The sequence below is a fragment of the Triturus cristatus genome, chromosome 4_1 (assembly GCF_964204655.1).
Source record: "Triturus cristatus chromosome 4_1, aTriCri1.1, whole genome shotgun sequence".
NCBI lineage: Eukaryota > Metazoa > Chordata > Amphibia > Caudata > Salamandridae > Triturus > Triturus cristatus.
The window spans coordinates 981,182,475-981,722,350 of NC_140585.1; the positions used below are offsets into that span (position 1 = coordinate 981,182,475).

Genomic DNA, 539,876 nt, shown 5'->3' on the forward strand with positions numbered 1-539,876 from the left:
GCAGGATTCAATGTACTACAACGTCTGATTTCTATGTGTGGCTGAAACAATGTCAGTTCGTAACCAGTGAGTCTTGCTATAGTCAAGTGTTGTGTTTGTGTGCGGTTCAAGAGAACCTCTACTGCATGTGGTACTTGTACTGTCAATTGATGTCCTAACACTATGGCATCGCTTTGTCTGATTGCTAAAGCTGTCGCTGCCACTGATTTCAGGCACGCAGGCAGAGCCTGAGCTACGGGATCTAATGTACTAGAAAAATAAGCACATGGTTTGCGTGATCCTGCTTGTTCCTGTGTGAGTACTGACAAAGCAGTACCTTCGCGTTCTGTAACAAAGAGTGTAAAATGTTTATTGTAACATGGTGTTGCTAAAACAGGTGCTTGACATAAAACTTTCTTTAGGCTTTCAAAAGCTTGTGCATGTTCCTGAGTCCAAGGGAGAACAGTCGATGTGGCCGCCTCCTGTGTTGTCAACTGAATGAGTGGTTTTGCTAGAAATGCATACTGAGGGATCCACTGCCTACAATATGAAGTGAGGCCTATAAAAGCCCGCACCTCCTTTTGTGTCTTGGGTATTGGCATGTTAGCAATTAACTGGATGCGATCGGGTGTAAGCTGCCTTCCCTCCTTGGACAGCGAGTGACCAAGGTAAACAACTCGTTGGACACAGAATTGCAGCTTAGAAGGGGACACCTTGTGCCCCTTTTCGGCCAAGAATTGTAAAACCGTCAGTGAGGCTTTTTCACATTCAGGTTCGCTTCTAGCGGTGATCAGCAGATCATCGACATATTGAAGCAGGGCAGTGTTGACTGGCATGTGTATACTGTCAAGTTCTCTTTTCAGTGCTTGACTATAGATGCTGGGGCTTTCTGTGAATCCTTGAGGTGCACGTGTGAATTTAAAGCTTCGTCCATTTAAACTAAATCCGAACAAGTATTGGCTTTCCGGATCTATTGGGACGCTGAAGAAGGCATTCTTGAGATCAATTACAGTAAAGAATGTTGCTTCGGAATCAATGGCTGTCAGTAATGAGGAAATGTCTGGGACTACGGGGTATTGTGGTACAATACATTTATTTAATTCGCGCAGATCAATAACCAATCGATATACTGGCGGGGCTTTGGGATCAGTTCGTTTAAGAATCGGAATTATCGGTGAATTACATACATTGGAGTCGGTTTCCACAACCACTCCTTGGGTAATGAGCTCGTCAATGATTTGCAGTAAAGCCACTACAGCATCTGGGGGTAACTTGTATTGTCGCATTCGTGGTAGTACCACTCCTGCCTTTAGTGTGACTCGATATGGTGTAATGTTCATGCAACCAACATCTGTAGGGCCTTGTGCCCATAAATGTGTGGGTAAAGTCTGCAGTCGGTGATCCATGTCTCGGGACACATAGTGCCCTTTGAAATCACGTAGAAACAATCTTACTCCTTCCGGAGAACAACATATTATAGCTCCTAGAGCTTTCAAAGTTTTTATACCTAACAGGTTTTCTGGACATGATTTAGTAAGCAATAAATCTGTAGTTCGTGTCAAGGGACCAATCGTAAGGGGAAGAGGCTGTGATACTTCGTTAACGATAGGTTTTCCTGAAAAGCCAAGGGAAATATTCTGTGAGCCTGAGAGAGGTGCCCCTGGAACTTCACTACGTTTTATAGTTGTTCGGCTTGCCCCTGTATCAAGTAAAAATTTTCTATCTTGGCCTAATAGTTCACTGTGTACATAAGGTCCTTCTTGATCTACAGGGACCTCAATAAGGGGTAAGCCAACTTCCCTCTCTAGGCTGTTTCATGAGTATCGTTGATAATCAGGATAGTCATATTGTGCGGTCTGGTACATCTGTCGTGTCGTTGTTTGTGTGGCAGCAATAGGCTGCGGTGGCGGAGCTGTCATAGATTGTTGCGGAGCTGGCATGGACTGTGCATGCTGCGGGGCTCCTTGTTGGTTCTGATCCTGTCTAAGTGGCCGTGGTCTTTCTTTTGTATTACCTGTGGCGATATTATGTTTTAAAACTGGACAATCGTGTACATAATGGCCTAGCTGTTTACAATAATTGCATGTCCCTTTTACAGGACCTGCTGAAACACTGGACTGTGTCATACCCTTTTTATGACCGTCAGCTGGAACTGTCTGGGAAACTAGCATTTTCATTTTCGTGTCTTTCATGCGTCTTTGTTCATGTTCTTGTTCCTCTCTAATTCTATTGTGATGGTACTGTAACATTTGTAACATCTGTGACGGAGTGTTACCTTGCCAGGTACTCTCGAATTTCAATACTCTATTCTTAACTTGGGGCAAGGAATTTTCAACCAGTTTTGTCACAAACAGATGTGGATACGATTCGCTACTTGCTTTTATTCCACTATTTATACCAAAACATTTTTCGAATCGGGCATAGAAATCACTAGTGTCCTCATCGTGCTTTTGTTTACAGGCTGAGATTGCACCCCAGTCTTCCTTTTTCGTAGTTAATAAACGTGGCAGTACCTGTACTAGTAAACCTGGTAATGTTTTGGTCTTTTCCCCAAGCCCTGAACCTGGACCTCGAGCTTTTTCTTCGTTTTCTAATGCTGTCCAATCTATCTTTTGGTCTCCCACCTCCCAATCCTTTTCCTTGAGTTTTTCGTAAATGCCCGCAGGCATTAATACCTTCAATATTGTCATAATGTCGGGATAGGTATATTCTCCCATGAGCAACATGTCTTTAATTTCACGGTGGAAACCCGCTGGGTCTTTGTCATGACTGGGTACCACTTTCTTCATTTCTAATAGTTCTATTTTAGATATGGGTGTGTACACAAACACACGTTTAAACTGATTGTCCTCACCTTTTATCGGGTGGACTTCGCGTAAGGGATTCTGTCTATCCATATAATACGTCGTTCTTTCCTTGATGGGCAGTGAGACATGTTCGGGGCATACAAACAGAATGTACTGCTTTCTGGATTCTAATATTTCTCTAATTAGCTCAGTACCTGAACCTCTCCATTTATTCGTGAGTAATTCAGTCAACATATTAGGTAAGGGACCAGGATCGGAGTGTTGGCTTTTATATAATATAAGGAGTTGTTGAATCATATAGATACCAGCTAAACGCTGTTCATCTGGGGCGAGGTTCAAAAACGTGTGCGCTAATGTATCATCACTATATTTTCCGGGACTATCAACCCAATGAACGGCTGACCTGGCTAATTCTTGTTCGTCCATAGAATCGAGTATATGATAACCCCTTCGTTCTCGGAGTAATTTGTCAGCGGCTTGGAACGAATGTTCGGGGGACCTTATATTTATTATAGGAGTTTGGAAATTTCTGCTATTATCTGGACGTATCGGACGTATCGGATCAGTAAAGCATCTAGTATTATTGCAAGATCTTCCTCTACCTACATAGGCCATGGTTTCTAACTGTCCTGTGGGCAGTTCTAATTCTTCCTCCTCCTCGGTTTGTTCAGGCTCGTCTACTGCTAATCTTTCTTCGTGTATTCGTTCTATTTCTTTGCGGATCTTGCGGCACATAGCTACTATACATGATAGTTTATCATGTCTCCCCTCTGATATATTCCTACTCCATGTGGTAAGAATTTGCATTTCTTCCGGATTTACCCCTGGTCGGTCTTGATTTCTGATCACACAGTTTATGAGGAAACGTAACAGTTCCCCCTGTATTTCCACTTTCTGGTACTCCATGGCTCTGTTAATACTCTCAGAATCTCGCCCTGACTGGACAAAGTGATATATATTTTCTAAATGTGTAGTCATTCCTGGTAGCCTCCCTAAATATATTGCAGCTCGTCGGATACGTAATGATGCCAGCAGCATTTCGTCCCCTTTTCCGGGCACCGGGTCATATCTACAATCTATTAGAAGTTCCTTAAGCGTGTCGGGAGTTACTAGTTTGGGCGTACGTTGGTGGGCTAATTCTTGAAAGGAAAGTTTATTTACTCTGGGTGGCGTAGAAAAAATGTTTGCTGTACCTCCCGTAGCACCACCTGGGGTGCTGGATGTGAAAGGATTCGTTGAACGTGATATAGCAACCATAGATGTGGGTACAGCTGTAGAAACAGATGCGCTTGCCGGAACTTGTGTCGGAGTTTGCTGTTGCGGAGGTACAGACGGAGGAGGGTCTTGGCGTTGAACCCCCTCGGCAGGCGGTCTATGTGGCGCAGCATTAGCATACTCGGGAGCTGCGTCGTCTAAATAAGAGGAAAGAAAAACATCTTCTGCGGTTCTGGGATGCCCTTTGGGATGTGCTTTTATCGGAAACTATGGGGGTGGCAAGTCTTTTGGTATCTCCGGAGTAGCCTTAGGTAACCCTTCGGCCAGAAGAGGATACATACCATTCATAAGGGCATTTCTTTGTCTGTCTATTTGTTCTGCTTTTACTCGAGTACCTTCTTCAATTAATAGACTTTCTCGGACTTTATTTGAATTCTCCTTACTTTTCTCTTCCTGTCTGAGCGCTTTTTCTGTACGTCTATATGATTCTTTACGCCATAATTCAATGGCATCTTTCTGTGACTGTCTAGCTTTCTTTTTCCATAATTCTTCCTCTACTTTCATGATGCAATCTGCATCCCAGGTCCCAGCTGCGGGCCACCTCTGACTTTCTGGTAATTCCTTGGTGTAGTCTACCCATAAATCAAGAAATAATATGGCGTCTAGGCCATGTTTATGATACATGAAGTACCCTGGAGTGTCCCTAGGAGGAATGGGAACAGCTTCTTCGAGTACCCCTTTTCTAGTTTTGATCTGTCTTAATTTCGAAAAGAGCGGCATTTTGAGAACTGATCTGATACCTAATTTTGAACACGTTTAATACCACAAAACACAATAATGAACAGTCATTCACACCACAATATGCAGAACGTATTTAAAACATTTTAACATTTAACATTTAATGAACAACAATGATGGCCATTTAGGGAACTAGTCACTAAGCATAATACTCGGCACTAACTAGGTAATCCTGAATTATATACTAGACATACTTGATATACTGCTAAACAGTACAGATACACTGCTGAAACAGTGCAGACCGGATTTGTGTACCCAAACCCGTCTTGACCGGCACAACCTATGTGCACGTCAGAACGCCTCCCCGACAATGGTACTCACCGGGTAGCTCGGAACGGAAGGCCTCGGAACTGAACTGAACTGGACTTGAACCGGACTGGACTCGACTCGAAACTTGGAAACTTCGGAAACTGGTGGGCCTCTGTATACCTCGGATCTTGCTCTCTCAGCTAGGCTCTGGTCGGGATACTTCGCACTTCTCACCGCCTCGTCTGGGTGTTGATCGCAGCCTCAGTTACCCCCGCTCGGCAGGAGGGAGATACAGGAAATCCTGTGGGTACGCGTTGTTGTCCGTCCAGCTGTGACAGGAGACCGGGCCTGCAACGCACCTCCGGCGCGTGAGATGAGAAAGTGTCCCTGTTCGGGCGCCATATATGTGGTAAATAATTTAATTACCGGAACTTAATTTGATGCGGAAAGTTAATAATAATAGCTCAGTAAAATAAGAGGCAGAATCCGTGGTATTAGAGGTTCGGAACGGGCTTTATTCCAAAATCAATTCGAATTGATGGACTCCATATTCCATCACCACGAAGGTTCAGGAAGTGAAGGACCAACTTTATTGACAAGTAATCATTTTTATACAATAGGCATTACAGTGAAACAGATGCAGGAGGCGTAACAGTTGATAACAAAGATAAAACATACATGCGTAACTAAAGTGGGTGTAACTGGGCGTAACTTAAAGAACGTCATCAGGTATGATGTCACAATTAGGGTGGTTCCATGAAAGAATTTCGCAATGTCAGCAGAAATACTTGGCAGAGATGCGCGCGCAGCAGCATGACGTGTGATTGACGTGCGACTAGGGGGTGAAGGGGACTTGACATTTAGCTCTACATGTGGAGACAGAAGTCTGGGGGGTCAAGTCAACCTAATCCCAAATCATATCTAACATCCTATGTTTAAAGAACTGTGTTATCCAAGAAGAGAGGTCTCTTAGGATAGAATCTTATTCTATACTGACTATACTGACTGTTAGTGCGTGTACAAGCGTCTAAGTGTCTACACTAGATGCGAGGGCAGAAATCTTCCATAGTAACAGGGCTATGAATTACTTGCATAAAGACCGAGAAGCCGGGCCTTTTGCTCGGTAGCTGGAAGAATGTTTACTTAAACTACTAGACAGGAATGCATTGGATTGGGAGCGGAGCAGATAATCTCGAAGGTGAAATACAGTTTTTGGCAGGCAACAGGCTGGAGTCAGGCACCGTTAGCCGCGCAGGGAATAGGACAAAGTTCATGGATACAGATGCGAGCTCAGACTGGAGCTTTCAGAGGCAGAAGGCAAGAAAAGGCTTGATGGCAGAATCAGGGCCTACTCGCCTGGACTGTAAAATGGGATAAATGAACCATATAAAGCCGGTGGCCTTTCATACTTAGGAATAGAATATCCGGCCCATTCATGGCGGATCTGAAAGAGGACATGTTGACGGTGGACGCACATGTGTTTGCGTCTTCATAACTGGAACTGGAGGGAACATACATGTACTTGTGATTTATACATGAAACCGTTGGGGTCCAAGATAGGGGACATAACTGACCATAAAAATCCATATTTCCACAATCCTAGGACCGGTTTCGGGGTTTCACCCCTCTTCAGCCAGGATAGCTTGACTCCAGTGGCGTAGTGAGCACGGAACCCACATCTGGGCATACCCTTCCCACATAGGGCGAACAGCAAAACACACAAGATGATGGACGGAATGTTGCACATTGGCAAAACATTCACCCCCAGTCACAGATCTGGGTTTAATCCATCGTTATTTTGCTCACCACGCCACCCCATGAGGCACAAGGTCAGACTGATTTGCATATGGCCATGTCAAGACTGGGGTGGTGGAGTGAGCTAAAGAATGATGATGGATCAAACCCAGATCAGTTGACTGGGGGTGAGTGCTTGCAATGTTCAACACTCCGTCCATCATCCCCTTTGGTTTTGCCTCATATAATTGTGCCATAGCGTACTAAACATAATAGGGCCAAGACCATGTTTTACATACATATCAAAGTTCGGAGTGCCTTCCGGAGGCGCTGGCTGACTTTCTTCCAATTGAGCATCTGCAGAGCAGCAACGACAACAAGAAACCACAAATCTGCTAATTCCAGGCATTTTCGAAAGTGAACCAAATTCGTTATGTTGCCTGGCAACGTGTTCACAAACAACTCATACCAAAATCGTTCCTCAAACCGCACCAAATACAAACCAAAATAATACCATATTCACAAAGAACCAAAACAAGCTCACCGGGTGCACGTAGGTCAAACAAATTTATTCTCCACTACCAACTCTTCGGACCAAACGGTCAGATCCAAGGGTTTCGCCATTCAGGACCCCAGTCGGGATGACCGCTGGGTGAGGCACCATCTTACGGGTCAGAAGAGGCAGCTGTGAGTTCAGGAACTCTCTCGTGCAGGGATCCCTGGTCCGTCCGACCAAACCGACGGCGGCCTCGACCTCCCCATCTGTCCTCAGGAGGGGATGGGCCACTCGCCCAATGGGGTCCCTGTTTGTACGCCAACTGAAGGAAGTGACATGATTAGGGCCACCGAGGTCACTCGCGACCACCTCTCAGCCTTCGATAACAAAGAAGAGTCGGTCAGTCAGTAGAGAATACAAACCAAGTATTTATTAAGGTACCCTCGAGCGGAGCCCAATCCGCCCAGTCTCCAAGAATTGCTGCACAGGGCTTGACATCAGAAAACATGGTGATACATTTTGTACAATTCAGAACCAAAGAAGGCATGCCGAGAATGGAAATTTCCAGATGGAGGCAGCTACACAAAGGAGGTACAGAAGGATAAGTTTCGATCCTGAGATCGAGCACACAATATCTCTATGCCAAGGTCGTTCTGCCTGTGGCCATCAGTGGACTAGTGGGAGCAGGCCTCTATCTAGTGGGAAAGGTATGCGCTAATAAGAACAGTGTATTCATTAGTACAGCAAGGCCCAACCTTGGAGAAAACGAAAATTACCAAAGCTGCTTCTCACAGAGGGAGAGAGATTAGTTTCGCTCATGGATCAAAATGGCGGCCAAACATAAAATGGTGCTGCAAATGCTAACGTATGCAGAACAATATATAAACAACACAGCTAAGACATTTTTATTCTAACAATTTATTCATTGTAATAAGCTTACCAAGTCTTAGTGTATGGGAGTTTTAGCATTGCAACAGTGAAAATCAACTTTAGGAGTTTTTTACTGTGAGGGCATGTAAAACTTAAAAACACATGTCCTACTCTTCCAATGCCAAGCACCCTTTCCTCTGAGCCTATAGAGGCTACCTTAGGGGTGATTTATAAGTATTAAAAAGTAGGGTAAGGCATAGCAAAAGGTTAATTTTGCTGGGTCAAGCTGGCAGTTTAAAACTGTATTAAAAGCTGTAGTGGCATGTCTGAGACACATTTTACAGTGTTACTGCAGTGGGTGGCACAATGAGTGTTGCAGCCCACTTGTAGCATTTACTTTACAGGCCCTGGGTTCTTGTAGAACCACATGTAGTACAATATCCTAGGGGCTTATAAGTAAAACAAATCATGGGTAGCCCAGATTTACAAATTTTAATGGCAAGAGCACATTTATTTTACCAGTATAGGTCTTGCCAGGGCACCCAGAGGAGGTTTCTGAGCGTGTGACCTATGAGCCTTCAGCAAAAAACAGAGCAGAGAAATGGGTCCTGCTGAAGATATCTGCCAGCAGTTGTTCCACTAATTCTTTCCTACTGCTGGTAGATGTCGTTTTGGGGATTCCTACAATACTGTGATTAGATTTAGCTTCTAGTATTCATTTTTGTTTTGATCCACTTCAAGTATTTTCTCCAGTTTATGGATTCTTGCATTCTTGGTGGAAAGGGTGTCTCCTGTGTCCGAAATATGGCATTCTGCCTTATTACTTCTTTTGAATCGCTTATCCAGTGTTTTCCTAACTTAGATGGGCAGTCAATGGAGCTTGGTGTGTATTGCTGTGAGGCTTATCTGCATTATTTGTTACATTTTTTGATGCTGGCTTCATTGTCCAGATCTGTGGAGTTTTACTCTGCTCAGTTTGAAGTAGCCAGGTCATGTATTGTCTTTGTTGTTTGTTTCTTTAGTTCAAATGGCATTTTGGATTGACAGTGATAATTTTACTCAATGTTGGTCCTGCAGTCTTGTAGCTGAGTGTGTGTACAAACTCGACTAATTGTCAAGCGTATCATGAACAGAAGACTTGAGTCTTGACAGCCTTCAGTCTTAGGGTGTGATGCACGTCGCTCACTGGTCGAGGGCCATTTTTAGCTTTCGCCTGCACAGCGCTTGCGCCGTGCTTGTGAAATCTATTTTAGTCAATATGAATCTTAAAAGGGTGTGGTAAATGAAGATGCAGGATAGCCAGTAGTATAGGTGAAACAGGATAAAGTTTATTCTCAAGTTACAGGTAGAAGATAGTAGTAAAGAAGCAGGAAGACCCCACCGGGAGCAGCATCCTTGCTGCTCAGGACACACATTCCAACTAAAATTCACTCAAACCATGAACACATCAGCATTCTATTACCTCACAGTGACACTGGCTGAGCAGCAGGGCACATTTAACTAAGGAGAGAATGCATGGCAAGGACTTGAAGGTACCACACACCTCCCTTCTGTATTGAAAAATAGAAAATATGAATTCATGTAAGAAGGTAATGCATAACACCCAACAGATGAGCACAAAACATAGGAGTTAAAAATGTAATGCAGAAGATGGTAATACTCAACATCATAAAAAGAAGACATATGGTGTAAGTGAGAATTTAATCATACAATACATAAATCAAACGGACCGGGAGAAACACCCACACTCTCCCCCTTCAGCAGACAATAAAATATAGACTCTAGAAATGCAACCAGTGGCAGATTGTAGGGAACAGTGCCGGAGGGGCAGAGGGGAGGTGGTGGTGGTGGTGGTGGTGGGGTGAGGGGGGTTAGAAAATAAATAAGAAAGAAAAAAGAAAGAAAGAAAACTTACCTGCTGGTTGCCAGTCACCAGCCCCACCTCTCCTCCGTTGCAGGAAGCACCCACACTCTCACAGCCAATCACAACGCTGACTTACAGCAGCATTGTGATTGGTCTGAGTGCTGTGGTTTGACACTCAGAGAGGACTAGGAGGCTGCCCATGTTCTCCACCCAGACTGCTCAATACAGCCAATGGAGAATATGCAAAAGTGTGCATGATTGTTTGGCCGGGCCAAGACGGCCGTCAAACCGTCATGCGTACTTTAGAGTATGCTCACTACTCCTTCCCCTGGCCTCTGCTCTGGCCATCCCAGCTCCACCCCTACCCATACTTAAGCAGAAACAGAAAAATTAAATGATAATAACTTTCCGTTATTATCATTTTATTTTTCCTCTGCACTGCTTTTAAAGCAGTGGGGCAATGCTCCTCTGCCTTAGCGGAGCTGGAAGCAATGGGCCCAACTGCATCCTCCTGAGGTGTGAGCCGAGAGAGACGCGGTATTGTAACTCTTAAATTGCTTGTTTGCACATTTGTTTTAATTCATTGAAACTTTGGTTCCGCATTATTGAAGGGTAAAACTCGTGTTTTAACTGCACTACTGTTTTTAGAAAGCGCATGAGTGTTGGTCAGTGTCTGCGCCTTTGCACATGCACGCTGACACTTCTGGCTGCCAATCGAGAGAGGCGAGCAGAGGACCAATCATGCAGCACCAGGGGCAATACATAAGAAACAGGCTGGCGCGAGCGCGTCCAACTGCCTCCTCCTGCGGTGTGAGCCGGGAGAGACACGGTATTGTAACTCTTAAATTGCTTGTTTGCACATTTGTTTTAATTCATTGAACTTGGGTCCGCATTATTGAAGGGTAAAACTCGTTTTTTAACTGCACTACTGTTTTTAGAAAAGCGCATGAGTGTTGGTCAGTGTCTGCGCCTTTGCACATGTGCGCTGACACTTCTGGCTGCCAATCGAGAGAGGCGAGCAGAGGACCAATCACGCAGCACCAGGGGCAATACATAAGAAACAGGCTGGTGCGAGCGCGCCCAACTGCATCCTCCTGAGATGTGAGCCGGGAGAGACGCGGTATTGTAACTCTTAAATTGCTTGTTTGCACATTTGTTTTAATTCATTGAAACTTTGGTTCCGCATTATTGAAGGGTAAAACTCGTTTTTAACTGCACTACTGTTTTTAGAAAAGCGCATGAGTGTTGGTCAGTGTCTGCGCCTTTGCACATGCGCGCTGACACTTCTGGCTGCCAATCGAGAGAGGCAAGCAGAGGACCAATCACGCAGCACCAGGGGCAATACATAAGAAACAGGCTAGCGCGCAGCGGACGTGCGCAGCAGGCACGCCACCGGCGCGCCTAAGGCAAGCCTAAGGCAAGCCCGTCTGCGCCCGTCCGCGCTCGGATCGCGCTCAGCGCCAGCCATGCTGCTTGCAGCCCCCCCCAGGTGAGAAGGGTGTGGACTAAAGAACAGCTGCTTGCATTTTCAAAGTCAGACTGCTCAAAGCCTACATGTTTTGAACCTGATAAGATGTTAGTAGGAGGAAGAAGGCACATTGAGTTCCAGTGTGGGTCCTGTAAGTTTGATTTAAAAAGGCCTTCCCGGAAGAAAATTATAGGCCCTGGTATACTTGAGGAATTGCCTCACTCTGATCCTCCCTACAGCCCCAGTTGCGGACAACAGATTAAGGCCGGTCTGATCAATTGCAGATCCCTCCCTAAACATGCTGCAGAAATATGGCTGCTATTAAAAACTTATGATTGGGATCTGCTGTTTGTGACAGAAACATGGCTGAGAGAGAGCTCAAATCCTGATATTTGCCTAGCCATTCCTATGGGCTATAGAATAATTAAGGTCAATAGGGTGGATAATAGGCTTGGGGGAGGCCTTGCCATAATTTTGAGGGAAGACTGGGAAATCTCTTATAAGAAAATCGAGGGCATGGGGCCCATAGAGGCCATGTCCTTTCATATTAAATTTTCCAATAACTCTTCGATGGCAGGGCTTTTGGTATATAGACCCCCAAACACCGCGGCCACCTATTGGCCGATATTGTTTGACTGCATTGCAAACCTTTCTGTACGATATTCTAATTTCACCGTTCTTGGTGATTTTAATGTCCACATGGACACTGTGAGTTGCTCTTTAGCCACCCAATTAGGAGATACCTTAAAAAGCTTAAACCTGACGCAAAAAGTATTATCTCCAACTCATGCAGCCGGCCATATTTTGGACCTCCTTTTTACTAATGACCCGGTCATTAAGGTGGAAGAGCCTCTACCTGTAACCTGGTCGGACCATATGTTGGTCACGTTTAGGATGAGTCGGAAGCTCTGTGACAGCCACAGCAGGTTTATCACAGAGAATAGAAGGAATTGGAGGAAGGTTACGCTTGAATCTATGAGGGATGAATTATATAATACTTCCCCCGTATTGTCTGGGAATCCTATTCTAGATGCTCCTCTTTTTAATTCATGAATTATTGCAGCCCTTGACAAGTTAGCACCGATTAGATCATGTAAAGTGTCTAAGAGGAAACCATCAGCACCATGGTTTAATATGGAGCTCCGTAGAGAAAAAAGTCGATGCAAGAGACTCGAGCGAGTCTGGAGAAAGGACTACGAATCCTCAGCTAACGGGGTATATAAGGCAGCACTGAGAAAATTCCATATTTTGAAACGTAGGATTATGAGAGACTATATGGCAAAACAAATTATGGAGGCTGACAACTCTCCCAGAGAGATTTTTAGGATAGTAGAGGGTTTTATGAAACCCCAGATCCTAAAAAGCACGATCCTACCATCTCTGGCACTCTGTGAGGAACTCGCTGCATTCTTCCACAATAAAATTTTGACCATTTATTCGGCCTTTCCGGCGGCAGAAATGCAGGATGTGGCAACTGTCGACACATCAGACAAATGGTCAACCTTTCGCCGGTGTGAGAAGGAAGCATCTTTGAAGGAATTAATGAAAGTCAAGTCAGGTTCCCCTCTTGACCCCTGTCCGGCCAGAGTTTTTAAACTTCTAGCGCTCATACTCAATAACACCTTGAATTCTCTCTGGAACACCTCTTTGGAGACTGGAATTTTTCCATCTGACTGGAAAAACCTTTGTCCGGCCTATCCTCAAGAATGAGGATGCCGACCCAGAAGAGCTAAAAAATTTCAGACCTATATCTCTACTGCCGGCTCCAGCAAAAATCCTAGAAAAGGAAGTCCAGAGGCAACTCTCAGACTTCCTTGAATCTAATAACCATCTACATGATTCCCAGTCGTGTTTTAGGACCGTATATAGCACAGAGACAGCTCTCCTAGAAGTTGCAGAGTCAATTCGTGAAACCCTTGACCTAGGAAACTGTGCAATGTTGGTGCTGCTGGACTTATCCGCAGCATTTGACACGGTCTCCCATAAGATCCTCCTGAATAGGTTACATCATGTAGGAGTGACGGGGACCGTGTTGCGATGGTTTCAGTCATTTCTGGAAGGCCGATCGCAACAGGTTTTTCTACATCCTCATGTTTCCAGCTCTAAGTCTATGTCACAGGGGGTGCCACAGGGCTCGGCATTGAGCCCTTCACTTTTTAATGTCTATCTTGCACCTCTGGCGGCTATTGTGGAAAAATGGGGTGTGCGTGTTGTCTCGTATGCAGATGACACGCAACTTGTCTTCTCTTTGAAAGAACAAAGCAAGACAGCCTTCACTAATTTTAGGCAATGCCTTTTAAATATCTCTTCTTGGATGACAGATAGCTGCCTAAAACTAAATACTGATAAAACTGAGGTTTTATTTTTTAATCAACCTATTCCGCCACGTACCGAGCTATGGTGGCCAGTAGAGTTAAATCCTCCACCGGTACCTGTAACCTCGGCGAGGAATTTGGGTTTCAGGTTCGATTCCCAACTTACAGGCAAGGCACAAATTAAGCATGTCTCCTCCCAGTGTTTTTGGAGACTGAAGGCATTACGTAGATTTCTCCACTTCCTACCAATGAATTGTAGGAAGTCAGTGGTCTATGCTCTAATCACTTCCCAACTTGACTACGCTAATAGCCTGTACATTGGCCTCCCTGACTATCTGATGAGGAGACTTCAGCGTATCCAAAATTCAGCAGCTAGGCTTATTAGAAATGTGCCCTTACGATATCACATCACTCCCCATTTGCGTAGCCTGCATTGGCTCCCTGTAAGGAAAAGAGTTCAGTTCAAAGCTCTGGTGTTGGCTCATAAAGCAATAAGAGGGGTAGGTCCTCTTTATCTGAAGCGGAGGCTCCAGAAATACCATCACGCAAGAACGCTTAGATCAAACAGTCGCAATCTTTTGGTCACCCCGCGCTTTAAGAAGGCAAGGACGGGTGGGCGGGCCTTTTCCGTCAAAACAGCGATGTTATGGAATAGATTGCCGAATGATCTCCGGCAGCTGGATGCGGAACTGCCTTTTAGGAAGGCCCTGAAAACTTGGTTGTTTGGGCTACCTTAGAGACAGCTATGTTCTCTAGCCTCTTTTTCTTCCCCCCTCCAATTGATGGATGCTAGCGCCGGGACACTTCCGCTGGCAGTAGCTGTGCGCTTTAGAAATGTTAATAATAATAAAAATAGTAACAAAGGTAACACCTCACACTCAATTCACCTACTCTACAGCATAGCACACAGGTGTCATACATGTGCCCAATCAACCAACTGCACAATAAGATCCAAGAAAGTGAAAAACATATGACCCTGCGGTTGCAACACGTATGCCCTAAAGCCAAAGGTTTTGAGGCAAAGACAAATGCCCCATCACCAGTACTAGTAATAAGTTGTTATGCAATATTGTTTGGGTAGCAACTCACCAGTCCATCCCAATTGTAGTCAGTCACTGTTAACGTGTGACATGCTTGTCAATTAAAACATGACATAGTTTAGGTATACAATTGGCCTTGATAAACTTTCTCTGCTAAGTCCATTTTCTAACTTTGACATACATACTACATGTGTTCTAAATTTGAGCAATTAAAATCAAATACATGATTTTGAAATCTGAAACTGTTAATTTATACACAATAACACATAGGCATGGTAAACATAGCAGACCAGGAGGTGGAAATAAACGTGCCCCAATAACATGTTGTTTACAGCAACTGTGCCACTAACACATTATGACACATTTGTTACTGTAGCACACAGGTTATATTCAAATGTACTGTCGCTGTGCAGCGAAACTGAAGTAAGAAAAAATTCTGTTCACAGGTTGCACAGAACAAAGTCTCTCGAGGTGATTATGCATACTGTCCACACTTAACCCTTTTCAACCTGGCTTTGTTTAAATGCCTTTTGTTAAAAAGAGCAGACATGAAAAAAACATAGCATAAACCAAGGCCCGGATCAACAAAGATTTTGCTTGGGGGTTGCTCACTTTTTTGACGCAGCCCAAATGCAATTTACAAAGACACAGACATTTCTCTTTGCACTGCTGTGCAAGAAAAAAGCAAGTCAACATAGAAACAAGCATTTGCAATGCAACCGGTCTTGCCTTTGGGAACTTAAAAGTATTTATCCATGCAGCACATTATCCTGGGTGTTATATCAACTGTTCTCATTTAGCCTTCCACAATGCCCTGTACGTGAAAGACCATTTGGAACCCTAAGCAATGCACTGAAGCAAGCAAGTGCTTCAATGTCTTATGAGTGTAGTATATAAATACAATATTAAAATACCATGTTTGAAGCCGCAGAGGCTATTGATAATGTGTGCATTAGGGGATAGACATATAGCAAGGTGAAGATATGGTTTACTGCCCAAGTTGTGAACTCTGGAATTACACAACTGGGTTTAAATGTTGCCTTCCCCATCTGAACAAAAATTAACAAATCTCGAGAGTAAATTACTTTGTTTTCCGTCAGATGCCTTTCATGATACAACCAGGAGTGCTATTAAACAGGGCGAACTCCGGAACAGTGAATAATAATGCATCTATATTTCTTTGATCATGAGAAAGGCGTCCATAGTCATTGAAATCAGTATGTTTTGACATGTTTGGTGTCAGTACGCTTTAAAAAAACAAACCTGGTACCAATGTAGCTCATTTTATTATGAAATGTTATTCACACTCTTATCTCACTGCATTATGTCATGTCTGGGAAATCCATTGCAAAGCAGAAAAGTGGCATTGACCTGCATACTACCAGGCGCTCCTGGGCATATGTTATGTTGATCTTATAGCGGTGTGATGCCTCGCAGGGTTAAACAGCGTGCATGCGGCCTGTGTAGAAGATGACAGAATGTCACATTATGCCACATCAATCTTTGGCTTTGTGTTGAGACGGGAAGAATGGGTCGGGCAGTGCTATTAAAAATACATCAGACACTTGTGACATGTACTGTCCATTAGGAAAGGGCAGGCCAGCTGACAAATGCTGTGAGTTCGCCTATAGAAGCATTGTGGCAGAGTTCTGCTCAGGTACTGGTGAAATGCTAAGACAAGTAGCAACATGGCGTGTGATTGCAAAGTGTATAAAATAGTAAATTAGCGAGGTAGCAAAGTTTTACCTAGAACTAAAGGGGGGCTTTGAAAAAAAAACATTGCTCTTTCGCTGAGGCCAGTGTTGCCCCTCTCAATGCATGCACTAGGTTTAGAAGAATTGTATGTACCTTTAATAATGGCGAATACAGTGTGAACAGATCACAGCGACAGAAACACTGCCTATAAACAACAACTCACGCACCAACATGAGGCACATTTTCCTAATTCTTTTACATGTAAACCAAAAGAAAAGAATCTTTGGGATTTGAATGCTCAAAACAAAAAACTCCAAAACAGAAGGTAGCAGAATGCCACGTTAAACAAGTAAGCGTTGTACCTCTTACTTGACTACAGAAATGCCGCCCATTCACTTTCGAAAGCTCCGAAGAGACTGCTCACAGGGGGGCCCTGAGCTTGTTAGTGGCAGAAGGGGACTTTAGCGTCCCCTTGCAACTTCCAGGTGAGTCCGACAGTGCGTGTGGGGGGTGCCTTTGTCCCTCCGCCTTCCTGTAGATGGCTCCAGGGGTCTCTGACTGCTGCAGGGCTTCCCAAGCTACAACAGTTACTTCCACACTGGAGTATATTATTTTCCCTACCTTCTAAACAAAAGCCCGAGTTTAACACAAAAACAGGTATGTACATGCTTTTTGTGCAGACTAGTCAAGTGGCGTGAAACTTGTCTACATGAGGGCATCAGGAAGTTATCGACCCAATTATAAACATGAGATACAGCTTTCTGGTATGTTTTAGAGGGTACTTGCTGATTGCAAGGGAGTGTTGCTTGGAAAAGGGGGTTATGTATGACTGTGCTGCAGCAAATAGCTGTGCTGTGGAGTAATAGGTTCCTCCTCGTTAGTTAACACTGTACGATATAGGATATAGTAGTCCTGCGATGGCAGAAATGCTGAACACATGACTAGAACACCTCCTTATATTAAATGAACCTGCATATAAAAGCAGACCAACGCGGCATGTGTGCTCAATGCATATCTGCAAAGCGGTAATGCGTTAAAAATAATGGTAGTGCTGCAAGTGCCCCATCAGGACCTATAATAGTAGCAACACGTTTAAAGTGAAAGGTATGTGCCCATATAAACCTTGTATACATGAATACTAAGAGTGCTCCAAGTGCCCCGTAAGGACTTATGTAGCAACACATTTGAAATGTAAATGTGCAATGTATGCCCATATAGTACTGGTATTAGAAGAAAAGCAAACACGCTTACCAGTCTTGTGTGTCCCGACAAAGGCAAATATGCCGGATGCAAAGTTTATACCGTGCGCCATATCCACAGCTGTTTGAGGAAGGCGGCGTTGTGCCATGATGTGTCCTGATGCCTATCACGTGATCATAGTCATGTAACTACGTCCGAGAAGTATCGCCCGTGGCCGCCATTTTTTTTTTTTTGTTTAATAATTTTTTATTGTGTTTACAGAAAAAGAAAAACTTTGTCAAGCAAATGAACACATTGTGAATAAAATATAACACTTAATATATAAGAGAAAAAAAACATGAGCAAATAATTTGAGAGGAAATAGAAGAAAAAGAGAGAAAAGAGAGGAGAGACAGCGACAGAGAAGAGAAAGAGGAAAAAGATATTCATGAATAAAGGATATATGAAAATAGAAGAATAGCAAAAAGGTAGAAACTAAAGCACAGGTGCATATGTAGAAAGATAAGAAGCAAAGGGTAACCAAAGAAGGTCAGATTTAATTTTCTGAGAAAGAGTAAGAGAAGAGACATTAGCAATTCTGTGCTCATCACATATATAGTTCCACCAGGTTAATGATGATAATTTAGAATTATCTTTCCAGCAGGACAAAATCACTTTAAATGCTAGAGCAATAAAAAGATCAAACAACAATGAAATTGGAGAAAAATCAAAAGCAGGTGAGCATGAACCTAGAAAAATATTTTGCAGTGATAATGGAATATTACATTGAAGTATTTTCATACATTTAGACCAAATAGATTGCCAACACTTCAATACATTAGAACAACCATACAGTTGATGAATTAAAGTCCCAATATACTCAGAACAGGACCAACAAAGGGATGAGGAAGTAGGGGAAAACTTGGATATACTAACAGGAGTAACAACAGCTCTACTATAAATAAAGTATAGGGACTGAGTAATACGAGCGGCATTAGAAGTTTTAAATTACTTGGACCATAATTTATCCCAAGAAGAGATAGGAAGCGACAAAGATAAATCTGTTTCCACACTAATTCTGTATGGGATTTAGGTTGTTCAGTAGCAGGCGATAACAACAGCTTATAAATATGAGCAGCCTTAGGCCTATGTTCCTGAGAGATATTATATAACGGTGTGGGTGGAATAAGTGAGGGAGAAACTGAAAGGAAATTATTAGAGGTTAAATAGGATTGTAAAGCTGTTGATATGAAAAGGTATTCATGAAAAAATGAGTCAGGTAAATGATATTGCAATTGTAACTCAGGGAAGGGAATAACAGAGTTATACCGAATTAATTGATGAGTGAACATAATTCCCTTCTCCTTCCAATGTTTGTAATAAAATGATTTACGTTTATATTTGATAAATTTATTATACCAGACAGAAGAGAACAAAAACATTGAAAAGGATCTAGACCATTGGACACAATATTATATAACTGTTGGGAATATTTTAAAATAGGATTATCTGATATGAAAATACAATTAGACATATAAATTATGTTTCGAAAAGAAAAATCTTTTTGTAGGGAACGCTCAAAAACAATCCAACGGGGGATAGGGATATCAGCAAAATTATAAGTTAGGGCAAAAAATTGTCGAACTAAAAATGAAGAATGATAAGATTTAAAATCAGGAAAACGCACACCGCCTTCTGTTTTCGGACGTTTGAGTTTCATAAGAGCAATGTGGGGTGCTTGTTACTCCATAAAAACTTTGTACAAATAGAATTAATTTGTGAAAACTATGAGATAGGGATCCGAAAGGGTAACATAGATAGTGTATAAAGGACATGTGGCACAATCATCATTTTAATATTATCCAATCTACCCCACCAAGATAAATGAAGGGGGGACCAAGATTGAAGGAGTGAATGTATTTTGGTAATTAGTACATTGAAAGTAGAACTAATTGCGGTAGATAAAGTAGAGGAGAACCAAATACCAAGGTATTTAATTTTTGTGGGACACCAAGTAAAGTTAGTGTCATTAAACATGCATTGATAATAGAGAGAATTCAAGGGTAAGACTTCTGTTTTAGAAAAGTTCAACTTATATCCAGAAATACTGGAGTACAACTGAATCTCATCCAAAAAGGGAGGGAGGGAGGTATTAGGAGTATACATATATACCAAAATATCATCAGTGTATAGTTTTGTTTCTATGGAATGTTGTGTAAAGCCAGAAATAAGTGGATTAACACGAATAGGCTCAAGGAAGGGTTCAATACATAAAACAAATAACAAAGGTGAAAGAGGGCAACCCTGGTGTGTACTCCTATATAGAGAAAAAAACTAAAAAAAACAGTTATTCACAAAAATACTAGCACGAGCAAAAGAATATAACAATTTAACATAAGAAATAAAAGTAGGACCAAAACCAAACCATTGAAGTGTATTAAACATAAATTGCCAGTTTATACGATCAAAAGCCTTTTCGGCATCTCAGGATAATGCTGCAAGTGGAGACCTATATTTCCTTCCAAAGGAGATAACATTAGCAAACATACCAGCATTGTCCTAAGCCAATCTGCCCTTAACAAAAGGCGCTTTTGATTTTTTTAAGGATCTAATGGCATCAGTTATCTCTCGAACAGTAATCTCTTTTTCTAGTAATACAAATTCATCAGGCAAGGAAGGGGGTTTAGGGAGTCCAGAAAAAAAGATGTGTAAATTTGGACTAGAGGGATTCGTATCATCAAAATATAAAGATTGGTAATAATCATCAAATGCAGTAGCAATATCCTCATCAGAGGACGCTAAAATGTTAGTAGATTCATTTAAAATAGTACCAATGCTTTTACGTTCAGATTTCATTTTTAAATAATTGGCCAGCATCTTATCAGCTTTATCTTGACCACCATGGCCACCATATTATAATATAAAAAAAAAACTGGCATGGACGGAACGAAAAGGGCATTTATTATAAAATCAAAAAAACACGAGATACAGAACCATAAATAATATTAACAGTCATGGAAACTGCATCCATGCACAAATAAACCAATGACAAAAAAAGAAAAAGAAAAGAAAGTACGTCTTTGTGAAGGGCAGGGTGCCAGCCGATGCCCCATCCGTAATCAATGGTGAAGGAAGTAGCAATTACCCGTTGTGGAATAAAGAGCAGTGGTAAAAGTGTAGATGAACCTGACACAAATAGTGTATAAGTACCAGCCACCCCAAAACACTAAGCAACAACACCGCTGTCATTTTGAGGGCGGAGTCAGCAGAGCACGAGACCAAAAAAGATCACCCAGCCAATCCCAGCACAAACAAGCATTTCTTAATGCAATAGGACTCGTAATTATGTAAGACCTATTGCATTGGAAACGGGGACGGGGTCCAGGAAGGCATGAACAGGAGTGGGGGGTAAAGGGGGGGGGGCAAAAAGTCACGGACTGCGGGAGGGGGTGGGGGATGGAACACAGGGTCAAAATTAGTTTTGGAGTAAAGGGGCCAATAGCCAGGGAAGGATATAAATGACAACATGGCCATCAGGAGGAGGGACTAACAAGCCGAAAAAGAATCAAAATGCAGCATTTATGATTGAAGCCAATCAAAAATATGGCCGGAAAGTTGTCGGAGCTTTCCCCCCACTAAAGTGTATACTGCATGCCTCGCAAAGCGTGCAGCGCATGCGCTGTAAAGCTAGGCGAGCCCTAAAAAGCAAGGCAACATAGAGCAACAACTTTACTTTCTACCCAGCTTTGCTGAATTGTTTGTAAATATACTCCCAGGGATGCAGAAGCACATATAATATTCCACGTATTGCCGTTGCTGGGGAGTCATCTTGATTCACTTACCCCTCCCTATACTCAACAAAGTCAATAAATAGCATATTACAGGCTGCACATCCGCATTTCTAAAGATTTATAGAATATATTCTATTTTCAAATCGTACCTTACTCTTTACTTGACGCTTGCAGCGCTCTGACCTATTTCAGGGAATTGTGTGATTAATCTAGGCCCACTGAGGATGCGCATGCACAACATTTCCTTAACTCTTTAAATTATGGCTTTTTATAATATAGTTTTTCCCTATCATGGAGGCTAGGCTCAGAATTGTGTTAAAGAGCAAGGAGGGCCTTGCGAACCAGTGAACCAGTGGCCTCCCCTAAAACTGCCATATCTCCTAAATAATAATAGCCTTCGGTTGAAAGGGGGGCCTTAAGCGCCACTTCCAGGGTGCACTCCAAAGCTTTTCCCTTGTGTCCTTGCACTAATCTTCTTCTAACATGCAAACAATGTATGTGATCTAATGCAACACTAAGGTTGTTCCATGGGGGAGTAGGGTTTATTAACTTGTATAGAAAGTGCTTTTATTCTTTTATGCTGGATAGCAACAATAGCAGAACAAATGGCCTTAACACCAATCACTTAAGCATCTCTTATTCACACAATGAAAGCTGCAGTTTAAAAAAAATCTATTTACCAAGTACCACCCACACGTTTTTAAGTTTCACCTGCACAGCACTTGTGCTGTGCTTGTGATTAGGTTTTGCCTACACAGTACTTTCTGTTTTGTCACCCAGACCCCCACCATGCTCTCTGTATGTCACGTAGCCCCAGCACTCCTCAGGTACTTTGTTATGTTACCCAGCGCCCCACGCTCCTCCCGTTCTCTGTTATGTTTCACACCCTCCTCCCTCATGTCGCTTGTTACACTTGTTAGCACTGTCTGGTCATAGGTCGCAGCTCTTTGGTACCAGTTCAACACCCAAATATAGCAATAAGCAACAGAAAGGTGACCAGTCAACCTTTGCAAAGGGCATTCCACTGCATGGAAACACACATCACTTTGTTTTCAGTAACTTTTTACCTGTGTGGCCTAGAAACGTTTTTTTCCCGTTAAAATCTGCAGATAATGCATTGGATAATGGATTTTGTGTCAAATGCCGCAAATCCAAAATTGTGTAAAAAAAACGCCTTTACTGCACATATTGCTTTTCTCAATAAACAAATCATAACACTTTAATGAAGTTTCAGCAACTTATATTGCACAACTGCTCACCAAGCTAAAATTTACAACCAAAAAAAAGTATTAATCACATAGGTGAAAACTAATGCATTTACCAATGCTTGTTAGTAATGATGTCAGTTGTTAACACTTGGTGGTTATAGTACAATGACATCCCGTGTTCCAACCATTCAGCAGCCATACTATGAATTTACGTAGGTATATTGTATTATTGCCCTTTACAATTGTGGTACTAAGTTCTACTGGGAGTGAGCCTGCTGGATGGATATCTGATGACTCTTCCAGGTTCTCCCTCGCTGCTCCTTCATCTCTGCCACGTCAGACTGCTTGCTATATGGTATGCTTTTCATTTTCCCTATTATGTTGCAGACTTCTTTTGAAAGGGCCACTTCACTCCATGCCATACTCGTTTCACTAGAAGTTGAGGCAATGCATTTGGCCTTGTGCTATAATTGTGATGTAAAGAACTAAGCTGCATAACCAGTCAGTGTTTCTTGTCTTTCTTTGACCTCCTGCATTTAGTTCAGTCTTTGCTAGAACCCGCCAGGTGCTCACTATGGTGACAGCCCACCAGACAAGGCTCCAGGAGGGCCCCCGACCCGGAGATGAGAGAGTCTCCACCTTCTTCAGACGGTCTCATCACAGATGTGTGCATGCTGTTCTATAATCCACTCCCCACTCTGTGGTCAGTCTCTGAAACAGCAAGTGGGAAACAGCTTCCCCCTACACCAGACCCCCAGTCTGTCTGCATCCATTCCACCTCCCGGATTTAGTGCACGCCGATCAGATCTCAGCCTCTCAATCAACAAGTCGTTCTGGAATACAAATCCTGGGCGCAGGAGCATCAGTTCATTGCCAGCTGTGCACATTTGCACTCTCATCCAAGATACCCAGGTATGGCTCCATAGGGATATTGAGCTTCTCTGTGGTTATACTTCACACCTTTACTGAATTTGATCGATACAGACATCTGTATTTAGGGAACGCAGAGGACTATGATGGACTGTTGACTTCGGCCAGGGGAGCCTCACATTTATGTGGCCACCTTGGATCATATCTCTCTGGAGTCCCCCAGTTATTCCTATTTAAGTGTTATGGGATGAAGCAAATAGAGTTTTGACCACTCTACTAGCCTCTTCCATATTTACACCTCAAATGGAGATATCTGAATGCGGTGTTCTCCTCACTTCTGGTGGAGAACTCTGCACACAATGGATAGGGCAGGCGTAAGCGGAGAACACCTATATATTTTGCTTTAGTCCCTATCACAGAAAGTCTTTTGGCTGAATGCAAAAATGGAGACAACGGGCTGCAAACCCAGATGCAAATATGTATCACTCATAGAAAGGTTTCGATGAATAATCAGTTTGACTACTTTTTTGCTTTTGCTGCAAAGCTGTTGCACAATCAGCAAATTTATTGGAATTGGATTTTTGCTGTTTTTTTTTTTCAGATTTATAGTGTTTTTTGTGATATGTGCGCAGGGACTAAATTACATAAATTGGATTCCAATAACAAAAGCCATGTGTGATCGTTTTTTTCTCTCATTATAATTAGCAATGATAGAAAGGGTTTCCTCTGGCAAACCTCCTTTGGACGCCTTCATACCCCAATCAGAAAGTCACCTTCACACATTTGGGGGCATATTCTCAAGGACTTATCGCCGAGTTATCGGCACTTTAGCGCAGTAAAAGTGGCAAAAGAATTATCGCCCCATCCTCAAGCTGGTGCAAACATCTGATATCGCCAGTTTTCCAGCGATAGCTTCCGCAAAAAACATTGCCACGGATGAGAGCGACAACTAACGTTAATGATATACAGATTAGGCGTTCCCGTGCAAAAACACACGAAAACACCACTTCACGATATTCTCAACGACCAGCTAGACCTGCGATGCAATCCAAAAACAGGCGATAAGGTGCGTCAGCAGCAGGGATTCAACACCTGCCTTTTACTGGTGTAAAGCAGGACGACTACCTGCAGTATGAAAGCGTAGGCAGAGTGGGCTGGTCCGGCGTACACCGGTCCAGTGTAGGAGTGTGAATAACAAGGCTGGGGCTCTGGGCGTGGTTCACTTCCGGGATGGCCAACCCTGCCATCCAGGGCGGCGCCCCTCACCCAGCCATCAGACCGCTGCCGTGACTGCCGGCCTCCTCAGCTGATCGCTGGCATCCACAACACAGGCCCCCAGCGGCACAGCACAGCGGAGTTATGTCTGTGCTGACTTCTGCTTTCGACCTACACTGCGGTCAGAAGGGCTCACAATTCAGATCGAGTCGCGATTGCAGATGACGCAGTCCAGTAGGCAACAGACATTGCTACCAGTGTAGCCCGCCTGGACCATGCATCATCGCAGGCTGCGCACATGCTGAGCGCCACAGGTGCCACTAACTCTGTGCACCACAAGTCAACGCCACGTGGCCTTATTGAGACAGAATTCAGTAGACAAAAGACATTGTGCCCAGTGCGGCCCGCGTGGATGACGCATCATCGCTGACTGCGCAGCCCCTGAGCACTTCAGGTGTCACTAACTCTGTGCAGCACAAGTCAGCGCCACGTGGCTGTGGGCCCCTGCTGACCTCTTCCTCCGGCCTACACTGCGGTCAGCAGGTCTCACACATATCAAATCCATTCCTGACCTTCACGGACGATGCATCATCGCAGGCTGCGCACCCGCTGAGCGCCATAGGATCCCCTAACTCTGTGCACCACAACTCATGGATCCTTTATGATTGAGTTACGTGCTGTGGATTGCGGACGCAACAATGTCACCTCAGGCAGTGTGGAAGACCTGGGACGATGATGATGAAGATGAGGCAGGTGTAACACACCCCACTGCAGCAGGAATATCCCGAAGGGACACAATCATTGAAAATGTCTTCACATGTGCTCGCTCAGCTCTGGTGCCCCTACCTCAGTGCACCACAAGTCATGGCCCATTCTGATTGAATATTGGGTGACCTCTGTACTTGCTCCGGCTACCTCCACGATGCTTCACAGTTGTTTGTGTTATGTTGGTGTTTTCTGTTTCCGTTTTAATAGTGATCACTGTTCAAGTTGTCGCCAGCACCAGCCACTCCCTGAGGGCTGGCTCACGCTCACTCCACACCCATCCAGCACAGGCGTCACTGGATATGTGATCTTGGTAATAAAAAGGGTCCGGGCGTCCGTGCCTGTAGCCTGTTCCACTATCTATCCAAGTGTGTTCGTGTGGTCATTATGTATGAATGATGGCCCCGGGCCCTACCACATTACATTGTGCTGTGGACAGCGGATGCAGCCATGTCACCTCAGGCAGTGGGTAAGAGCTTGGAGATGTAGCTAAGTCGTCCCCGCCTGTAATCAACAATGTTGCAATGTAGCATGGACCGGAGGGCGGGCTCGCACGAACAGAGTAATGAAGGAGCGCAAGACTGCTCTGGATTCAGGATCATCCATGCCAAGTGTTGTGTGTATCTGTATTGCCGCAGCATGAGCCAATTGCCTAGCCACATTAGCAGCGCCAGTTCAACCAGGCATGTACTCTACATCTGTGTCCGCCCTATCCTTACCATAGGCCTACACTCACGTGGCCCACCACCTTCAACGGCCAACATCACAGTGTCGATGTCAGGCTTGTGGACATGCACAGACAGGCATGACAATACTGTGCCATAGGAGTGCAATTGATGCAATCGCGCAGAGCACATAAGTAAATGGGTTCAGGGGTAGGGAGGAGCAGCTGTTAGGCAACGTAACACACAGTGATGACGCTCATATGCCACATGCAAGACATGCCAAAAATGAATCCCAAAGTCGCACTCATCCCACCCCACCCCCTACAAACCACTTCACATTTTATGAATCCTAGCAGATTACAAACTTACACTAGAGATGAAAGCTCTTTTGTCTGAACTATCAGGCGAATGCACATCTGCACCTCCGACCTCGGAATTGCATGTGCCCGGTAACCCCTGACAGATACTATAGCAGCTGATGCCGACTCCCACACTACGCACAGCCCAACGAGAGACCAAAGTATACACACTCCACACACAGGAGTCCTTGCTCAAAGTTATCTTGCATGGAATGGCCTTCACACTTACTCCCACAACATCCCAGGCGTACAACCGGTGCACATTAAAACAGCTCATTGATCCGAGATGTGGCATTTCATCCACAGAACTGACGCAGGTCAGAATAGTGCCGCTTCAACAAGAGCCACTAATGCAATGGCCAAACATCACGGACACATGCACAACCCCTGTCACGTGGAACTGTACCGTGCACGAATGCAGCATTTACTGGGGGCAGTGCTGCGGATCAGTTACCGGCTAAGCTTCCGCCTTGCCAACGTCACCTGCGTTCAGCCTGTGTTGCATTGTCGATCGTGCATATTTGAGTGATCTATGGATGTCTGCCTATCCAACAGGACAGTAGCTGAACTGGATTTTGCGCCCCCTGTTGGCCCACGACCAGGAGTATCACTGTGATACCCGTTTTTGGGATGCCTTGATACTTGGCATACATGCTGGCAGCTGGACCTGGGAGATTGCACAAAATCGTCCTGTGCAGTGACCACATTGAAACGCTCCTTTATTGGGCTGTAGTGCTATTTGGTGTAAGGGGGTGGACGTAGCACATCTGTCCAGACCTGCTAATGGATCGCCTCACCATCCTGTTTGATGAAGTCGACAACGACCTCATGTTGGAAATGTTAGCCTACGAAGCTGCAAACGCTTTCATGGATGAGTAACTACATACCTGCAGCCACAACAGATTGGAACACATTGCACATGTCCCAACACCTTGGTGCATCTTGGAGATCTGGTCACATATCCCACAACAGTGGACATGGCGGCATTCGCCTGGACTCCAAATACATGAGCGGACAACAACGCGGCTTAACACACACCTGTGAAAGGTGGGGCACTGCCCCGGAGTGGACAGCGGCGCTTGGCAATGTTCCTCAATCTGACATACTGCTGCATTGGTCTGCATGTTGTGGCACTTATATTGCCCGTACTGACACGCATATGCTTATAAAGTCTACGCACCTTAACTTGAATTCAACTGTGATGAGTGTTGATTTGAATGCCAATGTGTGTCTCAATGCCTCTCTGGGTCATGACCATGCATGTGCATTGTTAGCATTACCCAGGGAGTACCTTTTTGTTGAATCACTGTCCCTACATTCAGCCATACTTTCATTCTTGATTGATCATGGCAATGACACATTAGTGTGAATTGGAATGTTTTACTTACATTCAGTGGAGTGTTGAAGCTGGACCAGTACAGGGCCATGCAAACCCCACTTTACATTGTTGGCCCGTGGAGGGCCAGCCAGAGTCCTTTCGGGATTGACAAGTTCATAGGGAGTGGAAGACTACAGTCCGCAGTGTGATTGCTGTGTCATTGGTAACCAAACCAAATATGGCAGTCCATGTCGAGGTCCAAGGTGAGTGTCGCTCAGTTTATAGGGGGACAGTGGGAGGTGTTATTCCAGGCCATGATGCAGAGGACAGAACCAAGCTCATCCTGGCCATATGGCGGAGATGAATGCTACCACTTCATTCTAGCCACAAAGCCAGATTCATCATCATCTTCGTCCTCTGATGTGTCAGGTGCCTCACATGCGGGTGGTGGTGTTTGTCTGCATCACTGTGTGGCAGTGACACATCAGGGGACGGAGGTGGAAAATCTGTGCACTGTGTGGTACTGACATTTCAGGGGGAGGAAATGTGGATGTAGTAGTAGCACCAGCATCCATCCACGCCAGGTTCTGGTGGCAATGCCATGACGAGGATCTGCAGGGCATGGAAGATCCAAGCTACATCTCGCTGGTGTACAGCCGTGGCAAACATTCTTTCTGCCTGCATCCGCTCCAAGCTCTCCATCATTCTCCTTATGTGTCCCAACTCATGGATGACATCACTGCGGCCACTCTGACTAGACAGTTGTTCTTGGCTCAGAGTTATGACTCCAGCGATGTCAGCCATGGATTGTTGTAGAGCAAGGAGCAGACAGTGGGTGTCCGTTCGGGACTGTGAGTGGTCCCTGATGGAACTTAGACACCCACGTATGGCACCTAGTTTGCCTGGTATGAGGTTGAACCCCACCCGCAGCTGGTCAGACATCTCCTGGCACCCTAACACACGGCGTTGGAAGGCCATGTGTTGGTCGTGGGGGTCCTGGGAGACAGCCGTGGTGGTGGGTGCTTCCTGCTGTGTGGTCTGTGCAGGGGGTGGGGTCTCATGGATACAGCTGGGCTGCCCTGCTCCTGGAGGTGAGGTGCCGGAGCTGTCCCTGAGCTGTTTTAGTGCGTCGGTGTAGATGGTGGGGAGGTCCTCTTCATCATCAGTGCTGAGTTGTTGGGTCTGCTCTGCAGGAGGTTGTTGATTCTCCCTCTGCAATGTGAAGGGGAAATGCAGATTGACATTGTGTTCACATGTATGTTCACACATTGCACAATTTTACTGTCAGACTGCATGGCAATGTATATTGTGACTGTTTATGAGGAGACCCCTATTTGAAGCGGGACACTTGGCATTTCTACACCATCAGGGATGTGAGGTTGTACTTGTACATTGTCATCTCACAGTTTCCTGCTATGCCAAATGCGAATTGCCATTTTCTACACACAAGCGGCAGCAGTTGTGTCCTCTGTTCTGTTGTGAAAGTGTTGCAGTTTCTACCTCCTCGTTATCAATGTTGGGGTGCTCTGCATCTTATGTATGTGTGCTACATTGTGGGTGAGTTGCCCCTTCGGCTCTGATTTGGCTGGCCCTTATCCCTTTCAGGTGGTGTACCTTTCACTTCTGTGCTTATACAGTGCTGAGATGTTGCAGACTTGTGTAAATTGGGCTCTTAGTTGGAGTTGTGACTCTTGGGCATGGTTTGTCCGCAGATGTGCTATACTTACTTGTGCATGTGTGCCATTGTGCCCATCTCCCCCTGTCCCCTCAGTCCCTGGTCGTTACTCACCCTGTTACTGTTGGCTCAGGTCATGTTGTGCAGGGTCCGGTCCCCCAACTCCGGCCACCGTCTCCCCAATGATGGTCCCAGGCTGGTCCTCCGTGGGGCTTGTGGGGTTCTGGTTGTCCACTGTACTTGTTCCGGCTACCTCCATGGTGCTTCACAGTTGTTTGGGTCTTGTTTGTGTTTTTGGTTGCCACTTTTTTAAGTGATTTTGGCCACCTGACTTGTGGGACTTGCAGGCTGGCGCTGGATTTTTTATCGCAGTTGGGCTCATCACACGTTTTTTCACGTAGGGGTTTAGATTTTTATCGCCGTCCAGGGACTTTTATCGTGGATATTTGATGCGTTGTCGGGACACTATCTCATGTTACAGCCGTGTTGAGAATACGACGGTGACACAGAGTTATTTTCCCGCGATATGAAAGACTGCGTTAACCGATTTTGGCGATGATTATCATACGTTCTTGATGATATCCCCCTGAAAGTTCACCTTGGAGACAGGCTGATTGGGTGGGGATGATTAAGCACCATTCATATTGTGCTAGTAGAGAAGCTTGCCCCTTCATGAGTGTGGATGGAGGCAGTATGCCCAAACTGTGCATTTTGTCCTTGAGAATGGTATGTTTGTAATCAATCAATCAATTAATCGGTAAATTTGTGAAGCGCGCTACTTACTCAAGGCGCTGGGGGGGGGTGTGCTGGTGCTACTGGCCGAAAAGCCAGGTCTTGAGTTGTCTCCTGAAGGTCAGTAGGTCTTCGGTTTATCGTAAGTAGAGGGGGAGGGTGTTCCAGGTCTTGGCGGCGCCGTGGGAGAAGGATCTGCCTCCGGAAGTGGTTCTACGGATGCACGGGACCGTGGCCAGGGCGTGGTCAGTGGAGCGGAGTGTCCTGTTGGGTACATAGAAGGAGAGTCGGCTGTAGGCTGGGCCGGTTTTGTGGAGTGGCTTGTGTGCGTGGATCAGGAGCTTGAAGGAGATCCTTCTGTCGACGGGGAGCCAGAGCAGGTTCCTCAGGTGGGGGGTGATGTGGTCGTGGCACGGGGCGTCGAGGATCAGGCATGCAGAGGCGTTCTGTATTCTTTGTAGTCTGTTGATGAGCTTGGACGAGGCTCCGGCGTAGAGGGCGTTACCGTAGTCGAGTCTGCTGCTGACTAGGGCCTGGGTGACTGTTTCCTCGTGTTTGTCGGGATCCATCTGTAGATCTTGCGGAGCATGCGGAGGGTGTTGAAGCAGGTGGAGGAGACTATGTTGACTTGTTTGGTCATGGTGAGTTTCGAGTCGAGGATGACTCTCAGGTTGCGTGCGTGGTCGGTAGGGGCCGGGGGGGTCCCCAGTGATGCGGGCCCCCAGGAGTCGTCCCATGCTGAGGGGTTGGACCCGAGGATAAGGATCTCCGTCTTGTCTGAGTTCAGCTTAAGTCGGCTTTCCTTCATCCAGTCGGCAACGGCCTTCATTCCTTGGTGGAGGTTGGATTTGGCGGTGAGAGGGTCCTTGGTGAGGGAGAGGATCAGCTGCGTGTCGTCGGCGTAGGAGATTATGTTGAGGTCGTGCTGTCAGGCGGTGCGTGCTAGTGGTGCCATGTAGACGTTGAATAGCGTTGATCTGAGGGAGGATCCCTGTGGGACGCCGCAGATGATCTTGGAGGCCTCGGATCGGAACGAGGGGAGGCGGACTCTCTGAGTTCTGCCAGAGAGGGAGGAGCACCCTGTAGTCCCTGATGCTTGTTTTCTTTTGTAATGGTGTGAAGGCAATCCCTTATTTATTCTTTATTATTTGATCCACAGACCACTAAAATGCAGAGCACTAAACTCCAAATTAGGGACGTGCCGGTGTCCTGCTGTCAAACTTGTGATGACACATTGTTTTGCAAAGGAGAAAGCTCCTGATCTTGGTAAATATCATGCCAGCCTGGCAACAACAGGATGCATTTGTACAGAACATCTTGCTGAAAGCCTCCTATATAGGCAGGCCACTGAAATTACTTGAATATGGGGCTGGGGCATTTTCTGGGTAATTATGCATTTGCTACACTTGCCGTATAGTTCATCATCCCGCTGTCAAATTTGCAGATTTTAATAAAAGAAAGATTTCTAGGTCAAACAGATCAAAAGTTACTAAAACACTGTCAAACCTGTTGCCACACAATCGAAGAAGACCCTTGGCAAAGGTTAACTGGTCACATTTCAGTTGTTAATTGTCCCATTTAGATGTTCATTTGATACTAATGAAGTATAACTTTTGCCCAGATCTTGTTAATATGTGTACAAAGAACAGAACAATGAAGCAATACTGTCACCAATTGTTCTGAATACCAGCACATAATTTGCCTTTTAATGCCGCATCATTTATCCAACCTTGCCATGTGATTTTGTCCCCCTCTCTTGCATAAGTTCTGTAACAATAAATACTCATTAAAAAGCAAACGTGAATACATGATTAGTATGGTAAATGAGGCGTGTTTAAATCCACATTGTGAAATCTGTACTTTTTAGAAACATATTTCATGAAATTCGAGCTGTTGCTGGACTTGGGCTGTGGACAGTACCTTTTTTGTTGTTCTATAATTTTTTAACCTGGTCTGATGGCATTACAGGATTTTAAATGAGCAGTAGTATATGTTACACATTATGTAGGGATGGAGCAATTATGTCATTTACCCAGAACCACAGGATGTTGAGCTGGGGACAGGATTGGAACCCGGCTTCCTAATTCCAAAGTTAGTTTCTCTAGTCACAAGGCCAGATCTCCTACCCGTGCCAGTGATGTGGAAGTTTAAGAGCAAGATCCTCTCCAAGGAACCTCACTTCAGATCTTTCACATTGTAAAGTCCCAGGCTCATGGCATGCCTTGCTTTGAGATCAGCAACGTAGCTGTGCTTTCCATAGCGGCACAGACCAGTTTCTATTTATGTGAAGCCACAGGAAGACAACTCACGGCATAAAAGTTTCATTTGCAGTAGGCCATCATTTCTAGATCGCACTGAAATGCATTTGCACTATGCAATCCAAAGGTGCAGAGGCCATGTTGTGTGTTTTTAGGACTAACATGAAAAAACAACTGTGAAAATTAAATGTGTTCGATTAATAGCGTTTACATGAATTAATGAATTTAAAAAATTGAAAAGTAAGAAGACCGCGTTGCCATCATTCTCTGCAATATGTAGACATTAATGAGAAACATAAAAGCTTATTGAACTTCACTGAGTGAAGCCATGTGCATACAGAGCTTCATGCTTCACTGATGATTTGCACCACATTAAAAATCTACATTAAGCATAATTCTAGTAGTCATTCCAATGCAATGCCAGTCATCCTCCTGGGCCAGGGCCAGCACTCTCCCCAGCAGCTCCTCCTGATCGGCGGCCCGCGGCTCTGTGCTTCCTTCTGGCTGGGTTCGAGCCGGCATCCGTGACTACGCCACAGGTCCTCCGGCGTCTGTGGTTTTCCCAATATTTCCTGATTGTTTTGCCTTGTTTTGCTTTGCCTGTTGTGTTGCCTATTTTATTCTATTTTATTTTATTTCTCCAGTGTTACTGTATTCGTGCCGCTTATACCCGTGCCTCCTGACTGCCGCCACCCACTCTCTCCTTTTTCCCGCCGCTGCTGCCCTGCGGCCCCGCCCCCTGACTGAGCCCGCTCCTGCCTCCCTTCCGCCCCCTCCCCTACATATTTCGACTGCTGTGCGGTCGCGCCGCGGACGCACGCCGGAGTCGCGCCAAAGGCGCGCCTAAGGCAAGCTCGTCTGCGCCCGTCCGTGCCCGGACCGTGCCCAGCGGCAGACTCCCTGGGCCCCCGAGCTCCAAGGCGCCAGGAGCTGCTACGACACCAACGCCCTCCGCGCACTCAATGCCAGCCGATCCTCCACCTGCTGCCAGGCCACCCCGAAGCTCACCCACGGACCCTTCGCCTGCTGAAACTGCAGCTACACCTGCCAGCACCCCTGGCATGTTCCACACCCCCACCAATGCGGACCAAAACCACCTCAGATGCATACTGCTCAACACCCGCTCCGTCCACAGGCACGCCGTCAAACTCTGGGACCTACTCGACACAGCCTCCCCGGACATCGCCTTCCTGACGGAGACCTGGATAAACTCCTCATCAGCACCCGACGTTGCCGTAGCCATCCCGGATGGCTACAAGATCTCCCGCAGGGACCGCACCAACAGACCGGGAGGACCGCAGCTGGAACAAGGTCACCGAAGACCAGCTAATCACCACCCCCGCCCGAAACCCACCGACCGACCACACCGACACAGCCGCCCGCAACCTCAAGAAATAGATTGATGACTGCACCAAAACTCTTGCCTCGACCAAAAAACCAACAAACAGATGCACCGACAGAAGAGCCATCTGGTTCACCACCGACCTTCAGACATCCAAGCAGACCTGCCGGAGGCTAGAGAAGAAATGGCGCCACGAGCAAACTCCGGACAACCATGCAGCACTCAAGAACGCCAGCCGCAGACACCACCAACTCATTCGAACGGCCAAAAGGACCTCCTTCAAGGAACGCATCGACAACAACGCACACAATAGCAAAGAGCTCTTCAACATCGTAAAGGAACTCGCCAACCCCAGCTCCAACTCCAACGACATCCCGCCATCACAAGACCTCTGCGACTCTCTAGCTACCTTCTTCCACCGCAAGATCACAGACATCCACAACAGCATCAACACCCAGACCCCTCCGACAGCTGCCGACACCGCAGACTCACCGCCCCCCAGTCACACCGGTCGCTTGATTTCCTGGAACCACGTCAACGATGAGGACACCATCAAGACCATGAACACCATCCACTCTGGCTCACCATCAGACCCCTGCCCCCTCCACATCTTCAACAAAGCAAGCTCTATCATTGCACCCCAACTCCGTAAGATCTTCAACAGCTCATTCGAGACCGCCACCTTCCCGGAAAGCTGGAAACACACAGAGATCAACGTGCTGCTCAAGAAACCCACGGCCGACCCAAAAGACCTTAAGAACTTCTGGCCCATCTCCCTGCTCCCGTTCCCGGCAGAAGTCACTGAGAAGATCATCAACAGACAACTGATCCACTTCCTCGAAGAGAACAACACCCTGGACTCGTCCCAATCCGGATTCCGCAGCAACCACAGCACCGAAACCGCCCTTATCGCCACCATCGACGACATCAGGGCCCTGCTGGACAACGGCGAAACCGTGGCCCTCATCCTACTGGACCTCTCGGTCGCCTTCGACACCGTCTGCCACCGCACCCTGCGCACACGTCTCTACAACGCGGGGATCCACAACAAAGCCCTGGACTGGATCACCTCCTTCCTCACCGACAGAACCAAGAGAGTCCGCCTCCCTCCATTCTGATCCGAAGCCACCAAGATCACCTGCGGCGTACCCCAAGGATCATCCCTCAGCCTGACCCTCTTCAACGTCTACGTGACACCGCTCGCCAACATCGTCCGTTCGCACAGCCTCAACATAATCTCCTATGCCAACGACACCCAGCTGATCCTCTCCCTCACAAAAGACCCCGCCACCGCCAAAAACAACTTCCACACAGGGATGAAGGCCATCGCCGAGTGGATGAAGAGAAGTCGCCTGAAACTGAACTTGGACAAGACGGAGGTCCTCATCCTCGGCACCACCCCTTCCGCCTGGGATGACTCCTGGTGACCAGCCTCGCTTGGAACTGCACCGACACCCACCGACCACGCACGCAACCTTGGATTCATCCTGGACTCTTCTCTGTCAATGACCCAACAAGTCAACACGGTTTCCTCCTCCTGCTTCAACACCATCCGTATGCTTCGCAAGATCTACAGATGGCTCCCCACCGAATCCAGAAGCACGGTCACCCAGGCCCTCGTCACCAGCAGAATGGACTACAGCAACACACTCTACTCTGGAACCATGGCCAAACTCCAGAAGAGACTCCAATGCATACAAAACGCCTCCGCATGCCTCATCCGCGACATACCCCGCCATAGCCACATAACCGCCCACCTGAGAAACCTGCACTGGCTCCCCGTCAACAAAAGGATCACCTTCAAGCTCCTCACCCATGCTCAGAAAAGCACTCCATGACACTGGACCAGCATACCTCAACAAGCGACTCACCTTCTACACCCCCAACCGCCAGCTCCTATCTGCTGCCCTCGCCCTCGCCACCGTCCCACGCATCCACCGAACTACCACCGGTGGCAGATCCTTCTCCCACCTTGCCGCCAAGACAAGGAACACCTTCCCCATCCACCTACGACAGACCCAGAACCTACTGACCTTCAGAAGACTCCTCACGACCTGGCTGTTCGATCAGTAGCTGCCCCCCCCCCCAGCGCCTTGAGACCCTCACGGGTGAGTAGCGCGCTCTACAAATGTTTGATCGATTGATTGATCCAGTGCGAAGGAACTGAAAGTTAAATAAAGAAAATAATCTATATTTTAGAGGAAAAAAGCAGAACATGTTTCCACCCATTACAGTGTGTCAAGCCTCGCTTTCAGTAAGCCACCATTTTGAAGACCACTATTCAAATCCATTGTAGTCAAGCATTCCAAAGTGGCACCAGCTGTTTTGCATGTTTCTAGTTAGAAAGTAGAAGTAAAAAAAGAAACCTGTGAAATAGACCCATATATTCCAAAGCAAAACAAACAGAACATGCTATCATCCTGTGATTCACACACATTCATAAGAAAAAAGTGCAGATTCTCCTTGATTTTGCTAACGAAGAGTTCCGTTTTTATTAAAGACAAAGGAGGCAAATATTGTTCAATCTCTCTTTATGCTTTACTTTGTACATCTCTTAAAAGAACACTACAACTCCCATAATCCTGCTCCACTGGGCAGGAAGTTATTATCACAAAAACAGTACATCCTACCTATAAATAGTAGTCCATAACCATTTCCTCTTTTTTTGATGAGTCAGGGTCTATAGTCCGTGATCACAAAAAAGTCATAGAAAACCAAAAAGCAGTCAAAGTACGTCTTTCCTTGGGTCATCCTCCTCCCAGGATGAATATTCAACTTGCGACGCATGCCTTTCTCCAGCCAGAATAAGGTTAGATGCTTCAACTTGTTGCTTGACTATTCGAGATTGGCACTAGACTTAATCAAACAGATATATTGCTATTAGCCATAGAGAGGGGTAATAAATATCAGCAGTGGGATAATATTCATGTCCTTTGTCTTTAATAAAACCAGGACTCTCCAATATAATCTAGAAGAATCTGCAATTGTATTACAAGACGGGAGGCTATATTATGCAGCACTGCTAAAGCTTCAATCTAAATAGTTTTGCAATAAAATGTTTTTAATATAGATACTCTTAACCAATCTGCAGTTCTCAAAATACTTTGCCCTGGTCCAAAAAGCTTTAGGAGCCATTGCCTCCTTGCAGAGCAAGCCCCAAACAATCCATGTCTCTCCCTTCCATGACAATTATACTTTTAACTCACCGACTAATGGTAGTAGAAGGCATAAGCTAAACTCGCTTGTGCAGAGCTAATAAACATTACAGATCAGATGTCCTTAAACTCTAAGGGGCATATTCACAAGTAGCTATCGCCGAATTAACTGCACTTTATCGCAGCCAAAGTCGTGATAAATTTACCTCCCCATTCACAAGCTGGTGCTAACAGCCCACAGCACCAGATTACTCGCGATAGCAGCCGCAAAAAACATCGCCACAGAGGATCACCGCAACTATCGCTAATGAGATGCAGAGTGGGTGTTCCCGTGCCAAAAGCCGCGACCACACCACACCTCAACATTCTCAACCACCAGACAAATCGGCAATAAAAACACAAAACAGGTGGTAAGGCGCGTTAGCACCAGAAAATCTACACCTGCTCTGACCTGGTGTTAAGTCGGAAGGCAGCCAGCACCACAAATGGGAGACCAGCCCAGGGCCACATCGAAAGGGCAACCGATGCCATGGAGCCACCCATCATGCGGCCCGGACACACAAGAGGGCCACAACACCCACCGACACCATCCCCCGGACTACCCCTCCCTGACACCCCCCAACAAAGACATGCCACATCAGCTACACAAAAACATGTACAAAATATTCTGCATGATGTCGCACAATCACAACAGTCGAAATGCATGTGTCATCACAAACATGAGCATCACACATACACTTTCGAAGAAACAAATACAACTTTATTAACAAGAACACCGAAATTAAATGAAGACACATGGGGGCTCCCCGCGGGACAGTCCGTAGGTCACAGCCTGCAAGACAAAAAACATGATGAGTAGTTGTGTCCTGCACACATCAAAGGACAGAGAGAAAGCGAAGAGAGGGAGAGAGAGAGAGAGAAGGGAGAGAGAGAGGGAGAGAGAGAGAGAGAGAAGAAGGGAGAGAGAGAGAGAGAAGAAGAGAGAGAGAGAGAGAGAGAGCAGAAGGGAGAGAGAGAGAGAGACAAGAAGGGAGAGAGAGAGAAGAAGGGAGAGAGAGAGAGAGAGAGAAGAAGGGAGAGAGGGAGAGAGAGAGGGAGAGAGAGAGGGAGAGAGAGAGGGAGAGAGAGAGAGAGAGAGAGAGACGCCCCTGCGCACCCAGGCAACACTGCTCACCTGCAACCACGTGCCGGTATGTAGAGCAGTACACCAGGACACACATCTGAGTCAGAGCCGTGCACACCCAGGCAGAGGCATCACAAAGGCACCCGCCGCCCACGGAGCATGCCCGCCCATGCACACCCAGGCCTCACTGCTCACCTTCCACCACTGGCTTGTAGACTGGATGTCCCACCACGTGCCTCTGCAAGCCACAAGCCTGGGGACCGCGGACATGGAAACCTCCACACCATGCAGCCACGCTCCGCAGGCCAACAGGTCTCACGTTTGGTGCTGGTTCATGAATACTCCATGGCAGAGGACATACCAGTGCACCCGGCCACATCGCAGGCTGCACACCCGCTCAGTTTTGATTTGTTCACCATTACGTACATTTATTGTGTGTCTTTTGCACACCCGATCAGCCCAATGGGTGCCACAAAGTCTGTGACCCGGAAGTGAGGCCACGAGGCGGTAGGCCCGCGCTGCCCGCTGGCTCTGGCCTACACTGCGGTCCAGCAGGGCACACGAAACCTGAGTTGCCCAGACCGCCGGGACGGGGCATCATCTCAGAGTGCCCACCCGCTCAGCAGCTTAAGGTGCCACTGACTCAGTGCACCCAAAGTCACCATCCCGTGGCGGGGTGCCTGTGCCTGCTGCAATGCGCTGGGTGCGACTAACCCTGTGCGACCCCAGTCAGCGCCACGTGGTGGTCGGCCTCTGCCGTATGCAGGCCTGGGTTGCCAATAACCCTGTGCAACCCCAGTCAGCGCCACATGGTGGTCGGCCCGTGCCGTACGCAGGCCTGGGTTCCCACTAACCCTGTGTGCAAACAAACTCTTGGGCCCTTCAAGATTGGGAACAGTGGTATACCTCATCAAGTCGCCACAGTCAGAGGAGAATGTGACATCATCGGCCCCTTATGTTGGCGGAGTCACATGGCCTGTGACGCCTGTGCCGGATGGGTGTGGTGTGCGTGCAAACCTGTCCTCAGGGAGTGGCTGTGACATGCTGACAACTAGACCAGTGACCAGCACACCACCAGAGAGTACGCCTGCGACGGGTAGCAATGATGGCCCCCCCTCTGAGCATAAGCAGAGTGGTCTGGCCTGCCATACGCCGGACCAGCGCAGGGCTTGCCACAATGACACGTGGGCTCTGGGCGTGGTTCAGTCCATGTCCGGACATGGAAGTGAGTGATGCGTGTGTCCCTGTTGTAATGTCTACAGGACCCAGTACACAAAATGCAATGTAGCAACCTCTGACTGGCATCCCACAGGATGAGCATCATTCACACAAGGGTAATCACTGCCCCTACATTCATCCACACATGCATACATGACTGATGAAAGACATGACACAGCAGTGCGTCAATGGATGTCTATTGCACATGCAGTGCAGTTATGCAGCTGGAGCGGTTCAGGGCAATGCCCAGCACACTACACAATATGGGCCTGTGGAGGGCCAGCCAGAGTCCATCCGGGGATGACAAATCCTGCGGAAGAGAATGGTACAGTCCGCAGCCTGGTCGCCGTGTCATTGGTCACCAATCCGGAAGTGGCAGTCCATGTCGCTGTCCAAGGTGAGTGCATCGGAGTGTGTCAGTGTAAGGTCATGAGGCCATGTGCTGGACCAAGCAGAAACAGGCCAGGTGGCGGCAATGAATGCTAGTGCCTGGTCCTTCTGACCACAGTCCCATCCGCGTCCTTGTCCCCGGGTGTGTGCCCTGCCCCAAATGTGGGTGTTGCAGGACCGGCTGCCGCACTGGGTGGCACTGACACACCAGGGGACGGGGATGTGTATGGTGTGGGGGCAGTAGCATTCATCTGCGCCACGTCTTGTGGCGGCAATGCCATTTTGGAGGTCAGTAGGGCATGATAGATACCAGCTACATTTCAATGATGTGCAGCAGTGGCTGCCATCCTTTCCGCCTCCATCCACACCATATCCTCCATGAGCCTCCGTATGTGTGGAAGCTGATGGCTGGCATCACTGGAGCCACCCTGAGCGGACAGGTGTTCTTCTCTTCGCATCATGACTCCAGCGATGTCAGTCAGGGCTCGTTGGAGACCATGGGGTGGACAAAGACACCCAAGGATGGCGTCCAGTTTGGCAGCCATGATGCCGAAGCGCACCCGCACCTGTTCAGCCGTCTCCATCTGCCACTCCAGCACACGGCGTTGGAAGGTTATGTGTTGTTCCTGGAGGTCTTGGGAGGGGGCCGGGGCTGTGGGTGCGTCCTGCTGGGTGGTTTGGGTGGTGGGTGGAGTATCATCGATGTAGCTGGCCTGCCCTGAGCCTGGAGGTGAGTGGCGGATGAGGTCAATGATGTCTTGGATGGTTTGGGTGTCGATGCTGGCGATGTCCTCCTCGTCATCCGTGAAGAGTGGCTGGGACTGCTCTGCAGGAGGTGTTGATGGTGCCCTTGCGATGTGAAGGGGAGATGGTGTATTACAATGTGTCCACATGTGTGTAGACGCATGGTACAGGTTGACATTCTGACAGCATGGCATTGTAAATTGTGACAGTCTGTGAATCTGGGCGATGACCCAGTGTCATTGTGGGTGTGCACTGTGCCCTGCTTGATTGTGCATGTGTGCCATTGTGCTCATCTCCACCCACCCTCCCAGTACCTGGTGGTCACTTACCCTGTTGCGGTTGTGTTGTGTCCTGTCGAGCAGTGTCCAGTCCCCAGACTTCGGCCACAGTCTCCACACTGATGACTGTCGACACCAGCTCGTCCATGTCATCCAGCTCCAGCTGTGGCGCTGGGCCCCCACCTCCAGTCTGCATTGCTGCCTTCTGGTTGGCGGAGAGTTTCTCCTTGGTCTTCCGCTTGATGTCATTCCATCGTCTCTTGACCTCGTCCATTGTCCGCTTGTGCTCTCCGATGGCATTCACCTTGTCGACGATGTCCCGCCATATTGCAGTTTTGGTGCCCAGTGACACGTTGGAGGTGACGAATAGTTGTTGATGGTGCTCCATCACCTCCGTGACTATGATCCTGTTCACCTGCTGACTGAACTTCGTCTTCCTCGTCTTCTTGTCCTTGCCCTTCCCTGTCCCAGAGGTCCCAGGATGGTCGTCTGGGGTGCTTGTGGGGTTGTGCTCTTCCTCTGCGCCTGCTCCAGCTGCCTCCATGGTGTTTGGGTGTAGGTCAGTTTGTGTGTGGGTGTTTTTTCTGCTTTCATGGAGATTTTTCCCACCCGCCAGGTGTGTGTTGCAGGCCTGGCGCTGCTTATCGATGATTTCCTCATCGCGCTTTGGCCCATCGCAGGTTTTTTGGTGTTGTGGTTTGTGTTTTTACCTCCATCGAGCTGGTTTTATCTCAGACATTGTCCACGGTTTCGACAGACTATCGCATGCTACCACCTTGTTGTGAATCCCACATTGTCACGGGTTTTTTTTCCCGCGATGGACTGCGATATTGAAAGTTGCGTTACGCTACTCTTGCGGTAGTTATCACACGTTCTTATGAATATACCCCGGAGTTGCGTGTCCGTACTGCTTGAGACATCTGACCACACACAACTTGTCATGTTATGTTATTATATGTTAACTTCATTGTCCCAAATATGTGTTCGATTGATGTGTTGTTCTATAGAAGAGTGACTAGTGCCCCATGTGTTCCAATGTATTAGCCCATCTTTAGAAGTAGATATTACATGATAGGAAATGTCTATCTTTTTATCTGTGGAGTTCTCCGCTCCGACTATGGAGTCTCCGATGCCATAAACGTACTAATAACCCATAGTTTGTGATGACAATTTTTTTTTTAACTTTCACAAAACTGTATGTTTTTCTTTGTGAATCAGGCTCCAAGTCATTATCTCCCTGTGGCCTTGAACCGCAACCAAATCCAATTTCCTCATACTAGTGGCGAAATGAAACTTGAGGGGGCCACCCTGCAAAATACACAAGTAGGGGCCACGCCACACTCCGGATTTAGAGCGCTCAAGCCAGGGGCCCAACTTATAATAGCATTTCCCATAGAATTTCCTTTACCTGTGGCCACAATTCGATATGATGAAGAGAACGCTATATGAATATAATTCGAAACTGAATTGTCCAAAAATTCAAAAAGGGTTTACTTAAAAACCTCATCCTACTCATTACTTACACTGTGGCCAACCATTTTAATCAGCAAACAGGGAACTGAACTCTCACAATTCTTTTTGTGAACAAGTTATATCAAATTTATTAAAACAAGCACACGGAAAATAGGTTTTGGCTTTAAAGGACATTCACATAAATAAAGGCAGCTGCTAACATAAACACTTACCCAGGCAAGCCCCTGTCCTCCAACAAATAATACAATGTACCACAGAAGCCTTGCCCCTTACAATGTAATTAGTCACAATCGAACTGTGAAAACTGCCAAATTCAACGGTAAATAAGTAAACCATCCACAGTGTGCTGAAACAAAGAAACAGTTTTACATACAAGTGGAGCCCCCTGTGAAATTGACTCAAAACAAAGTAATAGTTTCTCACAGAGCTTTGAAAGCGGGCATCTGGGCGACAATTCACCTAAAGATACGAAAACTTCAGTTTAAACACCCCAAACATTTTTATTAATCCAAAGTAAATCACAAATGCTTGCAAGCAACCTTTGTAATGCACTTATCTCTAGCAGCAAGAATAGAGCAAATGGTGTATGGACAACTGCTATTTACAGGTGGGAATGTCCTTAGTTTGTGTTGATAACTTCCTGACTAGGGGAGCAATATTGAGGGAGTTGTAGTGTTCTTTTGAATGCTGTACAACATGAAACAAGAGAGAGTGCATAATAGAGCCTCCTGTCTTGTGATTAAATGGGTTCTCATCAGTTCTCGCACTGAAGCAAGCACCGTTTGTAAGTGGGTTGGACATGTTCAAGGGAAGAGTCCCATCACCAAAAGCGGGGCCGGACTGGTCGTAGCAGGCACTGGGCGTTTTCCCAGGGTGCTGGAAGGGTGGGGGCCGGTTTTGGACCAGCGGGGGCCGTTTTTGCAGCAGTGCTGCAATATCAGCCTCATATAAGAAAAGCAGCAACAGTGATTACCATCTCCTGGGGCCGGTCCGACTTCATGGCCATGACCAAAAGGGAAGAAAACCAATGGCAGAAGTGGGCTGACCCCTTGCTCAATACTAGATGCTCACCTCCAAGCTTGTTCTTTCTATGGCTAGAAATGAAGGGGCAGATTTACAGAAGGTGCGGCAGCGTGGCACCGCTAACCCTCTGGCTGCGTCACGCTGCTGCACTTTCAGAGCACAGGAATGCGACATATTTACAATGATATGTCGCATTCCTGTGCTCTCCCCTGCACTGACGCACAAACAGCTGCCTTGGGCCTGTGCAGGCACCCTTGGACCATGGTGCAAGGATGCCTGCATCATAGGGAGAATGTTTTTGTGCAGGAAGGGGCACCTTTCAGCACAAAGACAATCACTATAGGGATTTCCTCTTTCAATGTGTGCTGTAGAATGCAGCACGCATTAAAAGAGGAAAAAAACAAGGAGAAATGAAAACATTTCTCCTCGCTACATACTAACGCATTTCCAGGCTTACAAATCCTCGTAAATCTGGACATGTGTCTGGAACACCCACAGCAACACCCATGGAACGCCCATATCACACAAAGTGCTGTGTGTAAAGGGGCCGTATTTACAAGGACAAGAAAAGTGGCTTTTCCTGTCCTTGTAAATATGGGGCAGTGTAATGCGCTGGCAGTGCATCACAAAAAGTGATGTACTGGCAGCGCAAGGGGCTTGTAAATCTACCCTGAAAAATGCACTTTAATCCACATCTGCAGTGTGCTCAAACAGAGAAGCAAACCGTTATTTAGGGCATAGTGCTGTTAAACATACTGTTGAAAGCAATTCTCTGTTCATGTATTATGGTTTATAACACTCCCAAGGTAGCAAAACTGCAAAAAGAGCACTCCGAAATGAAATCACTTCTCCCACAAAGTCTGCAGTATAATTACAACTACCACTACCTCTGTAGGATACATTTCCCAAAAGCCACCTGTCTACACTACAGCATGCTTGAATATCTCTGCAGTATTCATACAGTGCACTGCTTTACAAAAGTACCTAAGTGTGCAGAAGTTCCAAAACGGAGTGAGAAAAGTGTCAATGTGTTGTAAAGCTTAACAGGGTAATAGTGATAAAGATATTATTCAATTGTATTGAGGATAAAATGTCGTTGAATGTAAATAAATTCCCCTGCCAGCCTGATTATTAATGCCCCATACATTAACACGCTTACTGGTCAGAGCCTGCAAGGTTAGGTTCAAATACTTCGATGACCCTTCTGAGTGCGTGGAATCAGGGCTGCAGCTGTAAAGATGACAATCCGCTCCCTAGATTGAGAAATGCCCCCCTAATAACCAGATCTTAAGTGAGGCCTTTATTATTATTTATTTATTTATTTATTTATTTATTTATTTATTATCATTACTATTAATGAAGCCTGCTCCGAGTTTCTGCAGGTTGTTGCTCTGCTCATTGGCCAGTGATATATTGGGAAGCACTGCTCTGAAGTACGCTGTGTGCATGACAGAGAACACAGACGATCTAATCAGATGTGAGCACAAGTGGGGATGGATGGAAGGTAGATGGGGGGAAGGCACTTTTTGGGCAGTATGATGAGACCCTCCAGGAATGAGCATAAAAGGAGCAGCCAACTGCAATTCACACATATTACTGAGGAAAAAGTGTTTGCCACCACTCTTCGTGCTGAAGCAGGCTACTTTTTAAGTGGAGAAAAATGTGAATGACACAATGTGAGAAAATGGGGTGTATCATATGGTGTAGTTGTGCGACCTCACAATGTAAGACACTTACTTACCAACCACTCAGGACCAGTAGGTTTAAATATGTACCAAAATAATTGAAGAAGAAATTCACGAAACACTCAAGAAATCTAAGACAAATTCATAAAAATAGACTGTATTTTTATGTATTTTTAGACACCACAACGAAAAAGATCTTCACTAGCTGTTGTGACCCTGTGTTGCCAACAGGAGGTCAGACGACTGACCCTTGGAGTCTTTTCTTCTGCCTGGCACCCTTGAACAAGTTTTCAACGGGCAGGGCATAGTAGGCACAGTTCTTTCCTTCACTTGCCCAAGGTGCAGCAGGTGCACTCCAACTTCGATGCATCCTCTCCTTTGCCAGATTCTTGGCCAGCAGGGCAGTCCTTCTTCGGTTCTTTTGCTCCAGTCAGGTGAGACCTGAGTTCTGGGTGCCAGAGATGCCCTTTTAAAGTTCAGAAAATGCCCTCAGGATAGGACGTGGTAAGTAGCCAATGGGAGTAGGTTTCCTCTCTCCTAATAATCGCTTCCTGCAAAGTGTGGCACCTGGCTATCCCGGGATGCACCATTCTGCCTACTACTAACATGGCAGAACCCTTCTCTTGGCAGCCAGAGCTCTCTAGCCGCACCCAGGTGTGCGTCCCCCAAGGGGGCTAACCCCCCTGGAAAACAGGTTTGTCAACTGCCTTCCCCTTCCCTGTCCCTAGTGCCAACCTGTCTAACTCAACAATAGACCAAACCCTTTCCCAAATGTTTCCCATTTGCCCTTCAAAGGCAGCTTCTCTTTTGAAGCTCGCCTTTTGATATATCAACCTGTAACTCTCTATTGCCAATGGGGCTACTAGCCTTTCCACAGTAAAAACAACACCGTAGGGTTTTTACTGTTATAACATGTAAAAGTACATGTTCCACTTTTTAACATACAGCTCCCTGCCTTAGGGCTTATCAGGCCTCCCTTAGGGATGACATATATACATTAAAAAGGGAGGACTGAGCTTTGCCATTATTTTAAAAGGCAAATTTGAGTTAGCAGTTTTAAACTGCCCTTCCAGTCTTCAGTGGCAGACTGGGAACCATGTTTTACCTTGTTGTACTTGTCGTGAACCAACTATGGCCGCAGTCTAAAAAAGACACCTTTACCTACCGGGCCCTAGGTACCCTTAGTATCATCTACTAGGGTCTTACAAGTAAGTTGAACTATGCCAATTGGGGACAATCTGTATTTATCCATATTTCTTTTTTAGCCAACCTATCTGTATATATCCATATTTATTTTTTATTTTGCAGATAAATTAAGCTATAAAATTGTACATTTCCATATTTAATTAACTGATAGACTCGTACACATACTTTGATGTCTGTTTTGTTTTAGCAATTTAATCTGCCAAATATAACATAACAATACACCCACTGGTAAATATTGGCATTATACCCCAACTGTTTGTTAATGTATGCCTTTATTTAAGGACATTTGATTCTGTTTTTTAGTTCCCCATGTTATCTATCTGCACAGCTGTTGCCCTACAATTCATGTAAGACAGCATGGAGAGTCACTTACCCCTTCGATGCGCATGACGGAGCGGGTCTGTCATACGCATCGGTTGCGCTGTGCATATGACGGAACCGCTCCGTCATGGCCCCGCCCGCGCAATAGAACCTTCAGCACAGCGCGGTAATCCACGCCGTGCTGAATGGGTTAAAAGAAGCTCAATTTTCTGTATTTATCCACTTTTAAAAATAAATGCAAACAGAAAATACATTGTTTTTTGTCTGTATCTGTAAAAATCTGTAAAACTGAAAAACTGGGAGCTGTAATTACATATATATATATATATATATATATATATATATATATATATATATATATATATATATATATATATATATAACCTACTGGCGGTCGCCAGTAGGTAGATATAGTTAGAACCTATCCGCAACATTCTATTTGGAATAACGTTGGCGCCGATTGACGAATCTTCGCGAAATTTTCCAAACTTTTGGCCAGCTCCAGTCCGCTCCCATCCTAAAAATTTCACGGTGATTCGTCAAGCGGGGGCCGAGAAAAAGGGGGGTCCCAAAACACGTTTTCCCCATGCATTTTCCCATAGGACCTTTTGACGCAGCTACAGCCCGAACTGCTGAACGGAATTACACCAAATTTGGCAAAGAGGTAGTCCTCAGTTCAGACTCGTGCCTTTTGCTTAAATGGTGTAAATCCATTCAGTAGTTCCTGAGAAAATTAAAGGTAAAAGTACATATATATCTATGGCCTCGGAGGATCCGCGCACCCTCCCTGCACCCAGCGCGCACCCTGCCGTGCACGAGCTGTATTCTAATTGGCTGTAAACACTCCAGATCAGGAAGTGTTGGCAGCCCGGGGGGGGGGGCCAAATCCCAGGGCCAGAATTTAAAAAAGTGTGTGGGGGTCCACACTGGGACCGCCATCCCCTGGGGCTCAAAGATAGTATATGCGAGGGGGCTCACGGCCCCCTCGCAGCCCCGGGGACCGCCACCCCTGGGGCTTCTTGAGAATGGGTGGGCGGGCTCGCAGCCCCCCCAGCCCCGGGAACCACCACCCCCCGGGGCTTGAAATTATTTGGGATGGGGGCTCTCAGGCCCCGCCAGCCCCGGGGACCACCACCCCCCGGGGTAACTTGTCAGTGTGGGAGGGGGGGCCACCCGGCCCCCTCCTGGAGCCTTGAATAGGCCCTGGGGACCGCCACCCCCCAGGGCCGCCTCCTGCAGTGTCCTGGGGTGCCCACCCCCGGGACACTGTAGTTTGCAATAACAGGGCGGGAGCCTCGCAGCTTCCCGCCCTGTCATTGCAAACTGCTTTGCTTCATTGAAGCGAGAGCAGGGAAACCTGCTCTCACTTCAATGAAGCAAAGCTGATTGCTTTTCCACATGGGGAGCAGCATGTTAGCTGCTCCCTATGTGGAAAAGCAATGACGGCTCCCGCAGGATGCGGGGCATGCCCTGGGGGATGGGGTCCCCGGGGCCATAAGTGGCCTGGGAGGGGGGCCACGCGGCCCCCCTCCCCAATTAAAAAAAGAAAAAAAAACAATGGCCGGCCCCGGGGGATGGGGTCCCCTTAAAGTGGCCAGAGGAGGGGGGCTACGCAGCCCCCCTCCATAAAAATGTTTAATTTTTTTTAAAAAGGGCCATGCACTGGGGGATGGGGTCCCCGGGGCAAATTATGGCCTCGGGAGGGGGGCCAGCAGCCCCCTTCCCGATTTTTTTTTTTATATAAACAAAAATTGGGGGCAGGCCCTGGGGGATGGGGTCCCCAGGGCCAAAAAAATGGAAAAAGTCTACACAGCCCCCCTTCTAAAAAAAAAGAAAAAAAAAAAGACCGGGATCGGGCCGGAGGCCATGCCCCCTCCTTACACCGCTCTGCAAACGCGCCTCCTGGCGCGTTTGCAGAGGGGGAACTAATTCCCCTTGAATACTGGGGGTCCCTGGGGGCCAACTAGCCCATCAGGAACCTCCAGTATGCGCCAGGGGGCTGCGTTGCAGAGAGGTGTTATGAGGCCACGCCCCTTTTTACACGTCTCTGCAACGCAGCTCCGTGGCGCTTACTGGAGGTACCTGGTGGCCTAGTTGGCAGCCAAGGGACCTCAGGATTCAAGGGGACTTAATTCCCCAACTTAAAACGCACCACGGGGTGCGTTTGCACAGTGGTGAAGGTAGGGGGCGGGGCCTGAGGTGATACTGTGCAAACACGCCCTGTGGTGCGTTTTAAGTTGGGGAATTCATCCCTCTTCAATCCAGAGGTCCTGAGAGCTGACCAGACTTATGCGATTTTGGATAGAGGCCAGCGGCAGCTCCTGCGTTAAGGCTTAGGAGTGTCTCCCCACTGCTCTCTCAGCAGTGAAAACATGGAAAGTAAAATGATAGTAAAACAGCTTATTATCATTTAATTTTCTTGCTGTGCCGAGTCCAGAGTGGGGCAGGGCCATCCTAATGGCCAGCATCAAGGAGGGGGAGTGGTGGGCACTGCTGCAAGTATGCATGTGGGTTTGTCGGGCCTTCTTAGGACAGCCAAACCGATATGCACACTTAGATCTTTTCATCTGAGCTGTGCTGCGCAGCCTGGTGGAGAACAGACACAGGTCTTGGGGCCTGACTAAGCATTAAAACAGACCACTAAGACCAATGCCCATCTTTCTCTCACGCAGGTGGTAACCAGCATGAGAGCATTGTCTGGATTGGCGGAGGGAGTCAGGGAGTCTGATCAAGGAGTGGCGGGACTCGAGAGGAGCAGAAAACCAGAAAAGCACTAAAGCGGCAGCTACAAAGTAAGTGCTATTTTTATTTTTGGCTTCATTTTCTCCCCTGCGCTGCCCCCCCCCCACTTTTATTTCACATCATCCACCATTGATAGAGGCCTCTGAAAGGACTACAGTCACAAGTAACAGGAAGTGCAGAAGATAGGGTTGAATTCTGGTTGAAATTCTGCAGACATTTAGCCTGGAGAAGTTTATTATCACTGGTTAATGCACTGTATAAAAGTGGCACCTGGTCACCAGCTCCTCAGAATATCCCTAAACCTGGAGAAAACATCTGAAGAAAGAAGGATCCTTACATACCTCTTTGGGAAGACACCTAAAGGACTCCTGATCTCCACTTGCATTTCTCCAAGCATTAACCCACTGTACTGTTGACTGTCTCAAAGACACGAAATACAGGAAAAATGGTGGAAGGACCAGCTGCCAAATTGGGAGTCGTATGCACTGGATCCTTTTGGATGGCTGGCTAGAAAGACCTGGACTGTAGAAGCCAACCTTTAAAGCCTGAGTGGTGTGGGAGAGATTAGGATTGCCTTTTCCTTGATCAAAACATACACCATAAAGAGACTATGTGCCTTATTTAGAGTTTAGACCGAATTTACCCCCTCCATTCCTGGAGGAAACTCCAAATATGTAGTAGAATTCACCAGCTAAATTTCCTCTACCAAAGTAATGGTATTGTGGAGGAAAGTCAGCCTTTGGATTTTATTCCATATTTAGAGCTTCTCCTTATTTTAAATAAGGCCCAACATTTAAATGTAGGATTGAAGACTTGGGGTGAAGTGACAAATTGTTTCCATCAGCTAGGAAATGTAGCTTTATCCAGTGTGTAGACAGACTATCGAGTTTAAAATATCGAGTTGCACAAATATTGAGTCAGAAATATCATGGTTCAGAAATATGGTTCAGAAATATCGACAGCAAGAATATCGTGGTCAAGAATATCAACTTAAGGTAAGTAATATTGATTTTAAAATATCGAAGTGTTTAATATCGTTTGAAAAAATATAGTTGTTAAAAATATTGATATTTGTATTAGTGATATGTATTTTAGTATATGTTTTAAATGTATGTGATGTATGTTTTTTTAATATAAGAATTGTTCGTATTTTTAATATATTTGTTACATTTTTAGTAGTTATTAATTTTTTTTAATTTGAATTTTGCGTTTTTAGTTCTGTAGCGGGTTGTGGATTTATAAGGGAATAGAGGGGGAAGTAATTCAATAATTTTAAATTAATTGATTAATTTTCATTTATTCATATTTGTTTAATTGAGATGTTATAGTGTTAAAAGTGTAAAGAAATGTATTATTCATTAATTAATAATTTTTCGTTAATTTGCAATAATTATTTAATTTGTAATTAATTATGGTAATCATGTAATTCTTTTAGGTGTGCTTTTTTGTGTTAATAGGTGTAAAGGGTGGGAAGTAATTTATTTGTAATTGATGAATTATTAACTGGCTGTTAATTAATATTAATTAATTGGTAATTAATTATGATAATTGTGTAATTAATTTTAGGTGTGTGTTTTGGAGTTTATAGGTGTAGGGGGTGAAAAGTAATTTATTTTTAATTGATGAAGTAATGGTTGGTTGTTAATTAATTAGAATTAATTAATTGGTAATTAATCACAGTAATTGTGTAATTAATATTAGGTGTATGTTTTGGGGTTTATAGGGGTAAAGGGTGTTAAGTAGTTTATTTATAAATAATTATTTGGTAATTGATATTAATGAAATTAATTGCAAATTTATTATGGCAATTTTATCATTCATTTTAGACTTGTCTTGTGGTGTTTATAGGGGTAATGGAGCCCAGTGTGCAACATAAACCATGTCAGTGGAGATTGTTGGGCTTGAGGTGAAGGGTAGCACCTAGAGTCAGCTGAAAAGTTGTAGTATTACTTCCTTGGCACTAATGCCTACGCATTGTCGCACTGCATTGTAGAAGTAAGTGGAAGGTTAACATTTTCTTGGAGGGGACCGCCCCTAACACCGAACATCCCTTATGTTAGTCCGGTTTGATATCTTTGCTCGCTTGCCAAGTCAAACTTACCCCCACCCTTTACGCTCCACCACTCTGAAAAGTCGCCAGCTGCCACTGATTATGAGATGTTTTGAGACATCCATCACTGATGCCCCTTTTGAGATTTAGGGGCATTGAAGTGCGTTTACATCCGCAGCCATCATGGGTTGGCCTTTTCCATGTTTATTCAATTGCAGGAAGCTACAATTAATAGATTAAATAGAGAGATGTGTACAAAGTCAACAATTGTGCAATAAGATTTATTTCATGGTATATTTCAAAATAAGTGTCATGGTGTGCTCATATATATTTCTAATAAAATAAGACATATCTATAGTTTTTTTTAGATTTGGCGCATTACTACTTCAGGATGCTTTATCACATGGATTTTCAGAGAAAGGAGGAATAACATGATCGTGAACTTGCATATCGTCATGAACACTGTATGTCTTTCCTTTTTCTGCAAATTGTATTTTATCATGGTGAAAGGCTGCGTTATCACTTCCGTAGTCCTCCTTCTCATCTGAATTTGGCGACAGATCTAAATCTTCAGTTTTGTTTTTCTAGAGAGGAAATAACATAGCCGTCAATCAGTGACTGATAAATAAAAAACTCTTGAAGAATATTACAAGCATGCTTTCTAAACACATGAAAGTAGCATGATAAATCAATATATTTATGTGTTTCACACAATTACAATTCTGTCTTCATGAAGCTATACCAGCGCAGGTGGTATTTAGGTATGTTTTGTAAATGCGTACCTATATGAAAGTTTGCCCTACATTTAGCCATGCTCACTGGGAAGTAGGTGGCAAGACCACTGCTAACAGTTAGAGTAGGGAGCACAGATCCAGCAAGGGTAGGGTTGTATGTAACCTTTTGGGTGAAGGAGAGACTTCAGAGAGGTAGAATTAGGAGAGACATGCATGCATGTCAAGATTTTGAAAACATGAGAGATTTTAAAATGAAGGGATAATAGGCCCTCTGGCTTCAGCTGATGAGATACTATCCCCAAGGTTTAGTTAGTATGCAGGGGAATGCCAGAAGCGAAAGGCGTGAAGAGGCTGGAAAGAGAAATAAGCAAGTAGGGAAAAGGGGGAAAGCAGCTAAGATAATGCAGCACATTATCATTGTTGGGGGACAAAATATACACAAACTGGGACTAACCAAAATTAAGGGGTAATAGTAACAGAACACAGGTTATCATGGCGATGACACATAGGTGCCGATCACGATCCGGTAAAAACCGGGTACGAACCGTCGGACGGAGCATAATCTCCGTCCGACGCGTACCCGGTCGTCAATTCATACAAACAAGGAATTACGATTCGCACGGGTACACCATCACAGTACGATTCGTAAAAAAGCCCGACCGAACAAAAAAACCCTACCAATGCCATCCGGGAAAGCGCCGACCTGACGTCGGGACGCTCGCAGCCAGCCATTCACGACCCAGGAATTACGATTCGCACCGACGTCATCCCGCACAGTGAATATTTTCCGGCACCCAAAAACTGCCGGGAAATCAGGACGACGCGAACAAGGACCACCAGTACGCGACGGACAGACAGGACGACGCGAACAAGGAGGACCAGTACGCGACGGACACACAGGACGACGCGACCAAGGAGGACCCGTACGCGACAGGACGACGCAATCAAGGAGGACCCGTACGCGACAGGACGACGCGATCAAGGAGTACCAGTACGCGACGGACAGACATGGACCCGAACCTACGAGTCATCCCTGCCCTCATAGCAGTCCACCTCCTCTACAGGTTACGACGCAGACGCCGCAGAAGGTCAGAATAACTAAGGGAGGGGGGAAAGTGGGGTGGGGTGGGGGTGGCAGGACCAGGGCAGGCCACAAAACAACCACATAAGTCACACACCACACATGGCCTGGACATACCTGACTCCCATGCCCTGGTCACCACGAGGGGGTGGGGGCGTGTCCTGATAAGCCAGCGACCGCCACAATGGAAGTCCGTCACCACGCGAACCGGCAACACAACCAGACAGGTACGTCCCGTACCCACGCCTGAAAAGCGTGGGTACGAGTCGTACCACGCCCACACACGTCACCCCAACAATGGCGGGACGGATCGCACCCACGTGGCAAAGGCCTGGGTACGGGCCGCACAAGCATCACATAGCGTGGGGACGTATATTTACGGACCCTACCCCCACCCCGTATGCAAGGAGCGTACCCCCCACCCCAACAGTGAAAGTACGACCCGTACCCCCACCCGCGTATGCATGGAGCGTACCCCCACCCCAACAGTGTAAGTACGACCCGTACCCTCACCCGCGTATGCAAGGAGCGTACCCCCCACCCCAACAGTGTAAGTACGACCCGTACCCCCACCCGCGTATGCATGGAGCGTACCCCGCACCCCAACAGTGTAAGTACGACCCATACCCCCACCCGCGTATGCATGGAGCGTACCCCCCATGCCAACAGTGTAAGTACGACCCGTACCCCCACCCGCGTATGCATGGAGCGTACCCCCCATGCCAACAGTGTAAGTACGACTCGAACCCTCACCCGCGGACGTACGGACCGTACCCCCACCCCCACCAGTGTAAGTACGACTCCTACCCCCACCCGCGTATGCATGGAGCGTACCCCCACCCCAACAGTGTAAGTACGACCCGTACCCTCACCCGCGTATGCAAGGAGCGTACCCCCCACCCCAACAGTGTAAGTACGACCCGTACCCCCACCCGCGTATGCATGGAGCGTACCCCCCACCCCAACAGTGTAAGTACGACCCGTACCCCCACCCGCGTATGCATGGAGCGTACCCCCCATGCCAACAGTGTAAGTACGACCCGTACCCCCACCCGCGTATGCATGGAGCGTACCCCCCATGCCAACAGTGTAAGTACGACTCGAACCCTCACCCGCGGACGTACGGACCGTACCCCCACCCCCACCAGTGTAAGTACGACTCCTACCCCCACCCGCGTATGCATGGAGCGTACCCCCACCCCAACAGTGTAAGTACGACCCGTACCCTCACCCGCGTATGCAAGGAGCGTACCCCCCACCCCAACAGTGTAAGTACGACCCGTACCCCCACCCGCGTATGCATGGAGCGTACCCCCCACCCCAACAGTGTAAGTACGACCCGTACCCCCACCCGCGTATGCATGGAGCGTACCCCCCATGCCAACAGTGTAAGTACGACCCGTACCCCCACCCGCGTATGCATGGAGCGTACCCCCATGCCAACAGTGTAAGTACGACTCGAACCCTCACCCGCGGACGTACGGACCGTACCCCCACCCCCACCAGTGTAAGTACGACTCCTACCCCCACCCGCGGACTCACGGACCGTACCCCCACCCCAACAGTGTAAGTACGACCCGTACCCTCACCCGCGTATGCAAGGAGCGTACCCCCCACCCCAACAGTGTAAGTACGACCCGTACCCCCACCCGCGTATGCATGGAGCGTACCCCCCACCCCAACAGTGTAAGTACGACCCGTACCCCCACCCGCGTATGCATGGAGCGTACCCCCCATGCCAACAGTGTAAGTACGACCCGTACCCCCACCCGCGTATGCATGGAGCGTACCCCCCATGCCAACAGTGTAAGTACGACTCGAACCCTCACCCGCGGACGTACGGACCGTACCCCCACCCCCACCAGTGAAAGTACGACTCCTACCCCCACCCGCGGACTCACGGACCGTACCCCCACCCCAACAGTGTAAGTACGACCCGTACCCTCACCCGCGTATGCAAGGAGCGTACCCCCCACCCCAACAGTGTAAGTACGACCCGTACCCTCACCCGCGTATGCAAGGAGCGTACCCCACACCCCAACAGTGTAAGTACGACCCGTACCCTCACCCGCGTATGCATGGAGCGTACCCCCACCACACCAGTGTAAGTAGACTCGTACCCTCACCTCGAATGCATTGAGCGTACCCCCACCGTGTATGTTCCAAGCGTACATATCCTGAAATCGGAGGTGTGTGTGCAGAGTCCACCCAGCAGTGCCCTGAGACAGGAGGGGTGGGTGTGGAGTCCTCCCAGCAGTGCCCTGAGACAGGAGGGGTGGGTGTGGAGTCCTCCCAGCAGTGCCCTGAGCCAGGAGGGGTGTGTGCAGAGTCCACCCAGCAGTGCCCTGAGACAGGAGGGGTGGGTGTGGAGTCCTCCCAGCAGTGCCCAGAGACAGGAGGGGTGGGTGTGGAGTCCTCCCAGCAGTGCCCTGAGACAGGAGGGGTGTGTGCCTATCACTCCCAGCAGTGCCCTGAGACAGGAGGGGTGGGTGCCTATCACTCCCAGCAGTGCCCTGAGACAGGAGGGGTGTGTGCAGAGTCCTCCCAGCAGTGCCCAGAGACAGGAGGGGTGGGTGCCTATCACTCCCAGCAGTGCCCTGAGCCAGGAGGGGTGGGTGTGGAGTCCTCCCAGCAGTGCCCTGAGACAGGAGGGGTGGGTGCCTATCACTCCCAGCAGTGCCCTGAGACAGGAGGGGTGTAACACATGTGTGTGAGGCCAGAATTATCCACATGCATACTGCCTACAAGGGAACATGTCCCCATGAACTCATGTCAACAGACTCCACACACAAGTACAGTGATCACCAAGGATGCCACGATTGTTGCAGGTGGAGACATGGCCCTGCATGCATGGCCAAAGTAGAAGGGCTCCGTCACACACACAGCTCATGTAGACACAGCTCTGCGCTAAACATTGGGAACACCCTGCAGGGAAGAAAGCTGGGTACACAGAGGAAGGAATACACCCTGGGACAAGTTCACCATGCAGTAACTGCTTACATGAACAAAGAAAGTTAGCCAACACCTTGTGATGGCACACAGATCCCAGGGTCCCACCAATGAGCAGCACACTACTACATATCCCACACACCCAAACCCTTAAACACCACCCAAAACCATGTAGCAGCCCCACCAACACCAATACCAGCATAGCAGTAGTGTGATAATGAAAACAAAATTATGCTTTATTCAGCATGAGCACAATGTCCGTGGATCGCAGGCAGTTCAATATTCACAAAGCCCATAGGGCAGTCAATGATTCTCAGCTGGATGGGGGACACAGTGGGATGCGTGTCCCCTACCTTGCCTGCACAGTCAAATGGCATCGTCTTCCACACTGGTGAGGGCATCAGGGGGGGGGGGAAGCAACAGGCACCGCAGGGACATCAGGGCAAAGGGGCGGCGTTGTGGGTGCAGGGATGGAGGACTCCACCACAGGGGGTGGGTCAGTGCCAAAGGCGGAGGCCAGGATGGCACTACACACCTTTGCAAGGTCCTCCAGGGAGTCCCCTGCACCCGAAGGGACCTCAGGCCCCAAGGAGGGGGGGGGGGTCAGAGGGATGGGTCGCAGCGCCACCGGTGGAGGGTGGAGACAGGGGGGGAGACTCAACCACCCTGACCGAGGACTTCCTTGACCGCTTGCGTGGTGGTGTAACTGTGGGGCTCAGGGACAGAGCGGCCATGAAGGAGTCCTTGGGGGAGATGTGGCCAGGAGAGCTGAGGGGAGGGGATTTGGAGAGAGTGGACTGGGTGGAATGCGGACTCCCACTATGGCTGCGTGTCACACGTTTGCCCCCCGACCCAGTGGGTGTGCCTACCTCACACTGTGTGTGCGTGTCAGGAGGAGTGCGGTGGACCTTCCCTGCTGGTGTGGTGCCCGTGTCTGTTGATGTGGGTGCATGCCGACGTCTGGGTGTACGTGGGACAGGCATGGGAGTGGGAAGTGTGGATGGGGCAGGGGTAGGTGGGGGGAGGTCGCGCTGCAGGAGACCCACTGCTGCAGTCAGTGTGGAGTCTATGGACCTCAGCAAGTTGCGTTGGTCAGCCTGCGATGAATGAATGCCCTCCAAGAATGCCTCGATGTTGGTGAGGGTTTTGCCGTGGGCATGGAGGACATTAAGGATCGCAGCCTGACCAACCTGCAGTTGCCGCTGGATGTCCACAGACTCTGCATTGGCGGCAGCAGTGGAGACAGGGGCAGGGGGTGCGGTGCCTGGCAGGAAGGAGACATGCTGTGACCGGGCACGCTGGGAAGGGACACGAGCAAGTGGGAGGCGGCTGATGGGAACTGAGGGGGCGGTGCGAGGTGTTGTTCCGCTGTCAGCTGCTGGTGCAGCCACCGCCCACTCGGAGACATCCTCCTCGGACCTGTCAGCTTCGTATTCTGACGTGCCAGTCGACAGGTCCTCGGCCGCACTATCCTCCACCTCTGTCCCACTCGATGTGCCAGCCCCGATGTCACGGCTGGCACTGGTGCTCGGTCCCTCCGCCTTGCCTGTGTCCATGTCTCCCTCTGTGTCCCCCGACGATGCTGTGGGCAGGGTGGAAAAACAGAAATTAATCAGACAGCTGTACACATCAGTCACATGAGTCCAATCTACATAGGTAACATTGCATAGCCTGAAAAGGAAGATCCCTGACATCTACTAAACAAGGTACCGATGTAGGGCATGAAACACACAGTTGGTTGAGCCACCATGCCACTGCAACACCATGGAGAGCATGAGACAATAGCTCAAGACAGGAAACGTAGTCTGACATAGCACCCAGGCCCTGGGGACAATCCAGCACTGCATCTGCACCACACAGCGTCGGTGAAAATACCGATGACCAGGGACCATATCCACGAACTTGAGACACATGCTGCATAGGTAATGCTGGAAACATGCCCAACATGACTCGGTCACTGCACCTTGCGTGTGTGTCCAGACAAACATCACACACTGCCCAGACCCAGCAAGTAGAAATCAGGATTTTACATATAGGCATTGCCCGCCCCAACCAACCCCTACACGAGGCAAATTGTTGAGACACAGGTGGCACCAACATCTCATAGTCTGGGTGATAAACACAGGGGCAGGCAAAATGCAAGATTGGACGCCAAACAGCCAAGGTGCACCTGTACAAATAATGAGGTACCAGTGCCCATCCTCAGATGAGTATAACAAGACACACAGGCACTGCCAACTGTGAGTATGAAGAAGGACAATCAGGTCAGGCTGCACAGTGGACACCTGTACAAAATAGCACGTCTATATACATGGTGCCAGGGGACAATGGCACAGAGCACAACCTACGCTGTAGACACTGAGAGTGTCCACGTTTATGATGACACACACCACTGAGGAAAAGGTGCTCCAGGGGACAGTAGTGGCCACGCAACCACATGCTACTGAATGGTAATGACTGCAACACACGCCACCATCCCTGCACTATGCGTATCGCACACTCATGCACATCATGTCACAGGCCACTACATAGGACATGCGCGCAGTAAGGCATGACACATGAGAGACCAACTCCCATTTCTGGAGTCAGCATCAGTGCCAACTGACATGGAACCCACATGCAGTGCACTTGACAGGGCACAGCCAAGGTCCAAAAAGCTGTTACACACCACCCCCACACATGATGCTACAGGCATTGTTCTCGTGGACAAAGCACCAGCCTACATTACCTTGTGAAGGAGTGACCACACACAGACCAGGGAACACATTGCAAGGAGGGGAAGGGTGGCAGGGGCGCAGCGCTATACTGGGGCAAACAGGATCTGCACAGCACCTTTAAACCCTGCCAGTGAATTAATGCTACCGTGCCCTTACAAATGCCGGTGACACACAACAAACGCACATGTACCTACCCCCTTCCGGCTGCTGCATCGCCTGTAAGCGCCTCTCCAGGTCTGGAAAGACCACCGGCAGCACACGCCTGTGGAGGTGGCTCAGACGGCGGCGGCCGCGGTTCTTGTGGCTCTCAGGTGAGTCCCCCAGCAGGAGCCGTGCAATCCTCCGCATCCAGCAGCGGATATCCTGCCAGCGTTTCCTCACCTGGGGCAGGCTCCGCCTCCAACCATCCACACCCCTCACGGCACTGACGGCGGTCAGCCAGATCTGCTCCTTGGCAGTGGCGCCTACCTGTGAGGAAGAACAAGTGACACCACATCAATACACCAGCCACATGTCACAGAGAGACATATGAGAACAAATTAGCTGTTTACAACAAGGCATGTCATGCAGCCAACGCATTGCACCTTTGTCATAGGGACATCATCCCCTGGTGAGGGAAAAAGCTGTACGTGCCATAGTGGGTACACAGGTGGAATGATGGCAATGTCACAATCAGTGATCAAGGCTCACACTGTGCATCACACCCACCCCTCCTGTCTCAGGGCACTGCTGGGAGTGATAGGCACCCACCCCTCCTGTCTCAGGGCACTGCTGGGAGGACTCCACACCCACCCCTCCTGTCTCAGGGCACTGCTGGGAGGACTCCACACCCACCCCTCCTGTCTCAGGGCACTGCTGGGAGTGATAGGCACCCACCCCTCCTGTCTCAGGGCACTGCTGGGAGTGATAGGCACCCACCCCTCCTGTCTCAGGGCACTGCTGGGAGGACTCCACACCCACCCCTCCTGTCTCAGGGCACTGCTGGGAGGACTCCACACCCACCCCTCCTGTCTCAGGGCACTGCTGGGAGGACTCCACACCCACCCCTCCTGTCTCAGGGCACTGCTGGGAGGACTCCACACCCACCCCTCCTGTCTCAGGGCACTGCTGGGAGACATCAGGCTTCCCCCCCCTGGGACCCCCCCTACAGTACATGGCATGTGTGTCACACCAGGACACAATGCCAGAAGTCACAGTCACAACATAGGGACAGTCTGTGCCAGTGGCCTATGCACTCACCTGATACCCTGGTCGCCCATACAGCATGGAGTACTGTGGGAGGATCACATCCAGCAGAGCCATGTTCTCCTCCAGGGTGAATGGCTGTGTCCTCTCCACATCCCTTGACATGGTTCCAGGGAATCAGTAGCAGCAGCTGGGTCGACGAATGCAAAGATGTGCAGGCAAGTACTCCCTCATGGGACCTGGCTGCCTTATATCTGCCTTTCTGCCCTGTCTCATGCACAGGAGTACAGAGTGATTGGTCACTCACATTTGCATCCTATGTTTCCACCAATCCCTTCAAACCTAGAAGTCTGTGGGTTCTCTATCGGTTTCATTCTCCTGCATGATGTCAGACCCACAAACACATTGCAACAATGTAGAAGAATTCCAACTGACTTCTGCTGTGCACCTTCCAGAACAATTTCGGATTTTGAACTTGGTCTCCATGACAACCAGCATGCATGTAGACCTCAATACTTGTCCCCTATGTAATTTGGAGCATCACACACAGGTACGGTGCGTTTCGGGGCCCTAGGGCACCCCAAATGCGTTGCAACGGCCCGTACACGCATGCCTACGTTCACTATCAGTATGGGTGTCCTCGCGTATGCGTATTCGTAGTGGTACGGCCCGTACACACGCATCTACGCTCACTATCACTATGGGTCTGCACGCGTATGCGTACTCGTAGTGGTACGGACCGTACACACGCATCTACGCTCACTATCACTATGGGTCTGCACGCGTATGCGTACTCGTAGTGGTACGGCCCGTACACACGCATGTCCGCTCACTATCACTACGAGTACGCATACGCGTGCAGACCCATAGTGATAGTGAGCGTAGATGCGTGTGTACGGTCCGTACCACTACGAGTACGCATACGCGTGCAGACCCATAGTGATAGTGAACGTAGATGCGTGTGTACGGTCCGTACCACTACGAGTACGCATACGCGTGCAGACCCATAGTGATAGTGAGCGTAGATGCGTGTGTATGGTCCGTACCACTACGAGTACGCATACGCGTGCAGACCCATAGTGATAGTGAGCGTAGATGCGTGTGTACGGTCCGTACCACTACGAGTACGCATACGCGTGCAGACCCATAGTGATAGTGAACGTAGATGCGTGTGTACGGTCCGTACCACTACGAGTACGCATACGCGTGCAGACCCATAGTGATAGTGAACGTAGATGCGTGTGTACGGTCCGTACCACTACGAGTACGCATACGCGTGCAGACCCATAGTGACAGTGAGCGTAGATGCGTGTGTACGGCCCTTACCACTACGAGTACGCATACGCAAGGACACACATTGTGACAGGGCCGTACACACGCATCTACGCTCACTATCACTATGGGTCTGCACGCGTATGCGTACTCGTAGTGGTACGGACCGTACAAATGCCTGTACGCTCGCCATCACGATGGGTACACATACGGCAGCACTCCCACAGTGATTTGGGAACGTACACAGGCCCTCTTAGCAGCAGTACGGCGGTTTTTACACATCACAGTGGTGATAGGCGACACACAGGTAGGAATAGGGCGGACATACTTGTCCATGGATGGACATACTTGTCCATGGATGGACATACTTGTCCAGGAATGGACATCAAGGCATCGTCTGTGCATTACTACATGTGTGGGGCACAGGTGTGACAGGCTGTGATGTGGAACATGACTCCTGAGTGGAGAAGGCACCAGTTGTATGATGAGATGTGTATAGGTGTACTGTGTGACGGTGCAATGTGTGCCAGCCATGCCCTTGACTCCTTTGACATGTGTGCATGTCGGACTGCACACTTGGGGTAAGCGTCACTGGCATGGCACGGACACCAACACACGGAAGTGTCCCATGATGCCCGGTACAGGGGTTATGACACCTGACTTGTCACTACCCACAGTGCACAATGTGACTATGTCATTTATGTGTGGGGGATTTACATCAGGTTGATGTTGTAGCACCCTCATAAGCTGCAGCCGTAGCAGCAACCAACATGTGTCTGTGTGTAGATTGTCATTGCACACTGTTCCGCACACCATGCCACATGTGGTATCGGATGTGAGGTGCACATGTATGCATGGGACACGGAGTAGCGTGACAAGGCCATGTCTGCATCCTCACAAGGAATGTGTGGTGAGTCATGACATGTGCACCTTCATGGCAAGGTGTGTGGGCTGTCCTAGTGTAATGTCATGTGACCTGTGGCTCCAGTGTTCCGCGACCAGTCTCTGCAATCGGCATCCTACTTCTGCTGATGTGTGGGTGTATGTCACTCCTGTCTTGCGTCTGGCTGTTCACTTGCACTGGGACACAGCTATTCCCATGGCGTGGCATGGGGAGGTTCTCAATCTCCGTGTGTAGCTGGGTCTTGGAAGGAGTGCCACCTTGCATCCATACATGTGCTGGCCATGTAGCACATACCTGACTCCCTATGTAGCATGTGTGTATTGCCAGATTAACATGTGCTCAGTAGACATGAGTTGTTGTCGTGGTGCACTCACTCTTCCTTGTCACTTCCAAATTACTGCAGAGCGCCGCCTCTTGCCCGAATAATTCCAGACTTGGCTGCCATGCAGGAGAATGACAGCATCCGGCTCTACCGCTTCACCCAACCGTTGATTCTGGAGTTGACGGCGAGACTGGCACCACACCTGCAACCGCTGCACAGGTATCCTACGGCACTGACACCCCAGCTGAAGGTAATGGCTGCCCTACATTTTCTTGCCACGGGTACCTTTCAAAATACCATAGCTCATGTTGGTGGCATGTCCCAGAGCATGTTCAGCGGTGTGCTGCATGATTTCTTGGAGGCCATGTTGATTCACCTGGATGACTTCATCAAGTTCCCAACCCCTGAACAGATGACTGAGGTCAAGCGTGGATTCTATGCCCTGGGAGGGATGCCCCATGTCATAGGGTCCATAGATGGGACACATGTAGCTTTGGTACCACCACACGCACGGGAGGTGGCGTACCGCAATCGGAAGCACTACCACTCCATCAATGCCCTTGTGGTGTGTCTCTCCAACATGGTGATTTCACATGTCTGTGCTCGTTTTCCAGGATCAGCACACGATGCCTACATCATGAGGCGTAGCGGGATGCCTGATATGATGATGCAGCTGCGCAACGAACGGGCATGTGTTGTAGGTGGGTACAGTCTGTCTGTCTTCTATTCTGTATCGCCTACCAGCACGACCACTTCACCACTTCTAACGATGACCATGTGCTTCCCATGTCGGGGACGCTGGCTATCCCAACATGCCATGGCTGATCACACCTCTCCGCAACCCCATCACGCCGGCACAGCTCCGCTACAACACCGCCCATGGCCAGACAAGGCGAGTGATAGAGAGGACGTTTGGCATGCTGAAGAGCCGATTCCGGTGCCTCCACAAGACCGGCGGTGCACTCCCTTATGCCCCGGCAAAGGTCTGCAAGATATTCATGGTCTGCTGCATGCTGCACAACATGGCAGTTGAAAGAGCTGTGCCACTCATCCTGAATCAACATGACGAGGACCATCCACCCGTGGAGGACGAAGGGCTTGGCAATGGGGCTAGTGATGTGGAGGATGTGGAGCCGCAAGAGGACATCCGGACTCGGCTCATACGCGACTTCTTTGCTTAGTGGTGAGTACCAGTGTCTGAGTGTGCACGCATTGGTCCCCGTGTGGCATGCGTTGTGATGTGTGTCTCCACCTGCATGTATGGCACGTGACTCAGAGGTGTGTGTGGGTGTGTCACTGGAGTGATGGTGCCAGTGATGGTAGTATTTCCCCAGTCATTATAATGACCTAGCATGTTGTCATCCATACATGTGTCGAGTAAATGCACATGCAAGTGGCTGTGCATTTTTGTGGCTGACTTCTTGTGTGTCTCTCTTCCCCAGGTACCTGCACATGCCGTCTGCTGGTTGCATTGTTGTGGCACTGCTATTCATCATGGACATGACATCGTGGGCTGACTCAGCGTTACAGGCACGGACACGTTTGGAAGTCTCCATGGGGTAAGGCATGCATCTGGGGTGTATTGGGTGTGGCAGTTGTTCACGATGTATGCACACTGCCCCTGTCGATGTGTTGTTCCTCTGCAGCCATGTCGCATCCCCATGGGACACAACATGCAGCTGTGTACACCTGAATAGATGGTCTGCCTGGTTGACAGGCATCAGTGATGGGATAGGGGATTGTGATGATGGCATCAATGTGTGTGACACTGCCCTTGGCCACATACGGTTAGCATTGGCTGGACATGGTGTGGGACTTCGACATCAGCGGATCTATGGTGTATGGCAGGCTCTCCGTGTGCAGCTGTGGGTATTTAGCTGTTACCCGACGCTTGTGTGCCACTTCCATGGCAAACACGCATGTGTGCTGCAGAAGGGGGGTGCCAGTGTTGGACCCACATGTTACTCCACATGATGTGTTCATGTGTACTTCGAGTGGCCTCTGCAATCCCGAATACATGTCTAATAAAGGTGTCCCTATGCCTCCAAGGTGCCTCTTCTCAGTCAATGCTGGTGTGTTGCCACGGTGCATCCTGCATGTCTGGCATGGTATTCCCTGATTGTTGCTATGTGTCAATGTGTCGAGTTGCAAGATGCAAGCTGTGTGTGTGGGCTGAGACTGTGTATTGGGCATGATGTCAATGACTGTGTTGGTATTGTGACATGTGCCATCCCCATGCATCCAACGTTGGCCAGGCGCCCATTCTCGGCATCCACCGGACTCCGGCTTGCAGGACATGGTTCTGCCACCTGTGTACACATGCCTGGGTGCCCCCCAGGACACTGGACTGGATCCCTGACCACTGCGCATGACAGTTGCTGTACTCAATGTGTGTGTCAGCACGGTTGTTCGGCAACCCCCTTAGCTGGTTGGGCCCATCACGGGTGTGTATGGTGCTCCATGTCTGTCTTGCCTAATACACTGTGACCCATGTGTCCTGTGCCAGACTCAGGCCCCAGGGTGTGGATGGTTGAAGACAAAAGATGACTCAGGCATGTTTTGACTTTACAAGACACATGTTAGTTAATAATGCTACCAGCAGGCATCTACTCATCATAGTGTGATTTATTAGTGGGGGGGGGGCAAAGTAAGGGTCTTTCCGGGATGTTTGAATCCAAAGTTCAGTAGGGGAGTTGGGGTCCTTGCCATTGGAAATCCTCAGAGTCCATGCCACAGTCTTTGTCAACATTGGTCAGCCAGTGACCAGCAGGGCCATGTGGCAGAGAATGTCTCTTGATGCTATGATGCTGTTGCTCCAGTGGGCCAGGTGCCAGGCCAGGTGTCCTGGGAGATGGTGATGTAGCAGCCACCCTCACGGTCCTTTCCGTGGACGACCCGGCCTCCTGCGGGGAACCTCACCAGCAGGCCGTGACGACGTCTGGGATGCTCCGTCGGATGTTTCCTCCTCCTCCTCCTGATCCCTCCCTGTGGGTGGTGATGTTCTCCGCCTTCTGGCACAGGGAGGGTCGGCCATGGTGTCGGCCATCCGACGGAGTGTAGCGTGAATCCCCTGGAATGCCGTCACTTGCTCAGCCTGTCTGTCCTCCATCCTCCGTTGGTGTACCAGTAGACAGGCAATTAGCTCCGCATGTTGCTGGGCCTGCTGGGCCTTGATCCCCTCGAGGACGGACACAACCTGGGCCATGCCCGTGGTGTCCTGCCGGTATGAGTCCAGGATGTTACGGACATGGGAAAATACCGGATCCCCAGCCAACTGGTCAGGCTCGCGCCTCCGCCGTCCTCCACTCCCACCACCCCTGCCCACTTGCACCTGGCCTGCACTTGTGGGCACATGGGGTCTCCGGAACCCCTGAGGGGTGGCATTGGCGTTGTCGCCTGCCTCCTCCTGGGTGCCCGGGACACCGTGTCCCTCCTGGCGAGCCTGGCTGCATTGTGGTGTTGGGGCAGGGATCCTGGGTGTCTCCTGGGATGTGGCAGGAGTGGGGGTGGTGGTTGGCACAGTTGTACCTGACGCAGGTGCTGCAGGTGGTTGGACACCAGAGGGGCCAGGTTGGTCGGGGTCGTCCGCAGAGTGGTGAGAGTGGTCGCTGCCGGTGGGATCGGGCTCCTGCAGATCCAGGTCCTGTGAGTGTTCCCCCCCAGTGTTGGGGGGTGCACCACGACGTTGACCTGTGTGTGAGAGAGACAATGTTAATTTTTGTCCATGCAACATCCATGTTTCATCATTTTCACAGTTGGCACATTTCCTCTTGGAATTAGGATTGGTCTTGCATTCCACTCACAGTGCACTTGTGCATGGGTGTGTCCCTTGGGCACCACTTTGGCCCCTTTAACTATGTGTGGCACAGTCTTACTTGCTGCGTCAAGTGTGACTGCAGTCAGCAGTGGAGTGGGCAGGTCTGGCGAGCCATGCACTGTACATGTGCATATGGAGTGGATCCACACACTTATATGATCCAGGTAGCTGTCCTTGTGCTCGTGAACAGGTTGTGACATGGCCATGTGTTTTGCCATGGTGAAGAGGGGGGCTTCTGGCACTGGCCACCCTTGTCTACATGCACGCAGTCTACCTGCTGACGAGCAGACATTCACACACGCAACACGGCTGATTGGCTCTCCCTGTGTCTCGCTCCCTCTGTGTCCCCCTCTCCCTCCCTCTCTGTCCCCCTCTCCCTCCATCTCTGTCCCCCTCTCCCTCCCTCTCTGTCCCCCTCTCCCTCCCTCTCAGTCCCCCTCTCCCTCCCTCCGTGTGTCAGCCTCCTCCCTCTGTCCATCTCCCTCCCTCTCTGTCCCCCTCTCCCTCCATCTCTGTCCCCCTCTCCCTCCATCTCTGTCCCCCTCTCCCTCCATCTCTGTCCCCCTCTCCCTCCCTCTCTGTCCCCCTCTCCCTCCATCTCTGTCCCCCTCTCCCTCCATCTCTGTCCCCCTCTCCCTCCCTCTCTGTCCCCCTCTCCCTCCATCTCTGTCCCCCTCTCCCTCCCTCTCTGTCCCCCTCTCCCTCCCTCTCAGTCCCCCTCTCCCTCCCTCCGTGTGTCAGCCTCCTCCCTCTGTCCGTCTCCCTCCCTCTCTGTCCCCCTCTCCCTCCATCTCTGTCCCCCTCTCCCTCCATCTCTGTCCCCCTCTCCCTCCCTCTCTGTCCCCCTCTCCCTCCATCTCTGTCCCCCTCTCCCTCCATCTCTGTCCCCCTCTCCCTCCCTCTCTGTCCCCCTCTCCCTCCCTCTCAGTCCCCCTCTCCCTCCTTCCGTGTGTCAGCCTCCTCCCTCTGTCCGTCTCCCTCCCTCTCTGTCCCCCTCTCCCTCCATCTCTGTCCCCCTCTCCCTCCATCTCTGTCCCCCTCTCCCTCCCTCCGTGTGTCAGCCTCCTCCCTCTGTCCGTCTCCCTCCATCTCTGTCCCCCTCTCCCTCCCTCTCTGTCCCCCTCTCCCTCCCTCTCAGTCCCCCTCTCCCTCCCTCCGTGTGTCAGCCTCCTCCCTCTGTCCGTCTCCCTCCCTCTCTGTCCCCCTCTCCCTCCCTCCGTGTGTCACCCTCTGTCACCTCTGCCCAGCTTCCTGGGCACACACTGTTAGCAGATCTTTGAGTGGCCCTTGGATTGTTGATGTGAGTTTGTTTCTGATCTCCAGGCACCCATTGGGTGTAGTGTCTGTGCGCTGCTGCTGTGGTGGTGTGTGCTGCCACTCGTTCACAATGTTGGCTGTTCATTAGCTGCTGTCATGTGCAAAACAGTGCCTTCACCCCCATGTGTTGATGCAAGGCGTCCGCCATTTGCTGGCAAGTCATTCCTGTGTTGGGACACACTGTTTGTCTGGCTGTGACCTAGGCCATATGGGTAGAGTGAATTGTTGTCTGCTTCTGAGTTGCACTATGTGCTTTTTTGGGCCCAGCCTGCCGCCATCCGGGTTACCGTGTCATGTGTTGTTGTCTTCTGTGGCCTGTGACTTGCCATTGTCCAGCTGGGTGCATGGGGCATGGTGGCAGCAGTGGCATGTGCGTGCTCATGGAGTGTGGTTGAGTCATGCGATGGCTTGTGGTGCTTGCGTGCCTGTTGGTGATTTTGGTTGTGGATGCCGTTCCCCCCTTGTGAGGTGCGTTGTTTGTGTACTCACCCGGGTCTCGGAGTCCCTCTAATCCTTCGACTGCCTCCACCGGCAGTATGGCCATCACCCTCTCCTCCCAGGGATGGTAGTGTACGGGTCTGCGGGAGGGCCCTCCTCCGGTGGCGTTGGCCTGGTCGTGTTCATCCTGCCTCTTGGCTCGGACCCTCCTCCGCAGATCGTACCACCTGTTCTGGCATTCCTGCTTGGTCCGTCTGGTGTCCGCAACAGCATTCACAGCATCGACGATGGTCTGCCACATGGCAGTTTTTGCTGCCAGGCTGGTGCTTCTGACCAATGTTCCAAAGATCTGTGGCTCGACTCTGAGGATTTGATCAACAAGGACCTCAAATTCTCGGTTACTGAACTTTGGATTCTTGGTGGTGGGCATGGTGAGGGGTGTGGGTGGGGATGGTGGGGGGGGGTGTGGATGTTGGGGGTGTGTGGATGGTTGTGTGTGTGTGTGTGTGAATGTGATGAGGGGGTGTTTGTGAGGGTGGTTGTGTGAAGGTGTGCAAGTGTAAGATGTGGTGTAGCTTGTAGTGTGGTTCTGTGGTGTCTGGCAGCAGTGAGTCTGTTGCAAAGGCTCATGGTTTGTGTGTGTGGGCCCTTTTTATTGGTCCATTGGTGGGTGTGGCTGTGTTTGAATCTTGGGTGGGTTGGTTATAAGGAGTGGTGGTGTATTTGGCCTCTGTTTGTTTTTGGCAGTTGCAGGTCAGTGAATGTGTTGTTTTAGTGGTTGTTGGACATGTTTAGTGGCTTTGTGCCATTCGAATGGTGTATTCTTGTGTTGTTTTGTTTTGTCCTGGTTGTGTACGTGCGTTTTGAGCGTGTGTACGGTGTGTACATGGGCCATTTGGTTGTACGGTGCTGTCCTTGTGTGTGGGTTGGTACGACTCGTACATGCGGTGGTGATGTTGGGGCCTGGGGTGCGCTCCGTACTTAGGAGGTTGTGTTGGGGGTAGGACCGGAACGTACTGGGGTGGGGGTAGGACTGGAACGTACTGGGGTGTACATAGACGGTGGTACGACACGTACTGGGGTGGGGGTAGGACTGGAACGTACTGGGGTGTACATTGACGGTGGTACGACACGTACTGGGGTGGGGGTAGGACTGGAACGTACTGGGGTGTACATTGACGATGGTACGACACGTACTGGGGTGGGGGTAGGACTGGAACGTACTGGGGTGTACATAGACGGTGGTACGACACGTACTGGGGTGGGGGTAGGACTGGAACGTACTGGGGTGTAGGTACACGGGGGTATAACATGTACTGGGGTGGGGGTAGGACTGGAACGTACTGGGGTGTACATAGACGGTGGTACGACACGTACTGGGGTGGGGGTAGGACTGGAACGTACTGGGGTGTACATTGACGGTGGTACGACACGTACTGGGGTGGGGGTAGGACTGGAACGTACTGGGGTGTACATTGACGGTGGTACGACACGTACTGGGGTGGGGGTAGGACTGGAACGTACTGGGGTGAACATTGACGATGGTACGACACGTACTGGGGTGGGGGTAGGACTGGAACATACTGGGGTGTACATAGACGGTGGTACGACACGTACTGGGGTGGGGGTAGGACTGGAACGTACTGGGGTGTAGGTACACGGGGGTATGACACGTACTGGGGTGGGGGTAGGACCGGAACGTACTGTGGTGTACATAGACGGTGGTACGACACGTACTGGGGTGGGGGTAGGACTGGAACGTACTGGGGTGTACATTGACGGTGGTACGACACGTACTGGGGTGGGGGTAGGACTGGAACGTACTGGGGTGTACATTGACGATGGTACGACACGTACTGGGGTGGGGGTGGGGCTCGAACGTACTGGGGTGTACATAGACGGTGGTACGACACGTACTGGGGTGGGGGTGGGGCTCGAACGTACTGGGGTGTACATAGACGGTGGTACGACACGTACTGGGGTGGGGGTAGGACTGGAACGTACTGGGGTGTAGGTACACGGGGGTATGACATGTACTGGGGTGGGGGTAGGACCGGAACGTACTGGGGTGTAGGTACACGGGGGGTATGACACGTACTGGGGTGGGGGTGGAGCTCGAACGTACTGGGGTGTACATAGACGGTGGTACGACACGTACTGGGGTGGGGGTAGGACCGGAACGTACTGGGGTGTAGGTACACGGGGGTATGACACGTACTGGGGTGGGGGTAGGACCGGAACGTACTGTGGTGTACATAGACGGTGGTACGACACGTACTGGGGTGGGGGTAGGACTGGAACGTACTGGGGTGTACATTGACGGTGGTACGACACGTACTGGGGTGGGGGTAGGACTGGAACGTACTGGGGTGTACATTGACGATGGTACGACACGTACGGGGGTGGGGCTCGAACGTACTGGGGTGTACATAGACGGTGGTACGACACGTACTGGGGTGGGGGTGGGGCTCGAACGTACTGGGGTGTACATAGACGGTGGTACGACACGTACTGGGGTGGGGGTAGGACTGGAACGTACTGGGGTGTAGGTACACGGGGGTATGACACGTACTGGGGTGGGGGTAGGACCGGAACGTACTGGGGTGTAGGTACACGGGGGTATGACACGTACTGGGGTGGGGGTGGGGCTCGAACGTACTGGGGTGTACATAGACGGTGGTACGACACTTACTGGGGTGGGGGTAGGACCGGAACGTACTGGGGTGTAGGTACATGGGGGGTATGACACGTACTGGGGTGGGGGTGGGGCTCGAACGTACTGGGGTGTACATAGACGGTGGTACGACACGTACTGGGGTGGGGGTACGACTGGAACGTACTGGGGTGTAGGTACACGGGGGTATGACACGTACTGGGGTGGGGGTGGGGCTCGAACGTACTGGGGTGTACATAGACGGTGGTACGACACGTACTGGGGTGGGGGTACGACTGGAACGTACTGGGGTGTAGGTACACGGGGGTATGACACGTACTGGGGTGGGGCTCGAACGTACTGGGGTGTACATAGACGGTGGTACGACACATACTGGGGTGGGGGTACGACTGGAACGTACTGGGGTGTAGGTACACGGGGGGTATGACACGTACTGGGGTGGGGGTGGGGCTCGAACGTACTGGGGTGTACATAGACGGTGGTACGACACGTACTGGGGTGGGGGTACGACTGGAACGTACTGGGGTGTAGGTACACAGGGGGTATGACATGTACTGGGGTGGGGGTGGGGCTCGAACGTACTGGGGTGTACATAGACGGTGGTACGACACGTACTGGGGTGGGGGTAGGACTGGAATGTACTGGGGTGTACATAGACGGTGGTACGACACGTACTGGGGTGGGGGTAGGACTGGAACGTACTGGGGTGTACATTGACGGTGGTACGACATGTACTGGGGTGGGGGTACGACTGGAACGTACTGGGGTGTACATAGACGGTGGTACGACACGTACTGGGGTGGGGGTACACGGGGGTACGACACGTACTGGGGTGGGGGTACGACTGGAACGTACTGGGGTGTACATAGACGGTGGGACGACACGTACTGGGGTGTGGGTACACGGGGGTATGACACGTACAGGTGTGGGGGTAGGACTCGGACGTACTGGGGTGTACCTAGACGGGTGGGGGTGTACATACACGGGGGGTACGTGTCGGACGTACGGGGGCTGGGGGGAGTGTTGGGCGCGTATGCGGGCACATGTCTCCATGGTTGCTGTAGGAGTTCGGTGCGGACGGTGTTTTTTCCATACGGTTGTGAGTTCGGACGCACGGGATGGATCGTGATTCCTCGGTCGGACTTGACTTTTCACGTTTGTACGGTAAATCGTCCGAGGACGTATCGGACACATTTTCCGACCCGAGGACGTGTGGGGAAATATTCCCAATGCGGTTCGTATGGACTTTTTACCATGCGAATCGTGATTGCCAGTTCGTACTGCACTTGTACAATTCGTAGGGTAAAAAGACCGGATACGAGTCGCACGGGGGAATTTTTTACCGGATCGTGATCGGCACCTATAGTCTTGGCGCCAATGTGGCATGCTGAGTTCTTTTGCAGACATACTGTTTTGTGTGGAAACTCTTCCCACAGACTCACATCCTCAGTGTTCTTTGGAGAATCAGCAGCCTTACACAGCCTGTCCCTACTCCAAGCTTGGACATTCTCCAGGTTTACAACATTCTTCTTTACCTTTACATTTAAATGGGTTCCAATGCAAATTTGGAAGATCTGTATTGATGTGACACCTCTTTTAACAAAAGCTCACTTGTCCATTCCCCATTGCATCTGTTTTACACATTTCATTTACTTTGTAGTTATCTTGATTCTTCTCTTCACTCTTTCAGATGTGTTTCCTATCTAATGCTGTCCACTTATATCCAGTTAACCAGTTTGGGGAGATCTTGGCACCTCTTTCCCTACCTTGCATGGAGTGTTGAGCATAGTGCCATATACCCATAACAGTTAATTGAGTGCTTTCTTTCCAGAAACACCATTCACCCTCGTCAACTGTAAGTACTCTTTAAGCATTCAGTTTGCAGCTGCCCATTTGACTGTGAGGAAAACAGGAAAGTCCTAAGCTGTTTTATAGATAATTCATTCACCTTTCATATATTATAAAGTTAGTTACACCTTGTTTTCAGTGATACATATGTCAGGAATTCCTTCATCCGTGAACATATACTTCAAGAAACGTGCTAACAGATTTGTGGTGGTCTTAATTACTACTCAAGTAACTGCCCTTCATGTGCGGTAATATGTCAAACAAGCATTGGCATAGTCAATAGGTCTCGCTTTTGGGACCTTATAAGTGTTTAGCCAGAGCTATTGGCTTTGCCGATGTTTTTAAGCTATGTTGCAGAGAAGTGTGGGTGCTGTGGAGCATGCTAAAAAGTTATAACAAAAAAGTGTTATAAGCATTTTTGTTACCTTATATATAACTAATAATAAGACATTATTGTCTAGGCGAGACCTAAAGCATTTGCAATGCAATCGGTCTCGTATTTGTGAAAGTTAGAGCGATTGGCGTGGTAAAATATATTGTTTTTTTACTACAAGAGTCTAGAGAACTCAGAATGAGGATTTACCACTGGGAAGAGAGAGACAGCCGCAACACTGCCTAGATGACTTAGAATGAGGAATTACCACTGGGACGACAGAAGCAGCTGCAGCACTGTCTAGAGAACTTAGAATGAGAAATTACCGATGACACCATAGAAACAGGTAGCAGCAGTGTCTATAGGACTTAGAATGAGGAATTACCCACTGAACCAGTGAGGCAGCTAACAGCACTGTCTAGAGGACTTAGAATGGAGAATTGCTGACAGGATCAAAGAAGCAAGTGCAGCACTGCCTATAGCTCTGAAAATGTGGGAACTACAGATGGGACTAAAGAAGCAGCTGCAGCACGGTCTAGAGGACTTAGAATGAGGAATTACTGACGGAACCAGAGAAGCACCTAGCAGCACTTCCTAGAGAACTAAGAATAAGGAATTACCACTGTGATGAGAGACACAGCACTGCCAAGAGGATTTAGAATGAGGGAGTTACTGATGGAACCAGAGAAGCAGCTCTGTCTAGAGGACTAGAATGAGGAATTGCTAACAGGACCAGAGAAGCAGGTAGCAGCACTGCCTAGAGTACTTAGAATGCGGAATTACCACAGGGAACAGAGACATAACTGCAGCACTGAGTAGAGCACTTAAAATGTGGGAATTACCGACAGGACAGAGAAGCAGCTGCAGCACTTTCTAGAGGACTAAGAATGTGAGAAATTCTGCAAATGTTTTGCCACCTAAGGCAAGAAAAAGACATTTGGATCATGTCTATAATACAGTTAAGATGCAAGAAAATGTATTCACTGACAAAAAGGTGTGTATGGTATTTTGGAGCACTAGGAAAGTCATTGCTCCTTTCAAAGCTTACGCAGACTAATTCAACTTGTACCGGATAAAACACTTAAAAGCATAAACTGGCATAAACCAAAAGGGTTTTACAGAATGATGTAATGCAAGGCTTTTACATTTCACTATATGAAACAACTCACCTTCTGAAAGTTCAAAAGTAAATAATGCCCAGGATTCAATAGTTACTCAGATATGAAAATGGGATTTCGAAGTGGTTGAAACCACATGTAAGTCAATGTCAAGGGCGAGAAACAAGTGTTCTAAAACACCGCGTCTACCTTTTCCCCAAATACATGACAATGTGTTCCAGTGAGACCCAGCAGTTAACAACCAGAGGTGGGACATGACAATCATTGCTCACTGATTGAGTCATCTATCAAGGCCAACCTCCATGCCTGGGTGCAGTGATTTCAGTCAGTCACTATCCGTAGACAATTATATTATTCTCCTCATTGGGGTGCAGTGACTCAGGCAGGGTTCTCCGAGATGCCGCTCACTCACTCCTACACGGAGGAATCCATTTCATGGACCCAAATGTCTTATGGATTTAATAAATAAGGAATTGCAGGAGTGCCGTCATACTCTCTTACATGCCATCACACCCATCCCATCTGGACAGGGTCAATCCTACTTTGGACTTTGTGAACTTCCGAGCAGTCAAGTCCAGCTCGGTACTAAGCCACCAGCTTAGTTGACCCAAAAAGAAAATTAAATTAAAGATCCTACTTGGTGATGGGAAAGCAAGCGTAAAAGCCCAAGAGGCGCAATCTGCTGCCTTGATAAATAGTGCAGGGCATTAGCCTCCTTTTCGAGTTTGCTTCCATTGAACGCATCTTTCACATACAGGCTAGTGCCACGTTACTTCAATAACAAACTTGCTACCATTGTTGGGATTTAAACCTCACTCAGTTTTAAGCACAGATTGATTCACAAAAGACATATCTAGATACTAAAGAACGAATGTCTATTTTAATTGCTGCTCAGCTTCTGCTTCTTGCCCGGCATTTTGGTGTTTCCCACCAGAGCCACCCCACTCTCAGACATGTTCATCTTCCTAGACTGCTGACAACCAATGGAGGCCCTGCGGTGTCTGTCACAAAAGCAGTCTATTGACAGAGAAATAAGACAAGAAAAACGAAAGATTGCCAGGTTGCAAAAAATATAGTGTCCATACAGAACCTGGTTCAGACCAGGGGCTGCTCTTCACTGGGGGGCTTCAGGGGAGCACTGAAGGGGGCTGGTTTATAGGCCAGACATATAGACTGTGGAAACCGCCATCTTAGGAGAGAAGAGCTGCTGCTGCCTTTCGCTGGCCCCACTGCCTCCGCTTGTCCGTCAGCAACATAGGCAACACGGACAACAGGGGCGGGGGGAGCAAAGGCAACACACCGGATAACTGTGCCCTCACGCACGGAGTTTAGAGCAGCAAAATAAATATAGTAAAGGGATACAAGTGTGGTGAAAAACAGTAGTATAATGTAAAAGGGATTGCGTGGAGGAAACAACCTATGCAGGAGCTCACGTGCAAGCAATTGACATCCAACATGCGCACATTAATGAGTACGTGTCAGAGAAGCATCAAGAAATGTCACTGGACCACTCAACTTAAAAAACAGTGCACCGAACAAACGATTAAATAAATAAAAAAGAAAGGGCACACATAAGAGGGCAGTCTCCAGGAAAGTAAAAACACACCCAAAGGCGGGACAAAGACCAGCGTTTCACCAATAAAATGAAAGCATTTTAGAACGGCAAATGAAACATCAAATGGAAAGCGGCAGGTGGAGTCTAACCCCAAAGAGGGATTACAGCATTCCTTGCAGAGCACTGCATGCACGCTGCCTCCAGGCTCGACCTAATAAGGACACAATTCTAAACTATTTTTACACAGCTTACAGGCCCTTTCTTGATCAAGTACCAGCTTACTATAGGCTTTATCTGACACACTGACTGGTAGCAATAGGGGTTTTACGCACCACTTTGACTTTATCACTGGCAGCAAAACTTATTATGCATGATCAAAAAAAGAATCATCCCTGGCAATCAAAAGTGTGACTTCTGTTAGATTCCTCCTTGGGTGTTTCTCATGGGCCAGATCAGCAGTTTAGTCTTTCAATGGTTCATGGCACAGTGCTTAATAAATTAGTGCCAGGGCTTTCACCAGAAGGTCACTTCACCTTGCACCGCACATTGCTCCTGATATACTGTCAATAACAGAAACAGCACAACTACTAACAATCACACTCCTAGAAATGCGACCATTCGGACTATTTCTGGCCCCCAAAAGATATAAGAATGGCTTGGGCAGCAGGCAATAATAATTTTTATTGTATATTGAAGTAATAAATAACTGTTGTTGTGGTCATCTCTAAATTAGCCAGACAGAGCTACCTTGTAGCAGACTGTCATAAGCACTAGTATTGACAATTAAGTGTTGGAACCACTGGCTCAAATTAAGCACTGTGATGGGGTACTAACGTCTGTGGTTGGAGAGCCTGTATTACTTAGTCTCAGTTCATTTCTCACATACAAACACAGTTGAAGGCTCAGTGGTTCATCTGTTGTTTTTTTCAGGCCAACCAATTAGGACCCATTCTTTTAACACTCTTGAATTGCTGCCTCCTTCCTCAATAGCTTTCCGCTCATTCTCACCAATGACTCCAACAACAACCTCTTTATTAGCTATTCCTAGCTATCACTGATAGCAAAAGGTGTACATAAATGGCAGTCCACTTCAAGATTCGTAATTCCAGGCTGATATTGTATTCTAACCAGAGTAACCATCTTTGGGGTGGTTCATTACGTCCCTTTTGTATTGAAAGTAAACACTAACTGTGATTCATACGCACCAAAATCTTTAAAATGGCATATGTCCCAGTAGCAAACTTAGGATTTGCTTTCCCCTACAGAATAATTCTATTTTGCCACATTCAAAGCTCTGGAGGCAAAGGTGATTGTGTTTTGCCTGTCCCTCACCACTCGTGTTAGGGTTGCCCCCAGCACTTTGTTACGAGTGCTCATGGTCGATATGCTTAGTGTTGTCAGACCTCTTTAATGTAATGCAAATTTCTGGTTTACCTTTATAAAAGCTTCTTGGCAATTGACAAGATAAAGTGAACATCCATTTTTAGAAGAAACATCATAGTTTTCACAAGGCGAGCAAATCCTCCTACACATTTTAAGAAGTACTCAGCTAAGCTTTTCTCAGGGTTGGGTCTTATGCCATCATTGGATAGTGTATGGCTTCAGTGCGTCACTCACCACACTCCAGTTGACATAGTTATCACTCATTCAACACAGACCTGGTCTCCCATCCTGAGAACATTGCACATTTGAGGCCGTCCTCAATTGTCTGCATGATGCAATGGAAAACAGGGCCAAATGTACAAACACATTTTCCAATTGACACAAAATGGGTAAAACCCTTTTATACATATGGCCCTCAGTTTTCTGTTATCCCAATAGAACAATTTTAACAGTTGTTCAGTCCTTTCAAATCTGTATTATGCCAACTCCTAACTTTCTGGTATGCCGGGTCTGGTCTTGGAAAGCAGCCCACAATGATGTGGACTAGTAAGAGCCGCTTTGTGTGTGGGCGAGCTGAGCTCAAGCCCAAAGTGTCTAGGTTCACAGCAGTGTGCACAGAGCTGACCTAGTGTACTACTTTATTAAGTTTATCTGATTTAGGCAGCTTGTGCCTGTTGATTCTTTTCTGGCACTCCATTGTCTTGTTCCTGTCTCCCTCTGTTTCCTCTTTTCCCCACCCTCCTTCCTTGTTCCTGTCATCTCACCCCTTCGGAGAACGACCTTCACACTGCGTTATGTTTACATCGCGGGCATTACAACGCAAGTCGTTACAATGACTTGCGCTTGATGGCGCTCTAAGCTAAGGAATAGTATGATTTACTATTCCAACACCTTCCCTACTGTAACATATGCTGGAGTTGGAAAAGTAAATCATACTATTCCTAAGTCCAGCGCTCTCCAGCGCAAGTCGTTGTAACGACTTGCGTTGTAACGAACGTGAAGTAAAACACTTCATTGTGAATGTATGCGTTGTAACGTCATACATTCCACCCCTTCACCTGGCCACTGACCTTCAATTTGGCCCTGATGTATGACACTCGAGAATGGTATAGATGATTCAGGTGAGGGGAAGGAGCGGTAAATGTGTGCTTACAGGCAGCCAGTGCTATGAGATACCCAACAAGGACCCCACATGTGAACACAAAAAGGCACCCCACGGAGATGACCTGGAGCAGCAAGCTGGAGAGGATGGCCAGGAGGACCAAAAGGGTCTGCCAAATTTGGTTTTGCCATGGGCACTATCTGAGAAAAGGCCGACCCTGACTAGTTTCTAGCTCAAGAAGATCACATCACATCGCTCCAATACTGCTCTCTCTGTAATGGAATGGCTTGGAATGGACACCAGAAAGGTATCATGTCTGGACTATATAATTCACAGGGCTTTATACAGCAGTACTGCATTCTACATGACCCACAAATTACCCATCGCAGGAGCCACCCATTAACTCCAAAGTGCAGAATCTTTCTCCCTGGAAATCCCCTCTGGGAAAAAACCAATAATTATGAAGCACGCTTTTTGGGGGGTTCTCTCAAGCTATAGAATTGCGACTATATGTCTATCAAGACATCATATGACATTTTCAAAAAAGATCTTCTTTTTCAATGCCACATCAAGATATGTCCAGGTGACTATCATCCTTCAATCAATGGTCAATGATTAGAAGGCCTTGAGCTAATAGGAGACCTCTTTTAGATGTCACGCACATGATTTTAGTCCATAATATCTCTCACTATTACATCTTTAACCTACATTTAGGGTTATTATGAGTTGGTTAGCCCTCTAGTTTAATTATAACTACAAGACTATTAGTTACCCTGAGGGAAAGCATATTTGTGATCTAAAATTTAACTTCATTATACACTCTATTGTATACTTTTATCAAGCTGAATTTGTTTGTCTCTTGGTTTTGTGTAAAGTACTCTGTTACCATGGTAGGTCTTTGTTAAAACTGGGGGTCTCTAATTGGCTGAGGTAGGTACCTTAGTTCAAATAGGGACTTTGCTTCTTGTCAGGGAAAGGAGGGACACACTCTTATAGCCCCTGCTCACCCTCCGGTAGCTTGGCATGAGCAGCCAGGCTTATCTCCAAGGCAATGTGTAAAGTATTTGCAACCACACTCCCAGTAACACAGTGATAACACCACAAATAGACACCACACAGATTTAGGAAGATAGCGGTATCTTTATCAAGAAGAAATACGATGAGACCAAACAATAAAAATATCCAGCATATGCGTATTCGTAATATTTCACTGGGCCGGTTAGAAGGCCAACAATCACTTGTAGGTTCTTGCGGAATTAATGAGCAGTTCACAATGATCTAATGCAGTCCTAATGCATGCTATGCACTTCGTAATGCAGTTCGTAATGTAGAAATAAGACAGTCCTTAATGCAAGTACTAATACGGATCATCAAACAAGTAATAATGCAGTCCATAATGCAAGTACTAATGTGGATCGTAAAAGCAAGTAATAATGCAGTTCGTAGTGCACGTACTAATGCGGATCCTAAAAACAATTAATAAGGCAGTATGTAGCGCAAGTACTAATGCGTATCGTAACATGAAGTAATAATGCAGTCCGTAGTGCAAGTACTAATCCGGATCGTAAAAACAATTTGCCACCGATGGCGGTGCTCGTGAAGGTCTCTATGCCACTCCAGGCTGACTCGCGGTCAGCGGTTCCCAAAATATGCCCTCAATCCTGTTACGAAGGAAACAAATTGCAGCTCCCCAATCCGATCCCGCTACTGCCACTCCTCAGCGATTACGGGCCGCAATACTGACTGGAGCGGAGGCTCGCGCTGCAAAGATGGGAAAGGCCAAGAGCGGTCTCTTGTAGCACGCACTCCGCCCCAGGCGGCGACACACGCATGCTCGCTGAGCGTTACCTGAGGGGAGTGCAGTCTCTCTGTCCTCTCCTCGTGGCTTGGGCGTCACGCTGTGCGGCTTCGGGTTGCCGGCGGCTGCTCCTCGCATTGAGAGTCAGGCTACCAGGCGACGGCCTCGCAGCTGATCTGCTCCTGGCGTGACTCCATTGATCTTGTGCAAAGGACCTCGGACCCACGATGGTGAAGGTTCACAGGTCTCTCCTTGGCAAAGGCAGGCTCGGGCCGGTGGCGGTGATTTCTCACAGCTCCTCCTTGGGGCGACGGTCCGGGCCGATGGGGATAGCAATCGCAGCACTTCTGGTCACGCTGTCGATCGAAGCAGAGCGCAAGACCGCTCCGGGGCACACGGTCACAAGGCAATTCTCACACGGTCTCAGGCTGCAAAAATCACACGCACACAGCATCGCTGAGACACACCTGGAAACTTGCACGCGGTCATGGGGCAATTCTCACGACGGTCTCCGGCTGCCAAAAAGCACACGCACACAGTATCGCTGAGACATACCTGGAAACTTTTATGTTCCTGAGTTTCCACAACAGGGAGCCAGCTTCTCTCAGGCCCTTGGAGACAAGTTACTTCAGGACACAGCACACAGCAAAGTCCTTTCAAGCAGGGGGACACAGCACACAGCAAAGTCCCTTGTCCTCTCCTTAGTCAAATCAGAAAACTGCAGGCCAGCCCCAGAACACACAGCAAGGGCAGTCCTTCTCTTCAGTCTCTTCAGCTGTTCCTCCTTGGCAGAGGTTCCTCTTGATTACAAAGTAGTTTCAATCCTTTTTCAGGCTTGAGTTCAGTCTTCAGTTCAGGGGTTTCAGCTATCACATTTATACCCCTAAATGCCTTTGAAGTCTTTGTGTTCAGGGGGCTCTGAGCCTGGTCCAAACCAGACCTGGTTGTCTTCCTGCCAGTGCACACTCTCTTCCTTTGATAGTGAGGGTCTGGGCCCCAGACACTCTGCAGGAGGTGGAGCCATCCTTTAGTGGCAGCAACACAGCCCTCTTCACATCCAGGGGGCTACTCCTCCCACCACATCAAGTGCAGGCCAGCCTGTTGCTGTCTCATCTACTCCTCCCTGGTGTCAGGACACTCCACAGACCCTGTCACATCCAAACCCAGACAGTCAATACACAACCAGGCAGAGGCACACAGGATGGTTTAAGACAAGAAACCATCCACTTCTAAAAGCCTGGTTTCTAAACACACAATTTAAAAACCATCTTCACAAAAAGATGTGTTATTAAATTCTGAGTTCAGGCACACTAAACTCCAACCCGCCATCTTATGCCTATGGGAAGATGTGCTGGAAACATGGGACACACCATTCCCCATTCTGTCCAGTGGGCAAGATGGCCTTGCAACAGTGAAAAAAGAATTTGTCAGTACATGTCCTACCTTTCACATACACTGCACCCTGCCCAGGGGGGTACCTTGGGCCTACTATAGGGGTGTCTGATGTGCATAAAAAAGGAAGGGCAAGGCCTGGCAAGTGGGTGCACTTGTCAGGACAACAAGGCAGTTAACAAACTGTGCGCAGGCACTGCAGTGGCAGGCATGAGATCTCTTTTTAGGGCTACTTGTGTGGGTGGCACAATTAATGCTGCAGGCCCACTAGCAGCATTTGCATTACCAGCCCTGGCACACATAGTGCACTTTACTAGGGACTTTACTAGTAAGACAAACATACCAATTATGGACAACCAATTACCATATCACTTTATACAGGGAGCACTTGCACTTTGACACTGATCAGCAGTGGCAAAGAGCCCAAAGCATCTAAGTCGGCAACATCATGTCAGAAAAAGGTCTAGGAAGAAGGCAAAAAGTTTAAGCAACTTTAGCCAAATAGGGCCAAGTCCAACAGTCTTGTTCACGCTAAATATAACTACAAATAAATCAGGAAATAAAGCTATGGAATTCGTCAAATGTGTACCTGTGGAGCTATTTGATACAAGTGCCCTGTGCAGTTTCAGAGTATGCTTCAGAAGTGTGCTTAGGTGAGTGCTCTTATGAGAAGGGCATGTGGATGGAAAGACTATAGAAGCTAGAACTGCTCATGAGTACAGAGAGTAAATATCTTATAGTACTGGAGCCTGTCCTCAAAGATATAGATTAGAGTCTGATGATATTCAACAATGTAAGACCTTTATGAAGAGAACTTTAGGGTTGTTTGGAGATGTTAGACTGTCGGTCACATTCATGACTAAGTAACATGTGAAATCATGTATACGCTAATTTAGAAGATCGGTTCCTGTGTAAAACAAGGTTGTGGTAGAACTGTCATTACTGATACAGAAGGCATTCTGGTTAAAGTACCACCACCACATATCCAGTGGCATTGTCTTGTAAGGAAAGACGTTCTGTGGGTTCTTGCAATGAAATGATCACTCCACAGAAGTTTCATTAGATGCTGGAAAATGGATTAGAAGACAGTCTTCCTCTGATGCTGTTGTCTTGCTCTAGTGGGTTTACTTCATCCCAATGTGATAACAGAACCACTTACAGACCAAAAATGGGTTTTTATGGAAGCAAAAGGACTAATGAAAATACCTTGTAAGCCTATTTATATACATAAGTACAATGAAATTAGAAGGGAGATAGTCCTAGTTATGTAGAAATTGTTAAAAAGGTATATTTGAAGTTCTCTTTAAATAAAGTTATGAAGTGCTTACACATAAGGTATTGTGGAAGTATTCTTCATGACAACCTCTCATTTCATAAGTAGGGGCATTATCAGTAATTTGAAAAACAAACTATATGAGCAGTTGTGCAATTCTACATATAGTTCCAGGTGGGTCCCAGCAGCAAGCTCAGGCCACTTAAACATGCAGTGGGTAGCGAGTTGGGGGCCCTCGACTGTTTACCACAACCTCTGAAGGGTAAAAACAGGTTAAAAGGCTAACTTAGGAAGAAGTGTGGCTTAACCTTCCCTCGAGGTAACTGTGCAGCTCGCAAAGGCAGGTGACATTGAAAGTGCATGGATCTGAGTGCAATACATTGATATCTCAGTACTATTAGTAGCCTGTGCATAGCATGGTCTTGCCCTGGGGTGTTTAAAGAGTAAGATTTTCAGGACTCTACACTAGTTACATTCATTCTTTGTAAATTTATTGTCTGAGGTTATTGCTAAAATGTACTCTGGATCGGTCCCAAGTCGACCGATATTGAACACCACAAGACAACCCCATGTTGGATATTAAACACATCGACCAACTACTTGGAAACAGAAACAGGGGGTCAAGGGCATCTGATGAAAAATAAGTGATTGCAGAAGAGACAAAAAGAGGTATCAAAGAAGGCCTGGTGTGGATCATTTAAGAAATGGCGTTTTGATCCTGACCTCAGGCAATGCCTGGTGGAAGAGAACAAATCTGGAAAACCTGAAAGCTGAGCAACCAGGGCAGGCCTTAATTTATTTTTAAAAAGTAAGTGCCAGGGCCCTCGTTAGGAGGCCACTGCAGATGGCACCAGCCATTTCCCCTGCCAGTGATGCCAATGACAGTACCAACACAATTACTAACCATCACACTCCCACAAGTATAACAATTCAGACTATTCCAGATTCTCAAAGCTATAAGAATGGCTTGGGCTGCAGGTAGCACTCATTTTTGATGTATATTGAATTAATAAACAACTGTTGTTGTGCTCATTTCTTAATTTCAACACAAAAAGATGATGGGCGGAATGTTCAAAACTGTCTAACATTCACCCCCAGTCACAGATCTGGGTTTAATCCATCATTATTTTGTTTGTCACCCCATTCCAGTTTGGACCCAGCCATATGCAAATCAGCCTTAACACTCTTCCCCATCGGAACAGTTCAGCTGGAACTTCCAGGCCAGGTCCTCCCTGGACAGAAAAAACAATGTTGGGATCCGGTTTCGGGGCATCAGCCCTCATCAGCCAGGCTAGCTTGAAACCAGTGGCGTAGCGAGCACGGGACCCATGTCTAGGCATTCCCTTCTCACTTAGGGTGAAAATGCAACACAGTAACATAATGGATGGAATGTTGAACATTGTCTAACATTCACCCCCAGTCACAGGTCTGGGTTTAATCCATCGTTATTTTACTTGCTACGCCATTTCAGTTTGGACCCAGCAGTATCCAAATCAGCCTTGCCTCTGTTCCCTATGGGAGCAGTTCAGCCTGAACTGCCAGGCCTGGACAGGAAAGCAAGGATCCTGGGACCGGTTTCATGGCATCACCCCTCATTAGCCAGGCTAGCTTGAAACAGGTCGATACCAAAGGGGATGATGGAGGGAGCGCTTGAGCAAATCAAACACTCACCCCCAGTCATGAGGCACAGGGTCAGACTGATTTGCATATGGTCATGTCTGAATTGGGGTGGTGGAGTGAGCTAAAGAATGATGATGGGTTAAACCCAGATCAGTTGACTGGGGGTGAGTGTTTGATTTGCTCAAACCCTCCGTCAATCATCCCCTTTGGTATCGCCTTGCTTGAAACAGGTGGCGTAGCGAGCACGGGACCCACGTCTGGGCATACCCTTCCCACTTAGGGTGAAAATGCAACACAAAAAGATGATAGACGGAATGTTGAACATTGTCTAACATTTATTCCCAGTCACAGATCTGGGTTTAATCCATCATCATTCTTTAGCTCACTCCGCCACTCCAGTTCAGAACTGTGCCTCATGGGAACAGTCCTGCCCGAACTGCCAAGCCATGTCTTCCCTGGACCGGAAACAAGCATCCTGGAACCGGTTTCGGGTTCATAACCTTCATCAGCCAGGCTATCTTGAATCCAGTGGCAAAGTGAGCAAGGGACCCACGTCTGGGCATACCCTGCCAACTTAGGGCGAACAAAGCGATACCAAAGGGGATGATGGGCGGAGCGCTTGAGCAAATTAAACACTCACCCCCAGTCAACTGATCTGGGTTTAATCCATCATCATTCTTTAGCTCACTCCAAGATAGCCTGGCTGATGAGGGTTATGAACCCGAAACCAATCCCAGGAAGCATGTTTCCGGTCCAGGGAAGACATGGCTTGGCAGTTCGGGCTGGACTGTTCCCATGAGGCACAGGGTCAGACTGATTTGCATATGGCCATGTCTGAATTGGGGTGGTGGAGTGAGCTAAAGAATGATGATGGATTAAACCCAGATCAGTTGACTGGGGGTGAGTGTTTGATTTGCTCAAACGCTCCGTCAATCATCCCCTTTGGTATCGCCTAGCTTGAAACAGGTGGCGTAGCGAGCACGGGACCCACGTCTGGGCATACCCTTCCCACTTAGGGTGAAAATGCAACACAAAAAGATGATAGACGGAATGTTGAACATTGTCTAACATTCATTCCCAGTCACAGATCTGGATTTAATCCATTGTAATTTCATTAGCCACGCCATTCCAGTTTGGACTCAGCCATATGAAAATCACTCTTGACCTGTTATTTTCTTAATTAAACAGACAGTACTACCATGTGGTAGACTGTCATAAGTGCAGGGCTAACAATTAAGTGCAGATGCCGAACACCAGCATCCACTGGCTCAAATTAAGCTCTGCACAAGGGGCGCATATACCTAACACCCTGAAGCACAGTTTTGTTTAAAACCAAAGGCATGTATCCAAAGAGGAAGGGGCGCAAAAGTGCATAACAATATGACTGCTGAAAATAATTTTGACTGCTGACTCAATAAAAGGTATCCTAGTTAAAAGAACTTAGGAAGAGACTAGGGAATGGACTACACAGAACAGGCATTTGTCATAACCAGGTGTTCATCATAGCAGAAAAATACATAATGGGTTAAGAAAAAATAAGAAAGATTTTAACACGAAATACATTGTCTTCGAGAAATTAGTTGCATCAATTTAACTAAATAAATGTATTATTTCAATTTTAAATGTTTTAGAGAAGCCCACCATTCACAGACAGAAAACCCCAAGGTCAATAAAAATCCAGTGGCGGCTCCTCCGCTTTGTTGGAGGAGCTTCACCCCACTGCACAAAAAAAAAAAATTACAGTAACATACCGTTAATGTAATTTATTTTTTCTTATTGAGTCAGTGGCCTGGTTGCAGTGTGGAGCGGGGCGAGGGGGGCTGCGCAGTTCCGGGGGAGGAGTGGTTTGCACTCCCGAAAGTGAGCTTAAACTGTTTGGGCAGCCCTCTGGGACCGACCAAACAGTTCATGCGCACTTTGCATGTTCCTGCCAGGCAGCATTACATAGCCTGGACAGGTACATGCACTGGCTCCCTGTTCGAGGCTGAGCGCTGATCCACAGCTATTTTCCCTCCCTCCTGGGCTTACACAGCTGTATACTCATGATATTGATATTGGGGACAGCCTGCCTGTCAAACATTAAATATACAGACTGATACAGACATGATTGAGGACTCCTGTAGTCCCTGGTCCAGCCCAGTGTTGCTGGTAATCAGAGCAGCCACACCGGGTGCCACCCCACAGTTCTGCGTGGTCTACAGGGGCCTCAACTCAGTCACCAAGACTGATGCTTACCCAGTGGCGTAACAAAACTTGAGGGGGATCCCTGCAAAGTACATGAAGGTGGCCCTCCCCAGACCCAGTCAGGCCAGGTGTCAATCAACCGTGCACAGTGAGCACTGCATGACTGCATTCACAAGTGTATCCGGCCCCAGAACCAGTCAGTGTACTGAGTATAGTTGCCATGGTTTCATTTTACTTATGTATGATATTTCAATGTTTTCCGTGCACTAAGTGTGACATTTCAATGCACGTGTGACACTTTGAGTGACACTAATAGTACGAAGAATAACAGTTATACTCATATAGTGAGAAAAGTAACACAAATCCCTCCTTTTTGGAATGTAGCAGCCTAGAACCTTCTTGAAACAGCTTTCAGCTGACTGGAATTGTAGTGTGTATGTGATATACACTTGATTTTTGTACAACTTCTCTCTTGCAATAAAATCAATAGAATCTGGTTATGAACACAAATAGCTGCAACATGCATTAAGTGCTTATGCAAAGTCAGTTACCTAACTTTTTTCTAATATAATCCTGGTCCTCTGCCATTTCTTCCTACTGTGTACCTCTGGGACAATGATTTCTGACCTAGTTGGATGATAAGTCACCATCAGACCAGAAGCCATCATCGACAGCCTGCTGATGTGAACAATTTCCCAGACACTTCCTGGGTATGGGGTGTGGTAGGGTGATGGTGGGGTGGGGAGGTTTGGAGAGCAAGAGAGATAGAGAGATCGAGAAAGGGTGTGTATGTGTGTGTGAGGGGGTCAAGGGTGAGAATATCTGCATTCAAAACGTTACTGGCAATTTATAACATTCAACAACATCCTCGGACGCAGTCAGAGTCCAGTTTTTTTTCTGATGCATGCCAGTGCTCTTTCTGAATACTGACCAGTGATGTTATCTTGATCATTCTCCTGCTTTCTGATTATGTCCTCTGCCTCTGCCTCTTCCCCCTACTCTTACTCCTCCTCCTCCTCTTTGTTTTGCTCCTTGTGCTCCTCCTGGTCCAGTGCAGTTTCTGGGTCCTGGCCATCCTTATCTTTATCCTGATGCTCCTCATATTACTGAATCATCTTCTTGACTCTGCTCCTGTAGCCCTGGTCCTGCTCCTCATCTTCATGTTCTTCCTTCTGGTCTTCTTCCTCCTCCTTTTGAACCTTTTTCTGGTCATTCCCTCCCTCCTTTTTGCTCTATTCCTCTGCCTCCTGGCATTCATCCTCCTGGTTTTTGCCTCCTCTGGTTGGGTCCTGAAGCGATCCTCTTAGTACAGGTCTTCCTAGTACTGATCATCCAGGTTATGGGTATTCTGCTCTTTTTGGCCCTAGTTCTTTTACTCCTGAACCACCTCCAGGTCATGGTGCTGTTCCTGGGCCTCAGACCTTCCGATCACCTAGCTCTCCTGGCCCTCCTGGTCTGGTCTTTCTGGCCTCCTTGATTCCTCTGAGTTTGTTGGCCCTGGTCTTCCTGTCCATTGTTCATTTGATCTTGGCTCTCCTCCAGGTCTTGCTCCTGTCCTTGGTTCCCTTGCCCCCAGCCATGTTCCTGCCCCTTTACTTCCCAGACCTAGTCCTGTTCCTGCTCCTACTAGCCCTTCTTATTCTAAACCTCCTCTCATTGGCCATCCAGTGATGGTACTGGTTCCTTTAGTCTTATTCCTTCTGGTACTTCTTGTCCTGTTTTCTTGGCACTGGTCCTCCTGGTCCTTCATATCCTGGTTCCCTTACCTTGCCTTCCTGATCCTGATCCTCTTGGTCTTTTTGGTTCACGGCAACATTATTGCTCCAGTCCTCCTGACTTCTTGTTTTTGTCCTCTTGGCCATGCCCATGCTTATCTCCCTGATCCTAGTCGTATGGTTGTACTCCCATCTGGGATTTCTGGAGCTGCTGGTGATCCAGGTCCTCCTGCTGGTCCTCCACTCCTCCTGGTTAGTCAGTTACTTCTTACAAAGCTGTCACGCAGGCCTTTTTACTTTTTAGGTTTCACCTACACAGCGCTGTGTTTGTGAAATCTCTTGGATTCAATATATCGTAAAAGGGGCTCTAATCAGTACCTGTTGCTGAAGTACTCTATTAATTCGCTTTTGTGCTGAACTTAATTTTTGGCTTTACTTTCCCTGTTTGCATTAAACAGTATCGTGAATTTTGTTTACTTTTCCCGGCAGCACTGCTGTCTCCATTTCTTTGATTTTTTGGCTTATAACTTTCAAGACTTTCTCATTTTTGAGTGAAACTGTGTCGCACATTAGGGTTGTCTCCATTTCTTTCATTCTCCGATATGTTTCATACTTATTTCAGCTTTTACCTTTCACAGCTTGCTTATTTGCCTTGAAATTGTGCCGCACATCACTTTCCTCTCCATTTCTTTTATTTTACGATACGTTTAGTACTTATTTGGGGGCATATCATCAAGCGGCAGCAATTAGTGTGTAAAATTTTAACGCCAACTATCGCCGAAATCTATCGCCCGGTTAGCGCACTATTACCAACGCGCATCGCCGAGGCGATAGAAATCCAAGCAAAAGCGGCGGAAAGAGTCAAAATCGCTAGAATTCCAGCGATAGAAAACTGCGTTAGGGGAAACCTTGTAGGTAGGGAGACGTGAACTCAGCATAACAATCCACCTCCCATTATAGATATGACTTAGTAAGAAAATTAGCAGGCATTACAAACCGGCGAAATACCCAGTTAGCACTGATTTTAGTATCGCTATGCGTGTTAGCGATACACTTGTAAATAGAGAGAAGCTGGGTTAGCGATAATATCCCATGTTGTTTCACGGGACACGCCTCCCTTGCATCTCATTAGCGATGCAAGGCGATGTGATGTTGAAGCCAGCGCTAATGCCATTAAACACGAGTTAGCGTGCTCTTGTAAATGAAGCGATATTCATTGTCGCATTTTGTCCGAAAACAGACGCAAGCACGGCGATAAAAATATCGCTAGCCCTTGATAATATGCCCCTTGGACTTTTAACATTCACAGTACGCACACATTTGCTGAAGTACTTCGGCTCTTTGGCTTGCTCATTTTCGAGTGAAACCATGTCGCACATTACTGCTGACTCCATCTGCCGACTTGAGAACTAGGGAAACTGGTTCATGTTTTGGCGCCAGTATTCGATCCTGTAAATTTAGGCAATTCACTTAGTCTCCCCACACCTACCCAAAAAAAAAGTGTCTTTGTGTATCAGAACTAGGGCTCATGTAAAAGTTCTCAAATGAGTCGTTGTTATTACTAGCACTTTTAAACGGAAGGAGTGTGGTACAAACAGCGATACAGTAAACACTTTAATTTTAATATTCTCACACAGAAATACCAATAAAATTAAATATGCTGTTTTATGCAACAGAGCCCAACCGTGTCGCACATCAATGCTTAAATTTCTCTAGCTACCCTTGTTATTTATCTTACATTTTTATTACTTAGTTCAGAATTTAGTTAACTTTCCCAGACTGCACACATTTAGAGAATGCTTTTATACTTCTACAGCAATTATTTACATATTAGCTTTTCAGGTGAGCACACGTTTATTTAGGCCTTTCAATCACTTACTCTGCAAACACGCATTAGTTCACTAGTTGGAATCGTAGTCTTCAAAATTAATCTTTGCGTGCCTTTTGCAAATTTCTGTGCTCATACATACCTGTTTTAAAGGTGAACCTACGGGCATCAGTTAACATTTTTTAACAAGAGAAATGCAAAGGTTTTTACAAATGGAGGAGCCGGATCACACATAATCTAAAAAGTTAACGCCTAGATTACATAAGGGAGGCATGGTTGCATATCCAAAGGGTTTTAAAACTAGGAATCCAGATTAAAGTCTGAGGCCAGGCTCAACATCCTGTTTTTTGGTCAAATTACTTAATCTCACCAAGCCAACAATTAAAAATGTGTGTTTGTGTAACTGGGGCTCATGTGAAAGTGCTCCTATTCCTTTTGGGTGGAGTTCACCCTACATAAAAAATGTAAATACTATAAATCCAAAAACATGTGGCATGTGGCCTTTACTGGTGCACCTTTTTGGAAACTATGCTTCTAATGTATATGCTTTTATACGGTTTGGGGGTTCTGATTCCTTAAAATAGAGTTGTTTATGGCATGCTGGCAAGCTGCATAAATTTGTTAGGAAACCACACGCTTGATTTATTTGCTTTTTGTAAACATACATTTGAAGCGTGCATTATAATGTTATTATTTATAAGCAGCAAGATCAAACATACATTAAAGGATAGCGCTTGTATTTACTAAAGGTTGCACACGTGCCTATGGGCAATGTTGCACTCGAGTTTTTTTTAGAGGGCGCAATGGACTTGAAGGTATCGGAGTGCTTTATTTGAGCACCAATTACATTACACGATGACACATTACATTTTATGGTAGACATGGGGAGATTAAGTACTTTGCCCAGAATCACAGGATGTTGAGTCGAGGCTCGAACCCGGTTCCCCAGTACCTAAATTGGCAGTTCTGGTCGTTACGCCATGACCAAGCTATTACACTCTTACTCCGAGGCTTGTTTTCTTCAGCTGTGTGATGGAGGGTGCTTTAAGCACATCATGCAGAGGTGGAGCAAGGATGCATGTGCCTGCTGGGGGAGGTGTCTATCTCTAAACTTGCGCTGACCTCCAGTACTTTACACTTGTGAGCACTGTCTGGGCATAGGTGGCAGCTCATTAGTACTAGTTCAACACCCAAATATAGCAATAAGCAACAGAAAGGTGACCATCACCCTTTGCAAAGGGCATTCCACTGCGTGTCACTGAGTTTTCCGTAACTCTTGAACTGTTTGGGTTAGAAACTGTTTTCTTGTTTTTTAATCTGCAGATTATGCTTCTGATGATGGATTCTGTGGCGAATGCGGCAAATCCATAATTTTGTGTAAAATCCCATTACTGCACATATTGCCTTTCTCATGACATGTTCATGAAGTTTCAGGAACTTATATTGAACAACTGCTCACCAAGTTAAAATTTACAACCCAAAAAATGTATTAATAATCATATAGGCGAAACCTAATGCATTTACCAATACTTGTTTTTAGACGCTTCAATACTTAGCTAAAGGTGTGGGAGCATGGAGAACAGAAAAAAGAGTTCACTTAGTACCTTTCTCAGCACTTCTCTTCCTTCTTGAGCGGTGCTGAGCACCTGCAGGTCTCATATACCTAAAACACTGGTGTTAAAGCATCTGCTGCAGTGCTCTATGTTTATCCAACAGGTTTCATGATATATTAGTAGTAAGTTAATGCATGTGTTGGTAGAGCGAGGTGTTAATCTCAGGTTACAGGTTTCAAGCATCAAAACATAGCACAGATGTTTAATTTGTCTGCTTCAGAGTCTGTAATGTGTAGGTCACAGATCTGTGTTTTGTGTAGTATAGGTCAATGGTTTAATTATGTTCTGGCATGAATTATTTTATTATATCTATTTTTTGTTTCACGGCAAAAAAGGGCCTTAATTTATTGCATAGGAAAGCAAAACACCCAGGTCTTTCACTGCAGCTGGGTAAAGTTATGTACAGTCACTTTTTTGCCTCTTGCGACATCTAGGTTGTATAGTCTGTCTGACAGGGGTTGTTTCCGCTGATTGCACAGTCTTATAAATAAAACACACAGTTGTTGCCACCTGCACTGCTATGCTGCATTAAATCAGGTAACCAGACAATGTCAAAATTCAATGTTTCCAATAATCTTTATTAAATAGCAGGGTGTGCTGGTAATGGACACCTGGTCTCATTCAGAATATGCTTCTGAGGAAATCAATATCAATACAAAATTATCCCTACAAGGAATCATTTAAAACATTATTTTGATGATTCAGAACTGTGCAAATACTGAGACTAAGGGGCTCATTATGATGGCGTAACGATCGGCGGTGGCGACCGTTACGCTATCGTAACGAGAAATGACCCTGCCATGTTATGATGGCGGTGGGTATCACGGCGGACGCAAAGTTGGTCCGCCGCTTTTCCTGGTCGGCAATTGTTCCGATTGCGGCCGGGCGGTGCTGGGCCAGTAATATGGTGGCGGTGCCTAGCAGGCACCGCCAGCCACATTAGTATGTGGGTTGGATACAGGCCCTTCCATGTCGGCGATGCCGCCATGGAAGGGCTGGCGGAGATTGGCTTTGGGCGCCTGTTGCGGACCCCTGGTGGGGGTGGGGGGATGCACTTGGGGGGTACGCATGGTACCCCCCTGCAGTTCCCTGCACCAAGTGGAAGGCACCGCGTGGTGCCTGCCACATGGTGCAGGGAAATGCTGTGCATGCCGTTTTACCATTGCGGACGGAGCTGCAGCCAACAGCACCGTCTGTAATAGTAAAAGGCCAGGATGCGCCCGCCAGTATGGCGGGCGCATCCTAATTGGGCCGGTGGGACTGCCGCACGTCTGGCGGTCGGTCTCATCACCGTTATGGTGGCGAGCGGACTGATGTCCGCCCGCCATCATAATGAGCCCCTTAGTGTGAGAGAAACAAATAGTGAGATTTAATTGATGTGCTAATAAATACCAACCAACTAGAAGGGCCGATTCTAGGATTTTTGGGATGCTGGGCAGAAAGAAAACATGCAAGACCCCTCTAATCTGCATATGAAGGCACATAACAGGAAATGAGATCAGTTGGACATTATTCATCTGGCATGGATGAAAAAACATCGCAAGAAGAAATTTACAAATCTGGATATCAGTAACAATAAACAACAAAAACACAAATAGCCTCATAAAGTAAGTACATATATTTTAAATCACTATTAAGCTGAAATACATTATATTAGTTAAATTGGGTGGAAAAGCTAGGCCGAAATATCTGCAAAATTGTTTTCTTTACTCAAATTTTAACTGCTTGTTTTCCAGATTGGTGCATGATTAAAAGATACATTGTCCTAGGCCAGCGGTTCTTGTGGGCCAGACACTTGATCTGTGATGCCTACATAGGGGGTCCCCGATTTCTTAGAAAATCATAATAATATATTAATAAAGTTTATATAAAGTAAAATGTAAAACTGCAGATTTTCTAACATTTTGTAAATCTGAACAAATTTAAAGTTGGAGGCTAAAAATGTTGGGGCCGATTCACAGAACTAATCTGAGATAAAATCCTAAACTTATTACTTTTGGTATTCACAGAAGGCACTTAGTGGTAGTAAAGTTAGGACTCCTAACTTTACCACTACTAAACTGAGACAAATTCCTAACTTTACGACTTTCGGTATTCACAAAAGGCATTTAGTGGGAGTAAAGTTAGGAGTCCTAACTTTACTACTACTAAACGCCTTCTGTGAATACCAAAAGCAGTAAATTTAGGATTTTATCTCAGATTAGTTCTGTGAATCGGCCCCTAAATTGGCATCCTCCGATTTATTTGTGGGAGCAGTGCAAGTGCATCAGACAGAAAGCAGTATGGATGATGGATGATATGAATCAAATTAAGAAAAGCCCTAACCTTCCCATTTAATTTAACATTTTGATGTTTGTATATTTGTTTGTGAATTAAATAAAAGATTGCATCATTTTAGGTTTTTAATGAATTGTTTTGCCTTTAAATTCTCAAAATTGCTTAGGCAGGGGCCCCACGCTTCCAGTAATGACTCGATGTGGGGCCCCGGATTCCTATAATGAATCGGTGGGGTTCCGCGGATACAAGTAATTATTAAGGGAGTTCCACAGAAGTACAAAGGTTAAGAACCACTGTTCTAGACACTACTTGAAAAAGAGGGTTTCGGGTACATGGTGCAAGATAATATATGAAGCACAGAAGATTAACGAGCCAAAAATATATGAACGCAAACAAAACAGTTGAAAATAGCGTGACTTATATAAAAAGTTTCACTTAAGTCACTCTAAAAATAGGCATTGGGATCTAGCCAGATAATACTTTCTGATAAATTTACATTTTAACTTGCAAGTATTGTAAAGCACAGCCTAGGGCTAGAAAAATGGTAGCAGAATGATGTGCTAACGTAGCATTGTTATTGGACATTTCCACTAACACTGATTAGCTTTTTGGAATTTTTCTGTCTTTACTTAAACTTTTAAATGTGAAACTACAGCGCCTAGGAGTTTATGGAGTTAAAATGGTAAATGGGGATGCCCTGAGTCATGACTGCCAGGCCCCCATCAGTCCCTCTCAACAGTCTTTAAAAGTTTTAATACTAAGGGCCTGATTCATAAAGGTAACTTACACTTTTGAGTAATTTGCATATTTGAGTAAGTATACTCCTTTTTGCTTATTGACACAATCCAAGTGTGTTACTAATACAAAGGGGCAAATTTACAAGCCCCTTACGCCAGATTTGCGCTGCCGTTGCATCACTTTTGTGACGCAGCGGCGGCGCAAAGCCAGCGCCATGCTGCGGGCTATTTACAACGTGACGCATCTAGGGAGATGCGTCACGTTGTAAAGCCCTGCGCCACATGTGGGCGTTCCTGCATGGGGGGGGGGCGTTCCGGAGCAGGAACGCCTCCGAAAAGTGGCTGAGTGAAATCTACAAGATTTCACTCAGTCACTTTTACGACCTTGCTGCGCCAAAACCCTGCGCCTGCTTGAAGCAGGCATAAGGATTGATGCAGCATGTTAGGGATAGGGGCATCCCGAGCCTTGCTGGAGCTGCGTCGCGCTTGTGACGCAACTCCAGCAATGCGCCGCCTTTCCGCGGGGGGGGATGCGACACACATCTGCCCATCCGTGCCCCACGGTGCTCCGCAGAAGTAGTAAATTTGCACCAAAACTTTTAAGAAATTGTGTTAAAAGATATATAAAAATAGTACATATTTATTATATAATCATCAAATATTGCTATACCCTTTTTTGAATGTAAAATTAATTTAACAAAAATTTGTATTAAAATATAACTAAATTTTAATTAAAACTTTTAAAGACTTTTACATCACTTTTAATAATTATTAATGCATAATAAAATTATTTAGGTTGAAAGTTGTATTCTTCATTTAAACTTCAGAAAGATAATTGTAACTTAGTTTAATATATTTCCATTAATTAAAGATTGATTTCAAAATAAATTTAATAGTGTTGTAGCATTTTTTACTTGTTTCTAATTATCAAATAAATGTGTAAAATACTTTTTTATTAATTTTGAACATAAACTCATTTTTAATATGTATTTCCAAGATAAATACATTTGAATTTAAGTTTAATAAAACGTATAAAGCACATGATTGCTTTCAACGAGGCATCCCAGCGCTAGGATCCTGCCTTGAAGACGTGTTCATCAAGTAAAAAAGTTAGAATAACCATGTTTTAATATGTTTTCTAAAGATTGCTCAAGTAGGGATCATTCGAAGATAAGAAGGCATGCTGTTCCAGAACTTAGGACTAGGTATCTGAAAGACCAACCTCACTGTCTGGCTTTATTGATTCAAGGTACCATAGCCAGCAGGGAGTTAGATGAGTGACGGGTTCTCGTAGGGATGCATAGCACGATGAAATTGTGGAGGTATTTCGGGCTTGTTAGAAAAGGTCAGGTAGGCAAAGCACATGACCTTAAATTGGATCTATTTGCTGATTGGTAGCCAGACCGGCTTGGTAGCCTCTAAGGCGTGCTGAAATGGAGAGGAGTCTGGTGATATTGAAGATGAGTTGGGATGCTGAATTTTGAATAGTCTGTACGCATCTCAGAAATTTCTGGGAGAGGCCTAGATAAACTGCATTGCTGTAGTTTAAGGGAGAGGTGACCATAATGTGGACCATTGTTTTCTGAGCAGAGGCAGGAAGGAAACAGAGCATCTCAGTTTGCCAAAACACAAGCTGTACACAAGATGTAAGTCAAGCCTTAACTTGGTGGTCCATTGTGAGAATTTGGTCTTACCAGACACATAGATTTTTCACTTTTGACTTGGGAGAGGGAAAAGGACAGAGAAAGCTGGGTCACCAGGCAGTGGATCATATGTTATGTTGGCTCCCCACCACCATCACCTCAATCTTTCCACCATTGAGTGTAGGACAGTTAAGGCAAATACACTCTGCAACAAAAGCGAGTCACAGTTTCAATTGAGAAGTACAAGACATGACATGGAGAGTGAGTGGGTAAGCTGCGTAATATTAGCATAGGAGAGTAAAGTGAAACCAAATGATTCAATAATATCGGGTAGGGGGCTTATGTAGGTAGTAAAGATAAATTGGGGTTCCGGGACAAACCCTAAGTGTTGCTATTGGTTTCGCCAATTCAGTACACCTAGATTTTTTTGCTTTTGGATCACCCTTATTTGGACTTTCTACTGTTGGTGAGCCTCACTGCATATGTCTCACTCATGGTAATCACATGGCAAATGCACTGCACGTGTTTATCTCCAGTGTCTGGTTTTTAAGGTAAGGCCGCTGTGATGAAGCAAGGGTGAGGGGCACTTGGATGGTTACACATGTACACACACTTTCACAATATTAGGAGGGCAGCCTAATTTCCTTGTTCAGATTGAACTTTCCAATTCGAATTGCATGTATCTGTAATCATTCTTTTGTTTGCAATTACTTTCCATATCTTGTTTTTCTCGTTAAAGCATTTACCAAGGATCGACTTTTGTGGGCAGCCAGAACTCCAGGAGTGAGCATAAGAGAACGATAATATTGTGATATTTAACCAATGCCGTCCAGAAACACCACGCCTGGCTATCTTTTCGAACATGTACACACGCATGTGCACGCATTTGCACACATGTGCGGGCTGCACGTGGGAGGCTTCTGTCTTGCGCAGCCCAGTAACAGTGCCCAGGTAGCCTGGTGCAGTAGGGACTCTGCAGGATTAGATATTGACCTGGGATAGGCCCTATGTTAATGTACACTAATAGGGAATGTCAGTGTGATTTACTGTGTTTTTCTGTAGTGATACTTTATTATACACATAAGGAGAAAGCTGCCTTAGAGTGCAGTTTTGCTTCTTTTTGGCCTACAGAGACTAGTGAAATATCAAATTAGGGTACAATATGTGCGGGAAAATCAATCCTGCAATTTCTAAAAGGATATTTGTACAAATTATGGGTCAGCCAGAATTTTCATATTTCTCTGGCTCAGCTCAGGATCAGAACTCCCCTCACAAAAGGAGCAATTAACATTGCTTCACTCAGCTCCTGAGGAGGAAAGGGGTTGGGCAGAATTATCTGCATCAATCCATCAGCTGTCATACTGTCCAAGAGATGGGCCTGCCCAAACCCACTGAAGAATGGAGGGAGCCCAGATCATAATACAAGAGGGGGGTTCCCCTTTGGAAATATAGGGAGGAAGACCCTAGCAGTGATGTCAGGCAGAGGTGAAGCCCTCAGAGAGATGTGACTAGTGACTCTTGTTTGATGCCATTTTGAACTGTCTCCACATGCTGTTTTGGAGGGTTGGGACAGATAGAGGGGGTTACATGGCACCCTAGGATTGGCTGGCTTCTGGACCCAACCTCTCCCCTTTAAAAATGATTGCAAGTAAGGGAGACTCTAGTGCTGCTGGACCCTGGGACCAACTGGAAGGAGTAACCCCTGGTGCCCAGATATGACTAAGGACTCTGCCCAGTTGACACCAGCACTAGTGGGTTTCCCCATGGGCTAGTGAGACTGGTTCCCTTGCAACCCCTGAGGACCACTTGGAGGAATGCCCTGGACTTCTGTGCCCAGAAACCAAAACCAGAATGAAGGTTGGCACAGGGAGCTAGGAGTATCAGTTCCCTGAGGACTGCACCACTTTGGAGGTGAGGAGGTCTGCTGCAACTTCCCCCAATAGGTAGAGCTCTCCACAGGAGTAAAATGAACCCAAAATTATCAACATCACCCATAAGTGCCCCAGTTATGGAATTTGTAAGTTTCGCAAACTTTGACCTTTTCTTTTCACTTCGATGAAGCATGTGGGGCTCCGCTGCCATTTTACCCGACTACCCTCAAAGTGGGCCAGAGCCTAGGGGGCTGGCGCAAGAAGGCTGTACTTAATTTTTACAGGGAGAAAATGTGCATGGGGCCCCTCCCCAGACTCTCCTTTTGGACTGGGGACTCCAGGCAGTATTTGTAATAGAAGGGGGCAGGACCCCTCCCCATCCTCCGTGTAGCAGGAAGCAGAGGAAGCACCATAAGGTCCCCACAAGCAGCAGAGATTCAAGAAGCCGCTGGATCCTGCGGCTGCACATGGAGGTGTAGGCCGCGTGGGAAGCCAATGTGGCATCGAGGGGTGGACTCAACTGACACCAATAAATGGAGGCTTTTAGGGTACCCAGGTGGGACAGGGCTCCACCCAAAAAATAGAAAAATCCCAAAGAAAATCGAGGCCGCTTAAAACTGCTGGGCTCTTTCAAAAGCAATGGGAGAGCCGATATTCTGCTTCCGGAGGAGCACTCCTTGTGGGGCTCTTCAATTTTGCACATTTTCTCTGCATGTGGTGGCCCCAGGATGACAGATGCACCACCAACGAAAGAATAGAAGTGTGGGGGCTGCAGAAGCACAGCACCTCTCCCTTATGAGTTTAAAAAGTAATGACCCTATCTATGTTTGCGTGGTCCTTGAAACCAGAACCTCTCTGAAATGTTCCTAATGTTGTCAAAGCATTCCCCTCGCTGTAGTTTCTGCTCTACAGCTGGGAGAGCTGCACCCTATAGGCACTGTATTTATGGTTGCAGTTATTGTGGCCTGAAACTGTATAGAGGAGAAAGATGTACAAAAGTGCCCTCTAGGGGTTAAATCTATGGTTGCATGTTAATGTGGTCAAAACTTGATGCCCACTAGGAACTGTTTTTATGATTCACTTTTATGGTTTAAAAGTTTATAATAAGCACACAGACACATGTTTTGTTTATTTAAAATGGCTTTAATATTACAATAATGTTGACAGTGATTATTGATCATTGTGAATATGCTTTCTTAACCTTAATAAGTGCAATAACACATGGATTTGTATTATTGATGATTGCATTTCAGTACAAAATTAAGTTTTTAACATGTGGTTTGTGAATCTTGAACCTTTGACCAAGCCTATAGACTTATTTGATATGTTTGTATGACCCCCTTTAGGGAGTCAAAGGTGATTATGTGATGTCATCTATGGTATTTTCCATCTGATAATGTACACATTTGTAAATTACTGCATAGTATTTAGAAGTGTATGTGTAATAACTGTACTTTCTGTTTTCTAAAGAAAAATAACTGGCTGGACAATCATTTATTAAGTGTTATTGTTGCATGCCAGTGAAGGGGGCTTACTAGTCCACAACACCTCCCCTTAGTAGGCCTTGGACTGCTCTGCTTCGCTACCCTGAGCAAGTCAAGCACTACAATGGGGTGGTTTGTTCCCACTGAGGGGAATTGTGGAGCTATTACTTGTGCAGGCCACACAACTAATAACCAGATTTCCTACCATGAGGGATCCCCTGAGACAGCGGTAGTATCTTCGATCAAAAGAGTTTTAGAGCTACTTAAAAGGAGCGATTTTTGAAAAAAGAAGTGACCTTTACAGATTCTCTAATACATTGTTTGAATATATATATTTTTTAATGTTGCCTTTACTTAACCATCTGGTGATCTCTGTCCCAACTGCGGAGTCTACCAATGGTATTTGATTGAATACAATTTTTCAATGCCGACAGCCTAGCTTTCTCATGTTGTCTCTTGCTGCAGCTCTTCTTGAGGTACTTTCCTCTTAAAACACTCCCTGATAATCCTTCAGTGTCTGAAAATATCAGCAAGTCGGAAATCGAAAATAAGGTCAACCAACTGCAGGAACAGGCCCAAAAGCACGTAAAATCTATATTTTGTTTACAGTGCTTTTAGCCTTTTGTCTAATGATTTTGACCTTGTATTTGAATTACAACCTTACCAAAACTTTCAGACATAGAAAAAGGATGAGCATATGTACTGGGCTGCTGCTAAGTAAAAATACTCATGAGGAAGCCACAGTAAGAGACAGTGTAAAAAAGCCATGGCTGGCTATAGTTGAAAAATATATACAAAATTGAACTCTTCAGCACAACAACCGCAAGACTACTACATAGTAACAACACAGGGATAGCCCGCAAAGCAATAATACGAGGACAGGAAAATACATATACTAATGTAACACCAACACAAAACAACACTGTAACAAAAGCACAAAATGCAACACATTCTCGGAACTCCAGCTCAGCAACCCAAGGCAACATTTACACAGAGTAACAAAACAGTTCTTCACAACACAATAATTCAGCAAGTAACAGTAACAACACAACACACCAACTCAATAACAGAGTGCACCAGCAGCATAACTACACACAACAGTAGACAACATCACAGTAACAGCACAGCAGGAACACAACTCGTAATAATACATGGCAACCACAGTCCTCATTACACAAACACAAAGTCAGTGTGCTATAGCAATAACACACAAAAATTAACAAGAGAACAATTCAAGACTAGAGAAAAAGTAACACAACACACTAGCATAAGTACACCAAACACAATGCAACAACAACACAACAGACAACAACACAAGAGCAACTATCACATTAACAACAACACAGAACAGAACTACAAAAAAGTGCAATATGGCATCACAAATCCACAACAACACACCACAAGAAAAAAACACACAAAACTTTAACAACAGAACAACAATAGTGTAACACACACCTCAACACAATCATAACACACTTCAATACAACCACATTTACAGCGCACCATAACACAACACACCAACACAACATATAACGCATTGCTGAATTAGCTCAACTACTCCACGACACACAACAAAACGACAATAGATAAACTAGCAACACCACCATAACTAATCAAAATAATACAACACAACAAACAATATATAACACAACAACTACACTAAGGCACAGTAATAACAATGTTAATGCCATAACACACAACAGCACAGCATGATGCCAAAATAGCAATATACAACACACCATGAACAAAACACATCAAACGAAGCACAATAATATTACAAAACAGCACAACATGAACAGACAATGTGGCAGACAACCCAAGAACTCAACAGTACACAATACAGCAACAATACAATGCAACAGCATCACAACTACACACAACATAACAGACAGTGTTGTAGAATAGTACAGCAATAACACAACATAAAATACAGTGCAACCACAACACTATAACTAACTCACAATACAGAAGAACACAACACAAGAACAACATAACCATTCACAACCAAACTGATACCATTCCAAAACACACAACAGAACCAACACAGCAACACAACACAGTAAACAGCATAATGAACTGAACATTGTAATGTCACCAATCAACGCAGCAAGAACCAACATAAGACAACACAATGCCATACCAGCATAGCAATAACACAGTGCAACACACATTAACAACCAACCAAAAATAACACACATTGCATCACAACCCACAGTTCACTAACTCAACAGCACAGCACATGCATCAACATCAACACAATAAGAGCATAGTAAAGAGGAGTGCAGAAAGAGCAACCCATAATTACACAAGAACAGATAGCAAAACAACGCAATACAAAGCAACACAAAATAAAAAATAAAACCCAGCACACCAACATGTCAAATCCGAACTACACAAGAACAATTCAACATCAAACAACACAGTCAAAATAGTAGCACAATACAATAACTATGCAACAACACAAAAAGAAAAATACTGAATATACATAATTACAATACAACCCAACAAAACAACACTTTAGCAAAACAAAATTGCACCAACAAGTCAATTACAACATAAAATGGTGTTGTCTGTTGCTTCTATATTAGGTTGCATTGTTGTGATGTGTTGTTTTTAAAAAAAACGCTTTTGTTTTATGTTGTATTGTTTTTGCTGTGTTGTGTTGATAATGTTGTTTTTGTTGGTCTACTTCTGAGTTGTTTTTCGCCTCAGCTCGATTTCTTGCATGTTTTAAGGTATAATAATTCAAAGGCTCTCTGTTAATAATAAGTGCCATGAGTTTGTAACCTGTTGGGGTATTTAGGGACGATGTGCATTGGCAACGTGTGTAACTGTCTTGGTTTGTGCTTGGGGTGTATTTTTGATGGGATGCACAAAATTTACATGAACGTGAAGTTAAAGGACACTGGTAAGATGGGAATGAGATATCCATAATTGCATAATGCAGCATTGGCATAATGGTAGTAGTTCTCTGTGAACTGTGATCGCACATGACACGATTGTACCCACTTCTGGTATAATGCTGCACCCGGAGTTATGGTGGCAATTCATGGCTTAATGGTGATATTCCTTTGCAGAATACAGTTATTCATGGAATGTTAATAATCATCAGGAACACAATGCTAGCCATCGGCATGGTATAGTGAATGTAATTATTGACATACCATTGATGACCATGGCATGATGGTACCCATTCCGGCATCAAGCCTTCACTGGCATAATGGTGTACATTCCTTATATATCGTAGGCTTTGTTGACCTGGTGGTCCCATCCCTAGCCTAATGCTTGCAGTGGTATGGTAATAGTCATTGAACCTTTCTTAACATTCCTGTTGAGGCCTCGGCCGATCAGATTGATTTAACCTGTCTGCATCCATCCATGCACTCATTCATTCAGCCATTCATATATACAGGCACTCACGTATTCAACCATTCATCTTTGCACTCTTTCACACATTGATTATCCATGCTTTCATTCACACATTTATCCATTCATCCACCTACTCATCCATCCAAGTGTTTACACATTCTCACATTCACTCACATAGCCTTGATTATCACAGAGAAAGCAGGCCAGATGTGTTTGTTTTGCTGATGCATGTTTCATATAAAGGATGATGTGATGTGAAAAGCAGAGGATGTAAATTTAAAATCTGGAAATCTGGGGAGTCAATGACTAGATGGAATTGGAATTATCAATTAAAATGTATTGAAACTGTGAGGAAAGCTATACTTTTTTTACAGTTTAGATTTTGGATATTAGATTATACGTTCTGTGTACTATAGGAGAGTCACAGTGACAATCAATTTCTCCTTAAGCCAATGTGCTTCTAGTATGCATAAAAGGATCACTCCTTGCCCATCGAAATGCAGGATAGAAATTAAACTCCTTTCTGGGTGCGCATGAGAGTGCATTGCTTTGCCAGAAAGGGAACAGCAGTGTCCCAATGAAGCTAGCTTACCGAATGTGACTGTGGGAAGGTGAGATTTCATCCATTGAGAAAGCAATACATATGTTAATCCAACACGTAATGCATGGAAACAGGTGCAATTACTGTGTGTCATTGTTGTGGCAGAAATACAAATTGAGAAAACATTTTTGTTTTAATTTAACATATTACGAACATGTTATTTGGCAACAAGCAAAATATGAGTTGCATGAAAGTCAATTCACCAAAAGGCCAGGGGTAGCGGAAGTGACATCACATGCCACTTGACCTTTATGTTCTCTCACACATACATATGCATACACACAGAATTCCACATATTCACACTCTCTCTCTCACATACACACACTCTTGCCTGCACACAACATATGAAAGCATTTTTTTACTTACCCCCAGTGGTGGCTCCTCTGCTAAGGCAGAGGAGCATCGCCCCACTGCTTTTAACAGTGAAATAAAGGGAAATAAAATGATAATAACTCCATGCTATTATAATTTTATTTGTTCCTGCTGCACTTTACATGTTCTCCACCCAGGCTGCTTTACAGCCTGGGTGGAGAACATGCCCAGGCTCCTATTGCCCGGCTGAGCACCGAACCACAGCGCTCAGACCACTCACAATGCTGCATTGTATTGTTGTGATTGGTCAGGGGAGCCTGGGTGCTTCCTGTTCTATTCCCGACACAGAGGAAAGACGGAGGAGAGATGCGACCCCTTCCTTCCCTCGCCTCCCACCTAAAATCTCCCGCCCCACTACCCCCGATCCATGCCGGCCGACACTGTTTACCTAATCTGCCAAGGAGGGTCAAAGGTTCAGCTAATTGTAGTCCATTTTTTTAATTATACAAATAGTGAATAATACATACATTGTTATTCACCATTAGTGTAATAACAAAATGACGAAAAACAAGGAGATTGGAACCCCAACCAATATTCATGAAGAGACAAGCTACCCCTGTGTCCCTGGCACTGCTTTTGCAACATCTGAGGTCAGGGGTCGCAAATGCAGTGCCAGGAGTTGCAAGGGACAAGCCATGGGTCGCAGCTGCGACCCCTGGTCACCCTAAATGATGTACATGATGAGTTGTCCGAAGTAAAACAACACTGGCAAAGCCAAAAGATTTCGCCTATGCGAGATTTACTGGCTTTGTCAATGTATTTAGCAATGTTTTCCAGCAGCTCAGCTGCTGTGCAGCATGGATAAAAGTTTAAAAAGTGCTGTAACTCGGTCAACGCGAGCTGCTTTATGGCACTTTTTTTTTTTATTTTCAACCATGCTGCATAGCAGCCACACAGTTGTACAACATGGCAAAAAAACATTGACAATGCCAAATAGCTCTACTATTTCGATTTTTAATGCTTTTCATGACATGTGTGTAGCTGCGTGACTGCTGTGCAGCATGGTTATAAGTACAACAAAAAAGCACTATGACATGGCCAGCACTGGCTGTGTCTTAGCACTTTATTTTTTTACACTTTCAGCCATGCTGCACAGCAGTAGACAAAGACCATAGATCTCATATATGCAATATCTATTGGCTTTGTCAATGCTTGCTAGAAGTATGTTGGAAGCAGGAGGCTTCTGCTTCCATATTTGTTGGCTTGGTGGCTGTGCTTTCTGACCTGAATTAGAAATAACTGCTGCTGTGAAGTGCTTGCCCTATTTGCCTCAGTGAGCTAAGTGCATTCACTTGAATGGCTACATGATGCAGCTTGAGCTAAGATTACAAAGTGAAAAGTATTTGGATGACCACTGGGGAGTCCCACCTTCCTCCTCACCTCACCCCAAAGCTTGGTCTCCGTTGGCAGTACAACTTACCTCTCTCACTCTGAACTTTGCACTGAGGGCGTGTAACGGACGCACCCCCTCTGACACTCCTTCGGTGTGTACTTTCAACAAAAAGGGCCATGAGTCAAGGTTGGACTACATTTTTATAGATATTTCCCTGTGGCCCAAAGTTCAAGATTTTAGAGTGATCCCGAGGACAGACAGTGACCACAATTCCCTCTTGTTGGAGACCCAGCCCCTGCTATAGGGCTGCTAACTACCGATTCTGGAGTCGACCAGGGAGACATACTACTCACTACAAGCAGGCGCCGGGCGAAATGGGGGAAGCTAGTTGATAAAGAAGAAGCTATAAATAACCTCTATGGCATAGCACTCCCCAGGTTCCAGGAGGTGGATGCTCTCATCAATCAACCAAGACCCTCTGACTACAATGAGAGACTATTTGGCATTCACCAGGCCTTAGTGAGGGACCTTGCAGATGTCTTCAATCCGGCCCTGCCCACTAGAAGGAAAAAGACTCGCGCTCCGACTTGGTACACCTCCACCTGCAGGAAAACTAAGTCTGAGCTTCTTTCCGCAATTAAAGAGGGTAGCGATAAGGTGAAGATTGCAGCCCTTAGGAGGGGGTACAAGTTAGCACTGGCCAACGCAAGGGCAGAGTGGGATTGGAACCACTGGCATGAACTGACTGAAGCCCTCAAATCCAAAGACTCTAGGAAATTTTGGGCTCTGGTAAACAATGGAACAGGGGATCTGCTATCCGCAGTAGAACCCAATATTGCCCCCTCTATTTGGGAGGCCCACTTTGGGACACTATATCAAGAAACCACTCTCTGGCCGGAAGGGATGGTGGCGGAGTCCCCCTGCCTTCCAGATGTGGCCTTGGAATTTTCCTTGGGGGAGGTGAAGCTAGCACTGGAGCGCTTAGCGCTGGGGAAGGCACCGGGGTTGGATAAGCTACCCGGTGATTTGTTCAGATACCACCCTGACATCTGGGCCCCGTACTTTCTTGTTCTTTTTAATGCTATTTTGGGAGGTATGGCGGTCCCGTCCTCTTGGCTAGGGGCTGAAATAGTTCCGATTTACAAGAAAGGGTCCCCTTTGAGTCCGGCAAACTACAGGCCTATTAGCCTGATAGATGTTCCCCAAAAGCTTTTTGCGCGCCTTATTTTGAACCATCTATTAGACTGGGTGGAGGAAAATGACATCATGAGTCCCCTGCAGGCTGGCTTCAGGAAAAACACGTCGACCATGGACCAGATCTTCCGCCTCGTTCTCCTCTACTGGAAGACGGTGAGGATCGAGGGGGGGAGATTGTACATGGTCTTCGTGGATCTGAGGTCAGCCTTTGACCTAGTCCCGCGCAGGAAACTTTGGGAGGTGCTGGAAAAGTTAGGAATTCCCCCCCAGCTACTTAACATCTTAGCCAGGCTGCATGAGAACAACTATGCTCAAGTCAGGTGTGGGAAAGATGGCAAACTTTCATCCTGGTTTCCTGTCCGTCGAGGTGTGAGGCAGGGTTGTGTCTTGGCACCGACCCTGTTTTGCTTATTCATTAATAACGTCATCTCACACCTGGAAAACGTCAAGGACAACGACGCCCCCTGTTTGGCAGGTAGGAAGGTACCGGCAATCATGTTTGCCGACGACACCCTCCTCCTTTCAAAATCCCCCATGGGGATCCAGAGGATCCTGGATGGATTTGGTCTTTTCTGTCATCAGCATGGGTTGGAGGTGAACACAGAAAAGACCAAGTTCATGATCTTCAACCCACCAACCAAAACTAGGCCCAATCCCACCCTGGGGACCGCCAGCCTTGAGAGGGTGTCCACCTTCATATATCTGGGGGTAACACTGCAGGAAAATTTAGCATGGGACCGACAGATAGTACGATCTAAGGCCAAATTATCCCAACTGTCGGGTGCAATCCTGAAAGTGGCTAATACTTCTTCCTTCAAGCCCATAAGCCCGGCCCTTGAAACTTACAAGACCCAGGCCAAGGCTGCGGCCATGTATGGCAGTGAGCTATGGGGATACAAAGCGGTGAAGGGCTTATCAACAGTGGAAAATAGTTTTTTAAGGCGCCTTCTAGCCCTTCCAAGTGCCACGCCACTTCAGCCTCTGAGAATGGACATGGGTCTCCCCCCTATTGCAGAGGAGCTTGTGTCAAAGCCAGTGAAGTTCTGGCACAGGCTCTGGTCTACGGACGAACTTCATCATTATAGGGAGGATCTCACCCATGTCATGAGTTTAAACTGCAGTGGTAAAATCCCCTGGCTCACCTTTGTAGAAAATGAACTGTCTGCCATCAATCTCCGTGTCCTGTGGGAGGACCCCGCGCGAGGCTGCCAAACAATCTCGCGCAAAGCCCTGGCACAAATCTACAAAGCCAGGTCCCTTGCTCACTTGATGGTCGCTCAAAATAGCGGCACCCTAACCTTGCGATTTTTAGAATCCAAAAATTCTTATGTTTTTGAACCTTTTATGGATTTTATTTTTCCCATCCTGGCGAGGAAACTGTATGTTCAATGGAGGCTTAGCACACTACCTATTAATTCATACACCTGCAAGTGGACAAATGGGGGCGATAAAACATGTCCCTGCTGTAACAACCATGTGGAAGATGACCCCCACATCTTGTTTGTGTGCCCTGCATACCAAAGGCCCAGAAAATACTGGATAGCACCGCTCTGTAAGAACCTGGGGTTCAGAGAGTATGCACAGGCATACAGGATTTTGAAAACTAGCACCCTGGGCCACATTGTGTTCGCTGTTTCCAAATTTCTTATGGCCATATGGTTGATCAGAAAGAAAAAATCCTCTGAAGCCCCTTGAACTTTCTAATGTAATTTTAAATCACTCCTCGCTGGGAGAGCGGACTCTATTTAAATGTGTTTTAAAATAATGTTTTAATGTTTGTAATGTTTGCATTGCATCTTTTATGGTCTATATGGCCGAAATAAAGAATTGGAAGAAGAAGAAGAAAAGTATTTTGAGCAGCCTGATTCATTTTACATTTAGCCTGCAGCTGCAGATTTGCACTCCAAACACCTGTGCTGCACTTTCTCCATAGGGCCGTTTCCAAACCAATGTCTTACATTTGCTTCCTCGTATAGCAGTTGGCCAGAGCTTTTGCCGAACGTTCATTTTGTCTACCGGCACCAAGAAATGAGACATTTATGAACAGAAAAAGCAAGGCATTCTACAGCTTAGGCATTTCATGTTTTGGCAGAAACGGCCGAAGTGTTAGGAAATGACATCTCGGGCAATGATTTGCTGAATCTCAAATCGATTTGTTGTGTCTCCTTCGAAGATGGACAACATTCACATGTGGAGAAGGAGTGGGTTGGAGAGGGAAGAATGGGGCACTACAGTCAGAGGTGATGACTTTGGAACTGGAGAACGTTTCAGCGTCTGCTCAACACCCTCTGATTCGGGGCAAATCACTTAATACCCCATGTCTAAAAAAGCAAGTGGCGGCAAAGCATGTCTTTTTTAGAATACACTAATTCTGCTCTCTTGAAGGAATGCACTAGCCATAAGAGAAGCGACTGGTATAAAAACAAGAATAACAAATTCAAAATGTTTCCCAGGCAGGTAAAACACAGCTGAACAAATTGAGAACAGATGCTGTGGCTATGGCCATCATGGCTGTATTTGCTACATAAAAGCCCCTTAACATCCCTCCAAACACCCCACACAGTTTACTTCTTAGATGTCATGAGCCTGACCATGTGTTAGCCCAGTGTTGATTATATCACATTTGATGAAGGATGTTTGCACAACAGGACATAAACAGATAGATATAACGAGCAGTTTTCCAACATTATTATTCCCGAGTTAAGTGTGTGTACTCTCTTCGGCAACCTCCGCAGAAAACTCCTCTTTTCAAGGATTATTTGCTGCTGCTTCAAAGCAGGAACGCGGAGGCATCCAATGATTGTTGTGAAACTTTCAGGTTTGTCTTTTTTAGGGTGTCGTTTAATGAGACCGCACCATTGGATTACGACAGTAGATTTTTAGACTGACCTATCTTTTTCATTGTAAACATGTATGTCAGCAGCTCATGTCGAATCTGTCATCAATAGCATGATAAATTGCATCAGAGTGCAGAACGATGCGTTATTGGACTGTATTTTACTACTGCATAGCTGCTGTTTTTTTGTTTTTATTCTACTTACAATCCACTCAGTTGCGAAAGTAAAAGCATGCAAGTTGCGATTTGGGCACCTGGGGGCATGGGGCACTGCCCGTGAATGAATACTACTGCTGGGAAATGACGGCAGGGAAAAGGGGCGAGTGAAAACAGGGGAGAAGAAGAGGGACACAGCAGAGGCAGGCAGAGCTCAAGGGATAAATATATTTTAAATTATTTACTAGAAGAAAAGAAAGTGAGAGTGAAAGTGTATCCGGGCACGCACATTGTGATCTGTAATTATTGTGATGCAAAGGGCGGAGTGAGATCCCAACAAAGAGACATTAATATGGCACGTGCTTCATGTCCCGACATACCACACAAATGTATCTGTAGCAAACGTCACTGACATGACCATCTGCAGAAGTTGTTTTCAGAAGGGATTCGTGCTTCCAGCTAACAGTAAAACCCAAGTACTCATTTGTCAACAGTAATTGCTTTTATGCTTTTAACGGCCTGCCAAGAATTGTAAAATTTTTAAAGTGAAAACAGACCACATATAGAAGACAGGGATAAGCATAGATAGACGATAGGAAGCATAGAGGAGTAAAAAAAAACATACCTCAGTCTTTGAATACACATTAAATGTGATGAGTTAAGACCAAGAGTTACAACCCTGTTTACAGCAGAGCTAGGTAAACCACAAGCATTTGTCTCTAGTGCTCCAGATTAAAGAAAAAAGTTGTCTGCTAACATAATAAAATGACAGCTGGGGAAAGATTTCAGTACTTAGTTCCTGCTCTCGGGGAGGGCTAAACACAGGAACAGGCATGACAAATGTATGCCATGGAAAAAGGGGGAGAAAGGATAGGAGAGAGACGATAGTGCCAGCAAATGGAAAGCCAATGGGAGGGTTGAAGCCCACAAAGTATATGCAACATGTCTCAAGAGAGACAGTGCAAGCACTGTCTAGTCAAAACCTAAAACAAAACTGTTTATGGTAGTTAAAAACATGAAAATTACAGTACAGCATATCTATGTTACCTTAGGCTCCAACCAGTAATTTGTGTGGCTTAAAAGTCAAAAGCCAGATTTCGTGCCATCCTCACCGTTCACATTGAAAACAGTGGGACGTGCCTGCCAACATTCACTAAAACGTGTTTGCGGTTTAACTAGAAATTTATCAGGACCCACAATTGGAGAGTCAGGCATCAAACGTTTCTTCTTCACCATTACTGTATGTTAAATAATAAACCAGGTAGTGAGATGGAGCATATGACATTTTAGCATGGTTTGCAATACCAATAACCAGTTCTCTAACCTCCCAATGTTACTGAATGCCGCCAGAGAATACGACTTGGCCAAGCAGACATTCTCAGAGTCCTCTGATGGCAAACTCATCCAGTGCCACGCTCCTCTGATACCATTTTTACACCCAAGGTCCAAGTCTGTCTAGAGTGAAACCGCAGTTCGGTAATGGCAAAGTGGTGTGTCTGTGGTACCGGCCTTTGTTTCTGCAATTGTGCTACAACATCCTAAAATTGTTTACACAACTGATGATAGGTAGGCCCATGGAAGTATGCTTTCTACACCTTAAACCTCAAACACTGCATGGTTGGAGATGGCACTATTTGCATCACTTTCATATTTTGAATTGACCTGGCACAGATGGCTCAGAGGGCCTAACATACTGCAATTTTAGATTTTTACACATTGTAAAGCTGTGCTGTTTTTTCCATTGCTTTTGCAGTATTCATTGTTTATTAGTGGCTGCAAAAACAATGTTGACATTTCATGTTAATAGACAATGAATGGACTGTGCTCTCATTTATGCCTACAACACTTTTTTGTATGAATATTTTGATATACTTACTTTTTCTCGCCTGCAGAATGCAAAGATGTCAAAAGAGAAGTCTTCTGAACAATGAAGGTATTTCCGATCTATATTTTGCCTTGCCCCTCCTACAAAACTCAGAGCAAAAAAAAAGAAATCAGAATGCATTCGCAGCACTTGTTTATTCTTCTACTCGCGTTTGGGTGTATCTCATAGAGGTAGACAGGCAGAGGCAAGGCTGAGACAGTCTTATATCGTTAATAATACTTGTATTTCCTCTAAAGTTCTTCCATGCTATGCATACATTCCATACATACTACAAGTTCCAATTAAAATGTATGCCTCAGTGTTCTTATTGAATTCATAATAGATTTTGGCACATGCTTTAGTAAATGCTAGATATCTGTCCCAATGTTGTTTTGCAATTCAAGCTCTGCCGTATACCTGTTAACTGTACCATGCTGTTCATCCTTCATTACAATGCATACTTCTGCCAAGCATTCAGTTGTAAGTGCTCCATCTTATCATCTTGATTTCGAGCAGTAAAAATAGCAATAAAAATACACCTTCTGTGGGTTTCCACAGACACATAGAAAAAACAAGCGTCTGCAAAGTCAATAGGTTTAATGTTTATATTGGGCATGCGCATGCTATACAAACGTCAAATCTATTGGTTTTGTCAGTGCTTGTTGCTACTAGAGCAGGTAAAAGCATCTGAAAAATGGGTGCTACAGAGAACAGATTGCATTCTTTCGTATGGAACCCATTTTTCAGATCTGTTTGGCAGTGCTCGACCCCAGTGCTAGCAGGCCGCTGCCTGACTGATTATAAACATGGGAGCCAGCTTTGAATGATAAACTCATACTAGAATGTGCAGAGTACAGTTTCAAGATGGCCACAATGTTTATAACCCGTCACTGAGTGTAGTAGCTACAGTGTGAAGCAAGCACTGACAAAAAGATCTGGAAAATGTATGCTACACAGTGTACAAATTTGGTATACATGCGGGTAGACAGCGTCCATCCACTATTTGACAGGGCAGACCCCGTCCACCCTGTAATGACACATTCAGCAGCGCCTGCACATTGTCTGCTGTTCGTAATTTAAAGAAGCGTAAAATTTGCGATTACATAAATTGTGATTGCATTTAAGGAATTGCAAATTGCGATGCCTCAAATGCAATGCATGATGCCATTGAAAATAGTGTTTTTGCCATTAGGGGACGCAAATTACCGTCAAATGAAACTTGACTGTAATTTGCAAAAACTTTGAAAAATGCACCAAAGTGTATTTTTCAAAGTTCCTGGTTGCACACACACACATGCCCTTGGGGCATGTGTGTGCGCAGCATGTGTTCACATTACAATTTCAGGGGTGCAACATGGTGTCCTTTCTGCACCCTTGCACCCTTGAAATTGCATGCGCAATTTGGGAGTACCTGTTAGGCAATTTGGAGTAATGTAGGCCCATAGGAATGAATGGGAAGCAATTCCTTAATTGCGACTCGCATGTTTGTAGGAATCGCAATTGTATTTGCGATTCCTACAAGCATAGGCGTTTGCGATTCTTTAATTGGGATTCCTTAAAAATCGCAACTAAAGAATCGATGTTGACTTCTTTGATGCATGTGCACCTAAATCCCTTAGAGCAAGTATGCAATTCAGCATGCTTGGCATGAATTGCGCACGCATCATACACATCTAACTTTATAAATAAAGACAGTGACCTGCACGTCAGTGAGCGTACTCATGATTGAAACAGTCTCCTGCAATAGGAACGCTGATTCATAAAACAGAGAATGTGGGATGGACTGATTTCAGGGAAAACAAGATTAGAGAGCAGTGAGGCATTGTGAAATGCGAATGGGATATGAATTCAATGTCAGGGATAGTTCAAATATAGAATGGGGTGTGGCTTGGATAAGTATGGAGTTATAAAGGGCTCCACTGCTGCTTGGGCTTCTCTCGCATTGCTGAGCATCCGCGGACCTCAGGGGGCTCTGGCAATTAAGGTGGCAGCCACAGGAGCAACAAAGTGCCACAGAGAAACAAACATTAAAGCTTTTATGGTGGGTGGAAATCAGTGGCAGACCCTCAAGTCTGACAGGCACTGTTTTGTGGACACAGGTCAGCCCTTGGACCATGCTGGGCAAAATCAACTGAAGCAGACGGCTGGGAGGCTGGTGAGCACCGGAATGCTGCCAAAGACCACCTGAATGCCGCTTGAGACCATACCCTGGGTTTGTCCAATGCATTGGAGACTGTGGCAAACACTTGCCGCTGACAGATGTCATTTTGAAATTGCTGGTGGACATTCGCCTGGCCTGAAAGTCGGTGGAGGTCAGCCTCTAGGGGCCACAGGCTTAGTAGACAAAGAATGAGATGGTGGATGGCAGGGGTAGACTGAAAGAGCAGACTGAAACCCAGCTCACCTAAGCAAGGCAAATGAAGAATACAGACGGATCGAGGGACTATACAGAGACAAGGAATGAGCCTAGTTGAGGTATGATAACCTTCACACAGGGGAGGGGGAGAGGCTGTGTGGGTGCTGATTCACTCAGGTGTAGGGTGGTAGAAATGGAGGCAATATTTAACCCAGTAGGGGAAGTAAAAGCACGCTTGGGAAATACCCATTCAGGTTTTTATCTCTTAACATCAAAGACCTAAATTACCTAGGCAAAAGGAAACAAGCATAGAGCTACATTCGAAAGTACATCCCTATCCAGGAGACTTATCTCCTGTAGCGAGACCAATACTGAATATGTTATAAACTGTACCCCAATCAGTTCTGGTCCTTTGCAGATTCAAAGAAAACTGGGGTGGCATCCTCTGTAAAAGTCATATAGGGGTGAAGAGACCTATGGTCAAGAGAAACCAGGGGAGAGAGGGGGCAGGTGTAGTAGAGTCCGAATCCTGTTGCACCATAGATCCCACGTTCTCTATTTTTTAACTCCCATTATGGTCCATGAACCATTATATTAAGTGAACCGCTCAGGAATGCGAGGGGCAAAATAGTAGTGGGGTAGTTTGACTTGGCCAGGGACTAGACCAAACCTGTTGGTCATACATAGGCATGCGAGTCAAGTCTGGGAAGCTAATTCGGGAACTTTGAGACTTGGGGCTGGTCGACACAAGGAGGTACCTCCATCCAGATGAAAGAGGCTACTTTGTCTATCACCAAGTCCACACCACCTTCTCAACCAGTGGTTATATTTCAAGGTTGCTCTGCCTGACCCGATCCATTCCCAGAGTCAGAAAGACTTACTTGGGGTGGGCCATGCATTTTCTGTTAGAGTAGCAAGTTTCTCTTAAATTCAATCTATACATTGAGACATACACTTACCTGTTACTAGGCTAACAGCGAGACCCACAACAACAACTACTAGTACTCCAATTGTGCCGAGGTGAAGATATGACATGGAATACCAATAATCAGCAATGGCCGGTCTGAAAATAAAGAAATGAAAATATAATAGTTTGGTTGTCTTTCAAAATATAAATCTTTTGAGCTCCATCCTTATTACTTTAAAATACAAAAGGCTATTTATGAGAGCCGTTAACAATTAACTCTTTCAAAATCATGCCAACAATCTTGACCCATTCAGTTTATTTTATGGACATATTGTACTTTTTTTGTGAGACAAAAATAAGAGCACAGCAAAATACAGACTTATAAGTGTAAGCTTAATCAGCAGAGGAGGGTAAGGACATCATTTACATAAGGGATTCAGACGACAGTGTTTGAGTACAATATTTACTGTAAGGTCGTTAACTGGTGATCACATAGCTGCCGAGTGTGCAGACAGATTATGTATGACACTTCAAAGTTTCCATGTGGTCATTTGTGTCATTGAAATGGGAATTATGGATTCAAAATGTCCAGGGTGCTGTGTATGTGGACGACTCTCATCTAAGGAGTGGTGCCCCTACACAGAGGTCGAAGCGGGTAAGAACTAAATGATTCGCTTTTCCATAATGTTTGATTTAATACAAATGTGTTCCTATACTTTGTTAAGTAAGGAGAACATTCTGAATGACAGAAGACCCCTGCGGACGCAGCTAATAGATTCCCTGCAAAGCTCAGCCTGTGCTGAGTGGGGAATTCAGACACACTCTGAGGAGGAGTGGGGCTGCAGTGAGTTCTTATCCTGGGGCCTGTGCCCCTGAGGACTATCATAGAGTGTAAATGTGTGGTCCTTAGTGTAAGAAATTGGGTTGTTATTTGAGAGAGCTGGGAGTTCTATTCAAGTAAAAAACATGATCCTGGTCAGGGTGAGCCACAAAAGTCACAAAATAAACATGTGCTTAATCCTCTGGTAGTTTGGCTCAAAAGCAATCACGGTTAACTTAGAGGCAAAGAGTAAAGTATTTATGCAGCACCAAAAAAAGCATTTAGCTGAAAACACAACACAAGAAAAATACCAACCTAATTTAGAACAATAGATCACATTATAATAAATAAAATGACACACAAAAAAAAAATTCCAATCAGAGAACCAGAGTTATGAATCTTTAAAGTTTTAAATGAAAATAGCACCAAAAAGCACAAAGGGCCACTAACAGTTATCTGTTCATGCCGGAGCAGGTTAAAGTTACAAGTTCAGGCCAATCACAATGGAACGGGGCCAGATACAGAGACCAGCTTCGTCCCCGGGTCGGTTTACTGTATCAAAGTCCATGTCCACACAAGGAGCCTCAGCTGGGGCTTCGCCTTGGTGGCTGTCACTAGCTGCCACAAAAAGCAGGTCACCGTCAGAACTTTGCATTGGTGGGAGAAGTGGCAATTGTTGCTGTTGCAACAAGCCTGCTTGTGGTAGCGAAGAATCCCAAACATCTTAATTTTCACCTGTAGCTCAGTTTTGTAGCAGGAAAAGTAGACTCTGATCTGATGCCAACCATTAGTCCAGAACTGGGGGGAACCTTTGAGGACCAAGGCTCACTCTAGCAGAGGCCAGCAGCAGGGCTCATGCAGGTCCAGTTGGTGCTTGTCAGCTGGGCAGTTGCAGGGAAGGTCTCTGGAAGCTTGGTGTGTACCTCTAGCTCAAACAGTAGGTCAAGCAACTGACACTTGAAGTCACTTCTGGGGATCCCGGGTTCAAGGCAAGCAGATAAAGTCTTTTTTTATTCAGACAGCAGAGCAGGGCAGTCTTCCACAAGTGCAGGAGTGTTCTGATGAGAGATTCTGAGGGTGCCAATCTTATGCCCAGGGCCAGCCTGTTAGTGGGACTTGTCCCTTTGTTGAGCCTCCCCCGTTCCCTGGTTTCGGCTCCAATCTGAGAGGATGACAAAGGCAGGCAGGCCGAGGCGTGAGCTGGATCTGTTAGTGGCAGGACAAGCAGCCTTAGAAGTCAACAAGGAGGTGGGCACAGCCCCCAGACTACTCTCTGAAACTCAGGAACGGTTGAGTAAGGCCTTCAGGCCATCCTGCTCAGGGGAGGAACACCCAGCCCCGCAACAAGGTCCTTTTGTCCCCATGCAAGCTGAAAGGCATATTTGATTTAGGCATAAACATTACAACTCAAATGAGTGGAAAAAGTATTGCTTTATATTTTCAAAAAACTCAAGTTATCAGTTATTAAGGGTAATAATGTAAACCAGTGTTAGTCTATGGGAGAGATAGCCTTGCTACAGTGAAACACGACTTTAGGAGTTTTTCTTAGTCATGCCATCTAAAATAAACGACACGTTATACATTTAAAAATCATGCACCAAACCCTGTTAGCGCCTCTTTTAGAGGTGACTTTTAAGTGTTAAAAATGAAGGTTTAGGCCTGGCAAAAGGTTTATTTTGCCAGGTTGACATGGCAATTTAAAACTGCAAATGCTGCTGTGGCAAGCCTAAGACATGCTTTACAGTGCAACTTGACTGGATGACACAATGTGTACCACAACCCACTAGCAGCTTTTAATTTATGGGCCCCTGGGTACATGTAGTATCATGTACTAGGGACTTATGGTGAATTAAATGTGCCACTTAGGTTTATACCAATTTGACCATGTTTAAAGGAGGGAGCACAAGCACTTTACCTCTTGTTAGCAGGGGTAAAGTGTGCAGAGTACTAATGCAGACAAAAACGGTTTCAGTAAAGACACAATAGTGAAGGTGAAAGGTCTGGAGGAATACCACAGCAAAGATGTCAGGTTTAACAGCATCCTGATATGCTCTTCTGCACTTGAAAAAACACCTATGTGTCTCCCCCTACTGTGAATCAAATTTGAGTGCTTTGAGTGCCTTCAAGAATATTCTTACTTCATTATTAAAAACTGTATAAAGTGCCAGAAGTCTTCATATCATGTGTGACACCTCAATACACCGCAACACAGGTCTGGATTTATTTGCTGACAGCATGCATTCTGGGACTTCAATTTTTTTTATGTTATAGCTATTATGCAGTTCTTAAGCTCTTTCAAGTCATGCTGTGCACACTGACTCACCTACATTGTCATCGCCATCCCTGCCTCCACCTTGTGTCCTAGCAATCCGGTCACAACAATGAGCAACAATGAGCAATGATAATGATCATGACTTCATAGAGGACATCATAGATTGCATCACAAATTACATCATGACATTGGTGTAATTTTATATGACAACAACCATAGTGCTCGATTGTCCTAATCCAGATTAGAAAAATAAAAGAAAAATAAATAGAAAAAGCTGTCACAGCTTAACTGTTAGGTAATAATTAGCCATGGCACTTAAAAGGAGTTATCAGAGCGTCAATTCACTGTCAGTTACTTGATGTTTGCACGCAGACTATACAGATGATAGGCTGCTGCATTTCTTTTCACAAGTAAAAGAAATCCTTATGAAAGGCAAACACAATTGTAGAGCTGAGTACTATTGTTAACGTTTTCATGGCTTCTGCAAAGCGAATTTATAATATAGGCTGCTCCAGTTACAGTGACCAAGTATTAGATATTGTTAAACACAATGTCACAGTTTCTTGAATCTATGGCTACAAATTTGTGAGGGCCACATTTCCTGGAGCAAATCGTGTGGTTATATTTTCAAAGCCTGCAGAATTAGTACTTGAGCAGGAGGATGGCCGGACCCAGGGCCGGACTGACCCCCACAAAGGAACCCCGGCAAATTTTGTCCGACCAGCCCCCATATGGTGTGTAGCGAGCAGGCGCAGTGAGCGAGCCTGACCACTACAAGAGGGATTTCGGTGGGTTCTCCCTCCAAGAACATTTGGGAAAAGTGGTAAAAATTGTGCATTCTACAGCACATGTTTTCATTATAAATTCAACTGCATTCGCTTTTAAAGCATAGTAAATTATGACCTTTCAGTGCACCAGCATACCCAGCCACTTAAACAATTATAAGTAGGCATTTTTTTCACATCTGTGGATTATAGGTCCAATTAGAAAGTCTGCATATAAAATGTCAAAGTGCAGTTAAGACTTACTTTCAAGGAGCCCTGCTTTCATTGTGCAAACAAAATACACTTCAGAGATGTCAAAAGCAATTTCTGTATCGCTATGACAACGTTTGTTAATCAAGTCATCCTCTAATCACACTACAATTTGTATTGGTGAGATTCACAATACATATATGTCTCAATTATCTAATTGTTAGGTGAATAACACAGGAAAGTCTCATAAGACAATTTGGTCCTTCACACTGGCAATGTATTACCCTCAGAGCCTCTGAGGTGTGCTCTGGAAGAGGAGGGCACCTTGCAACAATTTACGGGCAGGGTGCTTCTCGCTGAGGGAGGGCTTGGGCCGGCTTTAGTGCTGATGGTTGACAATGTAAAAATCTTTGTTGGGGTCCTTCAGTGATTCCCTCACTATCACCTCCAACAATGCACCTCATCCTTCCAAAGCCATAAAAAAAAATGTCTGCTCTTTCCTGGAAAGTTTCGTGGTGATCCATTAAGCAGGGGCCTTAAAAAAGGGAAGGGCCAAAAATGTGTTTCTCCCATTCATTTTTCCATAGGAACATTAGACACCGCTACAGCCCAAACCACTGAAAGGTTTTACACCAAATTCGGCAGAAAGCTAGATCTTGGTCTAGAAAGAGTGTTTTTGTGATTTGGTGTAAATCCATTCAATATTATTTGAGTAATTAATGCTAAAAATGTTTATATATTTTCCACATTGAAGCCGACGGATCTCATGCTGAGCTCTGATTGGCTGCCACCACTTTGATACAATGTGTTAGCAGGCATCTTAGAACTCGGGACTAAGTCCTGAGTTCTAAGAACAAAGTTAAAAGTAAAAAAAAAAACTTAAGGGGGCAGGGTGGTATACAATGAACCCCTAGGCGTGGTACTCTGGGGTCCCAGAGAGACAGGACCTGAGGCCCCAAAAATGTTTGTAAAAATCTTGCCACAAACACATGGGGTGGGTCAGCGCCCGGGAGTGGTGCTTTTCTATTTAGGGGGAAGGGGCACATAGACCCCCTCCCCAATTCTCTAAGAGGTCCTGTGAAACTCATTCCCCAGGACGGTCTCAGAGACAGTGTCCTGGGGAGCCCACACTGCGCACAGGCAGGGAAAGTGTAATGTTCTCTGACTTGGCGGGGGCACAAAACTGCTCCCATGAAGGGGTTTCAATGCCAGCTCCCACATAACCTGCAATGGGTGCAAACAGGGGGGCCAGAGGGCTTGGGGGCCTCCCCCTGACGCCACCAATGAGGGACATGCTGTGGTGTGCCTTGGGTGGGTACCGGGGAAAGCCACTTAAAAAATTAATAAACAAGCCGGCTCCTACAGGAGCAGGGAACTGACAGGGAAGCATGGGCTCTGGGGCACCACCGTGGCACCCAAAATAATAATGGTCTGGGGTGAACTAGGCCCCCTGTACATAAAAAAATGCCAGCCCCTGCATGGCCCTGAGAAATGGAGCTGCATTCAGGGAGCTAGTTAGTGGCGGTTTCTCCACGAGGGTGGGGAGCATCACACCCGCCCGCTGCAAACCATGCAGGAAAAAATAAAATTATACCGAAAAGGGTTCATTGCCATTTTATTTTCCAGATTTGCGCACTACAGAAGCCAGCCTATACCGAACCCAGAGACAAGCGGGGCGTGTCCTATGCTTCTGATTGGAAGCAGAGGACAAGAACAGTGACTGTCTGGATGCTCCAAGGTTCACAAGTCACTTTGGCCGGCTGTGTTGTGCCGGCCAAAGTGACATGCGCACTTTACGCTCTCCACTAAGCACAGGTCTACAGGGCCTCAAGGAACATCCAGCTAGCCTGCTCCATCCAATCCAGGTGCTTCTCTCATGTTGGTTAACAGCAGGAGAGCAGTGTCTGGATTGGTATGGGGAGCTCGAATGCCGTAACAACTGAAGTAGTACATGCAGCCATGGGTAAGTACCATTTATTTTATTTTATTAAAAGCTTATTCTAGTTGTTTTTTTCAACTTTTGGAGGGAGGGGTTGTTTTGTTTTGGGCTTTTGGAGGGAGGGGGTATTTTACTTTGGGGTTTTGAAGGGAGGGGATGTTTTTTGAGGGGGGGGGAAGTGGTGGGGCACTTCACTCGCCCCACCCCTTTAAAAGGGTACCAATCGCCCCTGGAGCTGGTGGTATAAAGGTGGGCTTGGGAGTTCCTCCATGGCCCCCTCTATAAAAAAACTAAAAAGACACTGGATTTCACAGATGGGACCGGGACACCCGGAAAAATATAGAATTCATTTTGTATTCATTGTTCACTGCTCCTACAAGGAGTGCCTAAGAACACCCTGCAAAGGCTATTTACATTTGTTTTTGTTAATGTTGTGAGGGGCTGCAGAGAGTGCAGCAATATTTTTTTTTTAAACAGTAAGGGAACGATTACGATGTAGGTGGGACCGACATCGGCGTGCTGTTGGTGTCGGTCCGACCGACATCTACAAGCACGGTCAGACTGCCACATTATGATGCAGTCAGTCGGACCGCATTGCCCCAGGGACTGACTAACAGCTTATGATGGGTCCAAGGAGCCTGTCAGGCGGCTGGTCGGATCGCATTCCCCACAATGGAGGCAGTGCCTGCTCAGGCACCTGTGTGGAGAGTACGACCCACGTTTCCGCCAACCATTTTAAGCCGGTTCTTCCGACGTGAAGAGGTTGATGGGAAGACTTTTTTGGGACCCCTAGCAAGGCCCTTGTTCCCTGTCACCCTCTGCTATGGGTCCTGGGAGGCATCTGTGGTGCCCCTCCTAAACATCCCTGCATCGTGTGGCAGGCACATCAAGGTGCCTGCCACTGGGTGCATGGATGTTTACAAACATGCCTTTTAGCATTGGGGCTTGTGCTGCGGCCTTTTTCCGGGCTTCAGCACAAGCCTCAATGCTAAGAGGCAGGTTTCCGACCACCTCCACGGAGGTCAGATCATAATTAGGCGGGTTACACCGCTGGCTACCTGTTGGCCGGTCCCGTTCCCGCAACAATGGCCGTCAGACACTTGTCCGACTGCCATCATAATCAGCACCAAGTGTCCTGGGTCATTGAAACCATGACCCTAGAGAACTTACCATATTTTTAAAAGCATTACCCAGTCTGGAGCTTTTCTTCTACTACTGGGAATGCAATGCCATCTAGAAGCTGATTGTATGGCAGCATTTTATGTGGCCTGAATATGTATAAAAAGGGTACAAGGCCCTCTGGTGGTTGTTTTTATGATTGTATTTTTTGGGATGAAAAATACTAAAAGGAATACTCAGAGATTTGTTTTCTTTCAAAATAAATGTCTTTGACCCTTTATTTTCACATTTTCACCCACAAAATATAATAATAAAAAATATATTAAAAGAGTCACTGACATGGATTTTAATAGAATGTTATACAATATTTTTAAGTAATCAATATTAATAAACATTGCATTGTGCTTATTATTGAAATTTACATTTGATTAAAATTATTAGTGATTTTTGGAAAAGATGATAGATCTGAAATATATATAGGGGGTTGAGTGCCTAAGAGGAGGGGGATAGCAGACAAACCCCTGCTTCACACGGCCATATCATCAGTGATGCCATCAGTGATGTCACTGACCATGTCATGAGTGATGTAATATGTGAGGTCCTGAGCGCTGCATTGGGAGTGTTAGCTCAGGTAACTATAACTGCTAAATTTCAATGGTTTTGTACGAGTGAAAGCTGAGTCTAAATATAACGTCACTTTAACCTTTGCTTTATATGATATACATATACATATAGCTACAACATATCTGTATACATATGTATATATATAGAGAATTAAACAATAATATTATGGGGTGAGAACCCGAACCCCCCCCCAGTTTTTCTTTTTATTAACCACACATTTATTGTTTTTCTTGATTGGGGGGAAACCTCCCATCTTTTATAATTATACTGACCACCCTATACCACTACCCAAGCCTAAACCCTAAAAATACCCTTACCACCTATACCCTTACCCACTCCCAAACTTTAAAAATACACTCACCACTACCGAATCCCCCTACCTACCCCTACACCCTAAAAATATCATTACCACACTATACACTTACCCACCCCTAAACCCTTGAATATAGCTACAATTACACACACACACCCCTACGTGATAAACATGCATGGTAAAGGCATGCTTGGTTAAGGCAGCAGTGTAAAGGCTGTTTTCTGCCAGGTGCAGGCTTCAGCAACTCACATAGTGACTCAGTGAGGCTCTGGAATCTCTGCCATCTCAAACATCCTGGTTGTCACTTAGCATCAATTTTGCTCTGGGGCAGTTGAACATGAAAAGTGCAACACATTTTGTGCATGTGAAAATTATTTTTGTGAAGTAGTGCATGCATAAAATATGATATATTTTTTAAATCTTTTGCCACTTAGGCCCAATAAATGCTGTTTTAAGAATAGCGTACCAAAATTCAACGTCAAGGTGTCACAAGAAAGGACATGAGCAGTGCATTAAGGACACTAAGGCTTCAAAGCTAACCGTGACTGTGAAATTTCATTTTTTTTTAGGTTTTTGACATTAACCATGATGGCTTCTTATATCTATAATATAGTTGTATCTAGCATGGACTGTTATTTTGATGACAGAGCGCATGACAATTAGCAGCCAAAACATATTTTAGAAAAAGAATCAATATAGTTAGTTTCAGTTCCGTTTCAAAAGACTTTATCGGTTTGTGGCAAACCATAAAAGCAGACATATAAAATACAAAACAGTTAAAACAAGAATATAGAAACAATTTCTTTTAAAGAAACACTATCAGTCATGCAATTAATTTAAATAGGATGCCATACAGTTAGTGAATAAATTGACTTAGTGGAAACACAAGATAAAATTAGACAATGCAATACATTTTTTTTTTTTTTAAATAATATCTTGTACACATTTTAATAGATTGTTATACAATGAATGGATAAAATAACCTGATATGAGTACAGTAGAGTGAGCAGACAGACTAGACCTTGAGCGGTTGCAACATTACTAAGCCCACGCAGGAAAAGTTGCCATCTGGAACAGAGCCAGCAATGTCAATGGAAATGAACAAACATGACTTTACTTGAGTGTGTGCATTTGAAAAAATAAAGAGTGAATATGCAGGCTGAGGCATCTCTTTTAAACAAGATGCTGGTAAGGCCTAACAGTTAGCATAAGTCAGGAAAAGGCACTTTAAGATGTCTTAGCAAAATAGTTTCAAAGGCAATAGCATCAGATAGGCGCAAATAAGTAAATTTGTGTGAACACCCATATTTTGCACATTGTTAATAATGTACAATTTTATAAATGCACAAAATTCCCACAATAGCGATCAGTGGGATTCTTGAAGCTAGACAAGCAGCCTGCCCATCAATGACATTTTCTAAATGTACACTCAGCAAGATCTGTAAATTCTCATCTCCTGAACGATATTTTCCATTATACAAAGTATACTGCGCAAACTGCAGATAGCAATACTGGCTAGTAGATGCACTCAATAACTGTATTGCGAAATAGAGGAGTTCCCAAGGAGGTCCACAATGGTAACTGTATTATTTGATTTTAACTTTTTTGTATAATTAGTTTCTTCAGACCCTCTATGACATTAGCATATAGAAACTGAATCAATAGTCATATAGTGGGATGGAGCTTAAATGGTAAGGAAATATGATGTTTAAAAATTCTGATTTGTCGAAATTGTAACTCTTTTGTTAGCACCATGATGAATTTGCAGTTTTAGTTTTGTTCTATGAGAACATTTCCCATATAAACCCTAAGTTTTGGGGGTGAGCCAGAGATCTTTCCGATGCTACTGGGGATACTGTACGATTTCCTTCTGATTTTGCTGCTCATTTGGGAATGTTTTTGATCTTGCTTAATATTCTGTATTGTCCTATTGCTGAAAGCCTTCAGGGAAATGACTCTTTGCATCTGCACTTTATAACTCCTGTATTGCACCTTTTGAATTTTGTGACACATTTCTCAGTGCCTAATTTGGGCCGGTGGTTTCCGGTGCTCGGCACCAGCACTTAATTGGCAGCACCTGCACTTATGACAGTCTGCCACATGGTGGTCTCGTTGCCTGATTAAGAGTGAGCATAACAACAATTGTTTAATAATTCAATACATGTTACAAATTACTAATACCTGCCACTCTTGCTAATCTTATAGCTTTGGGACCTGGAATAGTCTGAACTGTCACACTGTAGAAGTGTGATGGTTAGTAGCTGGTTTGGTACTGTCATTGGCAGTGCTAACAGGGGGAAAAACAACAATTGATGGACGGAATGCAGAACAATGTCATACGTTCACCCCAGTACAGAGATCTGGGCCTAAATCCATCACTGTTTTGCTCACCATGCCATTCCAGTTTGGACCCAGCCATATGCAAATCAGTCTTGACCCTGCACCCAATGGAAACAGTCCAGCCCGAACTGCCAGGCCAGGTCCTCCCTGGACTGCAAACAAGCATCCTAGGACTGGTTTCGGGCTTTCAGCCCTTATCAGCCAGGATAGCTTGACTCCAGTGGCATGGGGAGCACGGGAACCACATCTGGGCATACCCGTCCCACTCGGGTGACAAATGCATAAACAACAATTGATGGACGGAATGCAGAACAATGTCATACATTCACCCCAGTACAGAGATCTGGCCTAAATTGATCGTTTTTTTTGCTCACCATGCCATTCCAGTTTGGACCCAGCCATATGCAAATCAGTATTGACCCTGCACCCAATGGGAACAGTCCAGCTCGAACTGCCAGGCCAGGTCCTCCCTGGACTGGAAACGAGCATCCTAGGACCGGTTTCGGGCTTTCAGCCCTCATCAGCCAGGATAGCTTGACTCCAGTGGCATGGAGAGCACGGGACCCACGTCTGGGCATACCCGTCCCACTCGGGGTGACAAATGCAAAAACACCAATTGATGGACGGAATGCAGAACAATGTCATACATTCACCCCAGTACAGAGATCTGGCCTAAATCCATCGTTTTTTTTGCTCACCATGCCATTCCAGTTTGGACCCAGCCATATGCACATCAATCTTGATCCTGCACCCAATGGAAACAGTCCAACCCGAACTGCCAGACCAGGTCCTCCCTGGACTGAAAACTAGCATCCTAGGACCGGTTTCGGGCTTTCAGCCCTCATTAGCCAGGATAGCTTGACTCCAGTGGCATGGAGAGCACGGGACCCACGTCTGGGCATACCCGTCCCACTCGGGGTGACAAATGCAAAAACAACAATTGATGGACGGAATGCAGAACAATGTCATACATTCACCCCAGTACGGAGATCTGGCCCTAAATCCATTATTTTTTTGCTCACCATGCCATTCCAGTTTGGACCCAGCCATATGCAAATCAGTCTTGACCCTGCACCCAATGGGAACAGTCCAGCTCGAACTGCCAGGCCAGGTCCTCCCTGGACTGGAAACAAGCACCCTAGGACCGGTTTCGGACTTTCAGCCCTCATCAGCCAGGATAGCTTGACTCCAGTGGCATGGAGAGCACGGGACCCACGTCTGGGCATACCCGTCCCACTCGGGGTGACAAATGCAAAAACACCAATTGATGGACGGAATGCAGAACAATGTCATACATTCACCCCAGTACAGAGATCTGGCCTAAATCCATCGTTTTTTTTGCTCACCATGCCATTCCAGTTTGGACCCAGCCATATGCACATCAATCTTGATCCTGCAACCAATGGAAACAGTCCAACCCGAACTGCCAGACCAGGTCCTCCCTGGACTGAAAACTAGCATCCTAGGACCGGTTTCGGGCTTTCAGCCCTCATTAGCCAGGATAGCTTGACTCCAGTGGCATGGGGAGCACGGGAACCACATCTGGGCATACCCGTCCCACTCGGGTGACAAATGCATAAACAACAATTGATGGACGGAATGCAGAACAATGTCATACATTCACCCCAGTACAGAGATCTGGCCTAAATCGATCGTTTTTTTTGCTCACCATGCCATTCCAGTTTGGACCCAGCCATATGCAAATCAGTATTGACCCTGCACCCAATGGGAACAGTCCAGCTCGAACTGCCAGGCCAGGTCCTCCCTGGACTGGAAACGAGCATCCTAGGACCGGTTTCGGGCTTTCAGCCCTCATCAGCCAGGATAGCTTGACTCCAGTGGCATGGAGAGCACGGGACCCACGTCTGGGCATACCCGTCCCACTCGGGGTGACAAATGCAACAAACACCAATTGATGGACGGAATGCAGAACAATGTCATACATTCACCCCAGTACAGAGATCTGGCCTAAATCCATCGTTTTTTTTGCTCACCATGCCATTCCAGTTTGGACCCAGCCATATGCACATCAATCTTGATCCTGCACCCAATGGAAACAGTCCAACCCGAACTGCCAGACCAGGTCCTCCCTGGACTGAAAACTAGCATCCTAGGACCGGTTTCGGGCTTTCAGCCCTCATTAGCCAGGATAGCTTGACTCCAGTGGCATGGAGAGCACGGGACCCACGTCTGGGCATACCCTTCCCACTCGGGGTGACAAATGCAAAAACAACAATTGATGGACGGAATGCAGAACAATGTCATACATTCACCCCAGTACGGAGATCTGGCCCTAAATCCATTATTTTTTTGCTCACCATGCCATTCCAGTTTGGACCCAGCCATATGCAAATCAGTCTTGACCCTGCACCCAATGGGAACAGTCCAGCTCGAACTGCCAGGCCAGGTCCTCCCTGGACTGGAAACAAGCACCCTAGGACCGGTTTCGGGCTTTCAGCCCTCAGCAGCTAAGATAGCTTTACTCCAGTGGCATGGAGAGCAAGGGAATGTGTCTGAACTGGGGTGGTAAAGTGAGCAAAAGAATGATGATGGATTCAACCCAGATCTGTGACTGGGAGTGAGTGTTTGAAAAGTTTCAGCATTCCATCCATCATCTCCTTGTGTTTGCTTTGTTCACCCTAAATTGGCAGGGTATGCCCAGACGTTGGTCCCTTGCTCACATTGCCACTGGATTCAAGTTAGCCTGGCTGATGAGGGCTGTTAGGGCCCAGGATGCTTGTTTCCGGTCAAGGGAAGACATGGCTTGGCAATTCAGGCTGGACTGTTCCCATGAGGCACAGGGTCAAGACTGATCTGCAATTAGCTGTGTCTGAACTGGGGTGGCAAAGTGAGCTTAAGAATGACGATGTATTCAACCCAGATCTGTGACTGGGGGTGAGTGTTTGAAAAGTTTCAGCACTCCGTCCATCATCTCCTTGTGTTTGTAATGCTAACAGGGGCAATGGGTGCTGTAGGCTGCAGTGACGTCCTGATGAGGGTCCTGGAACATAATTTTTGATAAATTAAGCGCTGGCATTTCTTAAATAGGAGATTAGGAGTTGAAGGTAATTTTAATTTTATTTTCAGATCCCAGCCAGTATAATGCAGAAGTACTCCCTCCTTTTGGAGGTTCAACCCACCCGGACATAGCAGTTGTTTGGGTTGGTGACCCGATGCTGAAGCATGCAACTAGAATACCCTATTGTAATATATGTATGTATGCAGATCTTATATCCTATATAGAAAAAATCGAGGTTGGGAACTGCAGAGCTCTGTTTGTACTAGTTAGTGTTCAAAAGCTGGTGGGGTAGAGGGGAGGTGCTGCCCTCTTTGAAGTTTGGACACAACAACAGGAGCTGCAAGTTGGGGTGTTGCATGACGAGATGGGTTTTAACTCCTGCCTGAAAGTTTTTCCAGACCCTGAATGCATGGCTCGAGAAGTTTGAGCCCTGATTCTCAAAAGCTGTGACTGATGCAAAGGGCGCCCCCTCACCCTTGAGATTCCCAGAGACATTCACCCATGCTTTCCAAAGGTTTATGCAAGCTCTGTAATGGTTTGCACTTGCCAAGGGCAGGTAGCAACTATTGACAAAGAGTAAGCTGTAAATATGTGCCAGTCTACACTCTGCTTGTGCTGCCCGGGCTAGGGAGATGGGGAGGAGTGGATAGATTGTAGACCCATGAAATGTTATTCCACTGAGGTCAGAAGCTCAGTGAGCCACTCGTTGTGGCATTGTCATCTGTCGCAATGTGGCGGTTTTGAATGCTGAGATGGGTGGTCTTCCCATGAATGCCTTCCTCTCAGCATTTAGGACAAGCCTGGAGCCAATTCCCACCTTTTTCATTTCAACGAGAAGGGCAGTTTGTGACTTTTTGTGAACTAGAGTCTTGTGTTGCGAGAGCTCTTACCATAAAAGTGGAGGTGGTCTGAAATGCAAAAACAATTTGTGTGACCAGCTTCATTTGCACGTCTCCCTTGGCCTTTTCCTTATTGCACTTTTGATTTTATGCCTGAAGATAATATGGCGTTGTGATTGGCGTGTTGCTCTTTTTACTTTATATCAATCATAGCCAATGTAAACAGTTCCTGGGATTTCTTGGCTTCTCCTATGAATGGATTTATTTATTGCTCTCTTCTCCTGCATGCCTAACTGAGTTTCTGTCTGTGAGAGTTTCTGTTATGTCTATTACTGTGGTGTAAAATTGCATTTTAAAACATACCAGGCACCTCTTCGTTAATCTCTGTGGGAAGTCCCCATTACATTTCATCAAGAAGTAAACATGAGTTTTACATTTCCTCCCATCATCAAAGGAATCTGTTGTTTGAAAACCTCCCAATTCCGCATGGAGCTTGGACTTTCTAGCATGCTCATTAGTGTGGCCTGTGAACACCCGTTCAATGCCATGGCGAGAACCTGTTTCTTAATCCCACAATTGCTTAACTGGGCTACGTTTTAAAAATTATATAATTGTTTGAAAAAATAATGCAACGTCCTGATTTACTTTAATAAGAATCAATATGCTCAATTACATGAGATAATTTGTCCTGTAAAAAGGAGTAAACATCAGACCCTATTCACAAAACAAACATTTGCAATGCAAATAGGTCTCGCATTTGTGAGTTAGAGCTATTGACGTTGTAAAGGGCAATTTCTTTTTTACCTACACCTTATTTTTTTGGAGTGAATGTATGTAGTGTCCAAAATCCCTTGGAAAGGTCCTGCACTTCGTAATAAATATATTGAAAAAGACGCAGTGTGGATTGTGTCAACAATTGCTTGGCACGCACCTCATGGGTGAAGTGTCGCCACACATGCACACCGTGGTGCTTTAATAATGCTGCTTACAAACAAATAATAGTGCTTACAAACTAAACAACGCGATCGGGATCGGAGCATGTGAATCTGAATCCCGGCTTCTCTTTCATTTTCTGGACTATTTGACTCACTATCCTGCGTCTTGGTTATCGCCAAAACACTGGGATGCTATGAAGTTTGCCAACGGGGCGGGGCAGGGGGGCTTCAGGGGTACATTAAAATGTATTCATTGCCTAGTTGTCAAAGGTCGCCCTGTGCTATTAGTTAAAAGAGTGCAGATTTTATTAAGATATTAAGAGTACTTTACTCGCATCTATGAGGAAATCGACATTAACTAAACAAAATGCCAGAAAGCGTGTCAGTTTTCACAGTGTTTTAGACAGTACTGGTTGCTTAGTTTCATTGCATTAATTTTTGTATTTACTCTTTTACACAGCATCCAAAGTAGGTTACCTAACCCCAACGCCTCGAGTTGTTAAATGACCCATAAAAGGGAGTCTTTTACAGTTGAGCAAATGTGTCCAAATGTAGTTTTGGTAGTGCCATGGAATGATCAGCCAATTAGGTACTCGATGAGCAGTTATTTAACTACACGTTCAAAATGTACGGTATTGTGGCTGTTGTTTGTTTGTACCCAACCACTTCTTTGAATGTGTTTATTAACACAGAGGTTCATCTACCAGACAGTGCTCACAGAGGGGGCGACTAAAGCACAGAACAAAATGTATTCATTTATCCTGAATGTGAAGGCACCTGGAAGGCTTAGGTGCCCGCCCGGAGAGGCTAGGGATCCTAGCGCTTCTACAGACTCTGCCGTGCTCCTCTGCACCAGCACACAGCTCAGAATCTGCCGCTTCTGCTAAGAATAGGTGAGGGGGATGAGGTTGGGGCATGCGGGAGTTGCCGGCAGATTTCCAGGTTATTGAAAGTGATGATCCTGACGTGAGGCAAATGGAGACTGACTTTGTCTGTTTGTCTGCACCAGTCTATTTTTCTACCATCTACCGGGCTCACTGCCATGTAGCCATTCATCTCTCTTTGTTAGAGGTGTGCAAGCCAATATATTAATTAGCAGGTAGAGCCAGCCGGAGAAGAGCCAAGCGTATACGAGCCAGTGGGCGAGACGTGAAAATGATCGGCATGTTAATCATACAGTAAACATGATGTAAATGTGAGATAATGTCTCTTCAGAATAAAAAAAAGTGCATTTGTTTAGCACATCACCTCAGTACACAAGATTATAGCACTGAATTGAGAGGAAGTTATTAAAAGTGTTTGTTTTAAGCATGAGTTAAAACATTCCTGCCCAACAACAATGCCATTTGTGAACTAAGAGGCGTCAGTTGCCATGCATACCCCGAATGTTACCTATTTAGAGTAACATTAAAATCTAGTTCATTAAACAAGAGAAGTTTTTGTACAGCACGCATCTTGAATGCACATATTTCAAGGTGGCAATAATAAAGATGAAAACGGAAGTGCCGATCGAGAGTGGGGGGAGGGACAGGGGAGGTCGAAAAGTCACAGATTGAGGGAGGGGGCGATGGGGTGGGGAGACAGGGAAGAAAATAGTGTTAGGAGTAAAGGGGCCAATAGCCATGGAAGGATACAAATGAAGAATGAGGAGGGATTACCAAGCCTCAAACCAATCGAAAGGCAGCATTTAAGACAAAAGCCAATGGGCAGAGAGTGGGAGGAGCTTCCACGAAGCTTCCACACCACAGTATATACTGCATGCTTTGCAAAGCGATTTCAGCGCATGCGCGCTGCAGCGCTAGACGAGGCCTAAAAGAAAATAGTGCTAGGAGTAAAGGGGCCAATAGCCGTGGAAGGATACAAATGATGAATGAGGAGGGACTAACAAGCCTCAAACCAATCGGAAGGCATAATTTAAGACAAAAGCCAATGGGCAGAGAGTGGGTGGAGCTTCCACGAAGCTTCCACACTACAGTATATACTGCATGCCTCGCAAAGCGATAGCAACGCATTCGCGCTGCAACGCTAGACGAGACCTAAAAAAGGAGTAATATACCATGGACCACATCTACTAAGAATTTATTTGGTAAAAGGGGTCGTATTTTGTACATTAGTTTCCACCAAATGCATTAGTTTTTTGCGATCCGACCTATGTATTAATAGATTGGTAAAAAAAATACTGAAGTTGAAAGTCAACCTCCCTCATGAATCTTTGAGGTAGGTTGAAAATTGCATCCCACTACGATTCTCTGCCATCACAGGGATGGTGGCCTGCAGGGATCAGCAGACTCCTTTGTCTGTGTTTGCTTTTAAACAAAGCAATCATTGTTAGATCGAACCTGAGCAGCACATGCGCTGATCTGCGAGGCATGCTGTATTAGAGTATGGACTTCAAGCCCTGCCCACTCTTCGCCCATATTTTTCATTGGCTTGTGTCAGTGTACTTCGTAAATGCTGGCTTCTGATTCGTTAATAGGCTTGTGAACCCCTCCTTAGTATCGCCTTGTCTTTGTTTGCAACCTCCCATGAGGACACTCACTTTTACATGTGTTGTTGCTCGGTAGGCTATAATTACAGCCTCTGTGCACTATTTCGTTTAATGTTTTTCTCCTGCCTTCAGCAGACAGAAAGCTGTCACGCAATGCTTTCTTTTTTATTTACATAGCACGACATGCCATGCTGATAGTGGCGGCCACGCCTCTGCTTTACTTGCTGTGCCAAACGCGGCCGCATGTTTTTTTTTCTATTTAATTCTTTTTTTTATTGCCCCATGCCGCACTTACACTTTAATGTCGGCTGAGTCTCTTTCCTTTGACGAGCTGTGTCTAAAGAAAGAGGAGTGGCCCCCATTAAAGTGAAAGCACGGTATGGGCCGCTTTTACAAAAAAAAGCATTTGTTTGTCAACTAGCCAAACAAATGCTTTTTTTGTGAAAGACCCCCATACCGCGCATTCACTTTAATTGTGGCCACGCCCCTTTCTTTAGACATGTCTCTTCTAAAGAAAGGGGCATGGCTGACATTAAAGTTAAAGTGCTGCATGGGCCTTTCTACAAACTAGCATTTGTAATCCAATAGGTGTCACATTTATGAAACTCTCGCAAATGTGAGACCTATTGCATTGCAAATGATTGTTTTTAAATGCAGCTAGTTTTGATTAAAGGTAAACAGGATGCATTAAAAAAGTATGCCCCCTCATTCCAGCCAGATGCTTTGTACTTGGGTTTTCAGGGGCAGATTTACAAGAAAGTGACGCATCTGTAGAGATGTGTCACTTTCCATGCGCCACCCTGAGAAACTCTTGCGCCACCATTTAGAATACAGTGCACCATGGCGAAAGGATTGACAGATGCGTCAAAAATTCTGGCGCATCTGTTGGGGCAAAAGTTACACATTGCTGGAGTCGTGTCGCAAGCACGACGCAACTCCAGCAATGCATTTTGAGGCCTATTCCCACTACACTGCGTCACTCCTTACACCTGCTTGAAGCAAGCGCAAGGTTTTGACGCAGTGGCGTCCTAGAAGTGAAGCAGTGAAATCTTGTAGATTATGAGGCTTTTCTGCGTGGGAATGCACACCCTGCATATATTATACCTGACGCAGGTATAATGTGACGGAGGACTTTACAAAGTGACGCATCTCCCTAGATGCGTCACGTTGTATATTGGCCGTGTATCTTACGCCGCCGCCCTGTCACAAAAGTGATGCAGCAGCGGAGCAAAAGTGCCGCAAGGGGGTTGTAAATCTGCACCTCATCTTTTCTTTGTTCCATTCCCACACTGTTGTTTTATCTACATGGTTTTCAACAAGTACAGCCTGATGCAAATCTTGCGGGAAAATATTGAACATTGCAATTTTGGGCACCTCAGAATTTGGTGAAGCATGCCGCACTGGCACATTCTCTCCCACTCGGAGTTTCAAAATTGGGACTCACTACTAACCACCCCCTGAAGTATCAAAATACCCTACTTATTCACTTTCTACAGAACTTACTCCTGGAAATGTAAGTTAGATAAGCTGACAAGTGGGAAATACACTTCGAATGTTTGCGGCTCACCATTTAATTGAGACTAGGTGGGGCTCAACATATTTGCAATGCATGACATTTTCCTAATCTCCAACACAAAATCACACACCCTTGAGAACCCCCACTAGTCTGACTTAAGTTAAAAACTACCAGTGCAAAATCTACATGTGTTGGTAAACTACTAACTTTTATATAGCATGCATTTATGCCTCATTATAATTTTGTGAATCTAGCGTAAGCTACGCAGGCATGACTTTTTCAGGCATATACACGACCTAGGCTTGGAGAAGTAAGCTCTTTAACAGAAGTAGATCTACATTCCTACACTCTATGCATATAACAAAAATACGTGAAATAAGGGAAAAAATGATCTCGACTACACTGTCCATTGCACTGATGTATTTTCATGCAGATCCAACCATGGCTTTCCCTAACGCGTAGTCTAAATTTGTCTAAATCTGAGCTTAGAAATGAAACTTCTCAGTGTGAAAGGAACTCCCCTAAGCAGATTTCTCTTCGGAGAGTGTTTTTGAACTTGAGCCAATTAGTAAAATAATTTGTGTATTAAATAACTGTGATATTGCTCAGATAACTTTAATAACAAAATATTCATGTGTAAGAGGGGCAATTTTCAGGAAGCCACACTCTCAATCAATCAGGGTTTTTAAAGAGCGGCTACTCACCCATGAGTGTCTCAATGGCACACTGTGTCATGCAATTGTGAAGATCAATAATGTTCAATGTCTTCCATTTCGAAGACTACAAATTACTTTGATGAAGAGCTCTCATTCGTAAATATTTCCCTAATTTGGAAAAAGTAGTTATTTGAGGATAATATTTTTGTAATATGTGTGTTTCCTTACCTCTCCTGCAGCATTCAGTGCTTACTTGATGCTATTGATGGTTGATATTTACCCTTGGTGTCTCAGGACATTAGATCAAACACTATTCTAATTAGTCCCGCCTTCGAATGCTAATAGATTTTGGGGGAACCCCTCCTTGTTTGCGAATGAGTTACCACTACCTTTCAGTAGTTGGTAAAGTATTAATGTTTTGAAACCAGATTTCAGACACAAAACATTAATACATGCCAAAAGGAATGGCCATTTGGAGGATATGGCCTTTTTACGCCCTTTCCAAATACTGATTCATAATAGCTTACTACACAAATTTAACGATTTGGAAAACCTTTTAACAGTAGCTTTTCATAACAAAAGAGCAGGAAGCAAATGGCAGAAAGGTTATTGATGTGGAACTCAGTGAGGAGGATAACCTCATAACAGCAGGACGTGGAGTATTTCACTTATTTGCGGATTGCAAACTGATGTCAGGGCCAGATGTACATCCATTGGATTCGATAAAGTGGTCACAATTTGTGTATCCAGCTTTAGTCAATCCATCGGTATTTTGCGAACCAACTCATGTACTAATAAGTGGTTTTACAAAATGCCGAATCGCAGTGGGTCATAATTGGACAGACCTCATGAATATACATGAGGTAGGTGGTAAATCGTGACCTACTGCAATTCGCTGTCATCACAGGGATGGTGGCCTGCTTGTTTTTAAATTGTTTTTTTCTAACTGCACTCCATTTTCCTTAAAAAAGAAATTGATATGTTTGGAAAAAAGAGAAAAGTTTTAAAAATATTTTTTTTAAGAGTAGAAAGTGGTCTTACTGACTACTGCCTAATCCTAAAATATGCTTTTGGGAGCATTTACAAAGGGAAAAAGGTCTCCGGCAGATCCCCTCCCATTTGCAAATGGGTTACGACCTCTTATGAAGTTCTGGTAAAATATGAATGTTTTGCACCCACATTTTGGTCGTAAAACATTAATGCATACCATAAGAAATCGCTATTTGGAAGGAACACCCTAAACACACTAAAATAGCAATTCCTCATGATTTCCTAAACCCCTTTAGTGATTTGGTAACATGTTGGCGAATCGCTAAATGGGTTTAGTACATTTGAAAACCACCTTTTCTTGTTTGCAAACTGCCTCTGCTGCAGATGGAGGATCCAATTGTTTTGCACCTCTCACTCCTTGTTCGACAGAGGGGCACCAAACTGAATTCGTCTGGGGGTGCTCTTTGTGAGCAAGGACTCCTTATTTGGCCCAGAGGGCCGTTATGTCGTGTCAAATAGGTTCTTAAATAGATTGCAGTTAGTACTTGGCTGCATATATTCACCAAATGCAACCACAGTTTTAGAATCCCTCTCTGAGAGGCTTTCTGATTGGCCCGCTATACTATAAATTATTATTATTTTTTTTTTTGCAGAGTTTTATATAGCGCGAACTTGACCCGAATCCAATCAGGTATCAGAGCGCTTACATAGCTCCAGTTGCGTTACATGAGGACACACATTCTTTGTTAAGCACGGGAAGATTACGTGATTTGCCCAGAATCACAGGAAGTTTAGCGTCATTACTGAGACTCGAACACAGTTCCCCTAGGTCGGAGGTCGAGCGCCCTAACCGTTTGGCCAACTCCTCTCCCGAATGCCACGGGAGACGTTAACTCCATATTAGATACCAAACAGAATAGATCACACCCCCGCTACCAGGCACACCAGCTATCAATTTTGCCAGAGCCCTATTCGACTGGCTGCATCTTTGATCTCTAGTCAACGTGAGGTGAGTTAGGAATACCCAGTCTAAAGCATATTCTTTCTGCCCCTCCACGCTCCACCCCCATAGATGACATGCTTGACTAAATCGAATAGTGAGCTCTGCAGATCTACTCACCTCTGTTCAGTACATGTCTTACCTAGGCAGAACCCTGTGAAACCACAACCTATTGCAGCTTAGCATACACTGGGTGAAAATACTCACCCCAATTCTGTCTTGGAAGCTGTAGCCCTTTCTGCTAGATGATTTCAAGTCCACCGGCTCTACACAGGGAAGAAATATACAGGGCCTGCGAAAGTCCTCCCTGGCGATATATTGGGATGCAATCCTTCAAGACTTAATAGAACCATACAAAGAGGATGACCAACCACCCTGAAAACCTGGATCAGTTTATTTACAAGTCCCCCTGATATATTTAGGGTTGCAGGATTGAGCTACTTTATTTTTAAGCCCAGCTCTCCATGCTATTATACCCTCATTGTTTAATATACAGCAATGTCCTCCAACCTACTGTTGCCTTGTAGTTTTGCAAACTAGAACTTATTTTCTTCGTATACAGGTATCACTAAAGATTTTATCTGACATCTTACGCTTTTGAGCCAATAGCCTCAATGACAAATAATATTGCGGTGCACAAAATATTTTGTTTTTCAATAATAAGTATCATGCACTGTACAATACTGCTTGCCCTGACATATTGTCTTGATTGTATGCACTTTTCTGTGCTCAATTTGACTTTCATAAAAAATGCTTTCATGTTATCTGAAATTTTAACAAAAATGTATTTTAAAACAATAGCGTCCAGGGACTTCAGGCAGGGCAAAGATGCCTTAATAAAAGTCAACTTTCCAAAATGCTTATTACAATTTCCACTTCACTAGTGAATTGGACTTGCAAAAAGTATTTCAACAAGTCCCAAAAATGTAATTTGCAGCTATCTGCTAGGTGGAGATACCATTTATGAAACGTAATATGATTATTCCAGTGCTTTCCTATGGAACAAGCAACCCTGCTTCTGTGAAAATATATTTCAAGTGCTAGTCACTATAAGGACATGTTTAACATTAACCTTAACATGGCCTACTTTTAAATAACATGTACCCTGCCTTAATGGGAAGAAGCTTTACTTAGGGATGGCTTATAAATATTTAAAAGGAGGGTTTTATGCCAAAGGAGGATTTACAGTTTAACCCTACACAGCCAGACAAATAGAAGGGCATAAACATTTTTACCATTGTTTACTAGGGCTAAATTGCACTGAGTTCTATAGCCAGGCAAAAATAGGGTTAAGCTTCTGCTTACACAGGCAAACACAAATGCAGAGAGACGTTGAAGAGAGGGAAAATTTCCAACTCTAGCCAATACCTGTGATTCTAAAATTACTTGCCGTTCACAGGCACTTTTCACAAATAGTTACAAACCAGCTTTCTTATTAATAAGTATGGAGTGGGAATCTATTTACATAAATTTGTGGATCCTAGAATTAGCTTTGAAATGTGTTTCCCTGGTGATCCTTGTCCCTTAAATGTCACAGGGATCAGAATAGTGGTACAGGTAGTGTGAGTTTCACATTAGGGATTACATTAATTTGTCAGTGGAATCATTGGTTGTGCACTGTAGATTTGGGGTTTGCATCACAAAGCTATTTACGCTTGCCTTGCAAATGCAAAGTCTTCTGTGCGTTAGGCCTGTTTGCTTTTTTTTTCAAAATCCCTTAACAGCACCCAGTAGGGGTTAACAAAGGGTTTCGGGTTTATGAAGTGTTGGTTCTGGTGGGGAGTAGCATCACAGTGTTGCTTGGTCACACATGGTAGTGGTGTGAGCATGGAGGCTTTGACAGCAATTCCCAGGTCTGGGGTATTTACTATCACCCTCTCTCCTGCTAGCTTTTACATGTCTTGTTTGTGTTGCTTCTCAAGGGACAGTAAGACATGCATTCTAGCCCACTCATTCAACTCACTGAAGCCAGCAGGATTCATACAGCTCCATTAGTACATGTGGTCTTGCACGTGGGAAAGGAAGGAAATAAGTCTACAAGTACCAAAGGAAAGTGCAGTAGACTCCAGATATGATACTCTTAGAGTGCCACAGAGTTTTTTCCTCTTAGCAACACTCATCTTTATTTGTAACCATACAGTCACAAATTCCCATAATTCTGGCTACCAAATACTGATAACCACACATCCCAATTATGCTTGCAGATAGCAAAAACAATAGAGAATAAAGACTGTGATACCAGGATCATGCATGGATATTTTTATCCTAGGCCCTCAACCTGTGTTCTGACCTGATACATGATAGTCGCACTGATAGTTTTTTTACATTAAATTATTACACCTATTTAAGGTAAGCCTTCCATACCTGCATGCATACCTTGATCCTGCTTGACGCCTGACGATTTGCTTTCACAGCCATTGGTATTAAGAGATTTAGGGCCAGGGCTTCTTGTCTTAAGCCCCGCGATTTGGTAAATTGCACGGTTTGCAAGCGGAGGCAGTCACCTGCCTCATGTCTCTCTGGGTGGGAGCATGGTTTTTTCTGGGCCAGAGATCAGCCTCACAGGGTTGAATCCACCATCTTAGGCGGCTGGCTATGTCCCTGGAAGTGAAATATGTATTTGTCTCCCCCCCTTCTGCCAGCCAGTGGGAATTTACTCGCAGGACAGTGACAAAAGGCCTTGGGCTTGAGGAAGTGTTGTTGCTCCCTTGATGGGATGGCCTGTGTGCTGGACCAATGGCTTTGAATACCTTCAAAGAGGCCTACCCTGACACAAGCAGATGTAGTTACCAACCAGGCCTGTACCCTTCTTTTGCCCCTTCAGGCAGGCTGGCCTGCATCACAGTAGGCCTCTTGATCATATTACAGTTTCAGATCCTGCTGGAATGTCAAGACCTGCAGATCTGCTGGGATTTTTCATATTACATTGTAAGTGCATTTCATGGGAGGGAAACAGAATGGAAAAACAATGTGTGTGCATTCACTGGCTGGGTGCTGAAAGCTCAGCTTTGTCGTACCAGCTCAGCTTTGTCTCTGAGTAATTTTTGGTGTACAGGGACTGCCTGAAACTGGATTCTAGAGTTAGATGTGAAGGATACTAGGATTACCATAATACACTCCCTTCACACACACACAGAAGTTTAGCGTGGTTTGGTGTGGCCAAAGACTTCAGCCATCCTTAATATGCCCAAAGTATGCACTTGAAAGGGAGAGAACAGGATACTAAGACACTTCTTGTGTATCCCCTATGTGGTTGCTGAACGACCCTGCTTTTTCAAGGGAGGGAAACAGAATGGAAAAACTTCAGCCATCCTTAATATGCCCAAAGTATGCACTTGAAAGGGAGAGAACAGGATACTAAGACAATTCTTGTGTATCCCCTATGTGGTTGCTGAACGACCCTGCTTTTGGCCTAACAAACTTCTGTTTCTGGGTTTGTTGTAGTGTTAGCTTCAAACTGGATTTTGGTGTTAGATTTTGGAGGACACTAGAATTACAATAGTACACACTCCACTCACACCCACAGCCCCAGAGCCCAAGTTATAGAGTGGCTGTAGACCTTTGCTCTCTTGGTTTTACGCTGACACATTGCATTTTGGGCCTGTTTGCAGTGAAGCAAACAGGAACTACAGCTCATGGCTTGGGAACCATTACTCCATTGCTCAGAGATGGACTAGGAGTGTATTATAGTGACTTCCACCCACAAGCTGGTAAACACTGCAAAGCTGGACCCTCACCTAGCCTTCCTCGGAACACTGCTGGACTTGCGAAATTGTAACAGCCAGACTGAACCTGCTGCACTTGGCCTCTGACCTGTGAGAAGCACCTTAGGAGGTTGGATCCCCCTCCACTTGAAATCTAAGGGAAAAAAATATCTCCAAAGATCATGAGGCTGATTCCCTGGCTGGCTCCTGGAACACAATAAAGCTGAAAAGGACATTCCTGTGAAAAATTCCAGCTGACCAGTGGCAACTGGACCTGGGCTGGACTTTGCTGTAGCTGGACTTGGTTGTTGCCCTCTGCCTGACACCAGAGAGTATTTAAGTGCACCCCCTGTGCTCCTGGGGGCCTCAGAAGTGTGCTACCATGGTTGTTTTAGACAAAAAAAGAAGTTTGGGAACTTTTTCAAAACTTGATCTCCAGAGTTTCCAAAGGACAAACCGCATGTGAAAAGCACCCTGCTAGAAGTTCCACTGCACTGATTTGGATTTTTGGATTCTCCTGCAGAGAGATGAGGTTTTCCTCAGAAAAACACCAAAGTCCCTTTTCAAATTGGGACTTGAAGATATGCTTGAACTTCCCTACTTCAAGGCCCTCACGAGGCCAATCTACTTTTTGAACCTGACCAAGGCCCTAGTGGGGTCAGCCTAAAACTGCACCTTGATTCCTGCCAACTGCAGCCATTGACCACCAGTGGCGCTTTGTGATTCTTGGTGCAATTTTCTCCTAACTCTTCAGAAAATTGATCTCCAGTTTATTTTATTGCATTTTTGGTGTCAAATTGCTCCTTAAATTTTCCTGGATTTTACATATATGAGTGAGATTTTTATTGTATTGTGTTTTTGACTTTTTAACTGTTTTGATACTTCTAAATGAGTTACACATTCTCATCTAAATTAAACCTGTCTGCTCTGAGCCCTATGAAACCACTGACTGGACGTAACAAGTTAGTGACTTTACTATTTGTGGTGGAATACCTCAATTAGTAATCCACTTCCTTCCAATATAGCACTATGAAGCCCTGGACAAAAAAAGTTCATTAGACTTTGCAAGTAGTGTGGCTCACTGGTTAGAGGCGGCAGACCCGAAGGCAGAGGACGGCCCGGGACCAGGGTTCAATTCCCGACGCGGCAGGGTCTTGGACCAGGGTCAGCGGACTTGATAATTCTCGCCTCAGTGCCTACACTAATCAGGGATCGCACTCGGCAACTCTGGGCATTAGCTTGCCTCATCTTCACAATGGCCCCCCCAGACCGCCAGGGATGCCTGGTTTCACCTTGGAGATTCCCGTCAGGGACCATCTCTCAGGGAAAGCCAGGACGGGTTCCCCAGCGGTTGAAGCGCGGAGATACTCCTCCGGGAGTCGATTCTAGCGCTATATAAGCCCACAATACAATACAATACAAAAGGCATGTTCTATCCTTTCCAGTAGTACTTTTGTCGTTTTAGGGGTTCATACTAAATGGAACAAAGTTAACTGTGGCCAGGGTCACCGGAAATATGCCATTTTGAGGCTGCTCCATTCTTTGCATAGTTATGGATTTTCCACATAATCCATCATCTGATGCATAATTTGCAGATTTTAACAAAAAAACATTTTTCTAGCTCAAATGGAAGAAAAGTTACAAAAAATATTGCAGTGGAGTGCAAATCGCAAACATTTGGCTGCTTCCTTTCAGTTGCATAATACTGCATTTGAGTTACAACTAGTCCGAATTAGGTGAACTCTTTGTCCAGACAGTGTTAATGTGAGTAAATGACAAAATGATGAACTGATACTATCACAAAATGTGCTGCATCACGCTGCACAATTAGCATTTTCTTGCCACATAATTTAGTAAGGCATGCCACATAATTTGGTCCTCCCTTGCTCAGTAGCGGCTCCTGGAGGGAGTGCTGCGGTGTGGTAGTGTGGGGTGGGGGTGGGGGAGGGGCAGGGTGGGGTTTAGTAAACTCCGGCATATGGCCGAACCGAGGTAAATACTTAAATAAAACGAATTATATTGCGCACGCTGCTACGCCAAATGGCGATGCAGCGTGTGCAATGTAATTCATTTTATTTATTTATTTATGTACTTACCTCGGTTCGTCCGTATGCCGGAGTTTACAACCCCCCACCCTAGCCCTCCCCCGCCCCGCCCCGCCCCACCGCCCCACAGCACTCCCTCCAGGAGCCGCTACTACCCTTGCTGCATAATTCTAGTGGCCCTGATTCTGGTGAGGTAAAGCAATTAGAACTCTGGCTGCTGTACAGGTACATTATGGAGAAGGCCATTGGCTTAGACCCCTTAGTACTATATCGTTCAGGTTTTTAAACCTAGCTTGCATTGTCTCCTGCACCTATGAGGTAGTACTACTCACTGCAATGTTCAATGAGTAGCGTTTATTTTAATTAGAAATATGCTGTTCACATTGTGTTATTAATACATAACATGGTTTGAACATGTTAAACAATAAACTGATATAGCCCAGTAGAATTTTCACCAGCAGGAGAGCTAGATTATAATACTAACTAGAAACTTTGCTTAGTCCACCTCAGAAGCAAACCCTCAAAATCGTATATATGCTCATCTCCACTGATAGCAAACTACAAGTGCAAGGCTAGCTATCATTGATTAATTGTTCTGGCTTCCCTCCATGACTCATCAAAAATACAAAATGCTAGAGTTTCTACAAGATTTTCAGAAGATTAAAAAAAGCCCAGTATGAACTCTTTCTGCTCTGTAAAGAAAAGATCATTGTACCATAACCACACTTTAACTATGACATCTAAATAGTGTTCCACTCCATATCAAATGAGGCAACGTTCTGTTCAATGACATCACTGACAACCAATAAATCAAAAACAAAGGGGGGAGTGAAGAGGGATGAGGGTAGAATCATCCTCCTCGTGTTACTATTCTTCAACAAAAAGATCCTACCGCTACATTACATTATGTCCTTCATTATCTGAAAAATTACAATAATTATGGTGTAGAAGAAGTGTATTACAGACCCCTCAAGTTGTTTAAAGAAGGGGGAAACACTTTGAGTGTTTAAAATACCCCTCACACACTGAAAATTAATTCAGTGTCATGCTTCATCATTGTGGTCTTCCCGTCCCTGTACGGGGCGAGGCGTGCTACGACCTACGTAGATGTAGGAGCACTTAAATTCGTGAGAAAAGTTGTGTCGTGCATAAGGTGGTAGGGTCGAGAAAGAAAGTGGTGAAAAATGTAAAAGTTCCCTGGCTAGTGGAAAAAATATAATTTATTGCCTTCCCTAGCTGGAAACATAAGAAATGGGGAGGTATAGAGGGTGTACTGTAATGAGTAGCCTTCCACGGGGTCAACATGTTTCAATAGCCATCACCCTGGCTTTCTTCTTCAGGACCAAGAGCGATCCTTACTCCAATTCTATAATTCACAATGTACATGTGCCTAATATTCTTTAGTGCACGCACTTCATGCCCTAATGTGGCATGCAAAAAATACCCTGTTGGTATTTTATTAATGATCTGTAAAGGAAAATGAGGAAAGAACAGAACAAGAAATGGAATCAATGATGAATTTTTGCAGCTGTGGGAGTACACACAAAAACCCCCATTGGCAGAGGTATAAAGACGTACAGACATATCCTCTTCCATTTCTTTACTCACGTTTTCATTTCTCACGATCATTTTGTAACGGCCGAAAGATCGAAATACACATAGTAATTTACACACACAAGTAAAAATAAAAACGAACACAATGGCAGAAAACACGGGACTTACCTTCACAGAGGAAGAAATAGACAACATTATAGCTTCACTAAATAATTTTGAAGGTTTAAATACACCAGAACCCACACCTGAGAATAATGACTGGGATGATATAGCACAATTGAGACGGACCCAAATAAAAACTGCTCTCCATGGTCTTCTAATGACGGAATGTCTAAAGGCAAACGCAGCACCACAAGGGTTGATAGTCAAAAACGAGCCGTTTATCTTCCAGCATGGCAAAACATTTAAAAAGGATTGGTCTCTAATATCCTGGCACTGCACTGGGGACTGGCTGGTGGTAATATTAAAGACAGCTGGCAGACTAGCACAGGAACTGAAGATTAAAATTTAGGAAATAGAGGTACGTTTGAAGAGCTACGAATCACCTAGTGCACTCAAAAAACATCTTGATGAATTGAATAAAACTCTGAATGACTTTGAAGTGACATTAAAACAAAGCAAATATAACAAGCTAAAAAAGGACACCAGCTACTTCAGCCATAAAAGGGTACATCCCTACACTAGAGAGGATTACAAACCCCAGACAAACTATCAAGAGATGACGACAGATGACGATTCATCAGAGACAGGATCTAACAGCTCAGACTCCAACAGAGAGAAGAGTCCAAGATATTGAGGAGGAAGGAGCAACAACAGGCGCCCAGCATATCATAGACAGAGAGGTTGGGGCCACAATCAGGGCCCACCTGTATATCCAGTACATCCTTTCGGACCTCCTGCATACCAACATCCGCAAGGAGCATACAACCAATGGAACTACCCTCCGCAGGATTTCCCCTACTATGAACAGACCCATTTTTTAGGGTCACGCCAAGGAAGGAACATAGGAAGAAACTGGAGAGGAAACAATGTACACTGGACACCCCGAGACGAGGAGCAGACCTAGCTATCAATGAGGAGCATGACGGGGGCCTCAATGAGCAGGAAATTAATCACGTGGTGAATCTGCCAAATTTCGCCTTAAGAACTGCACAGATCAAGGTTCTAGAAAAAGGGCTAGGTTTTGCATGAACTGCAAATTTGGATAAATTCCTTTTGTGCAAGGAAATGAAGGAGTTTATGAGGAGACTGAAGTTACAAGTCTTCTTCAAAGACAAAGAACAAACAGACAAACAAGATGGAGATACAGGTCTGAAACCTAAATCAACCTTCATTCCACCAGAGTCAAATTTACCTGTGGAACTTATTACTTTTGAGAAAGCCGTTATGAAAGAACTGGAAGAAATAGACCCTACTACTAACTAAGTCTTTCACAACATCACGAAAGAAGAGAGCAATGTTATCAAGGAACTGGCCAAGAACACCAACCTGATAATAAAACCAGCTGATTAGGGAGGGGCGATCGTGATACAGTCGGTCAATCAGTATGATCAGGAATGCAGACGCCTCCTCCGAGACGAAGGAAATTATGAAATCCTGAACCAAGACCTAACTGAACAGATATGGGTACAGATAGCAAACATGGTGGAGGAAGCACGGTCGCATGGATGGATATCCAGGAAAGAAGGAGATTTCCTGACCACAGGTTCTCCAAAGACACCATATTTTTACACAATACCTAAAATACACAAAAATCTGGAAACTCCATCAGGCCCCTCGATAGTATCAGGTATAGGTTTCATAGAACCCGTCTCAAAATTTGCGGATGCATACCTACGACCTTTGGTGCAAAAAACATCCACATATCTAAAAGACACAAAGGATGTTCTAACACTACTAGAGGAAACGCTCTTTGACCCAGAGAAACAGCTGTGATGTGGAAAGTTTTTACACCAGTCTTCCCGACAACAAGACTTTGCCCATCATTGAGGATGTACTCTTTTACACAGACTGGAAATACCAAACACCACGAAACGTGATCATGGAATGCTGTAATCTGGCACTAAAAAATTATTTCTTTGAATACAACAAGACCTTATACCTCCAAAAACACAGGACCAGCATGGGGAGCACGTTTGCTCCTAGTATAGCTGGCCTGTGTGTCCATCAGTTGGAGAAACAAAAAATCCTACATGTCAACAACCCCTTTCACAACCATATAAATATATGGAAACGGTATATTGACGATATACTAATCATCTGGGATGGAGATGAAACCACAGTAAAACGTTTCATTACTTGGCTTAATTGTCAAGACGATTTTTTGAAATTTACCAGCACCACAACAAACAAAGAACTAGTCTTCCTAGATATGAATATATATCCTAAAGGAGAAAAACTTGTGACCACAACCCATTTTAAATCCACTTCTAAAAACTGCTTGTTATTATACCAAAGCTTCCACCCGAGACATCTCCGTGACAACCTCCCATATGGACAATTTTTACGCCTAAGGAGGAATTGCACGGAGATTGACGATTTTAAACAACAATCGGGAGATTTAAAAAAGAAACTTGAAAAACGCCAATAGCAAAGAAAGGTGATTGAAAAAGCTACAAAAGAGCTCGGAACAACTGCCGAGAAAGTCTCCTTGAGCCACTGCCATACAAAGAAGAAGAAAAACGTCCAATCTGCATTACAACATTCAATACTAATTCCAATCAAATCACAAAGGAATAAACACTGGCGAATCTTGAACAGTGGAGGAATGAATCTCCCAAAACCTATCTTCTCGCAGAGAAGAGGAAGAAGCATCAGAGATATGGTGGTGCACACCAGACCAAGAGAGAGAGAACCTACTATACAAACAACAGTATTACCACAAGTCTCAGGCCATAACCCATGTGGAATGTGTAATATGTGTAGATTGACCAAAAAAAGCAAAGAAATGATCTTCCACAATGGCATTAGATGGGACCAAAGACATTTCACAACATGCAACACCAAAAATGTGGTGTATCTGATTACATGTCCATGCCTGCTGGAGTACGTAGGCATGACCACACGCCCCGTTAAAATCAAAATATGAGAACACAAGAGTAACATCAAATGTAAAAAGAACACTACAAAAATGGCTATATGTTTCTTTGAAAAGGGACACAAGTGGGAAGAAATCTCCTGGACAGTGATAGAACAGGTCCAAAATGAGAGGTACCTATTTGACAAAGAACAGCGATGGGTGTTTTGCTTAAGGACTCATGATATAGGTATGAATGATGAAATTCCCTGGAACCAACTGTAAACATGCAGTATGAACACCTCATGACCACTACTGTGAAAAGGCAATTTTGTGACCTCTTGATGCGTTCATTCGGATGTCCTAGGGGCCAATGCTATCCCTTCACCCATTAGAGCTATCTTTATTTAAGACAAATGATTCCACCATTAGATCTAATACTCTCCATTAAAGATGAGAAACACGGACCGGGTGGTTGAGCTAGGCATCTCTATACCGAGGAATTAATAAGTACCCTCTGGATGAGCCCTATTCATCTTTCACATGAAGGCCAGTTTGTTTAAAAAACATTGTGATGAAGAATTTTTCATGTAAAGCAGGCAGTAAAAATAAAGAGCATACCTAAAAAAAATCGTCATGATCCGTATGAGACCAGTCTCCTTTTCACAACACAATCTTGTTTACATCATAGTAATTTCATAATTTCACAATCCTTCAATAGAAGTTACCTATTCGATTGTTCCCAGGAGCGCGATGGAAAATAGCCTGAAAATACTGCGAGATTTTTTGGCAGGAAGTGCTGTTTTTCGTACACACTCGAACGACACACGCAAGGCAGCCATTTCGTGTAATTCACGTTCTAGTGTTCACCCGCTTTACATTTTTTAGCACGCTTTCTCAATCAGCTGGCAAGTTAAGTACGGGCTCCGAACGCTCACAAACCGTTCTACAGAGCTACGAAAAGGTAATACCTGGTAGAGTGTGCAGCCTTCAGAATGTAAGTAAGACGATGGCAAGTCTTTAAGACAGCTGCCCTCTGATGCATAATAGGAAAGCTTATCTGTTGAAAAACGGAAAACATTTAATCTCCACTATTCTTCCTGCAGTGTCTGACTACAGGCGCCCTTCCCTTCCGTGACAGATCTTGAGGCAAATACTACATTGAGTTTATGTATGTATAATCACTATGACAATAAGTATGGATGAATTATAATATATCAATCGATCAATGCCCTGTATTACATCACAGGCTTTTGTAGGAGTACATGTGTCTGTGGATGAGAGTAATGTTTGTTACATTTGATTGTTTGTTTCAAACATTTTGTTTAAAGGCCAATCGTGAGAAGTGTTTTTAAACCTTGTGAGCATTTTTAATTCAACATTGGGCAGCCCAGCACCCACTCTAGAGTTTGATTGTGGTGCTTAGTGATAACCACGAGAAATATATCACAGTGGTATTCACCACTAATCTGTCCTTCCTACATGATGGTGATGTGCAATTCATGCGCAGTACAAAAAATTCATCATTGATTCTGTTTCTTGTTTTATTATTTCCCATTTTCCTTTACAGATCATTGATAAAATACCAACAGGGTATTTTTTGCATGCCACATTAGGGCATGAAGTGCATGCACTAAAGAATATTAGGCACATGTACATTGTGAATTATAGAATTGGAGTAGGGATCGCTCTTGGTCCTGAAGAAGAAAGCCAGGGGGATGGCAGTACACCATCTATACCTCCCCATTTTTAATGTTTCCAGCTAGGAAAGGCAATAAATTATATTTTTTCAACTAGCCAGGGAACTTTTAAATTTTGCACCACTTTCTTTCTCGACCCTACCACCTTATGCACGACACATAACTTTTCTCACAAATTTAAGTGCTCCTGCGTCTACGTAGGTCGTAGCACCCCCCGCCCCGTAGAGGGACGGAAGACCCCAATGATGAAGCATGATACTGAATTAATTTTCAGTGAGTGAGGGGTATTTTAAAAAAACTCGAAGTGTTTCCCCTTCTTTAAACAACTGGAGGGGTCTGTAATACTCTTCTTCTAAATTATGATTGTAATCTTTCAGATAATGAAGGACATAATGTAATGTAGCGATAGGATCTTTTTGTTGAAGAATAATCACTGACAACCAACCTGACCCTCTAAACAGCATCCTGCATGCTCCTTGCTGCCTAACCAACATTTATTTGTAAGTATGACAGAATTCCACTTACCCATTGAGAACTCAGTTGGCTCTCTTTGCTAAGCATACCTCATTGAAGTAATTGAAGTCATAGAGCATGGTCAATAAGATAATCAATGCAAGCAACCCTGTCACCCAACATTAAGATGCAAGCAACCCTGCCAACCAATATAAGACTTCATGGGGTTGTACAACACCTGCAGCAGCATAGACATTCTTTAGATCATAAAGTTCGGGAATGTGAAAACAAGACGTCAGTCGTTATCCTGATATGCAGATCAGGATTTTCATCCCAATCCAGGTGTGGCCTGCCTCCTCCCTTCTCCAATTCCAGAAAAAGCTGAAGCCTTGTTGCTTCGGACAAGACCTTGATGCACATTGACCTCACAATTCACAGACTCCACCTTTAGTGTGCCTTAACCTCACCTTTGCCTCTTAATTATTGTAGCCTGCTACTCCTCCATGATAATGTTGCAAAATTCACTGCCTCCAAACCTCTACTGCCCCTTTTCTCCAGTATCTTGCTCTGTTGTACCTAATACTATGTTGTGCACTATGTTTATCTTGAGTGCTCCTTTGATTTGCAGTTAAAAAATTACATATGTGCATTCATAAGAATGGAAGTAACTCTCCTAAGGTTTAAGAAAATATTAAAAACTATTGTGTTAGACCTGTCAGCCTTAGCGTGGTCTTCCCCCAAACATTTTGCCTTCCACCACCATTCCTCGTTTTTGCTGTCATTATAACTCTGTGCACTTTACCACTGCTAAGTGCATGTGTTCACTCATCAAAACATGGTAATATAGGATTATCCCCAACTGGCATATTTCATTTACGTATAAGTCCCTAGTAAAGTGGTATTACATGTACCTAGGGTCTGTGAATTAGATGCTAATAGTGGGACTGCAGCACTGATTGTGCCACCCACTTAAATAGCCCCTCAGACATGTCCCAGGCCTGTCATCGCAGAGCCTGTGTGTGCAGTTTTAATCAACCATTTCGACCTGGCAAAGTAAACCTTTTGCCAGGCCCAAAAACTTCCTTTTTAACACATATAAATCACACCTAGGGTTAGCCCTGGACAGCCCAGATGGCAGGTTGCAATGTATTTAAAAATCAGGACATGTACCTTTAAGTTTTACATGTCCTCATTTTATCAGTGCAATTTCTAAAAAGAAAAAGATAATCAGTTCATGTTAGGTGTCTATGAAATTGTAATGAGATACCTTTATTAATAGTAAAGTAGGCGTTTTCATTACAATTATAATATTGCCTCTTTAAGAAAGTTGCCATTTCCTTCCCTTTCTTGCCTGTAGCCTGTCTTGGGTCACATGACTGCGTATAACTGACAGTTAGACTTTGTAAATTCCTCCCAGACAGTCACGTAAGAGAGGGATTAGGTGTGTATGAGGGGGCAATCTACTGGCAGGATAAGGGGCACCACTTACACATGAATAGCCTGTTCTCTGCCTTCACACAAAGGGCCTGGTGACCCTGCATTTTCACTTCAGCCAGCTTTGAGCTAGGGCAGGGGGTGCAAGAAATTCCATGCACTTCAAAGCCACTGTCTAAAAGCTTCTCTCACCTTCCAGAACCAGGGCAGCACGATATAAAAAAAATACCTCACTCTGCTGGACTGCTGCTCTGAAGGAGCTACTACACTGCTGTGCTAATCTTCTGCCTACTGCCCTCTTGACTGGGGAGGAAGAACTAGACCTGCTACCCATCTTGAACCCAGGACCCCAGAGTGGCTCAAAGGGCTAGTTTGATGGTGTCCTGATCTGAGCTTCAGGAACATAAAAGGCTCCTCAAGTGCCCCTCAGGTCCTGGACCCTTGGTGTGGCTAGGCATGCTCTTAAATCAAGCTTTTGGCACTTTGGGACTGCGATCGAGCTTGTTCGCACCTGAACCCCGCAACTTGAACTGAAATTCAGCTCGAGCGACCACCAGCCCATCTCTTTGCACAGCCATCATTGATCTCTGCAGAGGACCGACATCGCGAGCCTCCAGACCACCTATCCACGATGCCTAGCCAGCTCTTCATGCCACACTGACTACTGCTATTGACCCTCTCCTTGATCCCTGCAGCTCTCTTCCACATGGATGGGGCTCTTGGCACAAAACTTGAGAAGTTAAACCTTTATCAGGACTGATCTGGGACTGTATCCGACCTTCGCTCCATCGTGATTGGCTTGATCTTTTAACTTTGACCCAGTGCAGTGCAACCAGAAAGCTGTGGTTGGTGCTTTATACTTTTGGATGCTCTATTACAGTTTATTCTTTAAAAATTCATGACACCATTTCTACTGATTTGATTTCTGTCATTTTGGTCTTGCTTTATTTATTAAATTAGTCTCTATTTTTCTAGCCTGGTGTGAGATTTTGTTGTGTGGTGTTTTTACTGTTTTACTGTTTGATGTGTTGCACAAATACTTTAAACATTGCCTCCAAGTTAAAACTGACTGATCTGTGCCAAGCCACCAGGAAGGTGTGCACAGGTTAATTTGGGGATTTGCTTGTGCCTTGCCCTGATTGGTATTGTGGTTGCTGCTTGACCAGGGCTCACCCCCAGTCAACCAGTAACCCGATTTCTAACATATTGTTTTTAGAGAAGTTTCAAGTAAACACTAGCATTGCCAATTCTTCACTTCCAACATCACCGTTCTAAGCAACAAGTGGTATGGCGTTTTCTTACTCCTGATAAGTGATGGTATACAAAATCCTGATAAAATAATATCTATATGTAAGCTAAATTACCTACCTTTCAGTGTCTTCCATGGGCATCAAAGGCGTGACTGTTGGCACTGCTGTAGTTGAAGTCCAGTTGCTAGTTGAGGTCCAGTTGTTATTTATGTCATAACTGCTAAAGTTGCAGCCAGCAGTACTGAGATTCAATGGTAAACGCCGCTCGGGCGGAGGAATGTAAAGCTGCCCTCCAATTCCAACCCACAGTGAAATACAAAATCCTGTTATAAGTCCCACAATTGCACCCTAAGAAAAAAAAAAGTTATACATTAATTTGGCTGATATTTGAATCACATTCAACTTCTATATGTATGAACTATGAACTATAGGTTGATAAAACAAAAATATTGGATGGGATCAGGTGTGGCAAGAGTGTCTAGTACAAAAAACAATGAATTGAAGAATTGGGCTGGAGGCAATATTGTGGGCATATGAACTCATGTCAAACAGACTCACTCTTTTGTGCCCAACTGACCCAAGATGTAGGATACAGAATGTGGACGTGTTCTCCGCTTGCCACCCTCAGTATAGAGTGATGATCATCCTCATTATATTATTAGAGATAATTCTGCCACACTAGATATATAATCAATGGGCAGTAGCGACAGGTGCACCATGATCTGGGCAGAAGTCCACAGTAGATTCATGTATATTAGGGAGGGGAAATATCCTTGTAGTTTGCTTGTAATCTAAACTATGATTCCCAAATACCAATTGCTACTAATCTAGTATGTCCACTCCTAGCAGACAGCTTAGCTACTATCTCTTATCCAGTCAATGCTACTCTGACTGAACACCCATCAAGGTCTTGACTTCTGGGTGTGAGAAATTAGCTATTGACTACTGGGTGTGAGGAGCATGTCTAATATATCATTACAATGTCTTGTGCACCTGGCACTCCATATTCCTACACACTGATTTCACTTCTCTCTTCTTTGCTGGTACTTCTTTCTTTACTTCCTTGTGGTGCTCTACTTTTCATATAAGGCCAACATATGCCAGGGGTATCTGCGATGGAAGCAGTTGCCTGTGCTCAGCTTACCCAGCTCAAGCTTTATTCTTATGCCTGTAAGTTGTATGCTGTGTATATATCTGTCTTTTGCGGATCATAATTGTTTTTGGGATTGTCACATAAAATAAAATGCCTATTGGGAAATCAGGATACTATTCTTCACCAAACATGACTCCTGCCTGCCCATGATGTACATTTCCTACATAATAAAATATACATAATTTTCATGCTAAATTCTTGTACTACCAAATGTCAGCTATTATACTCATGCAGGAATTAAATTCAAGCAGCAAAACTGATTTCTGCAAAATGTCTGTAGCCTCAATGTAAACTGTTCAGGACCTTACTGAGTGTGGATTGATTCATACACTACATATAAATGCCATAATCAGACTATGCATAAATGTAATCCTTGGCTTACAGATATTTCTTCCATTGGGAATGGCCCAAGTAGCTGATAAGAGAAATTTATCCAGAAGTATTCGGAAAAAGTAGCTAAATTCTGTGGCGTCAATGTCCATATTGCTAGCATAGTGAAGGTGTACTATTATCAAGAATGAAAGTGATATACTATGTAGATCAAAGATCTGTTGAGATTTAACCCATGCAGTGAAAAAGTATGATGCAGCTTTCAATGTAAACACGAGTTAAAGTCGGACCTCTATTCATTTGATTTACTAGATAAAGTGCAGTTTCAGAGTGCTAGTTATCCTGAGGGAATCTTCAGAGGCAACCAGCTTTCAGACGATTCAATAAGTCTTTTACCCCAAATACTGTGTCAGATAGCTACAGGTCTATAAGCTCAACACTATCACAACTGAGAGCCTTCTTTCTCTAGCACATTTCCTTTTCTGATGGATACTTCTAACCACAACTTCCTCACCTTTAGAACATTTTCCAGGTGTCAGACTGGATCTAGAAGTTTTTTATAGGAGTGCTCCTGCATGCCGCTAGGTGATGCCATGCTTCTCTGTGTCTGCTTTGTTCCACCTCAGAAGAAGCATGGTGGAGCCACATATAAGTGCCACCCCTGTGCACAGACGTGAGTTTCTTTCTTTCCACACTTTCAAACATGGATCCGGCTCACCGTTACCTCTTTCATCTATTGTTTATCTGTATTGACAATTACTCAAATCAAAATCCAGAGTGCCAGGGAATGATGTCCTCACCCAAGACTGCACGATTTAAAAGGTGCGGTGGCTGTTGAACACAGAGTTTGATGATGAACCTGCACAAAGTGTGCCTTTTGTGTTTGGACCCAGAGCATGAATTCAAGCCATGCAATGAGTGTGTCCTTTTGTACCTGAAGGAGATCTTGGACCGTTAAGCAAAGCTGCATGTTGCCGAACATGAAAAGAAGTCATGCATCTCATGTAAGTCCCACTGACACTCCAGGTTGAGGGTATGGACCCACCCCCACTTTCGGGCTAATCCTGTGACAGGTCTTCTTCACAATGGAAGTCATCTGGTAAGAAAAAAAGTCAAAATCAAAGAGGAAACATAAGAAGAAGAAGCTGGACTCGGCCTCATTCAATCACTCTCTATTTAAAGAGAAGTCACAAGGGTGTCATGGTGTCAATCAATCTTGCACCTGATCATGGAGCCAGTCCCGAGTTCTCTGAGTCATCGGTGACACTGCAGCAGGTCAAGGACTTTAAGGAGGTCATTATAAGTATTTTGGGGCGTTTATTTGCTTTTTCTTGTGTGCCTTCAGGCCCCAAGGATCCACAGCAGCTGACAGTTAGGTTACCACTGTGCAGCCATCTTCAGTGCCATCTGAGGCACTGGAAACTCTTGGGTTCTGCAACTATTCTAATGGTGAATTCTATTCCGATGCCGATGCCTGAGGAAAATCCGGTGCCGCATCCGATGTTAGACCCCAAGCCGAATTTGTCTCAACCCCTATAGAGGCGATGCTCAGACTCCATTCCAACACAACTGGTTACAGCCTCCTTTAGATAATACACTGCCACTGCTGAGGTGCCATCTCAGAGGCTCCATCAGCTTTTTGCTTCTGATTCTGACTAGTATTTGCCACCACCCAGAGATGACAATGGTAATGAAGAGGATGATTTACCCCCACATTATGATAATGGTATATATATATGATTTTACAGGAGACCAGTCGGCTTGATACTTCCCTGATATGGGGCTGCTTCCCACCACTGGGCTGCTAACAAAGAAGTGTTGTTCCTTTTTGGTGGTAATTAAATGTGCTTCTGAGGTTCTGGATATAAAACTGTCTTCTGTTGAAGTTTAGACAAATACCTTACAGTAGTCCTGTAACCTAGGCCTGCTTCTTCTGAGCCCTTATGCATGGAAACAATCCTCAGGTCTTTTAGGTAATGTGCAGGCATCCATTATGATACGCCTTTTGTTGGATGCCGTCTATTAAGTGAAACTCTGCCTTAGAACGCTTTAAGGAAAATTAGGAAACTCTGCTTATTTGGGCCTACCGGCCCCAGCCAGGCAGTTCCCCCAATAATGTTAGCCTCTTTAGAGGCTATGCCAGAAGGTTGGCATGTATGTAGATCCATGCCCTCCATTGTATTCACACCAGCCCTTTCATGATCAGGGACGGCGATCAGTCAGACAATGAGCAGGTCACCAGAGGCACAGATCTTCCCATTTTCTTCCCCTGAGGCATCATCACCCAAGCTACTTTAGTTCACCCTAGCGGAGCACAACTACCCTGTGAGAAGCAGCATCCAAAGTTTGTCCTGGGTGCCAATCCATCACATCCGACGGATGGGTCCACAGGATTTTCAGCAAGGCTATGCCCTTCTGTTAATTTCCGACTCACCACAATTTCCTCCTACATTAGAGTGACTTTCAGAGGAGGACCTATCCAACTTAGTACAGGAGGTGTGAGCACTACTGTCCAATTGAGCCATTGAGAGGGCTAAGGATGCAGAACTATTGATGGAATGCTACTCCCTCTATTTCCTCATACTGAAATACAATGAAGGCCTTTGTCCAAATTTAGATCTTAGCCTTTTGAATGCCATCTTGCAGAACGAAAAATTCAAAATGCTCACACTGACCCAGGTTCTGTCTCCTCTGCATCCAGGAATCTGGATGGTAGCCTTGGACCTGCTGGCATGAATTTTCATTTGCCCGTCCAAAAGACGCAACCTGCAGTTCAAGGTTGGTCAAGAACATTTCCGGCTATCCATTCTCTCCTTAGGCTTAATCGGTGTCCCTTCGGAGATTGGGTTGCCAACTTTCACTATCTTTGATGAACATCAGTTGAAAGTTTGTGCAAAGGCTGCCACCACTGCACTTGATTTGCTCAAGCGCTCCGTCCATCATCCCATTTGGTATCACTTTGTTCACCCTAAGTTGGCAGGGTATGCCCAGACGTGGGTCCCTTGCTCACTTTGACACTGGATTCAAAATAGCCTGGCTGATGAGGGTTATGAACCTGAAACCAGTCCCAGGATGCTTGTTTCCGGTCCAGGGAAGACATGGCTTGGCAGTTCGGGCTGGACTGTTCCCATGAGGCACAGGGTCAGACTGATTTGCATATGGCCATGTCTGAACTGGGGTGGTGGAGTGAGCTATAGAATGATGATGGATTAAACCCAGATCAGTTGACTGGGGGTGAGTGTTTGAATTGCTCAAGCGCTCCGTCCATCATGCCATTTGGTATCGCTTTGTTCGCCCTAAGTTGGCAAGGTATGCCCAGACGTGGGTCCCTTGCTCACTTTGCCACTGGATTCAAGATAGCCTGGCTGATGAGGGTTATGAACCCGAAACCGGTCCCAGGATGCTTGTTTCCGGTCCAGGGAAGAAATGTCTTGGTAGTTCGGGCTGGACTGTTCCCATGAGGCACAGGGTCAGACAGATTTGCATATGGCCATGTCTGAACTGGGGTGGTGGAGTGAGCTAAAGAATGATGATGGATTAAACCCAGATCAGTTGACTGGGGGTGAGTGTTTGATTTGCTCAAGCGCTCCGTCCATAATCCCATTTGGTATCGCTTTGTTCGCCCTAGGTTGGCAGGGTATGCCCAGACATGGGTCCCTCGCTCACTTTGCCACTGGATCCAAGATAACCTGGCTGATGAGGGTTATGAACCCGAAACGGGTCCCAGGATGCTTGTTTCCGGTCCAGGTAAGACATGGCTTGGCTGTTCGGGCTGGACTGTTCCCATGAGGCACAGGGTCAGACAGATTTGCATATGGCCATGTCTGAACTGGGGTGGTGGAGTGAGCTAAAGAATGATGATGGATTAAACCCAGATCAGTTGACTGGGGGTGAGTCTTTGATTTGCTCAAGAGCTCCGTCCATCATCCCATTTGGTACCACTGTACTGGCATGCAGAGTGCCTGTTCTTGATGTCTGTCAGACAGAGACATGGGCATTAGTCTTAACGTTCACAAGGTCTTGACAGCCAGATCTGATGGGAAGGCATTTCACTCATTCAGTCCTGTAGGACGTTTTGTTCTGAGCCCACTCTACAGATCCTCCACTTTGGAAGGTGCTGCCTTGGTACCTATACCTATTCTAAAGGTCAGGAATCTGCAGTTAGAAGTATCCATCAGAAAACCAAGCTACTTACCCAGCTCTTTCTGGTGGATGAGCGATCTCACTGTCCTCCCAACTACCCATTCTGTGCAGCGGTCTCTTCTTTCCATCTAACAAGGTCCCAAATTAGCAGCCTACACATTGGCACCTCCAATTGTTTTGTGCTCACATGTGTTTTTCATATTCATGGAAACCACTTTGTTATAGTTAAATTATGGTTTTTCACTGACATCACAAATCTAACAAACAGTATACAAGTGTGCAAAAAATACAAATATCTGTAAATGTTTCAGAAGGAGGGACTTTAAGATTAAAATCCAAAGCTTAAAATCCTCTGAAATTCTTCAGTTGTGGTGAGCTACACAAGTAGAATTTCGTCAATGTTTGCTTTTGACCTCACGCTCGATGTCACAGATGAATGCTGTCATTGATTTCATAATCACCGGTGGCATCCAATTTCAACAACAATACCTGCTATGCAGTAAACAAATCTCTCACATCATGCAATGGTCCCCAGAGTGCAATTGTCAGACTTTGCCATCCAAAAGAAAAAATATTTTTTTAAACAATTCTATACAGAATACAGCACTACATGTACAAACACAGATACATCTGCAGGTTTTGGGCAATCATTCAGCAAAACACCTCGGTGTGAATTTAAATAGTCTAAATACATTTTGAGACCCTTGTAGCACCCACGTTTACCAATCTGTGCTAAATGTTCCGCAGCCAACATTTTTGTTTTGGGTAGTAGAGCACAGATTTATCAAACACGCCAAAGTTATTAGCTCATTATCCAATGGATTCTTGCGTTGAACCATTAGTATCTATATTTCACAGATGATAGTGTAACGATAGATTACAGTCCATTAAACAAAAGTCCAGTTCCAAATTGAGTAATTCATTATGTTGCTATCCAAGACATGAGACTGTACGCCAACGTGGCTGGATGTTTGAGGACACGCAATGTGTCAACTGCAGGGGCTTAATAGCTATAGCTAACTGATGCATTAGGATAAGTTAAGAATTTGTGGACCTTATGAATGTAAAGGACTTGTATCGATTCGACAAAGGGTGGAATCAAAAAACAAGATGTCCAGCTGGTAAATATAGAATTCTAAGTGCCCTGAGGAAGTTCACATGTGGTAAACGAAACGAGTTGGCTGTCTTATTTTATATCACCGAAGAAAGTAAAGACGATTTGGAATACACACAATTTGTTTGAATGGACTGACTACAATTTGTCTGTGCACTACCATCTGTAAAATTTGGATTCAATTTGACCTCATGAAAGGCATGTGCCTTGGTCTTGTGCACGTAGGAGGACTATATTGTTTAATAATTGCGGGCAAGGCAAAGATGTGGTGTTTTGAGTGGCTCGCTGCCCTAATCTGTTGATTGGTTGAACCATTAGTATGCTGTTGGCACTGAGGCTGCACTTTGGTGGCTGTTTAATATGGCAGAAAAATGAAAAGAAGAAAATATTTCTGCCACAGAGGGTTTAGAGGCATCGAGATAGGAGTAGATCAGACATACTAGACCTGGAGCTTAAATATTGCTAACAAATTAAATTTCCATTTAGTATAAAACACTTTCTTTGAATTTTGTCATTTTTCAAATAGATAATCATACTTACTGGTGGATTTGCCCAGGGAAATAATATGCCTAAGCAAAAGAGTCCAAGTAGAGGGCCACCAACCATCCCAAAAATTGATAAAGCTGCCTGAAGGAAAATAAAGTACACATTACATTTTAGAAAAACCTACATCTTAATAAAATATTTCTTAAGAATCTGCATGTTTCATAGGAAGGATGTTGCAAGTGTAAATGCTCACCCTAACCTATATTGTAATATATCATCCTGAATAGGAATGAGTTCTAAAACACAAATCAATGCAAAGACGTTTTATTAAGTGATGGCAAAACAGAATTTCATCTAACTGCAACAAAGTATTCCAACAAATAGCATGCCATTCAGAAAATAAAAAAATATTTCCACAGTAAAGAGCATCTATTCACCTAAGGAATTCACTAACGGTGCATTGATGAAAAAAAGCTGTAAGTCCATAAGTGGTGGTCCATGCTCCTATGATTTTCAATAGGGTAGGAATTTTTATTGGATTCCCAAAAATCTCTGTACATTTTCACCTAAAACCACAAACCTTGAAGATATTTGTATGTACAATTAATACTAATCAGAAAAACATTTTCCGAAGTAGCGAAACCCACTCCTTACAAATGCACTCCAAGAAATGTGGGTGTGTTTGGTTGTTTTTCACACTCAACTTGCTCACTTATTGCAGCCTCTTTGGAACTGAAGTCCGCAAATTTGGCGGGCAAGGCATTTGGGAATGTTGAGGAATATCCAGAAAGGATTTGCATGTGGGAGTTTTCGCAGCAGCCAGTGACCAGTCCTTCCGATTCACTTGGGAACCACAGTAGTCTTCCCTCTAACTCTTAACCCTAAATCTATAAATGTGGAAGATCCACCCCATTTGTAGATTTTCTTAGGTCATAGGTTCCATCTGCAGGCATAAATTTCCACAAATATTGACTCTCTGAAAGAGGGCCAGCCATTGAACCCTTAACATTGCTTTGGCTGTACATCTATGTTGAAATCTTTTATGAATTGATCCCTTGGTATTAACAGAGTGACATAGTTTCAGGCTCTCTCTCTATCACAGTGCTTTTGTCTAAATTACTGGCTAATATTACTTTTGAATCCTTCTGAACATCCTTGTATAGGACATCCGAAAAATGCAAAGTTTCTGAAAATGTTATCTCACACTGCAGAAAACATAGACATTTTTAAAAAAAACATAGAAAGGCATGATAGGTGTGCAACCACCATGTTGGGATACTGAATATCGAATCCAAAGTATTGTGGGACCTTAATGTCATGGACAAAATATTGAGGGCCAAACTATCAAAAGGTAAGTATGTACAGATTTTGCACCATTTGATGAATCTTCCCAGAACCTTCCAAAAATATCCACCTCAGCACCTTCCTCAAACGTTTCAGGCTGGTCCCTCAAGCAAGAGCCCAGAAAAACACTTTTTCCCCTCTGCAATTTCCATAAGAAAAATTAGACGATGATTCAGAAAAAAGTGTCTAACAGACTTACACCAAATTTAGCAGAAAGCTAGATATCTGTTTAGAAAGTGTGCTTTTTGTGTTTTCGTGCAATTCTGTTCTGGTATTGTAGAGAAATTCAGGTTCAACATTTATAGATATCTGTTGCAGCGAGACACCAGATGAAGAAATGGCGAAAAATTAATTATGAATGGTCAGTCCCACAGGTCAGAGCAATCTGATGGCAGTTACAAAATGAAGAAAAATGTTGCGCCTGCTCTTATAGGACTTGGGTACTTTGTCCCTGAGGCCTGGAAAGTATTTCTAAAAATATATAGAAGGGGCAGGGTAGTGATACACAGACCCATTTGCCCTTGTGAGGGTAAAGTCCAAGAGGGAACTCCCTGGGGCCCAAAAAAAATTAAAACATGTTTTGAATCATTGTGGTCACATTGGACTTTTGCGGCACCCCGCCCATCCCCCATCTGATCCTGCGGAACCACAACAAATAAAAAAATTAAAAATGTGGGATGAGGTCTGTAGCCACTCGTGTCAGTGCTGCCCACCAGTGGTGGTTGGGTGCCAGGCACAGCCAAAGTGCATGACCAGAAGGGGTTAGCCGCAAATGTTTCTCAGTGACATATAACTTTATATTTTTAAAAAACCATAGAAATTCACAGAAAAAGCTAAAGCTTAAAGTGGAGTTATAGGTGAGGATGATAGTAAGATGTTAACTTACATTAAAAAAACAAGAATAGTAAATCTATATATCCTCTCTATACACTTACCTTTCGATGTTTTGGATATCAATATTTTGTTCACAATATTAAGGGATCATGATCTTCCTGTTTTCGATATTCAGCAGAAGCACCAGCCATGAGAAGGCACCTCTGCCAGCACCAGTGGTGGAATTGAAAACAGGATTACTCCAGGAAGCCATAAATTGGGGGTCAATGTGTTGCAGTGGAAAGGGGTTGGAGGCTAGAGGTGCGGAGTCTTGAAAAGGAGAGTCCGATTGTCAAATTATATATATTTTTTTAATTTGCTATAAAAAAATGGGCAACAAGGGCAAATATTTCAGTAAATCTGTGACTTAATCGGTCACTAAGAGGATGCATTTTGAAATCTCTCACAAGTTCAAGACACCTGATAAAGAGACATTTACGAGCCCAGCAATTTTTAGGAGTTTAGAATAATGGTATGATAACTCTTGTGTTTAATGCAGTTGGGAGTGTTCTGTGTTTTATTCGGTTTTGACTCATAAAGTAGCATAGAAGGTTAATGTGCCTGCTGTAAATCATATTGTGTAAAATGCAGATTTGTATTTTATATGGATATGTAAGTGGGTTATTACTTTTGACAGGCATCCTTTTTTTATTTTCATTTCATAAGATTCAATCCTTCTATTGTAGTGCAGTGAGCTATGGACCAACATCAAAAAGCTGCATGCAAACTGCAAGTGATTGGTCAGATTCTTATTGTTTTTTCTCAATATTTTTTCCGCATTTGCAAAGAGATTTCCTTTGAGTAGTAATAAAGTATTCTTAGTAGAGACAACCCCAATCACTGTGTTCCATTTTAAATCCTGACTTTGTATTTCTCCCAACCATGCATGGCTATGTGACTCCAACACCTCATAACCCTCATTGTCTTATGTAACATTTCCTGTACATTGAGGTACATACTTGTATGATTTATTGTGTTTCTGTGTGTGATGTAAAGAGCTCTGACACCCTACACTAGGATGGCTTGTGCTGCAAAAGCACTAACCAAAAAATAAATTAGCTAGTGCCATTTAAATAGTTATCTATGTAATTACTCATATACACAGATACATCTGGCATTCTCACAGTACATGCACATCTCTTACATGGGGAGCTACAAAGTGAAAAATCTGCGTACAAAGCAATAATTTAATGTTTCTAAAGTACTTGTGATGTGATAAGCTGTGTTGCTTTATTTTCTTCCATTGCATTGGCGCCTACGTGTTAGGCTCCAGCTGGCTCCCAGCAAGTATACTACAAGAGAAGGGCTAATGGCCATTTAAATCAGGCCTATGTTTTACAGCCAACAGTAAATGAAAATATGGAAGGTCCCTTGCAACCTGCAGGTTGTGGCTCCAAACATAAAGAAGACAACATGACAACATGTGGGCAATAAAACCCATTGCAAGTCTCGCAAAAGAAAACCTGCTAAGAAAAACATTTATCAAGTTCAATGATTTTGCATCTGGCATTGTTATATTTCATATCGGTACCCTACTATACGTCCAGGGAACATCATACACTTTCCCTACATCAGCGCTCGTTATTTCATATGAACGAGCCTTACAAGGACATAACTCCAAATAAGGACAGAATGCCTTGTATGGACATAACGCCTTATAAGGACTGTAGCCTTTTAGGGACTAAACCTTTCACCTAGTTCCATGCAGAGGGTGGGTTCTTCCCAATCGATATTGCTAAGACGTGATCCTTAGCGCATATGTATAATTGATGAGTACACTCTCCAGGAGGTACACTTCACCTCTCCCATCGACGCACAAGGTTTAATCCCCAACGTCATCCTCATACTGAACAATGGGTAACACACGTACCTAGACTGTATGAATACAGCACCTCTTGCTATCAGAAGGCAGGAGGAACCCGAGACTTCGAGGCCGACACACTGACCAGAGACGCTGTAGCTCCGGCATGCCATCGCTCCAGCTGACAGTGGTCTGACGATCCCTTGCGGGGTGTACAGCTCAAGTCCAGGACGAAGTCCCACACTTTCACTATTCAGGTAATAGGGTTCGACTAAAAGCGTAGTGGGATTCTTGGCACTTAGGCTCTTAGGCTTAGGCTCTATAGCACCTACTCACATACTAGTTACACTTAGGTACAACTAGTCAGGCATCTTAGGAGTACGCACTTTATTTTATAAATGCATTCTATATTCATGTATTTATTCATAACTATTACACAATGGTAGAACAATATTATTTCTTTGTATTCACTGTACTGCTGGTTCTATTTCTCTGCTACTGTATTACAGTTAAAGTAGCGCATATATTTTACATGAGAAGAACAATGGTACAATAAACTCTTATTGTGAAAACGCCCCACTGTTTCTTCTGTGTATCTCTCTGAGAGCAAAACAAGCATGCACAAGTGACTGGGTGAAAAGTAATACATTGTTTCCACAAGTTTGAGGTTATTTTGTTCTGAGGTTGCCAAAACTAATCTCTCTGCTAGTAGGAGAGTCTAGTGGCACTGCGAGCTAGCAAATTCAAACCACAGACTAACATATGCGGCAGGGGTGTACGGAGTTAGTCTGCCACCAGACCCACAGTATATGTTATCCGTAAACGTCGTAGGTCCTGCATGACAGGGTACTTTTGGGACTATACTACATGGCGCTCAACGTGGTCTAATAAAGGCGCCCTTACTCAACAGTAAAATCTGAGTAGCTCAGCCGTGCTTGGTCTTATTCTCAGAGACCCTACTTACAAAACCCAGAGACATCTGGAGTAAGTGGGAAAAAACTCCACCACAGCTGAGTAGGCAAGATACCCTATGTATTGGCTGTTGGTTAATCAAGCTTGAAAGGAAAATGTTCCAAAATTGTGCATAAAACCTTTGCATTAAACTTTCACATAATTTCCTTGGACAATAATTCTGTGTCTTAAACATGATGGAGGACGAGGAGAGAAACGTAAACCCACTAGAGCAACCACTTCCAGACTCAGAGGAAGAGACAAATGCAATACATATTGCACCCAAAGTAAGACAAACTCTGACAGTTAAACTACTCAAACATGGGTTATCACCCATAGGAGGTGTAGTAATATTCGTGATAGAGGTACACAAAGATTTCAAAACAGAGGTATTCTACTCATGGGTTATATTCACAGCAGCAAATGCTGTAACAAAAACGTTTCATTATTACTTACATAATGACATTCCAGCGATCTATACTCCGTTTGAGGAGACTGAGATTCCGCTTACTTTCCAGGAACATATTTTCTGGTTTAATGGTGCCCTACCCCACATAAGAACAAGAGCAAGGCTTGGTCCTTTAGGGATTCCAGGAGCAACATGGCCGATATCAGCGACCTATGTACCACATCCAGACATTGACACAATGCCACAGGATGAACTGCTTGTTCAACACAAAGAGTTGATAAAACTCTACAGAAACATGATGAACTTTGTCTTGAGGACACACGCGGTCCAATCCACAGTAATTACAGCTACAGCAGCTCCTCCACAGAGCTCAGGGACTAAAATTACCCCACAAACATTACACGCGGTAATGGGCAAAGTGCCCACAAAACGTGAACAAATTCCTTTCTGGGTAGCTCAGAAAAGAACCCAGTTAGAAACAGTATTTCCAAATACAACACCATTTGAAAAACACAGAATGCTAACAATCTGTTTACCCATGGGGATAACACCACAGTTAGAGGACTGCACCTTTTGGGGTACAGTCTTTGCTGCCATATATACCAGGACACATGGTATTTCTTCACAAGCAGTAGTGCCAAATGTATTAAGACAAATACAAAACGACTATGGAGCAGAACCTGCCCTAAACTTAGGGGTGAAGTTATTAAATAACTACGACCAGGTATCAGCCATTATACTAGCTAACATTAAAGGGGAAGCAGCATCAGTGGCAATCCACCAACGCCTGAGGGAGTTCACTCCATTAGAACAGGAGAACGAACTACGCTAAATAATAGAAACTGCATATGCAGAATTAGGCAGAGATAGCTTGGGGGGAAAAGCTTTAAAACCTCAACTACAGGGCAGTCCTGAAAAGGACACTTTTAAACAAACACCAAATTCTTCAAAGAAGAAGTGGGATAGTAAAAAATAAAATTGTAAAGACAAGAGATCTCAATCCAGAGGTAGGTCTCCCCAAATGGAGCCCTCTGAAAAGTGGTACAACCTCAGGAATAGGGATAATATTAAGAAACCTGACAGGTATCAGGATACTGATACACGTTCCTCTCATTCCTTTCAGGGTTCGAAGAAAGGCTCCGAAAGAGAAGGACGGTCAGAACACAGAGAAGAGCGCACACAGTCCAGAGACAAGCAGCACGCTCAAGACTTTACTTATGAAAAAGAAGAGAAACAAATTCCAAAACCTGAATTTAAGAAAAAGAAAGTTGCTGGTCTGAAAATCAGACATGCCCAGAATTCTGAGGACACAACTTCTGAACGGGGAATAGCTCGCCTGAACCTGAAAAAACTTCTGGTGACAGCGGAGTTGAATGATTACATCACGGTGGAAACACCAGACACCAGGGTGAGCGTCCCACATAAGTTATATGAAGTAACACTCCGACTGGAGGGGGACAAGCCCAGGAAAGTAAAAAGTATTTTTTGGAAGAACTTATCATCTGGTTATGACATCCTATTAGGAGAACAAGATTGGCCGGCTGCATTCGTTATGGAGTGCCCCAGGGGAGAAAGTGTAATCTTTCCTGCATTTTCCAACTACGTTCCCGTTCACTTAAAACCTGCTTATGCACAGGAGTGGGCAGTAGCCCAAGCTCCAGGACTGTACAAAAATCACACAGGGTGGGATGAGAACTCCACCTACCTTGTGAACCCGTTAAAAGTTTCACCAACTGCTCAGGGGCTATACCCGATGAAGCAATAAGCTAAAAAACAGGTCAGCGAGATCGTAGATCAACTTGAGTACCAGGGGGTCATTGAAAAATGTACCTCACCAATGAACATTCCTTTGTTTCCCGTCTCTAAACATGACAACACATATCATCTAGTTTTAGATTACAGACATTTAAACTCATGCACAAAGACATTTGCTGTCCAAAATGCACACAGTGCCACATTAATGAAGAACATTGTGCGCAAAAAATACAAAACCACACTTGATATCTCAAATGCCAAAATATAGCACCTGAAAGCAGGTATCTGACCGCCTTCAGTGCGTTGGGGTCCCGGCAACAATTCTGTCATTTAGCACAAGGGTATAAAAATAGCCCAGGAGTATTTTCAGCAAGAGTAACAGAGTTACTTCGAAATTTCGATGAAGAAGCGTTGTCCTGTGTGGATGATATTTATCTGACTGACGACGACTTACTGAGGCACTTGACAAGGGTTAGCACCATTATTATGGTATTTGCCTCAGAGGGCTATAAGTTCAACTTTAAAAAATCTAAAATAGCCCACCTCAATATCCTATTTTTGGGGTATGAGCTGTCAAGTGAAGGCAAAAGTCTGGCAGCTAACTTTTTAGAGAAGTGTGCGCTGCTCCAACCTCCAAAATCATAAAAAAATGTACAATCAATACTGGGATTCCTAAATTTCGGCAGGACATATATTTTAGATTACGCACAAAGGGTAAAACCCTTCTATGAATTAATAAAACCTGACTTTTCAGCCAGAGTCTGGACACAAGAACACACCAATATTCTTCGCTTACTCCAGGAAGACATGATGGCTTCCAAACACTTCCAAACACGCACAAACGTACACCACTTAGTGATCAGAATCATAGCAGGTCAATGCGGGTACACATATATAACCTTTAATGAGGGGGGAGACTGTATCAATTGCATACAAATCGAACTTGTACACAAATGCAGAAATGCGTTTCACTTCAACAGGAAAAATAATGACAGCCATTCAGACTGCTGTGGCTAGAGAAAGAGCACTGGCTCAGGGGAAATGCATTATTGTCGTAACTCCAGTACCAGCTTTAGAAGCTGTCACAAAGGCCAGTGTCCCAAATGCGACAGCGTTACATCCAAGATGCAGCAGACGTTGAATACAGATTTGATCCCAGTTTAAAACTCAGGCATTCCTGCAATATGAACAAGAATACCCTCTACCACATGAAATCTTGCCTCTTGATCAATATGAATATATTATCTATACTGACGGATCTGCAGCAATATTTTTCAGCATGTGCAATCGTTAAAGGTCGCATGCATGATGGCAAATTCCATCCCAGCTGCACAAAGACGCAATCTCTAGGAGACTGCACGGCTCACTTGGCAGAATTAAAAGCACTAATAATTACCCATCAGTTGAGGCACATTATAGGTATTAGTCCAACATAAATTTCATACATCAAAAAAGTCAAAGGGGTTTAAAGTCCACAAACAGATCAAAGAATTTCATTAATTCTCATTTGTTTATTTTTCTTTTCTTGTATTGTCCAAATTTCATTACAACACATAACAGCCGACACGTGTTTCGTCCATCCGGACTTTTTCAAGGCTGTAACAAATGGATACAAATATACAATATTACAAATCACATAGAAATATTTAATATACAAAATTTAATGTTTAAAAACACAGTATTGGTTTAAAAAGTCCTCTTCCACAAAGACAAATTTACATACATTTGTATTGTATCAATTCCTTTTATCTTGACACTCAATACACATGAGGGGCTAGTGTCAATAGATAAATAAGAAAAAACCATATATATGCAGCCGGTGAAGAAAGTTTTAGCATTAGAGTATAGAGAGCCACCACCAGAAGAACCATCCCGATCCTATTGGAGTATAAGACATATTGCAGAATAGAAGCAAATTAGTATGTGCTCATAAAGTCATAGCGAGGAACTAACCTCATTGAAAAACAGAGTCTCTCCCCATGTATATTGAATCAAAAATAGGACCACTCCTTATTCTCATAGGTCAGTCCTAGCGCTTAACAGGTCAGTGTTCCATGTGTTTCTTTTCTTTCTTGTGACTCGAACACTCCCCACGCTCGTAATCAATTTACCACGGCCAGGATAACGCCGTAGCGCTAAGGTACTGATACACCTGTATACCAAAGAACACATGTTCCGTTTAAAGAAGTCTCGCAATCCATTTATTATATATAAGGCCATAAATGTGGCCCATACGCTACTAATTAAAAAGATGATAATAGTTGTAGAGGTGCCAATAATAATATAACCCTACAAATACATATGTACACTTTTTATAGTCTGCTCACTGGGCTATAAATACTGGGTATATCTGCACAGTGTGAATTAATTCTTCTATATACAATTTTTATTGTTTTGGTTTGGGGAGTAACCTTTTCAACTGCTCTCCGTGGTGTCTTTTAAACGATATAGGATGGAATTGGAATGAGTGAAATATTAATTCACTGCCATTGCCTTATTACGATAAATATACTGAGACTGCTCCAAAATGGCGCGATCTAGAATTTCATGAAAAGTTTGTTCTCAGTCCGCTTTCTTTGTTCATTCTGTCTACGTAGACACGCCGGGCACTTTCCTAGATAAAGGTAAAAGGACTAAAGTCAAATTAGTGGTCGGTTTTCTTACGGAAGTCGAGACGCGGTTACGGGTGCCGTCGACAGGTATGTTGTAATGTTTGAATTTAGGAAGCAGAGTCTCTAACCTTTAATACAGTGAGTTTGTTATATTTCTGCGGACAGCTAGGACGGGAGGTTCCAATTCTTTAGTAATCAGACCAACACGTAGTTTGGTTATCCTACAAGATAACAAGATTTTAATGCAACGTCGATTGTGCCAAAAATGACAGATAAAAAGTAATTATGTTCTATTAATGAGGGCGATCAAGATATTTCTGGATGGGTGACGATAATACTTACTCGGTTCTCTCCAGTTAATCGCTGCTAGTTTGGGCTAATTTTTTTGCGTGCCTATCGTCACTATTATCCATGACAAGGACTGGGTCAAATTATGAGCTATACCTTATAACTAATTCCATGGTGTGTCCCACCAGACCAATTTAATGATAACCAATGTATGGTAAAGATTTTGTTTACGTGTTGTCCACAATACCTTAGACCTATAGGTCACTATACATGTTTTTCAATTTATTGTAGGTTTATCACGACCTGCCTGACAAACTTTTGTTTTGAAGTTAACCCTAATTGGGGGATACGTCTAACAAGACTAATGATGGGACGACTATAAGAATACAAGTGTTTACCACCATTACTGGTTGGGACAGGGTTTCTCTATGAGACATAGAAAAGGGACCCACGCGATTTGGTAAGAATGTTTGGCTACACCTGCACTAAGGAATTAGGATGTTTCGTTTTTAACTTAATACCAGTCATTGTTAGTTGTCCACTGTATAGAGCGGTTTGATTAACAGCTTGATACCTACAAGAAAGTGGGTTTCCCGCTCCCAAAATTGTCTTATTATTGGCACCTCTACAACTATTATCATCTTTTTAATTAGTAGCGTATGGGCCACATTTATGGCCTTATATATAATAAATGGATTGCGAGACTTCTTTAAACGGAACATGTGTTCTTTGGTATACAGGTGTATCAGTACCTTAGCGCTACGGCGTTATCCTGGCCGTGGTAAATTGATTACGAGCGTTGGGAGTGTTCGAGTCACAAGAAAGAAAAGAAACACATGGAACACTGACCTGTTAAGCGCTAGGACTGACCTATGAGAATAAGGAGTGGTCCTATTTTTGATTCAATATACATGGGGAGAGACTCTGTTTTTCAATGAGGTTAGTTCCTCGCTATGACTTTATGAGCACATACTAATTTGCTTCTATTCTGCAATATGTCTTATACTCCAATAGGATCGGGATGGTTCTTCTGGTGGTGGCTCTCTATACTCTAATGCTAAAACTTTCTTCACCGGCTGCATATATATGGTTTTTTCTTATTTATCTATTGACACTAGCCCCTCATGTGTATTGAGTGTCAAGATAAAAGGAATTGATACAATACAAATGTATGTAAATTTGTCTTTGTGGAAGAGGACTTTTTAAACCAATACTGTGTTTTTAAACATTAAATTTTGTATATTAAATATTTCTATGTGATTTGTAATATTGTATATTTGTATCCATTTGTTACAGCCTTGAAAAAGTCCGGATGGACGAAACACGTGTCGGCTGTTATGTGTTGTAATGAAATTTGGACAATACAAGAAAAGAAAAATAAACAAATGAGAATTAATGAAATTCTTTGATCTGTTTGTGGACTTTAAAACTCTCTTTGACTTTTTTGATGTATGAAATTTATGTTGGACTAATACCTATAATGTGCCTCAACTGATGGGTAATTAGTGTGGTGACCTTAGTGGAATATCCTTTGGGCTTTTCTACGGGTCTATTTTTTCCTTCTACAAGCAGAGGGGGAGGTTAGGTTTGAGAGCACTATAGGCTAAACAGGAGAAAAAAACGTACAGATAACTGTTGTGAAGTTAAAACTGAAAACAATTAATGTGGATGTGCATGTAAACTCTGGCAGACTGCTGCTTAGGTTCATGTGTGTTAAGATTAAAAGCACTAATACTTGCACTAAAAAAATACGGATCACGAATTCCCCACACTTATCGTGTGTGATTCTTTTTACTGTGTACAGTCATAGAATGAGTACTTACAACATTGGGAACAGAATGGGTTTAAAGATGCAAAAGATGGCACAATTAAGCATAAACCGCTATGGGAACAGGTAGCGGAATTGAAAACCGAACTACCAAGGACTTGCGTGATCCATACACTGAGTCATCAATGTGATGGCGTTCACGTTGAAGGGAATTCATTGGCTGATGAAGCCGCAAAGGGGGCTGTTCGCTCAGCTTCCGTGTCTGCGCTGACTCGTTCACAAACGAGAAAAGACAGAGAAATAATGGTAGCTGTCATTGCATCACACAAAGGCAGCACAGTAGTACCTAAAAAAATTCCACTCAAATACTCCTGCAAATTAGATGCACAAAACTGTCCATATGCTCAAATTCCTGGAGTGGGGGACTGAGTAGTACCAAATATGGATCGTAGGCAAGGGTTAATACTAGCTGCACCCAAGTGTTTGGGCTCTGTGCACACAGGAGTTACGGTGTTATCTAAGCAAACTAAAGACTATGTCTTGTAATGCAACATCTTCCAGCAGATGAAAGGCTCCACCATTTCACGCCCAGAACAGACGCCAGTAGTGAAGTCAGACAACCACTCCTACTTATACAGACCGTCAAAAGAAGACTTAAGTCGCAGTACTAAAACACATCATCTGCTTAGAATCTACCAAAACAATTCTGGAACCATACAAGACTACTACAGTTGTGCATTGTCACAGTCCGTTTAGTCTCAAGTTATGCGTACATGTGAATGCTTGCTTCGAAGGGCGAAACCAGAAATTTTTATTTTTTAAAATAAAAACTGTTTCTTCTTCCAGAATCGGCTGATTCACTATTTTTTCTTTCGATCTTCATCTTGCAAAACAATGAAGCTACACATATTCTAATTTGTAATTCTATATGCTGATTAGCATTGTAAGCGCCTCTGGTATGCGTAAACAGATGTAGTCTTTTTGACAAACCTCCAAATGTCACATCGCTTGTTTTGTGTTTTATTTTATTTGATATACAAAAAAGGCATAATAATAATAATCAAACGTATGTTACATACATTTAAAATCTCATTCAAACCGTAGCAAAAGCAGCTATGGCATTTTCAACAACCCTCCAATACATGCTGCAACCCCCTCAAACTCCTAGCCCTCCCCCCCCTATCTTCTGCAAATAGCTAAGGGTGGGAAAGATCTTAGTTGAGGAGAATAGAAGATTGAATTTGTAACAAGGAAGTCATACCTTGGGAATCAGTTAGGGCCAAGCCTCCCCTAGACGAGATGAGGAATGCTTTGGATTATTTACAAAGTATTTTAAATATGTTTTTTCCTCATCAGATATGGGAAGCAAGAGAAACTGTGATGGATATGTTCAATCCCCAAAATCTCACAAAAAAGATTGGGCAGTCGGTAAGATGACTTAGAGGGTGTTACACATATGCTTACAAACGGATGGGGCCTACAAGTACATCATGGTTGCAATAGATTCCTGCTTGAGATTCCTATGGGTTTGGCCTCAGCGTTCAGCTGATGCTCGAACTGTTATAAAAGATGTGTGCGTCTTTATCGGTACATACGCAGTTAGCACATTATACTCTGACCGCGGCCCTGCGTTTAGCTTTCGGGCTTACAAAGAGGCCATGAAAGGAATGGGCGTTGCATTGCGGTTCTCATCTCCGTATCATCCTGAGGGAAATTCTGTTGTGGAGAGGAAAAACCGTGACTTAAAGCAATCTTTAAAAGCATGGATATTAGGCAAGGGTGGTTGTTGGGTCATACACCTGTATGGGGTTCAGCGGGCATTAAATAACCAGCCAAGAAACTCACTAGGGGGAGTCACTCCATATGAGGTCCTCTTTGGGACACGAATGTGGGTACCTGATCTTGATTGTGAAGGCGCAGTGGCGGATGAAAAACCATTTGACATCCATGATCGTTTGGCTGTTTTACAGGATCTGAAAGATTCCAGGACAAAACAAAGCAATGTCCTTCTAAAGCAGACCGCCACTGGAGAAGTCAAGGTAGTCACGGCAAGACCTGTCTGGATCCCAAAAGTCGGGGATCTGGTCAAAGGGAAAATTGCGGACAAAAAGGAATTTGGACCTTCCTACAGAAAACCTGTACCAGTCCTTGCAGTGCACGGAACACGAACTGTGCTGTTCCCGCCTCTTGCCGGAGAAAAGGAGAAAGATTTGTCTCAATTGACTTAATCAAACCACACTATGTGGCAAATACTGAACAGTAGGCCTAGTGGACTCCGATGTAGCTGACGTCCACCTCTAGCTACAATCCAAGAAGTTCAAACAGAAAGACTCATCATGTTTGAAGAGCCACCAGTAAGGAATGAAGGACTAAGCAACAATGCTATGGAACTTTTCCCACTTGAAGCAAATATTCAACATCAAAATAATTCACAAGTTGCAATTCGACCAAATAGAGACATCTACATCAACTTGCCTCATGAGAAGAAAATAACATTTCAACTAATCCCGATGTAATTCCTACAATTGATCGAACAGCTTCTGGCTATTTCATGAACTTTGTTGCATTTTCACTGGATCCAAGTGAGCCGGAAACGATGCCAGCTGAAACACCATTCAAACTACAAATAAAGAACTTTCTTCTCTTTCTTCAAAAAACATACCTGATATCACCATGGATTGAACTCTGGGTAATTTCTGGGATAATGTTTTTTCTTTTATGGGTAGGCTTAGTGTTGACTTTTAGTATGCTTATCAACAGACATTATCTTCAACAAGATTCCACAGCCCAAAAGGTCAATGTCATCCTGAAGCCACACACATCGTCACATCTTGAACAGAGAGACTTGTCAACAGTGAACATCACAGCTGTTCCTATACTGGATGGAATAGTTTGGGACAAGGTTGATTTCAACATATTCGGACCGACCGAACTTTTAAAAATTAATCATGTATTTAAAATCTCATTAAGTGATTTCATTACCGCCAGTACATATTCTAATGATTGGGACACTGAAACAGTTAATAACATGTTATCTGATTTAGAGAAAACTACTGCATTTTCTAACAATGAAATGTTATGTGGTTCATCAGATTATGATAAATTGTACTGCTATCAACATTATGATCCTCACTTCCTACGCAAGTCCATTTCACCTAGGAATGTATTTGAGTACCAACAGTGGGAACATTGCCCAACACCACCGAAGAGTAGCTCACAAACATTTGCATAAAAATTAATTTGAATTCTTTTCAGGGTTTAACATCACAGATCCAGCCTCATTTTACTATAAGGTTGTACCAGAATCACCACTGAAAATTAAGCTAACAAACAACAAACAGATTTACTCTGCTTCCTTTTTGACCCAATTGTCTGAAAAGGGTTTCAACCTATGGCAGGACGAAATTGATGCAAAATCAATTTGGCAAGTCCAGGGTACAGAGGAACTACTTAGAGCTTGCCTCATTCCATAGCAGAAAATCTTTTTAAATGATATTGTGCAAGAAACATCCTGTCTAGGAATAGCCAAGATGAAGGAACTGAAGACTCCAAAGTTTCCAACACCTAATAATGGTGGCCAAAATTCTTCTGAAGGGGAAGGGGCAACACTTGATGACATACTGAAGTACAATAGAACAGATCCCAACTGGAAGGAGTGGGTGGTTTGGCCCTTAGACACAAACACATGTCATAATAGGTTCCTGCACATCACCGAAGGACTCAAGATGCATAGGCCAGACCCACGTTATGCACAGAGAGAACATCCAGGGGTAGTGACATTGTATAGTGTTGGGAAGTTGTGCCTTCAATGGGTAGAGACCTCAACACTTGCAGAAGTGAAACAACACTTAACTTTACTCACACAAGACATGGATCTTAGGGACTTTTTACTAGGACCTAGGAAACAACGTCAAAAACGTTTCATATATGCAGGCATTTATGCTGCCTATAATGAAATCTGGAAGATTTCCCAACAAGAAGCCGCAGAGAGAATACGGGAAATAGACCGTATTAACTTAGAAAATGTTTTTGCTGTGGTGGATCATGGGTTAACAACTTTGACCTCCAGAGTATATTCATTGGGCAACATTGTATCTTCTGCTATTGACATACTGGAACAAGATTTAGCCATATTACAACACGGCCAATCTCAGTCACGTTCTATTATGTTATTGAGCTGGTGCTACAATCCTTGCGTGCAGGCCTTGTGCCTTGATGTTTTATAAACAGTACGTCTCTGTTTTCAGAATATATTCTAACTGAAACACAGATAGAAATGGCACAAAGGGGGGCTAATTATACAATGCTGCAAATTGAAAAACTGGACAGGCTTCCATTTCCAGTAGCTGAATTTCAATCAACTGAGTGGCTTATCCATGTCCAAATCACTCTCCTGGTCACTACATTCCAGTTTCACTATTGCCTTGAACAGAGACAGGCAGGCACATATGAAAAGCTGGGTAAAGAATACATTAAGAAATCCTGGGATTTACCATGTAAGTTCCGATGCCCGAGTGGGGATCGAGAAGTATTTCTTAGTGGTACCAACTTCAAGAACGCTTTAAGCGGTTCTCTCATATGCCAAGACATTGTTTTGCACGGATCCTGTAATGGTTCAGTTTCAAATATGTCTCGCCACATGAAAGGAACACCAGCTGCCATGATAACGCCAGTGTTCGAGTTACTTTCAAATGGGATTTACTTGATGCTGAACGATTAAGGTTGTTTCGGCATGATTCCAGGCATTGCATATCTGGTAACAGTGAACACCATGTTTACTTGAGGTATGCAAGTATTGTTCCCTCCGACAAATACAGCCAGGGAGGCGCTAGTATGGCCTTCACTGAATGTTTCATTGATACAGTTTGATACTTTGAGCTTAATGAAAGCCATGCTTTTAAAGCAAACCGTGCCGCTGACCTCCGCTCGAGAAACCTTTGAACTTCAGGTTGCAAGGACCTCGAACGAGATACAGGCACTAATTTGAACTAATTGCCCCCTACATTTCATATATATGGTGGGTCGTATCTTTAACATGTCTGATACGAGTGGCATAATTCACCTATTTAAGACCATAAGGTTCGGATTCCTTAGCACATTCCAGACTATCCTCGGAGTTATCCGTAACTTCAAACACTCCGTGTTTGGAACCATTTTCGGGGGTCTACCTCTGATCCTGCTCGCTGTAGCTGGAACCCTGATTATCGTCTACCTGCTGCGCAATGGACGGACCATCCGCCAGCGAGATTGCAAAAGCTCTCCTGGAAAGACTTTACCGTGAGCGCATGATACAGCATCTCAGTGCACCTCGCCTAAGGGAACTAAGTGCTTCTTGGTTCTTATCCTTCAGACCAGTCTTTGAGGACTACATCGTACCTGTCTTCCGATGCCTGTTTTGCGGAAGCGAATGCAAGTTGGACATCTGTCTGACCCCTCTGATGGAGATGCCAGCGGACTTAGACTCCAGGCTGGAGCCCTTGTGGTCCCATGCTCGACTTTGTCCCTAGCGTATTCTCATCTTGACGCATGCCTTCCTTGAGGAGCCGCAGGTGACTTTCACGACTGAATTACATTTCTGCTCCAGCATTAACACCGAGGTTTCGTATCCGGTAATGGAAGCGTACACACCAGCTACTGGACAGGAGGAGTTACATCTATGCATACTTGACGTGCTATGCAAGGTACTTCAATGTTTGTCCCATGCTGCAGCAGGCAGCGATCATTTTATGTCTCCCAGCCAGGACTTCTAAACTGAATCTGGCTCAATGTGTGCTAGGAACAACTATGGAAATGTTTCCTTCCCGTTCTATTTTCAAGATAACTTTTGCAAATTGACACTTTCTGAAGCATGGCCTTCTACAAACGCTTACAGTAGTTCACCTTATGTGATCGAACTCGTTTAGAACTGTGATTTGCAGACTTTTACATCATTTTGCAAACATTACCAGAGAACATTTTTTCATCATTTTTCAACAGTTTTTAAGTGACTTTTAACGTTTTTAGAAACATTTTAAATGACTGCTTGACAAATTATATGCACTAACACTTTTATACCTGTGTGTTTCAAGAAACGTGTATTATTATTGTTAAGTATAAGGTGGAGTGGGTGTTATATTTCATATCGGCACCCTTCTATAGGTCCAGGGAACATCGTACACTTTCCCTACATAAGCGCCTGTTATTTCATTTGAACGAGCCTTATAAGGACATAACTCCAAATAAGGACAGAATGAAAATGAAAATATGAAAGGTCCCTTGCAACCTGCAGGTTGCGGCTCCAAACATAAAGAAGACAACATGACAACATGCGGGCAAGAAAACCCATTGAAAGTCTTGCAAAAGAAAACCTGCTAAGAAAAACATTTATCAAGTTCAATGATTTTGCATCTGGCATTGTTATATTTCATATTGGTACCTTACTGTAGGTCCAGGGAACATCATACACTTTCCCTACATCAGCGCCCGTTATTTCATATGAACAAGCCTTACAAGGACATAACTCCCAATAAGGACAGAATGCCTTGTATGGACATAACGCCTTATAAGGACTGTAGCCTTTTAGGGACTAAACCTTTCACCTAGTTCCATGCAGAGGGTGGGTTCTTCCCAATCGATATTGCTAAGACATCATCCTTAGCGCATATGTATAATTGATGAGTACACTCTCCAGGAGGTACACTTCACCTCTCCCATCGACGCACAAGGTTTAATGCCCAACGTTATCCTCATACTGAACAATGGGTAACACACGTACATAGACTGTATAAATACAGCACCTCTTGCTATCAGAAGGCAGGAGGAACCCAAGACTTTGAGGCCGACACACTGACCAGAGATGCTGTAGCTCCGGCATGCCATCGCTCCAGCTGACAGTGGTCTGACGATCCCTTGCGGGGTGTCCAGCTCAAGTCCAGGACAAAGTCCCACACTTTCACTATTCAGGTAAGGGGGTTCGACAAAAAGCATAGTGGGATTCTTGGCTCTTAGGCTCTTAGGCTTAGGCACTATAGCACCTACTCACATACTAGGTACACTTGGGTACATCTAGTCAGGCATCTTAGGAGTATGCACTTTATTTTATAAATGCAATCTATATTCATGTATTTATTCATGACTATTACACAATGGTAGGACAATACTATTTATTTTTATTCACTGTACTGCTGGTTCTATTTCTCTGCTTCTGTATTACAGTTATGGCAGCGCATATATTTTACATGAGAAGAGCAACGGCACAATAAACATTTATTGTGAAAGCACCCGACTGTTTCTTCTGTGTATCTCTCTGAGAGCAAAACAAGCATGCTCGAGTGACTGGGTGAAAAGTAATATATTGTTTCCACGAGTCTGAGGTTATTGTGTTCTGAGGTTACCAAAACTAATCTCTCTGATAGTAGGAGAGTCTAGTGGCACTGTGAGCTAGCTAATGCAAACCAAAGGCTAACATATGCGGCAGGGGTGTACGGAGTTAGTCTGCCACCAGACCCACAGTATGTGTTATCCGTAAACATTGTAGGTCCTGCATGACAGGGTACTTTTGGGACTACACTACAGCATTGGCTTATTGAAGCACTTTTCAAAGGCTGAAACTCTGTATGTATGAATTATGGATCAGTATAAGACTGTTTGTGAGATAGAATTTTAATTAATGAGTTCTGTGGCGATTTTTGATTCCAAAGAGAATATTTTGTGACTTTATACTTTGTTCACTGGGCCATAACTCCAAGTCCTGTCAGACTGCTTATGGTCTTTAATCAGCCTAACTTTAGCCCAGGACCTCTTACACCGACTAATAGTGAATCCTACCAATTTTCCCTAATCATGGGAAAACTGAGGAAAAAATTTACCATTGGTAAAATAAGCAAATTCACTTTTTTCTAGTTTATTTAATGATTTTCTTTACATTTTTGGCTCCTGTTTCCTGATACATTTTCTTTTTCATTAACATTCTTAAACTTTAACAATAACAGACAATATGAAAGAGAAAGTAGGTCACAAGAAAATTAAGAGCAATACAAGTTCATAAGGGTGAAAGACACCTGGCAAAAAAAGGAACATTCAATGGCAAAGTAGTAATGCTCTGGCAATTTAATGCAGGGGTTATTATTATTTTATTCCAAGCATATGCCCCAACTATAAAAATTGCTGCCGCCTAAATATGTCTGGCATATGACTGCAATAACAATTCTAACTGAAAGTAAAACCATCATGTATAAATGTAATAGAACAATATGAGCACAATCTAGCAGGCATGTGTATGGTTTGTAGGACAGGTATGGAAAACCTTTAAAGCTTTAATGAATATCACAGGAAATTATTAATCTTATTGGCACAATGAAAATGTACTATCGGATTGGAATTGATGTAACCTGAAGACATACTGTAAATACACATGGTTGACTATGACAATAAACAAGAGGACAGAGAGTGGAAAGAAAAAATGATTGGCAATGCAAATGACTGGCGCAACAGCTCTGATACGGAGGGGCATATCTTTTTAGACAGATGTACACATTTGATCTGGAACAATGCTGTCCCTCAGCACTGCAAAAAAGGCAGTGGCTGAAGTGGGATGACCCTCTGCCCCTTACTGGATGATGTAGTGGACGGAAGCAAAATGTTAAAGACAGTTAAACAGAACAAGGGACGAAGAGAGCTGACCCTAAACCCCGTCTATATTTGCATATATGTATGTATTTTTTAATTTATGATTTTTTAAATGCATAAGGCTGAAGCTTGAAATACACAGACTTTTCTAAAGGGAATGTATCAGCGCTCTCCCATTAAAATGCTGGTCCATTTAAAGTATCAGACAGCAGACCTAAAAAAGGCACAGCACAGTGTTTTCTTGAAGACAACACAGAAAGGCACAGTCGCCAGGGTGTGTGACGATCAAAGCACTGCAAAAAAAAGGCATTAAGGGCCACATGTACAACCTTTTTTTGCAGTCAGAAATGGGAAATCGTATCATTTGCGACCACAAAAAAGGGTTGTGGATTGTACAAAGACTATTTTGAAAGTCCGTGACTCGCAAAATAGTGTTGGGAGTCTCTGTTAGGAAGTGGCATGCCAAGGGCGTCCCTTCCTAACAGCGAGTCAGAATGGTATGTACATTTGTTTCGCAACGGCATTTGCAGTGGCAAGCCATATGCAGTTTACCACCTACTTCAAGTAGGTGGTAAGCCACTGGCAAATGGGATAGGGGCCCCCAGGGGACCCCATTCTCCTTTGTGAATGGGTGTGAAAATATTTTTAAGAGCAGGCAGTGGTCCCAGTGAAGTAGCCACACACGCAGTAGATGATAAACGAGATGTATTTATTGCTGCTCCCCAATACAGCTTCCAGAGAATGACAGTAATAACGTTAAGCCCTCGAAGCATGCACATTCTATCACCAAGGTGATTTCAGAACCATGTCCACAGTGGATACTACAATATCTCCCTTTCTCACCGATGAAGTAAAATAAACAAACTAAAAGAAAAAATGAGCAACCAAAACTAAATAAAATAAATAGACAAATCAGAATAGGTGAAAACATAAGAGAACAAATCTAACTTTCCTAATAACTAATGCATATCATAAATTCATACATTTGGTAACAAATCAGTTTAGTATTCCTAATAACTAAAGCATTTCATAAATCCATACGTTTGGGAACAAATCTCATACGGCTGCTTTTCCTGACAGATGGAGTAGTAAACATATTTTGACATGAACCATTTCCAGTAGATCTGTTACTACTCAAATCTATCTCCATCTTATCAATTGATGATTTACCAGTAGAGCAATCAGGATTGAATTTTAAACCCATTTGATGTACAACTTTGTCGGGTATTCTATAAATTCTGGAAACATTCCACCAAATTTTCCCATTTACTCTCACCGCTAAACGCGAAACTGAATCAACACACATTGGTTGACTGAATTTTGAAAGACCTTTAGGTACATTGTGAGGACTTTTAATTTTAACCCAATCTCCTACCATGATGTTGTGGGACCATCCTTCTCTGTTATCCAATTGTGCTGAATGGTTTGACCTGTTTTCTTCCACATTAGTTTTTTTACATGAAAATATCTGCATATCTCTCTCCATTTCTCCTTGAGAATACAACACAGACAACCTGGACGATAGTCCCCACTGCCTCATCCAAGCTGGACACATACTGAACGTAGCCACTCTCCCTCTTAACAATTCAAAAGGACTTTTCCCAAACTCAGTACCTGGCGTGGTCCGATGAGCCCATAACATACTCTGTACAGCTCTTTTAATGTCAATGTTTCCGGCAATTGCCCATTGCACACAGTCCACCAAAATTCGATTCATGCGCTCAATGAACCCATTCCCTTGTGGGTGATAAAGAGCCACTCGCCGATGGATAATACCTGATTGATTTAAAAAACTGGACATTTCTTTGGAGACAAACTGTACACCATTGTCTGACACTATCTCCTTTGGAAAACCCTCCCTTGCAAACAGGCTTTCTAAAAACTTAATAACTTCATTTGTGTTAGGATCAGACATAAAAACAAACCTCCCACCATTTGCTGTGGTAATCTGCAATAACCAAAGCAAACTTGTATTTGTTTGACAACACATTGAATGGCCCAATGAAATCTAATGCCAATTTCATCCAGGGACCAGACGGTAAATCAACTTTCACTTTGGGTGGAACAACCGTCTTAATTACTTTGTCACTAGCGCAACAAGTAAAACACGTCTCAATCACACCCTCAATATGGTGATCCATTGAGGGCCACCGATAAATTGATCGGATTCTACGTTTGGTGCATGTTTGCCCAAGATGACCCTCATGTCCAGCCATAATTATACGCTCCCTCAAGCTTGCTGGGGGTACAAATCTATCACCACGTAGAATCATCTCACCCCCTTCTAGGGACAATTCATCAGCCACCTTCGAAAAAGGTTGCAAGTCGCTATCTAGAAGTTTTTCCTTTGGCCAACCTTTAATAATGCATCTTCTCACTTCTTTGAGAACTGAATCGGACTGCATTGCCTCAAACCACTCCTCCTTGAAACACCCCTCTTTACACACATCAATACATGCTATCAAACATTCCTCATCTTCATCCCCATCCGATTCACTCCTTGTTTCGGGCAAAGGCAGTCTGGAGAGTAGGTCAGGTCTTGTATTTTTCCCTCCCGGAATATGTTCAATAACAAAGTTATATTGAAGAAGTTTGGAACTCAATCTAGTGATTCTAGGAGTATGATCTTTTACTACAACGCCATTGAGAATAGGAATGAGAGGTTTGTGATCCGTTAATAGCTTAAAAGATCTACCCCATAGAAAACTTTTAAACCTCTCAATTGCCCAACAACAGGCCAACAGTTCTCTCTCGATGACCGAGTAATTTTTCTCACTGGGACGTAATGATCGAGAGATGAAACCAACCGTATGTTCAACACTACCTTCCATTTGAGTCAACATGCCACCAAGTCCATCCAGGCTTGCATCCACAGATACTATAGATTCCAAAGAAGGATCAAACAGAGTCAAAATTTTACAAGAACCAAGTTCACTCTTGATGTCATCAAAGTCAGTTTGACATTTTTGATCCCATACAAAAACAGTCCCTCTCTTCAAGAGTTCCTGTTAATGAGCAGTTCTGGCTGAAAAGTTGGAAATAAATGTTGAATAAAACTCACACATCCCTAAAAACGAAAAAACCTGCTCTTTGGGTTTGGGAGAAGAAACCTCAACGATCGCTTCTATCAGACCAGATCTAGGCAGAATCCCCTTTCCAGATATGCAATGTCCAAGATATTCAATGGACTCCACACAAAAAACACACTTGCTCCAATTTCCTACAATCCCTTTTTCCTGTAATCTATTTAGCACTTCATGCAAACTTTTGTCATGTGAAGCTCTACAGACTCCTGCCACTAAAATATCATCTTGGAATACAACCATGTTTTTAACACCCATCAAGACTTTTTCCATAATGCGTTGAAACACGGAAACCGCCGATGCTGGAAAGACCCAGATGGAGACACAAACGCCGTTAGATGTTTGGATGTAGCATCCAATTCAACTTGATGATAAGCCGAAGATAAATCTATCTTCGAAAACCATTTGAACCCTTGGAACTTAGCTACTATATCATCAATGCGGGGTAGAGGGTGTGAGTCCACCCATATATTTTTGTTGAGACAGCGCAAGTCGTGACCACCAATGGACTTAACCAAAGAGAAGACTCAATGGGCTCAATCACACCTGATTCACACATTTTTTCTAACTCCTTCGCTAAGTCATCTCTAATACTCAGGGGTACATTTCACAATTTGTGTTTAACTGGAGTAGCTCCTTTTTTCACTTTTGATGAGATGCTTAAACCCGCTAATGAGACCTAGTGTGTCACGAAAAACATTAGGGAATTTTCTTCCCCAACTGGAAAGATCTTCATTACCAGTAACTTCACTTACAATAGACACTGGTTCCTTTGTGCCAGGTCTGAGGGTCATTCCAAATAAACCCTGGTGATACCACCCTAAAATGTTCAATCCTTTTATAGCCACATAAATCTTGCCAGTTATAGATCTCTCTTTGAAAACTAATGTGCTTTCAAAAAACCCTTTAGTAATATTAATTCTGTTCCAATCCAACTACGATTACGCAGTTATAGGTAGAAAAAAAATATATTTTGCCAACACAGAGTTTCAACTTGAGAGATTCCGCACACATGGGTTCGTGGGTGAGCAGCCAGATCCGATCGCGTCGCCAATTGAAGTAGCCACACACGCAGTAGATGATAAACGAGATGTATTTATTGCGGCTCCCCAATACAGCTTCCAGAGAATGACAGTAATAACGTTAAGCCCTCGAAGCATGCACATTCTATCAACAAGGTGATATCAGAACCATGTCCACAGTGGATACTACACCCAGCCTGCCCTTAAAAAATTTGAAGATTTTTTTTTATTTTTTTTCAAACGTATCCCATTTTCCTTTAAGGATTAGAAAAAGTTGCTTCTTTGAAAAATCAAACACAGATATGGGGGTCTGCTGGGCCCATTCATGAGGCAGGCAAATTGCAACCTGCCTCATGAATATTATTAAGGCAGGTCCCTTGCGACCTATTTGAGAATCGCAATCAGTGTCTAAGACATTGTTGTACATTCCATTTTGTGAGTCACAAATTGCGAGTCGCAAAACGCCGCAATTTGTGACTCACAATATGGAATGCTCGTACATCTGGCCCTAAGAGTTTATGGAATGAAAGAAGCCCAGTAGAACTCTCAGATTCTAAATAAATTGCAAGTAATTCATGCCAGTCTGAAGTGAAAATAACAGTGCAAGGAAAGCCAGTGCAAAGCAAACACAATGGGGCAGCTAATTTGCTCACTAACTCCCACCAGCCGTGTGGCTGGGTTAAGCGGTCAATTAGAATGGTCTAGAGTGGTAGTAAGTAGAGCCATGATGGGACACATGCTGCTGCCCAGCCTAGAGATTACCAGACACTGCAACGGAAAGAACATTGGTTCAGGAAATGAAATAAACTGCTTGGTCTGCCAGAGCAGAGGTAGAGGGAAATGACAATGTTGGGACACATTTTATAAGATAAATGGTTAATTTGAAGTATAAAGTGACGTCGAAGGAGGTCCAAAAACCTATCTATGAACTAAACTACAAAGAATCTAGCTTTGGAAGGTTTCAACTTGGGCGTGTGAAAGTACATTTTAAGACACAATTCAGTGTCTCGTGCACAGTTTTAGAGGGAGACTGTCGCGGAGCTCCAGCTCCCAAGATGACGTGTAGATATGAAGGTGTCTTTTAGGCGATCGGGTGTGCAGAGTCTACATCCCCAAATCACCTGTGCACATTTGAAACTGTGAGCAGTGGTTCAGATGATGTTGGTAGAGCAGATGTGCTGTGGATAGGTGCAGGTCACCTAAGCCCATTGTTTATATCTGTGGTTCTGACAAGGAGCTGAAAACGTCACACGTTCAAAGTTTAAAAAAGAACTTGGGTCCCTCTAAAAACAAAAATGCTTTTGCCATAGAAAAATTATCTTACAAAGTTCTAAAACACCAACCTGAATCACACTTCCCATGTATGATGCTGCTGCAGACATACCAATGCAAACTGCACCAAAGAAGACACCTAGATTAAGACAAATTGTACATGATTAAAACTCCCCAAAAATCGCAAGAAAAGCAAAATAATTATTAATTTCAACACCTACAATATCTTGCATTTCCTTTTGCAGCATTATACTATTTAGGCCTATGGTACAGCTAATGCAATGGTTTAAGCATTTATAGAACAAGCAGTTATTTTGCAACATAATATTAACAAGTATTGGGACTGGCTCATTCGTCTGCTCCGACACAGTTCCTACCCTGTGACGGTCTCACCCTGGACACAGGCAATTCCTATGCTCCCCAAGAAAGAAACTTTCAGTCTCAAGAAACTATTTCTTTTAATGAAGCAACCCCCTTGCAGCTGCAAGAATGCAGCAGATCTGTTATAAATGATTTTTAGGTCTCGCCTAGGCAGCTCTTGCGCTGTCTCTTCAAGACATGGTGTATCTGGAATATGGGTTTGAAGCACAGCCCATATTTCTAATTGGCTCCTTTCACTGTCCTTCATAAATGACTGCTTTTCTTTGGGTAATATGCTCAGTAGTTCCTCCTTTTTAATTTTTGTAACCTCCCATGAGGACTGGCCCTATTACATGTGTTGTTACTCGTCATGTTATTTATTATTGTTGCTTTTTCAAGCTCAGAAACTTGCTGGTGCCCACACTGGCTTCCTGTCTTCGGGCTGCAGGTGCCTTCTCCTCCTCCCTCCTGCTTGTTATTATTTATTTCCTGCTCGCTCTTTGGTCTGGTTTACCTTCAACTCCCACCCGTCCCCCCCACCACTTCCCACATGTTGATTATTTTGGGCTGTTCTTTAAAAATATTATGCACATGGGCTGCTTTCTGTCAGTGCCACGTTCATAAGGTTTTTTTTAATTTAAATTCTGTTCTTTGCATAATATAAAAAAAATATATCCTGCAACATACATTCCAGCCTTTTCCACTACTCCTTGTGCTTTCATCCTTTACATCAGCTTCAGGAGGTCGGCACTTAGAGTGCACGCCATAAAAACTTACAAGGGCGCTGCGCTTCAATTTTCAGTACAGCACCTGCTTTCATCAAATGCAGCGGCCCCAACTGCCCTACCGTTGTCTGTGTAGCTTGCCCACCCCCTCCAACTTCCGCTGCCTGTATTTCCTTGCCCACACCTTCCTACCGCTGTCCCTATTGTGTTGCCTTGCCCCCACCCACTCCCATTGACAATATCAAAAAAAACCTCAATAATGCTTGCTAAAGAGGTTTTTTACTTAATCTGGCCATCAACAATACCCCAAAGGAAAACCGCCTGCAAGGCTTGTCTGTAAAATCTTTATATATAGGCATGAATAGCCTCAATCTCCAATCATGCTGGGGGTGTCAAAGCATGACCCATTCCCAAGTGCTGCTCAAGTCACTCCAAACGATTAGTATATATGGCTAGACAGAGCAACAATGAGTCAGCTTTCTATGTAAATTCTCTTCACAACAAAAGGCATAAATAGCTGCCCCTTGCTGGCGTATCTAGCTTTTGTTCGGCCTCCTCAGAAGGTTAGAGTTCACGGTTAATTTAACACCGCCGTATTGATACCACCTACTAACCACGCGTCATTTTTCATCTCACCGTATTAATGTTCAGCACGCCATTTCAACATTCACTAATGTTAGTGTTATTTCACACCACTGTTCGTGTACCTCTAGCTGAGAGCTACACACGAGTACGAGATCTGATTTCTGTCATCATAACAATGTTTCGTTGAGCACACGAGCACTGAAAAGTAGCGCGGGCTTGTTTAATGTTGTTAATTTCACCACACTATCGTGTCTTTGCACCCTCTCCACTTTCCATATTTATGACCGTAGCTATCACTCAGTGTGCTATTTGAAATGGTCAACATCACCACACATCCGTTTTTTTCAGCCTATGAAAACAAGATTGATGTTGATTCAATGTCTTATTATAACACTTTTAATGCTTTCAGAATACTAGTCCCCTGATGAAGGGCACGCCCGAAATGCATTGGGCAGCAATATGTGAAACGAGCTAACAATGTCCGGAATACTATGAATGGAATAGTATGAACACTTAATGAAGTTAATACAAAAATAAAAAAGAACAAGTCAAATCATATAACGCCTTCATTACAATTATTGGAAATTTTTCAATAGACCGAGTGCTGAGTAAGAGACGCTACTCCTACGGGAGATAACGCTTTCATTGGTGTCAAAGCATGACCCATTCCCCGGGTGCTGCTCAAGTCACTCCAAACGATTAGTATATTATGGCTAGACAGAGCAACAATGAGTCAGCTTTCTATGTAAATTCTCTTCACAACAAAAGGCATAAACAGCTGCCCCTTGCTGGCGTATCTAGCTTTGGTTCGGCCTCCTCAGATCACGCTGAGTGCTGAAAGGACATTTTCTTGTTTTCGACTTTTTTGCTGACTCTGAGCTGTCTATGCCACTTCCAAATAGCCATGTCAAATGCAATAATACCTCAACGCTGTCCTAACTTTTTAGCCAGCTGCACTTTGATTTTGAGACCATAATTTACAATTTTGAAACCTACGCTTTACCAGAAAGTGAGAACTGACTGAAATTATCACACGTGTCACGGGCTACTTGGCAGTCTCTTTCAGTCTCCTGCCAGGCTGCTATATCTTTTCTGTCCCAATGTTGTTTTGTTTATGGTTCTGTGCCTGGCATAAGTAATTTTTCTTGTCTGCCAGGAGCCGAATTCCTAGTGCTATAATCTCTTTCAATACTTTGAGGTTCTATTTTTCTTTCCTGTAATTTGTTTTTCTTCTCACTGCTTGCCTCTTTCATCTGCCTAAGTCTGCCTTGTGTTTTTATTCTGCTTCTGCTCGCTGTAAATGAACTTTCCTTATCTGCTAGCTGACTCTTTCTTCTGTACATGCCTAGCTGATTTCTCTTCTGCCTGCTCATCACCACCTCCTCTTCTCCCATATATTATTGGCAAGTGAATCTTCCCTTACCTGGTTGCCATCTCACAGTACCTGGCTCCTGTCTCGTTTATCTGTCCATTGAATGTCTCTTCTACCTGCGTGGCTGCTTTCTCCATCTTCCTCTATGCTGTTTGCTATATGTGAGTACCGTGACTTGTCCATTTCTTGGCTGCTTTCCCTTTCCTCTTCATATCTACTCTCTCTTTCATATGTCTGGCAGTTTTCTTTCTGCCTCTACCCAGATTAGTTCTATCTCTTAACCAGCCTAGCTGATGACTAATTTCTCTGCATATATGCTGTCTCTTTCCAATGTCTTCTGTTTCCTTTAGTTCTTCCTTTTTTCTTCACCAAAAGCTAACAGGGCCAGATCCTAATCATATAAGGTCTGGCTCTATTCTAGGGTGGGGAGGCTGCGCCATTTCTTGCCATCAGCACATGCCACTAGATCATGGTCACAGAAGTGCACCACAGAAGGATGAGCAGCGGCAAAGCTTGCACGACTTTCTTGAGAAGTAAGGGGCATATTTACAAGGGCTTTATCTCCGCTTTTTTGGCTTAAAAAGCCAAAAAAGCAGAGATAAAACTATCACCCTATTTACAAGAGGGTGCCAACATGCATACTCACATGTTAGCACCCTTTTTCCCAGCGCCTCCCTTTGCATCTCTAATAAGATGCAAAGTGGGCGTCACTGGGCGTATCCCGGATGGACTACCTTGCAAATATCGCTGATGTTCACATCACGATATTTACAAGGCAGCCCACAGGATTTTAGCAGACGTTAGATTTTGGCAAAAACGGCCTTTTTCGCCAAAATCTAACGTCTGCTAAAATCCTGACTTACCTATGTTTGACATAGGGGGTGGATTATGCTGATACGACCACAGGATCGTATCAGCAAGGTTATCGATGTTTTGCAGGGAACATCGCTGGAAAACCAGCGATGTTTCCTGCAAAACGGTGATAGCCTCGCTATCTCTGGAATTTTTATCGCCCTGGAGAAACGCGTTGTTAATAACGCCCTACCAGGGCGATAAATTCCAGAGATAGCCTGCGATAAGAAATTATGCCCCCATGTGTGCGTGACATTCAGGAAGAGAATTGGCGCACTATAAACCATGCCTTGTCTTGTAAGGGAAAGCCATCTTATGGCTAAAGGTATGTATTCAAAAGTGAAACCGGTATTCACCTCATTCCTTTTGATGTTGCCTCTGTTGTTGCAGGCAGTTTTGCAGACCTGTTCGGACACTTCTGAACGTTTCTAAAAGAGTGACCCTTACATTTTATACACAGTTTGTTCCTCTTCCGTCTTATCGCAAGCTTGATCTAAAAGGCATTCACACAGACAGTGTTTCCGAAAGTGTTTTAATTTCTCTTTTTGTGTTAAAGCAAAGCATTCATGCAAATTTGGATCCGCAGTTTTCTTTTTAATTTAAAGCAACAAAAATTTTGATGTGCAAATATGCATGTCAAAACCAAACACAAAGCATACTGTGGACCAGGCACCTGGTTGAGGCTTGCGGAGGGATGCATGCAGGCTTTTGGGACAACCCCGCTGTACATGGGCTAGTTTGCTGCAGGGGTTGCTGTCTTCGAAAATGGATATGATATATTTTCACAAGTCAAAGAAAAAACTTTCTTAAAGGAAATTTCCAGTTTGTTATGCTCATAATACGTGCAGTTACTGTTAGGAAATAAAACCTTAAAAAAAAACTTATTTTGACCACACGTTCATTTTGGCCAAATCACTTAATTTCCCTGTGCACCAAGAACAAAAAAGATATATATATATAACCATGTTTCTTATTATTGTCTCTGTGGGTTTACAAAAATCAATGCACAAACAGTTTCAATAACAAAAATTATGCATACAGTTAATTAACTAGGCAGTTAGGGTTGCAGATTTGAAATATGGAAGTCGTCCAGTTCTGACCAAACATTCAATAAAGTAGAAACATTTTTTAAATAATATTTTGCCTATGTATCTATCTTTCTGTTTCTATACCAACCATCTGTAACTATCCTACCCATGCATCATTTACCATCTTTTCATTCATCTAAGAACCACACATCCATTCAATCTCTCACCTTCCACTGCCCGCAAAACTGGTAGAAAGGACCATGAATACACAGTTAAGCCTTTTTCCCTACCTTGTAGAGTGCCGCAGGTTTCTTACCTTAGTCCCACCCTTTTTAATGTTTATGTGTCTCCCCTGGCGGATCTGAATGGATCCTTTGGATTTCAGCTCACCTCATATGCGGACGATACGCAAATTGTGGTTTCATTGCGGCCGGGGCAGAAGTCAGAGAAGGGTAAGAGGTTCCATGACTGTATGAACTGCCTGAAGTAAAATTTGGGCAAGGTCCTCATCTTTGGAAATAATGCCAATTCCTGGACCCCAGACTGGTGGCCGAAAGAACTAGGCATACTCCCAAAACCAACTAGGAAAGCAAAAAATCTTTGGGTTATAGTTGAAAACAAATTCACCTTCGGGGACCAGATGAATGTGGTTGCATCTGCTAGCTTCCACCTCCTTCGAATGATAAAGAATGCCATTCCTAACAGGAGGACTGTCAGCGTGTACTCATAACATCTCATTCTGTCGAGGTTTGATCATTGCAACAGCCTCTACCTGAATTTTCAAAAGCAATATTTAAACAAACTTCAACTTCTGCAAAACACGTCAGCCAGACTGCTTTCCGGAACACCAAACTTTGTATCTGTTACCAAGGAAATTAAAAGGTTGCACTGGATTCCAGTTAGATGATGGGTGTATTTTAAATCCTTCTTTAAAGCCCTAAAAGGAACAGGGCCAGAATACTTGAAACGTCGATTTCAATGGTATGCCCCTAAAAGAGCCCTCCGCTCACTAGAAGCTAAGAGTGTGTTAGTACCTTCCTTCAAAAAAGTCAACTGGGGAGGGAGAAGTTTTACCACCTGTGCCGCAAAGGCCTGGAACGAACTCCCTCTCCATATTAGGAATGCCACTGATCTAATGGCGTTTAGAAAAAGATTGAAAACCTGGCTCTTCAGTGTATAGGTTCCTATGTCTACCTCTGTTCAGAGGGCAGTAGCCAGCACCAGGACACCCTTGGGTAACCCTTGCACTTAAGATATACAATTAACATAACATAACGTACTCATACACATATCCATCCATTCAAGCATTCATACAAACATCTATCATTCCACCAACCCATCAATCTTAATGATATATCTGCTTGTTCAATGCTCACAGGATAGTGACCACATAATTCCACTACAGACCACATAAAATGGTTTCATAATGTGAAGAAGACTGACAGTATTTTTTTAGTTTTAAATTTAAAGTGAAAAATACTTAGTTACATATTTGGAATGGATTATTTTTAGGAACTGTAATCATTATAACATAACCTACACATCGCTGTATGTGATAAAAATTGCATTAGCGATTTGTTACAATAGGAGGCACACATTTGTCATGGGGTGGGGTGGGATTGAGGTAGTGGCTGCCGCAATAAAAGCAAGTAATAATTATAAAAGCTGTTGTACTGCAATATGTCTCACAGCAGTGGATGCATAGTGTGGAAGACAAACGATAGGAGTTACTTACAATTACCCAGCTTGGGACCTCCTTACAGGTCACTGGTGCACATACTTTGTAATTCCCCATGTGACTCATAATTCTACTACTCACCTCATTGGGAAACTCAGTTGTACTCATATCACTTACCTCTGAATGATTGTAGACCAAGTGGCTAACCAGGATTTGTACTTTGGACTAATATTTTAGATTGTACTGCCTTTGTGGCAGTGGATACAGCCTTTGACCGCCCTGTCCTTGAAGGGTGGGCCTGGGATCATCGAAACAGTCTGGAGGAGGGGGTGATAACAGCACCTGCATCCCTGGACCTAAAGCTGTTATGCAGCTGCTCTGATGATGGTGAGGGCCAGTGGTCATAAATATCTGAGGTCTGCTCTACATGAAGACCTGATTATTGGGTTTCAAAGGTTGCCACCCATCATAAGGTGTATGACTGAACTATAGGTGTCAGTGGTCTGAGCGGGAATACTTAGGCTGACGTGCCTCTTTCAGGAGCAGTACAGTTTGCCACCTTGGTTCCTTGCTCAGCAGCCCTATGAATTCCCCCTTTGGTACCTGAAGACCTAGAAAATCTCTAGCATTAAATCACCTTAACACAGAGCAAGGGTCCACATCCTACACCCTCTGCTGTTTCTTAAAGTCAGACTGGAACAAGGGGTTGAGGGTCTTTCTAGAACCCATTCATACATGTATATTCTCTGTAGAGGTAGGTTTAGGTGCAATTTCTCTTTGAGGGCTGTGTTTCTGCATTGTTGGTATTGCATGTGCGTTAGTTGAGGTGCTGCTCCTCATTTCTTGATTCTAGGACGATTTGGATGGGGTGGCCTCTCTACAAGGGTTCAAGTGCCTGTTTCCAATATGGTTACTCAGATTTGTGGCTCAATTGGTTGCCATCTGGCCCACCTGTTTGGTCTTTTTAAAGATTGGAATTAGAAAACATGTGCTGGAGAACAAGATACAGGAATTTTATTGAGGTTGTGAAGCTATGCTTAACTTTTGTGTTATAAAATTAAGAATGTTGTGCTAGGAAGGAGCCTAGCGCGCATCCAAGATGGTCGCGTGAGCACAGGGCTCCCCGGACCCTTGCTGCTCCTCGGAATTTATCCTGAGAATATCCTGATGTGGTTTATGGAATCTGGCAGATGAAGACCGGCTGAGCACGTATCTCTTTTCAGAACTCGAATCGGACCTGGGAATCCTGATTTGTCGTTGTTCGAACTTTTGGGACCCACCCGACGGAGGTGCCCGGGGCGAGGGTGAACCGTGGAGCCGTGTCGTAATTGAATAACAGCGGCTGCAGTGCGGTGCCAGTGGCCGCTCTACCACTTTCGGTTTCACTTTTGGACTTCAGGGGGCTGGCCTGCGAACGCACTTGATGTGGCGAGGTGTTTCCTTGGCCTCTGCACGAGGCCTTGTCTCCACCTGCCACTAGTGTGCCCATCGCCTTGGGTCCCCCCGCACCGCTATCTTGTGGTCCTTGGTGAGGCGCTGGTCTGCGGTGCCGGTGCCCCTACGACTCTTGATCGGCGGTCCCCTTCGGTATCCGTGACCACATGGGGGGCAAGGGGGGCCCCGAGGGGCGTAAGACTAAGGCCTCCCTCCGCGGGGGACCGGTCCAGGCCAACAACATGGACCGCTACACTCAGGGCAGAGGGTCCCCTGGAGCGACCGCCCCCCCCCCCCCGGATGCCGCCGGCGGTGGCACGGCCGTTTCTCCGGAGCTTTCCCTGCAGGACATCATGGGCGCCATTGATGGCATCAGGGAAACCATCGCCACGCAATACGAGGCCCTGGCCCGTAAAATCGACACGGTGGCAATCGATGTCACCTTAATTCGGGCAGACCTCTCCAAAACTAACGAGAGGGTTCAGGCTCTCGATGCGCGGACCTCCACCCTTGGTGCGGATGTGTCGGACCTGCAGGCCGCGCTGGGTGACATTAAGGCGGTCAACGATCAGATGGCTCGGCGGCTGGAGGACTTCGAGGGACGGGCCCGACGCAACAACATCCGTGTCATAGGCGTACCGGAGTCCTCTGACAGCCGCCCGGTTGACCTCCTGGTCGAGGAACTCATCCTCCAACAGTTGGCCCCTGCAGGCCTAAGCAAGTTCTTTGCCGTGGAGCGGGCACATCGAGTTCCGGGCGGTCGGCCGCGGCCGGGGGCCCCCCCGAGGCCTATCGTGGCCAAACTGTTCCACTATAGAGACCGAGATGCGATTCTGCAGGCCTCACGGGTCCACGGCCCGGTTCGTCATGAGAACTCATCCATTAACTTTTATCCGGACTTTACCCAACTTGTCCAGAAACAGCGGATGGGATTCCAGGGGGTGAAGCGTCGTCTCCGTGAACTGGGCCTAAAGTACTCTATGCTCTACCCTGCAAAACTCCGAGTGGAACATGAGGATCGGACTGCCTTTTTTGACTCTCCTGTGGCCGTGAGTGACTGGCTGGACTCGCTGCCGGACAGAGGTGGCCGTCCTGGGCCCTCTGCGGGCGCCGAAGGTGACGGGTCCCCTTTGGAGTGACTTTTGGTCCTTGATTCTGCCATTTTGCACTGTTCAGATGGGTTTTACTTCTTTTGTTCATTTTGTCTCGCTAGAACCTGTGTGGGGGGCGGGCGGGGACGGGTCCCTTTCCTCCTCCGGGGTCTTTTCGTAGAATGGGGTTAGGAGGGCGACAGGCACACTGCAAGTTGGGGGGGTTTTCTGGCCCGCAGGGGTGCAGGGTGGGGGGAGTTGGATTTGGGGGGGGGTTGGGGGGAGGGAGGGGTTGTTTTGCTGTGTGTTTTTCGTTTGCAGGGCGAGGTACTGATTTTTGTCCAGATTCGGGAACTGTGCTACTGAATGGGGGGCCTTTGATCTATTGGAGGGGATGGGGGGGGACGGGTTGAGGCTGATGTCGTGGAACGTCAATGGGTTGGGGGACCGTATCAAACGGGGTGTAGTACTGCAGTATTTGCGCCGTCTGACTCCTGATGTGGTGTTTATCCAGGAGACGCATCTGGTTGGTAATGTTTGTCATGCAATGAACAGGGGGGGGATACCGCCTCGTGGCCCATTCTGGTTTCACAACTGGTTCCAGGGGGGTGGGCATTCTCCTGCGATCCTCACTTCCGTTGGATATCACTGGGGTAATCTCGGATGACAGAGGGCGCTATGTGTGTCTGACTGGAAGGTGGGAGGGGCAGCCCCTTTCCTTGGTCTCAGTTTACGTCCCCCCGGGCCTCCAGAACTCCACCTTTGCAGACTTGGGTCGAATGCTGCTTGAACTTCCGGATAGTCTTTTGCTTATGGGCGGGGACTTTAATTCGGTGGTTTCGGGTGACCTGGATCGTCACCCACCCAGGGCCCTCCCCGCTGCCCAGGCATGGCTTGGTGGACTGCTGGAGACCTTCGGTCTGGTAGATAGTTGGAGATTAATGCATCCGACCCAATGTCAGTACACCTTTCACTCTGGGGCGCATGGGAGTCTTTCTAGGTTAGACTATTTCCTTATGCCCGCGGCACAGACTGGTCGGATACGAGAGATTAGGCACCTGGCGCGGGGTATCTCCGATCATTCCCCGCTGTGGTTGCTCTTTGACACCGAGTCGCGGTCTGCAGGGCGGATCGCTCCCATCAACCCGTGGTACCTGCGAGACCCTACGACTCGCGACAGTCTGGTTAAGGCTATGGACCAATACTTCCTTGAAAACGAGGGGTCGGTGTCGTCCGCAAGGTCCCTGTGGGAAGCTTTTAAAACCGTAATCCGCGGCCACGCCCTCTCCCAGATAGTGGTGGCTAAGAAGCATAAGAGTGAGGCAGTGGTGAAGCTGGAGACTGACATCTCGGGGCTGGAGTCGGCCTTGGAGACGGGTGTCACTCCGGACGGGCTCCATGCCCTCAGCCTGAAACAGTTTGAATACAGGTCTCTTGTCACTGACGCTGCCAAAACGATGTATAGGGAGCAGCAGGGTCGATTGTATGATGCCGGAGACAAGGCGGGAAAGTTGATTGCGTGGCTGGATAAGAAGGAGAGAGTGAATCGTGTGGTCCCGGAGCTGCGTGTCTCGGATGGAGTGTGTCTGACTGAGCCTGGCGAGATTGTGGAATGTTTTGCTGACCACCTCCGGGCCGTGTACTCCCCGGTGACTGATAGGGACGAGGAAGACTCTTGCCTTCTGCTGAGGGATATTGCTTTGCCCTGCCTGTCCGTCGAAGACCGTGAGCAGCTGGACGCCCCCTTGTCTGTAGATGAAATTGCATCTGCGATTCGGTCCCTTCGTTCGGGCAAGGCGATGGGTCCTAACGGTCTGCCTATTGAATTATATAAGTTGCGCCCGGATAAACTCGCGCCCTTCCTCCGTCGTATGTTTCAGGAGTCCCTTGAGGCAGGCTCCCTTCCTGACGACCAGCGTCTGGCTACGATAGTCGTGATCCCCAAGGACGGTAAGCCACGAGACCGCTGTGCCTCCTATAGGCCTATTTCACTGCTAAACGCAGAGCCTAAAATCCTGGCCAAAGTCCTTGCCAATCGTCTGTTGAGCGTCATCTGCGATCTGATCCATCCTGATCAATGCGGCTTCATCCCTCACCGTAACACCGCTCTTAACTTGCGGCGTCTTCACGGCGCCCTCGCCAGGGCGGCGTACCTCTCCGAACCGGCCGTGCTGGTTTCTTTAGACGCCACGATGGCCTTTGACACCATCGAGTGGCCATTCCTCTGGGCTGTCTTGACCAAATTCGGCTTTGGGGAAGGATTTCTTGGCTGGGTGAAGCTTCTTTACACGGGACCCATGGCTCAGGTGGTGGTTAATGGTCGGGTCTCTCGGCCCTTCGCTCTCGGTAGGGGTACGAGGCAGGGGTGCCCGTTGTCCCCTCTGCTCTTTGCTCTTGCCCTGGAGCCGCTCGCTGCTTGGCTCCGCTGGGAGCCCTCGCTCAGAGGGATCCGGTGGGCCCCGGGCTTCGAGGATCGGGTCTCGTTGTATGCAGACGATATTCTCCTGTATCTCACCTCGCCGCGGCAGTCGCTTAATGTTCTCTTTGATGTTCTGACTTCCTTTGGGAGAAATTCGGGTCTAACGATCAACTGGTCTAAATCCTGTGTCTATCCTATCTCCGGCGACCCTCCTCTCTTGCCGCCTCGGCTTCCGATCCAATTATCTCTGTCCGGCTTTAAATACCTGGGAATATACGTCTCGATGGACCCGGTGGCTCGCTATGAGCAGAATCTCCTGCTTCCACTTCGGCGTTTGAGGGAGGACACGGCTCGGTGGTGTAAGCTGCCCTTGTCCCCGCTGGGTCGGGCAGCGCTGTTTAAAATGATGTCCCTTCCCAGATTCCTCTATGCACTTCAGAACTCCTTCGATGTCATTCCTGTGTCCTACTTTCGGGAGGTGGAGAGCCTGCAGAGGAGACTGGTGTGGGACGGACGGGCTCGTATCGCTCTGGCAAAGCTTACTCTCCCCTGGTATGACGGGGGCATCGCGCTTCCCGACATTCGCAGGTATTATTGGGCCTCACAGCTATCGGCCATTAACCATGCCACGTATGCGCCTGGCTTGAATCCGGCGTATGAGATGGATAAATTCCTGCTTCCCGGCGGAAATTATAACAGGGCACTTTACTCCAGCTCGGCCGGACGGACCCTTACGGGCCCTACTAAGATTGCGGTACGGATCTAGAGGGCGGCCAATGTAGCCATGGGCTGGAGTGAGCGATTAACATGTGCTACTCCCCTGTTTGCCTCCGACCGACTGGGAAGCCTCTGGACAACGAAGGGGTTCGAACGTTGGGACACGATTGGTATTAGTAGAGTGGGAAACTTATGGATTAAGGGTGCGGTTAAAACATTCGCGGCGCTCCAGAGCGAATACGAACTTACGGAAAGGGAGTTCTTTCGCTACGCCCAGGTTCGGCATGCCCTGCTCTCTGTTTTTGGGGAGGGGACCAAGATCCCGGCTTCGTCGCCCCTCGAGGACCGCATACTCGATGGTCATGTCCCCGACAGTACTATCTCTTTAATTTATAAAAAACTTATCAATAATCGGGCTGACCTCTTGGTGCGCCTCCGGGAGGCGTGGACGGGGGATGGGGTGGAACTGGACGACGAGGACTGGCAGTCCGCACTGTCGTCCCCCAAGGAAGTGGCCATTCCAGCCCGTCTCCGCCTGGTCCAGCTTAAGATTCTCCACCGGGTGTATGTGACGGGTCCCCGTTTGGTCTCGATGGGATTTTCTGAAGACGGGCTCTGTAAGCGGGGATGTGGGCTCAGTGCCACCTTTCTCCATATCCTTTGGGAGTGCCGAGAGGTGGCTGAATACTGGCGCCGGGTTCATGTGGTCATGGGACAAGTCACCGGGGTTGCGCTGTTGCCGGAGGTGCGTCGCTGTGTCCTGAATGTGTGGGAGCCCAATGATTATAACGCGGCTCAGACTCGGTGGGCGGCCCTGGGGAACATGATTGCCAAGAGAGATATAGCGCAGCTATGGGGTTCCCAGCGGCCTCCCACCGTGTCCGTATGGAAGGAGAACATGGACTGGTGCATGTTCAGGGAGAAGACTGTGTATGTGGCTCGTGGTAAACCGGGGGCATGGGGTAGAATCTGGGGGCAATGGAACGCGTATCGTGGGGGTATCTGTACTCCCCCCCTAGTGGACACCGATATTGCTTTGTCCCCCTGACCCTTGATGGTTCCTTGCGACTTTTGGAATAACCGAATATAGACGTTCCTCTCCCGTGGACCCCCCCCCGACCTATCAGTACTCCTTCCTCTTGATAGCTATTTGAAGGTCTGAAGTAGAGTCCCCCGGAGGTAGCCTGACCCACACTTTTTGTCCTATGCCTCGCCTTTTGTTTTTATTTGTTATTTATGTTAAACCTATGTATCCTGCTTCCCTAGGACTATCCGGAGCCGAGTACGGGACTGGACCCCGGGAGTCGATTACTGCCTTAAGTACTGTATGATCCTTTCTGAATCTAGCGGCCGGCCCCGGTGGTTGTAGGCCCATGCTTGTAATTGATGTATTGTTCAATAAAATTTTCAAAAAAAGAATGTTGTGCTATATTTGGTATAGCACCCACCAGGAGACGATCCTCCCAATACTTCAAATTCAAATCTTTATATAAAGTAGCTCGGGCAGCAGGCACTGGGTGGACAATAGAGAAAAGTGAGGCAAGAAAAGATTTATTAAAATGAGTTGGTATGGACCAAAGGAGGGCATATTCACAAATTAAATCTAGTTTTATATATAGGCCACTCAATAGAACATGGCTTATGCAAGACAACTGCATCTATCAGAAGCCTCCTATGATTCCTAGAGCACAAAGCTCCTTGAACAGGGAAACATGCCAATAACTGGAGCACTTTGAAGAAAATATTCGTAAGTGTGAATTAAAAAAAATGTGTGCATGCAAAGAATTCTTAACAACCAAAGGATTCTAGAATTGACATCTGACCTGTTGCAACCTAGGAACTAAGCTCCTCCACAACCTCCACAGCTGACTTAAATAGAGTGATATTAATGACAGTTTCAAAGAAGGAAAATGTCGAAAATTATTCTCTTGATACTAAGAAGAGCAGGAATCAACACAAATGCTTTTCTGAACAATAACAGCATTCACAATCAACATGACAGAAAAACCTTCTATTTCAAATCTCATGAACTAACAGCAGCCATATCACCTGCACAATAACCGATCCAACAACAGTTTTTGGTGGGAGTGGTAGAGGAGCATGCAAACAGAATGCACCCTAAATAGCAACAGTTTATGGTCCTTGAATGCCTCTTTTGGGGAACACAGCCTACACAACGATGCCTTTCCTACTCGCATGTGTAGTGGTAAAGGCTGGTAAGGGTAATGTTCGGGTTTAGGAGTGGGTAGTGGTAAAGAATGGTTAGAGTAATTTTAGTATTTTGGGGTGGACAGTGGTAAAGAGTTGTGAGGGTAATTTTAGGGTTTAGTGATGGTAAGGGTTTTTTTAGGATTTAGGAGTGAGTAATTCTAAGGGAAGTTTTAGGATGTAGGGGTAGGTAGTGGTAAAGTGTGTCTAAGAGTAAATTAAAAACGAGGGGTTGTGTGGTATATACCCAAAAAAGAACTACATTAAATGTAATAGTGTGTGTAGTGTGTGTAATAGTGTGTCTATATATATATATATTCACTGAAAAAACCATAGGTTTCACAAACGTTATAGTTAGGAATTAGCATTTAAAAAACCTTGCAAATTCACTGAAAAAACCATAGGTTTCACACATGTTATAGTTAGCGGAAATTTTACTGATAAAAAACCAGTGAAATTCCCCCGTTCTAGTTAGTGTAGGCAACTATAACTCACGCGACCGCAATCCTCTGCTGATGCTAATACTGTATTTAGACACTTATTTGCCCATGTCTTCTTCCATACATTTTTAGCTATACATATATTTCAAATATTTTTTTTTCATAAAGACACATATGTCATCAGCAGAAGATTGCGGTCGCGTGAGTTATAGTTGCCTACACTAACTAGAACGGGGGAATTTCACTGGTTTTTTATCAGTAAAATTTCCGCTAACTATAACATGTGTGAAACCTATGGTTTTTTCAGTGAATTTGCAAGGTTTTTTAAATGCTAATTCCTAACTATAACGTTTGTGAAACCTATGGTTTTTTCAGTGAATTTGTACGTTTTTTTAAATGCTAAGTTACTTTACGCCATTCGTGGCGTGCGCGCCCACTTAACGCAGTTCGTTCCGTGCGCGCACGGTGCGCTTTGCGCACCGTGCGCGCACAGTAAGCACGCGGTGCGCTTCGCGCACCGCGCGCCCACTTTACGCAGTTAGTGCCGTGCACGCACGGTGGGCACGCGGTGCGCTACGCGCATCGCGTGCCCACGTTACGCTAGATGGGCCATGTACGCACGATGCGCTTCGCGCACCGTGCGCACATGGAGGACATATGATGCACTTCGTTTTGAAAGGTAATATTTTAATTTTTCGTAATTTTTATAAGCCATGCTCAAATGGTGCCCTTCGGGCACCATTTGCACACGGGGTGGAGAGAGTGTTGTTAATTTTTTCTTTTATTATTTTTGTTTAAAATATTGTGGTTTTTAACACCTCTGATAAGCCCTGCACATTTGGTGGCATCCGGCCACCAAAAGCACAGGGGGTGGGGAGAGTGTGGATAGTGATTTTTTTTTTGACATTTTTTACCGTACGCGTACGGTAAGCGTAATCGGCGAAATTAGCGAAAAAATAAAAATTGCATTTTTGGCCTTGGGGGGGTCTTTGGGGACTCCCTCAACATGGCTATGTGTGTGGGAGCTGTCTAAACAGCCCCTTTATATGTTTATTGGTTTTATTTAACAACCTAGCTCTCAGTGCGAGAGAGAAAATGGCGGCCGCCGCTTCCTGGTTTCGGCTGTTTAGAATGTTTACTAAGATCTAAGAGCCAATCAGAATCGCGCTCGCGCACGCCACCGTACGCGTACGGTAAGCTTACGGTAAGCGTACCGTAAGCTGGCTCAGATATATATATTGATTTAAAGGCTATTTTCTCAGAATCTACTGAACAGATTTACACCAAACCTACAAAAGGCACTTCCTTGACCTGAGGACTACCTCTCTGCCAAATTTCTAGTAATTCTGTTCAGCCATTCGGGCTGTAGCCCCGTCTAAAGGTCCTATGGAAAAATGCATGGGAAAAACGCGTTTTGGGACCCCCCTTTTATCTCAGCCCCCGCTTGACGAATCCCCCCGAGACTTTCAGGGTAGGAGCGGAGCGTAGCGCCCCACCTATTTTGAGAAATTCGCGAGGATTCGTCGACCGGCGCCAAAGTTATTCAAAATAGAATGTTGCGGATTTCCTATGGAAAAGGGGTCCTAACTATAACTACCTACTGGCGACCGCCAGTAGGTAATATACACACATACATATATATATATGTGTATATATACATATATATATTCTGCTCCAACACACCGAAATGCGAGTCACTCCAAAGGCGGGTGCCAAAATGCGGGGGTGCACCGCACAATATGTCAGCTCCACAATTCCCTCGTTCTGTAGAAGGAATAACAGCACTCACGGGGCTTCGTTACAGCAGTGGTTTATTAAACATGTTTTCGGTTTACTAAACCACTGCTGTAACGAAGCCCCATGAGTGCTGTTATTCCTTCTACAGAACGAGGGAATTGTGGAGCTGATACATATCTATATATTCACTGAAACAACCATAGGTTTCAAGCCTGATATAGTTAGGAATTAGCATTTAAAAAACCTCAGAAATTCACTGAAAAAACAATAGGTTTTAGGTGTGTTATAGTTAGCTGGACATTTCACTCGAACAAAACCATTGAAATTCCTCCGATATAGTTAGTTGTACTAACTACATCTCGCACGCCCGCAATCCACTGCTGATGATGTCACATATTACATCATTCATGACATGGTCAGTGACATCACTGATGACATCTCAAATGACAGCACTGATGACATCCCTGATGACATCATCCAGTGAATGTGGTTTGGTTCGTTATATAAATATGTATTATATAGCAATTTGCATTGAAGAATGGGTGGATATATAAATTTAAATATCTGGATGGAGGATTTAGTAGCAGTGTGGTTGACTGTTTACTTGACTAATTTATAGTGTCTCACTAAATATATTGGATAGTGACAAAACTGTGTGAATATCTGTATCACTTTGTTAGTTGTTGTGTAAACTGCTGCACCGGTTGGTTACTAGCTACGTGAAAGTCTATATTATTTTTTGATTAGTTAACTGAGTATTTGTATGGGAGAGTGAATGTGTGTGTGGTTCGGTGGGGGGTGTGTGACTGCCCAAAGATGTGTGAATAGTTCATTCAGTAGGTATCTAAAGTTAAAACTACATGTTATAACAGTTGTTTGGGTGAGTGAATATCTTTATGGGTGTGGCGATGAGCCAATATATGTCTCAATGGTACATGTCTAACAAACTAGAAAAATAAAAGCCAGTGTATGTGTCAGTTGTTGTATATAAATAAGTATACATAAGACTCAGTGATTGTATGAGTGACTGTATGGATAACTTTATAGTTGTAATAGTGTTTTTATAACACACTAAGTATGAGTTATTATCTATATGAATAGATGAAGTGGTGTTTTTATAAGTGTATAGCTAAGTAAAAGTAAGTATGATCCATTGTTTGCATAAGTGAGTAGGATGACTTCATAAGTGATTAGGATGTGTGCTGGTGTGTAATGTCGATATAGCTGTATAAGTATATTTGATAGTGTTCTATTGATCATTGACAGCATGTATGAGTGAATCTATAGGTAAGTGATTAGATGTGTGTATAGATCTAGGAATCACTGAGTGGGTGTTTAGAAACTTGTATTGGTGGGCTAGTTGGCCCCTAGGGGACCTCTGGATTGAAGAGGAATTAATTCCCCAACTTAAAATGCGCCACAGGGCGTGTTTGCACACATATCACCTCAGGCCCTGCCCCCTACCTTCACCACTGTGCAAACGCGCCCCGTGGCGTGTTTTAAGTTGGGGAATTAAGTACCCTTGAATCCTGAGGTCCCCTGGCGGCCAACTTGCCCACCAGGTACCTCCAGTATGCGCCAGGGAGCTGTGTTGCAGAGAGAGGTGTTCAGAGGCCACGCACCTTTTTACAACACTCTGCAACGCAGCTCCGTGGCACTTACTGGAGGTACCTGGTGGGCTAGTTGGCCCCTAGGGGACCTCTCGATTGAAGAGGAATGAATTTCCCAACTTAAAATGTGCCCCAGGGCGTGTTTGCACAGTATCACCTCAGGCCCCGCCCCCTATCTTTACCACTGTGCAAACGCACCCCATGGCGCGTTTTAAGTTGGGGGATGAAGTCCCCGTGAATCCTGAGGTCCCCTATCGGCCTACTAGGCCACCAGGTACCTCCAGTAAGCGCCACGGAGCTGCATTGCAGAGAGGTGTAAAAAGGGGCGTGGCCTCATTACACCTCTCTGCAACGCAGCCCCCTGGTGCATACCGGAGGTTTCTGGTGGGCTAGTTAGCCCCCAGGAACCCCCAGTATTCAAGGGGAATTAGTTCCCCCTCTGCAAACGCGCCAGGGGGCGCGTTTGCAGAGTGGTGTAAGGAGGGGGCGTGGCCTCCAGCCTGATCCCGGTTTTTTTTCCTTCTTTTTTGTAGAAGTGGGGCTGTGTAGCCCCCTTTCTTTTTCTATTTTTTTGGCCCTGGGGACACCATCCCCCAGGGCCTGACCCCAATTTTTATATTTGAAAAAACAAATCGGGAAAGATGTGTGTGTGGGAGGATCTAGGTTGTGGAACTGTAAGAGCTGTATACACAGCATCAGTTCAGCCAACACTAACATTATTATTACTTTTGTGTTTTACGTACCGCTGACGGCATAACACCCATACAGGGATTTCAGGGGTGCTAACTAGAATACGAAAGTGACGCACAACTCTCCCCACTGCAGTAGTCTCAGGATACCTTCAATACTCCCATCATACGTTCAGACTTCTGTGATCTGGCACTTACCCAGAAATGGCTGTGCTTGAGGCAAATAGTAAATCAACACAGTCCAGCTAAAAACGGGACCTGCTTTCCTCGCACAGTGTAAGGTGAAAGTGAGGCGTGCTGAGGTGTGTGTATGAGACACTTTTATAGAGAGACCGTGTGCTGAAGCAGCTTTCTCGGCCTATACTGGTACTCTATTGGCGTGTTGTCTAGGGTGTATCTATCAATAGTGCAGCAGATGCAGTGGCACCATGGCACGTGGGTGTTAGGGAGCCAATTTCACCCAGGTGACTGCTGTATTTAGCTTCTCAACCAGAGGAGGAGTGCACATTTGGCTTGCTTGCACCAGGGCCCGTGGCACCACTGCTGTGCTCCCGCTCTTGTCCCACACTGTGGACCGGACATCTTCCAGAGTACTGTGGGTGTTCCTGGCCCTCGGCAGCTGAAGGCAGGGAGGCCGTGGTCTCTCGGTGCAGTGCGGAGGGCAGTGAAGTGGTGGTGTCTGCGTGTGGCTGGCAAGCAGAGGTCACTGATGCGCCGAGTCTGGAGCTGTGTGGTTTGAAACCACAAGCTCGTGAGCGGTACGGGAGGGCTGTGCTCGTGTCTTGTAAGGCAGAACTCGAAAATGGGTCAGAGTGTATTTGCGGTTCCAGAGTACCCCACAGCCCAATTTCCACATCAATTCGCTGTCAGGTTTTGCCGAGTCCAGATTTTTCGGATAAACAGCTGTCACGTGATACATTTGGGTCACACTTTAAAACAAACGATCGCTGAAGCTACCAATATCAGTGGATTTCAGCTGCAAGTTGAGGACACTTGAAATAGCATTCAGGGGGCATTAAAAATACAACGCCTCACCCCCACTGTGCTATTCTACGCAACCAGGCAGGTGCTCGGTGCTGCGCATTTTTTAAGAGGAAGAAAATCACGTCTTGACATTGCATGCACCTATATCTATGATAAACTGGGCTCAGTGGTGTGTGAGTGCACGTGTGTGCGTAAGTGAGAGAGAGAGAGACGTTTCATATGCCACCATGTGTGTGCTTGTTTTCTGGTGTGTCTGCTTGTTTGTGTATATTTGGGTTAGAATGTGTTTTATGTGTGCGTAAGGGTGACTATGTGAATGTATGCATGTGTGTGCGCGCGTGCATGTTAGTATGTGTCTGTAATAATATACGTGGGTATGTTTGCTGATGTGTGTGCTTGTGTGTCTTTTGCTTCTGTGTCTCTGTATGTCAATGTAGGTGGTGTAGGTACGGCTGCATGCGTCTATGGGTGGAGCGGACATTTGTTCTGTGCTGTTTGCGTGTCTGTGTGCGCCTCGGTGTGTTTGTGTCTTTGTGCGTGTTTGTGTTGCAGTGAGTGAATAAGTCTAAAGGTGGCCATGCCTCTATATGCGTTTATCGTGTTTGTGTCTGTTTTATAACATATGAAGAACATGTGTGTGCTTTTATGTGGATGGAAGTGTCCAAGTTTCTCTCTGCTTTTTGTGCTCGTCTCTGTGTTCCGTTTCGCGCCTGTGTACATTGTGTGTCTGACAGTTTTCGCTTCCATTGGAAGGCGCCACTGTATTTATTGAATTGCGATCAGCGCAGTTTTGCCGCTGGTGCTCAGGTCGGTGGTGATTTCTGTTGTCCCATAAAATGTCCTCCTGGTGCCCAGCGCGGCCTCCTTTCAGGGTGCAGTGACGGCGGCCTGGTGAATTATCGCCGTCCTCCTCTGCCACGGAAGTGTTCTCTGACAGGAAAGCGGAACCCACCGCCTCATTGCCGACCTGACCCTCGGCGGTCAGTTTCCGCGAGCTTCGGCTGGGAGGCTCCGTACCAGCAGCTTCAGCGCCCCTATCTACGCAGGAAGCATGCCACAAGCGAGGGAGGTGAAATCTTGCTTTTATATTGCGAAGTTTGCACCCTCAGTCTTGGTGCCTGAGTGTAGTGAGGGGGGGGGACATGCACAGGCACCCCAGAACGCCACCTACCAGACCCAAATCTGGGAGGAAATCAACCCGAAGTGGCAAGGCGGTCAAAGGGTTAAGTAGCTTGGCCAAGACTGTGTCGGTGAATCCTTGAGACCCTCGGAACACGCTGCCTCCTCTCTAAACTCCCCCCCCCCATCCAACCCCCGATACCCAGGGCAGTCTCCACAGTGTTAGTCCCTGCTGTCAAATGTGACATGCAGAAGCCAGCCGAGCACTTCCCCCCCACCCCACCACCGCCACAACAGAGTCCTATCGGATACACATTTGCATTTATCGATGTAGACCGGTTGTTGGTCACTGGAGTGTGAAGGGGGCACGGGGTCAAACGCACTAATAGGCCGGCGCATGCTAGAGGTGCAGCAAAGGCCCCATAAACCCCAAGCCGAGCAAGGAAAATTCCTTGTGATCTAAAGTTGTGTTGGGAAAAAAGATATAATCGGGGTGCAGCGGATCCCTCGTATTCCAAGGGCCTCAATATCACTGCACCTGCTGATGCCTGCCCCCATTCGTGATGCCGGTCCTGGATTGCACCTCGGTACACTGGACCCTTCAGGGACACCTATCCCGCATCAAGGCGATGGTTGGGGGCCTTTATCCAACCAGATGGAAACTGACCGGGATGACTGTTAAAATGTGCACCTTGCTCCCCACCCGGTGACCCAATGCCGGATTACAGAAGAGATGCATTCAGTGCTCCCTTTCAAGGGACTCCTAATCCGGGATTATAGCAGGTTATGTCCTCTCCCAGTTCTGGATCCCTATTCATAATCACTGCACATATACGTGCCTTGCTTCCAAACGTTGGGTCCTTATCCAGGACTCTAGGCAGGATCTCTGCCCTGCTACCTACCCCGTGTTCCATTCCCAGTCTACAGACAGGGTATGTGACCTCCCACACACCTTGTATATTCTGTCCTAGATTACAAGGGAATATGACAGAAACCCCTATCCCAGAATATGGCAAGGATTATTTCACTGCTGCCCTCTGCTGGCCCTTATCCAGGGGTGTGCAATCACTGCTCGGCTCCGCGGCTCCCTATACTGGCTGCAGCGTGGGTGTGTGCCCTGCTCTCCACAGAGTCCCAGTCCATGATAACAGCGCACCTGCGCGCTCTGCTCCCCCCACAGAGACTCAGTCCATTATTACAGCGCATGTATGAGTCTTGTTTCCCACCTCAAATCCCTGATAGGAGCTCTGCCCTGCTACCTGCCCCACGTGACCTGCTGCCCACCTTGTGCACCCTGTTCCGGATTACACGGGTATATGGTCACTAATCCACTTCCATGAGCCCTATCCCGAATTACAGCAAGGATATTATCACTTCTGCCCTCCGGCAGCCGCCATTCAGGATTACAGGAGGTGTACACTCACAACTCCGCTCTGTTGGCCCCTATACCGGCTACAGCACGGATGTGCGCCCTGCCCCCAACACAGAGTCCCAGTCCATGATTACAGCGCATCAGTGTGTCCTGCTCCCAACACAGAGTGCCAATCCATAATTACAGCGCGGATGTGTGCGCTGCTGCCAACAAAGAGTCCCTATCCATAATTACAGCGTGGATGTGTGCCCTGCCCCCAACACAGAGTCTCAGTCCATAATTACAGTGCCTATGTGCGCCCTACTCCCCACACAGAGTCCCTATACATATTTACAGCGCGGATGTGTGCCCTGCTGTCCACACAAAGTCTCTATCCATAATTACAGCGCGGATGTGTGCTCGTTTATCTCATGGAATGACTATCCGGGATTACAGGCAAACCCCGGCCCGCTCTGCTTCCCTAAACCGGATTACAGCGGGGCATGTGAATTATCACTTCACTGGAGCACCCTCCGGGGTCCTCGTCCTAGAATACAGGAAGGAAAGGTGTTCTGCTCCCAATCCCGAATTCCGCATTACAGCGGGGACATGTTCACTGTTCGTTTCATTGACCGCCCCCCCTCCACCTTTGCCAACCCCCCAAGAGAGGATATGTGCCCTACTCTTTAACCCGTTTCCCCGCATTACATGTGTTCACTGTTCCCCACCTCGGAGCCCCTCACGTGCAGCGTTCTTGAAAGGGGGGGGGCGTCTGTGACCAGCAGATGGTCCGGCTGTAAGTGACATGTAATCCCTCAGGCTGCACTGCAGACCGGGCGAGCCAGCCCCTCCGCGGTGACAGCTCACCGGACTTCTCCCGGGACCTGAGAGGTGTCGTGGTGTAATCATTCATTGGGCGGGGTCCGCCGCTGGGATTTAAGGTCTTATTCTTATTACCAATACACCCCCCCTTCCTCCGCCTCACCGCGTGCTTGCTAGAGCGAAGTTTGGGATTTGCATACATTGAAAAAGCAGCAGCCGGAGCTAATAACAGGCTGCCAGCAGATTTGTGGCAGATTAAATCACATTTAAAGAGCAGAAAGTGAATTCTGACGCCTCAAATGCAATTTATAAAGGACGTTTATAATATTGTCGATGGATATTAGGAGGTGTAGTTAACACCTCTTTTTTTTTTTAATTATGCCCCGGGATTTGGTCCCCGGTGGCAAATTAGAACATTCAGAGCGGGAGCCCGCGCTGAATATTTTTTTTATTTTCGGCCAAAATTCGCGCTGGGTACGCGAATCGTCCGGATTTAAAAAAAAAATAATCTTTTTTTGGCCCTGGGGGTCCTTGTGGGACCCCCTGAGCAGGCCTAGGGGGTCAGGGTGTTTCTACCCTGCCCCCTTGTCGCGTTTTTCGTGTTTGTTTTTTAGGTTTCTTGTGCCTCGGTTCTACCGAGGCACAAGACGGCTGCCAACACTTCCTGATCTGGAGTGTTGACAGCCAATTAGAATACAGCTCGTGCACGGCAGGGTGCGCGCTGGGTGCGGGGAGGGTGCGCAGATCCTCCGAGGCCATAGATATATCTATCTTTGTAACTCTAATTTTCTCAGGAACTACTGAATGGATTTACACCATTTAAGCAAAAGGCATGAGTCTGAACTGAGGATGACCTCTTTGCCAAATTTGGTGTAATTCCGTTCAGCAATTCAGGCTGTAGCTGCGTCAGCAGGTCCTATGGGAAAATGCATGGGGAAAACGTGTTTTGGGACCCCCCTTTTTTCTCGGCCCCCGCTTGACGAATCACCATGAAATGTTCAGGATATGAGCGGACCGGAGCTGGCGAAAAGTTTGGAAAATTTCGCGAAGATTCGTCAATCGGCGCCAACGTTATTCCAAATAGAATGTTGCGGATTTCCTATGGAAAATAGGTCCTAACTATATCTACCTACTGGCGACCACCAGTAAGTAATATATATATATATATGCTTATAAATATTTATATATATATATATATATATTTTTATATATATATCTCCACAATCCTTTACCGGCTTTTCCTTGCCTCTTGGTACGGCGGGCAACATGGCAGGGTAGCCACCCCTATCAATACACCACACATCCAGTGACGAAGACTTGTCAGGCAAGAAAACACCTGAGCCGTGGCCTCAGTAAAGAAACGTGTTTATTCGGCAACTTCTAGGTCCTGACGCGTTTCGGAGTTAACGTCACTCCTTGTTCACGGGCAAAGGTTAGTGCATTTTCTTTTTCTTTTAAAGACACAAGTGCTCTATGTGCTACAACAATAAACATAAACAACGTACTTCTGTTGGTGCTCGTCAATGAGTAAAGTTTTTGTTGAAACACAGTACTTTATGGGAGAAAGGCGTGCATAATTTATACTGCATATAACAAGAGTAAACGTTCTGTATTTTATGCGTGACTGGCATTAGGAAAAACTGATACAGAAACACAGTCGTGTTCACAGCGTACGCATAGTAACAAAGAAACAAATTTAAAAAAACCTTGTTACTGGTTAAATTCAGCAAATATGCTATGTACCCACTAGACATAAATGCAGACTAGCATACGGGCCAATGCACCCCAGTGGGCAAACGTGTATACAATGGTCGCGAAGCATATCATATCTCCCTTTTAAACCGACCATAAAAGCTCAATCATGTACGCATCAACAATAAATGTCAGTTCATTCTAGAACCCCGCAATGTTCGAGCACACCAACATAAATCTGTAACAGCAAATTTCCCGCCGAAATGGCTGCATTATAGTATTGCTACTCTGTTATTAAGTGTAAAGTGCTGCTTATATATGTATGTACATATGTATTACCTACTGGCGGTCGCCAGTAGGTGGTTATAGTTAGGACCCTGTTTCCATAGGAAATCCGCATCATTCTATTTGGGATAACTTTGGCGCCGGTCGACGAATCCTCGCGAAATTTTCAAAACTAATGGGGCGCTACGCTCCGCTCCTACCCTGAAAGTCTCGGGGGGATTCGTCAAGTGGGGGCTGAGAAAAAAGGGGGGTCCCAAAACGCGTTTTCCCCATGCATTTTTTCATAGGACCTTTAGACACAGCTACAGCCCGAACGGCTGAACAGAATTACTTGTAATTTGGCAGAGAGGTAGTCCTCAGGTCAAGGAAGTGCCTTTCGTAGGTCTGGTGTAAATCTGTTCAGTAGTTCCTGAGAAAATAGCATTTAAATCAATATATATATATCTGTAAGCGCGCTCCGAGCGCGCACTGTAAGCTTACCGTACGCGTACGGTGCCGTGCGCGAGCGCGATTCTGATTGGCTGTTAGATCTTAGTAAACATTCGAATCGGTCGAAACCAGGAAGTGTCGGCCACCTTTTTCTCTCTCGCACTCTGAGGGGGGGAGGAAAAACAAAGTTGGACATCATAAAAAGGGGGCAGGCTAGACAGCTCCTAACCACCTAGCCTTGGTTATGGTGTGCCAGAAGGCCATCCAAAGCCAAAAAATATATTTATTTTTTTTTCGAAAAAACGCTGAATACGCTTACCGTACGCGTACGGTGAAAATTTAAATAAAAAAAAATCAAAATTCATTAATTTCCCCCCTCCCGTGTGCATAAGATGCCCGCAGGGCACCTTTTGTGCATGGCATATATATGTTGCAACTGAACATTTAATAGAAAACCTTTCACAATGAAGCGCATAATATGTCCTCCGTGTGCGGATGGTGCGCGAAGGGCATCGTGCGTACATGGCCCATCCAGCGTAACGTGGGCACGCGGTGCGCATAGCGCACCGCGTGCCCACCGTGCGTGCACGGCACTAACTGCGTTAAGTGGGCGTGCGGTGCGCGAAGCGCACCGCGTGCTCACTGTGCGCGCACGGAACGAACTGCGTGAAGTGGGCGCGCACGGCACGAACGGTGTAAAGTAACTTAGCATTTAAAAAACCGTACAAATTCACTGAAAAAACCATAGGTTTCACACACGTTATAGTTAGGAATTAGCATTTAAAAAACCTTGCAAATTCACTGAAAAAACCATAGGTTTCACACAAGTTATAGTTAGCTGTACATTTCACTCGTAAAAAACCAATGAAATTCCACGTTATAGTTAGTGCAGGCAACTATAACTCACGCGACCGCAATCCTCTGCTGATGCTAATACTGTATTTAGACACTTATTTGCCCATGTCTTCTTCCATTAAATTTTAGCTATACATATATTACAAATATTTTTTTTTCATAAAGACACATATGTCATTAGCAGAGGATTGCGGTCGCGTGAGTTATAGTTGCCTGCACTAACTATAACGTGGAATTTCATTGGTTTTTTACGAGTGAAATGTACAGCTAACTATAACTTGTGTGAAACCTATGGTTTTTTCAGTGAATATGTATATATATATGTATATATATGTATGTATATATATATTCACAGAAAAAAACATAGGTTTCAGGCATGTTATAGTTAGGAATTAGCATTTAAAAAACCTTAGAAATTCACTGAAAAAACCATAGGTTTCAGGGGCGTTATAGTTAGCTGGACTTTTCACTCGTACAAAACCATTGAAATTCCCCCGTTATAGTTAGTTCAGCTAACTATAACATGCGCGCCCGCAATGCACTGCTGATGACGTCACATATTACATCACTCATGACATGGTCAGTGACATCACTCATGACATCACTGATGACATCACTGTTGACATCATCCAGAAAATGTGTGTTTTTCTGAAAATTACATATGTTTTATATATGTAATCTCAAGGTCGATGGAAGAATAAATGGGTATAAAAGTGTCTAAATGGATGATTTGTTTTTGAAAAATTGATTGTATGACTGACTGATTAAGTGTAACTTAGTGAATACATGGCTTAGTGAGTAATGTTTAAATATGTAAATATCTGTATCAGTCTCTCACTTTGTGTATAACTGGCTGCATGGGTTGGTGAGTAGCTACATGAGTGTCTATATAGGTTATTAGTTGGTTTTTTGAGTATCAGTATAAGTGTCTGAGTGTCTGTATGGTTCGGTGGGGGGTATTACGTAGTGCATAGGTGCATGATTGAGTGACTCACTGTTTGTATGTGTTGAAGACAGCATGTGTGCAGGACTGTATGGGTGGATGAGTGTGTGCATGGGTGTGTTAGTGAGTGAATGACTGTCTCAATAGTGTCTTTATGAGTAACTACATATGTTTTAAACTAGTATATGTGACTATTGGTGTATATAAGTGAGTATATGTGAGAGTGAGAGATTGGAAGAGTTCCTGTATGAATAAGTATGTGTTTCTATAATATAAGTGATTGTTCAAAAGACTAAGTATGTGTAAGTTTCTGTAGAAGTAAGTGTGGTGGTGTGTGTATAACTGTATATGCAAGTAAATGGATGTTTGATTCTTTATTAGCATGAGTGACTATGTGTGTGAGTAACTCTATGGATGAGTGGCGTTGTGTAATAGGATGTATAGGTGTGTGAGTACATATGATGAGTGAGTACATGTATGAGTGACTGTATAGGACTGTTGGTGAATGAGTGGATGTGTATGTGGATCTTAGAATTACTGAATAGGTTGTTGTAACTGGTATTGGTATGTCCATTGTTTTGAACATTGTAGTTTCTATTTTTGAATGTGTGTATCAAAGGTTATATTAGGGGACGAGGAAGTCTGCCACTCTATCACAAGGATGATGTCATCAGTGATGTCATTAGTGATGTCATTTGAGATGTCATCAGTGATGTCATGAGTGATGTCACTGACCATGTCATGAGTGATGTAATATGTGATGTCACCAGCAGTGCATTGCGGGCGCGCGAGTTATAGTTAGCTGAACTAACTATAACGGGGGAATTTCAATGGTTTTGTACGAGTGAAAAGTCCAGCTAACTATAACGCCCCTGAAACCTATGCTTTTTTCAGGGAATTTCTAAGGTTTTTTAAATGCTAATTCCTAACTATAACGTGCCTGAAACCTATGGTTTTTTCAGTGAATTTCAAAGGTTTTTTAAATGCTAATTTCTAACTATGCCTACAGAGATAGGACATGTGAAGAAAGAAGAAAAAACGCACAGAAAGAAAAAAAAGAAATGCAGAAAGAAGCAACAGAAGTCCTCAAAGACGAAGAAAAGTGCAGGAAGAAGGATAACGTGCAGAAAGAACAAACAGAAGAGCAGAAAGAAGCCTTGTTTCAAAATCATCCTGTACCCTCAACTTTTTCAGACGGATACTGGTGGTAACTGAGTCTGACTAACCAGTCCTAGAGCCAGTGCTATGTTAAAAGACACTCAGAATACAGTGAAAACACCTACATACACTAGCGAACACTATGCGTTGGGGTCCCCCTGTGATTAGCATGACCTCCTCTGTAAGCCCCTAGTATATAATAGGGCAGGGGATTAAAACTACCTCTTAAAACGCGCCACAGGGCGTGTTTGCACACGTCACCTCAGGCCCCGTCCCCTCCCTTCCCCACTGTGTAAACACGGCCTGTGGCCATTTTAAGTTGGGAGATTAAGTCCCCTTGAATCCTGAGGGTCCCTAGGGTCCAACTAGACCACTAGTTACCTCCAGTAAGAGCCACAGAGTTGCATTGCAGAGAGGTGTAAAAAGTGGCACGGCCTGGACCACCTCTCTGCAACGCAGCTCAGTGGCACTTACTGGAAGCACCTGGTGGGCTAGTTAGCCCCCAGGGGCCCTCAGGATTGAAGGGGAATTATTTCCCCAACTAAAAACGCGCCATAGGGCGTTTTTGCACACGTCACCTCAGGCTCCGTCCCCTCCCTTCCCCACTGTGTAAACGCGCCCTGTGGCCGTTCTAAGTTGAGAGATTAAGCCCCTTGAATCCTAAGGGTCCCTAGGGGCAAAATAGCCCACTAGGTACGTCCAGTAAGCGGCATTGCAAAGAGGTGTAAAAAGGGGCACGGCCTGCACCACCTCTCTGCAACGCAGAGCAGTGGCGCTTACTGGAAGTACCTGGTGGGCTAGTTGGCCCCCAGGGTCCATCAGGATTGAAAGGGAATTATTTCCCCCAACTTAAAACGCGCCACAGGGTGTGTTTGCACACGTCACCTCAGGCCCCGTCCCCTCCCTTCACCACTGTGTAAACGCGCCATGTGGCTGTTCTAAGTTGAGAGATTAAGTCCCCTTGAATCCTAAGGGTCCCTAGGGTCAAACTAGCCCACTAGGTACCTCCAGTAAGCGCCACAGAGCTGCGTTGCATAGAGGTGTAAAAAGGGGTGTGGCCTCAGAACACCTGTCTGCAACGCAGCTCCCTGGTGCATACTGGAGATACCTGTTGGGCTAGTTGGCCCTCAGGGACCCTCAGTATTGAAGGGGAATTAATTCCCCCAACTTAAAACTGGCCAGGGGGCGCGTTTGCAGAGTGCTGCAAAGAGGGGGCGTGGCCTCCGGCGTGATGCCGGTCTTTTCTTTATTTTATTTTTTTAAGAAGGAGGGCTGTGTGGCCCCCCTTCTTTTTCTAATGTATTGGCCCTGGGGACCCCATCCCCCAGGGCCTGCACCCTAATTTTTTTTGTTGAAAAAAATATATTTGGAAGGGGGCCGCGTGGTCCCCCTCCCAAGGCCTTCATCGGCCCTGGGGACCCCAACCCCCGGGTCATGGCTTTTTTTTTTTTTATTCTTTAGGAGGGGGGCTGCGTTGCCCCCCTCCTCAGGCCACTTATGGCCCCGGGGACCCCATCCCCCGGGGCCGGCCTTTGTATTTTAAAAAAATATATATTTATAGAAACACCTAGGACATGCTGGACAAACCGCATGTACCTATCACAATGACGATTTGCGTGATATTCATTAAAAGGCGACTATGCATACAATGAATCCACGTGGAATGTATTTACACCGCTAGTGAAGCTCTGACGTGTCTGACGCCCTACCGTGCCTAATCCCGGCGCCCCCGCCGGTGGGTACTCTCCAAGTAGATACCCTTGTTGTTTATTTATATAAACATGGGTAGCTGTTGACGTGCACATTTAATACACACGCACACCAAGCCATTCAAAGGGGATTCGACAAAAATTTGACCAAACTATGCAAGAAACGCCCCTCATGGTTAATAAAACACACATCCACTGCCAGATGTGTAATACTTTTTATTTTACTCTCTGGAAAGGAGACGAACCTCACTTGAGAGTCACAGCGTGCTCCTGGCTGAGCCCAATGCTGTGTTACACCCACCAGTGCCCGCCGAGTGCCACACACCTCTGTGTTGTATTCCACCAGCTAGTGCATATGCTATGACACTCTCTAGCCCATGTGCACTGTAACACCACCCCGTGAATATGTCATGCCACACTTGCTTTCGCACGGGTTATATTGCCCCATCTAACGTGTCTTCCTCGATGCCTATGTTATAACGCACAGCGCTATGCCATACATATTACAATCTGGGATCCATATCTTTGTCACAGTGCATATGCAACGTTACACTCCCCAGCACATATTTTATATTACAACTTTAGAGACTAGTTAGGTTACACAACACTGCCCTGTGCGTATTACACTCCAAGGCGCATATCGCATAGCACGCGCTAGTGCCTGTGCTATCACGCGCTCTCCAATGAATCTGTCATTGCGCACAATGTATTGCATATTATATTTCACACCCCGGGTCATCTTATATCACACTTTTTGGTGCATAGTTTATACCATATACTATATCTCGTTTTCATTTACAATCGTGCTCTCAGGACTATGTTCTATATAACACTGCGTCCACCTACCCTTTTCACGGGCATTACATTTTGAGATGGGGGGTGGAGGGTCAGGGGGTGTTTCTGCCAAGTGAGCCCGGAGTCACAGTCACAAACGTCCTCTTCTTCCTGAATAAAAGTGAGATTATGCTGCATACTTGTTCATATTTTAAGGAGTTCGCACAGACACACATTTTAAAAACAATAAAGTTCCTAACCCACCTTCTCTGAACAATTAGCTTGCTGCCCCATCCACCTCCTCCCTATCGTCTGTTGTCTGAATCCATGGACTAGCCTTCACCCTCCTGCCATGCATGTTCTGATGTGCTGCCACTGCCCTCCAGTTAGCATGATGTACCAGTCCACTCCTCCTGCCCTCCATTGCCCAATTCTATGGCCCATCATTGACCTCCTGCTTAGCCTCTGTGCTTAGCTTGCTGCCCCTATTCTCCTTCCCCCTGCCCTCCGATGTCTTTGTGCATGCCCCTGCTCCATCCTTTTTGCCCACCATGTTCCATGGACCTGCCACTCCTATCTACTCTGAGTGTTCTGTTGAGCTGCCACTCCCCTCCCACCTGCCTAGCATTGTCAGATGACTGTAACCTGTCCCTGCCACCTCCACCCTGCCTGTCCACATGCCATGCCCCTATCCCCTTCCTCCTGTCCTCCATGGTCCATTTTACTGCCACACCATTCTGCCCTCCCTGGTCTGTTGTGCTGCAACTGCTCCTCCTGCCTGCCCCGCACGGTCTTTTGTGAGGCCCCTTCCCCTGAACTCTCTTGTCTGTGCCCAGGTCCTGACCCTCCATTCTATCCTCCATGGTCCTTTGTGCATGGCCCTGTACCCTCCTTCTTGCCCATCATAGCCATTGTGCTGCCACTAACCCTCCTGCTTGCCATGCATGGTCTTCTGTGCTGCCATGGCCCCTCCCACCTTCCCTGTGTGGTCAGCTAGCTGCCCCTGACCCCCTCCCACCTTCCCTCCATGGTCTGTGTGTATGCTATCATAGTCTCACTGTTGCTCTCCATGGTGTGTCTTGTTTCTAGTGCCCATCCTGCCTGACCTCCATGGTCATCTTGCTGCTCCTGCCCTGCCCCCTTGCCCCCAGCCCTCTGTTTCCATGTGCAGACCCCTATTCCCTCCCTCCTGGCTTGTCTGTTCCATTGTAATGCCCCTGATCCGTCCCTCCTGCCCTTTATGGTCTGTTACGCTGCAGCTTTCTCTACTGTCTGTCCATTATGGTCAGCTAGCCACCATTGCCTCTTTCTCCTCTGTTCTCTGTTGTCCATGTGCATGGTCCTGTCCCCGCCCTATTGCTTTCTATGGATTGTTGTGCTGCACTCCTGTCCCACATGCCCTGTGTGGTGTATTGTGCTGCTGCAAACCCCGATGCCTGCCCTGTAGGGTCAGTTTGGTGCACCTCTCCATGTCCCTCCTGTCCTCTGTTATCCGAGTCCATGTCCCTACTCCAATTCCTCCTGCCTACCATGATCCAATGTACCATACTTGCGAACATTTTGAACTTGGTAAGAGGGAGATTTTGAAAAAAACTGGGGTATTGATTTTCCCCTTTGAGTTACATTTAAAAAGAGGAGATTGTAGACAGGAGACAGATCAAATAAAGCCCATTTGAGCTTAAAAACATTGGACGTTTCCTGGCTGAAACGGGTCTGTTGGCATGTATGGTTGTACTACCACTGCCTCTTCCTTCTGCCCACAATGGTCTATTATATTGCCACAGCCTTTCTTGCCAGTCCTGTATTGTTGGTTTGTTGCCCCTGCCCCACTTTCCACTGCCCTCCATAGTCGGTTGTGCTGCCACTGCCCTTCCTGCCTGCCCAGTGTGGTCAAATTGTTTCCTCTGCACTCTCCTACCTGCCTTCAATTTTCAGAGTCCGTGCCCCTGGCCTCTGCCTCTCAACAGTATCCCAATGAACAACTAGATTGCTAACATTCTATATTTATTACAAAAGTGTGGAACGCCTGACGTCATCTTGATGTAATCAAAAATGTAATACCTAGAGCATTTCCTTTAGAAATTACATATATGAGAGGGTCTTATTTGCATCAAAATTATGGTTAGTGCTCTAAAAAACTAAAATGAGGACATATTTTCTGAGTTTTCAAATAGCGACAAAGAACTTTTAAATTATTTGTAATCTTTATGTTTTTTTATCCAGTTGACCACTTGATTAAATGTTGCAGAGCTGCAGACTTTGCAACTGGGGAACCAGGTTGGTGTTTCTGCTTCAGCTCAACATTCTGTGATTCTGGTCAAATCACTTAATCTCCCCATGTCTACAACCAAAATGAATTTGATCTTGTGTGATGTAACCAATGCTCATGTAAAGCACTCCAATACCTGACAAGTCTGCACTATATAAAACTGCAAACACACTTCTGTCATTGGGCTACATGTGGGCTACATCTGGGTGATATGTGTGCTGCATTTGGGCTGTTTTGTCTCTGGTGGCCATCTTGGGAGATTTATTTGTTATGAAGTTTCCTAATTTCCTCATTTACTACAGTCTCCTCAGTAGGAAATACTTTCAGTTTTTTACTTTGATTCCATCAAAAAGGCATTCAGATGTGTCACACATTTGCCATAAATTCAGAATGTTAGCACTCTAGTTGCTCATTAGATCACTGTAGTAAAGCTACTGCTCACCAGGTAAGTCTGCTGCTGGTATTGAAAGTGCATGTTTCAGTCTGCATGTCAGAATTTTTTAATGAAATAGAAGAGGATTTGAGAAGTCACTCAAAATGTGCCCTAATTTTTCTTTCTGCAGCACTAATCATACTTTCTATGGCAAAAGGAACCCCCTCATTTTGTTCCTTTTTAAGTGAGATGTTTTAAGAGTTACCACTTTATTCCAATCAAGATGGCTTTAGGTGTGCAATATGTTTGTCATAAGTAGGACTGTTAGCGCTCTAGTTGTTCTTTAGAACACTCTGGGAAGCTGCAGTAGAACACAAAGGAATCAACTGACAGTCTCTGCCCTTGTTGGATGTACACGTTTTACTGGGAATGTCAGACTTCATTCTCACATGACTGAGAAATAATGTGAATTTACAGAAAATATGCTCTCAGTTTAGCTTATAGATCACCTTCCAAACCTCTGTGGGAAAAGCATGAGAAATAGTTTTCTCTCAAACATGATTCATGATATTACAGCAGAAGGCTTTTTCACATGGTAAAATCACCTTAAAACACACCACAATTCCTAAAATGAGTATGGTACCATCAACAAATGATTTATAATGTAACTAAAGTCTTAAAACCTTCTATTAACTGCAATGCTTTTTAATGAGGTGCTATCATGTATATTGGTCCCAAGATGGCTGCCAACACTTCTTGGATGAAGTACTGACAGCCAATCAGATCTCACGATGAGATGTGTGGTTAGGCTCCGCCCAGATATATCTATCTTTTTAACTCTAATTTTCTCAGTAACTACTCAACGGATTTACACCATTTAAGCAAAAGGCACGAGTCTGCACTGAGGACTACCTCTTTGCCAAATTTGGTGTAATTCCGTTCAGCAGTTCAGGCTGTAGCTGCGTCAACAGGTCCTATGGGAAAATGCATGGGGAAAACGCGTTTTGGGACCGCCCTTTTTTCTCGGCCCCCGCTTGACGAATCACCGTGAAATTTTCAAGATAGGAGCGGACCGGAGCTGGCCAAAAGTTTGGAAACTTTCGCGATGATTCGTCAATCGGCGCCAACGTTATTCCAAATAGAATGTTACGGATTTCCTATGGAAAATAGGTCCTAACTATAACTACCTACTGGCGACTGCCAGTACGTAATATATGTATATATATATATATATATATATATATATATATATAATCGCTTCCAAGTTTCACACAGACTGCAGAACTCCTGGACGGGTGCTTTATTCCACCAGCATGAGGGCGAAATCACGTTAAAAATCAAAGCTACCAGGTGCGGAGCACTCACGGGACAGTTGATAGAATTTATTAAACAAGCAAATGCATTTCGGCACACAGCCTTCTTCAGTGCTTTTCCTCGTGGCATAAAAACATAGCACTTATTTAAATGGCATCCGAGTTGATTTCATTGGAGCACCACTGAGTCATAGCCAGCAACGAAGGACTTGCAAAATACTTGATCCAAATACCAGGTTCACTGGCTGCCATGTCAGTGGTTGTTTTTCTTGCTTTAATTTTGATGCACATTTCGTTTTTCACTTATTCACTGCGTTTTTAAGTCTCTCATAGACAATTTATAATTTCTCTTGTATAGAAGAAAAATGAAAGTGCAGATGTCACTTACGTCCTGACGTGACCAGCCAGGACGTAAGTGACATCTGCACTTTCATTTTTCTTCTATACAAGAAAAGTTATAAATTGTCTATGAGAGACTTAAAAATGCAGTGAATAAGTGAAAAACGAAATGTGCATCAAAATTAAAGCAAGAAAAACAACCACTGACATGGCAGCAAGTGAACCTGGTATTTGGATCAAGTACTTTGCAAGTCCTTCGTTGCTGGCTATGACTCATTGGTGCTCCAATGAAATCAACTCGGATGCCATTTAAATAAGTGCTATGTTTTTATGCCACGAGGAAAAGCACTGAAGAAGGCTGTGTGCCGAAATGCATTTGCTTGTTCCTTGTTTAATAAATTCTATCAACTGTCCCGTGAGTGCTCCGCACCTGGTAGCTTTTAAATATATATATATATATATTCACTGAAAAAACCATAGGTTTCACACACGTTATAGTTAGGAATTAGCATTTAAAAAACCTTGCAAATTCACTGAAAAAACCATAGGTTTCACACAAGTTATAGTTAGCTGTACATTTCACTCGTAAAAAACCAATGAAATTCCACGTTATAGTTAGTGCAGGCAACTATAACTCACGCGACCGCAATCCTCTGCTGATGCTAATACTGTATTTAGACACTTATTTGCCCATGTCTTCTTCCATTAAATTTTAGCTATACATATATTACAAATATTTTTTTTTCATAAAGACACATATGTCATTAGCAGAGGATTGCGGTCGCGTGAGTTATAGTTGCCTGCACTAACTATAACGTGGAATTTCATTGGTTTTTTACGAGTGAAATGTACAGCTAACTATAACTTGTGTGAAACCTATGGTTTTTTCAGTGAATATGTATATATATATATGTATATATATGTATGTATATATATATTCACAGAAAAAAACATAGGTTTCAGGCATGTTATAGTTAGGAATTAGCATTTAAAAAACCTTAGAAATTCACTGAAAAAACCATAGGTTTCAGGGGCGTTATAGTTAGCTGGACTTTTCACTCGTACAAAACCATTGAAATTCCCCCGTTATAGTTAGTTCAGCTAACTATAACATGCGCGCCCGCAATGCACTGCTGATGACGTCACATATTACATCACTCATGACATGGTCAGTGACATCACTCATGACATCCCTGATGACATCACTGTTGACATCATCCAGAGAATGTGTGTTTTTCTGAAAATTACATATGTTTTATATATGTAATCTCAAGGTCGATGGAAGAATAAATGGGTATAAAAGTGTCTAAATGGATGATTTGTTTTTGAAAAATTGATTGTATGACTGACTGATTAAGTGTAACTTAGTGAATACATGGCTTAGTGAGTAATGTTTAAATATGTAAATATCTGTATCAGTCTCTCACTTTGTGTATAACTGGCTGCATGGGTTGGTGAGTAGCTACATGAGTGTCTATATAGGTTATTAGTTGGTTTTTTGAGTATCAGTATAAGTGTCTGAGTGTCTGTATGGTTCGGTGGGGGGTATTACGTAGTGCATAGGTGCATGATTGAGTGACTCACTGTTTGTATGTGTTGAAGACAGCATGTGTGCAGGACTGTATGGGTGGATGAGTGTGTGCATGGGTGTGTTAGTGAGTGAATGACTGTCTCAATAGTGTCTTTATGAGTAACTACATATGTTTTAAACTAGTATATGTGACTATTGGTGTATATAAGTGAGTATATGTGAGATTGAGAGATTGGAAGAGTTCCTGTATGAATAAGTATGTGTTTCTATAATATAAGTGATTGTTCAAAAGACTAAGTATGTGTAAGTTTCTGTAGAAGTAAGTGTGGTGGTGTGTGTATAACTGTATATGCAAGTAAATGGATGTTTGATTCTTTATTAGCATGAGTGACTATGTGTGTGAGTAACTCTATGGATGAGTGGCGTTGTGTAATAGGATGTATAGGTGTGTGAGTACATATGATGAGTGAGTACATGTATGAGTGACTGTATAGGACTGTTGGTGAATGAGTGGATGTGTATGTGGATCTTAGAATTACTGAATAGGTTGTTGTAACTGGTATTGGTATGTCCATTGTTTTGAACATTGTAGTTTCTATTTTTGAATGTGTGTATCAAAGGTTATATTAGGGGACGAGGAAGTCTGCCACTCTATCACAAGGATGATGTCATCAGTGATGTAATTAGTGATGTCATTTGAGATGTCATCAGTGATGTCATGAGTGATGTCACTGACCATGTCATGAGTGATGTAATATGTGACGTCACCAGCAGTGCATTGCGGGCGCGCGAGTTATAGTTAGCTGAACTAACTATAACGGGGGAATTTCAATGGTTTTGTACGAGTGAAAAGTCCAGCTAACTATAACGCCCCTGAAACCTATGGTTTTTTCAGGGAATTTCTAAGGTTTTTTAAATGCTAATTCCTAACTATAACGTGCCTGAAACCTATGGTTTTTTCAGTGAATTTCAAAGGTTTTTTAAATGCTAATTTCTAACTATGCCTACAGAGATAGGACATGTGAAGAAAGAAGAAAAAACGCACAGAAAGAAAAAAAAGAAATGCAGAAAGTAGCAACAGAAGTCCTCAAAGACGAAGAAAAGTGCAGGAAGAAGGATAACGTGCAGAAAGAACAAACAGAAGAGCAGAAAGAAGCCTTGTTTCAAAATCATCCTGTACCCTCAACTTTTTCAGACGGATACTGGTGGTAACTGAGTCTGACTAACCAGTCCTAGAGCCAGTGCTATGTTAAAAGACACTCAGAATACAGTGAAAACACCTACATACACTAGCGAACACTATGCGTTGGGGTCCCCCTGTGATTAGCATGACCTCCTCTGTAAGCCCCTAGTATATAATAGGGCAGGGGATTAAAACTACCTCTTAAAACGCGCCACAGGGCGTGTTTGCACACGTCACCTCAGGCCCCGTCCCCTCCCTTCCCCACTGTGTAAACACGGCCTGTGGCCATTTTAAGTTGGGAGATTAAGTCCCCTTGAATCCTGAGGGTCCCTAGGGTCCAACTAGACCACTAGTTACCTCCAGTAAGCGCCACAGAGTTGCATTGCAGAGAGGTGTAAAAAGTGGCACGGCCTGGACCACCTCTCTGCAACGCAGCTCAGTGGCACTTACTGGAAGCACCTGGTGGGCTAGTTAGCCCCCAGGGGCCCTCAGGATTGAAGGGGAATTATTTACCCAACTAAAAACGCGCCATAGGGCGGTTTTGCACACGTCACCTCAGGCTCCGTCCCCTCCCTTCCCCACTGTGTAAACGCGCCCTGTGGCCGTTCTAAGTTGAGAGATTAAGCCCCTTGAATCCTAAGGGTCCCTAGGGGCAAAATAGCCCACTAGGTACGTCCAGTAAGCGCCATTTCAGAGAGGTGTAAAAAGGGGCACGGCCTGCACCACCTCTCTGCAACGCAGAGCAGTGGCGCTTACTGGAAGCACCTGGTGGGCTAGTTGGCCCCCAGGGTCCATCAGGATTGAAAGGGAATTATTTCCCCCAACTTAAAACGCGCCACAGGGCGTGTTTGCACACGTCACCTCAGGCGCCCGTCCCCTCCCTTCACCACTGTGTAAACGCGCCATGTGGCTGTTCTAAGTTGAGAGATTAAGTCCCCTTGAATCCTAAGGGTCCCTAGGGTCAAACTAGCCCACTAGGTACCTCCAGTAAGCGCCACAGAGCTGCGTTGCATAGAGGTGTAAAAAGGAGTGTGGCCTCAGAACACCTGTCTGCAACGCAGCTCCCTGGTGCATACTGGAGATACCTGTTGGGCTAGTTGGCCCTCAGGGACCCTCAGTATTGAAGGGGAATTAATTCCCCCAACTTAAAACTGGCCAGGGGGCGCGTTTGCAGAGTGCTGCAAGGAGGGGGCGTGGCCTCCGGCGTGATGCCGGTCTTTTCTTTATTTTATTTTTTTAAGAAGGAGGGCTGTGTGGCCCCCCTTCTTTTTCTAATGTATTGGCCCTGGGGACCCCATCCCCCAAGGCCTGCACCCTAATTTTTTTTGTTGAAAAAAATATATTTGGAAGGGGGCCGCGTGGTCCCCCTCCCAAGGCCTTAATCGGCCCTGGGGACCCCAACCCCCGGGTCATGGCTTTTTTTTTTTTAATTCTTTAGGAGGGGGGCTGCGTTGCCCCCCTCCTCAGGCCACTTATGGCCCCGGGGACCCCATCCCCCGGGGCCGGCCTCTGTATTTTAAAAAAATATATATTTATAGAAACACCTAGGACATGCTGGACAAACCGCATGTACCTATCACAATGACGATTTGCGTGATATTCATTAAAAGGCGACTATGCATACAATGAATCCATGTGGAATGTATTTACACCGCTAGTGAAGCTCTGACGTGTCTGACGCCCTACCGTGCCTAATCCCGGCGCCCCCGCCGGTGGGTACTCTCCAAGTAGATACCCTTGTTGTTTATTTATATAAACATGGGTAGCTGTTGACGTGCACATTTAATACACATGCACACCAAGCCATTCAAAGGGGATTCGACAAAAATTTGACCAAACTATGCAAGAAACCCCTCTCATGGTTAATAAAACACACATCCACCGCCAGATGTGTAATACTTTTTATTTTACTCTCTGGAAAGGAGACGAACCTCACTTGAGAGTCACAGCGTGCTCCTGGCTGAGCCCAATGCTGTGTTACACCCACCAGTGCCCGCCGAGTGCCACACACCTCTGTGTTGTATTCCACCAGCTAGTGCATATGCTATGACACTCTCTAGCCCATGTGCACTGTAACACCACCCCGTGAATATGTCATGCCACACTTGCCTTCGCACGGGTTATATTGCCCCATCTAACGTGCCTTCCTCGATGCCTATGTTATAACGCACAGCGCTATGCCATACATATTACAATCTGGGATCCATATCTTTGTCACAGTGCATATGCAACGTTACACTCCCCAGCACATATTTGATATTACAACTTTAGAGACTAGTTAGGTTACACAACACTGCCCTGTGCGTATTACACTCCAAGGCGCATATCGCATAGCACGCGCTAGTGCCTGTGCTATCACGCGCTCTCCAATGAATCTGTCATTGCACACAATGTATTGCATATTATATTTCACACCCCGGGTCATCTTATATCACACTTTTTGGTGCATAGTTTATACCATATACTATATCTCGTTTTCATTTACAATCGTGCTCTCAGGACTATGTTCTATATAACACTGCGTCCACCTACCCTTTTCACGGGCATTACATTTTGAGATGGGGGGGTGGAGGGTCAGGGGGTGTTTCTGCCAAGTGAGCCCGGAGTCACAGTCACAAACGTCCTCTTCTTCCTGAATAAAAGTGAGATTATGCTGCATACTTGTTCATATTTTAAGGAGTTCGCACAGACACACATTTTAAAAACAATAAAGTTCCTAACCCACCTTCTCTGAACAATTAGCTTGCTGCCCCATCCACCTCCTCCCTATCGTCTGTTGTCTGAATCCATGGACTAGCCTTCACCCTCCTGCCATGCATGTTCTGATGTGCTGCCACTGCCCTCCAGTTAGCATGATGTACCAGTCCACTCCTCCTGCCCTCCATTGCCCAATTCTATGGCCCATCATTGACCTCCTGCTTAGCCTCTGTGCTTAGCTTGCTGCCCCTATTCTCCTTCCCCCTGCCCTCCGATGTCTTTGTGCATGCCCCTGCTCCATCCTTTTTGCCCACCATGTTCCATGGACCTGCCACTCCTATCTACTCTGAGTGTTCTGTTGAGCTGCCACTCCCCTCCCACCTGCCTAGCATTGTCAGATGACTGTAACCTGTCCCTGCCACCTCCACCCTGCCTGTCCACATGCCATGCCCCTATCCCCTTCCTCCTGTCCTCCATGGTCCATTTTACTGCCACACCATTCTGCCCTCCCTGGTCTGTTGTGCTGCAACTGCTCCTCCTGCCTGCCCCGCGCGGTCTTTTGTGAGGCCCCTTCCCCTGAACTCTCTTGTCTGTGCCCAGGTCCTGACCCTCCCTTCTATCCTCCATGGTCCTTTGTGCATGGCCCTGTACCCTCCTTCTTGCCCATCATAGCCATTGTGCTGCCACTAACCCTCCTGCTTGCCATGCATGGTCTTCTGTGCTGCCATGGCCCCTCCCACCTTCCCTGTGTGGTCAGCTAGCTGCCCCTGACCCCCTCCCACCTTCCCTCCATGGTCTGTGTGTATGCTATCATAGTCTCACTGTTGCTCTCCATGGTGTGTCTTGTTTCTAGTGCCCATCCTGCCTGACCTCCATGGTCATCTTGCTGCTCCTGCCCTGCCCCCTTGCCCCCAGCCCTCTGTTTCCATGTGCAGACCCCTATTCCCTCCCTCCTGGCTTGTCTGTTCCATTGTAATGCCCCTGATCCGTCCCTCCTGCCCTTTATGGTCTGTTATGCTGCAGCTTTCTCTACTGTCTGTCCATTATGGTCAGCTAGCCACCATTGCCTCTTTCTCCTCTGTTCTCTGTTGTCCATGTGCATGGTCCTGTCCCCGCCCTATTGCTTTCTATGGATTGTTGTGCTGCACTCCTGTCCCACATGCCCTGTGTGGTGTATTGTGCTGCTGCAAACCCCGATGCCTGCCCTGTAGGGTCAGTTTGGTGCACCTCTCCATGTCCCTCCTGTCCTCTGTTATCCGAGTCCATGTCCCTACTCCAATTCCTCCTGCCTACCATGATCCAATGTACCATACTTGCGAACATTTTGAACTTGGTAAGAGGGAGATTTTGAAAAAAACTGGGGTATTGATTTTCCCCTTTGAGTTACATTTAAAAAGAGGAGATTGTAGACAGGAGACAGATCAAATAAAGCCCATTTGAGCTTAAAAACATTGGACGTTTCCTGGCTGAAACGGGTCTGTTGGCATGTATGGTTGTACTACCACTGCCTCTTCCTTCTGCCCACAATGGTCTATTATATTGCCACAGCCTTTCTTGCCAGTCCTGTATTGTTGGTTTGTTGCCCCTGCCCCACTTTCCACTGCCCTCCATAGTCGGTTGTGCTGCCACTGCCCTTCCTGCCTGCCCAGTGTGGTCAAATTGTTTCCTCTGCACTCTCCTACCTGCCTTCAATTTTCAGAGTCCGTGCCCCTGGCCTCTGCCTCTCAACAGTATCCCAATGAACAACTAGATTGCTAACATTCTATATTTATTACAAAAGTGTGGAACGCCTGACGTCATCTTGATGTAATCAAAAATGTAATACCTAGAGCATTTCCTTTAGAAATTACATATATGAGAGGGTCTTATTTGCATCAAAATTATGGTTAGTGCTCTAAAAAACTAAAATGAGGACATATTTTCTGAGTTTTCAAATAGCGACAAAGAACTTTTAAATTATTTGTAATCTTTATGTTTTTTTATCCAGTTGACCACTTGATTAAATGTTGCAGAGCTGCAGACTTTGCAACTGGGGAACCAGGTTGGTGTTTCTGCTTCAGCTCAACATTCTGTGATTCTGGTCAAATCACTTAATCTCCCCATGTCTACAACCAAAATGAATTTGATCTTGTGTGATGTAACCAATGCTCATGTAAAGCACTCCAATACCTGACAAGTCTGCACTATATAAAACTGCAAACACACTTCTGTCATTGGGCTACATGTGGGCTACATCTGGGTGATATGTGTGCTGCATTTGGGCTGTTTTGTCTCTGGTTGCCATCTTGGGAGATTTATTTGTTATGAAGTTTCCTAATTTCCTCATTTACTACAGTCTCCTCAGTAGGAAATACTTTCAGTTTTTTACTTTGATTCCATCAAAAAGGCATTCAGATGTGTCACACATTTGCCATAAATTCAGAATGTTAGCACTCTAGTTGCTCATTAGATCACTGTAGTAAAGCTACTGCTCACCAGGTAAGTCTGCTGCTGGTATTGAAAGTGCATGTTTCAGTCTGCATGTCAGAATTTTTTAATGAAATAGAAGAGGATTTGAGAAGTCACTCAAAATGTGCCCTAATTTTTCTTTCTGCAGCACTAATCATACTTTCTATGGCAAAAGGAACCCCCTCATTTTGTTCCTTTTTAAGTGAGATGTTTTAAGAGTTACCACTTTATTCCAATCAAGATGGCTTTAGGTGTGCAATATGTTTGTCATAAGTAGGACTGTTAGCGCTCTAGTTGTTCTTTAGAACACTCTGGGAAGCTCCAGTAGAACACAAAGGAATCAACTGACAGTCTCTGCCCTTGTTGGATGTACACGTTTTACTGGGAATGTCAGACTTCATTCTCACATGACTGAGAAATAATGTGAATTTACAGAAAATATGCTCTCAGTTTAGCTTATAGATCACCTTCCAAACCTCTGTGGGAAAAGCATGAGAAATAGTTTTCTCTCAAACATGATTCATGATATTACAGCAGAAGGCTTTTTCACATGGTAAAATCACCTTAGAACACACCACAATTCCTAAAATGAGTATGGTACCATCAACAAATGATTTATAATGTAACTAAAGTCTTAAAACCTTCTATTAACTGCAATGCTTTTTAATGAGGTGCTATCATGTATATTGGTCCCAAGATGGCTGCCAACACTTCTTGGATGAAGTACTGACAGCCAATCAGATCTCACGATGAGATGTGTGGTTAGGCTCCACCCAGATATATCTATCTTTTTAACTCTAATTTTCTCAGTAACTACTCAACGGATTTACACCATTTAAGCAAAAGGCACGAGTCTGCACTGAGGACTACCTCTTTGCCAAATTTGGTGTAATTCCGTTCAGCAGTTCAGGCTGTAGCTGCGTCAACAGGTCCTATGGGAAAATGCATGGGGAAAACGCGTTTTGGGACAGCCCTTTTTTCTTGGCCCCCGCTTGACGAATCACCGTGAAATTTTCAAGATAGGAGCGGACCGGAGCTGGCCAAAAGTTTGGAAACTTTTGCGATGATTCGTCAATCGGCGCCAACATTATTCCAAATAGAATGTTACGGATTTCCTATGGAAAATAGGTCCTAACTATAACTACCTACTGGCGACTGCCAGTACGTAATATATGTATATATATATATATATATATATATATATATAATCGCTTCCAAGTTTCACACAGACTGCAGAACTCCTGGACGGGTGCTTTATTCCACCAGCATGAGGGCGAAATCACGTTAAAAATCAAAGCTACCAGGTGCGGAGCACTCACGGGACAGTTGATAGAATTTATTAAACAAGCAAATGCATTTCGGCACACAGCCTTCTTCAGTGCTTTTCCTCGTGGCATAAAAACATAGCACTTATTTAAATGGCATCCGAGTTGATTTCATTGGAGCACCACTGAGTCATAGCCAGCAACGAAGGACTTGCAAAATACTTGATCCAAATACCAGGTTCACTGGCTGCCATGTCAGTGGTTGTTTTTCTTGCTTTAATTTTGATGCACATTTCGTTTTTCACTTATTCACTGCGTTTTTAAGTCTCTCATAGACAATTTATAATTTCTCTTGTATAGGAGAAAAATGAAAGTGCAGATGTCACTTACGTCCTGACGTGACCAGCCAGGACGTAAGTGACATCTGCACTTTCATTTTTCTTCTATACAAGAGAAGTTATAAATTGTCTATGAGAGACTTAAAAACGCAGTGAATAAGTGAAAAACGAAATGTGCATCAAAATTAAAGCAAGAAAAACAACCACTGACATGGCAGCAAGTGAACCTGGTATTTGGATCAAGTACTTTGCAAGTCCTTCGTTGCTGGCTATGACTCATTGGTGCTCCAATAAAATCAACTTGGATGCCATTTAAATAAGTGCTATGTTTTTATGCCACGAGGAAAAGCACTGAAGAAGGCTGTGTGCCGAAATGCATTTGCTTGTTCCTTGTTTAATAAATTCTATCAACTGTCCCGTGAGTGCTCCGCACCTGGTAGCTTTTAAATATATATATATATATATATTCACTGAAAAAACCATAGGTTTCACACACGTTATAGTTAGGAATTAGCATTTAAAAAACCTTGCAAATTCACTTAAAAAACCATAGGTTTCACACATGTTATAGTTAGCTGGGTATTTCACTCGTGAAAAACCAATGAAATTCCCCCGTTATAGTTAGTGCAGGCAACTATAACTCACGCGACCGCAATCCTCTGCTGATGACGTCAGATATTACATCACTGTATTTAGACACTTATTTACCCATGTCTTCTTCCATTAATTTTTAGCTATACATATATTACAAATATTTTTTTTTCAGAAAAACACATATGTCATCAGTGATGTAATATCTGACGTCATCAGCAGAGGATTGCGGTCGCGTGAGTTATAGTTGCCTGCACTAACTATAACGGGGGAATTTCATTGGTTTTTCACGAGTGAAATGCCCAGCTAACTATAACAAGTGTGAAACCTATGGTTTTTTAAGTGAATTTGCAAGGTTTTTTAAATGCTAATTCCTAACTATAACGTGTGTGAAACCTATGGTTTTTTCAGTGAATTTGTACGGTTTTTTAAATGCTAAGTTATGTATTTATTTATTTATTTATTTTTTTTAAAAGGTTTTTCACCGTGCGCGTACCGTGCGCGCACGGTACGCTTCGCGCACCGTGCGCGCGCTGTGGGCGTTCGGTGCGCGAACTCCCACGTTACGTAGTTTGCGGAATTTTTCCGTTTCTACCGTGCGCGTACGCTACGCTCACTCCGCGATTTTTCATAAAAAATGTAAAATACATTTTTGCCCTTGGGGGTCCTTCTGGGACCCCCTGACCAAGGCTAGGGGGTCAGGAACTGTCCAGCCTGCCCGCTTTACAAGTTATCCACCTTTGTTTTTCACCCCCTCAGACTGCGAGAGACAAAATGGCGGCCGACACTTCCTGGTTTCGACCGATTTGAATGTTTACTAAGATCTAACAACCAATCAGAATCGAGCTCGCGCACGGCGGCGTGCGCGTACGGTAAGCTTACGGTACGCGCTCGGAGCGCGCCTATAGATATATATATTGATTTAAATGCTATTTACTCAGGAAATACTGAACAGATTTACACGAGACCTTCAAAAGGCACATTCCTGACCTGAGGGCTACCTCTCTGCCAAATTTCAAGTAATTCTGTTCAGCCGTTCGGGCTGTAGCTCGGACTAAAGGTCCTATAGAAAAATGCATGGGGAAAACGCGTTTTGGGACCCCCCCTTTTTCTCAGCCCCCGCTTGACGAATCCCCCCGAGACTTTCAGGGAAGGAGCGGAGCGGAGCGCCCCACCTATTTTGAGAATTTCGCGAGGATTCGTCAATCGGCGCCAAAGTTATTCAAAATAGAATGTTGCGGATTTCCTATGGAAACACGGTCCTAACTATAACTATCTACTGGCGACCGCCAGTAAATAATATATATATATATAGATATGTAATATATATATATATATATATATTTAGATTATCTACTGGCAGTCGCCAGTAGATAGTTATAGTTAGGACCGTGTTTCCATAGGAAATCTCAAAATTCTATTTTGAATAACTTTGGCGCCGGTTGACGAATCTTCGCGAAATTTTCAAAACTAATGGGGCGCTCCGCTCAGCTCCTACTCTGAAAGTCTCGGGGGGGATTCGTCAAGCGGGGGCCGAGAAAAAAGGGGGGTCCCAAAACGCGTTTTCTCCATGCATTTTCCCATAGGACCTTTAGTCGAAGGTACAGCCCGAACGGCTGAACAGAATTACTTGAAATTTGGCAGAGAGGAAGTCCTCAGGTCAGGGAAGTGCCTTTTGCATATATGGAGTCAATCTGTTCAGTAGTTCCAGAGAAAACTGCAGTAAAAAACACATACATATCTATAGCCGCGCACCGTGCGCGCACCGTGCGAGCACCCTAACGTGCGCCAGCGTAATTCTGATTGATTGTTACATGTCAGTCAACGTTCGAATTGGTCGAAATCAGGAAGTGTCGGCCGCCATTTTGTTTGTTTTCAGTGCGAGAGTGGAAAAGGAAGGTGGTGAACGAGAAAAGGGGGCAGGGTAGAGAGTTCCTGACCCCCTAGCCTTGGTCAGGGGGTCCCTGAAGGACCCCGAAGGCAGAAAAAAACATTTAATTTTTTTTTTTTTTAATCGCGGGGGTGCGCGCACTGTGCGCGCACGGTGAAAAACCATTAAAAAAAATTAACAAATTTTAATACGTTTAATGAAAAAAAAAATAAGAAAATAATAATAATACATACATAACTTAGCATTTAAAAAACCATACAAATTCACTGAAAAAACCATAGGTTTCACACACGTTATAGTTAGGAATTAGCATTTAAAAAACCTTGCAAATTCACTTAAAAAACCATAGGTTTTACACATGTTATAGTTAGGTGGATATTTCACTCGTAAAAAACCAATGAAATTCCCCCGTTATAGTTAGTTGAGATAACTATAACTCGCGCGACCGCCACTCTATCACAAGGATGATGTCATCAGTGATGTTATGAGTGATGCCATTGACCATGTCATGAGTGATGTAATATGTAACGTCATGAGCAGAGGATTGCGGGCGCGCGAGTTATAGTTATCTCAACTAACTATAACGGGGGAATTTCATTGGTTTTTTACGAGTGAAATATCCACCTAACTATAACATGTGGGAAACCTATTGTTTTTTAAGTGAATATATATATATATATTCAATTATAGGAATACTCCATTCTTTCTCGAAATAGACATCCAGCACTCCAAGTCAAAGTTTTTGGCACTCGGTCTTTTTATTCCTTACACACGAGGAAACATCTACGCGTTTCAGCAGACTCACGCTGCCTTGTTCATCTATATACATCTTTGTGGTAAAGGCATGCATGTTAAGGGCATGCTTTGTAACGTCACACAACCCATCTTTAGCCATGATAAGCTGTTCTTCAAAAATATCTATCTAATTTATACCAGAAAAAGTTTTTAAAAAATGAACAAACGCACAGGTCTGGATAAGTACAAGAATGAATTTCAATGCTGAGATGTATTCTTTTTCATAAGATATTCAACCGAAGCCTTGGGGGTAATTGAAGGGCCACTAAATCAAGAGCTCCTCAAGTATTTTTGTTGAAAGTACTACCTGGACTGCTCCCTCCTGACAGACTACTGTCATTGCTTTATGGTCAGGCACCCCCGCACTCCCTGCCAACTATTACACAGGTCCCAATCCGATGTTGGTATGCGGCACTTCGCCATATGAGATGGGATGCACACTCACGGGGGAAACTCTCCTATGGCATGGGACATGGTTGGCGGAACTGGCGCACCTGGCGGGGTTCCAACAATGTGACTTGATTCGCATCTCCACCCTGGCTGATGTCTGGAGGGATGGACACATGCAGTCTTTCCAAGAGCTGGCAGATGAGGTCCACCTACACTCCTCATTATTCTATCGATACCTTCAATAGCGACATGCTCTGAAGCGCTAGAGGGATAGACTGAATGCTCTCCCTGAGTTCAACCCGATGGAATGCAAATTAGTCACTGATAAGCTGGGTGAAGGAGTAATTTCCAGTCTGTATTGATCACTAGTCACAAACACACCAGATCCCTTGCGGACCTTGAGGGCACGGTGGTAGGAAGACGTGGAGACCATTGAGGATTAGGAGTGGGCAGAGGTGAAAATTACATAGAGAATGCATGCTATATCCATGGACTTCCGCTTGATCCAATTTAAGTATTATCATCTAATTTAATATTCCTGGAGCATCTCTTGAGTATGGGACGTGCTCAAGACCCTGCATGTTTGTGATGTAGCCTTTCTCTAGGCTCCCTCTATCATGTTCTGTGGACCTGCCCTGGAGCGCAAGCATATTGGACAGCAATTAATAGTCAGATTGGGCAGGTGTTGGGCATACCTCTAGCACTCGACCCCAAGATCATCCTACTCAGGATCATGGATGCAATGGGGTACTCTAAAGCAATGCGCTCCGTAATTGCCGCAGCATGTATGCCGGCCAAGAGAGACTTGGATGTGCATATGCCACCAATGTATGAATGGGACAAAGGAATGGACTCCTGAGCAGTAATGGAAAAGCTGGTGCACAATGCTCTGGGGGTCCCTCGGAATTACGGCCGTATTTCAAGTGCATGGACTGGATTTAAGAAATAATAGGCTGAGACTGCAGCCAGGTGATGCAAGGCTCTTGCCATTTGATGGGAGTGCGACTGTACTGGCCGTTGGACTGAACAGTGCATATGTACTTTGCAGTAGTGGCTGCTACGAAATGGGGGGGAAGAGGGAGAGCGGATGGAAACAAAACGTACCTAGATATGGCTGGCCGGCTGCCACCTCTCCTCCATCCTCTTTTCTACTCCCAGGCAGCAGGAACTAGGAAGCTCCCAGACTCCCCTGACCAATCACAACACCTCCTTACAGCAGTGTTTTGATTAGTCTGAGCGCCATGGTTCAGCATTCAGAGAGGGGCTGGGAAGCTGTGCATTTTCTTCACCCAGGCTGTAATGCTGCCTGGGTGGAGAACATGCAAAGTGCACATGACTGTTTGGCTGGCCAAAATGTCATGCGCAATTAGGAAGTGCCTACCACTCTCCACCCTCAGCTACAAACAGCCCATCCCTGCCCCGGACTGCAACCAACTGAGCCAGTATGGTGAAATAAAATGATAATAATGTTGCATTATTATCATTTTATTTTTCCATTTCGAATTGCTCAGTTGGGCAACGCTCCTCGGCCTTAGCGGAGGAGCCTCCATTGGTACTTTGAGGTGTGTAACTCTGCTTGCAACAAGTGTCAAGATTGATGCCTTTATGCTGGCCTCTCAGGCCTGAGATTTGTGGTTGTTAGACTTTCTTGATTAAGCAAAAATAATAAAATGTGTCCCTCCCCCAAAAAGAAAGAAAATGCACCTTTCTGAATGTTGCATGCTCGTGACTGACATTGTTTACATCTAATATTGAACATTAAATATTTGAGTCTGAAGGCCCACACATATTATTGCCCAAGTTAAAACAGGCCCCTCAGTAAAGTGAAATCACTGCTGTGGAGGATGGGTCCCTGGCTAAAGGTTTCCAATGTTGAAGCCAGATGAGGCTTAAGATGAGATAGGTTGCAAAGAGAGCATTGGACTAATTATAGATAGTATAGAGTTATTTAAGAATAAAAAGGAAAAGTATGACATAGTAGAGCTGGACGTTGAAAAATCCTTTCATAAAGTTACTTGGACTTACACATTCGAGATATTCAACAGAAAGAATTTTAGCACTGGCTTTTGTAAAATAAAGCAGCTACATGAAAGATCACTGTATAGATGTATTACAAATAGCTGCTGTCATATCAAATTATGGTTGCACAAGGTATAATAAAAGTTTGTCCACTTCCATTTGATATTCAGTATATCCATATCTTTACCCAAAGTGATTGGATCCCTATTAAATCTTTAGAGGATTCCAGTAGGCTCTCAAATGTGTGTGATTACTTGGTATATTAAATCAACAGGGTCAAATTAGTCCAAATACCCATTTCTAACAATATATTCTACTTCCTTTTCAGGCACTGACTATAAGTGGCCTAGAAGAGGGTGGTGTATTTACTGTGCCTGGTAAATATTACTATTGTTATTATTATTATGCTAATTTATAAAGCGCATGGCTACCCCACAGGAGTTTCCGCACGCTAGAACAACAGATAGGACTGAAGTAAAGGGATTAGAAAAGGAGATTAGGGATTAGAAAATGTAAGAAACTCTTTAGTAGTTTTTTTAATTTATCTAAAGATTCAAAGGACTTTAGCAAAGCAGGCAAAGAATCCCATAGTTTGGCGGCAAGATAAGATAAGGGGCGACAACTTTGCCTCACCTTGAAAAATATAGGACAATCTCAAAATTCAGATTGCTAGAGCAGAGAGACTGATTGAGACAATATGGCGACATAAATCACCTATGGTAAAGGGGGTCTAAGTATGACAAAGCTTTAAACATTTAGAATAATGCCTTAAATTGGACTCTCTTGCCAATTAGGAGCCAATGTAGGTCCGAGGAAGTTGAGCAACTGAGGAAAGTTTAGGAACCACTCTGCCATATTCTGGATGACTTCTAGAGTGCAGCTTTCGATGCCTACAGGTAAAATATATTACCCCAATCAAGGGCAGAAATTATCAGTGCCTGGACCAACGTCCTATGGACTGAAACGGGAAGGAGTCAGAGAATTTTCTCAGCCAAATATCAACACAGTGAAAATACCAAAATCCCCATTTCGATTTTTCATCTGAAAAATAATTCACTACATGTGTAATTTGGTGTTTTCTGCACAAAAGTGTGCTTGTTTAAGAATTTAGCCGATGTTTTCCACCTGGTAAATTTTGGTGGGTGTGGTAATTATCACTTTATTGGGAATTCCAGTCCATGCAAGTTTCTGGTTGGCAGAGGTATGCATCCTGTCTAAGCAGGAACCACAATCCTAACCAGAGTAGGTCACAAACACACCATAAATTAGCTTGCACTCACCCTTTGGTAACTTGGCACAGAGCAGTCAGGTTTAACTCAGGAGGCAATGTGTAAGTATTTGTTCAACACATCAAACAGAAACAAAGTGCAAACACCATAAAAAGACTCCACACCAGTTAAGAAAAATATAGAATACATTTTTAAATAAAACAAGACTAAATTGACAAAAATCCAGTAAGTAGAAATCAAGATATGATTTTTCTAAAGAATTAACTGTTCTGTAGTGCTTAGAAACAACTAGCACCAACCAGGGCCATCTGGCCACTCGTGACCTGGTCAAGTCCAAAAATGTATGCCGACCGCAGTGGGTCAGGTACAGGGACCAGCCTTGGCCCTATGAACAGTAGCTTGGATGCGTTGATGTCAAGAGCAGTGCAGGGAGCAAAGGTGGTGATGTTTTGTTGTCGATCTCGCAGATGAAGGCAATGCATCGGTTCCGAGCTGCGCACCATCGAGGATGTGTTGAGAGTCAAGATGCAAAGAACACCAGGATGACGCATCGCCATGGAACCACTGGGCTGTAGGCAATACGAGCAGCACAAATTGATGCATCAGCGCTGAGCCTTGCAAACTCAGAGATGCCTCAGAAACTGGAGATGATGCATCGTGCAGTTGACGATGTGGAGTCCGCGTCTGTACAGCAGTGGCAATACATACGCGTCAAGGAAAATGCGCCAGTTGCAATCGGCGCAACATTGTTGATGCTGAGTTTTTAAAGATGCAGCACCTTAAACTCACTTCCAAGGCCCAGGACTGGATTGGCACCACTTGGCAGAGCAGGACTGATAGCATACAGATACTTAGGTTCTGGGACGTAGAGATGCAGGCCCAGTCCTTCTCAATCCCATGCAAAAGGGCTGTTGGCAACAGGCCAACACAACAAAGCAGTTCAGCAAAGTGACAGTCCATCCAGCAATACAGCAGCCCTTCTTCCTGGTAGAATGTCGTAAGTTCCAGAAGTGTTCTGAGTTGGTGGTGCCAGTACTTATACCCAATTGCGTCTTTGACGTAGGGAAGACTTTAAAGATAGGCCTTTGAAGTGCACAGAGTCTCTGCCTTTCCTGTCCTGGCTCCAGACTTACGACAGAGGCATATGCATCCGTTTGTGTGTGGACAGAACACCACCTGCGTAACACAGCATGTATAAGTGAGGCTGTGCTCAGCTCCACCCTCCCATAAAGCTAGTTAATGGCCCATTAATGGCCATCAAGTCACACCTAAGCTCCCATTGTGTGCCACCCACCCCAGACCTGTATTTAGAGACATGCAGCAGGTACCAAATGGCTAAAGTAAGAAAATGCCTACTTTCTAAAAGTGGCATTTTCAGAATAACAATTTAAAATTTCACTTCAACATGAGTTGTGCTTATAAATTGTAATTCCAGAGACACCAAACTTTTGGGTCCAATCTCTTCCCAACTGGAAATTACACTTATAAAATATAATAAGGTAATCACAATGTTATCCTATGGGAAAGATAGGCCTTGTAGAAGTGAAAAACGAATGTAATAGTTTTTACTACTAGGACATGTAAAACTTAAAAGTACAGGTCCTACTTTTTAAATGTACTGCACTCTGCCCTTAAGGTGTCCACGGCCTATTTTAAGGGTGACTTATATGTATTAAAAAGGAAGGTTTGGGCCTGGCAAGAAGGTTAAATTTGGCAGGTCAACATGGCAGTTTAAAACTGCACACATAGGCTCTCCAATGGCAGGCCTGAGATATGTTTAAAGGGCTACTTAAGTTAATGGCACAATCGGTGCTGCAGGCCCACTACTAGCATTTAGCTTACAGGCCCTGGGCACATGTAGTGCACTTTACTCGGGAATTATAAGTAAATTATATATGCCAATTGTGGATGAGACAATGTTGCCATGTTTTAAGCAGAGAGCACATGCATTTTAGCACTGGTTAGCAGTGAAAAGTACCCAGACTCCTAAAGCCAACAAAAGCAAATTCAGCAAAAAAGGGGAGGAGGAAGGCAAAATGCTCGGGTGGAGCTGCAGAAAGGGCCATTTCCAACAATGACCAAATAGGAGTTTGAACAGGGATCACATTTACCTGCCTACACATAATCAGAGCTAAATGACCATCTGAGCAATTGACATAGCTGGTAATTATTATTATTCGAATGGTAAAGTCCATAATTCATACAAATCAGGAAAGAGATTTCTGAAACATGTGGCTAGATCTTCAGAGATGGCAACAATGATCTTATGGTGTTAGAGGCAAAATAAAATGAATGACCTGCCTAAATTGTCGTGTATTTTGCAGATTATATCTAACATGTAAAAAAAATGAATATGCAATTACCTGGAGAAACTGATCAAGGACTTTGATTTCATACAGAAAAATACATTATATGATTGAACAAAGTGTAAAAAAAACTCCGCAAATGTTGTTTACATTTTCCCAAGTTGAAGAAATATCACCACACATTTGTAATTCCACAAGCCCAGTGTTGGTTGTTAATTTCTTGTTCAGAAACACCAGAATGGGATGTCATTTTTAAAGAAGGAATCAATGGTAAATGTCTCCCATTATCAGTAATAGTAGGACAACTTGCGCCCACCCAAATGATAATGGCCATGATCTTTTCACAAGGACTACTTATTGTCAACTGAATGGAGAGAATAGTCAGATCATCTATAACTTCTTATGCTCCAATTTGAGGGTACACTTCAATGGGGGCTGCAAAATCTTCTTTGGAAAACATAGGATCATCTTGGCATTGTCTTATGGAATCAGAGATTAGATAATAACCACTCCTTCATTACTATTGTATTCCGACAATTCTCAAAATCAATTTTCATTGGAAGAAATTGCAAATTACAACTCTTTTAAAAATATGTTTTTCTGAAAAGGTATTATATTTATAAGTATTAATTGAAATGAAACTCAGAACAAGTTAATTCAAATTGGTCTTTTATTAAATCTCATGCAGTCTTTTCATTCAGCCCCTGACTCTACAATTTGATAATAAATTATGGTTTATATTTTCTAGATTAATGCAACTCTCACATGTAAAAAGACTAAAACTACACTATTCCTCCTGCCAAATGGCAAAAATATGTTAGTAAATGTACATAAAACCAACATTAATACGCAAACAATCAACTCCCAACAGAAAAGCTAATATAGATCATTTCGGAGGTATGGAAACGTGCAAACACCTGACAAGGACAGTTGGAGGTACAGAAGTGTTAGCATCAATCTAGTATATATGTTCTTAGACCACAAAACCCTTTCATCGTGGTGGGATGCCATATCCAAGGAGATACACCTGCCCACCTCCTTCAACATACTATTAATTAAGTCAGCAATCCTTATTAATGATAACTCAGCATGGATTGAATGCAGACTATCTCAGAAGTTAAAGATTACAAAATGCCTATCGGTTGCAAAACAAATAATATCTAGGAACTGGAAATGTGCCATGTTTTGTAAAATGGGGCAACTGGTCTTTGAAATGCTATAGTACTCTCTGAATGCATCATGTTTAAAATTGAAGAGGACATTCCAAACTTTCAGCAGATATGATATGACTTCTTAGATTTATAAGAATAATTTGGCCACAGATGTTGTTAATTTGCAAGGAATCTAAGAAATATCTCATATAAAGAGTGAGGGGATATAGATTCTGCTCTTCACATTAATTGTGCTTTGTTTGCTAGTGATTGCCTACATTTATCAATTGCTGCAATAATGTCATGGCATAAGCACACAAGGTTTACGTTTTTAAATAAATCTGTCTGGGTTTATTTACTAATTTTACATTTATTGCGATCTCTGCAGTATTAATAAATATAAGTTTAGAAATATAATTTAATTTTACTTGTGTTGCTTCAATTAAGTTTGTTAAATTGTATAAAAACACTTACTGTGATCATTTTAAATAAAGTGAAACAAGAATTCAAATAGAGGGAATGAAGTATAGATATCGCAATATACGCATGCTTCTGTGTCATCGGTGATAAAACGTATTGTACAGAAAAATAGTCATAAACGAAATGAAAATGAAGGTACTTAACAAGGGTAATTTATCACAAGAGCAACATGAAAACTAAATCTAACTGCCTTGAAGATTGGGAAACCTTTCAGTGACTATGTCTAGGATTAAGTGTAACAAACACATGTAAAAAATGCATTTATTTTTAATTAAATGTAGGAATTTTTAAGGAAGACCAGAATACTTTGAGATCTGTTGAAACAAAGCTAAAGGGGAAACAAGGAGAGGGTACTTATACAAAAAGATGCCATGCGAGAACATGAGACGAGCTAACACATACACCCTCTTGTAGTAACCTACAACAAATGAAAAAAACAGTTTGCCAGGCCTACGCCAATCAGTGAAACAAAAGCATAGAAAGGACTGTGCCTTCACATATATAGGTTTTACAGACGAGAACTCACTATGGCTTTGTGTGACATAGATAATGAGATAAAAGTATACCAACAGCAATTAGTGTAGATCTTAATATCTAATCCTTTACAAAAGAGACATTTTATTCAGTGGTACTCCTAAAACAAATCATGACATCGACAAACGTTTGGCAAGAATAAAGTTAAAACAGTTCAACATACCACAAGCGTTCACAGAAATTTGTGGTGTAGGTAGGGTGGTAGACATTATAAACATACCTGCTCTAATGAGAGTTTCTGTACATGAAACTGACATGGTGCTCTGTAAAAGATTACAGGAGAACAAAGGGTAGAAAAATCTAATGGGGTGACCCAAAAGAATAGCTGAACTAAAACAGCAAAAAATTGGAGTTTAGAAAAAAATGAGTCGACATTTGAAAACAGAGGAAGAAGAATTTAGCATAAAGGTCAATTTAGATTTACAATGTACAAAGAAGAAGAATTGGAAGACCAGAGACCAAAAATGAGATAAAAAGCTACACAGGTACGAGAAAGCTTTAGAAATTGCACACTGCTCCACACTAAGGTCCAGATATACGACCCACCAAATTGGGATGCAAAACAGTGTCTGAGACACTGTTTGCGATTCCCAATGAGGTCGCAAAATGCATGCCTCATGCATATTGATGAGGCTGTCTCAATTTGCGACCCCATTGGGAATGGCTGTCACTCCCAGGGATGGTGGCCTGCTGGGGTCAGCAGAACACCATGTCTAGGACTGCTTTTCTTAAAGGAAAATAGGCTGTATCTAAAAATATTTTGAGAGCCATTCAGAAAGGGGAAGGGGTCCCCTGGGCACCCCTTCCCATTTGCGAGTTGTTTACCACCGTGCTATGAAGGGTGGTAATCTGCGACTGTTTTGCGACAGCAATTGCGGTCGCAAAACAGTGATACATGGCTTCAGGAGTCCACAAAAAACGTTAGTACATCTGGCCCTAAATGCCTAACAGAAGGTCAAGCATGGGCCCCTCTACAAGTCAGTCTCTCTTGTGAATGCAGACATATTCTTCAGTAAATCATCATAAGTAGGATATATGCTATTCTTAGAAAATATGAGGATCACAGCCTTCCAAATATGGTCGAATAATGCTACACCATAACTGCACCAGCAAAGGCAATTGTAAAACGATGAAATCCATTACTAAATAAAATATAGAATTTTAGGGAATACTGTCTTAAAAATATATCCACAGCAAAAGCCTAACAGCTGGAGAAACCTTGAAATATCTTATGTGCATATTCCTCCAGAAGAGCCTGAGAAAGGGCTGATATTTTGGTGACTCATTGTAAATATCATACAGGAGTAATAGTTGGAGATTTAAATGCCAATTGGAATTCCTGTCCTGAAGTTAAGGCCAGAGACAATAATGCAAAGGTCTGGTCTGGAGGCCCAATCAATCAATCAATCAGGGGTTTATAGAGTGAACTACTCACCTGTTAGTGTCTCAGGGGGGCAAGGGGGAGTGTAAAACTCTGATGGGGTCTTTCGAAGAGCCAGGTCTTTAGGTCTTTCCTGAATTGGTTTAGTGTCGGGCTTCATGGGAGGTGAAGGGGATATCGTTCCAGGTCTTGGATGCAATGTAGGAGAAGGACATTCCACCTGCTCTGTTCCTGTAGAAGCGTGGGAAGGTGGCTAGGGAGAGGTCGGCTGAGCGGTGGTTTCTCTTGGGGGCGTGGAAGGAGAGGCGGTTGTTGAGGTACGGTCTGATGTTGTGGAGGGCCTTGTAGGTGTGCGTGAGCAGCTTGAAAGTTATTCTTGTTTCGACAGGGAGCCATTGGAGGTCGTGGAGGTGTCAGGTGATGTGGTTGTGCAGTGGGATATAGAGGATTAGTCTGGCTGCTGTGTTCTGGACAATCTGGAGTTAGCAGAGGAGTTTTTTGTTGATGCCAGCATTGAGAGCGTTGTCGTAGTCCAGTCTGCTGGTGATGAGGGCGTGAGTGACCATTTTCCTGGAGTCAGAGGGTGTCCATTCAAATGTTTTACATGGTATGCAGAGGGTGTTGAAGCATGCGGAGGAGACCAGTATGATGCAGAGGTTACGTGCATGGTCTGTCGGTGTAGGTAGGTTTCCGAGAAGAGGGGCCACCAGGTGTCGTCCGATGCAGAGGGGGAGGAGCCGAGAAAGAGGACTTCATTTTTCTCTGAGTTGAGTTTCAGGCAGCTGTTCTCCATCCAAGTTGCGATGGCTTTCATCCCTTGTTGGAAGTTGTGCCTAGTGATGTCGGGTTACTTGGTGAGGGAGAGGACGAGTTGAGTGTCATTGGTGTACGAGACGATGTTGAGCCCATGGTATCTGAAGATGGTTATGAGGGGGACCATGTAGACGTTGAAGAGGGTGGGCTGAGGGAGGATCCTTGGGGTACTCATATGTTCTCTGTTGGTTCTGAGAGGAAGGACAGGAGTCTTATTCTCTGTTTTCCCGTGAGGAATAAGCGTATCCAGTCAAGGGCCATTCCTTGGATGCTGACGTCGTAGAGTCTGGTGGCTAGTGTGCAGTGGGAGACAGTGTTGAAGGCTGCTGATAGGTTCAGGAGGATGAGGGCTGCCGTTTGGCCTTGGTCAAGGAGGGCGCGGATGTCGTCTGTGGCGGCAAGGTGGGCGGTCTCGGTGCTGTGGTTGCTGCGGTATGCAGATTGAGAGGTATCTAGAATGTTGTTGGCTTCGATAAAGTAGTCTAGCTAAGTGTTGACGGCCTTTTCAATGACCTTGGCTGTGAAAGGAAGCAGCGAGATTCTGAACCAACTCCATGCAGGTCCCTTCAACGTCTGGTCCAGCTCAAAATTTGTGCCCTCCATTGTTTTTTTTTTTAAAGTGCTGGTTCCTCATGTGCATGGGACCAGTGCACAATGACTGAGGGGTCAGTAAGACTGTCAGTTGTTTTATAAAAAGGGTGGTCCAAAAAGTGCAGCAAGCATGTCTGTCATTACAATGCTTGAGCCAAAATTGCTTTTTTTTACCTTTGCTTGGAACGATTATGTCATGGAAAGAATATAACTCTTTTGCATTTCATTTGGAGAGCAGTACAGAGTTGTTCAGACATATCTTGGTACAATTAAAGGTTGTGCCACCATAACCTGGAACAATTCAAAATGTCATCACTATGCATTCACAGTATGCCTTCATGAACTGTAACAAACATGGCGATTCGTACAGGACATTTGTTTAGAACTCCCTTTTTGTATTCGGCCAACAGTATAAGAGTTCCAAAATGAACAATTGCGGTTTAATTTTAATAAAAGCATCTTATATTAAAAGTTCCCAATCAGAGTGAGGAGGTTCTGCTACTATAACACTAATGAATGTTCTAGAGGTTATTATTATGAGTGGAAACTACCCACACAATGCGTCATGAGCTAAAAGCAAATCCGCACACACAGAAGTGAACAGCCATTACAACAATGATAATTGCCTCTAGATTGTTCATTAATCCTCTTAGGGCATTACTGCTGGGATCATCAAAGGTTTGGAAAACTCATTCTGAGTCTTAAGTCTATAAAAAGCAAACAGATACTCTGTCCTATTGACTAAGGCATTAGCTAAGCAATGTCGGTTGAAAGGCAGTTCAGTGTGATATCATAATGAGTACTTGACATGAACTGCATTTGTCATTGCATTTAGTGTTTAGTGCATCGAGATTTCATTAAAGACCACTTAAAGTCGGTCCCACGTGATTCGCTGCTTCAAGGCTGACGAGCATGGAAGTCTTCCGGAGCGGTGGAAGGTGAAAGGGTGCACAGGGTGTCCGCACTGCCTAGACAGAAGTCACGCACCTCAGAAGGTTGGGTTCCGTGACCAGGTAAGTGAAGTTAAGAAAGACTACATATCCCATAAGCCAACAGGTCGAGGCTTCTCAAATGTGTTGGCCATCATGAAGCACACATTAGAGGTTCCTCGTGAGCTATAGTGGCTTTACTGGGCAATCAAGATGCGTCATTGCTGCAACAAGGACGTGCTGTTGGAATCATGTTAGCTGTTCTTTTGTGAAGCCTACAAAGACGTTTGATAACAAGGGAAGTACATCACAAAGAGTAGACTTGACATTTGTTTGATTCTCCAGGAGTCATATATAAGGAGTCCCCCTTACGAACTCTATAGCGTTTGTTTCTAAATGAGTTATCCTGATGGGTTATGAACTCTATAGCACTTGTTTGTTTTGCAAGCGTCATCCAGAGGATTATGAAACCTGTTGAACTGTTTACTCCACAAGAACTCAACCATCTGGGTTCACCCCCAAAGTCCTAATTGGAAACTGATATCTTTTCAAAAAAGCTCTCAAATGTTGTAATACCCATTAATGTAAAGTGTCTGGGATTATAGCCTGAAAAGAATAGGACAACAAAGCTATTATCTATGCAAACTTCTTAGTAGAAACTGATATTTCTGCAACAAAGTTCACAACCCACTACACCTTGCTTATTTTTTTCATAGTGAGCAAAAAATATACTTCTCACAATCCACAGTGAAACCTAGAAACTGTTCTCTTGACCATCTCTAAAATTTACAGTTCCTTGTTGACCAAATAACCCAGCTTCTCTAACATTTGCCCATTAATTTCCAAATGCTGTCGAAAAATCTGTCTGTCTCACCTTTGTAAATATATTCTGGGACAAACTCCCCCCTTTCATAAAAAAGCAAACTCTGTTCATAAACGTTTGGTAAAGCACAGAAGATATACCAAAAGGTAGACAGGTAAACTGCCCCTTGTTCCTCCAAAGAAACTGAAGAATCCCTTAACACTATAGATGAACTGGAATTGTGAAATATGCATTCTTTAAGTCGACATGAACTATCCAATTGTAATTTCTCAAATTGATGCTGAAAAATGGATACTCTCCTTTTTGAAATGGTGTTAGACACCCCATTTCTTCAAATCTGATCAAAGTACTCGACCCTCTTCCCTGGAGACTTTCTTTTATTTTCCTCATTAAAAAAATAGTTTACAATTGCTATCTTCTGCCCCAACATCTCATTTGAACCATGCGTTATTCACTCTTGCACCTCACCTAAACCCAAACACTTTTTTCTTCTGTAAACCTTAAATCTCCAGGAAGGTGAATCTGCCTTGGCTGACTACCGAAGTCTAATACATATCCTTGTGCAGTCTGTACCACCCAAGCTTATGAAGGTATCTTCTCCCACTCTTGAGCAACAGCCTCAATCATCCTCTTACCTTTGAAAGGGTAAAACTCATAGGAATTGTGCAACTTACAGCTTATTGTACCAAGACCCTGTTCTCTACATCAACTACCTGCACCTTAAAAGACTCCTTCTTTCTGCTACTAGATCCCCTGTTGTGGCTTGGAACCAATTATATCCTCCTTAAACTCTATTGAACTGTCTCTGTCCTGTATATTAGCATTGGAATGGAGGTTAAAAACTGGCCTCACTTGAAACTAACTTAATTTACCGGCCCTGCCAAAATCCTAACATCATAGATGTTTCTCATTGAATTTTGAATTTACCTAGATCTTTTAATGTTGACCCATGCTTTCCCAATTTTTAAAAACCGTATACCCTAATAGATGACCCTGAGCTTTTGGTACATCCTCTGCTACCAACGTATCCATTAAATCTGCATCTGATCTCAAAATTATGAACTTCCTCCTGAGACAATCAGTATCAATAGAATTACCCTTCATTACTGTGTTTTAGAGTATATCAAATATACTTACGACTAGTCCAAGGACATCCAAAAGCTTATCATTGCGTATACTGATAGATTTTTCCAAACATTTCTTAGGGTTTTCCCTAATTTAATGCACACATATGGGCATGTTTTAATACAGCTCTGAAATTTTGTATACTTTATCACCAACTACCTGTCTGGAGGACCTTGACCATTTCACATTCGTTTTCTCTGCCTTATCTTAGCAGAGAAATATTCTGCCACATGAGCCAAAGGTCAGCCATTTAGGCTGATAGATAACTCGTAGCTGTAATATTGCTTGGCTATAGCTGGAATGACTGGATTCTTTTTAAACTTTCTTAGACTTCTGAACTGATTTTTTATATTCCTAAACATTTTTATTCTCTTTTTTGTCTCATTCTGAATCTATAAGTGTCAAATAGTTCCTCTTCTTCAGATTCAGATACACTCTTCCGCTCTTTTTCCTTAACGCAGTCGCAAAATGCGATTTCTACCCTGCAGAAACTGCATTTTGCGATCCCCAAAATAGGAAATTGCAAATAGGGATTTCCTATGTGCGATTTCCTAACCGTATGTATGTAGAATTTACTAAACACAAAATAGGCATTTAAGGAAATGCTATTACTATCAAATCCAATCTGATGGTAACCAGGTGCAGTTTTAGAAATGCATTTTTTGCAGGGCCATAGAGGTCACACTTGCCCTGAGGGCATTGGAGCACTTTACAAGGACACCATTTTTTTCTTAGATTTAAGCGGGAGGGGGCCTTATGCTCATAGGTACAAATGTTTGTACAGTTCTAAATTTGCGATTTCCTGTTTGGAAATTGCGAATTTGGAAATGCCAAACCATTCGATTTATGGAGGCCCATAGGTACTAATAGATTGGCATTTCCAAATTTGCAGTGCTATTGCTACTCCATAAGAATCGCTATCAGGAAATAGCAAATTTTGTACATTCCAATATGCATTTCCTAAATAGCAATTTCTTAGGGTTCGCTATTTAGGAAATGCAAAGTGTAAATTTCATACATATGGGACTATGTTCTTCTGTAATCAATACTAGTACTCAATCCTGCAGCTTACGTCCTTTATGTTTGTTTTCCTTCGCCTTTCATTTTACATCGCCTTAATTAGCAGAGGGTAAAAAGAAGGTTAATACTTAAACTACCCTTTGCTGAACAATCCAACTGTCCTTTTACCAACAATCTAGTTTTTCCCTATCCTAAATGACTATTCTCCTTCTGAAACTATATCAAACTATGTAAAGGCTTAAATCAAGAATGTCCGCTGTTTTCCTGTCTAAAAAGCACCAACCCGAACATCCAACTCCTCTACCTACACTCAACCAGCTGAGAACAGTCTTCTGTGAGTGCTTAAAACTGCCGCAATGCAGCATCCTCCCAGAACCTGGCAAAGCATGAGGCATCCGTGTTGACTTCAACAGAGTTATACTTATCAATTAAAACACAATTATACTAATCTCCTTGATTAAAACAATTAACCTTCGCACACTACTCCATTCAGACATACTGAGTAAAAACATTTCTACAATGATTTGATCTATTCCGAATACAGACGACAAAGAACAAGCATTTTCAAAGTCAGTAGGTCTCACCTTTGCTTCTGGGCACTGATCTATTTGTTAGCAGGTCTCGCCTTTGCTTCCAGGCACCAATTTTCCTTTTTTTAGGTCTCGTGCCTAGCGTTGCAGTGCGCAACACTGCTTGCGCAGCGCGAGACCTTTTGTACGGGGTTCTGAAAGCTGACCACACGCTCGTTGGTTTGATCAGGCTTTCCCCGGCTGCCATTGGGTTTTGTGTGTTTTTTTAACAAAAATAAGGCACGCAATTGGGAAAAGGCGGGCGCATGTCCCGCCTTTGCTCCGCCCATTCCCTTCCGTGTCTAGCACGTGCAGCAGCGCGCGTTCGCCTCGCTGCTGCTGCCGCGCTCCCTCGCCCCCGCTCCTCTGTGGTGCGCGCGCACCACTAGTTTCGATTCCCGGCCCTGCTCTTCTGTGGAGAGCGCGCACCACTGCTTCTTTTACCAATTACACTGACAGTCTGACACCATCAGCCGGACCGGGCTTTTTAGACATGAGCACTTTCCATTCGGGGAAGACGGGCAGTATTGATGTCATTTCTATACATTAAAATGCCAAAAGGGGGCATTTTGTACAATTATCTAATTACCATAACTACTTATTTTTCTCGCAACAAACTGTCACTCAATGCCTTAAATGTGACGCATAAGAAAATGTCAGAAAAAAGTAAGATGAAGTCTTGGCAGTTATGAACAAATCTGCCAGGAACTACAACGATGTTGGTGGTATCAATGTTCAACTTCAACCCCTGGGCATAAGAAAATAATCTGAGTGATGATGCTTGAATTATGGACTGCTGGGTTGTCAAGTGAGGGACAGGCCACGCGGTGCTAGAAACGACTCTGACGCTCCGCTCCAGCTACGTACTATCGGGAGTGAGGGCACGTGCGTCCGGATCCCTTGGCAGGATCATCTGACTGGGAACGTCGACGCAGGCGAGGGATGGGTCAGGTGTGGGCAAACTGCAGCATGCAGTTATCTGTGGGAGGGGCTCTACTGTAACATGTTTTCATGGATGCCACAATCACGGTACAAAGGTTATATATCTTGTAAATTTAGCGCAGTCGTGAACTGTCATTCTACACTTCATTGATCGAAAAACAGTAAGACCATGACTGCTCGTCAAAAAAGACTATTAATATAACACACGTTTTGTTCAATAATGCAGGACCGTTTTTCACTACAAAGTACGTTAAATAAAATAAGTTCAGTGGTGCAACACTGCCGCCAAGTGATGAATATATAAATCTTCCAAATGTTCAATTTCTTAAGACAATTCCATGTTTTTAATGTGCGTGTTTGGTATTTCTATATCCTATACGTAACACCTTGAGCGACAGTTTATTGCAAATCTTGAAGACGTATATGGCACTAAATAATATACGAGTCAACCAAGGAAACATTTGAATGTAATAAATGACGAATGACAGCTTTCTCGACTGTTGAGCATAACTGCCTGAGAGAACACATAGAAACACACATTGCTAGATTTGCTCGTTTGTTACTCTCAGTACTGTCAAATTTGTATTGTTCTCTTACCATGCTAACCTTGGTTCACGAGTGTCTGTGATTAAAGCCAGAGTTTTTTTAAAGTATTTTTTAATAGCAAGGGTATTGCAGAGGTTTTTCTTTAAGTACGTAACTAAAAGATTGCTATTTAAGGACGCTTTAACAGCCAGAACCAACCTCCACTATAAGATGCCAGTAACAAACCAGGATGGCTGGAATTCTTGAAGCTGACAGGAGGCCTGTTAGCAGTGGCCCCAGTCGCCCCACTGCCAGGAGCAGCAAAGAAAGAACAAGCATTTGCAATGCAATAGGTCTCGCATTTACGCAAGTGTAAGTTATTGGCATTGTAAATAACAATGCCTTTTATTATTTTTTTTTTAAACGGAAACAAAAATAAAAGGAATTGTCATTTGCAATGTCAATAGCTCAAACTCACGTAAAGCATTGCAAATGCTTGTTTTGCCTGCTGCTGTGCATGAGCCTACATTCATGGCGGCCGTCTTATAATGGAGTTTCTTATGTTTTTAAATGCCATTACAAGATGGCTTTCCCATATGTATGTGCATGCTTCCTATATGTATGTGCATGCTTCCTACATGTATGTGCATGCTTCCTATATGTATGTGCATGCTTCCTATGTGTATGTGCAAACTCGGTGGTCAGTTTAGAAGGGCTTGGCTTTGCCAAAATAAAAGCATGCTCCTGCCAGATGCAGCAGGCATCTCATCACAGTGCACTGGGAGTTGGGTACAAAGACAGCAAGGCAGTTTGGCAGCACAGTGGAGTGGTTACTACAGGGGGCTACCTTGAGCTCTGTGTAACCTCTACAAAATGCCATAACTTTAAGACAGCCCGCCAGCCGATGGTAATTTGTTTTTTTAAATGCCAATGGCCAGCGAGTGACAGAAGTTGGTCTAAAGGCTGCTCTCCTTCTTTATGTATGGTGCTATATGCTGGCTGGGAGACAGAAGACAGCGGCCGGTAGGCAAGACCTATAAACAATGTATATGTTGGGTAGCACTAATAAAAGAGGAAGTGCTGCAAAGGGATGAGAGCGTTGACGGGTTTTTTCGTTCTCTTGCTATGGAAATGGTATTCAGTTGTGGCTAGTTGGAGGCACAATTAAAGAGATAATGCACACATTTATAACCTCCAGTTTTGACATGAAATGAAGCTGCAACAGTAAAAGCTGCAGGAGTCACTCTAGGATTGTCTGACGCAGCATTATTACATCACGAGTCACGTGCGTGGCAAGAAGGCATGCATACAGCTGACGCCATTTTTTCTGAGTGTGCTGGTTGTCCCACATGGCCCGAACAAGCTATCTATAGTTATAGATATAGACTGTTCCATTCTTACAAAATACTCAATTCTGGATAACAATATTGACTAAAATATACATTGTTAACACTCTGTATAGTCCACACAGGAAAAGTAGTAATAATGTAGTTTGTGACGTACTTGCCCCTTTGGCCATCCATGCCAGCTTCCGGTCTGTGAGTGACGGGAAGCAAGGTTTAATGAGGTCTTCCACTGTTACACCTGCCAGACCATTGATGGTGGCCGACACCGTGCTGGAGACAGAAGGATCACATGAGTGGGGTGTGTTCGTGAGCAGAGACATTGCTAGATGGATCGTACACGCATTTTAAACAATATTGTTACAAAACGTTTACATTTAATACAAAAAACGTGTTCTGTCTAATCTCTTCTGCCAGCGATTTAGAGGGCACCCACGCACACCTGCCAGAGGTACTGCAGGTGAAATCACGAAGTCATGAGCCAGGGGCAGTGTCATGTATGTGTGCGCAGCTGTGTGCCTGTTTTAAGTCACTGCACTGTCTAAAGCGCATTCACTTGACACATAAATTCTCCAAGAAGGGGCACGAGCTGCAAACATCACCACTCGGAATAAGGGAGAAGTGTTGCCTCACTCTATGTCCTAACTGTGCTAACTACAGAGCAGACGTTTACTTGGACAATTTCGGAGTTAAAATATGCGCTTTACGTAGAGCAATATTTTAAAAAGGGGCGCACAGCCATGCTCTCCATCAACGCAACCTAGTGAAAATAAAAGTGTCGCAATAGCGCCTGGTATTTAAAGCAACAGCACTAGTGAACACATTACGCCAGAGCTGCTGGCTTTGGCACTGAGGAACCAGGTTTGATGTCTAAAAAACAGGAAACTGGCCTTGTGTAGTGCAACTGGCACTTATGTAAAGCGTTCCAATACTTTCAGCCCAAGTTTACGCTATATAAAATTCCCCCAATAAACGGTACCGAAATGTAGGCTTTATTTCTTCCATCAAACTCGTTGGGCCCGATTCACAGAACTAATTTAAGACAAAATCCTAAACTTACTACTTTTGGTATTCACAGAAGTTAGGATTTTGTCTTAAGTTTGTCTTAAGTCTGTCTTAAATCTGTCTTAAGTTTGTCTTAAGTCTGTCTTAAGTCTGTCTTAAGTTTGTCATAAGACAAACTTAAGACAAAATCCTAACTTCTGTGAATACCAAAAGTAGTAAGTTTAGGATTTTGTCTTAAGTTAGTTCTGTAAATCGGACCCATAGGCATTTCCCTGACTCCCAGGCAAAAAATACTTTGCAAGCTTGCGGACAGTAACCCGGTCAGGTTTGTTTATTCTGTAAACCGCTGTATCAAATTTGGGTCATTTTCTGTTGATGCCCAGTTATGGAGGAGGCAAAATGCCCCATCAGTTACGCTACTGTCTAGCTTGAATCATAAGCAAAGCTGATTTTAAAAGATGGCTCTGTACTTCCAATCCCATTTGCAGCTCTCTGCTCACAGCACCGCTGCGTTCACTCTGTTTTAGACTAATTCACCAGACCCAGCACTGGTTCTGCCTTTATTTACTTGTATTTACCCACTTGCATTCTAGGATTTTATGCTTTGATGGTTAACTCTTATCACTCCTGAAAAGAAAAAGAAACACCAGGTCTGGTGGCTTAGTGGACTAATGCATCCACTGTAGGGTCCTGTGTTTGGTTTGACTTGTAGTCACAGGTTAAAATTCTAGCAGGTCCACTCAGCCTTTCATCCATCTGAGGTCAATAAAATGAGTACTGTTGAGTAACAATAAACATCTGTTATTCAGCACCTTGTTGATATGTGCGCTTTACGAATACATGTGTTCTGTTAAAGGTAGTCAAGCACATTGGTTAGTGTGAAATCAGGGGCGTAGCTTGGTCAATTAGATTGGGAGGGGGTGTGAGCATCAGATTTTCTGACAATCACGCTGACATATAAGGTTAAAATACATTATCCAAGGGCAGTGTGCATGACAGGGGCTTAATGGAGCAGTGGAAGGGGAGAGAAATTCAGATTGGTACGGGTTCTAAGTGAGGGAAAACACAGTATTTTGTAAATTTACCAACATTTTTGAAGACTTTCCAAACAAAGAAAGGGTGTGTGTGTTTTTGTCTGTGTGTGTGTAAAAATACCCGGTGAAATCCGAAACCCGATTGAAAGCACCTGTCCCCAATTATTTACCAGTATTAAATTTATTAGGGGATTGTAACACCCTCCTGAAGCTACGCCCCTGCATGGAATATTGTAGGTCGTTAATGTAGGGAAGCAGATGGGGCAGGGAACCAACATCTGGGTGAACCAGTGTCCATTATAGGCCCCACTTGCAAATGATAGATGGATTTCGAGGCAGTGGCAGCCTCCTTTGGTCATTATCCAGGGGAATATGTGTTTAATAAACCAAGTTCAGATCCTGTCATTCTCAGTTGCTGAGAATGACAAGATTCTGATACCATGCATTCCTATGCTTACCTTGGTCATTATTGCCAACATTTACAAGAATTGACCCAATGCTAGTGCCTAAAGGTCACTGGTGAAAGCACTTCTCAGTGTATTGGTGGAGGTTGACATAACAGTCTCAGGCATTCTGGTCCCAAAACTACTAGCTGGAAATGTTGACGATGTGCAAATGTTGGCATCATGTTATGATGTCTTGTCTAGTCCTGTGTTATGTTATATCATGTTATGATAGGGCATAATTGTGATTTCAACCACACAATTCCCAATTCAAGGAAAACTTGAGCGAATGTTTGTTCAATCACTTGGCTCTCAGTTTGAGGCAGTAGACAATCCCGTACCCAGTATCAAGGAGACAATGTCCTCATCACTTTTATTAAGGAATACAGTAATTGCATCCAGGTTTTCAGACAACTGAGAAATGCCTGTGATGTATTCGCCTGTGAGGAAGAGATGAAGGGCTGAACATCATAAGCAAATATATCAAACCCCCCTGGATAGATATTGTGGAGCACCTCAGAATCCTACTGCGATGACACAGTTGAGCACCTCACCAAGGACATGGTCTAGCCTTACCCTGAGCTCCTCCTCCCTAATTAATTGGAAGTAGCTGTATGACTGCATGCCTTTTCAAAATAAAATAAATTATAACATTTCAAATTACCTTAATGTTCCACAATAAGCACACGAAACAAACAGCCCGGGAAGACCTGGGTAGTTGTGGAGAATGTCCATTACTAAATATGGCATAAGCTAAAATTGAAAAAAAAATTGTTTCAGAAATTAGTTACAAAATGTAGATACATTTGAAGTAAAATATATTGGGGGAAAATACATTATTTTTGTCACTGGATATAGTATAAAAAAACATATATTTTAGCTAGTTAAATGAAACTTGCACCTAAGAACGCATTGCTATGGAAACATTCAATCAACTAGTTATCCACGCAGCAATGGAACCCTTTCAACCTGAAACATGATCAGCAACATGCTTTAATATTGTATTTTAGTGATCAGTTTTTAGTAGCTAGGATGCCAAACAATGACCCACTAGGGCCAGACCAAGCCAGCTTTTCAGGCTATCTATATGAGAGAACTTTTCATGCTATGAAGTATATGAAACTCATTTGAATAGTCAATAGTTATTCTGAAAAAGGATTGAATTCAGCCAAATGATGTAATATTGGCCACTCAGGTGCTTGTCGAGTCCTTCGTTGTCCATAAAGCACCGCTTTGACATCTGTTGTCTTTTTAAATATATACAAAGTGGCTTTGGCTCCAACAGAGAATTATTCCCTCTTACCACATGCTAATGGCTGTTTTGTGTATCATTCCGCCTTGCAATTTGTTATAATTCAAACGTGACCTAAAAGCATTAGTGAACTTTACAAGAGAATCAGGCGTCAGACATTTCTTTTGTTTCGTTTTTAGGAATGGGGAGATGAAATGATTTGCCCTGAATTGTAGAATGCTGACCCGAGATGAGATATTTAACTTAGTTCCCCACTTCTAAAGTTGGCAGCACTAGCTATTTGGCCGTCTCCTCACATGTTTTCTATAGAATACTAGCATTGCAATGCATGAGGGACTATTTTACATCTGATAAATTAACCTAGTCATCGCATATTCAATTCTATATGTCATGCATGCATTGTAAACCGTATGAAATCCTTTTTAGGTCTGACTTGAGAGTGCAGCTGTCGCCATATCTTGTGTGATTAACAGAAAAACAGCTTTCAAAAGTTCTACTTAGAGAGAGACTTAGGCTCCTCCCACATATTGGGTCACGTGAATACAGCATTTGATTGCACAGAGGTTTTGTGCTTCAACTGAAAAACAGTGCTTGTATTACATTTTTTGCCTTGTGCAAAAGCTTATACTTAATACTCCAGGGTTGAGTTGGTTATGATGACAAACCAATAATCAAGACTGGTTATTATAGAAAGTGATGGTAAAGGCAGTAGGTCTGACATATATATTGTTAAAAGCAAATGTTAAAGTTGGCATGCATTTTAAGGTGGTAGTTATTACTCTGTGATAAGGCCTGCAGAAGTTGTTTTTTTGTTACATGGAATATTACAGCTTACTGTGGTAGGTAAGGGTTCTGCTGTTGGTTACTCCTTTTGACACACCATGGTGATGGAAGATTTGCACTGTGATAATTCTTTTAGGGATTCTTAGGAGACATAATATATTGCTATTCCAGCTGTATTTGTGGGTACATTTGTAATTTTATGACAGTAAACCTGATGGTTGCCTTGTGGGAAAGATTACGCTCAGTACACTAGGCCTCCGCTGGTTAAGGTCGTAAGTCAGTGATAAAGGCATTAGGATTTATTAGTTTACTAGGAAAAGGTACGTATGATACCATAGGTCTAATCTGCTTATTCTGGGAAGCTATGACAAAGGCAGTAAACTTTGCTTATTTTTTTAGAAAAGCATTTATTAAAGCCAATAGGCATTTAACTGTGAATTGTTATCACACAGTGTTACAGGCTGTAGACATGTATTTATTAATATGAAGTTTCACTGATTCCCTTAGTTAGCAAGAGTTTTGGTGTTGGTCACCCCCTCTGACAAACCCAGAGTGTAGAAGATTTTTACCGTCATAATTCATGGTAGGCCCATTTGAGAGAGGTTGTGCATTATTTTGACAACTGTACTTTTCTACATAGCTGTCATTTTATAAAAGCATTCATAATAATTACGAGCTCATGTGCACTTCAGAAGGTCTGTGTTGGCTATGGTGTCATATCAATAATAAAGATTGTTGGCCTTATAGGAAAAGTGATGTCAGGTTCCATAGTTTTGATCTGTTTATTATGTAATGTTATGACATAGCAGTACGCCGGATTTGCTTATTGTGAAAAGTATATGTTAAATGCACAAGGCTATTAAGACTGGAATGTTACTACATTGTTTACATGAAACCCCATGGATTACTGTAATCTGCAACATTTGTTTTTGGTGACCCACTCAAACAAACAGTAAGGATAGAATATTTACACTATGATAATCTTTATAGGGACATCCTAGGAGGGGATTTGTATGGTTTTGACCACTACAATTTTGGACATTTTTGTAATTTAATTATAGAATACATGATGATCCCTTAGTGGGAAAGCTTTGGCTTAGTACAGTAGGTCTGAAGTAGTTATGGTGACAAGCCTATAGATCTGATTGGTTATTTGAGAACAGCTATTTCAGATACCTTTTGTCTGATCTGTTTATTATAAAAAGTTCAGATGAAGGCAGTGACCCTGCTTTATTTATTTTGAACACATAGGCCTTTGAGGGAGCATTATTATTGCACCGTGGTAAAGCCTGCGGACGCATTTTGGTACATGAAATCTCACAGATGGCATCCACAGGCAAGTACTTTGGTGTTGATTATTCCCTTTGACAAACCCCATAGGTAGAAGATTTGCACTGTAATAATTCTTGCTAGAATCCTTTCGGAGGGCCTGACAGGCTACATGATCTACCATGATCTCGTAATTAAAAAAAATTGAAATACATACATATATATTTTATTCCATATGTAGTTAATGTAAGGTCAGAGTTTCCACAGGAAGAGCATTTTTGTTTTTTTTTTAAACGTTGGTGCCATATGACAAACTTGTTCAAAACTTTCCCAAAAACGTTCATCCATCATGGCTCCTTAATGGAAAGTTTGGTGCCGGAATGTCACGAAAAAGGGATGGGTCTCAAAAGTGTAATTTCCACTTACTTCCCACAGGAAACTTTGCTCTCTGATACAGAGAAAACAGTTAAACGGAATTACAGCATATTTGAAAAAAGTTTGTATTTTACTCAAAAAGCATGCACAAGTGGAGAGGTGAAGTTGACTGCCCTGCAGCAGCAGTTGGATGTTCCCCGGGGAGATTGGGCACAGGTTGTCCAGGGGGATTGGGCATATCTTCAAATTAAAATATGCTAAAAAAAAAAACACAGAAGCTCAACTGAGAAAACCAAAGATTAAAGTGACGTTAGCATAAGTAATGATAATGAGACCTCAGCTTATAAAAGTTTTTTAAAAAACGAAATACACTAAAAAAAACAAAGGTTAAACTGATCACTGTGGTTGTTTGGGTGTGTAATCAGACAGTGACAGAACTGAATCCTATATGGCACAGTAGGGAATCGATAGTGAACTGAGTATTTATATTGCTGAGAAGTTCCAGCCTGCCGCTGAAAGCACTGTGACCATGAAAGTCATTCATTTCAAACTGTATCACACGCTGTATCATTTAAGGCCGACCTTGAGGTGCCTCTTGCTTAAAGGTAAGAGAGGGAGTTTTCTGTACTATGAAACCAAGCGAGAGTCAGGCAGTGAAAGACGAAACAAGCCTTCTCGGCGGCTGCCTGTTACAAGAAAGAAATCTAAATGTGTGGAACTGGACATGCAGCACATCTAAAGGCAACTTGGGAACCAGTTTGTATATGGCTCAGGCACTTTAGCTGCTCCTGACATGTTTGTCTCAAGAGGGGTGAAGGTAATTCAGGGTGCAGATGCAGATCTGGCCGTGCCATCAAGGTGTCCAGCCCGCTCCTTGCCTTCCAGGACACTGTACAGCAGAATATACTGTGCAGGAGGTTCTGCAGGAGGCAGCCTGTGAATTCACTGGGCCTGGACGCATCATGCAATGCACAAGTGACCTTGGGCTCATGGAACCACCACAATAAAACACACAAGTGGTTTGGTTCATCGGCTCAGGCAGTATCCATGTATACCCTTTGTTCTGGTTGTCCACCTGAACTCGATGTCCCTAAAATTAAGACTTTCAAACAAGAATTGTTCTTCTCTGTAGGACACGTCATGATGTCAAGAGTATCAATGTATGGCGACACGTCATGATGTCAAGAGTATCAATGTATGGCCTGGCAGACAGCATCTGTAAACCGAACATCAACAGTAAGAGCAGGCAGTCGACACATGGATGGGTGCCGCGCTAAGTAGATGTTTAGATGATAAATATCAACCATACCCCATTGGGGCATGTCGCGTTTGGATCGGAATAAAGATGCTCAAAGCACTTTTGAGGCTTACAAAAGGTGTCAGCCCTATAAGAATGAGGGCATCTTTCACAGCGCAAGGCCAGGAAGTACTTTTGACAGAGACGCAGTATTCTTCTGTGATAAACCACTCTGAGACATGTCTGTCTTACAACTCTTCTCTTGCAGGCAGGACCTTGGGATGCTTCACTGGTGTGGCCTGGACAGCGATACTGAAGGGAATTAGGTGAAGTGCTGCACTCTATAGCAGGGAGACATTATTGTGACCCAGAACGGAACATCAGCAAGGGAGACACAAGCGGCGAAAGAGGACATAGATCCACACTCCGGGCCCCTCAAACTGAAAATGCTTACTTAATCAGTGACTGGCACTTATGTTGCATGCTCCACTGCACCACTGAGTGGGACTCTGCATCAGGGCACCATGAACACTGTGCAGGCTTGGAATGGTCATTGACTGGGGGTTTTAAATAGCTTTGACTTGTGGTTTCAGGTTGCAACCAATTCTATTGCTTCTTCAAGCAATTTCTATACATCCTCCCACACTGTCACTCTCTGAATCTCTCTTATTTATCTATCTGGGGAGTCGATGGCAGGGTATGCTGCCACCGGAGTCACAAGTCATTCCATGCAGCCTGTTCAAAGCCCAGGAGTGAGCATACAATGACTCCACATCCACAGAGGATCGAACAATCTTTTCTGAAGCCCAATGCCTAAATGGCTTTAATTCTCTTCTTGGAGATGTATGTTTTGTTGCTAGTACTCAGTTTCCCATAGGTTGTCATAGAATCATTTTCTCTATACCATTCATATAACTTAATGAGCTCTTTATGTATGTGGGTATGTTTGTCTGTGTGTATGTGTGCATAGGCCTGCATGTGTGTGTGTGTGTGTATTAGTTCCACTATATTCTTTTTGTGGGCAGGACATTGTGCATGATATCCAGGCATGAATTTGGGAGCCACTAAGAGAGTCACCTTCTTTGCCTTAACACAGTGATTCTAATACTAAAATCTAGTCTCCCTCTTTATTCGTTACCAGCCTTTATGCCGATGCTGACTCTAGTCATGCCACAAAGGGGAAACAAAAAATGCATCAGTAATATTGTTTGGCTGATTCCATAAACGTTCAGTACCTACCTCATCCATCTTCCTCGTCAAAGTCCTCACCACTAGAGCATTGGCTCTCACATGAAGAACATTCACCCAGCTTAAAAATCTACCAACTTGTGCTCCTCCCATTGTGGCCACCACTTGAAGGCGGGAAGCATCCATTACAACACAGCCATTACATTGCACTGCTTTTACAACGCAACTGCCTTTACATCGCATGCCATTACAATGCATGTCACTATAACGCATGCCATTGCATCCATAACTTTTACAACTCATGCCATTACAACACATTATAAGGTAAGTAATGGAGATTTTTTTGTTTTACGGTGGGTGTGGGTTTTGGGGTAGATGGGAATAGTAATTTTTACCCCTACACTATCCAACACTTACCCTACTGTTGCCCTAAAAGTATTATGTGTTGTAATGGTATGCGTTGTAATGGTATGCGTTGTAATGGAATGCGTTGTAATGGTAGTTTAAAAAATGAGTTGTAATGGCATGTGTTGTAAAATCATGCGATGTAATGGTAGTTGTGATTTAAAAACCACGTTGTAAAAGCATGCGTTGTAATTGTTTGCGCTGTAACATCATATATTCCTTAAAGGCCTCTCTGTGTCACAATTAGGAGCTGGAAGACTTCCTGGAATACCAAGTTGATTGATAATCTGTGCAATTTATTCCTCTTGCCCTTAGGCAGGAAAGTAAGAAAATGTACTACTGTGACGAGGAAGTCTATGACTCAGAATAATGAAGATTACCGGTAAGTAACCAAGCCAATTCTTGTAAAGTGCGAAGTTGTCTACTGATCCCATGTTGAAGGGTTATGGGTGTAATTTGAAAAAGATCAACTTGTGGAATATATAAAAAAAACAGTAGGTGTAAAGTATGACATAAAAAAGACAGTCATATATTTATCAAAGCCAGCCACAGATGTAGTAGCTGCAATTGCGGCTGTCACATAAAGCTTGTACCGTGCATGTGATTTCAGAGGTAATGTAAAGGAAGTTGGGAGAGAACATCTCATTGACGAAGTACAGCAGCTGAGCCTACTTGTTTGAGATGCAGTAATTACAGAAGTGATACAAAAAAGCATCATGTGCAAGATCTCGAGAAACTATGTAGTGTCAAACTTAATCGGCCTCATGTATGTTATTCATTGAATCATGTCACATATTTTTCGAGAAAACTGTCGGCAGATCCATTTTTCAAAATGTGCATACTGTGCGCTTATGACAGGTATACATTTCAACATCTGAGTATAACTAACCCAGTGTAAGTTATTTCTACTATACCTGATCGGGTGCTGTCACTATATTTGCCGTCCATGGGTCGCAATCACGGTAGACTGAGTAAAGGCACAATCCACTTAACACCACACAGACAAGAATCACCCACAATCCGACAAGATTTAGATAAAGAGCCCTGAATAAGAAAATATTTTAGCAACATTAGTGAATAGATAATTGTTAGTATTACATTGACATAATATGAGTTCAAATTTTAAGAAATTGAAGGTAGTATTTGAAAATCGAGATCTAATGTTGTCTATATGCTTGCCCTACTTTACAGAGAACTGCCATTATGGAAAAAAATAACAAAAATGCAAAACCCCTGTTTTTTGAGAATGGATATTCCATTTCTACGATAATGTCTACTTTAGTATTTAAAAAATAACAGTAATAACGCTTGCACCTTGTGGACAAAGAGGCAGGTTGCAACGAGTGAGTGCAAATTACCACAGAATTTTTGCAACTTCCGCCATTTAAAAAAAAAAAATTATTTGCAGTTTTCATTTATAAACAGCACCAAATGTATATATATACGTTTCATTAACGTATGAGGATTAAACATCCCATCTTTTAGATACATCTAGAAAGAAAAAGCATTTTCTTTTACATACATTTTTAAGTAAACTCTAATTGGGAAGTAACGGAAGAAAAAAAATAAAAAAAATAAAAGTTATCCACGACTAGGAGGGAGCTCTAACAAATATCCTATGAAATAAACTTCTGACAAAGAAGTAAGCAAAAGGAGATACAGCACGGCAGTAATTATATGCTAGTTCTTTTTTTTCTTTTTTTTTTTTTTATGTCTAGGGCCGTCATTTTGTGATGTGATTTATGTACTAATATATGGCATCACAACATGTCCACTTTTTTGGACTTGCTGGATTGTGACGTTCTGTGATTAGCTGCAAACAAAGGGGTGGTGAACTGCTAAGGACAGAAAACGCCAATCCTTGCATTCACATTCACAATGGGGAACATTTGGGGCCAGATGTTCGATCATTGGATTTAGTGCCTCGCAATTTGCGACAAATTGCGAGTCGCAAATTGCGAGGCACTTAATCCAATGTACAACACTGTTAGCGAATCCCAATGGGGTCGCAAAATGCGAGGCTCATCAATATTCATGAGCCACTCGTAATTTGCGACCCCATTGGGATTGGCCAACCTCACAGGGATGGTGGCCTGCTGGGGTCAGCAGACCTCCATATTTGTGACTGCTTTTCAAAGGAAAACAGGATGCATTTAAAAAGGAAAAATGAAACGTTTTCATTTCATTTTTTGAGGGCAGGCAGTGGTCCCTGGGACCACTGCCTGCCCTTAAATAATATTTTCCCCTGGGGACGCCCTCCCTTTTGCGACCCCATTAGCACCCTCTTCAATAGAGTGGTAATTTGCAAGAGTTTTGCATACGCAAATGCAGCCGCAAAACCTTTGTACATGGGGTTGCGCTCGCTATTAGGAAGGGAACGCCCCCTTCCTAATGGCGACTCGCAATTCCAAAATAGTGAGTCGCAAATAAATTGTGACTCGCTATTTCGGTATTGTACATACCCCTAATGGTTCTTGCATGCGCAAACGGGTTTGCAAGCCCGTTTGCGCATGCAAAATCCGTTGTACATCTGGCCCTTTGTTTTTAACAGTCCCTATTCCTCTAAGGAACAGGTGCTGCTTTTTCCTGTTTGGGAAGACGTCAGTGCGGAGCAGTCTCCACCTAGGCTGTCCGAATTAGTTCAGTTACCACCTCCTTTGAGGCCTTGGAAACTTTTCACAGGTTATGGTCACAAACCTTTAATACATCTCCTTCCGAATCACAAATAGTAAAGGATGCCCCTTTTATGCCCCCTCCTGATTGAGATTCAGATTGAGTTACAGAACCGATTTTGCACTTAGGAAAGGATTTTCTGAATTGCAAAAGGGATTCATTAAATTGCAAAAATCTCTTTTGCAATTGCAAACCCTGTTACTTTGCGATTCATAATCTTTGCGACTGCCAAAGGGCTTTGTAAATGAGGCCTCTTGTCATCAAACTAAAATTACTTTTAATTCATCTTTTATGTGATCAGTATTGTTTTGGGAAGGAAAGGGTCTTTATCTCCTAGGGACTGTTTCATCTACAATAACCTAAGCATTAAGTATTGCACAGAACCCTTTCTGTTCAGCTGATAAAAAATACGCCGAGCTCCTATTCACAAATAGGTGTAAGATCCACGCTGAGAGACAAAAAAAGTCTGAAATATTCGCACATTTCACAGTGGTGCAGTGTGCTACGCATCTAAAGATGTCCACAGATATGGGGGCGCACAATGTGAGCTTGTGGTAAACATTCTGGTATCTGGAGCATTTTTTAAGTTCATTGTGCTAAACGTGCAAAATGTGGTGGTGTCTTAAGTGATGCACCAGAACAATAAGAGGTCTGCAAAGATGGCAGTGCAGATGTTTCCCAATCCAAAATAGTCCTATAAACTCATTCATGAGTGAGATCACTACGTAGGTGTACTTTTCCTGTTGCAGAAATCACAGGGACCAATCATAAGGCTGTGTGCACGTGCATAGGCGTGAGCAATCATGTCTTGACTCAAAATATCGCTGAGCAGTAGCTGTGATAGGGCTGTACGACGGGCCTCAAAGTAGACTTGTGTTCTGGAATAGTGACAGAGCTCGGAAACTCTGCTGTCACATAAATTCTTTCCCACAGATCCCCAACTTCACTGCCGTTGCCTCTCATGGGCCCGGACAAGTTCACGAAGTGTTTCCAGTGTACACAGATGGACAAACCGGTCAATGTACGCAAAGGAAAATAACACAGTAGACCATATTCTGCCTCTATGCCTGTTTCTCATGAGCTGTATTTGTGTCCACTAGTGTCATTTGCTGTACGCAAACCACACAGTAAACAAACCACCACTACCACATTCACCGAAGGCATTAGTAAAGTCTAAGGATAGCAGCAGGCTAATCCTGGCAAAGGTTAAGAGAGTGAAACCAGGAACACAAGCCGTGGCCCTGCAGCAGGTAACCTCTGGAATGTTATGTTATGTTAAATCTGTCAAAACGGTCCATTTCTGAAAGGTCTAGGATTAGGGAGGAACCAATCGGATTAGGTTGTGCGCGGGGGACTCTCTCCCCCGTTTTGTCAAAATTATTTTTATTGAGCATCATAAGCCAATAAGACAACATGAATACAACAGGGCATGTAGGGCCCGAGGCCAAAATTACTTACTTAATGAGAAGACAGCATCATACGTCCCAGAGTCCAACCCAACCTCCTCGTTGAAAATGTAGAAGACGTCATTTTCCAAACAACAAGCCCTGAGGGGAGTCCCTCAGGCACAAACATAAATGCAACTGAAAAGGAAGAAACATCCCCCCATTTCCTCCCCCCTCTCTCTCCCCGGTGGTGGTGATGTCACATGATAAAGTAGTGGGCAGTGACAGTATAGCTATAAAGCAGGGCAACAAAAACGAGACTGTATCCAATCAAGTGGTGAGGGTTGCTTCAAGGAACAACCCCAGTGCGGAGGCAGACTAGAGCTGGAAGAGGTGCATGGCCCTCACAGAGGATGGACATACTGCAGAGGGAAGACCACGGGATAAATATGTCACTAATGGACCCCATTTAAGTTCAAAGGCCTGAAAGTTATCACGGAAAATGTCTGCCAGACGTTCCATGGAAAGTAGTCTCCATAGCCGAACATGCCAAAGCGATGTAGCTGGTGTGTCTTTCTTTTTCCATGCGGCTGCTATCGTGAGTTTCGCTGCCCCTAGACATGTCCACATGATCGCCTTATCGGCTTTCGTTTGGTTTTCTAATGCAGGGTGTCTAATGCCCAACAGGGCCCCCTCAATAGTGGTCGGGATTGGGAATCCCAGCATATCTTTAAGATAAGAGAGAATTTCTTCCCAGAAGGGTCGGATAGCTGGGCATTCCCACCAGATGTGACAGAAGTCCCCTTGCAGGCCACATCCCAGCCAGCATAGCTCTGAGGTGTCAGGGAAGATTCGGCGAAGTTTGGTAGGGTAGAGGTACCAATCCAACAATGTCTTGTAATGGGCTTCTCTCAGAGCCACCAACTGGTTGTGTCGAATGATGTCGCCACATACATGTTTCCATTCCTCTTCCGTGATATTGCACCCTAGAACCCGTTCCCAGAAGGACATATAGCGTGCCCTGTGTGCGTGTAGTGTAGTCAAAAGCATGGTGTAGAGTGAAGAGATGGCACCTTTCATGGAGCCAGCCTTGTGAACCGCCAACTTTTCCATAGCTGTCAGCTCTCTAGTCGCGGCCTCTCTATTGTGTGGGATTGTGGCCCAATGCATAAGCTGGAGTGTTCGTTATGAGGGACTAAAAACTCTCTTTTGCAACTTTCAAATGTCAGGATGTCATAGTTATGGAATAGGTCAGAAAGCTTTAGACAACCCCCCTCCCGCCAGCAGTCAAAGGGCCCTTCATGGAGTGCCGGTGGGAATGCTGGGTTGAAATGAATCGGGATGTACGGGGAAGGAAATGAGGTCCACCCCTCCCTCCTTGTGACCCGATCCCAGATTGTCAGGGTGGTGCGTGTGGGAGTACTTATGTAAGCATTCGCGGGTCGATCTTTCTTGGGCTTCCACAGGACATCCCAAATAGAACGCCCCACAATCGATCTGTCCATGTGGAGCCAGTGCTTGTCGGACTCATGTGCGGACCATTCAGTCACCACTCGCAGCTTTGCCGCTTGGTAGTAAAGTGTGAAGTCCGGTAGAGCTACTCCACCCTCGTTCATCGGCCATCTCAATACATGAAAAGGAAGACGGGCCCTACCCCCTTGCCAAATAAAGTTGGTGACTAGGGAGCGTAAACGGGGCAATAAGTCTCGATCCAACTCAATGGGTAATGACTTGGAATAAGTATAAGAGTTTTGGAAGGACCGTCATCTTAACTGCACTGATCCGCCCAAGCCAGGAAACGTAGAGGGACTTCCATCTCTTAAAGTCTTGTTGCAACTGGGTCACCAGGGAAGGGAAGTTAGCCCTGTATAGGTCCCTAAGTCTGGCTGTGAGGTGCACCCCCAGGTACAGGAGAGAGTGCTTAGCCCATCTGTCCCCCGTTTTGAAGCACCCGTCGGGCTGCCTAGCGTGGTAAACAAATCCCACATAACATATTCCGAAGACTACTCCCATTTTAACAGTGTCATTCTCACGGTGACTCTTATCATTGTTGTAATTATGGTGTGGCCTTCTTGAAATGCCTCTAGCATTGCGTACATAATAGGATGCTGCTCTGTTCCTTTGATGTCACATACAGTGCACTTCACGTATCTACATTATTGTAACTACATTTATTCCTCTATTGCTTCATCGTGCCTCTATTCCTTTTCATCTTTCATCTTCCATATCGCCTTCTGTATCTTTTCAGTTCTTCATGATTTCACGTTTGCACAATTTGCCTCACTATCTTTCATTTTCTAGAAGTACTTGTTCAAATCAACTTAAAATAGTTTAGATGATATTGTACAGTACGGACTAACTACCACTGCATTTTATCTCGAGTTAATAAAAAATACTACTTTGTTTTTTTTCTACTACACACATCTTTTAACGACATTACATTCGAAAGAAAAATTGGCAAAGCTTTAATACCTTCTAGCCACAAAACAGTGAAAAGAAGACGACAACGGAGGTATGGAGGAGCTTCTTTATTCACGTCCAGCTGAGCAGTCAACCCGGCAGCAACTGCCGTACGTGTCCATTCCAGGTTCCCTGCACGGAACCTACATTCCAGGTTCCGCGCAAGGAACCCGGTTAGCACACCCAACACACCCCCCTCCCTTCACAAAAAAACAGCACCCTCTCATTACATGAAAACAATCACAACACCTCCTTAAAACTGCATTGATCACAAAATACAGGAAATTAAAATCTAATATAGTCCTGTAATTTGACGGGGGATGACCTAGCTCTGGCAGGGAGAAATCTAGTCCTCAAAAGACCTTGTTGAGGAGCAAGGTTGCTCCCAGACGCACGATCCCTAGGAATATTAATGCTAGGAGCTGGAGTTGCACCATGAGTGTTGACACCAAATTTGTTTTTCACAAACTCAACCTTCGGCTTAGGCACAACTGAAACCGCAGACTTATTCCAAACCTTACCATTTTCCAGAACAACCACATGATCCCTCACCTTACTGACCTTAACAGGGGCAGAAAATCGGGAAAAACCTTTGCGAACGAGCACTGGTTTCTTAATTCTTACCCAGTCTCCTTGACACACCGAAGACTGCTTAAGACAATTAGATCCGTACTTGGCTTGAGTCGCAGCTCTGACATCAGCTACCATCCCTAATCTTTGTGAATCTACCTCCTTCCTTAACATCCAATCTTTGTTAAGTTTGGAACCCGCAACTCTACCTCTCAGCAAGGTAAATGGAGACATTCCAGTACTGTAGTGTGGAGTAGTTCTTATTGCCCATAGCATGTCCGAAATCACTAACTTCCAATCAAGACCATTTATGGAGGCCAACTGTAGCTGCTCTTTGATAACACGATTAAAACGCTCAACTAACCCATTACTACGTGGATGGTAAAGAGAGGTGAGTATATGTTTAATGCCATGCTTCTTCAGAAAATCTTGCATTTCAGCAGACACCAATTGGGTACCATTGTCAGTTACTAATTCCTCCGGGAATCCCTCCCGAAGAAAAACCTCCATAAGAAATTTGATAATGATAGCAGAATTAATTCCGTCCACAAACCTAACTTCTGGCCACTTGGACATGTAATCAATTAAAACTAGCACATACTTGGGAGAAGTCCCTAAGCCACTGAATGGACCAGCCACATCAAAAGCCAGTTTGCACCAAGGTGATTCTTTGACAGGAATAGGACTGACAGAGGATGGACAGGTTACCTGAGTTTTATCACTCAATACACACGCACCACAATCTCTAACACTGTGTTCGATGGACCTGTCAACACCCGGCCACCAAAAATCTTCCCTCACCCTCAGCTTCATCGCCCGAATACCCAAATGGCCTTCGTGGGCTAAGTCTAAAACCTTATTGCGTAATGATAAAGGAACAACCAGTAACCCACCCCTGCGCAAAATTCCATCAACCAGAGACAACTCGTCACTAACTCTCAAATAAGGAATTAACTCCGAAGGAATAGTAGTACTGTTGGGCCAACCCAGAGTTACAAAGTCTATCACCCTACTGAGCTCAACGTCCTCAGAAATGGCAAGTTTCCAATCAACTTCAGATAAGGCAGCTCCCGTATCAGCTATAGTGCTGACCGCACACACCATCTCCAAATGATCATTTTCAGGTTCAACAACATTTTCAGAAAGAGGCAACCTTGACAAGCAATCAGCCATACAATTCTTCAGACCAGCAACATATTCTAAACGATAATTGAATTTGCTGAGTCTGTACTGCCATTTAGCGATACGAGGCGTTGCTCTACCCCCACCTTTGGTGGTAAAAAGATCCACCAAAGGTTTGTGGTCAGTCCTGAGAACAAAATCATTGCCCCACAAGAAATTGCGAAAATACTGTACACCCCACCATAGAGCCAAAGCTTCTTTTTCAATGGTAGAATAGGTCCCTTCGGCACCACGGAGTGTTCTGGAAGCGAAGGCAATAATTTCTTCCCTGTTGTCCGATCTTTTTTGCATTAAAACAGCACCAAGTCCCACATTACTGGCATCGGTGGCGACAATGCATTGATCATTGATGTTGAATAGTTTAAGTGGCTGTGCTTGTACAATTGCTTCTTTCAACAACTTGAAATCAGACGCACACTGATCAGACCATACATATTTCATATTTTTCTTAAGAAGACCACGCAGACATACAGTTCTATCAGAAAAGTTAGCTACAAATTTTGCGTAGTACTCAACTAGCCCCAGAAAAGAACGTAGTTGATCCCTGTTCTTAGGTTCAGGTGCATTTTGAATGGCATCTAGTAGTCTCATTTTAGGTTCAACTCCTCTAGCAGAGATGTGGTGACCCAGGTAATCTACCCCTTCTTGAAGAAATTTGCATTTGTCTTTTCTTAATGTTAACCCACTAGACTTAACAATTTCTAGTACGTGCTTGACTCTGACATTGTGCTCCTGTATGGTCTTCCCATGAATAAGAATGTCATCCTGAAAGAACACGACTCCCGCAGTGCTCTTGAACAGGTTTCCCATGAGACGTTGGAACACTGCGGAAGCCGATGCCAAACCAAACGGCATACGTAAATAGCGGAACGCCCCATCAGGAGTTACAAATGACGTGAGATGTCTCGAGTCTTTGCACAGTTCAATTTGATGGTAAGCAGAAGATATGTCAAGAGAAGAAAAGTACTTGGCACCCTCCAAGGTTGACAACATCTCATTAATGTTCGGTAGAGGTTGACGGTCCACCCATATACAAGCATTCAGATCGCGCAAGTCCACACACATCCTAAGAGACTTATCTGCTTTGCGCGCTAAAACTATGGGTGACAACCACTCAGACCCTTCTATGGATTCAATCACCCCCATAGCACATAACCGTTCCAACTCTTGTCTCAACTCACTGCGCATGCTAAGCGGTACCTTTCGCACTTTGTGTGTAACAGCCCTAGCACCTTCTTTAAGAACAATGCGGTGTTGGAATCCTTTAAGTTTGCCTAACTTTCCATTAAAAACTTCAGGGTAATTTTGAATCCAATCATTCTCAACACGCAAATCAGTCGTGATAGAATGCACAGGAGAAACATCAGGCAGACTAGCATAGTATTCTTTAGCTTCCCGTTTAGATAAAACCATGTCTGCATGATTGGGATCGAGGATGATTCCTAGTTCACCTTGTTCATGCCATCCTAACAAATTAGCACCTTCTTCCACGATGAATACAGTACCATAAATACAATCACCCTTGAATTCTAAGTTACCCTTAAATTTGCCTAAAACCTCCACTCTTTTGCCACCATAAGCAAAAATCCTTATACTTGAGTGAGCTACAGGGATGTCGCCCAAACTTTTAAAATCCTCGACATTGATCAGAGTGAAAGGGGAACCAGAATCGGCAAGAAAATGAATGCCCTTCCCGTTCAAACATATAGTGCACACAGGAGTTTTCCTTCTTTGACCCTCTCCAATGGAAGCTATTTCTACATCACCCTCTTCTTGTATAGATGACGAAGATAACATCAATAATTCATAACTTTCATCATCTTCATACTGATGCACACAGTCCTCTTCTATGGCCCTTACAGTACGTGGGGGTACCTTGTGGGCTAGAGTTCAGCTCTCGTTTTTGGGCAATTAGGCACAGATGGTACACGGGAAACATTAGTATTGGTGCCCCTGATTGGTTTGTTAGAAGCTTTTGTAGTAACTAGCTTGACTTCGGACAGAGATGTAGTATCAGACGTTGATGCAGGTGTATTTAACTCTTTCATACAGAGTTGAGAATGCTCAACACTCTTCGCTAAGATAAGGGCAGTCTCTAAATCAGGATCATCTGAGGATAAAAGTTTCTGTTGAACCTTCTTATCACATGTGCGTTCAATCAGCTGATCACGAATAATTTCATCACGAAATTCCCTGTAATTGCACTTGACAGCCAAAATTCTGAGAGCAGCAACAAAATCTATAGATTCGCCAGGCATCTGTGTGCGTTGCAAAAATTGATGCCGCTCCAGAACTGCATTGCGCTTAGGATTAAATCTTTTATCAAGAGTTTTTATTAACGAAGCATAGTCATCAACGATTAGTGAATCGCCATCTTCACCTCAGCTGGTGCACGTCCAAACCGACTCCAGAGGTAGAGTTTGCAAAATCGACCTGGCCTCAGCACCTAAATTGTACACCAGTAAAGCTTTTTTTTTTTGGAAGTGAAAGTATCACCATCAATTGCCTCTAGGTAAGCTTCGAATGTGTCCTTCCATTGTTGCCATAGCATAGGAGGAGGACCAGGTGACTGTAAAAACGGAGGTGGGGCAACAACGTTATCCATTGATAATCTTGCGTGGGTGAGTTGCTGCCACTTTAAACTAACCACTGTACAACAAACTTGGCCTTCTTCCTCCTATTGAAACTGACTAAATAAATAGCGCTTGGAATAACTCTGCGGTTATTTCCCTGTACGATCTTCAAATTAAAACGCCTGCCTTGAAGCGCACAACAGTTGCCAAGGCAACGGTAAACAATGAGGCGGACTCGAGGAGCGCTCGCGATGACACTCGCGATGACGCCGCGCGTCGATATATGCGCCGAAGTGATTAAATCAAAACTCAAGTGCCACAGCAGGAAAGCGATGGGAAATACTTAAATCAAACGTCTCACCAGGTAAAGATCGTCAGCAGGCGCAACAACAGGAAGAATGCCGGGTCCAACGACTTCTGAGCTCAACGAAGCTCATCCCAATACACATCAGCCATGAACACCGCTTCAGGCAGGAAAGTCGGAAGAGTCACTGGACCCGCAGGAAGGAAGACTGGACGCTGGACCAGCCCGTCGCCAGTGAAAAGAAGATGACAACGGAGGTATGGAGGAGCTTCTTTATTCACGTCCAGCTGAGCAGTCAACCCGGCAGCAACTGCCGTACGTGTCCATTCCACGTTCCCTGCACGGAACCTACATTCCAGGTTCCGCGCAAGGAACCCGGTTAGCACACCCAACAAACAGGTTAGCATCTTTTAATAAACATGCCGATTAAATCCAATTTATAAACCAATAGAGAGGGAGAGACCTTGAACCACCAGGCCAACGGATACGCTCACCCTACTATAATCAGAACTGACAACAAAAGGGTATCCCCTGCCTGAACACAGGGCTTATCTGTACAACTAAGTAGCTTATTTACAAGCCCCTTGCACGGGAGTGCATCACTTTTAATATGGGAAAAAGTGACGCACCGGCAGCGCAAGGGGCTTGTGTAGTGACATCCTTCATCATTGGCTCTCATCCTAGTGCCTAAAAACCAGGATGGGCACCACTGTATTCCAGGGAGCACTTAGGACATTTTCGTGAACAGGGTACATAAAAATATAAAAAATACCTCAAACCAACCTCGGTTTCCCTTTATTAGCGGTTGTTTGGGTATAGTTAAAAAATCTCAATTGGGTATAAGGATGGTATGGTCTTCTGACCATAATAAATTGTCAACATGTTTCAGCCCCTACACTAAGGCCACTTGGCTCCAGGGCTTTCATTAGACCATCAATCATACATTGTCCCGCATAGACAATCACTCCAGTTGCATCCAGTGCTAGGTGAGTATTTACTCGCCTTTCAATGGCTGTGAAATCTTGTTTCGTACAGCAGAAAGAACATCTGTTTGTCAAATGACAGGATAACAGAGAGGAAAGCAATGAATCTGATATTTTCATGTTCATTTAATACTGGTGATAATTTTGGTGCACAGACAGAATATCGAGTTGTGATTATCGAAATACCATAATATCGAGTTGCAAATATCGTGATACAAGAGTATCGACTGCAAGAATATCGTGGTACAGAATATCGACATAAAAGGTAAGAAAAATCATTTTCTTTAATATCGAAGTCAGTAATATCGTTTGTAAAAATATCGTTGTTTATAATATTGATTTTTATAATAGTGTGATGTATTTTAGTATGTATTTTAAAAGTATGTGATCTTATCTAGTATTGCTTTTTTTAATGTCTGTGTTTTACATTTTTAGAAGTAATTAATTTTATGTTAATTACATTTTGCGTTTTTTAGTTCTGTAGCGGTTGTGGTTTATAGGGGAATAGGGTTGGAAGTAATTTAATTAGAATAAGGTAATTATTAATTGTTATTTATTAGTATTTATAAATAATGTTTAATTAATTAATTATTAATTGGTTATTCATTTTTATTAATTCATTAATTGATAATTATGTTAATTGTGATATTTTTTAGGAGCGGGTTGTGGGTTTATAGGGGAATAGCGTGGGAAGTAATGTTATTATAATATAGTAGTACATGTTTTTTATTTATTACTATTTATTTTATTTCAATTTTATAGTGCTTGTGGTAATTTATTTATTATTAAATAATTATTAATTGTTTAATAATTATTATTAATTAATTGGTAATTATGTTAATTGTGTCAAATTATGTAGGAGTGGTTTGTGGGTGTATAGGGGAATGGGGTGTGAAGTAATGTATTTAAAATTAATTAATAAATAATTGTTGATTAGTGGTAATTAATTAATTAAAAATTAAATATGAAATTGTGTCATTAATTAGAGATGTGAGTTGTGGGGTTTATAGTGGTAAAGGGTGGGAAGTAAATTAATTTCAATTAAATAATAAGTTGTTAATTGAAAATAATTTATTAATGTTAAATTAGTTATGGAAATTGGGTAATTATATTTATGTGTGTTGTGGTGTTTGTTGGGGTAGAGGGTGGAAATTATTTAAAGTTTTATTAATTAATAAAGATTTGCTAATTATGATTGATTATTATTGATTTATTAATTGAGAAGTTCTTATGTTAAATGTTTACTTTTATTTTGTGTGGGGATTTTGAATGTATGGGGGTCATTTTTGGTGAGTAAATACATTTTTATATGTTTTAAATTGATTTTTCATTCATAATAATTGTTTATTTGATAATAAACATATTAATTATTGAGGTACACTTTTATAGAAATTTAGATGTGTGTTGTGAACTGTGTGGTGTTATAGATTAGGAAATAAAAAGTATTATTTTTGTGTAATAATTAATGTTTTTGATTATAATTAATTTATATTAAATATAGTTATTTGTTTGTAAAATGATTTTTATATTTTTATAAATTAATATTTGTAGTTCGTTTTTAGTATTTTTAACATTAGAATACGTTACTATCTTTTGTATTTTTTATATTTTCTATTTTGTGTTATTGACAATTTTTCTATTGTAGTTGATATTTTGCTTCTTTTTTATTTTGAATTTATTTTTGGGGAAATTTTAGCCCTCTGCTATCCAACACTTTCCCTACTGTTGCACTCTCTGGATTGAGAATAGTAATTTTTACCCTTCGCTATCCAACACTTTCCATACTGTTGCACTCACTGGAGTGGTAATAGTATTTTTTTCCCTTACGCTATCCAAAACTTTCCGTACTGTTGCACTCTCTGGAGTGTGATTAGTAATTTCTACCCTTTGCTATCCAACTCTTCCCCTACTGTTGACTCTCTGGAGTGGGAATAGTAATTTGAATCCCGTTGCTTTCCAACACATTCCCTTCCCTCCTGTGGCACTCTCTGGAGTGGAACTAGTAATTTTTACCCTTCGCTATCCAACACTTTCCCTATCGTTGCACTCACTGGAGTGGGAATAGTAATTTTTTTCCGTTACGCTATCCAAAACTTTCCCTACTGTTGTGCTATCTGGAGTTGAATAGTAATTTGAACCCCCTCCACTATCCAATACTTTCCCTACTGTTGCACTCTCTGGAGTGGGAAAACTAATTTGAACCCCGCCGCTTTCAAACACTTTCCCTACTGTTGCACTCTCTGGTGTGGAAATAGTAAATTTTACCCTTCGCAATCCAACACTTTCCCTACTGTTGCACTCACTGGAGTGGGAATAGTAATTTGTTCCCTTACGCTATCCAAAACTTTCCCTACTGTTGCACTCTCTGTAGTGGGAATAGTCATTTTTACCTCTACGCTATCCAACAATTTTTCTTCTGTTGCACTCAATGGAGTGCAAAATGTAAGTTTAAAAATGTATAAATATTTTAACAAAATTAAAGTAAATATACATTTATATATTACATTTTATATATGTATGTTTAAAGTTTTCAATTTGTTTATTATATTTTTTTAAATGTACATTACATCTAAAGATTTTTTTTTACGTTAATTTTATTATTTAATTAATTTAACATCATCTTTTCATATATAATATCGATATTTTTTACATCTATATACTTTTTTCGATATTGTAGTCATTTACGTTATAAAGGTAGAATGTCGATTACGGACATGGAGGTAGGGGATCCCCCTACGCCACACTTTATAGATGCCTAACATTGTCTTGTATCTGGGTGGTAGATACTATGCGTCGCTTCCCTAACATATTGCATACCGACTGTGTACACGGGCTACTGTAATTCACAACTGAAGGGTATATCAGTAGGCGATCTCTGGTAGTGAATGCGCAACACACAACTCTCGACAGGATGTCAAAGGCTGAATAACAGTTACTAGGGTTTTAATATGTTCCTTTGTTTTGTAAGTTACTGCTATCTGTGCTTGTGATACTACTTAACACAGTGCAATGAATGCTGTTATTATTCATGTAGTGTGCTACCCTATGTGAAAGCCCACACCATCACACAGTGCACAGTATGCATTATTTTTTGTATAGCTACGGACAGATGTCCATGATTGTTATCCTGAACTGATTACTAGACACGAAACGTGACTATGCTTCTTGAATTGGGACTACTTTTACCTCCCGCTCTAGGCGAACACTAAGCCTCTGATCATCATACCATGATCATGTTATTTCACCATATATGTACCACACTCATGTCGCATGCTCTAATGTTTACCGCTGCTTGCACACAGGTGTTATTGATACTGTAATTGCTTTACACTAAAGAAAAACAATAAAAACAGATTTGCAAAAAAACTAAAAATAAAACAAATAAAGATAGGATGTTGATATTTTGACTATTGATATTTTTGCATCGATATTTGTGAAGGTAGATATTTTTGTATTCGATATTATGTCATTGATTCGATAATTTTGGTGATTATCATCCAAAACATCTCACGCTGTGCTGGTGCTACAATAAGACTGATATATATGCAATCATGCAGCCACACTGAATCCACACAAATAACTATTTATGAATGCTATTCATGTCACACTTTGGACTTTCATCGTTTCACGCCTCAAAAAGCTACCAGGATATCATGCTCAAAGGGTAGAAGTGGCGATTTTATGTGAAAGAATCCATGCAATCTCACTCAAATGTATGGGCTTACCCTACTTAGGAATCCTACAAAGGCACATGGGAGGAGGAGAAAACCAGTGTATCATGCTCAAAGCGTAGAGGTGCAAACTTTATGTGAGAGAATCCATGCAATCTCACAAAAATTCATGGACTTACATTACTTATGAATCCTACCAAGCCACATGGGAGGAGGGGGAAGCATGTCCCCATAGTCACACACTATAGTCATTTGTTATCAACCATAAAATAAATGTGTAGAGGCATGAATCCCCAAATGGTAGTATGCTGCTTGTTACCTATTAGGACTACCCACTCTCCCGATGGTTTGCCGTGACTGTGCATTGGAAAGCCGCTGTATAAAGCCATCCAAATGCATAGTGGTATTTAGCCTGCCCCACACGCAATGACGTAATGAGGTCCGCCGAGTAGAGATGACTCATGGAAAATGAAGTCCCTTCTCATCTGTATCCTGATCCGGATCGTGATCGAACAGTATTCTGCTACGAGTGCAGCCTCAAAAAAGTGAGGCCATTAATTTAACACAGTGGGTAAAAACAAGAGGATTTATGGGAAATGAAGTCCTGTCCTCATCCAAATCGCGATAGGGAGGTTTTTTCTACGAGTGTTTTGGAAGGTGGTTTATTAGTAGTGTACGTAGGTATCTACCACTAGTAATAAGGCTACAATCACAATATAAGATCCAGTCAAGGTCTCAATAAATTATTCCATTGCTCAACCCTTGGTACCTTAGGAGATATGTGTGTAAAGCATTTAAAAACACCATTACATTAAATAAGTAAGACACAACACACAATACAAATCCAACACCAACTTATTAAAATTGAAAATATTTTTTATTATTCAAATGACACCAAAATGACAAACATCAACTGTAGCGGAGATATGAATTTTTAAAAAATCAACAGAAAAACAGAAAGTGCCAATTTTGGACATCTGGTCGTGCTAGACTGGGACAAAGTCAAAGTTTCAGGCTGACCACAAAGCAGCGTGGGTCAGATACAATAAGCTGTAGGCCTCGGTCAAGTGTCTACCTTCTGACTTAGTTAATTTTTGGGAGCTTTTTCACTCAACGTTGAGCAAGGCCGAGTTTCGAGTCGATGTTGGCAGCTTGGCTCAGGACAAGGCCTCAGTGAAATACTGGAAGTCTTGAGGTCCAAGGTTTTCAGCAGGACGAACCAGAAACCAGGCCAGGTCATGGTTCAACATCAGTAGCTTGACCCTAAATGACTGGTTGGTCAACTTATGAAGCTTTTTTCCAAAAATTCTCCAAAGTTCTCCAACCTTCTGGAACTTCTTCCAGAAGGTCCTTGTGGGGTTCCAAAGGGTCCACAGCATTAATCCAAGGTTTCAGAAGCTCTGAGTTGCTCCTTGGGATGTTGTGACTATGTCTTCCACAATGACCTGGCCAAATCCTTTAAAGTCCAGCTGAAGATGGCCAGCTGCTTTCCTCTTGCTGGAGATGATGCTGGCAGAGCTCTTTTAACCTGTTTCTTTCAGGGAGTCCACTCCTTCCACTTTCAAAGCAAGGCAAGGTCCTTAGAATTCCCAAAGTGTACAGCAAGTGCAGTCCTCTTGGTGCAGGACAGAGTTCCAGCAGAGCAGTCCTTTTACTTCTTGTGGTTTCAGGCAGGGATCTGGGTTGCTAGGCAGCTCTCCTATATTAATCCAGTGTTCCTGGGTGACAAGAAGGGGGCCCCCCTGACCAATGGGGTATAGGCTGACACCCAGAAGTACTTTCTCCAAAGTGTTGCATATTCTTGTCCTAGAAAGCACTATTCCTTTGAAATCCAAAATGGAAAAATTCTCTCCTGGAGCTTATGATCTGGCCAAGCCAACCTACTGACGTGGCTAAGTTTCCCTAACACTCCTTTTCCAGCCGCTCAGCTAATTCAATTGCTGGGGCTCTTGTCTGGCTGGGGGTGCAGAATGTGGGGGTGAGACTGTGTCCTGTCCTAACTAGCACTACTTCTTTAAGGACCAGAGTGGCCAACCAGCCCCCTTCCTGTCTTTTGCTCTGCAGCTTGCAGCTCTCCTTCCACCAGATGTTCTTTGTCTCTATGCAGGCCACGTCACACCACATCAGAGCAGCTGACTCAGCTTGCCAAAGGCTGACCAATCAGGAGAGGCTGCTGGAAGGTTGGATTTTAGCACATCAGAAAAGCAAGTTGTACAACTTAGTTTCTGTAATAGTTATAATAAATCCAGCCTTGTCATGTTGTTGGATTTATTCTATCATTGTAATACTTTGAACCATGTTTTCAGCTCACTTCTATCAATAGTTATACTTTATTAATGCCTTCGCTGCGGCGCGAATTTCGCCTCAGCGCTGGGGGGGCTTGGGGGGGGTTGAAGGCGCCGCTGTGCTCATGACGGAACCACGCCGTCATGAGTCACGGGTGAGCTGTGCTCATGACGGCGTGGTTCGGTCATGACTCCACCCACTGCGCTAATCGCCCGCACAGGCGGGGAATTAGCGCCACGTGGGAGGAGCGGCCGCCAACGGCCGCAGCATGACGGAACCACTCCGTCATGAGCACAGCGCACCCGTGGCTCATGACGGAGTGGTTCCGTCATGAGCGGGGAACGGGTTAAAGTATTCCCATGTCAGCCTATTTAGCCCATGTGCTACTATGGGGAAAACGAAATTAGCTGTTTTTCCCTCACCTGGGCATATAAAACATTGTTTATAATGCCCCTGCTTATAGTTACAAGGCAGCCTATCACTGGGGCACCTAGGGGTGACATACGTAAAAATAAGGTAGTTTGAGACTTTGGAGGTACCTTTAATTCTAAAGTCGAATTTGCATATAATTTACTTTTAAAAGCAGCCTGCTAAAGTAGTGTATATCCTGTTCAATACAAGGAAAAAGGTAATAGCAAAATCATTAGAAAAGTAGTTATCTCTATTCACTGAAACAGAGATATTAATTCATATTTACAAATCTGCACGTTAGAAATCTGAACTTTGTGTGTCATTTATTTCTGTAGTTATGCTTTTTAAGCTCAAAGGAGGTCAATTAAGGAGTTGAGGCTTATGCCCCAGTTAGTCTATAACACCCACAACCAGGCAACATGTTGGGCGCTGACCTGGGGAGGGGGCTCTGACTTCAGGGGACAGCGCTGTGTTGAGCAATAACTTACAATGTAAAAACACCTGTGACAGAGTTTCTTGTGCCTCCAGCTTTCACCTAGCAATAAACCTGTCAATCTAACTCTTATGATATCTGTTCCTGCAAGAGGGAGTCAGAGTTTTGTCTAGTGGCAGTTCTGACTTGCCATAAAGTAGCGCAGAGGGTCAATATGCCCACTCTTTCATTCTCTATTCCTAATGTTGCTAAAAAGGCACCTCCTCACTTCCCCCTTCCATTGCACTACCCACTGTAAAACTCTCATTTTGTGTAGTGGTATGTTGCTTTGTAGCAGGGTTTGTGCTATAGCTGTCAATGTAGACATTCATACAAACTCACGGTTACAACATAAAAGAAATAAAGATAAGAAAGCAAGTCGATGTGTACACATTACATTTTGGCGTGGAATCTGGTTTTGCAGGAGACGTATCTCTGGACTTGAGCTTGATTAACTCCGTATATGCTGGTCCAGGTAAAGGTTCCTCCAACTACAATCGTCCAGAAGGTGTGTCTCTGTAAAGGCTGAGGGTCGAAGCTAAATGCAAGATGAACAAACACAGTTTAATACTACAAGTTGGTGGTTTATCCTTAAAATGCTAAAATTAATTTATACATTTTTCCAACTATCCTGGGGATTATTTCTTTATCATCTCATGTTACCAAATTGTGCTGCCTGTGGACAGAAAAGCAAAAATGTACTGGTTGCATTATAACTACAGAAAATGTTACACAGAAAAGTTATTTAAGTGTATGACCAAAACAATATTTGAAAGGATCAAGACATGGGGAAAACATATCAGACCACTTTCTTCTGTACCAATATTGCCATGAAGCACAAGACAGATAGTCCTTAAAGGGCCATCTGGAAAATGTGGTCACAATTGATCTCAAAACCTAAGCAGATATCATCAAACAATGGAACATTGTGGAATGCCTATTGCCAGTAAGTGTTAGCAATGTAAGCTGTGTAAAGAGAATTCTTTTTTTCTCTACACTAGGTCAATGTAAGCACTGACAGAGCCAATAGGTCGGACTTGCATTTTGAGTCCTGTCTAAAACATTTAAAAAAAGACTGCTGCAGTGGAATACAAAATATAAAAAAATTCTGCTCTCTGTATACAGCACATCTATATGACTGAGAATTTATTGTGTAACAATTCAATGTACTTTTTTTTTTATATAACTTTATTTTCCAGTTTAACACATAGTGGCAACATGAGTATAGTTGTTCACTTTTTTAAGATTACAATTGATGCAAATGCAGTGTAATGTCAAACATCAATATCAATTCTGACATGGCTTGCGTCAATCAGAAAAACAGCAACAGCCAGTGGAATAACGATCAAGAAAAAACACAGTCCCATGGCCCCTCCGCCATCCGTTAAAAATAGCCGTACATTGAATATCAGTGGAGGTATATACCCATCCAAACCCAGCCATTATAGGAGCCGCCTTACCGTGGGCGGGAATCCGACTCAACTTGGCGAATAGGCGCTCTGGATATCTGGAAGTAGTGGCCCCCGTTACCGCCTATCCGACCCCGGCAGGGACAAAGCCCTGTTCCAGAAATGAATCAGAGGTGCGCTGAATGCATGCCACTTAGGACCTGTAGGGACCCCATATGTCCCTGGGATGGGAGGTGCTAGGCAGTGTACTGGAATACACTTCACTATTGGTATTGCAATAAGCCAGACTAGACAGCCAGCTCTGTAAAGTGGGAACTGATCTACGACCCCAGTGAATAGCAATTTCCCTTTTAGCTAGTAGAAGGCTGAAGGATGAGAATTTCCTAACAGTTTTGGGGAAGTTTACAACATAACCCATCAGCGCGATCTCTGGTGTGGGGATGAGTGGCAGTTTGATCATGTCGCCTAGTGTTTTATGCACATTCTCCCAATAAGGCTGTAATGCGGGGTAGGTCCAGGTAATGTGTGCAAAATCTCCGTGTGGGGCTTCGCATTTGCGGCAGGTGTGAGGTCTGGCTGGATCTAACCTATGAGCTTTGGCAGGTGTAATGTAAATTCTACGCAGGAATTTAAAGTGTAGCAGTTTTTATCTACTGTTAAGTGAGACGTCTTTCGTGACTGAACAGCACTTCGCCCATTGGTCATCAGTGATGGGGCGGCCCAAATCACCCTCCCAATCCTTGCAGATCTTATCGTCATGGACTGGCAGCATACCAGAGCAAGACCTAATAACTTCGATATGAGGTGTACACCGCTTATGTTCTCAATGATTAGAGAGAGTGGAGTAAACGAGACTGGGTCAAAGGGAAATTCAGGAAGCGTGGCCCGTAAGGCCGAATGGATCTGTCTGAGAAGGAAGCTGTCCATGAATGTGGCATCACGGAAGCGGCCATCTTCTGTTGTGGAAAAATATGGCCGTCAGGATATAGGTCCCTGAGTTTTGTAATGGCAAACTTGGACAGGGTAGGCTGTAAGAGTCTCTCGCCCGTTATGGGCAGCCAGTGGGCATTGGGAAGAGGGAGAGCTGAGGAGTAAAGTGTCAGTGAACCAGAATAACGTTTAAGTTTATCCCACGCCCAGCTGGTAGTGGAGATGGTCTGCATGTCCTTAGGATCTCTGGGCACCCCATTAGGCAAGACGGTGGACAGCCGCTCAGTAAGACTGAACTCCGCTTCCGAGCGAAGGAATGGGATCCTGGCGTCTGGATGATACCAAGCGAAAGCATAGCTGCATTGAGCGACAAGATTATGGTGCCGATTACGATCCGGTAAAAACCGGGTACGAACCGTCGGTCGGAGCGTATTCTCCGTCCGACTCGTACCCGGTTGTAAAACATTACAAACATGGAATTACGATTCGCACGGAAACACCATTTCCGTACGAATCGTAAAAAACACCGACCGACGAAAATATGCATACGAATGTGATCCGGGAATGCTGCGACGTGACGTCGGGACGCTTCCAGGCAGCGTTTCACGACCCAGGAATTACGATTAGAACCGACAGCAGTCCGGACGGCAATATTTTTACGGCACCCAAAAAGTGCCGGAAATGCGAAGTACGGCGCGAAACGACCAGAGTAGGTGGCCCGGTAAGCGCCGTACCCCCCCCCCAGCCCCCGCATGTATGCGCCGTACCCCCCCCAGTCCCCGCATGTACGTGTCGAACCCCCCCCCAGCCCCCGCATGTATGCGTCAAACCCCCCCCAGCCCCCGCATGTACGCGTCGAACCCCCCCCAGCCCCCAGCCCCCGCATGTACGCGCCGTACCCCCCCCCCCAGCCCCCGCATGTACGTGTCAAACCCCCCCGTGTATGTACACCCGAGTACGTGTCGAACCCCCCCCGTGTATGTACACCCGAGTACGTGTCGAACTGTACGTGTCGAACCCCCCGTGTATGTACACCCGAGTACGTTCCAGTCGTACCCCCACCCGTGTATGTACGGTGCGTACTCCCAGCGCGTAGCGCACCGTACATACACGGGTGGGGGTACGACACGTACTCGGGTGTACATACACGGGGGGGTTCGACACGTACTCGGGTGTACATACACGGGGGGTTCGACACGTACTCGGGTGTACATACACGGGGGGTTCGACACGTACATGCGGGGGCTGGGGGGGATGCGGCGCGTACATGCGGGGGCTGGGGGGGGTTCGACGCGTACATGCGGGGCCTGGGGGGGGGTTCGACGCGTACATGCGGGGGCTGGGGGGGGGGGGTACGGCACGTACCGGGCACCTGTTTGGACGTCTCCATGGTTGTTATAGGGGTTCGGTGCGGACGGTCTTTTAACCATACGGTTGTACATTCGGACGCCCGGGACGGATCGTGATTCCCCGGTCGGACTTCGCTTTTCACGTTTGTACGGTAAATCGTCCGAGGACGTGTCGGACACTTTTTCCGACCCGAGGACGTGTGGGGAATTATTCCCAATGCGATTCGTATGGTCTTTTTCCCATGCGAATCGTGATTGCCAGTTCGTACGGCACTTGTACGATTCGTACGGTAAAAAGACCGGATACGAGTCGCATGGGGAATTTTTTTACCGGATCGTAATTGGCACCTATATATAGGTAAAAATTCGGCACTCCGCACCCACCCCTTTCACAGGGTAAAGTGAGACCCTGCCAGCGATCTCGTGCCTGTTTACCCCCGCAAACCAATCGAGTGAGGTGCGATTGTAGCTTTGAAAAGAAACTGTTCAGGAGGGGAATGGGAATATTGTGAAATAGGCATAAGAATTTGGGGAGCACTACCATTTTGATAATAGCAACCCTGACACCGATAGACAATGGCAGTCGCAGCCATCTTTCCACCTGGGCCTCAAGTGTACAGAATGCCTGGCCATATTTGAGGCAGGTAATCTGGTCGGTGTCCAAATGGACGTGGATGCCTAAATATTTGACGGAGTCAGCCCACCACTTGAGAGGGAATTCACATGTGCATTGGACTGTACAGGGGGCTAAGTGGAAGATGACCGACTTGCGCCAATTGATGCCCAGGCCAGAGTGCTGCCCAAAATGGAGTATCTCTCTAATGAGTTGCTCCAAATTCATTTGGGGTTCGCATATGTACAAGATAGTGTCATCTGCATACAGCGAGACCAGAAGGGGGACTGTGCCGGTATTGAATTGTACACCCCGCTGCAGATGTTTTTTCTGGAAGTGGCGAATTAAGGGGTCCATGGCAAGAATAAATAATAAAGGCGATAGAGGGTACCCCTGGCGCGTGCCGTGACATAGAGGAAAAGATCGGGAAAGTGTGCTGTTTAGGCAAAGTCTCGCCATGGGATGGCTATAAAGCAATGCAGGTCTGGCTAGGAATCCCACTGGCATACCCATGCGACGCATGACTGACATGAAGAAAGGCCATTCTAAGGTGTCAAAGGCCTTCGCAGTGTCCAGTAGTATTGCAGCAGCGGGAACCTCTGGGCTGATCCTGGGAAGGACTGAGAACAGTATCCGAAGGATCAGAGAAGTCAAACGTTGTGGGACAAAGCAAGATTGTACTGGAGAAATAATAAATTCCATCAATTGGGACAAGCGATTAGCAACAATTTTAGCGAGGATTTTATAATCCAAATTAAGTAGGGACAGAGGTCTGTAGGATCCGCAGAAGGATGGGTCTTTTCCAGGCTTGGGGAGGAGTATAACAACAGCTTCACGAAGTGTGGGGGGCAGCATCTGATTCTCGAGGGCCTCTGCTTACACCTCGATTAGTTGCGGCGTCAATAAGTAATTATAGGCCTTGTAGAATTCCCCTGTAAAGCCATCCAGCCCGGAGGCGGTGGAGCAATGGAGTGCGTTGATGGTACCAAGTACTTCAGCCTCGGTGATTGGCTCCGCCATGAAATCCTGCATGTCCTTCTCTAGATAGACAAGCGCGATTTCCAATAGATAGGACTCCTGTGCCATAAGATCTTGCCCCAGTTTAGTAGTGTAGAGAGAGGTAAAGTAGGCCAGGAATTCATCTCTGATTTCCATGGTGTCCCTGAGAGTCTGGTTAGTGGAAGAGTGCAGCTCGATAACAGAGGCCTTACTGTAGGGAGGCCATAGCATCTGGGCCAGTACACGACCGGGACGCTCACCCTCACCGTATCGCCGAGTGGTTTAATATTTACCCAGGAAGAGGATCTCGCGGTCAGCTGCATCTCGGTATTCAGTGAGAAGAGTCAAGCGCCGACCCACCACCTCAGGGCTGGGGGTATGTCTTGTCAAACTGTCAAGGTCAGTGAGGTCGCACACCAATCGCATGAGTGTAGTACAGAGAGCTTTAAGCACCCCCGAATGCTTGGCGATTCAAACACCTCTTATGTATGCCTTGAATCCCTCACATAGCACGACCAGGTGTCTACCGAGCCAGTGTTGATATCAAAGTAGTCCTCAATGGCCTCGCGTACTTCAGAGTGAAAAAGCTCATCAAGGAGAGCCCGGCCTGGGAAACACCACTGCCGCTCAATGTGACAATTTAATGTTATTTGAGGTGTAATATAGTCCCTGATGCATTGTAATGCAATCACTCCAAAGGAGGTGGAATGATACGCCAAACAGCCTATTACACAGGTGACAGTGAAATACTCCTTTGGCAGTAGCCAATGTCCACTCAACTTATACTTCGAAGAGCCAACAACAACAGGTTGGGCACACAGCAGAGCTGTCAAGCCAAACCTAAAGCACCTCTTGAACAAGAGCAGACTTTGGAAACTGCAGCACAATGCTGACATTTTACTTGTGTTTTATATTTAGCATTGTCATCATTGTCCATAGGGATTCATCTGTCATTAGAGCATTGCTGGAAGTAAATATTAAAATACAAATGTGTGTATGCTCTGTGACTTTATCATTTGAATATTTAAATAATTCAAAAAATGTCTTTGCACCTAACTCATAATACCAATAAGTAATGATGAAAAATAAAATGATTGCCCTGACTGTTAACAATTTGTATATGTGGTGTTCAGTGTCAACTCAAGTTTTGTTGTCTTAGTAAAAAACTTGAATGATAGAGATGAGAAAGGGTGCAGGTCCAGGCAGGTCCATGTGCCGCTGGCAGTTACAGGGAGGCCTCTGAAGCTTGTTGTGTCCCAACAGCTCACACAGGAGGTCAGACAAATGACCCTTGAAGTCACTCTGGGTAGCCTTGGATTAAGGCAAGGCGTCTAATCTTCCTTCTTCATACAGCTAGGCCATCTTGCAAGCAGCAGGATGGTTCTCTGGGAGCAGGGCAGTCTTTTTTCCGAAACTTCTACAGGTCCAGAAGGGTTCTAATGAGTGGCTCTGGAGGTCAAATATTTATACCTGGTGTCAGCCTTTGCGTGGGGAATTCCCTGACCTACACTGGTTCTGGAAAGTTATTTTCCATTCCCTGGTGAAGGCTCCAAACTGTCTAGGGATGACAAAAGACAGGTCAGGCCTGGGACCAGGTTCCTTTGTGTGTGCTGTGGCAAAGTACTTTGAAGTGTAAATAGGACGGTATACAGCCCCTCCCCAGTCATCCTCCAGGTTGGCCCATAATGTCTACACCTAATCCCCTTTTGTCTCACTGTTTGAAAGCAATATATAAGCATCAACAGCAGAGTCAATCACAGTAATGTGACCCAGAATACTGCCAGAAGGCACAGTTGGTTGGGACAAGAAAATGCCAACATTCTTACAGTGGAGTTTTCAGAAGGTTAACTTAAAATCCTACGTCACCATTTTTAATTAGCATTCTTTTGAATTTTAACAGCATATCTCTACCTGCTCCCAATTTAAAGTTACCACTTATGAAAGGTAAAATGGTAATCTAGTGTTAATAGATCAGAAACATACTTACAGCAGTGCAAAATGTCTTTAGGAGTGTTTCACACCCAAATGTCCTACTTTTTAAATACAATGCACCCTGACATAAACCTTTAGAGCATATATTAGGGATCACTTATAAGATTTGTAAAAGAAGGTTTAGCCTTGGAAAAAAGATTTATTTTGCCAGGGCAAAACGGCAGTTTAAGACTGCACACAAAGGCTGCAGCAGCAGGCCTGAGACATATTTTATAGTGGGTGGCACAATGACTGCTGCTGCCCCGTAATGGGCATTCAATTTACAGTATACATGTAGCACATTTTACAAGAGACTTATAAGTAAACTAAATGTGCCAATAATGTGTACCCCATTTTTTATGTTTAGGAAGAGAGAGCACAAGTATTTTACCAGTGATTAGCAGGGAAAAGTGCACAGATTCTTAAAAGCCAACAACAATGGTTTCAGCAAAGGAAGGCAGAAATCTGAAACGGTCCCACAGAAAGGGCCAGGTCAAACAGTTTACATGATTTGAGAGGATAACCTCCAAATACAAAATAGGTCTGAATGCGGGAGAACTTACATTTGCCTTTTGACAGACCCCTTACAGCTTCAAACATGTCGGTAAATTATGATTGAATGCCTTAATTTCCTTGGAGGACCATATGAGCACAAATATTGTTGGATTCATTTAAAGCACATTTGAGAATGTTAAGGTTTCCCTTAACTGCAACAAAATGGCAAAAAGAATTGGCAGAACTAAAATATCTTGAGGCTATATTGGCACAGTCAGAGCATGACCAATTATAACATAATGTACAGACCATAAATCAGTATTCAAAAAGAAACATTGCACTTTTTTAAAAACAGTTTTATGATGACGAAACATGTTTTTATGTAAGTTCTTTTTTATGGGCCACTGTACATTTTAGAAGTTCAATTCATCTTGATGAAGTTGCTGTCTGTTATCTGCATTCACGTACGTTCTGAATAATGTACGGTAGCATTGTCTTGGAAGCATAAAGCACTTTGAGAAGATCCCTTTTATGCATGTTGTATCCTTTTTTACATTGTATTTGTATATTATGACAGATGATGAACGAGGAACTATTGCGGCTATACTCTGGATGTTTTATGTATTATTGATAATCTGTACCTTTATGGAAGCCACTATCATGTAATACTCAATTTAGGTTAAGAAAGTTGCTAAACTTGATTCTGGTGAAGCACTGTAGACTTCAGAGGAGAAAGGAGACATTTTTGTAATTCTATCTTCATTCAAAAAGCAAGTACTCCATCCTCAAGCTTATAAGGCAGAATAGTTTTTTACAAAATGTCAAAGTTGATTAGATTACAGAAGAAGACAGTTTGTCTTCAATTGCAAAGGTCACTATAGGGGTTCACTATGGAGGTAGTGTAATCAGTCATCAAGTCTCTCCTTTCAACTAAGACCCACATAGGACAATCAATTATGTAAATTGTTTGGGTCTGAGCTTGTGTCCAAGATCATGATTATGTTGCAATCGCAGAAGATAACTAAAACAAGTTATGAAGATATTATCTAACAGGTTGTCCAATATAATTTACAAAGTCATTCACTTTTATCAAACTGGGTCTTGTCCATCACATGCTGGTATCTTCCAATAGGTATTATCTTTTATAGGTAATACATTTTTGAAAAAAATCTACTCTTCAGTAGCCTTACTCTTTCTAAATGCTGAGAAGGTAGTTAACCTGCCGAGCTGGGAATTTCTGGAATCAATATTAAGAAAGGCACCAAGTTCCCCCAAAAATGGCTTTCCTAGAATGCTTAGGTAAAGGTGATTGATTGATTGTGACCCAAAGGACCATTGACGTGATGAGTAATAACTAATCCTCATGGAGGCAAACAGGCAAATGCATTAAGAAGTCGAGTACAGCTGTTTAAAGTATATTTTGCCCATGCTGCCATATTGTGAAGTATTTTCAGATTTGTGTATTGATTTGGGTTTGTTTAGCATTGGAATCAACATAGCATGCTTGACTGAGGCAGGAACGTCACCGATGCATGAATCTGAAATTACTATAAATGAAAAAACGACAGCCTATAATAAAAGCCTCAGTTTTCTTAAGTTTTGAGCATGGATTCAGGAAAGAGACAGAAAAGTGCCTGTTTTCAGAAGCATATCTTTCATATGGTGTCACAATTTGCAAAGAAACAAGGATGTTGTAGACTCTCAATACCCTTAACTCTGTTGAAATACAAAAATATGTTACTTCTCTTTGTTTATATACAGGTAATGTGTCTCACAGTTATTATATTTGATGGAATACAAGACTTACTTCCAAAAGTTTAATCTTCCACCTTCGTAAGAATCGTCTATTATGTGGTGAATCCCTCCCTGAACCACCACAGCCCTTGCAATAACAGCTACAAATCCGGCCACCATGATTACTATCTGAAACACATCAGTCCAAACCACAGCTTTCAAGCCACCCTATAAAAAAGAAAATGTTTTAAGTTATCATAAGTGTTCATAAATCAATTCATCTTTGCAGAAGAGGTTATTATTGTGGAATTGTTTTCAGCTTGCCTTCACAGCATATGTTGCATGCAAATGTTGTAGAAAGCAAACTAGTAACAAGATACAAAGATGGCTTACAACATTAATGTGTAGGGCACAGGGTTGCAACCTAGCAATGCTAACTCCGCTTTCCCTCATTCTGAGGTTGTGAAATGGAGTACTATAAACTTGGCAGCAGTGTGATATGTATCTATACGCAATACAAAGACCTCTTTTTGCACTTTGTGAGACTAACACTATAGGCTCATCACATTAGACTGAACAAGAACGTGAAAATGTTTTGAGATAATTTACCACTGTTTATTTATAAAATGAATTATAAAAAAAACATATTTTACTCCTGTATTCTCAGGCATTTGCCTAAATGTTTCAGAAGAGGAGAAGGTTGAACAAAGCCATATTTGTGAATGATATGTTCTGCAAAACAGACCATATTTAAAATCTAAGAAGCTAAATACTTTTAACCTGACTTACACTTGATATTATTAAAGTTGTCAAAAATTGCAAATTTCAATTTTCTAAGGTCATTTTCCATGATGTATGTTAAGCTTAAAACGTTTAATTAAGAAGAATGATTAAATTTTTGTATCTATATTTTTATGTCAGCAAAGTACTTCATCCTTTTTAATTAATACTATCAAATACATGAAATAAAATGCAATTACAACTTATGCATGTCATCAGAACTAACTTGAGGAAACAAAATAGTGGGAATATTAAAATAGCTAACTGCAAATATTTTGTGTGTGTTCTCCTAGCCCCCCATACAAGATGTGCAGCATTTTAGCTTCTAAGGTACCCCTATAAAACTGGAGTATTTTTTATACTTGCTGAATTAATTGTAATTATATTTGATGAATGATGATTCTGATGATTATTGTGATGATTTTTAGGAATAAATGTCATTTTTCACCTATTGTTTATGCATGGTCAACCATGCATTACTGTTGTTTCATTTTATTTTATAAAATGCAATTGACTAGGGCAGTGGTTCTTAACCTGTGGTCCGGGGACCCATAAGGGTCCGCGACAACTATTGAGATCCACGACAGCTTTGAAAATTGATGTGACATATTAGTAATATTATATGTTATGAACATAATATTCATATTAATGTATTAATAATAATGAAGTGTTTGTAAATAAAGACTTGAACATTTTAAAACGTTAAGTAAATGTGAAAGGAATTTGCAACTGAAGACTAAAAATGAAGTTGCTGTCCTCAGATTGATTCATGGGAGCAGAGCAGATGCTTCAAACAGAATACACTATGGATGATAGGTGGCCTCAGTTGAATGTAGAAAAGCCACAACCTCCCAATAAAAATGAACATTTAGATTTTTTTACATTTGATTGTGAATTAAATAAATATTTAATCATTTGTGTATTTGTTTAATGAATGCTTGTTTCTGTAATTTTGTATATTGTTTTGAAGTTCACATCATTGAAATTCCTTGTGCTGGGCTCCCCGGCTCCTAGTAATGACTCAGTGGGGGTCCCTTGACTCCAATAATGATTCCGTCGGTTTCCCTGGACTTCACAGAAGTCAAAAGATTAGGTATCACTGGACTAGAATAATCCCCTCGACGAGGTGCAAATATGAATCATAATGGCTTTTAGCATGCTTCAAACATGTGTGACAAGATCATTCACTACCCAACATCAGATTTGTGAGATATTAGAGCCCCACTGTATTTCTGGAGAGATAGCCAAGATCTCAAAATACATCTAGGGTCTTTCTATATACACTTTAAAGCACTAAGGTGAAAAAATTCAAAAGAATCTACTTCTCTATAATAAGAAGATTACAGTGTAATCTACTCTTACCTGAGAAATACCCTGGAAGGATCTGCAATAAGTGTCTTCATGCAGTCCATTATCAAACAGGCTGATGCGGGTTCAGCCTGACATACAGTAAGAAGCTAACAGAAGTGATACATACATCATTGATGAAGCCACTCGTGCTGCCAAACAATCGTTATCTGGCAATTGATTCCCCGTACCTCACTGGGTCCAATGGGTTATTCAGAGGCTTCAACAGATATGATTACCTGCCAGGGGTATCAAGTCTTTCACTGGTAGAAGAAGATACATGTTTAGGTCTTGCATACAACTGTTTGCTGGTAAACAGACCTATTATATTCACCCCTTGCTCGTGATTCTATTACATTCTTGTCTATCGCAGTTCTCTGCTCCTGATTTGATGGTTTTCTTCCCTATTCTTCTGTTTGACTTTTCTGCTTCAGTGTCCTAAAATTTTTTCTATTAAAGCCCACTGTGAAAGATCAATTCTGTTTCAGGTAATTTAGTAACATACCAGTGCACAATAGAACGTACAAACTGCTCCGGTTATAACCACTGCGCCCCAAAGATTAAATCCAGTCACTGTAAAATAGAAAACATGAAAGTTTATTTTTTTTTAATTGACATAGCATGTTTTTTTTAGAGTTTTCTATAGCGTTTTCTATAGCGCGAACTTGACCCGAAGGTATCAGAGCACTTTACATCAGCACCAGTTATGTAACAGACGGACGCATTAATTTTTGGAAGGTACAGGGAGACTAAGTGATTTGCCCAGAATCACAGGATGTTGAGCATCCCTGCTGAGTCTTGAACCTGGTTCCCCAGCTTCAAGTCCACCGCTCTAGCCATTAGGCCACATCCTCTCCCCAAGTTAGCATACTACACTTGAAAGATGTATTGTATTTCCATAGATGACACATATTTCCATACAGAACAAGCTGTGTAAATGCCAATAGGTATTGCTTTAATGTGTGTACCCTGCACTCACCAAAGTTGCATTCACATACCATGTAGTTAAACAGACCCATCTCTCAACAAGCAATCATACAAGCATGCCACTCACCCTGCACTCACAAACCGCCTCACTGGCACTCATACACCTTGCACCCACCATTCACCCTTCACTCACCCTGTAGTGAAACACCAGGTACCTTGTTTTCTTACTCACCAACCGCTCACCCTGCACCCAGACACTACACACCTTGCAGTCATACATTGCTCATTCACCGGACCATTAAAACACCACTTATGGTGACTGCTCACCATTCACTTACCACTTCTTACCCGCTACACACACACACCTCTCACCCTGCCCTCACACACTACTCACTCTACACCTGCCACTCATCCTGTAAACTCATTTACCTTTCACCCTGCACTCGCTCATCTCATCCTGTACTCACAGTCTGCTGACATACCCCTAAACCTGCACTCACTCACCACTAATAAACCATTCACACTAACTGTTCACCTGACTCACATACCACTCAACCTGCATACTCACGCATTGCTCACCCTGAAGTCAAACACTGCTTATCAAGCAACATGCACTACTCCACCTGCACATAGACGCCACTTTCCCTGCGCTCAAGACACAGATCACCATGCATTCAAGAAACCACTCATCCTGCACTCAAAACACTACTAGCACACCTCTCACCCTGCACTCACACACTTATCACCATTGCAGTCACATTGCTCACCCTGCACTCACACTCCTTACATACGTATCACCCTGCACTTGCAAATTAACACACCTCTAATGCTGTCCACTCACCCTACACACCCTGCATACTTACCTCTCACCCTGCACACTCACATACTGCTCAGCAGATATTCTCTCTACTCACACTGGCTACACTCTGTTGATCACACATGATCACACACCACTCATCCAGCACACAAGCACTCACTTTGAACTCACATACTACTCACCCCTCATTCAGACACCACTCAATTGGCACTCAGACACCTGTCATGCTGCACCCTCACCCTTTAGTAAGACATTGCTCAGCCAGCTCTCACACACTTTTCACATGCATTTCACCTTGTACTCATGTACCACTCACCTTGCAATCTCACGTGATTCACTTTGCACTCACACATGACCCACTATCCACTCACACACCACTTAGCTTACACCCATACATCACACACCCTGCACTCAGACATCACTCACCCTTCTTTCACACACCACTTATGCACCTCTCAAAGCACTCACTCTGCCCTCACATACCACACCCTATCTTTACACATCACTTCCCCACTCACAGATACACCATTCACTATGCACACAGACAGCGCTCACCTTGCAAACACATACTGCTCACCTATCACTGTTACACACTTCTCACCATGCACAACAATCACACTGCACTCAAGCAATGCTCACCTGGCACACTCACACACCTCTCACCCTGCACTGATATTGCCTAACCTCCACACAGTTATTCATCATGCTACACTCACACACTGCTCACTCTGCACTCCCATAACTCTGACCCTGCACTCATACAACTCTCACCATGCTTCACATTGCTTACCATGTTCTCATTCCTATGACTGCTCACATGCCTCTCAACCTGTACTCTCACCACGAACACTGACTGCTCATCGTGCACTCACACACCTCTTACCATGCACCCACTCACGAGGTAGTTATAGTTTGTCTGCTTTTCCAGAGATGCAGCATTTTTGGGTTTGCGAATACCTTTGGCCCTGTTTAATGAATCTTCATGAAACTTTACCCCCCAAAAAAGTTAATCCTCCTCAGTTCCTTCCTGGAAAATTTCAGGGTGATACGTCGGGGGCCAAGAAAAAAGGAGGGTCCCAAAACACAAAATCCCCATGCATTTTCCATAGACTTCTTTAATACAGGTTGCAGCAAAAACTGCTGAACGGAATTGATGTCCACAGATTGTGCTTTTTGTGATTTGGTGTAAATCTGTTCAGTACTTATAAGATATTATGGGTCAAAAATAATTGTATAATTTGGCAGTTGGGCTTGCGAGTCTTAGAGACTCTTATAGGAGCGTCAGTTTGAAAATAGAGCAATCTGATTGGCCCAGGGACACTTATTTCCCTTGGTCCATCTCACTCCTATGGAAGTCAGACTCCCACAAGAGCGAGTGCGCTGATTGGCTGCCAGCAACATGAGAAAAGGTTACTAGCAGCCATTACAGAACTTGGGGACTTAGTCCCCTGTCCTGAAGTTCTTAAAAAAATATACAGGGCACAGTACAGATACCCCAACCCCCTGGACCACATGGGAGACCTAAAGGGACCACCAATCAAACAAATAAAGAAAATAAAATGGCAAAAAATACTGTGATCCTGCAAGACTCTTGAGAGTTCAGGAAAAAAATTACAGCGGGACCGCATTTATTCATGGTGCCCCTCCCCAAGTCTCCAGAGGCCATGGGCAACCCATCCCCGGGACCAAAAACAATTTGTATGGGAAGGAGGGTCATTCAGAACCTCTCCCCGAGCTTTAAAAGGCCCTGGGAAGCCCACTCCCGGGGTGATTCATATTAAGACACAGTAGTTTCCCTGCCCGCAGCATTACAGGCAGGGAAACCTGTGTTTGCTCTTGGTTGTCAGGAGCATTTTTAAATCTCCCGTCAAGCAGAAGCAAACACCAAGTCCACTCACAGCTGGCAGGAGCTTCAAAAATGCTCCCACCCGCTGGAAGCGGATTTCAGATCTTTTTCTCCCGCCGCAGTGATGCGGTCGAGAAAGCAGATCTAAATATCGCTACCGCCTGCAGGGAGCAGTATTATTATCTGCTCCCTCTGGGCGGGAGCAATGATGGCTACCCTGGATGCTGTAAGCCGGTGAGGGCCTTCAACGACAGTATGGTTGGTGCCATGAATGGGTGCCAGGGCACCCACCTTTAAGGTGTCGGGCCCTGGGAATGGGGTCCCCAGGGCTTAAGTTGGCCCAGTGATGGGGCCACATGCCCCCTCCCTTTCACAATTATGCCGGGCCCCAGGTGATGGGGTCCCCTGGACCAAAATCGGCCTGCGGTGGGGAGCAGTGTGCCCCCCGCCCCCTAATATTAATGCCAGGCCCGGTGGATGGGGTCTCCGTGGCTGAAATTGGTCTGGAGAGGGGGACCGTGTGCCTACCTCCCCATTCCTAATGGTGCTGGGCCCCAGGAGATGGGTTCTTCATGGATTAAATTGGCCCGGGAAGGGGGCCACATGCCACCCTCCCCCAAACAAAGATGATGGGCCCTGGGGTGCCTGGCGCTAAATCAGCCCAGGAAGCGGGCCACGTGCCCCCATCCCCCTTAAAATGTGCTGGGCCCTGGGTGATGGGATCTCTGGGGCCAGGGGGGTTGCATTCACATATGTATTACTTTGTGGTAAAAAAAGCCTAGAAATTCACTGAAAAAACAAAGGTTAAAGTAACATTACAGTCAGGTGTGATAAAAAGGGTTTTTTAATTTTTTTAAACTTAGAAATTCACTGATAAAACCAAACATTGAGGTAATATTATAGTTAGTTGAATATGTCAGTGATAACATTAAAATCAACTGTCACCTGCACATAGACGTGTTCAATACCTCTACACACCTATGGTGCTTTAGGAGCAGATGTCTTTTGTAAACATGTACACCCATTAGCTGGACCCATGCCGTATAATATTAGGCAGACAAATAACATGGTACTTACCTTCCACTATGTAAACTATGAAATAAACTAACACACTCATTCGATGATGTCATCATTAATGTCATGAGTGATGTCATTTGAAATGTCATGAGTGATGTCATAAATTATGTCATAGAACATGTAATGAGTGGTGTCATATGTGAGGTCATAAGCAGCGAATGGCGGGGACGCAAGTTATAGTTAGGACTGCCAACTATAACTGGTTAGTGATACTTTAACCTTTTTTCAGTGAATATATACATATATATATTTATATACTTATATATATATATATATATATATTCACTTAAAAAACCATAGGTTTCACACACGTTATAGTTAGGAATTAGCATTTAAAAAACCTTGCAAATTCACTTAAAAAGCCATAGGTTTCACACAGGTTATAGTTAGGTGGACATTTCACTCGTAAAAAACCAATGAAATTCCCCCGTTATAGTTAGTTCAGATAACTATAACTCGCGCGCCCGCAATCCACTGCTCATGACGTCACATATTACATCACTTATGACATGGTCAGTGGCATCATTCATGACATCACTGATGACATCATCCTTGTGATAGAGTGGCGGTTGCGCGAGTTATAGTTATCTGAACTAACTATAACGGGGGAATTTCATTGGTTTTTTACGAGTGAAATGTCCACCTAACTATAACCTGTGTGAAACCTATGGTTTTTAAAGTGAATTTGCAAGGTTTTTTAAATGCTAATTCCTAACTATAACGTGTGTGAAACCTATGGTTTTTTAAGTGAATTTGTACGTTTTTTTAAATGCTAAGTTATGTATTTATTAATAAAAAAATGTTTAAGGTTTTTCACCGTGCGCTCACCGTGCACGCACCGTGCGCTACGCACAGCGTGCGCGCGCGTACCCCGCGATTTTTTTAAAAATAAATAAAATGTTTTTTTCACCCTTGGGGGTCCTTCTGTGACCCCCTGACTAAGGCTAGGGGGTCAGAAACTCTCTTCCCTGCCCCCTTTTCACGTTTTCCACCTTTTTTCCACCTTTCCTTATCAGTGCGACAGACAAAATGGCGGCCGACACTTCCTGATTTTGACCGATTCGAATGTTGACTGACATCAAACAACCAATCAGAATTACGCTCGCGCACATTAGGGTGCGCGCACGGTGCGCACTTATAGATATGTATATGCTTTTAAATGCAATTTTCTCAGGAAATACTGAACAGATTGACTCCAGATATGCAAAAGGCACTTCCCTGACCTGAGGACTACCCCTTTGCCAAATTTCAAGTAATTCTGTTGGGAAAATGCATGGGGAAAACGTGTTTTGGGACCCCCCTTTTTCTCGGCCCCCGCTTGACGAATCTCCCCGAGACTTTCAGGGTAGGAGCTGAGCGGAGCTCCCCATTAGTTTTGAAAATTTCGCGAGGATTCGTCAACCGGCGCCAAAGGTATTCAAAATAGAATTTTCTGATTTCCCATGGAAACACGGTCCTAACTATAACTATCTACTGGCGACCGCCAGTAGATAATATATATATATATATATATATATATATATATATATATATCAAAGCTCCAGGTTACCCATTCTCAGGAAGCACTCGGACCACTGAATAGCTTCAAGCGTTTTATTGGTACGGGCAGAGTCCCTGTTCAGTCTTAGAAAGCAGCTTCTCCGTCTGCCTGACGCGTTTCGAAATAGATTTCTTCTTCAGAGGCGTAGCGGTTTCAAGGTGAGCAGGCGCCGCATATCCCAGTATTTATCATGCGTTATGGCACGCCCCGTTGGGCAGTCCAAATGAAACCTGTGCCGTGCATGCTGGGATTGGTAGTTGCCATTAACATCCTGAATGGTTGCACATCATATTCCTGCTACAGCGACCTGTCCTCAATCCGTAACAGTGGCCCCACAGTCACGGCTCGATATATCCACCGATTGTGGCCCCCTGTAATACGCGGGGTGGTGCACTCCTCGCGGCTGGGCTGCCGCGTTTAAATCAAAGCTCCAGGTTACCCATTCTCAGGAAGCACTCGGACCACTGAATAGCTTCAAGCGTTTTATTGGTACGGGCAGAGTCCCTGTTCAGTCTTAGAAAGCAGCTTCTCCGTCTGCCTGACGCGTTTCGAAATAGATTTCTTCTTCAGAGGCGTGGCGGTTTCAAGGTGAGCAGGTGCCGCATATCCCAGTATTTATCATGCGTTATGGCACGCCCCGTTGGGCAGTCCAAATGAAACCTGTGCCGTGCATGCTGGGATTGGTAGTTGCCATTAACATCCTGAATGGTTGCACACCATATTCCTGCTACAGCGACCTGTCCTCAATCCGTAACAGTGGCCCCACAGTCACGGCTCGATATATCCACCGATTGTGGCCCCCTGTAATACGCGGGGTGGTGCACTCCTCGCGGCTGGGCTGCCGCGTTTAAATCAAAGCTCCAGGTTACCCATTCTCAGGAAGCACTCGGACCACTGAATAGCTTCAAGCGTTTTATTGGTACGGGCAGAGTCCCTGTTCAGTCTTAGAAAGCAGCTTCTCCGTCTGCCTGACGCGTTTCGAAATAGATTTCTTCTTCAGAGGCGTGGCGATTTCAAGGTGAGCAGGTGTTGCATATCCCAGTATTTATCATACGTTATGGCACGCCCCGTTGGGCAGTCCAAATGAAACCTGTGCCGTGCATGCTGGGATTGGTAGTTGCCATTAACATCCTGAATGGTTGCACACCATATTCCTGCTACAGCGACCTGTCCTCAATCCGTAACAGTGGCCCCACAGTCACGGCTCGATATATCCACCGATTGGGGCCCCCTGTAATACGCGGGGTGGTGCACTCCTCGCGGCTGGGCTGCCGCGTTTAAATCAAAGCTCCAGGTTACCCATTCTCAGGAAGCACTCGGACCACTGAATAGCTTCAAGCGTTTTATTGGTACGGGCAGAGTCCCTGTTCAGTCTTAGAAAGCAGCTTCTCCGTCTGCCTGACGCGTTTCGAAATAGATTTCTTCTTCAGAGGCGTGGCGATTTCAAGGTGAGCAGGTGTTGCATATCCCAGTATTTATCATACGTTATGGCACGCCCCGTTGGGCAGTCCAAATGAAACCTGTGCCGTGCATGCTGGGATTGGTAGTTGCCATTAACATCCTGAATGGTTGCACACCATATTCCTGCTACAGCGACCTGTCCTCAATCCGTAACAGTGGCCCCACAGTCACGGCTCGATATATCCACCGATTGGGGCCCCCTGTAATACGCGGGGTGGTGCACTCCTCGCGGCTGGGCTGCCGCGTTTAAATCAAAGCTCCAGGTTACCCATTCTCAGGAAGCACTCGGACCACTGAATAGCTTCAAGCGTTTTATTGGTACGGGCAGAGTCCCTGTTCAGTCTTAGAAAGCAGCTTCTCCGTCTGCCTGACGCGTTTCGAAATAGATTTCTTCTTCAGAGGCGTGGCGGTTTCAAGGTGAGCAGGTGTTGCATATCCCAGTATTTATCATACGTTATGGCACGCCCCGTTGGGCAGTCCAAATGAAACCTGTGCCGTGCATGCTGGGATTGGTAGTTGCCATTAACATCCTGAATGGTTGCACACCATATTCCTGCTACAGCGACCTGTCCTCAATCCGTAACAGTGGCCCCACAGTCACGGCTCGATATATCCACCGATTGGGGCCCCCTGTAATACGCGGGGTGGTGCACTCCTCGCGGCTGGGCTGCCGCGTTTAAATCAAAGCTCCAGGTTACCCATTCTCAGGAAGCACTCGGACCACTGAATAGCTTCAAGCATTTTATTGGTACGGGCAGAGTCCCTGTTCAGTCTTAGAAAGCAGCTTCTCCGTCTGCCTGACGCGTTTCGAAATAGATTTCTTCTTCAGAGGCGTGGCGGTTTCAAGGTGAGCAGGTGCCGCATATCCCAGTATTTATCATCCGTTATGGCACGCCCCGTTGGGCAGTCCAAATGAAACCTGTGCCGTGCATGCTGGGATTGGTAGTTGCCATTAACATCCTGAATGGTTGCACACCATATTCCTGCTACAGCGACCTGTCCTCAATCCGTAACAGTGGCCCCACAGTCACGGCTCGATATATCCACCGATTGTGGCCCCCTGTAATACGCGGGGTGGTGCACTCCTCGCGGCTGGGCTGCCGCGTTTAAATCAAAGCTCCAGGTTACCCATTCTCAGGAAGCACTCGGACCACTGAATAGCTTCAAGCGTTTTATTGGTACGGGCAGAGTCCCTGTTCAGTCTTAGAAAGCAGCTTCTCCGTCTGCCTGACGCGTTTCGAAATAGATTTCTTCTTCAGAGGCGTGGCGGTTTCAAGGTGAGCAGGTGTTGCATATCCCAGTATTTATCATACGTTATGGCACGCCCCGTTGGGCAGTCCAAATGAAACCTGTGCCGTGCATGCTGGGATTGGTAGTTGCCATTAACATCCTGAATGGTTGCACACCATATTCCTGCTACAGCGACCTGTCCTCAATCCGTAACAGTGGCCCCACAGTCACGGCTCGATATATCCACCGATTGGGGCCCCCTGTAATACGCGGGGTGGTGCACTCCTCGCGGCTGGGCTGCCGCGTTTAAATCAAAGCTCCAGGTTACCCATTCTCAGGAAGCACTCGGACCACTGAATAGCTTCAAGCGTTTTATTGGTACGGGCAGAGTCCCTGTTCAGTCTTAGAAAGCAGCTTCTCCGTCTGCCTGACCCGTTTCGAAATAGATTTCTTCTTTAGAGGCGTGGCGGTTTCAAGGTGAGCAGGTGCCGCATATCCCAGTATTTATCATGCGTTATGGCACGCCCCGTTGGGCAGTCCAAATGAAACCTGTGCCGTGCATGCTGGGATTGGTAGTTGCCATTAACATCCTGAATGGTTGCACACCATATTCCTGCTACAGCGACCTGTCCTCAATCCGTAACAGTGGCCCCACAGTCACGGCTCGATATATCCACCGATTGTGGCCCCCTGTAATACGCGGGGTGGTGCACCCCTCGCGGCTGGGCTGCCGCGTTTAAATCAAAGCTCCAGGTTACCCATTCTCAGGAAGCACTCGGACCACTGAATAGCTTCAAGCGTTTTATTGGTACAGGCAGAGTCCCTGTTCAGTCTTAGAAAGCAGCTTCTCCGTCTGCCTGACGCGTTTCGAAATAGATTTCTTCTTCAGAGGCGTGGCGGTTTCAAGGTGAGCAGGTGCCGCATATCCCAGTATTTATCATGCGTTATGGCACGCCCCGTTGGGCAGTCCAAATGAAACCTGTGCCGTGCATGCTGGGATTGGTAGTTGCCATTAACATCCTGAATGGTTGCACACCATATTCCTGCTACAGCGACCTGTCCTCAATCCGTAACAGTGGCCCCACAGTCACGGCTCGATATATCCACCGATTGTGGCCCCCTGTAATACGCGGGGTGGTGCACTCCTCGCGGCTGGGCTGCCGCGTTTAAATCAAAGCTCCAGGTTACCCATTCTCAGGAAGCACTCGGACCACTGAATAGCTTCAAGCATTTTATTGGTACGGGCAGAGTCCCTGTTCAGTCTTAGAAAGCAGCTTCTCCGTCTGCCTGACGCGTTTCGAAATAGATTTCTTCTTCAGAGGCGTGGCGGTTTCAAGGTGAGTAGGTGCCGCATATCCCAGTATTTATCATGCGTTATGGCACGCCCCGTTAGGCAGTCCAAATGAAACCTGTGCCGTGCATGCTGGGATTGGTAGTTGCCATTAACATCCTGAACGCCATAACGCATGATAAATACTGGGATATGCGGCACCTGCTCACCTTGAAACCGCCACGCCTCTGAAGAAGAAATCTATTTCGAAACGCATCAGGCAGACGGAGAAGCTGCTTTCTAAGACTGAACAGGGACTCTGCCCGTACCAATAAAACGCTTGAAGCTATTCAGTGGTCCGAGTGCTTCCTGAGAATGGGTAACCTGGAGCTTTGATTTAAACGCGGCAGCCCAGCCGCGAGGAGTGCACCACCCTGCGTATTACAGGGGGCCACAATCTGTGGATATATCGAGCCGTGACTGTGGGGCCACTGTTACGGATTGAGGACAGGTCGCTGTAGCAGGAATATGGTGTGCAACCATTCAGGATGTTAATGGCAACTACCAATCCCAGCATGCACGGCACAGGTTTCATTTGGACTGCCCAACGGTGCGTGCCATAACGCATGATAAATACTGGGATATGCGGCACCTGCTCACCTTGAAACCGCCACGCCTCTGAAGAAGAAATCTATTTCGAAATGCGTCAGGCAGACGGAGAAGCTGCTTTCTAAGACTGAACAGGGACTCTGCCCGTACCAATAAAACGCTTGAAGCTATTCAGTGGTCCGAGTGCTTCCTGAGAATGGTTAACCTGGAGCTTTGATTTAAACGCGGCAGCCCAGCTGCGAGGAGTGCACCACCCCGCGTATTACAGGGGGCCACAATCGGTGGATATATCAAGCCGTGACTGTGGGGCCACTGTTACGGATTGAGGACAGGTCGCTGTAGCAGGAATATGGTGTGCAACCATTCAGGATGTTAATGGCAACTACCAATCCCAGCATGCACGGCACAGGTTTCATTTGGACTGCCCAACGGGGCGTGCCATAACGCATGATAAATACTGGGATATGCGGCACCTGCTCACCTTGAAACCGCCACGCCTCTGAAGAAGAAATCTATTTCGAAACGCGTCAGGCAGACGGAGAAGCTGCTTTCTAAGACTGAACAGGGACTCTGCCCGTACCAATAAAACGCTTGAAGCTATTCAGTGGTCCGAGTGCTTCCTGAGAATGGGTAACCTGGAGCTTTGATATATATATATATATATGTAAAACATTTGTCTTACTACCTCATTGATGCAGTGCCTAAAAACAGAAGAGGAGGAGACAGAGAAGGTGCATTACGCAAATTGGAAACCAGGTACATTTTAAATCTCGATAGTAAAATACCAGGAGGCCTTAATGCCACAGAGGATCTGTATACAGTCGCTCATACTCCTTCATGTTGCAGACACACAAGAACGCTTTTGTGTATACATTTTATGTTCCCGTTTATAAGCACCTTATGGATTTGACTACACTTTAAGTTGTCTGTAGTCATAATAATAGTATATTATTTCTATTAGAGATACAAATAGTGGGTTCATCTTAACTTCTGGAAATTCATTCTCCGGTTAGTTTCATTCACCAAGCTTTTATTGAGAATTGAATGTTGCATCTCGAGGCTGCCGCCTGATCTGATATCTTAACAATCCCGATTTTTTAACGTATGTTCTGTAACAAGAAAAATAAAGTTATAAAATCTTCTATATATGCACAACAAATTCCCCTTTCTAAGGTACATTTTTAGACACTAGTTTCACATCTTTTAGATCACTAAATAGGTCCACATCTCAATTCTGAGTTTATCTATTCAGCACCTTTTTACATCGCACAATATGGAACTGTATAAAAGGAAAGTTGAGCAACATTTCCGGTTAACGCTTGTAAAAATTCACAAGCCACTTGAGCCAGGATAAATATGCATTCACGCAATTATGGATAACTATTATGTTACAAAAATTGAAATGTTAGCACTTTATTAGTATATTTATACAATATTTTATCAGGTTTTATCAGCAAACTGAACATATTTAAATTTTATGTATAAACTTTTTATCAATGTACAATTATTTATTAATGTGTTATAAGTGCTTTCTAATAGATTTTATCTGTGCATCAATGCTTTATATACATTTATAGATGATACTAAATCACCTGTATAAAACGAGCGAAAGAAAAAGAATGTATATTAGGCTGCACGCCAAGTATTTCTTCACTATTCATGATGGGGAGGATTTTGGTGCTATCCATTCCGTTTTGCATTAAGCACTAGCACTTTAAGAACTATAAAATGGTGGCTGAAGTCAAGAAGCGTTGTCATGTGATCAAGGTCCAGGAAGGACCGAAACGCGTCATGGCCGACTAGCAAAATAAACAGTATTGCACAGAAACGTGGTCCGTGCCTGCTTTACGTCTCGGAGATTGGGGATTGGAAAAAAGCAGCTAAACAGGATATTACGTCTGCAGCAGCTTCAGGCAGCCTTGCACGGACCCCCACTCAAAAAGAGGTGACGATACTTTGGAAGCTTTTGACCTCCGTGCGATCAGCCGGAAGCAACTGGATTGTCTCTCCCTGTAAGGATTCATATCGTCGGCCCCCCCGCGGCCAAAAGAGAAAAACCAACCTGAAGTGCTCTCCCCGGTAAGCAGTGTCGGAGGACGCGCCAGCCGAGGATTGAACATCGAAGGTAGGACTGTCTACGGAAGTGCGGGGGGAATGGTGTTGCGAGCAGCGACGTTAGCGGGAGGCATTAGCGAGAAAGCCCGTGACGTTTGTTTGCCCTCTATATTTAAACATTTGCAAAATGTCGGCGGACACGCTTAGGGACCGAGAGGCGGCAGCCTCTGAAGTTTTCGGTAACATACCACAAAGCAATGTTGAAATCTATCAAGCGGCGGACACTCCAGCAAACATTCATATCAAAGATAAATTTAGACTGTTGGAAAAGTTGTCCAAATCAGAACAAGGCAAATGGTGGGAGAATAAATCTTTGCAGCGTTATTTGGACGTCAACAGAATCCCGAGGGGATTAAGAATTTTGATAGCCCCCAGCTACGATCAACCTAATCCCAATATGATGAGAGATTGGGCCCAAAGCAATTTAGACTCTTCGAAGAAGCTAGTGGAGATTCTGGTCAAGTATGCGGAAATAGACAGAATAGCACTACAGGAGAAGATTGAAACACTAAATGAGGAAATTAAACAAATGAATAAGGGTGATGAAGAAAAAAAGCTAAGAGATGATATGACCACACGCCTGAAAAAGGAAGAAGATAAGATAAAAGAGCGAAAGGCTTTTAAATTCCACCGCGATAGAGTGGACTATGAAACAGGCCGTATCTTCACATTTTCCAAAAAATATGACGTGATGAAAACCAACAAAATGACAAAACAAAATGAAACAGGTATTGAGGCATCTATGCGGAAAACCACTTATGAATCAATATCCAATTCTGATTTAAGTTCAAACCTGGAAAGCGAAGCAGAACCGGAGGGCCAACCCTCAGCTCCAAGAACAACAGTACCTAACTTACCTCCAGGGGAAGAAATTAATTTTTTAGTGGAAGAACGAAGGGCCACGTTACGCTCAAGGACTCAGCAGAATGCCAGAGGAAGAGGCGGAATTATAAGCGGAGACAGAGGAGAAAGGCAAACAGAACGGCCAACAACCAAAAAGTCGAGAGGGAGAGGGAGAGGCTGGTGGAATCACAACTAGATAAAAACGCAGTTAAAACAGTCATCAACCTCACCGACATTACCCTATCAAAAGCAGAAGAACACATTTTATCATTGGGACTCTCTTTTTGCCCCGAATCTAATTTCAATTATGCCAACACCAGAATGGATATTTACAGATTCATAAGAAAATTAAAGTTAAAAAAACATCATGAATTAAATACAAAGTTATCAAAAGAAAAGGAGGAAAAAGAAAAGGAAAAAACGGCAGCTAAGAACCTAATAGAATCATCACAAGTGGCAGACGATCAACTACTTGAAACCCTCATGGAACTACACAATGCAAACTCCACCACTGATGCGGAAACAACCAACACTCAATGCCCAAATCCAAGTGGAGCAAGTCAAATAACTATCTCTCACAGTTTTGTTGCATTACCTGAAGAAAGAAAAAACACACCTTTTAAACGCAAATCAACATTCAATCCCATTATGCCGAGAGACAGCATTGACATTTTCAACGAACAAATAACCAATGAAATTAAAAAACTAAACTACAAAATCATGCAAAGCAAACCGAAATGGCATCCCAAAGACAGGCAGCTCAAGCAATTAATGGTAAAGTTACAAAGCAATACAAATTTGATTGTCAGAAGCGCGGACAAAGGAGGCAATATCGTATTATGGGACAGAATACAATATATGAAGGAGGCAGTATCCCATCTTAATGATAGAACCTGCTATAAAATCAGTAATTGGGGTGCTCTGAAGACAATACAGGACGATTTCTATGGAAAATTATTGGCCTGGAAATGTGCAGGAGTATTAACAATGGATGAATACAAATTTATTCACAAAGACAATCCTACCATACCCAATATCTACTTCATTCCAAAAATTCATAAAGATGCAAAAAATCCACCGGGCCGACCTATCATCTCAGCTCAAAACAGCTTACTGGAGAATGCCAGCCAATATATCGATTTTTTTCTACAGGAACTAGTACAGGCATTGCCTACATATATAAGAGACACTAGCAATTTCCTAGAAAAAATCAATAACTTTGAATGGAAAGAAGGCTATCATTTAATAACTTTGGACATAGTGTCTCTATATACCAGTATAAGACACAGAGATGTTATAAGGGCATTGGAACATTTCCTAAGCAAAGGCAAACCAAGACTTTCCGCACATAGCATGATGCTAAGTAATCTGACACAATTCTGCCTTAACAATAATGTTTTCTTGTTTGACAGGACTGTTTACCAGCAGATATGTGGGGTTGCGATGGGGGCCAGCTTCTCTCTCAGCTATGCCTGTTTACACATGGGTAGGTGGGAGGAGCTGGTCCTCAACGTGGCACACAAGACGGTGGTGGACAAAAATGTCAAACTCTTTCTCAGATACATAGATGATATTTTTGGAGTTTGGGATTGTTCTCTATTGCATGCTAATGATTTTGTAAAAATGCAAAAACAACAATTGATGGACAGAATGCAGAACAATGTCATACATTCACCCCAGTACAGAGATCTGGGCCTAACTCCATCGTTTTTTTGCTCACCATGCCGTTCCAGTTTGAACCCAGCCATATGCAAATCAGTCTTGACCCTGTGCTTCATGGGAACAGTCCAGCCCGAACTGCCAAGCCAGGTCCTCCCTGGACTGGAAAACAAGCATCCTAGGACCGGTGTCTGGCATTTCAGCCGTCTTCAGCCAGGCTTGCTTGATTTCCAGTGGCATGGAGAGTAAGGGACCCACGTCTGGGCATACCCTTCCCACTCGTGGTGACAAATGCAAAAACAACAATTGATGGACAGAATGCAGAACAATGTCATACATTCACCCCAGTACAGAGATCTGGGCCTAAATCCATCGTTTTTTTGCTCACCATGCCATTCCAGTTTGAACCCAGCCATATGCAAATCAGTCTTGACCCTGTGCCTCATGGGAACAGTCCAGCCCGAACTGCCAAGCCAGGTCCTCCCTGGACTGGAAAACAAGCATCCTAGGACCGGTTTCTGGCATTTCAGCCGTCTTCAGCCAGGCTTGCTTGATTTCCAGTGGCATGGAGAGTAAGGGACCCACGTCTGGGCATACCCTTCCCACTCGGGGTGACAAATGCAAAAACAACAATTGATGGACAGAATGCAGAACAATGTCATACATTCACCCCAGTACAGAGATCTGGGCCTAAATCCATCGTTTTTTTGCTCACCATGCCGTTCCAGTTTGAACCCAGCCATATGCAAATCAGTCTTGACCCTGTGCCTCATGGGAACAGTCCAGCCAGAACTGCCAAGCCAAGTCCTCCCTGGACTGGAAAACAAGCATCCTAGGACCGGTTTCTGGCATTTCAGCCCTAAGTGGGATGGGTATTCCCAGACGTGGGACCCGTGCTCACTACGCCACTGGAGTCAAGCTATCCTGGCTGATGACGGCTGATAGCCAGAAACCGGTCCTAGGATGCTTGATTCCGGTCCAGGGAAGACATGGCTTGGCAGTTCGGGCTGGACTGTTCCCATGAGGCACGGGGTCAAGACTGATTTGGATATGGCCATGTCTAAACTGGGGTGGCGTAGTGGGAAAAAGAACGATGGATTTAACCCAGATCTCTTGACTGGGGGAGAATGTCTGCATTGTCAGCATTCCGTCCATCATTTGTTTGTTGTAACGCTTTTCGCCCTAAGTGGGATGGGTATTCCCAGACGTGGGACCCGTGCTCACTACGCCACTGGAGTCAAGCTATCCTGGCTGATGACGGCTGATAGCCAGAAACCGGTCTTAGGATGCTTGATTCCGGTCCAGGGAAGACATGGCTTGGCAGTTCAGGCTGGACTGTTCCCATGAGGCACAGGGTCAAGACTGATTTGCATATGGCCATGTCTAAACTGGGGTGGCGTAGTGGGCAAAAGAACGATGGATTTAACCCAGATCTCTTGACTGGGGGAGAATGTCTGCATTGTCAGCATTCCGTCCATCATTTGTTTGTTGTAACGCTTTTCTCCCTAAGTGGGATGGGTATTCCCAGACATGGGACCCGTGCTCACTACGCCACTGGAGTCAAGCTATCCTGGCTGATGACGGCTGATAGCCAGAAACCGGTCCTAGGATGCTTGATTCCGGTCCAGGGAAGACATGGCTTGGCAGTTCGGGCTGGACTGTTCCCATGAGGCACAGGGTCAAGACTGATTTGCATATGGCCATGTCTAAACTGGGGTGGCGTAGTGGGCAAAAGAACGATGGATTTAACCCAGATCTCTTGACTGGGGGAGAATGTCTGCATTGTCAGCATTCCGTCCATCATTTGTTTGTTGTAACGCTTTTCGACCTAAGTGGGATGGGTATTCCCAGACGTGGGACCCGTGCTCACTACGCCACTGGAGTCAAGCTATCCTGGCTGATGACGGCTGATAGCCAGAAACCGGTCCTAGGATGCTTGATTCCGGTCCAGGGAAGACATGGCTTGGCAGTTCGGGCTGGACTGTTCCCATGAGGCACAGGGTCAAGACTGATTTGCATATGGCCATGTCTAAACTGGGGTGGCGTAGTGGGCAAAAGAACGATGGATTTAACCCAGATCTCTTGACTGGGGGAGAATGTCTGCATTGTCAGCATTCCATCCATCATTTGTTTGTTGTAATGATTTTGTAAAAAGCCTTAATACCAATGAGATCAATTTAACCTTCACGGCAACAATTGACCTACACACTATTAATTTTTTAGATGTGGAAGTTTTTGTAAAAAAGGATAAACTGGAGACAAAACTTTTCAGAAAGAAAACAGCAGGAAACTCATTGTTACACTCCACGAGCTTCCACCCACGTCACCTGATTAATAGTATCCCCTATGGGGAAATGCTAAGAATCAAACGTATCTGTAGCAACTCAACTGATCTACGAAAAGCGCAGGCGGAGAGCAAAAAAAGATTCTTAGCAAGAGGATACAATGTTAAAACCATTGATACAGCTATAGCTAAAACCATGAAACTCGACAGAGAACTACTTCTAGTCACCAAACCTAAACCTGATTCAGCACATCAATTGCGGTTGATTACTACCTACAACCTGCAACATAAAACTATCAGAAATATAATGCAACGCAATTGGCCGATAGTGTTAGATGACCCGGTAATAGGAGCATTGCTTCCCAAAACACTAGGCCTAACATATAGGAGGGCCCCTTCTGTAAGTAGCAGGTTAGTGAGAAGCAGCCCTGAGGTAGTGGAACCACTCAATTGGCTTTCACAAAAGAAAGGGTTTGTGGCATGTAAAAACTGTAAAGCATGCATCCATGGTACAAGCAGGAAAACATTTAAAACACCTTTTAGTGAAAAGGAAGTAGAAATAAACCGAGCCCTACATTGTAAAACTGACCACGCTGTGTACATTCTTGAGTGCACATGCAACCTCAAATATGTGGGCAGTACAAAACTTCCGGCGAACAAAAGAATCCTGCAACACCTTAGAGCCATAATCAACAGAGATCCTACCTATCCAGTTGCCAGACATTTCCAAGAAATGCACAATAGCGACACAAAACATTTGTCTTACTACCTCATTGATGCAGTGCCTAAAAACAGAAGAGGAGGAGACAGAGAAGGTGCATTACGCAAATTGGAAACCAGGTACATTTTAAATCTCGATAGTAAAATACCAGGAGGCCTTAATGCCACAGAGGATCTGTATACATGCATTTAAGTCGCTCATACTCCTTCATGTTGCAGACACACAAGAACGCTTTTGTGTATTCATTTTATATGTTCCCGTTTATAAACACCTTATGGATTCGACTACACTTTAAATTGTCTGTAGTCATAATAATAGTATATTATTTCTATTAGAGATACAAATAGTGGGTTCATCTTAACTTCTGGAAATTCATTCACCGGTTAGTTTCATTCACCAAGCTTTTATTGAGAATTGAATGCTGCATCTCGAGGCTGCCGCCTGATCTGATATCTTAACAATCCCGATTTTTTAACGTATGTTCTGTAACAAGAAAAATAAAGTTATAAAATCTTCTATATATGCACAACAAATTCCCCTTTCGAAGGTAAAATTTTTAGTCACTAGTTTCACATCTTTTAGTTCACTAAATAGGTCCACATCTCAATTCTGAGTTTATCTATTCAGCACCTTTTTACATCGAACAATATGGAACTGTATAAAAGGAAAGTTGAGCAACATTTCCGGTTAACGCTTGTAAAAATTCACAAGCCACTTGAGCCAGGATAAATATGCATTCACGCAATTATGGATAACTATTATGTTACAAAAATTGAAACATTAGCACTTTATTAGTATATTTATACAATATTTTATCAGGTTTTATCAGCAAACTGAACATATTTAAATTTTATGTATAAACTTTTTATCAATGTACAATTATTTAGTAATGTGTTATAAGTGCTTTCTAATAGATTTTATCTGTGCATCAATGCTTTATATACATTTATAAATGATACTAGATTACCTGTATAAAACGAGCGAAAGAAAAAGAATGTATATTAGGCTGCACGCCAAGTATTTCTTCACTATTCATGATGAGGAGGATTTTGTTGCTATCCATTCCGTTTTGCACTAAGCACTAGCACTTTGAGAACTATAAAATGGTGGCTGAAGCCAAGAAGCGTTGTCATGTGATCAAGGTCCAGGAAGGACCGAAACGCGTCATGGCCGACTAGCAAAATAAACAGTATTGCACAGAAACGTGGTCCGTGCCTGCTTTACGTCTCGGAGATTGGGGAGTGGAAAAAAGCAGCTAAACAGGATATATATATATATATATATATATATATATATATATATATATATATATATATATATATATATATATATATATATATATATATATATATATATATATATATATATATATGGCCTCCTTCAAAGAAGGAACATGGCATTTAGGTTATCCAAATAGTTTATTGGGAAATGAAAGTCAAAGTCGACGCGGTTCGGTTGTGTCCACACAACCTTGTTCAAGGCATATAATGCCATTTTCATTGCAATGCACTTTTAATATCATGACATCACCAAGTGTTAGTGAAACAGAAAGAGAACAGCGTTCTACCCCTATTTTTGGTCGCTATCTTATAACATGCATCTCGCTGTCTAAATCAGTTAATTGTTTGTGTGATTCAACAATTGTACCACATCATGCGTCTTACTATATACAAAAATCACAGTATGGGGCAAATTCGTATCCGCTGCATATTCAGATTATTGAACTTGCTCGTTGATCAACACGCTGCAATGTTCAAATACCACATTAGCATTGTATCCATATCAGTACACCTGCATACAGCAGTACTGTGGCTCATACCAGATTACTTTTTGCAAATCATAAAATATAAAGTTAAGAACAGTACATTATATGCAATTTCATGGGAGCTCCCCAACAATATTACAGGTTGTGGATCCCCCCGTGTGTCCACACCTCACTTGTTCTTCAATGGTACATATTTCTCTAATTCAATCATGTAAATGAAAATTCACTTTGCATTTATCAGCTTAATTCCTCCTAATGCACAAAAAGGATTAAAAAAGAAGCAATCCTACTGTTGACCAAAATATATAAATGTGCTAAATATAGATTGTTTCAAAGGTTTTCCATAAAAAATCCTATTCGATTCGCTCATGTAACAGCATGGCGCTATTATACAACAAACCGTTGACACCTTCCTGTTCATAAGATAAATTGGATTAAAAATCATAACCAGTGTATCATCGGTGCAAAAGAAAGGGATTTCTGGAGGCAAGCAGCTAATCCAGACTTCTGCAGCCCTCATCCACGTTAAGACCCTAATGCTTTTTACTATCTAGATCCAGAAGGAATTGGGTTTCCAGCGTATGGAGTACTCTTTCCCGGTCCCCTCCTTTTATGTTCTTAGGGGTCTGAGCTAAGTAGCCACACTTAAGCATGGATGGGTCGCCCTTATGGAATTTCTCAAAATGCCTTGCGACGGTGTGCTCCTAACCCCCTTCTGTTTAAAAGGCTCCCCTTAGCCGGCAAGCTGAGGAGCTTTGGAGACACACTTGCTGTCCTGTTAATGGCACTGAGACCTGTGAAGACTTTGGCTGCGTTTCCAGCAACCCCAGATGAAATCGTTTTTGTTCTTTACTGATGAAGGATGAAATTCAGAAGCATGTCTTGAGATATACAGCACAATCTGCACCAACTCTGGTGAAAACTACAGTTAATTTTGAAGTTAGCACTAATTGTGAGGCAAACTGCTGGGATGTGAAGCAGTGTGCTCCCAAACCCCCATTTGTTTAACAAAGCTCCCTTGAACCAGCAAGATCAAAAGCTTTGGAGAAGCACATGTTTGCCTGCGAGCGGTACTGTGACCTGTAAAGATTTTGGCAGCATTATCAGCACCCCAGATGAAATGTGGCTGCTTTCTACTAATGAAGGACAAAATCCAGAAACACATATGTGTCTAGAGATATACAGCACTATCTGCATCCATTTTGGTGAAAAACCGCCGTTAATTTTGAAGTAAGCGCTAATTGTGTACTGCATTAATCCATATTGCAAAGGAGGGAATTGTGCTAGGATGTGAGACAGTGTGCTACCAAACCCCCTTCTGCTCATTTTACTTATCAACAGTAATCAACAATCATCCTAAAAATGCTTTCATGAAGAATGGGAATTGAGGGCACTGTCAAGAAGTGGCTCCAATTCATCATCACTTCCAGATCACAATTTTGAAAATGGACAAATTCAGATTACACTGCCTCCCACTTTCTTACGGTGTACGTTAAAGATCTATCCTAGCAGCTCTTCTATTCAACTTCGACATGGAGGCCCTTGGTCCTATGCTTCACTTGGAAGAAATGTCAATTCATCATTACCCCAATGTTGTCCAAATATGCCTCAAAATATTGGATCCCTCAGAAAATCAACTCCTCCCACCCACTGAAGATCTTACAACTGTTTTTCAAGCACTAGTGCTGTCTTATATTGAGGCAGCAATGCAATACTGGCATGCCTCACCACAGGATTCAAGCAAGCCTGGCTGAAGACGGCTGAAATCCCAGAAACCGGTCCTAGGAAGCTTGTTTCCGGTCCAGGGAAGGCATGGCTTGGCAGTTCGGGCTGGACTGTTCCCATGAGGCACAGGGTCAGACTGATTTGCATATGGCCATGTCTGAACTGGGGTGGCAGAGTGGGCTAAAGAACGGTGATTGATCAACCCAGATCTCTTGACTGGGTGTGAGTGTTTGATTCTGATACTCCGTCCATCACCACCCCCTTTTGTACCACTTTGTTCGCCATAAGTTGGCAGGGTATGCTCAGACGTGAGTCCCTTGCTCACTTTGCCACAGGATTCAAGCAAGCCTGGCTGAAGACGGCTGAAATGCCAGAAACCGGTCCTAGGAAGCTTGTTTCCGGTCCAGGGAAGGCATGGCTTGGCAGTTCGGGCTGGACTGTTCCCATGAGGCACAGGGTCAGACTGATTTGCATATGGACATGTCTGAACTGGGGTGGCAGAGTGGGCTAAAGAACGGTGATTGATCAAACCCAGATCTCTTGACTGGGTGTGAGTGTTTGATTGGTTCTGATAATCCGTCCATCAGCACCCCCTTTTGTACCACTTTGTTCGCCATAAATTGGCAGGGTATGCTCAGACGTGAGTCCCTTGCTCACTTTGCCACAGGATTCAAGCAAGCCTGGCTGAAGACGGCTGAAATGCCAGAAACCGGTCCTAGGAAGCTTGTTTCCGGTCCAGGGAAGGCATGGCTTGGCAGTTCGGGCTGGACTGTTCCCATGAGGCACAGGGTCAGAATGATTTGCATATGGCCATGTCTGAACTGGGGTGGCAGAGTGGGCTAAAGAACGGTGATTGATCAACCCAGATCTCTTGACTGGGTGTGAGTGTTTGATTGATTCTGATACTCCGTCCATCACCACCCCCTTTTGTACCACTTTGTTCGCCATAAGTTGGCAGGGTATGCTCAGACGTGAGTCCCTTGCTCACTTTGCCACAGGATTCAAGCAAGCCTGGCTGAAGACGGCTGAAATGCCAGAAACCGGTCCTAGGAAGCTTGTTTCCGGTCCAGGGAAGGCATGGCTTGGCAGTTCGGGCTGGACTGTTCCCATGAGGCACAGGGTCAGACTGATTTGCATATGGACATGTCTGAACTGGGGTGGCAGAGTGGGCTAAAGAACGGTGATTGATCAAACCCAGATCTCTTGACTGGGTGTGAGTGTTTGATTGGTTCTGATAATCCGTCCATCAGCACCCCCTTTTGTACCACTTTGTTCGCCATAAATTGGCAGGGTATGCTCAGACGTGAGTCCCTTGCTCACTTTGCCACAGGATTCAAGCAAGCCTGGCTGAAGACGGCTGAAATGCCAGAAACCGGCCCTAGGAAGCTTGTTTCCGGTCCAGGGAAGGCATGGCTTGGCAGTTCGGGCTGGACTGTTCCCATGAGGCACAGGGTCAGAATGATTTGCATATGGCCATGTCTGAACTGGGGTGGCAGAGTGGGCTAAAGAACGGTGATTGATCAAACCCAGATCTCTTGACTGGATGTGAGTGTTTGATTGGTTCTGATACTCCGTCCATCACCAACCCCTTTTGTACCACTTTGTTCGCCATAAGTTGGCAGGGTATGCTCAGAAGTGAGTCCCTTGCTCACTTTGCCACAGGATTCAAGCAAGCCTGGCTGAAGACGGCTGAAATGCCAGAAACCGGTCCTAGGAAGCTTGTTTCCGGTCCAGGGAAGGCATGGCTTGGCAGTTCGGGCTGGACTGTTCCCATGAGGCACAGGGTCAGACTGATTTGCATATGGCCATGTCTGAACTGGGGTGGCAGAGTGGGCTAAAGAACGGTGATTGATCAAACCCAGATCTCTTGACTGGGTATGAGTGTTTGATTGGTTCTGATACTCCGTCCATCGCCACCCCCTTTTGTATCACCACAATTAATATCGCTCTTAACAGGGCCATCCTACACATGGCCATTCACCTTGTGCAAGGTGTAAAATAATCTATTAACATCACCCCCATCCTGAAAAGCCTTTATTATTAGACCTTAGACACTAGATTTTACATTAAAATTGCTAGCATTGCCTATAAAGTCTTACATCTAGATTTGCTCAACTACCTGAAGAACTAAAGGCCTCTGGAGGGAAGAAAGGTACCAGGAACCATGTTGCATGATTCTAGAAATTCCAAAATCTAAGACTCTAAACCAGCCTTTCTTATGCTTGGCCCTTAGACTCTGGTACAACCTGCCTGAAGGCCTGAGGATCAACAACAACCTTGTCCACTTCAAAAATAACCTGAAAACACACCTGTTCATCTAAAAATTAATTTGTCCTAGACAGTCTCCTCTCTAACGATATGCGGACCATGTGTCTCCTCAGTTAACCTACTTCCTTCATTCATTGTACTGATATCTGGTTTTCTGGAACAAGCACAGCTGCCCAGTTGGCTAGTTCAGCACTATATTAATATTATAACTATAATATTATATTTAAAGATAAATAAATAGTCATCAAAGGCTTGAAATTGTGACTCTTTCCTCTCTAAGACTTCAAAGTGTCAAAATATCAAACAGGTTCAAAGACCATGTTGTGTTCTTAGTGCTTAGTATGTTCTTACTAGAGTCCTCAAACCAACAGAGCGCCACAAGAAGACTCCTTATAACTCTCAAAAGGGGTTAACAAGCATTAATAAATGTTAGTAAATGGACTCTGCAAGGCTGCAAGCTGCACCGGACGTCGCCTGATCTGGTTTAACTCGATGGAACTACAAGCAGCCATGTGCCCACCCACCTCTTCACAACAAACTTTCTCCTGCGCTGCTGTAGTGCCATACTACCTTTTACCTCCTGCAACAGAGATCCCCCAGGGCAGCAATTGGGCTAAGGACAACCAGATCTGCTGCTGGCTAAGTCTAAATAGTTTAGGCTTGTGGCAGAAGTAGTGTAAGCAGGGCAGGCAGCAGGTTTAGGCCTATGAGGCAAAACGATGGCATCCAGCAGTCACTAAATAGCAACAAGAGCAGTGGCAGAAGCAGCCGCCTGAGGTTTGGCGTGGGCACAAGCTAGAATAAGGACACTAGTGCGACAAGCTGATTTTGCATGCCCCACTTGCAGAGGTGTCCTACTGACTAATACAGATACCTTATGGATTAAAGGCATCTCTTGGGCCAGAGAGAAGGAACTATGCAGAAGCTATCTTAGTGTTTGAATGCCTATGAGTCATACAGTTAAAACTGTCTTAGTGTTCCTAGACATTGATAAAGAGGCATCTCTGTGCAGAGTGGAGATTAGTTGCAGGGCACAGCCTTTCGATGGACACAGTGCCATCTGTGGCCTGAACCAACATTCATCCCACTTAAAGCAGCTGTACATGGCTCTACAGCTGTCATCCAAAACACAACTGTGCCCTGCTCCCAGCGTATAAGTCCAACTGGATCCATGTGATCAGAAGTGATTGCCCTCATAGACCCAAATAGGTGTCATGCTTCATCACTGGGCTGCTCTTCATTGGGCTGGCACTGCAATGTCCAACGGGCCCCTTGAGATCTTCTGATTTGGTATCCATAATAATGAAAGCAAGTGAATATATAATGAGTTTAGGGTGGTAAGTGATTTAAAAATGTCTAAGGGGTACAGAAGGTTGTTTAATAAAGTGGTCCCTTTGACAACAGTAAAAACAAATTAACGTTATCATAGGAGCCAATTACTCTTTTTATTAAAACTCTTTTTATTAACAGAGCTCAAGAGACCACACAGCACAAAAACAGTTCCATTAGTACATCATGGGGTGAACACAGAAGATCAATAGCAGTCTGTTCATGAGGGAATAAAGAGAAGTTTACACATCCAACAAGTATCTATTCAGCCACGCCCAACCCTCTCTACTTTTGCCAGGGTGCCCACACTTTTTACCATTTTTTAGCACATCCCCTACTTTTATATACTGTTTCTTCGGCCCGCTGCCACCAATCAAGATCACGTTTCCATTCCTCCAACTGCGGGTTCAGGTGCCTCCCACCCCTAGTAATGTTTCGCTTTGCTATACCCGCTGCCAGGGCCAACCATGTTCCCACATATCTGGTCAAGTCTGAGTCACCTCTGATCAGTAGTGAAAGCCACTTTGGCTCCACAGGGACGGTCTCTCCCACCACTCTGGTCATAGTGTCTGTGACTTTCTGCCATAATCAAACTATCTCGGGACATTCCCATAGAATATGCTGAAAATTACCCTCCTGCTGACATCCCCTGACACACAGCGCTGTCAGGATTCTATCCCATGTGTATAAATGGGTACGAGAATAATAAGTACGGTGTAGAATCTTGAGCTGTACTAGTCGAAATCTAGAGTGTATTGCGACCTCTCTAGGGCTCTGAATTGCCTCCTGACACTCCTCATTGTCTATGCTACCAAGATTGTTGACCCGGGCCTCTCGGAGAGTAATCAGGGGGTCTGGTACATTATTTAACAGTTTGCTGTATATTGTAGAGGTCGGTTTCTCTGTGATGGGGTCAAGTAACAACCTATCTTTTAACGGGGAGTATTCCGGAACAGAGACCCCACTGTGAATGTGAGTGCGCAGAGCATGTATGAGTCTCAGATGATGGTATTTCTGAGACTGGCGTAGGCTGTATTTCTTCTGGAGAACCTCAAACGTGAGGAGGGAATCTCCTTTCCATACATTCCCCGAGAATTCGAGCCAATTAATCTTGACAGCTTAGAAAATGTGAAGTAGGGTCAATATGTTTAATGCCTTGTGGCTCAACTGGATATTAGGCAATTTGTCAGGACCAACTAGAGGATGCCTACAATACACCTCATTGGGAATGGAGATGTGTTTGAATAAATATGTCCAATCAATATTTATTGTCAACTAAACCTGCTACGATACAGGACATCGGAAATCTGACCCTATTAGAGTAGTGGCTGTGCCCCTGAGGTATTGTCAGAGGACTGTGCTTAGCTGCAGTTATTTGCCCATGACCTACCCTCCTCTGCTGGCCTTGAGGTGATGTCAGTACAGAAATATAGGAACTTGTGTATCGACACTGGCAGAACTGAATCTGCTACAACGTGCTGTCATTATTTTGGGTTCATTTGTTTCTTTGCAATGTTATGAACTTAAAAAATAATTCAACTTAAGTCTTGTCTGACCTTGATTAAGAGCGAGAGCTGGTGCGTAGATGACGATCCCAGTGTATAGTATCTGAAAAAATAAATGTGTGAGATTAATCAATTCAGACAAAGGAACATTATTGTCAGTATTAATGCAGACTCACTTTCACCCGTTCTTAGTTACCTGCAGATTCCATGAGACATGAATAGGACCTTTTCTTTGAGATTGTATTTTATAGTAGTATGCAAGATCTAGTAGTATGCAAAATCTGGCAATGTGCCCAGGTGTATTTAGAAAATTAGTGTATCAAGGGTCGAAGATGTAGAAAAGATCTTTGGTGATTGATTCTACTGCAAATGGCTATGTAAAGATGATTTTAGCGCGTCGGTGCAATATTTGGACATATTCAAATATTAACAATAAAGTAACCTTTTCAGTTAACAATATTGTGCGAGGAGTCCACAATCAGATACTGTATTGTTAACTTAAGTGAAGACTAATTTATCAACTGCCGACCACTCTACTGTGTGTTTCATTATGCCCAAAGTTCCTCATTTCGCAATTTTGCTAAATCAGGGGGTAAAATTCACACTTGCAATATTCCATTCTAAGGCCCTGATTTCAAAATAGCTGGATAATTCTGACCTAAAATGGACCAACTTTACTGCATCCAATAGTTAAAGGGTGCTATAAAGTCCACATCCCCACAATTTCCCTTAGGTACATAGTGGCAATTCAAACCTGCCTAAGTTCATTGGCGAAAAATGCCTGATAAATATCTAGGAGATGTGGATTTTGATGAGCAAAGCACACAAATCTGCATGTTGTTCCCCATTTCTAAGGGATGAACTTGTAATAGGTGTGAATTATTGCACTTGATAAATCCCTATTCAAGGCATATTGGATTTTAACAGGCTTGCAATGGGATTACCAATGTATATGGCATGTTGCACTTATAATGGGGAATCACAAACTAATTTGTGTCTGATCCTGCTGTCTTTGTGGCCACTCATCAGATTAAAACTGGTAAATGTGAGAAAGTGGATTAATAGGTGGGGTGGATGATAGTCCAACACAAGGAATAATGGCATTATCCTTGTTAGGTCTAGTAAAGGCTCCAGTAATTTAAACCTGAGCTCAACCCCTGGAAGCTATGACACAGAGCAGACAGGCTTAACTTAAGAAATTTGTAAAGCATCTAGAAGTATCAAAAGTGTGAAAAAGTCCAAAACACAACACAATAAAAATCCCACATCATTTTATAAAAATATGGCATATTTCAATTAACAAAATAACACCGGAATGACAAAAAATCTGATGGGGAACCGGAGATATGCATTTTAGTTTTGGATATAAATAGCGCCAAGAGCATAAAATGCCAACCGTGAGTAACTGGTCATGCTGGGCTGGAATAAGGGTATGGTAGGAAGCCGACAGTGATGGAGCTTGGGTAGGATATGGGGCCCAAGTAGGGCCTGGTTAAAGAATTACCATCGGACTTCGACATTTTTTTAGAGAAATCACTGTTTGGAGTACAACTCTAAGACAATGAACATCTCTGTTGACACAGATCTGCATGAATTCAGCCCAACTAGCAGGACATTCTGTACCTGGAGACATGTCTACCCCTCACCGGGGTAAATACAATTTCCCTCCTTTATCAGAGGAAGTCAGGAAGAATTTTGATTCAGGGTGAAAATTGTTTTTATCTTGTATATGTCGTGTACTCAAGATTAAAATGAATATTCTCTCCAGGGATTTCTTCCGTCAATTAAGACAGATGATATCAAGATTGTTATGAGTCTAGACCATTTCCCCTAAGACTTCTACTACATACCAGGACCAGAGGAGAACTGGCAGCACCAGATGTACAGACATATTACATGGCACCAACCACACAGATAACAGAACTAACCAAATTCTCAAAATTGCAGTCCGAAAAGCCTTGGGCAATAATGGACAATGTCATAGTGAGATTACCTCTATGCAACCTTATTTGTCTACATAAAAGTGAGAGACCTACAAATGCTCAAAAGTTGGCACCACACTTACTGAGTGGGATGGAGTAGCAGAAAAAGTAGGCCACAGTTCTTTCCCCTCCCCATTCACATCTATATATTTTAATAGAAACTCCTCGCCTGCCTTGGCTCCAGGCCCATTTGACCAGTGAAGGAAGCGCGGACGTAGAATGATATCTGACTTCCACAGCACTACCACAAAATTCCCTGACCAATGCAAGAGAATTCAGTGTGGGAGAAAATGAAAGACTACATAATGCCCAAATTAGGCACATGGCATTACAGTCACACATTTAATCTAGCAGCTACTAGGGAAAACCCGTTCTAAAAAAACAATAGGAAAACTAAAGGCATGAATGGAGTGATCTCTAAGCGCTGCAGCCTGCTAATCAAAGCTCTCTGATTTCAGGAATAATCCTGTATGAAGCAGTGAGAAACAGGCCCGGGGAAACCACATCTTCTCACACATGTGGGACCTGTTGAGAAGTGACATTCATAAATGCTCCCTTAGTTTAAAAAATAAAGAGATTTACTATAACATTCTTTACAAATGAAAGTACACTACATTTAGGATACTTCATGATCCCCTTAGCCTCATGATTATGCTTGAGGGGTTGTATCTTATACAATGTCCTTCTATTCTCATTCATTGCAAATATTTAATTCAATAATCAGAGCCTGCTTTAGGGTGGTGCAACAGGTGCAGTCGCACCTGGCGGTGACCTCTGGGGGGGGGGGGCACTGTGTTGAAAATAACTTATGGGTTGAAAAGCACGTGCTGCAGGGTTCCTTGTGTGTCCAGCAGTTTTCAAGCAAATATAAAAAAGTCAGGATAACTCTGGTGATTAATGTTCCTGCTGGAGAAAAATCTGAGTTTTGTCTAGTGGCAGTTTTGATTCATCATAAAGTAGCGCAGAGTGTTAATGTGCCTGCTGGAAAGAATGTGTACCATGCAGATCACAGAACTGAGTGTAAGTGAACTTTAAAAAAATGAAATGTATGTCAGAGAGTGGCTATGGAGAGATAAGGATCACTGTGGGAGGGTGAAATTGAGGGAACTGGTGTAGGAGGTGGTCATGGGGGTGTCAAAAAAGATTGTTGCACCGGACGCCACCAGCAATAAAGCCGGCCCTGACAATAATGTTGGAGATATTAGTACAAGCATTATAACACATTTATTTATGTTCTCACAGTCAGACAAACCCATAAACACTCACTCACCTCCTGACATTCCTTCCCTCAATTTTACTCCTTCAATCGTTCTCATTCATGCACTCACTCTCACTTGCTCCCTCATTCTCAGTCATAGGCACACTTGCTATTACTCACTTTCTAACTCATCTACTCTCTCATGTAGGCACAGGGTCAAGACTGATTTGCACATGGCTGGGTCTAAACTGGGGTGGTATGCAGAGTAAAAGAACGATGGATTGGATTTAACCCAGATCTCTTGACTGGGGGTGAATGTTTGATTTGCTCTGCATTCCATCCATCATCTGTGTGTCTTTTGCTTTCTCGCCCTAAGTGTGCCGGGTATGCCCAGACGTGGGTCCCGGGCTCACTGTGCCACTGGATTCAAGCTAGCCTGGCTGATGAGGGGTGATACCCCGAAACCTGTCCCAGGATGCTTGTTTCCGCTTCAGGGAGGACTTGGCTTGGCAGTTGGGTCTGGACTATTCCCATGAGGCACAAGGTAAAGACTGATTTGCATATGGCTGGGTCTAAACTGCGGTGGCATGGTGAGTAAAAGAACAATGGATTTAACCCAGATCTCTTGACTGGGGGTAAATGTTTGATTTGCTCTGCATTCCGTCCATAATCTGTGTATCTTATGGAGAGATAAGGGCCACTGTGGGAGGGTGATAGTGAGGGGATTGATGTAGAAGGAGGTCATGGAGGGTGTAAACAATGATTGTAGCACCGGGCGCCACCAGAAATAAAGCCAGCCCTGACAATAATGTTGGAGATATTAGTACAAGCATTAGAACACATTTATTTCTGTTCTCGCAGTCAGACAAACACATAAACACTCACTCACTTCCTGACATTCCTTCCCTCACTTTTACTCCTTCAATTATTCTCACTTATGCACTCACTCTCACTCACTCCCTCATTTTCAGTCATTGGCACACTTACTATCACTTTCTAACTCATCTACTCTCTCACGTATTCTCTCTCCCTCACACACTCCTCCTCTTAAACTCTCTAACATTTACATTCACTCAATTCCCAATTTTGACTCACTCACACTTTCACTCACTGACTTCCTCAAATGTACTCACTCTTTTGAATTCATGCATAATCTTTATTTGCTCCTCTCACTAACTTTCACTAACTTTATCACTTGCTCACTCTCTCATGTACTCCCTCCCACTCACACCCTCCCGTACTCCTTCTTTACTTTCTGTCACTGCCACTTACTCATGTCCACACAGCCATACACACCCATCTGCTCTTTCTCACCCCAGTCATTTTCATTCACCCATTTCACTTACTCAATCTCTTACTTTATTTCACTTACTCTTACTCCCTCTTTATTCACCCCCTTTCACTTTCTCATTCCTCCACTCCATCATGCATTATTTCTCCTCACACCTTCCTTTACTTTCTCTCACATTCTCTCCCTATAACTTTGACATTCATCTACTCCCTCATTTTCGCTTCCACAAGCTTTCACTCAATGATTACCTTACTTTTACTCCCTCTCACTCACTCTTTTACTCACCATTTCTCAATCAGTATTATGCTCTCTTTCTCAGTCACCCTCTCTCTCATGCACTCACTCTCCCTTGCACACACACTTTCTGACTCACTGTCTTCCCCTGTTTAACAGTGACCAACTCTCGAATCAGGCATCAACCATCACATCACAAGGTTGGCCTAATCACTTTAAGGCCATCTATTATCAAGAGGAAGATAACATCGAATTAGATGGCAGCAAGGAGGATCACATAATTGTATTCCAACTGGTCTTGGTAACTTCAGTGTTCTGGGGACCTTTTTAAATCTTCTATCTTTTTGTGGGTCACTTTGATAACCCTGCACCTAAATGCAGCTGCTAATGGCTGCCTCCCACCGACCTGGTGTCAATCAGTTTTAGTCCCGGTTTTTCAAAAGGGTAATAGACCAGATCCAGCCTGTTACCGGCCCATATCCCTCATGGATTCAGATGTGAAAATCATTGGCCGGGTCCTGTTGGAGTGACTCTCAGCCTGGGCAGAGGAGCACACCATTTTGTCTGACCTGCAATACGGGGTCAGGAGGGGATCAATTGAGCAAAACTTGAATCTCTATCTGCTGATCTGCTCTGCAAGTGCACTAAGGTTAAAAGGGGTGCTATCCATCTGGACTTCATGGAAACTCAGTTCAGCTTTTGATAGAGTTAAGCGCTCCAAGCTGTGGTCCATGATGGCTCCGATGGGTATAGAGCCAGCACTAGTTTTTTTTCTTGCATGATTTGCACAAGGACCTTTCGGCATCTGTCAGATATGGCCTCAATGGTGAATGCACACAGCACTTTAAATTGAAGCGCAGGGTTTGCCAGGGCTGCATTTTAGCACAGTTTTATTAATTCTCTATATCAATAAATTGGAAGCAGTTCTGAGTGAACATTCCTTGGAGGTCCAAAGCTGGAGGTTACCCAATCCCCGCTCTGCTTTACGCAGATGATACTGTATTAACTGCCTGGAAGGTCAAAGGGTTACAGAGCCAAATATACACAAGAGGGTCCCTGTGGAGCAAATGAAAAGGAAAAACCCAGGGCACAGCAACAAAATATACAACACCAAACCCCCTATAACATACTCACATCCTATATAGGTTACTCAAGAATGTCCCACAGAGAGAACAACAATGTTTTTCCTATAATTATAGATTATTTTCTTTTTATTATCAAAATAGTCAAGTACTTATTTCTTTCTTGCAATTATTTCTAAATAAATACATATATAATCACTCTATTTGAAATTCATAATATAAACAGGAGCCCCAAGAGGAGGGGGAGCAATCCACTTGATTACGGTACATGTCTCCAAATAGAACAAAAAAGGCAAATAAGGAAAACATATACTCAAAAAATCACAGTTTAACAAAGACAATATATTACAATTATTGACACCATAAACAATTCAGACAACACAATTGCGCCGACGCGTGTTTCGGAAATTCCATGTACCATCCTTCATCAGGGCGCTGATGTAGTATAGTGTTTTCAATGTAGAACATATATATAACAAATACGACGACACAATGGTATTTTGAGGCTCTGTCAATTACATAAAACCATCTCTGTTGGGACAGATGTAACATAATTAATATTTAAGTTAATACTATTTACAAAATTCATCGAAATATAAAATCACAGAAGAGCAAAAGATTCATAAGTTATGTGAGTCCAAAAAGACATAAAGTGTCATAGAACCACTAAAGTGTCCAAAAGCAAAACATGCTGATCATCACCATCTTTGTATAGACAAGAAAAAAGGGAAGAGAGAGGAAAAAATAAAGTGACTATTACCAAGTGCAGAAAATTTAGTGTAAGAATAGCAAGTCCTGTCATAACCAAGAATTATAAACCGATATAGGAACGGTATAGATGCTTTTACTGAAATGGAAAAGAATCAGAAAAGGGTCTGTCAAAATGTGTGCCAATACATCAAGTGTGGCAAAGGTGAAAGAGGGGCGAGGGAATAGAATTTTCAATTTCTTATAACTTTAGCACTGTTTGGTGAATCTGCATCAAATGTGACAGACAGTTGGCAGGTATTTCAGGGTTTGTGCAGACCCAGTGAGCTGGAGGAGATAAAGAGGGGGTCAAAAGATTTTTGACTTACTAATAACTTTGACATTGTCTCGTGCACACAATTTGGCATAGACTTAGCATGTTTAGCATACCATGTGTTTTCAATTTCGTGCAGGCACCGAAAGGGGATGATACTTCAAGGGAGGTGAAATAATTATTCATCAAATAATAAATGTAATGCTGTGTGAAGATTCAACACAAAATTTGCCAGACATTTAGCAGGTTTAGCTTACTGTTGGTTATGTCAAGGTTTGTTGCTTAATTATCCTGCATACAATTTGGGACCTAACAAATTAAGATGTGAAAGACAGAAATTGGAGGCAGCAACAGATTATAGAAGCAGAGCAGGCCTTTTTGCCTCCCAGCCTCTCCTACCCTTAAACCTGGCCCTTAACCCCATCCAAGTGGAACATGGTTGACATGTGCATGTGTAACTCATGTATGAGCAGTAGGATTGCATGTAAGGTGTGTGTTACACGTGACCATGAAGACTGTAGGGTGTGGAGGTTAGGCACAGAGGGTCTCTCTGTTTTGTAGGAAAAAGCTTTGCTACTTTCCTACTCCATTCTTGCCCAGAAGTATATCCCACAACAAAGTGAAAGGTGATTAAGTGAGTAAGCCTCTCTCTCTTTGTGCCTTTGTTTGTGTTATCCCTGACAGATGATTCCCAACTGCCTCACACCTTCAGGCTGGTACTGTGAGACAAAGACTATAGCTGAGTAAATCTGGGAGACATTCGCAAAAGTCAGGAACCTGAAACGGATCCTATAACTGAGCCTATGGAATACATAATCTCTGTTTGCAAACATGGTAGAAATGTGCAGCAGAAACTACCAGCCAGTGTATCAGTGTGCCTTCTTTTCTCCAGGGTTGGGGTCACTGCATGCCAATTCCCCTTCTCCAGGTTCATCAACAGGAACCTTAAAGTTCTGCAAACTGCCAAGGAATGCTGTCTAAGGCTTGCCTTGATGGAAGGAGCTCAGAAGGGACTCTTGCACTAAGAAGACACTGCGTAGAAGAGGAAGGCTGTGGGGAGCTTAGGCAGCAGAAGCAGAACCAAGCCACCTGCAATCTAGGAAAGGACCTGACCTGCCAGGTCGTGTGGTGACACCATAAGACCATAAAACCTCTACAGCGTGCCCAGTAGGTGGTTTGCACATAAAGTGATCTAAGTGGTTCCTACTGTATCATGATCACAATTAATCACTTGTACCAGGAGAAGCCAATGCAACTGGACTAGATTGCCCCTAAATTGAGACTTTTGGCAGATAGAGGTGGTTACACTGACCTCAGTTGGATTATTACTGTCATCCAGTTGGGGCTCTTCATGTTTATTGGGGTGATGGGCTAGTTTTTAGGGCTGTGGAAGAATCACAAGTCAAGGTCCACCTGACCTTGATCAGCTCCTCTAGAGTGCGGGTCTCCTTTTACCTGTGTGCATAGAGACCTGCCTTCTGAGCCAGAACATGTCAGTGCACAAGCTGCAGGGCTAAACACAGCAGTAGTGTTGGGGAGTCCAGGGACAAGTCAGCAGGACCACTCCTGTTGAGCTGTGCAGGACCACGCAGCACTAGGAGCTGTGCAGTCCCACCCCTGCCGGCAGCAGCAGGCCAAACCACCATGGACTAAAAAACAAAAAGTACGGTACAAGTGTGTGCCATTTTATGACTATGAACTTTAAGAAAAGGCACAACGTGCCTTCAAGAACCTTGCCATAATTAACTTTTGGCGAGGTAGATGCGAACCCAGATGGGCATCAGGAAATGAAAACCCTCTCATTTTCCCCAGGACAATGTGTCCTAACCAGTTCTGATTATATTTTGATATAATACACAACTACGGGTAACAGCCTAAGTTAATACCAGCTGGCTCCCTCACTCAGTACTTCATATCCTGACAAACGTTTACCATATTTCTGTGTACAATACTGAGTTGTGTGTTAAAAATAACGTACATTTTCTTTTAAGTAAAATCACTGGCTATGCATTTATTTCTTAAATACTATCATCTGTATCATTGAGGTCTGAGTTGCTACCCCACAGCGCCCCCTTGAGTATGTGTTGAACTGCTTGACTTCAGTACTTTGAGGGTCAAGAGCTAAAGACCACTACTTAATCCTCAGGTTTGGGTCCAGCACTTAGGTAAATCTCCAAGACGCCAGTGGAAAAGGGTTCTAGTTCTTATACTTCTTGCCCTTTAACCCCTGACTGCCCTGCACCTTCTGAAATGTTTTGATAACATCCCACATGCTGACAGAAAACTCTCAGAGAGTCAGTGACTGTTTTAAAAGCAAACCGTTTCTCGGATTGTTTGTTTCTGTAAAAATGTACTGACCTTTGCTTTTGACATGTTAGATGAAAGCAGTCCCATCATACTGGTAGGAACACTTTAAGCAGTAAATCCCCATCACGTCAGCTGAGATGTCTAAATCTGGCAGTATAGGCCCTGCAGGGCCCCGGGGGTGTGGGGCAGCCTGACAATAATTAAATGAGTCACTAAGGGCCTGATATAGATCATGGCGGTCTTACCGCCGCCCTGCTGCGGCAGCAGTCCCAAGTATGCCATTGATTTGACGGCAGCCCGCCCACCGCATTTAGATGTTGCAGCAATATACAGGAGATCGCTGCGGTGGGAGTCTTCTCTGCTGACAAGCAGTACTCAGTAGCTGTTCAATTGAGATGTTCCCATTGAGCTGGCAGTGTCCTAGCAGCAGAGTCCAGATGTAGTGGGGCAATGGTGTTGTGGAGACAGGTAGGTACTACTTATTTACATCTCTATACACATATATGTTTTGTATATGTCAATATGTACATGTAAGTAATGTGTACTGCCCATTGTTTTTACATATAGCATAGCACACCACCCACATGCACACGCCATTGACTGTATACGCACATCCACCACAAAAGTAGCTGAGTGTCGTGGTCAAGTAGCAGCAGCACAGCAAGGACCTAGACAATGGCGCTGAAGATGGAAACGGTGGGGAGACCCTGAAAAAAGGTAAGCTTCCACCCATTTTTCTTTGTTTCCACCAAAACCCGAGCTTGGAGGTTTCCCAGCCACAGTTGTCTTGACGGAGAGGCACTTGTAATCTGGAAAGCAGGAATCCTGGCAGAACTCCTTCCAACAGCCGCTTTAGCCTCTGACACCATTGACGTGGAAGACAGATCTTGGAGGAGTTGGTGGGACCACAGCAGTCTTCCTTTCGGTGCCCAGCAGCAGGAAGACTGCCAAAAAAGTGACTGCATGACCACTCCCGCCAAGATCTAAACCAGACCCTTAATTTCCTCTTTTATATAAACATCCCAATTCCCTATTCTTGGGTACAAACTCATGCCCGTTGAGTCATATCCTTTGGTCACGTGGTTCATCAAACTCAATGGCATCAAAACGTCAGTATTGTTCCCCATCTTCAAATAAAACCACAGTGTCTAGGTTCCACTCGTAGCAGCAGCTGTCACCATCAAATCATTGAGCAACTCTCCAACATCAAATAGTCCTGGACTGAATTATCATGCTCAAGCAATTGATTAGCGCTACAATCAACTCATTCCATCATTACAGATGAAGCCTCCAAAAACACCTGCTATTCTTCCCTGCATCTGACACAGACCAGTGGTCATTGGGTCCCATAGCTACTCACTCCTGGAATGTGTGAGTCCACCAGGCATAGGACTCCCCAAAATACCAAATCTACATTTCTTGTCAATCTGTCTCCCCATCCTACAGGACTGACTTTGTCTCTCCCCAAAAAGATGTTGATACTTCCATGGAAGTGCTCTTCATAAACCAAAACCAGTTACACAACCCATTTATTTTGTTTGGTAGAGCGGAGGAACACTGGTCAAACGATTGGTAGCCCTCGGAATTGGGTTTGTCCATCTCCCAAGCAAGCAGTGCGCAACCTTGGTGTAACTATTGGTAACACCCTGCCCATGAAAACCCACGTCAACACGGTACTCGGCACTTGCTAGGGGATCATGCGGAATCTCCGTAGAATCTTTAAATGGTTACCCATAGAAGCCAGGAAACCTCTGGTGCAAGGTCTTATTATCAGCCGTCTGGATTATGGAAATGCACTGCTGGTTGCATTAAATGAAGATCTGCTCTCCAAACTCCATATTCTTCAGAACGCGGCTACCAGACTTATTCTAAATCTTCCACCTAGGTCACCTTCAGTCCCCAGCCTTAAAACTTTCCATTGGTTTCCGGTGCGACTGAGAGACCATTTCAAAATCCTGTGCCTCACACATAAGATTCTGTATGATACCGGCCCTAGATACCTAGCCAAGAAACTCCAATGGTACAAGCCCGGTAGACCCTAAGATCCAGCACTAAATTCAATCTTGTCCTACCACGCATCCGAACAGCCCAATACGGGGGTCGTTCATTTTCTTATCTGGCCCCCAAGCTTTGGAACAAGCTGCCATCTCATCTGCCATCCATAGTTGATCACAAACGCTTTCGAAGAGAATTAAAAACTTGGCTTTTCATCCAGTAATCTGTTTGTCATACTACCCATCTTGCTGAAGCTCTACTAGCGCTATGAGACCTTCCCCAGTGATGTGTGCGCTTAACAAGAACTTTTGACATTTGACTTTTTTTTTCGACATTTGACATTTATAGGCTGCACAATAAGGGCAGAATTTGGCTTTATGGTCCAGGGGACCTAAACTGAGAATTAACCTCAATGCTTACTGATGGATAGGACACAACCATACGACCTTTAAAAAAAAGTAGACATTTGTTCTAATAGCCCCAATCAGAGTTTCAACTCATCAGCGTAGTACTTAGAGGTAATTCGGTTTGTAGTGCTATTCATGCTCTGTCACAATGGGCCAGATGTAGGTGGCCAACTAGTGAGCGCTAACGCTGAAATTAGCAGAATTTCAGTGTTAGCGCTCGCTATTTGGCAGCGAGCAATGTAGGTAAGTTGAAACCTACTAGCAAAATAAGGAATCGCAAAATTGCGATTCCTTATTTTGCTCTTGCATTTAAGGAATTGCAAATTGCGATTCCTTAAATGGCAATGTAAGTAGCACAAAAGAAAGTGCACTTTAGCCTTAAGGAATCGCTAATTACCACCAACTTCAAGTTGGTGGTAATTAGCGATTTCCCTTAAAAAAACACTTTTTTTCTTTTTTCTAAGTGCCATGTGGCACGCATCCATGCCCTTAGGGCATGTATGTGCGCCACATGTGCACACATGCACATTTCAGGGGTGCAACAGGGTGTCCTTTTGGAACCCTGGCACCCTTGAAATTGCTCCAGTAATTTGCGAGTGGCTCTTCGTGACTCGCAAATTGCGGGAGCAATTCCTATTCATTCCTACGGGCCTCTTGGCCCATAGGAATGAATGGGAAGTGTTAGAACCGGCGGTCTCTAGTTGGCAGAGGTATACACTTCTGACAAATAGGGACCAACCAACTCTAGTCAGGGAAAGGGGATTACACACTCAGATAACCCCTGCTACCCCCTTGGTAGCTTGGCAGAGCAGACAGGCTTATCTCAGAGGCAGTGTGTTAAGCATTTATGACCACATACAGTAATAAAGTGAATACACTACAGATGGACACGACACAGAAGTTATTATAAAAATAGTATTTTTATATAAGGCTTAGCACAAGACCAAATAACGACAAAAATATACCACAGTCTTAATAAATACTCTTTGGAAGGAAAAATAATAGTTCAAGTAAGGTTTCTTCTTGGCAAATAGTTCTTTAGCAAAGTATTCTTCTGAGCACAGTTCTTTGGCAATAATGTAACCCCCACAGGAGTCACACGACGTCGAGTCTACAAGATTCCCAAGGTTCGGCGTCGACCGCGAGGAGCGCTACGTCGAGCCTGGAGTTGCAACAGACCCCACAAGTACAGTACCTTGAGAAACGAAGAAAACGATGATCCACGGCGTCGAGATGTCGGCGTCGAGGTCGGCGTCGATCGTGCCTCGGAGTCGGGTCAATCCGCAGCGGCGTCGAGGGATGTCGGGCCGGAGCAGCGCTCATGGCGTCGAGAAGGGCGTCGAGTCGATGCGATCAGCAGCGGCGTCGGGACGGGGTCGCTTGGAGGTAGAGCCGATACTCACTCCTCACTGGCGTTGATACCGGCGTCGGGACGGGGTCACTTGGAGCCGGGGCCGATACCCACTGCTCACTGGCGTTGCTGCTGGCGTCGAGACTGCAGATTTTCCCTTGTGTACTGGAAACAACACTTTCCAGCAATTCAGAAAATGGTGAAGTCCTTTGGCCCTGTGACTTCAGCAGGAGACTGGCACTCTTCCAGTCCTTGGAGATTTCCTAGCAAGTGTTCAGAGAGTACACACCAAGTTCCTCTCTCCTTGTTCCTTGGCAAAAATAAAGAAGCAGCTTTCAGGTTCCTCCACAGCAAAACAGCACTCTGGCAGAAAGGGGAGGCAAGTCCTTAGATCAGCAGGCTTCTTGTCCTTGGTACAGGTTTCCTTGTCAGAAGTGATCTGAGTTCTTGGTTCAGGGGTCCTTCTCTTATACCCCTTTTTCCCTTTGTTCCCTTTGTCCAAGCAGGGCGATTCCCACCATCTCAGGTTTGTTGTGGGTGTTGCCAGGCAGAGGCACCTGGCCTATTCACTGAGCAGGGCAGAGTCCTCAGCCGCCCAGCAGGCGGCGGAGCCAGTATTGTCACTGGCAGGAGCAGGGCTATCAGTCGCCCAGCAGGAGGCGGAGCCAGTATTGTGTTAGGCAGGGCAGGCTACTCTTCCCTCACTCTACGTGTAAACGCCCCATTCACCCCACACTGACTCACTCAGACCTCTGGAGCCCCCCCAGCCCCTGACACACACACCAAACCAGCAGAGACCGGTAGATAGTTGGACAAGAAAATAGCCACTTTCTAAAAGTGCTATTTTCAAACATAGAATTTAAAAACCATCCATCCTAAAGGGTGTGTTATTAAATTCTGAGTTCAGGGATACTAAACTCGCCATGCTACCATGCTCCCTGAGTCAGATAGATTATAATGGAGTTAATAATCAGTCTGCCCAGTCTGGCCTATTGGAGGCAGGTAGCCCTTCAATAGTGAAAAACGAAAATGGCTGTAATTCACTATTAGGTCATGCCACACACATCAGGGCATGACCTACCTTTTACCAACAATGCACCCTGCCCTAGGGCCTACCATAGAGGTGTCTGAAATGTGGCAAAGTGAAGGTTTAGAGACTGGTAAGTAGGTTTCCTTACCACGTCGACATGGCAGTCAGGGACTGCACGCAGGCGCTGCGGTGGCAGGCCTGAGACACATTTCACACGCTGCTTCCGTGGGTGGCACAACCCGTGCTGCAAGCCCACCAGCAGCAGTTAACTTACACGCCCTTGGCACACGCAGTGCACTAGACTAGGGTCTGAACAGTAAGTCAACCAAGCCAATCATGGTAACACCAATCAATGTAACAATTTAACATAGGGAGCACTTGCACTGTGGCACTGATCAGCAGTGGCACAGTGCCCAAAGCAATAATCCAGCAAAAACATCGTAAACAGAGGAGGCAACAGAAAAAAATGGAGGAGAGACTCATGCCAATGATGCCAGGTCTAACACGTGTCCCCTCCAGCTGAAATGTGGGGAGAACTACCCTTCACCCAGGGAGTCCTCATCACTAAGGCGGAAAAATCTGGACAGACCATCAGCATTGGCGTGATCTGTACCAGGGCGGTGTTCCACCGTAAAGTCCATCCCCTGTAGGGAAATGGACCACCTCAACAGCTTTGGGTTCTCACCCCTCATCTGCATTAACCATCTGAGGGGCCTGTGGTCTGTCTGAACCCGGAAGTGAGTCCCAAACAGGTAGGGTCTTAGCTTCTTCAGCGCCCAGACCACAGCAAATGCCTCACGCTCTATCGCACTCCACCTTTGTTCCCTGGGAAGTAACCTCCGGCTGATGAAGGCTACAGGTAAGTCTCGGCCCTCCTCATTCATCTGTGCTAGAACAGCCCCCACACCATGCTCTGAAGCGTCTGTCTGGACAATTAATTCTTTTGAAAAGTCGGGTGCCTGGAGGACCGGTGCTGTACACATTGCAGTTTTCAGGGTGTCAAAGGCGTTCTGACAGGCGTCAGTCCAGATCACAAGTCTCGGCTGCTTCCGGGAAGTCAGCGAGGTCAAGGGGTGCACAATGTTGCCATACCCCTTGACAAACCTCCTGTAGTAACCCGTGAGACCCAAGAAGGCTCTCACCTGAGTCTGGGTTTTGGGCGGTTCCCAAGCCAGGATGGTATCTATCTTGGGTTGCAGGGGGGCCACCTTGCCGCTCCCTACTTGGTGCCCCAAGTACACCACTGAACCCTGCCCAATCTGGCACTTACTAGCCTTGATTGTGAGGCCTGCTCTGCGCAGGGCCAACAACACTTCCTGGAGGTGGCGCAAGTGTTCCTCCCAGCTGGCGCTGAACACGGCTATATCGTCTAGGTAGGCGGCGCTGAAATCTTCCAGCCCGGCCAATACCTGGTTAACCAACCTCTGGAATGTGGCAGGGGCATTCTTCATCCCAAAGGGCATCACACGGAACTGGTAGTGCCCATCTGGTGTGGAGAATGCAGACCTCTCTTTTGCCCCATCAGTCAAGGCGATCTGCCAGTACCCAGACGTTAGATCAAACATACTAAGGTACCGGGCAGCCCCCAACCGATCGATGAGCTCATCAGCTCTGGGGATGGGGTGCGCGTCAGTCTTGGTGACCGAATTGAGTCCTCGGTAATCCACACAGAACCGAAGTTCTGGTGAAGCACCAGGCGCTGCAGCCTTTGGGACCAAGACCACTGGGCTGGCCCAAGGACTGCTAGAGGACTCAACCACCCCTAAGGCAAACATCTTGGAGACCTCCTCCTTGATGTATGCTCTGACCTTGTCAGTCACCCTGTAGGCCTTGTGCCTCACAGGAGTGCTGTCCCCAGTGTCCACATCATGGACACACCACTGAGTGACACCAGGGATTAAGGAGAACAGATCAGGGAATTGTACCAACAGGTGGCGACAATCTTGCTGCTGCTCAGGGGTCAGTGTGTCAGAGAGGACAACACCATCCACTGACCCATCTTTTTCTTTTGCATACAGGAGGTCAGGAAGAGGCTCACTCTCCTCCTCCATCCCAGCATCTGTGGCAAGGAGCATGCCCACTTCGGACCTTTCTAAGTGGGGCTTTAACCGGTTGACATGCAGGACCCTTAAGGGGTTCCTGGGAGACTTCAAGTCCACCAAGTAGGTGACATCGCTCTTTTTCTCCACAACCTCAAACGGTCCAGTCCACCTGTCCTTGAGCGCACAAGGTTCCACAGGGGCCATGACCCAAACTTTCTGACCAGGTTGAAGCTCAACCAGAGTGGCATTCTGATCGTACCACCGCTTCATCTCTTCCTGGCTGGCCTCCAGATTTGCCTGAGCAAGATCTCTGAAGCGCCGAGTCTGGTTCCTAAAGGCCAGCATGTAACTATATACATCCTGGGGAGGTTTCCTGGGAGATTGCTCCCAGCCTTCTTTAACCAGACTCAAAGGTCCTCTTACCGGGTGACCATACAAAAGCTCAAAGGGGCTGAACCCTAGAGACTTCTGTGGCACCTCACGGTAAGCAAACAGCAGGCATGGCAAGAGGACGTCCCATTTACGCCTCATGGGTTCTTCAAGACCCATGATCATGCCTTTTAGGGTCCGGTTGAATCTCTCAACCAGCCCATTACCTTGAGGGTGGTAAGGAGTGGTAAACTTGTAGGTTACCCCACACTCCTTCCACAGGGACTTCATATAATTCGAAATGAAGTTGGTGCCCCGGTCTGACACCACCTCTCTGGGGAACCCCATGCGGGAGAAAACACCCATCAGTGCCCGTCCCACCACGGGGGCCGCCACTGTTCGGAGAGGGATGGCTTCCGGGTACCGGGTGGCATGGTCCACCAAGACCAGGATAAACCTGTTGCCCATGGCTGTCTTGGGGTCCAGTGGCCCCACAATGTCAATTCCCACCCGCTCAAAGGGGGTACTGACGACGGGAAAAGGTTGGAGGGGAGCCTTCTGCTTCCGCCCACTTTTCCCACTTGCCTGGCAAGTTTGACAGGTCCTACAATGGATATCTGAATCCCTTCTCATCTGAGGCCAATAAAAATGGGTGACAAGCCTGTCATAGGTCTTGTCCTGCCCCAGATGTCCAGCTAACGGAACGTCATGAGCCAACCCCAGTAGGAAGGCTCTGAAGCGCTGGGGTACCACCAGCACACGGGCTGACCCAGGCTCAGCAGCCTTAGGCTCGCTATACAGGAGGTCGTTCTCCCAGTAGACCCAATGTGATCCTGACTGACCACCTGTCGTTTGGGCTGAGGCCTGCTGCCTCATACCCACAAGAGAAGGGCACACTTTCTGTTCAGCACAAAATTCCTCCCTGGAGGGACCACCATCCTGCTGCCAATGGGTCAGCTCGGGCAGGTCTCCCAGTTCGGCCACTTGTTCTCCTGTCGGTTCCAGGGCATCCCCCTCAGGGTCTGCTCCCTCCTGGGCCGTGGGAACGATGGGAGACGGTTTCCCGCGCCCCCTGCCTCTTCTCTTCACGGTTGGGACCTGGGCCATACTTTCAGGCTCCGGGCCCCCATCAACACCCTTACTGACTGACATGGACCGGGTGGTCGCACACACCCACTCAAGCAGACCCAACATTTCCAGATGCGCTTTTCTCTCCACCTTAGCCCAAGGGGAGTCCTCCAAATCATTGCCCAAGAGACAATCAACAGGCATGGCGGGCCTCACAGCAACCTGAAGAGTACCTGAGACCCCCCCCCACGCAAAGGGAACTTGAGCTACCTCACACTGACTCTGTGAGTTGTCGGCAGCTACCACGGGGTAGAATGCATGAGGGACCACCTGCTCTCTGGACACCAAGTGACACTTGACAGCTGTCACACTCGCTCCGGTGTCTCTGAGAGCTTCCACCCTATGGCCATTAATGGTCACCCACTGCCTATATTTCTTAGTGTTACTAGGCAGAGGGGTTGGAGGGACCATTTCCACGTCTCCTAAAGAGACCAGGGACATTTCTGCGGGACCCCACCCACCGGGGGCACCCATCTCCTCCCCTCCCAGGGCTACACTCGCTACCTGACGAGGGGGTGCACGCGGCGGTGCATTCGAATCCTTCATGGGACACTGGGGATCATAATAACGGTGTCCCACCTGCTTACAGGCATAGCAGGTCATGGGGCCCCTGTGAACAGGTTTACCTGTCGGGGCCTCTGGCTTCTTTACAGGGGGAGGCTGGGAACCCTTCCCTTGGTTCCCTTGGGGACTACTTTGGGGCCCTTTCTGAAACTCCCTCTGTTTACCCCTGTCCCCCCCACTCTTCTGCTGGGGACCCTGCCCACCTTTGGCTGAGTCTCCCACTGGACCCTTGTGGACCCTGGTACTGACCCAGCGGTCCGCCTCCTCAGCAAGTTTTCTAGGGTTAGATAGCTTGCTATCAACAAGGTGCTGGCGTAGCTCTGGAAAACAGTTATTAGACAAGTGCTCCCAAGCAAACAAATCATAAAGAGCATCATAACTATCAACCTTGCTACCCTTTATCCAACCATCCATGGTTCTGCAGAAAAAAGACACATATTCAACCCACGTAGTACCAGGTAACTTCTTACATTCTCTAAAGGTTTGTCTGTACTTTTCTGGGGTTAAGCCATATCTCAGCATTAAAGCATCTTTCATATGAGTATAAGACATCCTATCCTCAGCAGGAAGGCTCAACAAGGTATCTCTCCCCTCGTTTGTAAAGCGGCTCCACAACCCCGTTCCCCAATCCTTCTCAGGGACCCGGTGGGCCAACAATGCTAACTCATACGCTTTAAACCATTGGCTAATATCTTCATTCTTACTGTAATCCTTGATCACATCTTTAGGAAAATAAAACCTACTTTCTGCAGGCACAGATGGAGTGCTGCCACCAGAGGGATTCAACTCTAAACTCTTAGTTTTAAGCTCCATCTCCCTCACCATCTTCTCACGTTCAAACGCTAATTTCTCTCTCTCAAAATCCAATCTTTTGCTCTCCATTTCAGCTTCTCTCTTGCTTCTTGCATTCTCTAATTCCAACTGCCCTCCTAATTTAAGTTTTGCCATTTCTAACTTGTACCCCCTCTCCTTCTCCCTGTCTTCTAATTCTTCGGGGGAAAGGCTCCTAGAGGATGCACTACTGCCTGGAGATGACACTGGCCCACCTGTGGGCTCTTCCTCTTCTTCTTCCTCTTCCGGTACCACCACCGGATCAGAGGGATTTCTGGCCTCTAACCAGGCCTTCAGCGCTTTGAGGAAGCCCTCTTTCTTTGAGACACCTGTGGTAGGAACTTTAAACTGCTTGCAAAATCCTTTTAGATCTTTTAGCGTGTAGGAATCTATCTTCTCCTTATCAAATTCCCCCACAACATTCTCCACAGGTGTAGCAGCTCTGGCATTCTCCATGGTCAAAACTGGCAGTGTTTAAGAAAATAAGCTCCAGGAAAGCGGAGAACAAAAATAGGATATCCTACCAAAAACAGATTGTGGCTGCGTTATGGTCTGCTTTCACTATGTAGCGTACACTAATCACTGCACATGAGTCATAAATGCAAAGTTCAATCCTCACCGCTGACCACCAATGTTAGAACCGGCGGTCTCTAGTTGGCAGAGGTATACACTTCTGACAAATAGGGACCAACCAACTCTAGTCAGGGAAAGGGGATTACACACTCAGATAACCCCTGCTACCCCCTTGGTAGCTTGGCAGAGCAGACAGGCTGATCTCAGAGGCAGTGTGTTAAGCATTTATGACCACATACAGTAATAAAGTGAATACACTACAGATGGACACGACACAGAAGTTATTATAAAAATAGTATTTTTATATAAGGCTTAGCACAAGACCAAATAACGACAAAAATATACCACAGTCTTAATAAATACTCTTTGGAAGGAAAAATAATAGTTCAAGTAAGGTTTCTTCTTGGCAAATAGTTCTTTAGCAAAGTATTCTTCTGAGCACAGTTCTTTGGCAATAATGCAACCCCCACAGGAGTCACACGACGTCGAGTCTACAAGATTCCCAAGGTTCGGCGTCGACCGCGAGGAGCGCTACGTCGAGCCTGGAGTTGCAACAGACCCCACAAGTACAGTACCTTGAGAAACGAAGAAAACGATGATCCACGGCGTCGAGATGTCGGCGTCGAGGTCGGCGTCGATCGTGCCTCGGAGTCGGGTCAATCCGCAGCGGCGTCGAGGGATGTCGGGCCGGAGCAGCGCTCACGGCGTCGAGAAGGGCGTCGAGTCGATGCGATCAGCAGCGGCGTCGGGACGGGGTCGCTTGGAGGTAGAGCCGATACTCACTCCTCACTGGCGTTGATACCGGCGTCGGGACGGGGTCACTTGGAGCCGGGGCCGATACCCACTGCTCACTGGCGTTGCTGCTGGCGTCGAGACTGCAGATTTTCCCTTGTGTACTGGAAACAACACTTTCCAGCAATTCAGCAATTCAGCAAATGGTGAAGTCCTTTGGCCCTGTGACTTCAGCAGGAGACTGGCACTCTTCCAGTCCTTGGAGATTTCCTAGCAAGTGTTCAGAGAGTACACACCAAGTTCCTCTCTCCTTGTTCCTTGGCAAAAATAAAGAAGCAGCTTTCAGGTTCCTCCACAGCAAAACAGCACTCTGGCAGAAAGGGGAGGCAAGTCCTTAGATCAGCAGGCTTCTTGTCCTTGGTACAGGTTTCCTTGTCAGAAGTGATCTGAGTTCTTGGTTCAGGGGTCCTTCTCTTATACCCCTTTTTCCCTTTGTTCCCTTTGTCCAAGCAGGGCGATTCCCACCATCTCAGGTTTGTTGTGGGTGTTGCCAGGCAGAGGCACCTGGCCTATTCACTGAGCAGGGCAGAGTCCTCAGCCGCCCAGCAGGCGGCGGAGCCAGTATTGTCACTGGCAGGAGCAGGGCTATCAGTCGCCCAGCAGGAGGCGGAGCCAGTATTGTGTCAGGCAGGGCAGGCTACTCTTCCCTCACTCTACGTGTAAACGCCCCATTCACCCCACACTGACTCACTCAGACCTCTGGAGCCCCCCCAGCCCCTGACACACACACCAAACCAGCAGAGACCGGTAGATAGTTGGACAAGAAAATAGCCACTTTCTAAAAGTGCTATTTTCAAACATAGAATTTAAAAACCATCCATCCTAAAGGGTGTGTTATTAAATTCTGAGTTCAGGGATACTAAACTCGCCATGCTACCATGCTCCCTGAGTCAGATAGATTATAATGGAGTTAATAATCAGTCTGCCCAGTCTGGCCTATTGGAGGCAGGTAGCCCTTCAATAGTGAAAAACGAAAATGGCTGTAATTCACTATTAGGTCATGCCACACACATCAGGGCATGACCTACCTTTTACCAACAATGCACCCTGCCCTAGGGCCTACCATAGAGGTGTCTGAAATGTGGCAAAGTGAAGGTTTAGAGACTGGTAAGTAGGTTTCCTTACCACGTCGACATGGCAGTCAGGGACTGCACGCAGGCGCTGCGGTGGCAGGCCTGAGACACATTTTACACGCTGCTTCCGTGGGTGGCACAACCCGTGCTGCAAGCCCACCAGCAGCAGTTAACTTACACGCCCTTGGCACACGCAGTGCACTAGACTAGGGTCTGAACAGTAAGTCAACCAAGCCAATCATGGTAACACCAATCAATGTAACAATTTAACATAGGGAGCACTTGCACTGTGGCACTGATCAGCAGTGGCACAGTGCCCAAAGCAATAATCCAGCAAAAACATCGTAAACAGAGGAGGCAACAGAAAAAAATGGAGGAGAGACTCATGCCAATGATGCCAGGTCTAACAGGAAGGTATTCCAAAAATTGCAAATCGCAATTTGCGAATCACAATTAATGAATATAAAGGAATCGCAAAAAATATTGCGATTCCTACCTACATGGCATTTTGCGATTCCTTAATAGCGATTCCCTAAAAATCGCTATTAAGGAATCGCAAACATGCATTTACCTACATCTGGCCCTTAGTCATCAATCTCCCTAAATTTGTTTCACTAGGGCCTCCATTCACCCATGTCACTGATTTCTTTACATTTTGCAAATACATTTCCATGATTTGCTTTAGTATCTTCAAAGCATGCCGAATTACTTCGAGTGAAATAGTTATAGCTTCAGTTACATACTCGTTATATACTCACGGGACACAATTACAGCTGTCCCTAATGGGCACTAGGCACATGCACGTCCTTTGCCCATACCTGAGTACCTCATACTCATGTGGCATGGCATATGCCTATGCCCAGCATGCACCGGCTAAAAGTTGTGTCCTTTGGCCGCACCCTGTAACTTGTGACTAGTTCCTGAGTGCCTGTACTCACTGGTCTCGCATGGAGCCAGGCCCGTGTTGCACAGGTTGCAGGGTGTGCTAACAAGATACTTCACTTCTATAAATAAATACAAAATAAATGTGGTTATTTCAAAATAATCTTACCCAAAATCCTAAATCTACCTGAAGTCGGTCAACTGATTCCACACTATAGTACGTTCCTCATTTATTAAGTATACAGATCACTACATTTGGCGAAAGTGTTATGTTGTTTTCCTACAAAGCAACCTGGATTCTAAATTGCAACTTCTGAGTTGAAATATTTAAGGGAGCTTGATCAGCTGAGTTTCTAAACAATTACGAATTCGGACGTTGAGTCCATAGTTGTAAAGTTTGATTAATGCGCAAGACCTACACACAGAAGGGGTGCTAAAATGAGTGGAAGGCGCGCAGGGGGCACGTGGGACAGGAACACTTAGCCGGAAAATGTTTTGCTGGTGAAGAAAGTAAAAAAGAAATTGTGAAATCCCCAAAAAGAGTTAATATTCTCGTTCCATTTTACTTACCATTTCAATCATGAAAACAAGCGTCCCACAAATACGAACGACCCGATTAAATCGAAGTTCTAAATACTGCAATCAAAAAAGAAATAAACCCATTAAGTAGCATATAATGAAAACATTAAGCCATGTTTAGTTACAATAGAGAAAAACATTGCCTAATGTAAATATATGGCCAGCATTTCTCCTGTTAGTTTGATTGCTGTTTCAAGCCTTCAAACATTGACTATCTCTATATAATATTGATTTGAAAACATGTGCCAAAAATGACACACCAAAAAGAAAGTGCATTGGAAGACTGGGCAAAAAGTGCACCTTTGAGGTCATCCTCATCACAACTAAAATGCAAATAGGCAAGAAAATAGATTGGTATTGATATTTCCAAACTCGTAAGGCTTTACTTAAGAATAATTCGAATTACAATATCACAGCAGGTGTTCTGTGCTGATTATCTAAGCACACTCTGAAGCTGTCTGGTTCTGCTATACAATCATAAGCATCAACCTTTAGAGGCATACACATGGTAAACTTATCATTCATAGGCAACTCCCAACACTGTCATACATTACACAACGTTTTTTAGATATTTATTAACCTCAGAAGTTAGAAAAGTAAATGTTGTCATACCTACTTAAGTGGGGTTTCATACAGCTGACTAAGACTCAGTAATGCTGATTGGTTTCTTTGTAGAAACTCACTTTGAATCAAAGACATTCATCGAATGAACAAAACATACATACCAGAGGAATAACCAAAAATATGTAACAATTCTGATACCTTGTAAAGAATTAGCACATTTATTGCAATGTTGACATTGAGACAGCTAATCAAGTTGCTCACAATTGATATTGTCCTCTGGCTGAAGCTCACAACATTGAGGGGGTACATAGCGAAAATCCATGTGCTGATAAATTGCTAATTTTCTTGCCCATTAATAATTGATATTGCCTATCACTTAGGGCAGTCTCAGGAAAGGACCAATATCAAACCTTATTGACCGATTTTAGTATCATTATTGCTACAGGAAAAGCACAGATATTCAACAAATATGAATACTTCCACATTTATTTTCAATACCAACATGTAGAAAATAGGCACAGACCTTGATCACAATATCCTGTATCGTGTCCGTGCTCCATCGCAGTCAGCTGGAACTTGTGGCTTTTTCCCGGTCTAACACTACCAGATGACTATGAGTGGGGATTTGTGCTTTTAGGCACTATTTTCACAAAAAACTTTAAAATTGCAAATCTCCCATTCTATTGATTGGACTTTTGTCGTTCTGGTATAATTTTGTTATTAAAGTTTACTCCATTGTAGTAAATTGGCTTGGAATTTTTCTTGTTTAATGTTTCCATTTTATTACTGTTTATGTGCTGCAAAAATACTTTACACGTTGCCTCTTAGTTAAGCCTGACTGCTTTTGATCCAAACTACCACAGGATATAGTATAGATTAATTAAGTGACTTTTGTAGTTCACCCTGACAAGGACTGTGGTTGTTACCTGAGTTGGGTTTCTATCCCTCTCCAACCAATAACCCAATTTCTTACAATGCACTTGAAATTATTAGATTGAATATTCAGTTTTGAGCTACCTCAAGATATGTTTGCTTTTCTTGTATTATTTTGAAATGTGTTTTAGTTTTACCTTTTCGACAATGCTTTACAAACAAGCATTGGTAAACCCAATTGCTTGGACCTCACATTATAAATGTGAGACCTATTGGCTTTTTAAAAAAATGCTTGCAGCTCAGGGTTGATCTAACCAGAAATAAAGAGAACCTAAACAAAATTAGCCCTCCCAGTCCTTTCTTTCTCCAGTGAACTGAATACTAGTCAATTTACACAGATTCAAGCAGCAAACGCTTTGCAGATTGCAAGCTGTGCTACAAAGTTTCCTGACAGAGCTCTCGGAAATGTCCAAAATCTTCCTAATCTGAAATGGAGACTTACACTTTACCATTGGTGTTCACAAATGCACAGCTTACATGGCGAAATAAACATATTCATTACACTGATCTATCCCATTGTGCAAAGGAAATGGTTATATATATTTAGTAATCACATTGGTGTACTTGAGCACTTTACTGGGCAATGTATCTGGGCACTACTTATTTAAAGAATGTCTTCATTATCACTGTTCATGGGTGTTACACTTGAACATAGCAAACATTAAGAACCTCATGGAGGAGTGCAGGAGGTGCCTGATAACACACGCTTTAAGCTCATCCAGTATAATGTAGTACATATTACATGCCTCTCACCTAAACACCTTCATACACTATAGCTCTCTAGGAGTGCAAGATGCACACGCTGCGGGTACACAGCAGCAGACTTCTTTCACGTTGTGTGGAGCTGCCCACAGATTGATACTGGAACGAGGTACTGCGACAAGTACATGGCGCAACAGGCTGGGCGATACCTAGGGATCTGAAACAATGCTTGTGGGGGTTGGTACATGCGAAGAAAAACAGGAAGCTTTGTAGGAAGTTTGCAATCCTTGGACTGACTCTGGCCAAATGACGATTCAAAATACAGGGAAAAAACCCATGTGACAAGATAACCTCTGAAAAAACCACAGAAAATAAACAATAAATGATTCTCTATTTTTGTTTTATTTATAAAAATATATATATATGTTATTGCTAATCAAATTCTTTTTTTTTAATAAATCCTTTCGTTTTTTATATAAAAAAAATTCATACATCACTAACTATAATTCAGACTAAAGTGAACGAAGCAATACAATCAAGGAGAAACATATATAAAGAATACAAATTACAACATAATCATGAACAATACAATACAAAAACCATATGAACATACATTTGCGCCAATAGATACACAATTACGCCGACGCACGTTTCGGAATCTTCCATCTTCAGGGGGGTATAAGTGTAAAGAGGCGAAAAAATGAAAGATAATAAACTACACTAAAACAACATTAATAAAGAAATAACAAACATGAATTGACTTTAAGCCTCGTCACAAAAAAATACATTTCTGTGGAAAAAAGGAATAACGAGGTTATCAATTGTCATATATGCGAAATGACGTACAGCCCCCTTGGCTGTGGACTGGCTGCGTGGCATGACAGAATGAGCTGGTGTGGAGGAAGCCCTTATGAGAAAAATACGGCAAGATGATACGATTGCGGATGACCTACAGGCTTGGAGTGCCATGGTCTGCAACGTTGATATTACCAGCCCCGTGCTTCTACAGCATCAGAGCGTGTAAATGACGAAGGGCCTGACCAGGTGTTGCGCTCCCGATGTATACTAGAGATATGTTGGTATGGATGAGATGTGGGGTCTTGACAACCAGAAGTGGTGCTGGCGTAAGGTCAATACGATTGAGGGTCAGTTGTGTTGTTTGCTGTCCTTCGCAATGTGACTATGTACTAAACAAGTGCATGGGGTGGAGGGGGTTCATTTAAATTGGTTTATTGGGTTTATTGCATTGTATTTTAAGTAGTTCTTAAGGCATTTAGTGTCGCGCATTATGGAGGCACTCATTTTGGGGCCCACACAGCGACACTGGTCATTCTGTGGAGATGGTTATGAATAACGTTGATAATGTTACTGTATATACTTTGATGATGTATTTTACTCAAATGCCAATAAATATTTAAAAACAAGAATAAAGGACCTGATTCACAAGTCTTTTTAGGGCTGATCACAAAACAGGCACTGCTAAGGTGGTGCTTGCTCCAAACACTTTTATCACCTTAGTATGAAAAAAGGATTCTGGAGGTGGTATTTTGTGACAAAAACATTTGCGCACATTCGCTGTGCTGCAATTTGTTGTCAAGTCGATGGGTTATTTTGTTTTTGTGCTGCATTAATGGAATGTGATTTTGTTTTGCTGTACTGCAGATTGCGTTCTGTGTTTACTGCCTTGTTGTGATGTGCCATGTTATGTTTTAATTGTGATGTCATGTTGCTTTGGTTATGTTGTGGAAGAGGTGTGGCGCAGCGGCCAGGGTGCCTGACTCTGGACCCCGGGGTTCACGGTTCGATCCCTGGTGGCAGGTTAGTCCAGCACCATGTGACTCTGGGCAATAGCTCGCTTAATCTTCCTGACGCCCCCAGCACCGGGACACCTCTCTGTGTGTTATGGTATTTCATTTCATCTCATGTTACTGGAAATGTTTGGTTGTTTACTTAACATAGCTCAACAAACGCTCCTATGTTTCTAGCAAAACGCAGCACATATCTGGGAAGTTCCTATGACAAGCAACCTTTCAAAACCTTTTCAGGAGTTGATATAGGACTGCTCCAGCTATTTAACAACAAGCTCTTTAGCCCAAACCGGTGGCTGCCTCCAAGGCGCACCTTTTGTGATACCGCCCTTTGAGTCATAAATCACACTTATGATAGCCGAAAGTCAGATTTAGTTTCAGAAATCCAAAATATTTCAGAATTGAGATTTGAGCGAGTTTCCAACTTTAAATTTCTCTTATGGCCTTGGAAATTCCTGAAGTTTGTTAGAATTTTCATTTTAGCAAATATAAGGCTTGTGGTGGGAACAGCAGATGGTTTTTACCATTTTACTATACACACAGCTTTAGTGATAGAATATTCCACAGTAAATATACAACTTGGGTGAAAAAAAGCCACAAACACCCTCATATTATCCGATGCACAGAGTAAGAGATTCTGCATGCAAAAAAAAATTCCATGCGAAGGGGGAAAAATAAGACTAAAGTTAAGGTGAAATTTGCCCCATCACCCTAATTGAAACCTTGCACATTGCCAGATAACTGACGATCTGTCGGTTTTGCATTAGGAGTACATGTTAAAATCTACAATTTTCCATTAAGTCAATATTTAGGCAATAAGAATTTGGGGATCCACAGAATAATTCATGAAAACCTTGTACATAAGCTCTGACTCGTGAAGAATATGTATTACAGCCTGAGGCGTAGCAGCATCCTGTTTATTCAACATTGCTGATTGAATAGTTATTTATTTATCATATTTCTATAGTTTCAATGTCTCAGTAAAATATCCTTCTAGGATTAAGTCTGATGTCTATCATATACCATACACGGTGGTCCAGGATGTATGTGTCTTGGTTGGGCTTAATCTTGCCTATCAAGATAACCCCATTCAGCCCAAACTTAATGAATATCTGTGAGATATAGAATATTCAGGGACCCCTAATCACATTTGGCAATGTGCCCCATCATTTTGCATTATGTCACATGTCATTTAGGGGCTCAATACGATGGCGGAAGGCCCACCACCGACAGCCAGTCGGTGGCGGGCCTTCCGCCATTGTACTGCTGTTTTATCCCCGCCATATTATGATGGCGGCGGGAATAGTTGGGTGTGCGTGGCGTAAAGACCATCCGCCACGGTTCTGACAGGCGGTCCTTTTCCAACCGCCTGTTGGAACTGAAACATACCCCAACATTGCGGCAGTGCCTTGCAGGCACCGCCGTAGGGATTAGGATATCCCTTTCATCCATTTGTTTTGTTGCGGGCAAACTGCAGCAAAATAAAAGGTGGAATTGGATTTGGGGGCCCTTAGCGGGCTCCGCTTGATCCCTGGGACTGGGTCAGGGGCACTAGGGGGCACCTATGGTGCCCCCCTACATATCCCTGCACCATGTGGCAGGCACCGCATGGTGCCTGCCACCTAGTGCAGGGATATGCAAGTGCCTTTGTTTTTGCATTGCGGCGGGGCTGAACGCATCCCCGCCATAATGCAAAATATAGGTGATGCGACCGCCATGATGGCGGTCGCATCATAATTCGGATTGTGGGGAGGCCACCTCATGGGCGGCCGGTCCCAAATGCGTAATGAGCCCCTTAATGTGTGGATTTTGATGTAAACACAGTGAAATGTAAACCTGTTTATAGCTATGTCTGCAGTCGCTTAACCCCTTCCCCACTCATGACGGAACCGCTCCGTCATGAGCCACGGTCGCCGTGTGCTCATGACGGAGTGGTTCCGTCATGCTGCGGCCGTTGGCGGCCGCGCCGCCCACGCGGCGCTAATTCCCCGCCTGTGCGGGCGATTAGCGCAGTGGGCGGAGTCATGACGGAACCACTCCGTCATGAGCACAGCTCAACCGCGGCTCATGACGTAGCGGTTCCGTCATGAGCACCGCGCCACCACGCTGCCCCCCCCCGCACCCCCCAGCGCTGCGGCGGAATTCCCGCCGCAGCGAAAGGGTTAATATATCAAGCACATGGTGATCCACAGGTGTTTCAACAAGTTTGCCACTCATGACTTTGACAACTGTAATATGCACTGTCATGTGCGATTTTATGGGTGATGCACTTGGCAGTAATCTATTGTATTATATTTTAATTGTGCTTATATTGTGCTCACTATCCATGATGAGGCGTTGAAACGTTTTATGGCAAGTAGCATTCTACTTCGGAACCCAAGGTTAGTGGTTAAACCAATGGTATTGTTGGTTATTTGATTAGGCATGGGTTCTCAAGAAGAAAAAGAACCCATGCATCTATCCCAATTTTCGAGGTATATTAACATTAATACCAGTTAGGTATAATCAATAGTGTGGTTTTTGTTGCTTCAGGCAAATGGTGAGATAAAAAGAACAGCCAGCATAGATTGGGTATTGTTGGGTTGCAGTAATAGAGATTTAAATGAGAGGCTGTGTTCTAAAAAATGAGGTGTGAGTGATTTGAAGAATTACAATTAGAGAGATTAAGGCAGACAGACGTGAGAATGACAAGAAGCTATACGCAGAAAGAGAAGGCATGCAGAGCATGGAAAGTAAGGAGAGGGCCACTGTGAGAAAAGAAAGGAGAGGAATTAATTGGGAGTAAGTCAAGGTCAACTTTTCAGGCAGGGTTTATGATTATATTGGGAGAAGGCTTTCTGAGTATATGTGTGTGTGCATGTCACCAGTATGGTACATGCATTGTGTGTAAAAGTGAAGTGAGTAATGGAGGCCGGTGGCTTAATTTTGAAGCTCCTGGCCTGTCCATGTGCAGAAGATGGGGGTGAGGTTGTTTTCTGAGACAGTGGAAGTGTATTGCTGATATTTCTAAAACAGATAATCTCAATACCTCTATTCACCCCTTGATGCATTGACTATACAAGCGCACATTGTACCTGACATAACAGCACATTTAGGGGCATATTTAGAAGAGAATGGCGGAGCGCGGTGTTAAGCCAAAATTGCTAATTCCTTGCTCCGCCATTCTGAAAACCCAGGTATATGCCGTATTTATAATGATACGGTGCACACCTGCGTTTACCCAAGTGCTGGTGCAAAATTAAGATGCATAGCGCCAACGCAGGCACCCTTGCACCATAGTGCAAGGGGGGCTGCATTGAGAGGAATTATTGTTTATGTGCAGAAAGGTGTGCCTTCCTGCATATCAACAATCCAGAATGTGCGGTGCTTTGTGCAACACACATAGAAGTTGCAAATCGTAATTTTTTTAATGATTGTTTATGTGCAGGAAGGAACACCACACTGCACATAATCAATCATTCATGGCAATTTGCTTTCTGTTTCTATGTGTGCTGCACAATGCAGCACACCTGGAAACAGCAAAAACAAGGAGAAATTAATCATTTCTTCTTGTTTCACCATGATAAGACCAGGTTTTTCTGGTCTTAATTTTGGTGCTGGCCCATATTTATGCCACCCTTGTAACTAGGGGGCAGTGTCAAAATCAATAGGTGTTGTAGCACAACGCCCACTGCAAAAACCCATTGCCCGCCCCTTTCACGCTAAGTGTAGCGTGAACGGGTGCCTTACTTACAAGGCGACGTTAAGCCACGTTAAGTGGCTTAGCGCCACCTTGAAATTAAGGCGATAGACTTAACATCAACAGAACGTCTTAAAAAGTGACATTCTGGGGCGTTAAGTCCTTGCACATATGCCCCTTAGTTTCTATGTTTTCTCTACATATGTTGTATTTGAATCCATGTAAATATTAAATGCTCTGATACACTCCAGGGCCTAGCTTGTGCTAAAATAAAACTTTCAAAAAGAAAAATAGTATAAACGATGTTGAATGACCACATAGCTGTCCCTGCAAGGTTCATACCATGCAACGTCACAGACTGCAAGATGCAGCGCACCCAGCAAATGACCTCCCTTATCCTGTTCGAGGGTGAGCTGCACTCACCCGCTTTACCCACAATAGGATGGAGTGCCCGCCATGCACCATCTGCATTACACAACTGTGCCTCTCGTTGCACAAGACACAGTTATCACTGTGGACATACACAATACCCACTGTGCCTACCAGACAAGACACCAAGAACTGAATTCTCCCCTAGACAAGATGTATGATAAACATCATGCATCCAGGATGTAAAGTACATCAATTATGCCCCAACCCTCTCTGGAAGTTACCACCATGCCTCCAAAGAGGAAACGCAGTGACCACTGTTTCCCCCACGTCAGAGAAGCCACAGAAAGGCCATAATGCCCAACACTAGAAATGAGCAGAGAGCACATCAGCCACTCCTTTGCAGGAAGATGGGTGCATGCTGTGCCCCTCCAAGAACGATATCTAGAGTAACCGCTGTGACTTCCAGAGAAACCTCCTAAACATCCGATTGATCTATAGGACCGATATGAGGAGAGATGCTAAGTAGTACCGTACACCTACAAGGAACACCTACTCCAAAAGTGCACAACCTCATCTATGAGAACTATCTCACACTACCTACAATATCCTCTCTCATTCTCTATGCCCATAGGCATGTCTCATCTCCCACACCCAATTATTCCCAACTCTGCACCCCATGATTTGGATCAGCCCCCCGCACATGGCAGGATCTCCACCCCCATCAGCTCTTGTCCCAGAGGCCCTCATCCATAGGGCATCTCACAAGGGCAGCGCTTCCCAGGACTCAACCCACCAGATTTCAACAGGGCTGAGGCCAAAACTATCTTTGACCACAGGAGCCATTGAAGGTTAATAGCCCTCCCCAGATGGCACCACCAGTCCCCACACATGATACCCCTGATGGTGTAGGCTCCCTCTCATGCCGCCCCCTTCCCCCTCTGCCTGACTGGCTCACGCCATGTCTCGCTGAGCTCAAGCAAAGCAACGGGGTGAGGATGGAACCCAAGCACGATCCCATCAACATACTCACTGCGCATGTCACCAACTATCACTTACCGCTTTAAGACAGACGCGGAGAGGAGAGCCCAATTGGGGAACAGCCAAACCAGTGCTCTACACTCAACTCCGACCTCACACCCTGCACCAATTATGTCAACCATTACTGACAGCACTAAGGTTTTGAATGAGTCTGCATGTGCTTCTGTAAGAGACTCACTACTGAATGCCAAGCCCTCGCAGCATTGGTTGTTTTTTTAAGATATTTTACTTTATGCCACTATTCCTAGAGCTAAGTAAGCTTGCATGTAGCACATACCTTTAATACATGTGTGTGCGCATGTGTGTCTGTATTTATTATTGTGACTTTGATGTGAGTCTTGGTTTACTCCCTGCCTGCCACACTTATGGTGTTAATTTACTTTTGTGTACACTTGGGTGGCACTCATCCTTTGCCCGTTGCAGATCATGCGTTTGCCATTAGAAGCAGATAACAGTGTTTGGTTGTGTTTATCAGCCACAACCGTTTTTATTCCCATTCAGTGGTCGTTCTTCCCTCTGCACAGTAGAAATACAGGAATATCAGGGACAGCGTTTAATTTGTATAGCGATATACGTCATCCGTTCATTTTTTTTGTCCCTGATTGATCTCTGGGCCGCCGCCAGACCAGACTCATTAGACGAGGTGCTGCGCCAGCAGTTGTTTATTTAATGCCTAAGACGCTTGGTTGTGACGCGGTGTGGCGGCCTCATTTGACCCGGTGTGAACGGACTTCAGGTAAAGCGGGGTGTGGTTTACCTGGCTGTCCCTGAGCGAGCGCATCTGCGTCATCTCCCTGCAACACTTCAACTCCGACTACACCGAAGCTTCGAAGTTAATTTTAATTTCCCTAAGAAGCTGGAAAATAGCAGCGTAATTCACCCTGGGCCAAGAAGTAGCCATTAAGTAGTAAGCAAAACACTTTTAAGGAGTTGGCGGAACTTAAGGTAAGAAGCAGTAACTTTGGAAACATGAGCGCTGAAGGAAAGAGCACGGTCAGCGATAATGCCTACGTTTCATACACCTGGAGCACAGAGGGGTAGAGTCAAGTGTACTGGGTCACACCATTCAGGGCCCCTGTGTGAAGATTTTCCGAAAGTGAGGACTTTGATTTTAGAGGGGGTGAGGGGAAGAGAGTTGTCCTTTCGAGATGTACACTAGCAGTCTCTGAAATGGAACTGCAGGCTGCTTCTGTCTGCACCCAAGTAAAGGTAGACTTCGAGACATCTGCGACTGCTGAGAGACTCAGTCCAAAGGAGCGATTTAGTGAAGCCTCGGGGGCAGACTTACAAGCCCCTTGCCCCACTGTTGCGTCATTTTTAACATGGAAAAAGTGACGCAAAAGTGGCGCAAGGGACCTGTAAATCTGCCCCTAGGTGTTAAAGAGTGTAGGCTCGAGGCAGAGCCCTGTGCCCCCCCCCCCCAACCTCTGGTAGGCTTGAAGCCAGATCCAAAGAGTACCCCTTGAGATCGAATATGGATTAAAGTTAGATAGTCAAGAGCACACCTGGCCTGTCAAAGTTGCTGCAGGGCAGGGGCTGCAGCATTGCCAGGACCCCACCCACTCCTTGCAGCAATCTGGGAGAACAGGCAATACTCCCTCGGACAGGCACAAGTGTCCCCATCATCTTCTCCCCTTACTGGCACTCCTGCTGACGCTTTCCACCTGCTCAGTGCAGGCGGAAAATGGCGGCGTATTTTTTGTGGCAATCAGGTGATAGAGAAGTATAGTCGTTAGGGTATGGAAGGATTAGGGGAATCACAGGTGGGCTGTCAGTAGGTGGGTTAACTGAATGTTTGAGGTAATTTAGGGCATAAGTGAGCTATTGAGTTGAAAACATCAGGGCCCTGAAAGGTGGCTTGTGAGGAGAATCATTCAGATGCTGAAATATATTAATAAAGACCCCCCAGGCGTTAAAGAGGATTGGATATGAGGTTGCAAGGGCAGTTTGAGGATATTTGGGTGCATAAGGGAGATTCTGGGGTCTTCAGGCTGCCAGAGGAAATAAGGATAGCAGGTTTTATAAGAGACGGTGTAGTGCACTCAAGTCGTGTAGAGACATCAGGGGCCAGAACTCACCATAGCTATGGCAAGTGCAGACAACTACAAACACTCACATCACTAGGACATCACACACAGGCAATAGTAGTGCTATCCACAGCCAAGTAGGGACAACAACAAATGCATGCAAGACAGGAACAACTCACACACACAACACAGTGACTACCCACAGAACAGACGCAGTGGTGGGAGCGTCCAGAGTTTTGTGAGTTTAGCAAGAATGGCCAGTACCATACTTGTTAGCAGAACGCGCGGGAGTTCCCACAGCAATTCTGCATATAGAGAGCGAGGCCATCAAGAAAGTGAAGGGGAGTCAGAGGTTCACACCGCCTCCCAGCAAACCTCTTAAAGCAAGTCAATGTCCAGCCCCCAGTCTCCACTGACGTAGAGTGGCTGGCAGCTGCTCTATCTCCTCTTAAGAGATGACTGAATCCTTCTGCAAGGATGGCTCCAAATTGGAAAGATTTTGAGTTATCGCAGGAGTTTGGCATACATCTTGGGGAGCGTTGACATTCCCAATCGCCCCACCCATGACTTTACCTTACGTTCTTGAACCAAGATTTCCATGGAAGAACAACTCGATGTTGGAGAGGAACAAAAAAAGGGCAACAAGGGAGACTAGGATTTTACGCTACGTAGGCAGGCAGGTGTTTGCATGCATGCACATGGTGTGTGATTTACCATGGGCTACAAGATTTGAGCAGCCTAGCGCATGTGCATATGTGACTAAACAGTGTCACACATCATGCACATACAGTGAATAACTACACCCACAGGCAGGTGGGTTTTTCTTGAGTCCCTTTATCCCCCATTTCCTATGTGGTGCACAGTCAGTGTGCTTCCTGGCTGTCTCTTTTCTTTTGTGCCAGTGTGTGTAACATGAAGTCGGGGCTTTGGAATGGATTGCCTTATTTGCCTTGAGCCACACCTCGATGCAAAAGAAGGAAACACTCTTTTAAGATCTCACTGCCACATATTTAGCATGCAATGATTTGTATAAGAGAAGGGGCCGTGCAAGCAGCATTATTATTCTCTACTGCTAAAGTGCACACTCGCCTGTTGCACCACTCGGCACTTTCTGTAATACAGGCCCAGGTCTCTTTCTGGCTCCTTGTGCAGAGATTGCTCTCCCTCTCTCAAGGTGGATTTTAAGCAGACAGGTCGGTATACAGTCTTCCTTGGAGACTGTTTTGCCCAGCTTGGTCCCAGTCAGGAGGAGAAGAAGCAACAGAGTCTGTTCCACATTCTTAATAGCACTAAAGGACAAGCCCTCGGGCGAGTGGACATCGAAACCTTCTTCTGTGCCTGAGAAATGTACCTTGTATATATTTGGTTCTGGGGATGAAAGTGAAAGAGAGGAGAGAGGAAGAGAGATATTTCTGTTACAACAGACATGGAAGAAAATGTTCTTGTATGTCCTAGCATGATGTAGCTGCCAAAATATTTACCTGAAATAATAAACACAATGTTACCACCCAATTGCTGTGAAGGTCATTTTTTACAGTCTTTCTTTACGGTGTTAGAAATAGTCGTAAATGTTCAAGCATGCTGAGTTCAACTGACTAAAAATACATAGATAGCACGCCAGGTGCCACGTGGCAGCTATAGGATTGGACATAAATGTACATCAGAGTCAATAATAAATCAAATTATGATATATTTTTTATCATAATTGTTCTTTAGAGCATCTGGCACCAAAGTCTTAATCAATGTACCAACATGAGACAGAGCAAACTCGCGTAAATGCGAGACCTATTGCATTGCAAATCCTTGTTTGTTTTGAGAATCTGGTCACCCTACTGTAGTGTCTCATGCCTCAAATAACCACATAAAAGGTGCACATTCTGCATTGCCCCATGATAGCGTAACTTCTTGTCATGGTTTTGTGCATCAGACTGAGCTTACATTGATTTTTCAATCCAGACTTTGTAGTACAGCACGCTCTGCATTCCTCCCTCAATAGTACGGAATGCAGAAAATGTAGCCTTAAGATGTTTCGTACCGTGCACTGCTCTTTCATTGTGTTGCACGCTCTACACTTTCGCTTCAAAACGCTCCACACTCCGTATCTCTTTCTTCACTTTCTTTCTTCCATAGCAATTAATGACCCTCAACAACCCCTTTTTTAGTCATTACTGCCCCCGCTACTTTGAAAGCTCGGCATTGTCGCCTTCATGGCGATGCATTCGGTGTGTCCCTTTCTCAGGGTTCTTGCTGTCCTGAATATTACAAATCCACTACCACTGGTACGCGCATATCTTGCTTCCTGCTTCAGTGTGGCATCTCCAGCATTGCTGCATGACCCTTCCCGCATGGCTTCCCCACTCACCTTTCCTCTCGGTGATGATGGTGACCATGGGCACGCTTGGCCGGTCGGAGAACACCTCGGCATAATTGACCATAGCGTCGCGCACAGTGGGGAAGTCTCCAAGTATTACTAGCATGCGGTTTCCAATGAACAGACTGAAGATGTTGCCGTAAAACCGCCCTAACTTGGTCAGGAAGACGTGGGGGGCCAATACATCGCCCTAGATCGGCACTCCAATTCCTCGGTGTGTCTGTCCCGTGCAGCAGCGCAGGAACGCCAACAGGTGCCCCGGCACCAACAGGAAGCTGAAATTTCCCACCAGGGGCCAAGGATGCGGGCCCGGCGGGATATTGCTGTACTTCAGAAGGGCGTATAACCAAAGGCGGCCGACCAGCCATTGCAGTGCGAACAGCAGCACAGCCAGAAGCAACAGCCGGGCAAAGGAGGTGCCGCCCGCCGCAGAGGGTGGCACCAGCCCCTCCGGTAGGAACCAGGCCATGGAGGGCCACTGGGCGCCCGGCTCCTCCAGCAACTTCGCTTCCATACTCCGGACTGTGTTCAAACGCACGAAGAAGGTCGCATTGGAGTAGACTCCGACGCAACGCTCCCTCTTCTGCTCCCGACAGGTCCCCTCAGCCCTTTATAACGCTGCTCAGGGCTATTGTTTACAAACAGAGTCAGGAGCCCGCCCCTTTGGACACATTGCCACGCTCTGATTGGCCGGGCACGTGCCAGTGAGACACCCCGGTTCCTGGAAGCCCACTATCTTTAACCTGTTTTCAGTTCCTGGTGGCACCGGAAAACGAAAGACCGGGCACCCCGCGATTAAACAGTGCAGTGCTATGGGGCTGAACATGTTAATGATGTATTTGTAGGCCATGAAAAGGCAAGCCATACTGTAATGTGTGCGTGGGGAAATACCGAACTGCGCTAAGTGACAGTACATACGTATAACTTTCTGTGCGGATGACTGACCAAAGCAGGTGAGGCAAGACAAAAGGCAACGATTGGCACCGTTTTGGAGGAATAAAAACTGTAGGAAACGTGGAAATAATGTTTTTGTTACTATACTATATCAATCCGCATATTTATTTATTTATTTATTTATTAGTTTATATAGCGCTAGAATCGACTCCAATGGAGTATCTCTGCGCTTTTCAGTACTCGGTAAGGCAAGGATAAGATGAAAGAGGAGCTAGATCTCATTCCTAAACAGCGCAGTTTTAAGGAGTTTCCTGAAGGTAAGATGTTCCTTGCACTGTCTTAATGATAAGGGAAGTTTATTCCACAATGTGGGGCCTGTAATTGATAAAGCTTTATTCCCATGTCTGGCTTTTTTTGCACGTGGGATCACTAAGAGAAAGTTATTGCTAGATCTTAGTGATCGAAGTGGAATGTAGGGAACAAATTTATTTTGAAGATAAATGGGCCCGTGGCCATTTATACATTTGTGGATAAGGCAACATATCTTAAACTTTATTCTCTGACGGATCGACAGCCAGTGTAGTTGATCCAGGGGGGGTTTAGAAGCAGTTCTAGGGGGAGCATTAAGAACAAGACGAGCTGCCGTGTTTTGAATGACCTGAAGTTTGTTCAAGACGCTTTCGTTGGCAGAAAACAACAGGCCATTACAGTAGTAAATCCTACTTAAAACCAAGGTCTGAACCATGGTTCTCCTACAGGAATCTGGTAGGAGGGGAAACATTTTCCGTAACAAACTGATGGTATGAAAACAGATTCCTGAGGTGTAATTGACATGTTGTTTAAAAAGCAAGTCTTGATCCAAACGAATCCCGAGGTTCTTCACAACCTGTTTAGGTTCAGGAACTATTCCTAGATCGAGTGGCCACCAGTCAGGGGTCCACAACATTTTTGCCTCACCAAACAACATTACCTCCGTTTTACTGACATTACACTGGAGAAAGTTGGAAGACATCCAGCGAGCCACTGCCTTCATGCCAGCAGAAAAGGAACTTTTTACTTCAGAGTTTTAAAAGGAAAGAGGAGCTGGGTGTCATCAGCGTACGATACTGGAATAAAACCATATCTTCGCATCACTCTAGCCAGTGGCGCCACATATATATTAAAAAGGGTAGGGCTCAAACAAGAGCCCTGGGGCACCCCCTTAGTGATCTCAATCTCCGCTGAGCAGTAGGAGTCCATAATAACTCTCTGAGAATGATTGAGGAGAAAGCTTTTCAGCCATTCGATGGCCCTATCCTTGATGCCAGCGTTCGATAACCGTTCAATAAGAATAGCATGTGAGACGGTATCGAACGCTGCTGATAGATCTAAAAGCACCAGGATTACTGAAAAGCCCCTGTCCTGGTACATCTGTAGGTCATCTGTGACAGACAGGAGAGTAGACTCCGTACTGTATTTAGGCCTAAACCCTGACTGAGAATAGTCCAGAGCCCCCAAAAGTTCGATGTAATTAGACAAGTGGTAATTGACATGTTTCTCAGCCAGTTTCCCTAAGAATGGTAGTAGGGATATAGGCCTAAGGTTGGTTAGATCAGTTCATGCAATGGAGGTGTTTTTCCTAATGGGTCTAACCAAAGCTCGTTTCCAATCTCTTGGAACAGTACCTGAACTAAGTGAAAGATTCACCAATCCTTCAAATGGAACGTGTTGAAATTAATTTTGCCACCTGTCCCTTTTTGTATTGCACTGTCTTAGTATTTTTATGTGTAGGCCAAAACAAATAATGGGAAAATCGACTGGTATTTTCCCCCTGTGAAACATAAAGGTAAAATAGTAAATATATATACAAATATTTTTGAGTTGTTTAAACTATGTGTGCACTGTTATTACAGCAAAAGGACTCAAACATGTTATAAACAAGCGCTCGCCATGACGTATACTTTTGGGTTTTTCGCCCATTCCACTTGGCCTCGCCTGCTTTCCATCTGAAGTAAAAGATTTCTTATCTTTATGGGGCCATGTGTTTGGCCCCATAAAGATAAGAAACATTTTACTTCAGAAGGAAAGCAGGCGAGGCCGTCCAAGTGGGACGGCAGAAAAAGCCGAACTAAAACGTCACAACCAACTCTTTTCCAATCGCTGGCCACCGTTTAGCATAAACAGTGATGCCAACCAATGGAAAAGAGGGGCGGGACTTAATGCCCTTTACACAAAATACCCCAAATCATTAAATCGCACCAGCGAGTGTGCGCTTGTGCGCAGCCTACGCCAGGCGAGACCTAAAAAGGGCCTACCATGAGTGCTGCATCTGTCTCTGACCACAGTAGCTGCATTACCCTCAGGCAGGCAGAAAAGCCTACTGGAAGACTCAATGTGCTTTCTCGACAACCTTCCACAGTGAAATGTGTTTAGAGAGAGCTAAACCTCTCATCTGTGTGACCCTCAGTCTGCAGTTCCTATTTTAATGATGCTTCAAAGCCGCTTTATTCTGTGTCTGAAAATTGTTGAGCATTTAAAAAATAAACAATCAATATAGAGGCCCTTCTAGCCTTTTGTCTACTCATGTTATGGGAAACAGTATTTACCGATTAAAAGCCATAACTGGGAAATCAATATGTCAAATTCTGTGAAACCTTTTTTGCTATTTAGAAACTATAACTAGAAAATAAATGTTTTAGGCTGTTCAAGAACAAGCATTTAAACAATATATTTGAGGAAGATGAACTGTCACACAGCACTAAAACAAATATTTTAATAGCATTGTCAATTATGCATTTATTTAAAAAGTACATTCTATTCTAATAAACAAATAGGTATAATGCCAAGGAGGATAACTAAATAGAAGACATATGATGATTGTATCACTTCCATAGTTCATGTAATTATTTGGCAATACTTGCCTGATGTGTCTTGCCAACTAAGGGCCTCATTTATGAGACCCTTATGCTACCGTTGCATCACTTTTTGTGATGCTGTGGCGGCATAAAAAATGCACTACACTGCGCTGTATTTACAAAGTGATGCATCTAGGCAGATGCGTCACTTTGTAAACACTTGCGCTACATTATACCTGCGACAGGTTTAATGTATGCTGGGTGGGCGTTCCGAAGCAGAAAAGGCTCGTAGAAGTGGCGCTGTGAAATCTATGAGATTTCACTACGTCACTTCTACAGCGTCACTGCGTCAAATCCTTACGCCTGCAGGAGTAAGGGGTGACGCAGGCGTTTTCACATGGGGCTTGCCCCATATGAAATGACACATTGCTGGAGTTGTGTCTGTTTCCAAACACACTCCAGCAATGTGCCATTTTGGTGCCAACAGATACGTGTATCTTCTAAAGCATTGTCACAGGGAGCGCTGTACAGTAAACACGGCTCATCCATGGTGTTGCAAGGATGGCGCACTGAAAAGTGTTGCATCACTGTTTAACCGCAGCGATGCAACACTTTTCATAAATAAGGCCCTTAGTATTTTTTATTTGACTGGTAGCGATTGCATTGAACTATTGGTGTGACGGAAGCGTGACAGTAAAGTGTAACTCTTCTAAGAACAACAGGAGACGTGGAAAGGGTCAACCACCGAATACTGTTTTAAGAGCTATATTACTTGAGGAATGGGCAAGGGATAAGGATAGTGCTCAAATTCTATATTCACTCCCGAGAGAGAATAATGTGGATCAGAGCTGGTGGCATCAATTGTGAGGATGATTATGGAAAATTAGAGTCAATGTGCATAAATGATTAACTTTGCCTCCAACCCCGTGTTTATCCCAGAAGGGGTTCTTTAGGGGTCTGTCCTCTTCCTCACCTTTTACTAACTCTATAAAGAGCCATATCTTCCAGCATTAGCAGGTCCAGCATATCTTATCAGATCAACATGGATGACATCCAGCCTTATCTGAGAATCTTCTCTCCAGGTGACATGGAACACATGTCCAATATTTTTAAGGATATTCAAACCTAGATGTTTCGTCATCCTCTAAAACTGAATCTACTGTAAACTGAGTTTCTTCTACTTTCCAGGTTAAACTAGTATCCCTATCGACTTAACTCATTTTCTATACTCCACTGCAAACATTTAATTGTGGAATGCACAAAATTGCCATTTAAATAAGAACCTTAATCTGCAGTCACTCATCAAATTTGGTGCAATTTTAACTTAAATTACTTGTGGAATCAAACCATATATCTGTGATACAGATCTTAAGGTAATAAAACAATCACTTTGGAAACTTCTATCTAAAGCAATTACTAATCTACATCCAGCTCTTCTCAAAGCATGCCTGCCTACAGGTGCTAAGCTGGGCACTGGGACCAAAAGTATGACCACACCTTTCAAATTGAAGTGATTACCCATGGAGCAAGAAGCATCCCTAAACTTGAACAGGAATAGCCTCTACCTTACCTAAAACCTAGCCATCTCAGGGGGACAACGCAATATGAGAATCAGTGACACCCTGCTCCTTGAAACACACTAGGATTTAAAAAAACAAAACCCGAAAACATTTTTGGGTTTTGAGCTGCACACCACCAGCCATTAGGACAATCTAGTCCTGCGATGCATTTAACAAAAAATTGAAGATTCTACTGTTTCAATGGAATAGCCACGTGTGAATGATCTTGTTTTCAATAACTGAAATTTTCTAAAATGTGTGTTTTAGTTAATGTTTTGATGTGTCATGTTTTACTATTCTCGTGTATTCCAGCAATCTCTTTTACATTCTAACAGAATAAAGCCAAAACACAACACCCAAAAAAATAGTGCAAACCAATTTAGAAAAATAGAGTGAATAACAATAAATAAAATGACACCAAAAGGACAAAAGTCCAAAAAGTGGAACCAGAAATAATAATTTTTAAAGTTTTAGTTAAATAATGCAACAAAAACCACTTATAAACGTTTATGGAGGAAAAGTAATCGTCAGTCATCAGTGGGGCAAGCTGCATACTTGAGCCGAAGTGGGGCTTAACGATAGAAGGCTGCTGATGAGCCTAGTCCTGGTGCAGTCATTGATAAAAACAGGAAACTTCCAGGCAAGTAAAGTCCAAAGTCCAGGCCCAGGGAGACCTCAACGTCAACTGCTGCTCGGCGTCCGTCCTGATGAAACCTTTTATGTTTGGACTTAAAAACTTTTCACAAAGTGGAATCTCTTTCAGCAGGACAAACTGGAAAGTAAAGGCCATCAGCGATTTGACTTTAACGGCTGTGGCTTTGATAGCGACCCCGGTCTCCGTCGGTTCTACAGGCTGAAAGTTGGTAAAAGTTTCTACGTCCCACTTGTTGCTGGGGGAAGGCAAATACCCCAACAAATGCCAAGTGCCCAAGATATGGGGGGGCACCAATTTGGGGTTAGAACTAACTCTTTCAGAGGCCAGCATCAGGATCCAGGGAAGGTCAATCAATTAATCAGTAGATTTTAGGAGTGCTACTTGTAACCCATGAGGGTATCCACGTGCTGGCAGGGTCCAGTTGATTAGCCGAATAGCCAGGTCTTCAAGTAGTTTTGGAACTCTGGAAGAGATGGGGAGGTTTGTATATGGAAGGGTATCTAATTTTTCGCTGCTAGGTAGGAGAAGGAATGACCTCGGAATCTGCTATATAGGGTGTGGGGGGTGAGGGTTAGCGAAAGAGAAGCGAAGCAGAGGTGTCTGGTGGGCTAATGGCGGTGGTTCAAGTAGGCGGGTCCGCAGTTATGTAGAGCCTTGTACTCATGGGTAAGGAGCTTGAACTGGCATCTTTCCTGTACAAGGAGCCACTGGAGTTCCCTGAGGTGGGGAGTAATGTGAGTTCATCTAGGAAGATCCAGGACGAGTCTAGCTACAGCGTCCTGTATAGTCTGTAGTCATCTGAGAAGGTGGCCTGCGATCCCTTTGTAGGGAGGTCCTGTTGGAACTAGGCAGCTGCAAGGAGGGAGGCCTATGGAAGCTTGTTGTGTCCCTGTAGGTCAAACAGGAAGTCAGTCAACTGACACTTGGAGCCACTTCTGGGATCCAGGGTTCAAGGCAAGCAGGTCCAGTCTTCCTTCAGGCTCTTCAGACAGCAGGGCAGTCCTTCTTCTGATTCTTCACAAGTTCAGCAGCATTCTGTAGAGAGGTCTGTGCGCTCCACACTTATGCCCAGTGCCAGCCTGTGGGTGGAGGTCTCTCCTTCGTTCATCCCCTAAACCAGTTCTGGTCAGTTCCTTCTCTATTATTGGCTTTGCAGCCGTGAGACAAAATGGAGGCAGGCCTTGGTTTGAGCTTAATCTGCCAGTGATAGGGTAGGCATCCTTTGAAGATCAGGAAGGCTTTGAGCAGAGCCCCCAGACAATCCTGCCAAGGGAAGAGAACCCCTCCCCTCACCGAGAGCCCATTGTCTATTGCCTTAGAGCAATACACATCTCACCTTAGGGAATCCATCAGGGGTCAGTTGACAGCTGGACCCTAGTGGGAAAGCATTTTAGTTTTAGGCAGGAAAACGGCAACTTTCTAAAACTGCCATTTTCAAATTAGTCATATAAAATCAGACTTAACCATTAAGTTGGATTTTAAATTGCTATTGACACGAGTCCTTGAAATACTTTTCTAGCTATTCCCAAACTCAATTTAATACTTATTAAAGGTAATAGTGTAAACCAGTGTTAACTTGTTGGAGAGCCAACCTTACTACAGTGAAAAACGACTTTGGAGGTTTTTCACTGCCAAGACATGTAAAACATTAAATATACATGTCCTACTTTTAAATACTGTTGGAAATGATCCTTTCTGTAGGGTCGCTTCCAAATATTTCGCATTCCTCCTCCCCTTTTTAGTTGATCTTGTTTTTGTTGATCTTAGAACTCAGGGTACTTTACCACTGTTAATCAGTGCTATGGTGCATGTGCTTACTCCCCTAAACAATGTAATATTGGTTTAGCCACAATTGACATATTTAATATACTTATAAGTCCTTAGTAAAGTGCACTATATGTGGAGAGGTGTGGCTCACTGGTTAGAGGTGGCAGACCCGTAAGCAGAGGACGGCCCGGGACCAGGGTTCGATTCCCGACGCGGCAGGGTCGTGGACCAGGGTCAGCGGGCTCGATAATTCTCGCCTCGGTGCCTACTCCAGTCAGGGACCACACTCGGCAACTCTGGGCATTAGCTTGCCTCATCTTCACAATGGCCCCCCCAGACCGTCGGGGATGCTTGGTCGCACCTTAGAGATACCCATTAGGGACCATCTCTCGGGGTGAGCCAGGACGGGTTCCCCAGCGGTCGAAGCGCGGAGATACTCCTCCGGGAGTCGATTCTAGCGCTATATAAAACCACAATTAATATGTTCCCAGGGCCTGTAAATTAAACGCTACAAGTGGGCCTGCAGCACTGGTTGTGCGACTCACTTAAGTAGCCCATTAAACATGTCTTAGGGCTGCCAATGCAGAGCCTGTATGTGCAGTTTTACTGCCATGTTGACTTAGCATTTAAAACCCATTGTCAAGCCTAAAACTCAGCTTTTATTGCACATACGTCACCCCTAAGGTAGATCGTAGCTAGCCCATAGAGCAGGGTACTGTGTAAAGAAAAGCGCAGGATGTATACTTTTTAGTTTTATATGTCCTGGTACTGACGATCTCCCAAATTAATTATCCTCTACTGTGAGGCCTACTCTTCTCATAGGTTTACATTGGGAATTCCTCACTACATTTATTAAGTTTAATTTCTAATTAGGAAGGAGTAGAACTGTCATGTTTGGTACCTATGGACTTGTAATAATAAACCCTCTTTAATGATAACGTTTATTTAATCTTACAACTTTAAAAATGCCACTCTTAGAAAATTGGCATTTTTCTGCTCTTAAGGTCTGTGTGCCTGCTGCCAGTCTACAATACATGTCTGGGGTGGATGACAGCTGGGTCTTGTTTATTCCCTCTAGACAGCCACACACAAAGGAAGCATAGGTGTGTCAGATGGACCATTTACACCCTGATGGGTCATCCTGGGCAGGATGGAAGGGAGCAGCTGACACTGACACCTGAATGGGCTGTATCCTGTTACCACACAAGGAGTGCTTAACCCCATGTAGTTATCCTGGAGACATGGCAGGAAGGAAGGATGTCTGTGCACCTAAAAATCCCACCTTGAAGTCTCTCCCACTTCAAAGGCACCAATGCTTATAAGAACTGGACTTCTGATCCTAGCAATGCAGTACACTTCTGGACATGTGGATACTCTGCCAGGGAGGACTGCTGTGCTGCTGAAGGACTGGCACCCTGCTGGACTGCTGCTCTGGAAGAACTTATTTTCTGCTGTGCTGACCTGTCTGCTTCCCTCTCTGCCTGGGTGATACGGATTGGACCTACACCACTTGAACTCAGAGTAACTCCAAGGGCTGGTTTGCTTGCCCCTATTCTGAAGTGACATCAAAGGCTTCCAGCAACCCTGCAACAGTACCTGGACTCTGCCATCTGTGAATCCTGTCCTGCCAAGTGGTGCCAATCCAGTCCTGGGCCCATGGAAGTGGGTTTTCTGTGCTAAACTTCAAAAGTCCACCTACCGCCATCGTTGTGCCAGTCAGAACCAACGCATCTACTTTGGCACCGATCCAAAGCCTGCTTCAAAGACATTGCATTGCCAGCTACGTAGCTCGATGAATATGCATCGCCTACATCCAGTACGGCTTGACAATGACGCATTCCTGAGTTGCGCATCTCAACATTGTTGCATCGCCCATGAATTCTTAGGATTAGAACCAACACATCACCTCCCTGCTCTAGGCATCCCACCCGTGATGCATCATCCAACAAGGTACTCTTTCAGCAGGACAAGGGTGGTCCCTGTATCCAACCTGTGCTCCATCGTGGTCAGCCTGAACTTTTGGATTTGACCCGGTCAAGCGCGACCAGATAGCCCGGTTGGCGCTTTATTCTTTTAAGCACTACTTTTCAGGTTATTCTTTAAAAAGTCATAACTCTAGTTCTATTTATTGGATTTTGGTCATTGTGGTCTTGTTTTGCTCATTGGTTTGTGGAATATATTTATGTGATGTTTACACTGTTTTACTGTTTTAAGTGTTGCACAAATACTTTAGACATTGCCTCTTAAGTTAAGCCTGCCTGCTCTGTGCCAAGCTAACAGAGGGCGAGCACAGGTTAATTACGGTGTGCATCTGGCTTACACTAACTAGGATTGTGGCCCCTACTTTGACAGGGTCCATACCTCTGCCAAATAGAAATCCAATGTCTAACAAATACCATGCACCCTGTCCTATGAGCTTTCGAGCTTACCTTAGGGATGACTTAAAAGTAATAAAAAGGAAAGTTTAGACCTAACAAAAGAATTGTTTTGCCAAGTCTAAATGGTAGTGTACATATGTATACTCAGGCTGCAGTAACATGCTTGGAGACATGCTTTACAGGGCACCTACAGCCGGTGGCACGAGTGCTACAGCAGGACACCAGTAGCATTTAATTTACTGGTAGTACCATATACTAGGGACTTATAGGTAAACTAAATGTGTCAATTATGTTTATGCCAATGTTATCCTGTTGAAAGGGGGAGCACAGGCACTTTAGCACTGGTTATCAGAGCTAAAGAGCCCAGAGTTCCACAGCACATCTCCAACATACATCATTTTATTACCATGTTGAATTAATATGTACAACTAATGGTTGTTGTTTGGCATATTTACATAGTCTTTATTGTTTATTTACATGCATGAAACTGCTTCTATGTCATGTGTTCTGCTATCCATGTCCATGCTACATAAAACCACTTATAAATAAGTATATAAATAAAGTCACTGATTTGGAGAGAGAATATTCTGAGGAAGGAAAGTGAGGTGAAAGAATGGATAAAGGGAGACAATTGCTCCTGGAGCTGTATCTGAAAATATTACAAAGGAGGAGGAAATTGATGGGAATAGGAGAGATGAGGACAAAGGGATTGTTAGCCTCTGTTTTCTACCTACATAGGGTTAGAATTGTAAGTGAGATGAAGCACTTAGTCTCCTTTCCACAGCTTTCCTAGAACGGCTATCTACAAAGTCTTTTATGTTCTATGGGATAATTTTCTTATTTCCACTTGTTTCTCTGCATACCCCTTCTCTACTTGCATCGGTCATACTACCTACTCTTTCTCTGTTTTGTGGAAAGGGGTCATGGTGGGAAAACCCTCATAGCTGCAAAGTAACCTTATGTAGTCTATGACACCTTCGGACAGCCCTGGCTTTTTAAACAACAACTTTTATGGGTTCATTTAGACTTTGGCAGAGCAGGGGTGTTATATCTATGTGTTTTGCTGCTTAGCCAGTCTGCTTGGGTATGTGAGTGGAATGATGGAATGCCTGATGACCATTGGAATGTTGGTGTGCCTGGCTGACTGGGAGGTATGACAGTTGGAGACAGTGGGCTGAGCAGCAGAGATGCAGTTCCTGGTGGGACCATATATGGATTGTACATCACCATATATATACCTGATCTAACTCATCTATTATGTAACTACATCTGTACATCAACCAATAAACAACTACTTGGATCTACCACATTGATAACTTCGTTTGATTGCAACATTGGCGACGATCTGGGATCAAAAACCCTGCGTGTACTGTTCCTGCCTACCTGAAGTGAAGATTTTGAATATACAAGCAAAGGATAATTATACAGAAATTTTGAAGGAACCTAAACTTGAAAACGAGGAGAAGAACACCCAATTTTGTCCCACCAGTGTCCTCCATCAACCGGACAGCCTACTTTGGGTGCTTCACTCTCCTGAATAAAATTCACAAACTGGTAACATACAAGAAAGACAGCCGAAGATTTGCCAAGAGTAAATAGAACTGCTTCCAAGGTAACGCGGTAATGAATTCAAGGCAGAAGAAGCCTGTCAGCTATGTATGCTGCTGCCATGAACGAATGAAAATCTAAGAAATCTTTCATGGAACATTTAAAGTGGTTCAAATGGGACATATGCTGAAAGCGGAGAGTCACCACAAGCTCTCATCATTGGTGAGTTTTTATCGAGGTGTATGGTGACATTGACTGGATTTAAATTTTATTTTAAGCCGCGCGCAACGCCAACTATTCAATTAGTGCTTAACGTTTCAGCGTTTCCTTGCGTCTTTCAAATCCACTGTGAGGCTGCCATGCGCCACTTACTTATGCAGCATTGTGTCGCGAGGAAACATAATGGATCACGCTCTGTCTTGCACTTTACGCTGCTCACGGGAGGCAGAGGAGCACGTCCTCGCCGTGAGCCACCCGACGCTGCGGAAAAAACGTACCGCCATTTTTAAAGATGATGAACTTGGAGTATTTGCCAACCACGTAATTGCCATTGGTGACGCGAGCCATTTTCTGCCAACCACGTATTTTGGCTAACTGTAATTTTGCCAACCATGTTTTTTTTTCTTCTTTCCTATGAGCGTTTCATTTTCAATAAAGTTTTATGAAGCAGGAAGATCAGCAAGTTGGTTGTGATCGAGCCGTTTGGACAGTGATTGTCGTTTAATACATCGGCGGTGAGTGGAAGTTTTGATAAAGTATCCGGATGCAAAGTCTTGTTCCCGCTTCACGTGAACTTGGAAAAAGTAAAATTTAAAGAGTATGTTTCTGTTTCGAGACATTGGGACTGAATATTACGGTTTGGAGAGTTGGTGATTTTACAACATTAACGGCGTAAATGTGTTCGGGTGAGAGATCGCTCACCGGTGTGGCATACAGTTTTAAAAGTTTTGCATTTTAAGTATTAGAAAAATTTTATGTGATTTTATTTGGAATGTGATATTATACAGTATTTGAGTTCCAAGTAATCACAGGTTTATCTCTAGTTTCAGGGATGTGGTTCAGTTTACGTTCATTGCATATGTACAGTACCTTTAGTCTAGGGATGCCCTTTTAGTGTTAATATAGGGCAGAGGCTACATGTGTGCCAAGCTTGATTAGTGAGTGTAAAGTTGAGGGTTGTCCTCAGTGGTTCTAATTCCACAGGTTTGTACTTATCTATCAGTGATTATATGGTTAATGGGCAGTGATCCCAATATTTAAGGGGGAGGTGAAGTTGTCAAAGTATTGAAATGTCGAACGCACAAAGTGCGGAGTTGAAGTTGTCAAAGTATTGAAATGTCGAATGCACAATGTGCGGAGTTGAAATTGTCAAAATATTGAATGCACAATGTGCGGAGTTGAAGTTGTCAAAATATTGAATGCACAATGTGTGGAGTTGAATTTGTCAAAATCTTTAATGCACAATGTGCGAAATTGAATGCATAATGTGCGGTGTTGAAATTGCTAAAATATTGATTACACAATTTTATTTTATTTAATTTTAATTTAATTTGATTTGCTATTTTGGAGGATAGTTTTTGTCCTATTCTCATTTTCAATATGAAATCTTCTTTCCATGTGAATTTCTTTCTTTTCCTGAATTCTTGGTATCGTATTTTTCCATTCTTGTTCTTTCCAATTCTCTGTATTTACATGGTTTTTTTTTGAGATTATTGTTCTAAGGAAAGGGGATGGGTGCTGTGTAGAATTCTTATATTCTGTGTAGAATTCTTATATTCTCTTTTGCACTTAACTATTTTCTATTTATCTTCATTTGTTTCGCATTCTTACTATCTCTTGTCTCTGCATTAATTATTTTCTATTTTATCTTCTTTCATTTCACATTCTCATTATCTTTTGTCATGATGCATCATTGTTTCACTTGAGATATATTTTCTGAATGTAATGTTTTTACAAGTCTTCGGCATATTTGTGATTATCTCATTTAGGCTTGTTTCTAGTTGTGTTTTGATTTTGGTAAAGAAAGGGGATGTGTTATATCTATGTGTTTTGCTGCTTAGCCAGTCTGCTTGGGTATGTGAGTGGAATGATGGAATGCCTGATGACCATTGGAATGTTGGTGTGCCTGGCTGACTGGGAGGTATGACAGTTGGAGACAGTGGGCTGAGCAGCAGAGATGCAGTTCCTGGTGGGACCATATATGGATTGTACATCACCATATATATACCTGATCTAACTCATCTATTATGTAACTACATCTGTACATCAACCAATAAACAACTACTTGGATCTACCACATTGATAACTTCGTTTGATTGCAACAAGGGGCCATGCGGTAAATCACTAAGGCACCTGCCCATTCACACCTGCAGGGCCCCCATATATTTGCTGTATCTGCCTTTTGTTTGCCAGATACTCTATAATTAGGAGCACAGACGCAAAAAGCTCCCTTTTTATAGATAAGAGAGTGACACATAGACATTGCTACAAGTGATCGCCATAGAATAGAGGATATCAAGTGGGTAAAGCTGTGGCCTTTCCTGAGGAAGGCCCCTTGCTCTGCTGAAACACGCGTAGAAACCATCGCATGTCAACTGAATTTGTGCCACACTGTTTGTCCTAATGCAAAATGTTGAAATTTTCAACCTATATGTGAATTTATTTCAAAAAGTCAAATTATTGTTCAAGTGCAATAGTTTAGCTTTGGCTAACAAACATATCAACCATCTTTATCATGTTTTTTAAATTTACTTTTAAATGATTGGTTTGAGGTGATGTGTGAATGTGGACATGAGTGAGATAGCACGAGTGAGTTGTCCATTGGTAATATGTATTGATTATTAACAATAAAATTATGTTTTGTACTTTTGGATAAAAATCATCTTTTGATTCTTTCTTTCCTAATTGTGATTATAGTACTGTTTAAGTCGCAGCTTGCTGCCTGAAGTCTTTACACTGATTTATTGATCCCTGCCTTAAGGAACTCTCATTCTACCAGCAGGGGGCCTCTTTCCCTTTACACTGTAAAGTAAGAAAATGGCAACTTTCTAAAAGTGGCATTTTCAGACTTGCAACTTAAAATCCAACTTTACCATAAGTTGTGATTTTTGATTGGTATAAACGTATAAACTTAATAAGACCCCTTCAAGCCCTCTGGAATAGAGCATCACCATATTCTTATACTAATAGACTATGACACTTCCTACCCCAAAGCTTTTCCACTCCAAGGAATCACCATTGCTCAAACTACAAATGTTCTGACACCTTATTCTACTAGAGTTGTGCTGCCCTCTGAAATTTTGACAGTTCGAAAAACAAACTTCATGTCCCTCCTCTTTCAGCAGCTGTCAGAAAGACCAAAAGAGACATCTATTATCCCTGTCCGAAGCTCTGGTAGAGAGATGCTACAAAACAACCAAACAAATATTAAGAAGAAGGGGAAGAGGTGTGGTGCCGCGGCCAGGGCGACTGACTCCGGAATCTGGGGATCACGGTTTGATCCCCGGCGGCAGATTAGCCCAGCACCATGTGACTCTGGGCAATAGCTTGCTTAGTCTTCCTGACGGCCCCAGTGCCTAGAGACCCTTACGGGTGATTGTTTGCGCTTTACAAATGTGGATATTATTATTATTATTATAAGAAAGATAATAAAAACAGATGGGGAAAAACCTAGACAAAGTGCTACCATTTATCATGTTCGTTCTTAGATGTACTCTACTCCATTCAAAGTCTGTTTGGAAAATATTGCAGAAATATTTTTAACATGTCGGTGGAGGAGGCAATGATGAGGATACATCTGTAGTTCATCCATATTATGAACCCACAGGACCATCTGCAAGCTAGTTGTTATTTAGCTACACCTGACCTACAAGAAACCGCTTTGGGAAAGCAGTGTCCAGTATCTAACCTTTATTATCTCCTGTAAAAGAATTTGGGCTAATGACTGATCCCAATAAATGCATCATATCAGTCAGACCAGTCAGATATCTTGGGTACACCTGGGTAATGGGGCAAGTAGGACCCAGGTTGAAAAGGTGAAGGTACTACAAAATATTACTCAACTTGCAACTAAGAATAAAAGTGATAGCTTGACTAGGGTGTGTGGTGTATTACAGGAGCTTGGTTCCCAACATCTCTGAAAAAGCACATCCCTTTGCTACTGTATTGAGAGATTACATCCAAAAAGTACAGCTACAGGAGCAATCTTTCTGCAGTTGAAACAAATGATAGAATGTGAGCCAGGGCTTTGGTGTCCTAATTTTAACCTCCTTTATTATGCAGACTAATGCATTTAGAGTTAGGCGGGGTGCAGTGCTATCCTAGAACTTCCAAGACTGATTACAGCATATTCTGTACTATAGTCAGAGATTTGTATACTCCATGAATTTTATTACGCAGTCATTGTGAATTTGTTTTTTTTTGTTATGTTTTTTCAGTCCTCATTTTACATCAGGAAGATTGATAGTGGTTTTGTTAAACAACACACCGAACGTCATCGATTCCTCTATTTATTGCTAGAGGCAAGGCTTCTAGCCATACTGCGCCATTAAAAACTGAACCCACTGCTTGCTTAACAATTTATCTGGAATGAGTGTTGGGAGATTATTCCTTTGGACCCTCGTATCCCAACTTCTTTCCCAGAAATGTGGTTATTGATGTCATAATCAGAGGACCAAATTTTCCTTATCCCACTGTTTCTACTATCCGTAACTAATGATCTTCCCTGGGCATCCCATAGCTCCCAAAATTTTACTTGTTTAACCGATGAAGATTTACATTCTAAGGCTCTAATTCCCTGGACGGATAATGCCCATTCAGAACTTGTAGGGGGAATAGACTTTATCCTTTTTAAGCATATCTCCCTTCTCGCCAGCAGTATTAGTACAAAAAACTAAGAATTTTGCTCTTTAGACGACATCACCGGTTTATCACTCGACTCAATAACCCCAAATATTGCCTTTGCAAAGCTTACCTTAATGCCTTTGACTATAACCTTGTTAATTGTCTTACCCACTCCTTGCCAGAAGGTCTCCAAAAGGGGGCACTGCCAGAACATGTGGCTATCATCCGCCTTCTTCTCACCACATTTAGGGCACTTTCTCTCCTCCTGTCTCCCCAACTTGGACAGCCTTTTTGGTGTCCAATATACCCTGTGTAATGTGAAAGATGTTTTCTCCTAAGGGGTGTAGTTAACCTAAAAGTAGCCATAGATACTTGCCATAACTCTTCCATTTGTATATTTGGCAGGTCACTCTTCCAGATCTCTCCCAACTCAGAGTAGGGTTCTTCTCGTGCTTCTACCGACATCCAATACCATTTTGCAACTTCCTTTGCTTGAGGGGGTTTCAGTAGTTGCTTTATATCATAGTCTGTACTCCCTTTCCCTACTTTCCCCGGTTCTTGTTAATTGATGATATTTGAACTTTGAAAGGCGACCTAGTTCATCCAAAATGTCCCATGAAACTAATGATCTTCAGTGCAAAATTTGACACCAGTTATGTACACCAGCATCAGTCAGGGGGGCTGTCAGTTTATCCAACAGGCATGTAGGAGTACCTAGGGAGTCCCAAACTGGGGCTGAAGAACAACAGTACGGCATTCCCAAAGACCGTCTTATTTGGTACAAGGTCTTACATGCACCCCTCGTAGTCTTCAGCCTTACCTTTTCAAAGTATTTGGGATTGCCAAATTTGTACAGGAAAAAGTTGGCTTACTCAACATGTTCTCTTGTTAAGGCCTTAAAAAGTGGAGAGTGAAGTTCCTTTTCTAAGAGAAGCGATCTAAAGGTTTTAAACTGAAAGGCCCGATAGTAGATAAGGAGGTCTGGACTTGCTATCCCCTCATATATCTTAGGCCCACGGATCTTCTGACCACATGTAACTACTTAAATCACCTTGTAGTTTCTTAATGGGTCTAGATTAAACTACAAGGGAATTGCGTCAAAGATGAAAGTAAACTTTGGTAGTATAGACATTTTGGGAAGATTCGATCTTTCGAAAAATGAGAGCGGGAGGTTGCTCCATATTTTAAGTAGTCTTTTACTTACAGTCTTTATTTTATTAAAATTCATTTGGCCCAATTTATCGATGTCCTTTCCACCTGGATCCCTAAGTATCTAATCTCCTGTTTCACTAAACGGCTGGAGCACTGCGTGTTCCACTCCATAATTTCTTTTTTTTTGCTGTTTACAGAATAACCTGACACATTCCCAAACTCCTCTAGGGTTTTCAAGAGCTCTTAGAGGGACCTTTCTACATCGTTTCTATATATCATCATATCATCCGCATAAAGACCCACTTTTTCCCCCAAGCCTCTACATATGAATGGAAAGATATTTAAGTTCGATGTTTTTTTATTTGCCAGGTGTTAAATATACATTTTGAAAAGTAAAGGCAGCAGGGGCAACCCTGACGAGTCCCTTTTTTAATTGGTATCTGCCCTATTAGGTTCCTATTTACTAGAATTCTAGCTGTAGGATTTCTATCAATAGCTAATATTGCTCTGGAGAAATTCTCCCCATATTGTGTTGTCTTATTGCTAAGTGTAAAAAGGGCCAGCTAACTCTATCGAAAGCTTTAGTAGCATCAAAAGTATGGACCATCAGGGGGATCTTCTCTCCTACAGCCAGGTCTATTGCTCCGATCAGCTCATGTGTCAAGCCTTGTAGTTCCTCTAATAAAACCCTTTTGGTCAGTATGTATTAAGTTCCCTATAATCTTCTCCAGTCGTTTAGCTAGGATTTGGGTATAGATCTTGTAATCACAGTTTAAGAGGGATATCAGTCTGTATGACTCACATAACTTGAGTTCGTGTTTGGTTTTAAAATAATACTAATTGTAGCTTCCTCCCAGGATTGCAGGTGCTCTTTTCCTTCTAAGAAGGCCATGTTTATCATCTCCCTATACCAAGGTGCCAGTCCTTCTTTAAAAACCTTATATACTTCATTGGGAAGGCTATCTGGGCCGGCTGCCTTCCCTTTTTCCAGTTTATCCATTCCCAATCTTACTTCCTCCAGACTTATCTCCGAACAAAGGAGTTCCCTTGCAATTGGGGTCAATCTAGCAGTATTTATTTCCTTAAAATATTTTTGCAATTGTTTCCCAGTTGCTATTGTGTCCTCCTTGTACAGTTTTGTGAAATAAAGTTCAAAGGCCCTTTCCATTTCTTTGTCTTCCATACACCTTTTACCTGGCTCTGGATCTAGGATTTCTACGATGCTATTTCTAGAGGATTCTGTTTTGATTTTCCATGTCAACAATTTCCAGCAGCCCTCCCCATAGTCATAGTGAAATATCTTACTGGCCTCCCATTTGTTCCTGATTCCATCTTCCAAGAAGCTTGAAAAATTGGCTATTTTTTGTTTTCTGCAATTCAGCCTATATTCGGGCTTAGTCCTGCACATTTGGGGAGTTCTCTAATTCTCTTGAAAGCCTAGCTATATTAGATTCCAGGTTCTCTATCTTGGTTTTCCGCTCCGGGCAACAGAGAGACTAATTAATCTCCCCCTTATAAAAGTTTTATAGGTATCCCAACAATATGTGGCGGGGCAGAAGACTCATTGATCTGGGAGAATTCATTAGTTTCTTTCTTTAAAATTTCTACTAATTTAACAACTAGTAGCAGGGCTCGATTTAGGGTCCATCTCTTCTGCATATGGGATTGAGTCAGGCTTAATTCCAAACTTATGGCTGAATGATTTGAGAAATGTTCTATTATATTGTCCACTTTTGTGACTTTATTTCCAATCCTATTAGTTACCAGAAAAATGTATTCTCGAGGAATGACCATATTTTTTATTTTTAAAGGTAAATCTATTATCCTTGCTGCATTTTTACTCCCAAATATCCATCCAATCTAAATCCTCCATTATCTGTTTTATAAGACCTCTCATCTTAGTGGTATTAACTGTATTTCTAGGAGAGGATTTATCTAGCACGGGATCTATCAAAACATTAAAATATGCCCCTAATATAATAGGTACATTTATATCCGACCAAGAAAAGATTATATAACTCCTGGAAAGATGCAGTGTCATCAATATTTGGGCCGTAATACCCTACGAAAGAAAACCAATTTCCACACAATTTATCCTTGACTACAATCCACCTACCCCTTCTATCTACCAAACATTCACTCAAGGTTGCTCCTATAAATCTTTGCATGGGATGGACACTCCCTTTATATAGCATTCCTGATTCCTACATGCGTAGTGTTCAACCCACTTTTGCCCTTTTAAAATACTCACTGATTCTTCTTTTAATAACTGAATCTCCTGTATTATTATTATTTCACTACTTAGTAACCTCCATTATTCCAAAGATATTCTTTGTCTGCTGACAACTCTAAGGCCATTACCATTCCACAATAATTTTCTGAGGGTCTTTTCTTTTTGTGGGTTCATCATTATTCTGTCTTAAAGTATATGAGAAAGGGAACTACAAACCAAATCCCTGTTAGTCATACAACTCTTTTCTTCATCAGTGAGGACTTTATTTTTTTCCCACATGCTCCCACACCCTGTACTAAATGACATACTTTGCATTGTGAACATAACTCCCCTTTCCACCCTGGGGAACCCTCCGCATGTCATCGGGTAATCTACGTGGAGGCTACCATATCGAACTCTGCTTTCCCTCTGCTATCTATTAAACTCATGCTTTTTGGTGTGGTTTAAGTTGCTCAATCATACTTTCTACTTCCTTTGGGTCTTTGATTTTTTGCATCTTATTGTTCCACATTACCTTCAAAGTGGCAGGGAAACGCAATTGAACTGTGGCTTCTAGAAGTCCTAATTCATGAATATGTTTGCCCTGCTCCCATTGCCTGTCTTGTGTGGCCCCAGATATATCCGATCTAATTTTGAAGGATCACATTCCCTTTGAGTAGGAACCTGCTCCAATGGCCTCAGCCAGAATTTTCTCTTTGAGGGCACATGTTTTAAAATGTATTAGATTCTTTCTTGGGGCCTTTCTAGCAGGAGTTTTGCAAAAGGGGTCACGGTGGACACTATAGCTTCCTCAAGCACCCTATCTCTAGCTCCAGAGAAAACATTGCAGAAACTCCTGCTCCTTGTCAGAACAAGACGCTCCGTGATGTCAGCTCTTCCAAATACTGCCCCCACATACGCACTGCAACAACGATCCGTTCCCTCATCCAAAAATCCTGCTCCTTCGCCACCCACGAGACACTCCACATCACACACCGTCCTGCACCGCTGATATGCCATTAGAGGTGTAAGAGAGAGCTCCGACCTGCTTCAGTCGCCGGAGAACAACCTAGTGACGTCTCTAGTGCAGAGGACATGAATGGGTTGGGTTCTCCTCTGCACTGAAGCGGTTAATGAGGTGGGGGATGCAAAGGATAAGCACAGAAGAAAGCTGCCAATTATTGGTGCTAATCCCATTACGACCCACCTCCAATTGACACCCGCGATCATTTACGGAACTAAAGCAACAATCTAAAATGACCTTTAGTATCAGGTACGCAGTGAAAGTCCAGTACTGTTTGGGAAACTACCAGCAAGCTAGGAGTCAGTTTTTCCTATGAAAAAATATATCTTTCACGCATACATGAGAATGTATCAAAATTGGATTATACTTTATTTATGTACCTTGTGAAATTAGCAACTGATTTTTAGTTGAAGCTCTTGCTCACCATAGATTTGGATAATGCAATATTAACTTCATACCCCCACACACTCTAATGTACAAAACTCAGAATATTGTGGTTTTCCCTGCACAAACTTTGCCTGGTTTTACCTGGTAAAAATGTGTGTGGAAAGTCTCCACCTGTATCCTCCTCTAGTTTGAATTGGGATTACCATGCCCCGTAGAATGAGGGCCTGATGTTTTATTACACTTCTATTGCAGTGAAATGTGTATTTTAAGAATGTCTATTTAGCCACACCCCATAATGACAATTTTGTCATTACATGTTGCTGCTCAGAATAAGTCAGACTTAACTCTTTTGTGTACTATCATAAATGGTTGCAGAAAACCCTCAGTGAAAATGTTAACATATACCAATTGTATAAAAATATGTGAAATCATTTCGTAAATGTACTTATTTACCCTCTTGAAAATGCATTTTAAGCACTGAAGTGCATTAGTGGACATGCAGCACTCTACACTATAGGGAGTACTCACTTGGAAGGATGATGGCTAGCAGTGTGGCCTTTGTAGGAAGTGTTTGGTAGCCACGGACTGTGCAGGTAAGAGTGGTGCAGCCGGGTGGAGGGGGAATTTCGACAAACGATGACAAGGGGAAATTAAATAAATAATTAATCTTCCCTCGTCAACGTCCATCAAAATCCCCCCGCCCTGCCCCACCGCTCCACTGCTCTTACCTGCACGAGCCACGGCTGGTGTTTGGTGTGATACCTATTTGACTAGAATGGTGCTTTTATTCAGACATCAATCGCTGTGCTTATGTGTGTAGTAAGGTGAGGATGACTTAGAGCTAAAATGCACGAGCCTGATAAAAATATTTTATTATTGCATGCTTAAGAAGGTGGGATTGATTAACGAGGCTTATGTGAGAAGTGTTTAGGTGTTGTGCAGGATTAGTAATGGAATGCATTTATTATGGTGTTAGTTGATCATTTATGCTTGGAGAGGAAGGAAGCTTTTTATATGCACCTACACAGAAAGTGATAACCTGATCATCCTGGCGAAGCATCTGAGCAAATGGTTCGAATTAGATATCGAACAATAGTGGTGAAATTAAGCACCCCTGTCGCGTCCCTCTAAGAATCGGGAAACTCCTAGTGAGGGAGCCATTGAGGAGGATCCTAGCTGTAGTGTGATGATATAAGCCTTTTAGTGTTGTTACAAAACGTGGCCTAAACCCCATAACCCCCAATATTGCCCATAAATATTCCCATCAAACACGATCAAAGGCCTTGGCGGCATCCAGTGTAACTACTGCCAAGGGAACCGACCTTGATGTAGCTAGGTCAATGCTATCAATTAGCTGCTGGGTCAGTTCGTGATCTGCCTCCCATGGATAAATCCCTTCTGGTCCTCATGGATGAGCTGAGGAGCTTGTTTAGCTAGCTGGCCCGCTAAAATGCTAACAAAGATTTTATAGTCTGCATTTAGCAGGGATATCGGTTGATACGACTCTGCTTTCACTGGGTCCTTGGCTGGTTTTAAGATCAAGAATATGGAGGCCTCTCTCCATGATTCTGGAACCTGTGTCTCCCCCATATATACCGCATTAAACAGGCAGATCCGGTTGTAACGATCCCTAGGGTGGAATTATTAGCCAAAGAATTTGGGGCGTTTTCGGGGTATTCAGTAAATAACGAAAAAACTGGGAAACTCTGTTGAAATGTCCCAGATTGGATGGGAGGTGTTCAGAGAGAGATCAGGTACCTTGGAATAGGCATTATTAATTCATTAGAAGGAATCCCTCAGCTTAATTTAGAGAGAGTAGCGAAGGAAATAGAGAAAACACTTGCCAGATGGAAGAATTTGCCCTTGTCACTATATAGAAGAGCAAACTTAATTGAAATGGTACTACTACCCAAGCTGACATTTATCTTTAATTGTATCCCTCTCATTTTCCCTAAAGGCATAATCGATAAATTACAGGGGAAATTGGGCAGTTTCGTCTGGGCAGCCAGGGGATCAAGGCTGTCTTGGAAAAAATTGAGGTGTAAATTGGGAAAACGTGGGCTGGTACTTCCGGATTTAAGACTATACTGTATGGCCTTTCAGTTCAAAAACTGCAGAAATCTCTTAGGCACACGGCGCCCCTGAAATGGGGTGGATTATTGGAGGAAATGGTTAAGGAGTGGGGCTCAAAAGGGTCTCTCTATAAGTTTGGCGCAAGGAATTTGTTTTAAAGAAGTCAGACTGAAGACGCTTAAGGCAGTACTTATATTATGGGTAGGGATAAGAAATATACTTGGAACGGGTTACTTTTCGGGTGGAGCACCAATATGGGACTCACCAGGCACGCCAGAGTCCCTGCAAGATCAGTTAAGTATCCCATTAGGAGGGCGGGAATTGAACTGTGGGGGGATCGCCTGGTAATGAAGTAGGTGGTGCCATGGAAAATTTTGATGGCAAAGATGGGTGGTTCCCTCTCAAGATTAAAATACCTTAAGTTGCTATCTTGGGTGGAGGCAAACAGAAGGGAGATCGGCGGAGTCTGGGATTTTGAAAAGAAATTACAGAATGAGGCCCGAGAAGAAAGGAAGTCACAGACTGGTACTGGTCTTTGGGGCTCTCAGAAGGTAAGAAGTTAAAAGCACCATATGAGATCTGGGATGGTGCTAGTCAGATGACAGAGCCGCAGAGAATTTGGCAACTTTCTTTCAAACTACTCTATAAGGTGGTCAAACCAGCAAATCTGAAGAGAAACCATTTTTTTACAGCTAATAGGCTCTACTGGACACCCCAGAAATCGGCAAAATTTGTAACAGCCGGAGCCACAAGATGCCATAGATGCGGTATGTTAAGTGCGGATGAACAACATATGTTTTTTGAATGCCCTTGTTACAGGAGTATTGGCTTTTGGTTGAGAAAGTAATCAATGAAATTCTGCACACGAATATAAAAATGAGCTGAACGTTGATTCTGTTAGGGCTGGAGGATCAGCCGACCTTGCCCTTATCGGCAAATAGGCAGGACTTACATTTTTTATTTGATCCTACTCGCCAGAAGAGAGATCTGCAAAAGATGGATAGACTCTGCACCACCTCATGGCTCTGATTGGCTTCAGGCAGTTAAAACTATTTGCAAACTGGATATAGGAATCAAGGGTGGACCACGTAGTAAGATCTGGGATGATTTTTTGAATTGGAACGGAATAATAAGAACTTAATCCCTCGCGTCCTCTGATTACACGTGCGTGGAACCAGTAACCAGGAAACTGGATGGACTGGATCACAGGACTATATGTTTAATTGCAAATAGCCTGGGGTGGTACAGTTTGGATGTCAGGCTTGACTTTGCAAACAATGGTGGTATGCGGAAAGAAAAAAAAGTCTCACGTATAGGTGTGCTTCTTAGATGGAAATAGTCCTGAACCATCTAATGTCCATATTTTCCGTGATTGATCGAATTTGTTCATTAGTGTATGTGATTGTGCATCATTAACTTGGGAAAACCCAAGTTATTACTTTCTTAGTCTCAGTTGATGCTGAGTGTTTCTGGTCTTTCTGAGATGGAGCGCCATGATTCCGCAACTTGTATAAAGGAACTTCCTCTAGAGAATGTATTCTTGTAGAAGGCATGATCAGCAAGGTACTAGTCTGGAATGGAGTGTTCAGTTCTGTGTATATCTTTGTTACTTAGCTTGGCAGAATAATGGTCCCCTGCCTTGGTATCCATGTGGAGAATGTAGAGTACTTTAAAGGAAAGGCATCTGGCTTTAGGGAGCCAGGGAAGCACATGCAGCACTATTGTGATATATTCCCCTAGGCAATAGTGTAGGAGACGTATTTGTGCTACTGTTGGTATTCTTTGTAATTTTTGGAGTTGGAGGTGATGGGTAAAGGAAAAGACTATTTGTATAGTCTTATCCAGGCATACCAAGTCTGACAACAGCCGGCAGGTTTTTAGGATAGCTCAGGTGTGTTTAAGAGTGTGCATAGGATTTTCGAGGAACTTCTTGTGACTTGGTACACTTGACACTTGAGGAATCAGCGAAACATTGTATTCCATGAGCACTGAAATGTCTTGCTTCTTTTGATGATGATGATGGGTTGTCAAGTTATTTGGGTTATTTGGCTGTAGGATGGCAGTTTTTAAATTTTACGGAGGTTACGATCTCAGTTTTTTGGCAGTTACTCAGCATCCATTCATCAGTAACATACAGCCAGTAGTCATATCTTGATGACTCGAGGGGGCAGATTAACTAAAGTTTTGCATCAGGGTTGTATATCTATTGTGACACAACGTTATGCAACATCCTTTTTGGCATTTACTAAGCCATGGACAGCCACTATGTGTGGCTATGCATGGTTTAGTAAATGCAAAGTAACGCAAGGCAGTGCATAGTGCTGCCTTGTGTTGGGAAGGCGTTCCCTGGGTGGAGTATGGGCATCCCCATGCATCCACCCATGGATTTTGGCACACTAAAGCCAGTAAAGCTTGGAATGTGTCAAAATGCTAGACATTCACTCGTGAGGCATAAGTAGGAGTTATATGTTTATTTATTCTCGCTACTTCCTCTTTCTATGTGTGCTGCGTACCACTCAGGGGGGCGAAACATGCGTTGGCTGGTTGCTGAAATATTTCCCTGATCATGGAATAATTGGACATGGCTGATTGCAAAAAGAAGAACATGAAACCACTGATGCTTAACCGTAATAAAAAATAACAACAATGTGCACCATATGAGCTGGAAATATTTTATCTTTACTTAAATTAATCCTTATAAAATCATGCATTAAGCTGTAGTACTCTACAGCACAGCTTCCACTTTTCATTTTACCCTGCTAAATACATACAATCTTAACAGGTAGGTTAAATGAAAACGGAAAACATTAGCATATTTGAAATAATGAGAACAGGTGCTTGAAATCAGCTTATAAGTCTAACATATATATTAATTTACAAGTAAAGTTTTTTTATGTTCTCAGACTTGCCATTTACACTGAATATAGTCTGGTGATATTGAGTTCATATCTATACATATGAAGGCACACTGTGTGTATAGTGATATTAAATCATAGAAATGCAGACCATCATGAAACTATGGGAGGAAAAATATCATATGTGTTTTGAAAAAATTATATATATATATATATTCACTGAAAAAACCATGGGTTTCACACACGTTATAGTTAGGAATTAGCATTTAAAAAACCTTTGAAATTCACTGAAAAAACCATGGGTTTCGCACACGTTATAGTTAGGAATTAGCATTTAAAAAACCTTAGAAATTCAATGAAAAAACCAAAGGTTTCACACATGTTATAGTTAGCTGGACATTTCACTCGTAAAAAAACAATGAAATTCCCCCGTTATAGTTAGTTCAGCTAACTATAACTCGCGCGCCCGCAATGCACTACTGATGACGTCACATATTACATCACTCATGACATGGTCAGTGACATCACTCATGACATCACTGATGAGATCTCAAATGACATCACTGATGACATCATCCAGTGAATGTGTGTTTTTCTGAAAATTAAATATGTTTTATATATGTATATCTCAAGGTCGATGGAAGAATAAATGAGTATATAAGTGTCTAAATTGATGATTTGTTTCTGAAAAATTGATTGTATAACTGACTGATTAAGTGTATCTTTTTGAATACATGGCTTAGTGAGTAATGTTTAAATGTGTAAATACCTGTATCAGTCTCTCACTTTGTATATAAGTGGCTGCATGGGTTGGTGAGTAGCTACATGAGTGTCTATATAGGTTAATAGTTGGTTTTTTGAGTATCAGTATGAGTGTCTGAGTGTCTTCATAGTGCGGTGGGGGGTATTACGTAGTGCATAGATGCATGAATGAGTGACTCACTGTTTGTATGTGTTGAAGACAGCATGTGTGCAGGACTGTATGGGTGGATGAGTGTGTGCATGGGTGTGTTAGTGAGTGAATGACTGTCTCAATAGTGTCTTCATAAGTAACTACATATGTTTTAAACTAGTATATGTGACTATTGGTGTTTATAAGTGAGTATATGTGAGAGTGAGAGATTGGAAGAGTTCCTGTATGAATAAGTATGTGTTTCTATAAGTGATTGTTAAAAAGACTAAGTATGTGTAAGTTTCTGTAAAAGTAAGTGTGCTGGTGTGTGTATAACTGTATATGCAAGTAAATGGATGTTTGATTCTTTATTAGCATGAGTGACTATGTGTGTGAGTAACTCTATGGATGAGTGGGATTGTGTTACAGGATGTTTAGGTATATGAGTACATATGATGTGTGAGTACATGTATGAGTGACTGTATAGGATTGTTGGTGGATGAGTGGATGTGTATGTGGATCTTAGAATTACTGAATAGGTTGTTGTAACTGTTATTGGTATGTCCATTGTTTTGAAAATGTTAGTCTCTATTTTTGAATGTTTGTATCAAAGGTTATATTAGGGTGAGAGGAGGTCTACCACTCTGTCACAAGGATAATGTCATCAGTGATGTCATTTGAGATGTCATCAGTGATGTCATGAGTGATGTCACTGACCATGTCATGAGTGATGTAATATGTGACGTCATCAGTAGTGCATTGCGGGCGCGCGAGTTATAGTTAGCTGAACTAACTATAACGGGGGAATTTCATTGGTTTTTTACGAGTGAAATGTCCAGCTAACTATAACATGTGTGAAACCTTTGGTTTTTTCATTGAATTTCTAAGGTTTTTTAAATGCTAATTCCTAACTATAACGTGTGTGAAACCCATGGTTTTTTCAGTGAATTTCAAAGGTTTTTTAAATGCTAATTCCTAACTATAACGTGTGTGAAACCCATGGTTTTTTCAGTGAATTTGCAAGGTTTTTTAAATGCTAATTTTTTTTTTTTTCTTCTTTTTTTTTTTACATATTTTTATTTTAATTTTCTATCCTTTTTTAAAGACTATGGTTAAATTTTTAAAATTCTACAATATGTTTTTTTTAACATATTTTATAAAATAAACAGGTAAAATTTATTAGCAATACATTTTTTCCTTTTTTTTTATTTTTTTTTAGTACGCGTACCGTAAGCTTACGGTAAGCGTACGGTTTACGCAATGTCCGTAATTTATCTACGCTGTTTGCGTATAGTTACGCAATTTGCGTAGCCGCGCGTACTCCGCGTGGGGCGCCTACGCGTGTACGCTACACGCGCACGTTACGCGGAAGTGTCGGGGAGTGACTGTTATGCGCATGCGCGCAAGCGTGTGTCTTTTTTACGCGCATGCGTACTTTTGCCGTAAGCGCACCGTAAGCGTACCGTAAGCGTACGGTAGGTCATGTGATCATGAAACACAACTTTTGATTGGTTGAAACTACTTTCAGTTCTAGAACTCTCCTACACCACACCCATTCCTCTCATTTCTGCTTGTGATCCCTTAGGAGAAGGAGCTGGGTTGTCTTTGTGATACAATGGCAGAACAGCAGAGCTCTTCTGAGAGTGAGGCTAGCAGCACTACCTTGAGGCAGAGAGCGAGGAAACAAAAGACCTCTTACGTATGGGAGTATTTTACTTTTCCAGAAGGCCAGCAAAAGGTAAATGCACCCTTAGTGACTTGCAAGCTGTGTAAGCGTGTACTTTCAAGAGGTAATCCTGACAGGAAGTATTCCTTTGGGAATCACACCATGATGAGACACCTTAAGGATGTACACAGAAGGACACATGCTCGACTTACTGAAGGTAACCCTTCAGTAAGTCAACCAAGCACATCCACAGCAGCTCAGCCTGGACCATCATCTGCAGTGCCGAGTCCTTCTTCTGCAGGTCAGGTGAGCCCTTCATCTGTGGGGGGAGCATCTCCTTTTTCTGGTCCTCTGGAAATTAACCCTCGGTTTGCGAGGGTTGAAGTACGGTGCGCCAATTGTCACGATCTAATTACTTATAGGGAGACCAGTATGTCCCTAGTGAACAATAAAATAGATCAGCACACTTGTCGTACCGTCTAATATTCCCATTCTTTCTTTCCTCTGTCCCTGCATGAACACAACGGCTCTTTTAAGAGCCAACCTTACCTTTCATCTATTTTTTATATATTTTTTTAAAAACTTTTTTGAATTTTTTTTTTACCGTACGCGTAATTTTTTTTTTTTTTTTTTAAAACACTAAAAATCAATTATCACATTACAAGGTCCTTGAGAGACTACAATTAAAAACTGCAAATGTGATTGTAGAGAAGTGGAAAAAAGGGACCATGACATTATTGACTTACCATACCCACTCAAAAAAAGATTTATTCATTTAATTTATTTTTAATTGCTTTTAAAATGGTTCTAGTTTTCAAAAAATTTCTATCTCAATCTGAAAAAAAAGACAAAAAGTATTAATATTTAATAAAACATTTAATAATACAGTACACATATTTACATATTTCTCAAAAAATATTTTTGCCTTTTTTTTGCTGTTTTCAGAAAATATTGCATTTCACTATAAATTGTGAAAGCAATTGCATTCATCATTTAACAGCAGGCAAAAAAAAATTAACAATCTCAAAGATTGTTTTTAAAAAAGCCCACAATCTCTTTTTGCATAAACATAACTTTATAGAAATGCATAATATTCTTAAAAAATATCATCTAATATCAATACTTATTTCTTTAAAATACCGTCTGATATTTTTGTTTCAGAAGTATAATCACAATAATATATGTCAAATAACTCCACAATACATCTGGTTCCATTTCCTTTAGGCCAAATAGTAATTTTAAAATTCTTTTTTTGTTTAATTTCCAATGGTAATCCAATAAAAAACAAAAGTTTAAATTGTACAGATGTCACCGATTCTCTGTAACATTTTGGTTTCCGAAAGATTAATTAATAATTAAATAAGTCCACAATAGAATTGTTTACTTTTCCGCATGGCCAAATAGTAATTTTAAAAATCTTTTTTGAAAAATTTCCAATGGCAATCCAATAACATTCCAAAATTTAAATTGTGCAGATGTTACCGATTTTTTCTAAATTTTTGGTTTTCCAAAGTTTCCTTAAAAAATGGAAAAATTCCACATTACAATTGGTTACCTTTCCATTAGGCCAAATGATAATTTGTTAAATCTTTTTATTTGTAAATTCCAAATGGTAATCCAATAAAATGGTAAAATTGTTTTGTCCAGATGTTGTCAAATCTCTCTAAAATTTAGGTTTCAGGAAGATTAGATAGGAATTTGCTAAATCAAAAGGCAAACGTTGCTTAAAAATCAATTGGGAATCATTACACAGTGTCCAGCCTTTTTCACATTTAAGATAAACTGTGTAATGACCAGAAGTTACAGTAGGTCCATCATGGAAAATTATTGCAACTGTTACAAAAGTTTTTCCTGAAATTGATAATTGCTGTCCTGTAAACTTCTTTATTAAAGTATCCAATTTTGAACCATCAGCTCTACATCGTTGCATCATTAAAATTACATACTGTCTGTATTCCTTTAAAATTAATGTTGAAAACATGTCAGATTTACACTCTATTTGCATGCTATGATTAGCATCTTTAACTAATTTAGCAAAAGTGACTGTTTTACTCTCTGGCAATGTTAAATAAATAAACCTTTCAGAATCAACATTAGAGCCACATATATTATAACAGTTTTCACAACTATGTTCCCATTTATAAGAGAGACCAAATACATTTTCAATGTTAACCCCTTCTTCTTCCAGTACCTGAAGAAAATAAATCAAGAATTCCTGTGCGTCTTGCTGTACATTTTGAGAAAACTGTGTTCGTCCTGAACATACATCTAAAACTTTTCTAATTTCAGTAGCACTTTCTATTTGAGTTTTATCATTACTCAGCTTTTCAAAAAGGAGACTCAGCACAGTACAGAATCTTTTTCCCTGATTTACTATTATCTGCTCTTGCAAACTTTCCAGATAAAATGCAACATTCAGCACTACATTAGCGTAGCAGTTGACACCAGAGCTATTTTCAAAATAACATCCTACAACCTGTTCTTCATTTTCCTTATTCTTTTTGCTTGCAATTACATCACTCCTCTTTTTTTTCCTCCTCTCTACATCTTCATTACAGATATTCTCATTTCTCCTTTTACGAGAAACTACACGTTTCTCCAACACAGGATACTGACCTAAATGAGGAGCATAGCTTCTTCTTAATCTATTATACTCCTTTACACAATTTGTATCAGCACTAACTTTTGAATCATCAAAGTCTATCATGAATAAACCTGATAATGTTTTCACTCGTGACAAAGCAACATATGCCATACCTTCTTTGAACACAGTTGAACCAATGTTCACAAATGCACAATCTACAGTCAATCCTTGAGACTTGTGAATAGTTACAGCATATGCTAGCGAAAACGGAAACTGCTTCCTACGTACATATAAGTCTTTCACAAGCATGAAACGAACTGTACAACGACAAATGTCTTTAACTTCTTCTATCTGATCAAATTTTATTTTCAATTCCATCTTTTTTCTGATAATTAATAAAACCCACAACTCTTCCCATAGCTCCATTAACTAAACCTTTTTCAACATCCAAATTTCTCCTTAAAAATACTCTACAGTTCATGCAAACATATAGATTTTTTTCTAATCCAGCTGTTTTGGAAATCTTCTTCTCTAGTGAATCCAATTTATTTTTCAGTGTGCCTGTTAATGTGACAGTAATTCTTCCATCCTCAATTTTGTCCACTGCTTCCAATTTCCTGATATCTTCCTTTTCCAATTTCAAAAGCTCCTCATTGAATATTGAGCATTCACGTAGAGTTGGCATTAAGCAGATGACACTTTTGTTTTCTGCAATGTTCTTGTATATCTTCTCTGCAACTATTTCTTCCTTTGGAAATAAATTATGTAGCAGCCGAGTCTGTAATGCTTTTTTGCCAGCTTCTGTGAGTAGTCCAATCCTGATATCTTTCAGAATACTTCCATATTCTTCATCGTTTGCTTGCCTCATATTAGTTGTAAATTCCTTGTACTCAAAGAAGGACCAAATATTTGTATTACCGATGCTTCCCAATGACTTCTTCGTGTCTTCATGTGTCACAGTATTAAACACTGGTTGTCCTTTAACTGGAGTAAGTTGCAAAAGATCTCCAAAAACTATGACGTGTTTTCCTCCAAATAACACGTCATAGTCTGACTTCAGAATTTGCTGCATTCTTAAATGCACAAAGGCAAGCATTAAGTTCGATACCATGCTCACCTCATCAATAATGAGAACTTGCATCTTCTTCAATACTCTTGAAACTTCCAAGCATGCTTCTCCAGTTAGCTTGTTGTATTGTATTTTGTTCTCATGCTCCACTGGTAACATTAGCAAACAATGTAAAGTGATTCCTTTTATGTTATATGCTGCTAACCCAGTTGGAGCAGTAACCACACAAGACAAAGTAGAATCCGTTTTTTGCTGTAGGTAGCTTCTGATGACTTTTATTAGGAAACTTTTTCCAGTTCCAGCTTGTCCGCTTACATACATCCTGATTGGATGAAATGATGTGCATGAGCACTCTTTTTTTTCATGTAGAAATCCGTGATCAATTTTGTTTCTGATCTCTTCATAAATTTGTTGCTGCTCTTCGTTCAGTTGTCTTTCCAAATTTTGTAAGTCTATAAATTCTCCTTGAGCTTGATTCATAGCCGTTTCCACTTCATTCATGGCTATTGATGCTTCATTTTCAACGATTGGTTGTCCTAGGGGATCTTGACTGAGTGTTCCTGAACTTTGGCTGTCCTGAGAACTGTCTCTAGCTATTTCTGCTGCAATTGTAGTTTCCTGTTCAATTTCTTCATTTAACATTTGCAGATAAGTTGTGAATGTATTGCATTGTATGCTGTCTTTGCAAGCATTAAAAGAATCTTCATAGCTTTGAAATTCTCCCAGTAGTTCATCCTCTGTACGCCATGGTTTAAACAGCTGTAAAAGAGCCAAGTAGTAAAATTCCTTTTTGTCAGTAGTGTCGCAACTCAGCTTCCGGTGATTTATCAAACTTCCTTTTGTTTGCTTCACCAAACATCCTTCCTCACCAATGACTTTATATTTTCCATTGTTGATGTCTTCTGCGGCTTTCTGTGAATAAATGTAGTTCTGCAGCACTTCATAGAGACACATGTTCTCCAGATGATGACTTCTATTTGGGTAATATGTATCCAACATGTTTGATTTCAAAATATCTGTACTTTCTGGGTCATTCTCGGCCAAATATTCAATTTCTCCAACAGATTTCAGTACCCGATTTCTCATTGCTGCAAGGCCTAAACTTGCCCAAATTATTCTTCTTGATTTCGAGTAGAGACTTGCAGAAGATAACCTATCTGAACATTCGTAGGATCCAATTTCTCGATGTGATAACATCTTCAAACTGAAACTGTACAGCTTCTTACTGACAGTTTTCTCGTGAGAAATCTCTTCCCACATTTCCTTCAATTCTGTTTTTTCTGATTTCGTAATGTAAGACGTTACATATCGAGCAACAGCAATGGAATTGTCAGCTACATACTGTATATCCATGTTAGCGTTCCACATGGATAAAATCACTGGGTTGTAGTCATTTATATTTTTTGATTCTTCTTTTCTTTTAAGGTTGTAGGTATTCTTAGGTGATTTTCTTGTGATAGTATGTCTCACAGATGACATAAAACTGTTAACTCTTCCATTTGAAAGAACAGGTCTAGGAAATCCAAATCGACATTTAGTGTAGTATTTATCTTTGCTCTTGTATTTCCGTCGACAGTATTTTCCACACCGATGACTTTGGAAACGTAAAACTTGCTCCTTTAACTTTTTCTCTTCTGTGCTTTTTGGTATAGCACATGTTGCATATTCTTCAATGTAAGATAACACTGCTTCATCAGTATCTGTTCCAAACTTTGGGGCATCCTTGATCCACAACAGCATATGAATATGAGGAGCACCTCTTGCCTGGTACTCTTTTCTCCAAAAGAAATCCACTACTTCTCCTAGAGGTGGATTTTTTTTATTGCAGATGAAGGACATCATAGCCTCAAATCTATGATTGAAATATCTGCAAACATTAACCGGATCCAATGAGCACAGTTCTCCTGCTGCCTTGTATTCGATGTTTTTAATGTTTGAATTTGCCTCTCGTAGAAAATCCAGTAAATCATCCCAAGCGTACTCGGCACAGCTTAGGGTAAGGAACCATGTTGGAGTTCCTAAATTCCGTAACATGCATTTTAATTCACCATGGCGTCGGTACCAATATTCATTTGTCCCACGCTGACAAGCCATCAGATTGATCAGTTGTGTTTCCAAATGATCATCTCGGTGCTGCACTTTCTCCATAAAATCCTTAGCAGACACATTTTGTAAATGTACTCCACTTTTTAAAATGTGATTTACTGCATAAGACAGTGCAGACAAGTCGCTTTCAAATAAAAGATGGAACAAATAAGGAATACTTTGTCGAAATCTGGGATCTTCAGCATATAGTCTTGTAGTCCGATACTCAGAAGCTGGAATCTGTTCCGGACGTTCATCGTATCGTCCTCCTTTTCCTTTAGGAAACAGCTGGGGAAAACATCGAGCTTCCAAGCTCTCCTCCCATACACTCACGGGAGTTCCTTTTGCTTTCTTCATCTGAAATAGATCAATATTGTCTCCCATAACTTCTTTTGAATGAAGAGGATGTATGCTAAAATGTTCATAAATTTCTTCTTCCTTTGACTTGTCCACTTTTTCAATTTGTCCAGTTGGTGTTTCTGTGTCTTCTTGTAAATCTTCTTCTTCTTCTTCTTCTATATAAATTGATTCATACCATTTGTTATTCCTTTTCAAATACAAATTTGCTCTTTGTACTTTCCGTACATCTACCAGCTCCTGCCAAATCTTCTTATTCTTTGTAGGTACACCATTAACCAGAATAATTAATGGTTCAGTTTCCAAAGTATCCGCATCAATAGTTTCCATATTTTTTTTCAAATCCAAGGGCAAATACACCACTCTACCTTTTAAACCTCTCAGTAAATCTGAAGGAGGTAATTTACCAGTTTTGGGCTCCATACGTACTATGGTCTGGAACGGATGAACACATTGAATGAGTATAGACTCATATGTATTTAATTCAGAAAGTTCAGCAGGAATAGCATCCAATTCTAAATTATTATGTACAGCTCTGGTCGGCATTCTATTTTCCTCTAACTTGTTGTAACAGTATTTACAAATACGCTGAACTTCACCCAATTCAAAACAATTTTCAAGAAATATATAGGTGGCAAAATCCTTCCACTTATAATTATCTTCATTTTCACTCTTTCTGTAGAGATCAACATACCTGGTTTGTTTTCTATAATGAGTTCTGCGGCAACAAATACAAGTAATATTTGGTCTTTCATTAGAGATTATTGCAAATTTTGTTATGTGATCATTAAATGTCTTACTTACAGAGGGTTCTACATTTTCTTCCACTTCTTCCTCATTTACTGTGTCCTTCTCTGCACTGTTTTGTTCAGGACCAAAGTAACAAAACTGAATTTCATCAACAACCTTCTCTACATCTGATACCGTTCCACGGAACAGAGCCCTATTCAATTCATCTAACTTTATTGCTGGACTTTTAGCAAAATACAACCGTCTCACAAACTTTCTCATTTCAGTATGATGAACAGCCAGCATCCTAAAATGATGGAAAACACTATTACACACTTTTCTAGATAGACAAGCCAGAGAATGACCCTGCAAACCAGTATTCTCTCTCACTCTGCATGGATCTAGACTTTGAAGCACCTTAATCTTCTGTTTCACACTTTTTTTGCTATATTCTCTTAGAAACTCACGAAATTTATCAATAGATTCCTGACGCACAGTGCAAATACTACTACAATTCCAAGTGTACACTGGGGCTTTAGGACGTCTCCCCATAGCCTCATCCGCCATCACTTGTACCTCATCTCTTGGAACCATTATCTCCTTCTCCATTATGCAACCATTTTTCACTTCATAAGCACGACCTCTGGTGTCAACTGCATGCAGCAAACTATTACTTTGAAAATAACTCTCTTCATTAAAAAAAGGTTCACTACTTGAACTATGCATCCATTTTCCTAAAAACACTTTACAAAAGTTTGTTCTGTTCACTACTCTTTTCCTTTTGCTATGTGATTTCAGTACATTAACCATTTTGTCTAATGTGCGCATCCTATTCAAAATTAAAATGAATAGTTTCCTTTTTAATTCTAATGCCTTTGCTGCAATGGCTTCAATTTCTTTTTTTCTCTTATAAAACTTTGCCTTTTGCTTATATTTCTTCACATCCTTTATCAAATTGGACATAACTCTCCTCTGAAACATTTTTCTACGTATCTCTTTAAACGCTGTTTTTCTGTTTAAGTTTATCTTTTTAGTTGCAGAAGGTATATTTGCATTAACTAAATTCTCAATTTTTTCCTGTCCTTTTCGATTGAAATCATTCTTTCCAGTACAGACATTTTGTACATTTTTCCTTTCTTTGAATATGTTCCTTAGAAAATCTTTTGTTTGCTTACCAGAAGATTTTTTCTTCTTCCCAACATGAGCATCTTCAACTAACTTAGGTCCTCCAGTTGTCTTCAAATATAGGTTTTTTTTGTGCTCTTTTTTTACTCTGGATTTTGTAGGCATCTTAAATTTTGTTCACTGCTCTTCAGCAATACCTGAAAAAAACTAAAAAAAAAATCCTTTATTTTATTTAAATATATTACTACATTTGTTTTCACATTAGTCACAAAACGAAATTTCTTTGCCAATTTGAAAGCACACTTACTGCTCTTTTTTTTGGCAAGTGATAAACACTTTTACAGACTGACACATTATGAATCCACTTTTCAGATTTTTTAAAAAGCACATGTCCAAACTGCTTTTTCAGACCATCACCATTTGTAACCTGGGTGACTGCCTACACTCCAGCAAGGGCAACCAGCCTTAGTGATGCTGAATGTATTTGCATTACTGACTGAAACCTCAAACCCCACTCGCTTGTGAATACTGTGCATGATTCCACATGGTAAGTAGCTGGCTGTGTGCTAAGAGTCTGCTTCTGCACCAAAAAAAGGCTCCCCCTTTCCTTCTAATCCAACTGTGAAATCACCAGAGCAATACGCAATAAATCTATGCCTGTAATTCCTATTTACACACAGAGTCATGTTTTCACATTAGTCACAAAACGAAATTTCTTTGCCAATTTGAAAGCACACTTACTACTCTTTTTTTTGGCAAGTGATAAATACTTTTACAGACTGAAACATTATGAATCCACTTTTCAGATTCTGAAAACAGCACATGTCCAAACAGCTTTTTGAGACCAGCAACATGTGTAACCTGGGTGACTGACTACACTCCAGCAAGGGAAACCAGCCTTAGTGATGCTGAATGTATTTGCATTACTGACTGAAACCTCAAACCCCACTCGCTTGTGAATACTGTGCATGATTCCACATGGTAAGTAGCTGGCTGTGTGCTAAGAGTCTGCTTCTGCACCAAAAAAAGGCTCCCCCTTTCCTTCTAATGCAACTGTGAAATCACCAGAGCAATACGCAATAAATCTCTGCCTGTAATTCCTATTTGCACACAGTCATGTTTTCACATTAGTCACAAAACGAAATTTCTTTGCCAATTTGAAAGTACACTTACTGCTCTTTTTTTGGCAAGTGATAAACACTTTTACAGACTGACACATTATGAATCCACTTTTCAGATTTTTTAAAAAGCACATGTCCAAACTGCTTTTTCAGACCAGCACCATTTGTAACCTGGGTGTCTGCCTACACTCCAGCAAGGGCAACCAGCCTTAGTGATGCTGAATGTGTTTGCATTACTGACTGAAACCTCAAACCCCACTCGCTTGTGAATACTGTGCATGATTCCACATGGTAAGTAGCTGGCTGTGTGCTAAGAGTCTGCTTCTGCACCAAAAAATGGCTCCCCCTTTCCATCTAATGCAACTGTGAAATCACCAGAGCAATACGCAATAAATCTCTGCCTGTAATTCCTATTTGCACACAGAGTCATGTTTTCACATTAGTCACAAAACGACATTTCTTTGCCAATTTGAAAGCACACTTACTGCTCTTTTTTTTGGCAAGTGATAAACACTTTTACAGACTGACACATTATGAATCCACTTTTCAGATTTTTTAAAAAGCACATGTCCAAACTGCTTTTTCAGACCAGCACCATTTGTAACCTGGGTGTCTGCCTACACTCCAGCAAGGGCAACCAGCCTTAGTGATGCTGAATGTATTTGCATTACTGACTGAAACCTCAAACCCCACTCGCTTGTGAATACTGTGCATGATTCCACATGGTAAGCAGCTACCTGTGTGCTAAGAGTCAGCTTCTGCACCAAAAAATGGCTCCCCCTTTCCATCTAATGCAACTGTGAAATCACCAGAGCAATACGCAATAAATCTCTGCCTGTAATTCCTATTTGCACACAGAGTCATGTTTTCACATTAGTCACAAAACGAAATTTCTTTGCCAATTTGAAAGCACACTTACTGCTCTTTTTTTTGGCAAGTGATAAACACTTTTACAGACTGACACATTATGAATCCACTTTTCAGATTTTTTAAAAAGCACATGTCCAAACTGCTCTTTCAGACCAGCATCATTTGTAACCTGGGTGTCTGCCTACACTCCAGCAAGGGCAACCAGCCTTAGTGATGCTGAATGTATTTGCATTACTGACTGAAACCTCAAACCCCACTCGCTTGTGAATACTGTGCATGATTCCACATGGTAAGTAGCTGGCTGTGTGCTAAGAGTCTGCTTCTGCACCAAAAAATGGCTCCCCCTTTCCATCTAATGCAACTGTGAAATCACCAGAGCAATACGCAATAAATCTCTGCCTGTAATTCCTATTTGCACACAGAGTCATGTTTTCACATTAGTCACAAAACGAAATTTCTTTGCCAATTTGAAAGCACACTTACTGCTCTTTTTTTTGGCAAGTGATAAACACTTTTACAGACTGACACATTATGAATCCACTTTTCAGATTTTTTAAAAAGCACATGTCCAAACTGCTTTTTCAGACCAGCAACATTTGTAACCTGGGTGTCTGCCTACACTCCAGCAAGGGCAACCAGCCTTAGTGATGCTGAATGTATTTGCATTACTGACTGAAACCTCAAACCCCACTCGCTTGTGAATACTGTGCATGATTCCACATGGTAAGTAGCTGGCTGTGTGCTAAGAGTCAGCTTCTGCACCAAAAAAAGGCTCCCCCTTTCCTTCTAATGCAACTGTGAAATCACCAGAGCAATACGCAATAAATCTCTGCCTGTAATTCCTATTTGCACACAGAGTCATGTTTTCACATTAGTCACAAAACGAAATTTCTTTGCCAATTTGAAAGCACACTTACTGCTCTTTTTTTTGGCAAGTGATAAACACTTTTACAGACTGACACATTATGAATCCACTTTTCAGATTTTTTAAAAAGCACATGTCCAAACTGCTTTTTCAGACCAGCATCATTTGTAACCTGGGTGTCTGCCTACACTCCAGCAAGGGCAACCAGCCTTAGTGATGCTGAATGTATTTGCATTACTGACTGAAACCTCAAACCCCACTCGCTTGTGAATACTGTGCATGATTCCACATGGTAAGCAGCTACCTGTGTGCTAAGAGTCTGCTTCTGCACCAAAAAATGGCTCCCCCTTTCCATCTAATGCAACTGTGAAATCACCAGAGCAATACGCAATAAATCTCTGCCTGTAATTCCTATTTGCACACAGAGTCATGTTTTCACATTAGTCACAAAACGAAATTTCTTTGCCAATTTGAAAGCACACTTACTGCTCTTTTTTTTGGCAAGTGATAAACACTTTTACAGACTGACACATTATGAATCCACTTTTCAGATTTTTTAAAAAGCACATGTCCAAACTGCTTTTTCAGACCAGCATCATTTGTAACCTGGGTGTCTGCCTACACTCCAGCAAGGGCAACCAGCCTTAGTGATGCTGAATGTATTTGCATTACTGAGTCCAACCTCAAACCCTTAAACTATTCTTTTATTATACCAGTACACCTTAATTTATTGTGAAAACATAGTCCATATTATTTTACTTGTTCCTCACATTTAAATTTCTCCCAAAACAGAAAATAATAAACACAACTTCAACAAAAAGAATTGCATTTCTATTATTCATTTCTTAATTTACCATATACATCCCCTCTCAAACTCTAAACTCACCTTTAAAATTAGTTAGTTGTGAAAGAAATGTGGCACTCAAACAGCAGATTATCAGAGTCAGTATCTCTGTTCTTTACACCTCTCTCCTCTCAGCAGAACCAGATAATGGCAAACTTTCCCTCTCTTTTTCCACACATATACATGTTAGTTTCAAATCTCAGTGCTTGCCCCTTTTTTTCAAATGTAATCACACATTTCTATTGGTAGAAAACCAACCCTTTTCCAAAAGTACCCTTCCCCCAACTTGACTTCTGCCTAGTACCCTTACCCCAACTTGACTTCTGCCTGCTACCATAGCAACAGCTCATGGAACACTGCTGTGTGGAGTCAGGTCAGAAGTTCGCCAAACAATGTTTCAATTCCACAGAGCAAGAGTGCTTGACTTTTCAAACCTAACAGCAAATCCATAGTACTGTTCTTTGGTAACACATTTTTCTGTACCAATACAAAACATGCTTCTATTAATTTACACATACAGCCTAGTTTTTATTCTAGAATGGTATGAAACAGCCAATCAGTTCTTTTTTTTATGAAAAAAATATGTATGCCTCCATTTCCAAACTGTCTTTCTTTTCATATTGCCATTCTACTGAATTACACCTCCTGAGTGCATCCAGTTCTCCTTTGAAGATGTTCACAGTGTGGATTGTAGGGCACAGCTATGTCTTCTGGAGTGAAAAGTTTGCAGAGAAAACAGGTATGGTGAGAGACCTTGCTTTGCCAAATGTAGACATTAAATGGATTGGTCAGAGAGGGTTAAAGTGGCACCAATTGATGCCATTGGTGAAATCCTTCATGCACATCCAACACCCTGACCTCATAATAGTGCACTGTGGTGGCAATGACCTAGGCACTTTGACTGGGGTAGGTCTGGAAATGCTTATGAAGGACACCTTTGCACAACTGTTTTCACTTTTCCCTAAAACTGCCTTTGTGTTTTCTAACATATGCCAAAGGCAAAAATGGAACTGGTCCAATCATTTCTGTCCGCAGATTGACAAAGCAAGAAAGCACGTCAACAAATCTGTTTCTGCTTTCCTCCGTGACTATGGTATGGGTTCCATTTACTACAACAACTTGCGTTATGACATGCAAGACATTTATAGAGGAGATGGTGTGCACTTCAATGATGAAGGGAACAGAGTCTTCCTCTTGAACCTTAGACTCTGCATCGGTACTTACTTGTAGGTACCACAAAAAAATCACTTCATAAACACAACGGCTCTTTTTAGAGCCCCCTAATATCTAAACACTTAAATCTGATTTTCATTTCTTTTTTTATTTATTTTTTTACCGTACGCTTACCGTACGCGTACCCCGTGATTTTTTTTAAAATCAATAAATGTTTTCTTTGTACTTTTCTGTCCTTCTTTGACCCCCTTACAAATGTTAGGGGGTCTGTAACTCTCCTCCTTGCCCCCTTTTCTTGTTATCACTCTTTTTTTTCTGAGTGAAACACACGAAATGGCGGCCGCCGCTTCCTGGTTTCGACCGATTCGAATGTTTACTAAGATCTAAGAGCCAATCAGAATCGTGCTCGCGCACGCCACCGTACGCGTACGGTAAGCGTACCGTAAGCGCACCGTAAGCTGGCTCAGATATATATATTGATTTAAAGGCTATTTTCTCAGAATCTACTGAACAGATTTACACCAAACCTACAAAAGGCACTTCCTTGACCTGAGGACTACCTCTCTGCCAAATTTCTAGTAATTCTGTTCAGCCGTTCGGGCTGTAGCCCTGTCTAAAGGTCCTATGGAAAAATGCATGGGAAAACGCGTTTTGGGACCCCCCTTTTATCTCAGCCCCCGCTTGACGAATCCCCCCGAGACTTTCAGGGAAGGAGCGCCCCACCTATTTTGAAAAATTCGCGAGGATTCGTCGACCGGCGCCAAAGTTATTCAAAATAGAATGTTGCGGATTTCCTATGGAAACGTGGTCCTAACTATAACTACCTACTGGCGACCGCCAGTAGGTAATATATATATATATATATATATATATATATATATATATATATATATATATATATATATATATATATATTCACTGAAAAAACCATAGGTTTCACACACGTTATAGTTAGGAATTAGCATTTAAAAAACCTTGCAAATTCACTTAAAAAACCATAGGTTTCACACATGTTATAGTTAGGTGGATATTTCACTCGTAAAAAACAAATGAAATTCCCCCGTTATAGTTAGTTGAGATAACTATAACTCGCGCGCCCACAATCCACTGCTGATGACGTCACATATTACATCACTCATGACATGGTCAGTGGCATCACTCATGACATCACTGATGACATCATCCTTGTGATAGAGTGGCAGCCGCGCGAGTTATAGTTATCTCAACTAACTATAACGGGGGAATTTCATTGTTTTTTTACAAGTGAAATATCCACCTAACTATAACATGTGTGAAACCTATGGTTTTTTAAGTGAATTTGCAAGGTTTTTTAAATGCTAATTCCTAACTATAACGTGTGTGAAACCTATGGTTTTTTCAGTGAATTTTTTTCGGTTTTTTAAATGGTAAGTTATGTATGTATTATTATTTTTTTTATATATTTATTTTACTATAAACTACGTATTAAAAAAAAAAAATGTTTTTTTTTGGGGGGGGTTTTCACCGTGCACCCCCGCATATTTAAACATTACTCACTAAGCCATGAATTCACTAAGATACACTTAATCAGTCAGTTATACAATAAATTTTTCAAAAACAAATCACCCATTTAGACACTTATATACCCATTTATTCTTCCATCGACCTTGAGATATACATATATAAAACATATGTAATTTTCAGAAAAACACACATTCACTGGATGATGTCATCAGTGATGTCATCAGTGATGTCATTTGAGATGTCATCAGTGATGTCATGAGTGATGTCACTGACCATGTCATGAGTGATGTAATATGTGACGTCATCAGCAGTGCATTGCGGGCGCGCGAGTTATAGTTAGCTGAACTAACTATAACGGGGGAATTTCAATGGTTTTGTACGAGTGAAAAGTCCAGCTAACTATAACGCCCCTGAAACCTATGGTTTTTTCAGTGAATTTTTAAGGTTTTTTAAATGCTAATTCCTAACTATAACGTGCCTGAAACCTATGGTTTTTTCAGTGAATTTCAAAGGTTTTTTAAATGCTAATTTCTAACTATGCCTACAGAGATAGGACATGTGAAGAAAGAAGAAAAAACGCACAGAAAGAAAAAAAGAAATGCAGAAAGAAGCAACAGAAGTCCTCAAAGACGAAGAAAAGTGCCGGAAGAAGGATAACGTGCAGAAAGAACAAACAGAAGAGCAGAAAGACGCCTTGTTGCAAAATCATCCTGTACCCTCAATTTTTTCAGAAGGATAGTTGTGGTAACTGAGTCTGACTAACCAGTCCTAGAGCCAGTGCTACGTTAAAAGACACTCAGAATACAGTGAAAACACCTACATACACTAGGGAAAACTATGCGTTGGGGTCCCCCTGTGATTAGCATGACCTCCTCTGTAAGCCCCTAGTATATAATAGGGCAGGGGATTAAAACTACCTCTTAAAACGCACCACAGGGTGTGTTTGCACACGTCACCTCAGGCCCCATCCACTCCCTTCCCCACTGTGTAAACACGCCCTGTGGCCGTTTTAAGTTGGGAGATTAAGTCCCCTTGAATCCTGAGGGCCCCTTGGGTCCAACTAGACCACTAGGTACCTCCAGTAAGCGCCACAGAGCTGCGTTGCAGAGAGATGTAAAAAGGGGCACGGCCTAGACCACCTCTCTGCAACGCAGCGCAGTGGCGCTTACTGGAAGCACCTGGTGGGCTAGTTGGCCCCCAGGGTCCCTCAGGATTGAAGGGGAATTATTTCCCCAACTTAAAACGCGCCACAGGGCGTGTTTGCCTACGTTAACTCAGGCCCCGTCCCCTCCCTTCACCACTGTGTAAACACGCCCTGTGGCCATTTTTAGTTCGGAGATTAAGTTCATTTGAATCCTAAGGGTCCCTAGGGTCCAACTAGCCCACTAGGTACCTCCAGTAAGCGCCGCAGAGCTGCGTTGCAGAGAGGTGTAAAAAGTGGCACGGCCTGGACCACCTCTCTGCAACGCAGCTCAGTGGCGCTTACTGGAAGCACCTGGTGGGCCAGTTAGCCCCCAGGGGCCCTCAGGATTGAAGGGGAATTATTTCCCCAACTTAAAACGCGCCATAGGGCGTGTTTGCACACGTCACCTCAGGCCCCGTCTCCTCCCTTCCCCACTGTGTAAACATGCCCTGTGGCCGTTTTAAGTTGGGAGATTAAGTCCCATTGAATCCTGAGGGTCCCTAGGGGCAAAATAGCCCACTAGGTACGTCCAGTAAGCTCCATTGCAGAGAGGTGTAAAAAGGGGCACGGCCTGCACCACCTCTCTGCAACGCAGCTCAGTGGCGCTTACTGGAAGCACCTGGTGGGCCAGTTAGCCCCCAGGGGCCCTCAGGATTGAAGGGGAATTATTTCCCCAACTTAAAACGCGCCATAGGGCGTGTTTGCACACGTCACCTCAGGCCCCGTCTCCTCCCTTCCCCACTGTGTAAACATGCCCTGTGGCCGTTTTAAGTTGAGAGATTAAGTCCCATTGAATCCTGAGGGTCCCTAGGGGCAAAATAGCCCACTAGGTACGTCCAGTAAGCTCCATTGCAGAGAGGTGTAAAAAGGGGCACGGCCTGCACCACCTCTCTGCAACGCAGAGCAGTGGCGCTTACTGGAAGCACCTGGTGGGCCAGTTAGCCCCCAGGGGCCCTCAGGAGTGAAAGGGAATTATTTCCCCAACTTAAAACGCGCCACAGGGCGTGTTGGCACACGTCACCTCAGGCCCTGTCCCCTCCCTTCACCACTGTGTAAACACACCCTGTGGCCGTTCTAAGTTGAGAGATTAAGTCCCAATGAATCTTAAGGGTCCCTAGGGTCAAACTAGCTCACTAGGTACCTCCAGTAAGCGCCACAGAGCTGCGTTGCATAGAGGTGTAAAAAGGGGCGTGGCCTCAGAACACCTGTCTGCAACGCATTTCCCTGGCGCGTACTGGAGATACCTGTTGGGCTAGTTGGCCCTCAGGGACCCTCAGTATTGAAGGGGAAATAATTCCCCAACTTACAACTGGCCAGGGGGCGCGTTTGCAGAGTGCTGCAAGGAGGGGCGTGGCCTCCGGGGCGATGCCGGTCTTGTATTTATTTTATTTTTTTAAGAAGGAGGGCTGAGTGGCCCCCTTCTTTTTCTAATTTTTTGGCCCTGGGGACCCCATTCCCCAGGGCATGAACCCTAATTTTTTTTGTTGAATAAAATAAATTTGGAAGGGGGGGCGCGTGGCCCCCCTCCCAAGGCCTTAATCGGCCCCGGGGACCCCAACCCCCGGGTCATGGCCTTTTTAAAAAAAAATCTTTAGGAGGGGGGCTGCGTTGCCCCCCTCCTCAGGCCACTTATGGCCCCGGGGACCCCATCCCCCAGGGCCGGCCTTTGTTTTTTATTATTTAAAAATATATATATTTATAGAAACACCTAGGACATGCTGGACAAACCGTACGTACTTATCACCATGACGATTTACGTGATGTTCATTAAAAGGCGACTATGCATACAATGAATCCACGTGGAATGTATTTACACCGCTAGAGAAGCTCTGACGTGTCTGACGCCCTACCATGCCTAATCCCGGCGCCCCCGCCGGTGGGTACTCTCCAAGTAGACACCCTTGTCGTTTATTTATACAAACATGGGTAGCTATTGACGGGCACATTTAATACACACGCACACCAAGCCATTCAAAGGGGATTCGACAAAAATTCGACCAAACTATGCTTGAAACCCCCCCTCACGGTTAATAAAACACACATCCACCGCCGGATGTGTAATACTTTTTATTTTACTCTCTGGAAAGGAGACAAACCTCACTTGAGAGTCACAGCGTGCTCCTGACTGAGCCCAATGCTGTGTTACACCCGCCAGTGCCCGCCGAGTGCCACACACCTCTGTGTTGTATTCCACCAGCTAGTGCGCATGCTATGACACTCTCTAGCCCATGTGCACTGTAACACCACCCCGTGAATATGTCATGCCACACTTGCCTTCGCACGGGTTATATTGCCCCATCTAACATGCCTTCCTCGATGCCTATGTTATAACGCACAGCTCTATGCCATACATATTACAATATGGCATCCATATCTTTGTCACAGTGCATATGCAACGTTACACTCCCCAGCACATATTTTATATTACAACTTTAGAGACTAGTTAGGTTACACAACACTGCCCTGTGCATATTACACTCCAAGGCGCATATCGCATAGCACGCGCTAGTGCCTGTGCTATCTTGCGCTCTCCAATGAATCTGTCATTGCGCACAATGTATTGCATATTATATTTCATGCCCCGGTTCATCTTATATCACTTTTTGGTGCATAGTTTATACCATATACTATATCTAGTTTTCATTTTCAATCGTGCTCTCAGGACTATGTTCTATATAACACTGCGTCCACCTACCCTTTTCACGGGCATTACATTTTGCGATGGGGGATGGAGGGTCAGGGGGTGTTTCTGCCAAGTGAGCCTGGAGTCACAGTCACAAACGTCCTCTTCTTCCTGAATAAAAGTGAGATTATGCTGCATACTTGTTTATATTTTAAGTAGTTCGCACAGACACACATTTTAAAAACAATAAAGTTCCTAATACCCACCTTCTCTGAACAGTTAGCCTGCTGCCCCATCCACCTCCTCCCTATACTCTGTTGTCTGAATCCATGGACTAGCCTCCTCCCTCCTGCCATGCATGGTCTGATGTGCTGCCACTGCCCTCCATTTAGCATGATGTACCAGTCCACTCCTCCTGCCCTCCATTGCCCAATTCTATGGCCCATCATTGACCTCCTGCTTAGCCTCTGTGCTTAGCTTGCTGCCCCTATTCTCCTTCCCCCTGCTCTCCAATGTCTTTTTGCATGCCCCTGCTCCATCCTTTTGACCACCATGTTCCATGGACCTGCCACTCCTATCTCTCTGAGTGTTCTGTTGAGCTGCCACTCCCCTCCCACCTGCCTAGCATTGTAAGATGACTGTAAAATGTCCCTGCAACCTCCACCCTGCCTGTCCACATGCCATGCCCCTATCCCCTTCCTCCTGTCCTCGATGGTCCATTTTACTGTCACACCCTTCTGCCCTCCCTGGTCTGTTGTGCTGCAACTGCTGCTCTTGCCTGCCCCAAGCGGTCTGTTGTGAGGCCCCATCCCCTGAACTCTCTTGTCTGTGCCAAGGTCCTGACCCTCCCTTCTATCCTCCATGGTCCTTTGTGCATGCCCCTGCACCCTCCTTCTTTCGCATCATAGCCATTGTGCTGCCATTAACCCTCCCGCTTGCCATGCATGGTCTTCTGTGCTGCCATGGCCCCTCCTACCTTCCCTGTGCGGTCAGCTAGCTGCCCCTGACCCCCTCCCACCTTCCCTCCATGGTCTGTGTGTATGCCATCATAGTCTCACTGTTGCTCTCCATGGTGTGTCTTGTTTCTAGTGCCCATCCTGCCTGACCTCCACGGCCATCTTGCTGCTCCTGCCCTGCCCCCTTGCCCCCAGCCATCTGTTTCCATGTGCAGACCCCTATTCCCTCCCTCCTGGCTTGCCTGTTCCATTGTAATGCCCCTGATCCATCCATCCTGCCCTTTATGGTCTGTTATGCTGCATCTTTCTCTCCTGTCTGTCCATTATGGTCAGCTAGCTACCATTGCCTCTTTCCCCTCTGTTCTCTTTTGTCCATGTGCATGGTCCTGTCCCCTCCCTATTGCTTTCTATGGATTGTTGTGCTGCACTCCCATCCCGCATGCTCTGTGTGGTGTATTGTGCTGCTGGAAACCCTGATGCCTGCCCTGTAGGGTCTGTTTGGTGCACCTCTCCATGTCCCTCCTGTCCTCTGTTATCCGAGTCCATGTCCCTACCCCAATTCCTCCTGCCTACCATGATCCAATGTACCATACTTGCGAACATTTTGAACTTGGTAAGAGGGAGATTTTGAAAAGAAAACTGGGGTATTGATTTTCCCCTTTGAGTTACATTGAAAAAGAGGAGATTGTAGACAGGAGACAGATCAAATAAAGCCCATTTGAGCTTAAAAACATTGGACGTTTCCTGGCTGAAACGGGTCTGTTGGCATGTATGGTTGTACTACCACTGCCTCTTTCTTCTGCCCACAATGGTCTATTATGTTGCCACAGCCTCTCTTGCCAGTCCTGTATTGTTGGTTTGTTGCCCCTGCCCCCCTTTCCACTGCCCTCCATAGTCTGTTGTGCTGCCACTGCCCTTCCTGCCTGCCCAGTGTGGTCAAATAGTTGCCTCTGCACTCTCCTTCCTGCCTTCAATTTTCAGAGTCCGTGCCCCTGGCCTCTGCCTCTCAACAGTATCCCAATGAACAACTAGATTGCTAACATTCTATATTTATTACAAAAGTGTGGAACGCCTGACGTCATCTTGATGTAATCAAAACTGTAATACCTAGAGTATTTCCTTTAGAAATTACATATATGAGAGGGTCTTATTTGCATCAAAATTATGGTTGGTGCTCTAAAAAAACTAAAATGAGGACATATTTTCTGAGTTTTCAAATAGCGACAAAGCACTTTTAAATTATTTGTTATCTTTATGTTTTTTATCCAGTTGACCACTTGATTAAATGTTGCACTTAGGGAAGAGGATGTGGTGTTACTTCCAGAGCTGAGTTTCTGCTTCAGCTCAACATTCTGTGATTCTGGTCAAATCACTTAATCTCCCCATGTCTACAACCAAAATGAATTTGATCTTGTGTGATGTAACCAATGCTCATGTAAAACACTCCAATACCTGACAAGTTAAACTGCAAAAACACAAAAAATAAGTGGGTGATATTTGTGCTGCATTTGGGCTCTTTTGTCTCTGGTGGCCATCTTGGGAGATTTATTTGTTATGAAGTTTCCTAATTTTCTCATTTACTGCAGTCTCCTCAGTAGGAAATGCTTTCAGTTGTTTACTTTGATTCCATCAAGAAGGTATTCAGATATGTCACACATTTGCCATAAATTCTGAATGTTAGCACTCTAGTTGCTCATTAGATCACTGTAGTAAAGCTACTGCTCACCACGGTGGTCTGCTGCTGGTATTAAAAGTGCATGTTTCAGTCTGCATATCAGAATTTTTTTATGCAATAGAAGAGGATTTGAGAAGTCAAAATGTGCCCTAATTTTTCTTTCTTCAGCACTAATCATAATTTCTATGGCAAAATGAACCCCCTCATTGTGTTCCTTTTTAAATTAAATGTTTTAAGTGTTACAAGTTTATTCCAATCAAGATGGCTTCAGGTGTGCCATACTTTTGTTATAAGTAAGATAGTAAGCGCTCTAGTTGTTCTTAAGAACACTCTGGGACATTCTGTCATTGGGCTATACTTGGGCTACATCTGGGTGATGTTTGGGCTACATTTGGGCTCTTTTGTCTCTGCTGGCCATCGTGGGAGATTTATTTGTTATGAAGTTTCCTAATTTCCTCATTTACTGCAGTCTCCTCAGTAGGAAATACTTTCCGTTTTTTTAATTTGGTTCCATCAAGAAGGCATTCAGACGTGTCACACATTTGCCATAAATTCTGAATGTTAGCACTATTGAAAGTGCATGTTTCAGTCTGCATGTCAGAATTTTTTAATGAAATTGAAGAGGATTTGAGAAGTCACTCAAAATGTGCCCTCATTTTTCTTTCTGCAGCACTAATCATACTTTCTATGGCAAAATGAACCCCCTCATTTTGTACCTTTTTAAATTAAATGTTTTAAGAGTTACCACTTTATTCCAATCAAGATGGCTTCAGGTGTGCAATACATTTGTCATAAGTAGGACTGTTAGCGCTCTAGTTGTTCTTTAGAACACTCTGGGAATCTGCAGTAGAACACAAAGGAATCAACTGACAGTCTCTGCCCTTGTTGGATGTACATGTTTTACTGAGAATGTCAGACTTCATTCTCACATGACTGAGAAAGATAATGTGAATTTACAGAAAATATGCTCTCAGTTTAGCTTATAGATCACCTTCCTAACCTCTGTGGGAAAAGCATGAAAAAATAGTTTTCTCTCAAACATGATTCATGATATCACAGAAGAAGGCTTTTTCACATGGTAAAATCACCTTAGAACACACCACAATTCCTAAAATGAGTATGGTACCATCAACAAATGATTTATAATGTAACTAAAGTCTTAAAACCTTCTATTAACTCCAATGCTTTTTAATGAGGTGCTATCATGTATATTGGTCCCAAGATGGCTGCCAACACTTCTTGAAGTACTGACAGGCAATCAGATCTCACGATGAGATGTGTGGTTAGGCTCCGCCCAGATATAGCTATCTTTTTAACTCTAATTTTCTCAGGAACTACTGAACGGATTTACACCATTTAAGCAAAAGGCACGAGTCTGAACTGAGGACTACCTCTTTGCCAAATTTGGTGTAATTCCGTTCAGAAGTTCAGGCTGTAGCTGCGTCAACAGGTCCTATGGGAAAATGCATGGGGAAAACGTGTTTTGGGACCCCCCTTTTTTCTCAGCCCCTGCTTGACGAATCACCGTAAAATTCTCAGGATAGGAGCGGACCGGAGCTGGCCAAAAGTTTGGAAAATTTCGCGAATATTCGTCAATCGGCGCCAACGTTATTCCAAATAGAATGTTGCGGATTTCCTATGGAAAATAGGTCCCAACTATTACTACCTACTGGCGATCGCCAGTAGGTAATATATATATATATATATATATATATCCAAACGAAAAGGGTGCTCCCCAAGTGAAGGCGCCACATGCGTTGTGCAAAATATTCCTTTATTGTTGGAAGACTGCGGGATATTCAGCGTTGTTTTCTGCAGCGAAAATTATCTTGCCAACACATTGCCAAACGTGTTTCAGGCACACTTGCCCTTGTTCACTGGCTCTGGCTATTATACAACAGGCAGGCATATATATATATAAACATGCCCAAGTGGGCCATATGTCATATGTCCATGTATATAACCATACAAAGTGCTAGTGCAATAAAGTACTAAAAGTGAATAAATATTAAATAAAGTTTCATAAGTTCAGGAGGCAAGGCCAAGAAATTATCATAACAATGTGTGCAGCACTTTCGGGAGGTGGAGAGCCTGCAGAGGAGACTGGTGTGGGACGGACGGGCGCGTATCGCTCTGGTAAAGCTTACTCTCCCCTGGTATGACGGGGGCATCGCGCTTCCCGACATTCGCAGGTATTATTGGGCCTCACAGCTATCGGCCATTAACCATGCCACGTATGCGCCTGGCTTGAATCCGGCGTATGAGATGGATAAATTCCTGCTTCCCGGCGGAAACTATAATAGGGCACTTTACTCCAGCTCGGCTGGACGGACCCTTACGGGCCCTACTAAGATTGCGGTACGGATCTGGAAGGCGGCCAATGTAGCCATGGGCTGGAGTGAGCGGTTAACATGTGCTACTCCCCTGTTTGCCTCCGACCGACTGGGAAGCCTCTGGACAACGAAGGGGTTTGAACGTTGGGACACGATTGGTATTAGCAGAGTGGGAGACTTATGGATTAAGGGTGCGGTTAAAACATTCGCGGCGCTCCAGAGCGAATACGAACTTACGGAAAGGGAGTTTTCCGCTACGCCCAGGTTCGGCATGCCCTGCTCTCTGTTTTTAGGGAGGGGACCAAGATCCCGGCTTCTTCGCCCCTCGAGGACCGCATACTCGATGGTCATGTCCCCGACAGTACTATCTCTTTAATTTATAAAAAACTTATCAACCATCGGGCTGACCTCTTGGTGCGCCTTCGGGAGGCGTGGACGGGGGATGGGGTGGAATTGGACGACGAGGACTGGCAGTCCGCACTGTCGTCCCCCAAGGAAGTGGCCATTCCAGCCCGTCTCCGCCTGGTCCAGCTTAAGATTCTCCACCGGGTGTATGTGACGGGCCCCCGTTTAGTCTCGATGGGATTTTCTGAAGACGGACTCTGTAAGCGGGGTTGTGGGCTCAGTGCCACCTTTCTCCATATCCTTTTGGAGTGCCGCGAGGTGGCGGAATACTGGCGTCGGGTTCATGTGGTCATGGGACAAGTCACCGGGGTTGCGCTGCTGCCCGAGGTGCGTCGCTGTGTCCTGAATGTGTGGGAGCCCAATGATTATAACGCGGCTCACACTCGGTGGGCGGCCCTGGGGAACATGATTGCCAAGAGAGATATAGCGCAGCTTTGGGGTTCCCAGCGGCCTCCCACCGTGTCCGTATGGAAGGAGAACATGGACTGGTGCATGTTCAGGGAGAAGACTGTGTATGTGGCTCGTGGTAAACCGGGGGCATGGGGTAGAATCTGGGGACAATGGAACGCGTATCGTGGGGGTATATGTACTCCCCCCCTAGTGGACAATGATATTGCTTTGTCCCCCTGACCCTTGATGGTTCCTTGCGACTATTGGAATAACCGAATATAGACGTTCCTCTCCCGTGACCCCCCCCGACCTATCAGTACTCCTTCCTCTTGATAGCTATTTGAAGGTCTGAATTAGAGTCCCCCGGATGTAGCCTGACCCACACTTTTTGCCCTTATGCCTCGCCTTTTGTTTTTAGTTGTTATTTATGTTAAATCTATGTATCCTGCTTCCCTAGGACTATCCGGAGCCATGTACGGGGCTGGGCCCCGGGAGTCTACTACTACCTTAACAACTGTATGATCCTTTCTGAATCTAGCGGCCGGCCCTGGTGGTTGTAGGCCCATGCTTGTAATTGATTTATTGTTCAATAAAATTTATAAAAAAAAAAAAAAAAAAAAAAAACAATGTGTGCAGCAATTTGGAACATAAAACCCTATTAAAGCAAGTAAAAAAGTCTTCACTGGCATTTAAACCTAGCTGTGTCTTGGTATCCAGTTCTAGAATATATTTAGTCTCAAGCGCTCGCAGAAGAGCTTCGCGATTACCTCCGCGTCTGAGGGGCAACACAGAGTCAATTACAAAGTACTTCAGAAGCTCAATCTTATTGTCATGGTACTCCTTAAAGTGGCTTGCCACCGGATAGGATGCATCACTCCCAACAATTGCTCTAATGTGCTGGAGTATCCTCTTGTGCACCTGCAACTTGGTACTACCACCATATTGCAGGCCACACGGACACTCCAGCACATAGACCGCAAAAACAGTCTCACAAGTGAGCATCCTGTAGATTGGCATCGGGGCATCACGGAAGGGAATTTTATACTCAGTTTTGTTGACACCATATCTGCAAGCTTTGCAGCGGTGCACCTTCTAAATCCCTTACTGGAGTGGAGCCATGATTTGTTGCTGACTAATTCTGGACTGTTTTTGACTAAAGAATCGTGCATGGACCATGCTTTCCTGAAAGTAATCTCAGGAGTAGCTGACATTAGATCCCCAATGACAGGGTCATTACGCACCAGACTCCAATTTTTCTTAAAGATCTTACGCAGAGCCTGATGCTGGCGATTATATGTTACAATTAGTCTAGTAGGTTCTTTGCCATAAGCTTGTGGAACAATGATTTTCTTATTTGCCAGGACAGCCTGTCTAGGAATGTGATTAGCTTTGATAATAGCTTTGTCAATCATGGTGGCGGCATACCCTCTAGCCAAAAATCTCACTTTACTGGCATTCTGTGCTGTGATACACTCAGACTCAGTGCTGCAGATGCGTCTGATGCGCAGCATCTCCCCGAAGGGGATACTGCGAATCAGATGGCCTGGATGGTGACTTGCAGCATGTAGTACGGTATTGCCCGCCGTAGGCTTTCTGAATAACCTGGTCTCCAATTTATCATGATTGATGAACACCTCAACATCTAGAAAACAGACAAGCTCTTGACTCAGGTTACCTGTAAATTGTAAGTTGAGTGTGTTAATATTGATCAATTTAATGAAGTCTATGGCCTGTTGTTCTGTGCCGCGCCAAATCAAGAAAATATCATCGATATATCTATACCAATGAATTACATGCTTGGTAAAGACTTCATGATGTTAGCCATAGAGGACCTGCTCCTCCCACATGCCTATATGTAGACAGGCATAACTTGGGGAGAAGTAGGCCCCCATTGCAACGCATCTAACCTGTTGAAAAAATTGATTAAGAAACATGAAAAAGTTGTTATTTAAGCATTTAGCAATCATGGATATTAACATCTTGTTATGATTACACATTTGAATAGGCCGCTTGCCTAAGTAATGATTAATGGCTTTAAGGCCATCCTGATGGTATATACTTGTGTAAAGGGATGTGACATCCAGAGTTATCAACCAATAGTCAGAGACCCATGTAACGCCTTCCAACTTTCTCAGGAAGTCACCCATATCTTGGATGAAAGAGGGCAAAGCCCTCAAGTGATCCTGTTGAAAGGCATCGATGTAAACAGACGTATTCTCCATCAAACTTTTACGTGCCGATATTATAGGCCTACCAGGGGGTTTGTAAGCACATTTGTGTATCTTGGGAATAAAATACATTGCAGGCATCGCAGGATGATCATTTTTGAGGAATTTAAGTTCATCTTGACTAAGTAATCCTGCATTTCTCCAGGCTACCAGTTGTGTGTAAAATTCAAACTGTGCCTGCTTGACAGTGCCAATGTCACACCTCTTGTAACAGTGATGATCGTTTAACTGTTCAAGGGCTTCCTCTAGATACAGTTCCCTGGGCCATAGCACCACATTGCCCCCTTTGTCGGACTGGCGAACTATGATGTTGTCATTGGCCTGTAGTTTTTTCATAAGTTGTATGTGACAATTATTTTGTGGTGTATACTTATGATGATCACGCATTGTAGCAGAGTATAATCTTTTTAGTTCCGCTATAGAAAGTTCATGGAAAATATTTATATTGTCATGTAACATCAGAGGTGTAAATGTAGATTTTGGTTGATATATATATATATTTACAGTGTATGTCTCAATAAAATAGTAAAGAAAAGGTACTGAACTTCACTAATAGTCAATCATTATTTCATTTTAATCACTAACATATGCCTATTACAAAAGTAATTTTGTAAGTATATCATCTGCACATTCAAAATTATGAAGTTCTTCTGTAGAAACTTCCTTTAGTGGTATTCAAAAAAGTTCTTTAAATGGTTGTTATGCTTGCAAGGCCACATGACGATGTTAAACATGAATTTGCACACTTTTTGAATGTTTAAATGTACATAAAATACTCTCACATTATATTTATTAAACCTTTGGTTCTAAAAATATGAGGTAACAATTTGTAACCATTTTGCCCGCTTTGCATGCCCCGGGGCACTTTGGGATTACAGAAGGGACCATAGCTGCTTGTGCATCCCCTTCTGTAATACCAATAGCACTGGTGCACATAAAGCGCCAGAGCTATCTCAGAGGCCATTCCCTCATTTGCATGGGGGTGTGGCCCCACGCAAAAGAGGGAAACCCATTGGCTCTGCATCCGCGCCATCTTACAGAAGCGGTTGCATAGGCAAAGAAGCTGTCAAATGGCGCACTATCAGTGCGCCCCTGATGGCAGCCCTCTGGAGGGGATGGACCCCCCCCCCCCGGCATTCCATTGCAGGCGGGTGCAGTCATTCACTGTACCTGCAAGGGGATCTCTAATCCCCCTTAAATGTGCAGGCAGGTTGCCGCCTGCACTGTGAAACATGGAACGGCTTTAAACCAGCCGCTCCATTTTCAATGAATGCACTGCCCCCAGGGCATCATGAGTTCACGGCTGACCTGGAGGGAGTGCACTTTCCGTGCATGCGTCCGGTGCACCTGTTTTAAGGTGTGCCGTGAGCAGACAGGGAAATGCACCCTTTACATAATAGAGCCCTTGGAAGTTTCCATGGTAACCTTTGATTTAAAGTTTTAATATAAGACACAAGTCATTACATTCAGCCCAGCCGCATGAATTAGTTAGGTATACTGGGTAGTGATCTTAGTTAATGTAGTTAATGGACTCTCCTTAATGGAAAATGACGGTGAGAGTAGTGTATGTTTTCTTATAAGTTGATATCTGACCAGCTTTAAAGTTAGTGATATCAGTATTTATTTTACTGACCTCTGATTTACACCTTTGTAGCATGGGCATAAGATATTTTGAAATCTGTCTTACAACTAATGTTGACAGCAATTCTGCTCTACAGTCTGGAACTGGAGTTATTCTGTGGAGCTTTAACAAATAGATTTTCGAAAGGCACTGACTTGTAGTCTGGTACAGTAAGGTACCCAAATCACTCTGAATCAATGTCTGTTCTGCTTGAGTTGGAACACGTAACACATTCATGATTCCATTAATAGCTTATTCGACTGGCTTCTCCACTAAAACTCCTCCCCAGAGTGACAGGTGTGTGGAGTATGGTATAGGGAGGGACTGGTCTCTCCACTGAGACTCCTCTCCAGAATGACGGGCATGCATAGTAGGGTGTGGGGATTGACTTGGCTCTCCGCTGAGACTCTTCCCCAGGGTGACGGGTGTGCATACTAGGGTGTAGGGAGGGACTAGCCTTGCCGCAGAGACTTCTGTCCTAGGCAACAGATGTGCATAGTAGGGTGTAGGGAGGGACTGGCTTCTCCTTTGAGACTTTTCCCCAGAATGACAGGTGTGCATAGTACGGTATACAGAGTGACTGGCCTATTTACTGAGACAACACCCAAGGGTGAGGGGTGTACATAGTATAGCATAGGGAGAGATTCACCTCTCTGCTGAGACTCCTCCACAAGGTGACCGGCGTGTATAGTAGTGTGTGGGGAGGGACTTGCCTCTCCACTGAGACTCCTCCCCAGGGTGATGGGGAGAAACTACCCACCTCTTTTTTTTCATAATCCAGACAGATCACACAATTTTTTTTAACGGAATTTACTGTTTGCTTCATCACAGTACTTATGCCTTAGAGACCTCCTCTCAATTAGTAGGAAGGCAGGTTGCCTTTATCCTGCCCCCTTATATAGCTTTTTCTGATCATTTTCACAACACCAGCATTCTTTCCTTATATACAGTGATGGAGGCTATTTAATTTCTGTTCATCCAACAGTTAGCCAATCAGAGCGCTCACTCCCATGGAACCCCACCATGCACAGTTTTCTCAAGAATATTTTCTTTACAAATGTTGCAGTAATATTATCAATGATGTCAAGGAAGATGTGAAATTCTCACCTAACTTTAACGTACCTTTAACCTTTGTTTTTTCAGTGAATTTCTACTGTTTTTTTTAAGTAAAGTAGTATTTTGCTACCATATGCAAAGCCAACCCCCCACTAATGGTTGTGTGCAAAGCAAGCCTTGTGACCAACCACCCTGCAGGCAGCCAACCCCTTTCCATGCATGGCCGAAAGCCAAGCCCTGCATCCATCCCATTAGCGCAGCCTCCCTTCCCAAGCCACTTCAAGTACCATCCCCGAAGGCCTTTTTTTTTAAAGGGGAGGGAGCACTCGCCCTCCTCCCTGAGCCACTTGGGGCCCCAGTGTCCTGTAATCCAGGGCCAAAATATATTTATAAAGGGAAGAGGGGCACGTGGCTCCACTTCTGAAGCCTTAAAGGGCCCCAGGGAAACCAACACCCAAGGCCTTTATGGGGAGAGGGGTGCTCTGCCCCTCTCTCTGAGCTAATAGTGGTACTGGGGACCCCATCCCCTTGGCGCATTACATAAATATAGGGGAGGGGGCGAGTGACCCCCCACCAAGAGCCTCAATATGCCCCTGGGACCCCCAAAACCCTTGGCCCATGAAAAAGTGGAGGGGAGCCATGTGGCCCCTTTCCCCAGCCTTAATAGGTACAGAGACCCCACATCCTGGGGCCAAATGCCTATAAAAAGGGGAGGTAGGTCACGCTGCTCCCCAACCTGAGCCTTAATTGGCCCCAGTACCCCATCCCCCAGGACTCTCATTTTTTAAGGTGGGTGAACCAGTGCCCACCCAGAGCACTAACAAAACAGCAAGTTCAGGCCTGCAGGGGGCGCCTCATGGTCACAGCCTCTCCAGCTGGCTCCCCGCATGCTGAGGAAGCCAGCATTGCTCCCACCGTGCGGGAGAAGCTGTCTTTGTTTGCTCCCACCTGGTGGGAGTAATATGCATTTCCCTACCCGCAGAAGAGCAGGCAAGGAAACAGAAATCTGCCCACACTCCTGCAACCAGGGAGGACAAGTTTGCTCCCACTTGGCGGGAGATTTAAAAATGCTCTTTTCATGTGGGAGCAAACATATGTTTCTCTGCCTGCACCTATGCGGGCAGGGAAACGACTGTTTCACAGGGTGGGTACTCCAGGGCACAGTCTGTGAGCTGGCTGGGGGATGGGGTTCCCGGGCCCTTAAGAGGCTCAGGAAGGGGGGCATGTGCTCCCCTTCCCATTTAAATTCTGTTTGGGCATGGGCATGGGGTCCCCATTGCCTTTAAAGGTTTGTAAAGGGAGCTCAAGTAATCCCTTCCCCTTTTAATATGGAATACAGCCCAGGTATGCGATCTCCGGGGCATCACAGAGGCTCCAGGAGGGGGGCCACATGCCCCGCTCCCCTTAAGATATAATTTGTGCAGCACCACTGGGCCCTGGACCACCCTGCATTTTTATTCAATTGTAGCATGGGAGCGTGCGCTTTTTTTAAATTTTGCTACTGATTTGTGGATCTGCTGTTGATTCACACTAAAAGTTTTAAAAATATATATTTTGGGCCCCAGGGGGTCAGGGTATCCCTAACCTGTCACTTTATGTCTTTTTTAACCTTTTTTTAGGACTCCGGTTTGAGCCCTGAGTCTCAAGATAGCTGCTGCCACATCGTTGCTGATGTGGTGGCAGCCAATCAGATTTCAGCTTGAGATATGTCAGATACACGTATCCTCCATGGCGTGATATGTACAAAGTACTGGAGCATTAATCGGTCAAAGCTTACTTAACATATTTACCTCAAATCACAAAAGCACTCTTTCTGGACCAAGATCTACCTTTCTGCCAAATTTGGTGTAAATACATTCAGCTGTTTGAACTGTAGCTGTATCTAAAGTTCCTATGGAAAATGAATGGGGAAAATGTGTTTTGGGACCCCCACTTCATGGATCATGCTGGCACTCTCCATGCACAACCTAGTCAAAAAGTAGCACTTTTCTGGAACCTTTTGTGGAAATTCATAAAACGGTACCAAAATTATTAGCAACACAAAAATGCATTTCCTATGGCAGCACAATCCTAACTACAACCAGCCAGTACCCATACTACCAAAAAACAATGCATTTCACGTGTAATTGAACCATATAGGTCACTTTTACAATATTGACATGAGCAATGATTTCTAACATGCCCTTATTTGCTACTCAATATAACACTTACACAGCAAATGGGAAAAAAATAGACAACATTCTATTGTCAACGGCTGTACTGGATTTCTAAAAACTGTGGGGCAGATTTACAACAAAGTAAAGCAGCACGGTGAAGCAAGTCATTTTGCTGCGCCGTGCTGCGTTAGTTTGGAAAGCACAGAGATGCGACATTTACAAGAATATGTTGCATCTCTGTGCTTCCCCTGCGCTGGCGCACAAACTGCAGCCATGCGCCGGCGCAGGCACCCTTGCACCATGGTGCAAGGATGCCTGCGTCGTGGGGAGATTGTTTATGTGCAGGAAGGGGCACCTTCTTGCACAAAAACAATCACAAGAGGCTTTTTCTTCTTTCAATACGTGCTGTAGAATGCAGCACGCATTGAAAGAGGAAAAAAACGAGGAGAAATGAAAACATTTCTCCTCGTTGCGCCTCGCAACGCCACCTCTAGGGTGGCGTAGCATTCAGACGCATCTCCAGATTTACGATTTCTCGTAAATCTGGAGATGTGTCTTGTTCCATGGATGTTGCGTGGAAACACCCACAGCAACACCCATGGAACGCCCCTTCCACGCACAATGCTGCATGTGAAGGGGCCATATTTACAAGGAGAGGAAAAGTCACGCAGGGTGGCTTTTCCTCTCCTTCTAAATATAGAAGAGCCCCCTGCGCCACCAGTACGTCACGAAAAGTGTCGTAGTGGTGGCGCAGGGGGCTTGTAAATCTGCCCCTGTCACTATAAATAAGCAATAAGTAAGACAATATTTTTTTGTCATTTCGGGTAATGCAATAAAAACAGGTTTTATGTAGATTTTGTGATGAACATAGCGTTCAAGAATAGCTATTATCAGTACGAGACACGATAAAAGATCTGCAATTCAACAGAGTTCCAAACAATCTCCTACCTCATAGGTACTAGTAATTCCCAATCGGTAAAAAACAGGGAGGAAGATCTCGGCAGTAATGATGCTCACAAAAGTGTAGGAAATAGCAAAAAGGGCATATATCGCTCCATAGCGGTACACGTCAGCGGGCGAGCCCAGGATGGTCACTGCGGACATGAAACTGGAGGTGAGAGACATTGACACCGGAATGGCAGTCATGGCCCTCTCTCCAATCAGGAACTGTGACGTCGTCCTCTGCCCACCGTGAGCAAATCCATGATATAGGCCAATAGCGGCAGAGATGACCAGCACTGCAGCCAAAACCACGTAGTCCCAGGCAGAGAAGATAGCAATTGATCCGTGGACCGCCATTATCCACTACAGCTCAGAACAAGGCAAGCAAGAGCAGGACTTCCAGGGAGTAAAAAGGTTGGCGTCCTCTCTTTCTGTTTTTCCAACCATCAGCTTTCTCTGCTGTCCACTGTCCTCAATATTTTGAAACGATTTGAAGAATTATAGCATTCTGAAGTAATGTTGCAAAGGCCCTGAGCAAAAAAAGACAAATGTAATAAATACAAAATCTGTTCTGCACGAATTGCACTTGACAGGCTCACCATCACAGAGTGAGCCTAACCATTGTGTTACCTGGCATCCGCTGGTACCTACTCTCAACTCATTCCTACCACAGCAACATAAACCATACCTTTTACGTCAACACCCAAAGGAGTTAAAAAGTGCATATTAAATAAAGGACTCCTCCCCAATAAGCTGACGAACAAACTTGCTGCTTTGCAACACCCATATTGAGGCCTGTGTTTTAGGATAATTAAAACAATTAATACAAGGTTTAGGGAGTAATAAATTCAGCAAAGAGCTTAAAAAAAGATATTTGCTACACCCTGATATAAGATGCTCTATAAAACCATTGCACTTTGCATATAATCTAATACATATATAATTTTGGGGTGCCGTGATTGATACTCTGACGTATTAAAAAAGGATTATGGAGGGGAAATAATGGGAACAAAGAAATTATGCTTAAGTATACAAAATAAAATCTAAAATGCCAGAGAGACATCTTGGGAAGTTTTGGCTCCTGCTTTTTACCCTTCTGCCCATTTTAAGAGAGTGGTATCTGCATAAGGCTCTCGTTCTTTATGCTAGGTACCCAGGAGCCCACGATACCCGCCGATTCTTTCTAAAAGGTACGGCATGACCATCTTTAACACTACAACTTTGAACTTGCCTCCATGTTGTAGGTGAATCCTAGTGGAGCCAACAGTATCTTGACCCAGGTACACTACTATTGAATGAAGAGAAGCAAAATAAATACAGCAATGATTTACATATAATGAAAAGACAACTGACCAATATTTTTCCAGAGAAAGAGACTCATGGTTGAGTGACCTGGCGCCCAATTCTGGTGATAAGCCACCATATCTGAGCTCAAACGCTAGACATTGGATACTACTGTATACTCTGGTATTGGATATTGTTTTTGTTTCTCACTTTTGGTTATTGCATATTAATATGGTGCTAGTGTACTATGTGGTTTACCATAGTCTAACTGCATATGTGTTGGAAAAAGGCCCTCTCTAAAGGGTCACCTCAAACATTTTGCCTTCCTCCTGTTATATTTCTGACTTCGTTTTTTGGTCGCCTTAGGACTCTGAGCACGCTACTACTGCTGACCAGTGCTAAAGTGCGTGTGCTCTGTTCTCTAAACATGGTATAATTGGTTCACACCTATTTGGCATCTTTAATTTACTTGTAAGTCTCTTGTAAAGTATACTATACACCCAGGGCCCATAAATTAAATGCTAGTAGTGGGCTTGCATCATCTAATTGTGCCACCCACATAAGTTGCCTTTCAAACCTGTCTCAGTCCTGCCACTACAGGGCCTATGTGTGCAGTTTGGTGCCGCTTCGACTTGGCATTTCAAACCACTTGTCAAGTCTTAAACTCTCCTTTATTACACATGTCACACCTAAATTAGGCCCCTGGTAGCACATGGGGTCTAACTTAGGGGTGACATATGTGTAAGTAAATTCGCAAAATTTGTTTTTCATAACTGTGAGGCCTACTCCTCCCATGGGCTACCATTGGAAATTCCTTAATATACTTTTAAGCTGTAATTCCTGATTAGAAAGGAGTGCTGTATCATGTTACGTATCTTTGGAATGGTAACGATAAATCCTCTTCAATGGTAAAGTTGGATTTAACATTACTATTTTAGGAATGCCACTTTTAGAAAGCGGACATTTCTCTGGTTTTACTGATCTGTGTGCCTTGCAGCCTGTCTCCAATACATGTTTGGGTCAGTGACAGCTATGCTTTGTGCATTCCTTCTAGACAGCCACAAAAACAGGAAGGGTGGGTGTGACAGAGAACTCGTCTCCATTCATCTGTATTCTTGGGCAGAAGAAGAAAAGGGAGCTGACGCATACACATGGATACACTTACACCTGGATATGCTTACATCTGGATAGGCAGTATCCTGTGTCCCACACAAAGGGCTGATTACCCCCCACAGATAGCTGGGAAGACAGGGACTTGTGCATTTTAAGGGCTTACTTTGAAGTCATCCCCACTTCAAAGGCACATTTGGGTATACGTAGGGGTACTCTGACCCTATCAAGGCAGTACACTACTGCACCTGTGAAGAACTCTGCCAGGAGTAAATACTGTTGTGCTGCAAGGATTGCCACTGTGCTTGACCGACTGCTCTGGAAGAACTGCTTTCTCCTATGCTGAGCAGCCCTGCTGATCTTTGCCCTGCTGAGGACAAGGACTGGACCCATCTCACTTGAACCCAGAGTGACTCCAATGGCTTGCTGACTGTCCCCTGTAATGAAGTCTCATGGCTATCAAAGAATTCCTTTAACACTGAAATAGTACTTAGACTTTGCCAACTGTGAGTCCAGCCTTGCCAACTGGTGCCAATCCAGTCTTGGACCCTTCAAAGGAGATTTCTGCTGTCCAGGACCATCAAAATCGACGCAGTGATGACTTTGTGCTGATTGGAACTGACACCTTGCCCTTCGCCACCGATGGATGACTTTGCCTCGACGGACTGCGCAGCTCGACAATGACAGACAGTGCGGCTCAACGACAACATAGTGCCTGCCTAGATGAAGCCTTCATCAACTCTGCAGATCAGCACCATTACTTCACCTCCATCCACGGGATCGACAAAGATGTGGTGCTTCCTCGACTCCTCGCATCGAGTCTTTGATGTCGCCGCTTGCTACATCCAAGGTACTTTTTCAGCGGAACCTGCATGGGTCCTGTAGCCGGCCTGCCCTCCATCACAGTCGACCTGAACTTTGGATTTATCCCAGTCCAGCACAACCTCAAGTAACCCTTGAGCTTTTGGTTTCTAAGCACCACTTTTTAATTTATTCTTTAGAAATTAATAACTCCAGTTCTACTTATTGGATCTTTATCATTTTGGTGTTGATTGTCTCATAGAAATATTCTCTATTTTTCTAAACCTGTCTGGAGTAATTTTGCGGTGTTTTCTTATTTTAAATATTTTTATTACCATTTTGTGGGAGGAGCACATACATTCATACATAAGCGAATTCAGGAAGAGATTTCCTAAAATTAATACTTTTGGATTAAAGCATTTGCGCATTGTAAAAACAGCATTAATTATATACACAATAAAGCAATTCAGATCCATATTGTCTCAGGGTTCTCCGGTCTCGACCTTCCATTGTAAATTGGAGCCCAAATAGTTTTCCCCAGTTTTGGGGCCTTTCGGCCTTTCCGCTCATAAATTCCTTTCTCCAGATGAAAAAGTAGAGAAGAGTCGAGCGAGCCATTGAGAGAAAGAAGGAGGCACAGGGTCCTGCAAGGCAGTGGAGACACAAATTCTAATCACTGCCATGGCCAAAAACCTAAAGTATGGCTGTGCTCCATTTGATCCTGAGCTACTCAACCCCAGCAGCATTAATTCAGGCGTCAAAGCTACTTTCATCTTCAGTGAAAGCTCAAAGAATAACTCTATCCCTCTCTTCAAAATATCCAGCCATGGGCAAGTTGAAAACATATGGACCACGTCTGCCCTTGGGGCTTGGCAGCGAGGGCAGCTAATGCCCACAAGACCACCCCATTTTGCTATTTTCCCTGGCGTGTAATAGAGATCTAAAACCACCTTAAAATGCTGTGCCTGAAATTTGGTTGAGCAAAATAAAATCTGCCCTTTATTTAAGAATTCAAGAAAGCCCGATCTCTTTAACCCGAGCCTTTGATCCCATCTATCTGCCTGCTTCTCAAGATCATCTAGCGGCATAGAGATCAGCTCCCTGTAAATCTGGCTAATACTGCATCCATCTTCATCCCTCAGCTTATCCATGATGGTGTCTTCGGATATCCCGTTGGGGCCCCTTGTTTTCTTCACCAGAAAACTACGTATCTGCAGGTATTTAAAGAAGTAGTTTTTTTTCCACCCCATTCAGTCTTGGATCTCAGAAAATGACTAGACTCCAACTCTACTGAACATATCACCAATCGTTTCCACCCCTAGGTCCTCCCACCGCCTCATTGTGTTGTCGTGAAAAACCACCGGGAGGGATGGATTCATAAAAGGCGGCATATAATAGTTAATTCTTCTAATCCTATCCTTTTTTTCAGCATTCACCATATATTAACCATGCTGCCCACAGAGTCTTAGGGCCCGATTCACAGAATTAACTTAAGACTAAATCCTAAACTTACTACTTTGTGGTATTCACAGAATGCACTTACTACTTTTGGTATTCACAGAATGCACTTACTACTTATGGTATTCACAGAATGGATTTACGACTACTAACTTTACGTCCGCACTCGGGCCGGAAATTCCGGCCCAGAGGCGGAGCTTCCGGCCCGGAGGCGGAGCTTCTGGCCCAGGGGTGGGGCTTCTGGGCCGGAGTCGGAGCTTCCAGCCCGGAGGCGGAGCTTCCGGCCCGGAGGTGGGGATTCCGGCCGGTGGCGGAGATTTAGCCATGGCCGAAACCTCCACCACCGGGCCGGAAGCTCCGCCTCCAGGCCGGAAGCTCCGCCTCCGGGACGGAATTTCCGGCCCGAGTGCGGACGTAAAGTTAGTAGTCGTAAATCCATTCTGTGAATACCATAAGTAGTAAGTGCATTCTGTGAATACCAAAAGTAGTAAGTGCATTCTGTGAATACCACAAAGTAGTAAGTTTAGGATTTAGTCTTAAGTTAATTCTGTGAATCGGGCCCACTAACGTCACTTTCTTGTAGTAGCTTGGTTCGGAAGAATTTAAAAAAAGTTTTTTTGCGTCTTTCCTTACCATAACTCATAAGTATCTTTAACCCTCCCTTGATTACGAAAATCCAGGGGGTTTCCCCCAACTAATCCACTCATGTATTGTAGGGCTGATGCCAAGTGGTATAAGCTAAAATCGGGGACAGCCCACCCGGCTCTCTCTCTAGGAAGGGACATGAGTCTAGCTTGTCTTTCCATGTTCCAATATAAATCTATTAACCAATCCAGCTAACTTCTTAAACCCTAATTTCTTAAATACCAACAGTGTTGATCTAAACAAAAAGAGAACTTTGGGAATGAAAATCATTTTCACAACATTGTAACGACCCACTAAAGACAAATGAAGATTGTCCAGCCTGTCAAAAACCTTTGATCCTTTCTGTATGACGGGGTCTAGGTTCTGTTCTATGATTTCCCCTCCATTAGACAAGATCTTTACCCCCAGATAAGATGCAGATTGGACAACCCGAGGGTCCACTAAGCTAAGATGTTCAATAATTAGAACTTGAGTTTTATGCTGATTAAGTAAATAGCCTGAGATCTTCCCAAAGGCTGCAGTTTCTTTTGTTATTTCTACCAGTGCCAGCTCTGGGGTTGATGTAATGACCGCTAAATCGTCTGCATACCCCAAGATCTTGGTTTCGTGTCCGAAATAGCTAATGGGCCTTATACCAGGATTTAAATCAATTCTACATATTAATGGGTCAATATACAAGGCAAACAATAATGAAGAACTCAGCAGCCCTGCCTGGTCTCCCTCTTTATCTTGAATTCATCCGTTTGCCCTCCCATCATTGTGAATCTAGCTGTGGGTGACTGATATAGTATGCGCAGAGCCTTAATAAAACCCTTTCCAGCCTGAGTCGTTCAAGTAAGTTCCACAGGAAGCCCCAGGAGACCCTATCAAATGCTTTCTCTGCATCCAATAGTATGAGTGCCATAGGGTCTCCTGAGATGGTCCGTAGTTCCCCTACCTGGTATAAAACCATGCTGCCTTGGCGATATAACTTGTCCAATGACTGGGCTCAAGCAGTTCGCCAAGACGTTGGAGTATATGTTGATGTCTGTATTCATGAGGGTAATTGGCTGATATGACCCTGGATCTAAGCCTGGCTTCCCTTTCTTCAAGAATACCACAATACTAGTCTGAGCCCAAGACTCCCCCGTCTGAACCTGGCAGAGGGTGCTAATAAGATCTGCCCCTAGGGATGATAAAAAGCAATTATAAAATTTGAGCGGAATTCGATCTGGCCCTGCTGACTAAGTGCCCTATAAATCTCATCAGATGTAAAAGCGGCATCCATGGCTACCCGATCCTCCATGTCCTCAGTGCATTTTCCTCAGTTTCCCCCTCTGAACCATAGTTTCCTATCGGAACTCATCTCAGATTTCTGAAGCTGTAGTTACCAGAACCCCACTCTCGTTTTGTATTGCTGTTTTCTCCCTACATACATTATTCTGCTTGGTGCATACTGCTAGTATATGCCCTACCCGTTCACTGTACTCATATAGTGCTTGGTTACCTTTGTTATAGTTACATCCCCTATTGCAGCCCTGGCTCCCTATTACATTAACAATAGCCTTCCCAGCCATTATAGCCCCGATCAATTCTTCTTCGACCGCCCTTAATTTCTGATAAAGATCTTCTAACTGTTTTCATTGTTTTTTAAACCTCTATCCTTTCCTTCATGTGGATAATATACTCCTCTTCCACTACCCCTTTCGAAAGTCCAGCTCTGTTGTGTACTTTCTTCCCCGTATATGTTGTTCCTAATACCAGGGGATTGTGATCTGACATCACACAGGGGTATTTATCGATGCAGCAATTCCCCCAATATAACCTGAGACACCACAAAATAGTCCAATCGGGCAACTTTCCCATGTGGGGCTGAAAAATAAGTACTTCCTGAGTCAGAGCATGTTGCTTTTAATTGCGACCATACATCCAAAAGCCCATTGCCCTCAATCAATTGAGTGAGGGCCTTGTAAGCTCTGGGCTTGCGACCTAAATATATTCCCGAATTATTCCACGAAACACCGACCCCATTGATATTAAAATCCCCACACATTTTAATCGGGATATGCCAACCTGCTCATTCTAGATTCAGAAAATCAATTAACTCTGGCCCGTATACTGAAAACAGGGTAAAAGAAAACGTGGTAACATATAGCTTTGTGATAGGCCATCGCTCATATTCATCCGTCATCTGTTTTTTACATATTATCTTCTTTTTACGAGTTTGAATGGCCACACCTCTTTTTCTAGTACCCTGTGTGGTATGGGCTATTAGGCTATACCTAGGTTGCTCTAATTTTCTTTTATCTGTACCCTTGATATGTGTCTTCTGGAGACAGACAATGTCAGAGCTAAGCATCTTTAAATCCTCTGTGATCCTACGTCGTTTTCCAGGGTCATTTAGGCCACATATGTTAATTGATGCTATTTATTTATTTTGGAGGTTTTATATAGCGCTGGCTGGACCCGGAGGTATCAGAGCGCTTTACATGATAGAGCTAGTTACGGTAAGAAACAAATTACAGCATCATGGAATAACAAAACATCAGAGCCTTTTACATGACTTAGATAGTTACGGTAGAACAAAATTACAACATCATGCAATAACAGCAGGTAAAACAGATAGAACGGCTTGAAATTATACATATCATGTAAACAGATAGTCAGAGTAAAGAGTTAAATACATATAAGATATGGAAGATCGAATTTAAGGTGCAGGTAAAGACCCCCAATATTTATTGAGGAGTTGCGTTTTGAGGTCTTTTTTGAAGCTGGTGTAGGAGGGGTTGCATCGTAGGTCTTTGGGGAGGGCATTCCAGATGTGAGGGGCATTTCCGGAGAAGGAGCGGAATTTTGTGTATTTCTTTTTTAGCAGGGGTCGGACAAGGAGGAGAGCGTTAGTGCTTCTCAGACGTCGTGTGCTGCCCGCTTTGCAGAGTTTATTGGCGCGGTATGGTGGTGCATTTTGATGGAGGACTTTGTGTGTGATGCATGCGTTTTTGTAGACGGATCTGCCTTCGATAGGGAGCCATTTAAGAGTTTTGAGGGCTGGGGAAATGTGGTTGAAACGTTTGCAGTCCGTGATGAGCCTTGCTGCAAGGTTGAGTACAGATTTGAGTGGAGCTAGGTGGACCTTGGGGACTCCGGTGAGTATGGCATTGCCGTAATCAATTTGCGAAAGGACCAGGGATTGAACTGCTAATTTAAAATCTTCAGTTGGGAGAAATGGTTTGATTTTCTTGAGATGACGGAGAGTGAAGAGGGCTCTTTTAGCCAAATTTTTGATTTGGACATTGAGGTAAGACTGTTATCAATGGAGATACCAAGAGATTTTACTGAGTTGGACAAGGAGAGAGAGAGCAATTGAGGGCATTGAGGTCAGAGATCCAGGTTTGAATGGGGAGAGGGTTGTTTTTAGGGGAGAAGAGAATGATTTCAGTTTTTTGGGGGTTGAGTTTGAGATGATTAAGGTGGAACCAGGATTGGACTTTAGTGAGGGTGTTATTAAGGTGTATGATGTCAGCGTGGGTTTTGATCTTATAGTAGAGTTGGGTGTCATCGGCATAAAGGTGGTAGTTGATACCAGCTTGTTTTAGAATGAGGGTAAGGGGTTCCATAAAGAGGTTAAAGACAGAGGGTGAGAGAATAGATCACTGGGGGACTCCTAGGGAGACCATAGTGGGGTTAGATAGATAGTTTTGAATTTTAATTTGCTTGGTTCGATGTTGAAGATAGGAGACGAACCATTTGTGGGTAGTACCATTGAGGTCGAAACGATCTTTGAGCAAATTACGTAGGGCAGAGTGGTTAACAGTGTCAAAAGCTGCGGAGAGATCAAGGAGGATAAGTAGACATGTTTCACCATTATCAAGGGAGTGGTGGATGTTGTCAACAATGTTTAGGATGGCAGTTTCAGTGCTGCGATACCAAAGGGGATGATGGATGGAGCATTTGAGCAAATCAAACACTCAACCCCAGTCAACTGATCTGGGTTTAATCCATCATCATTCTTTAGCTCACTCCACCACCCCAGTTCAGACATGGCCATATGCAAATTAGTCTGACCCTGTGCCTCATGGGAACAGTCCAGCCCAAACTGCCAAACATGTCTTCCCTGGACTGGAAACAAGCATCCTGGGACCGGATTCGGGTTCCCATGAGGCATAGGGTCAAGACTGATTTGCATATGGCTGGGTTCAAACTGGAATGGCATGGTGAGCAAAAAAACGATGGATTTAGGCCCAGATCTCGGTACTGGGGTGAATGTATGACATTGTTCTGCATTCTGTCCATCAACTGTTGTTTTTGATTTGTCACCCCGAGTGGGACGGGTATGCCCAGATGTGGGTCCCGTGCTCTCCATGCCAATGGAATTAAGCTATCTTGGCTGAAGAGGGGTGAAACCCTGAAACCGGCCCTAGAATGCTTGTTTCCAGTCCAGGGAGGACCTGGCTTGGCAGTTCGGGCTGGACTGTTCCCATGAGGCACAGGGTCAAGACTGATTTGCATATGGCTGGATTCAAACTGGAATAGCATGGTGAGCAAAAAAACGATGGATTTAGGCCCAGATCTCTGTACTGGGGTGAATGTATGACATTGTTCTGCATTCTGTCTATCAACGGTTGTTTTTGCAAGTTTCAGTGCTGCAGCCTTTTCTAAAGCCTGATTGTAAGGGGTCCAGAAGGTTGAATTTTTCGATGTGTTTGTCTAATTGGAGCAAGACACATGCAATTCCGACCATATCTTCCCACTTAACTGAATGCTCTATTCTGCCTCATCCAACTTTTGAAAGCTCCACTACCTCGAAATCTCTTGGTTCTTCTTGTGCCCCATTTCCTCCCTCTATTCTGACCCCCACCCGGAATCTCCCCCCCAGACACCTAGCCCCTCCCTCATCCCTCCCATCCCTTCCCCCCCACCCAAACAGTGAAACAAACAGACCAAGTGAGGTCTGGATGATAGTGCCTTTGTTCCCTCTCCTCCACCGCTCCGTGTCCACACATCTATTAACTAATACATGTATCGAAGATCGTCTGACTTTGTACTATCAAGCCACCCTTGATCTTCTTCTTTTCATCAAATCTAGTATGACTTCCATTGTGCATCTCTACTTCTGCATCTCGTCCACATATCCCTTTGCCTTTATTTCTGATGTGAAGACTTTCACTTTATTGTTATGAATTATTTTCAGACGAGCTGTATTTAGTAAACATGCCTCTCCTCCTAGGGTTTGAGTCGCTAAATCAATTGTTTGAGCCGCTGTTGTGTGGCAAAAATCAGGCAGAGTGAAGAAAGATTGTTCCTCGAATGGACGCTTAGTCAGGCCGAACTTTATGAAACACTGCTTCTCACAGTAAAAAAGGTTCCCGAAATAGACTATGATAGCTCTCGGTAGTTGTGTTCCTCCTGGTTGAGCCTGTCTGGGATTTCTGAGCATGAGAGGGTGACAATGCACCAGCTGGACTTCCATGTCCCAATCATTGGCGCTCCGGAAAAGCCCCTTTCAACAGTTTTAGGACATAAGCTCTGATATCACTGGCCCTCTAATTCTTCCGCTATGCCCAAGATCCTCGGATTATTATGTCTTAGGCGGTTTTCGTAATCTTTGAGCTTCCACTGCATGTCCACTGTTTGTGCTCCTTGAGCCACCATCTGACCGTGACCTATTGACACCTCATTCTCCAGACCTGACGTCCGTTCTGCGACTGATGGTGTTCTCTCACCAATCTCAGTACAGGCTTTCACCACTTTTCAGATGGCGCCTTGAAGCTTCTTAGTCACTAAGCGGGTCTTTTAGCTATCTAGTCGAGATTCTTCCCATAGTTGTTTGATTAAGTCGTATATCAACTTCAGAGATGGTTCCTCAGGGTTTTGATCACTTTAACCTTTTTTCTCCTCTGTAGTGAGCTCACCATATGATTTTTTAGTTGATGAGTAATCCCATTTTAAAGCCGTCCTTGCTTTCTTCTTTAAGCCCTCCGTGACTAATCCCTGGAATGTACCTTCTTTACTATGCAGATGGCTCTTCTTTCTATGCACCACAGTGTCGAGTGCATCATACTGACTATTGGGGTCTGAGCTAGAGGTCAGCACCTCGCTCTCCTCTTCGGATCCTGCAGCACTCGTATCAGAGCTATCGGTCAGGGAGCAGAATTTATCTACTAAGTCCATAGAGTCCTCTAGTGTCCGGCAGCCTACAGCACCCTCTGTCAGAGCTTTTGTTTCAAGGTTTGCCTCATTGCCGGGTTGGTGACCCCTTATTTCCGGGGTGCTTTTATTGTGGGCAATGAACTGCCCCCCCAACCCATATTTGTGACTCCCAGCTCCTGCCCCACCTGTAGATCACCATGGGCTAAGGCCTCAGAGAGTGATTCCTCAGTTAGAACATGTCTCACTTGATCTAGCCCTAGATCAACAAGGTCAACAGCGTCATCAGCAATCACTTCCTCCCCTAAAATTATAATCTGGTGAGCCCTCACCCTCACCCCATCCCTTCCTACCTCCTTAGGGAAGGTTAGCTGCCTTCCACCCGGTGTAGCCATCGTGGGGGTTAAAAATTCTATGATTGACTGCTGTTGTGGTGAGTCTACTTCTGGTCCCATCACTTCTTTGTCCAGATTTCCAGTGCTTTAGTTTTTATTGGGCTCAGATTCCATCTTTTCTTTCTGTGTCACTTTGTTTCCTCCTGCAGGAACCATTTTCGGCCCTTTAGCAAGTGGGGGGGATGATCCAGTGGTTACAGCTGCCTGCCCAGCTTCCCCACTCCTATCTCGGGCTGGGAGGCCTATCTTGGGAAGCATCCTTATCTTGGTGCACTCCACAGACAAGAGCCACCCGAGCCAACTGGCATGCACAACCAGGAACTCAGTGGCAGTTCGGAAAGAGAGCCTGTTCAGTGAGGCTCCCAATGCCATCAAGACCACCCGCACTCCGTTGAATGTGCGAGCAAGAGAATCGCACCCGATCACCAGGTGGTAAGTAAACATACCCCGGCCCGATCAATTTTGTAGTGGGGGCATCTCGGGACTTTGTTTAGGCTTCACTGTGCCCTTCGGTAGCCTTGAGCAGCGGAGGAATGGGAGAGAGACCAACCGCGGTCTCTCACAGAGGCACCATCTTGTTTCGGTGCTATTTTTATTTGCGGTGTTTTCATAGTGTGTGTGTGTTGCACAAATACTTTACACATTGCCCTCTTAGATAAGCCTGACTCCTCTGAGCCAAGCTACCAGAGGGTAAGCACAGGTTATCTTTTAGTGTGTATCTATCTTACCCTGACTAGGACTGTGGTCCCTACTTGAACAGGGTGCATACTGTGAGAAATTGGCCTGATATATGCTGTCCACTAGTTCTAGTGGGCACCTTGTATCAGTCCAAACAACTCCTTATGGTGAATTGGTTAAAGACAACCTTTATTGAAAGCTATCCTAGTGGTAGCTATGGGGAGCAGCCTTCAGGCTAAGTCTTGAAGGAATGTTAAGCAGCTTGTTTTACCAGTCTATAATCTCTTGAATGATCAAATGAAAGGACAACCACACCAGGTATATATTTAAAATATATGTATTTAGGATAAAACACACCCTTCTAGTCTCTTTATGAGACTGCAGTTCAAAGTACTTAATTTACAAGTTAGCAATCAACAGTAATAGCACAAATACACGTTTGGGCCCTAGGGGCGTACCAAACCATATACCAATAAAGTGGTATAAGAACTACGACTGAACTAGACACAAGGCTTAGAGCCTGTAGAATCACTGGGACCCCAAGGAACCACCCAAGTTAGTGACACAGGGGACCCACGGGGACCGTGTGCAGTGTGTAAACACAACCGCGGGTTCCCGTTAGCTTCTATGGGCAATGTCGCGGTTGGAAAATTAGGACCGAGGTAGGACCAAACCCTGTTGGACTTAGGCAGTTCTAGGGCTAGCACCCACGGGAGCACCGGAGTACTTGTGTTACCTCACCCAGGGAAGCCGGGTGCATAGGTGTCTTTTGGTGCCGGGTCGCTTCGTCGATTTCAATGGAAGCTGGCAAAGAAGTGCTGCTGCCGTGAAGAGGAGAAGTGTCCGAAGAGATCCAAGCCTGGATCTAGGATGGACGGAACCTGAAAGCAGAGGGGACAGAGTCTGGGTCACTTGCCAGTGACCAGGGGCACGATGGACCAATGCCCACAGATGTCGGGTGCTTCAGGTGAGTTGACGGGTGTCTTGACTCTTCAGCCACGAGGTCCAGGAGGCGTCGATGAAGTCCACGAGCTGGATTCAAGCTGTCCCACAAAGTCTGTCGAGTGCTGCGGTGTCGGCAACCAGATTAGACCCAACAAGCCTTGGCAACGGCAGGTCTCGTGGAAAAAGAAGAAGGACAACGGTGCAGACCAGCAAGGTCTGAGGGACTCACCCAGCGAGGGTAAGTCAGGGCACGTCTGGAGCAACCAGGAAAGCCCAAGCAGAAGAGGAGTTGCCTTCGTGGGGACCCACTAGCCAACGGGCTAGCGATCGCGAAGGAGCCTCAAGCAGTCACACTGGAACCTGGCCCACGGGTCACTCGTAGAGTGGAGGCCAGAGATCTTTGGTGCAGTCTGTGCTCAAGGCTGGGGCTTACAGCTCCCTTCGACAGGAAACCTATTGTCCAGGCCTCCCCTGCTGGAGTTTCGGTCAGCAGCAGGAGGCCAGACCCGTGTCTGTGGCAGAGGCATCCATTTTGTGATGCCTGGGCTGTAGAAAGTCCTACCGGGTTAGACCAGTGTGAACATGTCTCTCCCTCTAGTAGGGTGGAATGCTACCCCCGCCGCCAGAACTGACGGGAGGGGGTAGTATTCCAAAGCATTTGACACCAAACATGACATGTTTCCGCGCAGCCATCCCAAAGTTAGCATTTACCGGGAGGTTATAATGCAGTTAAGAGTATATGGTCAGGCTGCACCACAAACAGCATCAGAGGAGGTACTCCGAACGCTGCAGAGGGGTTCTGCTCATGCAGGTGCACCCTCTCACATAAAAACCAAGCACTCTGCCTTCAGGATTGTTAAGGCCTGCCATAGGAGTGACTTATAGGTTTTATATGTGTGTGCAATGGTAGTGATATAGGTAGCCTATACCATTGTAAGGGGTGCAAGCACACCCTTACCCAGGCAGCAGTAGCAGACCTGTGGTGCCATTTTGGAGTGCTTCTCAGGGGTCGCATAATACATGCTTCAGCCCCTGGTAGGCCTCTGAGGTACCTATGCCCTAGGTACATACTATACCATATACTAGGGGCTTATAAGGCACTCCAGAATCCAATTAGATATGTACCTAATGAGAGGAAGCAGCTAGGCTGTGGTCCTGATTAGCAGGGCCACAGCCAGACTAAGGTCGAAAAACAGTGAAACACCAGCACAAAGTGGGGGTACCCATGTTAAGCAGATCCTACTCTCCTACACATACATCTGCCAAATAAAGATCCGATTTCTAACAACATGGCTGTGCCACACTGCTATTTTCAGAGGGTATAGTATGTGACCACGGTAACTGGGTAATCTTTTTCTTTTCCTCATCAGTTCCAGTGACTCATTAATTAGGCCAAAACTTTCACGATTTTGCATATTGGCTAATATGTCTTCATGAGCTTGAATACAATAAAGATTTATTTAAGAATAAAGGTAATATGAAAATCCAAGAGCAATCGCTTAATTCGCTGGAGTTCAACCACAATTTTAATTAAAAGTAAATACTTTTTTCATATAAATCTTTATACTCAAAAGACAAGGAGTCAAAAATGTCAAGAAAATAAAAAATATTCTTTTGATGCCGTATTTCACTTTCATTCGAGCTCATGAGACAAGTGCTGCTGCATCATAAAAAGAGAGGGGCAATAAAGTGACATGCAGTCCCAGTAACATCTTTTGTACTTGTGGAAATTGATGTGCTTGCCCCGACACATCGTCCCTTGGAGATTTATCTGTGGTCCACGTGGTCACTTGGAGATCTGAGGGTGTGACTGGTGGCCTCGCAAGACCACCATTTGGCCAGAATCCTTCTCTGCGACTCAGTAGTTTGGGCAGGAGTCAGGTTCCAAGACAAGCCCTGTAACTTCTGTGAGTTTAGCTAAGCTGTAGGTGCATGAGGCTAAACTGATCTACACCAGGAGAGTGAAGAAGAGGGAAACCAGGGATAGGAAGAGGGAGGAAGAGAAATGGAAATAGATAGAGCGCAGTCTGAGAGGGGTTACCAGGAAATGGAGAGTTCAAGATGAAATAAATTTGATTTGGGATTTTCTAATTAGTTTCTAGGAGTAGCATTTTTATTTCTACAGTTTAGTTTTCCTCATGTCTTTTTGGGAGTTGTACTTGTAGCTTTGCCTGTGTGTTTCTTTTTGTCCTCACTAGTGATGTAGATCAGAATGACTAGCTGGTGGACATCTATTCTGACGAGTCACAAGTGAGAGAGGGAGAGTAGGTAGCAGTCGTAGCGAGTTTATTAGAGACCAATAAGCAGGAGGTGTAGGCTGGTAACAGGGTTCAAAGGCATTCCTGATGTGATGGAGGCTGTGCGTCAGTGGTAAACCTTCAACTGGAGCCATAAGATAGAAACATTGACAGAAAGAAGTTGCTGGAGGAGTGTGATGCTGAAAGGTGGCAAGATAGGGTACAGGGCATGACACAGGTCCCCAGATCCCCACGGAGCAGGGCCCCACGGGCTTCTGGTCCTGAAGGGGCACCCTCAGCCAGCTTTCATCTCACCCTGAAACTCTGCGCGGGTGTGAGCAGAGGCCCCTCCATACACTAGGCATAGGAGCCACCTCCGTGTTCGCTACGCTTCTTAGTGGGTGCAGGAGTACCTAAACAGTTTAGTTCATGCAAGGAGGTAACTGCTAGATCTTGGGTGTGGGATTATGTTGACTAGCCTCAGTAGCATGACAGTGAGTAATTCCACCAAACCTGTTGTTCTGTACTGCCATTCCTTCCCTCTGCATCTGTGCCCTACCCTCATGTTCTTCTGTGTAAATGGACAGACTTTTCATGCCAAGAGTAAAAAGACTGTGGCCTAACACAAGGCAGATTATGGTGCCAATTTCATTAAAAGTGCACATAAAGAAACGTGTTCCTTGCTTTGGCCAACACCCCTGCAAGTCACCTTGGCACTTTAATGCAGTCTTGGAAACAAATATGTATTTCTCTTCATGAAGCCTGGCTTTTTTTTATATTCAGCTTGGCGTAAATGGAAAACATATAGGGCATTATTATCAAGGGCAATATCAACCTGGCTCTTCGGCTAACAGTTCTGCACCCCCCCGCCGACCCCAGCACCTTGATAACCTCACGGGTGAGTAGCGCGCTTACAATTCCCCTGATTGATCAATTGATTGAGTTATCATCATGTGATGATTGTTCCTCTTCTGCACTGCTTGAGATGGCCATAGCGGAAGAGCCTCCACTGGGGGGGTGTCATCTACGTGTGTTAGGCATGAGCGACTCAACCCACGGCCCTCTTGCACTACGCGTCCCACCTTCTCCTTACCTGGACATTGACACAGTGGCACAATCCACTGCACTCTCTCCAAATCTGTGACTCAGCCAGCAGGAGCCTCAGCCAGGTGTGATTTCACTCGGCTGGGTACAGCAGTCGCCTAGTAAACTGGTGGACCTCCCGATCCAGTTGATGCAGCAGGGTCCTCTTAGCCGTGAAGGAACAGCGCTCACACCACACAAGTTCACTGTAGCACAGGGGCCTCATCCTCCACAGTGTACGGCCAGCCTAACATCATCCGGCCTGTGATGCAGGGAGACGGCATACACCGTTGGTAATCACCTCCGTGCACCCCGGTGTAGTGGTGGATTGTAGTATGCGAACCTCACTACGTTGGTGCACAGGAGCGCCTCTACCATTAACTGCTCCAAGGGTCGCAAGGTTGTTTTCTCACACAGGTCAGCTATGTGGCTCCATGCGACCTGCCAGACTTCACCACCAGGTACTGGCGATCGTCATGCATCAATGTCTCTCGCCACGGCTCATCAACTCTACAGCTTCTCCACATCCCACTCCAGGCTCCGGACGCAGGTCCAGGGAGGCATCCAGGCTTTCGTCCTGGTCATCCTGGATGTTGGGTGGCTTGAGGGGGTTGTTGATGTGTGCTGCACTTGGCCCTAGCTGCTCCAATCTGCATTAGACTTTTTTGGGGGGCATCTTTTCTATGGGAGGTGGACTGTTAGGCTATTTTTCAAGTTAGAGGGAAAAATCACTCATGTTGGGCTGCCTAACGTGCATTTCTTTTTCTATCGCTAATGGGCTTAGCTGTCTCCTCTTAGCGGCGTGTTGGTAAAACGCCGCTAATACGGCGATAATTTCCAGTGGTAGACGGCGATAAAAAAAGTCAAGCTAACGGCGGTTAGCGATAATTATCGCCACTTCTTGATAATATCCCCCATAGTCTGCAGGCTATTGTGTAGTTTAACTTTTACAAACAAATTAAAAGCATGTCTGATAGGAGCTCTGTCCCCACACTGCTTTCAAATAAACAAAGGCGCAGACGCTTGGTTAAAATCAATGCCTCGCAGAGCCTCACACTGGCTTTCAAATTAACACATTGCTCCATATGGACAGCCGAACAATGTAAAATAAATCTCATTGATGGTGTGAACAGCCTAGGCAAGAGGTCTAAGATGCTACATGCCATGACGTTTCTTTGCTAAGCTGACTGCTGCTTCATACAGCAGCACAGTTTGCTGTCACCGTACGGCCTATAGCTAACAATATGCACACTAATTCCATAGCAGGCGTCTCCTTTATGATGAGGTACAGCAGATGTTGGCTTGGATCAGCTTAATAATTCATGTATTAGTTCAACCCCTTCCTGATATCTGGAGGCAAAGAACGGGGCAGGATAGTTTGTTGTATGCCAACAATTAACCATTCATCTGCTGCAATCAAATCCCTGTTAGATGCAAAAACATCTCTCTCCATGCATATCTTTCACATGAAGAAGAACTGGAATCCTGGAAATAGTAGTCTAAGTCCTGGGAAATGAAAAGACATGGAAAGGAGATAAATAATTAAATGATACTTGAACACGCAAATTCAAGCAAAGAGTCCAAAGAAGGAAGGGGCATATTATCAAGAACGGCGTTAAACTTATTGCTGCTTTAGCGGCAGGAAACTGCCACTAAAGCGGCGATAATGGGCTTGATAATATGCCCTTGAGAATTCCAATAGAAGCCCAGGTTGACACCAGAACATGGGCTTTGTATGGGAATTCTCTGCGGCATATTATCAAGCCCATTATCGCCACTTTAGCGGCAGTTTCCTGCCGCTAAAGCGGCGATAAGTTTAACTCCGTTCTTGATAATCTGCCCCGAAGTTAGTATGAGAGAAGGAAAGACATAAATGTAGAATTATTTATAAGCAGTGGGAAAACACCAAGCCTATGATTTTTACAGACCAGAACCACTGATTTCTATAGTTTTTGAAAATATTGCAAAAGACTGAAAACAACTCACCATAACTCACAACAAATAGAAAGTGAAGACAGAAAGGTTCAGGTATATTTGTGTATGTGTTTCAAATATTACTTTACTGTGACTCTGGTCAATATACATTTCGTTCGCTGGGCGGGCACATGTAGGAGCTGATTAAATGGCTTGAGACCTTCCTGCATGAATTATTACAACCAAGGAGACCCATCAAGATGCTAATTATCACCTTTGTCAGTATTATTTTTCTCAGAGGAAGGAAGAGTGAGATTGGAAAGCCCCAAACCAATTGCACTACGATATGGATCCGGGATGTTGGCAATATTAGGATAAGTCTGGATGTGGTGCTCCCAAGTTATAAAACTTTCACCAACAGTATTACCATTTTCCCATATAAGTATGCCAAGCTGTACTCATAATTCCTGCATTAATAGACTCTGGTGAATAAGATTGTTGTCTCAAGAGCACAAGGAGCACATTTGATTTTTAGTCTTTTCTCGCGTCAACATGAGCTTGGAAAGCCATTTTACTCATGTATGCCCAAAGAAAGGCAGAATTAACTTCTTTCTCAGGTGTCTTGGCAGCTGTCGAACTCCAGGGTGCCAAGAAGGTCAAGTGCTGGTACCTATAAATTTCAGAAAGAGCTAGTTGGACAGCAGATTAGGTGCAACCAAGAGCCTCTACGGCGTGGTACAGAAGGAGAAAGAAAAGAATGAGACACACTGGAGGTATGTTATGCTGAAGGCTAGTCATACGGCGACAAGCTTGAAGACCCGTATCCCATGTGCAAACCCCTAAGACTCGGAATCCTAGACCATGAGGTCCTTGTGAGAGGGACTGATGGCTGTCCGGCATCAGGGGGATTCAGCACCAGCCCAGAAAAGACCTGCCCTTCAAGGCCATTGCCGGTGATGTAAATTGAAACCGCTTATTTTTTTATTCTCGAGGTTTTGAAAGCTTTTTTTTATTGAGCAAGGTCTAATAACTTTTTTGCAGATGGTGAGGCAGACAGAGAAGTTGCTATCAATTTCTCCCACTCCCCTTCCTCTGCAAACACCAGCTCTTCTGATGTGTTCTTTCCATCTGAGGTTGTGTGTGGGATGAGATTGGGCACAAAAGCCATTATGGATTCGGGATCTCCCTGTCGACACAATATCAGATCAGTTAGCTATCCTTGCCTTTGTTGTTCTTGCTCTGGGTCTTCCTACAGGGTTGACCCAATGATGACTGATGCACTGCACTGCACAGCTGAAAGAATTACACTCAGGAAACTGCCAAACTTGTGCAAGTCAGAGGTTTCCACCTCATGCCCCATGTGCACAGAGCTGTTCACATTGATGCTGAGAAGAACAGCAAGTCCATGTGTTGCTGTCCAATACATGACCTGAAGTCCCGTTGCACACTACTAGCCAGCTACCTCGCTTGAGGAACTTACTTCTGGCTCAGGCCACTCACTGGTGTAAGCCCAGATAACCACACCCTTTTATCCTTGGTCTGTCCCTCTGCAAGATGACCTTGATATGCCAATGTATGCACATCTAGGGGTGGGGAGGTCCCATGGCTGCGGCGGTGGAAGTCACTATCCCCTGAGGTGCGACCATATCATTGACGGCCCAGTGGCACTGCACTATTTCTGTGTTACTTTCTTTTCCCTTTTCTTATACCTCGTACAGCTACTATCTTGATTGGTGTAATCAGGGACGCCTCCACCATTTGAGTGGAGGAACTTCGCCCCACAAGCCCCAGAGCTGAAAAATAAACTGGTAATAAAGTTTATTTATTACCAATTTGTTTTTCAGTAACCCATCCCGAATTAAGTGTCAGGATGGGGAGGGGTCAGTGCTGCAGAGTGGCAGCAGCAGGGGGCTGTGCACTTTAAAATGCACATATCTTTTTGGCCAGCCATCTTGGGCCGGCCGGCCAGACGCGCGCATTTTAAAATTTTCGAACCTAGCTGTCTTAAACAGGTGGGTTAGAGAAAGCGCAGGCTTCCAAGGCTCTTAGGAGCGTTGGGAGAGCCTGCTCTATCCAATCCTGTTGCTGCTTTCATGCATATTAGGGAGTTCACTTTTGTACAGTGTTTGAAGACTTTTCAAATCTATGTCAACAAATCAAAGGTACAATTTTTAGGGCAGAGCAGACTTATCACAAGTTTCAATAATTAGTGCGAAGGAAAGCAAAGGCAGACTAGAAATCACATTCTACTGTTATGTAACACCAACCGTACTAGTATCCCAGCACTAAAACCAAGCCCAAAACACGTCTTGTGAGTACTCGGCTTGTGATTTCTCAATTTTTCATGGAAATAACCCAATTTACTCAGCCTTCTGCACATGCAGACCTTTGAGGAGGACTGTAAGGGGTAGATTTAGGATATTGTCACTGAGTGCAGCGCTGCATTGCAATATGTGAGAGGGAAAGGGCAGGAATGCACGATTTATAATTCAATATGCTGCCTTCCTGCCTCTTCCGTTGTGCTGGTGCTCTTTTGGAAGCCTAGCGCCAAAGCAGGCACCCTTGCACCATGGTGCAAGGGTGCCTCTGTTGCATGCAGGGTTATTTTTGTGCAGGTAAGAGCATCTTCCTGCACAAATATAATGCTAAAAGGCATATTCCTCCTTCTGCAGCACTCATAAGAACGAGGAAGTAATGAGGAGAAATAAAGATATTTCTCCTTGTTACGCCTCTCTTGGGAAGGAGTATTTTTGGGAGCATCCCCAGGTTTACCAATCCTGGTAAATCTCGGAGTGCTTCATAATCCACTGGAGTTGCGTAGGAACTCCAATGCAACGCCCTTGGAATGCTTTCCCAGGACAGAGTAAGGCAATTCAGTGATTGCGCTGCGTTGCTTTGCTCCAGATTTATGGAGCCACTCAGGGCCACGCCCAGTGGTCTTGTGTGGCATCATAAATTTCATGCGTTGCGCAAGTACCATTTTGCGTGGTGCAAACATGGCACAAACCGGGTCACATATATGCCCATAAGATTGATATGCACAGCACAAGTGCCATAAGCACAGCAGAGGCCCCTCATCACTTCTTGATCTGCGTAACAAGCTGAAGACCTGACTTTTTGAAATATCTCCAGAGAGACCTCCGTCCACCCACCCACCCTCTCGAGTGTTTAGTGTGCTATACAAATTTGCATGACATAACATATGCCAACAAAGGCCAGCGTTAAGCTCTCAGGGAAGTTATTGTGCATGCTAATATTTTAAGTCAGGGTTTGTGACACTACCTCTCATTCTCTGCTTATCTGTAGTGTTTAAATGTTTTGATATAGGGTACCCAATCTTGTGCATTCATTTTCACAAAAGGAATGTCTAATTCTACACTAGTTACATCAGCTGATATGAAATCTGGATGTGATTTTATTGTTCATGCTCCACCTATGTTACAGTGAGTAGCCTTCTTAGTGATCTTAACGTACCCTAGAATGATAGGGTCTGCATTTGCATCAGCGCGTAACACCCTCTACACATTCTCTCTCTAATATCCTTGCTCCCATATCTCTCATGGATAGTTTGAGGGATCAGTCACCTTGTCTATTCAATTAAACCGATCATTGCACTACTTCCTTTCTTTGTCAAATGTCCCTTCCAAATGCCATTGCTCTGTCTTCTCTTCGAAGGTCTTTCAAAAGAGCTGGTCTTGAATTAGTTGGTTTGCAGAACTCTGTCCTTATGTTTCCAAGTCCTCCTTGGATAGCTTTGATGGAACACATAAGTACTATTCTTTGACCCTTGCTATAAAAATACTCCAGCCAGCTCTCTGGGCGGTATGGTACCGGAATACAATTGTTAGAATACTGTTGGAGATAATATTGTGTCCTAAATCTCGTTTACACAAATATCACCTCACTGGTGTTAATAATAGAAATTTTACACCCAATGAGACAATACGTGGTATATATTTATGTCAGAGGATGTGTCTATAGGCAATAATCTCAACTTTATATCTGCATCCTGCATATTTCTCATGCAATCACCCCTCCCAACAAATGGTTGTGCTACGTTCTTACAAATAAATGACATATTGATCAGAGTATTTAATCTTCTCCTCGTTCTCTACAGCCACCCTCTTTCATGCCGCCAATTCCTTCCTTCCTCTTAACTCTCCTTCCTGCTTCCCTGGCTAAACATACCCTTACTCCTTAATTTTCCAATCCCGCTATTGACCCGCAAGTCCTTTTCACCTTATGCTGGTTCATTTATCTGTTCTATCAGTTTCCACTCCCTGGTATGTGTCATCTCTGCTTCAAACAACTAAAATCACATTATTATAATATCAGCTACTGACCTCTCCAACCAATAGTGTCTGATTTTCCTGCTGCATCTAGCTCTCTGAAGCCTTAAAATGGCCACTCTCTTAGAAATTGACCTATCAAGGCAATTTCTTCAAAAACTTTCAATTGGGTTGCATTGGAAATACTCCACTGCAGCATTGCTTGCACATCTTAAACTTCATAACGTTCCTCCCACTGACAAGTCTCCTTAGTTTTCCATTGCTCTGACCACTCTACTGCTTTTGACATGGTCAGTAACGAAAAAACACTATACAGTACGCCAGGCAGCCCTGGGCAACCCTACTCCAACTATCCACTCCAATACACCTTTTTAGGTCTTGAGTGAGGCAGGATCTTTTGGTTTTACTAAAACTAGATTGATATAATGCCTAGGGGAAGGTTTATCAAACCTTTGTATTGGTGCAAAGTCACAAAATGTAAGGCACACCAGCACAAAGTATTGATAATCTGTTTACTTTCCAGCGCAAAACTTTATTTGTGCTGGAAAGTAACCTTAAAAGTAACAAAAATAGTGCTCTGCATTACTTTATGTTACTTTGTGACAAGGAGGTGTCCCAAGGGTGGTATATGTGAAATCCTGTGCTACGACTGATTGTTTCTGACACAAAGCACTATCTGCTAGCAGGACTTCACATTTTTTAAAAATGCCTCGTCGAGGCAAGCAATAAGTAAGAGAAATGTTTTTCTCCTCACTTTTGCTTAAATGAAAATACATTAGGTTTTCGTGGGGATCTATTACTACCAAATAATTAAACACTAAATACATGCAAATGTGGTGCATGAATTTTCATCAAATTCATTAAAGGAATACTGCCCCATCAGTACCATTCTTATTGCGACAGTGCATTATTTCCGTCAAGTTTTTCAACACCATCAGAATATACACTTGCAAAAGAATCTAGGAACAAATGAATTATTCTTGAATATAGGATATTTTTAGCCTAGTAACAAATGAATTATTGTTGAATATAGAATATTTTCAGCCAATACTTGTTTCATGCAGCTTCTTCAGGGCTGAAATTACAAAAAACAGAAAACAAAACAATTTTTAATCAAACTACTTATTCTTAAAAGCAACCATAACATGGCAAAATAGTTGTCATTATCAACTGAACCCTCCATAGTATATGCCCATAAATGGGTTCACATTTGCATTCTGTTTTCATTTTTCTAACGTTTTAGAAGCATGGTCACTCATAGGTACCTCAAATCATTGTCCACATACAAGTGAGCCTCAATTTCTTGCATATCTTTCACACAATACCATTCTTATAATTGATTCCAGTTCCTATAGCTAAACCCATTTGTAAAGTACTAGATAGTCAATGTTTATATCAGAGTGGACACCGAGCTCAACATGTCACTCACCTAGGAATATCATAACACACATCTTGTGTGTTATTAGTACTCATAGTATTATGACGTTGTCCCTCTTTCCTCGGTGTTTTGGTATCCTAGGAAGTTTGCTACAAAGCAAAGAAATGGATATCTTCCTGCACAAAAACAATCACAAGAGGTGATTTCCTCTTTCTATGTGTGCTGCAGAATGCAGCACGCATAGAAAGAGGAAAAAAACGAGGAGAAATGAAAACATTTCTCCTCGTTGTGCCTCTCTAAGCCTCCCCTTGGGAGGCGTAGCATTCTGACACATTTCCGGGTTTACGATATCTCATAAATCTGGAAATGCGGCAGAAGCAATGGGTGTTGCGTAGGAACAGCCACAGCAACACCCATGGCACACCCCTTTTACGCAAAGTGTTGCGTGTAAGGGGGCCATATTTACAAGGACATGAAAAGCCACAAAAATATGGGGCAGCAGGTTGCGGCGCCGGTGCGTCACAAAAAGTGAGGCACCAACGGCGCAAGGGGCTTTTAAATAAGCCCCCTAATTTTTATGCATTTCCACTTACTTGAACGCTATCTCTTTGAAGGCAGATTCCCCCTTCACATGTCTCAAAATGACCGTTGCTGCTTTCATTTCTCATGTGTAATGGCCTATTCCAGCCACACTGCCTGAGACATGATCAACTCACATCTTATATCTTTATGGAAAAATATCAATATCAGGTCCTCCGACTTAAATTTCTTAGGATGCGCGCTTTCGCTGACACATCAGATTCCCACAGCTCACATTTTTATTTTAAAAACGCACAAGCTCCCTCTTTCAATGTTCCATACAATATAACAGTTTTCCCCACATCGCAATTTAAAAGTTACATACATCTGACTGCAACATGCTCTGAAAATCTAATTGCCAGACCATACAAAGAGTGCACTGTTTTAATATAGTATACCCCGTGTTCCCACCGCTCCCCCTTTTTAGGAACGCTCACGATTAGCCTTTCATTATTATATACACTATAATGGTTTCACTCGACTTACACTTTTCCGGCTACACGTTATCCACTGACAACAGCATGCTTTAATGTCACCTCGTATTTTTGAGTCTCTTTCCTGTCCCATATACAGAACACAACATTTAATAACACAAACCCCATCGCGTTGCCGCTTCCTCGCCACTTCTACGAGTTGCTGGCCTTTACTCCTACAATAGAGCACTGCCCCATTACGATGAGATACAATGCAACCATACATGTTTAAAAGTCTGACTTTCCTCTTCTAACACCCCAAACTTACCATAGACGTCGCATTGCCGCTTCTCGCTTTCGATCCACTTAACATCAAATCACCAATAATTCGACAGTTTATATACTCTGGTTATAAGTCTGGTTATAAGTCTCAGCCACGAATCAATGACTAATTGTTCCTGTCTGTGCCTAGTACCTCTACATAAGTATATTTAACCCAAATGCTGCAATACAATCTCGACCCATATATATACTAGCCCCTCTTCCTACCTAATACTTCGCAGCCCCCTGCTTCTACTTTTACCCTATAAACCCTAAGTTTGTCCATTTCAATGCTTACAGTTAGCCTATATCTAGATAAATCCAAATCCTTCTCAGTGTGCACTGAATAGACAATGTACGATCATAATTTTGGGCCACATGTACAAATCTTTATGCCCGTCGCGAACGGGCCGATTCGCCAAAGCAAAAAGGCTTTTTGGCATGTAGAAAGCCCAAATAGGGATTCAGTAACTTGTTACCGAATCGCATTTTGGGTTTTGCGATTTGGTATTAGGAAGGGGTGTGTTAAGGGCGTCACTTCCTAATAGTAACTCGCAGTGCCATGTACGAATGCTTTGCAGCCGAAATGTGGTCGTACTCGAGGACGCTGGCCTGTGGGGGGTTGCAGACGAGACAACGATAGAACAAGACGTTGGCTACACAAATTAGGATAAAGAGAGACGATATTGAATACCCCCATGGAGACTTTACCCACACTGGAGGATCATGTGGGTCGGAATTAACACCACACGCTAATAAGTACTGAAAGAAGCCTATTGAGCCTTGAAAAAATCGCATGTCTAAATATACAGAGGCGACGAAACACGTGTTGGCATTTGGGCTTTGGACCAGTCACAGTAACTTACATTAAAGAAGGATCAAGAAAAGAATTAAAGACTGAAGAAGTGCATTATTGACTTTGCGTCAAGATTTTATATTTGAAAAAGACTTACTGTACTACAGTTGTGTTATACAATCTATGTGTGCTAGGGAATCTTTTGAATGTTTGTGTTGAAGCTTAGGCTTGAAATTAGGAGAGGTGGGTGGTTCTCTCCCCCTTTTATCACCGTAAAAATAGTAGCATTTAGGAACTAATTAGTGAATATTTCCAGGGGCGCCTTCCCTACGGTCAATACCACTATCCTTTTATTTGTGGTCACAAAACATTCACATTTTACCGTCTACTTCAAGTAGGTGACAACCCAGTCACAAATGGGAAAAAGTTTTTAAGAGCAGGCAGTGGTCCAGGAGACCACTGACTACTCTTAAAAAATTAAACTGAAACGTTTCATTTTTGTTTTTGAAGTGCATTCCGAGGAAGAGGCTGGCGCACTTCCGGGCAGAAGCTGGTAACGAGGAGGTGGGATCACAGCTGAGGAAGCAGGTCAAGCCCCGGGAAGAGTCTTTGCAAGTCCTCCTCGAAAAACCAAAGGCTTTAGTACCTTTAAAAGGGAAGGTTTGGATGGGTGAGCAAATCACTGGGGGCCTTGAGGAGAGGCCAGCAAAAATAGCCAAGCACGCATCAAAGAAGAAAGCAAGTTGTGAGGCAGACCCTCCTAGGCCTGGTGGGAGGGGGCATGGTGCCTGAACAGCAGCCCCCTCCAAGTTGGGCAAGGGGGTCAGGGGCGAAAAGGGCAGCAGCTTCCTGCATCGCAGATAAGGAGTAAAGCGGGTCCACCCACAGGAGGACGGGATGGGCACAACAGGAGTGCAACACCGACTCCTATAGACAAGAAGGAAAGCGGCAAGCCAGACGGGTACTGCAGGGAAGACTCCAGCGAGGGGCCTGTGGCCACAACAGTGGCCCTCAGGGGGAGCATGGAGCACAGCAAACTACGACTCGGCAACAAATGGTGAGCAACAAGCGTGAAGGTGTTGGGTCGCACCCAAATGTGCGGGGGTGATCTTAAGCCACTGAAGGGGCACCAGGGAACATTGCCAACTACAGCACCCAATTGGGGGTTACCAACTACACAGCGCAGGGGCCGTGGGCTCGCAATACCCCAGGCCAGCAAATCAGAGGGACGGTGACCTCCGGAGGGGGGCATGTATCCTTCCAGCGGCAAGCCCCACAACTATCCGCATGTATGCCATGGTGGCCATGGGCAGACCCAGAGTCGCAATTCAGCACGGGGCACCACCCAGGTGTGATGGGCCCTTGGGAAGGCGGGCAGCCCGGGAGAAAGGGGGCAGACCAGGAAGTACCCAAAAAGAAGGGGGCTGAAAGAAACACGGAAGCAGCGAAAGAGAGCCAAAGACCCCAGGCATTAACTGGATATATGCTGTAATAGTGGCCACCGTCACACCCAGTGATTTCCGGAAAAGTTGTAACTGTGCATTTCACATTCTCTATTTTAATTGCACATTTTCTGACTGCAGTGGCTAGTTTCCTCTGCAATACTCATGATTTAGATAACATAGCAAAGAAGTTTATGATTAATCAGTTTTCATTGCATCCAATTAAACTGGGAAACAAAAACTCGGATGTTTAAGAAAGGATTTACTTGAGACACACATACTACATGTTATACCTCCCTCTGTGCGCACATGCAGCTGTTACTGCTTCGAAACGTCACCTTAAACACAACGGGCAGTTGCTTAAGAGTTTTAAAAGCGCTGAATAAACGAAATGAAATTATAAATGCCTGCAATTTACGACTTACCTCTGGCGAAACTGGAACAGTGGTGTGCTAGTCATGCAACAATCGTATCCTTAACCACTTAAGTGCCAAGGACAAGATGATCTCGTCCTCAGCACAGCCAGCTCTAATTGTGCTGAGGACGATACTATCTTGTCCTTAGCACTCACGGGGTTAAGATGGGCTGGGCATACTTTCACATAGGTGCAAGCGCGAATAAACGCCCAAGAAGGGTAAAAATGACAAATGCAGTCACATACTGAGAAATACAAGCAAAAATAAATAAAGATGCAAGTGATTCTTTTAAGTCAGAAACTACTCCAATATCATTAAAAGGTGAGGGAAATATTGAAATAGTGGTGCATACTGGCAGAGTTTCCAAGGGATGGCAACAAGGGATGTATACATTTAAAGGGCCAGCCAGAAAAAACATAAAATGTTTGTTGGGTTTCCCGCTCTTTCACCGCCAATAATAGCGGATTTTTAAATGTCCCATTGTGCGATGACATCTAGTTGAGTTGTAAAACATCACTCACTAGATGCCCCTTTGTGTAATCAGTCTTTGGGACCATTTACTCTTACCCATCACCCAGTACCGTAGAGTGTTTTTTCATGCAATTTCCTCCTGGTAGCACCCGGATTAAATTGCCTATGGAAACAATCCGGTAAAATGATTGCAAAACAGGTACAAACACCTTTTTCGCACAATTTTACAATCATCCTAACAATCTATGAGGCAGTGATGGCGAGCCCAGTTTTTTTTTTTGTCCTCATCTCACCATATAGCATCTGCAAATATAAGCCAGAAACCATCCTTCCAACCTGGGCACCCGGGGGTTCTGCAATTGCATTGGCTGTAGGCCTGGCCAGGCCAGCTTCTTCGTGTGAAGCTTGGTGTAATCATTGGACTCGGGGGCATTGGATCAGTCTCATTTCTCTGCCCCATAATAGGAACTGTGACCAGGTGTTATACCCATTATCATTCAATTGTCCCAAGTCCAAACGGGCCATGCCCAATGAGGCCCTCAGCCAGTTCTCACACCTTGGGCATTTTGAGGAAGATAAAGGGGCAAATTTAGCTATTTTCATGGGGGTATAATATAATCTATTAATTACATAAAAATGGTTCTTTTTTAACGAGGCAGGTTTAACCAACTTATATAATATCTGGAGGGAAGATTTATACAGGTCGATGGCAGTGGCTTCCAGGGCTGACATGTTCCAGGCTACATGCTGTGAGGGAAGATCTATATCACTGGCATCCGAAAGCTTCTTATACCAATACCCAACCTCCTTTTTTATGGGATTCACATTCTGACATCGAAGCTCAACTTCCCAATTTCCACCAATAAAATCTTTCTCTGCTGTGAACAAGGAGGCCAGTTGTAAATATTTAAATCTTGAGAAAGAACTTCCTATTTTAGATCTCAATACCTCCCAGGGGTGTACACCATCTGCAGATATAAGGTAGGACCAAATCAGGATACCGGCCTTCTTAATAGGCAACTCAAGACAGGCGGGTAACCTGGGGGAATAGGAGCAAAATCCGAATAGTAACCGATCCCCCATTTTTTCCTGACCCTATACCATACATTTAAGGCTGCTTTTAGAACTTTTAGGCAAACCTTCTTAAAGAACCTCGGAGCCCCGAACTTATATAAGAAGCCCTCTCCTCCACCCTCAAAAGTAACCATTTTGTTTAATAACTTCCCCCAATTGGATCCCCCGTAGTAACAAGTAGTGCTCAAATGTTTTTAAACTGAAAAGCAAAAGAATACCAAAGTATATCAGAAAGGGCAAGGCCCCCTTTCAGAAGCTTGCGCCTTAATTTCTTCCATGAGAGCCTTGCGATTGTATTAGACCGAATAAAGCTACCAATTTTCCCTTGGATTTTACTTATATCTATACATGGAAAATCAAGGGGGATGGTACTAAAAAGATAAGTCAGTTTTGGTAGGATGACCATTTTTACGAGATTTACCCTGCCGTATATTGTCAAAGGCAAGTTTTTCCATCTTAAAAAGAGGCGGTCGATCTCCTTAGACACCTTCTTTAGATTGATCTTGGCAATATCCTCTAAGTTTTTAACTATGGTTATCCCAAGATATCTAAGTTCCTTGCTTATTTTACCAGCCCAATTGTTGACGTTCCAACACATTACCTTGTCTTAGAGGAATTGGCAAGATAACCTGAATATGAGCCGAATTCCTGCAAGAGGGCTTCCTCTCTAGGGAGTACCTCAACAGGATTGTCAGTATACAGCAGAAAGTCATCCGCATATAGAGCTAACTTGCTACTGTATAGATGGACACAAAAGGGGGGAATTGAATCGTCCAATCTTATATCTTGGGCAAGAGGCTCTATATATAGATTGAAAAGTAAGGACGAGAGGGGACAACCCTGCCTCGTTCCCCTCGTCATATTAAAACTTGATGTTTCCCACAGGAAGGCCCAGCACACAAGGTCGAACGCCTTGGCGGCATCAAATGCCACCACTGCAAGGGGCTCTGATCGAGCCACTGCTAAATCAATACTACCAATTAACTGTAGGGTCTGTTCCTGAATAAACCTTCCCGGAATGAAACCCCCATGGTCCGTGTTTATCAGCTGCGGGGCTAGCTTGACCAATCTCCCGGCCAAAATGCTCATAAAGATCTTATAATCTGCATTGAGCAGGGAGATTGGTCTATATGAATCAGCTTTGAGAGGATCCTACCCTGGCTTTAAAATAAGGACGATTGTAGCCTCCTTCCAGGAATGCGGGACTCTACCTTCTGGGCTATAAACATAGTTTAATAATTCACACAGCCTTGGAGGCAATTCGTCCTGGAGGATTTTATATATCTCACCTGGAAGGGCATCAGTCTCCGCAGCCTTATTGTTCTTGATCTTTTTGATATGCATTTTTATTTCACTCACTGTAATGGGGGCAGCGAGTGAAACTCAACTACCCTCAGTTAAAATAGGCAATTCTTTAAGCCGCAGCCACTTTTGGATATTCTCTGGGCTGGGAGTGATCTCTTCCCTATAGAGATCAGAGAACAGGGAGAGGAGACACCTTTGCATATCTTCCAATTTACAGGAGGTCGCCCCACTCTCATCAATGGTTAATTCACTTATGTTGTTCTTAGCTCTATCTGCCCGCGCCTTCCAGGCTAGAAGAGCCCCCACCTTTTCACCATATTCATAATGCTGCATGTTATAGGCTGACCATTGGGCTTTCACTTTTAGTTCCAATTTCCCCCTATATTCCTGACGGAGGCTGTCTAGGTCGGCCCAGCTGGGACGAGTTACCGTTCGTATCGCAACTGTAACGATTAAGGTGTGAGCAACGGAGGTGCTTGCAATAGGGGAGAAAAGTATATATAAAACATCCTCTGCAACTAAGTGAGAGCTGGTATGTGGGCCCGTGGCTCTCACTAGTCACTCTTTTAAGTAAAAAGGTCCAGGGAGGTGAATGCTGACCTCAGACGCCCTGATGAATTTGCCGTTACTTTTAAAATAGGAAATGAAACATGTTGGCCATCCTTGATGTGGCTAACAACATGCTGTGTTTTTAACCTTGGGATAATTCACGTAGCGAAATAAAGACGTTGAAAGTATATACGTGAGTTAAACCTAATTTTATTTGAGACTACATTGGTCTTTTTCTTTTTTGCGATTTTTTCTTACTTTTTCAATTCATTTGCACTTCTCATACACTGGACATGTTTTTTTCTTTTCATGAGAAAGTTATCAATGATGATAAGTACGTGGGCAAACTGGTGAGTACCTGCCAGCAGCTCCTCTTGTGGTGCGCACGTGAGATACTTTCTCATTTCTCCACATTTTATCTGGCACATCATAATTTTTGTGATATCACACTTCTTGAATTTGATGGTTGCTGGTTGAGTGATGCTATTCTTGGCAGGTTTCTCTTCACTTTGTGGGATCTACTAACTATTAACTTACAAGGCACAGGGGATCATTTCAGAGTTTATGAAAAATAATTGCTGATTCAGGGGAAATAGATATATACATTACCCTTTGAGCGATCCTACGTATTCACTGTAAGAATTGATTAAAAGTGCCGCCCATTGCCAGGTCTGTTTTGTTGGATTATAATGTGAGTGGAGGGTGGCCTGGCATATACTATCCCTCTATAGCTCCTTGTTGGATGACATTATTAACTTGTACCAACTTTTCAGTGGACATCTGGGGACTACTCAGCCTTTCACCCTCCAACTTACTCATCTCTATTTCCAGATTTTGAAATTCCAATGACTCTTCCCTATTTTTGGAGCAGATCAAACTATGAATCTGGCCGCGAATATTAGCTTTAAAAGCATCCCAGACAAAGTCTAAGGAGGTCGAACCGATATTATGGGAAAAATAATCAATTGTAGAGACTTTAAGCACGCTAATTATCTCAACATTGGTAAGCATTGCCCTTTTCAAAGTCCATCTAGTTCTAAGACATTGCCTACCACCTACATAGGAAAAAAAGATCCGGGCATGATCAGATAGAATGCTAGGTAAGATAGAAATATCACCGACATTCTCTAAACCCAACCTATCAGTTGAATATAGTCAATCCGCGAAGAATGACCATATTTTTTACTGAAAAAAGTAAAACCTGCTTTATCTCCCTTCTTGGCCCTCCAAACATCTGCCAGCCGAAGAACATGAATCATATTGATCATTACTCGGCGAGAACGTGGGGCTCCAATATGATAACTGTAATTGGATCTATCCCTTAAGGGATTAAGAAGAACATTAAAGTCGCCTCCAATTATTATTGGGGTAGTGGTTTCTATTAGTTTAGCCTGCACTTTACAAATGTATGCAGAATCATCAACATTTGGACCATAGAATGATACTATAGTTAATTCGATACCCCCTATTTCAATCTGTGCTATAATCCATCTCCCAGACTGATCTGAGGAGACTGATTTAATATTACTTTTTGCCCCTGATCTAATTAAAATTGCAACCCCCTTGTTATGTGAAACCTGTTCTGAAGAGCAAAAAAGCTCTATCCAACGGTATTTACCAAAGATGGTCCTACATTCTTCACTTGAAGAAGGCAAACCTGAGCGGAAGATTGTTCAAGGTATTTCATACCCAGACCTTGCCTACGTGGACATCTGAGCCCATTGATATTCCATGAAATAAATTTAATTTTACTACTCATTAAGGCAGTAATTTCTGCCCATTAACAATACAGCATTCAAACTATCTAAGGATGGCTTAGTTTCTAAAACAAATGTGAGATTGAGGATATATTTGGGGTTTTCTCCCAGTGAAACCCCACCCATGCTCCCCCTCCTTCCCTCCACCCATCTCAGCCCCTGTGCCCCCTCCTTACTACCCTGGGAAACCCTCCCAATTCCTCCGGACATATGCCTTATGAGCAAGCTCCCAACAACGCTATCAAAAACAATTATACATATGAGAGACCAGTCCCCTATTGGGAGCCCAGCGAGATGATCTTTATAGTGGCGATTACTTTAGTACCCACCCCCTTAACCTACCTGTACCCCACTGCTGCTCTTAATTTTATTGATAAGGGTATCTACCTCCTCAATCTGTCGCATATTATACATGTGGTTATTCCACATAATTCGGAGCGATGCCGGAAATCTCAGTTGAACCTTAGCCCCCAGTGAATTCAAGATTGTCATTCTTTTACCCAACTCCCACTGTTTTGTTGCAGTGATATGCGATATGTCAGACCTGATAGAAAAAGAGAATGAGCTAGAAAAGGAATTACATTTAACCACACCTGCTCTCAGGGCCAGAGATAACATTTTCTCCTATAAGGAGTATGTAAGGAAGTTCTCCAGAATTTTTCTTGTCTTTGGTTTTTCAAGATTCCTCTTATATGGATCCCGATGGACTCGCTGAATGTCCTAAGCAAAATCGCATTCGGGAGAATCTTTAAAAATGGTGTCTTTTAAAAGAGAAATCACAAAACTTTTAATGTCTCCTCCCTCCAAATCCTCAGGAACATTTAATATTTTTAAGTTGTTTTTTCTGGCATGTTTCTCAAGACGCTCCATGTCGTCTTTCAAGTCCCTGTTTTGTTGGGCTAATTTGTCCATTTCCACTGAGGAACAACGCAATGCTTCCTTTATTTTGGGTATTTCAAGGTCCAATACATCAGTTCTTTGCGATACCACTTTGATTTTTTGAGCTAATATCTCACGTGAAGATTGAATTGTGGCTTGGTTGGTTTCAGAGATGGTATATCTTCCCCCAATATCCTCCCTTAGTGCCAGCAAAATATCCGCTAATGATCCAACGCCCACAGCATTAGAGGGTTCCTTTTTAGATAAATCTGGAGGATCGGGAGGATTAGATAAATCAGAAGCTGAAGACGATGGTACCACTACCATATCTACCATCGCCATTTTTTTTTGTTTTCCCATCCCTTGAATCCCTTGGTTTTGTAGGGCCGAGTACCTATTTAGTAAGTCGATGGAGGGGTGGATGGCCACCTGTTGCTCGACTGATGCACATGCTTCATTCATTGCTCCAAGCGGGGGTAGCGACAAAGTGGAGGACAGGGAGGACGACAAGATGTTTTCTTGAGGTGGGGGAGGATTCTGCTGATTGGCTTTCTGTGTACTGGAGATGCCATTTTTTTATTTAATCCCTTATCTGCCGTGGTGGATAGTACTTTGTAAAAAGTCTTCAGAGAAGGGGTTACTCTAACTTTGGAGGATAGAACTTTCTTAGCCCTTCCCCTCCCTCTTCCACACCCTGGGGAAATATTCTCCGTAGTAGCTCTCCACTTGCCCTGCCTAGCAGTGGCCCTTACTTCTGCAACTGGGGGCGAGGCGCGAGTATAGTTAGTGAAATCAGTGCCTGTATCGAATTTCGCTGCCCTATTGCGCAAAGTAGACCGGCACACAGTTGGTTTGAGGCTCTGCTGAATGCTGGCACTGCTGAGGGTTCTACACAAGAGACTGCTCTCCCTGTTATCCATACAGCTTTGAGAGCCCACCCGCCAGAGAGTAGTCCAAGCCGCCTTTACCAAGCTCGCCTGGGCAGCGCTGTCTTCATCAAGAACCTCCAGAGCAGTCCTAACAGGCTCCAGCAGACCCAGGAGACCTGAGCTCCCCGGGGGCTCCAATATCTAACCTCCACTTCCACCTGGGGCAGCGCCGAGAAAAAATCGATCTCCCACCTCACATCGACTCCCTGCTGACATCCATCCCGTCCGTTCACTGCACGCGGCCCTGCCGTACTCACAGGTGCTGACTCTGCCACAATGCGCCCGTGACTGCAGGCAGAGGATCCGCCACCCCCACTCCCACGCCGCGCCAATGGCCCGCGGCGGCGTGAGCGGCAAGAGCTCCGGGGGCGGCACACTGCCCCGAACCTCAAACACCATCCGCGACCCAGGGGGCTAACACCGAAGACACCACGCAAACAAAGAAAAGAAAAATACGTGAGTATCTCCTTTTGTCCACCCTCGCAGCAGCCGGCAAGGAAAAAATTCACGATCAATACATATAAATATTAATGAGAGAAAGGTGGGGGGGCTGCACCGCAAAAATATATTCTAAAAAGTCATCTTTCTGCCTCTGAAGGACTCGCTGGATCCCATAGGGAGTCCGGTAACACGCATCAAGGGAGCTTGCCCGCAGTCGTTTCGCTTCCGGCCGCCATGTTTCCCCACGTGGAAAGCCCAGTTTTTGACTTTTTTTTATTTCATATTCAATCCTCAATAATTTCTTTGAGTTTTTATACAAAAGGTACCCAAAACAGATTTTCATCCTCATTTTGCTGATTATAATTGCACACTGGCATTGTGGTTTTGATTTGAAATTTTCAACAGTAAAACGTAGTTTGTTTAATAAAAGGAGAGCGTTGACTTTCATCTACAAACTATCACATTAACTTTTTGACATATATTCCCTGTAAAGTTTAAATTGCCTGATTATTTTGAAAGCTTTTGGTGCTGTATTGCCAAAATATAAAAAAGTCAACAAAGACAGTTACTAAAATGTTTTTTTCATATAAGTTATATAATAATAGGGTTTTCTCTGTGTGTGACTCATACAAAAGTTTTACATTAGTTAAATGGCTATTGTATAAGCTTTGTACAACAAGTTGCATTGAACATATTTTTCTACCCACTAGTCATATTTGTTAATTGGTGAAATCATTGCTTCAAAATATGGCAAACTAGAAAGCCACATATACGTACAAAACGGGAAATATTTAGGTCTGGCATTAACCAAGACCTTTTGAATTTACTAGAATGATGTATACATAATATTTTTACAAGTAGAGGCTTTCAGTCAGCCCTCTACATCTACTGTAATGTAGTATCAGTCACCTTTTTCTTTCACCCATAGAGCATACAGCATGTGTCATTTGGTCAGCCCACTCCAGCCATTGGTTAATAGCACTGTGAGTGATGGCATTCAGCTCGTTCACAATGAGCTCATCGACACCCAAAGTAGTTTAATTCAGTGCCAGGCACTGCTATTGCAATATGTGCTTTTTGAGATCAAAAAGATTTTTGCTTTTAGTCAATGTTTCTTTTTATAATGAGTGGGGGGGGGACAACAGTTCACCCAATGAAAAACAGTCTATGACAAAATAATACAAGCAATGGCAAAGCTAGATGTCTGGGAGCCAATGCCAGACCTTTTGGCTTTGCCAATGATTGTTCATTTAGGAAAGCCGCAATGTCTAAGTAGCCCAGATTTGTCTACCAATTATTTTTAATAAGATCTCTAGAATAATACAACAAAATAATTTCAAACACAAATGAGTTAAATAAATCCATTTTAAAAAGCCTATGTTAGCCCTAAAATAACACAGCAACATTATGGGATGAGATGCTCTGGACTAGAAATGGAAATATGTCAGAAAAATCACAGACAAAAAAAAGACTGAATTGAATGGTAGTAAAAGTTGAGAGTCACTATGCATACCAGAAATGTAAATCTGAAAAGTCCAAGTTATCATGCCTTCCAATTCAATTGAAATGTCTATAGCAAGATTAGCTGCTGCATAAAATTATCAAAATATCCCTCATATATGAAAAGGGCTCAAGGTCAATTTCGTAGAAGGCAAGTCAATAATATTGATCAAAACTGGAAAGGATTTGCAAGAGTGTCCGACAGTGTTAGACCTGGCATCGTTGGTGTGGTTCTTTCTTAACTTTTTTGCTCTCCGTCCTCCTGTTTCGCTGGCTTCATTTTGCAGGCTTTAGGCCTCTAAGCACTTTACCACTGCTAACCAGTGCTAAAGTTCTTGTGCTCTCTCCTTAAAACATAGTAGAATTGGCTTATACCCAATTGGCATATTTAATTTACTTGTGCTAAAGTGCTTGTGCTCTCTCTGCTAAAAATGGTGTGTTTGGCATCCACCAAATTGACACATTTAATTTATTTGTAAGTCCCTTGTAAAGTGGTGTACCAGATACCCAGTGCCGGTAGATTAAATGCTACCCATGGGCCTGCAGCACTGATCGTGCCACCCACCTAAGTAGCCCTTTAAACATGTTTCAGGCCTGCGTTTGCAGAGCCTGTGTGTGCAGTTTACACTCTCATGATGACTTTGCATTTAAAACCACTTGCCAAGTCTTAAACGCCGCCTTTACTACATATAAGTCACCCCTAAGGTAGGCCCTGTGCAGACCATGGGCAGAATGCTGTGTAAGTAAAAGCTACGACATGTACTTTTAAGTTTTACATGTCTTGGTAGTGAAAAACTCCCAAATTAGTTTTTAACTGCTGTGAGGCCTACATCTTTCATAGGTTAACATTCGAGATCCTGTATTACATATAATAAGCTGCAATTTCCAATTGGAAGGAGGTAGATCTGTCATGTTTAGTATCTAAGGAATTGTAGTGATAAATTCTCTTTAATGGTAAAGTCAAATGTATCATTGTAATTTTCAAAATGTCACTTTTAGAAAGTTGAAGCAGAAAACTCGGGCACCACCTGGCGCACTCTCCTGTCGCACTGCTGTATGGGAAACTTCCCTCATGTTAAACACTTGTTGTAAACTTATCCATTTTCACAATTTTTCATACATGATAAGACCCAAAATTATACAATTCCTTGTTCCATCACTCTCCAGAACTCCATGAATCACTGCAGAGACAGCGAAGTTCCATCCTGTTTCTTTATTTAAATGTTTGCATATGTCCACTGAGTGCTCAAAGGCTTTTCACAGTAACACGTTCAAATAAAGGTCAAGATAAAAACTTGCAGCAAAGATGACTCATTACTCATGCCAAATGCATTTAGAGTCTAACCGGCTCTTCATCAGGGGTCTCTGTAACGAAATGAAAAACATATCTCAGCTACCCATTCAGTGCTGGCATAAACGATACAAAACAAAACGTGCCTCTCCTATTAAACTTTTAGAAAGTTGGCATTGTCCTGCTCTTAGACCTCTGTGCTAGCAGCCGGTCTAAATACACGTTTTGAAAGGGTAACAGCTGGACTTTGTGTATTACCTCTAGACAGCCACACACACTGAGAGCTTAGGTGTGACTTAATGGGTTATCCTGGAAGGAGGAGAAGGAAGTGCTAGGAACAGCCTCACATTTACACCTGACTAGGCTGTATCCTGTCCACACATAAAGAACTACTTAACACCCTGTAGTGAGTCTGGAGTATGGGCAGGTAGGGAGAACCTCTGTGCACTTCATAGCCCCTCTTTGAAGTCTCTCGCACTTCAAAGGCACCACTGGGTATAAGAACAGGACAGTACACTTCAGGACCTGTGGATACTCTGCCAGGAGGAAGGACTACTGTAATGCTAAAAGACTGACACTTTACTGGACTGGTGCTCAGGAACAATTGCTTTCTTGCTGTGCTGACCTGCTGCCCTTTGTCCTGACTGTGAATGACTGGACCCACAGTACTTGAACCCAGAGTGACTCCAAGAGCTTGCTGGCTTGCCTCATGAATGAAGTCTCAGTGACATAAAAGAGGTCTAACTCACCTGCTACAGCACCTGGACTCTGCCATCTGTGAGTCTGCCCTCCCAAGTGGTTCCAACCCAGTCCTGGGCCATTGAAAGTGGGCCTGAAGTGCTGCTCCAGTAGAATCCACACATAACCATAAACAAAGAGGACATCTCTACAATTGTGAACGCATCACCTCTGTTGTGAGGATTGACTGTAATGCATAGCCTAGTGCGCTGCACAACAACCCCACTTCATATGCATAATTGCTGTTGCATGGCTCGCAACCAACGCATTACCTCCTTTGTATGGACCATTGTTGACGCTTCGCCTCTTTGCACCCCGCATCTCGAGTTGGACAACGATTCTGTATCCAACCTGCACTCCATCATGGTTGCCATGAATGTTTGGATTTGACCCGGTCAAGCGCGACTAGATATCCCCAGTTGATGCTTTATGCTTTTAAGCACTACATTTCAGTTTATTCTTTAGAAATTCATAACTTCAGTTCTACATATTGGATCTTTGTCATTTTGGCCTTGTTTTGTTCATTAAATAAAGCTCTAATCTTCTAACCAGGTATGGTATCTTTTTGGGCGGTGTGGTCACTGTTTTACTGTTTTAAGTGTTGCACAAATACTGTACACATTACATCTTAAGTTAGGCCTGGCTTCTCTGTGCCAACTACCAGGGGGTGAGCAAATATTCTTTTAGGGTTTATTTGTGACTTACCCTGACCGGGATTGTGGTTCCTGCTTGGACAGGGTATATGCCTCTGCCAACCAGAAACCCAATTTCTAACATGTAGGGTGACCAACTGGTATGGGTGAAAAATTCAGGACAGCGAGTGTAAAAATTTAGGACAAAGGGTCACAATTTGTGACAAAAATTAAGGAAAGGTCAGAATTCAGGACAAATATTCGGGACAAAATAATATGAAATACCAGCATTTGTAAAGTGCACAGCTACCTCCCGAGAGGTGTCCCGGCACTGGGAGCCGTTGGGAAGATAAAGCGAGCTATTGCCCAGAGTCACAAGGTGCTGGGCTAACCTTCTGATGGCACCAGGGATCGAACCGCGAGCCCCCGTGTTCCAGAATCTGCCACCCTGGCTGCTGCACCACACCTCTTCCCAAAGAGGAATGTTTTACAGACACATCAGAGGAGGTCGCACAATATTACATAAGTAAATAGACAACCAACACCTGTGTTTGCATAATAAAAATAATAAAAAAACAAATGAAGAAAAAGATCAAAGCTGAAGGCTTCTCAGAGCTTACATGCCCCCTCTCCCCATTGAAAAAAAACACCCGATCCGATCAATCATCCCAAGGGGATGCGATGTGTAAAAGCTAACAGGGCTGGGGGGAGGGGGTGCGGGGTCAGGGTAAACATGAAGCACGGATGCAGAAACTTTGCACTATTGGAGCAAAATAAATAAATAATAAAGGACAATTGTGCTTGTACCATTGCCGCTGCTTGTGTGACAGTTTAAGAGGCTAACAGTGGATGCACCTGGGTAACATTGTATTATATTGTACAGTAATTGCATCTATATAGCACTTACTACCCCTGATGAGGGGTTAAAAAGCTTTTTCGGCGAGTAGCACGCTACTCCGGATACCATAAAAAGGTTTGTATTTATATAGTCCTTGCTACCCCTGATTGGGTTTTGAAGTGCTTTTTTGGAGAGTAGCACTCAATGGAGTTCAAAAGAAATAAGACACAGCAGAAAGGGAGGGACAAAAATGTAAAACAAGCACACAAGGAAGAGAGAAGAAATAACACATGCACTTCAATAGAGTGCCAAAAGAGAAAGAAGAAAGTAGCTCCCCACTTGTAAGCAAAGGAAGAATATCATTCATCCAATCAGAAACACTGTAAAAACCTATGCTTCACAGGAAGGACACGCACAATAAAAGGAAGGAATGAAAGCAATTGAATTAGAAGCAAGGAAAAAAGCTTGATAAACAAGCCCACTAACAATAAGCAATGAGCTGACCTGAAGCCCACTCTACGTTTTGGCATTGAACACAAGTCTTTTGATAACATTCAGCTGGAGCGGTCTGCACAAGCGGCCTAATCAGTCTTTTTCTGTAGAGAGGCAGGTGTAGCTCTCCATTTTCTTCAGATTGTGACAATGACTTTCATCCAGTCCTGTTTTTCTGCCAGCAGAGAAGCATGCGGGTCATGTAGTTTAATTTTCCTTAGCCTTGGTGTGGGTCTTTAAGTCTCATGAGAGGAGGCCAGTTGACTGTAACAGACTGGTGTTTGTTCATTGTATCGGTGTTTGGAATTTATATAGAGCATAATCAATTATAAGTATACCACAGCAGCCTTTTTGGTAGTCTGTGAATGACCTTCCATGCAGTTATAGCCAATCTCAGCTGTGTAACAGGAACTCAAGAGATGAATGCCAACATCAATGTACCTTCCTGCTGCACGCATCTTTCTTGTTTTCACCCGTGCCAGACATTGTCAGGAAGCGTGCCAGACATTGTCAGGAAGCATGCCACATGGAAAACATTAATCTCCGGAGGTTCCCTTGCTCACTCAGTCTCCTCTGCCCACGCAGCACCCAAACCTCCTCCAACCCAAACCGGTTTTAGGAATGTTTGTCATGCATTACTTTTGCACCTGAGGCTAATTTTGTTCAGGTAAATATTTGTTTGTGAGAGATGTACAGAGCACAATATGAACTGAATTGACTGTACGAATTGTGGATAGCGAGCAAGAGATAGACAGAAATGTTTCAATCGTGCAAACCACTTGTATTTACTACGGCCAAAATCCACTCTATTGGTCTTTAAGGTAGTGTGTATGCGTGTTTGTGTGTTCATATGTCATGCATTTAGGTATGCCACCCTTGCTGGGAAGTAACAGCGCTGTATAGGACAGTAGGAAACAACTAGTGGTGTACAAAAAAAACAAAAGCATAGGCAGCTGAGTTCTCTCTTTTATATAGGCCTCAGATAGAGGGAGCTAGGTCTTTAAGGATAGGGTTTCCATAAAAGACATGAGCTTTAGTTCTTCTGTGAAGTGTAGGAGTTTATAGGCCCAGGACGCTCCCAGTTATGGATCCCGGCCCCCTCCAACTCAACAAAATGAGTGACACGATCACAAGCTCTCTTCATTTGGGTACACACAGGTCATGTCGATTAACAGAAAACACTACATCAAAACACAAAATTGTAACCAAGCATTATCATAAAAACAAACTGTTAGAATCCGGGTTCTCTGGTTGGCACAGGTAGGTACTTGTGACAAGCAGGGAACCTTTCCTCTTGTCAGGGAAAGAGGTTACACTACTAAAACAACCCCTGCTCACCCTCTAGGTAGCTTGGCGCGAGATTGCTTAGTTTCTCCTAAGTTCTTAAATGCGACACTTTAAGTCAATGTACCTTAGATGCGACACGCAGGGCAACGAAAGGGTTGCAGCGATGCAGATGCGTTGAAGTTCTTGGTGCAAAAGAAATAAAGAAGGGATCTTACAGATGCATTACGCTTCTCCCATGTTGCGAGAAGGCTCGACTCGATGCGTCAGCTACAGCGGCGTCACCTTTGACGAGATGCGACGACAGCGGCCTTGGCAGCGGCACTCTTCTCCGACGTTGCGAGACGCTTCCGCTCGATGCGATGCTGCCGCGGCGACACCCCTTCTGCGAGATGCGACGACAGCGGCTCCGAGGTGCTTTTCTGGATGCGGTGCAATGCGACAACTACGATGGCTGCGATGGCGACACGCTTCCTCCTCGATGCGAGACTCTTCTCTCGATGCGGTGCAATGCGACAGCTACGATGGCTGCGATGGCGACACGCTTCTTCGGCGTTGCGATACACTTCCGGAATGATGCGAGACGCTTCCGCTCGATGCGATGCTGCAGCGGCGACACCCTTTGCGAGATGCGACGGCAACAGCTCCGACGGCGGCACGCTTCTCTTCCTTGCGTCGCGCTTCCAGCTCCTTGCGACACGCAGTCCCTCAGAAGGCCCAACAACAGCAGCAGGCACTTCCAAAAGACTCTGGGGAGCTGGGGGTGAAGTCCACTGGTTCTGGGACTTCGTTCAGGGGGCAAGCTCAGTTCAAGCCCTTGGAGATCTTTTTAAAGCACAAGTTGAAGCAAAGTCTTTAGTAGCCTTTCTCCTCTCCTTCAGCAGCAAGGCAACCACTGCAGGCCATTCCCCCAGGTCTGGGACAGTACTCCTCCTACAGCTTTCCCAGTTCCTCCTCCTCTGGCAGAGGTTCTTCTTGTTTCAGCAGGATCTAATTTCTTGGGAGCAGGGTCCCAATACTTATACCCCTAATTCCTTTGTTCATCTGGGGTAGAGGGGCCTTTGCCCAGTCCAAACCAGTTCTTAAGCACTCTGTTGACATGACTCTGCCTTTCTATTCAGGGTGCAGGGCAGAGACATCAGCCGCTCCGCGGGAGGTGTAGCCAGCATTGTGGTAGCAGAGCACAACCCTATTCAGAGCCCAGGTGTACTCCTCCCACCAATCCGACTGCCAATCTTCCTATTCACCACCAGGCTACCCAGCCCTGCCCCTCTAGGTTTCCCCAGCCCTGTCACTCACACAACCAGACAGGCAGATACACATCATAGCAGAGGTGGGCTGAAATGGTCAGGCAAGCAAATACCAACTTTCTAAAAGTGGTATTTGCAAACACGGAATATTAAAATAAACTTTATTAAAAGATGTATTTTATTATTCTGAGTTCAGGCATACTAAACTCGAATTTCTACCATGTTCCCTGGGTCTGTTAGGATCATAGAATGTAACAATTCTAGCAGCCCATTCTGGCCTATGGAGAACAGGTAGCCTTACAATAGTGAAAAACGAAAATGGCTGTAATTCACTATTAGGACATGCCACACACATCAGGGCTTGTCCTACCTTATGCTTACAATGCACCCTGCCCATGGGCCTACCATAGGGGTGACTGATATGAAGTTAAGGGAAGGTTTAGGGACTGGCAAGTGGGTGCACTTGCCCAGTCAGCATGACAGTACCAGACTGCACGCAGGTTCTGCAATGGCAGACCTTAGATACATTTTACCAGGCCGCTTCTGTGGGTGGCACAACCAGTGCTGCAAGCCCACCAGCAGCATTTGTATTTACAAGCCCTGGGCACTCCTGGTGCAGTTTACTGGGGTCTGACTGTAAACCAAATAAGCCAATCATGGAATCCAACCAACATTTACATTTTACATAGGGAGAGCATATGCGCTTTAGCACTGAACAGCAGTGGTAAAGTGCCCAGAGTCATAGAATAGCCAACAACAGGTCAGAAAAAGTACAGGTGGAAGGCGAAAAGTCTAGGGACCATCCGGCCAAAAGGGCCAGGTCCAACACAAAAAATGGCAATTCTTAAGGCATATTAACAGTCCACAGCAAATGGCACACTTCTATCGAACAGATCCATCTTCCTAAATAAAAAAAAGTATTTACAGCTAACTACACAATTTAACATGCGCCAAAATGAAACTTCCACTTCCCCAGAGCTTGGCCCCTGGTGAGGTGACAGGAGCCCATAAACAAAAGCAGTTTGCCATGCCCTGGGCTCTGGCAGGAGGAGGCCCAGCAAATTCTGTCACTTGCAGAGACCCATTATCATTCTGTATGTGATAATTAGGCCGATATACAGATTGATAATAGGCTGAGAGCAGCCTTTGCCAGGTTGGGGAGGGGCTGCTGCAGACCACTGATCACAGCAGTAGCGCGAGCTGCCCCTGCTGTGGGTTACAGAACTCTCAGGCTGCTTGCAGGGGGCAGCTCGCTCCAATGTCTTAAATTACGGATAAAAGGCATCCGTGAAAGAATTCCTCATGGACAATAGACAAGAGGCCCAAATAACGGGCAGTCCGTGAACTTTACGGATGGTCGGTCACCATAGCTCCATGGCGCAAACACAGAAAGTGCGCAGTATTCGTAATACAGCCCCAGATCTATTGTGAGAATGGTCTCCTGTATAGCGCGTCTAGATTCCTGGGCCTGGTGCAACCCTTGTGTTGTTGTTCTCCCAGTGCTACAGGGCCTTCCTACTGGAGCTACCTCATGATGCTCCCCAGGCAAATTATCTAGGGTAGGACAAGACCTTTGAAAGGCTTGTCATCCACTTTTATAAGGCCCCAGATGAGGATGGCCTCGGATGCGTTCTGCAGGTCTTGCCCAACCTGATAGGCCAGTGGCAAGTCAGATGGGAAGCACAAGGTTCCCCTGCAGCCATTCCCTATTGTTGGCACTCTCCTTAAATGGGTGGAATAAACATTGTTGGGCCTCTGGACCCCAAGACATCCCTTGGCAACAAGTTCATCCCGGTCTTGGTGGACCATGCCACCTGGTACCCAAAGGCTATAACTTTGAAGTAGTGACTGCACCCGCAGTGGCCAGGGCCCTGATGGGGATCTTTACTCATGTGGTGTTCTCCAAAGAGGTCTTATCTGACCATGGAACCAACATCTTGTCTGAGTACATGAAGTACATGTGCAGGGAGAGTGGGATAACATAAGTTTGCCACACCCTAACACTCCAAAACTATTGGGTTTGTTGAAAGGTTCCACAAGACCCTAAAAGGCATGATCATAAGCCTATCTGAGCCCTTGAGGCAGAAGTGGGACGTCCTCCTGCCATGCCTGTTGTTTGCATATAGAGAGGTACCGCAGAAGGCGGTTTGATTCAGCCCCTTTGAACTTCCATGTGGCACCCTGTGAGAGGGCTTCTCAGCCTGGTAAAGGAGTGGTGGGAGCAAGCTTCCAAGAAAGCCCCACAGGATGTTATCAGCTACATGCTGGCATTCCATAGCCAGATGAAGCGCTTCTGGAAGAAGGTCAAAGAAAATCTAGAAGCCAGCTGTGGCACATGAAACGGTAATGAAGACCAGAAGGCCACTTTGGTTGAGTTTAAGCCTAGTCAAAAAGTGTGGGTGATGGAGCATGTGGAGCCCAGGGCCCTGCAAGACTGCTGGTCTGACCCCTATAAGGTGAAAGAACACCAGAGTGGGGTCACCTACCTTGTGGACCTCAAGACTCCCAGGAACTCTGTAATGGTTCTGCATGTCAATTGTCTCAATCCACACTTCGGGAGGTCTGAAGTAACCATGCTCCTGGTCACGCACAATAGAGTGGAGGAGGAGAGTGAACCTCTTCCTGGCCTCCTTTCTTCCAAGGAGCAAGCTGGATCAGTGAAGGGTGTGAGCATCTCCCCTACCCTGGCCCTTGAGCAAAGAAGGGACTACTCCACTTGGTGGGGCAGTTTGCCTCTCTTTTCTTCCTTACCCCAGAATTCACTACATGGTGCACCCATGATATTGATACTGGGGACAGTACGCCTGTGAAGAGTAAAATCTACAATCTATCTGATAAGATGAGAGCTGGCAAAAAATAGGAAGTCTGAAAAATGCTGGAGCTGGGGGTCATTGAGCCCTCAACAGTCCTTGGTCCAGCCCTGTGGTATTGGCTCCCAAGGCTGCCCCTCCAGGGACCACTCCAGTTCTGCGTGGATTATTGGGGCCAAATGGTGTCACCAAGACTGAGGCACACCCCATTTTCCGAGCTGATGAGCTCATACATCAGTTGGGAGATGCCAAGTTCCTTAGCACGTTTGTTTTAACGTCTGGGTGCTGGCAGATTGCCTCAACCGAGGCAGCCAAAGAGAGGTCATTGTTCTCTACCCCACTTCCAATTCCGAGTATGCTCTTCAGGTTGCAGGATGCCCCTGCCACCTTCCAGAGGTTGCTCAACCAGGTCCTGGCTGGGTTGGAGAACTTCAGAGCCGCATATCTAGACAACATTGTAGTCTTCAGTTCTAGCGGGGAGGACCACCTGTGCCATCTCAGGGAGGTGCTTCAGGCTCTTCAGAGGACACCCCTGACTGTCAAGTTCAAAAAATGCCAGATGGGGCAGAGTTCAGTGGTCTACTTGGGACACCAAGTAGGAGGAGGCAAGGTGCAGCCCTTCCAAGTCAAGATCAAAGCAGTTCTGGCTTGGGAACCCCCCAATATCCAGACAAAGGTGAGAACCATTGCTACCTGGATAGAGCTAACTTCTAAGAAGCAGCTCAGACAGGTGATCTGGATGAAGGTGTCCCAGAATGCTTTTTTGACACCCTGAAGAAGGCCATGAGCACAGCACCCATGCTCAAGGCCCTTGGCTTCTGCAGAGAATTCATTGTGCAGACAGACGCCTCAGAGCATGGCATAGGGGCCGTGCTCATACATCTGAACGAGGAGTGCCTATATCAATCTGTAGCCTTCATTAGGAGGTGGTTACTTCCCAGCGAACAGAGGAGGAGTGAAATAGAAAGAGAAGCCTGGCAGTAGTCTGGGCACTGAGGAAGTTGAGATCATACCTGTTTGGTGCTCACTTCCATGTTCAGACAGACCACAGACCCACGGCTAATGTAGATGAATGGGGAGAATTCCAAATTGTTGAGGTGGTCCACCTCCCTACAAGGAAAGGACTTTATGACTGAACACCGTTCTGGAGCAGACCATGCAAGTGCTGATGGTCTCTCCAGGTTTCCCTGCTTTAGGGTTGAAAACTCCCAAGGGGTTGGGTAATTCTCTACATTTTCAGCTGGGAAGGCATGCGTTAGACGCGGCATCCTTGGTGCGGTTCTCTCCTATTGTTTTTCCTTCCGTCCTCCTGTTTTGCTGATTTCATTTTGCTGGCTTTAGGACTCTGCCCACTTCACCATTGCTAACCAGTGCTAAAGTGCTTGTGCTCGCTTCTTAAAATATAGTAGAATTGACTTATACCAAATTGGCATATTTAGTTCACTTGTAAGTCCATTTTAAAGTGGCACTACCTGTACCCTTAGGCTGTAAATTAAATGCTACTAGTGGGACTGCAGCACTGATTGTGCCACCCAATTACATAGCCCTTTCAAACATGTCTCAGACCTGTCATTGCAGCCTATGTGTTAGGTTTTAAACTGTAATTTCTACCTATAAATCTTTAGCCAGGCCCAAACCTTCCTTTTTAATACATATGTCACCCCTAGGGTAGGCCCGGGACAGCCCAGAGTATTTAAAACGTTGGAGATGTACTTTTTAGTTTTAAATGCCCTGGTAGTGAAAAACCCTTAAGTTCATTCTTCACTGCTGCAAGGCCTATCTCTCCCATAGGCTAACATTGGAGTTACCTTAGTACATCTAACAAGGGATAATTTTCAAATGGGAGGAGGTAACCAGTTCATGTTTGATGTCTTTGGCATTGTAATGAAAACTCCTGTGTCATGGTGAAGTCAGATTTCAAATTACAATTTTCAAAGTGCCAATTTTAAAAGGTTGCCATTTTCCTGCCTTAGCCATTTAGTGCCTGCAGCCTGCTACTGGTTTACCTGACTGAGGGCCTAGTTGTACCTGGATTGGCCTACACTGGCAGGATTGGAGGTCGAGCTGGGTGTAGCCCTACGTACACTTGAATAGGCTGTGTCCTGCTGCCACACCTATAGCGGCACACCCCCTGTAGTTAGTCTGGAGTCAAGAAAGGGAAGGCAGGATAAAAATCCGATTGGCCGCACTCTGCTAGTCCTACCAGCGTGTTACCCCAAAGAATTGTGGTCCATGAAGTAGCGTCGGCGGGTACGCCTATGCCAAAAGTTTAAAATGAAAATGAGTGTCGCGTTAGCCATCCCTGGACACGTGTTTGGAGGTAGTTGCCTCTCGTCAGCAGGGAGTAGGTATGTGTGTAGGGTTGCTGCGTAGGCTGCCAAAAAATATTCTCAGGTAAAGTGCCACTCAAGGCTGCCTGGGGACTTCAAAGGGAAACCTCTAGAAGCTTCTCCCACTTGAAAAGGAAGGTCCAGGGGTAACTGTTGGACCCCAGGCACCAACTCTTCAGTACACTTCTGGACCTGTAGATACTCTGCCAGGTAGAAGGACTGCTGTGCTGAAGAAAGGAATGCCACTCTGCTGGGCTGTGTCCTGAATGACTGCTACCTGCTGTTTTAACCTGCTGCCCTCCTGCCTGGGTGGGAAGTACTGGACCTGCATCTGTTGAACCTAGTTCCCCAGAGTAACTCCAAGGGATAGGTGGCTGGTCTCCTGACTAAAGCCTCAGGGACAGAAAGCTCCAACAACCTTGAACCTAGCACCTGGAATCTGCAATCTGTGAGTCCTGCCCTACCAAGTGGTGCCACCCTAGTCCTGGACCTTTGGAAGTGGACCTGAAGGAATTTTGCTAACCCCCCTGTGGATCCAGCAGAAACAACGCATCTCCTCTGCTTCGCGACACAAACTCGAGAAGAGTCGACACATCGTCTCTGCGGCAAGGGTTCTCTCAGTGCAAGCAAATACAAGGAGCTGATGAACGGAGCGCTGAAACTTTTCAAGCACTCACCCCCAGTCACAGATCTGGGTTTAATCCATCATAGTTCTTTAACTCACTTTGCCACCCCAGTTCAGACCCAGCCATATGCAAATCAGTCTGACCCTGTGCCTCATGGGAACAGCCCAGCCCGAACTGCAAGGTCAGGTCTTCCCTGGAAAGGAAACAAGCATCCGGGGACTTGTGTTTGCTTCTCTCAGTGCAAGGACTCCACATCGAACTTGCAGCCACATAGGAAACACCCGTGTTCACCGACGCAGGCCTTGCATCGCTACTCTCTCGTCCACTGCAGTCTTGGCAATGCAGGTTCTCGCATCGCAGCTTGTCAGAAATGATGCATCTCCTTGCCTGCACAATCCTCGGCTTCAAATCGCAAGCCCTCGTCGTTGAGATCCTCAATGGGGCTTTGGGATTTGCTCCTATGCGGATGATGCGCAACTGACAATAGCCATCGGAAACAGGCAAGATGACACCAGAGCCAACCTCAACAACTGTCTTACTGAAATGGCAACTTGGATGTCAGTGCACTGCCGAAAGCTCAACACCGAGAAATCTGAAATCCTGCTTCTAGGCAGAGCCAACCACATCTGGGATGCGTCATGGTAGCCCCACTCTCTGGGCGCGGCCCCAGCTCTAAAGCAGTGTGTAAAAATTGTGGGCATCACCCTATCAATGCAGGACCACGTGTGGATCCTGTGTGGCAGAAGCTTCGCCACACTGAAGCTCTTAAAAAGGCTTCTCCCTTGGATTCCAATGGAAAGCAGGAGGACGGTTACACTAGCTCTGCTTGTCAGTAGGCTAGACTATGGAAATGCACTTTTTGTTGGCATGCCAGAATACCTTTTCAAACATCTGCAAGTGATACAAAATGCAGCGGCCAAACTGGTGTACAACCAGGGCAGATACAGCTCCACGACGGAATGCCTGAGGCAACTTCACTGGCTGCCCATGCGCCAAAGAGCAAGATTTAAACTCTTAGGACATGCGCACAGGACACTCCATCGTACTGGCCCCAAGATTCTCCAGAATAAAATCAGATTCTACGTCCCGCCCAGGTGCTTAAAATCATGCTCCCTAGCGTTAGCGGAGACTAAAAGAATCAATAGGAGCAGGGCAGTTGGACGCTTCTTTTCGCATCTTGCAGCGGTACATTGGAACAAGCTTCCGCTGGAACTACGGCTAACTGAAGACTATATGATATTCAGGAAGAAACTTAAAACCTATCTATTTCCTTAGAGCTGCTGCCACTGACCTCAATTAGACCACCTGAACTAACCACCCGCTACATTAGCGCCGTGATATCCCAATGGGATGAATGTCGCGCTTTATAAATAAATAAATAAATGACGATACAGGACCTCACATTGCAGCTGTGCAGCTCCTGAGAACCTGATGTATCGCCACGACTGTGTGACGCATCCACAAGGCAGGACCTTGCAATGCTCCGCATCTTGGATTCAGGGCAATCTTGTTCAGCTGGCCTATCTGGGTACCTGTGGGCAGCACGTGCTCCATTGCAGTGGTCTGAAATTGTGATTATGTCTTGGTCCGGCGCAACCAGATATCCACTGTTGGAACTTTGTGCTTTTTGGCTCTATTTTCACTGAAATCTTTAAATGTGTGTATCTCCAGTTGTACTGATTGGATTTTTATCATTTTGGTATTGTTTTAGTTATTAAAATATATTGCATTTTCTAATTGTTTGTGGCATTTTCCGTGTGTGGTATTTTCACTTTTTTACTGATTGACGTGCTGCATAAATACTTTACATATTGCCTCTAAGTTAAGCCTGACTGCTCCGTGCCAAGCTACGAGAGGTTTGAGTGCAGGTTAATATTGGGTTTGCCTGTGCCTCGCCCTGATAAGGACTGTGGTTGCTGCCTGAGCAGGGATTCACCCCCTCAACCAGTAACAACATTTATCACAGACGTAACATACTTTTTCTGGCACAGTCGTTTGGGCACAATCGTACAACATTTACCTTCTTTCAGGATATTCAGGATTTCTGCTGCAAGACCAGCTAAAAGCACTAATGATGCATTAACTGCCTTAAATAAGTAGTAGTAGTAGTACATGGGGGTTCATGCATCACTTCGGAGTACCAGTTTAGGTTTATACAAAGAGCACAAATTTACTTGTTTTGTTTTATGTCGCAATTCTTACTTGTACGCTCAATTTAGGCTAAGGCGCAATTTTCAATTTATTGATATTTTCATTTTTTTGTTTTACATTTTACTTGACGCTTCTGGAATCTTTACCACTTCCCTGTCAGATCTGAAAGAGAAATATCTGCAAGTCCTGTAGCAATTGGTTTTTGGAAAGAGAGACCAGCTGCTCTCATTAGGAAAGAACCACCACAGAAGGCTGCAGGAGTTCTGTTAGAAATGGGATTTCTGGTTGGGCAAGGCTTGCGCCAAAGCCAGGCAGAACCCACCACTCTAGTCAGGGCAAGGGAGTTACACACTAAAGATACCCCCTGCTCACCCCCTTGGTAGCTTGGTACGAGCAGTCAGGCTTATCCCAGAGGCAATGTGTAAAGCGTTTGCACAACAAACACACACAGCAGCAACACACTAGGCACACTACAAAAGAAACTCCACACAAGGTTATATCAAAAATAAACTTTGTATTATCATAAACACATTAGAAATATAATCACACATTTACACTGTGCCAACTGGCACTAGGCAATATTCACAGGGGATTATATACAGGACCAGGCCAATCGGGCCACGGTCAGAACCATCAGAATGCAGGTCAGTAAATATAAAACACAACCAGTACTTACTGGCAAAATACTGTACTCAGCATTATATCCTGCAACATAAAACACATTATTCCATCTGCATCACAAGCATAAACACATTATGCAATCTGCATCACCTTAGGCATGAAAACACCTTAGCGCCAACCTCATAAGTATAAATCACTTTAGGCAATAAGTAGCACCAGCATAAACACAGTATGCAATAACCTCATAAACATCATTAGAGGCATAACTCAGGGTGCATAAATCACATTTGGCACATCATCACATAAATCACATTATGTAGCTTTGTAGAACCTGGTGCTTTACCAATCACACCCACAATGACCCCGGGCCATCTGGCCTTTCACCTGGGCCCTAAACACCCTTTGTCCAGAATTTCAGGACTTGGCTGCCAATGCAACAAACTCCAAAGCGCTGGGGCAGGGCAGGAGTGTATCTTACTCCTTCATCTCAAAAATGCCCCCAAAGGAAAAGAATGGTGCTGGCACTACTGTACCTCCTGGGTCCCCCACTGGGACTCTTCAAAACAAATGAGCCAAACATGGCAGCTGCCTGCGCTGGTGTGGTGCAGCTGTAATTATGGGGCATGGCACCAATTCGGCCTGTGAGATCCGACTCTGGGACTCCTGCAATCAAAACTGCCCCCACTTTACAGCTACCCGTACTTGCGGTGCAGCTGTGGCAAGGTAACTAACGTGCCCCCTAGACACCCTCTCTGGGGCACTGAAAATAATGTGCTCCCACCGGTGGAGTGGCCCACTCTCCTGCGGGACCACTCAGGCACCGACAATGTGCCTCAAACTGCCCCCAGCCTCTCACAACGCGCCACCACTCACCAGACTCTCTGGTGGACTCCTGGCCGGCTCTAGACTGCATGCGAGGCTCTGCTCACCACACGAGAGCCCCACCTCATTTCAAGTGCAGTGCTGCCTGTCCCCTTCGCCGGCTCCGCAGGCTCCTCTGGTCTCTTCCATGGCAGGGGGGCACTCAGCTCTTCACCCGGTCCCTCTCCTGGGACACAGGTCTTAAAGGTGGAGCCCGTGAGGTTCCGCACGACCCTCGGTGGCGGGCGGGACTTCCTGCTTCCGGGTCTTGTTGCGCTGAGATTGGCAGCCGCGGCCATCTCCTTTAGTGGCCCCGCCCAGAGTCAGGCAAGGCCACCTGGCTTTCTGGTAGGGCCGGCGGCGGCTTCATCTCGGGCTGGGCTCGGCGGAGATCCCTCTTTGTATCTTTGCAGGGTGGGCACCCGCTTGTCACTTAAAGATAATCGCGGGGTGGGCACCCGCCAGTTATTAAAAGCCTCCAGCGGGGTGGGCACTCGCTCATCAAAAATGTAACAACATAAGCGGGGTGGGCACACGCCAACACAGTGGCAATGCAGGGTGGGCACCCGCTTTAGAGGCACAAAACGCGGGGTGGGCACCCGCTGTAATTACCACCAAAAGCGGGGTGGGCACCCGCTGTGAATAATAGCATAAAGTGGGATGAGCTCCCGCTTGGTGCGGCACAAATGCGGGGGAATCCCACGCTGGGGATTCCCTCAGAGGCGATATGCAGTTCGGCGCTGCAAAGCTCCAGTGCTCCTCCAGGAGCCAAATTTCAGCGCTCACAAGGTGCTAAGAGCCAAAGATCCATGGCAAAGTTCAGGGGCACAGCTGGGCCCAGGTAGGCCAGCACACAGGGCCCTCTAGCAGGGAGGCAAGCCCTTGTGGTGGTTCCTCCTGGGCCCCCAGCAGCAGCAAGCCCCCAGCAAGTCCAGGAACAGCACACCAACATGGGGTCACAGCCCCTACATTTATACTAACATTTCCTTGATCTGCAGTACAGGGCTTTGGGGGAACCATATGCAACTGGTTCAGGGGTGAATTGGAGCACTTTGTTTACAAGGCTCCTCTTTCCCTTTGTCAGATGGGGGCTCGTCATCAGACACACCACAGGGGGGCAAAGCCAGCATTGTACAGGCAAGGCACAGACCTATTCAGGGACCAGGAACTACTCCTCCCACTACTCCAAATGCAGATGTCCCATTCAGCCTAGTGGTGACTCACCCTCCCCCTCCTGGAGCCACACACACCTCACCAGCCCCTATCACTCAAAAGCCAGACATGCAATTCACATCAGGCAGACAGACACATAGCACACAGAAATGCCAACTTCTAAAAGTGGCATTTCTAAAATAGTTACAATAAATCTGCGCACACCATTGCGTAATATTTATTATTACTATTCCAAACATGCCAAACTTGACCACGCTGCTCCTCTCATATCAGGAATTACCACTGAAACACTTATCAGGGAATCCCCAATGCATTCCTATGGGAGGGCAGCCCCACAGTAGTGAGAAACCAAAAATGGCTGTTTGTCACTACCAGGACATGTCACACACTTAAGGTACATGTGCTATCTTTTACCTACAATCCACCCTGCCCATAGGGCTAGCTAGGGCCTACCTTAGGGGTGACTGACATGCAGTAAAAGGGGGGTCAAAGACATGGCACACACTTTAGGTGCCACGTCACAGCTGCAGTGACACTGCGCGCACAGGCTCTGCAATGGCAGGGGCCTGAGACATGTTTGAAAGGCTACTTTGGTGGGTGTCGCAATCAGCACTGCAAGCCCACCAGTAGCATTTAATCTACCAGCCCTTGGTATAGGAGATACCACTTTACAAGGGACATGACAGGTAAATTAAATAGGCCAAAAAGGTGTACACCAATCTTACCATACTTATCACAGACAGCACACACACTTTACACTGGACAGCGGTGTCAAAGTGCCCAAAGTCCTAAAACCACCAACACCATGTCAGAAAAATGGCTAGGAGAAAGGCAAAAAGTTTAGGGATGACCCTGCAAAAAGGGCCAAGTCCAACACAACCCCCTTCCAGCAAAACCGCAGGGTAGACCAATCACCACCTTGATTGGCTTCCCTGCCTTGGGCGATAGAACATGGACGGGGGCCTGCAACTGCAGGGACACCATCCAGTTCTACGCCACTCTGAACCCACGTGGTTCCCTTCTGTCAAAACTCTCAGGACCAACTAGGCTACCCCACTGGTACTCACTAGCTGTCCACGGCCAAGACCAGGCCCTAGGCCACCCAGATGTCACTGGTCCTTGCCAATCTACAGAGTGGCGGGCAGTAACCCCTGGCACATAGTAACCATTCTCCACTCTTCCTCTCATCAGCGCAGTTCCAAACTGCCACTGATCCTCCAACCTAGGGTCCACACCCTCAGGCTGACCAGAAGTCATGGACGAGGCTCTCTTCCCCCTACCTCTTCTTCTGGGGTTTCGTACCCTTCTCCTTGGAGAGGCACCCTCAGGACACAACTCTCCCACCAGCTGAAACTTCCTAACAGGAGGCCAGCTCACTCAGACCCTTGGAGACTCTTGTCTTCAGAAGAACAAAGCACACAGCACAGTTCCTCTTCAAGCAGGGGACAAAGCACACAGCACAGTCCTTTAGATCTCTCCTCAGTAGAAACAGCAACTGCAGGTCAGCCCCCCAGACATACAGCAATGGCAGCACTTTGCTCAGTCTTCTTCAGCTGTTCTCTTTGGCAGAGATTCCTCTTGATCACAAAGTCGTAGTCTCCCAACCTAGGGTCTAAACCCTCAGGTTGCACCAGGGTCAGAGGCGAGGGCTCCCTCCCTCTGCACCCCCTTTCAGAGTGCTGCACCCTCCCAACTGGACTGGTACCCATGGAAGCCAAACCGGTCAGGACACTGGTTACAGAGGTCCTTCCCTCCAGGTCAGGCAGATCCTGAACTTGGCCTCCCAACCTTGGGGCTAAACCCCGCAGTAGACCAATTGCCTGGCACACCAGGACATCTTGGGACTCACACAGTATCCACCCCCGAGGGTAACACATGACTAATGTGTTATGTGACAGTCTGCCTGGTGCAGATCTCCCGACCCCTGTCCATCTGACAGAGCGCGAAGATCCCCCAGGACAGAAGTGGTGTCGCCATGGTCACTTCTAGGAGACTCAGCCCTTTTGGCCGGTACCTGACCCACTGGTTCTCCCACTGGGGAACACACCCCTCACCCCTCAATCTGGACTTCTGCACCCTCCCAACTGGAGCGGCACCGCCAGACTCCAGAACCACTGGAGCTCCATTTACAGACGCTCCAGGTTCTCCTGACACTAGGAGATCCTCCTCAAAGGGCTTGCAAGTACAGCCTGGGCCCCAACCTGCTGTTCCCTTAAGGAACACTCCAGGCCCTGAGACTGGGTTTCGGGCACCTTGGGACACACAGTCCCACACTCACTCCTTCTCTACTGAGACAGGACGTGAGCCCCTACACCCCTCCCACTACACTGGGACCTAGCTGGGCTACACTGAACCTCTTCTACCACACAGGACAGGAAGATACCCGAGCCACTACTTTTGGAATCACTCCCCAATGCCTCTTAAGACCCATTGGCACACAGCCAGGTGTCTGCCTCCAGTGCAAGCTCAGAGAACTCACACTTCAATAGGTGTTGGCGTAACTCCGGAAAACAATTACTGAACACGTACTCTCTGACAACCAGATTGAACAGCCCTTCAAAATCATTTGCCGTGCTACCCATCACCCAAACCTTCCAGTGCATCACAACACTCATCCACAAACTCCCCCCAAGACTGGTGACACAGTTTCTTACTGCCCCTGAACCTCAACCTATACCCTTCAGGAGGGACATCCTCCTCCTGGGAACTAGGTACCATCTTCTGGGCCTTGGGAGTGGGACTTCCTACACTGGAATCACTTCTGCTGCCACCACTGGACCCCACCCTCACTGGTGAATCCAGACAACTCAAACTCCACTCAGGGGATAACCTACCCACACTCAGCTGTGCTAGCTCCACTTTGAGCCTTTCCAATGCCAGCTGATGCTCCCTTTCTTCCCTCCTATCCCCCCACTCCTCTGGGGACAGGGAAAGGGATGGGGCACTGCGCCTGGCACTGGACCCAGGAAGGGACTCCCTATCTATGGGATCCTTCCCACCTACAGGCGTCCCGCCCTGTCATTTTCTCTCTCTCCCCGGGGGTACTTCAAAAGGTTATCCTCATTATAGGTTAACCCCATCTTGGCAAGATACACAACCCACAGTTCAACAGGAGAACACAATTCAAAAAATGACACTCTTTAGGAGAATGAAAATTTTCCTAGCTATCGTAACGGAAAGTTTCAATTCTATTAAGGACTCGGAGGCGAGGATTATGCCTTCTTTCTCCACTTTATTCATACAGCAGCACAGAAATAACAACAAAGACTACGTTTCCCATGAGCCATCGGGAAAAAAGTAGTCATGAACATTGTGGTAACAACCAATCAAAACAACAAAAAACGTCCAATCAGAGCCTCTCCAGCTCCACATAGTCCCTTGTTAGTGTCCAGATCTCCTCTTTCGAAGCGCGAAGACAGCCCAGCACTCAACTTCAGGAGTCCTGTTTGTGGGTATCAGAACCTGCAACAAACAAGGCAGTATTACCAGGGGAAAACACAACCCTAGGTATCAATTCAGAAAAAAGAAAAAATACGGAGCAGTTAAATCAGTACATACACTCAAGAACCACTTCCTTCGACATAAACATGAAGGAAAGAATTTACTTACTTCTGTACGGGGAGGGATTTCCTGTAAGAACACCGGGCGGGATAATCCTCGCCTCCGAGTCCTTAATAGAATTGAAACTTTCCGTTACGATAGCTAGGAAAATTTTCATTCAATGTCAGGACTGGAGGCGAGGATTATGCTTGTTTAAAGCTTGCCCACAACCAGATGAGCCATATTAAGAATTGGCTTGAAGTAAAACTTCTTGAAGGTGGAATCCGAGGACCAATCTGCCACATTGAGGATATCCTCCAAGCGGGCACCCAGACCAAACGCCTTCGAGGCCATAGCCCCCTGTACTGCTCGATTTTCCCGGCCCTATTGTGTTGACGGGTGATTAGTGTGACTTCAGTCTCTTACCATCCAAGTCTAAGGGTTAGAGTAGTGAATGGAGCCTATTTACTAGGCACTTCGACATGATCCTGTGTTCTTCCCCATAGATCAGGGCTTGCACACATATCCTAGGGGATAGATTCGTTAGTATTAGGGATAACCTGTCCTGTAGTGAGGGTATTTCATGGAGCCGTGCTGAATTCAGGCCTGGTAGGCCTCAAACGGGAGAGACTCCATCTTTCTTTCTGCTCCGGCAGCTTGAGATGCTTCTAGGTTAAGGGTGATGTTTTAGTTATGAGGTGTTATTCGCTTGGAGAGAACCGGTTCAGGCCAGCCCTTATCGAAGGATTGTATTTTTCTTCATGCCGAAGACACTACATCAGGCCGGCCGGCTGGGAACGTGTCCTTGGTACGGGGAGGTACAAGAATTTGGTGGGCGGCAGGTTACGGGCCGGAATTTTCCATGAGGAAATGCACCTCTATATTAGTGAAAGTCTGAGGCAGATACGGGGCGAGGATTATGCCTTCTTTCTCCACTTTATTCATACAGCAGCACAGAAATAACAACAAGAATTTGGTGGGCGGCAGGTTACGGGCCGGAATTTTCCATGAGGAAATGCACCTCTATATTAGTGAAAGTCTGAGGCAGATACGGGGCACTTACTTCAGTCCGTAGGCGGCATCTAGCCGTTAGCAGTAAAGCTACTACTTATTCCAGGGAAGACAGATGACAAACTTGAAGGCGGAGAAAAACCGAGAGACAGATACTCTTCTAGCAGAATAGCCAGAGAGGAGAGAGTAGCCGATGAGGAAGAGGTCCCAGTGACTCGGAGAAGGGAGAAGGGAACAGATCCGTGACTGCGGAGGTGTGACTTCCAGGCGAGCCGAGGCACAGACGAGAAGGGAACCTAGATGACCATTGAATGCAGGCTACACACGACTAAGGTGATGTCGACCCCTTTCTTATTAGAGTGTACAACCTAATCTTTCACTTTTCTCTGCAGGTTATGTGTTACACAGTAATGTTATGTGATTGCGTATGTAATGAGTAATAAAGTACCCAGTTTGTAGTGAATCAACATGTGCTGTGTGTTCTTGTATAAGAGGGTAGCCTATTCTTCTAGTCAGCTGTGACTTGACATGAACAGATGTTAACCCTGATCAGGTAAGTGGTAACTGAATAAGGGAGAGAGGAGCCCCTCGAACCAGAGAACAGGTTGTGCTCAAACTGGCAGTTCTTGTGTGATCTGATAAATAGCCCTTGTTGTATGTTATGGTAATCATAGGATGAACTAGTACTGAGGCTGCCGTCTGGGTAGGAAGTCCTGGGTCCGTCTGGGACCGCGAGGCTGAGGCTGCCGTCTGGGTAGGAAGTCCTGGGTCCGTCTGGGACCGCGAGGCTGAGGCTGCCGTCTGGGTAGGAAGTCCTGGGTCCGTCTGGGACCGCGAGGCTGAGGCTGCCGTCTGGGTAGGAAGTCCTGGGTCCGTCTGGGACCGCGAGGCTGAGGCTGCCGTCTGGATAGGAAGTCCTGGGTCCGTCTGGGACCGCGAGGCTGAGGCTGCCGTCTGGGTAGGAAGCCCTGGGTCCGTCTGGGACCGCGAGGCTGAGGCTGCCGTTTGGGTAGGAAGTCCTGGGTCCGTCTGGGACCGCGAGGCTGAGGCTGCCATCTGGGTAGGAAGCCCTGGGTCCGTCTGGGACCGCGAGGCTGAGGCTGCCGTTTGGGTAGGAAGTCCTGGGTCCGTCTGGGACCGCGAGGCTGACATCTGGGTAGGAAGTCCTGGGTCCGTCTGGGATCGCGAGGCCGCCACTTGTATTATAAGAGGTCTAGAGATATATATATAGAGATATATATATATATATATATATATATATATATATATATATATATATATATAGTAGGAATTCCCTGTCCTTAGGTGGTATATATCTGTGGTTACTTGTTGTGAATAGGCCCTAGGGAGAGGGTAACGTTCTGGCTGGGTTAGAGAGGCTCTGATGAGCGGGTTCTATCTGATCCGAAAACCCAAGCAGAACACCCCCCTCGCGGAATGCGCCCCAAAATGCCGGAGGCTAATACCCGCCTCTTGCATCACCCAACGCACCCAACGGGCGATCGTTGGGGAGGAAACAGCCTTAAAGGGTTTCCGGAGCGCAATGAGCAGCTGACGCTCCCCCGGAGGGCGATACTCCTCCGTCATCTCCTCGTAGGCCTTGAGGCAACGGACCACACAGAGCTTTGGAGAATCCGCGAAGGCCGGGTAAGAGACAGCTCTTGTATTGCATTTCGTCCGGCGAGAAAGGGTAAACGTCACCCCATCCGGAGTGAAGATGCGACCCGAGATATCGAGTGCGCGCACATCCGACACTCTACGACAAGAGATCAAGCAGAGCAGCATTACCAGCTTCGCCGACAACTCCTTACGGGATAGAAACCTGTTTGGTTGCCAAGACAGGAATAGGTTTAACACCTGATTAACATCCCACAGGGCCGAATACCGCGGTTCTGGAGGTAGGGAAAGTCGAATGCTCCGAAGGAGCCTGCAGACCAAAGGGTGTTCACCCACCGCCGACCCACCAACCGGGACGTGGCCCGAGGAAATGGCTGACCTGAAAGCGTTAATGGACCTATAAGCCAAGCCATTAGAAGCTAGATGCGCCAGAAAGTTTACAACGTGGACCACATCCGTGACCACGGGATCGAAACCCCGTCGCAAACACCAACGGGACCATCTGCCCCACGCAGATTTGTATCGTTTAATGGTGCTATCCGCCCAGGCTTTAGAAAGGAGCCCCTCAGCTGATCGCGAAAGGCCCGGGGCTTGCCATCTACCCCGGAAATCCGCCACGCCATGAGCCACAGCGAGTTCGCTGACACTAGAGGATGAGGATTGCCGTACGGATCCGTGAGGAGATCCGGAAACCGGGGGAGTAGGATTGGAAAATCCCAGGAAAGTTCCAGAAGAACTGGAAACCACACTTGAGACCTCCACAGAGGCGTTATGAGCACTAAGTCTGCCTTCTGCCTGCGGACCTGAGCCGTTGTCCGGGTAATCATAGCGAACGGAGGGAACGCATAGCCCCGATCCACGCTCCAGTCTTGGAGAAACGCATCCGTGGCTGCCGCCCGAGGATCGGGCTTCCAGCTGAAAAATCTCGGCAGCTGGTGGTCCAGGCGGGACGCAAAAAGATCCACCGTGAACGGACCCCAAAGCCGGTTGAGGGAGGCAAACACCAACTGATCCAACTTCCAGAGGCTGAAATCGCGGAAGTGGCGTGATTGATAATCGGCCTCCACATTGTCTCGGCCCGGAAGATACTCCGCTGTGACCGATACCTGACTGTCTAGGCAATACTGCCAGAAGCTCGCCGCCAGATCGGAGAGGGCTTTCGACTTGGTGCCGCCGAGGTGGTTGATATAACGGACAGCCGATACGTTGTCCATTTTCAGAAGTACGCAAGACCGCACTGAGTCTCTGGTCCAACATTTGACTGCAAACGAGCCGGCCAGAAGCTCGAGACAGTTGATATGTAATTTTTGTTCGTCGGGAGACCACAAGCCTCCCGTGGAAAGATCTCCGCAGCGGGCGCCCCAACCAAGCCTGCTGGCGTCTAATTCGATGATCAAATCCGGAACGGAACCGAAGATTGCTCTGCCGTTCCATTCCTCCATGTGTGTTAACCACCACCGGATTTCGCTCCGAGCTTCGTCGGATAGACGGATCTTGTGGGAGTACGAATACCCCTTCCGCAGGAAGTACGCCTTGAGGCGCTGTAGGGCCCTGTAATGGAGCGGACCCGGAAAAATCACCTGGATAGACGCGGATAGGAGACCTACAACCCGGGCCAACTGGCGCAGTGAGACGCGCTGTTGAGATAGAACGCGACGCAACTCGTGGCGAATCTTCGTAAGTTTCTTGGACGGCAGGCTGAGAGTAGAGGCCCTGGAGTCGATGACGAACCCCAAAAAGGTAACGGACTGAGCCGGCTGAAGAAGGGACTTCTTTCCATTGACCACAAACCCGAGGTCCTGGAGCAAGGACACCGTCATCTGTAGCTGGTCGGCCAAAAGGGTGGGGCAGGAAGCCATCAGGAGGAGATCGTCTAAGTAGACGATTAGCCTGACCCCACGAACTCTCAGGAATTCCACCACTGGTTTGAGCACCTTTGTGAAGCACCAGGGTGCGGAAGACAACCCGAAAGGGAGAGAAGTGAATTCGTAAATGCGATGGCGCCACTCGAATTGGAGGAAACGGCGGTGAGGCCGAAAGATAGGAATCACCAGATAAGCGTCCTTCAAGTCCAAACGCACCATCCAGTCGTGAGGACGAAGAACATCCCGCAAGAGGTGAATACCCTCCATTTTGAAATGGCGGTATACCAACCACTCGTTGAACTCGCTGAGGTTTATGACCGGACGCTTGCCTCCATCGGACTTGTCCACTAAAAAGAGATTGCTGAGGAAACCCCTTGGGTGGCGTGTTGCGAGAGATATAGCGCCCTTGCGAAGCAAGGAATCGACTTCCTCGTCCACCAGGAAAGCGTCGTGAGTTGAAAATTGCATAGGACGTGGGGGTGTCTTTTGAACAGGATTCCCGCAATAGTCTATGTGAAACCCCCTTATCGTCTGAAGAACCCATGCATCGCGCGTGAGGGATGACCACGCCCCGTAACAGCCTGCCAGACGTCCCCCTATGTTTTGTGGGGAAGAAAGGGAAACACTCACCAGAGTTTGCGTTAGACGCTCCTCCCCTGTGACCTCTGCCTTTGCCACGGCGTCCTCTTGTGGGGTAAAAATTTCCAAACTTTGACTGGTCTTGATATTGACCGGAGCCTTGCTGGTTGGCTTGATGATTTTGTCGACCGGTCGAGCGGCCCCTTCCTCGACCGGCCCCTCGAAAAACCCGAGGGAACACTTTTTTAATGGTGGACTGCGCCCTGTCTAATGACGTAAAAGTGTTTACAAACTTGCCCAGTTCCTTGATGAAGGGCTCACCAAAAAGGCCCCCTTGGGCAATCGCCCCTGCTTCGGAATCCGCTAGGTCACCCAGTTTTGGGTCAATTTTGATTAGAAGAGATCTCCGCCGTTCGGTGGAGAGGGCACAGTTGGCGTTGCCTAGGAAGACCATTACCCGCTGAGCCCAGCCTGAAAGCGTTTCGGGAGATATCATAGAACCTGAAGCCTTCGCTTCCTCCGCCATATCAAGTATCTTTGTGGCGGGCCCCAGGGCGTCCAATAGCTTATCTTGGCACGCCCGCCACGACCTATCTATGCCCTTTTTGGGGTCTCGAATAAACTTCTGCAAGAACGTCAACATTCTCGGGTCAATATCCGGGGTCAGGGCAACTTTGCCCTCCAGGGAAGGATGAGGACACTCCGCTCGGAGACAGTTGCGGGCCTCCTTTTCGAGCGGGCGCCGGATATGCTCTGCGACGTAAGTCGCCACTTTGTCCGCTGGGACCCAGTCTGAGGAGCGAGGATGGACAATATCATTGGGGTCCAACATGTCGGAAGGTGTAGGAGGTGGCTGTAGATCAGAAGGCGCCAAAGGGACCTGTGATGGTCGGGCGGAAGCCAAGGTCTAGACGGGCTGGCATCCGGATCCCCTGAAGGGCCTGGAAGTGCAGGGGAGGGAGAGAGGTTAAGAGCTAGCGAGTCGCCAGTACCTCCCATAGGGTGGCTATCAATAAAGGCCTGTTTGAGCCGCTCAAAAGCGTCCACGTCCACACCCGGGGCACAGGGGCGTTTAGGAGGGGGGGACCAGAAAGGTCTTGGACATGGGATGGCAGAGAACTTTTACGTTCAAGGCGTAAAAACGGCTGCTCTATTTTCTGTGACAGCCTGTCCTCCAAAGGAGAGATGGCCTGGTCCACCGCCCTATAAATAGAGGTATCCACTGCTTCATAGAAAGCATCGCCCCATGGCATATCCGCCAGAGGGTCCTCCTCATCATCCTGATATTCATCGTAAAAATCCATAACAGGTGGAAGGGTCAGCAGACTTTTGCGCTGCACTCGCAAGTAATTTGAAACAACTGGGTGACAGTTGAGATGTTTACACGTGGGCAAACCACAATTTCATGCAGGGTGACTAGCCCTGAGGGGACATAAACAAGGCTGGCAGACACCAAATTTAAATTATGCAGGTAACTGGGCTGGATAATGTCCCCCAAAGCAAGCCTAACGGCAAATTACAACCTCCAGAGAGGCGTCAGCACTCTTGTGAAAGTACAGGACTTGGATCCCTGCAGCACCGGGATGCAAGCGTCAGGTATGCAAATTCGGCCGTGAGCGAAGAAACGCGCTCGCGGGCCGGTACAGACCGAACTCGGCGTCTCTCTCAGCCCAGGCTCCGGTGGCAGTTGAACGCGCGCGCGTCTCTGGAAACTGATCAAAACCAGAGACGCGTCGCATGCGAACACCGCCTCTCGCACCCCCAGGCGGCGGGAGGACCAGAGCGCGCCAGCACCACCGCGTAGGAGCGAGAGACGACTCTCGGTCCCGCGGTACAGGAGAATTCCAATCGTACCAAACAACAAAAACCCCCTCAACACATCCAACGGGGGAAAACGAAATGAACGCAAATAAAGCGAACGCTGCAACCAGCAATCGAAAGTATTACACAGCGAACGTGTCAGACTGACGAAAGGATTCGCTAGTATCTAAAATAACAAACCTTGTCCCAAGACCAATGGATTCAAGTAATAAGCCCCGATAGGGCACAATAGAGCATCAAAGTAGGCACAAAGCACATAACAAAACCCCCCAAACAGTAGAAAACCCTGAGGGGACTTAACTGGCTGCGCAGCAGCGAAGAAAGAGGAGATCTGGACACTAACAAGGGACTATGTGGAGCTGGAGAGGCTCTGATTGGACGTTTTTTGTTGTTTTGATTGGTTGTTACCACAATATTCATGACTACTTTTTTCCCGATGGCTCATGGGAAACGTAGTCTTTGTTGTTCTTTCTGTGCTGCTGTATGAATAAAGTGGAGAAAGAAGGCATAATCCTCGCCTCCAGTCCTGACATAGAATACAAAATCATGAAAAATAATCCCCAAACCTGTGATTGTCTAATTGAGAGTTTGTATTGCAACCAGTTGTTGCTGTGGTACTGCGCAAATGCAAATCCTATCCTTACTGCTGACAATCAATGTTAGAAATCGGATTTCTGGTTGGCCAAGGCTTGCGCCAAAACCAGGCAGAAACCACCACTCTAGTCAGGGCAAGGGAGTTACATGCTGAAGATAACCCCTGCTCACCCCTTGGTAGCTTGGCACGAGCAGTCAGGCTTATCTCAGAGGCAATGTGTAAAGCGTTTGCGCAACACACACACAGCAGCAACACACCAGACACACTACAAAAGAAACTCCACACAAGGTTATATCAAAAATAGCCTTTGTATTATCATAAACACATTAAAAACATAATCACACATTTACACTGTGCCAACTGGCACTAGGCAATATTCACAGGAGATTATATACAGGACCAGGCCAATCGGGACACGGTCAGAACCATCAGAATGCAGGTAAGTAAATATAAAACACAACCAGTACTTACTGGCAAAATACTGTACTCAGCATTACATCCTGCAACATAAAACACATTATGCCATCTGCATCACAAGCATTAACACATTATGCAATATGCATCACCTTAGGCATGAAAATATCTTAGCGCCAACCTCATAAGTGTAAATCACTTTAGGCAATAAGTAGCACCAGCATAAACACAGTATGCAATAACCTCATAAACATAAACATCATTAGAGGCATAACTCAGGGTGCATAAATCACATTTGGCACATCATCACATAAATCACATTATGTAGCTTTGTAGAACCTGGCCCTCTACCAATCTCACCCACAATGACCCCAGGCCATCTGGCCTTTCACCTGGGCCCTAAGCACCCTTTGTCCAGAATGTCAGGGCTTGGCTGCCAATGCAGCAAACTCCAAAGCACTGGGGCATGGCAGGAGTGTATCTTACTCCTTCATCTCAAAAATGCCCCCAAAGGAAAAGTATGGTGCTGGCACTACTGTACCTCCTGGGTCCCCCACTGGGACTCTTCAAAACAAATGCGCCCAACATGGCAGCTGCCTGCGCTGGTGTGGTGCAGCTGTAATTATGGCGCCTGGCACCAACTTGACCTGTGAGCTCCCACTCTTGGACTCCTGCAATCAAAACTGCCCCCACGTTGCAGCTGTCTGTACTTGCGGTGCAGCTGTAGCAAGGAAACCAGCACTAGCACTAACATGCCCCCCGGAGCCCCTCTGGGGCCCTGAAAACAATGTGCCCCCACCGTTGGAGTGGCCCACTCTCCTGCGGGACCACTCAGGCACCGACAATGTGCTTTGAACTGCCCCCAGCCTCTCACAACGCGCCACCACTCACCGGTCTCTCTGGTGCACTCCTGGCCAGCTCTAGACTGCACGCGGGGCTCTCCTCACCACACGGGAGCCCCGCCTCGTCTCAAGTGCAGTGCTGCCTGTCCCCTTCGCCGGCTCCGCAGGCTCCTCTGGTCTCCTCAACGGCAGGGGGACACTCAGGTCTTCACCCGGTCCATCTCCTGGGACACGGGTCTTCAAGGTGGAGCCCGCGAGGCTCCGCATGGCCCTCGGTGGTGGGCGGGCCTTCCTCCTTCCTGCTTCCGGGTCTTGTTGCGTTGCGATTGGCAGCCGCGGCCACCTCCTTCAGTGGCCCCACCCAGAGTCAGGCAAGACCGCCTGGCTTCCTGGTCGGGCTGGCGGCGGCTTCTTCTCGGGCTGGGCCGCGGCGGTGATCCCTCTTTAGATCTTGCCGGCGATGCGGGGTGGGCACCTGCTTGTCACTTAAGGATAAGTTCGGGGTGGGCACCCGCCAGTTAATAAAAGCCTCCAGCGGGGTGGGCACCCGCTCATTAAAAATGCAACACCATAAGCGGGGTGGGCACCCACCAACACAGCGGCAATGCGGAGTGGGCACCCGCTTTAGAGGCACAAAACGCGGGTGGGCACCCGCCGTAATTAGCACCAAAAGCGGGGTGAGCACAGGAACAGCACACCAACAGCCCCTACATTTATACTAACATTTCCTAGGTCTGCAGTACAGGACTTTGGAGGGACCAGATGCAACAGGTTCAGGGGGGAATTGGACCCCTTTGTTTACAAGGTTCCTCTTCCCCTTTGTCAGGTGGGGGCTCGTCATCAGACACACCACAGGGGGGCGGAGCCAGCATTGTACAGGCTAGGCACAGACCTAGTCAGGGACCAAGGACTACTCCTCCCACTACTCCAAATGCAGATGTCCCATTCAACCTAGTGCTGACTCACCCTGCCCCTCCTGGAGCCACACACACCTCACCAGCCCCTATCACTCAAAAGCCAGACATGAAATTCACATCAGGCAGGCAGACACATAGCACACAGAAATGCCAACTTCTAAAAGTGGCATTTCTAAAATAGTTATAATAAATCTGCGCATACCTTTGAGTAGCATTTATTATTACTATTCCAAACATACCAAACTTGACCACGCTGCTCCTCTCATATCAGGAATTACCACTGAAACACTTATCAGGGAATCCCTAATGCATTCCTATGGGAGGGCAGCCCCACAGTAGTGAGAAACCAAAAATGGCTGTTTGTCACTACCAGGACATGTCACACACTTAAGGTACATGTCCTCTCTTTTACCTACAATGCACCCTGCCCATAGGGCTAGCTAGGGCCTACCTTAGGGTTGACTGACATGCAGTAAAAGGAGGGGTTACAGACATGGCACACACTTTAGGTGTAACGTCACAGCGGCGGTGACACTGCGCGCGTAGGCCCTGGAATGGTAGAGACCTGAGATAGGTTAGAAAGGCTACTTTGGTGGGTGTCGTAATCAGCACTGCAAGCCCACCAGTAGCATTTAATCTACCAGCCCTTGGTATATGAGATACCACTTTACAAGGGACATGACCGGTAAATTAAATAGGCCAAAAAGGTGTACGCCAATCTTACCATACATATCACAGACAGCACACACACTTTACACTGGACAGCAGTGCCAAAGAGCCCAGAGTCCTAAAACCACCAACACCATGTCAGAAAAAAGGCTAGGAGAAAGGCAAAAAGTTTATGGATGACCCTGCAAAAAGGGCCAAGCCCAACAAGTTGCATCAGATGCACAATGCTCAAAAAACAGGCCATAAGGAGGAAAGAACTGGTTAACAGAGCCCACCTGAAATGGTCAAATTAAACACTCTGCAAGTACTAGCTGCATACATGCTTGATGAAGAAAGCATTCTTGACACGTCGGCTTGAACAAATGCATCATGGAATGCCTCTATACATTTGCCCTTGCTTTCCAGAGCTGTCACCACCCTCTCCAGTGATAGTAGCGATTCCCATTATCTGCAAATGAGTTGAAGTTTGAGATTTCCTGACCATAGCTATGTGGCAAGGTACCTCGGGCAGATTTACTACATTTTCAGGCGACGCAGCATAGCAACAACTGCCGCTGCTCTGTATTGTGTGAATGGAAGAGAGAAGAAAAGCGCCTTATCTTTGAAGATATGTCACTGTTTCCTCTCTCGTGGCACTGGCGCACTTTTTGGTGCCTTGTACCAACACACACATCTGGGCGTATCAATAACCCTTGATGGGTACTAACTTTGTACTTCATCAGAAGGTAGGCGAGTGTTGGTCATAAGGACGCGGGCAAACAAGACATGTACTTAACGCTGGTTGAAGAAAGGGCGTCTATCAGTTACTAAGTAAAGCTGGTGCATTTCATATTAGCTATCCCTTTGATGCGATTAAGAAAATAATCATCCTTATTTAAAAATGCCTGAAGTAAATTGCTAACGATTACTACTCATGATTGTAATCAGAATTTAGTTTAAAATGTATTCTTGGACAGGCCTACCTTGGTGCCTACAACTCCCATTATCTTTCTGCTGAAATCATGCATCCTCAATCAACATTGCTTCCACTGTGTTGCCCAAAGAGTATTTCCTCAGAGTAGTAATTGAATGGATCTACTCTTTTCTGGTGTGTTTTCTTCCACCTTGATTCTCAAATGATTTGCAGCGTCCAATGTTGATTGTTAAAGCAACGTGCAACGAAAATGCAACATGTAGGATTGAAAAAAGAAGCAAAGGACACCATGCAAGAGTCATGGGGTAGGACGCTAGTGCGACATTACTCAAAGCAGTAAAGAACGCATAGGAGAAACTGACAAAAAAAATGTAAGCGTTGCCCGTTCCTGTTGGGAATTTAGCAGAAATTCCACGGACTTACGCAGGCATAGCTTGGAATGGAACGGTCATCGTTCAAAACAAAATAAAAAGAAGACAATTGAGAGATATGGGAATCCATATCTTCCAGGCCTCAATTGCTTCTATCTAGGTCAACTTAGCTCAGGCTGTTGATTGATGGAGGTAAAGCGATACCTCAGCGAAAAGCCGATCGTGGTGCATAAAATCGTAAAGACCAACTGATCATTTCTATGGGCTGCAGCATTTTCTTTTAAACCCACATTGTGCATTTTAATATAATCAAACTGTGCCGCTGTTCTTAGACATTGACTGTTTATGTATTGTTACATTTGTATTTATTTAATAGCTGAAATATATGTTATTGTACTATTGGTGCTATTTTTTGTATCCAGTATTATGGCGCATTGTCCAGGATTTGGTGTTAGGATCATCTTTTCTATATAGAATTTTACAAACGAGTATTTCAAGAGACTTGTAACCCTTACAAGTGTAAATCAAGCAGGCATTGCCTAGAGCCTAAGATGCACTCCAAGGAATGTGACGTCATCTCGGCTGCAGGAGAGCAGACTTCTCTTGCACCGAGATGATCGAAAATTAGGTAAGAACTCAGCACCTGCTGCAATATTATTAGGATTCTTGATGTTGGGACTGCATTTTGACGCACCAGGAAAGTGACCACTTAAGATGACCGTCGCCTGTCTTTTTTTTAAATAGTTAATATATGTTCCCATTGTTGTCTTAGAGAAGATGGGTACGTTGATGCAGAAGATGCACATTTTGTGTGGTTCTGGGCAGTATTGCTACTATAATATTTGCTAACGACGTGCTTTCAATTCATAGATCAGTAGTGTGCTGCAGCGTCGTGCCAAATCTACAAGAGGCAAACATATGGAGTATGCGCTGAGTGCTTACATTTGTTTGCTCGTACTTGTTCCTGAGCTAAGGGCACTTTGGAATGAAGTGAAACACCTTCAAAGTGTGTGCCAATGTGCTGGCAGGAGCAAAATCAAATTGTCAAGTACCTTGGACACAGAATAATATCTTTCAAATATTAAATGGGTTTTCTTTTCTCATCTGAATCCTCAGTTTTCACAAACGTAGGCCCATATTTATCAAGTTTTCACGCAACACAACAAGCCGCTGCATGAAAGGGCAGGATTGTTAGTTCTTTACCATTGTACGGCGCATTCCTGTCCTTTCCTAGCGCTGGTGCACTTTTGGCTGCCTAGGGCCAACGCAGACACCCTTGCATCCTGCTATAAGAGGGCCTGCATTTAGGCAGGATTGTTTTTGTGCAGCAAGGGACACGTGAGGCAATTTTTCTCTATCTATGTGTTCTGCAGAATGTCCCGGGGGGAATGGAGGGGCGGTCCACCCTGGGCATCACGAGCTTTGGGGGCGGCGGCCTCATCCCCCCCGCTCTTACATGAGTTCGCTGTGGGGGCGGCAAATGCAGGAATCATCGCCAGCACCACCTCAACTGTTCTTCAGCATCGCCGCCGCGGGGTGGCAAAGGCAGCGACCGCCACGGGTGGCAAAGTACCTAGCTACGCCACTGGAATGCAGCACAAGTAGGAAGAGGAACAAGCATTTGCAATGCGGTAGGTCTCACATTTACCCGAGTTTGAGCTATTGGCATTGTAAATGACAATGCCTTTTATTTATGTTTTGAATTTTAAAGCAAATAAAAGGCATTGTCATTTTTCCTGTATTGTGGTATCAGTTTGTTACTTTTTAAGTGCTTCTCTTTTTTTTGCGCAAAATACAGCCTCCCAACCAAAATGGAAGCAAGGACGCATTTCGGAATATAATACAGAAAAATTGACATACTGTTTGGAGAATTTCACTTAATTACGCAAAAGCAAATAATGCAAATATTTCACATCTCTACTGTCTACCTGATGCATTTTGTAGAATTTGCACACATTGATTTGTAATGGTGGATTTTAAAATATTTCTATAACGTCTGCTGGAATGCAGTCAAAGCCCGACAGGGCATCTGTTTCCAAAAAAATGCACCCAAACGAGGTGAAATGCCTTGCTGAAACAAAACTGGGGTGCTGCCAAAGGGAAGGAGACTTGTTTTCCCTTCGCTGGCAGACACCTGGAATACATGGCTCTTGGGCTGCAGCCCAAGGATTTCCTTGTGCAAACAAAGCCCGGAGACAAACATGCACTTGTGCACTGTGCATTGTTCTCGGGACAGGCCTACGCAAGCGTTTACATTCGGCCACCGTCCATCCACTGATTTCCAGGTAGCAAATCAGTGTTGCTGTTTACCCTGTATCTGTTCTGAGAGCATGACATTAGCGCTGGGATTGCTGGGGAAAGAGATCACAGCATATCATATCAGACAGGATATAAGCAGGAAGCCTGTCTGGACGCGCAGTGGATTGAGGTCTGCAGGGGAAAACTTTGGGAAAGCATTGCTTTTAAAATTGTGATTGATGTGTTGATTTTTTAAAAACTTTTTACTTGCTTATTTGCACTCTTCTCAGTCTTACTTGTTATTTCAAGCGCTTCCGGTCCGTCACGGCTACTTGTGCCGCTTGCACTGAGAAACGCTGTAGGCCACACCTCCTACACACCTCCCATACACTGAGACCACACCCACTTCTGGCTGGCTGTCGGGCTAGTGGCGGGAGCTCAGACAGGATATAAACAAGATGCCTCTCCGGACGCGCAGCGGACGAGCGCAGCAGGTGCGCCGCTGGCGCACCTACGGCAAGCCCGTCCGCGCCCAAACGGGGCCGTGGGTCGTAAATTATGCCCATTTTTTCCATTATTCGGCCGGAGAGCTAAAATCGTATCAGGGTAACCCCCGCATTAATGATATTACCCACAACATTTTACAGAAAACTGGCATTTTAGCTCAACGACATACCTTCCCCGAAATTGATATAAAAGCCCCTTCGACCTGCTTCACATCCTCCTGGGTCTTTGCTAACTCTAAGACTCAGGAGTCGGGTGGTCTTAAAGTCTGCTATTTAAACACCCGCTCTATGGTGAGACACCAAATAGAAATATTTCAGCTTTTAGATTCCGAAAAGCCAGACATTCTTCTCCTCACTGAAACATGGCTTACAGGGGAATCTGCTCCTGATATACTAGCAGCATTACCGGAAAATTATTACATTCTGCAGACCAATCGCCCCTCAGGGAAGGCTGGTGGTGAGGTTGCAGCCATTATCCATCAGGATCATCAGTTCACCTCTCTGAGGGTCACTGGCCTACCTTCAGTTGACAGCCTAGTCCTGAAATTTGAACCCCCTCTGTCATCTTTTATTTGCACTCTTTTTTATAGACCCCCACATCACTTGCCTATGTTTCCTCAGGTCCTGGGCGAAATAATATCCCTCCTTGTTCTCGACCATGCTAGAATCTTGATAATTAGTGATTTCAATTATTGGCCCAACGATGCTAGGGAGAGATCCAGCTCGGTGGAATTGACAGACATCTTAGTAGGGATGAATTGTACCCAGCATGTGAGAGCTGCTACACATATAAAAGGTCATATCCTAGACCAAATATGGACAGCTAACCTGGTGATCTCCATTCCAGTGATTTCCCCCTGTATTTGGTCGGATCATCATCTAATAACTTTTTCCCTCTCTGGTGCTCCCGCCTCCAACCCCCAACCTAAAGCGAATCTAATGTCAAGAAACTGGAGACGAGCGAACATGGATCTTTTTAGCTCACTTCTAACTGACACGGCCCCCCCCCCACACAGGAGGCATTTCAGATCCAGGCAGAGAGCATCAAATTGTTGCTTGAGCGGGCAAGTGACTGTGTCGCTGCTCTGAAGAAAATTAAGATCTTGAGACCCCATGATGAGCAACAATGGTTTTCTGACAACTTAAAAAACAAGAAACTTGCTTTAAGACAGGCAGAACGCAGATGGAGACGTCACTATCTTACCGACAAGAAGGCCACATACTCAACCCTCTTGAAAGATTATAAAAAAGAGATCCTCCATACTAAGGAAGAATACTTCTCTAATAAAATTCTTAACTTGGCCAATAAATCCAGAGAGATCTTCTCTATAGTAAATGAGCTCTCTAAACCAGATAGGGTCATGCTGAAGCCAGCCCCCTCACAGTCCCTTTGTGACTCTCTTAACTCATATTTCACCAAGAAAATCGCTGCCATTAAAGCCAGTATCCCCTCCTCTACCCTTCCCACACCTGACTCAAATACATGTCAGAATTTAGCCCGGATGGATTTAATCCCCCCAATCTCAAAGGGGACCTTCCTCGATCTACTGAAAAAAGGTTGGCTCTGGTTCTCCTATTGACTGCTGTCCTCCTTGCGTACTTCGAGAAGCTTTTACCATCTGTCCTGATCCCCTCCCTTTCTTTCCTTAACAATTCACTTAACCTTGGCATTGTTCCTGATATATTTAAGAGTGCGAAAATCCTTCCTATCTTGAAGAAACCGGGTGCGGATCCGTCTGTTCTTAGTAACTATCGCCCCATCTCCCTGCTGCCCTACCTGGGTAAAGTTCTCGAGGCTCATGTGGCAAACTGCCTCAGTTCATTTGTTGAACATTCTCAAGTCTTAGATTCCCATCAGGCAGGGTTTAGACCTGCTCATTCTACGGAATCTGCCATTTTGACTGTCTTGGATGTACTTAGAGAGGGAGCCGACAATGATGCTTCCCAGGGCCTGGCGCTGAAGTGGCTCTCTTCTTTTCTAAGTAACCGGCAGCAAGCGGTGTGGCTTGCCAACGTTTCCTCTAACAAAAGGGAATTGACTTGTGGGGTTCCTCAGGGCTCTTCTCTTTCGCCGCTCCTTTTAAATTTGTACCTTCTCCCCCTAATCCGTTCTTTGAGAGAAAGAAAGATAAGAACGTTCAACTATGCTGATGATCTTCAATTGGTGTTCGACATCAAAACTTCAACATCCTCAGCATTCAACTTTCAAGCCACCATGATCTTTACAAGTGATTGGATGAATAACAACCAACTTAAGTTGAATCCTAATAAAACTGAGCTGATTCTTACGGGTGGCTCTGCCAACCTGGGGCACTCCAACGTTTGGCCTTCCTCTTTGGGCAAGTCCCCAGTGTCAGTTAGTTCTGCCAAAAGTTTGGGCATAGAGATCGCCAACGACTTGTCATTGAATGCTCAGATCGGCTCAGTGGTTTCCGCCTGAATTTTTCAACTGCGGAGTATACGGAAGATCAGCAGATTCTTGTCCAGGGAAGCTCTGACCCTGGTTATTTTAGCCCTGATTATCTCCCGATTAGACTATGCCAATTCATTGTATGTTGGCATCCCAGCCTACCAACTGAGACGGCTTCAGTTGTGTCAAAATCAAGCCGCCAGACTTATCTTCCACTTACCTAAGAGGCAGCACGTTAGATCTCTTCTGAAAAATCTACATTGGCTACCGGTGGCCAAAAGGTGTGCATTTAAGCTGGGATGCATTATCTTCAAGCCCTTCATGGCAATAGCCCAAAGTTCATTTCTTCCAGGATTCAACACTACATCCCCTCTCAAGACCTGCGGTCCTCCCACTTGAACCTGTTAGTGACTCCCGCCTTCAAACGCAAGAAGCATGGAGGCTCAAGATTCGCCGTCTTGGCTCCACAATTTTGGAACTCCCTCCCCGTGGAGATGAGGTCGGTGACATCCTATGCACAGTTCAGAAAATTGCTTAAGACTCGGCTGTTTACTCAAGCTTATGGTGACCTAATCTAGTTTCCTGTTGCCCTCCTCTCCGCCCTCAGTGCCATGAAACCGTTTGGTGTACATGCGCTCTAGAAGTGCTTTTAACATAACATAACATAACAAAGTGAGTGTAGAGTTTGGTGCAAAAAGTAAGGTGTTTCAGCATGACAGACTTTGCTCATTTAACCTTTCATCCTTCTAAGGTCGAGTGCTACATAGTTGAGTTATGAAAACAGATATTTCTTTACATTCCTGACTACATATGATGACATAAATCTTGACTGCGTAAATCACATAATATGCGCTACACAGACAGTGGGCTGTCTTGTAATAATCCTGTGTTAACATTACAGAGTGCTGCATTGTCGCATTTACTAGTTATCCAGAGTCATTGTTATATTCAGTAACTAATATGTAGAGTGATGTATTGTTTCATACACTAATTATGTACAATAGACTGAGTGCTGCACTGTTATATTCAGTAACCAAGGGCCCGATGTAGGTGGCTAAATACCGGTCAGTAACCCCGAAATTCGGTAAATTTGAGGGTTACCGACCGGTATTTAGCCATTTCTAATGTAGGTGATGATTCGGTAAATACCAATTCGGTATTTACCGATTCTGTATTTACCGAATCAGTAAATGCAATGTAGAAAGCACATAAAAGAGTGCTTATGTGCTTTAATAATTCGTTAATTACCACCAACTTCAAGTTGGTGGTAATTAACGAATTCCTTTAAAAATTCAATTTTGATTTTTTTTTTAAGTGCCATGTGGCACACATCCATGCCCTTAGGGCATGTATGTGCGCCACATGTGCACACAGGCACATTTCAGGGATGCAACAGGGTGTCCTTTGGACACCCTGGCACCCTTGAAATACCTCCCGGTATTACTGATTCGGTAATACCGAATCGCTAATACAGAATGGCTTTACATTCATTCCTATGGCCCTCCAAGCCCATAGGAATGAATGGGTAGGTATTCCTTATTCGGTATTAAGGAATATTAAGGAATCAGTATTTTTTACCGATTCATTAGCTACATAAAGAATACCGATTTCTTAATACCGAATTTTACCGATTCGGTATTAAGAAATCGGTATTCTTTATGTAGCTAATTCGGTATTTATGGATTATCTACATCTGGCCCCAAGACGCAGAGTGCTGCATTGTTATACTCAGTAACTAAGAAGCAGACTGATGCAAATAAGATGCAGAGTGATGCGTTCATTCACTGATTATATTCTAGACTGAGTGCTGGATTGTAAGATTCAGTAACTGTGATGCGGAGTGATGCATTGTTTCACTCACTGATTATTTCATAGACTGAGGGCTGCATTGTTAGATTCAATAAGTAAGATGCAGAGTGATGCACTGTTTCATTCACGGATTAGATCATAGACTGAGTGGTGCATTGGGATATTCGCTGATTTAGATGTCATAGAATGAGAGCAGCATCTGAACAATCCCTATTTATGTCATTACAGAGTACTGCATTGTTGTCAGAGACGGTTTACGGCATGGGCAAAGTGGGCTATGGCCCAGGGCCCCAGCCTTTCAGGGGGCCCCCTGATAGAGCCAGCTCTGTTCTGCATAGATTCTTGCCCTGATGACCTGGAATAATTTTAATCAGATAATTTTAAATACCGTTTTCCTTAAATGTGTTTTTAATATATGTGATTTGTGAGAATACATTACAGACATTTTGCAGTAAAATGTGTTTACATTTCATGCAACATCCATCAAAAATGTTTCTTTTAGATCAAAACAGGACCTCATATATGAGAAATGGGAGGGGAGGTCACAGAGATTCTTTGCACTAATATTAGTGAGCTGCTCCTGTGTTACAATATTGAAAACACACGCCACTATTATTTAATATTAGATGTTAGAATTTGCACTATTGTGTTTGAGCACTGTCAGTGACCTGGCCAAAGAGGCCCTGAAATGGATGAAATTGGATCATAATTTCAAAGCTGTTCTGAACAGGGGCCCCCAAAATACGATTGGCCCAGGGCCCCCAACATCCTTAAGATGTCCCTGATTGTTGTATTAGTTAATTGTGATGTCACAACCAGACCCCCTCACACATCAGAGGGTCCTAGCAAATGATGATTTTGTCATCGAAAAAGTGCTGCATCGTAGCATTCACTAAGTATGTCAAGCAGAGTGCCCAACTGCTACATTACACCCACAAAATCACAGTCTGCAACGCTTTTGTGCAATCCAGATTAGAATACGGCAACTCAGCATATTTTGATCTACGAACAAAGTCCAAAACATCCAAGTGAGAATCATCTTCAATCTTAAATATTTTCATTCAGTCTCACTCAATCTGCATCACCTACACTGGCTTTCTGTCCTGAAGTAAATCAAATTCAAAGCTTGCACTATTAGGTAAAAATTATTTCACAATATTGCCCCTGAATTTGAGATTAAAAACGGCTGTGACAGACTCACAGGCCCGACACTCCATTCGGTACAGCTGTGGCACATCGCCCAGAAGAAGCTCGGATGGTCCGGAGTCCTCACGATGGCCACGCCACTGTGGGCCTCAGAAGCGTTGGGAAATCTGCGGCGCACCAAAGGATTCCGCAATTGGGATCTGATCGGCATCTCTCAAATTAAAGACATCTGGGGACCTGCCGGGATCCGCACGTTCGCCCAAATGCAGGACGCGTACGAGCTGGCAGACGCCGAATATTTTAGATACTTGCAGGTGCGTCACTCCTTACAGGCGAATATCCCACCGGAAGCCAAGCTGCCACCAGCCTCCCCGCTCGAAGATAGATTGCTGGATGGACTCCTCGCGGAACACGCCATATCCCTCACTTACAAAAAACTTATTAATAACCCCCCAGATTTGCTTCTTCCCCTTAAAGAAAAGTGGGTCGCTGAAGAGTTAGAGATAGATGACGAGGAGTGGCTGCATGCTTTGGCTTCTCCGCGTGAGGTCGCGATATCGGCCCGACTGCGGCTTATCCAATTGAAGATCCTACACAGAGTCTATATCTCTTGCACGAGATTACATATGATGGGTAGGGCGGACACAACGCTATGTAGGAGGGGGTGTGGAGGCGATGGAACCTTTTTTCACGTGCTGTGGGACTGCCCGAAGGTTCAGAGGTACTGGAGGAGGGTGGTGCGGACTATGGAGGAGGTGTGGGAGGTGGAGATTCGCCTGGAGGCCAAGAGGTGCCTCCTCAATATATGGGAACCAACTGACCTGCCGCCAAAGGGGAGGCTCTGGGTGACACTCGGGCAAATGATAGCAAAGAGAAACATTGCCAGGCTCTGGGGCAGCGCTGTTCCACCGAGGCTGTCAGACTGGACCGGCGACATGGACTGGTGCATGCTGCAGGAAAGGACAGTATATGTGGCGAGAGGGTGTCCTCGCAAGTGGGTTGAGGTGTGGTCCAAGTGGAATGATTTTAGAGGGGGCATTTGCGAGCCTCCTTCCATTGTGCAGGAAGAACCCGGAGATGTCTAGACACCTGCCATTGCTGCTTGGGGAGCTGGGAGGGGGGGGGGGAGGAGGGTTGCTGGCCCGAGCCAGAGGCACACACGATAGCGCAGTGTTGACCGGTGTTTAGGGGTGGGGGGGGAGTTGGACGGTTCGGCACCTTATGCCTCCTAGGGCATCATGCCCTTAATTTGTGGTTGTTTGATGTGATACTGAGACCTGCAACATTCTTCTCTACCTCTCGGTACGCTTGCATTCCTCAACGCCGCCGTACCTCCGGGTTGACGGCACAGGGCTGTGTGATCCGACATAATTCCAAATGTGTTCTCCGCGGCCGGCCCGCAGGGTTGTAGGCTCTCTGCTGTGTACCGTAAAGTTTGAATAAAGGTCTTTTAAAAAATAAAAAAATTAAAAAAAGAACGGCTGTGAGAAAGGTTCATGTTAGAATCCAAACGTGTCGCTGTTTTCCTCCTCTCACTCCAGAGAAACAAGGGGACTCTCCCTGCACCTACAGATGAAAATTAAAGCAGGTTGGAAGGCTGCATGTCGCTCCTCCTCCCCCCCACCAAAGCGAAGTTGTTGAATTGTTGACATAGAGTTGGGCAAGCCGCGCATCCGCCATTGTTTGTTTAGGTTTCCGGTCAGCCGCGATTACATGCGGCGTCGGTACTGTAGAAAACAAGCATTTACAATGCAATAGGTCTCGCATTTACGCGAGTTTGAGCTACTCACATTGCAAATAACAATGCCTTTTATTTGTGTTTTCGTTTTTCAAACATAAATAAAAGGCATTGTCATTTACAATGCCAATAGCTTAAACTCGCGTAAATGCGAAACCTATTGCATTGCAAATGCTTGTTGTTCCTTTCACTGTAGCAGTGACCTGGTTTGTTTTTTAAAAAATAAGACCTTTGGCCTCACGCTGTTTGTTCATTTGCATCTCACTAATGCTGGGAACAAAGAGATTGCAATCTTTACTGCCGATCTTAAAGCACTTCATTATCTTGTACTGGTTTCGTTTCTCAGCTAGCGCAAACAAGCTGACACTTCACACTGTACCAGACTTTCTGTCTCTCTTTTTCACATCCTATTCCCAATTGAAAGTGCGACTTTCACTTAGATGTGGACGTTGAAACAGAGGCTGACAATTAGTAATCACATTTAAACCATGTTTACATAGACAATAATATCACCGTCAAGGGCTCATTCATAAAGAAAATTAGCAATAAAAAATTCAGGGTCTAGTAGGCATTCTGTTCCATTTCAACAAAACAAGAAACGTTCAAAGGACCATTTCAGAACGAGAAAAATAGCCCTGGAGCCTCCAAGAACAAAATATCGTTTTTCCAATGACCTGTTTCCTCTTAGAATGTGACAGGCCCAATAAAATTGCTATATTACTTTCACTTGCTCTGTGGGCATGCCAGTCACGGGAGCTACACCTCGGGCTGTTGTATTTGCATAACATGAAGAGGCTGTGGCAGCAGTGCTTAGTTTGTAAAAGAATAAGTGTTGGGGCTCTCATCGGGAGGCCTCTGCAGCTTAAACCAAACATTGGCCCAGCCAGCTGCCAATGACTGTACAAACACAGCAACTAACTAACACACAAGTGTGGCCGTTCCTACTAATCCAGGCCCTCAAAGCTATAAAAATGGCTTGGGAGCAGGTATTCGTCATTGAAAATGTAAATTGAACTAATAAACTGCTGTTGTTCTTATACCTAAATTAGCCAGACAGCACCACCACGTGGCAGACTCCCAGGTGCTGGCAATTATGTGCCAATGCCGAGCACCGAAAATCACCTGCTCAAATTAAGCACCGTGTGGCAGTGAGAGAATGCATCGCAGATTGCATGCTGTTTTGTCTTGGTAGAATTAAAGGCTTCCATGCGCCACATGCTTCTTGTCTCCGCTTGCTCTTGCCAAGGGGAAGGTATTCCATCTCATTCAGTTCCGTGAATGTGAAATGTTTGCAAGTTAAAGCATGCGCTACAGACACAGGATTGGTTAAATCACGCTGCAGGCTTCGCTTCTGGGTTCTTTTCAGTCGCCGTTTCGGAAGTATGTTCCGTTAGTCTTCGTCTTATCTACGATAATTTAGGAGCTCTGGAAGATGTTCTAGAGTAGCCATCCACCCTCACCCCTTGTTGCTCCCCCCACACCAGTTTTCATTAAAAAAAAGTGTTTGCACTTTGGTTTAATTTTAGTGACAACTCGGATCAGTAATTAAAAAGAAAAAAATTATTCGCGGAACCCAAGCTTTACCTTTAAGCATGTTAACCTAAAGCACAGGTGCTGCAATTACCTTTTCAGCAATCGCGGCACCCACATTTCAGCTTAACGTTTAAAGGTAAAGGGCGGGTGTTGCAAATATTTTTTTCTTTTTAACAAGAATAAACAAATAGAAAAAAATGGCGGGTGCATGTGTTTTTTTCCTATGTGTTTACTTTTGTAAAAGGCCCTTTAAACATGTTAAAAGCTAATGCGCTGGTCCTACGATTGCAGAAATAGACAAAAACAATTATATTTCTTTACTTTTGAAGCAATCACACTACGTTTTAGCTTAACTGCCTTAACATGTTTAAAGGTAAAGCGCGAGAGCCCCGAATAATGTTTTTCTATTTAATTACTGATCCGAGTTGTAACTAAAATGAAACCTAAGTGCAAAAACGTTTTTTTTTATGAAAACTGGTTTGTAAAGCACCCGCTTTAGCTTACGATGTTTAAGCGTACAGCGCTGGTGCCGCCAATGTAAAAAAAAAAGTTAATAGATAGGAAAAAAGGCATGCGACCGAGTTCAGCAATCGCAAGGAATAAAAGAAAAGCGCGGCCACCATTATTAGTGCTCAGGTGTGCCGTGCTGGTTAAATAAAAAAAAGTAAGAGTTGGTATGCTTGGAACTTTTGGCTGAAAGTTGCGAGGCGAGTTGTTGACTGCTACTTGAGTAGTGTCGTTAGTGACAAATGTTTGCCCCCATGTAGCAGGCTCCTCCTTGTCTGTGTGCTTTGGGTTGCACGCTTCGCTGCAATGCTCCTTCAAAGGCCTAGACTGCACTTCACACAGCTGTGTGCGTCTCAGTTCAAACATCAGAAGTTTCACACCTCCGTGTTTGTCTCCCCACAACATGTGTTCCTCGCCCGTCCCTTTCTTTCTGGAGAGAAAGAATGTTCCCATTGCCTAAAGTTACGCATTTTCAGTTTTCCTGCATGTTTTGGTATGCCAATGTGACCCACTTTGCTCGGTTGTGCTGGTTTTAAATGACTCAGTTGAACTCTGCGAGTGGTTACGTCGTCGGATGTTTGTTTGACATCGAATGGGGGCCGCCTGTTACCAGACATGGCCTTTTGGGGGGGCTGTTGTGTGTGTGATAAGGATGATAATGCAGGCTTGTGCTCATGCACGCCGTGTCATTTGTACAAATCTTTTAATCCGAAATATGACACGGGTATCTTGTGAAGCACTCAGAAGCCCCGCCTGTCTCAAGGGTCCCCATATGACATCATGTTGGTGTAAAGGGCCTAGGGCCTATTTCAAGCGGATTACAAGGCCCCTTTAAAAAGATCTGTTAGTAGCCATGTATGTGAAGTTACCCGGGGTCTTCGGGGGGTGTGTGTGCGTGTGTGTGTGTGTTTTTCTTACCCTAGAAGGCCATATCTTCCCACCAAGCTCTTAGAGAAACACCCACTCAAATGCAGCAAGGGGGACTCATGCCCTCAGAACATTTAAGAATTGTTAAGACTCCGGGCCTCCCAAAATCATCTTAAATTTGAGCCCATGATATACCAAAAAATGCAACTTATTTTAACCCTGTCTGTTTTTATAAGCAATTGATAGTGAGCGCAGGTCCTCACAGCCAGGCATTTTCTTACATTAAAAAACGCCTTTTTATTCACATTTACAGTGAACGTCTGCTATTTAACAACATCGACTTAGAACTTTAGTAAAATATTTCATTTTCTTTTTGGAGGGTTGGGAGAGACTGGCGGAGAGAGGGAAACGCAAGTTTGAAGTGCATTTTATAATAGTTGAATAGATCGCGGTTTATCGTACCTTCCAAAATCAGCGTGAAAATCAACCCGACTGGAAATATAACATTTATTAAAAAAAACAACAATAATAATAAAAGGCTTGTTAAAGGTGCGTACTCTTCCCCCCCCTTGCCGGTATGAAATGTACATAAATTATAGTTATGCATGACGGACAGCTGCCGTGAAGAAAGATGAAACGGTGCACAAACAAGAGGCAGGCAAACAAGGTACAGGGCAAGAATATTCAACGTAGAGCAGCTGAAGCAGCGCACATCGTGCCTGCACGTATACAGATGAAAATGAGCAAGCTGCTTGGAAAACACAGACGCCGTAGTTACCGTGAGGTGCGCTGCCAAAATAAAGCAGCTGAAACAGCGCACATCGTGCCTGCCTGTAGAGAAACTCAGTAAAGAAAAGAGTGCTCACAAACTTAACAAGACAAGCCCGGCGAAGCGTGGCGCGCACGCTTGGCGGGGGCGGGGGAGCGCATTCCAGGCGGGGGAGCGGACCCTTTGAAGTGCTCCCAAAAGCGGAGTGCATGGCGGCACGATGCGCGTGATTGTGTGCGTGCTAGCCATGCAATCCGCTTTTGGGAGCACTTTGAAAAGCCCTTTTACAATAGTCTCGCTTTGCGATCGCTTAGGCGATAGCAAGGCGAGACCTAAAAATGCATATTACCAGCAATTAACAGAAAAAAGGTATAAACACGGGCGCCTGCTAAAATATTAAGCGTGTTTTTGTGTATGCTCACAGATTATCGCGGAGCCTTGGCGCAGGACAGCAATGAGGAGCAGAGTGTAGGAACAAAAGCGGGCCAGTATTTCCTCTCTGGAAATCAGCAGCCCTAGCGTCTCTGCCTCGTCATCCCCCAAAATGGGAAGCTTTATGCCCTCAAGGAGCCCCTCCAGCTCGAGCAGCCCAACCCAGGCAGTAGTCGAGCATGTTTGTCATAGGTGTGCCGCAAATTATTTTGGTATCGCGTTCCCCATACCGTTGCGAAGCTGCAAAATAGGCACATGATCTGTCTCTGTCCTGATTAATCTGACTAAGAGTGCTCCCGATCTGTGCCCCTCCATATGTAACCTCTGTCTGTAAGTGGTGTACATGTGCTTCTCTAATCTGGACCAAGCCTCTAGGAGCTCCCCCCTGGACCCGCGTCCATTCGGCCAGAGCGGTCAGTGTCTTATGCAGTGTCATCCAGGGCTTTCAGTCATTTTTCTAAAGAGTCTATATCAGAATTAAGCTGTCGTTGGACCCCATACGTGGTTCTCATGCACACCCCCCTGAGAACAACCTTCATGGCCTCCCACTCCGTGGAGCTATTGGCTTTTGACCCCCAGTTCTCCCCAAAGTAGTGCTGCAGGGCCTCCGCCAGTGTCTGTGCATATGGTGGATCCAGGAGCGCCTCCGCGCGAAGCCGCCACAGCGGTATGGCTGGTCGCCCTGGCCTGCTAGTCAAAGTCAGTAACATTGGTGCACGATCAGATAAGTATCAAGGAAGGTAGGAAATAGCCTCCGTTGTGGCAGAGAGACCGGCTGAGAGGCAGCAGTGGTCAATTCGGGAGAACGTGTTAGCAGCGTAAGGAAGCTGTAAAATTCTCTTTTCGTGGGGTTACGTGCCCTCCACTCATCTCGTAGCTGCACACCCTCTAAGATGGAAACAAGAGATCTCAACATGCGGTCTTAGTGTTCTCCCAAGGGGGTTCCCTATCCAGTTTCGCATCGAAGATGCAGTTAAAATCTCCGAAGAGGAGAAGCTCTGCACCCAGATAGTGTCGCTGCCTTCAGGACTGCTGGGAGGAAGGCATCCAAACATATGAAAAACTTGAACAGTACAAAGAAACTGACCCTTTGCTGCTCTCTGCTCAATTCACGATCTTATCAAGTATGCTCAAGTACTCTTCAGTCTCAAAACTAGCAGACATACTCCAAAAAATGTTTCCAAGAGAGAGAACTTTCTTTTCACAGGTTGAAAAGCTACTACAGATTCTTTGTTATTCCAGTATCTTCTTGGGAAGCTGAGAGAAGCTTCAGTGGTTTCCGCTGACTAAAAACTTGGTTAAAATAAACTATGTCCCAGAAAAGATTGAATCATGTTGCCATGTGCAACATACATAAAGAGATGATGGACTCAGTTGACCTACAGACAATAGCGAAAGAATTTATCCTCCACATTGAACAACGCTAGAAATTATTTGGCGTTTCAAATTAAAGTTCATAATTTCATTATAGATTCCTGCTGCAAGAAAAACAATTTCTAATTAGTCCTATTGCATTTTTACATGTAGGAATGTCGCTAGGAGCATTTAGTTTATACTTCCATTTTTCGTCCAACCTTTGTTTGCTTGGTGCATGAAGATGCAAGATTCAGATACATGTTTTTTCACATTTGATCTAATCACTTTGTCAGTGTTAATAACAATAAAGCATACTTGCAAACTGTGACTACATGCCTGCCTTTCTCATTATTTCTCTTCAAAACTATGTGATTGTATTAGTTTAAATAGCATACATTCTCACACGACAGGCAATTTATATGGGGTCACTGGAAAGTCCACAAGGCTGTCCCATGTCCGCCCCAGAAGTTTTGTGTCTCCTACGCCCCTGTATAGTTGGTGATCAGTTCAGAAAAAAACCCTGCCAGCGATCCTAGCTGTAGTGGAGGAGGCTCATTTCTGCAAGTTCTGCAAGATGGGTGGCTAGGAGCTGCACAAAAAACAGTAAATAGAGGCAGTCTCATGTACACTTTCACAGATCCAAAGTACAGTTACCTCCTCCTTCTGGATAGTGAGCCCTGATGCCATGGTGGTTTCATCAGCTTTGCTCCAGAGTGTGACTTTCGGTGCAGTTCATGTTGCCAGTAGCAGTGGAATGTCCGTTTTTTTTACGGCGTTTTATAAAACACGAACTTGACCCGAAGGTATCGGGTATCAGAGCACTTTACATAGCATCAGTTGCATTACACGAGGACACATTCATTTTTGTGAGGCACTGAGAGATTAAGTGATTTGCCCAGAATCACAGGATGTTCAGCGTCATTGCCGAGACTTGAACCCAGTTCCGCAGATTCGAAGTCAACCGCCCTAGCCGTTAGGCCAACTCCTCTCCCCATTTTATTCGATCACAGTGGAGCCAGCTGCGGGGGCGGCTCCTCCACGTGGACAGAGGAGCGTCGCCCCACTGCTTTCTCACACTGCAAGAAAGCAGAAGAAGGGTTTGGTTTGGGGGGCTTCAGGGAGGAGTGGCTAGCCCAATGTTATGGGCGCTGCCCCAGGGCCGACCAAACCAGTCATGAGCACTCTCCCGTTTTCTCCATGTAGGCTGCATGCAGCCTGCATGGAGAAAATGGCCTCCCCATAGACACCTGTAGAGACGGCGTCCTAGCCAATCACAATTCTGCCATTGCAGTGTTGTGATCGGCTTAAGGGAGGAGAGGAAGGCTGCCTGCTTCTGCTTCCTGTGAGCAAAGAGAGCAGGAGATGCAACACGGGACCGGAGGCAAAGGTACGTTTTAAAAAATAATTATTTTATTAAATTCACCTCCCCCCCCTCCCCCCCCCCCCCCAAAGTCATGCCGGCCATGACTGGACAGCTGGGCAGTCTTGTGAAATGCCCGAAGTGCAGATAATCGAGGAAGTCCCTGTTTCTTCTCCTCCGACCCACTGCCATTCCTGTTTCATCTCCCCCATCTGCCTTGTAGCAGTTTCTTTCCCCACACCCGTCCTGTCCATTTCTACTCCTCTCTCCCACCAGACAAATGAAAAGAGCTATGACATGGCCAGCACTAGGCAGTTCATTTCGCCTTAGTTTTTATCGTTCTGAGCTCCACCAATTTACTTGCCCACCCATTAACCAGCCCCAACTGACTTTCCAACATTGCACTGACAACGCAAATAGGTCACCCTTAGACGAGACCGATTGGCTTTGCCAATGCTTGTTTAATCTTGCAAAAGGTTGATGTAAAACGTAACATTAAAGATGTATTAAGCTATACACCCGCCCTTTTTTTAACATCAGCACCACCATGGTGTCCTACTACACCCAGAACAGTGAAGCACAGCTGTCGTTCGGCTGTGCCAATGTAATTAGGCAAAATCTGAGAGAACAATTAGAAAGACAGCGCACCCACTCTTCACCCCATTTGGGTGCAACTGGGTATGAGCCAACATGAGACAAAGACCACGTTAGTCACAATGCTGATTTAATTTTGGTCTTTGTGTAAGGTGCCAGTGAGGACAATAGGGTTGTCAGTTACCTTATGAACCCGACTACCCTGTGCATTGGCTCTGAGAGAGCTCAATTATCTTGGTGACGCACTATCTCAACATTTGGCAACTTCACTGTTGCATAAGGTATATTCTTACCTGTTGAGAATGATGTAATCACCATGACATTTTTTCCATTTAAGAGAGCTGCAGGCAAGGCAGTAATTAGAGATTGGACACGGCCTGTACATAGAGTTTCAATGGGTGTGATTGGAGGTGTGGCTAGCAGTCAGCGTTGCCTGATTCTCACAGCAAAATAATCTATCCCCGGCTGCCGGCAGCAGGGCAGGCCTCCAACAATGCCACGTGCAGCACTTTCCTTAAGGCGACATTACCAACCAGATGCTGGGCATAAATACAGCTCTGTAGTTCCATAGTGAGTAGGCAACTTCATTAATACCCGAGAAAGAAGGCAGAGGCCATCTTCCAGCCACAGCTTAAAATCCTATGCGCGTGTTTTTTGCTGTGTTTTCTCTCCCTCTATCAATCACTCTCCAGAAAGAAGAAGAGGGGCTAGCTTGCTCATCCTCCTGCAATATCGCCCATGGTTTGATTAAGGAGGCTGTACATCAAGGGCATCTGCAAAGGATAACGCCCGGCCAGCAGTCAGTCAGTTTGATTATTGTCAATACCAAAATGTCACACTTATCCAGTATTAGAGTAGCTTTATTATAATTTTATTTCCCTTACAAGATGAATGTCTTTATTAAACAGTTTACTTTTTAATGCACAATACACTGTTAGACCTCTGTACAAACCAGTAACATAATTGTCCCTTCATTGTAGAAATATTATGAATAAGACCATTTATTGCATACACAAATAGCATAGACTCAAAAACACATACTGCCAAATTGTTTCCCATACATACAGATCTCCTTTCAAAACAGTTTGACATCTCAAATCACTACTTATCCCTATGTTAGAACAATAGTAAATTAACCCAGTCCTACAATATCTAGAAACTGGCTTTGGCAGGTTTTGGGAATTGTAAACAGACTGAAATGTAAGTCAGGATATGTCCATGTATGGAGATATGGCAGATATTTTGGCGGTGATGTTTTGAAGTATTTTTTACGTCTCTGTTTTTACATGGCATTCTAATCACCCATTACCATTACTTGGACGATGAATGGGCAAAGGTAAACATAAGTGAAAAAGGAAAGTGTTGTAACTTGAATTCCTATCATGCAACCTTTCCCCTGGTTACCCATTACCTGCTGCTCAGCCAGTATGAATGTGATGTGTGTGTGGGAAAAGGACAGGAATGCACCGTATTGGATAGTTCATTCCAGCCCTTTCATCTTGAAGTAAAGCAGCGCAGCAAGGTGACTTGCTGTGCTGCCCTACACCAAATCCTCAGAAATTATACCAATTGTTTTGAAGTCCCCGCGCAGTGAACATGAGAAAGCAAAGGCAAATCTTTTTCATGCAAATAGTTTCCATCCTCCAACGGTGCTCCCTGGCGTGTTTTGAGTTGGTTATGTACCTTGCCTGATTGGCTGATTTTTCATCTTTTACAGGACATGACAGATAAAGGATTTTAAAAAATCTGAAAAATTGTGAACTTTCACTATAGTTAATTATTTAAAAAAGGGCTCATTTCCTAAAAGCCAATCCCTTCACAGTACATCAGTATGTCAGTATGTTCCCAGAATACAGGCCATACCTGTCCATATATACATGTATATTAAAAAATATATAGCAAAACCAGTGGGATCAGTGACTAAATATCCAGGGACAGAATATAGTCTGCCCAAAATATCAACTCGAAAATATCGAGGGACAGAATATAGAATGCCTAGCTACAAACAGGTAAGTATTAAAATATCGAGTACAAAATATAGAATGTTAAAATACAGGAAACTAAAATATCGAATTTTTTAAATGTAATAAAAATACGATAAAAAGTAATTAAATAATAAACACAATTAAATAAAACAGTTAAACTAAGGTAAAAAAAAAAGCTTCAAATGTAAAAATAATAAATGTAATGTAAATAAAAAAAATTGTAATATATATACTTAATATAAAATAATCATTAATCTTAATTATAAAATGTTTAGAACATTATTAAAAATATATTGACATAAACATTATCTAAATATAAAAATAAATAATATATAATAATTAAAATAATTAAAGTAATAATTTCAATGTTAATTAATAATGAGTGCAACAGTAGGGAAAGCGTTGGATAGCGTATGGGTAAAAATTACTATTCCCACTCCAGAAAGTGTAAAAGTAGGGAAAGCGTTGGATAGTGTAGGGGTAAAAATTACTATTGCCACTCCAGAGACTGCAACAGTAGGGAAAGCGTTGGATAGCGTAGGGATAAAATTTACTATTACCACTCCAGTGAGTTCAACAGTAGGGAAAAGCGTTGGATAGCGTAGGGGTAAAAATTACTATTCCCACTCCAGTGAGTGCAACAGTAGGGAAAGCATTGGATAGCGTAGGGGTAAAAATTACTATTCCCACTCCAGAGAGTGCAACAGTAGAGAAAACGTTGGATAGCGGGAGGGTAAAAATTACTATTACCACTCCAGAGAGTGCAACAGTAGGGAAAGCATTGGATAGCGTAGGGGTAAAAATTACTATTCCCACTCCAGAGTGCGCAACAGTAGGGAAAGTAATGATTTAATATGTAAATAAAAATAAATTGTCAATACCAATTTAAAATTCATTACAATTAAAAATTAATTACCAATTAATAGTTAACAAATATCAATACATATAAATAAAAATACAGATTTACTTAATTACGATTAAATTACTTCCCACCCTATTCCCCTATAACACACAACCCACTCCAAATAATAAATTAAAACAATTAACATAATTATCAATTAATCAATGAAAATTAATTACCAATTATTAAAAATTAATTACCAATTAATAATTAACAATTAGTTATCAATACATAAAAATACATATTTACTTAATTAGAATTAAATTAATTCCCACCCTATTCCCCTATGAACCCACAACCCGCTACAGAAGTAAAACGCAAAATTAAATTAAAAATAATTATTAATTCATAAAAACTAATATTTAATTTACTATAATTAAATTACTTCCCAAGCTATTCCCCTATAAACCCACAACCCGCTACGGAATTAAATTACGCAAAAATTAAATAACAACTTTCATTACTTTAAACATATTAAACATACATTACACAAATAATATATATTTTTAACACATATACTAACATACATAACAAAAAATAAAATAAATCGATATTATGGAAAACGATATTTTAAATTCGATAATATAGCAATCCATATTTCTTACCTTAATTTCGATATTCTGACCTACTATATTATGGTAATTCGATATTCTGTCCACTCTCTATTTTAAACTTCGATATTCTGGGCAGTCGATATTTCTGAATCGATATTTAGGGTGTTCACCAAACCAGTGAACAGAAATGTACCAATTCTTAGCACAAAGGAGACAGTGTCCTCCCTGAACACATTAAATTTCGTTCTGATGTTTTTGCACTGTCCAGCGGTAAACATTTAACCTCTATTTTGGGACCCACCTCACACGAATAACTAGTGTGAACCTTTAAGGATTAAAAGTATTTATATATTTTTTTGTGATTTTTTTTGTTCAGATTCATGAAACAGTGCAAAAACAAAATCCTCTCCTAAAGGGACAGTCCTGATGAGCTAAAACATTACCACTCATAGCCGTGAAGAGGATAGATCGTTTTTACTTAAGGATATACAAAATGGCATGGATATACGGGCTCCGTGTGTGCCAACCCATTCAGCCAAAAGCTGAACCTACAAGATAGACTATCAACAACCCCCTCAAGGATCCTCAAAACTTGGGTAAGTGATAGCTGTGATACCCATGCATCATGATGAAGAACAGCATGCGTGTCTTACTCTTGTCCGACACGTCTCAGTCCAGAACACAAGTCTAGAGCGAGGAATTTTCATATGCAGGATAATATAGATACTCATTGCCATCTGCAGGAAAACCGGGTGCTCCAAGACTGGTGGGACCAACAAGGGTAACTCATTGACAGAACCATGAAGGGATTCAGAAACGGCATGCAAAGAAGGCGTACCAAGAGTAGCTAACGCAGAAGAACAAACCTGCAACAGTGGCCCCTAGCAGAAGCCCCGAAAGTGTCAGGAGCGAAGAAAATCGGCACAGTAGTAATCCATGCTTCGACACCCCAAACATTTGTAGAAACAGATAATATGCCATCTCAGTCTCACCAAGTAAAATATATTCCAGGAAAGATGATGAATCAACTTGACGCATAAGGTCAAATTTATCAAGGGCTTGCATTGCCCTTGTGTCACGCAAGCCGACTAAAGGCAATGCAAATCCTCCATTTAGATTTGCTATGCCACGCAGAGACAGCCGACATGGCTCTGCATGGCATAGTAAATCTGGGGTGACACAAGGCAGCACAAGTTGCTGTTTTGCGTTACTCTGCATTGGGAAGGCATTTCATGGGTGGAGTGTGGGTGTTCCCACGCATCCACCCATATTTTTTGGCACACTCACAGATTTACAAAAACGATTAAACCTGGGAATGTGTTTTATTGCTACACCTTCCCAGATGAGGCGTAACAAGGAGAAATATATTTTATTTCTCCTGATGATTTCCTCTTTCTACGTGTGCTGCACTCTGCAGCACACGTAGAAAGAGGAAAATGCATCAGAGGATTGAATTTGTGCAGGAAAGTGTCCCTTCCTGCACAAAAACAATCCTGCTTGTAGCGCAATCACCCATGCACCATGGCGCAAGGATGTCTGCATTGGTGCTTGAAAGCCACAAGTGCACCAGGACAGAGAGAGAGCAGGAATGCGCCATATATTAGTAATTAGGGAACACTCCTACTCTCTCCATTTGACGCAGCGCAGCAAGTTGTCTTCTAATTTGCTTTTACTTTGCTACTAGTATGCACCACACTTGAACAATCAAGTTTTGACTAGAGAGTAAAAGGCACTAAACATGTGAGAGAGATTAAAATCTATTTCACTCTGGATATGTGGAGCAGTGACCAAAACCCAGACTATATGGTCCCCAACAGCAGAGTGGGTCACTTTCCCCTCTACGGCTGGTCCTACTCCAACATATAATAGATGGGTGTGAAGAAGTACAAAATAAGGCAAGATGATGATATAAAGTTCTTCTTTATTTCAGGATCATGTAGTAAAAGTGTCCTACCCACAGGAGACCCAACAGCAACTCGCAGCAGGAGAGTGGTAGCTAGGCACCAAGTACATTCCACATTCTAGAGCTGCCTACATGACACTTTGGCCAGATAGAGAACAGGTGCTTGCAAAGCAGCAATATGAGTGAATACCACACACCTTCCCCCAAACATGAAAACAATGGCTGATATTCTCAGTTGCAAACATAATCATGAAGTCTCACAGGAGTGGCACATGTGCGAGAACTCCTGCGCAGAGGAGAAATACACTTGGAAGAATTAGGTTGCGAAAGAAAATCAGAAGAAACAGAAGAACGTACAAGAGCAATTCTACCAAGGTTCCAAATGCGCTAATCATCAAGTTTCACAGCATTAAGAAATAATTGAATTACTATACGAGGAGTAGAGAACTTTGTACCTCCAGACTTCTGTGGAAATCGTGCTCTCACACAATCACCTACCTTGACAAGAGTGTGGGCAACAGCATATCTGATATCAAAGTTGGCTTTCCTTTTGAAGACTTTAGATCCTGGAGAGGCCTCCACTGAGGATCCTCAGGAACGCTAATGTCAGCCTCATTCCCTCCCATCCAAGATTGAAACAAATGAGTGTTAGGTGTACGTCCCCGAAACAACTCGAAGGGAACTTTTTCAGTGGTAAAGTGGGGAGTCAACTGGTAAGCCATAACCTTCTCAAGTATTGCAGCCCTCCAGTCACAACCTGTGCCTTAGCTGATTGAATAGATTCTTTTAAGACACGGTTGAATCTTTAAACCATCACATTGCATTCTGGGTGATAAAGAGAGCAGCATTTAAGAACAATTCCTTTCTTAGCTAGGAAGTCCTCCTTTTCTCTCGACACGAGTTGTACACCATTGTCAGTCAAGAGAGACTTAGGAAGACCTTCCCTGTAAATGACGCCTTCTAAAAATGTTATGACATCTCTGGTTTCAATACCCTGAGTAACCTTCACCTCCGGCCACCTTGAATACATATCTATAAGTACCAAGACATAAAACTGGCCCGCCTTGGAAGAAACAGGACCTAAAAGATCAAGTGCAACATGTTGCCAACATCTAGTCGGAGATTCAAGAACATCCATGGGTGGAGTTCTAGTTTTGCAAACTTTGTCACACATTTTACACTCAGAAGTCCCTGACTAACCGTTCCACAAGGATGTCAACCCCTGGCCACCAGAAGTGCAAACGAACCCTCTCCTTTGTTCTAGAGATACCCCGATGACCATTATCCACCAAATGAATGATCTTCTCTCGAAGAGAGGACAGAGGAACAAGGCGTGTCCCTCTCCACAAAAGATCATTGAATAGTGAAAGTTCATGTCTTACATTCCAGAACTTTTGTGCATCCTCATATAGAGACTTAATACCTTTCCACCCATCAGACACGAACTTGCAAACTTCAAGCAATACATTGTCATTTTTCAAGGAATCTCTCCATTTCATTTTGGATACAACACCTTCAACAACCTCACACACTTTAAGTTGTTTATTTCCCATGAGTCTTCAGGGTCAAGATCAGGAGAGGATTTGGTATTAACCGTGAGAGACAATCTGCAACTTTGTTGTCTACCCCAGGGATATACTGGACAACGAAATCAAAATCTTGAATGGCTATGACCCATTTGCAAATCCTAGAAGAAACAGAATCCAGATCCTTCTTGCAAAATACGTCTTTGAGTGGTTTGTGATCCGAATGGACGACAAAACGAGTGCCCCAGAGAAATTTCTTGAGTTTCTAGATCGCCCACAAAATACAAAGTGCTTCTTTTTCAATCACGGAGTTCTGTAATTCTGGGCCAACAATAACAATAGCTCTCAAGAGAAACATAATGGTTTCTTCTTTCCCATGTTTCACTTGCTTAAGGACAGCTCCTAACCCTTTAGAACTCACATCAGTGACAAGGACGGAGTCTGAGGAGGTGTCAAAGCTCTGTAAGGAAGGAGCAGAATTAAGTGCCCTTTTGACTTTCTCAAATTCCAATTGACACTGGGGCGACCATAGCAACTTTACCCTTTTCTTCAGGAGGGATCCGAGTGTGTGAGTATGGCAGGTGTGAGGAATCGAGACCTTAGGCGCCTACCTAGCGTCAAACAACTACATGTCCCAGCAGCCCTAGAACCAGGAAGGGGGCGTCTATAAGAAGACGTCGCGCACGGCAGAAGGCGTGCGTTATTTTGAAACCTTCGGATTCGTTTTTGTCAACGCTAGAGTGTGGAGTTCCAGGAAGGAACGGATATTACGGCCGGAGTGGAGGAACTCCGGAAAGCGCATCAAGGACTCGACGTTCCCCGTCCCGCGGAGCTTGGCGACCAGGCGGGGGAACAGTATTGGAGGACTAGACTTTCCCCGTCCCTCAGAGCTTGGCGACCAGGCGGGGAAGCTTAGTTGGAGTCAACGCGGTACCCGTGAAGACGCCGGTGAGTGAGAGCGTCGGAGCTCGGCTGAGCTGACCCTCCTTTCCGTCTATTCGTGGCAGTCCTTACCCTCCTTCCGCCAGACCCCATTCGAGACTCGGATGAGCCTTATCGAAGAGCGCGGGAAGTAGCGCATGAGCGTTCTGAACTCAGGGGGGACTTTAATGTACGGAGAGTGTTAGTAATTCAAGCTCGGAGGAGCTTACCTATCAGAGAGCGTGTGCAGGAACGCGTGAATATTATCGAGCTCGAAGGAGCTGACAGGTTCTAATCTGCGCTGGGGGAGTGTGTCTTGGGGAGCCATAACCAGTGTAGCTAGCCTTCACAACTGCCTCAGAAAAGCGCCCACAGGTTGAGGAAAGCGAGACATTGGAGCTGGACAACGGGGGGCGCTACACTATGGAGGATTGAGCAGAGACCTAGCGTGTTGAGATTCACAAAGGTGAAGGAGCGCTACATTGTAGGGATCCCAGGCGTCGGTGTCTCCACCGTGGAAGCCTCTTTTGTTAGGTTGTCCTTTTTGTTGCACCATTACCCTAGGGAAGGGGAGAAGTTCATTCATAGATAAGGTCTGACGTAAGACCAACACTGTTGTCGCACAGGGAGGAACTTACACTAAGGGTCTAAGAGCGCGCTTGATGGAGGCTCTATAAATAACTGTGGGAGTGTCTGGTGTTGTGAACCAGGTGGGAGGACTCTCAGGAAGAGAGGTCTGTGCCCGCAGTACTAGCAGCAACCCCATTGGCTAATGAGACCTAATGAGCGTAGACTGTTATTATTGGTTATATGTATGTTTTGTCGTTTCAGAATCCCGTCCCTGCTGACCCTTCCCCACACCCTTTCCCTCACCTGATCACCTCTGGGCTCTGTAACCTTTGGTTGGAGTCCGGGGAGATCGGGAGGTGGACCTATTTATCATCACCCGGATCCCGAGGAGTTCTGCAACCTGACAGCAGGCAAAGCGTGGCACAAACCTATTATAGTATTCAGCCATACCCAAGAAAGTTACTAGCTCCTCCCGAGATTGACGAACCGGGAGTTCATCTATAGTTTTTACTAAATGAACCTTGGGTCTAACCTCATCAAATGTCAAGCGATGACCAAGATAATCAGTTTCTGTAAGATTAAACTTACACTTATTTTCACAGAGAGTTAAACCTCTCATGCGAGACCGGTCAAGCACACATCTCAGTATCGCATCATGTTCAAGTTGTGAAGAACCATGAATCAACACATCATCTTGATAGATCTGGACTCCCTCTACACCCCTTAACACATCCTCCATCACCTTCTGAAAAACAGAGGTTGCAGAGACCAAACCAAATGGAAGACGTGTGAATTTGAAAGTCCCAAAAGGGGTAATAAAGTCAGTCAGATCAATGAAAGTAACGTGTATCTTAACTTGATGATAGGCAGCACGCAAGTCTAGTGTGGAGAAAATACCTGAATCCCTCAATTGTGCCAACATTTCAGTGATATTTGGAAGAGGGTACCTGTCCGCAACAACTGCACGATTAAGAGCTCGTAGGTCCACACATAGACGCACCTCTCCTGAGGCCTTGCATGCAAGAACAACTGGAGCTTACCACTGACTGGCTTCAGTCTCTATGATAAGCCCATCATTTTTTTATTTTTCAAGTTCTGCACGCATCGACTCTTTCATGGCTAAAGAAACATTCCACACCTTACATGTGACAGGAACAGCATCTGGTTTTAAAACAATTTTGGGAGTATAATCAGAGAGACAACCTTATTTTTCACAAAAAAACTCTTTGAATTCAGATCGTAATGCAGAGCTAGAATCACCCACACTTGAAACATCATTGCAAACCTGGTCACCCAAATTATTGTTTTTGGGGAGAAAATGTGGAGTGCTTTCTCTCAGAACAATGCAGGGATCAGCACCAGGAACTAATGACACTCCCAAATCAGCCTGCTGAAACCAGCTGATTATGCTGTTGCTGTTCCTTTATACTCCATGTTGCCAGGAAAATAACCAAAGAGCTTAATCGGTTGACCTCCAGATGCTAAAGGTTTGATGTCTGGCTTATACACTTTTACTTTCCCATGTAGTTTTAGATCAAATAATTCCTTGGGTATAAGAGAGATTTTAGCACCTGAATCAAAATGCATTCTTATATTACAGTGATTCGCCAAACCAGCATCAACTGGACCCTTACATTTCTTTTTTTCATTATTTGTCAATCTCCCCACAGTGCAAATCATCATGTTCATATTCAGAGTCTATGACACGCTTACTTGACTTGACCTTCTTGGCTCTGCAAGCCTTGGCTGTGTGTCCCACTTTTCCACAGTTGTGGCACTTAGAAGAGAGTGCAGGACAAGTCCCTAGCATAATTAAGAAATACCATTTTCCACTTTGACCATCGCAAAGGTGGATCACCAGGATTTGAGAGAAAGAAGGGTGGTGGTGTTACATTTTTCATGTTGAAGAACAATATGAACAGCTTATATTTTATTACCTTAAATAGTAAGAGATTAGCTTTTATAACGTAGTAAACATAGCGAATATAATAAATAAACCTAAAAAAATCACAGTAGTAGAGACAAAAGTGAATCATAAATTAGCTGTATCAGACTAGAAACTAACATGAAATTCAAGCTGTGCGCATCAGCGTAATGAGCACGTAATAAAAGTTTATAATTGAAAAATTGTAAAGATGTAAGCTGTGCGCATCAGCGTGGTCAGCACACAATAAACATTGGCAGACAGAAACTTTTGAAGCTGTGCACATCAGCGAAATATAAACTTTAGTACTGATGCGCAAAAAATCTTTGAGTATAGATGGCTGTGCTTGTCAGCGTATTAAAACTTGCAAAACTTTAAGGCTGTACCCATCAGCAAAATATGAATTTTTGGATTGATGCACAATAATTCTTTGAGCATAGGTGGCTGTGCGTATCAGCATAGAAGAAGAAGATAGTACGTTTTAGCCAACACGCAATTGATGTTAATTAAGTCAGCTTTGAAGTCAAAAGCATGTGAGCGCAAGAGACACCAAACACTCCAAGTGCTTTTTTTTTATGACAGCGCGTTTCTTTGAAGGTGCGCATCTGCGTGTATCCAAGGAGGCAAATCTCCGTGACGTACAGTGAAGCTTTGTTGAAAGCGCGTTTCTCCGAAGACACACGTCACCTTGTTATCTTGGAGACGACGTGACGTGTAACGTTTGTTCCGTCTGCCCCTCAATGCATCCAAGACATGAAAGCAATGCAGTGGTAACAGAGCTCATCAAATGGAGAGGCTCGAGCAGCCGAACTGGAGCACGAGAGTATTTGAAAGACGCAGAAGGACAACGGGTCGTTAATAGTCATGAAACGTTTCACATTTCACGAGTCACGAGTTGGCGGTTAGAACAAATAAAGTAGTACCGAAAAGTCTGTAAAACAGAGTATAGTAGCAAAGCAGAAAAGCGCTTTAAAGATGGGCACAGTACCCTTTAAGTTCAGGCAATTCAACTTATCTGTGTTAGGACGCTTGACGTAGTAGTAGGTTCCACAGAGTCAGATGAGACGTCTTGTGAGCTGTGAAGTTTTCTCTCTTGCCTCGTGGAATCCATCCACTTCCATTCGTCGCCAGTGTGAAGAAGTACAAAAGAAGGCAGGATGATGATGATATAAAGTTCTTCTTAATTTCAGGATCATGTAGTAAAAGCGTCCTGCCCACAGGAGACCCAACAGCAACTCGCAGCAGGAGAGTGGTAGCTAGGGACCAAGTACATTCCACAATGGACAGATAGAGAACAACAGGTGCATGAAAAGCAGCAATATGAGTGAATACCACAATGGGTCAATGGCATTTGGTTCCTGTTGGACTTGACCCTTTTTGCAGGGTCATCCCGGAACTTTTTGCCTCCTCCTGTATTTTTTCTGACCTGTTTTTGTTGGTTTTATTACTCTGGGCACTTTACCACTGCCGATCAGTGATAAAGTGCATATGCTCTCTTTTGTAAATTGTGTAATGGATTAGTGACTCCATGATTGGCTTATTTGATTTACTTGTCAGACCCTAGTACAGTGCACCATGTGTGCCCAGAGCCTGTAAATCGAATGCTGCTGGTGGGCTTGCAGCACTGATTGCGCCACCCACAGAAGCAGCTTGTAAAATATGGCTCAGACCTGCCATTGCAGAGCCTGTGTGCAGTCTGGGACTGCAATGTCGACTTGGCAAGTACACCCACTTGCCAGTCCCTAAACCTTCCCTTTTCTACATATTAGTCACCCCTAAGGTAGGCCCAGGGTACTCCTGTGGGCAAGGTGCATTGTATGTGAAAGGTAGGACATGACCTGATGTGTGTTGCATGTCCTGATGTACAAGTTACTTACCTTCGGTAACGGTGTATCTGGTAGAGACACAGACTAGCCGCAGACTCCTTAACTTAGAACACGGGTACTCATAGTACAGCCCGCGGGCCGCTGGCGGCCCGCGGTCCGTTGTCATTGAAGGATTCTTTACCGGACGCCATTTGTCTGTAATCTTAACCGGGCACCGATCGCACCGGCACAGCTTCCACCCACCTCCCTTGACTCCGATGCCGTTGAGGTCGGATGTGACAGACTTCGATGCAGCACCAAAGCTCAGATACCAGCAGCATTAGAGACGCACAGAGGGATGGCAACCTTCACACCTCAGCCCTTGATGAGCTGTTAAGAGGTGCTTGAAGGTGACTGAGCGGGAGGGGCTGATGCTTCAGGCGCAAGGACATCTATTCAGCCCTGAATGTGTCATGTCTCTGCAATTTAGAGGGGCCTCACACATTCCCTTTCTGCCCAGGGCCCCAAACATCCTAGAGCAGGCCCGGATTACCCCGAGGCAGCACGTTTCTAGTGTGAATCGTCCTCAAAATGTCAATGATCTGGTGAGTTACAAACATCAGCCATAAGGTTGTTTTCTGACTAAAAATGTGAATTACTTGTATTGCCAACATCTCGAGGTTGCACAACCATCCTCACACCGAAACAGAATGTTTCTAGCCGCAGAGGGCAAGAGAGAGACAGATACGTATCTACTTCCTGCTCATTTCGGACAAAGCACTCGTCACTGACGGTCAACTGTAGACGTACAGATGCACACCACGCTTCTCTCCACTGTGGATAAGTGGCCTCACAGGATTTTTAACGTATGAAGGAATAATTTACGGCTGGCACATTGAAGTATGAAATATGTGATTGCAGATCTATTGCAATTTAGAGGGGCCTCACACATTCCCTTTCTGTCCAGGGCCCCAAACATCCTAGAGCAGGCCCGGATTACCCCGAGGCAGCACGTGTTTATCTTCACAGAGCTTAATTACTGTCACTAAATTGTAAGCAAACCTCCGTTCTTCAAACATGCAGTCTATAATATAATACAATAAAGAAATGGCACAATCACACCCACACTGATTAACAAAGTATGGCGGACAATCAGTTAAATCAGTTCTCTTGAAGTATCTCCTTTAAGTACTGTACATCACAGTGGGGGATGGCAAAACTAACATTTTAGAAAGAGAGCCTGTCTTCTCGTTGTTTTGTCCAGGAGTGGGTGAGGAGCCCTACCCCACCCTGAAACCAAGATACTAGAATACTGCATGCCCACCCTGGTGGATCCTGTTCCCCTCCTGTGATGGCTCCTGCCCCCCACCCCATGTGGTGGCTCCTGTAACCCCCACCCCCGCCTGTGATGGCTCCTGTCCCCCCCCTGTGGTGGATCCTTTCTCCGCCCTGGGTGGCTTCTGTCCCAGTCCTGGAATGGCTCCTGCATCGAGGGTGAAGTTCTTGATGGGCCTCTTCTCAAAAGGCTCAGCTCAAAATTAATATGAAAAGTTGAGCGAGTGAGTAAGTGAAGGGATGGGTGGATGGCTGGATGAATTAGTGAAAGGGTGAATGGATGAATGAACGATTGAATAGATGGATAATGAGAGGCTGGATGGATTAATGAGTGAGTGGAAGGATGGATGAGAGGAAAGGTAAATAGCTGGATGAATGGGTTGAAGGGTAGCTGGATGGGTAAAAGGGTGGATGGATGAGTGAAAGGATGGATGAGTGAAAAGGTGGATGGCGAGTGGGTGGATGAGTGAAATAATGGATGGGTTGATGAATTGATAAGTGCAAGGGTGAATGGATGGACGGATGAGTGAAAGGGTGGATGTAAGGATGAGTGAGTGAAAGGGTAGGTGGACAAAAGGATGAATAGCTGAGTGAAGGAGTGAAAAGATAAATGGATGAGAGAAAGGATGGATGAGTGATAGGGTCAATGGATGGATTCATGAGTGGATGAGTAGATGGGTGGGTGGAAGGAAGGATGGCTAAGTGAAAGGGTCGATAGAGAGAAAAAGGGAGGATGGGTGGAAGAAAACTAATCGGTGACATGAAATGTAAAATAAGTTCGTAGTGTTTGTCTTTAACATATCTATTTTTGGGACTCTGAAGCCTGTGCTGCACTTGGCATGTGCTGAATATCCGGTTACTGCAAATTGCCATGCAATCCCACTTAAGATTGCTATTGTCTGCTAATAAAAAAAACTTATAAACATGTGCTCCATGTAGTTACATCTGCTTTGGAAATACAGCATTGTCTAATAATGTTTTGAAACGGCAGTGATATTTCCCCCCCTATAGCCCCGCCCCTACTGACTCCACCCCCAATGACCCCGCCCCCACCAGTGCGGCCCTCGGCCAGAAACCACACTGTAAATTTGTCCCCCAAGAGAAAGTTTGCGAGTACCCATCACTTAGAATATACCCAGGCGTTATACTGGATCCGGAAATTTTTTGCAGCAGCACCTCTGCGTGCCAGGGGACGACTACCGCATGGCTCCGCCTTGACATCCTCTGCTGACATGACATCAGCGAAGCCATATAAGTCCCTCCTGGCGCACTGATGTCAGTTTTCTTCGGAGAAGCTTTTCTGCGACACAACGTGGAGCCACCACCAAAAACTGTGAGAGTATGGGAACAGTGTGTGAAAAAAAATTAGGAAGATCAGTGAAACAAAAAGAATAAAATGGTGAGAAACATCACCATAAGGGACAGTGACAAGCACTGAACACTAAAAGCAATTGAAGAGAAAGAGCCAAGCAGTGCTCTTAGAAGCAGCCCGCAAAAGCGAAGGCAGTGCCCTCTCCTGAGGCAAACAACACATGAAACGAATGCCAAGGCAGATGACAGACAGCCTGCAATCACAAGTGACAGGCAACAAGACCTGAACCATATAATGAAAGCCGATCCACCAAAGGATGGCAACACCAGGCATGCCATATCCTCTGCAAGAGAACTATTGGACGGAGGCCCCAAATCATTTGACAGTAGTAGAGGCAAAGACAAGAGACCACAGAGGGAGGCGAGAGCATAAAACCCAAGGTTCTCGCAGAATGGGGAGGATGGGCGGGCGTTAAGGAATCTGTGGCTAGACTGCATCTCTACCAGATACACAGTTACAGAAGGTAAGTAACTCGTACATCTGATAGAGACATCTAGCTGCAGATTCCTTAACTTAGAATAGATCCCAAAGCCATACCCCTGAGGAGGCGGGTCTGCGACTGAACCCCACCAAGTTCCAAAGGAACCTAGTCATCAACAGGGTGACTAAACACAGTGGGGGCAGCAATGCCACAGTGGGCAATTCCAGACCAGGAGCTCTGTTAGGAGCCACAAACAATGGGAAGCAAAGGATCACAAGCCACTGAGAAATGGCAGGAAAGCCCATCAGTGTACACAGTGTAGAAAGGGAGCACAGAACCAAAAGGGCAGTGCAGAACGAGAAAGTCCAAAACTCTAGTAAAGGAAATGAGCATAGGAACCAAGGGATCGGCAGGATCCGACAGTTCCGCAAAAGAGAAGGGGCTAGGGAGAGACAAGACTGTATGACTGAGTCCAAGCATACAGGTGGAACATGCATAACAGTAGAAGAGCCGCTGTGTAAGCGCACCAACGAGGACACCGGGGACAGCAGCAGCAAAAGGCCGACCATGCCCTGGAAGAGCCAAAGGGACTAGAGGTACCAGAGGCGATAGTGCACAATCGCCCCTTTTCAAAGAGATATATGAAAGGGCGGATATCAAAACCATAAAATCATGCCACAAAAAGCACATGCGGGAGACGGAAGTACACAGGGTAGACCGTGTGTACCGCCACAACCACACCACGTAAAAGGAAAGGCACAAGGGGGTGCTGCGAGAATAGTCCAAATGATAGAGATGCCTCACCAGGTACGCAACCATGAAAGGGATCCGTGAAGCGAACACCGCTGCCAGGACCTAAGATGCATGACTCCTGGCTGTGTGTGGACACCAGACAGAACAAACATCCAGAGGATGAGTGGCATACAAGAAACAAGAGTGCACCATAGGTATCAACAGCTGTATGGTAACAGAACCGGACAGATAAAAGGCCAGAGCTATAAGCAACACCAGCCACCCGGCAGGGAGGAGCCACGGTCCCCCGCGAGACAGGCCTGAAGGCTGAACAATACAGGTAAGGACCATTACAAAAGGTATATAGAGTATCATGAATTGTATAGAGATGCACACACAAGATCACAGAAGACAGTGAATGCCCTGAGGAGAGCACCTCTACAGAGAGCTTCTCCTGTGCGGAAGGCAGCAGGGGATAAAGGAAAACACGTTCAGGAAAAGAGCTCAGGAATGCAGGGCGCAAGGCTATGTACATTAGTGGCGCAAGTGGCTAAGATGCCACCTTGCAATAACAAAGTACGAAAAAGCACTACCCATCACGGATAGAGGAGAGGGGAACTAGGCATTGCAGAAGCGTAAGGAAAGCTTCAGACTTCAGTAACAGTGAACACACTAGGGAGTAACCACCGGACGCGCCAGAACAGAGGAGAAGTGCACTGTGTATGCCCCGCGCATTGTGGGAGAGCGACAGGACACCGACTAAAGCAGTCCACAGGTAGGACATCCGCATCAGCAGAACCACGCAGAGATGGGACTGAACAAGGTGGTGCTAGTGCCAGTGGCGGGCAATAAAGACAGCCAACACAGTCAAGGAGGGGTGCTGAAAGGACCCTCCCGTAAGAGACACACAAGGTAGAAGCCCAGAGATAGTGAGCATCGTCAATTGCAAAGGAGTGCCACGGACGAACTGCAGACACAAACCAATAGGCCATATAGCGATGCCAACCGGTGGTCCGTAAGAAAGAAAAAAATGGAAGGTCCACAACAGCAGAAAAAGACCACAGTCAGATCCGCAGGGCAACGCCCTCCGAAAAAGACTCCACAGGAGCCTACCAAAACCTTATGTGTAAGGGAGGCAGCTACACAGTAGCCAACCAATACCCCACATAGGGTAAGCCTCAACCCCAGCTAGGGGGACCTCTTGAGCTCATAGACAAGAGGATCAACAGAAATAAAAGCAGCCAATCAGCTGCACTAAAGGGAAGCAAGAACGGCAAAAAGCCGCACAGGCCACCCGGGTATTACAGCAGGACCCAGGGCCCAGAACAACACTGCACATGGAAGTAAAAGAGCCACAAAAGAATCTCAAAAACACAAAAGTTATGGCAGGCCAGACAGGAGGCGGTTGACTGCTGAGTCCACATGACTGTCAGAAAGGGATACGCCATCACACAGCAAATCCCGTAGACTCTCCCGAATATGTTCAGGAAAACCACCATCGCGCAGCCAGGTAAAGCAAAGCAACGGACCTGGCCATCGCCCAACCCACAGAGTCAGTAATGTCCATTGCCGATCTAATGGTAAATTGTGCCATTTCCCAGTCATGATGAAGGAGACGAGCCAGGTCAGCACGAGGACCTTCTGGAAGAGAGGGAAGAAGACCCTCAACCGAGTCCCAAAGGGCAAAAGTAGCCAGTGCAAACACACAAGTCGTGTTCAACGCACGGATGCCCGAACTAGTGGACACAAAAATGTGGTGGCCGCAGGTCTCCAACCAACCAACGAGACTCCCTAGTGGAAGGCAGTAGCGGGAGAGCAGAGGCAGCCTGCGTGGCAAAAGCCACCTGGACGACCCGGCCCTGAGCCCCAGGATGAAGGGACAAGCAGACAGGCTCATCCGGTTCTGGAGGATGCCGATGTGCAATGGCCTGATCCACAGGGTCACCTGAGGTGGGCCGTGCCCACGTGCCAAGAAGGGTGTCAAATAACGACCCGCCAAAAGGCAGCAAGGGCTCCCCCTCCACCACACCCTGGTGGAGGAGATCCAATAACGGATCTGAAGACAAGGAGACCGAGGGGGGCTGCAAGTGTAAGATTTGCAGCCCCACAAACAGCCCTCGCAAAGGCAGCACTAGCCTCTGTAGCCATTCTAGGAGGCAATAAGAGATCATCTGTAGGGGACGGTTGGCGGCTAACTCGTCAACCGGGAAAGAAAGACGCTGCAGTCAGGTGAGCAGGGGGCCACTGACCAAGGGGATGCAGAGCCAAAGGGCATGGAGACACCCCGGGGTGTTCTGGGTCCGCGTCCTCCTCAAACAGAGGAACAATAGGGACCAACCCCAGCGTTGACGAGCGTCGTATCGACCTCGACAATAAGCAAAGGCGACTCGGCCCGGTCTCAGACCGGCGTCGAGTCACCCTCCACTGAGACCTGTGGAGAGGAAGGATGTCAACAAGGAATCGATGCACGTGGTGCAGCCGTCGCAGACGTCTGCGCAGGAATGCCGCAAAGGGCTATGCGGAGACATGGCAGAAGGGCTCAACGTCTGACCGGGCCGTGTCCCAACGTCGCACCGACTCCGGAACCGGAGTCGAGGGACTCGGACGGCACTGAGGGCGAACCCACCGGTGATGATCTGACCTGAGTCCCTACCTCCACTGTGGGGCCCGAAGGTGCGACAGAGAGAGGAGGTGACCCAAGGATGGAGTGCAGAGCCTTGAAATAGGCTTCCATCTGGGCCTGAGTCGCCCAAACACCCGGAAAGGGTGGGTATAAGGGGGTCGACTCCTGGAGCCAGTGTGCGGCAAGGACCGGCAGCCGTGAACCCCGCTGTCATGTTGAAGAGAGGCCGACGACCTCTGTGACTTGTGCTTCCACTTACCTGTGTGAGGCGAACAACGTCTGCGAGAACGACTCCGTGACCAGACTCGAACAGAAGCCCCCTCCCGAGATGGAGATCAGCGTGGAGGCACAGAGCGGGACATCCGGGCGGCCAACAGCTTCATCCGGCGCACCCGCAGGAACTTTGGCCTCATCTGCTGGCATGCATCGTACTCTTCGAAGTCATGGTGCACCCCTAATCCCCACATGCAGATCGCGTGTGGATCAGTCACCGACATCTGACGCGCACATGTCTCGCACGCTTTAAAGCCCGAAGGCATCACACACTGCTCCCGGATGCCTGGAGGCATCCAGAAGGCCTGGAAAACAGGCCAGAGGAACCGCTTACTCCTGGATCCACGTCGGGATGTGGAGAAGAAGGAAACCGACGTCAGCACGCCGGGAGGGACTTATATGGCTTCACTGACGTCATGTCCGCGGACGACGTCAACGCGGAGCCATGCGACGCCGTCCCCCGGATCCAGTCTGGGGATATTCTAAGTTAAGGAATCTGCAGTTAGTTGTCTCTATCAGATAGTGAATTACAGCAAATTTCACTTTTTTCACTATTGCAAGGCTATCTGTTCCCATAGGCCAGAAAGGGCAGTTTGATTATAACATCTTATGATCCTAACTGACCGTAGGAACAAGATAGGAAAATAAAGTTTAGTATGCCTGAACTCAGAATGTTAAAATGCATCTTATAGTTCGAGTGATTTTTACATTCAGTGTTTGAAAATAGAAAATACCACTTTTAGAAAGTAGGTATTTTCTTGCCTAACCATCCAGTATGCCTCTCCTAGGTTTGTGTATTCCATGTCTGGTTTGTGAATGAGTGGGGGCTAGAGAGGGCCTTGGATCCAGCAGTCCGATGGGTCAGGGCTGAGCTGAATAGGCCCTGCATTGACTAGAGAGTAGGGGGAGGAGATTTCCTTTTACTTGCCTGAGCCTTTATAGAATAGGGAGTAGGGGGAGGAGTTTTCCTTTCACCTACCTTGCCCAGGTCTGCTTTCAACAATGCTGTCTCCACCTCCTGCCAGGAAGCTGCACCAGGGAGGACAGAACTGGTTTTGGCTGGGCACAGACACTCTCTGTCTTCAGAGGACAAAGGAGTTTGCAGTTGGGGCCCAGACCCAAGAACTTTAGATCACTTCTGGGAATCAAGACAAACCTTTGCCTAGGAGAGAAACCAAGGAAGCTGAAGGAGGAGACTCCCCTGTGCCGTTTGGGGTTGGCCTGCAGTGATTACTCATTGCCAAGGAAAGCAGAAAAGGAACTTTGTGTGTATTTTAACTATCTTTTGGTACATCTCCAAGGGCTTGAAGTTGAGCTTGCCTCCTGTTCTGAAATCTCAGGGACTCAAAGACTTCACCACCAGCTCACCCTGAATATCCTTGCTGGGAATTCTACCTGCAGCGAGGTGCCTGCTGTTGTTTTAGCACTCTGGAGACTGCGTGTTGCTGGGAGCTGGAAGCGCGACACAACGAGGAAGAAACACGTCGCCACCGCAGCAGTTGCCTTCGCATTGCCGAGGAAGCGTGTCGCCGCCGCAGCTGTTCACCGTCGCGTTGCTGAAGAAGCGTGTTGCATCACTGGAGAAGCGTGTCGCAGGATCTGTCGCAGCTCAAGAAACCATCGATTTCGCTGCACGTCCGTCGGGCGTGCACGCATCGCATCCATGTTGTCGCATTGCATCAAAGATGCCATTTTGCCACATCGCATTGGATCGTTGCATCGCATTGAGGCACAATCTTGTTGCATTGCACCAGATCACAGTAAGAAACAGACGCTTCGTCTCCTCTCCGGTAAGGAAGAGACACTGCCTCCCCTGCGCTGCAGTAAGTAACAGGTGCACCGCCTCCCCTGAAGCAAAGAACAGACGCATCGCCTTCCCTGCGACCCTTTAGTTTATGTTGCATTACGCATTCAAGGTACTTTGAGAGTAAAGTGTCGCATTTACCATCTACATTGAACTAAGCTATTTCTACCATCTGAAAGTCAAATTTTTGAATACTGTATTGTGGATTTTTGTTGTTTGTTCTTGTGTTAAGTCTAGATAAAAAATACTTATTTTTCTAAACTGGTGTGGTTTCCATTTTTAGTGTTTTTACTGTATTACTGTATGTGTTCACAAATGCTTTACACACTGCCTCTGAGATAAGCCTGCCTGCTCGTAACAAGCTACAAAGGGGGTGAGCAGGGTTATTTTAGGAGTGTAGCCTGCTTACCCTGACTAGAAGCAAGGGCCCCTATTCGGACAAAGGTGTGAAAGAGCGTCATGATGTTCTGAAAATTGAAGGGGTGCATCATAATCATGAATAGTCCGCACCCGCATATATTCTCCGGTTGTATTAAAAGGTGATCATTAGGAATGTGCACGTAAATAACAGATTGTGTACATGTTATGATAGAAAATTAAAAACGTGCCATTTGAGAAGGTAAAAGTGGCATTTAAATGTGATTGAATAACCTGCGATATTCATTGCAAATGCTTAGTGAAGTAGTTGATGTGTGATGTAATGCATTAGATTTAAACGTGCATCATATTAAAGTCTGCATATGTAGGAAATAATAATTGTGTCTTAACCGTGATGAAGAATAGCACTTACTGATGTAACATTTATTAATGCGTGTAATTCTTGATGTTTAAAGGCCTAAATGAATGTTCACGTTTTGCTATGAAAGGCCTATTCATATTTCTTATTTTAGATGAATTATGTAGGCCTGAAGTGAACTCTCCCTGGAAAAGCTCTCATTTGGAGGTAGTTTCAGAATTTCATGTGCGTGGACAGGTTTTCTCGTTCTCATGCTTCTGGTGCAGGTGCAAGGACTCCGTCTTCGTTAGTTAGACAGATGCCTTTTGTTTTAGGAGTTAGGTATGGAGGAGCGCTGAAATACTTTATCCTGGAATGCCGATAATTAGAAGAAGCCTGGGACTCAAGGACGTATCAACCGTTGTTGGACGAAGTACAAGTTTTGGTGGAAAATTACCTACAAGAGGTGCTTTGCCAGAGGAGGTGTTTCAGAGGCGTGTCCTCTATATGGTGTATTTTGTATTAGGTATAGTGCCCCGAGGGAGGAGAGGGCAGATGGAGCAGAGAGCCATTAGAAGATAGAAGGAAAGGATCGATAGTGAGGAAGGAGTCTTAAAACGAATCTGTAGCTTTGGCTACTGATCCTTACTACGCGAGTGTACTTCTTAGAAAGTCTTCAGGAGCTGACAGCATTTCCCAGGCAAGATCAAGAAAAGGAAAAGTAAGTAGGGATGTCACCTTAGTGATAGTGTAGGGACAGTTTAATTGATTTCTTTGTACCTACTAATGAAGACTGACTTAGATGTCGGAGCAGTTATTGGCTGACTAATATTTCTAGAGCTTTTTATGCTTCACCGAATTAGACTTGTGCTTAGGATAAACTTTGTATTAGTGCCTATGCATTACTTTAACCTCATCATGAGGTGCTTGTATGTTCAGTTATTTTTGGCTTTATAATAAAACTCCAAAATCTTAATTCGGAGTCAGTGATCCTTTAGGGTCTGAATTATTTGCTACATTGGGTTCGCTCGAATGAATTGGTTTTCTTCCCTTTACACTTCACAGCAGGTAAAAAGGTCCAGTCAGCCGAGGATTCTTAGGAGTGGTAAATTGCGATAAGATAAGAATCCAGCGTTATCAGGTGCAAATCATTGCCAACTAGAGACCCCCATTTCTAACAGTTCCCCAGCAAGTCACCTTCTGAGCAACACTGACAGAAAAGTCAACCAGAAAACTGAAGTTTGTGATAGAATGGAGCATGTGGAATGGTGGCTATTGCCCGAAGTAACAAGTGAGTTTCTTACCAGCTTATAATTGCACAAATGAGATATTAATTTGAAGACTTGAGAACAAAATGATTTTCCCTTTCCACAAGCCCTCTAGCTTGCGGTGTTACACTTTGTGAACAGAAGAGCCTGCGTGAGAGATTCATGCTGTTGCCCATGGGAACAGCTTGCATTTCTTCTTTACAAAGCACGCCCTGCTTTGCATGCACCACCTAATGGAATTTCACATTATGCACCAGCCACATGAGAAATGCAACGCCTTGAGCAATTACACCAACAGTCACGGGGGTGTCCTGTATACAACTACCAAGGGGCAGCTGGTAAAAACTGTTGGGTGGCCTTCACTATAGACCGCAGCACTTGCATTTTGCCCATAGTGCTTCGGGGACTTTGCAATGTGAACTTAATGATAGCAAAAATGTATAAGGTGTAATTGACAGGTCAACAATGACTGGGAACAGTTGTTCTGAAGAAAACTCACATTTTTTTCACCATCATAAAGATACCAACACCTTGCAAGAAAGCTCTAGAAATGCACTTTCAACAAGGGGTGCTTCAGGTGAAGCAGACGTAATGACCAAGGTCGAGTCTAGTGACAGGAAGTTCAGTTGAGCAAACGCTTAGACTGTGGACTGCTCAATGTATTTGAGGATTATAACCACCTCCAAAGGCAGAAAGAACGTCTCCCAGGATTTATCAATATTGATAAATAGTTTTGTGACATTACAAGTCATCTTCAAAGTAAGCTAATGCAACACAGGCAAGCATTGCATGGCCATTTCCATTCCTCTTCTGTTGCTTTACAATGGGACCAGAGTTTCCCTGATAACTGTGCGAGTTATCCCAGTGCCAATGTTGCCAGTTACCCTCTGACCTAAAACCCTCCATCTCAGTACCAATACTCCCCATTAGTAGCAATGTTTCTTAGATCTGTATGATAGGTAGGCTAGTAATAGTATTTCACTGAATTGTATTGAAATTTCATATACATGGCACCTTCTTTCCCTGCCAAGGCTTTGAAGCGCTTTACAAGTACCATGCTACTCTGGAACCCAAGGTTATTGGTTAGTGCACTGGTTATTGTTAATTATTCTGATAAGTCTGGTACTTGCAAGGAAACCATTCCATGCATTCACTCAAGTTTCTCTGTGGTAATCAATACAGTTAGGTGTGATTATTAGTGGGCGCTATGTGAGAAGCAAATGGTTGAAGGAATGAATAGATATATGGTTAAGCTGCAGGGATATGGTTAATGCAGCCAGCTGTGAAACTTAGAGTAGTCTGTGTGATCAGGAGCCAGGTAGACAGTGGAAGAAACAATAAAATCGTTAAAGTCACAGACAATTTTTCATGCCAGGTTTTAGGAATTGAGTAGGCAGAAGTTGTTTGAGACAGCATACAATCTGTGGACACAATCTGTAGAAAGAAATAACAAAACATCCACTGCGAGACATAACTAAGATTTCAAAGAATGCTCTTAAGTTATGTGGCTTGTAGTAGTCTTACTTGAGACAATTCAACTTTAAAAGAGGTGGCCGATACTTGCCTCGCAGCAAAAAGCTACCCCAGGGCTTGTTATATTGGTAGATATTTAAATTACCTGTACTATTTTTTATGCGGTAAAGTCTAGTAAGAATAACTCAGTCAAAATAAGAGGCAGAATCCGTGGTATTAGAGGTTCTGAAAAGGGCTTTATTCCTTACAAAGGAATTATAGTTCGAACCAGGCAATCATATTCCATCACCACGAAGGTTCAGGAAGGGATCAGCCATACATTATTGACAAGTAACAATATTTATATGAAAAGCATTGCATTAAGACAGATGCAGGAGGCGTAACAGCTGATAATACAGATAAGAATACACATACGTAATGAAAAAATAGGCGTAATACAGGCGTATACTAGAAACGTCATTTAAAATGATGTCACAAGTGGGTGGATCCATAAGAGAATCCTGCAGTGTCAGCAGAAATATTTGGCAGAGATGCGCGCGCAGCCGCATGACGTGTGATTGACGTGCAACTAGAGGGTGAAGGGGAATTGACATTTAGCTCTACATATGGAGACAGAAGTCTGGGGTGTCAGGACAACCTAGTCCTAAATCATATCTAATATCTTGTGTTTAAGGAACCATATTATCTGGAAGGAAAGGTCTTCTCGGACAGATCCTATTCTATACTGACTGTTAGTGCGTGTACAAGCGTCTATGTGTCTACATGAGATGCGAGGGGGCAAGAATCTTCCATGGGCCTATGAATTACTTGCATAAAGACAGCGAGGCCGGGCCCTTTGCTCGGTAGCTAGAAGGATGTTTACCTAAACTACTAGACAGGAATGTATTGGATGAGGAGCGGAGCAGATAACTTTGAAGGCTGAATACAGTTTTTGGCAGGCAACAGGCCGCGTCAGGCACCGCTAGCCGCGCAGGGAGTAAGACAAAGTTCATGGACACGGATGCAGGTCCAGGCTGGAGCATTTCAGAGGCAGAAGCAGGAAAAGGCTCGATGACAGAATTCAGGGCCTTCTCGCCTGAACTGTAAAACTAGAAAAGTGAACCATATAAAGTCGGTGGCCAATCATACTTAGGAATGGAATATTCGACCCATTTATGACGGATCTGAAAGAGGATATGTTGGCGTTGGACGCACATGTATTTGCGTCTTCATAGCTGGAACTGGAGGGAACATACATGTACTTGTAGCATGTACATGGAGTCGTTGGGGTCTAAGATAGGGGACACAATTGACCATAAAAATTCATATTTCCTCATTCCCTCCTTGTCCCCTACGGACCCTCATGAAATATCCATCTTCATCAATCCATCAATCTGTTCATATAGCATCATTTGTTCTTCTTTCTTCTTCCGGGATCTTGAATGGAAATTTGAAGGCGGGATACACGATGTGGCACACAGACCACAAATCGCTGGCCCACATTGTAGACACAAGCAGCAACTGAATAGTATGAGAAAGCCAATACCTAGGAAGGATAGGATCCTCCATCCCCAGGCTGACAACACGCTCCAGAACCAACCGGACCAAGTCCAGGTGCCTGGATTCTGGTGTATCTGGCTTACGATCTTATGAAGTCGAGTTATAGCTTTATATACTGACGGCGCGTTTTCTGGTATGAAAACACAGCAACTTGATCCGATGACCCTACAGGCTCCGCCCCTATCGGCCAGGATGACGTCAAGGACAAGACGATTTTGAAGAACAACAATCCGCATCGCAGACTGCTCCTCTGTTAAGTTGCCTAAGGCGGAAGTAGTTTCATTCACTACTGCTTCAAGGGTTCTAGTTAATCTACGTATCAACTTACTATTAGTGACTGTACCTATGTAGGGAAAGAAACCTTTATTGAAATCTGTGTATTGCTCCCATGCTGTTTCGGTGTAATCGACAATCGGGAGATCTCTCTGTTGTCTATTGTGTACTAAATGGGTATTTCTATGGTAATCAGGCGGGGCTAGGAAAACAGGTGGCAGAAGGAATGCAATGTAACAGGTACCATCCCAATCTAGGGGTAGGCGTATGTATGCGGTGTGACCACAAATGAAGTAGGAGTGACGAGAAGCTCTAAATGTAGACTTGCCTTTATCACTGAATTCTATTACAGTGGTACATTTACTATGGCCCATGTGTATTGAACCATTCTTTCTTACACATAATTCGCCTCTAACTGGAAATACTGACATAGCGGACAAGATTGGTGTAGCTTCGGATTCAACATTCAGGATCATGAGATTAAGTGTAAAGTTACCTAGTCCATATACTTCATTTTCTAGATCAGTTCCTGTTCTTTTGGGAAGTCCCTCCTTGTTAGGGTAGCAGACTTTAAGTAAAACTAGGTTCAGGTTTCCCCAAACCCAGTTGTCTTGATAAACTACTGAATTTGAATCTAGGGAATTAATCAAACTAAACCATGCTCCACAGGAGCCATTGTGTGTGAACGGATACGGAAAGAGAGGCAGAACTCCCTTGTATTTCTGATAGGGAGGGAGTCGGCCACATATCCAACAATTTGTAGCATTGCTGGTCTGATGAGAATGATGTAGCATACTAATGAATGTGTTGTTGCACAGCGCAAATCTATAGGACAACTCATGTGGGGGTAATTCGCTAAAAGAATGTTCGGCAGTAGCATTGGAAGCACGATTGGAGATAGGGTAATACATGTGTAATAATATACTGGAGATAATAATCAGAAGACTTAGAAAAAACATAATTAACAATGTCACTATGCAGTGACTACGAAGTGATTTACAGTACGCATGTGTCCTGAGCTGTTTCTGTCTATTTTTCTCTCTATTTCGGTCTAGAGGATACATGTCAGGGACAAATTCAACCGATTCACCTTGGAGAGGACTTAAACAATCAAATTGTCCGACTTGCTAGACCTTAATTTCAGTTTATAATTCTCCTTTTCTGGTTCATCAACCAGGGGAAGTTTTGAGTCAGTCTGTGAGGGAATGCAGGGCTGAAAGTTCGATTCAGTTGGTAGTCCATGAAATTTTTTGATATGGCTCGAGTGCAACCACCCTTTACGTCCCTCAATCTTCACAGCTGTCCTTGTGGTCAATAAGACGAGTTTAGGCGACTGCCAGCGAGGCTCCAGCGGGTTCCTTCTGTCGAAGTTCCTTACTAGTACGATATCTCCCGGAACCACGTCATGGGGCTTCACCTCAGTGTTATCGGGAAAAGCTGCAGCTACCTGTGAACAACAAGATTGTAGTGCAGACATCAAGGAAGCCAGGTAATCTGTCAGCATATTACAATCAACATCAGTTATTTTACGAGGTATAGGCGTCCCCCACATATTTGGTGGTCTACCGAAGATCACCTCATACGGGGATAGCCCTGTTCGAGAGTGTGCTACCATTCTCATGTAAAAGAGCGCAACCGGTAAAGCTACTATCCAGTCGACACCTTTTTCTCTACATACTTTGGACAGTCTAATTTTCAGAGTTTGATTATGTCGTTCCACGAGACCTGCTGCCTCGGGATGTCGGACACAGTGGAATTTCCATTGGTAGCCTAACAGAAGTGAAACATGTTTCATTAGCTCGGATGAGAACGGCTGGCCATTATCTGAGTACACAATACGGGGCAAACCATACCGTGGGAAGAATTCTCGAACTAACTGCTTGGCAGTGGTCGGGGCAGTGTAATCTGAGACGGGATACGCCTCTGTCCACCGGGAAAGAGCGCATACAACTACGAGGACATATTTGAATCCTCGACATCGTTCCATCTGGATATAATCCATCTGGAGGACTTCAAAAGGGTGATCGGGGGGTTGAAATCCACCCTGTTCTACAGGTACGCCTTTTCCTGGATTGAACTGACAACAAATCATGCAGGTACGTACTTTCTGTTTAGCTGCTGCTCGCAAGTGTTTATTGAACCAAATGTGTTGAATGCTGTCTAGCATAGCTTTCTCTCCTAGGTGCGCTGGACTATGTATAGTGTTAATGATGACCTGAACCATTGAGTCGGGGAGAAACCATATAGATTTTCCCTTCGTCATCCATCCTTGATCCGTTTGGATCCCTCCTAATTCAGTCCATCTCTTTATTTCTTCTGGTGTAGCATGTGTCTGTATGTCAGTTACATCAAGGGCGGGATCCTTAACTGTCATGCAGTGTGTTGGTGTCGGAACTATTGTCTTTGTCGTGTCAGTTGGATGAGTCTGATTCTGAGCAGTCTGTTTAGCTATTCTGTCAGCTAGGTCGTTACCCTGAGAAATAATGTCAGTCACTTTTGTATGGGCTTTACACTTCATAATCGATATTGCAGTCGGCAGATGTATTGCATCTAACAGAGCTTGAATAAGGGGACCGTGCTGGATGTGGGCACCGTGAGAAGTTAAATAACCTCTCTCTCGCCACAGCACGCCGAAGTCATGGACGACTCCGAATGCATAACGTGAATCTGTGTATATGTTGACTTTCTTATTTTTGGCTTGAATACAGGCTTGTGTCAGAGCGATGAGCTCTGCTGCTTGAGCTGACAAGGTATCGATACAATTTGTTTCAATAATTTCAGTGTCTGTTGTGACTGCATAAGCGGCCACTAACTCTCCTGTATTTGTTCTCATGCATGAACCATCTACATACAATGTCAGGTCTGGATCTGATAATGGAATATCTGTCAAGTCTTGTCTGGGTTTCGTCGTAATAGTAATAACTTCAATACAATCATGTGCCAATGGGTCTGTTCCACTTAATGGCAAAAGTGTGGCAGGATTTAATGTACTACAACGTCGGATTTCTATGTGTGGCTGGAACAATGTCAATTCATAACCCGTCAGTCTTGCTATAGTCAAGTGTTGTGTTTGGGTCCGGTTCAAGAGAACCTCTACTGCGTGTGGTATTCAAATCAAGAGGGCCACATAAACATATACAATACACAGCAACAAATACAGAGAAAATACAAGAATTTAAAAACAAAATTCAATCCGCAATAGCTATACATCAAAAAATCAATCTAACAAGGCCGGACAGACAAAATATCACCAGGGATATTAATAAATAGCTAAAAATCCTTTAAAAAAGTTAAAAATATAAGAACAGAACATTTCGTTCGGAGGACAATAAAGTGCATGAAGGAAATCCTTTAAAGTGACAATGCTAAGGCGGATACAAATTACTTTTAGCCATCGATTGCGCAAATTACGTAACATAGGACAAATCAATAATACATGCATACAGTCCTGGGTGTTCAGTTTACATAAATTGCACAAAGCAGAAGTGCCATGCCATTTAGATAACAGTAGATTAAGTGGAATTAAATCATAGCGTAACAAAAACCAAAACCTACGTATCCCATGCGGTAGATTCCATAGGGCATAGGGTTGTGGCTGTTTCAACCTATAGGAGGAGATGAGAGGTTCCACATTCCTTTTATCACCAACTGATTTTTTATCGGAGAGGAAACCAAACTCCCACGAAGCCTCCTTGAGGACATGTTTTAACTGCGTGGAGGAGTAGGAGAATAGAACACTTTCATCAAGTTTCAGTATCTTTACAGCCCTTCTAAAGTTGCTTACGAGTTTAGAGAACTCTTTAAAATTGCCCAAAAGTTCATTTTTGAGGAGAACTCGCAGGGTGCCATCACCCGCTCTAGCCAAACTGGCCACCCATCTTATTAGGGCGCATAGACCCTGAACCCAGGAACTCCTGAGTCCAAAGTCAAGCCTACAGGCGGCTAGTGGGCAAGCATTGTTTAGAGTCGAGAGGGATCTTAAGAGTTTCCCCTCAATCTTATGGCAGAAGTCCCAGTTTTTCACCTCTATTAATTCAATACCATACAAGATAGTTGCGGGGATTTTTACTCTAAAAACTTCTAGAAGACTGGAAAAATGTCTTTTCCCCGTTGCCTGGTATAAGGACTTTAACCCATTGCCATGGGCAAGAGCTTTGCGGGAGCAGTGCTCTATGTGGAGTTTCTCACTCATATTGGCCGAAAATATTTTTCCCAAAAAAGTATAGGAAGTTACGACCTCCAATCTATGCCCTCCAATAGCCCAACCGTAATTTGTCGAGCGGCACTTCTTCTTACCAGCTATACACATCACTTTACTTTTGGTAATATTAATCTTCATGTAATGCTCACCAGCGAAGGCCTGTAGAGCCTGTAGCCGATTTGCAAGACCAATTGGAGTCAAGTCAAGAATCAGAACATCATCGGCATACATCAGGCAGGATATTGGAGTCCCTCCTATCATCGGGGCAATCCCCTCACTGGCAGACACGGCAACAGGGAGGTCAGCCGTATATAAGGAGAACAAAAGGGGTGCCAATAAGCAGCCTTGTTTAAGGCCATTCCGAGATGCGTCATCGCGCCATTGCGTGTGGTACTTGTACTGTCAATTGATGTCCTAACACTATGGCATCGCTTTGTCTGATTGCTAAAGCTGTTGCTGCGACTGATTTCAGGCACGCAGGAAGAGCCTGAGCTACGGGATCTAATGTACTAGAAAAATAAGCACATGGCTTGTGTGATCCTGCCTGTTCCTGCGCGAGTACTGACAAAGCAGTACCTTCACGTTCTGTAACAAAAAGCGTAAAATGTTTGCTGTAACATGGCGTTGCTAAAACAGGTGCTTGGCATAAAGCTTTCTTTAAGCTTTCAAAAGCTTGTGTATGTTCCTGAGTCCAAGGGAGGACAGTCGATGTCGCTGCCTCCTGTGTTGTCAACTGAATGAGTGGTTTCGCTAGAAATGCATATTGAGGGATCCACTGCCTACAGTACGAAGTGAGGCCTATGAATGCCCGTACCTCCTTTTGTGTCTTGGGTGGCGGCATGTTAACAATTAACTGGATACGGTCGGGTGTAAGCGGTCTTCCCCCCTTGGACAGCAAGTGCCCAAGGTACACAACTTGCTGGACACAGAATTGTAGCTTTGAAGGGGACACTTTGTGCCCCTTGTCTGCTAGGAAATGTAAAACCGTCAGTGATGCTTTTTCACATTCAGGTTCGCTTCGGGCGGTGATCAGTAGATCATCGACATATTGAAGCAGGGCAGTGTTAGCTGGCATGTGGATACTGTCAAGTTCTCTTTTCAGTGCTTGGCTATAGATGCTGGGGCTTTCTGTGAATCCTTGAGGTGCGCGTGCGAATTAAAAACTTCGTCCATTTAAACTGAATCCGAACAAATATTGGCTTTCCGGATCGATTGGGACGCTAAAGAAAGCGTTCTTGAGATCAATTACAGTAAAGAACGTTGCTTCTGAATCTATGGCTGTTAGCAATGAAGAGATATCTGGGACCACGGGGTATTGTGGTACAATGCATTTATTTAATTCTCGCAGATCAATAACTAATCGATATACTGGTGGTGCTTTTGGATCAGTTCGTTTAAGAATCGGAATTATCGGGGAATTACATACATTGGAGTCGGTTTCCACAACCACTCCTTGTGCAATGAGCTCGTCAATGATTTGCAGTAAAGCCACAACAGCATCTGGGGGTAACTTGTATTGTCGTATTCGTGGTAGTACCACTCCTGTTTTGATTGTGACTTGATATGGTGTAATGTGCATACAACCTACATCAGTGGGACCTTGTGCCCATAAATGTGCAGGTAGATTCTGTAACCGGTGATCCATGTCTCTAGACACGTAGTGACCTTTAAAGTCACGCAAAAATAGTCGTACTCCTTCCGGAGAACAACATATTACAGCTCCTAGAGCTTTCAATGTTTTTATACCTAACAAGTTTTCTGGACATGATTTCGTAAGTAATAGATCTGTAGTCCGTGTTAATGGACCGACTGTAAATGCAAGTGGTTGCGATACTTCGTTAACAGTAGGCTTTCCCGAAAAACCAAGGGAAATATTTTGTGAGCCTGAGAGGGGTACCCCTGGAACTTCGCTGTGACGGATAGTGGTTCTGCTTGCCCCTGTATCGAGTAGAAACTTTCTGTCTTTCCCTAATAACTGACTCTGTACATAAGGACCTTCTTGATCTACTGGAACCTCAATAAGGGGTAAGCCAACTTCCCTCTCTAGGCTATTTCATGTGTAGCGCTGATACTCTGGATAGTCATTTTGTGCATACTGGTACATCTGTTGTGTCGTGTTTTGTGTTGCAGCAATAGGCTGTGGCTGTTGTTGTGGTTGTGGTGCGGTCTGTTGTACAGCTGGCATAGGCTGTATATTCTGAGGTACTTGTTGTTGGATCTGATCCTGTCTAGGCGGACGTGGTCTCTCTTTCGTTATACCCGTAGAGAGATTATGTTTCAGAACTGCGCAATCGTGTATATAATGACCTGGCTGTTTAGTTGCATGTCCCTCTAACAGGACCTACTGTATCATTTGACTGTGTCATACCCTTTTTATGACCGTCAGCTGGAACTGACTGAGCAACAAGCATTTTCATTTTCGTGTCCTTCATACGTCTTTGTTCATGTTCTTGTTCTTCTCTAATTCTGTTGTGATGATATTGTAACATTTGTAACATCTGTGACGGTGTGTTACCTTGCCAAGTACTCTCGAATTTTAATACTCTACTCTTAACTTGGGGCAGAGAATTTTCAACTAATTTTGTCACAAACAGATATGGGTATGACTCACTACTTGCTTTTATGCCACTATTAATACCAAAACATTTTTCAAATCGGGAATAGAAATCACTAGTGTCTTCATCTTGTTTTTGTTTACAGGCTGAGATTGCACCCCAGTCTTCCTTTTTCGTAGTTAATAAACGTGGTAGTACCTGCACTAATAATCCTGGTAATGCTGTAGTCCTTTCCCCAAGCCCTGAACCTGCAGCTCGGGCCTTTTCTTCGTTTTCTAATACTGTCCAATCTATCTTTTGGTCTCCCACCTCCCATTCCTTTGAGTTTCTCGTAAATACCGGCGGGTAATAGGACTTTTAATATTTTCATAATGTCCGGGTAAGTATACTCTCCCATGAGTAACATGTCTTTTATCTCACGGTGAAAACCTGCTGGGTCTTTGTCATGGCTAGGTACTACTTTCTTCATCTCTAATAATTCAATTTTAGTTATGGGCGCGTACACAAATACGCGTTTAAAAATATTGTCCTCACCTCTGATTGGGTGCACTTCGCGTAAGGGATTCTGTCTGTCTATGTGATACGTTTTTCTTTCCTTGGGGGGAACTGAAACATGTTCTGGGCATATGAAGACAATGTACTGGTGTCGATATTCCAGAATTTCTTTAATTAAATCAGTACCTGAACCTCTCCATTTATTCATGAGTAATTCTATCAATATATCAGGCAGGGGACCGGGATCGGAGTGTTGGCTTCTATATAATATAACGAGATGTTGTATCATATATATACCAGCTAAACGCTGTTCGTCTGGGGTAAGATTCAAAAACGTGTGTGCCAACGCATCATCACTGTATTTTTCAGAACTGTCAGCCCATTGTACTGCTGACCTGGTTAATTCTTGTTCATCCATAGAATCGAGCATATGATACCCCCTTCGGTCTCGGAGTAATTTATCAGCAGCCTGGAATAAGTGTTCAGGGGACTTCGTATTTAACATAGGGGCTTGAAAATGTCTGTTACATTCTGGACGTATCGGACGTATCGGGTCATTAAAGTATCTGGTATTGTTACAAGGTCTTCCCCTACCTACATAGGCTATCGTTTCTAATTGTCCTGTGGGCATTTCTGATTCTTCCTCCTCCTCTCCCTCTGATTCAGTTTTGTCTGCCTCCAATCTGGCTTTATGTATTCGTTCTACTTCTTTGCGGATCTTTCGGCACATAGCTACTATACATGTCTGTTTATCATGTTTTCCCTCTGATATATTCTGACCCCATCGGGTAAGTACTTGCATTTCATCCTGGTCTACCTCGGACCTATCTCGGTCTCTGATCAAGCAGTTTATGAAGAAACGTAACAGTTGTCTCTGTATATCCGCTTTCTGGTATTCCATGGCTTCGTCAATACTTTCAGGGCCTTGCCCTGTTTGGACAAAGCGATATATATTGTCTAAATGTTTAATCATCCCTGGTAGCGTCGTTAAATATATTGAGGCTCGTCGTATACGTAGTGATGATAGCACCATTCTGTCATTTTTACCGGGCACTGGATCATATCTACAATCTACAAGATGTTCTTTAAACATGTCGGACGTTGCTATTTGGGGTGTACGTTGGTTTGCTAAATCTCTAAGAGATGATTTACTTCGTGATGGTGGCGTGGCAAAAATTGCTGTCGCACCTTCTGAGGTGCTAGGCATGAAAGGATTCGTGGGATGTAAGGTAGAGACTGTGGATGCAGGAAAAGCGGTGGAAAAAGATGAACCTGTTGGATTGTGCGGAGGAGTTTGTTGTTGCGGAGGTGGGGGCAGATGATCTCGGTGTTGAGTTCCATCGACAGGTGGCGTGTGTGGTGGATCATTAACATATTCGGGAGCTACATCGTCTAAATAAGAGGAAAGGAAAATATCTTTTGCGGTCTTGGGATGTGCTTTAGTCGGGAGTAATGGGGGTGGCAAATCTTTCGGTATTTCCGGGGTGGCCTTAGGTAAACCTTCGGCCAATAGAGGATACATACCATTCATAAGAGTGTTTCGTTGTCTGTCTACTTGTTCTGTTTTTACTCGAATACCTTCCTCAACTAATACGTTTTCTCGGGCTCTATTTGAGTTCTCCCTACTTTTCTCTTCCAGTCTGAGCGCTTTCTCTGTGCGCCTATGCGATTCTTTACGCCATAACTCAATGGCATCTTTCTGTGACTGTCTGGCTTTCTTTTTCCATAATTCTTCTTCTACTCTCATGATGCAATCTGCATCCCATGTCCCAGCTGCGGGCCACCTCTGACTTTCTGCTAGATCCTTGGTGTAGTCCACCCATAAATCAAGATATAATACGGCATCTAGACCATGTTTATGATACATAAAATACCCTGGAGTGTCCCTAGGTGGAATGGGAACAGCTTCTTCGAGTACTCCTTTTCTAGTTTTGATCTGTCTTAATTTTGAAAAGAACGGCATCTTTAAACCTTGCTACTTGGTTCTTACTCGAACTGGACTTGAACACAATTAATACAATAAACACAATAATGAACACTCATTCATACCACAATTTTTGAACACAGTAAAACATTTAACATTTAACTTTTAACGAACATTTAATAATTAGAAGAAAACTAGTTACTGACATAATACTAATACTAGATAATATTGAATTATATATATGAACATACTGGATATACTGCTAAACAGTACAGATACACTGCTAAAACAGTGCAGACCGGATCTGTGTACCCAAACCCGTCAGGACCGGCACAAATTAATGTGCACGTCTAACTGCCTCCCCAGCAACGGTACTCACCGGGTAGCACGGAACGGAAGGCCTCGGAACTGAACTGAACTGGACCGGACTGGACTCGACTAGATTCGGAACTTCGGAACCTGGTGGGCCTCTGTATACCTCGGATCTTGCTCTCTCAGCTAGGCTCTGGTCGGGATACTTCGCACCTCTCACCGCCTCGTCTGGGTGTTGATCGCAGCCTCAGTCACCCCCGCTTGGCCGGAGGGAGATACAGGAAATCCTGCGGGTACGCGTTTTTGTCCGTTCAGCTGTGACAGGGGACCGGGCCTGCAACGCACCTCCGGCGCGTGAGATGAGAAAGTGTCCCTGTTCGGGCGCCAATTTATGTGGTAAATATTTAAATTACCTGTACTATTTTTTATGCGGTAAAGTCTAGTAAGAATAACTCAGTCAAAATAAGAGGCAGAATCCGTGGTATTAGAGGTTCTGAAAAGGGCTTTATTCCTTACAAAGGAATTATAGTTCGAACCAGGCAATCATATTCCATCACCACGAAGGTTCAGGAAGGGATCAGCCATACATTATTGACAAGTAACAATATTTATATGAAAAGCATTGCATTAAGACAGATGCAGGAGGCGTAACAGCTGATAATACAGTTAAGAATACACATACGTAATGAAAAAATAGGCGTAATACAGGCGTATACTAGAAACGTCATTTAAAATGATGTCACAAGTGGGTGGATCCATAAGAGAATCCTGCAGTGTCAGCAGAAATATTTGGCAGAGATGCGCGCGCAGCCGCATGACGTGTGATTGACGTGCAACTAGAGGGTGAAGGGGAATTGACATTTAGCTCTACATATGGAGACAGAAGTCTGGGGTGTCAGGACAACCTAGTCCTAAATCATATCTAATATCTTGTGTTTAAGGAACCATATTATCTGGAAGGAAAGGTCTTCTCGGACAGATCCTATTCTATACTGACTGTTAGTGCGTGTACAAGCGTCTATGTGTCTACATGAGATGCGAGGGGGCAAGAATCTTCCATGGGCCTATGAATTACTTGCATAAAGACAGCGAGGCCGGGCCCTTTGCTCGGTAGCTAGAAGGATGTTTACCTAAACTACTAGACAGGAATGTATTGGATGAGGAGCGGAGCAGATAACTTTGAAGGCTGAATACAGTTTTTGGCAGGCAACAGGCCGCGTCAGGCACCGCTAGCCGCGCAGGGAGTAAGACAAAGTTCATGGACACGGATGCAGGTCCAGGCTGGAGCATTTCAGAGGCAGAAGCAGGAAAAGGCTCGATGACAGAATTCAGGGCCTTCTCGCCTGAACTGTAAAACTAGAAAAGTGAACCATATAAAGTCGGTGGCCAATCATACTTAGGAATGGAATATTCGACCCATTTATGACGGATCTGAAAGAGGATATGTTGGCGTTGGACGCACATGTATTTGCGTCTTCATAGCTGGAACTGGAGGGAACATACATGTACTTGTAGCATGTACATGGAGTCGTTGGGGTCTAAGATAGGGGACACAATTGACCATAAAAATTCATATTTCCTCAGCTTGTTGAGATATCCCATTAAGAGCGACCAACAAGCAGTGTGACATTTAAGAACATGCCAGTATCTGTAATTACCATTTTACTACTGTTGTAAAGTCACCCTGTGCACCACCCAACTTTTTGCTGACTGGTACTGGTGGTAACTGACCCTGGGCTATGCCGAACCAGGTCCTGGGCCAGTGATATGCTGAAAGAGACACATTTAGAATACAGTGAAAACCCCTACAAACACTGGGGTACACTATGGGTTGGGGTACCCCTGTTATTGGCATGACCTACCATCTACAGCCCTAGTACATAATAGGACAAGGGGATGGGAACTACCTATCAGTACCTAGTATATAATAGGGCATGGCAGTTTACAGGACAGCAGCCCTTTCTGCACTTGCATGTGTGCACTGCTGAAGCCTGAGGTCAGTTTAAAAGTGGCTCTGTGCTACAGGACAGCTTTTAAAAAGTAAATTGTGCTAAACATCGACTTTGGTGTTTGGGGCACTTAAAAAGGGTTAACCTACAATGTTTGGGCATATTAGGGACCCCCAGGGTCTCCCCTAGGTGTCCCAGGGATGGTGGATCATGTATTTTTTAAGGCGGACCCTTATAAAATGAGTTTTATATGCACTGGGTTAAGTGAAATTGCACATTTCACTCCCCACATTGTGGTGACGTGCTGCCCAAAATTGACTTTGGTGGTAGGAGCACTGTGGAGAGAAGATCTACAATATTTGTACATATTCAGAACCCCTAAAGTCTCCCCTAGGTGCTCCTGGGGTGGGGGTCCTGTAGATATATGAAGAGTACTTATAAAATATGTTTTTATAAGGCCTGGTGCTGGAGAAATGTCCAAAATAATTTTTCCATTGCAAATCCCATGCCTCATAGGTTAACATAAGCAAAAAGAACAATTGATGGACAGAATGCAGAACAAGGTCATACATACACCCCAGTATAGAGATCTTGGCCTAAATCCATCATTTTTGTTGCTCACCATGCCATTCCTGTCTTGATTCTGCCCCCAGTGGGAACTGTCCAGCCTGAACTGCCAGGCCAGGTCCTCCCTGGACCGGAAACAAGCATCCTAGGACTGGTTTCGGGGTTCCCCCTCATCAGCCAGGATAGCTTGAATCCAGTGGCACAGTGAGCCCAGGACCCATGTCTGGGCATGCCCGGCACATTTAAGGTGAGAAAGTAAAAGACACAATTGACGGATGGAATACAGAACAAATCAAAACATTCACCCCCAGTCTAAAGATCTGGGTTAAATCCATCACTCTTTTGCTCACCATGCCACCCCAGTTTAGACCTGGCCATATGTAGCTCAGTCTTGACCCTGTGCTTCATGGGAACAGTCCAGACCGAACTGCCAGCCAGGTCCTCCCTGGACTGGAAACTAGCATCCTAGGACCAGTTTTCAGCTAACAGCCCTCATCAGCCAGGCTTGCTTGAATCCAGTGGCACAGTGAGCCCAGCCACCACCACCAGGCCCCACAGAACAGACACCACAGATGTGTATGAGATCACCATGACCCTCCAGTATCCACCTTGTCGCATAAGTGAGGGATGGTAGGCTACAGTTAGTAGGCTAAGTGTGGTAGGTATGCTAGCTTAGGGTGGCAGATAGGCAGGTCTGCCAGGTATGATAGGTACGGTATAGGAGCTTGGTTGGTATCTTTGGTAAGGTACTGTAGGTGAAGTGTGACTGGATAGGCAGATATCGTAGGTAGGCATGGTATGTTGAGTATGCCAGGCATGGTATATAGGCATGGAAGGTAAGTAAAGTAGCTCCAATTATTGGGTTAGGTATAGTGGGTGAGGTACGGGGTGGAATGTAGGTATGGTGGTTTCTAGGTGTGTATTGTTGGTGAGCTGTGGTAGGAATAATTAGGTTTTGCAGGCTGGCATGGTAGATATGG

The 539,876-nt window shown here is 44.5% G+C and overlaps 1 protein-coding gene across 1 annotated transcript; it reads right to left on the reverse strand.

Moving 5' to 3' along the window:
- Positions 1-51,601: 51,601 nt before the first annotated feature.
- On the reverse strand, positions 51,602-414,602 carry LOC146855939 (sodium-coupled monocarboxylate transporter 1-like). The gene is made up of 15 exons (XM_085650685.1): positions 414,252-414,602; positions 340,112-340,177; positions 317,441-317,492; positions 290,904-290,971; positions 288,345-288,499; positions 279,169-279,309; positions 260,716-260,845; positions 253,957-254,045; positions 250,971-251,083; positions 184,613-184,680; positions 158,811-158,897; positions 151,649-151,878; positions 114,583-114,686; positions 111,280-111,368; positions 51,602-51,899 (listed from the first exon to the last, which is right to left on the reverse strand). Exons 1-15 carry the CDS (start codon positions 414,600-414,602, stop codon positions 51,702-51,704), a joined length of 1,941 nt encoding a protein of 646 aa, XP_085506811.1. The 3' UTR covers positions 51,602-51,701.
- Between the last annotated feature and the right edge of the window lie 125,274 nt (positions 414,603-539,876).

Bases quoted from the DNA above. Each gene is read 5' to 3' on its own strand.
- LOC146855939 (XM_085650685.1), bottom strand. From the start codon at position 414,602: ATGGCGGTCCACGGATCAATTGCTATCTTCTCTGCCTGGGACTACGTG. The intron at 290,972-317,440 runs GTCAGACAAGAC...TCTATTTTACAG, and splicing joins AGCTCTCGCTCTTAATCAAG to TGACTGGATTTAATCTTTGG. The intron at 184,681-250,970 runs GTACGTCACAAA...GTCTTAATCTAG, and splicing joins ATGGATGGCCAAAGGGGCAA to GTGTCTTCTTTGGTGCAGTT.